We start from the raw sequence: 576,716 nt of genomic DNA on the forward strand, positions 1-576,716 counted from the left end.
TACACTCATGAACTCCTCTGTATACCAAAGTATTCTGGAGCCAAATGTGAGTCCATCTGTCTAACAGCTAAAGCTTGGTCCAAATTGGGTCATGCAACAGGAAAATGATCCCAGCACAGCAGTAAATCTACAACAGAATGGCTGAAAAAATAAGAATCAAGGTGTTACAATAGACCAATTAAAGTGCAGACCTCAATCTTATTGAGCTACTCTTGCAGGAGCTTAAGAGAGCTGTGCATAAATGGATGAACTGAAGCAACGAAGGGGTAATAGGATGTACAAACGATGTAAGAGAATGATAAAATCATACAGAAAATGATTACTTCAAGTTATTGCTGCTAAAGTTGGTTCTAAAAGCCACTGAATCATGGGGTGTATGTACCATGTGTGTGTGAATGTATATGATAGACTTTCAGCACTGACAAAGACAAAGCAATAGGAATTTTACATTGATTTTAAAATGATAATTAAATTAATTGCTGATCACATCCACAGAAAGCATTGATACAGTATATGTGTGGGTATACTTGTAAAAAGCACCTGCATACCTGGATGGATGTGCTAAAAATGGATTTTTACAGTATGTCGCTGATACATGAAATTCCAGCACTCCCCCTCTAAAACAAGTTTGTATTTTTGTGTCGAGGTGTGTGTACTGTTTTGTGTGGGCGTATTGATGTTGTCCCTCTGCCCGTCCCCACACCACCCGCCCCCCTCTTGTGCCTCATTGGGACGCTGGCCGCCAAAGTCTAATCCCCGGGGAGCTCATTAGAATCAGCGGAGAGGAGAGGGCCCCAGACAGGGTCAGGACAAACTGCACCGCTGAGCTGCATAGTGATGCCTTCCGCTCTGTCTTTATGTCGGTTTGGTTTGGCTGTATGTCAGTTCATCTGAGTGTATGGCAGATGAGAGATTGGCCCGCTCAAGCACTTGACAACTATGTTGGAACGGCCACACACATGTAGACACACATGGAGCCAGCGTGGATCTGTTGATGTTACCCACACCATCCCTGTCGCTACACGTGGTTCCACATATCTTATTCACATGCCCCCCCACCCCCTTTTTTTCATTTCACATGTGATCAGCCTCACATGTGAAGAGCTGTCACTCATCTCCCTGTCATGCTCAAGTCCGCAGGGTTCTGTGTGATGTATGGCAATAAGAGAGGGGTATGAGCAAGGTCAGACACACTGCCACCCACTAGACACTCATTAAATGCTTATGAATCTCAAGTGGAGTCCTGCAGGCTTGCATGGTGTGTGTGTGTGCGTGCACATATGCGGTGGTGCTTTTTAATTCATAAAACATTTCTGTGTTATTGTGTTTGAGTGTTGTGTGATCTGTGTGTCAGTGGTTTAACCACATAGGAAGCATAAAAAAACATGCATGAAGTGGAGGAAGTATTTTACATTCTTGACTAAGATAAAAGTAAAAATACGATGCTGTAAAAATACAGCTACAAGTGGAGACCCTTTGGGGCAAAAAACCAAAAAAAAACCCACCCCAAAATAAAAACCTGCAGTTCCTCTAGTGGCCACTGGAGGCTGGCTCCAAACGTGAGTCACTCCCCATAGACTCCCATATTATCATGGCCAGCTTTACAGCACTATAAACCACGCTGACAGCCTGGTATTAAAAAATTATTTTTGACTTCTTTTACCGTCATGAGCCCTGTAGAGGGGCAATATTGTTATATAGCATTTGTATTAAGACATTAAGTCGTGAATTATAAAAGCCCATGGCTGCTATAAATGAAAGACAAGTTGTCTTGTTCAGCATTTGTCTGTACTAAAAGAATATTTAAAAAGTCAGCTCTTTTGTTTCCTGAATAAATTCATTTTAATGATTTGGCATTAATCTCATAGCGAATTATGGATGCTGTTTGCTATTTAAACTAATTAGCATGTTCTAACTATTAAAGTTGAATAGTAATGTGATTGCTAATCATGTGGCATTTACTTGTTAACTTTTGGATGTGTGACAGTGTGGGGACAAGTGAATAAGGCCCCAGTCACACCAGTATAGAGACTGTGCTGGCAGTTATGGAAAAAAGTTTATTTTACAACTGGTTGCCAAAAATCTTCTTGGAATTGCTTTAGTCAGTAGCCGATTTCTGCAGTCGCCTGTAGTTTGCATTGAACACGCAGATTTGTCTGCAAGAACTTACTAACTACTCTCTGAGCAGTTGTAAAACTATGAAAGTATATTCACCTTCAAAGTAACAAAGTCATTCAGCATTGCATCCAGCATGTTTCAAAAGGTGCAGCTTTTAGATTGAAGGCAAATATTCTCCGTTTCTGGTATGTGCTGACTTTTTCTAGTTTTACTACCTCTTGGTGATTAGTTGGTGAGTGTTTGCAGACAAGTTGTCATCTTCCATGCAAACTACAGGCAGCTGTGGCAATCTTCTAACACCATAACAATTACAAGGGTTTGTTTTTTTTAACAGCAGTGTCTTTGTGACCAATTTCACCTAGTGACAGGAAGCAAAAGACCATTCGCCAAATCGTCAGGGAGCACATGTTTTTCCTACCAAATGGGGGGTTGTATCAAATCCAATATGATGGACCATTCTTAAGCAATGTGCACGTGACATCACATGACAAACCTCTATAGCTAATACTCTGCATAAGAGATGGTCTCCTGTTAGTTAGTGAAGTCCAGTAAAGCTGAATCTTTTGGCTGTTGGCATCATTTTTTTTGATGAGCGACTGGTGGATCTTTGTAACACCTCATTAATCACTGAGTAGGTCCACCGTAAAGCCTACCCAACTTTATTCTCCCTTTTGACTCCAGTTGGGGCCGAAAATTACAAAATCAAGATCTCATCAGGAAAATGGAGCCGAGGGCCGTTTTCAGAGTGACTTGTATAAAATCTTGCTTCTTCTTCTGAAATCGCAACCTGCAGGTCGTTAGAAATAATGTTTAAAGTCATTCCACACTGACTTGTCAGAACTTGTAGTTTGGTTTGAATAGGTTATTTGATAGTCTTTAAAATGTTATGTAAGTAAAAGCACAGAAATGTTTTAGTGAAATGTCTTTATAGCATCAAAAGCCTAAAATGTTGCTGTTTTGGTTGGTCAAAGTATTGCTATAGTTAGCCAGTGAAATTAGAGTCATATTTTGTAAGCTCAACAAAGCTTTGAGTACTCCAAATGTGATATATTCATTTATAACTGTACCATTAAAAAACTATGCTTTCTTCTAATTGTAATAAAGTAGAATTATACAATAGTAGTACTCATATCGAGCACAAGTGCCTCAAATATGTGTTTTTGTACAGCGACTGAATAAAGTGCTGAATCATACAGGATCTAATCTTTTTACTGCCACTCCTTAAAAAAAGGCCACAACAAAGCATCTGTTTGCAGCGCCTGTTACTGGCCCTGATAGTGGCTTAAAGATTTTAAACATTCACAAGAGGGTGCTTATGCACTCATGGAGATTATTGCAGAATGGTACTAGAGCCAAGGTGAGATCTCGAAATGAAAACACTGCAGCGAACGGCTTATCAGTCCTGTAAACACTTTCACTGCCCGTCTACACCTTTCTTTGCTTTGCGATTGCCCTTCTTGCATTTGTTTGATGGTTAGAATATACTTTCATACACAGACTCCTGTATAATAAGCATTACTCAAATGGGTTTTTGGGCTCCTGTGCTGGAAGTGTGCATGACCGGGCTGTGAAGGCTGTCAAGAATGGTTCCTGTTTTGTAGCTTTGTCTATGGACTTGGTGTTGTCCGCAGCGTACAATCAACGAGTTTCTGGAAACATTTCTCAGAGATTTTGGTCCATATTGGCATGATACCTTCACACAGTTGATTTGTCAGTGCCTCCAGGGGCCAAAAGGTGGTTCGGTATCCTAAGCTCTGGTGTCTAATTTGGAGAAAAGAATTACTTAGAAATTAGTCACAGAATAACTTGTTTTGTGGGCTTGATCTGTATATTCACTGCTCTTTGTGGATTAAACCAACAGAATCAACAAGATACTAGCAGATGTTTCTGTCATGGTTTGGCAAGAAACAACCCCCAAAAGCAGACTCAGACAATAGTTGGCAGATTTGTTAGATTTATTAAAGAACGGCACAGTTAGCAACTTCCCAGAAGAAGATGTTAGTTTACATAGTGAAGTTTGTCAAGCAGAGGTCTTACATTGGCTCAGCAGAACAGAACAGGAAGGTGAGTGGATGAGTCTTTTCTTGAACAGGTTACACCAAAGGGCAAAACAGAATAACCTTCAAAAAGAGTGGGTGAATGTATTTGCATACTATGAGTAGACAGTGGTCAGACATGTTGTTTATACCAAATTATGACCCTCCCACCTGAACGTTGTGGCAGAAATTGAGACTCAACAGACCAGGCCAACTTTTCCAATCTACTGTTGTCCAAAGTTTGTTGAGTCTGTGTGAATTGTAGCCTCAATTTAACTGACAGGAGTGACAGCTGGTGTGGTCTTCTGCTACTGTAGCAGGGTATCTGCTTCAAGAGATGCTCTTTTACATATCTTATCTGTAACGAGTGGTTAATTGAGTTACTTTTTCCCCCCATCAGCAGTCAAGTCATTCTCCCCTGCCCTCTGGGGTCAACAAGGCATTTTCACCCAGTGAACTTCCGCTCACTGGATATTTTTATCGTTTTCAGTCCATTTTTTGTAAACCATAGAGGTGATTGTATCAGAAAGTCCCTGCAGATCAGCAGTTTCACATACCCAGATCAGCCCATGTGGGAGCAACAACCATGCTACATTCAAAGTCACTTAAATCTTCTTCTAAATCTTCAGCAGGTCGTCTTGACCATGTCTACATGCCTAAATGACCTACGTACAGAGTGCTATCAATATGCTGAACTGGATGGTGAAGAGTGAGGAAGGCCAGCGATACTGTTATTACTCCAAAAGCCTGTAGACACATAAAGAGTTTATCATGTGGGTGAGCAGAGAGCAGCCCTGTTGATATCCTGAGGCTATCACAGCACTGTCCAATGAGGTCTGATTGACTCCATACATCAAAGGGATTGTGTGCGTGTCAGTACGTTTCTTTATGTGCGTGTGTGCGCTCCAGAGAAAGAGCGAGACACACACAGGAAGATGCTTTTTCGAATCACACACGGAAGCTCGCGACTTGGTATAATTGGGAAAGATGCCAGCTTGAGAGAGTCGGGTGGGGGAAGCAGTGTGGTCACAGAGAGCAGGAAGACAGTGGGGGTGTTGGCTGCTTCTCTACCCACCGGTGGGGGGGCAGCCATTATGAATGGACGAAACAGCGGGACGGGAGGCTTGATTGGAAGCAACCGGAACCTGTTTGTTGTTTAAAAAGTCTCCCTCTCTCACTTTCTCCCTGCTCCTCCTCCCTTCCCTCGTTCCATCTCTGTGTAATTAGGGTGCTGGCTGGAAGAATGATCAGCTGTCATCCCCAATGGTGGCCTTCCACCGCCTGAATGTCAACACTGTCTGAGACCTCCTGTCTGAGTGAGCTGCACACTCAATTAGAGCCACTCAGTCACCGCAGGAGCCGATAGGACAAACACACCGACGCGTTTACAAAAGAAACAAATGCGCACACATACCTATGAGACAATGTTTATGCTCCAGCGGTACCATATAACGGAAAACCATCACAAAGACAAGCACACGCTCATTTTGATTCATCACAGCGGCAGCACCCCCGCCCGTTTTCCTCGGTGGTTACATTAATTAAATCACAGCTCTTCAGGATATAAAAGTAAGTATTGCTTACTGTGACTTTCTTGCATTTGTGGGAATCCCTCTGCAGGCTATTAGGCTTACTCCTGGATGAAAGTAGAGGCAGGTAGGCGGTGGTTAGATGCCCTCTCTGCTCCATTTGGCCACATCAAAGTGTTCAGAGTTAAGGGGAGAGACAGCGAAGAGGCTTTTTTTTAAAAAAAGAAAAAGAAATGTTCATGTGTTTTTGTATTGGTAATATCTGTGGTGTTTTCTGCATTTCTTAATAAGTGATTCATCAGCGTGATGTCATTCAAAGTGTATGTCCAGGCTCCAGCGGAGGAGTAAAGGGTCTACAGAAGGCAAAACTATTGCTTTTTAAACTCTTAAAAAGGTTAAAAGCCACCAGTTTTCCCGATTATAGGCTGTATAATACACACTTAGTGTGAAGATAAATTAACTGTTGGCTCTATTTTTCATGGGACCGCACATTAAAACAAAACCTAAAGCCGTGCCAGCCTCATCTTTAAACAGCATTTGCCATCAACTAAAGAGAAAGAATGCTTTCTGCCTGTATTTGCTGAATTTCTTACACTGTTCAGCATCATTTTCTTTGACAAATTACTGAGCAGCCACAGACCATCTGGACGTCTCCAAGCCTCTTTACATGCTAGGGATTTAGCTGATGCTCTTATCCACAGCGACATGTGATTGAGTCGGCAGGTAATAAAAGAAAAAAACAAAGACAGTCAGAGTTGGATAGGATGCAAAGGATAAAAATGTCTATTTTGCTTCATAAACTGTGCTCGGTAAAGATAATGTAGTATTGGCTAGAAAAAAGTAAAGAGATGTTTTTTTGTTGGCGTACATGGCCAGACTGCACACATTTGCAAAATATGTGTGTCTGTGTGTGGGTGTGTGATTATTTTGCCAGTGTGTGTAGTTTTGTGAGGGAGAAGGAGACGAGATTGAGTTTAGAGGGATGAAGGGACTTTGTGGGCCCTGTGGAAATTAGAGCTCTCCATCTCTGTCCTCAGGCCTCTGTGTGTGTGTGTGTGTGTGTGTGTGTGTGTGTGTGTGTGTGTGTGTGTGTGTGTGTGTGTGTGTGTGTGTGTGTGTGTGTGTGTGTGTGTGTTGTTAAGGGTCACCGCAGGAAAGAGGAAGTTAAAGTCAGAAACCTCTCACTGTGAAAATCTTCAGTAAGCAGTAAAAGGGGGGGAAAAAGGTGTGTGGAGGAGTACATGTGCAGTTTTACCTGTAATCTTGTCTGTATTGTGTGTGCGAGGCAGCAGCAGGAAAGAGAAGTTAACCAATGTTCTGTGATATGGAAGTCCAGATGTGCCAAAGTTAAAATTACAAAATGATGTGTGTTCATTATTTTCCCCATTTTGACCTCAGCCTTCTATACTCAGTGCTGATTGCGCCAAAAATATTGGGCCTCATTCACTATGAAATGTTCTTGTCATGTGCATAAACTAAGGACGCATACACAATTACAGTCAAATTCATGAAATTAACACACTGGTTTTGTTCATACTACCATGGTGAATCAAAATGAAGGGGGCTTTTTGTCATCTACATACCATCTGTATGCTATCTGCATACTTCTGTGGCTTTTTTTCTCTATAGCCTTTAAAGAAACATGTTTGCCTTGAGGTAAATGGCAGAAAGATATAACAATGCTTTAAGAGAGAATCCTGCGACTCTAAGACAAAAAAGCAGCACAAAGAAACGGAAGCAGAAAAAGCGCACCTTTCCCAAGGGTTTCCACAGGATGACAATGCTTTAAAAAAATCCTTGAGCTGAAGTAATGGAGGTGCTGAATATCGATCCTTGCAAGACTCTCCCTGAGCCATGAGTTAAAAAAAAGAAAAGGTTTGACATCAAAGGTAATATGAAAAAAGATGAACAGACCAGAAGAAAAAGAAGAAAACAGGTGGAGGACAAGGAGTACCTGACCTATCAGCCAGAGATGAGAAACTCAAGGCAGCTATTAATTGTACATGAAATTAGTCTGTAAGAGGTGACGTCCAGCAAAACATATGATGAGATAACATGTTTCATATGTAAGTTAAAAATCAGAGCATTTTAAGTTAATTGTGTTCTGGCAAATAACAACCAACAGAAACAGACAAACACCCAGAGCAATATTTGGTTAAATGTTCCTCAGCAATTTGCACCTCGACCAGATGCTTTGGTAGCCATCAACAAGCTTCTGGTATTTATTCCATCCACTTTGTGTAATGTACCACTACCACTAGCAGCAGAAAAGCCCCAGAGCATGATACTACCACCACCATGCTTAACAGCTGCTACAGTGTTCTTGGGTTTGAAAGCCTCACCTTTACTCCTCCAAACATACCTCTTGTCCCTGTGGCCAAACAGCTCAATCTTTGTCTCATCTGACCATAAAACCTTTCCCCAAAAGTTATTTTATCATGTCTGTGTGAGCAGCTGCAAATTTCAGTCGAGCTTGAAGTCATCAATTTTGGATGAGGGCATCCTTTCTTGGTCACCACCCTCTCAGTCCATGATGATGTAAAACTCTGAGCCTCAGGTTTTGCGCCTCAGCAGGTCCTGAGTTGTTCCTGAATATCCAAACCACTTTCCTCTAATCTAAGGGTGACAGTTTAGGTCTTCTTCAAGACGTCTGCAAAGTGTTCACGCATTGGAATAACTTGTACTTAAGTACAGTTCTTTAAACTGTTTGATCTTGCAATCTGCAGTTGTTTAGAAATAGCTCCATAAGAACTCCCAACTTATCAACAGTGGATCAACAGCTGACTGAGTGCACAATACCTTCAATGCATTTCCATTTGTTTTGCAATTTTCAAACAGCTGATGAATGACCTCTTTTTAGTTTACAGAGACATGAGGGATACTTCCCAAAGTCTGACCTGCATGGGCTCATCCACCCAGTGGTTACCACCAGTTCTCCAGAAGCACTACTGTGTGAACCGAAACTGAACTTGCACTGCTATAAATTATCAGTGATATGGGTGTTTTAAGTTTTTCACTACCAACTTGCATTAATTTGTTTGTAACTTCTAGTCAAAGTATATCGATAGAATTGGGCTGAGTGGGCATAGTGCCTTCATCGAGAGGACATGGATCCCCGAGGTCTATCCATAAGGGCGCATTTATGCTCGCTGTTCAGATGTACAATTGTGTCGATTTTTAATGATATATCAGTACCAAAGATCTGAGTCTGTCAGATTATACAGAGGGCTGCCGACAGGCCTCATAGAACCTCGAGCACCACTTACTAAAAGATTTATGTCAGTGTATGTATATATTTGAGCTTCTGTGTAGACATCTGAGCATGTGTGGATTAGAGAAAAACCAAAATGAATTTAAGCTTGTACACTCAGTTTTTATATTTATAGTCATCAAAGATGTTTGCTGTACAATCATTCAACCCGGGATAAAAGAACAGTTCAAAGAAACCATTAAAAGCCCCAAATTACCACGGCATTCAGTCTGATTAATGGATGGAAACTTCTCACCACAACTGTAGAAAACACAAACATGGCAGCTGGAAATTTGGGGGGGTTGCCCCCCCCCCCCTCACCACCACCACCACACACACAACATCGACTGAAAGGTGCCTCATAACCTGAAGCGATGACTCTAGCTGCTTGAGCCGTAGTTTTATTCGTAAAACAGGTCTTCGCACTAATCAGCATGTATAACTTTGTGTAGAAGGAATAGCAAGCACACATTCTGTTTACTGCACTTTTAGTTTTCCTCACAAGTTTTTCTTCCTAAAATATTTTATAAAATCAAGCCTCTCACAGTATTGTTATGATTTCAGTCAACAGCAGCTCCAGCTACCCTTTCAGAGGTGATTTTGTGCAGCTCTCTGCCCCCGACAGTGTGCCTCAGGCTGTTGTGCCCAACCTTTACCTCCATTTGGCCTCTCCTCTCTAACTCTCCCTCTCTTGTTTTCTGCTCTCTCCTCTGCTGCCGTCTCTGCTCTGATTACTATGTTGTGTGGAAAAGTTGCCTCACAGGAAGTTGCTGTCTCACGTTCCTCCTCCTGCGTTCCACACGATAATCCTCAGCTGCAGACTGGACTGAGCGTCTTCAGTGGGAGGCAGCAGATAGGTCTCTTTGGGTCTGTTTTTCCCCCAGACTTTTGCATAAGCCTCAGGCATGGAGCTAGCATGTCCCACCGGTTTCCAATCTGGTTGGTGAAAAAAAAAAAAGCGCTGATCTAACAACAACAGCAGCCTGGAGTTTTAAAGAAATATTCAATTATAAACAGGAAACTTTTATTTGAGTTTGAAAATGACAGATCCCAGGATTTAAAACCTCAGGTTGCAGCTGAGTCAATAATAAACATTTCACCTAGCTTTAGGTGGGGGGATTGAAGGGTAGATAACTTTTCCTCAAATTAGCAAAAAAGGTGTAATAAGAAAGCTATTTTCAAAACGATTAGACTAAATAACCACTTACTGGATCTGCGTGGCTTTGGAGGGATTGCTGAGGAATACTAATGATGCAGGAGCTTACCATAGCTTCATATTTAAAGCTGCAAAACGTCCTTTGAAATCTCTGATAGCTATGAAACGACATGCATGCATTTGAAAGATTAACTGCAGGATCACGCTCACATTTATCCTGAGTTCATTCGTTGAAATCATACACAGTCTATATATTTGATGCCATCACGATTGGTTTGGCCGGCCTGAGGTTAAACGGAGGGGAAAGAGTCAATCTTTTACAGCTTGGTGAAGACTTAACGATCACGTAGGTTAATTATGCTGGCAAAACTCGTGGCTTTGCCCCTGATTCTGTGCTTGCTTCAGCCCTGGATCGCGCTGGATATAACTCATGAAAATTGCCAGCTAACATTAACCATGTGCAGCCGTGGCGCGGCAGGAGAGATATGGCCCCATGATGGGAGATAACTGTGATTTATGCTTCATATCTTTAACCGCGTAACCCACACGTTCTGAATTTAATTGCACATTACATTAATTGCACAACACCACGAGCAGTTTTCCCTGTGTTATTACAATGTAAATATGCCATCTGAAGTTAAAAAGGTGCAATATGTTAGAGTAATGATGTCAGATTAGCACTAACATGACGAAGAGGAGCGCTGTAACGACACAGATTAACAGAGAAACAGATTTATGATTCAATTCTAGCAGCTTTTCGGTGGCAGTTTGAATCCTACGGAATCCAGATGTTTCGGAGAGAGGATAATATCATAACATCAGCAGAGTAAATAATACCTAACCATCTCATACTCCCATGTAGCTTCACAACTGTAACCAAGCAACAGCTGGTATGGCAAGCTTTGAATGTCTCCACATGTTGAAGTGATGTGCACAAGGCTGTGTAAATAAAGAGTTTGGATGGTGGTGTCTGTGTGGATGTCCCTTTTCTTTCCTTCTCCAAAATCGAACTCATAAGCACAAGTGTGAGAAATGAATTAAACGCTGTGTTTATCTGTAAACATGTCTGGACAACTAATAGTAGTAACTCTAAAGAGAAAACATCCATCTGGGTGAAAATGCCTTGTTGATGTCAGAGGTCAGAGGTGAATAGTCAGAATCAGAATCAGAATACTTTATTAATCCCGAAGGAAATTAGGGTAGCCATCAGATGGCTCTGAGCTAACAGGAAGGTAACAGTATAACCAAGGTATGCAGAAGAGCATCTCTAAATGAACAAGACATTGAACCTCGATGGACTAAAGCAGCAGAAGACCACACTGGGTGTCATTCCTGTCAGCTAAGAACAGGAAACAGAGGCGATGGCTGCACCAAAATTGGAAAAACGTTGCCAGGTCTGATAAGTCTCAATTTCTGCTGCAACATTCAAATGGTAGGTTCAGAATTGGGTGTAAACAACATGAAAGCATGGATCCATCCTGCCTGGTTGTGGTGTTAATGGTTTGGGGGATATTTTCTTGTATTGTTGTTGAACATGTCCATCCCATGTCACAAAGTGTAGATCATCTGAAACTGGTTTGTTGAACATGACAAATCTGCAGCAACAGTGTACTGCTATTGCCTTGTTGAATGTATGCATCTCTGAAAACAACAAGTTAAGCCTGATACTAGCAAAATGTACCCAATAAAGTGGCGTGTGAGTATGTTTCTCTGTTCGTTTTTTTAAAAAAAAAACACAATTCCACTTCAGTATGCCTTTTGGCTGATGCTAAAAAGACATGCTCTATGGTACACTTTGAACAGTATTGACATATATCCACTTTTCCAGCACACCAGCAGCACATAGACTAAGTAAGGTCTTGGTAATGTGTCAGCATTAAATCAAAAACGTGTTATCTGCATCCTAATAAGTACACTAAAATGGAAAAACAGCCATTTTAATCTTTAGAGAAAGTAGCTCATTGACATAAAGCTGTCTTCCTGAATTTATATGGGCAATAAGTGCATATAAGTACAGCAATGAATTTGTATAAGTAGAGCAATTGTTCTTTATTTCAAGAGAGCCTTCCTAATTCATGGAATAATTCTACATTATACCATTTTACACTTGGGGTCCAGATCCTGCTGAGAGTACTTCTGACCAAAATAAGTGAAACTCTGGTGGAAAACAAACAAAAAAAACAAGCACTAGTCAAACCCCAGGCTGCTATATTAAAGGGTCATCAATCTTGTGGCTCCATTTCAAAAAGCTGCCTCTCCTTGGTGCGAGGAGATGTGGGCAAAACACCCCGTCAAGGTGACACGCTGCAATTAAACAGTGGCAGTCTGTTGGCGATGAGCTGTCATCGTCGAGCTATGTCACAGGTGTACAGGGCAGCTGTAAGTATAATTGCTACAGGCCTCCGGGATGGAGCTGAACCCTCGTCTCCTGGCGGCGATAGCGGGCTTCAATGGAAGAATGGCTTTAAAGGAGACTTGTAATACACTGACAAATGGTTATACAGCAGTTGCCAAATTAACAGTGACCTCTCCCCCCTTTGCTGTCTGGTGTGGGTGATAATGTGCAAAGTCTTGTCGGCAAGTGTGCTTAATGTTCAAGATAATCTGTCTATTATGTGAGTTCGGTGTTAGGAAGGGAATGAGTATCAATTAAATTTCCTTTTTATGCAGCGAATGGGAAACGTAATTTTTCTGGACAGTCATTGAAGAAGCCAGACCTAATATAGATTTTAAATAAGCAGCTTTATAAGAATATATAACAGGAGATAGTTCAAATACTGTTCATCCGCAGTAGAAGCCCACCTCTCTAAATTACTGTGGTGGAACTCGATGTGCTTACTAATCGAGTCTCGGTGCTCTGAGGAAACTAACAGAGAGAGAGGGGAGAGGGGTAGAAGGAGGATGAGAAAGGAGGGGGAGGATTTTAGTTCATAAACACTGTTTACTTAAAGCACCCCATTGCCTTATTAGTATTAATAGCAGTGACTTCAGAAAGCTCATATTCTGCCATTGGACAGTTTTGTATTATTTATGATTGAAATGAAAGCCTGGGAGTGGAATGAAGGAGCGCTTGCATAGCAAAGATGTTGCCTATGCCAGTTTACATAACCAACACTTGGGTAAACAGTGTATTAAGCGCAGCACGGGGCGAGAGTAAAACGACAGCAAAATGTTGTATCCACACATTATCCGATTTGAGGCGAGGTTTTGGAGGAAGCTAGGCGAGCACACTGCGGACCTTTTTGATGCAGCTGGTCTTCATCTGCAAGTCCTTTTGAGCATGAAAGCGTGGAGCGGTGCAGCATCTCGTCTCCAGTGCAAGTTTCTGAAATGTTCATCTCAAGAAGTCGGGTCAAAATAAGCGCACTGTAACTTGAGAGCTTCGTTGCCTTAATTAAAGACACCATCTGCTAAATTTTATTATTGAAGCTGTTAGCATGTGGATTAGAGCATCTGAAAGCAGCTTTCGTTTTCCACTCTATTTATAGGCAGCAGGGTGGCGTGTCGAGCAAGGAAACCTATGATCTGGGCTGAGGACTTGAGCTTCCCCACTGAGGGGTATTTGAAAAAGATACAGAATGCCTAATAAGGTTAGCAATCCCTGATTTGGCTGATTTTAAAGATACACAACTCATAACAAGAATAAAAACTTTAAAGTGGTGCTTTCCCAAGTAAATATCAAGTAAAAAAAAGCCCCCACAACACTTACTAAACACACATGCACAAACGACCACACCATATATTGAATCAATCTTTATTTATATTAAATTAAAAATATACTTTTGACAGATTCATGTAACAAACATGAGGAACGGTATTTCTATGATATAAAGCTTTGGGTATGGTTTCAAAGTACTCAAAGAGAAAGTCAGCAATGACGGTGTTGGGTAAAGGGACAAGGGGACAGTATTGAAAACCAACAGTACGCAAAGAGGAGCAAGCGATGACGCCTTCTCTCCACTATGTCTCCTTTTGAAAGCATGCAAAACAAATTAAATGAAATCAGGGCCTATTGTGAAGGCTGTGCAGAAAAGAGGAGTAAGAGGGTGGACTTGGCTCAGTAATATTTCGAGTTGAAAGTAAGCAGAGAAGGTAACACTGACTCTCAAACACAGTTTATATAGGTTAGTTGGGACCACAGGTTTCAGTTTTATGACATTTAGAAAGATGGCATTGAGTTCTCTTGGTTGACTGACATGGTAGGCATTGGAAAAGTAAATCAGATGTGTCTCAGTTTGCGTACTCCCACCCCTACCGTTATTTTGTGAATGGCATGCACTATTCCGAATCTTGCTCAGGACCTATTCACACAGGCTTAGAGACCAGCTGGGAATAATCTGATTATGAACGGTTGCTAGGGAAAAATGTTCATCGCCCAACTGGTTGATGAGTGGTTGCTGGATGTTGCGAGCAATGACTGTGAAATTGATTGCTAAAACCTTCACTCACTTAGGTCTAGAGTGAGTGGGGTTACCCTAACAGCTAGTGAACACCATGGCAAAAGAGTGTATATTCCACAAACAGTATGCAAATGGCTGCTGGAGGTTGCTGGCAGTTGCTAGTATGACATTGGTTGCCAACAGGTATACAGAGTTGTACCAAAAATCTACTTATGATTGTTTTAGTCACTGTTAGACTGGCACAGTCTCCAGTTTGCATGGAAGCGCCCAACTTGTCTGCAAATGCTGGCAAACTACTCGTTAAGCTGTAGTGAAACTGTCAAAAGTGTGGCACAATTGGCAAATATTCACCTTAATTGTAAAAGCTGCACCTTTTGAAATGTCTTAGTTCCAATGATAAGGCACTGCTTTTATTTTGAAGGTGAATGTTCTCCGTTTCCAGTTACAGAGAGCATAGCTGAAAAGTGGCTGCTTTTCATGCAAACTACAGACAAAAGCAACAATATGCAAGCAAACAAAACAATCACAAGGAGGCTGTTTGATGCAGCACCCCATTTGTGACAGACAGCAATCTCCAGCAACCACTTGTTAACTGGTGGGGGACCATACATCTTTCCTTAGTGATCAGATATTGCAAGGAGAATGGTGAACCCGTCGCACAGCCTGTCTGACTTAGGCCTTAAGTAGTGGAAACTAAGGCATTAACAGCTGATCTTCAAATTAGAGCCAGATATTGAGCTAATACTAGCTAGCTAGTTGTTTTTGTGTTGTTGGCATGTTGTCTGCACTGTGGTATTGTCTGGTAGTTTTCTGTGACTTCATAGAGATTTTAATGTAAGATATCTGACCAGAGGCTCAACAACTTGATAAATTCACTAAATGCGCCATCTAGTGTGACACTTGCAGTCTGCGCTATCTAGCTAGCTACCGCCAGCAGATGTTTAGCAACCTGGGATTGATATTTCACGCATTATGGCACTGACTGATATTTATGCATGTTAAACTTACATCTGCAATGACAGAGAAGTGTTATACATGGTAAGAAGCTCATTTTGTCATATGTTTATAAAATGTTGCAGCTAGCGCAACAATCCTTGTTAATGCTAGCTATCTGGAAAGCTAAAAGCAAGAGATTTTTCAATCTTTCAATCAAAATGTGCCAGCTAGCATGACAGCCATGGTCAAATGCTCCAATAGTCCAGCCTCTTGTCGTGCCTGATTTCAGACAACACTACACTATCAAGCTAATATGCTACTATTATGGAAGTATTCAAAGTGAGACACCACCCATTGTTATTTGTGTAGTGTTTAACAGTGTTCACTCAAACTGAAACGTTACACGTGAACAGCCACAAAGGTCTGAAGCAGGGCCACTGAACAAAGTTTCACATGAGAAGGGAACAACAAGCACTTTTAAAATGAAATACCCATTAGTCAAAAGGGTACACTTACATAAAGCAAATATGTACGGCTCTTTTTGTACAAGTCGATATAAGCAGGAGAAAAAAGCAGTAGGAGAGAAGACCAATATAAATTCAAAGCATCGCCTCCTTATTTACAAATTCACCAAGTCGGCCATTTCAGTGCTTTATAAAAATATTATTCACATTTGTTGTTGAAGTGTGTTAGATAAATCTGGGAGGAAATCCCAAAGATTCTGTACAGTTATACTGATACAATGATTTGAATACAGAAAATGAATGACTTTCTTTTATGAGGGACAATGGTATAGTGGTTTATACATTCGCCTAACAAGCGAAAGATTCCTGGTTTGATTTCCGGTAGGAGACACAAATCCCTTCGGGGTTGTATCAGGAAGGGCATCCGGCGTAAAAATCTACCAAACCGAATATGTGGAGCTACCCGCTATGGCAACCCCTTGTGAATAAGGGAGTAGCTAAGAGTAGCTTTTTCTTCTTTTGTGCAATTAAAATGTCAAGAAACCAAAAAATGTGGCTAGAATAACAAACATGTCGAACAATGTACAGTAGCCAACACAATAGTGGGAAAAAGAAGTTACATCGTTGACACTAAGGATAAAACTCAATATTAAAAAGACACTGTAGGGAGGGGGTGGGGGTGTACTACACTCACACACAAAAATTCCCATGAAACACTGCAGAAATAAGGATTCCCAGTTTGTGCTACTAAACTCGATAAAAAATATCTGGTTAATTTTTCCCACACTGGACAGAAATTTGAGTATAATGTTGTCATAAATGAGATACAAAGGTGGAGGGCAGTAAAACACTCACTTTGGGAACCATGCAATGTAATATTTACTATACAATAGACTTTGTTGAAGCCTGTATGGTGTTTGAGGATAAAATATTGAAGGATTCGGTTCAGGACATGGCTACATGCCTTTGCACCTTGGCTTTGAGGAGGCAGTAAAAAAAAAAAAAAAAACTAAACCCAAAAAATAATATAAAAAGGATCAGCCTAACCAGCAGTGTTTCCCCCTGGCATGCTTTTGAACTGCCACGAACACAAACCTGTTAAGGACTGAGACAAATAGCAGCAGGTAACACCAAGGCAAAATTAGTTTGAAACAAGACACAAGATATTAGTCTTCAGAGAGGAAAAAAAAATGCTTCCACATAGACGCAACACATTTTGGTACTCTAAAAGAATAACCAAGGCCTTAGGATGGGAAAAAGCACGACTTGACAGAAGGGGAACTTCAGGTACTTTTTCCTACCTTTCTGTCAACAAACAAGTCAATGACTCAGATCAAAAATGGGAGAGTGGGGATGCCTCGGATTCTCTTAAGTGCTCTTGAGAACATTTGAAACCATTTGTATCATCAGTCCTTCAATCTGTTCTTGATTCAAACACACATTTTGCCTGGGTCTGCAGTGTAATTTAGGGCAAAACAGGCATAAACCAAGGCGTGTGTTTTTCTTTCGACCACCATCATATTTTTGTTCCTTTTTCTTGAAACCCAGATTTGGCAGTCGCTTCCATCGTTGAGTATAAACAAGCTCAAACGCGCCATAAATATTTCACATTGATATTAAATGCTGTCTCTATTTCACTGAATTAGAGCTCGAAAAAGGACTACAAAATACTCCTTCATCAATTAATCATGACAGCATCAAAGCACTACTATAAATACTGTTTGAAGCCAACGAAAAAACATGGAAACAAGGACATTCTTGAAGCTGGTCAAGTACCATGTAAAATGTGTTTTCCTTATGACCTCTTGGCCCCAGTTCCTTCCTTGTACTTTTGCTAAAGCTATTGCTTTCTGAAGTGGTAAACGGCTGGATAAACAAGTTGAATATTTCAGTAACGAAGAGTGGAAATCCTTTCTTTATACCCGCGACTTTGATCAAAGTGCTCCATGGGGAGGATAAACACATACAGCGTTACATGTGCATAGACTGAGACAAGCACACTTTCACACACTTTTAAATACACAAAATAAATAACCTACGCAAGAACACAGCTTAGGCAGGGCTGGGCTCTGGCAGAGCAGAATGATGAAAGGTTGTTGAAACTATGACAAAGCAATATTTATGCTCCACAAATAATGAAAAATACCGTTGTTGTTAAAGGTTCAAGAACTACAAGTTTTTCTTCATATTCATTGAACTAAATAAAGGAGATATTGCAAAAGGACCTCTGAGAGAAACCAACATTACACAAGTTTTATCTTGAACTTCTAAGTTTGGCAAGCGTTGCAGTGTTTTCCCCTACCCACAGGTGTTGTGTATGGCTTAGTGGAAGAAATAACGGCTGTAATACAGTGCTTTCAGCAGCATTGACTGGCAAGTTGCCTACACAGGCATCAGTAGTCAGGGTTAGAACTATTTTCTTGAGATTTCTTGAGAGTGATGATATCACTCTGGGCTAAGAACAGATGTGAAGCCTTTATAGATTAGAGGCTTCGTTAAACAGTGGCTAGACTAATTAATTTAAAACTCAGTGGTGCTGAAAGTGCAAATTACATCAAACAAAACAAGAAATGACTTTCTTAGGTATGTTAAAAATTGGCACAGTTATTAATACTGGTAACAGTAGTTGACTGTCTGGTGATTCACCAAGAAACTAATGAAAACTAAACTAACTTAATATTGGAAAACATAACATTATAGTTTTAACTGAAAAAATGTCACTGGGGTATAGTACTCATTTCTTTTACCAGTTACCCTGTGCTGCATTAAAAAAAATTACATGTATTCAAAACAGAGCTTGCTTTACGAACTTGGTTTGGCCAGTTGTGGTCATAGGTTAACATACACTCATCATGGGCATGAATGTCGTGTTAGTTTTCAGCTTAGAATTTTTTTTCTTTTACTTTTTACATTTTCAATGCATGCCAAGAAGAGTGGCCAAATATCCAGCCAGAATTATGCCAGATACTTTTTAAAACTTTAAAGCCCAATTTTTTTTAAAGTCATTAAATATGTATACTATACAGTCATTTCACCGTGGAAAAAAGACAGTTTCAAAGAATTCATTAGAAGCCCAAAATGCCCATGATATTTGTGATGAGTGGATATAAACTTCTGACCACAACTGCATACATGGAGCAAAGGCCAAGTTCAGCCAGGTGACAAAGTCAAGCTCCACCACATTCCCAGTGGATAAGCTAATGTCTCAGCTAGTACCCTTCTACACATCCTTATGACAGTTTTTTGGAAGCAGCTTGCCAACCCCACATCCAGCTAACTCTTCCTTTTCACATTTGTTGTTATTTCTGCTCTGTGAAATCTTAAACTTCATTTAGACTTCTGTGGGAAATCTCAACATCCCAACTAACTACGTAATTGGAAAATCCTTGTATCCCTACACTGAGGTCTTCCACACCATCAAGTCGTTGTGGTATGCATTGGCCCGACATGTAGTTACATTTCTAGGGAAGTGCACGACAGGTTACTTAGAAGGTTGCGGCATAGGGTTAAAATGGGGTCTGGTTATGGTATAAGTTATGACGTAGAGCTGATACAGAGGTATAGTTTACGTGAAAGGAGTCTCCCTGCTTTGTGCTTTCTACATTAGCGCAGAATAGAACCATACCTCCAAACAGAAATTACTAAAACAACAGTCTTCTGACTATAGTTGTCCTGGTTGAAATATAAATAAAATATACACTTCAAGCTACTGTCAAGTTTTCTGTATTTAGCCACAATCTATGGCCACATACTGGTTGGCAAGATCAGAGATCTATGTTGCCACAAGGTGTAGTTACAATTCTATGGAGGTGCGTGTGAGGCTTAAGCTAGCTTTAATGCTAAAGAATAAATTTAGCTTTAAAACATCTGACTTGTTTGAAAGCATCATTTTTTCTTGCTCTTTAAAATACATTTTCTAGCAGACAAGGTTAGCTTATCGACTTCTGCCTTGTGAACAATTTGGGTAGTAACCACTGACACTTCTAGTAGCCAAAATGAAATTAGCTACCAATTAACAGTCTAATGAGAATATGGGTGGGGTCTGGAAAAAACATGATTCTGTAAAAAAAAGCAAAAAACATCTAGATCAGATGTGGTCAAAAATAATCAAGAGTTATGTGGCCAAAAGTAGTCTAGAGTTGTACTTTTCCTCGGTCCAAGCAATCGAGAATATAACAAACACCATGACCGAGACAAGCTCCAGTTCCAGTTAATAAAATGATAAATCCTCACATTCTTGATTTTGATCAACTCAAAGAAAGTAACGTTAGCTAAGAACACCCTAAATCTATAAAACCCTTCCAGAGATTTGGTGCCATTTGGTGCGGTTAGGGCCTTTTAATGATCCTTTGATTTGAGCTTGGTTTATTTTATACTTGACATAGGAAAAAAAGCCTTGATAGCGTCGATCGTTGGTTAGTACTGAAGATCTTTAGCTTTCGACTCCATTAACACTGACTTTTACCACATCCACCCCCCCCCCCCCCCCAGTGTGGTCATCTCTAGCTTGCTAAAATATGAACATACACACACACACTAATCCCAGTCACACTGACATAAAGACAGATAGACACATATAAAGTAGTCTGTTTAACTGTGCTCTGCTGGTGCTGTCTTGTTCCTTCCTTGAGGTCTTCATTAGTCAGTTTGTATGAACTTTCATGAACTTTTCCTCCCCTTTCTGTAGTTTTTTTTCTCTCTTTGAACACCATTTTGAGTTCAACTGCTTTACTGTTGAGTACTCTACAGCTCATAGCAGGTTTTCTCATCCGAGTTAGCTTCACGATCTGAATGGGAAAACCAATGTATAAAAATCTTTTCAGCACTGAAACCCGTGATTATAAAAGTGTTTACAGTGTGGTTTCCCTTTTACCATTTGCCCTGGGAAAGCTGTTTTAGTCAGCTTCTCCAAACAGACAGCAGCCAAGCAAAACCAACAGAACAGCAGTTGCCCTGCAGATTCTCGAGCAATTTAAAAAGTCCATGGTTGAACTACAAATGTGAAAGAAAAGATCACTGTAGTTTTGTCCATCACAGTATCACAGTTACAGTAGAAGGATGAGATGAGATTCACATATTTCATATAAAAGAACACACGGTGGGTATAATCCTATAGGCAAAATCACTGAATATGATTGATGAGTGCTCCATCTTTTGTTGCCCACTCTATATTGTCTTTTCTTCCTCCATATTTTGCTTTTGTTGCCTGGCTACCTCACTCTAAGGTCATTCAGAAAACCAGGCAGCTTGACATCTAACAGACTGTATTTGTTCTATGTGATTGCTTCTTTCAGAAACCCTTTGCAGAATATTGTTCCTCCTCAGAACTTTATAATAGAAAGCAAAAAGATTAGTAAAACTTCTTGTTCCTCTCACAAATCTGAAACCCAAGTGGCTGGCAGTGAGTTCAGGTACCCCCAGATACAGTCCGTCCACTGCTGTGTGATAATTAAGCATCTGTTCTTTACTGAAAACTACCATAAAATTGACATTCTGAATGACATGGAGCACAGTCTCTATCTACAGAACAGAGATGGACGAGATTGTCTATAGTGACAGTTCAGGGGTCTGAGTTGCTTCTGCTTGGTTCGGTCCACCTCCTCCAGATGTTGCTACAATCTACAGCAGATGGCCCGTTATCTGGGCAGGGCTGAGAGCAGCCTTGGTTGGGGCTACTCTGTCTTTGTGTAGGACCGTGGAACTGGAGAGGATGTTGGGCTTGTTGGAGGCTAGAGGAAGATTGGGGAACGTTTGTTAAATGGAATAATCTAGACCACAGTGTTTCGCTGCCGGTAAGGTGGAGGTGGCAAGATGGTTCCAGATTTCAGGGAAAACTCAGACATGTATTCAGGGTTTTCAGCTACTGCCGGCCGTATGTGTCCATTCTGCTTATAGAAGAGCTTGGCGTTGGTGGAACCTCCCTGGGCACCATCTGAGGCTGCCTGGTTAGATGATTTGGGAGGCAAGCTGTGCTGCCAGTATTCTGGATTGTCAAAGGTCACCTTTAGCTTCTTCCCGCTGGCTTTACCTGATGTCTGCCCTCCATGCTTCAGCAAACTGGCAGGGTGTGTGGTGGCGTAGCTCTGGTAGGCTGGCAGGCTGCCATGCCCGATGGTGGCTGAAGTGGACAGGGCACCCGACTGGCTCACCTGAGCCTGAGCAGTAGTTCCTACTTGGCTCTGAGCAACAGAGCCGCCACCTGGATTGCCAGGTTGCCCTGCAGGTTTGACGGTGTGGTGGGCATGGAGGATGTGAGTCGGTGGACCATGGTGGCAAGGAATACCAGATGGAGATGGTTGGGCTGTGGGGAGGGGGTAGTGGGGCAGGCTAGTCTGGATGGTAAGCGGGAGATGGGAGCCTGAGGTTGTGGCTGAGATAGAAGAAGGAGGCTGGTTGGGTAGGGGCAGACCATTTCTCCTCAGGGCTTCCAGGCCCAACTCAGTGGGGGTATGGAAGGTGTTGAGGTAGAGGGGCTCATTGATGTACTCGTCCTCTCCTTTGGGCTGACTGTTGGGTGTGCTGTGGTAGCCTGGGTTATCCAGGGCGTGGATCTCGCCGTTTTTACGTCGCGTGACAAACGGGTTCTCCTCGATGGGATTCAGATATTCTGTACCACAGAAAATGAATGAGAAGGAGAGTGAATTAGAAGAAGAGAAAAACAGTTCAGACAGCAATAACAAAAAATTTGGAGAAATTAAATCAAGAGGTGAGAAAACAAAGGAAATAGAGAATGAAATAGAGTAAAAGAAAGAGATCACTCGGTAATGAGGAGAGAAGATGGAGATGATAATGGCGATAATGGCAGGCACTCAGGACAAGACGGGCATCTTGCCAGCAGTTCTTTGGCACTGGAAACTCCATCTGCCGGGGTTGAAAATGCCAACAAATGACCCCTCTTCACTGCTTCCAAGCGCTATAATAGTGGGGTGAGAAACCTATTGATTTTGCCCACTTTTCCGCTCCTTGACATTGCATCAGATGCATTTTGCTGCAGGCTTTGTTATATTTTGAGCTGCTCAAAAAAAAAAAAAAATCAAAGACGGTAGTGCAAGAGCGGGGCTGATGGACTGAATTATGATCAAAGGCAAAACATGACTCTGTAGTAGTAGCTGACATACACCGCCGTCGAAGGAAACTCAGTAGGAATTTTAATCAATGGAATGAGATGAAATGAACAGGAAAAATGACAGGCCGACTATCGTACAAAAGATCGTATTTACTCTGTGAATGAGCAAAGAGATGACAGGACAGAGAGAAAGGTGCACATATATTATGTACTTGTTTATAATTTTAATTATGTTTCTGTTTGTGGAGCTGCACAGATGATTGTAGCGTAATCAATCTTTAACTTCCACTGCACAGTTTTGCTTTGTAGATTAGTAAGAAATTATTTTAATTAGGTAAGGTTATTTTAAAGTTTAATATTATCTACTCTGTGCTGTGGATTAAATACAGCTCCTAAAATGCATTTATGCATCATTACTACTAAATGCCCTGCAGGACTGCAGAATTCCTACCTGAACCTATTTTTAGTTTCTTTAGAGCAATTCTGCTTCTAATGTGTACTCTGGAAAATTAAACTGGATTAATTATCTTCTAAATGATTCAAGTGGCCACAACAGTCTCATAAGGCTTAACTGTGAGTACCTGAGGAGCTCTTGTCCTTCATTGGCGTCATGTATCCGTCCTCATCAATGTCCCCTCTCAATGCTCTCTCCCCCAGAAAGATGGTTGGGTCAGCACTGTACCTCTGACCCCCACTGTCTTCCCCTCCAGCCTGGCTCAGGCTCTTCTTATGCAGGCTTCCATTACAACGCTGGTCCTCCAGGACCGGGCTCGGGCCACCTGTGGCATCCTGGTTCACACAAGCTTGTGCGCCTGCCAAGGGTCCTTCTGCAGGATTTGGACCACCATCTCGATAGCCAAATTGATTCTGCGGTAAAGAGAGGCAGGGATCGGATAAGAAAGATAAGAAAAACCGAGCATAGCATGAGTTCAGGAGGGGCCATGAAGTCCAAGTCAGAGCAAATAAGCTCATGACGCAGCTGATTCTCTGCTAAAGAAGTGCAAGTAAGGCTATTTTGCTCTGCTTGATTGGTAAATCATGAATTAACTGTGATTAACCACATGTTTTTGTAAAGTTACATTCAATTTCAAAAGCCACACCCAAGCCTGATTACTACCAGACCTATTGAATCAAAAAATCACTTAAAAAGAACCTGTATGACAAAGTGAAGTAGGCCAAAGTATCTCAAATATCAACTCATCATGCTAAGATTTAACAAACTGACATCTATCTGTCTTGAAATTGTTATAAAAACCATTTCTAAGGCTTTGGTGAACCACGGTGAGCGCCATTATTAGGGGTGGGTATAAAAAAATCAATTTTTCCGTTTCAAATTGATTTTAGTTTGAATGATATCGATATCGATTCATTAAATTCTGAATCAATTTTTAAATGTGAATATATTTAGCCAGAAATGCCAGAATCTCAGCTCAGGCTCATGAAACTATTTCAAAAACTGCCAAAGAGTTAAAACACTAAACGATTAAAAAGCAGGTGAACGGATTCCACAGAAAGATGTTAACACCTCTGTAACTTTGCTCTGCTTCACTTCAGCAGCATCAGGTAATCCATTCATAGGTTGATTCATGGTTTGCTTCAGTTTTTGTTCTACTGCAGAATATTTTTAAACTGCTATAAAAAGCCAGGGCAGGAAAATCTCCTTCATGTTTTTCTGCGTTTTATCCTCAGTTACTTTGACACAAAGGCATCTGCTGTGATGCTTAAACCTCTGATGAAGTCTCAAGTGTCAGCTTTGTTTTTATACATAGACATAAAAAATATGGATATGTACTGATAAATGATCAGAATTAAAATATTTCTGACTGTCTGAGTCAAAATTGAATCAAATCAAATCAGGACCTTGTGAATTGGAATTGAATCGGTTATAGAACCTTCCCAGGAGTGAATGGCCTACCAAAAGTGGACTGAACAAGATCTAAAGAACTGCAGTCAAAGTTCATGATTCAACAATAAGACAGAGACTGGGCAAAAATGGCATCCATGGGAGAGTTCAAGGAGAAAACCACTGCTGACCAAAAACAAAAACACAAAGTCTCACATTGACCAGAAAACATCTTGATGATGCCCCAAAATTTTGGAAAATATTCTGTGGACTAATGAAACAACATCTGAACTTTGTGGAAGGTTTGAGTTCCACTACATCTGCATAAAACTAACACAGCACTTCATAAAAAGAACATCATACCGTACAATGTAGTGGCAGTTTGCTGCTTCAGTTCAATTACTTGCTGTAATTGATGGAACCATGAATTCTGCTCTCTGCCAGAAATTCTGATTAAGATACTTTCTGATATAACTTAGCTGTAAATATCTTTGGTCTGAGGTACTCTGGGTACTGTCTAACTCTTTGATGATATAATATCTATGGCAAATAAGCTAATAACAACAAAGTTTAAGCTAGCGTACACAACTTTTGTTCCACCTGCGGCAAAGCAGTGAGGCTTTAACCCATGCTGCTGCCTTTTGAAGTAAAATTCTCAGACAAAGTTCTGCTGGTATAGTCATCAGCCACCAGGGACTGTGAGGGGCAGCCAGGCAAAGCTATGATACAAACACCTGAACCTTAAAAATAAAAAAAAAGGCCCACCAGAATATACAAAACATGACAAATGAAGCAAAGGGCTTCTTGCCGAGCTGTGTTGGCTTGCCGCGGGCTATTTAATCCAGGCCAACTTCTCTGCACTCTTGCCAGCTGCTAGCGCTACAGCAGCAATTACGGGAAGCAGATCTACAAAACACAACAGAAAAGAGGGAAATGTCCCGGGGTTATATTCGTCCACCTACTCCTACGGTCTTCCCTCCACTGCAATCAACATCCTCCTCCTCCAAACTTCTCTGTTCATCCCTTCTTCAAAGCAAGTCATTATCGGCTCGTCTTTTCAAGTGCGAGCGAGTGAGAGCAAATCAGCACAGATAAGATAACCGTCTGTATCGGACTGTGTCTGAGGCGGCACAACCTGAATAACTAACTTCCTTCGGCAAAGTCAGCTCACTGATGGATTTATACACCCTTCCCTGCTTGGACACGCGGCAGCTTCTGACTGTAAAATCAAAAGATCTTCAATTGGCGATCTGGTTGTTGACCTTAAACAAGCAGGACTCTGACTCGATTATCATGTGTGTGTTTTTTGGCGTATGTGCGCGGCTGTCAGGGAACAGAGAGCCACTGGCAAATGGATAGGTCGTGGGGCTAAAGTTGTATAAGATGCGGAGCCATGGGCTGGCCAGCAGTACATGGTGCATGCTGCAAAGCAAGCAGCCCAGCCTGTGCTCATTGTCTATTTGTAAACGACTCCAGCATTTTAAGATAGCGGCTTGTTATTTGCCTATGGCGCTCTGAGTAATGAAACCTGGGGCCTGGGGAGCTACTGCATAAAGAGTCCAGGTTTAAGACACACACACTGTGATGGAAATGATGGAGGTAGGTTATTAGTAGAGGGAAATTATCAGTGTATTGCAGGTTCTTAACCACCTTGAGCATTTATATAGGACAGTAAAAGAGAAGAGGCACGTACACAAAATTAAAGATGTTTTTTGCTAGAGATCATCTATGACGCTTAACAACTTTGGAGCGTTTGGCACACAAATGCTTCCAAAATGCAGTATAACACAGTGTTCGTCAGTGGTCTTACCCTGTTGGGGTCAACACGAGGCCTGGTCGTGCACGACTGAGTGGCCATGTTGAAACCTCGAGGCACCAGATACTCCTCGGCATCCATCAAGTCATCAAGGTCCTCTTCGTCCAGCAGGCTCTGGAAGAACTTGCTGTCATTGGGACTGGGAAGCTTCATGCGGTCGTCTCCCTGAGTTATACACGTGTAACAGTTTTAATTGCCGAGCACCAAATTAATTCCAGCAGCATACAGATTGCAGCGAGAGATGCATCAGATAATACTTTTGTGTCTGCACGATATGTAAATGTTTGCAGAGAAAAGAAACAAAGGAAAGTTATTATCAAAGGACACACCTGAATCACCAGATATCGCTGTGGGTCACGAGCCATTCTGCAGAACTCGGCGGCCAGCTCCTTGAACTTCGGCCTGCTGTCTGCATCAATCATCCAGCCTGGGGAAGAGAAAGAGGGCAAAGGAAGAATGCCATGGAGTTAGAAAAAGAAGCAGAGAAATATACAGAGAGAAGTTTATTAATTGTCTACAATTCCTTAACCTTTATCCCAGCTGTCTCCTTTTTCTTTGCTCATTTCTCAGAAGGACTACTCTCGAGCCTCTTACTGCATTTGCAGCTTCCTGTCAGCCCTGTGTATTATTCTAAGAGGGGGATAGTTGCTAAAGAAATAGGAACAACAAATCAGGAACAGTCTGATAGTTAATGAGTTGTTCTTTAGTACTTCCCTAATAACTCTTGACCCAGGGCTATTAAATACTTAAGAGCCAGCTGCTAAACACACTATTAGTGAATCATTAGGTAATGATTAGCTCATAATCATCCGTAAATCCGGAAAGGTCCATTTTTTTTTCATATGTAGAGTTCATTCTCGATAAACTCTACATCAAACACAGCAGAACAAAACACTAATTGCTTCTTTATTGCTGCTTAGTCATTCTTTTTTATTACCTCAAGTAATTAAGTATATTACTCAGCAGTTACTCAGTAGTTACAAAGTAGTTGCTCATAACTTCATAACTACTTTACCTGCTGTTTCTTTATCTGCTCAGTTGATGTATCATTATAGTTCCTCAGCAGTTTCTCTTTGCTTTGTCATCCTTAGCAGTCATTCCTCCACACTCCATTGTAAACACATACTTGCTCAGTAGTTACTCAGTAATTAATCAGTAGTTATGTAGCCATTCATCATGACTTTAGGACTACGTCGCTATTACATTCCCCTTCTTCTTTTTCTTTTGGCTGGTCCATTTATGTGTAGGAACAGCAGATAATCTGCCCACATCTTACCCAACCTTTATCAACCTCTTCTGGCACACCAACCCTCTGCATGTCCTCCTTCGCTACATCCACGAACCTCCTCTGTGGTACCCCCCCACCTTCCTCCATCTCCATATTCTACACCCTTTGTCCAATAAAAACTATCTCAGCCTCGCCTTTCTAACGTTATCTCTGAATCCTGAGCTGTCCTTCTGATGTACTCATTTATAATCGCAACCATTCTGGTCACTCCCAGTAAAAATCTTAGCATTTTCCACTCTTCCACCGCTCTGACTCCTGTCTTTTTGTTAGTGCTACCCTCTCCTGTATGATTTATCATTAGAGGTCCTCAATAATTTCTCAATGCTTCAGGATTACGTCACACTTGCCAATAACTTCTTTACCCCCAGTGTAAAAGCATATTTACTCAGTAGTTCCTGTTCCCCACTTTTGAATCTCTTATTGCAAAGTGTTACTCAAACCAAAATAATATTTGACAAACAGCTGGCATATCACAGAATACAGCCAGGGGCGCAGTGATGTGTCTCTAAATACCGGAGGACACTGATGATGCATGAGCATGGCAGGGTTGCGACTGGTTTCTAAGGTAACCACGGTGGTTTTCATACATTAGCCTGAACACATGATCAAATGCTAGACAGGCTTTATGAATAGATCATAAATCTCCATCTCAGCCTGCCTGACCATCTTCATCAGCCGCTGCTCTCCCTAGACGTGTCTTCTTCCCTCTGTTCCATTACTTTCCTACAGGATGGTTGCCCTCTCTCTCCCCAGTTATTCTTTTTAATTTGGTAGAATAAAATTATACTGACATCCATGCAATAATATTAATAACCAACTGTCAGGGTATGAGTGTCTTTCATTGTGTTGTTTGAATGCAACCGGCATCTACCGACAGCGATTAGGGTGGAATGTTTCCTTGCGTGTTATTCAGTGCACGACTTGATATTGTGAATCAATCAAAAACGCTTTAAACATCAATATGAGAGCTGTAAGTATTTAATTTGTCTTTATTAGCTCTCTTGCATGAAATACCATTTAATAATAATAATTGAATTTCAGCTAGATCGCACTAAATGTGAATATTCTGTTTCTTCAGTTGGATAAAAACAAAAAAAGTGTCATTTTGGTGCAATCCAACAGCTCCATGAATACACTTCAGTAAGAAATGGTAAAAGGGGACATTTCCAGCTATCACTTTATACTGGATAATGTAGCGCTTTGTTAAACTTTTATCTGTGCGCAGTTTATCTAAGAGAAAACACTCAATGAAAGCTGTGTCACTGTGTACCTTCAACCTTCATTTATTTCAGGAATGCTGAATGAGCAACAGTGCCGTTCACTTTGACTTAATTCTATACATTTTAAGTGCCAACTGCTTTGCTCAAGGGCAACTCAGAGGTTGTAATAAAAAAACTTTTTTTTATTTTACTTTGTAAACCACATTTCTCTCCTTTAGGCTACTGCTGCAGTAAACACAGCAAACCCCTGAAGGTAAAATGCCAGGTGGTGTCTTAGCTCAGATTAGATCGTAAGCAAAGAGAGCTGCTGATTTCACTGTCGACATCTCCATTACACACTCTGCAGCATCGACGGCTAAAGTGAGGTGTCTCCAGCAGTCCAATAGGGGGTTTATTGTATGTTATTGTTTGTTTTTTCATGTATTTATGTTACAAAAAACTTGCATATACCTTGCTATACTCTAACAGCATTTATCGAATTAAAAATCTGCAGTCTTATGTGCATTTCTTACATTCTGGGCACCACTTTTAATCTAGCTCCTCTTAAATAAAGCCTGACCCTTTCTGCTGTCACTTCGCCTGTTTGACTTTGTTCAAATTTCCACTTGCAACGCCCCACGCAGGCACATTACCTAAATGAGGTGCAATTACTCCAGCAATCAAACTCTATTTCATTTTTATTGGGGTGGCGCAGAAGCGGCGGGGCACGCCGTGTGATGGCCCATGAGATCACAAACAAACGGCTCGCAGTCAACATGCAATTAGAATTAATGTGGCCGATTGCTGAGCCTGCTTCCGGCTTCTGACTGGGCAGTGTGACTCTCCTGCTACTTGGACTCTGTGCCTGACCTGTTTGGGTTATTTTTGATCATGATGCTCACCGGACGTCACCCATCTCATTAGTAGCTGTGCTGTTTTTGCTAATTGGTGGGTAAAAAATAGTCAGTTTCTGAAGATTTTAAACCTGCTGGAATGATAAGCAGTAATATAAAATTACTAATTAAAAGGTAATGCCAAAAAACAAGAAGACAAGGAGCCCTGCCCTGATTAAGTGTGGGATCACATAAAGTCAGAATCACTTATTCTATGATTTTTCCTCCATGGTGTTAAAACAGCCACTCACTAATATAAACTACATTAATAAGGGTGAAATATAGTGAGTAGGATAAGTGGAACGACATTTGTGTCAGCTGCACAATGACTACGGGTGACAAACACACCATGCACAACCAAGAATAAAAAAGTGCTTGTTGTTACTACAAATCACTGAATTTAAAAGATAATTCTACAGCATCCGGTCACTACTTGGGTGAAATATGATAGTATTGCTTTAATTGTTCAGGAATCACAGCTCTTTTTACACATAGTTCCTCTTTTTCTGAGGTTCAAAAGTAATCAGACATACAATCTTAAATATAGGGACTGTTTTTAATATGTGAATGAAAATCTGTTTCAGTCAGTGGCTGCATGAAGTCTAGAATCCATGGATATCAGCAAATCCTGTTTCCTCCCTTGAGATGCTCTGCCAGGCCTTTGCTGCAGCCTTCAGCTGCTGCTTGTTTGTGGGTCTCTCAGCCTTCAGGTTTGCATTTAATAACTGAGAAGTATGCTCTTTTGGGTTATGATCAGGTCACTGACTTGGCCATTGTGGAATATCCCATTTCTTTGCCTTGAGAAACTATTGTTTACCTCAGCTGTCAATATGCCAAGTGAGAAGTGTCCACATCTATTTGCTCTGGAGGAGGCTGTAAAACTTTGAGAAAGTCAGCGAAGCTTACTTTGACAGTGATACTGAGGTGAGTTGTTGAGGATATCCTAAACTTTTCCATCAGTAAGTGCTGCTGTTTTTGCCGCTGTTAGCAGGGGTTAGTCTCTGTTAGCTGGTGTTTGTCAAACTTTCTTTGAAGTGGATCTAACATTGTTGGACTCTGATACTTAGCAAATAGACTAATTCGATGTGAGGATGTGAGAGGGTCAAAAGTCTAATCTGCTGACAATAAGTATCGGTGACAATATCAGGGATAAATAATAATGTTTTCATGTGCTAGAGCCCTGATGTCAGCTCAGGAAACGAGGTTCGTGGTGAGGAGGAAGAAGATGAGGTGGAGATGACGAGGAGAGAGCAGTGGTGGTGCAGCAGAAACACATAATTAGAAAGCATTGATAAAAATACGAATGTACAAATGTTACACGATTATATATAATTTGAAAGAGCTATTTGTGATCTTTAAATTAAAAGTTAAATTATAAGGTGGTTCTCTAATTTGTCATGTAATTATGAGGGAACAGCGCTTTCCTGACCACGAAACTGCTTGTCAGTCAGTTGTCCAGTTACTTATGGGCAGGGATGGGCAGTAACGCGTTAAAAGTAGTGTGTTACTGTAATCCGATTACTTTTTCAAGTAACAAGTAAAGTAAGGGATTACTATTTGGAAAAATCATCTTTCTACAGCGTAAAAATTAAACTTCAAATCTGAGCAAGCACCTAGCACGCTGCCACGGGAATGTGGAATTCACAGAGAAACCCCCGGATCCCCCCACTGACATGACCGCTGCGACACTGGGCCAACCTCCGACTTTTCCACTCCTGTTAAACAGGTGAAAATAGATTTAAGAGCAACAGTGCCGCTGAATCTTTGATTGTATTTACTTTTTGCTGTGTTCTACTTGTATGTATTTAAAAGAGTGAGTGTAAACACACAAAAAATATTTTATATGCTGGAATATGCAGAAAATAGGTTTAAATTTTTAAACAAATTTCTTCAAGTCAAAGACAGTTGCATATAATAAAGTTGTACTTGATGCAATGTGCATAAAGTTAAAAGATTAAAACTAATAAAACAAGTTTTCAAAAGAGACTTTTTCATTTGATTCCATTTTATATGATGGATTATGAAAAAAAATAGAATTGGGCTGAAAGGTCTATTGCTTTATATGGATTTGTGTATCATGTTTTTAAAAAGTAACTAAGTAGTAAGGTAACTAATTACTTTTGAAAATAAGTAACCAGTAAAGTAACGGGATTACTTTCTTGGAAAAGTAATCAGTAATTAGTAACTAATTACTATTTCCAAGTAACTTGACCAACACCGGAACTTGTGAGACTATGTATAAAAATGAATGTAATTCCTAAACAGTTAAAGCAACACTTTTATTTAACCCTGTGAACTGTAGCTTAAATTCAGCAGTTCGATTATATGTTGATGGTGTACAGAGGCAAAACTACAGAAATGTAACTGACAAAGGGTACTCACACTGCATCTGACTTCAAACTCATCAGCTTTGAAAGCATTCTCCCTTTACTTTTAGCATTCAAAGCTTCTGTGGTGTACTGTGTATCAGACATCTACCCTAATAAATCAGGTGTATATAAGCATTTTTGCTGCTTGTTAAGCTGAATGAACCTCTCTGACCTCAGCATTTACAACATTATTGTCCAGACACGTCCAGACAAATTAGCATAGCACATAAAAATTACATTTCTCCACCAGGAGGAAAGAGAGGATAAGTTGGCATTATTAGGCTAAATGGCTGCAGGGCTTTCATGGTTTGCTTCTGTGCTGTCAAAAGCCATTGGCAACTATTAGATATTATGACATTTCAGTTGGATTAACATTTTTGTCATGGGAATATGTTTTGATATCAAGCTCTAAGCTGGATCACATTATTCTCTTTCAACACATTTGCCATTTTAAGCTCTTTGCAGAGTGAATTACAATGAGTGGAACAGTAGACTAAGCTTAAATTCACTGCGCTACAAGCAGCCATAAGAATGTATTCAGATACAATACTGGTACAAAAGATTAGATAATTAAAAATAACTGAGAATCACAAGTAAAGAGGGAAAACAAGAAAGTCAGTGGGGAGGAGTGGAAGTGAGGTCATTTTTGGGGGGATTTTCAGACAACAGAAGACTGAGTGACAGAAAAGTCACTCCGACATACTTGAGTTCAGACAGGGCGGCGTGAATACCAGACTGGTGCGTGGATGGACAGCCAACTAGCCAATGGCTGGCACAGCTCAGAGCATGGTTTGGCATACAAGTCTGGACAGTTTCCTGGAAATATGGGAGGGAGGGTCCCTCCACAGCCATGGACACCAGCAACAGGGTACAGAATTCAGCCAGGGGAACGATTGCAAGATGGGAAAGACATGGGAGAATTTGGGGAGGATGGGAGAAGGCGGATTTTTGGATGAGTTGTACTGGCTTGAGGGAGCGTTTGGGGAGATGTGGTTGTCCAGATGGAGGATGACACCAACAAGGATGTGGGCATAATCCCCAGTGAGGGCTGGGCTGTATGCTGCAGACCATAAACCAGCATCTCATCACAGTTTCATGACAACACTCATCTACTTTCCTTCTCTCCATATACCAGCTTTTCTTCTAGCCTTGAAATGAAGCCCCAGAGCCCAACTAACATCTCACCAGATGAATATTAAACATCTGAGCCTTATTATTAAACTACAACTCATGCGTGACACTTTAAGCCGAATTACAGTAGTGAATAAACATGGCATAAAAATAAATTTGATCATGTTCTCCATGAGGCGTGCTTTATTGGAGTGCTACTCTGTAACATTGTTTCATGCTGCTATGTGTTGCTTAGACAACAATAATATTTGAATGACTGCTATAAGGAATTTGCTAAAACTTATATACTAATATATAATATGGATCTAGAGTTTTGTAACACCAAGCAGCAAACTTTGGGGCCGAGGCAGTAGTTCCTCTAATGACTACTCGAGGAAGGCTCCAAAAACAGGACAGAGCCCATAGACTTTAGAACAGAAATAAACAGGTTTACATGACTGGTACAAAAATGCATTTGGTCTCCAGAGCTCCCTTCATTTCATTTATGACATCTTTACAGTAGGTGCCATTTCATATAACTCAGCCATTTCTATTAAGGTTTAAAAATTGGCTTTTTGTAGAGGTGAGACTACTTTGGTTGTGGATGATCTTGTTTGGCATTCATTAGCATTAATAGCAGCATACTAAGACATACTCCAAGGAGTTGGTTAATTTACTCCAGTAGTACAGTTTCACGTCTGTTTTCAGCCTGACAAAATTTGCACATTACTCAGTATCACACAATGTGCAAAATATGCTGTTGGCCAAGTTTGCTAGCTTATTAGCTTCATATGCTATAAATACCAAAAGCTTCAAAACAGCAGTCATATTAGAGTAAAAATAAGACAGCAATCTTCTTGGAAATGGAATATAATCAATGTTGAATCAGTGACATTTATTCTGTTTTGCATTTGTTGATTGATTGCAAGGAGTTACTGTAACCACTTTTGACCACATTGCACAGCTCTCCTGGTGGGAGGCAACCTGACTCCGAATAGCTAGGGTTTAAACATAATTACCATCTAATTTATAAACACGGATAGCTTTCCAACAGGTTGCAATAAATCTGGGTCATTCTACACTCGTCTCTTTGTAGTAGGAGAATCGACCGAGCTGTTTGCCCGCTGGTTGTATTCTGGTTAAATTCCAATATAAAAGCTAGGGCCTATGCCATTTAACAGTAAAATGGCTGTTTAGCAAACACGTCACTGTTTGCAGAGGAATTATTTATTTCAAACCTATTAATATCAGTCTGGATTCTAAATTTAAGTAGTTAATGTGAATTTCTGAGTACATAGATGGCAAAAGTGAAGCAGATAGCAACAGATCACAGTTAATTGACATATTATCCCAGACTGCATGCAACTGCAAACTTGACCCCATTCTATTGCAGACTGACTCCATCTTATTGCCAGTCTTGACGCACCAAAGTCAACTCAGAGATGACCACCGACTGGGAGTGATCATAGATCTGGTCTCCATTTTTGAAAGCAAGCTTTTCAAAGGTAACAAGACTGCAAGTTCATTGCACACAGTTGCAGTAATATTGGTCGTTCCATGGTCTCCATCCACTGTTTTCCCTGGTATTACTGTAGCATAACCAGTAACTGATATCATGGAGGTTTACATCTTTTATATGCTGTCTCTAGATGATACCTACCATGATATGTGTCCAAACCCATGGAATGATTAAGCCATCACATATAACTTTTAATATTTCTGACACTCTTCTATCAGGAGGATCTATGTGTTAATTTCACTTCATTCTGTTCACATGTCAAATTAATCTACAAGCCTAACTTGTAGAGCAGAGAAAGCATGGTTAAACAAACTCTTTATATCTAAAAATAAAAAGTTGTGGGTTTCTGATCAGTTATGAGCTATTTCTCTAGTTTAGTAACTTCTTGCTAGTTTCCAAACAACTTTCAGCTCTCGAGAGCCAAGCAAATTTAACGCTGTTGTGTGTTTACGTGTTAATTAGTAAATATTACAGGTTCTGCTGTTATGTCATTGTCATTGCTTTTAGCTTCAGACAGTTTTATTGTAAGCTGGTGGCCTGTTGACACCAGATACATATTAAGAAAATGAAAAGGAGGGAAGCCATGTTTATTGGCAAAGCAGCAATAAACTTAAACTAAATTCTAAATGCATAAATAGACTTTCACATGTGGTTATTATTTATAGATATGTTTATCAGAAGCAAGCTTATCTATGCCATTTCTTTTCATATGTAAAATTATACCCCGCACATCACTCTGCTTCAGACACAAGAAGTCTGACATATGTGTGTGTGTGTGTGGGTGTGTTCTTACATTTGACCATGACCATGTAGACGTCTATGGTGCAAATTGGCGGCTGGGGCAGGCGCTCGCCTTTTTCCAGGATGTCTGGGATTTCTCGTGTGGGGATCCCATCGTAAGGCTTGCCTCCGAATGTCATCAGCTCCCAGATGGTCACTCCTGGAGTGTGTTGTGCGGAAGAGGAGTAGAAAAACACAAATATTAATAAGATAGACGGAGAAAGATGGGAAAGGTGAGGCAAAGGGACCCAGAGAACGACAGGGGACAGGGAGCGGGTGAAAATGTAAATGCAGATACACTAAACAGGATTTCAGGTCGCTGGAGCACGAGAAACATTGACGCCTACACGAAATACACTCACCGTAGCTCCACACGTCACTCTGATGGGTGAACTTCCTGTAGTGGATGCACTCCAGAGCCATCCATTTAATGGGCATCTGAGGAGAGACATTAAAAATAAAACAACTAAAATCTGAACTATTAGCTTCTCATTCATCTGATCCATTTATACCTGAATTGCAGACAACTTTCCATTATGCTGTTTTGCTCAAAAGCAGCCATTTCTTTTACTCCAGCATTCAAAAGCTATTGGGCAATCGACAGCGCCTTCAACCATAGTTTTGCTTTGCTCAATATTACTCAAGTATTGTGATTGATTGGACTCAGAAATCATCAATAGCGAGTGCGCTTTTTAAGATGCTAAATGAGATTGTATCGGCCATTTGTCTCACTTTATCCGAGCAGCCTAAAGAGAGCGGGAAGGGGGTGCGAAACAGTAATAACAGCAGATCTCTCGACATTCCCGACAAGGACGACGGCAGACGTCGCGCCAAATCCCGACCACTGTGTGATTTCCATATTGACTGAATTTTCAGCATGTCTACTGAGCAAGGCAATTATGTGTCCTTTTGCATGTGAGCACACGGTCATTTAAAATCCAGCCCCTCCCTTCGTTTGGTAGCCTGACAGACACACACACACACACACACACTCATTCTTCGGGGAAATGAGCAGGAAGGGAGGAAATGAAACTGCTTCAGGTTGGAAATGTGGTATGGCACCTCCACTTTCATCTCTGTTGATTTATCTCCCACGGCACGTCTATTTTTATGGCATACGTGTAGATGTGCTGACAACAGCCCCCACCCTTCATTCTTTTTCTTTTTTTTTTCCAGGCATCAGTGAATACCAACATGGAGCCAATCACTCAGAATGGCTGAATCAAACTTGCCTGGTTTATGAAAATACTGCCCCCCCCCCGCAACCACACTCCCACTCCCACCACCCTTTTCGTGTCCAGAGATAACTGCTCCAACTCAAGATGCAGTGGCTACCTACGGGCCTCCAGCTGAATGGGTGTAGCGATGAACGAGCCAATTTAATAAAGGGAGTTGATCAGGACATTTGCATAGGAAGTCTCGAGTGGGGTGGGGAAAAAGAGAAGGCGATTCTAATTAATGCAGACTGGTTCCCCAAACAAAACAAACTGATTGGGAGCTGCGGCTACGTTATTTGCTTGCATGAAGTGCTTCTAAATTATATTGTGCTAAAGTTCACCACCGTTTTTTCTGACCAAATGTGCTCAACATAACACATTCCTTGGGGTTTTTGTTATACGTCCATGCTACTTCAGGTGTTCATAAAGCAAAAAGCGTTAATTTGGCTAAATTTGAAACTGTAATCACAGTGCTTTTGTTTTGTTTTGCTCTTGTAAAGATAACTACTTGCGTCTAAATGACTGAAATATGAAAACGGCAGCCTTTCTTCTTATTTTTCTCCCTTTTTTTGGGTTGATAAACAGGAAAATTAAGCTTGGCAATTAATATCTGGCCAGATGGAGCCAACACGGTGCTGTAACCCCGCCGACTTTCCTCCTTATCTCCATCGTTACCTCTGCTGTGATTAAACAAAGGCACACTTATGATTTTGTTGTTCTCATTTACACGCGTGTCTGTTTTTGTTCCGCTGAATGGGCACAAAACAGTGATTCGATCGCAGGGTACGGATACTACCTGCTAAGTGACGTGAAAAGTAATTCTCCGCTATTGCTCTGACGCCGATAAGATCATTATTTGATCTTCACAAAGTTGTCTGACAAAAGAAAAACACATTGAGATTAATCACTGCAACTCTGCCGTGTGTGTGACTGGCTGTGCTGACATTTGAAATGAGTGATGATAGAGTAACAGAGGTTGTGTCTTCTTTACTTTACAGCTATGAAGCCCCTGACTGTCTGAGCCGGATTTTGACTGGCGTTTTGAAAGCTCTCTATGGTAACACTTTTAATTGTTCCGTAGTCTGGTAGTGAGGGCCCTGGTACCTCTTTCCAGAAGGCAGCAGGGTAAAGAGTGTGTGTGAGGGGTGTGTGGGGTCCTCCACGATGCTGGTGGCTTTGTGGATGGAGCGGGTGCTTTAAGTGTCCGTGATGGAGGGGAGAGGGGCTCCAACGATCTTCTCAGCTGCTCTCACTATCTGTTGTAGGGTATTGCGATCCGATACGGTGCAGTTACCATACCAGACAGTGATGCAGCTGCTCACGATGCTCTCGATAATCCCTCTGTAGAACGTGGTAAGAATAGATGGAGGGAGATGGGCTTTTCTCAGCTTCCGCAGGAAGTACAGATGCTGTAACCTTCTTGGTTATGGAGCTGGTTTTGAGGGATCAGGAGAGGTTCTCCGCCAGGTGGACAGCAAGGAGTTAGGTGCTCTTGACGACCTCCAGAGAGGATCCATCAATGTTAAGTGGACAGTGATCTCTCTGTGCTCTCTTGAAGTCAACAATCATCGCTTTTGTGTTATCCACATTCAGAGACAGGTTGTTAACTCTACACCAGTCTGTTAGCTGTTGCACCTCCTCTCTGTATGCTGACTCGTCGTTCTTGCTGATGAGACCCATCCCAAGTAGAAGCAGAAAAAGACTGAACAAGTGTGACTTGTGCCTTTCTTCTCCTATTTAAAAAGAACATGGCAGCACAACTTAGATTTCCTCCACAAAATGTGAGAGACTGAAAAGTCATATAAAATCCTTCCGTCAAGTTTTTGGTTCTACAAGCTACCGAATCGTGAGGTGTCGTTTTTTTGTAGCTTGGGGTGTCTTTTTTTCATATGACTGTATCTTTAAATGCTTTGCCTTATTTGATTGAACAGACAAAAAACAATAAGTGACAGTCCCTAAGAAATAAGTAACTAAAAAGTATTCTTTACTCAAGGTGATACAGAAAAGGTAGTTAATGGTAAAGTATTTCTTATCCAACAAGGAAGTAGTAGTATGCATCTAGTATGGTGCTTCATTCCTTAAAGCAAAACAAAAACAGTTACTGAGCGAGTAATCTGTAATGAATGACTAATTACTGATTTGTGCCACTCAGATAATTATGATCCAATCAATATTTAAAGAATCGCACAGCTGGTTCCTTTTTAACTGTAAAGCCACTGATCGGGAGGTAATAAGGAAGTTCTCGTGAATGAACGAGCTGTCAGGTTGTTCCTGATTTGCTCCACTGTAAGTGCTCTAAGTGCTTGTATTTTAATATACAAGAGCTGCGCACAGATGTATGATGAAACTAATCAGGCTGTGCTAACAAGGCCAGTGTGGAGCTAGAAACAAAACTAAGGATGAAAAAAAGAAATGTAACAAATATCATCAATTAAAACACTTTAAAAACGAATTACATATGATTATATAATGAAAATAGTAAAAACATTTTACTTACTTTTTAGAGTAAGTGGTTGTAGTGTATTATGGGCTATTGTAACTGTTTACTGTCCAAATATGTAAATTTACAGGACAATATGGTGGACAAGGCCAGGGCATGCCGCTGCACTAGAGTACTGTTAACACCACTGGTTGAGAACCTGGAAAGGACCAGTAGGAATGAGACTGTGTACACTTACTAAAGTACTTTACTGAAGTAATGAAGGTGTGATGCACTTTTGCATTGTTTAAGCATTAATATGTTTTCACTGCTTTCTGCTCCAAGTCCACTCTTTTCTACTAAATGCCATTTATTTTTTCACTTAACATTTAGCAGATAAATTGTATCATTATACATCAAGCTACTCAGCAACATATAATTAAAATCATCAACAGCTGCAACATTAAAGACATCAATGAATCAGTAATAATGATCCAACATAATCACATGTCATTAGTTACTATTGGCTCTCTTCTCTTTCCCATCACCTCCAACCAGTCACAGATGGCTACCTCTCACTGAACCTGGTTCTGCCGGAGGTTTCTTCCTGTTAAAAGGGAGTTTTTCCTTCCCACCATCACCAAGTGATTGCTTGTAGTGGTTTGTTTGATTGTTTGGGATTTCTCTGTATTATTGTAGGATCTTTACCTTACAATATAAAGCGCCTTGAGTCAACAGTTACTGTGATTTGGCTCAGATGAAGTGAGACAAGTTTATATAAATTAAACTGAATTGAAATGAACTGAATTTAATGTATATTATTGTGAAAAGTGTCATTCTACAGTTTATGTACGGTTTTCCCTGTCACAAGTCTTGTGGTTTTAGTACTTTCATATCAATTGTCCTGCATGTGAAATTGCTGTGTACACATATAAAGATTAACACTCTTCCACTTACACCGACCTTTCCCCCGTCTGCGTTGTATTCTTTCTCGTCGCCGTCCAGCAGTCGGGCCAGGCCGAAGTCGGTGATCTTGATGTGATTGGGAGACTTTACCAGCACGTTCCGAGCTGCCAGGTCCCTATGGACCAGCCTCCTCTCCTCCAGGTACATCATTCCCTGAGACAGAGAGAGAAAGAGTTGACTGCGAATCCTCTCATGAAGCCATTCATCATTTTAAATTTCAAGACTGAAGCAGTCTGAGATCGGTGATGCGGCAAATGTCAGCACTAACATAAAATTATTGTCATAATTGTCATTGTCATTAACTGCACATCCAAGCAGACATTTAGACTCAATCATTCATTGTTAGCACTTCTCATATACATGACTCAAAGAGATGGAGACTCCAAGTCAGCTTTTACAGCATTTCAAAGATGTCAATTTTTTGGCACAGACAATCTGCCTGTCAGAGTCCAAAAACAAAACTCAACATTTCTCAGTCTAAAATTTCCCAAACTGTGAGCACTCATATGACAGTGATGTCACTACAGATTTGTTGTTAGAGAACATTGAATTGTTTATATTCATGGCCATTGAGTCAATGATATCACACGTTTTAAACGTAGAAGCTGTAAACGCCAGAGACCTTATAAGAAAGAGAGATGTGCTCAGTGGAAACCTTAATAGAAACATATGACAGAATTCCGTAAATTCAAAAATGGCAACAAACAGCAAATAACCAACTTAGCTGGAGTATAGTTTCACGACATTTATAACTATTTGGTGGCATCTACTGCTGTGCAAAAGTCTTGAGCTGCCTCTCATGTCTTTATATTTTGCAAGGGAATGGGAAAGAGGTGCAGTGTTTTATTGAAACATTTGAAAACGCACATGTAAATACAGTAAATAAGGCAAAAGAGTTTGTACAATTATAACGAGCTTGAAAGTAAATATTTGGTGTGACCATCTTTATTCTTCAGCACAGTCTGAACTCTCTTAGGCAGCTTTCTTGTCATTTCTTTAAGTCGTCTTCAGGAATAGTTCTCCAGGCTTCTTGAAGGACATTCAAAGCTCTTCTTTGGATGTTTCTGCCTTTTGTTCTGTTCTCTGTCAACATGATCCCACACTGCTTCAATAATGTTGAAGTCTGGGCTCTGGGGAGGCCAATCCATGACTGATATGGTTGCCTGTGTTCCACAGTTTCCTTAGATAGTCAGGTACAAGGACTGGACTCAAAATGAGTGAAAAAGAAGCCAATGTCCAAAGAAAAAGTTTGATACCCTACAGACCTATTGCTCTTAAAAAAATTACAAGAAAGCTGTTTTGAAGCAGCAAAACATAAAGAAACGAGGGATCGCTCAAGATATTTCTATCTTCTCGTTTCGACAGTAACAAATATGTGAATAAAAGATGAATGCATGGAGTTTTTCATTATGAATGGTGTGACGTCAGCAATGCTGATTGACCTCTTAATGAAGTCATAGAGTTGTTTAATGGCGAGCATGCGTAGAAGAAGCGTGACCTGAAAAAGCTTCAAAAGCCAAATTTTTCAGGAAGAATACCCATTTTTAAAAGTTATTTCTGTCACATTAGACTGGTGGCTTTATACAGTTTTTATGCCCTGATGATAACAGAAAAGCTCTTTCCATATTCATTTTGACAGTGGATTTAAAATAAGAGCCCAGAAGCACTACCGAAATGACTGCCAGGTGGAGAAACTTCCTTCTAGAAGCTCTTTGACATTCACAATACATTGTTAAAAAAACAAAAACAGGTGCTGGCTTTGTACCGAAGTGTGCAACATCAGTACCTACGTCTTGTAACGCGTCCAAGTCAAATGCAATCTTGTTCACTCATAACTGACACGTCGCCTTGGTGTCCTCAGTAATTGGGGCCATTTTCAAGATGGCTGGGCAGGGAGAACAATGGATGCCCTGCTGATTTGTTAACGTTGATTATGAACACCCGATGAGCAAAGCAAGTAAGGGGAAAAACAACAAAGCTTAGACTGGAGACAACTTTGCTTCGCGGCCCTAATTTGTTGCTCAATGGGCTGGATGGAGCAGCGGCTCTTTGACAGTCGCACAAAAACCTATTTGTGGCCGTGCAAGCGTACGCACGGACACACGTGAAGTCAAGCAGAGAATGCCAGACACACGCAAACAGGCACGTCTTATCATGCATGTGTGAGCACAAACACTCACTCTTCTCCTGTCTTGTGCAGTCATATCTGAAGAAAACTACCAGATGAACAGGTAGACGGGCAAGGCTGGGCCAGTTGAAGCATTATTACTCTGGATGTTAAACAAGTGGATGCCATTTTGCAGGCGGATCAATGAAAACACCTTGGTGGTCATTGTGGTCAGCGCACAATGATGAATTCGAACCATGGCTCACGCCTCCACTGGTGCGAGAGAATCATTGCCCATTTGAAATGCTTACTATGAAAATACTGTATATGCCTGTGTGTTCGTGGACACGTGGGCACATATCAAGGAACACTGTGTTGAAATGTTCACCGTGGCGAGCCGCCGCACGCCTCCTCCTCCCAGACGAATGTGAGGATAAATCGATCGCTCCAACGTCTGGCTCGCTAGTAGCTGAGTCCTCATCCATCATCCGCTGGTCTCGGGAAGACAGATGTGTAGAAACACATATGCACATGCACTCACACTGACAGTGACCACCCAGAGACCACCACCTACACGCAAAAGCAAGTGATATTTCACCACCGGTGCCCAGCTCCTCGTGAAACACATCCATCGGCTAGTTTGCATGTCTCTCACTTGCTTTCTCCATTATCTCCCAGTTCAGGACACTTCCTACTTGTATTTCCTGTCTCCCTTTTTCTACTTCTGTGGCTTTCCTCTCTAATATGAAGACAATGTGTCCTGACTAGGCAATGAGCACCCCTCTTTTACTGAAAGTGTATTTAAAATAGATTACTTCTGGGGGGTCGGGCAGGCGATCAATAACAATGCTGATTACAATAAGCCAGAAGACGACCGACTTCGGGCGTATTTATCCCGCCTGTTGACGTCGAGAGAAATTAGGAATCAATGGCCCACACAGTCCATTAATACACTTCGACTTAAAGTGACAGGGCAATGAGGGGAGGCCATCGCACTGACGGGGAACATAGAGCAGCTCAAGGAGCCAATTAATTTTCAGCCACCCTGGGCAGTAAACAGCAGCGTCCCGGGGGGAGGGACGTTGGGGGCAGCCAGCGTTTCAGGTCGAGAGGGTCCGTCTGCCAGTGCACAGTTTAAGACTTTCAATCAAGACCCAAGTCCTGAGTCATGGAGCATAATAAAGAAATAAAAGGGTGATTAGATCATTAGAGATGATTGAAAAAAATATGTGGATTACGTGATTTTTTTTTAGTATTGAGAGAACAGCTGGTCAGCCAGACAATTAAGCATTGATACCATCACAACTAGTCACCAGAAATACCAGATGAACTAATTATTCATAATTATTCATAAATTCTTAAGATCTAACAGAATCTTATGATTTTTAAATCACGAATGAACTTTGATTAACCCCAGCTGATTACTGCCAGGCCTGTTGAATTAAGAAATCACTTAATAAGAACCTGTTTGACATTCTCAAAAAGTACGACATCATGCCACAAGAAACAGCAGAGAAACAATTTCATTGAGGTCGATCAGTCTTGAAAGTGTTAAAAAAAATTTCTTAGGCCTTGGGACTCCAGTGAACCACGATCAGAGCCGTTATCCACACATGGAGAAAACTTGGAACAGCCTTCTCAGGAGTGACAGAAAGCTAGCATTTATCCACTCAACCAGAATAGTACATAACCATGTTCGGTTAACCTGAAACACATTAAATGCTAACAATGCTAAAGTTAGTGCCACTTGACATTCTGTTGAAGAGCCACACTTTGGTGCTGGTTTATCTCGCTGGCAACTAATACGCTGTAAGCTCAATGCAGCAGCTTGGGTTTGAATCTGCCTTGAAGTCATTGACTTCATTCCTTTCTCCTATCTTTTCTTTTTCTCTCCACTTTCCTATTGCAGTAAAGGCTAAAATGCCACACTTGGAGCTACATTTAAAATATGATTGCTTTTAAATGGCTATTAAATACACAAGCAATATTCAGACCAGCAATTTTTTACCATAGTCATTAAACTGCTGCTTGTTGAGAGTTTTCTGGGTGTCTTTGGACTTTTGGATGATCAGTCTGATTATTATTTGGCTTTGGGTCCTGCATCTTAAGAAGTTGGATTTAAGGTGAATGATAACAATAACATTTAACATAAACTCTACAATAAGCAAAACTGAAGAAATTACAAAATCAGTTTGGTGTTTGATTTCTGTGGTTTGGTTCAGGCGCTCCCTGAGCATTTAAACAAGCTGATGTGAGATGTAACGGGCAGGTCAAGCAGTGTGGTAGGCGGTTTTAGCTGAACTGCAAGGAAAAGGGCGTCCAGAGCTTGGCAGCACTGCAGGATTTCACTGCCTTAAATCCCTTAAAAGAGTTTGCAACACTTCCTGCACATAATACATCTCGCCTTATGTGGTACCAGCCTCAGCTGTGCCTCAGAAACTGCCTGTTTTCATTGAAATTGTCGATCCCCCACATCGTTTGCTTTGAACATCTCCTCCTCAGAGCAAAGTAGTTTGGTTCTTCTATAAATGTGAGGGAAGACGATATGAATTCTTTTCAGATTTTAACGGACAGATTACATCAGAAAACATTTGTGTCTCCTAGCATTTTTAAGGTTTTTGGAAGCCCATTTTAATACCAATTAAAGCCTAATTTTTATAACTATTTCAGGATCTGCAGGAACCCCGGAACAGCTTGAACAAACAGCAGATGAATAAAGTACCTGTCTACGTGCCCGAAAGGCAAAGTCGCTTTGTTCTCTCTCTGTCAGCCATTATTTTTCTGTGGCAAAAAGCAAAGCTGTCGGCCTCAGAAGAAGAGCTACATTTGGCACCGTGCGTCACTCCAAACCTCCCTGATGCACTCAAAGTTCAAAGTAAATGTTTACGGCTGACCTTTGAAGGAAAGATGATGATGCTCAGGCTGATGTAGATAAATAGAGAGAAGATGCAGTTTGCCTGTGAGTTTTCTAACAAGTAACGAATGACATGCTACACCTCCCAATATCTAACTTTATCAGTTTTTGATATAAGTAAAGGTAAAAAAGGGCTCGGGCTCTTGTGGACTAAGTGCATTTTAAAGTCAGTTTTATCATGAGAACCGACAATGAAGTTGAAAAAAATATAAGGTGGTGGTGAGCATGCAAACATTTCAAAGACATTTGGTAACATTCACTCATATGTTGGATGTAGAATGACCCCAAGTTACTGAAGCTAAATGAAAAAAGGAGCTGAAATACAAATACAGTGATTCACAGTGAACACAATTTCGCTGTTAATGTTGACACTGGGGCACAACTGGATGAATGGTCACTGTGAACAGCAGCAGCTCATTTGAATACATCTGTCCAATTCAGGCAAAGCCACAGTTTCCAGAAAACATGTACTTGAACCGTATATGAAAGGTCCCGCTGAGCATTTTCACTGCAGCTTTCCCCCGCCTCCCAGCAGTAAGGTTAAGGGCCTAACATCCTTGCTGCTAATCCCAGATGACACTGGGGGTATGTTTGAAGCCCTCTGAGCATGAAGTGCTGCTATAGCAGTTTGAAATAATTTTACTTTTTTTTTTTTTGTCTGCCAAAAACATTTACTCTGTGTAACTTTTCAATAGCTGTTTTGCCAAGACCTTTGTAAAAGTCAGGATGTGCTTTGGGACGTTGGCACGGTCAACCGTGGTCTACTGTCTGTGCATACACTGGCAAAACACCAGTTATTAATGCACTATATATATCCAAGTCATACACAACTACTTTTTTTTTGACTGCAGATGAAAAAAGTAAGTGAGTATGACTCACATATGATTTGATTGGCTGGCGGGTATTCAACTGTTCAAATGCTACCAGTTGATGACACACAGCTCTATGAAGGTGTTAAACATGGTCCATTTTATTGGTTCCTCTGCACACGTAAACTCACGCAACGAACTATGTGGACTCACAGGCCACTTTATTAGAAAATGACACCTGTTCAACTGCGCGTTGATTCAAATATTTAGTCAGCCAATCACACGGCAGCAGTTTAGTGCATTTATGCTTTTGAATGCATGTTGAACCTCGAAGCAGATGAACTACAGCAGCAGAGGACCACACTGGGTGGCACTCCTGTCAGTTAAGAAAAGGAAACTGAGGCTATGATTCACACAGATTTACCAAAATTGGATCGATCCTACCTTGTATCAACAATTCAGGCTGCTGGTGATGTAATGGTGTGGGGGTAATGTTCTTACCATACTTTGATCTCCTTAGTACCAACTGAGCATCATTTAAACACCACAGTGTCTCTGAATATTCTTGCTGACCATGTCCATCCATTTATGAGCACAGTATATGAAAAATAAAAGCTGTAACTAATAAAGTGACCATCGAGTGTAACTATTAGATGTTACAGTTTTTAGTGATTATTAAAAATGTAACTAACTGGACAAACGTAGTCGAGAGGTTTGTTTAAGTGACTCTGGATCAGTGTGTTTCTCAGTGGTCTTATAATGCAGAACCTTCAGTTGTTACTCAAAAAGAAAAAAAGAATTACTTATTGCTTGTTACTTTTCTTAAAAGTAATTACACAGAGAAATTAGCTTTACTTAAACCACTCTTTACGTTATTTTCATGTTCCTCCATAACATGACCTGAATTTCATTGTCTCATAATTACCAGTTAACATTAGAAACCTGAAGCCACAGCCCGACATGCCAGCACAAATCCCTGCTAACATGCTGTCTGTGCAGGTTCTTGCAATGAACCAGTGCTGTGTTAGCAATATTAAGTAGTTCTTTATCTCCTAGATGCAGTTTGCATTTCCCCCTTTTTTCGTGCTCTTGTTCTTTAAATCAATATAAATAAAAGTAACGTCCATATCGCCACACATGAAAAGCTGCACACTGCTCTGCTATTTTTCTCCTCCCTGCATAGGAACCCAAAACTCTGTCTGTCCTCCCATCGCGGAGATAACTGAGGAACCTCACCGAACACTCCTTAAGAGGCTTTAGGAAATAGAAAAAAACACCCTCAATGTATTTCTCATGTACTAATATGGAAACATGGTGGATTGTGATGTAAAGTTGAGGATTTTAACAGGGAAGTCTGTGGGGCCTGACTTGTTTTTGGCACTTCCACATTGTCTTTCAGCTTTGTACAGTGTGTTAGACCTTGAGGTGCCAGTGGGTCTTATGGAGTAGCTGTAAATGTAAATACCAGTGATCATGGACTGATTCTTACATAGCACTTTTCTACTCTCCCGGAGCACCCAAAGCGCTTTATACAACATTCTTCATTCACACAAGCACTTTTTTTCCTATGCAGAAGTGCATAGGAAACATTCACACATTAACATTTACACACATTCATGCTCTGATGGATGCATCGGAGAGCAACACGGGGTTAGTATCTTGCCCAAGGCAGGTAGACGGCCTACTATACCTGGTGAGCTAATGTAAACACGATTGCCTGTAGCTAACCCACAGAAACGGTACAAATGCCTCATGTTGCTTCACCCATCAACTCTCAACGCCATGACCTAAACTGACTCATATCACCACGTTTGAGTTCACTGCAGCTTTATCAGAGCTGGATGTGTCGGCTGAAAAGTGACGAGTAATTGCGGCACAAAAGCTGTGTAATTAGCAACTTTAAACAGTATTTAGTCAGCTATTTAAACTTTGCTTTAGCTATTCTAATGTCACTTAATAGACTCGGCAGAGGAATGCTTCTTCTTGTCATAGCTGTCTTTACCTCTGACTCATCCTTTTTATGTTTCCACTTACTGACTGAGCTGCGTTGGAATAAAATATGCAAACTTTTTCTCATATTTTACACCACTTGCTTCAGTTTTTGTTCTATATAGAGAAGAAAAAGGTCAAAAATCTGAACTAATATGCAAGATAGAAGGGAATGAATATTTCCCTGTTGTTTTGTTAAGTGTTCGTTAAATAGCTTGTGAAAGCAGAGGGATTTATTGTGAATAGTTTATCCTTTTTCTGACCTGGTGCAGGGCTAGCAAGTGGGATAAAATCTCATTTTTAAACAGCACCGAAGGTCTTTTTCATCTCTGCGGGCTCCTGAATTGCTTACAGGGGCTAAAAGTCTTCCAAAGCACGCAACAGACGAGGTCACGGCTGGTCGGCAAACCATTAGCACCTCCTATCTAACAGGAAGAAAGGAAGAAGGAAGATCTGAGTCTTCGGTAATGTCGAAAAACAAGCGCATGAAAAAAAAGGGAGTGGAGTGGAGGAGTAACTGCAGGGAGCAGTGCACCTCAGCAGTGGAGAAAAATGCTGCAGAATAACAGATGCTGGGCATAAAGGAGAGCAGCTGGAAGGTAAGAGGAGAAAGAGGAGGATGGACACGGTGGACTACAACAGGTAATATATCCAAGTCAAGTCAGCAGATCCAGTTTTTGCTGAATTATTATCAATGTGCGGCAGTTTCAATGGGGACTATCAGCAGTTAAATAGCTTTAATGATCCAATTCTCAGGTAGAAACACGTGCACCGACTCCCTGGACTTCACTTTATTTGGGAATTCATGTTAAGAAAGGCTAAAAAAAAAAAATTCCAAGGAACCAAAAGGTGATGTGTCTGTTTCCAGAAGGGAGCGATAAGAGCACCGCATGTGGTGGACCCCCCTTCCACCACCACCCATCTCCCACCCAGAAAAAAATTAAAATAAAAAAATCCAGCCGCCCCACAGAAAGGGTGAGGAGGCAGCAACAATATGAGCAATATGGGACTGTCCACACGCCGGGAACTGGGACCAGTGCGATAAGGAGCATGCACAATGGCTCCGCTCAGGTGGCGCAGGTGGTCGTCTGTCATACGCTGTGTGCAGAGCTGGAGATAGAATGGAAGGCATTCCCACAGAGCTGGCAGTCTCCAAAGCATGTGTGTGAAAAAGACCTCGCTGTGCGCTTGTGTGGGAGCGAGGGAAAATAGACAGGAGTGAGAGTGAGCCAGTCTCTTCAATCGAGAGCGCATAACAAATTCAAATTTTATTCTGAAATGCTGTTACAGAAAGTTGAGTCAAATTAGTTCCCCAAAGAAGAGATTATATGCGTAAAAACCGGCATTCTGTTTGAATTACCCTCGCACCGTCGCCGGATGGTTTGGATGGCTAATGAACGATGCAGGTGAATGTGGCATAACGGGACATATGTAACGACGGCTAAGCGGCGGCGCAGCACACCGGGTGCGGGCCCATTTACTCCGCATTCAGCCATTCTGGTTTCACAAAGCAGGAGAAACTGTAGCTATCTATCAACCAGAGCTGCTGATCTGTGCGTCTCTGTGTCTGTGTGCACAAAGGGTATGGTGGCACTTGGGTGCAAAACATGACAACTAAAGACAAAGAGCAACATTTCTAGATTGACAGCATCTTTGTAATGGTCCTGGGCTTTTGTGTTGCAATGATACGCTTTAGTTCTGTTGTATTATACGATTTCAGGTTCCTCTTCTGTAACTTTCTGTTTGGATTGCTTTGTTTTGATTGTCTTAAGGTTGTAACTCCAGCTTCTTATATTTTTTGTTTTAGCTTTGACTCTTCATGGCGCAGATTCAACCAGGTGCTGGAAACACTCCTCAGAGATTTTGGTCCATGTTGACACGATAATGTCAAACAGTACAGTGAACTCATTGTTATGTTCAAGAAACCAGTTTAAGATGATTTCAGCTTTGTGACATGATGTGCTGACCTGCTAGAAATAGCCATCAGAAGATGGTACATTGTGGTCATAAAGGGATGGACATGGTCAGCAACAATACTCAATACTAAGTAGGCTGTGGTGTTTAAACGATACTCAGTTGGTGCTAAAGTGTCCAAAGTGTGCCAAGAAACCCTCCCCCACACCATTAAACTACCAGCAGACTGAACCATTGATACAAAACAGGATGGATCCATGTTTTCATGCTGATTATGCTAAATCTCAACCCAGCCATCCAAATTTGGTGGCATAAATCAAGACTCATCAGACTGTGCAGCAGTTCTTCAGTTTTCTATTATAAAGTTTTGGTGAGCCTGTATGAATTATAGATAAAGTTTCCTCTTCTTAGCTGAAGGGAGTGGGACCTGGTGAGATGCTCTTCTGCACACCGTGGTAGTAAAGACTGGTTATTTGAGTTACTTTTGCCTTCGTATCAGCTTGGAACAGTCTGACTATTCTCCTCTGACCCCTGACATCAACAAAAGCATTTTCATGTAGAGAACTGCTGCTCACTGGATATTTTGTCTTTTTCAGACCATCCGTACTCTTCTAGCAGAAGCCTATCTCAGCTACCAAGGGCAAGAGAAAGGGTACATCCTATACAGGTCTGCAGTCTCTTGCAGGACTAACACAGAAACAGAAACAGCCAACCATTCACACTCACATTCCTATGGGCAATTCAAATTCACCAATTAGCCTAACTCTGCTAACTGCATGTTTTTGGACTATGGGAGGAAGCCGGATTACCCGGAGAGGACAACATGCAAACTCCAAACTGAAAGGCCAGATGGTGGATTCAAATCCAGGTTAACCGCTGTGCTGTCATGCTGCCCCACGGTCTTTTTCAAACCATTCTCTGTTAACCTAAGAGATGGCTGTGTGTGAAAATCCCAGTAGGATCAGCAGATTCTGAAATACCGATCTGGCATCAACAACCATGATGATCAGTTCGAAAGTGTGTTGTCTTCACCATAATCTTGTCTTGGATAAGTAGATATCTGTGTTAACAAGTGGTTGAACATGCATAACTAATAAAGTGGCTGGTGAGTGTGTAGTCATGTTCTCTCTTTGTTTTTGTCCGATCATCTGATGTGTTCTCTAGTTCTAGTTCTCTAGTTGTTTTTGATTTGCTCTATTTCGAGCACCTCATCTCTGCTCTCTAGGAAAGTTTCACTTTTGGGTTTTGTTGTTACAAGTAACTAACTTCATAATGCTAAATAAACCTCACATTTTGTTCCTTTACAGATTTCTACATCAGTATTTGGATGATGATGCAAGAACATTTAAGTTATTGCATTTATGGTGACTGGTCTGTTTTTTGGTGGCTTTTAAGCTTTGGTAATCCATGTTTTTGTTTGTTGGCATCCATCCATCATCATACTTTTATTAAAAACTTTCTACTTGTGTCAGATATTTAAAATGTTTCTCTGATTTGTTGTATTTTGCACCTCAGGGCCACCGTACGCAGGTAAGGCAGAGCATGTAAAAGCAAACCCCTCAGTGGGAGGGAACTTTAAAAAAAAACAATGTCGGAACTCAGCGCTTGATGTCTTCCTCCTTCCTTTCTTAATTATATCTTTCCTCAAGAGAGGGAACCAAAGGTAAAAATATCTAAGCTCCGTTGCCATGATCTCAACTCCCCTGTGGGACAGAGAGATCCTTCCAAAATGTCACTGTGCAGGCAATAACAGACCGCTGCTGGCGAATTTACATGAGCAAATGTCAATAATTTTTTTTGGCTTCTGCAACGGAATTAAAAGGAAGATTTTTTTCCCCCTTTCAGTGCGATGAATTTCATCTCTCCTGAGTAAATGCGGGTAATATATACCGTAGCGTAAAGCTGCAGAAACATGGAAGTTCAAGTAAAATTAAAATAAAACCCTCCCGCTTCAGCTGCAACAAAAGATGACATTTTCAGCCATGTAACTAAATGTCCTTGTGGGGGTGACGGTGCTATCCAAGCATCAATTAACAGCACTCAAGTGAGATCCTGTGAAGTTTAGGATGGCCTGCGGGCAGCCGAGAGGACGGTAATGATGGGTTTCATCAGCAGCTCAGCGGCCTCGTGACTTCGACAGGTGAAGCGGACAGAAAGGAAGAGAGAAAGCAAACGGGAGGAGGAGAGGGGGAAATAAAGAACAATGAGGACATCTGATCCTGATTTGAATCAGCTGAGCACCAAGCCATACACTCACTCAGTCCAGCGTTCACAGTAATGCCTGTAATTTGTCTGCTGCTCGCTGTGACACTGAGAAGTTATAATTTTTAATCACAGAGGGTAATTATCTCGGTGAGAAGCTGACAGACTATTCTGCCCACTGGCTACTTTTCATACGGGAAAGGGGACACTTTACTGTTGACATTGCACGCATGCACACAAATAAGTAGCAAAAATGCTTTAATTTCAGCACGCCGTTTCATCCCGTTTGTTTGTAATAAGGCTGCTTGTAGCAAAGAAAATGAAATCCTGATTGCACGAAATTGATTCGCAGAGCAACCTGGCAGAATCGTTTATGCTTGTTTTGTTAAAATGACATGTTTAGGACTCCATAATAAGTACAGAAGAAAGTTGTTTCTTGTTTGCAGCCATTTCAGAAAGGCACGGTTATGAAGTGTTTGTCGGAGAATCCCTGCGAATTTCCACCTGCCGCCATTCATCTGCATGCGTGCGGACGTCTGTGTCTAATGAGTCTCGGTTCCAGGCATTGTGAGTAATCAGGATGTATGGTAAGAGGTGACCGATCCAATCAGGCCTTCCTACCCAGTGGATCTGGCAGTCAAATCCCTCCCCTTATGCATCCTTGAGCACTGCTGATCCTTACAGATAATTAGAAAGACCCAGGGGGCTTATCTCTTCACCGCCTGTTCTACTCATCACCTCATACTCTTCCTCCGCGGTCTCCCCCCGCCCTGTTTCCTCATTTTGTTGCATCAGCAGGGACATGTGCGTCCTCCTGGGGACCGGCCGGTGTGTGTGTGTGTGTGTGTGTGTTTGTTTTAAAGAATTTGAGAATGTGTTTGCGTTGGAGGAAAACACATCACTTGGTTTGGTTTTTGTTTCTTATCATGAAAGATAGTATTATGGGTTGTTTGGTAATCATGGCGTGATGTGCCTCCCGACAAGCTCTCAGATGCAAAGAATTGTGGGACTGCATTATTAATGAAGCCCCGGGGAAATAAAGAGCTGAACATGGATCACTACCGTATAGCCTGCTGACAGTAATAAATTCACTATAACTTTATATAATGTGTTTTTTAGTGGAAAATATAGACTAAAAGGAATTCATTAATCATTTGGCTTACGTGCTAAAATATATGATATTCTCCTTTTGTGTGAAGGATTTTAAAAATGTGCTATTTTCACTGCTAGAGCTGGCATCCAGTGGCAATTTGTCATATCTGGATTCGGAAAAAAAAAAAAAAAAGCTTTAGACAGCGTTCAAATCTGTTTAAGCAGTTTGTTTGGAGGGACACTTGAATGGATGTGGAATAAAACCTGCTGACATCAAAAATAGAGTGTTAAAAATGAATGTCACCACTTGTAGTATAACATATTTTGGAACCAGCATTGTTTTTTTACAGCAAGTAGTGCCCATATCTTGGACAAGAGGGTTGAGTGAAGTTTTCAGCCAGTGCCCATCAGCTTGGCTGTCAAGGAGCATTTTGCACATTTAACCACAAAACAAAATATGTTATTTGTCAGATAAGTGATTTAAAATGCTCCAAAGGGAAACAACACTTTAAAGTGACTTGAATGGAGGTTTTAAGATCCTAGTAAGTCATCTAGGTCAAGAAACAAGCTGTCAACCGTCTGAAAAATGGCAAATGGACTGATACTTGCATAGCACTCGTCTACTCTAACTGAGCACCCAGAGAACTTTCTACTACAAGTCTTATTCACCCAATCACACCTCGGCTAACATTCACACTCCGATGGATGCGCTTGGGAAAACTTGGGGGTTATTTTGACACACAGACTGGAGAATCAGGGAGCGAACCACCAACCTTCTAATTGGTTGACACCCCACTCTACCTCCGGATCTACAGCCAGCAGTTGGCTAGTTGTTGGTCGTGGTTGTTGTTGGCTGTCTGTTAAATCCATTGCTGCAGTCATACAAGCAGTCAGTGACCCCCTGGTACCCTCTGATTACTGTGGAGAAATCTGTATTCCCTGAATGGTTGTTGAGTGGTTGCTACCAACCGCTAGGTGAAAAGTGGTTGCAAAGAGGTTTACCCCCTCATGATTGGTTTGTTTGCTATCCGGTTGCTGCAGTCATTGAAACACCGACAAGTCTGCAAGCTGTTACTAACTGCCTACAGAGCAGCAGTGAAAATGATGTTCAAAAAGCTTGTTGATTTTACTTTTACGTTTTAATACCAATTGGCAAGTAGTTGACCAATACAGACAAGATGCAGACAAGTCAGCATCTTCCATGCAAACAGCATTTGACTATGCGAATCTGTTAGAGACCAAACCAATCGCAAGGTTTTTGGTGCGTCATCCTCTTGAGAACCAATTTCACCTTGTGATTACCTACAACCATCAGCAACCATTCACCAACCAGTATGTGAATATATGATTTTCCCCAGAAAGCACAGGTTACAGGGGATCACCAGTTGTTCTTCAGGCCATGTGAATAAGGGCTAACTCAAAATGGGCCATGTATAGCTTTAAGCCTTAACACAGTTTAAAATATGTAACCTGGAAAAAACAAAAAGTTGGCCACTCGAACATTGACTTGCTGCTGAAGCAAGCCTCAAGAGGCTACTTGTGGAACTGCAGTTGTTTTCCTTTTTTGGCACTTCTAGGTTGGCTTAACTTTTTAGGCCAAGAAGTTGCCACATTTCAAGCTTAGTCACTTCTGATTTCATAGATATCAGAACATTAGCAACAGTAGAGACACACAGAGTTGAAGTTAGTAAGCTTTTTTTAAATCTGCACATTAAAATCATGTTTCTCCGCTTCCCTGACATACACCACACGTGTACTAGTTTCTGCTTATGTTCAACATGTCAGTGATGAACACACGCAGGTGGAAAACATGCTTCACCTCCTGGCTGTATTAGATTTGCTCATCAGATGTTAACAGGAATTTAAATGGACATTGTTGACAGGAATCATGCTACTCTTCAGTTCGTAATTGCTTTTCAGTGCACAGTGAAACATTTTCATCACTCTGTGGTTAATTGCTTCCGCTGCAGCGCCTTTTATTCCCAGCTAAAGGACGCCAATGGGGACCGATATGTGGTGTGTAAACTAAAAGGTGTTGCTGTTAATTAATAATATATTATATCTTAAACATGAGATCTGAAAATGAGCATTCTGAGGAACGTGACACATTGGGTCAAAATGAAGGTAATTCCTCAGTGGTTACTATAACATCTTTGACAAACCTACTGCATTATTTTAAGGGTCCAAATACTGAGTGTATTAAAAAATCACAGCAGAACTGTATAGTTATTCACATATACGGCTGTGCTTTTACCAGCATATTGTGTAAGCGTGACTCTCAGAAGATGCTTGATGACTATCTCTTGGGGTTTTCTGAGCCTGCTCAGACTGTTATCTTCACCAGACCCCGGCAGGCAGTTGGCTGTAGTAGTTTCAATGATGGCTAAAGAGAGATTTAAGATCTGTGAGGGAACTCTATACAAGAGAACAAACCCTGCACTGGAGGATATTTCGGGTATCACGGCACTACAGAGAGAAATCAAAGAGATCTTTGTACACCAAACCAACTGCTCAACTTAAACATTTATATTGACATTGGCTTTGTTCCTATTCACAGTACTACAACCGTAGATGTGATTGTAACGGCAGAGGCACGATGTAGAAATGAGATGTCAATAGCACTAAACTGAGATTTCTATTTCTTCTTCTGCTTGTTGAAAAATGTACTGGGTCTATGATACGGCAGCCAAACAATGACTGAAAAAATAGTAATCGATAAAGTGAGTTTGCCGCACAACTGAGCATTTTTACATTCGTTTGGTCTCATTTACTTATCAGCCACACGACAATGGGAGTCAACACTGTGATAAGCGAATAGGGCAGAGACAAGCTATTGATACAGCAATACAAACACATTGTATAATGACAGCAGACTTAAGAGGAAAGCTAATCGAGAGCTAACGAACTGAACAGATGCATCAATACACTGGATCAATATGATACACATACACGGCGGCCATTTCTTCTTCTTCTGTACAGATATTGCCACGAATCTTAGATAACTGTCTTACTATATAACGAGTCTATCATATATCACATGATGACTGAGTTGTGATATCACTATTACCATGGGTAACCTCTGGAGCTGAGAAGAGGTAAAAACTCCAGTTCCTCTAGTGGCCACTTGGCATATAGAGTGCGCATGCGCCAACCAGCGTGCAGCCTGTTACAGTCGCTCCTGCTTTTTCTCTTAGTTTAGCTCTGTTTTCTTACGTATTCTTTTTTTTTCTGACTTGTATTTTCATCCGTTTATTATCTTTCACTCAATCATGTGGATTGAGAGAGTTTTTGTTCTTCTGGTGGCCGTGGAACTATTACTTTTATCAAGGAACGGGACCGCAGCACATCTCCTACACGCACGGATTGTTTACTCCAGAGATCAGCTGATCGCCCTGATGCCGGCCGGCTCGCTGGCCAGACCCGCAGAAGTACCAGCTGAAATTTGGAGAAAAACACATCGGGGATGCAGAGGTCAAGGACAGAAGAGAAGAAAGAAGGAGACAGTGAGACAGCGGAGGCTCGAAGCGAGGAGGAGGTATAAACCGTGTCTGCCATCTATCGTAATGGGAAATGTGCGATCGTTATCGAATAAAATCGACGAGCTCTCAGCGCTGGTACGGAGTCAGAGGGAATACCGAGAGTGTAGCCTGATGTGTTTCACTGAATCATGGATGCACCAGGACATTCCCGACGAGAATGCTTCCGTGGAAGGCTTCCACACTGTTCGGGCGGACAGGGACAGCATCGCTAGCGGTAAGCAGAAAGGAGGTGGGCTTGCTGTTTTAGTTAACAACCGGTGGTGTAACCCTGCCAACATAACAATCAAAGAAAGGATTTGTTGCCCGGACATTGAACTATGTGCTGTAGGACTCAGGCCGTATTATTTACCGAGGGAATTCTCTCATGTCATCTTGGTGGCTGTTTATGTTCCTCCCTCTGCTAACCCCACAGCTGCATGTGACACTATCCACTCTGCCATAGCCCGGTTACAGACTCAGCACCCGAGTGCCTTTATTGTGATCTCGGGTGACTTCAACCATGTATCACTGAACAATACACTACCAACATTCAGACAATATGTGGACTGTGGGAGAGAAAATTCTAGACCTACTGTATGCTAATGTCAAGGATGCATACAGCTCCTCCTCCCTTCCCCCACTTGGTAGGTCAGATCATAACCTGATTGACCTCACCCCACGCTATGTGCCAATTGTGAGGAGGGAACCTGTGACCACGAGGAGCATTAGGAGGTGGTCAGAGGAGGCCTTAGCGGAACTACAGGGCTGTTTCGAGGTGACAGACTGGGAAACACTCTGTGAGCCTCACGCCGAGGACATCAACAGGCTTACTGAGTGTATCACAGACTACATAACTTTCTGCACCGACTCCATTGTTCCAGCTCAGACTGTTCATTGTTACCCAAATAACAAGCCGTGGGTGACTAAGGACATCAAAGCCCTCCTCAACGACAAGAAGAGGGCTTTCAGAGGGGGCAATAAAGAGGAGGTGAGAAGGGTCCAGGTGTTACTAAAGGACAAGATCAGAGAGGCTAAGGACAATTACAGGAGGAAGCTGGAGTGGAAACTCCAGCAGAACAGCATGAGAGAGGTGTGGAGGGGCATGAAGACCACCACTGGATTCAGGCCAACCAACAGCAGGGGAGCTGAGGGAGGTGAGGATAGAGCTAACGAGTTGAATCTGTTTTTCAATAGATTCGACACCACAGTGTCTGCTCACACCCCCACAACCTCACCTGTAGTCAGCCTGGAATCCAGAGCCACACCACTGTGCCAGCCTCTCTCTTCACATGGCGCTGTTGCCTCCTGTGAGATTCCTGACACCCCTCCCCCACCCATCACCTTCACTCAATACCGATGCAAATGAGGAGACTTCACTCAGGCAAGTCTGCTGGACCAGACGGAGTGAGTCCCCGCGTCCTCAAGGCCTGTGCCCCCCAGCTGTGTGGAGTCTTTCATAAATTGTTTATGCTGAGTCTGAGTCTGCAGAGGGTACCAGTGATGTGGAAGACATCATGCCTCGTCCCTATTCCAAAGACGCCACGTCCCAGTGGCCCCCAGGATTACAGGCCCGTGGCACTGACCTCCCACATCATGAAGACCCTGGAAAGACTCATCCTGGACCAGCTGCGACCCATTGTCAGACCACATCTGGATCCCCTTCAATTTGCTTATCAGCCTCGTCTCGGAACAGAGGACGCCATCATCTACCTGCTCAATCGTGTCTACACCCATCTGGACCAGCCGGCGAGCACTGTGAGGGTCATGTTTTTTTGACTTTTCCAGTGCTTTCAACACCATCAGGTCGACCCTCCTGGGTGATAAGTTAACAGCGATGCAGGTGGATGCTTCTCTGGTGTCCTGGATTGTTGATTACCTGACAGGAAGACCACAATATGTACGTCTCCCACAGTGTGTGTCTGACAAGATAATCAGCAACATAGGGGCACCACAGGGGACTGTCCTCTCTCCCTTCCTCTTCACCCTCTACACCACAGACTTCAGCCACTGCACAGAGACCTGCCATCTTCAGAAGTTTTCTGATGACTCCGCGGTGGTTGGATGTATCAGCAGGGATGATGAGACAGAGTACCGGGCTGTGATCGACTCCTTTGTCACGTGGTGTGAGCAGAATCATCTGCAGCTCAACGTGGCAAAGACCAAGGAATTGATAGTGGACTTCAGGAAGACCCGGAAACACTTGACCCCTGTTTCAATCCAGGGGGTCAGTGTTGACATTGTGGAGGACTATAAATACCTTGGAGTACACATTGACAATAAACTGGACTGGGCTAAAAACACCACAGCACTTTACAGAAAGGGCCAGAGTCATCTCTATTTTTTGAGGCGACTGAGGTCCTTCAACATCTGCCAGAAAATGCTCAGGATTTTCTATGAGTCTGTTGTGGCCAGTGCGATCCTCTATGCTGTTGCATGCTGGGGGAGCAGGCTGAGGGTCGCAGATGCCAACAGACTCAATAAACTGATTCGTAAGGCCAGTAATGTTGTGGGGATGGAGCTGGACTCCCTCAAGGTGGTGTCGGAGAGGCGGATGCTGTCCAAGATAAAGACAATGTTGGATAACACTTCCCACCCACTTCATGACATGCTGGTCAGTCACAGGAGCACGGTCAGTGAGAGACTGAGATTACCGAAACGCACCACTGAACGACACAGGAAATCATTCCTGCCTGTGGCCATCTCCCTGTACAACTCATCCACTTAACACACTGTTTACTGCAACAGCTACACCCTTCTTGCACATGTTCTTTTTCAGCTATTTATTAATAAGTGACTTTTATGTATATATATGCCTGTATATATTGTGCTATTCTTAGTTAGTGTATTGTCTGTCTTTGTTAATGTTTGTTTATAATGGAGCACTGTAACGAAAAATAATTTCCCCTAGGGATCAATAAAGTATTCTGATTCTGATTCTGATTGAGGAACTGGAATGTGGTCAGTTCCCACAGCCTTCCATATTTAAAATAATGTTTACAGCCTGGTACAAATAAAGGTAGCAGCTTCTTTGATCCATGTGGGTGACTGAGTAACTCGATTCCTCTACTACGTTTGTGCCCTTAGAGCCTTCTGGAGGGTTTTTAATGGAGTGTCTCACTAATATAATTTCTTGCTATGTAGTTTTTTTCCTATCCTAGTTTTTTGTATGTATTCATTGTGCTTCCTTTTCTTCCCTTTTTTTAAACATACTGTATTGCAGTAAAAACAAATGCAAAGCGCAGGCTTTTGTTATTAGCCCTGCTGAAACTCATTTTAATACACCTGACATAATTTTGAGTACAATTATTATTTTATTCACACATTGTTTAGTAAAATTAGTTTAAATGTTTAGTAATAAATATCAAACGTTTTGATCACAAGTTCATTTTCTTTTCCAAAAACAGTGATACTTATTTCAGGAACTTTGAACATATTGTTATGTATTTAAACTGTTATATCCTGGCACTGTACATACCAAAGTTAACATAAAAAAATGTTGCCAATAAAAAAGGCAGCAGAAATTTAAACGCTGTTTTAATGACAAGATTTTATGAAACTTTGACCTTATTTGACCTTGAAGGAGAGGTCAGAGGTCCAGAGTAACATGATATTTACAACCCCCATATATCATTCCCTACATGCCTGCATGTTGTCAGTACAAACCATACCAGTAAGAAACAGTTTTAGCATCACTACATCATTCAAAAAATGAATTCCAAAAATCTTGCTGTTTATGTAACGTGAAAACACATGTTAAAGATGTTTTTGATTCACTCCAAAAGGCCCAGCCTCAGGGTTTTTGTCCTTTGTGCCCTGAAAAGTGACTCCTTCTTTTTCGCTTTTCCAGCAGCAGCTTAACTGTGTAACGGGAGGGAAACAAAACCATAAAATCAGGCAATCTCATCTCAGAAAACACACCTGTCCAGGTCCACATCTGCATGCTGAGAGCATTGAGACATTTCACTGACATGCGATGGCATGATAGACATACGAGCGCAGGAGGGAGATGATTTGATTCCAAGCAAAGGATTGACTCCGTCGTTTTAGCGAGGGAGGGTAATACGAGGGGAAACTTGTGGGGAGGGAAAAGAGAACAAGCAGCAGGAGGAGGAAGAAGAAGTGTTAAGGCTGGGCTAATAAGTGCAGGCGAGATGTGTTTGCTCAGCACCGAGAGGCGTTTCGCAGGGAAGTGAGTGACACAAAGGGCTCCACGCTAAGCTTGACCAGATTGGATCTCATGCCATCAGGGTGGCATCTCCGGGGAGCCGCCGCAGAATGCAACTCTAACTGCACGCACCGCGACGTGGAAGAGCACACACGCATGAACACACCTGATTCCAAAGATCAGGAGCCAAACGTAAAAAAAGTCCCTGCTGATTTTGCCTTATTTTACAGTTTGTTGGTGTGTGTGTGTGAAGGGGTTTGTGTCATTGCTTGTGCCCACACACACACACACACACACACACACACACACACACACACACACACACACACACACACACACACACACACACACACCTTCTTGCATATTTTAACAGTGTGCAGAAATGCTACGAGGTCAGTGTTAGCACGGACCCACAGTGACAGCAGAGTCCAAAATCTGACTGCAAGGTGTTTCCTGCAGGGCGTCACGTGCACTGTTACAAATACAAATGACCCCACTGTCTCACTGTTCACTCACTGACAGTGGCCTAGATACAACCCCCTCCTCCCTACAGCCGTCCCACCTCTATCCCCCCCACCATAAAAAAACCCCAGTGGAGACCGTTGTCCAGCCAGAGCTTCCCTGCCAAAGCCAATCATTTCAGTGGCAGGACAGCTACTCACTGAATGTATTCTGCTTTCATTATACCGAGCCTGAGGAGAGAGACCGTGAATGGAAGACAGAGCGGGAAAGGGGAGAGGGGAGCCAAATTAAAAGACTACTGTAGCCCCGCATACATTCAGTTTCAAACCCATATTTAATTCAGTGATTGATTTGTTCATTAAAATACATCCCATTACTAATTATTCCATTAATAATCCAAAACCTAATGAAAAAAAAAATGCTCCTAATATGAGTGTGAGAGGGAGCGGGAAAAAGAGGGAGGAGAGAGATTCACTGAGTGAGGGATAAAGAGGAGATGCAGAAACAGATAGGAGGACACGTGTAAATACGAGCACGGGGGGGTCGTCTAAGGATCTGAGGGCTGGAGTGGGAAATGTAGGACATGATATAGAGACACAGGACAACACAAAATAAGAAAACAAATGATAACATAGGCACAAATGAGGAAAGACAGGAGATGTGGGGGGTAACAAGAGAATGAAAGAAGGAATTTAAAATTAAAAAAGAAGATTGACCAACGTACTTTAAAACGAATGGCATAAAACAGAACACGAAAATACAGAAATATAGAAAACAAGCAAGAAACAATAAGAAAAGAAAATGTCAAAATTAAGTCAGAAGGAAGGAAGGATGGGAAGACGTGTAAAAAGGATATGGGAAGAAAAGAATTAGTTAAGAAGAAACTGAAACAGATGAAAGGAAAGAAAAGAAAAAGGAAGTAAGAGACAATGACATGGAAACAAAATAAAAAGAAGAATGAAAATGTTGTGGAAATGAAAGAGAAAGAAGAAGGAAAAGGAAATGAAGTGGAAAGAAAAGCAGAAAGGAAGGAAATAAATGGAAATGGAGCAAAGAAAGGGGAAAGGGAAGGATAAATGAAAGGAAAAGACAGGACGGGGTTATGATGAAAAAACAAAATAGAATGTGAAGAGAAAAGGAAGAAGGGCGTCAAAAAGAAAAGAAGAGGAAAATGAATGAGTGTAATAAAAATAGAAAAAAGAAAGAAAGGACATAAAGAGGAAGTCCTGAAAAGGAAAAGAAACAACAGATGAGTGAGGAAAAACGGCAGAGGGATAAAGGAAAGAGCATAAAAAGGAAAGGAAAGATCGAGACTTATAATTTAGAGGCTATTCACACACATCTAAAGAGACCTCTGTGTGGGTTATGTGTGCAAGTGCATGTGAGCGTCAGTCACTGTGTGTGTGTGTTCGTGTGTGTGTGTGTGGCAGTGGGAGTGAAACAGCCCTGAGTGTGGCTCTAGATTAATGGGGGCCATTATCTCAATGCCCAAAACACTCAGTGATGAAGAGTCACTGCCTGGCGACAGGCCTCGGCCAATCAATTTGTGGCACAGCAGTCACCTGCCCGGGTCAGAGCCCACATACGGCGGGTGTTTGTGTAGTTGTTGTGGTAGCGGTGCTGGGGGGGACTGGCAAGTTGCCACCACGTTACAGTATGGTGAAAAAGGAAAAACAGCCTCCCTGTGCCAGGGATTCATGGTTTTGGCAGCATGCACCGATACCTCCATAACTGTTCTGGGAACTAAACTATAATTATACTTTATTCAAAATAATGTACTTGTTCAGGTAGTTGTACTTTAGAATTCCCAATTAGTTTTTTACGGCCTTAAAGCTACACTACACTGGATGTTATGGACAATTCTTAAGCAGGACTGCATGAAACAATTAAGGAGCAGGACCCACAAAGTCCAAACTGTTAACCCCTTCAGGAAGATCATCATATGTGATGATAAACTTAGTATTCAGCTATGACCCAGACCCCAAAAAACATCTGCTAGTCTAAAAGCAAAACAAGGCGCACTGGGTCAACAGCACGCTCGCCATGAGTTCTAGAAGTTATGTCCAGATGCTTCTGAGGGGAAAACCACCAAAAACAGCATTTTAAAGCAATACTAACACAATCTTTCCTATTTGGGAAGGGGACAGTGGCTAAATTTGTATCAGGGATGTGTTGTTAACTTTTAGAGGCAGATTTATGAAATGCCGTTCAGGCTCTTGTATTGCTTTGATTGCACTTTATACACATTAAGATAGTCCAGCCAGAACCTCATAGATTTTAAACAGATTCAGCAATTCCTCAACAGATAGCAACAAATTTGGTGCAGATGGTGAAGTAACTGTAAAATGAGGTGCTTGGAAACCATCCTTTTTATAGGGATATAACCAGAATACAACCAGTTGGCAGCCAGCTTTGAGTCCCCTATGGCAAAGGGACATGTTGCAAAAGAGTTAAGCCCATCAGTGCAGAGTGACTCAGACTGATTCCAATGTATTGCAATCTGTCTGCACTCATAAAGTAGACAGAAATTATTTGCAAAACAGAGAATGAATGCAACTGGTGCCATTTGGAATTTGGTCACTTAAAGACAGGCTCCCTCCCACCAGCCAACCTGTGTAATTGTGTCCACAGTGTTGCAAACCCCAAATATTTATATAATAATAATAATAATAATAATAATAATAATAATGATGATGATGATGATGATGAATGTAATCATTGCTCGCCCACTGATTTTTCCTAGAAATGTCTAAAAATCATGACAAGATTCCTCAAGTTGCTCCACCGGCACTGCAAACTTGTTACAATCAGACTAAATTGCATTTTTTGGTCTGCACGTTGCATGTAATACTTTCACCACCAATAAAGTAGAGTGTACCGGTAAAACTTCTGCACATAATTTTAGCAAATCTTGAAATTTCTGAATTTGTTATTAAATAACTGTGGCAGTTGTACTTTAGCTAAAAAAAAAAATTGCTTGACATTTTCCTGAAATCTGCTTGTACGCAGTTTGGATGAGAAAGCCGGTAACACACTCATGTCTGTTCATTCAATGTGAAGTTGGAGCCACTGGTAGTTGAGCTTAGTTGAAGGGTAACAACAGGCTCTCGCCAGTGTCTGAAAAACAACCGGACATACATGAGTGCTATCAGTCATCCAGTCCAACTCTTACCAAGTAGTTGAAGCAGGTGATTTCACAAAATGTCAAAGTGTTTCTCTGTAAAGACCTGACTATCACTGCTAGTACTCATGATACAATGGGGTGCGTTTGATGAATGCATATGCAACAGTTCACAGTGGATGCTTGGTCCGGTGCCATATGTCGAGTGACCTTTTGTAAGCTGTTTCTTGAACTCTCTGTTTTTTGTGTTTTTTATATACCTTTTCCTCCCACCTCTTTCAAAGCTAACTGAAGAGCAAGGGGAAATTATTTTCCCCTTTGCTAGAAAATTGTGCGTCTTCTGAAGGATGCTCTTTCTCCTGGAGAAGAGGTTCCTCGTCATTACCTTGAGAGTGCCAAGATCACTCAGAGAAGAGGGCTCTGAGTTATTTATTCGGCTCACATGCCCAAACACACACAAGCACGTGCCCAGATAGACAGGGATGCAAAAACACACACCGCAGAGAAATTCAGTCTTTTTCTGGCTTGAAAAATATCTTAGAGCTATGTGATGGAGGACCTGTGAGGAAGATCCAAGAGGCTAACTTAACACAAAAGAACCACGCTACCTGGGTCCCCCGCTGTGAGCATTTTTAACTCCGTGCACTGGGCTTGTGTGTCTTAGAAAACCCATGCTGCTAAATGGGCTCCCTGCAGTACCTGGCAACACCTAACTGTAAGAAGGGGGTGGGGCTCATAAGAAGTCAAACTGATTCCAGGTCAGACACGTGACTATACCTTTGGAAGGCAACCATTATTTTTTTGTGTTCCAGCATGAGCTTTCTAGTTCAAACCCAACACAACACATCAATCTTTCCTACCCATACAAAAAAAAGCACAGCTATGTTCACAGTCACTCATGTGAGACTTCCTAAAAATCACTGATTTTTAAAAGTACCTGTATATGTACTTTTTAATTAGAGAACATCAAACATGGGTTTCTGGGATCAGTACTGATACTAAAAGGACTATATATAAGGACCAGCCCATTAACCGTGCAACTAGCAGCTCGGATTATAAATACTGGCCTCTCATCAACTCGGGTTGACAAGCTATTTGATTTTTATTTCTAGACTGCACCAAGCTTTTTCATTTTTTTAATCAGGCTGTTAAAAAGTCAAATTGGAAGCTGAATTCATTAAGCAGCTTGGTAGAAAGATGTGTTCATTTTTGGTTAAGTGTGCTTCAAGCTGATATTGGCAACACTGTTTCAACCGAAGTTTGCATAAGAGCATCTCTGAACGCACAACACAGCGAATCTTAAAACAGAAGACCACACCGAGAGCCACTCCTGCCAAATAAGAACAGGAAACTGAAGGGAAGGAAAAGGGAGTCAACCCTGGAAGTAGCAAGCTGCAACTAATAAAGTCTTTCTTCTAAATGCTTATCTTAAAAAAGATTATTTTAAACTCACACAAAGCTAAATGAAAAAGAAGCTGGAAATAAAGACTACAGGTCCCCTACATCCTCTGACGAAAGTTAAAAGTTCCAGTGCCTTCGACGATTATAACTCGTCTGAGAGTCACCCCTGAGTCAGGACTCTTTACTCTTTGTTAGATTTTTTTTTTGTTGATACTCTACCTTGGAAACAAAATAAGCCTTTCAAACAACACACTGAGATGCTGCCACTGCAAATGTAGTTCTCAGTGATGAGTCATTTTAACATTGCAAACCATGGCCTGTCATTAAGCCCCAGGTGGTGACAATCCAGCCAGCACGCTGATAGCGGCTAGTTATTGATAATAATGGAAACAATAAAGGGAAATACAAGCCTGTTTAGGGCTAACAGGAACAGTGTGTCTCTGTTCCTCCACTATGCCAATTCACTAATTCACTCAATAAAAACAAATTATCCGAATACGATTTTCAATCAGACGAGCAGCTTCATCCCAACCCTACATCAAGACTGAACAGCTGTTATTGCTACTGGTCACAATCAGGTGAATGCCACAGTACAGGAAGGGTAGAGGATAGTTTTGAATAATCTCCCCATGCTCTCCATCGCCTTCAAAACTACCACAACCTGACATTTCCCCTCCTGCTACCACAGGTGAAATCGAATCCAATTACAGCAATAAGTACCTCCTTAAGTAACCTGTTCCTCAGGCTCTTGGGAATCATCTATCATTGGAGAATAAAGGGTTAAGCCTTCTCACGCTAACCCACCTCCCACTAACCCTGTGAACCCGAAGCTCTCATCGCTGACTCAGAGTGATGAAACAAGAGAATACTTTGCCAATACAAATCAATTCTGATAAAAAAAAGTGCTTTAGAAACAGGCAATTATCTGAAGAATACTCTGTGAATGGCTTTTCATGCACATTCTGAACACACAGTTATGAACACACAGTTTTGTCATGCTATCACATCAGTTTGCAGGGGTTAATGTTAACATTAGTGTGGTTTTAGTGTGTTTATGGCTGAAAACAGGGCCTGCGTGTATAAGAACAGTGTTTGGTGCAGTAGGCATTTCTTACTGTGGTTTTATTTACTACACAAACATTGCTTTAGAGTGCACATGTACGTTATTTGATGAAAACTTAAACAGAACCAGTTTTGGAGAACAAAAACCAGCACTGCCTGTGTACAGTAAGGTCCATGTTTGACAGCTTTATCAGTTTAGCAGCAGATACAATAAAAAAATTAGCAAGTCATCAAAGTAATGATAAGCAAAAATGATAGACCTGCTGGAACAGATGAAGAGCCATTCAGGCTCTGACTCACTACATATGAAAATCAGATCACTGAATAATAAACGTAATATATTATATGGTAGGCAAAGAACCAGAATCTGGTTTCAGTTTGCAATCCAAATTGTATTTACCTAACTACAGTTGACTGAACTTTGACTGCATACGGGTTAAAACTCTGATTGGATATTTTAAAAAAATGAACACGTTGGCTACAAAGCTAACTCACAACCACAGGTTCTTATCTGATGTCCTCTGTTTGATGTTTTTAATTTCTCCTCATTTATTCCCAGACTGTAGACAAGCATGTTCCATGTCTGTCTGATGACCCTAACCGGTGGGTTCCCATATTGCTAGTACTTTATCTAGCAAAGCGTTGCTAAAGAAAAAATAAAAATAAAAATAAAACACTACTTAAATATTTCATACTAAGAATTATCATCAGATTAGATACTCATTTGCAACAGTATCGATACGAACAGTGCCACCTTCAGTTGAAACACAACTTCAAACAGCACCGTTGGTAGCAGCCCCTCTCCTCACTAGCAGCTGAACGCATGAAAAGTAGTTAATATCAACAGACTGAACTACACTTTATGATGAATTACAAAAGGTCAGGAAAGGTCCTGTTTTAACAGTACTAAACAGTTATTCTAAATGTCAACCTGGCCGGTGCACACATTAACATTGGCTGTTTAACAATTAGCAGTTACCTGCTAACCACATTAGTCGATCTATTAAGTTATTTTTACAGTAGAGGCTATGGCTATGGCTAATTATGTCCTCTGTTTGATGTTTTTAATTTCTCCTCATTCATGGCCAGACTGCAATGAATGACCAGTGAATGCGACAGGAAGCCATATTTGTCTGACAAATGACCCCAGCCAATGGGATCCAATGTTGCTCCTCCTTTTCTAGACCAGGGTCCAAAAATCAGTACTAGGAATTATTATTGGATCAACATTATCAACATTATCGATATGAACAGTGTCAAATTCACCTCCTTCAACTGACACAACTTCACACAGAACCGTTGCAGACCGTCAGGTGCACAGCCCCTCCCCTCACTAGCAGCTGAACACGTGAACAGTAGCTGATGTCAAAACTAAACAACTTATGAGGTATGTTAGATGTCAGTAAATCTTCTGTTTCAATATTAAAATATTAAACGGTTATATCATAAATGTTGACATAGCTGGTGCACATGCTAATGTTAGCCATTAAATTATTAGCAATTATCAGATAGCAACACTGGCTGATCTATTAAGTTATTATAATGGTAGCAGCTAGTGGCCATGGCTTCTAATAAAAGGATAATATTAATATTGGAGCTAGTCAGCAACATTATTAGTGCTGCCTATTGATAACATTAGTAGTGTTAACAGAATACATTATTCCCACTATTCCTAAGTCCAGAGATTAAAAAGATATTAAGTACAAAAAAAAAAGATTTTTAGAAATTCTACCAGCAAGAGCATCGTAAGACATAGTTGTCATATATCAATTCACTGTTACATCAGAAAAAAAGAAAACAGTGATGTGATTGATGTATTATTCTCATCTTTACAAAAAACAAAGACTGTGAATTTTTCTCCTCTCGTGGAGTAGAAAATGGTATGAATTGTTGGGTATTTTCCTGAGTATTATATTTCGTTTGAAATTTCAGCGATAATCCTAATCTAAAGAGTTTGTTAGCATAATGAAGTATGTAAACTTCTTGAGATATTTTTTAAAATCCCCCCGTTTTTCCCCCTTATTTGCTTCATGAGACTTTTTCCACTTCAGATTCTGACACATTTTATATTTGGGGTTGCGTCAGAAAGGGTAACAGGTGTAAAAATCTGCCAAATCAAATATGCAGAGCTACCCACTGTGGCAACCCCTTGGGGAAATGGGGCGCTGCCAAAATGGAATCGGAAAGCTTGCTCACTTACTACAGACTTTTGAAGTTGGATTAATGGCATAAATGAAGCTGTGTTTTTCGGACCATCCCGACTGGTTTAGCGCAGATACGATGGAGTTGTTCCCTTTGTCCAAAACCTCTAATGGATATCCAGACCAACCAGCTAGTGAAATAGCTACAATTTTAAATTACAAAAACATTTCCTGGAGGCACAGTCGAGCTGGTTCCTTTGTCTCTTTGCTCGACTTAAACCTCGACGGGCAGAAGCGCTCAGAATCCAAAACTTTAACAGCATTAAAGTCAAAAGTTGTTTCCTTGTCTTAACTGCGATCAGTGTGATCAGCAGTAAGTCAGACTTCTGTCAGATCCTCTTTTGCATGTACCGCTTCCAAAACTGATGGGGGGATGCCTCTGTATCACAGCAGATGTCTGCCTGCACAGCATGTAATTGCAGCCAGGCACCCCACTGCCATCCCAGAGTTATAACTCAGAGAAGTTAAATCTTACCAGGCAGTTACACTATCAAGCACTCTGGCTGCATCAACCTAATTTGCAAACAAAACACAAATGTTCTTTGGGTAAGCAAAAGCACGCACACAGTATTTCAAGGCTTACTGCTGTTTCAACGATTCTGAGTGCAGATTTTGTTTGGGCAGCAAAGAATGGGTCTGTAATTTAAATGTTTCTTATGACGCTGAAAGAATAATGTCAAATGCTTCAAGGACAAGCTCCAAGGCAAGCTAGGCCTCGGTCTTGCTCACCGTCAGTAACCTATCGTGTCATTTAAAGGGCTGTGAAAACTGATTTACACCTGAATTTCAACAGCAACACACTGCGGCGCTCTATATTGTTTTTCAAATGGCATGCATGCAGCTGCTTTTTTGATTTTTGATTTTTTTATGACTGCTCTGGGTTTGCATAATGTAGATGTTTATACAGTTCCACAAAGCCTGGAAAACAACAACAGAAACCCGAGTAAGTAAAGCATCCAACTGAAAGGTCAGGCAGCTTAGGGACATTTGTGTTTGTGATAGCAGCTCAAAATTGTTTTGAAAGCTGTTTAAATACAAATTTGGAAAGTGCAATGAGATCATATTTTAGAAAAAAAATCACACTCGTTCGGTTTGACACTGCACTTGGCAAGCCTCTCCATGTCACCTTCAGCCAAATTTTTGGCTGGGGATGAAAAAAAAAAAGGCAGACTCGTCCAACAAGAACACAAATCCATAAAATCCATTACCGCCCTCACACCTGCCAGCAGTACAGTAATGCACAAACACCACAGCACAAACAGACACCGTCCTCTTTCGACCTGATTATAGTCACTTACCTTTGCAATTTGGACACACCAGTTGAGCAGCAGCTGCGATCCAATGTTGTCCTTGTGCTCGTGCACATAGTCGAGGAGGCAGCCGTGGGGCATGAGCTGGGTGACCAGCTGGATGGTGGGGCTCAGGCAGACACCGAGGAGACGCACCAGGTGGGGGTGCTCCATGCTGGCCATGATCAGGGCCTCCTGGGTGAGAGGGGGGAAAGGAGGACAAAAATGGACTAAGAAGACTGCTGACTTACAGGGTTCAAGAAACTTCTCTTCAAATACTTTGGAGCTTCTTTGCTTTCTGTACTATATTTGTGTCGCACTGAACAGAATTTTAAGCTTGCAGCTTCCCCCTTTGACATTTTTGCGTAATTTCAATATCATCAAATTGTAGGCATATATATTTTTGTTATTTTTAGTTGGCACACTGAAATCTGAAAAAAAAAGAACCTGATTCAAAAGTTGGCAATGTGTGAAAATTTATTTGAAATCTAGTTCCTGAAAATTTGCTCATTTAGCATGTGGAAACAACCCTCACTGGGCTGTTTGTGACCTGGTTAAAAAGTTTAAGGAAAAACATGAAATTGTGACCAACATCCTCCTATACGTCACAAAGTCATGACCATTCAATGAAACCTCCACCAATTAAAATGACGGACAACAATGGAGAAACTTCCTGCTTCTTTTTCTAAACTATTACTGTACCTGCCCACTCTGGAGTCTGATTAGCCTGTGTTTGGTGGTTGCTAGGTAATGTGATGACATCATAATATATCATGCATAATTCAGGTTTAGTAGACATAAAATCCAAAATTAAAATGATCTGCTGCTATTTTTCAGGTGTTGTAGGTGCAAGTACATACAATAAAACAAGAGCCTTCAGGTGGCTGAGGTGTACCTGTATGCCAAGTTTGGCTGTTCAACTCCTGATTCTTTCTTCTTTTCCATTGGGATAGTATTGGTATTAGCATTATTAGGTATTAGCACAAGCCTTTTTATGGAAAAAAAAAAAGAAACTGAAGGAAATTAATGAGGGGAAATTATTTTTGTGTAGCAACAGTAACAGTTAGTGTCCTTTCCAGGGCACTAAAATCTGATATTTTGAAAAAAATTAGCATCATCAAGACACACACAGGGAGCCGTTTGGCACTTTGGTACCTCGATGCACTAGCTGTGAAAATACTGATGCTGATTAAAGAGGGAAACAGTTCATTTTTAGATGTTGGAAAGATGGTGATGCAATGAGACGAGTTTATCAACCAGGAAACTGCCATGTTTTCACACACTCAACATTCACATTATCTCACTGAAGTCTTTGTGGTAAGATTTACGCAAACACTGAGGTTTATTTCAACTTAAATTTGATATCATAGGAACTAGAGATTGGTGCACTACTGCACAATGATATTTATCTAGTGATATTGTGTGGATAAAGGCACACCAAATATCAATATTTTATTACATAAATAAAAATATTACAAAGTACTCATCTTATGCACCGCCATCCTGACATAATATTAACTCAGCGCCCTTATATTAAATCAGCTCAACTGAAAACCATCACACACTGGACACAATTAGCCTGATAAAGCTACCTCCTACTTCAGAGCAAGTTAATGGCTCAGGAAGGCGAGTAAAAAAAAAAAAGGACAAAAATTGGACATTTAAAAGAAACATTAGTGACCCGTGACTAAATAGCTGCCCAGAGTTTGAGGGTGTTGAACACTCGTGACCACTTTTGATCTCAAGGCGACTGCACAGGTTGCCTGATAGGAGGCAACCTTTCTGCAAACAATTGCAGTCTGACTTGGACTGCTTGCAAACACTATCAGAGAGATTGTTAAAGGTCTGCAAATAATTGCGTTCTGATTTATAAAAGCAGACAGGTTGCAAACATGTTGCTATCAGTCTGATTGAATCTCAGTGATTTTTCACGATTTATCACAGTTAATCGCTTATCAGAAACAAACTGCATTTAATTGCCAACTTGACCCCATCCAATCACAGACTGGTTGCAGACTGACTGTGTTATGTCAACATTTATGGCAGGTTTTAGTGTGCTTAACAAGCCTAATTTTACAACACAAAAATAACAGAGGTGAGATAACCTCACTGAATAAAGCAGGTATTGACAACGTTTAACTCTAACTCAAGATACTGCAAAATGTTCAAAATCACAATAACATTGTTTTGTGTCGGGCGATTGCCGCCTCTAATGGGAACCCATACAAACAAAACTTGACGACTTTAACTCTTTAAAGTCGTCAAGTTGTCAAGACATTCCTGTTTCAACATTTCCGTGAACCCAGTTTTTTAAGGCACTGACGCCAAAGGACACGTTGTCATAACATCTGACAATACATCAGTATTTGATGCTCTGGGCTGAAAGTATGTTGGAATCTTTATTCTGGGTTTTTGTAGGAAAACAATCAACATTATAAATATTTAGTTTATTGAGCAGCATTATGTTCTATTATCCTTTTTTTTCTATGACCAATTAAGCTGTTACCCTTGGATAACACTACAGTGTCTACCAAAGAATTCCTAATAGAAATGAAGTTAAATGCATAAATTAATATTTGTGAGATGATTACTATATCTGCATGCACAGCATCTGCCCTGAGTAAACTCATAGTGAGAGAAAACCCTGCAGAACCCTTCTTCAAAGCTGCACAAACACAGCCTTTTTAATCTATATTTTAGCATGCACAACACACAGAGGTTCTTAAATGTTGCTCCAATTAAAAGAAAAAAAACACACAGTGAAACGTGCATGCTTAGAATCCATGCTGCTGTCTAACACAAAGTTGCTGCGCCTCTGATTTCAGAAGCTGCTTCAGAATTTCTCGCTCTTGTTGTCATTTTGGCGTGTAAATACATTTTCTGTCCTCCCTCTCCATCTCTCTCTGCAGCAGATGGACGCAGGGGTCTGAACAGTTGGGAGTCAACGTTGGGTAATTGTTATTGCGGCGCTGCGAGCAGAAGGATGTGTGCCGGTGATGAAGTGTTATGATGGCGAGGACCGATACTTGTGGCCGGCGCGTATACGCGTTACGGCTGAGCAGAAGCTGCACTTCAGTGCCATCGCTCAGAAACACTCACTTCACTCGTTCTCGTCTCCTATTGCCTCTCTCGGGCTCTCTCTCTCTCTCTCACTGACATGCAGACACACTCTCTTGGCAGCTCTCGAAGACACTCACGTCCTCAAGGACACACACGCACACTCTCTCTCTCTCCGTCTTTGCATACGGCAAGCGGTCGAGGAGGTGTATATCCAGGCTTGGCCCCGGGGCAGCGATGGATAGATGAGGTGCCTTTTTAAATTTAGATGCTAAAGAATGAGCTTAAAGGGAGAGAGGTGGTGGCAGTGTGGGTGGTGCGCGAGTAGATTAATTCTAAACAGCAGCGGGGCCATAGGCCGTCGTGAGGCTTTTGGCACCATCAGTGGCCTGATTTAAGCAGAGCCTCGCAGCACCGAAGTAGTGCCACTACTTTTTCACTTCTTAAAACCACCTGCTCCCCCTCTGCCCCCAACCACTCACCATCAGCCACCTCTGCACCAGGAATACGCCTCACCTCGGGATCCAGAGAGGAAGGGAAAAAAAGGGGGAAGAGCTCTTTTATTCTCAGACTGTGATCTCAATAGAGACCTGGGAGTCGTAAACTGTGTCGGGCTAAACTCTTGCTCCTGCTTTCTACTCTCCGGGCAAATGTTACGAGGATTTGCCTGTGTGTGTGCGTGTGTGTGTGTGTGTTTTGGTTTCCCTCTCATCTCCCTGAGCGCCGACCTCCATTACTGCCGGCTGACCCTCCTTTTCCATCTCGCTCCCTTGCTCACTTGCCCCCCTCACACACACTTGCACAAACACCAGGTGATAGACTGGCAGAGCCGTGTGAAACTTGCGCCTGTGCTAGTGCGTGTGGGTGCCTGCGCGCGAGTGCTACAAAAGTGGAACAGATGCATTAAATGAATGTATTGTTAGGGCCTTTGCATTTCACACGTCAAATAATCGAGTCAAATCCACATATTTGCAAACACGAGCAATTCACTCTGCATCTCTCGCACGCAAGGCCACCCCACCCCACCTCCCCATCCCTCACTCCATGGGGAGGCTTATTTTTTGTTGCACAGAGCGTGTTTGGTTATGTGTGTGTGTGTGTGTGGACTTTCAGAGAGTGTTTGGAGCTGGCACTCCAGTGGCCAGTTTCTCAGTGGCGAAGCGTGAGCCTGCCTTTAGATTGCTGTTTAACAAGCCAGCAGACAGAGCATATTGGCTCTGGATGGACAGGGACGCCCACTGGGAGAGACACAGAGAAAGAGGAAGAGAGGGACCGATGAAGAGGAGGGAGGGAAAAGATGCACAGATTAAAAAAAGTGCCCAGAAATGGGGAAACGGAGGACAGAGCGCAGCTGTGTGTGCGACAGGAGAGAGAATAAAGTGGTTCGCACTGTGGTTGGTAGTCAGCTAGTTGTGAATAATGATTTTAGTGTTTGATTTTTGCATTAACATTCTTAGTATTGATCACTGTGTGTAGCCATCTGTCTCACAGTTGTTAGCACTATGCTACGTGTAAGGATCACGGATGCTCTATGAGAACTGGATACCAGACTCCGGAATGATATCAGTCCAATTAGCGTTCATCCAGGGTGTACACCTTCCTCTGGGTTGTGTGTCCAAGTGCACATGTGAGTGGGAGTGCCGCTACTCTTTAAATAAACTTCCTCTGGCTTAACTGTACTGACCCACTGGGTTCAAGGTTATAAATGGCTGTTTTTTGACTACTTTTGATTTCACATTTAGAAACAGTTTACCTTGCCTTGTTAGGTATCATTCTTTTCAGCACAACCTCACATGTCTGACTTTGCAGTTATTTTTCATACTGTATTAACACATTAAAGGGAACCCTGGCTATTAACACATGTTTGTGCTAAAATATGCACTGTGTTTTCAATAACATATATGTGGTATTAAAATACGCTAAATGTTTTCCTTTTAAGCACATTTTATATAAAATCGATTTACCAGTAGGCCGCCATTGTTATTTACTTCTCAATGCACTCTGGGTAGTGACGTCACACGGTTACACCGCATCGAGTTCACAGTTAGCAGCGCACTGGAAATGGCTTCTGTTCAACCTTTCCAGTTTGAACCAGAGCAAACCGAGAGAGATGATGAAAATAGTCAACCAGTACTTACTTTAGATGAAGATGAAAACAATCCGTCACACGCGAGAGTGAGGGAAAACTACTGGTGTCTATGCGGCTACTGCTTGCCAATGGCAACGACGACTGAGAGCGTTTGGTGTAAAGAGCTTAATTTTATGGCAGCAGCTATCCATGGTATTGCATAACCGCATGATAAAAACATTAACAGAATTCTAATTTTTATTATACAGTGAAATTACGATATCATTAATTTTACAGATTCTCCATGCAACACAGTGCAGCAAAACTTTGAAGCCGTCGTGCCAAACTAGGTATCCCCGACAGAATTTGTTTCCCCTGCGTCGGGAGCATACACCGGCCTTTCGAAATCATGGACTAACAGTATCCCACGTTCGTGATTTTTAGTTCATAAACACTTCTTATAATGACTAACTACTCCAGAAATTTTGGAGATGTTAGCTCTTTATACAGTAAAGTTACAGTGGGATACAAATAATATCAAAATGTGCTTAAAAGGAAAACATTTGCCGTATTTTAATACCACATATGTGTTATTGAAAGCAAAGTGCATATTTTAGCGCAAACATGTGTTAATAGCCGGGGTTCCCTTTAACACAATGGAACTAAAATCACCAAAAAAAGCACAAAATCTGAGAAGCAAAAAGTTAGATGTTTTTACTGTAACAACCACAAACATGTTAAACAAAGCATTCTCATAACTTGAAATGCAAACATAAATTGCACATTTTAAAAGATTATGTACAAATGCAGCAAAGAGCAAAGGTACAACTGTTTACATTAAATGCAGGCGATGTCTCTGGTGTGTTTTCCCAATCAGGTGCCACAATAAGATGCCACACAAAGTATTTGTGCCACTTCAAGCACCAGACAGAGCGGCACATTACTGCCCTGACACCTCCGGGGTGTATCGCTCCTCCTTTTGTCCACCTGGAGACACTGGTGTCTACCTTTGGTGGCTTTTTGGCTAGCATCTTTGACTACACTACACGCTAACTACACACTCCAAACACGCAAAAGATCACAAATCTCTCTCAAATTTTAAAATCTGCTATCAACATCACTCTCTCTCTTTCGCCGCCGTCCCTTCCCTCTCTTCCTAAGCAACCAAATGCCATGTGCCAGTGAGGCCTGTCGAGTCTGAGATGTAGCTACTGGGGTTTTTGCAGTGTCTCTGAACACTGCATGATCTGACCTTGGACTGAATTAGCAGAGATGTCAACTCCTGGGAAGATCGGCGACTATCTTGAATGTTTTCTGCCTGTGAATAATCTTTCTCACTGCAGAGTGACGGACTTCAGATTGTTTGGAAATGACTTTATAACTCAAACTGACAAAAACGTCTGCTTTTATAGAGGTGCTCACACTTCCTGATGATCAGGTAATCAAGAGTATTTAATAATCTTCATCAAGCTGCTATCTACCCTTTTAATTCATGTGGAAGCGGTGAGAGTGGATTTAGTTTTTCACACTCTGATTCTGCATTTTTACTTATCTTTGCCTAAAATTAGTAACACAGTGACTTATGGCATGTCTGCTTGGTCTGAGCTTGTATTTACAAACTTTTTAAAACCTTAAAACTGAAAGACGGGTGTATTACTTGACTAATAATTACAACTGCAAGGCTTAATACATTTTTTTTGCATGCTACTGATAACCTTTTATCCACATTGTTTGCTAACAATTCAATTTCATTATTTTTTATGCTGTTCTCCAACATCTGCATATCACATACAGCTATTTCATTTACGTTCTCATTATAATCTATTCAAATCTTTATTCTGGCTGAACTAAAGGAAAGAAACAAAACACAGACCATGTTCATCACATGCATAGAGTACAATAATGAGACATTAAGCTGACCTGTTTTACCCAATCAGCAACCTGAAATGCCACCTGAAATGCAATTTCAGTGCCACATAAGATCAAGAACAGCCAAAAATCCCCCCAAATGAAAAGGTGGATTTGAAAACAACGGGATATTTGCTTTTAAAAAGACAGAAATGAACAGCTAGATGAAAGGGTTCATGATCCAGCATCCACAATTATATAATGATGAGGCACCTTTTTGCACAACCTTGTGATAAATGATACACAAAAGCTTGTGTATGTGAAAAGAAAGAAAAGAAAGAAAAAAATGGAAATTCCACTGCCTGCCCTTCCTCATCTTCCTCTCCCTTCCATCATTCCTGCATTGCTATAAAGCCATATCTCATAAACTAGTGCTGTTCTTTAATAGAGTCTTGTTCCATACATGGCTGGCTGTACAGCGTGGTGGAGTTCACTTTATTACAGGCTCCGACTGAGAAGGTGCTCTCATAAGAATTTACCGCCAAATGCACGATTCCACAAAGCGACAGGCCCGGCAGTCTCTGTGACAACGCTTTACGGCTCGCGCACGCACATTCACACACACACGGCCGAAAACAGATACAAATTGTTGCGATATAAATACTCACGTCCATGAACTCCACGTTGGCTTTAGGACCGGTGGTCTCATTGAGGATTTTAATAGCCACGGGGATCTTCACCGTCTCACCTTCTGGGACCCAGATGCCCTGAAATATACAAGCAATCACCATAAATGTACCCAATAAACAACCCCTGGCACACACTCACACACAGAGCTACTGCAGCACTGACTTTGAATGGTGGTTGTTGTGTTTAACTGTCTCCTGCAGCTCTAATAAATCCAACCCCGTCTTCAAAACATACCGTTGGCCTTCAACAATTAGCTTGTGCATAACTAAGTTTAAAACCCTTTGGATAAAGCGATTAGAAAAGACAAATATCACAATTTCAATTCACTTTATGAGGCTTAAATTCTGCTAAAAGCAAACTGCTGTGGGATTGTACTGCCATAAATTGCATGCAGATTAATTTAAATAAAATATGCCTTAAAACGGGCAGATGAGTAGAGGAATCCAGAGGAATTTGGAGCCAGCGGTAGAACGTGCAGTATTTATTTGATGGTTTCTGCTGATTTTTGGGGTGCTATGAATAATTTGGCCAAGGGCAGTGAATTTGGCAAGCAAACAGCAGCTTCTGTTCCAGGTCCTTGAACTGCCCTCGGCTTGTATCTGTCAGGAAACGCTGTGACAAAAGAAAAGGTTTGTGCTTGTTGTTCAGAGGTTGTTCTTCAACCGAGAGAGGTCTGCTGAGGTGCCGATTCATCTAAATATCGATAGTACTGACACCTATGCTGGTACTGGTATTCCCTCCACACTTGCGTGATAAGGTCTATATTTTGTTTATTTTTGGGGAAATTAGAAGAAATACCCCTCAAATATGACCTATGAAAGATATCTGAACATCTGGTGTTGATTGTCAACAACTGAATTTCTATTCAGTCACGTGACCGCTTTGGGATGCAGTCAAGCTCATTGTGACATCACTGGTCTAGTCCAGTCATCTTTCTGCCCGCCTCCTTCAGGCCAATCAGCCTCCACTCTGCAGACATTAAATATCACTGGTTATCTGTCATTCTAGTTTGCAGATGCTGTCACGCAACCCACCTCCTCCCCATCTCCGCCTCTCCCAGTTACTCAGGTTCCATCCAAGCCTCCATATTCATCTCCCCCACCAGCATCTAGACCAGGGATGACCAGCTCCAGGTTTTAGATGTGTCCGTGATCCAATACAGCTGATTCAAATGGCTAAATTACCTCCTCAACATGTCTTGAATGTTGACCAGAGGCCTGGTAATGAACTAATCATTTGATTCAGGTGTGTTGACCCAGGATGATATCTAAAACCTGCACGACATCGGCCCTTGAGGCCTCGAGTTGCCAGCCCTGATCTAGACTTGGGGGGCCCTGCCCTAATCAATATCACCGCCGGGATTCTATTCTGCTGAGATAGGCCATTCTGGTCTAACCGGTAAATACCTCAAATTGAATGCGGTACATCAATAAATGATGTTCAATTCCTGCTAATGATCTCTCCTTATTTAAATCTCAAGTGGCGATTTCTCACCCAGAGCTCCAGTTCAGTCACATCTACGTGTATCTTTTATAGAATCCTTCATCTTACCCTACTGCCAGGATGAAAGCTTTCAAAGTACGGTCAGCTACATGCGTTTTCACTCTGGATGGGTAAATAATGTCACCGTGTGGGAGAAGAGCAAGAAACTGATCATCATTAATACGTAGCTAGCTTAAAGAAGCTACTTAAATGATGTAAATCTTATGTTTTGTTGACTTGGACATTTACAGTGTAGGGCCATAAAAGTTCCAGTAGTGTTAATTTGTCAGTGTTGTGTCATAACAGTGAAGTTGACCAAATATTTTACCAATATCCAGCAAATCATCTACAGTTTAAATATGTTGCTGTGGAGAAGCAGGGACTGGTTTGATTCAGCCTATACGGCAGGGTTAAGAGAGATGTGCTCACATGTTGGTGCCATACTCTACGCCAATCAGAAAGCTGTAACTAAACAGTGATTAGTGCATCTGATAGCACAGCAACTATCTGGCATTTTGGCTTTCAAAATACATGAAAAGCTGAAAGATGTGTTTTATTGTGTTAACACATTATAACAAGTTGTGACACACTGCTGTCCCCTACATAAGCTGCCTTTATAACTTAAAGGTATCAGCAATACCCTGTATTTACTTGATATTGATCGGTACCAGAGTCTGCAGGATGACTTTACCACACACTGACCTTGTAGACTGTTCCGAAAGCTCCCGAACCCAAAATCTTCACCCTCTTCAGCTCTGTCTCTTTCAGGATCCGCAGCTGGGCCTGGTTTGGAGCAGTTCCACTGGGGGTCAGGGGCTCCACCAGCTGAGGAAGCAAAACACAAACACACAGACACACACATATTAAGACTATTTATCCCACTCTCCGTCTCATCTGGTGCCAAGAATGTGAAGAAAACCTCCTGGCAGCTATTGCTTTTATTGCAAAGCTATCGAAAACTAGAAGTGTGCCTTTCTTTTACATCAAATCCAAATATTTTTAACCTCCTGCTACTTGGCACTCTGAATGCTAAAACACATCTTCAGAGCCACCGGGAGCATGCAGCAGGGTGAGGCCGCTCCATTTAAAATAATAAGTAAAAAGCAAGTCTACGAAAGAGCGGTGGAAGGTGAACACAAGGTTTTTATTTGCAGCAAATAAAAAAAAGAAGCCAAAAAACTGAGACTGTACGGCCCTGATAGTTATGATTCTGCAACACACACACACATTTATGAAAGACAAATAATTCGGGGGTGTGAATGTGGAGTTCTGTCAGAACTGGCAGTTACCAGAGTGGACCGCAGCGTGCCCACCACTAGGCAAATCACAGCCTGGTGTCAGCTGCTATCACAGTCGACAAAGAGCAGCAGCTCACCAGCTGTGCACATACAAAACAATTCCAATTCAAGGTTATGACAAGCCTCCTCCGCGCGCCGCCTCCCTGCCAGTAACAGCTGACACTGAGCAGCATCCCAGCAGCTGGCCTGGCCACCCGCCTTCACCGCTAGCCGCTAAACAAAGCCTCGGCGACTAAGTATGAAAAAAGCAGGAGCTGGCACCTGTAACCGAGCCGTGAAAAGATCTGAGCCAGAGGCAAGAGAGAAAGCCACACGCACATTTTCATCCAGGCAGCCTATAGCACACATCTCAGATGAAGCACACACACACACACACAAAAAGTCAATGCACCTGATCAATACGTGTCTTAATGAGCCTATCGGGTCCCTCATTCGCTGCGGTTTATCAGCGGCATAATCACCCGGCTTGGCCACGACCATCAAACAATATAATGAGACCATATATCAGTCGGTCAGCCATACAAGCACTTACTCAATGTGATATAAAACCATCAGCACAATAGGACCGGCAATCGCAGTGCCGGTCCGGTCTGCAGAATAGATGACATTGCCCGCAGCTCGGCAATGACACGTCGTTTAATGGCTATCGTTATGGCCGGTCCTGAAGGCGCAGTGTTAAGCCCGCTGAGATGTCACCGCAGGTAGTGAGTTAGAGCAGGGGAAGGGAAATGACAAATTTCATAAGACAGGGGGGAAGTGAGTGAGATGAAAGAGGGGAAGGAAGGAGCGATGAGAGGATGACTGAGTGGATCGAGTGACGGTAACGTGCTGTTTGAAACCTCATTCGGTCTGTAGAGCACCAAAATCGCGTTTTTGTACAAGCGTTAAGATGAAGCGTGGAAACAAACGGCCACAGCTGTATCACACTGGGGCACATGTGAGATGTTTTAAAAGGTTTGGATCATAAATCTAACATGGAGAGAAATTGAATTTTCTTTCCAAGGTCAAGAAAATGAACCTGTTTTTTTTAAAAACTCCAAACATCGATTTTCTTCTTTTTTCATGCAATGTACAGCAATTTAAAACATAGTTCTTTAACATTTTCTGTAACACTGACCTGCTTTGATATATCTCTGTATGTGCAAATCTCATTTATTGCTAACTGACTGTAACGTTGCAGTAACCCCGCCATTTGAAGTGCTGCTTTGATGACGTTTTTCAAATGGCTTCAAACGCTGATAGAAGCTTAACATCTTACCTGACAGTTAACTGTGAACTATGCACACATTTAATGTAACCGTTTGGGCATACTGTGGGTATAGGCAGACATGGTCAAGACAATCTCCTGAGGCTCAAACTGAGCATCAGAATGGGAAAGAAAGGTGATTGAATTGACTTTGAACGTAGCATGGTTGTTGGTGAGTATTTCAGAAACTGCTGATTTGCTGGGATTTTCCCACAGAACCATCTCTTAAAGAGAATGGCCTAAAAAAGAGAAAATAGCCAGTGACTGTTGGAAAACCCAGAGGAGAATGTCCAGAAGGCTTTGAGCTGACAGGAAGGCCACAGTAACTCAAATAACAACTTGTTACAACCAAGGTATGAGGAGCGACACAGAGAGGAGCAGAAGACCACACTGGGTGCCAGTCTGAACAGGAAACTGAAGCAATTTACATGAGCTGACCAAAGTTAGGAAACAGAATATGGACAGGCTTTATAAGTCTTGATTTATTTATTTTTTTTTAGATGATAATATCCAAATAAGTACCAACAATTGCAATTCATATCATGTCAACATGGATCAAAATCTTTGAGGAATGTTTCCAGCAGCTTGTTGAATCTGTGCCATGAAGAATGAAAGTAGTTCTGAAGGCAAAAGGGAGTCTGCCAGGTACATTTATAAATGTAGCTAATAAAACAGCTGATGCACACATGGTTACATTTATATGTACTGTGTCATTTTAGCTGGGAGAACTTATGGGAATACAGTGCTGAGCCCAAGCTGCACTTCCTCACATAGCCACTTTGGGGCTGGCTCCAAAATTGGGAATCAACAACTGTTGAGTCCCATGGTAAAATGCCGCAGTTTTACAGCAGAATAAGCATGTTTACTGCCTTCTGCTCATAAAAAGTTCTGGGTTCTATAATCAGATGTTATAATTTATTTTTAACATCCCTGTGCTTTGTTAAGGACCATTTTTAGTGCAGTTGTTTTGATGATTAATATGGCTAACTATGTGGTTGATTACACTAACAGACTGTCAAAGAAAGGTAATTTCTTCAGTTTTGGTGAGTGAAATTCTAGTATTTCATTAATATGTTCCTTCACCCCGATTAGCAGGTACCTGTCTCTGAAGGTCACCCATACAGTCTATGCCTGCATCTTGTTAATAAATCTTCCAAGTTCTACCTGATAACTTACCTGTCTTTTCTCTTATGCTCACCTCCGACTCCAAACAGCCAAGACAGGCTTTGCAAACAGTGGGTAACATCACTGCTTCTATACAGTGTGCCTCTGAGGCTTTAAATGAAATATGAAATTTTCTAGCAATGACTGGTTGCTGACTGGATGTATTTACCTCAACAGAAAGGGCAAGCTTTGGTCACATCCATCATATCAGCATGGTATTTGTGCAAAGAGCATTTTTTGCATTTCGGTGTGTGTGCATACATTGCTAGAATAACAAAAAAACAATTGCCGCTGTGGGTGGAGAGAAATGGAGTGATTTGGAAAGAGAGAGCAGAGATGAGGCACAGGGAGGTGGTGATGGAGCAGTAATAAGAGCAGATGGTGACAGGCTGTAGTTGTTATTGTTTCATTAGGATGAGGCTGGACTGGACTGGAGAGGAGAGGGAGAGGAGAGGGAGAGGAGAGGTCTATTAAATAAGACACAGACCCGTAGCCGACGAAGCTCTCTTGAGCTCGTTCTCACTCGCGCACACACTCACCACGCCACTTTATTTACCAGCTAATAATGTGCCGCGCCTTTGCCAAATGAGCTTCACTGGTGGCGCGGTGGAGAGGATTGGGATGCTTCATTGGACAAATAAGCAGTATGTTCAAGCCTCGAGCTAGAATACATTCACAGAATTATTGTGTATTGAATAAGTAAACAGTGTCTTCAAACATGAACTTGCTCTGCAAACCCTCGGGTACATGCTTTAATGTTCGCATTACCCATTCAAAGAGCTACATTTGTTGTGTTGGCTGTAATTGAAACATATTGAGGTGAAACAACTTTGTCGTGCCACAAGCGTTTGCCCCGGAGCAGTCGCAGTAGGTGGTCTCGGGGCCTGTGTTGCTGCCTGGTCAATTTTCAGGTGAACTTTGTTGGCTTATTTTGATTCTTAGTGATAGAGTCGACTGATGTCGGACTTATGAAAGCACCAGTGATTTAATAGGGGTTAAAACTGGGTCACTGGAATTTATACCAGACAAATATGTTGTATGACAATAACCTCGCAATTACAAATGTAAAAATGCGATAGCCATTTAACTATTAGACTCAAACACATGGACTGAGACATACAAGGTCACAAAAAAGGAATTTTCTTTGCACCTAACATTGTTTTATTAAACAACCAGCAATTTCTGCTTTTCATTCTAATGCTGTTGTTTGTTTATGTGGATTTTGTGGGGGGGAGTTTAGCGGCTTTAAATTTTAATAAGTTTGCCTCAGCCGGAAAGTACGTTAGGTCAACTCCTGTTTTTTTAATTTGCTATATAAATAAAAATTATTTGACATCATTCTTGACTTTGTTATTCAAATCTGGCGAGAGTGCTTAAACAAGAGTGCTATATTGGAGAAAGACGAGCAGTAAAGAACTAATTCCTCCACTTCTGTACGCACTGAAACAGACTTTTTCTTACTCATCTCTCCTGTCACTTGAAAAAGACTCAGTAACTTTCACAGTTATCATTTAAAAAGAAAAAAGTTCTTTACTTTAGGCTAAGTTTGGAAAATACGGTGGACCTAATGTGCCATAATTGATGAATTAATAAATATGACTTTAAATAAACCAAAGATAATATTATAACTAAATATAGGGATTAATTATGAAATAATTAAATCAATAATGTTTTTTTTTTTTTTTACATTTACTTGTAAATTAATTGCCTGCGTTATTTACTTTCCTACTTAACTTCCCTTTTGTTGTTAGCATTGATTATACGGTATGTATTATACTGTCTGTTACTCCAAACATTTCTACTCTTCTTTGATATTTTACAGTACACAATTTCTTTGAACATTGGTTCCTTTTTCACTCATTTTCAGTCCAGTCCTTGTGCCTGAACGTTTTTGTTTGTTAAACCATTTAGCACTGACCTATGAATCAGTCAAGAATAGCAAAGGCTCCTAACTCAAGGGATGAACCAGTGTTTTGTCTAGACATACAGTTAACTTAACAAAGAATCAATTTTAGATTGTATCTTTAGGCAGTTTGTTACTAGCAGGCTGTCACAAAAACACATCACTTGTTCCCATTTCTTTAGAGTAATCTATGAAAAATGCCAAAGATAACACAATTTGGCATAAAATAGTATTACCAACAAGGTAATTCGCAAAGAGCTATTGCCAAACATTTGGCATATCTCAGCATGGTGTGCAGTGTGTCCTTAAAAAAATTGAGGAAAAGTGGAGGACAAAAGAAGAAGTGTCAGGCCTAAAAAAACATCCTTAAGAAACAGGAAATAATCCAGCAAAGACCTGACACAGGCGATAAGAGATGCATCCGGACCTTCAGCTGATCGTCTACTGAATACAGAAGTGTCATCCGAAATGGTCTCTGTGGAAGGGTGGCTGTCAAGAATTCTTAAGGAAAGGAAACAGGGACAAAAAGCTGAGGAATGAAAATTACACAAAAACTGGAGTGAAAATCAGTAACAATAGGTCTAAACGAGTGATGAATCCAAATTGGTGTTGGAGATCTTGCAAAAACTGATGAATTATGAACACAGAAAAGTGCCATCAGATTTTGATCCACAATGCAAAAACATCTGGAACACATCTGATTAACAACAGCTTCATTTTTCAGCATGACAATGCTCCCCAACCAAAATGCCAATGCAGTAAAATCATACGTGGATAGAAAAACACACAGTGGAACACTATCAGTCATGGATTGGCCTCTCCAGAGCCCGGACCTCAACATTATTGAAGCAGTGTGGGATCATGTTGACAGAGAACAGAACAAAAGGCAGAAACATCCAAAGAAGAGCTTTGAATGTCCTTCCAGAAGCCTGGAGAACTTTTCCTGAAGACTACTTAAAGAAATGAGAAAAAAGCTGCCTAAGAGAGATCAGACTGTGCTGAAGAATAAAGGTGGCCATAACAATTTAGACACAGTAACATAAAGAAACAACAAAAATGTAGATACATGGATATCTAAATGGACCGATGCCTTCAGTTGAGTATTTATTTCTTTAATGAGTCCATTTATTTTTTGATTATGACCCTCGTTACAGAAGCGCAGTGCATGCCTATAAAAAGTCCACCGAGGAAAGAAATCAAATCACAGAAACAAACAGTCCTGGTCCTCAGAACCCACACCTGATTATTTCTTGATTAGCACAACACACCTGACACCTGATCCAGCTAATCAGCAAAAGAAAGAAAAAAAGAGACCTCTGCAGAGCTGGGATTTCTGCCAGGCTATGTTGTTTTTTTTATTTCCAGTCTTCAACTGTCCAGCTCTTTTGAGCCTGGTGCCCGCTACTGCCTCCGATTACTCTTGCTGGCTGACAGGAGTGGAACTCGGCGGTGTCTTCTGCCTCGTCTGCCTCAAGCTTTGACATGCTGGGCATTTCTGAGATGCTTTCCTGCTCACCACTGCTGTAAAGAGTGGTTTATCCAAGTTACCGTAGCCTTTCTGTCAGCTCAAACCAGCCCGGACATTCTTCTCTGACCCCTCGAAAAAAGAAAATCCAAAAAACAACGCACTTCGGTTTGCAGAAGTGCCTCTCATTGGGTGATTTTGGGCTTCAGAGTATTTGGAGTATATCCCAGGTTATTAGCCCTTTCTATAGAGGTTTATGTGACTTTATGCTCTGTATCCTGATGTATGAGAAGACTGAGAGGCTGGATGTAATATAAAACACAAATTTGTACCTTAACCCTTTAATGCCAAGTATATCATATTTGATACATGGGGTTTTTTGAATTTTTGAGACTGCTACATCATCAGTGTAGTTTTTAAGCAATAAAACTGAACAAAAATGTCATCTGTAGCAAAAATGAAGCTCCAAATTAAATCTGATTTATGCAATGTGATATTTAATCTCTTTTTTTATTCGCCACAAGGTTCAATAAAGACTCCAGTTTAAAAAGATTCAAATTTTCTGGCAATTATTTCACGGTTCAGGCCTCAGAGGGTTAACTTTCATATGTTCCACAATGCGTGTCATGTATATTCTCTTTGTTTAATGTTTGCCGTGACATATTAGGTGTCATATTCGGTTTGAATTTCTCGGATCTTGGCTTAAATTTAACATAAACTTCAGTTGCATGCATTTCTGATGATTCCCCATGCCTCTGCTCAGTCAGCCTGCCTTGGGGTGAACAACAGGAGCTGTCCATGCTGAAACCCTTTATGTAAGAGAGCGTATGAGCAGCAGGGGAGCTGTCTTCACCCCGTGGTGCTGAAACACTCATGCCTGTACAAAGGAGGTGGAAGAAGGACCTTGGGGGGAGGCGGGAGATGAGGAGGAGTGAGGGGCGGGGCATTGGAGGATTCAAAGGTATTAGTCCTACTTCATTGAGCTGGGGTCAAAGGTCAAAACCCAGGGGTCACGCTGCAGCAGTGAGGGGGCTGCTGCTGTTTGTGCCGCCTGTCCCCTGTGTGAAAGCAATCTGTTTTCAGGGGCTTCATCTCAAAGGCTCCACAGTATGTGAGGTAGGTGAAGAGAGAGGTGAGGGAGAGCGAGACAGAGAGAGGAAAACGCAAAACAAAAACAAAAACAGAAAGTTAAGATGATAGAGGAATAAAGCGTCTGTTCACGAGGGAGGGAGACAGATAAGCAGAGATCAAAAATGGGGGAAAAAACGAGAAGGTGAGGACACGACGAGAGACAGACGGTGAATAGTAAAACAGAGAAAACACTGAAAGAAAGGGAGAACAGTGAAATGGCAGAGTGAGTGTGAGTGTTTCTTTCCTTTTTTTTTGCAAGTCAACACAGTGCAACAGCCTTCACACGTGCCCTTGATATGGAAATGCGGAGCCGGGCGCTCAGATCACGTTCTGACAGCATGCACTGGAGGCATCTTTCCCTCCCGTCTGACGCAGGAGGTGAGCACTCTGTTTAAAAAAGCTATGGCAGATAAGGAGAGAGAGGGGGAGTCCCAGAGCCCGGCGCCGTCCCCCAAATCCCTCATCCAGACAAGCTTGATCTCCATTCACAGACACAGAGTCAGCTCCATTATTCGTTTGAATAGAGAATCCGCACTCGGCCGTCCAAAGCCTATCACATAGTTTCATCAGCCCAAAAAAAAAAAAGGCGTGATATAGACTGCAAAAGCGCATGGTCTTTTTTTTTTAAAGGATGCCGGGAGGGCGAGAGCGCGGGAAAGCATTCAGATGGAGAGAGTAGTGCGTGCATGCACAATGAGATGATACATTTAAGGGAAAATGAAAATCAAACGGAGAACCTAATCCCTTCTAGAACCAGCAATAAATAACAGGAATCTGGACTGAAATTTTAATCTTTCTATTATTTTAAATGACATTAGGGGAATTACATATTCAGGCACCAATCACAACCGTCAGGTAATGGCATCGATCCACTGCTTTTGTCCTTTTGCCATTCGGCTGATGCTCTCGTACGTGGTGACCTCCAAAAGACTGAGGTTAAACGTCCAGCTCAGGACACTCCACGGCTGCTAATATGTGAGCATGTGGGCAGAACCTGTGACCCGCTCTTAATCTGTGTAGCCCCTGGGCCAGAGGCGTTTAAGATTTTATGTCTAATTACTTTTACACGTCCCCTCAGAGAATGAAGGGGGAGGGAGAAAAAAAAGGCTAGGCTGGCTTTATTTCAGGCTTTCCTGCTGCAGCACTGAATGAACATTGCACAGAGAAATGCAAAAAAAAACGAAAGGAAAAAGGGTCAAGCGGATCCCCACCCCCCCCAACCTGAATCTTCTCAGCCACCCCCTCCTGCTCCGTGACAGTACATTAGCGAATCTACACGGAGTGAAGACTTCCCTCCGGGTCAAGCGGCTGTCTGAGCAGGGCCTGCTTGATTAAGATGGATGTGCATGGCCGGGATGAGGCAGAAACTGCCCATGGCTGCCCTCCTCTAATTCCATCTCCTGCCTGGCAGCTGTCTATAACACTGCTGCCTCTACCTGTAAATTATCCTAATCCAGAATGACAAGCAGCCTACCCCACCTCCTACGGGCACGGCCAACTCGGCGGACCTGCAGTGATGATATGACTGCTGGAGGAAACAGTGTGAGAGAGTCCTGTAGCACCATAAAAGGCATGGACCAAAGCATGGATGCTTATATAAACCCTGCACCCTTCCCGATCTTTGACTTTCACCTTTGATAATGACGTCCGCTCCACTCTCTAACGCTTCCCAGAAATGAACCTTCTTCAAGGCCAGATCGATGGGCAGCGGTGACCATGCATAATTTTCCAACCTTCCTTCGTGCTGCCTGCTTTGGCTAAGTACCTTAGCCAAGGTTTAATATTACAAGGTTTCCTTACAAGGTAAAAGTTTAGTGCAATGAAACTTTTTAAGGGAACTTAATTCAGCTGAAAACATTCAGAAAACACAGGTGAGGAGAAACCTCCCAATATGTTTGCTCTACCCTCTACTCTCTCACCTCTGTCTCCAGGAAACGCCGCAAGGCCCTCTTCTTTTTGATGCTTTTGCGGCGAACATAAACGGCCACGCTGAGCGCCAGAATGACGATGATGAATAGGCCGCCGATGACTCCAGCTGCTATTAGGGGTGTCCTGTAGAGACAGGGGAAGAGAGAAAAAAACATGAACACTGCTGAAACATTAAGAAACTAACGAGCACACTGCAATAAAGTGCAAACCTCAGCCAGTGCTGACAAATTATCCAATCTGCTCCGACACCCTTTAGATTTAACCCCTGAAGGTCAAATTGAGTCTTCTGCTGGAAAAATGCGATGTTCGCTTCAAGATCGCCATAAAAGTTTATTAGTGGAGCGGCCCATTTCTGTTGGGCTAAGAGATCGTTTGGTGTCAGTGGAGCCATGTGGAAAACAAACAATGTTCTGCTAAGAGCCTTTTTCAGCATCTGCTAAAAACTACTTCTCAGGCTTAATGCTTCTAAAACTACTTAGTTGGGTTTATGCACCCAGAACTACTTGATTAGGTCATTGGACTGAAAACTACTTGTTTTGGTTTACCCACTAAAAATGTGTCTGGCTTTGTGTTCTTTAAACTACTTTGTTGGTTTTACACACCAAAATCTACCTAGCTAGGTTTAGACACCAAAAACTACTTGGCCGACTGCTAAAACTACTTTGTTGAGTTTATGCACCAAGGACTGCTTGATTAGGTTTTGATACCAAAATCCACTTGGCTAGGTTTAGGCATCAAAAACTACTTGTCATGCTTAGAGCTTCTAAAAGTACTTTTTTGGGTTTATGCACCAAGAACTAGTTGATTAAGTTATTGGACCAAAAGCTTGTTGGTTTGATTTGCACACTAAAATTTATTGGTTTATGCACCAAACCTATTTAGATAATTGGGTTGGGTTTAGGGGAAAAAAATCTCTTTCACAACAATAACACTGCGGATTTAAATGACATCAATGGGTCCATATGAGATGATTTGCGAGACCAGGGCTGTCTTCGCACGGATGCCAAAGGACACTTTGGACCTATCTCTGAGACACCAGCAGCTTTGACAGCGAGACAGTATTTGACGGCCCTGGAATGAAAACTGGGTTGGTTTAACTCTCCTTGCAAGTATTTTTCTTTTTTCTGCCCTTGCTGCATGGCTCATGACTTCTTAGATCACCTCCCCGACTCATGCCTTACTCTTCAAACAGTCCAATCTTCCACCAGCAACCACCCACAATTCTTAATGTGACTGTGGCCAGTCTTTCTCAAGTTGCTCACACCTTCCCTCATGTTGTTGCAGCGACATACAATAATAAACAACCTCGGACACACATAAACTCACAGCTATTTTTACTACCTTCCCTAACCCATTTCACCAAACAGTCCCACCATATAGAGCACAGAGCAATTTCTAATTGAAGGCTACTTCCATTTTCACAGGTCAGAAGATAAAAGCCTTTGAGGCTACGTGATCCTTTTACATGCTTTATTAAAGGAGCCACAGCTTCTGCTACACCCCGCTGGATTTCCTTATAGTTAATCCAAGCCCAGCAACTCATACGATTTAGTTTTCTCTGACTTTCAAATTTTGAACAAATGAGAAATTAACAGTACCTATCCTTCGCAAATTGCTTCTCCATCTTCTGAGGTGAATCTTGCTTAAGGCAAGCCTAAAGGTTGGAAGTTAAAAGCTATTTCTCTTCACTAATGATGGCACTAATGCATTTGCCATTTACATACCCCTTTCACTTGTGTCTAGTGTTACGCTACCACTCAATTCTTTTCTTAATAACACTCTTTTTTTTGTTACCCTCATTCTTCTCCTCTTTCTTTCCAATCTGTATTCCATTTTCCCCTTCTTGCCGATGGCAGAATCAACACAACCGCATAGCATAAAATAACACCTGCTCCCACCTGATAGCTGAAGTTGAATTCAATTCAATTCAATTCAATTTTATTTATATAGCGCCAAATCACAACAAAAGTCGCCTCAGGCGCTTTATATTGTACATTAGATAGCACAATAATAAATACAGAGAAAAACCCAACAATCATATCATATGACCCCCTATGAGCAAGCACTTTGGCGACAGTGGGAAGGAAAAACTCCCTTTTAACAGGAAGAAACCTCCGGCAGAACCAGGCTCAGGGAGGGGCGGCCATCTGCTGCGACCGGTTGGGGTGAAAGAAGGAAAACAGGATGAAAGACATGCTGTGGAAGAGAGACAGAGATTAATAACAGATATGATTCGATGCAGAGAGGTCTATTAACACATAGTGAGTGAGAAGGTGACTGGAAAGGAAAAACTCAATGCATCATGGGAATCCCCGGCAGCCTATGTCTATTGCAGCATAACTAAGGGAGGATTCAGGGTCACCTGGTCCAGCCCTAACTATATGCTTTAGCAAAAAGGAAAGTTTTAAGCCTAACCTTGAAAGTAGAGATAGTGTCTGTCTCCTGAATCCAAACTGGAAGCTGGTTCCACAGAAGAGGGGCCTGAAAACTGAAGGCTCTCCCTCCCATTCTACTTTTAAATACTCTAGGAACAACAAGTAGGCCTGCAGAGCGAGAGCGAAGTGCTCTAATAGGGTGATATGGTACTACAAGGTCATTAAGATAAGATGGGGCCTGATTATTTAAGACCTTGTATGTGAGGAGCAGGATTTTGAATTCAATTCTGGATTTAACAGGAAGCCAATGAAGGGAAGCCAAAACAGGAGAAATATGCTCTCTCTTTCTAGTCCCTGTCAGGGACTAGCTGAAGTTGAAAACTCTATTAGTTGTGGAAGCCATTAGCGGCTAATGGAAGACTTGTGTACCACGGTGCTCTGGTAGAGGAAGGTGCCGCAGCATTTGCCATATCGATTGTGATGGACTTAAAGAAGGGGGAGCTTGAAATTTACAAAGAGGCTGTGGGCTTCGACATAATGAGATATACGGCCATGTGGTGAATAGTAATGCGGCAGTTTGAAATGATTAGGTCGAGAGGGGAAGACAGACAAGGAGAAACAACAAATAAAGGAAGTGTAAGGGGTGGGGGGAGCTGCAGATAGGAGGTGAGAAAGAAGGAGAAGGCAGGAGGGGGGAGAAAAAAAAGAACAAACAAAAGAAGATGAGAAACTGGCAGTGACACAAATTACAGAGTGAGACAGCACTAAACAAGGGAAAGGACTACTTTAATTAGGAGGATAGGTTTTATAGCAAGACAAGTGACACGGGGTCATCAGATGAGACAGGGGAATAACGCCGCTGCAAGAGCAGAAGAAGAACCCGGGGACTCAGCTAAAGACTCCCAGAGGAAAGTAAAAAGGTCTAATTTTCTGGGTTTAAGAGGACCTCGTGGCCTCTGCTTTTATTGGTATACTGGTTTGGTTAAATTCTAATGACTCCGTCTCTCTTTAGAATTTGCTCTAATTGTCTTTTATGGGTGTTTTAATAGAATTGTTGTCGTCCTCGGGCTATTTAGGTTCAGCACATGTTCTTAACCCTACTTGCTTGCTGTTGTTTTGCCCTTTTGTTAATATTAGTAATACGGTTCTCTGTGCCGTAGCTAGTAACGCAGCTGCTTTTATGTATTTTGGGGATTTCTCGCTGCCAGCTGCTCTTTCAGCCTTTCGAACATTTAGTCTTCTATCTTAATAATAATAATAATAAAATTCTGTATTTTAAAAGTGTGATCTTTTTAATTTGTTTTTGTACTTTACTAAGCCAAGATCTAATAGCAGCCAAGTCCTATTTCAATATCAGATTCTAGTTTTATAAAAAAATAAATTGATGTCTGGACCTCTGTAGGATGGTAAAAATTGGCACCTTCAACTTCAACTTTATTTGCGTAGCACATTTAAAACAACTATAGCTGAACAAAGTGCTTTACAGGTTCATCCAGTGAAAACGATGATGAGGGACAATAGAAATAACAGAGTACACTAAAATCAAATGATGTAAAAATACAATAAAGTCAAAAGCACTAAATTCTCTAAAAGCCAGGGAAAACAGGCGAGTTTTGGGTAACAACATGAAGGTCTCTAAATTATGATCAGATCTAGTGTTCAGGGGTAGTGGGTCCACAGTATAGGGCCTACAAGTATTATAACAACAGTAGAGGACCTTAGTGCCGTAACAGGAGTCTGGATACTTAAAAGTTCAGATAAATAAGGGGAGGGGGGACCATTCAAAGACTTAAAAACAAGCAACGGAATCTTAAAATCCATTCTTAAATGGACAGGAAGTCAGTGAAAACAGAGTAAAACTGGGGTAATGTGATCAACATGTGATGCTCTAGATGGCTTTTACTTTGAAAAGACCCTGAGAAGGCCCTACTATGCCTCTGACTGGGTTGCGTTTAGAGGGGTTAGGTTGATGCTTTTTTTTAACATTTCAAATGAAGGGATAATTCCATATTTCCACATACCAGAGAAGGAAAGCTGTTTTTTTTTTAAGTTTTCAAAATTTGACTGTGTTGTAATCAATGTTCCCTCTATTTTTTCATGTGTCTAAGCGAACACACAAACTCCCTGAGCGCTGGACCACTGTGAGCAACAGCAGACGTGTGCACTGTGGTCATGCCAGCATCGAATCCATCCAAGTTACATGGTTTATTAAAATAATCAAATTACAGCATTTACATTTATGTTTGACTACTTTTAATTAACTGCTTTATCCCACTTACAGTGAAAATTTAAAAAAATCTTGTTCATGACCTGTGTAGTATGTTAACACTATTGGAAGTAAAAATAACTTAAACTCCAATTTTGAAAACACAACTTTATTTTTTTTTGTGCTCTGACTTGTATTATGAGTCTGAGTCTGTGGTCTGGGAGAGAGTCCTGTAACTCTCTGTCTGCAAAATACAGTATATAATGACCAATGTTGGGCAATTAATTATATAGTTACTTCTTCAAAAAAGTAACTGAGTTTTGCAAACAACAAAGTTTTTTGCAGCTGTTTACCTAAAAATGCAGCCAAGGCATTTTTAAATAAACATTTCAAACTATTTACAGAACAATCAGCTGTTCTGCATCAAATTTGATGCCACACAAATTATTTGTGCCACTCCAAAAATAATTTCTGTCCACTCTGAGATAAAGGAGAACAACAGCCTGATACCTGCAGGCCTGACAACAGGAGATGTATGACTCCTGTAACACCTGTAACATTCAGCAGTCGCCTCATTATTCTGACACACACAACAAAACTATTGACTACACTACACACTAACTACACAAGATTTGCGCTAAACGTCGCAAATCTCTCACATCTCAAAACACCGCCGTCACTCCTAAAACTTCCCCCCTTCCTAAACAACTGGTCATAGCCATGTTGCCATATCATTTTTTGATTGGTCGACATGGTACATTTTTCCACCAATAGGAAAGGCTGAGGGGGGGTTGTTTTTGCTCACAGGCGGAGAGTGCTTTCCAGCGTTTTCCTTATAAAACGCAGTTTTTACCGTTTCTTCCCGCAGTAAATATAAACAACGATAGTATTCAGGAAAAAACCAAACATTGCATATATTTTTTATCATAACTATGGTTTTACGTGGCCTATCAACACAATTTAAAAACTGTTATAGTTTTTAAATTTAAAAACTGTTATAGTTTTTAAATTGTGGTATAGTCCACACATTTTCTGTCAATTGTTCCGTCTGTCCTGCTCACATCTCCAATGGTTGTACACGTTGTCATTAATGTGGCTTCACACATCAGCCACGCCGTGGAGCAAATGTTTTACCCCTAAAATGTGATACATTAAGTGAAAAAAAGCCTCACTATTTTCTAAACCCTGGTTATGACCCTGCACGTAATGAAATCACTACTTGGTGCACTATATTTACCATCTGCCATTCTAATTCTGAGTGTTTAAATTATTCACTGTGCTGTGGATCAAAAAAAGGTAGTGTCTTTTACCCAATTTAATCTGCATGTTCTTAGATATGAAAGAAGTAAACAGATATATAAAAAAAGTAAATTAAGACAATTACGTAAATTAATTAGAAAAATACTCAATTCTGTTTTAATTTGCTTATTTGTATTATTTCCCTGTTATTAATTTGTATTTTTTTATGTATTTCTGCTTCATTACCAAACAAGGAGGGGGCTTTCAGCCTGATTATATAGTGACTTAGAAATTAGCAATCATCTCACTGCAGGATGCCGTCTCTCTAAAGGATAAAAAACTGATACCACAGAACACCTCCAATGACAGTCCGCCTTATTTAGAATGCTCAAAAGAATGTAAATATAAAAAAAAATAAAATAAAAACGTGACCAAAAAAGTCTAAATGAAAAACTGAAAAAGATTAGTGATATGTAAAAGAAATACATATGGGAAATTTGCATGAAAAACATATAGGTGTAAAAAATTAAATAATAAAAAAAAAAATTCATGCCATCTCTATTCAGATGATTTACATAAAATAACACAACAACATCAACATCAACAACAACCAGATATTAGCTGTTTTATTTTATACTTAATATGAAGACTGGTGCTTTTAATGGCAGTTTTTTAATGTATATTTTTCTTTTGGCCACCCAAGTAGTGCCTCTGCCATCACTGAAAAATAAATGTAATAACGAAATCTAAAATTAAAACGTTAACTAAAAATGTAAAATTAAATTTTAAATAAGAAGGACAATATAAATATAAAATATAAATATAAAAATGTTACTGATATCAGTTTTTCAAGCAAAAATTTACAACATACAAAGGACAAAAATCATCATTTATAATCAAATTAAAGAAACATTTTGTAAATATTTTTGATACTTTTAATAGTTTATTTATTGATTTATTTTGGCACTTTTGGTCCTCCATACAAACTATCCCACATCTGTTAAGGTTTTCAGAGGATTTTTTTTGTCTTTTTTTTCTCTCACTGGTTCCATCTACACATATCAGACACAGTCAAAGTACCATAATTGGACCAGACGAAGGCTTAGTACAAGCTTAGACAACAACAAAAGATTCCCATGTTATCTGTCAGTTATGAAATGCAAGATGGACTACACTGTTGTTAATGAGCATCATGAGGTACGGGATTTAACAGAAACTTTAATGAGTTTTGGCAGGATCTGATGGTGGTCTCCCAGTCCCACATCACAAATGTATCCTGAGATGCCTTACCTGTCCATCATCCCAACACAATCTTGGAGTCTTGGCCCGACGCACCTGCAGGGCAGAGAAACCAGAGAGATCATCCATTAAATCGGGGACAGGTTATGAGTAAACCTCATGTTGCTTTTCTTCCACGTCAATCAGCTGTCACTGGGCAGGGACCTGTGAAATATTGAATCCCGAGCACGGCTGACCGCTTGTCAATATGACACGAAGAGGTGTTTGAGCTGGAAGGCTTGTTTGTTCTCATTTGGTTCACGTGCTATTTCAATGGATTTCTGGGCTGAGACAAAAAAACCCAACAAACATCCCAACATACTTCATTTAGTTCAAACCACAGTGCTGTTTCAAACCTATGGGGAAATTAATGGGAAAGAGACAAATATCAATCTAAAAAGAAAACTTTCAATAGTTATAAAAGATTAATAACGGCAATAAAAAAAAGGGCACAATAAGGCAGTTTCTGACCCCACTGAGCATTTCCCCATTTTAGCCCCCAAAAACAGTAATGAGGTTGAGAAATGTTGGGTGTAAACTTGTGGTCTAAAGTTTTAGAAAGTGGAGGTCAAGATTCACATATTCTGGTATGACAGGATTTACTGTCGGGCCTTCTAGTGGTATTAACAGCCACCCTCATTCCCATGACAGCTTTTTAAAGTGGCATTTACCTTAAATATGGTAGCTGCAGGGATATTTCTAAAGCCTTTTACGGCATACAGTTTTATTGCAGTGGTGTTATACTGTTTGCATGTCTGCTTGATAAACGGCTGAGCATAATGACAGCTTGTCAGTGAGGAAAAAGGAGCCGCCCAAGTGATGAATACACAGATAATAATCACCTAAATATGCAAATCTCCTCAGCTCTTTGGGGTTTTTCCGCTCTCTGTATTTACAAAAATTTACATTTACAAAAGCAGCTTTCAAAACCCACCGCATGCTACCTGCCCAGAGACACGTGTGGCAGATGGACAAGACTTGCAACTCCCTAATAAACAAAGTGAAGCATTAGAACTGATAAAATTGATAGATAGGAGCATGCGTTTCCTTCAAGGATTGGCGGAGAGAGAAAAACAGGGGTAAAAGAGCAATGTGGCCAGAAGTACACAAAATTTGTGTTAATACCTCCATATTTTTGTGCTGAATGTGAGAAATGACACCTGTTGGCTGGATTAATCAGCACCAAAGGTTACTGTATACGTATGTGTGACAAGCTTTTTGGAGTTAACCATTTTATTTGGTAAGCTATCTGTATTTCGGGCAAGGCCTGTAAGGGTCAAACCATGGTGGACCCTTTTGAACGCATTGACCTCATTATACATTTCCTTGAAGATTCTTCCTGCCTTAGGAAAACCTGATGCCTACACTACAAAGTATAGGATTTGGGGGCTTAGTTCAGGGTTAACGCTGCGTTTTCATTGTTACAAAAATGTACTTTTCACAAGGGATCATTGTGATGGTAATTTATGCTGCAGACCTAACATTCATGTACAAAATCACCACCTACTGATCAGCTGAGTTCCTAGATGATAACGTGGACTACAGTGGATAGATAGTCGGGGTATCTATGGTTTTAAGATAGTCTAAAGCAGGGGTGTCCAACTCCAGGTCTCAAGGGCCGGTTTCCCATAGGTTTTAGATGTTGCCTTGATCCAACACAGCTGATTTAAATGGCTAAATTACCTCCTCAACATGTCTTGAAGTTCTCCAGATCCCTGGTAATGAACTAATCATTTGATTCAGGTGTGTTGACCCAGGGTGATATCTAAAACCTGCAGGACACCGGCCCTTGAGACCTGGAGTCGGACACCCTGGTCCAAAGCTTCTCCATGACAACCATCAATAAGTACTGCATATCTCATCTGGTTGTGAGCAATGTTATCATTATAAGTCTCAGTGTAGCCTCAGTGTAACATGGCAGCTACATCTTGTACCTTAAACGTTCTGAGCTTGTATACAATTTGCAGGTAAGCCTACTTTACCGCTTTTAATTATGCTTTTATTCTTTCTTTGCACATCTTGTTATTCAGTCCATTTAACATCAGTGAGGTTTCCGCTGAAAGAATTCAGTCTCTCCAATGTCTACAATACATGTTTCCATCACATTTATTTAAATTATCAATCATTTCATTATTAATTGGCCCTGCCGTGAAATGTTTGATGACTGAAAGGAAAAATGCTTTAGTCTTTGTTGTGAGATATCACTCTTTATCTTTCGAAGAATCACATTTATCTTTTTCTCCAAGAACAAGAAATACAACTTTATCTTTGTTTCTTCCTATCGGAACAATCAAAGCAGGATGGTGGTGAAAGCACAGCGATCAGTAAGAAGTGTTGTTAACACTAGGTAAGCAGGAAGTGATTAGAGTAGACTCTTAGCTGCTCATTAATTCCAGATCCTTGAGTGGAGGACTTTTGAACAACAAGAAAGACACAGGAGAACAGGTTTTGAATGCTTCGGTGTGTGTGCACGCGAAGGCTGTGTGAGCACACACGACACAACAAATTGCTTAGCAAATTAGGAGAGCAGGCTAACTTTGGAATTAAATCGGTGACAACTGTGGCTCCTCAAAAGTCACTTGGTTGTCAATTAAATGGTGTACCAAATAGCTAATTAGCAAGCAATCAGTGTCTGTATCCAGTGTTGTGTTGTGTGTGTGTTTGTTTTCAATCAGTTTTCTTTCTGCATTAGCAGAGAACAAAGGACTTTTCTGACAACAGACACAACAAGCCAGGGATTATTTTTTGTCAGGAAAGTTGCCTAATGAGTGACCTGCCATGTCAACGTGTCCTTAAACAAGGTACCGATTCTATACAAGATGTAAAAATTGTGGTTTTATCCTTAATATTCTTGATCTTCAACTTGTGTATCTGTAAATAATTTGTACCTTCTCCATCCTTTGTCATCCCCTCTACTTTGAAAATTCTCCTTTCCATGTCTCTTTAAAGCTGCACTGATACTATCAATATTTACAGGCTAGCTGCAGTAAAATAAAATGACCTCCTGCCATGTTAGAGAAAGAACATTAAGTTCCTTTCTACTGCACATCGTCTCGCCAGCCCTGTTGCTAGGATTCAGAAGTCTAACTTTGTTTGCAGAGACCACCGACAAGCTCCACCTCAGCACCTCACTCATCATCTTCTGTCTGTCTTACCAGTCCCCACTGTTCAGCTTCTTCCATAATAGTCTCCCCACTAGCAGAAAAACTAAAAAGGCCCAGGCCCAAGTTCAAAGCCAAAGCCATACTGGCTTCAAAAAACAAGCTTTAGAGGATGAAAACATAAACAGGTATATTCTTACGTAAGAACGGTAAATTTTCCCCACAACCACAACTGCCATTCTTTTGAAGACTTATACTGCTTTGGCCTCAGTATTAAAGTATGTCGAGAGAGACGTGACGGCTAAACTATTATTTATAATTTTGATTGGCAGGCATTTTGTAGAACATTAAGAAACTCACATAAATTCACTGTGTGTTTAAATCTGCCACATTTTATTTAGTTATATTATAGTTAAAAAAGGAACAGAACACATTTAAAACTAAGTGCACTGGTGATACCTAGCTGATAATGTACATCTGTTGTCTCAGAGCACACAGACAGTACTCAACTTCAGGACAACAAAAACAGCACATAAATAATATATTATAATATATGATATATAAAAGTTAATCAGTGATAAAATTCAATCAATATGAACAGACAGATAAAAGGCTGCTGGTGGCTGCGCTAAACTTAGCAAAAAAAGTGATGTTATCACATCCTTCAGAGCATTAAGGGCACAGGTTAACCTCTAGGGAAATAATACTTTTGGATTTGTTGGGTAGAATATGACAGGAAGGTTTACACCATTTTCATTTTTTTTAATGAAAAAAATAAAGCTAAGGACTGGCTTAGTTTACTGCTAAGCTAAGACCATTAGCTTAGCAATAAACTAAGCCAAATAGCAAATAAGGCTAGAAAAAAGAAAAGAAATATTTGGCTCTGTGCAAAATTATATACAACACAAACATCTGCCCAGTTTTTGGAGGTTGATGGTTTAGCTAATGGGGACATTTATAAACCTGTTTCCTGTCTCTATACATGGCTAAGCCGATTTCCAACTAGCTTTGGCTACCAGCTGTCATGGTCTGGGTGTGTGGCTGGAAAATTCCGCTGAAGGTCTGGACCTCCCTGGTATCCACCCATGGGCAGGGCCTACAGCCTCCCTCACCTGAAGCTGATTGAGGCAATTAGGTTGGAGATTTAAGCTGCTTGCTGACACTGCTCCCTCGCCAGTTCGTCAACTACCCTATGTTGGTAACCAGGCCTCACGCTTCATGTCTATGATTCTCAAGTGCTTTACTGACCTTGTAATCTCGTGTTCTAGTTACTCCTGGAAATTCCATCACACTGAACAACTCATCCTGGAAATCTGGTTAACCCGCCTGCTTTCAGAATCATCTCCTTGCCTCACCTGCCTGACCTCCTGCCCTTACACCACCAGGGGATCTTCACCGCTCAGGACAGCTGACACACACCACCAAACCCACCCGGACCGCACCACCTCTCCTTCAACGCTTCCATCTCCCACCTGCACAGTAAGACGAAGATTTTCATAGCTTCCACCCTCTCCAGAACTCCTCATTGGCTACCGCTTTAACACTGCTCTCCTCTCTTCCAGTACGTACCTAATCACCAGCCAGCTGCCGTTGCGTTCTTGGACCTGTCCCCTTGCTTTATCCCTCTCCCCTGGCCAAGACCCTCACGCCCCATGTGTCAAGCCTAAAGTCAAGTGCCATCGTAAACATAATTCTTGTGCTAGTTAATAAACCTTTGAACACTTTCTTCAGCCTCCGCTTTGGGTTTTCTGCACGTGGGTTTGATTTTTGTTACTCGGCCTCCGGCCGTTTTGTGACACCAGCGTAATGTACTAATGAGGGTGCTGTCAATCTAACTGTTAGCAAGAGAGCAAATCTGTATATTTTCTGAAAGTTAAACTATTAATTTAGTCCAATTTTAAAACCCACTACTTATCTGCAAAACAAGACACTAGAAATAGCCACTTGAGGCTAACTCCAAAAGTGAGCCATGATACACCCCATGTTAAAATCCTCAACTTTACAGCAGAATTAATCATATTTATAGCTTAGTATAACAAAGTTTAGTCTCTAATGTCCCGTTCTGTGACAACTATATAATTATTTTTTAAATACGAAACTCAGCCTTTTAAATTACATTATGCCTTAAAGAAATACACGAGTAGCTAATTGGATATAAAGTGGCAAATTCAACTCAATTTAAGAATATTCGTGGTGTAGATGATTGTGTACCCTCTCTCACTCATAATGCTAGAATTAAGGCTAAAAAACTGGGCTCAAGAGACTAAAAGGTTCAGCTAAGTCATTGCCAATTTTTAAAAAAATCTGTCAACAAATATCAACAAGTGGCTATCTCATTTTCCCGGGGCCAGATTCCTCTGTCCTTATGGCTTGTTTTCTCAGATTATGGGTCAAAATGAAAACATATTTGCAATGATATGAAATAGAAAAACAAGCAATAAACTGTCATTTTTGTACAAAGTCTCAATAGATTAATTGAATAACTGATTCAGTACTAATCCCCATTATCATCTCACACCTATTTTGGCAGCTATCCCTGGATGAGTTCTAAATGTGCTTTTTACAGCAAGCACAGACAGTTTCCCCAATTTGTATTCAAATGTAAGCAGAAGATGGCAAATGCTATCATGCTCACTCCTTAATGAGCTAAATCTGGTCCTTTTTGGATCTTGCAGGTGCATGCAGCTCTTATTCTCTCTTCCACCTGCTTCTTTACCTAGAGCCAGCCATTTTTCCTCTGTCTTCTTTATCGTTTTCCCACATCACTCTGCCTGCTGGCTTCATATCTCCCCTACTACTGTCTGTCCCTTCATTCATAGTTCATCTGCACTGTACCTTAAGGGTCAATACATTCCACCCCTGACTGGAGGGCATCCCCAAATCTAGCAACAGGTCAAAGAATGTAGCAGCTGCAAGATTAAATCATGCTCTCTCCCTCTTTCAGTCCCTCTCTCCTTGGGAGAGAGGTGGTCCTTGTCTGTTATACCACCTGAGTGCAATGCAGTATGACTCCATGATGCTTTTAACAGCATAAAAGCACCAAAGCCAGAAGCTGCTCAGGGTAACTATGAAGGCGAGTGGACACTTGAAAGAAACAGATTAACTTTTATACATACACATTTTTATGTATCATCCCTCTCTTACCCCTGGGTGCAATTGGCATGGCAAGGATGACACTCGTTGTTGGCCTTGGCGTATTTGAAGATGAAACTGTTGGCTCCCTGCAGCCCGTCGGGGCACTTCTCTACGCAGTTAGGGCCGTCTTTGAAGTGGAGGCATTTTACACACTGGTCTGGGCCCTGTGAGGAGAGCACAACAAGGAGGAGCGAGATGAGAAGATGGGTTACAAAGAGGGTGGTAGACAAGAGGTGAATAAAGAAGAAGGAGGTAAAGGTGGTAGTAAGAGGGAATAACATAGAACAAGAACAAAATAATGGGTGAAGAGGTAAAAGAAACCAGTGGGGAAAAATAAAGTTAAGGAAAAGTTCATGGAAATTCATACAGCGATAATCCCACATGAATCCCAAGCAATGATTTATACCTTGTATTGCAAAAAGTATTTGCTCGTCTGCCTTAACACACACATGAACTTGAGTGACCTCCCATTCTTAATCCATAGGTCTTAATGTGATGTCGGCCCACAATTTGCCAGGTCTCTCTTGGAAATGAGATTTTTAATCTCAATTAGATTTTTACCTGGATAAATAAAGGACTAATAATAAAGAATTTGCAGCAATAACAGCTTCAGCTCTTCTAGGAAAGCTTACCACAGGTTTAAGAGTGTTTATGAGAAGTTTTGACCGTTCTTCCAGAAGCACATTTATGAGGTCAGACACTTATGTTGGACAAAAAGGCCTGTCTCATAGGCTCTGCTTTAATTCATCCAAATTCATTTGTCCTTGCTTTGTGCACTGGTCATGTTGGAAGAGGAAGGTACCATCCCCAAACTGTTCCCACAGATGTCTTGGTATGCTGACGCATTAAGAGTTTCTTTCACTGGATCTAAGGTAATCCCCCCTCCACCAAACTTTACAATTGGCACAATGCAGTCAGACCAGTACTGTTCCCCTGGCAACCATCAAACCCAGACTCTTCCATTTGATTTCCAGACGGAGAACTGAGATTCGTCACTCGAGGAAACACATCTTCACTGCTCTAGAGTCCAGTGGTGGGGTGCTTTACACCACTGCATCTGACCCTTTGCATTATACTTGGTGATGTAAGGCTTGGATGCAGCTGTGCATGGAAACCTGCGCCATTAAGCTCTCTACGCACCGTTCTTGAGCTAATCTGAAGGCCACGTGAAGTTTGGAGTTGGTGACCTCTGTGCACTATGTGCCTCAGCATCCACTGACCCCACTCTGTGGTTTTATGTGGCTTCTACTTTGTTCTAATCCCACTAACAGTTGATGATTGAATATTTAGTAGTGTGGAAATTTTATGTCTGGACTTGTTGCACAGGTGGCATCCTGTCACATTACCACACTGGAATTCACTGAGCTACTGAGAGTGATGCATTCTTTCACACATTTTTGTAGTAGCAGTCTGCATGCCTGGATGTTTGATTTTATACACCTGTGGCCATGAAAGTGATTGGAACACCTGAATTCAAAGATTTGGATGGGAGAGTGAACACTTTTGGCAGTATAGTCCATGTTGAGCTAAATTGCCTGGAATTTATTCCACTGCATCCCTGATAAAACTGGGAAAATGGTTAGGGAATCAGGTTGTGCCAAAAAAAGTGCACACTGAAAGTGATGGAGGAGACGACAAGAGATAAGTGAACACGAGCTCAGCTGCAGCAGGAGCATGAATAAGTTAGAATGGGAGCGGAAAACTGACTGTACACTTTGTGTGAATGTCTATGTGCGTGTGCACGAAGGTGCCGACAAAAGTGTGCGCTTAAAATTGCACAGGTGTGTGTGTGTGTGTTGTGAAGAACAAGTTGCATCCTGGGGGCTGGGCTTTTCAGCTCCACGCTCTGCTGCTAACGACAGCCACGGCAATGATGGACAGCTTCTCACCACTTGACACATTTAGACACACACCATCAATAAACATTATGCTCACTTTGCGTGGTTGCGTGTCCGTGTGTGTGTGTGAGAGAAGGGCATACAGATGTCCGAATGCATTTAAGTATGTCCGTGGACACTGTGCGCATGTGCGTCTGCGTGTGACTGAGCACCCGTGGATGATTGACTCTGGTGTTATTCACTGCTCAGCTGTGACCAGCATCCCAACGTCACCAGCCTTTGTGCATCCTTGAGGAGCTGCTCTCTCTCTCTTCATCTGTTATTCTCTCTCTCAGACAGTCATAAAAGGTTAGTCACACAGTCACTAGAATCCATGAACCAAGCCATGCTGCACATTAGATGCAACTTTTTCGTAATGAAACATTGCGCTGTAAAATCAGGTTCCTGTACAGTTATAGATCGTCCCCACATTTGTCCCCCTACAGTATTTATGCCACCAGGATTCAGAATTCATCATAGTAAAGAAAAAAACCAATAAGCAGGCAATTTAATTAAATAACAGTATTTTAATGGATATTATTGGATGTAATCACTCTGAGCACAAGTAATTTAGTCCAGGGGTTTTGAAATAGCTCAGAAAAAGTTTCCAAGGATATTCTCATAACCACGTGGATGTACCTGGCTTCAAATTCGCACGTCTTGATAACGTAGAATAAGTTACATACACAATATGCACAAAAGGCCATATCTTTGAATTCAGGTGTTTTCAATCCATTTGACAGAGGTGTATAAAAACAAGTACCTAGCCATACAATCTGCCTTTATAAACATCTGTGAGAGAATGGGTCGTCCTACTGAGCTAACTGGAACAGAGTGCAGTGCTGTAATAGGATGTGGGACCAGCTCCCAGTTTGGATTTGGGAGACAGACACCCTCTCTACTTTTACTTTTTCATAACGCTTATAGTTAGGGCTGAATCAGGTGACTCTGAATCCTCTCTTAGTTACAGTAGAATATGCCTAGGCTGCTGGGCACTTGCCATGATGCACTGAGTGTTTCTTCTTCACTCAGTCATGTTTATCTCATTTCATCTCTGGCTCTCTTCCACAGAGTGTCTTTGTCCTGTCTTCCTCCCCTCACCCCAACCAATCGTGTTAGAAAGCTGTCCCTCTCTGAGCCTGGTTCTACTGGAAACTTCTTCCTCTTTAAAGGGAGTTTTTCCTTCCCACTGTTGCCTAGGACTTGCTCAAAGGGGATTGTTTAATTGTTGGTGTTTACTCTGTACTATTGTAGGGTCTTTACCTTTTAACATAAAGCACTTGGAGACAACTGCTGTTATGATTTGGTGCTAGATCTATAAAACTGAATTGAATCACGCTGAAATTGAATTCATGTCTTGTTCTTTCAGTATTTTTTCTGGCCCCGGTGTCATCCATATGTATATTTAAAAATATTTATTTTGAAGGTGAGCTGTCTCACCTTCAAAATAAAAATTGCTGTAGTAAGGCACGCATTTTCCACTGAAGGGAAATGTTCTTTGTTTCTGGTTCGAACTTTCACCACACCTCGGGAATTTGTTGGTGATTGTTTGCAGACAAGTTACTATTCTTCATATTAAACTACAGGTGATTGCAGCAATCTGCTGGTAACCAAACAAATCACAAGGAGGGTTTTGGTACAGCATCCTCATTGTGAAGGATTTCACCTGTCAACAGCCAGCAATCTCAAGGAACCGCTTAGCAAACGGTCAAGGAATACACATCGCTGACAGAGGGTCGTTGACCAGTCTCTAGACTTTAGTTGACAATAATTCTGATCATGTCCTGAGATCTGTATTCAGTTACAACATCTAGACTGATTTGTCAGCTTACTATATTTTCTTTTTATGCTTTTTACAAGTACAAAGTACAGAAAATATATAGTAATTCACAGGAATTTTAGCAAAAAGAACCGCAGTTATGTTGTGGAGATTATTTTTTGCATATGTGGATTCTTCTGCTTTCCAATCCCTTTAATCATCCTGCAACTCCTGAGACGTTTGGCAACCTTTTCTGGGCGTCCCCGCAGGTTTGATACGAGCACTGGCGTATACCCTAGCATGATAATGATGCAGCTGCAGCCTTGCATGAGCAGATTTGTTTGCATTTGGTGTTGCTGTGTACAATTTCTGTGCACATGCATGCAGATGTGCATGTTCTCCACTGACATTTCAGCAAGGAAACATTTTGGAGAGTCGTATTGCGATCATTCTAAAAGTGACTTTACCGGAAGGTCAGAATCTAATCTCATTTTACTTTTTTTTTGACTGTGTGTATGGGTGCTTGCCAAAAGCATGCCTCCAAAAGTAGCTACAGTACTTTATCATTCCTCCCATTAACCTACCATTCACCTTTGCAAACAGTACTTATATCTTCGGAAATCCTGTGTGCAAAACAGATAGACTCCACAGCAAAATAAGTTGGAAATCCACTTTGGCACGTAGAAGATAGGGGACTATCTCGCACAGAAAAATGAGGAGTGGTTTTAATCTAAAAAGCCTATTTCCTGTATTTATAAAATGTATTCTTAAGTAAAAGGGAAGTTGAGACTGAGGGTCTTACCGGACCGAGACATGTCACAGTGTTTCCATCCATCTTCTCACATTGGCTATCGCACGCCAGGCACACGGATCCATTGGCAAATTCACGCTCTTCCCTGATAAAGAAGAAAAATGAAAATAGGAATGCATGTATTATAGATTTGAGAGCACAGTGAAATATTGATTAAGAGCATGCCGAAAGTGCATATAAGTACGAGCTGTATATTGAGGCCTTTTTCAACAATATCAAGTGTGATACAACAACGGGTTTATCTGGGTCATCTCCAAGATGCAGTGCCCTCTGCTGAAGGGGCATGCAGGGCAGCGAGCTACCTAAAACTATTTGACCAGGTTAACGGCTTAGTATGGTCAATATGCTTACAGAGAAAGTCCATGAATAATGAACGTCTTTTTAAATCATAGGCAAACATGAGGGGATGTGTGGAAGGTGGAGGAAGCAGGAGAAGAGATGGTGGGAGGGAAGGAGGAACGGGAAATATGGTAGGAGAGGCCACGGAGAGGGCATTCAGAGAGGGAGTTTGCTTTTGATAGGACCAGAGTGAAGAGACAGAGGGAGTGTGTGATAAAAGAAAAAGAAAAAAAAGCCAAACACATTTTCTTTTCATCCCGTTATCAAAGAATCACTGCGGTTCCTGCAACGTCTAAGAGTTCAAGCAAACGCTTCAGTCAGCCGGTTAATGTGTACTTTATGTTGGTTTTGTTTTTTTGCTTCTGAAGGAAAAGAAAGTAAACAATAGAGCTCGATATTGGGTTTATACACTGCAATTACCCTGGCAGGAGCTCCACATAGCCCCAGGCCTTACTGTTGAATCCTTATATGTGTATATTGGTGTGTTTCTCTGCGTGTTTGTGTGTGTGTGTGTGTCTGTGTGTGTCTGTGTGTGTACACTCGAATACTCTCAATCTAAAAATTCCTGTCTTGTTTGTGTCCGAATCAGCGCATTATCTTCACTTTTGAAGTGAGGCGTCTCGGGCGGGCGAAGGCTGGCTGCTGTCAATAACAACTGCTGCCGATCAAAACCACTTTTCACATCAGAGGGATCGATCAGCCAATGCAGAGGACAGACGCTCTCACAGGAGGATTCGCCCAGTTACAAACAAACCTCTTTCTCACAGCAGTGGGATAATGAAAGGGACTGTATGTGTGCGCGCGTGCACGTGCATGTTTTTTGTTCATATTTGCATGTGATGCTATTGGGGTGGAATAAAGAGTCCACAGATTCCTCCTTGTGAGATGTTTTTATAAGATGTGGCACTGAGAATTTTGGATCTCCTGCGGGTATGTGGGTTTTTATGCATTTTCATGTGGGTAATATTAGATGAAAACCTTTTAGACTCAGTAGTTTTAAAAGCAACAAAAAAAAAAAGAGAAACGAAACATCCTGACACTCCAGTGTTCAGCTCACATTAAAAGGCAATAAAAATGAAGATAAAATCCCAGATTTCCCTTTGCTGAGCCTTTATGTCAGGGTAGTTTTTCTTTAAATGGTCCTATTGATTCTTTATGATCACAGCAGTTTGTCTGACACATCCAAAAAGCAGAGTGTGTAGGCTACAGACGGTCCTTTTCTTAATAATGTTTTCAGTGGGAAACTCCCATAGCTCTCTTTGCATTTCTCCCCCAGCTTTCTTTCCCTTGTTCCAAAATAAATTAGATTCCTCTCTCCGAGGCACTATGCAGGGGAACCCTTTAGAAAAAAAAAGGCCCAGGCAGTGGAGAGATATCTCTTTTCTTGGTTGAGGTGGAAGAAAAGATACATGGAGCAGAATGGGTGAGAGACAAAGACCTCTGCAGTCATGCTCTCTGGGGTCATTTCCATTCCTTCAAAGCCGTTCCTCCTGATTGGCCTCCTTCACAGCTGGTAGTGCGCGCCAAGGCCCCACTGGGGGGATGACCTGATGGGGGATTAGTCCTGTTTTAGGTGGAATTTAAGCAGGGCTGTGGCCACTGTTCAGAAATCCAAACATCCAAATAGCCACAGCACGGTCAACCCACCAGAGCAACTTTTTTTTTTTTTTTTTAATTAAACCCATTCAGCTCCTCCCTCACTCGCTCCCTCCCTCCTCCCCCAACCCCAGTGGGATTGCATGTCAGTCCTCCCTGCTCACCCCCAAAATCCTTTGCTCTCTCTTTGTTTTATTCAACAGACGTATAAACTGAAGGGAATTAGTGCCTTTTCTCATTAACAAAGGAAACACAGAACAAGAACGAGCTGAAGAATCTTAAGGTTTGAAATCACCATCCCGAAAACATTTTTAATGAGCTAACACTAAATTCTTGAGAGATATACAGTTCAATAGCTTCAGAACAAAGTGAAATATTAAGCAAATCTATGCTGCATACAGCAAAAGTGCTGAAAATAAACAGCGCTGTGACAATCTGCTGTCAATATCCAGTCATTAAATTAGTGTACATACTGTGGAAATAAGACTAAAATGATTTTTTAAAGGTGAAAACTATATATAATTCACATACAGTAACAGAACAGTATTGGCTGTACCCACTTCTTTTTTAATCAATTTAGATATGCCATGATGTGGCTTTGTTATGCATATGATATGACTTTCTTCAACAATTCAACAGTTTATTTGTATCTACTTCTGCAATCTTCAAGACACATGCCATAGAATAAAGAAAATGTACATAGCAAGAATAGTGATATTAAACACAGTGACCCCATGGCAAACTCCAGTCACTGGGGAAGATTCCTTGACCAGTATTCGAAGCGGTTGGTAAAAAGTTTGGTCAGTCGCATGTTGCTGCAGTCGTATTTTGAAATGAAGGGATGGACTCGTCAACAAACACTGTGCACTTACTCTCTGAGCTGCAGTGAAACTGTGAAAAATGCAACACAAGCCAGAAATTAAAAAAAAGTTCACTTTTACCGAAAAAGTGCCTCAGTGCCACAACTTTTACTTGGAAGGCAAACTGTCTACATTGCGTCGCACTTTATCAAGTTGTACTGCCCTGCGGATAGTAGTTGAAATAGATAGTACTGTAGTTTTCGACCAATTTCACCCAGCAGGAGCCATAAACTGCGAGGAATCTTTGCCAACCAGTCAGGGACTACACCTAGCAGCTTTTAAGCAATGTATGTATGACAGCACATGAAAAATCTCAATGTGTTTATAACAATCGAAAAGGAGACACCCACTTTGGGGCACATTAACAAACAACACATTAACAAAAAGATGAGTTTTTGCCAAGTTTTGTTTTGTTTTTTTCACATTTTGTTAAACCTCTCCTGACTTTCTTTGTAGCAGACTTTATGTCCTTTCTGTTGCCAGATGAAAAAACCTTTGAGAGTAGACTATGTAAAAGCAAGTAAACACTAACTCAGCACTCTTTGTTGGTAGGTAGACACTTCTTACACTAGGCCTTTGGGTTATGGATGTTCTGATTCTACAAGTCAGGCCAGTGACTCCAAACAAAAAAGTGGGCCTGTTGAATATTGCTTGCATTTCCTCACTGTGACTGACTGTATTTACAGTATTGGAAACAAGTGTGCTTCAGCCGCTCCCTGCCACGCGCCTTTCCTTGTCTTCTTCAAAGCCTTTGCTATGAGCTGTTTTCCCCGGCAACTTCAAAGCTTCCCTCCCACAAACGGCGCCGGAAAGGACCAGCAACAAGTCAACATGACCGAGGGTTGCTCGCTCTCATACACACTTACACGCGCGCTCTCCTCTTCCCCTGAGGAAAACACGAGCCTGACATCACACCGCCTGCAAGAAAAGTCATATTTATCTTGTGGCAGATGCTGCCGGTACAGTCTTATTTTAGATGGATGCTTTCAAGTGTTGCGATTCACAGCATCTCCCCGTTCATTCAAGAACAGCAAGAAAAAGGCTGGAAACTACGTCTACAAAGGAGGGTTTCTCCCCAGGTGAGTTGGCAGTGATCTTTTTGATGTGCCTCTTGGCAACATAGAGCGATGACCTGAATGTAATTATTCACAGCGAATGCAAAACATCAGTGGATTGCGAGGACACTCGGAGACAGCTTGCTTCGTTTTCCTGCTCAGTGCAGTAAACACTCATGCCTGTCAGTCCAAATGGGTGATTTGTAATGAAATGTACTTCAACAATGGTGTATACTTAAATTGAGTTTGGACAGTGGGTGTAATATGCAGCCAAATGTTCCTCTGACTGTTCGCACTGTAAAATTCCTTATTGGTTCATCTCATTACATTCATGCCAATCAGCAATTAGACTCTCCTCCTCCAGAGCCCTTGAGGATGTTTTGACTTCATTTTCATGCATTAAAACAGTTTAAATTGATTTTATTTCTGCTGCTTGTCACGTATGGCTGTTTGCTGAGGAATTAATCCAGCTTCCTGGGACCATAATGATCAGGAATGTGGTTTTTTTATTCTTTCAGAGTTTTAACTCAGATCTACTCAAAGATATTTCCAGACCCACGTACAACATTTGCTCAGAATGTGTCAGAGGAAGGAAAGGACTTTTACTGAATGAATCAATTACTCACCCATCAAAGAGGTTGCAGGACTGAACGCAGGTACGGCCTCGCTTGAAATATCGGCAGGAGAGGCACTGGTCTGGCCCTGGTCCCCAACAGCCATCGTCCGAACACATTCGGTCACACACCATTCGTTGCTGGACTGTGAGGAGAATGTTCAAATGGTCAAAATGGTATAATTTTCTTTGAAAGACAACAGGGAGGATGTTTGGTGTCAACACATTAAACAATTGTCGGGATACGATCACCTGTTAAGTGTGTATGTGGCTAAAATCCAGCTTATACCTTTGATGATCCTTGGTCTGTCTATCAGCTATCAATTATATATCAGTTATATATTGTGGTTACGTAACACCTCGAAATGTCTGTGTCTTGGGATACACCACAATACAATCAGATACAGGCACTATATTTTGTCCTCTTGTAGACAAAAATAACTGCAAAATTCTCAAGTTCTACCAAAGTGCTTAACAGTTTTATTAAACATCTCTACACATATCAGTACTAAACAAATTAGAGTCCTGTAGCACAGACCTGGAAACCGGTTGGCAACTGGTTAGCAACCAGTGGACATGAAGGAAAAACATGTATTCCCCTATGGTTGTTAAGTGGTTGGTGGCTTTTGCTAGTATTGTTACAAGTGATGAGAATAACAGCGTTACAAGTAAAGGTGTTACTTTTTTCAGTAACGAGTAATCTAAGTAATTACTATTTCTATCGTTACAATGCCGTTACCGTTACTACCAAGAAAATGCGGTGCGGTCGCGTTACTATTTTTCAACAAACAGACGGTTGAAGCTGTGTTCAGCTTACCGCACCTTATATCAGTTGCACGGAAGTAGCTGTAAGTAATCTGGGCGCTACAGCTTTAAGCAGCTGCGCGCGCTCCCGCGGACGGCAATCACGATCACTATCTAGCACAGGGGTGGGCAATCTCAGTCCACGAGGGCCGGTGTCCCTGCAGGTTTTAGATGTGTCCTCGAACCAACACAGCTGATTTTAATGGCTAAATTACCTCCTCAACATGTCCTGAAGTTCTCCAGAGGCCTGGTAACGAACTAATCATGTGATTCAGGTGTGTTGACCCAAGGTGAGATCTAAAACCTGCAGGGACACCGGCCCTCGTGGACTGAGATTGCCCACCCCTGGTCTAGCACAACACCTGGAGCTAAGGGGGCAAAACAATCGCATGAGCACTGCTGTTTGACTGAGGAAGAATAAAGTAGTTGTGGTAAGCCAATCACATGACCACTTCAAGATGACAAACCAACAAGGTGATATATACCAGTTTTTAAATTGTGTTGATAGGCCACGTAAAACCAGAGTCATGATAAACAATATTCTTTTTTCCTGAATAGTTTCGTCACGTTTACTGTCTTTTTTTTTTTTTTATGTTTATTTATAAGATTTTAAGTTCAAAATTAAGTTTACTGTCTAAGGACAGCGCTAGCAAGCACTCTCTGCTTATGAGCAAAAAATAAAAAAACAAAACAAAAAACTGCCCTTTCGTGTTTGTGGAAAAATGCACCATGTCGACCAAATTTGGTTGTTTAGGAAGAGGGGGAAGTTTTAGGAGTGACGGCGAGAGAGAGAGGGAGAGCAGAAAAAGAGAGAGAGCGAGTTTTGAGATGTGAGAGATTTGTGACGTTTAGCGTGTTTGGAGTGTGTAGTTAATGTGTTGTCTTGTGTAGTTAGTGTGTAGTGTTATGGATAGTTTTGTGTTGTGTGTCAGAACAATGAGGTGACTGCTGTCTCCAGGTAGAGAACAGGAGTGATACACCTGCTGCTGTCAGACCTGCAGGTATCAGGCTGTGATGTTCTCCTTTATAGTGGACAGAAATTCTTTTTTGGAGTGGCACAAATAATTTGTGTGGCATCTTATTTAATGCAGAACACCTGATTGTTATGTAAATAGTTTGAAATGGTTATTAAAAAAAGGGGGTAAAAGGGAAATGGCTGAAAACAACTTTGTTTGCAAAACTTGTGCATATAATTTTAAAATTGACAATTTATGTTTGCATTTAAAGTTATGAAATATGATTCAATAAACATGTTTGTGGTTGTTACAGTAATAAATATCACTTTATCTACTTTGATTTTATGTTTTTTTTCTGATTTTATATCAATTGTGTTAATACAGTATGTCAAAATGAAAACATAACTGTAAATTCAGACACGTGAGGTTGTGCTGAAAAAATGATACCAAACAAGGCAAATAAATAGTTTTTAAAGGTGAAATGTAGAGGTAAAATCAAAAGTAGTTAAAAAATGGCCAATTATACCCTGGACCCCAGAGGGTTAGACATTTTTTTAAAAGTAACGCAATAGTTACTTTTCAAGTAATTAATTACTTTTAGAATCTTGTAACTCAGTTACTAACTCAGTTACTTTTTTGAAGAAGTAACTAGTAACTATAATTAATTACTTTTTCAAAGTAACTTGCCCAACACTGATTGTTGCAATAAACAGTGAAACTGTGAAAAGTGCAATGCAATTACAAGAACTGGGTCCCAGGACCACCAATTTTTGGCTTGATAGAAGTGTTGCTCACGTCACTTCCTGTACGACAACTCTGCCTCCTATTTTGATAGCTGGGACATGTATACCTGAAGATCATTTGTGTTATTTTTTTTAACAACATAAAATTGGTGTTGTACAGTGCTCTGAACTTGGTTTGTTCCAATAATTGATGCAATTGTCTTCTCAATCTAAAAATTAAGAATGGTGCAAAAGTTACAGACATTAACACACTTTCATCTTTGACCCTTTGGTGGCACAAGATGAAAAAAGTTGGCGAAATGGATCACTGATGGAACCCACAGACTTCATTGGCAGAATGTCTTTTCTTTAAGATGTCTATAACATTGCTGCCTGTCCCCAATTATAAGTGTATAAATGTAGCAATGTGTGTATATCTATTCTGTAGTCATGCCTAGGAGATAAGTCAGTGCTTGTAAATGGACTGCATTTATATATATTTTTCTACAGCTATCGGAAGCTCAAACTGCTGCATGTTTCTGCCCACCTGAGTGAGTAAACATTGGTATTCCCCACATCTCTGCCATTAAAGAACACATCCACTATAATTGTAAGCCACCCCTTTTCAGGTTGAACCACAACAATCAATAATGCTCATCACACTCAATCGGTGAGTGACACAATTATCCCCGGGAGTGTCGCCTGGTGGGGGCCGAACCCTTTGTCAACAGGAGAACAGTCAATCATAGACAGTGGGTTGAGCCTAATGAAGAGACCTGTGTAAGGTGCCATCGATCGATCTCTAATACACACACCGTACTCATTAACTGGCTAATGATATCAACCGCAGCGTGGCAGGACCGTGAAAAACTATGGCGGCTTAGTTATCTCCATCTCAGACACAGAAAGCTTTAGTGGCAACCACCTCTAACAAATCCTCACAAATATTATAAATAAGCTCATTACCCTGGGTATTGTGGAATCATATGAGCAATATGTCCCTTTATTTGCCTGTTGTTCACTCCATCAGGCCTCCACTTCCCATTGCAAGCATTATGCTTAACATACCTTTAAGGCATGACAGTTCCCATGAAATTGGGCAAGTCAGTGTGTAATACTGGGGTAGAGGTAATTAGAGTGCTAATGGTACCATGGCTATGGCTGTCGTTTAGTCTCATTCCTACTTTTTTCCCTTTTCTTGTGCCTCTGGCTGCTGTTTTTTTCTCTCTCTTTTTTAGTATATTGTGTGGCTGTGGTTAAATCATCCACTTTTTCACTCACTCCCTCATCCATACATCTATCTTCTGCCTTTTGTCTGGGACTGGGTGAAACCCAAACCTCCCACCCCCCAGCCACCTTCTCCAGTTTATGTGGGGTTTATGCTGGTCAACAGAGAGATGTAATCTCTCCAGCATGTCCTTGGTCTACCCCAGTGCCTCCTCGTAGGATGGCATGTAACACCTCACCCAGGAGGTGAGTAGTAGTGATTTTGTTACTGTACACTGATTTTTCATGCAACATAATGATTTCTGAGAGCACTATATAGTGGATGAAATTTGCATTGCACCTGTACACCTGAGATACATTCACTCTGACAGACTGCTCAGTTCATCTATGTAGCATTAAAGAAAAAACTTACACAGTACTTTTAATGAATAAATATTGTTAAAATCCAACCCATACTAAGAGTCAATCATTTTAAACTTCTAAAAGATACTCTAAACGTATCCTGTCTACATTATTGCAGGTAACTTTTCACATGAACTAGTCCAAAAAGCAGATGCTAGCAGCTAACAAAAACTAGCCGGCTAACACATCCCCATTGGCTTCCATTGCAATTTAAATTTTGCATGGCCTTGTCCTCACATAGGACAGGTGCTCAGAAATTATTCCAGCAATTTAGCCATCCAATCATCCTTTTAACTGACCCCTTTGTTATGAAATGTGTGTGTACCAGATATGATCATTGCTAACACTGAACACTGACCCAGCCAAGTTTGTCCCTTGTGTTGTTCGGCCTCTTCAGTAGCTCTTTGCTTCCACGTTACTCGGGTCCTTTATCTCATTTGCCACTTCCACCCTGTCTCCAGCTGCCACATTTTCCTGTCCCACTCTCAGCTTCATGTCATTTTCCCCGTCACCTCTCTCCTGTTTTGCCAACCTGCCACGCTCTCTGTCCAGCTCACCTGGAACCTTCCCTAGTTTTCCTGCCAGCCACAGCCTGTCTGTCAGACTCTCTCAAACTTGAACACCAGCCAAACCCAAATTAGCAATACTCAAAATGCAATAAAAACTACAGTTTCTGAGTGGTGCTGCTCGCTCCCCTCCTGAAACACTCAGTACAATTACATGGAAGAAAAAACAGGAGAGCAGGAGTTCTTGAAAGGTTTAAAAAGTATTCAGAACCCTACTTTGGCATCAAAATTTGAACCATTTTGGATTAATTATGCAGCTAAGACACTGCGTAATGATGCAATATTGCTTAAACTCTGATTCCTCCCTCAGAAGGTGCAGAGGTCTGCAAAAGCTAAAAACTTTAATAGTCTTAACACCACATCTACTCACTGCACTCCTTTGGATCTTGGTTGTTACGGACGAGGACTTTTTGGCTCGGGGTCCTGAACAGCGATGTCCAGTTGATGGTGTTATAGAAGCAGAGGTGGCTGTTGTTGAAGATGTAGACGTTCCCGGCGCTGATCTCACTCAACGACTGGAACTGGAGGGAGGAGATCCAACGCTGCTTCAAGATCAAAAGAGAAATACCACTTCCACTGAAAGAGAAGAGAGAATAGAAAAGGAAATGAGTCATGGCAAAGGGAGAAGGGGTAAAAGGGACGAGTAGGGAGAAGAAAGGAAATCAGAGAGAAATAACAAATTTAAAAGAAATAGTTGGAAGCACACAAGAAGATTTGGAAAGCAATTTTAACAAGATGGAAGAAGAGAAAGGAGGATGAAGGAGTAATTGAGGGTTTAGGAGGGGGGAAAAGGAAAGGAAAAGACAAGGTTAGAGGGTGGGATGAAAATATATGATGGAGAGGAACAGTAATGAGGGGAGAAAGGGAAAATGGATTAAGAGTTAAGCTAAGAGTCAGACAAAAGAAGAACAAGAAGTCACGTAAAGCTAGAGAAAAAAACTCCTATTAAAAATGTAATGTTAGAAAAAAAAAGAAATACCAGACATAAAGAAACTTTTGCAGATGCAGAAGGTTTCTCCAGCTCGGACTTGTACTCGAGCACTGCTGAGCTACATGTTCATCACGGGCATTTACAAAACACGACTGGACCTCCTTTGACTCTGCAGCACTATCTCTCTCGAATCTGTCACTTACAAGCAAACACAGAACCTGTTATCAAAACAGGGCTAATCAAAGCTGTGTGACAGCAGCGCTTCAAAGAGCTTCTGTGAGCAAAAACCTGCCGGTGGCTCACCGGCTCCAACGGCAAGCATCCGAATAGAGGAAACAGCAGGAAATTAGATGATGCTCTCTGAACAAAGACCATAAAATGTGCATTTTAAAAGCTATGACTCGAAATGGCCAATTTTGCCAACTTTCCAGGAACCAGCTGAGCTAAGTCCTTCTTCTGGCAAATGCAAATCTGTGCATCACTATTTTGAGTAATTTTGCTAACAGACAGCCAGCACAAACCAATCACATAACCTCTTTGGCAAAGATAGAAATACTATAATTTAGCTGCAGGCTTAAAACATGGTTATTTCTGCAGAATTGTGACATCATTTTGCAGCCTACGAGGTTTCTCCTTGACAAGGGCAGCTGATAACACCGGTCAACAATTTTTGAAAAGTTGCATGCATGAAACAGCATATTAGATGCCATAGCAACTCAATTCAAGGTGTATCAAGGTGGGATGTTGTCACATACAGATGTTTCATCAGTTATTCAGAATATTCTGACATGCAAATATGTTGGTTTCCTCGTCTCATTCATTTCCTTGTATCATTTTAAGCATAAGTTTCATTTTCAGAAATTAAAGAAAAGTTTGACTACATTTATTTCACAAGCATTTTGTCTATAGACAAGTGTAATATGAACAATCCCTCTGGAGTTAAGTGAGTATAATGGGTTTATCTTAATTTATTTAAATGTATGCTGTATAGCTTTGTGGAATTTATTATTACTCCTCACAAATGAATGGGCAGAAAGCGGTGATATTGCAGTGTTTCCTCTTTACTGATCTTGCTCAGACGCACGCATTTGCAAACCTGCAACATCCATCCATAGTTTTGTTACGTGGGCAAACAGGATATTATAGACATCCTTGTTCTGTCTTAGACATTTTCCAGATGAGATATAAACATGGGTCTTAAAAGGTGTCTTCCCACCTGGGCTTTGCTGGAAAACCTCTAAGGGCTTTTGTCCAGGAGGCATCATGATTGGAGGCCCAAAACCAACACAGTTGGCTCCTTTCAATGCAAAAGAGGAGTGGCCCTACTCCCAGCTCCCTGTGGATGTCTGGGCTCCTCACCCTATTTCTAAGGTACGGCCAACCACCTTACAAAGGAAACTAATTCCAGCATTTAACAGATGTATTCTTTTAGTGACTACCCCAGACCATATGTGAGGGTTGGATATATATTGGCTGGTGATTTGGAAACTGTCTCTCTTCGCCACAATAGTCCAGTACAATACCCACGTTACTGCTGACATCACAACAATCCAACTTTTTACAATCCACCTGCTCCTCTGCTGTGAACAATACTCAGAGATAGTTAAATGCCTTTTCTTGGGGCAGCTACCGTAGTTTACTCACAGGGAAGCCTTCCAATGGTTACCGGCAGAGGGAAAGTGTAAGTGCACCCAAATGATTTATCCTGCAATGGTCCAATTTTGGCAGCGTGGTATCACGTCACGTCATAGCAAGAAGGTCCTGCCTTCAAATTCAGGTTAACTGGCAATTTTACACTGGCTGTAGGTTTAACTGTGAACAGGACTGGCTATCTGTCTTTATGTGTTAGCCCTGTAACAGCCTGGCAATCTGGTGAATCTAGTCTCTCGGCCCTGAAATGGATAAGTGGAAGAAAATCCATGGATGGACAGAAGAAAGTTAGTGTGGGCATGCCTGCAAACATACCTGTAAAGAGCTCTGCCTCCGATGGTTGCCAGGCTGGAAAAAACACTAAGATCTGTCATGTTTTCAGGCCAGGATTGGATGTTGAGGTAACCTAAAGAAGACATGTCAGGCAAAGTGGTTGAACATGTGCTAATTAGTCTGTGGCGGTATTTGATGAAGGAGCACAAAAATAATGAGCAACGGATAAAAACCCTTCTGTTGCCTACATCCAAAGTTTCAGATCACGGAGCTGCACCGCCTCTGAAGTTCAAGCAAGAAACCCTTTTCTTTGTAGGAAATGCACTTGCAGAAGACAATATTTAATATTTAATATTGCTAATTAAAAGAATGGATTTAATATTCTGCACAATTTGTCTGGTTGCCTTTAATGACAGATTATATCAAATCAGCATCTGTGGAAATGACATTAAAAGGGATAGGAGCAGGAAATGGCTGGGATAGAATGGCCATTGCTCTTTCTTATTGCTTAGGTTTTCATTATGAAAATGCAGTTTCACTCCATTAGCTGTTTGGCTCAACTGCAAGTCGCGGTTTAATATGACAAAAGGGTTTGTATACGAGGTATTGCTCATCCCTTAAGGCCTCTAATAGCTAATGAATAAGTACACACACAAGGATGCACACAGCAGCAGCAGCACACAGTGAAAGAACGTATAACTATGGAGATATTGCACACACACAATAACATTATATGCACCAGAGCTCCTTTTTGAGCTTACTGGCAAAAATCTGCTTTCCTCTTAAAGCTTTCTTTCACTACTTTAGAGGCCAAATAATTCACACGAGCGCATGCACAAACACACCCTGTAATTCTTCTTGTATTCAGTGTTTCCAAGTGAGGCCGTCTTACCTGTGATCTCTTTCACGGTGCGGAACACATTGAGGCGCTCAGGGTCCAAAGGTCCAATACCATGATACATATCCCTGAAGAGAAGTATAAAGCATAATAAGTCTATGTTGCTAAAGCAAGGCTTTATAAATCAAAGTGTCATTAAGGTTTTTAAGCCAACTAAAGCCGATAGCCAAATTATGATTTATAATCATTCTGTCCTCAGGATGCTGTTAAGAGTAGCTGACAAGGTAACAACGCTCCCTGACCTTCACTGTGCTCTTTTTTTCTCCATGTGCAGTGGTTTTGTGTGTAAAGTTTTCATCCATGTAGTGAACCCTATGTTGTCCTTCAGTAAAACTGCACTGGGGCTGCATATTGCTGCTCCTACATAGTACCCCAACAGTGGGTTTATTAACTATGCATAACTAGAATGTGGTCACTTGTAGGGATCGACTTGAAGGCAAAAGATCAGTATGTCTGTACAGAGTCTCAGTCACTCAGTATGATGAGCTAAAGTTCAAGTTCAAGTGGCTTTTATGGTCATTTCAACCATGTACAGTGGCACAGTACAGAGTGAAATGAGACAGCGTTCCTCTGAGACCCTGGTGCTACATATGACATATAACGGACAAACACAGGCCTACGCAAAGTGCAATATATAAAAATAGCAAAAATGAACAAGACAAGATAGTGCAACAATAGACAGAACAGGACGATACAATGCAATGGAGATGTGTGTGTGTCTGCGTGTGTGTATATGAGTGTGAGATAAAGTGCTTGAGTCCAAGACAACTGGACTTCTTTTAGGCTCTTGAAAACATTTCAACTCTTGTCCATTCTTTTTCAGCTCCAAGTAGAATAGCTAATAACGCTTAATGCGTGAAGTAAAATGTCTTCAAGAATCCCCAGTTGCCTTCAGGTCAAGCGCTTTAAAGCATCTATATGACTCGTCAGTAGACCAAACTGTGTACTAGACACCATCTTCACAGCACCCAATTTAAGAACCCAATGGGTATTGGGGCCGGCCGTGGTTCAGAAGGTGGAGCAGGCCATCTGCTAAAAACTTTGACTCCTCCAACCTGTATGTCAGAGCAAGACACTGAATCCCCAATACATCGAAAGGAGTATGAGCAAGTGAATGCTAGGTCAAAAGTGCGTAGGCATGGAAAAAAAGCACTTGCATGAACTTGTGTGGCTGGGTGAATGACGCTTATTGAAAGTGCTCTGAGTGGAAAAGCACTATATAAGTACCAGTCCAACCCATTCCATCACCAAGGTCATCAATGGGGACAATAGGGATGCCAGAAGACATCTGGATCCAAACTTCTTGTTCTGTATGGCAGTTACTTTTTTGCCAAAGCAGATGAATTTCCCAGAAAAGAAAAACTGATTATCAAACCCCAGTAATTCAAAGAATGTACAGTTTGACACCTTCTAATTTAAAAAAATCATAGAAAAAAACCCACATAGACAGATAAAATTTGTTTGTGCATGTTAATCTAGAAGTTCTGAAATTTTATGACACATAAAAAAGTAAAAGAATCTTGAACTTTAACCTTTTTGTGTGTGCTCCATCAAACATGCTTAACAAAAACTTGTGTAAAATCACTGAGTGTGAGTGTCACTCACCCTTTAATGCCAGTAATGAGAAAGATGAGGTTGCCATTGATTTTGGTGCAGTTGACAAATTTATCAATATTGCTGGCGTCCACTGTTTGAGCTGACTGCAGGCTTCCTGTTCCTATACCGTCACACACTGAAACAACAAACACCGAAACACACAATTAGTTAAAAATGCTGCTTAAATTACCATTTTAGCTGCTTTAGCAATGGAGAATTTACCTTCTTTAATGCATATCTGGAGTCCTCGTATATTGCAAAGGCTGAATTTTGAGAAATTACCACTGGCCATTTGTCACTGTAATGTTTCATACTCTTTTATGAAAATATGGTCCTGCTTTTGGGTGTGCATGAAAGGCCATGGCCCCTCTCCATGCATTGGAATTCTTTTGATGAAAGCATGGGCCAATCCACAGCCAATTCCTCCCTATAATGAATTCATTACATCTGCATTAATTAGACTTGCGGTCTAGTGTGAGCCAAGTATTTCTGACAGAGGCGGAGGGGATGATGAATAAGGCTGGCATTAAGTGGTGTAACCAGTTTTTGATAGTGATTTATACCAGCCAACGCGATATCTGAAATGTTAATTTGTTATCATTTCCCACAGTTCTTTGGGCTATCCCTCATTAACCCCTCCCTGCTATGTGACGATGTAATCAAGGGATTAGCCAATCAATGGATGCCACAGCCCATACATGGAACCTGAAGAAAAACACTGTTGCCTTGCCTCCAAAGAGAAAGGTCAGATCAGTTACCTTTGTGAGAACAATGTGATGACGGGGCTAATCCTCTGTATTGAACTGAAGTAATGCTGTTTAATTTCACATTAGCCATTTTAGGCATTTAGCGGACGGTCTTCCAGCAAAACGACTTGTAATTACTGAGCAGGTAGGAGCAGTTTCTCATTATGAGACTATTTTGTGTTAATTACCATGTCGACTGTTGTGGGGATCAAACACGTGACCTTCATTTATGCCATATTTAACTTCCAACAGGATGTAATGAGTATGCACTGGATACGCATTGCAGTGATAAGAGAAAATGAGTGTCATGTAGCCAAAGCCCCTTTAATGAAATGCGCAGAGATTAATTTTGCTTTAGGACCTAACTATTAATGTTTGAAATCAACAATATGGAAGGTTTAGAAAAGACTTCATTAATAAAATGAGATAAAGTTTACTGCATTGCTGAGAATGTTACAGATGTGAGCGCTGCACGGCGTGGCTCATAAAGGAAAGAAGATGTTGATTTTGGAAGGGTCGCTGGAATCAATATCTGAGCTGTAAGTACATTCACGGTAACATAAAAAAAGCTAAGCTGCCTCCCGTGAAAATAAATTACATTTCTTATATAAAGCTTTTTAAGTGATTCCTCTGGGCTCGTGTTGATTTGGTATCATCACTGTTAGCATAAAGCTATTAGATTAAAATGTTTTAACTGCATAAGCTCTTGTACATACAGTAAATGCAGTGCAGTGAGCCAGGTAGCCGTAGAAGCAGGGGGAAAAAATGAGAATCAAACCGGATTATCACTTCACTTTGTTTGATTTGCACATTATACCCGTACATTATTGTTATGCTATCACAATAAATAGATAAAAATCTGCCCATTTTCATGGTTTATCCATTCAACAGCACAAATTTGACAGCCTAAACCAAAACTACCCAAGCCAACGGGCAATAAAACACCCCAGGGTGACTTATGAGTTACTCCAAGTGTCAATTAATATGAAACCATGAGAAACCATGAGACAAAAATATACCTTGGCCACACTTTTCAAACATCCATCTTAGGCCTCAGTCACACAGGCTTAGAGACCAGTCGGTGCATTCCTTGACGGCTTGGTGTGTGGTTGTTGGAGGGTGCGAAAGCAAAGTCCTCCTTGGGATTACCTTTGTTGAAAGCAGATTGCTGCAGTTGACCATAGTTTGCATGGAAGTTGCAGCATTATATATAAAAACTGTCCAACTGCTGTCCAAGCATGAGCAAAACCAGATCCCCACAAGTAAATGGAAACCCTCTGAGGTCACAGTAAAAGTTGTGTTTCCCTGCTGCCATCAACACATTACTAAAGCCACAACTTTTACTTTGAAGACAAATGTTCTCATTTTCTGGTTTGGATCAGTTTTCATAGTTTCACTGCTGCTGAGAGAGTAGTTGGTGAGTGTTTGCAGACAAGTTTGCATCTTCCATTGAAACTATGAGCAATCGCAGCATTTTGCTAGTGGTTTTCAGTGTGGTTGCATCACTGACTGGTCTCTATGGCTTCATGATTGGGACATTAGCAATCAGTTTCATAGCAACTGCCAATCTCAAGCAACTACTTGATTGGAGAATTTTTCCCTTGGGATAGAAATATGGTTATTATTTTTTTACTTTTGGCGACTGATTGGGGGAACAGTTGACAAATCAGAGCCCTGAACCTATTACAGAATAAGCTTTTGAGCAATTAACTGTGGTCGCTGTGCACAACAAAAGCTGAAAAATCCTGCATTACAAGTGCATAGAGAATTTATGACGAACAGGTGCTCTAGCTTCTGTTTTGACTGAAGGTCAGATCTTGCTCTGTCATTATTTACTGTATGGTCCCTCTTGTGTTTCTGCATACAGGAAATTAAAGATGGACTATTCTTGCTGAAATCACCTGGTTTATCCACAGATTTGTATATGCTTTATATGCTTTATAACTATAACTTTGTTTTTTAGAGCCAGATGGTGGTGTGCTAAGCTATAAGCTAATGTTAGCACTTTTGTCTCCAAAAGGCAATGCAAATTGTTTTGTAACTTTCCTGTTTATGTATTTCCTTTAGGTTTAAGTTTCATTTTGTTTAATTAGTAACTTCCCTGCTAGGTGTATGCTAGGCTTCTACTTCAGTAGTTTGACTCACAGAACTGGTCCACCATGTTTAACAGGCATGAAACACTTTAATATGACATTCAGCACAAGTTGACTGAAGGAACTATATATTTCGCACTTTATTTTCAGAAATGGCTGCTTGGGTTTACCTTTTGGACAGATGTCTGTGCAAGGGATGCACATTTTAATCCGGTTCTCCTCCACTTCCATCTTGTTGCTGGGACATGCTCTCACACAGGAGCTGTGGTCCACGACAAAGTTATCTGATAGAAAAAGCAGCAAAAATCTGAATTAGAGGACTTCACCAGTCTTTTAGCATACAGCGTACAACCTCTACAGTAAATTTGAAATATAATACTATAAAAATCAAAGCACATTCCTGGAAGGACCCCTCTAATTGTATGAAACTGATTGTATTTTAATCACATTTGTGTAATGATCAAAACTAATGGTCTATATCAGTGAGAAACAGTAATGAATTAGCTAAGTACTTGGTTGCAGAAACAGGAAAGCCGGACTGTGGTATGATCATCTGATGATCAGTAGAAGTCGAACATGCAGTCTCTTCATGTCACTCAAATTTTAATGCACGTTCGCTGAAATATTGCACTACTGTAACTGCACATCCGTGACAGAAAGAGCTAAGATTAGCTTTTTCAGCTGCCAGAAGCTGAAGCAGATGGCATAGCAACTAGCTGATTGAGATACACACTTTATTTATGTTTGATTTATGTTTGAGTAATCTATCTTGACTTGAAATAATTGTCTGGGGTCCAATTTCAGGATTGACAGGGGATAAATGACTCATCAACAGACGCCAGCGCAGAGTCTAAAAAACAAAAAACAAAGACTTATTTACGAGCGTCATTATCAGCATCTATGTTATTGCGGCGTAGCGTTGTGTAATGGCACACACACTAGATCATTTTGCAGCTGCTCGGATGTGCACTGCGCTCGCTGAGAACGTTGCAGACTTACGTGGACATTTCTTGACACAGAAGGCTCCATAGGTGTACTTCGCCCTGGGGTTGTGCTCTAACTGGAAGGATGTCGGGTTGTACACAAAGGGCTGAGGGCACTGGGTCACGCAGGCCCCGCTGTCGTTGAAATTGGTGCAAGCCTGCAGAGGGAATACAACCGCAGTGAGCTAGGTTGAAGGCAAATGGGGAGGGCTGTGATTTTCCTGCATAAGTCACCATGAGCGAAAGAGTATTACAGCAGCATTTCATTTTTACGTGGGATTGCGACATGCGAATCATGTGGCCCTCCTTTGTCTCTTTGAACGCCAAATGGGAGAAAAATTGGAGCCATTGATCCACAGCCATGATGTAAATGGTGAAATGTTTTCCCATAAACCTCTTAAGTGATTTGTCGTCTGTGGCCACAGGCGGAAACAGCAGTAATTGAATTGGATGAGCCTTTCTGTGAATTACAACTACAATATCATCCCTGTCAGCATGTGCGCGCAAGTCATGCACCAGTTTGAGGAAAAAGGTAGAACTTGAGGTGATAAAAGGGATATTAATTATGACACAGAATCCCCAATTTGTCCTTTAAAGAGCGCCGCTGTGGAAGACGTTTACAGCACCATAAAATGACAAACAATTTATCAGCAGGTAAACAAAGTGGATCATTTTCGGGCGGGGAGGATGGCAAACAGATGTTGGACAAAAGATGTGGAATGGGAAGAAGGATGAGTGTAGATAGGATGATTTTCTTTCTTTCTTTTTGGTCACTGTACGTGTGTGTTGAAGGCAGAAATAAAAGAAGTAAAGAGAGTTAAAGAGTGAGGAAGTGTGTGTGTGTGTGTGTGTGTGTGACGTACAAAGCAGTCCGTGTCCTTGGGGCCAGAGCAGCCGCCGGCGCATTCGCGATGGCAGCAGTCGCTGACGTAAGGCCCGAAGCATCGACCGTCACACTGCTCTGCACACACCGTTTTTGTCACTGCACGGGAAGTGGAAAGACTGAATTTTAAAGGTCTGACACACACACACAGACACGCACACACATCTACATACATTCACACTCATAAAGAGAGACAATACCACCACGCTCAACCTTCCTCTCTAGTCACAACTGCTCACAGTCGCATCTAGGCAGGAAGAAATTTGGGGCTTCAGCAACCTAAAGGTCAGTCAAGTTGGTTTGCGACCACAGAGTCACTGCCTAGAAAGCACAGACGTACTTTAAAAACATGAAGCACTGTCTTCTGTCTCAAGAACCTCCTTGGACACCCTTGAAGAGGACTCTTCTCCTCTAACTGCTCCGAAGCTTCAGCTCAGAGACCGAACAGCTGAAAATAGTGTTTGACAGCGTCCAGGAATGAATCTAAGGGGGAGCTTTGCTTGTGGAAACCCAGTTGGTTTTCCCTAGATACATAAAGTTTGGAAAAAATTAACTGAATCTCACAAATTCGCCATATCAGTGTTTATACAATGGGTGCTTTCAGCCAAGCGAGTCAATTGGCCAAAGACGCCGTCCAACTGTTCTGATTCCCAGAAAGCCTGGCTTTACTCGCTGATATGCCAACTTTTGCGGTAACCAGGGAAATATTTACTGCCATTCCAGTTTTTTCTCTGTATTTTATTTCAACTAGTTTAACGGGAGCTGTGTAAGTATCATTAGTAATGTGTGGCTTGTCCCCATTTCATCAGCCAACATTTTTGATAAAGGACAGTCTCCCACACAGTATTGATAAAGAAGGAGATAGACCAGCCAGAGAGTCAGCAGGAGCTTGAAGCCCAGGCATTAAAAACTGCTGTGCTCACTCTGTGCTGAGTTGCGAACATAATGATGCAGTAGTGAAAAAAAACAACAACAAGCCTCTGTAATCTATTAGTCTGTTAGTTTGAGAAAAACAAGCCAGACCCTCTCTAAGTCTTTCCATGAGGGGAACATCCTGTATATGTATATTATATGAACGACAAACATTTCTCTAGTTAAACTCCTTCTTTTGGTATCTTAATTTTTTCCTTTTATTTGTTATGTGCCAAGTATTGCTACACGGTGATGAACAGTTATTTCCTACCTATAATTAATAATACATTTTCTAGATATTGGCTATAAGTTTGGTGTCCAATTTTAATAAAAATGAGAAGAAAAAGAAAAAAATAGGATAGTGCTCATGAAGCTTAAATAGTAAATCTATGCCAAAGCAGATTACTGGAGATTATAGTTTATTTTAAAGCAGATTTTACAGTATCATTAATTTTCTCCTGCCAGTCAGTAAAAACAAGGGGTCACTTGGCCTTAAACTAATAAGTGATTTAACAGAATTTCATTAGCCTACTTCTCAGTGTTTATGTTGAGTTCTGCTGTTGCACTTTACATAAATAGATTGAAAAACCTTTTCAGTTGTAAAATGAATTACTGTTTGTGTGGGGGTACTTTTTTTTCTTTTTCTTATGCTAGGCAAATGAGTCGTAGGTTGGTTAGCATAGCTTACTGGCATAACACTAGACTGTCTATATCTGAAGTGAAAAGAATATCCTGGTTGTTCCTAGCTTAGCCCTGCAAAATCAGAGAGAAATAATGTCTTCAAACAACATTTCATGACTGTAAGATTAAGAACATCGCTAGCCCCAAGCCTTTGCATTGCAGGGTAAGGTTAGCCTAGCTTAGCCAATAAACTGCTAGATTTCACAGTCTAACTTTTCACTAAAATGAACATAACACATTTAAACTTCACAAACTGACCTTTTCACACTTCCACAAATCTAATGATATACTTTATATGTGTTTGAATGAAATGCATTGGATCTAGAACACTATTAGCCAGTCTTAGGGAATAACTAGCTTGGTTTTGTCCAAGTTGCTAAAAATACATATAGGCACATCTAAAACACCATTACCATGATGAAACTTGGATCACTAAAGGGCTCAGTTAACATCTAAAATGTTCAAGTTCATAAGAGTACAACTAGAAAAAGACTTGTTTGGAAGCATTTTCAGGAGAAAGCCTCTTCTTTCTAAAAAAACATAGCAGTAAAGCTTAGCTTTGCAAAGTGGCAAGTGAACAAACTACAAGACATCTGGAACAATGTCCTTTGAACAGACGATAGCAATGTGGAGATGTTTGGTCATGATACACAAAACCAAATATAGCATATCAGCACAAACACCTCATATCAGCTGATTGATGGTGGGGTAATGATTCAGGCTTATTTTGCAGCCATGGGACCTGGGCACCTTAAAGTCATTGAATCCACCATGTACTCCTCTATATACCAAAGTACTCTTGAGTCAAATGTGAGTCCAACTACTTAAATGTACTTCAAACTGGCTCATATAACAGGAGAATAACCCAAAGCAAAGCAGCAAATTTACAACAGAATGGCTGAAAAAGATAAAAACTAAGGTGCTGCAACGGCCTCGTGAACTGAACTGAAGCAACATTGTAAAGAAGAGTGGGCCACAATTCATCCAAAATGATGAGACTGATAAAGTCATACAGAAAAGTATTACTTCAAGTTACTGCAGCTAAAGGTGGTTCTGCGAGCTCCTGAATCACGAGGTGTACCCCACAGTGCCACCTAATGTGAAAACGTTCTTTTTCACATGACTGTCTCTCTCTGTGCATAGCTATTTGACACCACTCTTAACTTCAATACATGTAGCACTGGTCCACAGTGTTACCTTTACAATAAAGGGTGTAGCTCTGGAGTTGTGTTATCAGAGTGAGATTTATAACCTGGCACCGTAGACAAATGGAAAATTGAGCTTTCAATATAAGTAATTATTGTGAAAAAGTTTTCCAGCCCAAAAGAGGATGTTTGTCTAACCAGCAAGTTCAGGGATTGTTGGCCAAGTTGATCTACCCCTTATTTGCAGGGTAAAAGTCTTCTGATTGACATTAAACTACCCAACACCTAATGTGGACTTTAGTTGGCCGTATCTGCAAAGAAGTAAAGCTACACATGCACGTGACATCAGTAAAGGGCAATAGGAAAGAATTTTTAATTTTATACTGGGAAACTAATACATTACATCACATGTGAATCAGCGTTTTGAGGTGGGACTGCGGTAGTGCACTCACAAGTTTGACACTGGTCCTCCTGATGGCCCCAGCAGCGTCCGTTACATGAGCGATGACAGCGTCTGCCTGCAAAAGACACCGTACATCAGAGAACTCTCTGCAAACTTCAGACATAGTTTTGACACAAACACACATTAAAGACACTGCCCCTACACACATCAAACACCTAATCGTTCGCTCGTGCATGCCCTTAAAACTGCTTGACTAATGACAGTGACAGAACTGTCGAATCTCCTCCGCTCATCCAACAATAGATTTCAAGTCACTGGCGACTCATGGCCTGTGAGAAACATGAGCATGAAAGACAGGCTTCTTCTCCCTTCCGTCAAGAGCTAGCAGGCAAAGTGGGACCTGACAGAGCATTCACAGCCTTCATCTGCCCGTGGCCCATCATCAAGACTTAATTGACTATGGGTTAATTACAGAGTAAGTGGAATAGTGAGGCAGATTGTCACCCGGCCCCTTCAACCACTCCCACTGTGGGGTTGTTAATGTTAAATACTAACTACACTTGGCAAAGGGCCTCAATTTGGCAACCTCCACTCCCACAAACTCTCTTGTCATTTTTGGCCCACCTCCTCTGTTCTTTGTTTCTTTTCATCCCCTTCCTCCTACATCAGTGGCATCTCATCAACAAAATAGCAATGTTTCACGCACATTGTACTTGTACAGTGTCTTCACCAACCTTTATTGTCTAGAAACAGGCTTTGCATGATGTCCTGATCCCTGCTCATGCTAGTCAGATTGTATTCTGTTCATTCTGCAAAAGTGTAAAAAAAGGTCATAACGCCTTTTCATTTGCCCCATTGTCTATGTCTTTGCTGCCACTCGGTGCCACAGCTGTCCCCATTGTTCACCCTGACACGTTTTGATACAGAGACCCTGAAGAAACTGCTTTCCATCCCTCAAAATGAGCAAAAGGCTTGCCCATATATGCGCAGAAAAGTTTGAAAGAGTTGTCTTTAGCAGCCAGTTCCTCTGACAGAATGTCCGCCGGATACTGACGCCTGTTATGGCCAAAGCAGAGGGAGCTGAGGGACAGCCGGGACCACAAAGGGGGTGAGGCGGTTGGGTAACAAGGGAAGTGGGCAGCTTCAAACCAGCTGTCAGATTCACTGAGATTTAAAAAGAGCACAGCAGACAGCAGCTCCATGGGCCTTGCTGCAAAGTCGTTAACATACCACTACAATAGAAAGGTTCACACGTTGATCTAACACTATGTGATTTTGCTTCCAAATGACCGCCAGGCAAACAGAATGAATAAAAAGGGATAGGGCGTGATTGCTGCTGGATGTGTGTGTGTGTGTGTGTGTTTCTACAGTATGTTGGAATGTGCCACTTTAACATTTCACTGACGATACTTTAAAGGGCACCTATTACATTCATATCTTGCTCCACATTTTTATTCTTGGACTCTAGTAGAGAAGCTTTGCATGATTCACAGTTAAAATGACCCTTAGGTATCTTATACTGGGCCTTAGTGCAGCTGCCTGTTAGTTCATTTACTGCTTGAAACAGTCCTATTTGATTCCTTTAACTTTTCCTTAAGCCAGCTTTCTTATAATTGGCTGCCCCATGCAAACAGAAGGTTTGAACAGCTGTGGATGTGGTTTCAGTGCCAGAGATTAAGTATATCTGTCATATTAAACCTGTATATGACGTATACACAGTTGTGATCAGAAGGTTACATCCACTCATCATGGGCATGAATGTCATGGTAATTTTGTTCTATTTCCAGGGTGGAATGACTGTGCAGCACACATATTTAATGACTTAATGATTTTGGAATCTGCAGTTGTTTAGAAATGGCGGGAAGAGACCTTCCAAAGCTGTGTAAATCTCCAATTATTCTTCTTAGAGCTTCACTGAATTCATTGGACTTTCCCATTGCTTTGAATAGTGTTTAATCCCATTAGTGCTGTCAAACAAACCTTTTTTATGCTGGCAAAGAGAAACTACCAGTTGTAGTCTATCATGATCACTAATGAGAAGTTTACAGGGCTTGGTATTGTTGAGTTAAAAGACATTATTGAACTTTCAACACCAAACTTTTAAAAGATTTAAGTGAATATATGTATATATTTGAGTCTGTATGTATACTTTTGGCTATGTGGATTAATAGCTTCTTGCCAATTTGTTCCGAAACCTCCATCCTTCATTCATCCATCTTCTTCTACTTATCCACTTCAGGCCTACCGGGGTGCTTTTAACCTATAAAATCCCATTTACCTCTTCTTTAAAACAAGAACTTAAGAGTTCATAGCTTGGGGGCATCACCAGTGACTTAGAGGTCAGAAGGTTAATCTAATCAAAAACTACTGGTTCTACCGGTTTTCACCCTCACTCTGTACTCACATCCATTGTTGCTGTTGTTGGACGGCACCACCAGCAGCTCAGCTTGGGGGTTCTTGATAATGTCACGCCAATGGATGGTGTCTGCATGACACAGGAATTTGTTCTGGTCAACATAAACGCCCCCATTCAGTATCTCTGCACAAGGAGAAACAGAAAGGAGAGAGAAAGAGACAAATGAGCACATAGCCGTGGATATAGAGTACATGTGCACGATGGCAGAAAATCAATACTTCAAGGTTAACTCTTCTCTTTGTCTCAAAGTACCACGCTGCATATGCTGTTCCCTGAAGTGCATCTGAGCATGACGATAAATGCTATTGACAAATGCACACAGATATTCTATGCCAAGTCCAAAGATATTTGTATAGAAAGTACCTCATAAAAATAAGCAAATGGATTTTAAAGAAACTCCTACTATACGCCAGTTTGATTTCCTAATTATGCGCTGAGTATTATTAAGTAATTTCATTTATCTTCAGAGTTAATGAGTTTGAATGTCACAGGCAGACATGATACTTGTTGTGTTAATTAAAACTGGAGCAGAGAAAGCGCATAGCTTCGGAGTTTAGATGCACTTAAATCTTGAAACTTTTTTCTTTTTATTGTTGAATTATTAACTTCAAGACTCCTAAGCGGCCCAAACAATCAAACTGTCTCATAGAAAATAACTGGAACTGGAGCTTTTCGTGACCTACTCCACAGTGAGAGCCAACACACCAAAGACAAAGGCAGGCACTTCAACCAGCATTTGCTTAATAGCAAAAATATGTTTCCTTTCAAGGACCAGTGCCCTTAACAGATGCCTGGGCATGGATAGTGATAATAAATTCTAATCCCTCTCCCTGTTACTAATCCAGGTTTTGGATATAGAGACTGAATGAAATGATGCTGCAGTAATCCCCCCCTCCTGAGCTGTGACCCAAAGCAGAAGGGAAAAAACAGCCCCCATCAGTGTTTCTTTCTCTCTGGGATACCAGCCGACTATATAATTTAACCTAGTTGGGGGATTTAGATACAATCATCTTGCATCTCCGTCTCCTTGAATATGATTCCATGAAAGTACTTGTCAAAATAAATGAAATTTAATAATGAAAAAAGAAGCAACAATGTGCTTCAGATTAGGGCTGGATTAGCTGAAGGTAAAGAAGGGCATTGTCTCTCCAGGCAGATTATTAACGGCGTGCGCTTATGATTCGACTGCTGAGAAGCACACACACACACACAGGAAGCTAATCATTACCATCCGACACCCTGATTAAAGAAGTGGGCCTTGGTGGAGACGGGGACATTTATTCAAAGCTCTCTTAGAGGTGACATGGCGCTCTGTCTGCCTGCTGAATGGCCTACAGCCGCAGCTTCATGTAATCATGTTCCCGTCACAATGGACGATTTATCTGGGCGTGTTTTACATTCATGGATGGCGGCTGGAGAGAAAAAAAAAGGAAGAAGAAGCTTGTTCAAATAGCACATGCACCATCAGCATGCTTTGATAGCGTTCAAAAGTAGCTGTGAAATGAACGGCCATCCGTTACCGAACCCTGATTAATTATTTTTCAGACGGGAGATGTGTCCATATGTGGATTTCGTGTTTTCCCTTAAGTCTCCTTCATGTGATAGAGGGCTTTGTTGTTGAGCCGCTTCACACCTCTAAAGATCCTTGAACAAACAACCCATTAGTTCAGACATACTGTGCACATAGACAAGGTCATCAGGGAGCACATAACAGGTCAAGATTATAGGTTTTACACACACACAGGCTCATCAGACATTTGCTTGTGTCAGGCATCTTTCCACCACGACTGGGTGAGGGCCCTACTTTGCTTGAAAATGACCTCTTTTTACAATTGGCTAGAAGTGAGCATCCCTCGCTGGATTGTTATGTGTCTTGCCTATGAGATAAAAACACTGTAAAGCCTTGAAGTTTCTGAAGGATGTTTTAGTTTATGTCAAACTACAGACTCAGCAGATGTTGCCTCTCATATTTTGCAGCTGCAAGTGAGGATTTATAATGGTGTGCTATGCTAGGGTAACACCTTGAAAATCTTTTGAAGGCTTTTTTGTCCAGTAACTGAAAAAAGACATAATATTGGTTCGGCATTATAAATAAAGGCCGGCACTCTAAAAAGCAGGTTTTGTGCAGTGTGTTTGACAGGCACATAAAGCACTCTTAATGCTGTGTAAATGTTGTGAAGCACAAACAAGCAAGGTTCAGCTAATTTTCCTTTAATTACATTTATTTATAATCTGTTTTCAAGCATGGGGCCATCGTTCAATTGCAAGAAATTGGAAAGGAAAGACTTGACAGAATATATGAATGTATGAATCTCTGGAAACATGCTGCACATTAAGCAATCTCATCTGATCCACAGATGTACCTTCCTACTCAACCCACATCAGACAATGGTTCACTTAATACCCTTTCCACACAATCAGTTCAGGAAACCCATATACACTGCATTGAAAACATTACTTTACATAACAGTGACTGTGCATCTGCAAGCTGCTTTGTAACCCACCTCCTCCCCAGGCCCTCCTCTTTTTCTGACTCAACCATGAACCCTAGTCATGCATCTTCCCTTGGTTTTGCGGTATGCACCTTCAAACTCATTTTGTAAAACACTGCAGAAAGATTCTGTTCACTTTGATCATTTTGATCTTAGATATAGAAATATTTTATTTGATACAGGAAAACTGGTCCGGTCAGTGGTGGTCGTGAAATGAACTGGACATATTAAACAAATGCAATGATAAATCATGGAACAGTTGTTCAGACAAGTCTTGACTAAGATTGTGGACCAAATCCTGGTTCATTTTGCTTTTTATTATCATTAGGGAAATGTGGTTAATAACACATGACCTACATGAAGCATGTCTTTCAGTTTCCCACCACCTGAGCACTTTTAATGACATCACCTCACTCTTATTCTGCAGAATTACTGTGGTAGGTGGTACAGTCTATCCAATACCAATCGGAAAGTCGGCAGATCGATCCCTGGCTAACCCAGTTCATGTGTCAAAGTTCAAGGTGAACCCTTGGTTGCCCCCAATACATCCACTGGAGTGTGAGTGTGCATATGAATGCTAGAGAGTGTGTAATTCTGAGTGTTCAAATGGACTAGAAAGGTGCCATTTAAACATCAATGCATTTACCAAACAGTAGTTTGATCATTCTTGGGCTACAGACTCAAAACTCACATTGATATCAGTGACAAAGGTCTGAAAGGTGGCCTTAATTAACACTTTTTGCCTTGCAGTCTTGATGACACATTATACTTATGACAATTTGTGGGAGTCCAATCCAAAGGGTCAGTGGTCAAAGTTGGATGTAACCACCATTTTACAGTAAAAAAAAAAAGTGAGAAACTTCCAGTCATGACATGCATAACCAATCCAAGCAATTACAACGTATGAATCTGTAAATTGTGCAATAAAATGTCTTATTCTTTAAGAGATACATTGGTTAGTAGCAGATTTCACCCATTGTGATGATAAAGAAAATGTCTGAATGAGTGGGATATTACTATAGGAGACTATGAAAGACACTTTCTTACATGAATTGAGCTCCAGCTAACCAAAGCAGGAAGGATTTGAGATGAAGTAATATTCATATCATGCACAAAGCTCCACATCACTTCTTTAATTTCAGCTCCATAGAAAAATACACTATGATCTACTATGCAGTCTCTAAAATAGGTACAAAAAAGAAAAAATCTCCTGTAATCCCTTTTGATCGTCTATATGTTCAACCAAAAGACTTCAGCTCCTCCGGGTGACACTTCCTAGTCATGCCGTTTTATGCGTGTATACGGCCACTGAGGGTTCTAATGCCATATGGTCAGGTCATGTTTGGTTCAAGACGGCTTCTGGTGGAGCATTTTGCTACAGCTCTCTTGGCAGTGAAATAAAGTGACTCACTGTGATGGAGAAAAAAAGAATCACATAGCAAAAGTCGAAGTGTCATGTTGAATCAGAGATTAGATTTGATATAGAACTGTGCTGGGGAATATGAGGTGATCACTGGAGAAATTCCATCAAATGCAAAACTGAAAAATGGAATAAATGGCTTAATTTAATGACACCACCTTTATTGAATTCATTTACTTTCTTTCTTCCCCATCACTCAGTCCCATAAACCCCACATTTCTGACTCCCTCTAATGCTCCATCATAAAGGATGGTGCTTCATATTTAGCGCAGTCAAGCTCTAAAAGTGTTGCTGAACAATATAACAGTGCGGGCATTCAAGGAATAAAATGAGGGTTTGTTTCAAAGTGATAAACAGTGACTTAAATATCCACACTGTAAGCCTTATTTAACCCTGGAGAACCCATGGGGTCAGAGCCGACCCCATTGGTTTTCTAGGGAAACCATGGGGTCAAATTTGACCCCATGGGTTCTCCAGGGTTAAACCACCTGCTTGGGTTAAGGGTTATGGTCAGAAGAGACTTTAGGGCGGTTAAGAAAAATGAAGAAAATGAAGAATGGCTCCAAAACTCAGTCTTGTAGACTTGTCAAAATGCCTAATTTTACTTCAGGGGTTAAGGTTATGCATTATTTACAGCTTGACTGCTTTGAGCGACAGGGACCGAGTATTTGGTTTGATTAAACTTAACATTCAATATCAGTGCAAATTACAGATGTTCCCTTCCTATCCAACCTTGTAAGCCAGTGTGAGATAGTTAATGACTCTGCAGTTCTCTCTTCCTGTCCATATCTGACCAAATCACTATGAAAACCACTTTCTCACATGATTTGAGCTCCAGCTGACCAAAGCAGGAAGGACAGCTCCTGCTCTGAAGGCTCAAGCTGTTTTTGGCCTTTTTAGTGTTTCGAAACTGGATATGACAAGAGAAGGTCAGGACTGATGGTGAATCAGCACATTCGTTGGCCAATAACTTGTCGATTATAGGTTGTTAACCAATGAGCATAACATCCATTAATTTTCTTCCGCTTATTCAATTTAGGGTCTTTTTGAAACACTGTTAGGATTTAAAATGATTAAATAAAGCTGTTTTTATGATTTTTATATACACATCGCGATGTGTTCATTATCGAGTTGGAACTCTGTGTTTTTGAGGGTCGAAAACGTCATTCAGCGCTATGACTGAACTGAAATATTGAGAATTGGTGTAGAGCACAGAGGGTCTTTTGATACATGTTTACACATACGTATAAAATGTAATTCTATTACAAAATGAGTGTCTGAGACCATGAGCTCAGCAGAAGAAATTTTCCCATACTTCTTCAGAGGTTTTGATGTCTCTGGACCGCTAACCACGTGAAGTTTACTCATTTACCATTTTGGTCGTGTGATGTTGTACAGTAAATTGAAAAATCTGGCAGCCACCAGTTGCTAGAAATGTCATGTCTATTCCCCAATGTGCTGGGAAAATGTAATTGCTTGTAATTAATTATTATTAAAAGTGGGTTAAAATCAAGTTTTACTGTGTTACTACCAATAGCATCAAGAAACCGCTCACTGACTATTCAGGGAATATAATTTTTCCCCCCTCATGACACGCTCAGTATGGTAGACAGCTCTCGAGTACTATGCACATGATGTAACTCAAGAAACCTCTATTGGATCGTTTTGCAACCACAGGTATCAACCACTGGTGGCCATTAAAAAAACATGCACGCTTAAGGCACTTCTATGTTAGCTTCACTTTTTAGACCTGGAAGCTACACCCACGTTTTATGCTGTCTACAGATGAAATCCAGCTTAGAAAAACAGGATAGGGACAGCCAAAATGCCACTGAGTTACATAATACCGGCTATGTCAATCTTTTATATACATTTCAACTTTCAAATGAACACACATGTATAAATTTTGGACTGAAGTTTAGAATTGAAGTTTCTAAATTTTGAATGTGCTGAATGCTATAATGCGATGGGAGGTTGGAGACCATGGCATGACCAAAATTATTGTGAAAGTGTGCAATTAAGTTTTGATCTTGCTGCCTTTGAAATAGCTGTGCCACAGACTGTTGACTGAAAGTGTTTGCCCAAAGGTTGAGGTACCATGTGTCCACTTCAGCTGCTTACAATGGGTTGCTGAATGTGAAAAAAAAAATCAATAAAATCACCAGGCAACTACTGATTTTTTGTAGTATTTATTTTGTATTTATGACCTTTCTAATGATAATGTAAATAAGCTGTTTCTTTTTTCTTCCTGTAGAGTTTATACGATAGGTTATCATGACAGTCCACTGGGTTTATTGAAGTCAAATATATCAATAGATATATATCCATTCAGTTATCACTGAGAACTTTCTGGAGCACAAACAAAACTGCACAACGAATACAAGTGTGGGAGCTGTCATTAAACTTGATAAATTAACCAATTAAAGGGCAAAAACACAGGTCTGAAATTAATAGCTGAACACTTGAGGAAACCTCATAATGCTGGGGAAGCGGATGTGGAAGTAACCTTTTCACATCCCAGCTTCTATATTTATATTCAACATTTTGTTTGCTTTCTACGCGCTTCTCTGGGGTGGGGGAGGGAGGGGTGCGGGGGTCAGCACTGACTTTAATTTTCAGATCACTGACATTAAGAAGCAATGAGTCACTGACATTAGTGAGGGAAGGAAAATAAAGTTGGAGTGCCCTGACAATGTTTCTGTGACTCTTGAACGGTTATGCAAAGTTAGAAACTAAAATAAGGAACAAGTGTTTTTGAAAAACTCGAGGTAAGAGCAGCATTTTAAGATTTCACTGAGATATTTATTTGCATTGTGTATCCAACACTTACATAGTAGAGAACAGGCCAATAAGTGTTCAGATTGTTAGGGATGTAAAAATGATCCCTGCGCCAAGCTGCTTTTCGCAAGCCAATTAAGTTCATTTTACTGTCGTTCAGCAGAGCGAAGAGCCCCTATTTTGAAGTAGTTCCTAGGCAATGATGGCCCCAGCACCAATCAGTGGCCATAGCTCTATAGGGAGCCTGCTGATGAGCTTTCATCAGTGCTGCTAGCCACTTGTCCCACATCTCTTTCTCTCCCTAATTATGCTGATGAATAAGTCCGTAATAGTGATCTGTCCTCGACTGATGAGTCCATGCATTTGCCGTTATTGTCTTGTCTCGAGGGCGGGTGTGTCACGTATCACACAACTCAAGCTGAGTGCATTCGGGCCATCCACACTGCCCTTTTGTATTACGATCATCTTTCTGTACTTGTCACCCTCCACCCTGCACCCACCCCCTTCAGACCCACCCATCCTCTCCAGCATTAAAAGCACTTCCTCACTCTGGTGATGGGCTGACTTGCTGAGCATGGGGAACAGAGAAATCGAGATGATCACTCTTTCTTTTCACAGTCGGATGCCCTCTTTTCCGTGAGTCAAGCACATCACACAGTCTTACAAACACACACACAAACACAACCAGAAGCTTTTAAAACACTCATGAAAACAATGCCTCTGAAATAATCAGGAAAAAGTGAGAAATTCGTCACATAAATGCAGAAAATCCCGATAAGCACTTCCTGTCCAACACCAAAGAGCATCTTGGAGATCAGTTGCATCAGGTCGACAAAGCCTCACATTTGTGGCAGAGCTGGAGAGTTAAGCTGCAGCTTTACCTCTTAAATGCCAATTAATCACTCAGTGACTGAGAGCGAAATGCGGAGAGCGCTGTGAAGCCTTTTGAGATTTTTTTTCCCCTCACATATAAATCAAGTGGAATGCATTGTCTCCGACTTGTTCGGATTGTTGTTTATAAATTTAGATACTTTAATGCCATAAATTCTCCACTACAGAGAGACATTCATGTTCTTTGCAGTTTTATGTATATGATTCACAGAGCACTCTCCTTGGTATGTTTGGAATGCGAGTACCTTAAGCTTAGACTATGCAAGATAAGAGAAAATAACGTATCCAAGTATACACCAATCAGCCACAAACCACAGAAAAGATTAAGTGCATTCATCTGGATTTTACTACGACACATACCACCAACTTCAACTTTAGTGCAGACCAAGCACAACCTCAACTACCCAGCAGCACCACAAAAACTTCAAATAACAGCTCAAGAAAACCCCAAAAGAACTCAACACCTCCTTAACACTCAACATTACTGCCCTTATGACGTTATGACTGCCATTCTTCGCTTTGGTATTGTTTCAGATGGTCATTTAGTCACCAGAGAGATGATTCTTATGTTGCAGAGAGGGAGATTTTGCAAACATAAATGACTGTCTAGAGACAATTCTGAAAATAACGCCACAATCACTTTGCTTCCTGTTTTGACTTTCTCAATTCTTTTTTCCCCTAGTGGTTGCGCCTGAGTTGTGACACCTTTCATTCAGGTTAAGATTGAAGTGAGCGCTTTGTCTCTCAAGCACCAGCACAAATGGTTAAGAGGCTGTGGTGATGCACAACATCCAATGCAGTGACCATAAACTAGGCTTGAGGTATTAACCCAGCATCCAAACTCCCCATGTGTCGGCCCAATTGAGAAGCCCCCCCCCCCCCCGGGCTGGAGCAAGCTTAATCCATGGATCACCCACTCTGCTGCCAATGTCCCAGTGGCAAACACCACAGGAGATCTGCATAGGTTGTATGCCAATGCCACAGCAAGCAAGGGAAGGGACCCACACTATATTACGAATGTGGTTTTAATGTTGAGGCTGATCAGTTTGGGTCCAGTGAACTTGAATCCCTTCCCATTATTGTCAAAAGTATTTTAACAGCTTGCAGAACCTCAAGTAGTGAATGTTTAAGACTTTTATCCTGAAGCATTAACAAACAGTATTTCAGCGTTGACACAGAAGAGCATTTTTAACACAGTGGAAAGAATCAGTCAGAGTAAATAATCTTTTGTTTTAAAAATAGGGAAATACAGTAACTGAAAGGAAAGGATTGCATGCATGTGGTGTAGTGCTGAGGGAATTAATGCTGCGTGAATTTACAATTATTCTCATCCTTCTCAAATATATTTTTTCAAGAAGCCTTTACTGGAGACTCAGCAGGCAAAAGGATTGTTTGAACATTGTCTTTTATCTCAGAATTATGGTATGTGTGTGTATGTGTGTTGTCTAAGAGACGTGTAAGCTTTTTGTAGTCATTTACATGCATCAGTTCCTGGTGCTCTGTGTGGCCTGTGACACAGCGCTGACAGCTGGCATGACAGAAGGTGCTGAACTGGGGAATGAAACAAATTGCCTTCATTTTCTTAGAGTGCAACCTCTTCAGGGAACACCGATGAACATTACACAACTGCAACGGCAACAAATCTGTGACTCTGGAAAATAATGACTCACTAGAGAGACAATGAAGTAAAGTTACAGAAACGGAGAGGCAGAGAGATTGTGTTCTGTTTGCTGTGCTGATTTTCAATCTAACTGTTCAGTCAGACCAACTATAATCAAAAGTAAAAAGAAGGTAGTCATTTCTGCTTGAGATATTTTATATTTGGTGTTGGGGATCGCCCCAACTTTGCATGAACACATTCAGAATGCGTAAGGCAGAGAGAGAGAGCACAGGGCATGGAAAGCTCGAGGTGGATAAAGCAGCAGCAAGGCCCCCACCCAACTTACCCATCTTGTAAGTAAAGAGAAGGCTTTATGGAATGGTAAAAGAATGAGTTTGAGTGGAGGTGGGTTGCAAAGTGTGCAAATGCACAGTGATTATAAAGCACAACTCACATAAGTGTAGAGACTGGTCTGTGACCATCTGGCAACCATTAGTCAAAGGTAAAAACATATATTTTCCAGTCAAATCAGTTGCTAAGGTTTTGGTCATGCAACCCTAGAGATTGGTCAATGAACACTTGGCAACTACAGGTTGCTATGGAAAAATGTGTATTCCCAGACAAGATGGTGCGTGAACAAGGCAAAACTCGCAGCAAGGAGGTATATGGTGCTGCACCTAAAACCTCCTTACAATTGCTTCTGTCACTGGTAGATTTCTGAGTAGGAAAGAAGACGAGGACTTGTCTGCAAACACTGACCAATTACTTGCAGAGTGGCACTTAAACTGTGAAAAGTGTGACACAAACCATAAACATCAAAGTAAAAGTTCTCCCTTTTGAAGTGTGTTGGCTCCAGTGGTGATGCACAACTTTGAAGGTGAATATTCTCGGTCTTCAGTTTGCACTGCACTTTTCCAAGTTTTACTATCACCCAGTAAGTTAGTACTGATTTGTTTGCAGACAAGCTCAGCATCTTCCATGCAAACAATGAACAACAGCAATCTGCATGTGGAAAACAAAGCAAAAAATCACAAGGAGTTTTCCAGATTTCGCTTAGGCATTTCCAGGAACCTCGAACAACGACTTGCCAATCCATTGGGGAATATATTTTTTTCCCGAGTGAGTTGAAGTTGTTAGGGGTTGCATGTCAGAGGTTTCAGCAGCCTAAAGCAGCTTTAATATGGATTGGTGAAAGAGTATCAGACGATAACTCCACAGATGTAGGATGGCACCGAGAAGAGCTGATCTGCTGGGATTGCGGCTGAGTTTAATGGAATGACTGAACTAACAGTTTACTTAGTTGGAGACTGAATAAAACAAAAAGTGGTTACCTTAGTCTGACTACTTCCACCATCCTCCCAAGAATGGGATCCACAACAAAAACACAAAATATCCACCCACAAAATTCCCTTGTGCTAAGCCAACTGTCATCCATCGTAGAGCACTTTGAACTCCACTCACATACTCACACACACACAGACAGGAGGCTACAAGCGTACACCGCAATGGGATCAGTAAGACCAGGGGAACAATAAAGAGTTCAGTTTTTCATTCTAGTGTAAAAAAGTCTCTTTTATCTTATGGCTGGAATGCCCGCCATATACTTGCCTCCACTCCAGCAGAGAGAGAACAAAAAGATTTCCTGAACAAAAGACACACAGTGCAGTGTTTGGGAATCCTGAGTTTGTGTGTGTGCGCATGAACGGCATGGTTAATTGGTACTATGGGTGGCAGGATCTGAGTGTGCACTGATGTGTATGCACCTGGCCAATCTGAGCAAAATCAAAGCGCCGTAATTAAAGTTGTGGATTTCTCTGCTCGGGCAATTTACAGTAAGACTTAGAAAGCCCACGACTTGAGGTGAAAACATGATGTGACTAGAAAACAAGCAGTCGGTCCCCGAGGAAACCCTCCGTGTGTGTGTGTGTGTGTGTGTGTGTAGTTGTGAAGAACTTAACTGTACAGTGCCTCCGAGCATGTTTACTATAAAGAGGGGGAAAAAAAGGGGGGAGTGAAAAAAAAACAAAAAAAAAACAACCCAGTGTGTTGAGAAAGTAGCTGCTTAAGTGAAGACGACTTCCCAAATCCCGTGAATAACTGTTAAGTCTCCAGCCTGCAAACGAGCCGCTGGTAGATAAATGGCTGCAGATCGCCAAGATAATAGAGACAGAAAACAACCACTGGTTTGCCTGGAGGCACACACACACACATACATAAAAAGCAACACATCAGCAAAAGAGCTCGGATGGTGGAAGCGGCCGAAATGAAGTGAACTTTTCTAAGCTCAAAGTGGGTAAAGCGGTCGTTCTTCTCCAGGAGGGGAAAACGTTTCTTTTGCTCCCGCCGCTGCACATTTTTATAAAGGCCTGCATTATTCACACACCTAAAAAGCTGTCAACTGCTTCTGCTGCGTCTTATAAATGATACAGCCCTTACAAGCGAATCCGCGGTGGCTCTGGGCCTCTGACTTGAGGAGAACTTATCTGATCTTCACGGGAAGGCGGAGGTGGGTCTCCAGAGTCCCGTTTCCACCCCCCCACACACACACTTCTCCATTATTAGCTCTGCCAGCCAAAGAGATATTGTGCTCGGTGACAAATGGGAGAGGAGCGCTGGGGTGCAGACAGTGCGGGGGAGGTCCCCCCCCCCTCCATCTTCGCCCCCCCGCCCCTTCCCCCATCTTCACCGCACCTCTCCCTCTACCATCTCCACCCTCCCAACCTCCTTCCTCCTCCACGATCCGGGAGCGCTCGCAGCCGTGTCCTCCCTGATAACCATAATTGTGTTTTAAAGCCCCTGATTAAATTTCGCAGTCTCGAATGATATTGTTTTGCGATGAATCCTTATGAAAAATGCTTCACGTTAGGAGATTATGGAAGCGGTGTAGGAGGCGGAGGCGGCGGAGATGACAATTTTTTGTTTTTTTTCTTTGAAACTTCTAAAGCTTCAATGGACGCTAAATGAATCCCTGCCATCACTCTCCTTCTTTTCCTCCGCCCACTCTTGCTCCACCCATCTGTCATGCTCCCTCTCTACGTTATAAACACACACAGAGACATAAACATTCCCCCTTTTTTCCTAAATTCATCCTTTTCTCTGACACCCACAGGCACACAGGTTGCAGAGCCATCGTGATTAAGAAAAGTTTCAGAGACGTTTCTCAAACTGGTTTCAGAACCATCTCAGTGTGAGCGTCCCTTCGGAGTTTCACAGTAGCTCTACCTTCTTGTTCTTCTTTCCCCCCCCTTTTTTTTTTAAAGGTGACACAAAATGCAATCAGGGCGAATGAGAAGCCAGCAAATTCAATAATGGAGGCAAATGAAAATGGAACTGGAGACTCTGCACTTAAGGCCGGATGGGCTCACGGCCCTAATAAGCCCTCTTCTGTCACCGGCTTCCCTGCATCTAAATTAACCAGAGGCCCCTCCAATCAGCGCGGACAAACAAAAGAGTCAGCCAAACACCATGAGAGAGCCGCTGAATACTAATAAGGGTAACGAACGGTCGTCAATAGCCGACGCCGATGATGTACGTGCGTGTGTGTTGGGTGAGGGTGGTTGATTTGTTTTTTTTAAAGTGAAAATAAACTTTAAAAAATGAGAAATTAAAAAAAAAAGTGATTTACTTCTATATATACTGACCTCGAGGTCAAGGAACTCACTCATCAAAGAAATTGCCAGCTTCACAGTACAAACAACCTCAGAACTGCAGGCCATGTTGCTGTGTCCACCCCTCCAACACCAGTGATAGGCCGTTTTACAGCGGATTTAGCCCGACAGTCAGTCCACTTTCTGCTCTATTATTGTGCTGGAAATGGTGTTTTGGTACAATTGTCCAAGATAAGAACATCAAACTTAAATTTAGAGGGCGCTACGAATGGACCATAGGGGAGCTGTGAAGACAGTAAAACTGCCTGCGCGGCCGAGCTCATAACTTGAAATGTGGGCTATTATTAAATGTCCACTCTGGAGTCAGGGTGCCAGAAAAAAAAGAAGAGAAAAAAAAAGTTCTCCTCAGAGGTGCAGAAAAATGTGCACGAGCATGCATGCACTCTGTCAGCCCTGACGTGCGTTTTGTAATTCAGATTAGACTCATTACATATTTTCATGGCACAGAATGCTTAAGAAGTGTTAAAAACAGAAGTAACCCTCTGCATTGGAACTGACAGTTACAATGGGCTAAATGGGCAATTTGTCATTTTCTGGCACAGAGCTGCAGCACTCATCCCTCCACTTGGGTAATTTAGGACATACCGACACACATACACACACACAGACAGGCATTAGCAAATCAACTATGACCAGTAAATTACCTCCATCTGGTTCTACTGTATATTTAGCGTCAGGTACTGTGAGCCAGTCCGGCAGGACACTTCCTTTTCCCCCCTCTCCTGGATTCTAGCTTAGATTACGTGGCCTCTTCAGCAGATGCAAACACAGTCCTTCACTGGTCTGCTCAACACTCTAATGGATTCATTCTTTTGGGGAATCTCAAGGGGGGAAGACTTAAAAAATAGTGGACCCAAAAATGTCATTAAAGCACAAAGTCAAACGGGTTACGGACGCCTGGGAGAGAATGAAGAGAGGAAGCTGCACAACACACCTTCACCACTCCAAGAGCCCAAAGCATGCAAATATGTAGCAATGTCAAAAGGGTGGCGCGAGGCTCGTGGGCGAGACAAACAATCAGGCGCTTTGAATATAATTGCTGTCAGACAGCGACCGGATACAGCCTCGTTTTGTCTTTAAGAGTGGTTAAAAAAAACCTCACATACCCATCCGATGGACAAAACATCGTCCTGACACAGCAGCAATGTCAAGTAATGTCCTGTACCACATCAGCGAGCACGCTGAGGTTTCTCTCTCTCTGTTAAGGAATGAAACGATGCTTACATCTTGTGCTTCAGATCATTTAGAATGGGAACACAAGACTCTGGTCACAAGCAATTCTAATCTCCCGAAAAATTAATTCAGCTCTAATGAGCAAGTTTGATGAAGTCACGGTTATTTAGTTTGATTAGGCTGGATTTCCAAGAACTGCCGGGTGGAAACGCTGACTCATACAGGCTCGCCACACACCAGTTTCACTCTGAAGAGCAGCAGTCTGAGTTTAAGCACGAAAAGTATCGATGTTCCGACAAAGGAGAATGCAGGGGACAATTTACTCACCGTCTGACTTTGTGAAAGTGACTGCTTTTTGCATTATTGCCTTTAATTCTTAGTTTTATAACCACAATGCATTTATTAACTTTTGAATTCATTAGAAAAATGTTTCAGCAGTCATTTATCAAACAATCCCATTAAATGCTTAAAAATGTTATTCAATTCATTTCTATTCAAATTTATTTTTATAGCACCAAATCGCATCAACAGTTGCCTCAGGGTGCTTTATATTGGAAGGTGAAGACTCTACAATAATACAGAGAAATCCCCAGCAATTAGACAGCCTCCATATGGGACGGCTGTAGCTCAGCAGGTAGAGCAGGTAATCTACTGGTTGAAAAGTTGCTGTTTCGATCCCTGGCTCCAGTCTGCATGCCAAATATAATTGAAGAAGAAGCACTCAGTGCATCATCACTCCCAGCAGCCTAGACCTATTGTACCGAAACTAAAGGAGGATTTAGGGTCACCTGATCCAGCCATAACTATAGACTTTATCAAAAAGCAAAAGCAAAGTGATCTGTTAGGGTGACACGGTATCAAGAGGTTTCTAAGATAAGATGGGCCCTGATTATTCAAGAGTCTAGTGAGTAAAAGTGAGTCGGAAAAATTTTTATTCCCCAGCTGGATGTCGAGTGGTTGCTAGAGTTACAAGGTGAAACTGGTTGCAAAGAGGATGATGCTGCAGCGAAAAGCTCCTTGCAGTTGCTGGTTCCTAGCAGATTGTCATGGTTGCCCATAGTTTGCATGGAAGACATGTCTACAAACATTCACCAACTAGTTGCTGACCTGCAGTGAAACCTGAAAAAAGTGTGACACACACTGGAAACACGGAATCATCATCTTCAATGTAAAAGTAGTGCCTCGCCACTGCAACCAACACCTATCACTAACGTTTGGCATCTTTCATCCAAACCGTGGGTGAATGTAGCAATATGATAGCAACCAAAGCAATCAGTGTGGCACTGTATACGTCTCTGCAACCAATTTTTCCTCCAGCAAGTGGTTATGTCAGTAGCCACCCTCTAGCAATCGCTCACCAACCAGTCATGGAATACACCTTTTTATTTAACCAGGTTACTAGGGGGTCATTAATTGGTCGCTATGCCTGAGTGACTGGACCATGCACTCTGTGGGACTGTTGATTGGGACCTAAACCGCTGCAACCTCTCTTGCCTCTGAATTTGAACTTTGCTGCTATTAAAAAAAAGACTGTTAGGTCTCTAAAAGGCAGTATTTGACAACCAGTATGGTGACACATAAAGCTCCTTATTTCTAATTAGCTGTAGATCACATTAAAAACTCTACTGTGATTGCAGTCTTTAAAATTTCATATAAACCCACTTGTAGATTTGGAAACCTCTTGGGTAAGTAAGTTCCCAGTCTCTGATGTGCTGAGCTTGGTGCATGCTAGCAGGGAGTGATGAGTCAGTCTGTTTATGCTGGGTGATCTTGACAGATCAATGTCATCATTGCCAGAGTTGCTATCAGGCCTGTTGACTTCTGACTAATAGATTTACTGCTGCAGACTCCCTTAGAAGAGGGATTTAGAAAATTTTGCATACACTAGGGTCGGGGAGGGTTCAAACAGGCTTTTCTTTGGTAATATTATATGGTATTATGGTGTAAAGCCATTGTTGCTCTCTGGGAGTTCTTTCAGGTGTGCAGGTAACTCAGTTAGCCACGGTCAGCTAACACTGACCTATAAAGTACAATGTGTCAGCCAGTGGAAGTGAACCCAAACATCAAAGAACAGGGCACTGGGAAGCAGGCTTACTGCCCTGGGGTACTATTACCACTCCATTAGAGATCATTTTGCCCTCCTTCCAGACATGCCACAGCCAATAAAGGAGACAACCCTGAAGCCTCTTGGGTATTCCTGTCAAAGAACTTGGAAAAGAAAGGGGAAAAAAACTACACTAATAAAACTGAGCACAGTCCCAGCGACTTCTGGGTGCAAAAAGAGTAAAAATATGGGAAATAAGATGTGAAAAGAAGAAAAAATTAAAGCCAGACGTGTCGTTCTGTTGTGTGCAGACATACAGCAGGACGACAGCAGGTTTGACTGAGGTTCTTTTGGCCCGGCTGCCTTTTCTCCAAGTGACAGCACAAGTAAGAGCCCTCAGGAATGTGCTGCAAAGATGATTTCCAACCTGACTTTGCATGAAAGTTCATATCTAAGAAACGCCTGTGTGGATTTACGGGTTGCATTACATTACGTAATTCTGAAGTGTTTTTTGTTTTCAAAAAGGAATGCTGGTGCTTTGGTCTTTCAACACTCCAAAAAGGGGGATAAAGATGAAAGAAAAAAAAAAGCAAAACTTTATTTCACAAGCAGACTGAAGGGCTCTCTTGCTTTGCAGATCCACGACTGCAGCATTTTCTGGGGTACCAAAGCAGCGTTTGAAGCTGGGAGATATGTTTTAATCATTTGGCGCCTTAATGATGACACTGGATTCATTATTAATGGGCCCCATCCCTCTACTCTCCTCTTCCTCATAACAGTCCAGAGTGTGAGTGGGTATTAGCATTAGCCGCTTTTGCTCTATTTGATCTTTCGGTAATTACACCACTTTTTGGAGATCACACCACAAGCTTTATGTTAAATAAAGAGGCCTTGGAAGTTTTTTTTTCTATACAAATTCCAAACACAATTATCATGGTTGCTTTTTTACCCCAATATTTATTTATTTTTTCTATTTCATAACAGGGAAAACAGGAATGCTGCTGGAAACTGGAAGCAAAACGGAAAAGATACAGCCGGCCAAAGTGCCTAACATTTATTGTCTACAAACATATCTCTCTGAATTGCCAGTTTGGGATATGAAAAAGAAGTGGGAAAAAGTTACAAATGGAGGCAAGCGTGGATGAATAAAAGGCAACAAGAGTCAGTTGTCTTAATATGAGCTACAGGATTCCTCTTTTTAGGTGTATGCTTTTTAAAAAGAATAAAAAGAGGATGTAATAGCTTTGATGTGCAGGATCTTTGTACTCTCCACTGCAGGGATTTACTGTATAGATCAAATTCAGCTTTTATTATACTTCTAAAACTTAAGAAGAGGAAGTTTGCTAATTCTCAGTAGCTGAGAAATGCGCAGCTTACACAGAGGCTTTTTTGCATGTCTGTTTCTTATTAATTTTAAATATGCAAAACCTGGTTTTATATTAATGCAATGTACACATAACCTATGTTCCTGGCATCATTGCTCCCATCATGCACAAGGTATTCACTGTCATCAGTGAAGTGCTGCACCAGGTTATGTTAGTAGTTCGTTACATACAGATGTTTTAATAGACACTGTGGCATCACCATTAATCGCATCGGTGTTTCTTAAGTGTTATTTTGCAATGAGCGGGGTTAAAGCCTAGAAATTGGATGGCAACCCACTGGTAGATACTCTGGGTGAGAGAGGTATCTTCAACAACCATTTAGTAACTGGTTGTTGAAGGAAGATGGCTGTCATCAGTGATCTCCTGGCAAACATACTCTTCTTTGACTGGCTGAAGGTTTCTGGCAGTTGCTAAGAGTACCTGGAGGTTATGCAGTACTGACTCAAAAGCCTCCTTGTGATTTCTTTGGTCTCTGGCAGATTGCCCTGGTTGCATGGAATACATAAAGATGTCTGCAAACACCCACCAACTACTTGCTGAGCAGCAATGAAACTTGAAAAAGTTTCAGCAGACTGGAAACGGAGACCTTCACTTTCACCTTAAAAGTAGAAGTTACCCCCTTTCAGTATGTCACAACATTTACTGTGAAGGTGTAGGTTCTTTGTTTCCGGTCAGTGTCAAACTTTTTCAAGATTTACTAACACTAGGCTAGTAGTTGGTGTTTACAGACAAGGACTTCTAAAAGTTGGGTGACTGTGGCAGTCTGGTAGTCACAAAACCAATCACAAGGAAGAAGTGACTGGTGGTTGCTGGTGGCAAGTGAACTGAATCAAGATGATAAAGAGAGGAAAAGGATCAAAAGGGAAGTAAACTGCAAGGACAAAAAGTGCATGAAATAAAACAGGAAGCAACTGAAAGCGAGACAAGACAGAAGTTATGGAGACAAACAGGAAGACAGAAACATGGACACAACAAAAAGACAAGGAGAAGAAAGAGTAAAAGAAACCAATTTTATAAACAGAGGGTGAAAGTAAAAAGTGATTTACAAAAAAAATATAAGCGGCAGGTCGACACAAAGTTTTTACATGGGATGCAAACTTCTTTACGGCTGGAAAACTTGGTTCTTACATCTTTGTGTTCTCCAGGAGAGAAACTATATCTCACAGTATCCACTGTTGTCACTACTGGAGGGTCAAAGAATGGATACCAATGAATATCTTTATTAGCATCAGACGTTTGGGGATCAGGATGCATTCAACTGATACTGGAGTGATCTGGTGATCATTCGCTCACAAATCTCCTCCAACACGAAGAAAAATCACCATCTGCTCAGCTGATCTAGCCAAGCTGAGCGACTGTGAAAATGATAAACAACTTAGAATCCCCGTGACCTGGTAAATCAATAGTCATGCTCTAAAAATGAAGATGCACATGGGGTTAATTATAATCAAGTCTGTTAATCAATTCATCTCAGCAGTAACTGCTGTTGGTAATTTGGCCTAAATGCATTCAAAATGCCCACAAAAATGCTGCAATTAGCGAGACAGCAGCAGTAAATTATTAGTTTTAAATTAGGGGATCCTTGGGATGCTGCCAGGTTGTGAAAACATAGCAGTGTCACTATTCCCCCAGTGAGTCTGAATGAAAGTGGGCGATAAAAGAAGAGAGGTTGTCAGAATAAACGAACAGGGGGATGGCAGAAACTGGTGCTTTGCTTTCTGCACACGGGCAAAGGGGGCATTGCTGCCAGATGGGAAGTTGGAGTCGGAGCTCTCTTTGGGGCATGCTGAGCCATTTGGCTCTCATCCAAATGGGCAATTTCACAGGGTAGGGGGGGGAGGAATAGAGGGGGGGAATAAGCTCGAAAACAAAGCAAAAGTTAAGCAAAGAAAGAGGCGGAAACTGGATCTGAAAACCATTTCACACGCAGCACTTCATCAGCTCGGGTGCTTACGATACCCACTGCTGCGCCGCATGGGGTAATTAGCACTGCAATGTGTAGCGAACCGTGGTGTATGTATGCACACAGCTCTCGTGGCTTCCTATGCATGTTATATACTGGCTCAGAAAGAGCTTGAGGAGCACAGGGTGAAGCTGAACAAGTCGATATCAGAGGAGTTCCTTTAACACAGATTACTCTATATCCTCGCTGCCATGAAGACTGCACAACTGTATGCATACTGACTCCGCAGCCAAATTGAATTTCATGCTTTCTGCGGACACCTACTGTGTACTAAATCCACAGAGGGATAAAGTAGCCGAAAAGCTGTTGTTTAATGTATTGTGTGCAGCGAGAAATGCTGAATATATTCTTCCTTGGCCACGCGTACATCCCTTGTAGACATGGCGGAAGCAGTGGTGGGATAGAAAATGAATTACAAATGAGTACATTACATCATACATGAATCTAAGCAAATGTGCATGTTATCTTCCTCGTCGTTAAGGAAAGGAGAATAATCTGCTGGCCTAATTGTCAGCTTAACAGAGAGAGAGAGAGAGATACTGTACTTCCTATTTTTCCCAGGGAGAGCTGTGGAGGGAATCAAGAGGAACTGCACTGATCTATATGCATGCCTGGATCTGGCTTAATTGCGGCACCGGGGTGTGTTGGGATCAGGCGGTATGGACTAAAGTCTAGCATTGTGAAGCGCCCATCCTGATTATGTGTTGAAACGGGGCGCGGGAGGAGTGCCAGGCAGACAGGCAGGAAACCCAAGGTAAATCCTGCCTCTGTGGATCGACGCAATCTCCAAAAGTTTTGAGAAAAATGTTAAAAAAAGAAAAGGGGAGAGAGAAATTTGGAGATGTGCATTATGCATTGTGGGCATAAATAATGCAGGGAGAAACTTCTTGCACTCGGAAAGGATCCCACACTTTCTCTTCCACCGTCAACAGCCTGATAGTTGCACAAAAACTACTGGACTTACCGGTCATTCGATAACATGGAACGACACAGAAATGCTGGACAGTAATTGCATCATTGTCTCGCTCCTGGCTGCTTATGAAGCACACTGATCACGCAATCGTTTCACTTCAGGGGAAACAAAACACCTTAGAGAACAGGTGGACCTGCTTGAGCTGTTTCTTGTGAGAGAAAAAAAGGTGGGGGGGAAGGACTTAATCAAAACACAAGCTGGCCAATAAGATGACATTTCCTGTTCACCTTGCGTGTGATCCTTTCAGTCCATGTTATTTGCAGCACAGGAACTGAAAAGAGCAATGTGTTGCCCATCATGAGTCATTCAGGGATAAAGGTGCTCTTAGGCCTCGCTCTCTTTGTAGGGGTGGTCGAAATGGAAGGCGTCCTACCGGTTTACTGGCTTAGGATGTCAGCGTGCCCTCTCTCAGGAGTCCTTTATCACAGCGTTCCAACTCCATAAAACACTGCATATTAAACTAAATCTGTCAGGTGCTCAATATGGACCACTGTTTGGTCATCAATCATAAAAATAAATAAATAAATAAAAAACACCACTGCAAAGTCAACGGCATGAGAGCCAACTATAAATTTCTGCCAAACAACCTTCTGAACACCAGCGGTGATTCTAACATTTTACTGCTCCTGCTGAACCTTCTTTCAAAGACGTAACAAAAAGACTTCAAGACACGTGACTTCTGTTTTACACCAAGCTTAATTTGGTCCGTCTGTGAGATGTCGGACAAAGAAATTGCTTGAAGCGAGAGTGCAGGATAGATGCGGGATAAATTACAATGCCCACAGGAGAGAGGAATAAAGTACGCAGATCGATGCCAGAGAAGAAACCTCAGGCAAAATACAACAAAGTGGGATATAGCAGAAGCGTCCCGGTGGCTTGGCCAGTTTGTTACCCTTCCCTTTTTATATGTTTTGGCAATCTCCTCTGCAAGAAAACAAAAAGGAAACCCCAAACCCTAAATGTGCTACAGTAAACCGTATGCTCAATGATCTTCTATTATTAATTCATTTGATTCAATTCTAACAAATTACTTCTGATACCTTGGTTTGAAAAACAATGGTCAGTCACTGGCGGATCCTCATGCGTTTGTCTTTGTACTTTGGCTGTGCTTTAGAGGACATACGTGTTGGATGTGATTTTTCCCATTGGACATGGTATAACACTCGAGAAGATTTAGCTCCATCCGTGTTGGAAGAACAAGAATTTCATCTTGTTTTGGCGAAGTAAAGGAATCCAACAAATTTCTTCCAGAATCCAACAAGATTAAAGACAAAGAAGAAGCTGTCTACAGACTCAAAACGGCTTCGTGATCTGTCCTTTGCGGTCTTGTCTACAAGCAGTTAACAGGCATTTCCCATTTAGTAAACTATAAAATGAACGAGATGGACTGATACTGTATGATACAAAGCATGAGGAGACTTAGACAAACACAGGCAGTTCTTAACTGACATTTTTCATTTCCAAGCAATTTCATATTCTTTCCTTCAGTCGCTCAATCTTTCTGATGTGGTAAAGGACAGCCTCCCCGGGTGTGCACTTACAATGCCCATCCCAGGTCCAGAGCTGTTTCCTTTCAGTTCCCATCACTGCCTTTTTACCTTCATTGCCCTTTCTGACAGCAGGAACGCCTTTCTTCTGCCAGATAGAGATTCATGTTTCATGCGGAACGAAATGAATGACATCTTTTTTCATTTTCTTTTGATACAGTTTCCTTACACCTCATTTTTGGGTGTGCAAAAGTCTTGAGCCACTCCTTTTTGTGTTTTGTGTGGAAAATGGGAAATAGTTGGAGACATTTATTGAAACATTTAATTACAGTATACAAGGCAAAAACAGAGTTTGTACAATTCTAACAACAATGATATTTAATATTTGGTGTGACCACCTTTATTCTTCAGCACAGTCTGAACTCTCTTAGGCAGCTTTCTTGGCATTTCTTTAAGTAGTCTTCAGGAAAAGTTCTCCAGGCTTCTTGAAGGACATTCAAGCTCTTCTTTGGATGTTTCTGCCTTTTGTTCTGTTCTCTGTCAACATGATCCCACACTGCTCTGTTATGCACCCAGATTCATTGCAATTTCTGACATAAAAACTGGCTGAATGGCTGTTTAAGACGTCCTGAAATATGACACCATCTTATCCAGTCTTGGACATCGCCTTCATTTCTTGGAACACTCTGTTTTCCTTCATGACCTTCTCTCTGTGTACCATCTTCCCTGCAGTTCCCAAAAGTACAGCATCAAATTATGCTGTAAAAGAGAACACATGACCCCCCCAGACTCTACTGCTTCTCCTAAGATCACATGTGACAGTTGTCCGTCAGCCAGCGTTCTCCCTGAGACATCTTGTGTTTCTTTCTCCAAGGGATGGCAATGCTGGAGCCAAGCTGGCAGATAAAGGTAGCATCTGACTCCTCGACATGCAGGGAAAAACTAACCTTTTAGCAGCCACACTGCCATTAAATCTGTGAACATCACATGACTAATAGAAATAATGAGAAAATTGAGTGGCAGGGATGCAATTCGGTAGGAAGACAGTGAAGCAGTTGCAGGAAAAACATGATTTCAAAGCTTGTAATACAACATAGTCCTTGCTTCTGTTATTCTGATTGCAGTTGGAAGGTCGCTCTACCACTGGGTCACAACAAAATGGCAAAGATTAGCTGATGCAGAGGTCGCAACTCAAGGACCTTATGCACAGATAAATTTAGCGCAGACAAAAAGCTACCCTTTCCAAATACAATCCACTTTAGCTTATCCACGCTGACATGACAAAAACAAGCGGGTGAAAAAAAAAGGAGCAGCTGTTGCATAAAACATGGCACAATCACTTCCAAAAACTTACTACATGAAAGAAGCCCATTTTGGAGTGTGTAAACAAAATGTAATTAACAGGAAAATAGGACTTTTCACAGACATTTGATCTCTCTATATGGCAACACTGAAGATTAATTTGCCAGCGCGGCAGATACGTAACTTCAAAAGTCGAACTCCGATTTGTGACTTAATTAAAAAGGCCCTATTAAAGCTGTATATGTGGGTGTTAAAAACAAGTCAAACCAAAGCATTCGTAGTGCCGAAAATGGCAATGTGTTTTATAGGACGCTGGGAAATGAAATATATGCATAATTCACAAAAAAGATGCTATTTATTTTATGAGGGAGTTTAAATTGCTAAGCATTTCACTTTTTTAAGAGTGAATTATCATAATTAAAATGATGAAAATATATTTATTTTGGTTGGGTTATTTATTTATTTAAGAATGTATTTTGCCTTATTTGTCCCCAAAGATAAGATAAGTGAGAAACGTGAATAGGTTTTCACAGGAACATACTGGTTATTGAGCGTATTGTTTAAAATACATTTCACTCATGACATAACTCTGACCTGTGAGGTTACGTAATCCCAGCTGCCTTAGTCCATATAGACCGTCCCGTCTGTAGTTCAGGAAGATGGCCAGAGCGTACCGACCCTCGTAAAGTTTGGTGCCTCGGATGATCCGCAGGTTCTCCAGTGGCAGGTAGTCGAACTGATTAAGTGCCACCAGCACATAACCGGTCACTTCTTTGATAGACTGTATGGGAAGAAAAAAAATGATCATTTTAAATGATTGAAAATGGAAGAACAATCGAATCAAATTAGCCAACATTGGCCTTTGTGTTAATCATAATCACAAATATTCCTAACTTTAACCAGTTGTTATAGATGTATAACCATATTTTCACCATAGCTAGGATATTTAACAGTTTATTTATTTAGTTTTCAGAACCAGCTTCCAGTTTGAATTTAACCTTGCTAGTACCAGGCTGAATATCTTAGAGATGGCCGTGGTCAACAGCAATACTGAGGTAGGCAGGTGTGAGAAGGGCCCAAAGTGTTCCAAGAAAATATCGCCCACACCATGACACCACCACCACCAGCCTGAAGCGTTCAGGCAGGATGGATTAATGCTTTCATGTTGTTTATGCCAAATTCTGACCCCACCATTTGAATTTTGCAGCATTATTTGCGAATCATCAGAGCAGGCAACATTTTTCCAATCTTCTATAGTCCCATTTTGGTGAGCCTGTCTCAGTCTCCTGTTTCCAGCTGACAAGAGCAGCAACTATTGTGATCTTCTGTTGCTGTAGCCCATCTTGGTTGTAACAAGTGGCTATTCCAGTTACTGTTGGGTCTCTATCAGCTCAAAGTAGACAGAGAATTCTCTTCTGGCTAGGCTGACAGCATGTGTCTCTTTATGAGGGACTAAACATCCTTTTTAATCCTTGTCCGAGGTTCCACATCTTGGTACAATGTCCCACATTCTAGTTGATTCTGCAGGACATGCAAGTTTGGCATTTACCTAATGCATAGACTTATTTTTTTAATCACAGTCAGAAGAAGATTAGCCTGTAACCTGAACATTACGAGATACCAAAAAGTCCCATCTTTAGCAGATTTTGTTGAATGTTGTGGAAACTACCACAAAGAAAATGTGATACAGCAGTAGATACAGAGAAACAGAGTTTGTCTTTTTTATTCGAGTTATTTTTCGTTATTTCTGAAATACTCAGACCAACAACAACAACTATGCCATGTTGAAAACACCTTAATCAGGTCATCTTGATCATGTCTACATGCCTTAACATACTGAGTTGCTTTTATGTGATCTGCCGATTAGATGTTTGCTTTAGCGTAACACAGTAGCCAGTGAGCATAGTTGCCAAGACCAAATTAGGGAGTAATCCAACTGGTTTTGAAGAATCATCCAATGTGACGATTGATTGGATACCAATAAATAAATGACGCCCAAGTCCACAACTTCTGATTTAAACCCCCACTGTTGTACGACTGGTTGTTAAAATGTAAGTGAATGGAAACTTACATTTTTACCTCCAATTCCTCTCTTCCAACGCCTGCTAGCTCTGTTGACTATAGTTAAAGCTGTATTGCATTCCTCTCATTTTCTGTGCAGAGAGCATGTTATTTGCATTTTGAAATGTCAACCTCATAAAAAATTTGGATGTACAGACCAAAATGATTAAAATGTCAGCTTAGTTGCAGACTGATTGCACTTCTCTGATTATATTTCCTCAACTGTTCTTTTAGGGTTGGGAATCTGCAGTCGCACATCACATTCATAGACCCAATAAGCAATCATATCTTTATATTCTTTATATTCTTCTTATTCAAATATAAATGGTATCGGTTTGATTTATTTTCACGGGCTTCAGCAGTATATGCTTTTGAAGAAACTACACGGGATTGACGTAATGTGTGACCAAACAATGAAAAAAAGAAAAAAAGAAAAATAATCTGCCTGAGAGGGACTCATAAAATGTGAAAATAGAGAGCTCCAGCATGCTGAGTGCCTTGCTGAAGAGCATGGAAGACCTCAACCATCTGCCTCATCGTGCATCAATTGACCTTCTCAAAAGTCACAAAAAATCACGCTGATTACCACTGCGTTATTCACTTGTCGGGGAAAATTTATTCATCTGCCAAGTTAGGCATAAGGATGGGGCCAAGGCAGGCTCTTTGAATTTTTGAGTATTTTTCTTTTTTATGAATTCTCCACAAAAGCGTTTGTCCTCAACCCTGGGTCATCACTAAACAAATTAAGAAAAATAACTGAAAACTTGGGGTTAAATGTCAACAGTAGACTAGCACTTTATTGACACATCAACAGAAAAAGTCCTCATAAGAAGAAAACTGAGAAAACTGGGAGCCACATCAATCAGACAGACACCAAATTGCCACTTCATATAATGTATTATTACCAGATATGCAGCTTTATCTGTGTATGCGCATGTATGTGTGTGCATCTACGAGACAGCTTATTCCCTCGTTGCTAAAAATCCATCGCTGTGGCAGTGCATCAGTTATGTGAGTGACTCAAACAGCAGTGCAGGCTTCTTTATACTCACAGACAGAGAGAGAGAAAGATAATCACAAACATAATGTAGATACAACAGCTGCTAAATGGTGCACTAACACATTTTACCAACCACCACTGACAAGCTAATTGGAACCCACTACTTCTTAAAAGTGTGAGTGTGCACATCTTTTTGTGAGTATTATCCTCTTGTTCTCCTTAGTTAAAAAACGGGATCAATTTTCCACAGATTCCAGTTTACTTGTACCGATGCCCCTTGCCTCAATACCGCCAGTGCCATTGGTCAACAGCACTTGCTAATGTTAGCTTATAAGCAAGTCCATGTAAGGATTGAAACAGATGGGTGTAGCTCTTGGGTATCAAAAGCCTGTGGCTGCACAATGACTTTTAATGGCATAGAAATCAAAGCGAGAATGCCCTTCGGCGTCCTTACTCTGTGTCTGGACACAGCTTCCAGGCATGAAAACTGAACCAAACACTGAAGTGCCTTAGACCTGCAACCTCACTGCAATACTTTATTATCCATTATCCATCCATCCATCCATCTTCTTCCATGTATTTAATTCCGGGTCATGGGGGGGCCTATCCCAGGTGTGATAGGGCGAGGTGCAGGGTCGCACAGCTAACACAGAGAGACAGACAACCATTTGCACTCACATTGACACCTATGGGCAAGTTAGAATCACTAATTAACCTAACACACACTAATTGCATGTCTTTGGACTGTGAAAGGAAGCCACAGCAGCCAGAGAGAACATTCAAACTCCACGCAAAAAGGCCCTGGCCTTTGAACCCAAGACCTTCTTGCTGTGAGGCAGCAGTTTTAATCTACTTTCAAACAATGCTGTCTCTACTTTGTCAGCTATATTTAACTAATAACTGCCAGATTTCAGTAATGGCACAGTGAAACTAGAGTAAAGTATAAAGTAGAATTGCAAAAAACATCCATCCATCCATTCTCTTTCGCTTATCCTTTTTCAGGGTGGGAAGGAGGCTGGAGCCTATCTCAGCTGTCTTAGGGCGAGAGGCAGGGTACACCCTGGACAGGTCGCCAGCCTGTCACAGGGCTAACACATAGAGACAGACAACCATTCGCACTCCCATTCACACCTATGGGCAATTTAGAGTTGCCAATTAACCTAACCCCACTAACTGCATGTCTCTGGACTGTGGGAGGAAGCCGGAGTACCCTGAGAGAACCTACGCAAACACGGTGAGAACATGCAAACTCCACACACAAAGACCCCGGACTGATGGGCGGTAGGACAGACTACAAGTACTTGCAGCAGGATTGCACAGGTCACCTGAATAGGAGAAACCTGCTTCCAATCACAGTCAGACAGTCTGTACTGAACAGAGAATACAATTCAACCCTGGTTATATGCCAGTTTAAAAATAAGGTTTCAAGCTTTGCCGTTAAACTGCTGTTATGCAACAACTACTTCACCATTTATAAAAGAATTTCTGAATTTTCATCCATCCATTAATTCACCTTCTCCTGCTTATCTAGTTCAGGGTGATAGTGGAGCTAGAACTGATCTTAGCTTTCATAAGGCAAAAGGCAGGGTACACTCTGGATAGGTCAGCAGTCTCTTGCAGGAGTTTCTGTTTATGTAGATGACAGGAGATTTCCAACTGACAGTAACGAATTTGCAGTTTTTGCCCATTTATCACAATTAACTTCTCAATTATCAAAGACAGGCCGCATGTAATCGCCAGCTTGACCCCAATCAACCATGAACTGACAGCAGACTGACTATCACCGTCTAGTTTGCACAAAAAAGTTTCTTTGAAGATGGCAGGTGACAGCGAGTGGCTGCAGTTCTTATCCCCATCCTCAAAGTAACCATTTAAAAAGCAACAGGATGAAAGGTTAATTGTGCACGGTTGCAATAACTTTGGTTGCGTCATGGTCTCCAAGTTCTCTCTAGTGCGACTGTCGTGCTAACGACAGCTAGCTTGCTGTGTTTTGCCCAAAGCTATCTTACAAACCGCCTAGGTTGCTGACTGCAGTTCACAAAATGTCTGAATACCAATAACAGCATTAGATGATAGAAATTGGTTATGTCAACATGTGTTTCTTTAGTGTACGGGGCATCAAGGTCGCTAAAAAAATTTGCCTTCTGGAGAGAGTTGCTGTACACCTCCTCGATTAAGATAAGTTAAGGATTTAATACAGGCACAGGCCTTTCACGTTCTCTGATTTGGGTTATAGTCGAGTATTGCATTTGAACTGAAAGCAGCAATTATTTCAACTTGTAGCCGAGGTGAGCCCTTTGAATTTTTGACTGTCTTTATTTTAATTCACCAGAAAAGCCTCGGTGTTCAGCCCTGGAAATGAATTCATGGCATTCGTTTGCCTTCATGTCTTGCAGAAATCTTCATTAAATAGTAAACTCTCATTTAAAGGCATTTGAAATATCCAGCGACAGGGCGGCTACTGAGACATCCTAATGACCAGAGACAGGCCAATAATGATGTGGATGATTGGTTGGGAGGGGAGGGAGGAAATGAGTAATGTGAGGTTTGATTGGCTGCTGACCCCTGGGGGACATTAGCAGAGAGTGACAGCTAGGACGCAGCATGCTGGGTGGCTGCGTTTCATGATAATAGCAGGTAACTGAGATTAGCTTCTTTTTATATTGAGTGCTAAGCAAACACTACGCACCTGCCAGGTTGGCCTATTATAACACTAACACAGGAAACAGACACTGGAGGTGCTTATTAGCAAGATTACAATGTGTCAATCACCTGAAAAGAGACAGAACAACATAATAAAAGAGCAGTAGAATCCATTTCAGTGTAGGCTTTGATTAGCATAGTTATTAGAAGAAAGAGTTTCTATTGTGAGTTACTCCACTGCCTGTCAAAAACCCCTCAGTGAAACCATTTTCTCTCAAATATGTGTTGCTATATTGTTTTGCGAACTGTTTGTTAGAAAGTTGTGTAACTTTATGCAACTCTGTGCCACTTGTGACTCAGCCTTTAAAGACAAAGAGCTCAGGAAAGGCTTTCTTCTCCGAGGGCCTTTGGTTGACATGGCCCCCGCTCGGCTGGAAGCCACGCCGTTTCATCACTTTGACCCCCCAGTGACCTCATGTTTACAGCTTGAGGGCCGGAGTGCTACGCGAGCTCGCCCCTTCTACCATCAACTCTGCCGTAACCCTCCAGGTGCCTGCCAGGGGCATCGCGGGCTGCTCCGCAACCCCGACCCAGCTGTAGGCATGCACTCGGCTGCTGGCAGACTCCACAGTGCCTCCACTGTGCCCCCTTCTCCCTGCCAGCCTCCGGGAGCCACTGGCAAAACCAAAGAAAAACTGTTTCCCTGTTGCTTAGCAACCGAGGGAAAGCCTTCCAGCGGGAGCAAAGGAAGTGAAGAGAGAGGAGCAGAAGAAAAGGGAAAAAAAACCCAAGACTTAGAAAGGATTTTTTTTGGTTGTAATGTACCTAATTAAATTAAAGGATTACTTTGCTCTTTCTCAGTAATTTTGTTTGACACTATTTAATTTCCTTCTGTTGCCATAAATAGCTTTTTTTTGGTTTTGTTTTGTTTTTCCTGAACGCTTTCTCGATCAATATGTATCTGCATTCCTCAGTGCTGAAGGGGGAGGAGGAGGAAGGGAGGGAAGGAGGGAGGTCCGGGGGGAAGTAAACACAAGCACCTGCATTTCCCCTCAACCGCGCTCTGTCTCAGAAACACAAACACAGAAGCTGGAGGATGCTACTCGGAGTAGCTGCCCACCGCTGCCTTGTAGGCGTTGTGTGCTCCGATTTAACAAGGTGGACAGTGGGCACCAGAACTGATGCCTTTTTTTTCCCCCTTCCTTGTATTTTCTCAAAAAAAAAAGAAAAAAAATACACTTAACAAGGTGAGTGGGCGGGCTAATTTGTACCAGCAAGGTGCATGAACCCTCGACTGACACACACACACACCTTAATCCTCCCCTACAATGACTTGAGCCGGCCACTGAAAGAGCCATTGAAGCGGCTCAAAAAAGGGGAAAGAAAAAGGGCTCTAAAATCTTTTCACAGCGCAGGTCATTATTTTAGATGCTATCTTTTGATTCGAGCCTGAAGTCTGATGGATCAGAGTGTTTTTCCTGTTCTAAGCGGCACAAAGGCTTTGTGCAAAACGTCCTCTCTGCTCCGCACGCAAACACACAAATCTGAATGCACGCACGGGCCTCGCGTATGCCAATAACCCCCGCCTACGCGTGAAAAAGAAACATCGCCGAGAGGCACAGACAAGACTGAGTCGACACGGGTCAACTACCCATGATGCATTGCAAGTTTAACGTTTCCTCTAGCGCTTTCTGCCATCAATCGCAGGCAATTAGCGGCCTAGTGTGGAGCGCTCAGTCAAACAGAATCTCATGCGCTCCCGACAGGCTTGTTTCTTCTCTTCTTTTGCTCTACCTCTGGGTAAAATGTGAATTTCACATGTTGCTAAATTGCACTTTGTAGCTTCAGGATACACGGCACCCAGGCCAAGGCAGACAAGCCAAAAAAGTGCTTTATTTACTCCCCACAACATAATCATGATAGAAGGTGCCCGTGCTGTCTTGGAAACCGAGGCTGTGTGGTGGAGTTGCTGAGCTCAGGCACCTGCAAGCCCTCCAGATATGTGGAAATGTTTTTGTAAAGCACAGACACGCAGATATTCAGCTCGCATGGTGCAATAGAGTAACTCTGATTTGGAAGGAGGAGTATTTGTACGAAATGAGTAAACAGTTTTGTCATTTGAGAAATCGAGACCTTCCAGGCTGGCGCGCACGCTCAACTGTATCATTTTACATTTTAGCAACAGTTGGTAAGAAGGTGAATGCCATCAAGCGACTATGAGCTACACGGCATTCAGAGCTCCCCCATTTGAACAAAAATGCATGACGTTTTTAGGGTAATAGCCTGTGCGCCTTCAGTAATGGATTCATCTAACTTACTTTGCAGTTACTCGAGAAACGCTGCCAACACAGCTGATAGATATGCATACAGATTTCTCCAGTGCAAGTCCTCCCATGATGTGCCTTTGGGCTAAACCCAAGACTTTACACAACTTTTATTTTACAGGAAAAAGAATTTAAGACATGGTAATTTAAAAAATAATAGCTACACACACTTTTTTTGAACAGTGATGGGCAAAACTTTTGGGCCACCATAGTTTCTTTTTATTTTGCAAGGAAAATGTGAACGAGAAGCAATGATTTATTGAAATGTGCAACCATCCATGGAACTACACTAAAGTTTGTACAATTCTAACATATTCTGGTGTGACCACCTTTATTAATCAGCACAGTCTGAACTCTCTTAGGCAGCTTTCTTGTCATTTCTTTAAGTTGTCTTCAGGAATAGTTCTCCAGGCTTCTTGAAGGACATTCAAGCTCTTCTTTGGATGTTTCTGCCTTTTGTTCTGTTCTCTGTCAACATGATCCCACACTGTTCTGTTATGCACCCAGATTCATTGCAATTTCTGACATAATGTCAACATGTGACACAAGTTGCCTGTTTTGATTGGTTGCAGGGCACCAGTTGAGTTGCCTTTTCCCCACTTCATATAAAGGAAAAATACTGATAATAGCGACTATATTGTGAAATAACACTTATTTGATATTTTGATATGTTAAAATAAAAACTGGCTGTATGCCTATTTAAGATTTCCTGAAATATGACACCATCTCATCCAGTCTTGGCCATCGCCTTCATTTCTTGGAACACTCTGTTTTCCTTCCTGACCTTCTCTCTGTGTACCATCTTCCCTGCATTTCCCAAAAGTACAGCATCAGTTGGGGCGGTCTGCTTCTCTCCACCCCAGGGAAAAGGGTAACACTACCTGGGTCTGGGTGCAGTTTCCCCCTCCAGGGGCAAGGGTACCTAGACCTGGGGTATAGAGTACGCTTGGAGAGTGTGATTGTGTGTACAGTGTCTATTTATGTCTGTCTCCACGTTGGGTGAGTGCTGAGTAATTGCATATGAGAGCATGAGGGTGGGAATGGATGTTTGTATCTGTGTGTGCCTGTTTGTCTGTGTCTATATGTCAGGTCGGGTATCAGACGTCACCTCTCTGGGGACATCTCAGGCCCTCCAAGGTATGGAGGATCTCCCCCCACCACTCCCCCTGCCAGTGGCAGACGCCCTCAGACATCGGTGCATTGGTGGTTCTTTGTGTCCGGGGATGGGCGTCCAGGTACGCACCGGCTCACTCCTGGTGGCTGCTTGTCGGGGCCTGGAGCCTGGGGCTCGCTCGGGCCCCTTCGGGGGTGGGGTGCCCTCGGCCTCTCGGCCTGGGGCTCGGTCACCCTGGCACAGCTGGCTGCCGGCGGAGCTCACGGGCACGTCACTGCAACCCCCCCTGACTTCTGCTCCGCGGCTGCTGAGTGACCCCTCATCTGGGGCTCTCCTCAGCTCTTTCCGGGATAGTGGCACGGTTGCCCCTCCATTGGTCTTCCTTGGTCTCTTGTGCTCTGGGGGCCTCTGGATGTCTGGAGCCTGGATCTCCTCCATACCTGCTTCATGCCCTGGAAGACGGGGCCGTGGCCCCCCACACCCTCTAGCAGATCATTACATGAAGGAACCTTTTAAATACAAGCGCGCTCATGCTCACAGGTGTACACACGGGTGCTCACAGACACAAACTACACCCTTTTTGGCTCCTACCTCAAAGCACACTGTGCGCTGTCGATCCCACAATAATATTCAGTATTTAGTATTTACTGTTATATTCACATAGATGATCGCGATGATGTTGTTTATTATATTGCTCTCTTTTGTTTTGCTTGTTTTCTCTTTTTTCTTTCTCAACAGGTGATCCAGGTGATTGATATATGTATTTTTTGTCTGTTTGTTTTGTTGGTTTTTGTTTTTTGCCCTTTATCACCGTTCCTCTTCCCCGCTGTTTTTCTTTCCCTCTTTCTTTCTCCCTTTTCTTTCCCCCAATCATGTCTGTCCCGTGTGTAGCAAGTGAAAATAAAATAAAATAAACAATAAAAGCAAAGGTGAATCAAATAGACCAATACGGCAAGGCCGGGATGGTCCATTTGGTAAAGTAAATCCGTTGGGCATCTTTCTTTGCCTTTAGACAATAATTCTGCTGGCAAAAGAACCAAACGGGACAGGCGGAAAAAAAAAAAAAGTACAGCATCAAATTATGCTGTAAAAGAGAACACATGACCCCCCCAGACTCAACATGATCCCACACTGCTTCAATAATGTTGAGGTCCGGGCTCTGGGGAGGCCAATCCATGACTGATAGTGTTCCACTGTGTGTTTTTCTATCCAGGAATGATTTTATTGCATTGACAGTGTGTTTGGGATCATTGTCGGGTTAAAAATGAATCAGTTTTGAAGATCTCCAACACCATTGTATGAAATAAGACAACTATGACAGAGCCTCCATCGTGTTTCACAGATGGGTGTAGAAGTACTGTTGTACCTCTCTCCTGACCTCTTCTGTAGACACTGATGAGGACTGAAATCAAAAATTTAAAATGTGGATTCATCACTCCATCAGATCTTTTGCCTATGATTTAAGGGCCAGTTCTTGTGCAAAGTGGCATACCTCAGGGTTTTCTCCCTGTTTCCCTTCCTTAAGAATGGCTTCCTGACAGCCACCCTTTCACTGAGACCATTTCTGATGAGTTTTCAGTGAACAGTAGATGAATCAGCTGGAGTTCCAGATGCATCTCTCAGGTCCTTTTTCAGGTCTTTGCTGGATTTTTTCCCCCCTTTTCTTAAGGACATGACTTTCAGATACTGTTCATCTGCTGTAGATAGTTTTTTAGGCCTGATGCTTCTTTTGTTCTCCACTCTCTAGTTTACTCTGTTTTTCTTTTAAGGACACACTGCAAAAATACAAATATGGAAGGTTTTAGGCAAAGAGCTCTTTGGGAGTCACCTTGCTGGTGCAAAATACTATTTCATGTCAGTCAAACTGTGTTATTGATCTAGCTTGCCATTTTCATAGATATGACTAAAGAAATGTAAACAAATCATGTGTTTTTGAACCAGACTCATGTCCAGAGGAAACCATTGATAGCACAGAGAACTGTTGTTCAAGAGCACTTTAAAAAACAGCAAGAAAGCCTGACTCCCTCAAAGCAAAATAGTATCAAATGAGGGGTTGTTTAGGACTTTTCAACTGCATAGTATATTGCATGTATCTAGAATTATAGTTGAAGAAGGAAAACTTAATCTCCTCTTCCCCTGTGCTCCATCAAAAGGCTCAAAGTCGAGTAAGAAGCCTCACTCACTGACCATTAAAAATGCCTCGATAAAAGATCAATATTGAGCAAATATATGAAAGCTAATAATTTTTAATAATATTAATCATCTCATATTTCTTTATGCTATATTATAATTTCATGTTTCTTAACTTTTAGTTATGGGGCATAAAGAAACATTAGAGATAAAAGCCTGAGTAAATGAGTAAAAACAGAACTGCAGATGCCTTCATAAAGGGTTCAACGAATAGCTGTATATGACAAAAATATTGTAAATCCTACAGTCTGGTGTGGCCTTCACAGACACCAGGGGCTATACATTTATGCGCACAGGCATTAAGCGGTATTCAGGAATAATATAGTACAATGCAGATGCAAAAATAAAGGGAGAAATGGACTAGAATAATAAAACTATGTTTGTTTAGGGTGATTTTGAAAAGGTTCACATATGAACCTAATGTGTTTTTATAAATGTGATTATGATTCATTACTTTTATGTACCCTGTGTTATCTTTTTATTCATTTCACTTTCATTAATTATGAAGCATGTTATAAAGCTTATCGTACCACAGCACTACAGTAAACTGCATGATTGATTGTTATTATGATCCTTAATTAATACTAATTGGCGACAGTGGTTACAAATGCTCTATGTGGGATAAGATTATGATGCATGGGCTATTATAATGGAAAAAAGCGGTGAAACTGATGTTTTGCCATTCAAATCGGATTTCCAAGTGGCACAGTGGAAAAATGAGTCCTAGAAACTGCAGTTCATCAAATGTCCACTCAAGGCTGCCCATGAAAAGTGAGTGAGTCAATCCCCCACAGACTGCCATGTTTGAAAGCCCAACTTTACAGCATGAGTAAAAATGTTTTCAGCCCCGCCATGACAGCTGAACTCAGGGAAGTCTTTTATATAAAGATTAGAAAACACCTATGTATTACCATGGGCATTTCAGCTAATACTGGTGTTTATAGTATTGGTCCACTCTTCTGGACAGTGTTGCTTTAGTTCAATAAGGTTTGCAGCCATTTGTTTATTCAAAGATCTCTTAAGGTCCCAACACAGTATTTTAGTCAGGCTGAAGTCTGGGCTTTGACTGGCTCACTGTAACACCTTGATTCTTTTCTTTTTCAGTCATTTTGTGGCTGAAAAAGAAACAAGCCCAAATCATCACCCCTCCACCACTGTGCTGACAGTTCATATGAGTTGTTTGTGCTGATATGAAACATCTCCACTTTGGTCTCATCTGTCCAAAGAACATTAAGATTCAACTTTGCAAACCTAAGCTGTGCTGCCATGTTCTTTGTAGAGAGAAGAAGCTTTCTCCTGGCAACCCTTCCAAAAAAAGTCATATTTATTATTCAGTCTTTTTCTAATTGTGAATAAAGTTTAACATTTAACATGCTAAATGAGGCCTGTAGAGTCTGAGAAGTAGTTTCCTTGCACAGTGCATGCTCTGGCTTTGGGGTGAATTGGTTGGGAATGCTCCAAAAACCTCTTGGTTAAATTGAGAAAATTAGAACTGGGCACACAGCTTCTTAATCCTGACAAAAGAACATATGTTGCTATTTCTGCCCCTTTCTGTTGATAATTTGAACCCACTAGAATACCTCTGGAAGAGCTTTGAGTCCATTTTCAAAGGACCCAGTGAGGAAGTAATATTAAAAGAACTGTCTCCATTTATTCACAGTAAGGAGACAATGAAGCTATTCATGTGGTGGTGGTTTTCGTTGGACCTTAAACCTAATATTGATCTCATCTGATCCTGCCTTAATAACTCATTATGTTAAGGTTTGCTTTGATCCAAGACTGTTTATCCATTGGTAGATGTTACTGACAGTTCTATCTGAGGGGTGTTAGTCTCACTGCGGGTCTATTTATTTATTTATTTTTAAATTTAATCTACTCCAGTCTTTTCTTCTGACAGTGTCCCTTTCATCAGGCTAAGCCGATTTGGATAGACTCTTAGACAAAATCAGCGGGGTGAAGCAGTTGGATCTCTGAAAAACCACAGATTTGTTATCTCAAAATAATGAGATATTTGTCACGCTCATGAGAAAACAATGTCTGATACCTTGAGATAATAATGTAATTCAATTGTTATCTCAGGATAACAAACACGAGCACGGCAAAAATCACAATTTGCTGTGTTGAGATAATGAGATAGTCAGACATGATCATGTGAAAACAGTCTGATATCTTGAGATAATGAAACAATTAAGTCACAATCCTCACCCAATAGGCCTGAAAACAGCACGAGCTGCTCTCACCCTCCATACATATGCAAATATTAGAGAGTGGTAATGAAAATGTTGGCACCAAGAGAAGAAGAGGACATAGGAAGCCAAAGTGAAGACATGCAACAACCTAGAAAGAACAATAGTTTAGAAGTTTAGTCTAGGGGGTGCAGATTGGTGAAGCATTAGGAAGTGCGTAATGATAAAGGGAAAGGAAACGGAGCACAGCGAAGATATGTTTAAAAGCATAATTAATAGTGCACCTGTTCCTGTCATCTGGATGAGTGAGAGTGTAAATGAGGTATAAGGAGGGATAGAAGAAGGAAAGGCTCTTTGAAGGAAGGAGGAAGGCTGAAGAAGCCACAGGGGTAGATTTAGAAGGGAAGGTATACTAAAGTGGAGAAGGAGAAGGGGAACGTTGGGGGGAGAAAAGGCATCATGCAGGGAAAAAGTATAATAACACCATTATAAAATACAAGAGATGGGACACATATTATGGTGATTATGGCTCATTTCCATACATATAGAGCACTCTGCCAGTGAGTCAAGGAGAGTGCAGCGGCGCATGTCAGCAGCAAGACTGCCGACTCTCTACAGTTTGAACCGACTGGAGCGCCGCCACAATCTGACTCCTCCACACGGCGGCAAAGTCAATGGGCGGGCAGGGACCTGTTTACCAATTCGCTTCAATGAGCTCTGTAAGAGAAGTATGCACTCCTTCACCTCATGTGACTGTTTGGCTGCTAAGTATGCTGAGAGCACTCAGGTGTGACATTCAAGATTTTGAGGAATCCTGTGAAAAAAAAAAAATCAAGGCCTTTGAGAGGAGAGCCATTGACTTTGGAATAAATGAAAAATCCAGCTGCATGAAATGTCACTGTGAAAATGAGTTATTCAGCGCAGGTATCTGTGTAGAGTTCGGGAAAGCTTTCAAAAGGACTTGCAAGACAGATCTCAAGTTTTGCTAATAGTACCCTCAGGTACTTTGTTAAGGTCGGCAGGGTGAACACATATGCCTCTTTTCCACAGGCACCTACTCGGCTTCAGGTTTCAGTCTTTCGCAACTGCAATGGAGTTGTTAGAGCAAGGCGGCCCAGAGGTCCTGTGATGTCATTTGTATGCAACACAACGATTGAGGACGTCAAGGCAATACTACACCTCCCTGGCCAATCAGTGGGATGCAGTCAGTCATTTTCAGCTTGAGTCAGTTCGCTTGGAACTTGGCTGAATAGGTACTATAAAGGTACCTGGTACCACGACCTAATAAAAAACATGATTTTTCTTGGTTTCAAAGTTACAAGAGAGTGGAGTGCTGAGTTATTAGTTAGTGTTAGCTAGCTTGGTTAGTATGGTTACAAAAGAGTGTATATCAAAAACTGGATAGAGACCATCACATTACAAGGGATTAAAGTGTGATTTGGCAGGTGGAGGAACCGCAAGATTCAGTGTAGCAGTACATCATGGGGGGAAAGAATTAGAAATAATTCATATAATAAGTGTTTTTGGTTGAGGTTCAATCCCTAGACACTATGATGCTAGTACACAAGGTAAAATTCAGTGAACCAACCTAATCATGATTATGACCTTAAATATAAGCTGGTGTTTGTTACCCCTGATATAACAGTGACCATGAACACAGCTGGTCTGCACCAGTCCAACATAGTGCATCACTGTACACTGACAGGAGACCAACTTCATCGTTTTGATGTTTCATTGCCATCTTGATAACCAAAGTAACTTTGAAGCAACGGACTGGGATTGGTCGACCTTCAAAGGAATCATTTCAAAGGCCACAGGTTCGCGAGTTCATTGCACTAATAATTGCCATGGTCTCCAACCATTGTTTCCCCTAGAGTGAGTGTAGCACTAATAAGATTCTAGACTTTTCATTCACCAAACCTGGAGTGCAGAACCTTTAGCAGGCTGTTAATGCAATAAACAGCACATTAAGCAATAATATTTTATCCAGTAAACACCAACATTACAAACTGGGCAAAGAGAACCAAACAGTTTTTGTATTTAGCTGTAAACATGTTTATGTGTAAAGCAAAGGTGGCCATTTTAACATGGTAGTCAAATGGAATCGACCTCCTTTTGGAGCAAGCGTTGAGTGGCAGTTCTTAGAACTCCTAACAGCTTCATTTTTCAGTCCCTTAAAACTTTAAACCCACACAACACTTTTCATGACGATGCAGACTGGCTTGAAATGTACTCCTCTTAAAGGTATTTTAACTTCTCCGCCAGCACATTAGGGAAAAGGAAGGTCAATTTCTTGCCCGGCTCAATCAAAGTACTTTAATTGGACAGGGCTTTTGCTGGAAAAGTATCTACTCTCACGCACTGTCCTGAATCAAGTTATACAGTAATTAAGATCAAATGCTAGGAAAAAAAAAATCCATGTTAAGATGGGACCCAGCTAAACTCAGAAAAAGGTTAATGAAAAAAATGTTCACACATCTTTCAGTGTTTTATTCAGGATTTGCTTCATGTGGAAAGAAAGTAGAAGAATTTTTGAGAAGAGACTAAGAAGCTGAATCTGTGTAACTGCAATTTCCTGGAACCTAATAAAAAAAAAAGAACTTATAAATGCAATGAACTCTTTAAATAAATGCATTGTACAGTTTTCCATGTAGAACCACCAGAAGTGAAAGACGAGATAAGTCAGGCAGCTCAGAGATGGACATGTTTCAGTTTCAACATCAGACACTGAAAATGACTTTGTGACGACACTTTGCTTTGTGTGTGTGTGCGCATGGCTGGGGGTTATGTGTGTTGATATCCAGAGGTGTGCCTCCAGCATCTGCTGTGCTACTGGCTTTCGGCACTGATATTTATTGTCTCAGACAGCCCGACAATCTCATATAGGCCTGCTTCATGAGCGGCGTCCATGAGGCGTCTGTGTTGTCAAGACGCATTTACAGTAAAGACCCTGACTCTGAAATTAAAATTACCAAAGGGGAAGGTTTGTGGCACATTAGCAGGCAAGACTAAAACAGTGACAGTGCAGTACAGTATCTGATCCTTAAGCTGCAGCGAAAACACTAATACATAACTCATGAGGTGAGGCTGTTGTAGAAACCCGGCAACAGTCGCACAGCAGATCGCATTATGCTGTAGCCTTTGGGGACCCTACATAATGCAGTTATGTGACAAAGCTAGTGCACGTCAGCCACAGGCTGGCTTCAGCTCGCTTGACAGTGGCTATGGAGAGATATAGCAAGAAGCATTTTATCTGCTATACCACCTAGCTGCCCTATCTCATATTTAAGCCTCTCATTATTCATGGTCATCTCATATTAGGACACTGTTTTTGAGAGGCGGCAGGACCTCCCCTCCCCATCTGGAGGAGAGGCAAATATGCTACATGGGGGGGGGGGGGGGGTCTGAAGAGTCCAGGAGAATAGAAAGAAGGAAGAGCTGGGTGTCCTATACAAGGCCCAATGTCGGCTCACTCTTCTGGTGAAGAAAAGCTGCTTAATGGCCCTCTCCAAGTGATTGATGATTGGGCTGGATGCAGAGGTAGGATCCAGCCATAGGTAGACAATGCAAGACTTGGCCCGGATAATCAATTTATATGTCAATGGAAAAAGAAGACAAAATGCATGAATTCCCAGTGTGCAGGGAGGTGAATGTATGGAAACAGAATGGCAGCTACAGTTAATGATTGTGTTATGAGAGGCCAGTGAGGACATAAATCACACTTCCTCTCACAAAGAACACTCTTAAAGTACTGTGATGTAGCATGGGATCAAAAAAAGGTTTATTGAAATAAGAATAAATACAGCTTTTAATTTGCAAACTTATTCGCCTTTATTGGTTTTGATAAGATAATACTTACAAAGCTGCTTAACAAAATCTGAAAGAACTCATCCTTTTAATGATTTAAAACACTGTCTTCTTGTTGGAAGAATACTCTAAGCTAATTAGGTACTCTCGCAAAGCAAGAATTTTACTTGTCAAAGAAATGTACCGTTGCAAAACACCCATTGATAAAGAGTCCATTTAACACTGAAGGGAAATAAGAATCATGGCTCTGTTATTGACTCTATAGTACAGTGAGGTACTATAGATGTGCAACGGTCCGTTTGTGAAATGAACGTAAACTCTGTTTTCTCACACAGCGCCTTCTTCCTGTATTTACTTCCTGATCGAGATACATCTGGCCAATAAGCGGACTTCACGTGGTTTGAAGTGATGCATTTTGGTTCGACTGGCAAAAGAAATTTGCAAATTTATGATGACTGATGTCATAAATCATGACACACTGCACTATCCGACATAAGCTGCCTTTATAGGTTAACAGTATCAGTATTGGTATTGGTGTTGGCAATACTGGCTCTCTGTTTACTTTGTATCAGATCGATACCAAAATTTGCAGTATCGCACAGGACTAGCTATCGCAACACTTAGATTACTTAGATTAATTGAAAAGTCATAGATGACCACCAAGCAACAGCATACAGGAAACAGTGGTGCCCACGATTTTCACAGCAGGCAACAGAACTAAGTAAGTCAAAAATCTTTAGGTATTGATTTGGTGTACTCATCGAGAGCAGATCACTGTAATCCAGTAAAGGTAAAACAAAGTGGTAGAAATGATGTGCCCCCTCCTCTGGAGAGAGAAACAAGATTTATTCCTAAAGAGAAACTTGAGTTAGGTTTCAGCTTTGCAAGCTTGACTTTTAAATGACAAGTTCTGATGTATATCAGTATCTAGGTTTCAGAAAAGTTGAGCAGTTTGATTTGTGGCAGATTCAGTTGGAACCGTTTGCCATTAGAAAACAACATGAACTTAGATTCACCTGCTTTTAACACCAAGGTAAGTTGAGTTAATTAGGACCGAAGAACACCAGAGGCAGATGGGTTTTGGGCTACTGATGAACAAGCTGTGTGGTCTGCCTCAAAATGAAATACAACGTATGGTTCAGGTCACTGTATTTCTTTAGACTGAGCGAAAGCACTTTGGTTAACCTTAGCAAACTATGGTAGCTTTTGAATATAACCAGCAGCTCAGGGTGTTAAAACTGACCTAGCAAAATTGAGCATTTCAGCTCAGTACATGACTAACTGCCTTTTCCCCTCTCCTGTTGGTAGGACGTTCAGTGTCCTATAGAGAAGCTCACAAATTCAGTACTTCTCTTTCACATAGAGTACCTGTGCACAGAATTGCGCAAACACATTTATTTTCACCACACTGAGAAAGACATAAAGAGAGAAGAACCCAGACTAAACTCTTTTTCTTCTAATAAAAAGCACACAGAAGAATCTGCAAACTAAAATCACGTTGAGGCCAGAACCAGGCAGCTGGGGGAACTGATTACAGCCATGTCAGATTTGATCTCTCTTGTCTCTTTATGTGTGCAAGCGTGCGCGTGAACTGGTGAGAGTGAATATTTATCCACCATTTTGTCTCAGAGGAAATCGGTTTCAGCGGCATCATTGGGATTTTGCGGTGAACGACACGTATCAGGGCTAAACTACTTCATTACTCCAGAATCAAAGCGCCGTAATCAGAGATGGATGCCCTATTTTTGCAGTAATACAAAGCGTGTACACGTGTGTGTGTGTTTTTTTGTGACTACTACTGTAGGTCAGAGTAAAGTCTGTCAGTTTTACTAACATGCTGTCAACATGATGATGATGATGTATCTTTCTGGTCTGTGTGCTTTATTTCTACAAAAGGACCTTGCAACTGCATCTTTGACAAACAACAATTATAATCTCAGTGGCAACCTGAACCATTTCAGTCTCAAGAACTCTGGTTTGTGTTGGTTACCTGGTATGTGATGAACTCGTTTGTTCCTGAATCCCTCCGACTGAAGCCTTTAACAAACTTAAACTCCCCTTTATTCAGCTTTGACTGTGTCTGTACGCACAGTCAGGCCAGCAGAAACGCTGGTGCGTCTCTTCATTCTGGCATATTGCACGGTGTTTTGTGTAATGTTACACTACCAGCCTACAAACTTGTGAATTCTCTGTTCACGATTTGTGTTCGCTTACATCATGCCTCACTGGATTTGAAGAATTTTGTCGAGCAGAAGACCAGACCCTCTCTTTATCCACCTGATACCAGCCCCACGCTGCCTTACACAAATTATAAATGTGACTTCTAGCTATTGCTTCCACTGAAATCGTGTCTGCAAGGGTATCGAAATGTGCTTCTGGTTCTTTTCCTCTCTTTAGATATTTTGGGAAAGAAACAATCTTGGACGGTGCCTTTGGACACCGCCAGGCAAGCTGTTTCCTTCTGTTTTCAATCTTCATGCTGAAATAAGTTCGCCGGTTACTGTGGTAACTTCATATTTAGCAAACAGATAGGAAAGGTGTGCCAAACTTCTCAGTTAACTTCAGCAATAGTGAATAAACCTTCTGTACTACACATGGATTCAAGCAGGATAATGTGACAGTACTTCTGCCTTCTACAACTAAGGAGTGGAAGTTCGACAGTCCCTTTCTTCACCAGTTCCTGCCAAAATCTTGTAAGTAAAAGGGAAGACACTGGTATCCTTTCTTTCCTTGACATATAATGCCTCTGCTACGCACATTTATAGTGATCCCAGATGGATCAGAAGCATGAAAAGTTAGCAAAGAAATACTTTGACACAGAATAAAACTGTGCAGAATCAGAATAATATCTCTTCCATAAGGCTTTTAATTATGGTGTGAAACAAAGAGGCACGGCTTTCAGAATATAGCAAAAAATAGGTCCAAGCCATCACTGAGGATCCAGAAGCAAAGGAGGTTATTGAGCAGAACAGCAAGGCATAAATTAAACCTGCATCCAACCTGACGATTACTTGTGAGGAACGAAACTGACAAGTACCGGTGAGAACTGCTCACCATCTGCATGCATATTTTAAGACTATCTACAATAGTGTAGGTAAAAATAACCAGGTTTGACTTGATACTTCAGGGCTGGTGTCTGCTTCATCTAATTGTGTGGTGTTACAAGCTTGGAGCAGATTATTTTTGTTGTTTTGCTCTTATAATTTACAGTTTTGCGATGGTGAAATCTGTAAGCTCCAATCAATCAAGTGTTCTGCGTCAGTGTTTACCAGTTATTGATGAACTTGATGGGACTGTCATGAGATTTTTTTTTATTTGTTTGATCATAAACTGGAATATTGGACAAACTGAAAAGTTGTCATCATATTAGATGAAATGTCAGAGGGCTACCAGAGTTATTAAGAGTGCAATAAATGGATGCACCAAATTGCATGGCAATCTATCAAAGAGTTGTCAGGATGTTTCACAATATGAAATCTGAAAATGTCAGCCTTGAGAAAATCTTCATAAAAAATCTGGATATACACACTGGGAACCACAAAACACATGTAACACAAAACCTTTGCATCACTGAATGTCTGTATTCAGCTTCTTTGTACTATTTTCACTGTCAACATGTCAAAAGAAGAAATGCTGCACAAACCAGTTTACCAAAAATGTTGAGAGGCTGTACATGATGTCAATAAAGATAAAACACAGTGACCTGAAAAGTCATTTAAACAAGGGTTTGGCAGTTAATCTTCCTAAGAGGCCATATGAGAAACAGGGACTGTTGTGGAGGGCTGCACCAATAAGCTTAGAAGGAGATACAAGAAACAGTGAGCAGAGTCGACTTTAGCTCACTTTAGCTTCCTCCAAACACCTTGGAAGGAGCCGAAATTGTGCCAGAAATCTCCTTAATCATGTTATGTAACCAATAAAAACTTAAGGAGAACCATCAAAAATCTTTTGCAGTCTTTGCTACAATTGCATTCACTTGTTTTTTTCTCTCTGTGGCCAAAGAAGGTCATGTTTAACACCGACTGTGTCTATATAATAGAATCTGTTAGCCGCGGCTCTTTTTTATGTACAAATCTGCCTTGTTTGCAGTTTGCAGAGTAAAAAATTATTTTTTTATGTTTTTTTTTTTTTATGTTTTTGTCAGAGCCATACATCGTAGCCATACATGTTTCCCTCTTGAGAATTACAGAGGCTATGTTAGAAATTAGAAAGAAACTTTTGGACGGCATTTCGGGTGCGAATTGAGAATTCATAGAAATAACTAGTTCAAATCCATCATAAGAGAATACTCCACGGATTAGATGGATCACATGCATGACAGCAGGCATTTTTCAATGGGCTCGACAGTATTATTATATGTAGAAGCCTATTAATAATTCTCATGTAGGTATAATCTCAGTAAATTCTAGTAACAACTTCCATTGAATGCAGCAAAATGTAATTTTTCATCATGCAGTTTCTTCCTCCGCTGGTTTGTAAGACCTCACAGTAGGAGGACTGGGAATGAACAGTTCAATCACACCAACAGAAAGGCAAGGTGCACAAAGACACGACGAGTCACAAATGCACACGCATCGTAAGACGCACGGATACATTCTCACACTCGCACGCAGCGTAAATGTCACCGAGGAGCGCAATTTGTTGCTTCCGCTCAGAGCAGCAGCAGCAGTAGTGTGATGCGGGGTGTATTTTCCCAGAGAGAAAGATATTAAAAAGGCGTTGGGAGAAACAATTTACACAAATTCATAAATTAATCCGAGGCTAAGATGCACTTCTAATATCTGCAAAGGGGACTCGGGAGGGAAAAGGCTGGGTGCTCTAAATGTTGGCACCAGTGTGACTTCTCAGTCTGTTAACACTGCACCGGGAGAAACGTTAAACCTCAACAGCTATGTGTCACCAAGTTGAATTAGAACATGTGAGAGGACAGTATTGGGGATTGATACTAAGGTACAGTAATCTGAGTTAGTCCCTGTGCCCACATTTGTGGCTATTAATGTGTTAATGCCTGGTATGATAGCAGATGTGTGAAAAATGCCAACACCCCCTACACACAACCGACACTTAAATGATTATCCCAAAACTGCTAATGAGTGGTATTTAGAGCAAATCTGATCCCACATTTCATTACAGTCAGCAGACCAGCTGATTGTAGCAGTGAATCAACAGTGCTTAACCACAATTTTTTGAGTTGTAGAGTTCAGTTTTACTTAACACACCCAGACCTGGTTACTGCCAGAAATGCTGAATCAAGAAATCACTTAAACAGAACCTTTGTTGCTTCAGGACGACTTGATGTAATTGATGGAACCACAACAACAGTTCACAGCTTGAAGTTCAAGAGCACTTGGAATATACAGCATGATAATGATCCGAAACACACCAGCAAGTCCACCTCTGAATGGACTCAAAAAACGAGACAAAGGTTTTGGAGTGGCCGAGTCAAAGGCTGGACTTAAATCTGATTGAGGCACTGTGACGTGACCTTAAAAGGCTGTTCATGCTGGAAAACCCTCCAATGTGTCTGAACTCAAACAGTTCTACAAAGAAAAGTGGGACAAAGTTCCTCCACAGTGATGTGAAAGAATCGTTGCCAGTTATCGAAAATGCCTGATTGTGGTTCTTGCTGCCAAGGATGGCACAACCTGTTATTAGATTTAGGGGGGAATTTGCATTTACTCACTTTATTTTTGTCTAATATTAAAAATTGTTTAATGATTTGAACCATGTAAGTGTGTCAAATATGCAAAAAAACAAAAACAAAAAACAAATAAGCCAGGAAGGGGGCACAAAAACTTTTTCACAGCATTGTATCCAGTAATTTCTCAGCTTGTCCCAAATTACAGGGAGACATATTGAAAAAGTAGTAGTAGTAACAGTATGCAACTATGACAATTTACATGAGCGTACTGTCATTAATTCTTTTCTAAAATACTAAAGATTTCCCTCTAACTTTATTTTGTCAGTGCTTCTTTTCTCCTTGACTGTAAGGACTTTGGTGCTTTTCCCTCCTATCTTTACATATTTTGCTTCCATCATCACGTTAGAAATAACAAAAATATGGGACCATCAAACATTCAGAGTGTTTCTCATGCACATCATGTGGTCCTTCATATGCAAACACAGCGCCTAAATCAACAATAGAACTATACAGAATTAAAGAACTTCTGTTGGGCACACTGCGGAATATGCAATTGGAAAAAATCTTATAAATCATTGCGAGTCACGAAATCTTTAGGAAATGTCATAAAAATGCAATATGCATACATAATATATCCTGCAGCAATGACTTCATATGCCTTCAAAAAGGCATATGAAGTCAGAGAATGGTTGCACAAGCACAGCAAGACAAAATTGTTCAGTCTCGTGGACTGTGCTCATAATGTAACTTTTCATAAGTTAGCAGATGAGATCAGAGGATTTCAGAAAGTTCATGGGAAGCTGTAGGAGACAAGACTAGGACAAGAGAAACTCCATTATTTATTTGTGTTATTCCATGGCCTTGACTCACTCTAACCTGAATGAATGAGATTCTCATTAGAACAATCTGTGTTTCAAAACTTTTAAGTGAGTGCACCAGGAAAAACATGGGTGTTGGGGCTTCTTGGCTGTATTTATGTTGGTCACCCTAATATATGTAAATGTATGCGGGTTACTTGAGGTATTCTGGTAATTTGATGATGAAAGGAAAAAGATTTTAAGAAGTGGTTGTACAGTTTGGCACACAGACAGGTTGCCAATTTGCCATTAAATGACCATCCTGCAGCAACCACGTCACTATCTGAGAAGGAATTTCTGTTTCAGATCTAAGTAGTTCAGGCTTGACTCTGTTGCCGTTTACATACACAGACAATAGGATTACTTCCACTCAGATCTGTGATTTTCAAAGATGTATTGCAGTAAAATTGCCACTTTAACGCACCAAAGTCACCTTGAAGGTGGCAACTGTTTGAGTGGTTGCAGACCTGGCCCTATCTTCAAAACAGCCATTTCAAAGGCAATAACACTAGAAGTTCATTGCACAGAGTAACAATAATTTTGACTGTGTTGCAGTCTCCAGCCACTGTTTCCCATCATTAGGCCATCATGTCAATAGTGGTGTCCCTCGCTCTCACTAGTAGTTGCCTCAGTCATGTGGGTTGCCCATTTTACATCACCAGTGGTTATTTCACTTGTTGCCACTTGAAGTCGCTGAATGTCATTGATTATCTATGGACTCTGTGGTCAGCGGCATGGCTTTCTGGGTGGATGTCCCGTAAATTTGGCTTCTTTGGTAGGCGCAAATCTTCAAGGCCCAAATCCTGAGGATGTCAACTCGTCAGGGATGGTGTAGCCAGTCATGTATGGTTTGAGTCCATTAGGATTAACAACGGTACGTTCAACCTTTATGACAAATATCTGGTCCAGTCCATACAGGATCATAAAAGATGCCTTTAAAACAAAAGATTAGGTTTTTCTTCATATGAGATAAGAAAAATGCCTTCTTTTGGAGCGAACACCATACATATCTCACACAGTCAGCTGTGAGAGTCAATATCTCCTTTAAACAGCTGTATTTTAATGCCCAGTCTCTCTGTGTTACTCACACTCACATTCAGAAGAAAAGAAAAAAACGTAACTATAATGTATTCATCTCTGTGACTTACCTCTTTGAAGATGAAGACATGCATTTTGTCATCAAACCCCACATGTCAGCGGCAGCGAAGGGATAATTTCAGGATGTGAATTTTAAAAATAGCGCTCACTAATAAAACTATTTGCACCTTGTAATAAGGTAGCACAAGTGTGAGTGAGGAGAAATGCCACACAGTTTGACACTCGGTGAGTCACAGAGCGGGAAATGAACTTGTTGTAGAGGAGGAAAGACGCCGCCAGAGCTTTATCCATTCCTTTCGGCCCCATGCATCTGCCACCATAATTTGTGATAATGATGGCGTCCCAGCAGGGCCACTCTGCGCAGAGTGATTCGGAATTGATTTAGTGCATTAATTACGACCCTGTTACGCCACTGTCATGGACAATATTTTACAATTTGATAAGCAAAAGACGCGCCGTGGGATCATTTTGATGAATTGCGAGGGTTCGGCGGTGGCACGCTTTTATGGTCGTACCTTTTAATTTAGCGGTAATCACTTCCCCCCCTCCAAACCGTGGAGGAAGCAAGACTTTAATTTCACCTCCGAGACCTCTGCTCTGCACCACGTCTGCTTTGATCAGGCAGACAAAAAAAGCAGGCGCGCAGTCGACCACACACAATGACACAGAGGACGAACCGATCCTGAATGTGAGGCAGGTTATCTGCCTTCATGCTTGCGTGAACGTGCGTGCTTCCTTAATATGTACAGCATGCGTGTGTGTGTGTAGGTATGTGCATTTTTTCTGTTATTCCAGCTCCAACTTTCCAGTGCTGGAGGCTAGACTGCTAGGAGTCCAGTAATGAACAGGAGCTGTGACTATCATACCACTTACTAATCCCACCTGGTGCTCAGAGAGGAGGTGCAGCCACCACGGGAGTCAGATTAAACAGTGGAAATCCCAAATTTATGGTTTGGCCTGTTTTTCATTGTGTTTTTACACAATATTTGGAAGTGTGTAAATAATGTATATACACTACGTTACTATGTATTTTATGTGTTCTTCCTCCTTTATTTCTTACCCAACTTACCCAACTACCTGATCATCAAGACTCCTTTTACCAAATAATAAAATCTATAGATACCGTTTTGTTAATAGACTATTCTTATAGTTTGTACAGTGTTGTAAAGAAGTATTTGCCACATTACGATTTCAGTTTTTCAGACAATTTTCAGACTTACATGTTTCAGATCAAACAAATTCTAATGTTAGACAGAGGTAACCTACATAAATACCAAATGCTGTTTTCAAATGATGATTTCATTTCTCGGAGGGACCAAAAGTCATTCAAACTTAGCTGTCTCTGTGGGAGAAAGTAATTTTCTAGAAATAGTCCTCACAGCTGGTTGTGCAACCAAAAGTTTGGACTTTGACCGGGCCACCCCAAAATCTTTTCAGAGCAATTCAGAGGTGAAGTTTCGGTGTGTTTTAGATCATAGTCCTGCTACATAATGCAAGGGCTCCAATGGTAATAGTTGAAAATGTAACCGGATTGAAACCTTTCAAATAGTTTTCATCTCTTTAGTCCACAGAGTATTTTCCAAAAACTCCTGGGGATTAGCCATGGCGCAAACCATTACCAGCTAAAGCTAATCCACCAGTCCATGTAGAGACCAAATGGCACAGTGATTTCATACTTCTACCAACCTGTATGACTGTATGACGGACTTAAATCACGCATGTTTGATATGGCACTGGGATGCTGTAGTAAGACATTGCTCTTCTGAGATTGAACTCATTGTAATGTGCCTAGTAAAAGACAAAACACTATGTAAAAATGTGTAACAGAGTCCAACAGTCCCGGTTTAAGTTAAAATAGACAGTAAAGCTACAATCACTACCTCGCGTTTTGCTTTTTCATACAGCTGCTCAAGGGTCTTCAACATAACCTGAATTGCTGCGTTTACCACTGATCACAGTGAATGATGACCCCCTTCTGAACCTGCTAGAATGTAGAGGAGGATGCCTACTCTGATTAAAAATTACAATGAATCAAGGGGATTCAAATTGGGTGAGTTGATAGGGTTGAGTAATGATGGCAAACTATAGCAGAGCCTGAACATTAGGCTGCTAAGCTAATGTTGGAGAGTGTGTGTTTGTGGAAAGTTAATACACGTCCTAATCAAGGCTCAGAAGAATTCTAATGTGCACTCTCTATTCAAAAGCAGCTCCATTAACTAAAATTGTTCTCAGATACCAAACGTTTAATCACAATTAATGGTTGAAAAGTGTTTTCCATTAGCTCTCTCTCTCACACACACGTTAATCAGATTAAGCTCTTAAAGTGGTCGGATCATGCCATTTACCCAAATTTCTGTAACTACACATAAATAGTACACAACTTTATATTTTTAACAGAAGTACCGCTGGCACTGTTATCCAGCCATTGACTTAAACACTTCTCCATGTAGGGTCAGAGGGGAACAGGGGTTTTTCCAGTGCTGGTTTGTAAGAAGCGGGGTATATCATGGATAGTTTGGCAGTGCATCAAAAGGGGCTTATAGCAACACCAGATTTGGCTAAACACTGTTGCTACTCTAAGATGCTTAACTTGGAAGACGATACACTATTCTGTAAGAAAAGGTAACACAGTATTTTAGATGTGATGATGTCCATTAGATTGGACACTTATGATCACTTTCTGTCTTTATCAAATCAATCAGATATTTCCTTTATAAATGATTTGTCATACTCAACAAATATAAGGCTGGGAAGTTCTGGTATTGCTGTAAAGGTTGAAAGAGATGTTACAGCGCTGTGCAAAAGTCTTTAGCCACCCCTCATTTCTTTATATTTCGCTTCTGAGGAGCCAGACTTTCTGGGAATGTGCTGGTGGTTTTGATCAATAGCTCTCCAGGGTTTCTAAAGGTATTTTAAAGTGCTTCTTTTCAAATGACTGCTTTTTCCACTCATTTTCAGTCCAGTCCTTGTACCTGACCATTTTCAGAGGAATATTTGTTTGTTTGTTAAGCTGCTCAACACTGAACTATGAACCATTCAACATAAAAAAGCAATGCCTAATTCCAGGGATGAACCAGTTTTATGTCTACACATAACAGACATACTGGCAAAGAACCAATTTTAAATTGTATCTTTAGGCACTTTGTTACTAGCAGCCTGTCACAAGAACACATCATTTTCTCCCATTTCTTTACTTGAATCTATGAAAAATACAAAAGGTAACATATTTAACTGATAACAGTTTTTAACCATGTTGTACCAACAAGGTGATTCCCAAAGAGCCAAAAATATGGCATGATCTTCAGTAACTATCCGTTGAAGATGAATAGTAACTGAAAATCATCATGGAGCTGCATTTCAGTCAGTGGTGTTGAGGACCTTGTCAAAATTGATGAATTATGAACACAGAAAAGCACTATTAGATTTTGATGCACCATGCAAGACCATCTGGAAAATATTTGATAGGCAGCAGCTTCATTTTTCAGCATGACAATGCTCCCCAACCAAAATGCCAATGCAGTAAAATCATACCTGGATAGAAAAACACACAGTAGAGCACTATCAGTCATGGATCGGCCTCCCCGGAGCCCGGACCTCAACATTATTGAAGCAGTGTGGGATCATGTTGACAGAGAACAGAACAAAAGGCAGAAACATCCAAAGAAGCCTGGAGAACTATTCCTGAAAACTACTTAAAGAAATGATGAAAAGCAGCCTAATAGATAGACTGTGCTGAAGAATAAAGGTGGTCACACCAAATATCGACTTTCAAGCTCATTAGAATTGGGCAAACTCTGTTTTTGCCTTATTTTTGGTATTTCTATGAATTTTCACCTATTTCCAATTTTCCAACAAAAATATAAAGAAATGAGGGGTGGTTCAAGATAGTTGCACAGTAAAGTACATTGGGTAGATACAGTTCTTAGTAAAAGGTGTTTTTTTGTTCTCACTGATGTTACTTAGACATAGGCCCCAAAGTAAAACATCAGGCACTTTGAAAATGTGTTATGAAACAAACATCAATGCACCAACGCCTGATAGTCGTAAAAATGATCAAGGCGTGCACCTCGGTGCTCAAATAAAACAGCTGCACCTGCAGCAACAAAGCAGAAGTAATAACTTGATCCAGTCTAAGCAGCAACTTACATGAAAGGAGGCATTTTTGCTCACTTTGCTAGCTTTTGTTTATCTTTGGCAATCAAAGAGATAGAAAGGGTGGAAATGACAGAGCTGCCAATGCTTAGCTGTCAGACATCAAGATGTTTTTGGTCGTTTGTGTTCATCCTTTTGTAAGTCTTTAAAAAAAAGATTGGTAGAGTAAGTGCACACATATGTTGTAGCTCTAAAAAGATGCATTACGGATAATAAAAACACATATTATGGCCAAATGTTTTCTCATGCCTTTGAAAATGTATGAAACAAGGCAATCATTGCGACAAATAGAATGCTTCACTCATTATGTTTTTCTCTAGTCTCTACTTTCCTGCCATTCTTCTTCTTAAGAGATTACTTAACTCTAGGCTCCACTCTGGTAAAGGAGCCAAAATTTTTTTTAAATAAATAAAGAACACAGAGTAAAATGTTCTATTTTTCTTCTCTTGGACTTCGACATCTCCATTATCCGACAATTAACGAGCTATAAGATACATCAGGGCAGTGCCACCGTGATCTGGCAGGGTGCTGGCTGGCACGAGCAGGGTGCTAATTTTCCCAGCGTTAAGAGCTGTAATTATGCAAACGCTGCTGGGCGCCCGCGAGGCGCTAACAGCCCCCCATTCCAAGCGACAGTCCCAACCTTTTATGAGCTCCTCAGCGGTTCAGAGGCTAATGAAACTGTACGATCCACCCAGCTAGTAAGCCCCCCCTTCTTCCCACTGTCGCTCGGGATCATGGTGTCATTACGTGGTGAAGAGGCCCTGTGGCAGCTATTGAGCAACGTGGAGCACAATAGCATGAAACACTTATAGAGAGCAGGGACGGAGAGTGAGAGAAAGTACTTGACCTCCACAGTGGCCCCGTACAGTACCTCTCTCTGTCTCTCTCCATGTAAATAACATCCCTCACTTTGAGGGAAGAGCTCTTCTCTCAGTCTCACCCCCCCCCCCCCCCCCCCCCAAAAAAAAAAAAAAAAAAAAAAAAACAGGCAGCAAACACCCACAAAGCACAGCACAGAGGGATTTAGAGTCATTGAGAAGCAAGTGGTGGAAGATTCTGCAATTATCAAATCAAGCTGACGTGAGACAATGAATAGATGCTTTTAATCAGTGATGAAAATATTTACAAGTGATTCTCTTTATTCCTTTTGCCAGGTGCCATTAGGCTTGGAAACTCTACTGGAAGATTGGAACATCAGAAAAAATAAGGAATGATAAAACGTTGCCTGGTCTGATGAGTCTTGACTAGGATCAGAATTTGATTCAAATAACCCGAAAGCATAGATCCGTCCTGCTTTATATCAACACTTCGAGGTTTTTGGTGTTTCTTGGCACACTTTCAGCCCCTCAGTGCCAACTGAGCATTGTTTAAACACCACAGCCTACCTGAGGATTGTTGCTGACCATGTTTATCCCTTTATAACCACAGTGTACTCATCCCCTGATGGTTGCTACCAGCAAGGATAACACACCAGGTCACAAAGCTCAGATCGTCTCAAACTGGTTTCTTGAACATGACAATGACTTTGCTGTACCTTCTTGAATCAATGCCATAAAGAATTAAGGCAGTTTTGGAAGAAAAGGAAGTCTAACCAGGTACTAGCAAGATACACCAAACAAAGAGTCTAGAATTTAGGTAGTGGACTGTTTAACACAGGACTCCACACAAGTCCAAGTTCTAGAGGTCAAATTGGTTTAGGATTTGGTGACTATGAAAGCCATAGCATATGATTTCTATAATTTGAATGCTAAAACATTTGCTGAGCCCCCTGGGCCCTATGGGTCAAAGGCCTGTTATCCTAGAGGAGACTGCTTCAATGGAAAACAACAACGTTGGCATAGTGGCCCCACGGCATATAAGGATTTCCCCTAGAACATCATTCTCTATAATATTATATTTCAGAAGCTTCTAGATGTTCCTCGCTGTAAAAAAGAGGCCACACCTTGAGAAAGTACACAAAGTAAGTGTCAGTATAGTATATCATAACTAACTAGGATGAATGGCAAACATGTTGAAGGGCAGACACGGTGAAACAAGTGTGATAGAGTGGAGTCTGAATTACTGCCTCGCGGTAAATTAATGGCATAGGACCGCACTCTCAGACAGAGAGGCGAGCGATCAGAAGAGCTCTGAATAATGACACGGAGAAGCCGTAATCTCTGACTAACACTCCGATCTCAGAGGGTTAGAGCAAGGACATAAAATAAGAAAAATCCCTCCAAATCCGAAGAGGTTATGACGTAAAAGAGCAAGGAGGAAGGTTCATCAAAGAAAACGAACAGCACCACTCTGAGCCGAGTGACCTTTGCTCCCCTTAAGCGTGGCCTCGTTCGGATGCACGTATATGCATACAGTAAGAGGCAGCAGACGTAGTCTCAGGATGTACGCTTTGAGAATAGCTGAGCTGCAGAACAACTGAACGCTTTCATTTTCAGCTGAAAGCCTTTGGTGGAAGAAGTCTCTTTTCTCGCCTGTCTCATCTGACTTTATATTTTCCTCTCTCCTCTGTTTCCCGGCTGTGCTGAATCGAAGTCACATCCTCGCTGCCATTCTTTAAAAAAAAAAAAAAAAAGCGAGAGTTTGGAAATGAGTCCCGGTTAAAAAAGCTGTATCTCTGTTTTCTCTCTGTCTCTCCTTGCTGGTGTTTGCCAGAGATAAGCTCAGTAAAGAGTGTCTCCGTCTGCATGTCGACATAGAGTATACACCTCAGTGACCGTGTCATTCATCTCCCTTTATTGCTCAAGACTGTGTGCGTGTCCAAGAATGTGTGTTTGTATCCCCAACTTGTGATGGATTCAGTCCTCTTGGGGGAACTTTAGAGAGAGTTTAAAGCGCACCCTGCAACACGAGCGCTTTGCCGCGTGACGTTTTCGTGGCTTCGTGGATAGACACCCGGCCGCCGCGGCGCTCTCAGCTGCAGACCTGGCATCGCGCCCTGTGTTTTGCAGCGCTAGCCGGCAGATTGATCCGGCTTTAATGAAGAGTCCTTCAGCCTAGGTGACATCATTAGCTGCTTGTGGGCCACTGCGGGCCACTTGGCGCGGCTCCTCGCTTCACTTCTGGGAAAATAGGTCATTGTGAGTGACAGACAGACAACGTCCAAGGGAGCTGGCCAGCAAACTAGAAAGAGGGGGTATGCCAGGCAGCAGCATGGTGATGCCCTTCAGACACCTGTGACTGTGGTCACAAAACATTCATCTCTCTGCTTAAAGTACTTCTAAAGAACCACCGACACTTTCAGAGAGAAGTTTTTACTAAGCACGAAAACGTCTGGGAACTTTCGAGACCTGATACTGCTTGTTAAGAATTTCAGCTGACAGTGATGATAGTGATGCCACTTCTTATCTATGACTAATATCTGCTTTGCCCTTCACCTGAGTTCCTTGGTCTTATAGTTATTGGTCAATCCAATGAGTGCATTCAGACAAATCCTTACTATACTGCAAACTTGTTGAGAGCATGAAGGGACATTTCTAATATGTAATATTTGAAAGCTACATTTTATACATCTAACAGCAGTAGTTAAATAATATATACAGTACATTGTTAATGTATGAAATGCTCTGATCAACCGGAAAAGTCAATGTAACTGAGTTCAGCCCTGCACATCTCCGGCATAATTTAAGCCCTGTATTACAGGATGTGAAGCATTAACTAAAATAAGTACATAAAACAGGCATCAGTGATACTGGACACTGTTGTGACACTGATGGAGTTGGAGGTGGGTTGCAAAGCGATTTGCAAATCCACAGCATATTGATGAGCTAAAGCATCATCAGCCAGCTGTGTTAAGTCTGTCTAACACTGATCTTCCAGGATTGTAGGCTGGGCCTGACTTCATGGCCTGTATGACCTGATAATAAGATCTATTAAAATCTTCGTTCATACCCTCATCACATAATTTCTATTCGCCTTCCTCTGGATTAGACTGGGGTCGACTTGGGGGCAGCTGACCTCTGCATTGGCAGTAATTTAATACATGTGACCTCACATCAAAGCCAAGAAATCAAGACATTAAAGGCTTCAAGTATCTCCTTTATTTAAAACTGTGTTTTGAAATTTGACATATTTTCCACACAGGAAAGCTGCACAGTGACTGATAATGCTCCACCTGTGTGGGCCTATAAGGTATGTGAAAAAAAGCATCAGGATGTATTTGTAAGTAAAAATTGGCCCCAATCTGCGATATCTGAGTGCACTGAACAGAGGCAGAGACTAAGTAAAAGTCAAGGAAATGTGCTTTAGAGCAAAGCTGCACCAGAGAAGGCTGCAGAGCCATATCATCCATCTAACTGTCAGCATCTCACCAGGCTAAAATCACCATGCCTTCATGTCTGTCGCTGCCCTCTCTTCCTCACTTCTGCCCTGTATCAACCCCCCCCCCCATTCATAAACACACAAACACACACAATAGCTGCACGCTGTAATTTTCACACAGCAGCTGTTTTTGCCTGCCATAAAAGTGACATCCCTCTTGCTCTTCTCTTTCCTCTCTCTCCTTCTTTTCTTCTTTTTTTACCTCTCCATCCCTCCGTGCCGTGGCCATCCATTCGTCCATATATACTTTATGTTCCTCCCAAGCTGCTGATTTTCCCTGTCCTAGCGTTTCCATGCTGCCTGCGGCTCAACGTGTTTGAGCCTGTGTGCTGCGCTCAGATGTGTGTATGTGCAGATGATGTGCTGATGCTGAACTTTGCATGAACCATTATGCATATGCTCCAAGTTTAGGGGCAGTATTTTAAGTTGCAGACTGACAAGCAAGAGGAACAGGAAGCAGCGTGACTTCACTGCTTATGGTTAAGAATAGAAAACAATTTCCATCTGGTTTTGTTTGGTGATCAACAAGTCAGAACTGATTTTTATTGATTTTGTCTATGCAACTTTTTAAGCGCTGGTAAACTGTACCGAGCTTTAGAAGGGTCCATGAGTGAGCTTTTAAAAATCCAGGTGGGGTCTCACTGATTTCTTGTAACCAATAGGATTACTGCTTTACGACTGCCCCCACCCCCCCACACCCCTCCCGCTTCACTTTCAGTTAACAATCCCCCAGATGCCTAATTGTTTCTCTAATGATGCTGGGCCTAATGGGACTGTTTATGGTATTCATTTGATAGCTCTGGCCCAGTAATTAGACTGCACCTCACTTCATTAAACAGCAGGGAGGAGGGACTGGGCCTGGTGGCACATACAGTATGTGTGCATGCAGTAGAGAAAAAAGTGAATTTTAAAACACAGGCCGGATGACACACACACACACAGAAACACACACACTCCAAAAGCAGCTGCAGACCCAGGAGATGACTGTGTTCAGCTGGAATGGCGATGGCACTTTGCATTCAGAATGCCTCTCATTTGCCTGCAGTCTTTCACAGACGTTTCTTCCATTGTAATTCTTACCACTGCCTCTTATCATGAGTTCTATTGTACTGCGATGTGTTGTATTGTCTTGGCAAAGGGCTTCAATCAATATCTATGGGTTCTCTTGAAGTGAATAAAATTCTCAACCCTTTGCTTGTTAAATTATTGTAACTCCCACCAGATAAGAGATTCAGTGAGTCAGCTGCCTTGAATGCAAAAGCGTTGTCTCTGAAAGGCATTATCCAACTTTTTAAGAGTTTGTTAAATTGGTTATCTTTTAAAATGCATTTCATTCAGCACCTCTGCAGTCCAAAAAAAAGGGGGGGGGTTATCTGCAGTAGTTTAAATTTGGTTGCTCTGCTGGCATGGAGAGCACTGAGAAACACTGAGAGAGACCAGTGCAGAATGTAGCAAACATCAGTGACCGCTCGTATACTGACTGACTCAGAAACAGCACGAAAAGGAGGGAGAGGGGTGGAGATGGGCTCCAAAGTGGCTTGCATGTGTGCACCAACTACAATTAGCTCATATAATGGTCCTTATGTGCCATTTTGCCAGCTGGATGTGTTCAAAGCATCTACTGACCCATTGGGTGATGTGGGCTGGCATCACCTAATGGGTCAGATTTTTGCAACTGACCATGTTCTATATACATTTGTGGGAGCGCCTTAACCTCCTAAGACCCGAACTCTTCCACGACATGCATTTTTAATTTCTCTTTGATATTTGGACATATTGGGGCCCAATGAATGTAAAAACAAAGAATTTCCAGATTTTTTTTTTTACCTTATTTTTGTTTTTAAGAAAAATGAGAGCCACAAATGAGGATATTCATTTAAAATTTTGATAGAACAGTAGCAGTATAATGTCCTCATAAGTGGATATCAGGCCCATGTTGAGCAAAATTGAGTATTTTGGTCAAAATAACCAAAAATGTGATGTCCACATATGTGGACGGCAGGTCCTAGGAGGTTAAATATAGAAAGAGAATATTTAAATCAGACACGCAAATCGATTTACCAATATTTGCAACATGGAGTTTATGGCTAATTGCATCTATATTTAACACCAAAAACAAGCACGTCTATTGATGTTGAAATGAACTGACTGTGTTTTCTAAATCTTGACTATAGTATATATTTGGGTCTTGTAAATATGCAATATAGAATCATTTTACTCAACGAATGAACTCTAATGAGTTGAGAAAACCTTTTCCGTCTGTGTGCGCCATGTTAACCTTACATCTTGAACGTAATCAAAACTGGGTTAAGCCTCCTGACTGGGATCTCTGTGTCCGACTGAGATGCCGAAACATTCCAGCTCTTTCTTTGTGTCTCTAAAAATACATTCCAGTCTCATCTCTGTCTATATTTAGCCACTACCACTTTTACTATCCACATTTGTAGTCCATGATTTATGCATGGTTTTGCACAATGTTGAGTCAGTGAAGGTTTAAGAGGATTATGCCTTTATGAATCTAAAAATCTTGATTTAGCACTGACCATAAATTAGTGAGTGTTTACGATGGAGAAAACAGAGAATGAGTGAGCAGAGACAGAGCCTGAGCGCTCTCATTGTAAAACATTCACCGTCCTTCTGCCTGTCTCTCTCCGTGGTCCTGAATCCCATCTGTTGCCCAATACAGAATGCTAAAACCCCCAGTCTTTCTCTCTTGCTCGCCATCTATCCATTAAAGCAAGACAGTTTCACCACCGTACCTTGAGGAAGGAGAGGTTGCGGTTTCGATCAATGCTGGTAATCTCCAGATTCCCCATGACGACTTCGCAGTTCTCGTAGAGCTTCTTCAGGGTGCGGTACTGCTGGTCCAGGTCAGACAGTGTGCTCAATTTGTTCTCTGTACCAGGACAAACTACACACAAAAACAGAAGAAGAAGAAAAAAAAGGGTCACGTTTGAGACAATTTGTCTTACAGAGCATATTAACTATGCTGACAGATTCAAAAAGGGAGAAACGCAAACAGTGTAATTAATGATTTTCAGCCATTCATGACCACAGTAGTCATTATGCTTAAAGGCCAGCAGGCTAGCTAACTTGATTACATACATACACAACACTTAAAGGTCAGCACAACCAGTTAACCTAGATAACTTAAACAGCTTTTTGTTTTTTGCCCCTCTTGTAAAACTGATGGAAAATCCCATATATCTGATCTCACTCTATTCTATAACTACAGCCACGGCTGCACATGGTGGAATTTGTAACTAAAGCACTTGTCTGCTGATGAATCGCTTCACTGGCGTGTGCTCCGAATGCGTTAGAATGAAATCAAGACAAAGAAACATCCAGGAGTGGAGATCTGAGGACTAAAACCGTGTGAATACGAGAGCTCGACACAGTGAAAGAAAGTGAATGAGGGAGGGCTGAAGGACAGAGGGAACAGTGGGAGGGAATCGAGGATTGAGGGATTACATAAATTGCTGAAAGGGGAGTGCAGCAGACGTGACCCTGGACAATGAGGGAGACGCGAGAGTGAAGACTTGGGGAGGGACAAGTGGGGTTAGAAGGGTGGATATCATTTCTCTGAGGCACTGACCTACAGTCTAGGTCTGGCACCGGCACACCGTTTAATCAAAGATATTCAAATTGCATTGGTTGACCTTTACAGAGGGTTTCACTTGGAGACTTTACTTGGCTGACGAGATTACAAGACTTTGAAGATATTATGGGGAGTAGACACGGCTCTGTTGGTGTGTGGGAACCCCGGGCAATTAGATAAGGGTAGGCTTTTCTCCCAGTTTTAGCTGCGTGCACAAAAACAACCATTTTTGTTCCCTACCTTACTGCAAACTCTATACTGTAGAAAGGCATGAAAAGCAAGGGAACTTTCTAAGAGTCAAGAGCAACACCATAATGCCACAAAACCAGCCACGCATTTATTCATCAAAAGAAGAGTGAAATAAAGAGAAAAAAGGAAAATAATACAAAAAAGTAAATAAAGTTAATTAAAAGATTCTACAAATATAGCAAAAGTAATAGAAATAGACATTAAATACAGAAAAAGTGCAACTTTTTAAACTTTTTGCAACACACAGTGAGGACAGACAACGCAAAAATGCAACTACACGAGGAAATTAAAACATCAGAAAATACACGAGACAAGACAAATAGACTACAATGATTTTATAAATTAATTATTACCTACATTCATTTTTGATGCTATTTTGTGTTTGAATATAAATTTATTTATGACTCATTTATTTTAAATCTTGACAGTTTTGGTCCCCCATATTCAACTCTTTTGCTGAAATAAGTAATGTAACTGGCTGTCTGCAGTGCTCATGATAAATGCAACACAATCGACTAATGCAGTGGCTACCACTGTAATTAGTTCCTCATATTTGCGCCCATCAAGCCCTCTTTCCGTCCCTGCCAGCATTTCCACCAGTCACTCAAGCTCCCCAGCCTCAGTCCTGCGACCATCTGCTCCATTCAGCTGGCACGATCGCCATGTTACCGCAGGCGTGACCAGAGGTTTGTGTGTCGGTGTGTGCGTGCGGTGTGGCACCAGGATGGAGTTTGGCTCAATGTAATTAAACTGCTCATTAAAGTTTGTCAGCAGTTCAACTTCGAATAGGTCTTACTTTAAAACAGGATAATCGCTTTTTTTTTCAGATACAGCACCGACTGTTTAAATGAGCAGAAGTGAAGGAAATAGAGATTGAATGAGCCTATTGTGTCTTATGTAGAGCAAACATTAAAATTTCCCATGGACAAAGGCAAACTAGAGTGGTGAATATCATGGTAAAGGAAATGTTTCCCATGCCTTCATTCACTCACACCAGATCATATACGTATGGTTTACTATTAACTTATTATGCATTATATATCCAATTAACGATGATATTTTTCATCAAACAATGAAACATGATGTCCTTAAAATTTCCTGTTTTGGGACCTTGGATAAGGAAAAGGCTAAAATACACTTAATCTTACGTAAATAGCACTCCCCGATGGCAGTGGACTCCCTCAGCAGGACAGCATGCCCTGCCAACAACGGAATAGCTTGAGGAACTTGAGAAAAAGTCCAAGGCCTTAAATCTCTGGCTGTCTTCCACAGAGTTTCTTTTGTCCCCCCCCCCAACCTCACCACCCCCAATTGGTTGCAGCAGATGGCTGCCCCTCCCTAAGCCTGGTTCTGCCGGAGGTTTCTTTCTGTTAAAATGGAGTTTTTCCTTCCCACTGTCGCCAAGAACTTGGCCATTGGGGGTTGTCTGATGTTTGGATTTTCTTTCTATTACTCTAGGATCATTGTAATGTAAAGGGACTTAAGGGAACTGTTGTTGTGACACTAAATCTATCCAAGCATCGATGGGATGAAGCAGAACAAGCCCAAATGCTAAATTCAAACAACCCATAGGAACCAATGGATCGAAAGTCTGTATCCCAGAAAACACCCTACATCCATGCCCCATTGGCAGGATTGGGACCTAAACAACAATAATCAGGCGGTTTCAACTTTGTAGCTGACTGCTCCGTAAAAGAAAGTCTAAAGTCTGGTCCTTACCAGGTCTTAAAATTGGGAAAATCCAACCCTCTAAGAATACTGCTAATGTCTTTTTTCCCTCAGCGTTGTGCCAACACACACCTGAATGCTTCAGAACAGCAAGCCAGAAGTTTTGTTTTTATAGAGGTGCTCATACTTGCTGGTTCAGATAATCAAGTGCATTTGATTACCCGTTTAATTCCACTGGAAGCAGTAAAGGTGGACTTTTTTGTATTTACCTAATTTTAAGATCTGCTAAGATCTGCTTTCTGTTAGCCCCCCTGTCTCTGTCTTCACATCTCTGTTTTTTTGGATATTTCCTGCTTTACTTTGAAGGTTTGTCTTCCATCATGCCTTCTATCAGTTTTACTTCCTCCTTTGTGACTGTCCTGATTGTTTCCCCCTGTTTCTCATTCACAGTCAGCCCTCAGTGCATGAACACTCGTCCTCCCCTCTGTCTTTGTCAGGGCGTCTGTGTATACTCCCTCATGTTCCTCTCTGGGTTATTTCTTTTGGCTTCCTACTTACTCCCAGCTCCTCATGTTTTTGCTTCTTTTTAAAAAATGTTCTTTGCATTTTTGGACTTTGATTAATTTGAACCGTTGATCTGTTAAAGTTTGGTTTTATTGAAGCCTCTGCACGCCACCATTCGTGACACATAATTGTCTGAATGCTTCTCTTTGTGCTTCAGTGTGTTTAAATGACTTTTCATGTGTTTTGCATCCTTCCGGTACTTTGTACGTCCGTTCACTTTGGCTTCACTTATCTTGTTATGCACTTTGCATGATGTGTCTGATGGAAATTTGGATTTAATTAAAACTGTACCAATTAGACAGGAAAAAAAAAACGAATACCCCGTTAAACGAAAAATTCAAGTTACAAAGGCACTGAACGGCAATATTTCTGCCCGTGTTACGGCAAAATGCCGTGTTACGAAATCCGCTGACTCTGATTGGCTGAGCCCAGAATGCCTACAATGCCCACAATGCCTTCCGAATCATGTGACAACCCCTTGGCTTTTGTACTTGCGCTTCGCTGTTCCACTTGAACGACGTATTGTTGTTGCCGTTAGCAATTAGCCTATAGCCCATCGTTCACTCAAAAGGCGCGATGGGTGCTTCGACTTACGAAAATTTTCGACTTACGAAAGACCCTTGGGAACGAATTAATTTCGGGGTTCCACTGTACTTGATTTTTGTGTTTGAAAAAGTTATATTTTTGCAGTTGGTGCTGTTGATCGGTCTTTAGATAACTTATTTTACCTCTACTATATAAATTATAATCAGTATTTTATGATCATCTATGTGTTACTTAATCTAAAACCAATTCCAACCTAAATCTATATGAAGCTCAAAATAATGTAAGTTAAACTTTTTATGCCACGACTGCTGTCCTTTAGTATCACCCACTTGCGTTTCTCCTCCTGCTTGCATATTTTTTAAAGCCAAAGTTCACATTTTCACACTCAATAGCAAGAAATTCAGGAAAAGAGAACAAAAAAAAAAGAAAAAGACAGAAAAAAAAGACAAAGGGCTATTGCATAGTTGAACTTGGCCTCATATTGAACAACAATGAGAGCTCATAAACTCCCATATTGCTTTATGGATCGTTGGCTCTGCAAAGATGAGCGCACTTCCTCTCCTCTGTGATCCACCATATTGCTGTGGGTACAGGATGCATGGGGCCGAATGGCAGTGAGGGGACCTGAACTATGGTGATAAATGAGATTTGCTGACCACACACACACACACACACACACACACACACACACACACACACACACACAGATTAGTTATTAGATGAAATGATTTAAGAGTGGCTACAAACTCAAAGGAAGTCTGTGCGAGGCTCTAAAATTGGTCTGATCGATAAACGCGTGTGTGTGTTTGTGTGTGTCCGTGTGAGTGAGAGGATATATTTTTTTCTGTGTGTAGAGATGAAAGGTTAGCGAGGGTTCTGTAATAATCTGTTATTGAAACCTAGTTGCAAGTGTGTGTGTGTGTGAGAGAGAGAGTTTGTGTGGTGATAAAAGATCAGAGGGGAGAGGTGAAAAGTGAGGCGAAAACAACTCTCAAAAGCCAATATCAGCCAGCCGCGCGCACACACACACACACACACACACACACACACACACACACACACACACACACACACACACACACACACACACACACACACACACACACAAGAGAGAAACAGCATTCATTCAGAGTGAGTAAGCAAGGTAAAACCAAGCAAAGGAACAAAATCGAAAGAAAGAGAGACACAATCTTTTATTTGTGAGAACGAGAACGACGTCCCCGAGCATTAACATTCACACCGACGCGCTCTACTGTAAATGCTCTCTTCTCTGGGCTGGTTTCAAAAGTGTCCGAATCCATCTGCTCTACATCTCTCTCTCTCTTTCTCAATTCTTAATTTCTTTTTCTCTGCCCCTTAGCCATCCATTCCTTTGTTTCTGTCCTCTCTATTGTTCTGTCTCTCTCCCACAACCATCGGTGGGAGATGTAAGTATTGAGCTGCAGCTCTTTTCCCCGTTAAACCATCAGGTGACACGAGGCCGTGTCCACTTGACGGCTCAGGTGTGTGCGTTTGTATCTCGGTGTGTACAGTCTGGGAGCTGATATATGCCAGGCAGGACAATGGGTTGAATATACAACGGTGTTTTTTTGCAGAAACACAGGCCAGGCAGAGGGGTGCATTACATAAACTACTTTACATTTACAACACAGAGAAACAGCTCAGCTTATTCAAACGGAAACTCAAAACATGGAAAAGAACCTTTAAATGCCAGTGCACTTCTTTCAGTGTACTGTGCCTCTTACTCTATGGCTGAACCCCGGTGACCCTGAATTGGACTAAGGGAAGAAGTTGGATGGATGGAGGATCATGCAGTTTTTCTTGTACAGGTAGCAACTAGAAATTTCTGGAACTGTGAAATCCTGTCATCCATCTACTGTATTCATTCATGCATCCATCCATGACTTAAAAATAAAGCCCAATAAATTCTGTATTCAAATTAGGATTTTGGTTTAAATTTTGTACTGAATATTTTTGTTTCAGGGTATCCTGTATCCGGGCCATCACAGACCCTTTTCATGTCAAATTTGATACACATGCAAGAATATAGCTTGTGATTTATTTTTCTTTTCTGTAATTGGTTCACCAACACTAACCCCAAAACTCCCAGTAAAACTGGGCCTTTAAACACTTTCAAACAAAGTTGATTTGTGTGCAAATTTTGCAATCGTGACTCTACAGTGAGTGACAATCTCTTGATAAATGTTATTGGTCAGTCAGTACTTTCCAAAATGCATATTTTGCATAAACTGAGTTGATTAAATGGATTAAGGTTAGCTAAATCTCACGGCCACAGTTAAAAAGACTGCCTGTTCACAGAAAACAGTCTGTAAACAGCAGGCTCTCATGTCAAAGTCACATGCTTTGTTGACCAAACCATCAACTCCTCCTCACGAGGCCTGGCAGAGCTACAGTAGCGTCACACTGTTTTGCTCCTTCCAGACAGAGCCATTATTCATCCGGCCACGCCAGCTCCTTGTCAGGCAAAAGGTAAACATAGGTGGTTTGGTGCACTTAAACAAAGAACTGGCACATTTATCAGCAGCAAGAGTGAAGAAAGGAAAAAAATGGGCAGAAGCCACAGGAAAGAAAAGAGGAAACAAAAACAGACAGGACGGTGAATGAAGCAGAGAAATGAGACTACACGTTGAACAGGTGCAGAAATGAGACAAACAGTAAAAAGAAAAGAGAGAGCGAGCCACTGGCAAGACTTTTTCATAGTAAAATGATCACACCCTCAGCAGTAAAACAGACTGCAATGACTCATCACTTTACTAGAAGTGATGTTCTCAGTTACGCTGATGACGTTTCCAGCTTTGTAACTGGAAGGAATGAGTGATATTGATGGCGGCTAATAAAAAACAAGGAGGATGGAGATTTCATTGTATTTATTCACAGTGCTGTACACAGTCTTTAGCAGATTCTGAAAGTGGAGATTAATGGGGAGAAGGTACAAGTAGAGACATGCGAGTGTATGCACAGTGATTTTGACACATTTCTGACCCATGCATGAAGTAAAAGACGAAAGCACTTTCTCACTGAAATATTGAGCCGTGCTTGTTCTCATTTCGCACTCCATCTCTTCCTTACAATCCTTTCCTTCTCTCTGCGTCTGCTCTCTTATCATGTTTCTGTCCTCCTGTTGCAGGTTTCATATTTCCAAAGTTCTCCTCTCTCCTTCCCTTACCGCTCTCAGATACTGTAAAGAGACTGAACAGTAAGCAGCGAGGCCGTTATCAGTTATTCAAAATTGCACCTGATAATGTAGTGGATCATTTTTCTGTAAATCCCGCTCGGTTTGGGAGGGTAATTCAGGGCTCTGTCACGACTAAATACAAACAGTTATGTCTGAGAGAACAGCTGAAGTAAGAAGTGCTTTTTTGTAGTTGTGAATAACATAACCTGTCGGAGTTAGAGGCAGATACAATTGCATCACCCACTGGTCTGGTAAAGCTCATTTTGTAGTTAAACATTTATGCTTTTAAGATGTCGGTGTCATGAAACCGGCCATTGAAAGCAACAAGAGGCTTGAACTGTAAAACTGTAACCAAATAGCCTTCTAGAGCCATGTCAGTGATTTAAAACAACTTTATAATAAAGATGTTTTAAATTGTGACCTCCTTAGCCACATCGTTTGTTACAATGTTAACATATAGTTTTATTTTTGCTGATTTTGTTGACAGGACACAGGCCGAAAAAATAGGACTATTACCCAGTAGGCTAATAACTTTACTATGAGCTGTAATGTGACGTTACATTATATTAATTTATGTTATATCATTGTATATAATGCTAGCCCAAAGTCAAGAGTGCTGTGACCCGATCTTCACTCTAAATCTTGCCTCTAATCAAAATACAGGAGAAATTGATGGGTTTCCTTAAAAAACAACAACAGGTTTTTGGTTATAAATTGTTAAAGCTACCCAGTCATATGCATAGCGTTAAGGCCAATGTGCAACCCACAGCCCACCAGGGCTGGCCCACACTTTGGGAATCGCGCCTTTAGACTAGGAGCACAGTTGTTTTCACAGTGGAGATGCCAGCTCAAAAAGACAAACTAAAAAGTAAGCAAGTAAAAAAGTTGCTACTTGCTGCATGTTTCTTATCAACGATTAGGGATGGAGCGGCAGCTGCAGTCCATTTTCCACGTGTAGCTTTATTGTTCCCATCGGTTCTGGGAGAACTAGCCTCGCTACATATGCTAGCTGTGGTACCTACAGTACTAAAACAAAAGTAAGTACAGTTGCGTTTTTATAATTTTGGTATTGAAATCTATAGTAGGTATGACATCCCTATGTGCAGCATTCAGTTTTTACAGTTTTTTACTCTAAATGGTTGTGCATTTTTGAAAAATGAAAATTATGTTGTATTCAGTAATACTTGAAACTACTAATTGAGACAGTAAATACAGAAAGAATGTGGACAACTGTGGATGTAGATCACTAGGAAGTAAGGTAGTTTTAGACGTCTATGTATTCTGCCAATTGTTTTGTAACAGGAGAACTCACCCCCTGCTGGCCATTAGAATGAATGCAGGTTTGAGACACTATAGCAGGGGTCAGCAACCTTTAACACCCAAAGAGCCACTTGGACCCGGGTTCAACGTAAAAGAAAACACTGGGAGCCGCAAATACTTTTTGACATCTAAAATGAAGATAACACTGTATATATTGTTTTTTACCTTTATGCTTTGTGTGAACAACTAAAGTGTGTTGCTTATGAAATCCATGTGCTACAGAGAAAATTACATTTTATTTATGTAATTAACACATTTTGAACTCTTAAAGAAATATAACAAAAGGAAAGACACCCAGCTGAACTAAAATGATCCATGTAGCAAAGAAAAACTGTTGTGAGCTGCCACCCTTATATCGCCTTTGGGCTTTTGAAGCCTTGACCTGGCTTTTAAAAAATATTTGGAAAAAAAGCACTATGCTGCTAAAAAATGAAAAATAGATATTTGCAAAATTCTGCCTAAATATGTATTTTATCTGGTTAATGTGTGTGGCGTGGTCTGCAGTGCCGCTGCAGGGGAGTTGGACGCACCTGAGTGGCACCCGCAATCACGCCTCGCGGCCTTAAAGTCTGTGCTCTCTCTGCTGTTGTGTTGTCAGGCTGTGAGCTGAAAAGCTACAGCCGGCTGTATGCGTACAGCAACCGTGTGTGAAAAGTGGTCAATAAAGAAATGCTGAAAAGCAGCGGGTCTGCCGTGGTATGTTTACAATGGAACTTCTGCTCCTGAACCTCTGCGCACAGCGTCTGCAAATCAGGGCTGTACGAAGTCACTTTCATCTTTACGCAAATTTACTGTCGTCTGTGAGGTGTGAGCGGTGTTTGTTTTTAACATAGTTCACGGTGGAGAATAGCTGTTGACATAATGTGGATCCGAAGATCCATAATTGGCCTACCTGGGGTTGAAAGTCTCGATAAATGCACGGCGTTTCGGCGGGTACACCGGCTTCCGCGAGAGTGACGCTTATTTTGAGCGATGAAAAAATAATAAAATATAATTTTATTTTTATATTTCAATATCACAATAATCTTCCTATTTAGAACTACAAGTTAAAAAAAGAACTAAACACAAATAAAATACACTTCAGCTAAATACTTCTAATTTATTTTCCCAAACCACCCGGAGGCGCAGTATAAGGACAAAAGAGCCGCATGCGGCTCCGGAGCCGCAGGTTGCCGACCCCTGCACTATAGCATTAGCTTCATATATAAATGCTGAACTAATCACTTGCTAATACCTTAGTAATGCTTAATAGTGTGACATTATTATAAAGTGCTACCACTTTTATTTATATTCATATTTATTTTATGCATTATTCTATTTCACAGACTGTATTGTGTTACTTGTTATTCCATCTTTTTCCTCTGATCGTTAAGGTGCATGTATGAAGGGTGCCATATAAGTTAAAATATATATGTGTCCCAAAAGTCTGACTTCTTTTCTTTTTTCATCTATGTTAGAAAATTGAGATTAAGAACTACGGGAATACTGCATAAATCTTTAAACAGCAGAAAAGGCTCTTGCTTGTGGAGCTGTGATGGTGGACTGAGTGGGTGGTGAGGCAGCAGCAAGGGTCGGCAGACCAGCATGAACATGACATGACAGGTTAAAGAGGGCAGGTTTGGTGCTCGGGCACGGGGTCACAGCTCTTTTCAAAGGACGGTTTTGGAGCTGCTTTAGCTCACAGTTAGCTACACCCACATCACCAAGGACATCTGCTACACAAACTGCAAGAAAAACATCTCGAGTTTCCTTCTGAAAAGCAGTGTGCACGGGGTAAAAGTTTGCAGCAGTTGGTTTTAGCAGCATGAGGGGCAAACATCCACTTCCATCCTGGATTTCTTAGACTTTTTAAAAAATGTTATCAGAGGATGGCAAGCAAGACATCTCTCAACGATGAAACGCAAATCTAAAGCCCACAGTAATGTGTTGTCAACTGAAACTGACAGTGGATTTACAAGCATGTTTGTTATCCAGTGAGAATGTGATGACATGAGTGCTGGAAAAGTAATGTGATTCTTGCGAATCGTGGAAAACTTTGAGTTATTCACCTCTCACGTATTTGTTTTGGTTCGAAGCTTCAAAGCAACGGCACAAACCCCTGAACTTTCTTAACCGAGGTCACAGTCAAACATGGCGTACGGTCTTAGCAGTGTGATCCCTTATGCATGTCAGGGGAATGGCTCTCAGTTTGTGAGAATTTATGCTGCTTTATTTGTGCCGCTTTAGGACAGTCTGATCAATAAAGGTCAAAGAAAACAATTTCTCCCAAGTTTGAAAACCAATAACTGCACTTTTAAAGCAGAAAAAAAGTTTTTTTGTTCTTCTTTACTACACAAGTGTTTAGCCCTGAAGAGGAAAATATGACCTGACACTCGGAAAATCATTTGGTGCTCTCTCAGTCACCTTTGCAATCATTTCAAATTCATTGTTCGGAATTATTGATTAGACCGGTCTGCACCAGAGAAATAACAGAGGGGAGCTATTAAAGTAGGTCCATTTCTTTTTAAAGTAAAAATGAGAGAATGATGCCAGTGGATGTATGATCATATCCTGCATGCTGATTTTTAATTTTTTTTTTAGATTTAGGAGGTCTTTGTTCATTTAAGATCTCGTCAATCAAAACATTACATCATAAGGTCATCTACAGGCAGCTCCACCCACCTGCTGTTCAAACCTTTAGTTTACAAGGGGCAGCCAATCGCAAGCAAAAGAAATTAAAGGGAAAGGAACTTAAAGAGCCTGCTTCAGACAAAGGATTGACTGAGTATAGGCCTAATACATGTTAAAGAAGGATTTTTAAGTTTGTCTCATGCAAAGCTACTTATATAGACACTATATTGCCAAAAATATTCATTCAGGTGTTCCAATCACTTTCATGGCCACAGGTGTGTAAAATCAAGCACCCAGGCCTGCAGACTGCTGCTACAAACATTTGTGAAAGAATGGGTTGCTCTCTTGAGCTCAGTGAATTCCAGCATGGTACCATGATAGGATGCCACCTGTGAAACAAGTACAGTCGTGACATTTTTCCGCTACTAAATATTCCACAATCAACTGTTGGAATTATAACAAAGTGGAAGCGACTGGGAACGACAGCAGCTCAACCAGAAAGTGGAATCACAGAGCAAGGTCAGCAGATGCTGAGGATTGTAACGTGCAGATGTATCCAACTTTCTGCAGAGTCAATTACTGCAGACCTCCAAACTTCATGTGGTCTTCAGATTATTTCAAGAACAGTGCGTAGAGAGCTTCATGGAAGTGAGCAGCTGCATCCAAGCCTTACATCACCAAGCACAATGCAAAGCGTCGAATGCAGCAGTGTAAAGCACTTCACTGGACTCAAGAGAACTCATCACCACTGCTCTTAAGTGACAAATCAAGTGTTTCCATCTGGCATCTGTCTGGGTTTGGTTGTTGCCAGGTGAACAGTACTTGTCTGACTGCACTGTGCTAAGTGTAAAGTTTGGTTGAGGGAGATTTATGGTGTTGCGTTGTTTTTTTGGGAGTTTTGCTTGGCCCTTAGTTCCCATAACAGGAAATCTTAATGCTTCAGAATACCAAGACATTTTGGACAATTTCATGTTCCCAACTTTGTGGGAACAGTTTGGGGATGGTCCCTTCCTGTTCCAACATGGCTGTGCACCAGTGCACAAAGCAAGTTCCATAAAGATATGGAGGAGGTTTGGTGTGGAAGAACTTGACTGGCCTGCACAGAGTCCTGACCTCAGCCTGAAAATACACCTTTGGGATGAATTAGAGCGGAGACTGTGAGCCAGGATTTCTCATCCAACATCAAATGTGCTTCTGGAAGAATGGTCAAAAATTCCCACAAACATTCCTAAACCTGTGGAAAGCCTTCCCAGAAGACCTGAAGCTGTTATAGCTGCAAAGGGTGGGCCGACACTATATTAAACCCTTCTTTCAAGAGAAGCTATCACTGCTCCCACACACCTGGCTTCAAAAATCCCGGGAGAGTGGACCACATCAGTGGCAGGCAGTTCATCACTGCTTCCAATACTATCATCATCATCACCATCATCATCATTTTCTTCTTCCATGCTAGTCAGAAGCTACATAGCCTTGAGGTGATGCTGACGAAGCAGCCACACAGCTTACAGGCTCAGCTCACACATGGGCTTAGTGTATATAAAATGAAGGGTTTCATCCCAAATGAGACTCAGAGGAAAAAAAAACCATCTACTCTTACCAAAAGACTGATAGTGAAAATTAAACTCCAGTAGGGTACTTTTCTTTTTCTCACAGCAGGTTGCCCTTGGTTAATAGAATGGTAAAACTTTTAAAGATATGTAATAATGACTTCAATATTCATGATATTTCTAAGCCCTTTAGTACAGTTTCAAATGTACTATAAAGGGTCAGCGTGACCGCTAGTAAAGTTTTATATGCTAAAGTGAAACAATGAAATTCATAATCTTATGTTTAGTTCATTCAGTGAGGCTGGATTTCTAGCCTTACGAGGCAAGACTACTGACTGCCAGGCTGGTAACAACATAATAACCGGTAGATTTTACCACGCACTTTGGACCTGGAATCATTTACCAAAAGACCTGAGGTTGAATCTTTTCAAATATCTGTTTGTGTTCATAAGGACTAGGGTCAGACCTGTGGATGTATTTTTTGTTTTTGTTTTTCTCTTGTGAGGCTGCTAATGTTTTATGTTAGGAGTATTTGTATATAATGTTGTCGATCTTGCATTTTATTATGTTTTTGTAGCATTTTTTGGAATGTTTTGCTTTTATGTAGCCACTACCTTGCCCAGTAAAAGACATTTAATGTCATCAGGACTATCTCATTAAATAAAGGTATTAATAATAATAATAATCGGAAAAACAACAATTGTATAATACATGGTTGCTAAATACTAAATACTAAATACTTTTTTTCTTTTTCTAAAGTTTTTTTCTACATTTGCAAATTGAGAAACTTTGAAGAACTTCGTTGACCTATTCCTAATCAGTCCTCCTCTCCACGTCCTTATCTCTGAAGGTGCCGCTTGATGAGACGGCATCTGGCAAACTTTTACTTTTTTTGGTCCCTTGCATATATTAAACTAAGCACCAATTTCTTTTTTCTCTGCAGGTGATGTCAGTAAGGTCTGAGAATAGAAGAAACCTTTCCCTCAAGAAAAGAAAAAAGTGCAGTGTATCAACTGTACCTGTTATACTGAAGTAAAGTTAGATTTAAAAGCGTCCATCTGTTAATTTACAATCTACTGTAAACAATGGTTTAATACGGTTAAATCATAACACTACTTTTCTGTATAAAATATATGTTTTACAGTGTGATACAATTTTTCTGTTTATAACTGTAAATGTTCAGTGCTTAATGAATTTCTTCAACTACTTGTCATAAAAACAAGAAAACACAAATATTTTAGAAATGCAAATCTTAAAATTTGATTGTAATTTATCAGGAAAAATTACAAGTCATAAGTCATAATTTACAACGTTCAATCACCAGAACTATTTTTTTTCTTTTTAATAATACAAGTAAATAGCTATAATTTGGCATCTTAATGAGAAGTTAATAATGTGCTTTTTAGTATTTTATTTTTGTAAAACAGTTAATTTGAAAATTCATCTATAACAACGATAATTATATTTTATTATTCTGATTAAAGAGCTGCTACATACTGGTGGAATAACCGTTCCAGAAACACAAAAAAATATATTTTGATAAATAACAATGCTGTAAATTTAGGTCTGCTGTGGCAGAAATCTTACACAGGATGGTGGTCTAATAAATTCTTAAGCACTGTAACTGTAGACCTACATCTATAAAAGCACCACTGATGGTGAACAGGTTCCCCGCATGTCCTTGTACAGTAAAATCAGTTTATTTCCTTTCCTGAACCTTACTTTTATTACACAGTTTTGCAACACACCGTGACAGGAAAGCTGCCGTAAATTTCAGCACTCACCCAAAAGAATAACACTGGCCAGATGTTATTGGCCATGTAAACAGTGAAACAACCATCACTGTTATCACTCACCTCAGAAAAATACGAATATTAATAATAACTAACACTTCCTCATGCTTTATTATGTTTCATGCATTTGTTTACAGCAACATTTGACAGTGGAGATTTGCAAACAAAGTCTGCTGCCCACTAATTTTGAAATCTGTCCTTCAATTCAACTCCAAAGTATAAAAGCTCCTTAATGGCTGCTTCCAGATGATTTATTAAAGCAAAACAGCTAAATATGTAGAAAACATCCATCACAAGTTAAGATGCCTTGAGATGTTTTCACGACTTATTTTTTGTCATGGCAACGAGATGTTTTGATTCTCCTCACACGAGATTAAAAAACTTCAACTGTTAGTCCATGAAATAGTGAAATAGTTGGTGAATATGAAATTTCAAAATATTCCGAGTACTGACATATTTACATATTTTTAGTCTGGAAAGTTATCCAAAAGGAGATGCAAGATGTTTTTAAAGTTATGAGCAGTGTCTGTGATTCATTTATTTAAAAAAAATGTTGAATTCAGTCTTGCTTTGGGTCCAGAAATAAGGCCAGCATAAATATATTCATATATAAGGATTTTTTATTAGCTTTGGCTAATCAGGGTGCCCACTCTTCCCCAGAAGTTTAACTTCAAGTTGTCCCTGAAAGCTCTAGGTAGCAGATCTGGGGCCAGTGGGGGTTTCGTGCCATCAATCATCTATCAGCAGGGACTCTTTCCTTTAATGCTCACTGACTGACCCCCTGTTGTGCCTCTTCCTACCTCCTCTTCCTCTTTGTCCTTCTCTGATTTTTCTAACCAACTTTTTTCTCTTTCCTCATGTTTGTCTTTATCTTCTTTCTCCTCTTACTTTTCCCGTCACTTCCTTCTTTACTTCCTCTCGATTTCTTGTTCACTTATTTACCTTTTTGCATTTTTTTTTGTTCCCACACATTTCTACGTGTCTTAATTCTTTTACCACTGAAGTCACTGCTACTAAGTTTGCCTTGAAGGCACGTGCACGTTTGTACATACCGGACCTCCTCCATCAAAAGGCCAATCATTTCTCAGCGGGTGCTGAAACATCACCTGCTACACCGACACAGGTGGGTGGGGGGAGTGGATGGTGGCTGTCTGTGGTTGGGGTGAGGGTGGGGGGGAGTCATTTGTATAACAGATGTGTGTTTGCATGTGTGTTTGCATGTGTGTGTGTGAGTCAGACACAGGTTTAATGACTCGTCCCAGCCAATTTTCAGCCAGTGGCTTCTCTTTGTGAGGAAATGAGGTTTGCAGTTAATGTAGCACAGAAGGGCTGCCTGTGATCAGCGCACGCATACACTCCGTGATGTGTGCGCACACACAAGATTGCTTTTGCATGTGTGTGTGTGTCAGTTCCAGTGAGTTGGCTCCAAGCAGAATATTAGTAGAAACCATATGGGAGAAATCATTATAAACGAAGGTTCGAGAACATTTATGCTGTGAGGCCTCCGTGTTTTAATATCAGAGCTAGGAATATGCTTAAGATCTGCCTTTGGTGTAAATATGCGTGCGTGCTTTTGTGCTTCAAGTGCGTTTAGTTTCGCTGTCCTGTCATAAATCACATTATGGTGTGCGTGTTTGCGTGTTTGATTCACTAAGTTGAATTATTCCAAAAACAGCAGTCGCATTCATATTGTGTACACAGCAAATCGCCGCGTCGCCAACGACATGCCAGTGAGATAAGATACACACTTTCAAACACACACACTCACAGACACACAGAGAAGCACTACCATGCACCACATGCAAAAACATCCTGCGTGTAAGAACACACGCCCGGCTGCACGTGTAAACACACCAACAGTCGGAGCGCCGCGGGGGACACTGGCCTCCCAGCGGAGGAAATAAGTTTGGGTTGGATGTAATGAGCAACTGAAAGGCAAATGAGCCCTTCAGTGTGACGGCCTCTATCTAAACCCAGACAGCCTGTGTCTAGGGAGACGCTTTATTGCTGAGAGAATCCAAAATGTCATTCATCTATCTGTGCTCGGTCACCAGCCTCCCTCCCTCCCTCCCTTCCTATGTCTTCCCACCACCTCATTCCGCTCCTGTCATCTCTTTTACGTTCTTCCTCTTACACAACCCATCTGTTTTTTTAAACGCTCGTTCACATTTTTCCCAATCACTCTCTTCTATCAGTTTTTTGATGGCGCGCTTTCTCCTGACTCAGTCCTTGTCTCTTCTTTCTCAAGGTCCCCGAACCGCTCTTCTATCACTCATTCACTTTTCTACCTCAACCAACTCCTCTTCCTTCAAAACCCGTTCTTCCTCGTCTCCTCTGCCCTTCAAAGCTTCACTCATACGTTTGGATCGACATAAATGTTCTTCAATTCCAAACTGAAATATATATTTTATATTTTTTAGGTGTTTTTTTTGTCTATCTGCCATTGCTGTCTTGGCACTATGGGCTGAAAATGTAAAAAAGAAAAATCTCCCAGAGATTCAATTTAGTTTTATTTGAACAGCGCCAAATCACAACAACAGTTATCTGAAGGCACTTTTGATTGTAAGGTAAAGACCCGACACTATTACAGAGAAAACAGAAAAAAACCCAAAAATCATATGACCCCCTATGAGCAAGCGCTTTGGTGACAGTGGGAAGCCAGAACCAGACCCTGGGAGGGGCGGCCATCTGCTGTGGCCAGTCGGGGTGAGAGGAGGGAGACATGGTATTTTTTCAAATAGTTAATTTAGTTTGACCAAACCTTCATGTTTTGTGGAAACACTGGTCTTCTTAGTTTCTCAGCCAGCAGACTCACTAGTTTGTCACATCTATTTTCAAAGAGTCAAAATGGAGATTTTTAGGCTTCACCATCTCATGGATGACGTTATGGATAGTTAGTGCAATCTTTCATGTATGTTTGTAAAGTTTCTTTCTTTTTTTTTCTTCTTTCCAGCTCATTGTGTCTCAATGAACTAATTCTCTAAATCACTTTGTGTAAGAAAAAGTAAGAAAGTTGTGGAAAATCCACTATAATAATTTACTTGATACCAGAGCTGATGATGAGATATGTGATTGATGCCATTTCATATTTTCATCAAAATATTGTCATTGTTACATTTAGTTTTGCATTATTACACCTGAGTTTCACCTAACTACATACATTTTAGTCTGCTTTCACTAAAACTAAACTGGGTAAACATGTTTTTTCCCCAATACTAAGAAAAATTGTGTGATACAACTGAAAGCTTCCTTAATATAAAACACCTTCAAAGCAATAACAACACACTTTTGGCAAAAGAAGAATTTCTCTCAAAGACATTCTTGGAAATGCAGGAAAAGCTGAAGCTCAATGCAACAACCTAAGGAAGAAAGGAGCCAAAACACTGGGTAGGATCTCTTAAAAATGTACATTACAACATAATTTCATTGAAACATAACTCCTGGGATACTCTGAACATCACAGATTGTTGATGTGCAACACAGTGCCTGAGAGGGGTATCTTTTTCTCTCTTTTTTTTCTTTAAAGAGTAAGAAGAAAGCCTTGAACAGACTGAGCTGTAGTCTGGATCTTGACCATGAACTGTAGCTGTAGGCGCAAAATTCAATGGAGACAATTGGTTGAAAACATGGCAGCAGCATCAAACAGTCCGCCAAGTCTTGAACATCAATCCCAGCACATTGAAAAACTGCTTGAAAAACTGGTGCCAACACAGAAATATGGAACTATTTTGTTTACAGAGCTGGCAGAGATGGACACCCAAATGAGGCACTTAAACCCCTGTGCATAAGTTGCTTTAGAACTCATCCAAGTCAAGTGTAAGCTCCGTGATCACCGGTTTGTGACATCGCTTTATGAGTTTTCTTGAGTCTGCAAAGTTGAGTTTGTCCCTGAATATCCCTGATCTTCCTCTTCTCATTTCGTCGTTTAGGCCGACTGTCTTTACTACAAAACACTCCTCGATTTCTCCTCCACTGGCCCCTCTTTTTGTCTTTTTGTTTTTAATTCCACGCAGCCACCCCCATTAATCTTTGGCAAAATCAATAACCATTCGCTGGCGCCCAGGAGTTGAGGGATGTAAATAGCAGAAATCTGACATTCGCAGGATATAAAACAACAGGCTTTCGATATAATCAACAGTGGTGCCAGTGCCATTCCTCAAACAATCCATAGCCTTATTAAAAAAGGGCCAATAACTTAGCCCTGTGTGCATGCCGATGGAGGCTGCATGACAATAGTGTCTGATGAGTCAGGAATTGTAGGTATGACAGCATTATGGGGGATGTGAGGGGGTGATTGAAACAGGACAAAGCATGAGGTAATTTTATCTATGACTTCACTGTGGGTTCATTTAATCAGGTTCTGTATTTTAATCTTTAAATAAAACTAACTAATATATGATGAGGATGCTAATTTGTATTTTTTATATTACTTGCATCCATTAGAAGTTTCATTTGTAGCATTTTCTTTAAGCAGTAACTGTTTCAGTGGCAGTGTGTGAAGGCTTAATGTCTTGAGCAACAATAGATAGCATTAGCTTAGAACTGTAGTTCATTAGTCACTAGCAACAAGACCCCAAAACATGGCTTTAGGTGTTACTTTATTATGTTTTCATAATATTTCTTGCTAAAGAGCAAGGAAGCTTGGCCAAGTATTATTTGACACAGTGTTTTATATAATCTGAAGTAAGAAAAGCCAGGTTTTATAATTTTATTTAGCATCAAATAGGAATGTTAACAACAGTTTTGGGTATTTGAACACTGCAGTGTTTCTTTAGTTAATATCAGCTATGGGTCTATGAGTCTTATGTAAATAAAGTGGCTTGAGTCACCTCAAAACTGGTCAGTTAAATTGTTAATTTTGAGTTACTTTGTTTGATAACAAATGACTCATTGGTAGACGATGCATCATAGCTAAGGCTCCAGTCAACTAGGCCTGGAGACTTGTCGGCAAGCACTGGCAACCAATGGTCACTAGGGAAACATTAATTCAATGGTCAATGAATGCAGTGAGCATTTTGCAAGTGGTTAGTGAAGATTGCAGGCTGTCTGTGAAATCAGTTGATAAAGCATCAGTCAACCAGACTTAGAGTCAGTAAGCACCTGGCACCCACGGATCAATGGGGGAAAATGTTCTTCTCCTGAAGCTAGGTCAAACTGGGGTGCGAAGAGGTAGGCTATACAGTGCTGCACCTATTGTTAGCGGTTTACCTGGAAAACACCTGCCAACCACTCATTGAGCAGTAGTGAAACTGTGAAAAGCACAACACAAACCAGAAATGGAGAACAGCTGCCTTCAAAGTAAAAGCTGTGCCTTTTAAAGTGTGTTGGTTTTAATGATAAAACACAACTTTTACTTTAAAAGTGAACACTGTTTACGAGTTGGATCACAATCTTTTTCCAAGTTTTGCTATTACTAGTGGGTTTGTGTTCGCAGACAAGCAAACTCTGGATAACAGTGACAATCCACTGTAATCTAGGCCCGTGTGATCGCAGTCATTTAGTGGCAGTATGTCAGTTAATAGTGTTTTCTGTATGTTATGCTAGCAACCATTAATTCAAAAAATTTAACTAAAGATTAGATTTTTTTCTTTATTTATTATTAGAGCTCATATATCTTGTCGTCCTTTGAAAATTTTTGGATCAAAAACGACTTCCATCCACAGGCAGTATAAAGCCAGCACTGAGGATAAAGCAAGAAGAAAAGGACAAACAAAGAGCAAAGAAACATACAAAGGCGAGAGAGCTGCGAGGAGCAGCCACTGGAACAGAGATGGAAATGCAGAGCTGCTGCATTTGACTGTTAAAGGATCTGAAGTGAATTTTAAGACAATAATATCCAGGCAGGACAAATCAGATTCCCACTCTGTGTGTGTTTATGATTCTTTATAAACAGATTTTTTTGAACTGTTCCTTTGCATCAAGTGAGGTGTCCTTTGGGAGTGCTTACAAACTGTGCTGTGGGCGTTTTCGTGGTTTCAAAAAATCCAGGTAAAAGAAAGTGTTTTCTAGCTCTCTGTCCTCAAGGCTGTGAAAATCTATGTGCGAATTTCTCAGATGGTTATGTGCGTCTGGTACATGTGTATAGTCCACAGTTTTTTCTTCATGATAAAAATGTGCGAGTACGTGTTTGTGTGTCTCCATCTCCAATCAGCCTGCCAGTTGTCAGACGCTCAGCGGGAGAGTCTGTCTGTGTGAGTCAGTCTCTCCCTCGCCTCACTCTTCTTTCAACTAAACCTGCTTTCACATTCGCCCAGCTGAGCAAAGAAAAAAAAAACTCATCTTGACCTTTTGGTGTGGCCATCAAAAGCAATCGATAATTATGAAATTAAAGGGCTTATTGCGCTTCGGCTAAGTGAGGAATGGTTATTGCTCATTGGGGTAGTAATGAACTCAGGAGTTTGTGAGTAATTCTACCCATCCACCTCACTGGAGCCCAGAGACAACAGCATATCCTTATATTATCTGAGGAATTCATGCAAGATCAAACAAAACCCAGCCTTTTAGCTTAATATTGACCGTTTACCTCAATCCTGTCTTGAGCCTTTAAAGATGCCCGTCAAGCACGGAATGCAATGAAACTAACAGTAAAATGTAAAAGATGAGTAGCAGAAAAACTGAGACAACCAAGAACAGAGAGAAGAAATCCTTCCTTTCCTTTCCTTTGCAGACCCTTGTAAAATCTTGACTGCAAACATGACTCCCTCTGAGAAGTTACCCGTACAATAGTTACTTTCTGCTTGTACTACAGATGGTTACAATTGTCTTATTAAGGTGTTTTGTCACTTTGCACCTTGGCACTGGTCCCGCAGCTCTATATGAGTCTATTGGATGCTTCCAAACAATATTCTCTCATGGGGTCAAACAGGTCAGTCAATAGATGCTCAATTTGCTTGACATCTGGTGACCCTGAAGGCCACAGCATATAATTCACATCACTTCACGCTCATGAAACCATTTAGTGACCCTTCTCACCCTATGGATGGGGACATCATCGCTCTCTGCCATCTGGCAGATATGTTTCGTCAAAGGTTAAAGGTGGTCAGACAGGTTAGTTATTGATTGTATTGAACTGCAGTGACCATTCCTTTTAAGGGGACAAGTGGACCCAAACCATCTCCTCCAGATGCCCTCCACAGTATGACAGACAATAAACATTTTTTTTTTCCATTTACACTCTATTATAACAAAAACTGGTCGTCATGTCTTTAAAGAGAATTTTAAAAGCCTCAAGAGCCTCATGTTGTAGAAATAAATAAATTCATAAAAATATAGGTAAATGCAGAAAAACAGCAATGTATCCTATCAAAGTGGACCTTTAAATATTAAAAGCTTTTCCCAAAGTGTAGAACTGTTAGTGTGACTCATCTTAGATACTTCTTAGTTAAAAAAATGTAAGAAATTATATGGTCTTAATGAGAAGATGTTTGTTAATGGTGAAGCTTATACTGGCTACATTATACCAATATAAAAACTGTGAATAGTAAAAGTCCCGTCCACATCTATCACAATTTAGTCATTCCACATTGGTTTGCAGCTCACTATCGTGGATCAGGTTGCGTAAGTAACCACTCTGTTTAATTTGTTTCTGATGTGCTTTGTTCTAGCTGCTTGTTCCGTCACACACTTGCTTCTTCTACAGTTACTCAGTACTCACCTACTCACTTTTTGCTAATGGTCACCTTTTGTGACAAGTGTGTATGCTTATTAATGTACCCAGTTGTGGCATGTTAATTATGTAGTTAAGCACAGCAGAAATCTACTGCAGTGCAAAACACTACTGAAACACAGACTGGATATAGAAGGTGGCTATAACCACCAATGATGTCACGGTTCTTGGTGATTTGAAACTGGATGTGGTCAGCAAGAGGTGGATCTGACTTATAAATTGTGTAAATAAAAAGGTAAGCCACTCCTAAGCATGTTCTGCTTTATTGCCCTCTTTTGACGCTTAAATAGACCCCAATGTAAAAAAACGAACAGCATGGTGTATTTTCTAACTTGAGATTGAGTCCATAAGCTCATCTAGAAAGTCTTTACTGATGTCATATATCAAGTTAGCCCTTCTCCCACAGAACTCAGTACAATCAGACTTCTTTTTTAAACCAGAGGAAATGCCCTCTGCTGGCTATTTGAAAGAATGCAGGTTTAAGGCACTTTTTTGGCTTAACCTTTTAGACCCAAAAGCTATGCTATATTTTTTTATAAATATTTCATGTACCCAAATAAGGTATGAGAACCTTACACTGAGTGCATTATTTAAGTAAATGGACGTATACGTGTACTTTCCACCACTGCATTTAACCAGGTTTTAAATTTTTCATCCCTTAATATTTTTAAGATTTTTCATCTGGCCATGTAAAGGCAATTCGAATGTCCTTGATAACCTTCGCAATGTTGGACACGTTGCTTGTACAGACTGGACTTTATCTTCTTATCACCACCTCTCTCTGCATGAACTATGCAAGCAAATCTTCAAAGAATCACGGTGTAGATTAAAATGATTTGCAGCCACTGCATGCGGCATCTTTGCATCACAACCAGCCTGACCTTACTCATTTTCTGCCCCCTTTATCCCTCTATTCTCCCTCCTTCTCATTTGACTTGAAAGCAGAACCTCAAATGCTGAGGCTTAATTGCTTCTGACGCTTCAGTGGCAAAGTTTCGAAATGAACCGCAACCTTTCTTGAGGCGAGTGACGATGTGAAGGCAAGCAGTGTGTAGAGGAAACATCACTATGTGATGAGGGGTAGGTTATGCTATAGTGAAGAAATCATTTAACAAAAGCCATGACTATTTTCGCTCTTATAGGAGGTTAAATGAAGTGTAGCGTCAGAGCTACAAAGAGGTTCTAGCTTTAGGAGTCTAATAACTTCAGGCAGTGTATATTTTTCTAATTACTACATGAGACACACATACGCGTCCTTGTCAAAATGAATTCATGCAACTTTCCTTAAAAGGATAACCAACTCATATGACCACAAGCGTTCACATTTTGGTCTCAGATTTAGCTAATTTTCAGACATCCCTGTGAGCAGAACTCCCACTCAGGAACCAAATATGTATTATTTTTTTCATTTTTCATGAATGTAAAGCAAAGTGAAATTCAGTGAATGCGCTTAAGGACAATGTTTGAATTAGCAAAAACCAAGAGGTTGTGAACTCCCGGTGAACCAAAACGAACCTAAAACTCTTTAATACAAATTTAATTATAACTTAGTGGTTCTGTCTTCAAATTAATTTTGAACTGATTGAATCGCTACAAAAAAAAGAAATACTTTCATATGCCAATGTGTCTGAGTGCTGGCAGCTCTTTTATGAGCTAAAAGAAAAGTCTTAACTTGTGTAGTAATTGGAACTGGACTAGGGAAACCAGAGTTTGTCATATGCTTAGATCAAACAAAAGCTTCAAGATGTCTTAACATGCAAACAAATCACAATGTGCTGCGCTCCAGTTGACTTTTCAAGGATTAGTTCATTTTTTCCCCCTTCTTCTTCTGTATGACAGCACGCCAGGAATAAGCTGCTGCTATCAGAAGCCTTCGGAGTCTTATTTTCTAGGACTTAGTGTTCTTATTCTGAAGGCCTTGCTTTGCATGTTCATGTTTCATTAGTCAGGTTTCTCATTCTACCTTTAAGGAAGATTTTCAGTAAAGGCAACTGGCACATTCGCTAGTTTTTGTGACAGTTTTTCATCACCTACAGGGTCGAATCTCTGTGACTGGGTGCTGTCCTTGATATCGGATGTGATTCAGAAGGCTTAGGCACTACCTACTCCACTGTGCTGGGATTTGACATAAAGAAGCAGGGTGGGCGGTAGGCAGGTAGGTAGGAGGCTTCTTTCTATCTGAGCTGACAGTGTTGACAAATGACAGGGGAGTGTGTCTATTCTGTACAAGTTAGCACACAAATGATGGAATAAGAAAGACGGGAGAATGAGAGTGGGCTAAGAGAGAGCAGGAAGAGATAGGAAAAGAGCTTAGTGTGCCTTCGGGGGGAATACATAAGCGAGAGGGATAAAAGATATTTTCACAGGTGGGATGGAGGGAGGAGGAGATGGAAGATGAGTGAGAAGATGCAAGAGAAATGGTAAAGAAGCAAATTTGAGGATTTGAGGATGGAAGGAGCAGACTGATGGAAGGCGGAGGTATAGAAAAGACGATGGAGAAATGGAGCCGTGAGGAGAAAAAATAAAGAGAAATGTTATTGTTAAAAGTTTTTATAGAGGAACTAATGCCATCTTGCATTTGGTTAACAATTCAACAGAATTCAATGCACATGTACAAATCCATGAATATTAGGCTGTGGGTTCAGGCAAGGACAGACAAAGAGAAAGAGTCTGAGCTGGAGTGACGGACAGATCCAGGTGAAAATCAAAGGGATGTTGTTTGAAATGGTCTCAGTAATCCGTCTGTACAAATACCCGCAAGCATGGAGAGTAAAGCTGGAACAACAGGGGGCCCAGAGTGGCCAGGCACCTTTGTCTAGATGCGCAGAATGCCAAAACAGGAAACAGAAAAGTGTGGAAACTTTTAGAGGAATTGTTTGACACTTTGGAAAATCACTATCTTGGGAAGTACACGCAGCTAGACGAACTGGTGCCAGATTTCCTATAGACTGACCAGGTCACTGTTGTGTCTGTCTTCGGTATTATTTAGGGAATCTTTCACCAAGGGGTCAGATGGACTCCACCTCCATCATCTTTAACTGAATTTTATTATTGTAGAGTCCATCCATCCATCCATTCGCTTCCGCTTATCCTTTTCAGGGTCGTGGGGTTGCACTGTAGCCTATCCCAGCTGTCATAGGGCAACAGGCGGGGTACACCCTGGACAGGTGGCCAGTCTGTTGCAGGGATAACACACAGGGACAGACAACCATTCGCACTCACATTCACTCGCGCATTCACACCTATGGGCAATTTGGATTAACCAGTTAACCTATCCCCACTAACTGCATGTCTTTGGACGGTGGGAGGAAGCCGGAGTACCCGGAGGGAACCCACGCAAACACAGGGAGAACATGCAAACTCCACACAGAAAGACTGATGGTGGAATTGAACTCAGGACCTTCTTGCTGTGCGGCAACAGTGCTAACCAAGGTGCCACCGTGCTGCCTCTATTGTAGAGTCTTTCCCTTAAATATAAAGCGCCTTGAGGCAACTGTTGTTGGGATTTGGCGCTATATAAATAAAACTGAATTGAAATTGAGTTGAACAGATGATGACTGTAGCTCTTGTTGTGCAAAGTGAGGTGCAGAATCTCTACAAACATAACCTGCAGCAAGTGTAGAACTCAATGGTTCAAATCCGCCATCTGGCCGGGGCTTTTCTGTGTGGAGTTTGGATGTTCTCTCTGCAATTGCGTGGTTTCTCTCCGGGTATCTCGGCTTCCTCCCACAGTCCAAAGTTAGTGGGTTTAGGTTAATTGGTGATTCTGAATTGCTCACAGGTGTGAGCAGTTTCGAAGCATAAGTTGTGACTTCTGCTTATCCAATACGGTCTTTAAGCGATGACGTATGAAACCTGCTTCCGGGTCCAAACTACTCTGGACTGTTGTGTTTTTAACATGTTTTAATGCTTTTTATTTTGCTCTATTTAATCTGAACAAGCCCCTAAAAAAAGTCAGTGATCACTGTCGGCCTCTCTCAGTTTTTATTACCACTATTCATTGGCAGCACGCTTTCAAGCTCAGTTTTTAAAACCTTATGATGTAACTACAGCCCAGCCCATGCAGCAGTATATTAATAACGAAACTCGTATTATGGATGGATTATCTCAGTTGTTCTCCTGACTGAAGTTTGGTCCATTTAAGGCATCCTGCCATGCGATTGCATTTGTCTCTAACCATCGTCCCTTGTGTTAACTTTCATTGAGTGGGAAAAAGTTAGCATTTATCAGCTTCACTGTGTTTATATCATGCTTACCATAGCTATGTAGCTAGTCACAACGTAGCACATAATTATATACCAGCTAGCCCAACTTCAGCCACACTGATCATTTTATCATTTTAGTTTTTAACTCTCAGTGTTCGTTTGACTTTGGGACCTGAAGCGGAGTTTGGACCTGGAAACAGCTAATGACATCAGACTTAAAGACCAGATTGGATAAGTGCAAAAAAAACGTATGCATGGAAAAAGTAAATGAATAAAAAACAACCAGGAAAGCATTACAAATTAATCAGATTTTGCCTTTTCTGCTGATATCCACTTATGTTCCCCGATTACACACTGTAAAATGTAATATTGTGTTTAATAAAAAATATTAAATAGGCTGAACTCAATTTTTATCAATTTGTTATTAGAACTCAATTTAAATAACTTACCAGTACTTTTTATGCAAAAACGCTGATAAACTCAATTAATTTGAGTTGTCCTAAGTTAGAAAAACTAACTAAGCTGGAAGTTTTGCTTCTCAGGGCGGAAGGATGAAAGAGGTGTTTTGAAAATGCCACGTGACTACCGTCCTCCTCCCTCGCGGATCAGTCCGCATGTTCACGGTGCCAGCATTTGTTATGGAATATGTTGATCAAACTTGGAGAAGCTTCAGCTCAAGATATTATTGTTGTCATTGCTGTGGATCTTTACTGACTTGGTGAGTAAATGTTTACTCTTATTCAAACTGATTTTGTGGCTTCTCTTAGTTTAGCACCAGGTTTAAAATCTTGCTAGCTAGTTAGTGTTAGCCTAGCGTTGCTGCTGCCGCTGGGCTCATGTTACTTAAAAGTTAACACCACAGCCTTAAAAACCTTACATAAAACTATGTCGGTGAAATTTTCTGTTGATCGTTTGAAATAAATAAGTGAGATAAGAGCCCAGACAAAATTCTTTGGGAGGTGCAGCCGTTAGGGGTGGGGTAGGTGTGGGGGGTGGATAACAGAGCTCTCCAAAAACGTGGAAGCACTTTTGCAAATATGTGATATTTTGATAAATTAAGTAGATATTTGAGCATTACACAGCTACATTCTCGCCTGAAAATATCTTAAAAGGTTATTTTGTGACCCAGAAAGGGTAGTCTGGGGAAAAGGAGGATCGCATTTGTCGGCCGGTTATCGGAGCCTGTGCGTACTTGTAAGCGCGGCAATGGCGGAGGAGCGCGGCTAAAAAACCTATTACTTTTTCTGGGTCACAAAATAAACTTTTAAGATATTTTCAGGCGAGAATGTAGCTGTGTAAATTTCAAATATCTGCTCGATTTATCAAGACATCACATATTTGCAAAAATGCTCCGACGTTTTCGGAGACTTCTATTTTTTCATGCTTTGTGGCAGCTTTTGAACATCTGTGGCATCTATTAATGTTAAATCTAGCCTTTATTTAACAACATAAGCAAACTCTATGTTACAGTGATTGCACAGCCATTAAGGATCAAATCAGTTTCTGAAATATGTTCTGTTTTTTTCTCCCTCTGCTTGCTTCTTACTGTCTTTGAGGCTCGGGACCAGCACTCCTGTTGTTGGACAGAAAGACATCACCTCAGTGGTAAGTATTTTGGTTTTCCAATATATTAGCAACTGTCAGTGACATTTATATTAATCAGGCTGAACTTTAATCATACTTTAGATCAGCCTGTTTTACTTATTGTTTTGTTTGTGCTTTGGTTTGGGGAAGTTGTTTCTTTACTGATCTTTTCCTGTCTTCTGTTATTAGATTTGAGATATGACTGCACTATGCTGTTGCTGTGACTCCAGTTAATTCTACAAGACATGCTGTGTAAGTAAACAAACAACAACAGTTTGGTCTGCATTTCTTGAAAGATCACATCCCCCAAACTTAGTTTAGAGGATCTACACTGTATATAGTGAAGTCTGCAAGTTTTCTAACAGCAAAATTTGTTTTGTGCCCAAATCATTTTGCACATCATTAGAATGAAAGTTATTGGCCATGTTTGCATAGCCCTTTTTAAAATAATGCTTTCATGACATTATTGTATGTTGGGTGGTGGTCACGGCTATCCAGACTGACAGTGGGACATTGAATGTCACCTCTCCGGTGGGGAGGGAGCCTGAGATTGTCTAAATTGGAGTCTGTTTTATACCAAATGCAGAAAAAAATGTTTTAAGAAAGCAATTAAGTTCATGTTCCAAAAAATATGATTGTTTGCTTGCAGGACAACAGGAGAGATGAGTCCTCCGTCACAGATGGTGTGGTCAGTGAAGATGGTCGCCTGCAGGTTCAAGCTCATTGCATCTCCAACCCACATCCACTGCCACTGTACTTAAGGGAAGTTAAAGACTTTCTTCTGCACCTACATTTGGATCACCTCGATCCATGATAGTCATAAAGGCATTAATGCCTGGACTGGAAACAAGCCATCCTTAAAATAATACAACATTCCAGCTCATGTGTTGGAATGAAAAACAAATGTGTTGTTTAAATTAGAGACTGCACTTGTGACAGAACAACAAATATTTTTTTTGATTATATAAGTAATGTAAGTACAAAACAAACTTGTGGTAGGCCTAAACTTATTTTCAGAATAATTACATCTGAGACTTTGTTTCATTGTAAGATTACAACAGTGATGGCAATATAATTGTTTGTTGTTCAGCAGAACAGTGTCCAGTATGTTGGCTGTTATACTTTGTTGTGTTTGAAAATAAAAGTTGGGCTGATTTTAACATCATTACAAAAATTGTTGTTAATTATTTTTAATCATAGTACCACATGGTACCACAAATTGTTTTTTCATTTAGTTGAACTTGAAATGTTTGTTAGTAGGTAAACAATTAGTATTGTACAGTCAGAAATATCAAGTTATTCTTAATGCTGCAGACTTGCAATGTATAAGTTGTCCTAACAGTCATCCTAAGTAAGCTTTACTTAGTTTTTTTGAGGCAACGAGTTTCCATAATTTTTTTGAGTTCTGGGAACTAACACGGCTGTACAGTGTACTCAAAATGAGTAAGTTGCCCTAACTTGGTCATCTTACGTAAACTTGATCCAATTTTTTTGAGTTCTGGGAACAAATGAGCTTGTACAGAGTACTCAAAATAAATAAGTTGTCCTAACTTAGTCATTTTTAGCTAAGCTTTACTCAATTTTTTTGAGGCAACGAGTTTCCATAATTTTTTTGAGTTCTGGGAACTAATTAGATTTTACAGTGCAGTTGTCAAAATCATTCATCGCTGCATGAGCAAACATATGTTCCCAGGTCCTGTGCAGCATGAAAAAATACAGTAAAAAACCAAAAAATGATGCTTTTTCTTGTTTATGCGCTCTTGTTTTATTTGTTTTCGCTGGACCTCAGAAGGAAATAAATGACAGCTTAAGATTTTGTTTTTGCTGGCCTCCAGTGGTTTAACTTAGAGGTGGACTTCAGCAAGGTCTCTCTCACGTGATCCATGAAACGATGAAGGAATTTGGCTCCTAATCGAGACAGCCACAAGCAAAAGAGCCACTGACAGAGATCATCCCAGAAGCCAGAGCACCATAAATGCTTTATTAATAATTGAAGTGGCAACACTTGCATTTTCTTCCCCCAGTTCATTCATAAGGCAGAGTGACGTCTATTAGAGAGTTTAACACAAATGACCTGAACATTAGGATGTTTTTTTCTGTCATTCACAACATATAGAAAGAGATAAAAGACATCTAATGAGGTCCAAGTCAGTTTCCTCATTAGAGACAATGACCTGCTGCTGGTTTAATTAAAGTAAAACTAGGGGATACTGGGGATCCCCTGGTCTCACAAAGCCAGTCCTAGTCGCTGTGCCAGAGCTTAATTAAACCTCTGATCATTAAAACAGACTCTCAAACCATTAATGCCAACCTCGAACGGCAGACAGCGCATGAATATTTCATGCTCTCAGTCTGGCTGACAGAACTGTATGCACAGTTCAAATCTTGCAAATTTATCACAGAATGTTTCACAGAAAAGTTACTGTGGACAATCCGGAGTTACTTTTCCTCACAAGTCCAGCGCAGTGTCCTTCAGTAAACACGCGAGAGCTCAACTAGAGTGTGTGTGCCCCCTGACGCGCTAGCTGTTTGAGGTGTAATAGCCCTGTGCTGCAGTTCTGCAGCTTAGCCAGGGCACTTTTTTTTCTTTTACATCTTTACCTTAAGTGACAAAGCCCCAGTAGCCTTCTCAATTATGTTGTGCAGGTGCAGTCAGCAAGAAAGAGTAATTGCACTGGGTGTTTGGAGCTCCCTGAGACGGATTGGAAGCTCAGGGCAGAGCTGTCAGGCGCTCCCGAAGGACTCACCAGGTTGAGTTCGCGCGCGTGTGTGTTTTATGTGTGCGTGCTCTTGTCACATCACAGCAAGACCACCATTATGTCCTGCACGCAGTCACGCTCCGATACGCGCTGTTTGTTTGCATATGAACGAGCGCCGAAACGATACGCGCGCATTTGCTGCCGTCTCTGTTTCCTCGCCCCGTCGTTTGACAACTGCATCTAACCAACCCGCTGGCTCCTTGACAGTGACAGTTGAGTCCCCGGGACCTGTCAGCGCCATCACATGTGCCCTCGGGCCCCTGGAACCGTCTCGATGCTTGGGCAATAACGCTGCAATAAGCTCCTTGTTACAGGCGTGTCATTGGGCCTCGAGGGACGTGCTGGTCACCAAGAATCAGCCAGATAGGAAGTAATTTGAATGGAAATTCCCATAACGATTTAGTAAAGAAGGGAGATAATAAAGTGGGAAGCGGCGCCTGCAGATGATCACAGAAACTTTTACTAGCTGCACTGCAAATTACCTTATTGGTACTTGATTGATTATTTACACATCACAATCACAACAGCACACACACGAAGATGTCTTTTTGCTCTCTCAGGAGCATGGTGTAATTGAGGATTCCTGACGTTCCTGTTGGCTGTGATTCAGCAGCCCAGCTCTGTCAATTCCCATCACCTCGTCGAACTGTCTGACTTGATTTTGCTAGTATAAACCTTCGCTTATCCCCACCAGCCCGATTGAGACTTTGAATCTGTCTTTAAAGAGATTTTCAGTTTGAGAGGGTTTGATTCTGTGTCAGTATTCAGCAGAGGGAAGCCAGGAAAGGGAATGGGAAAAGGAATGAAGGAAGCGGCTGAGGCTTTCAAGAGACTATCCCGGGGATGGATGGAAAAGACGAATGATCGAGTATAGTATATAAGAAGACAAGTGCAAGTAAAGTTATTAAAGACATGTTTTGTTGAACTGTACATGAAATGACAGACTCGCACTGTGAGGAAACAACAGGAAACAGCGCTGGCGTTAATGTTAACATTTGATTTCATGGGTTAATCTAATGATTCAACTCATACAGAATCTTTTCTTTTCCAAAACTGTGAAATTTCAACAGACAAAAAAAAAAAACATTGTTAATGCCCTTGAGGGGGGCACCTCCAACCCCTAGTCTTTTGGTGGACATCTGCCAAACCAAGCTCAAGACTCATCATTCACTTTCATTATTCTCTCACTAATGCCGCATAGTGGATTTTTTTATTTGGTTCTGTGATTTTGAGAAGAGGCAGGAGGTCTGCTGCACTGCATTATTTTCCTTCATTTGGCTCAGTCCGGTTGAAAAATGCTCCATTGACAGCGAGAGGAGAGAAACGGAGCTCTAACTTGAGCCAACACTGGGGCTGATACAGCCTGCAATGGCCGTGGTTTCTACACTAAATCCCACTTGAGGAGGCTCTGATGGGGAAAAGAGACCCATCTGACTCGTGAAAATGAGAACAGCAGGTATTGGTGAAGGGGGCATATATAGCCTGTGGCCGGAAGGGGCGTGAAGGAGGTGAGGTCCCGCTCCTGAAATTCAGCGGATATCCCGACTAAAGATGTGGTTTGATGGTAGTAGATAGTTTTTTCAAGGGTAGCTGCACAGACAGAGCCCACCCTCACTAACTTCTGATATCATTTCGTTCTACGAGCAGGCCTGAAAAATGGCTGAAACCACTTCGTTCAAAAAAGAGATTCAAGGGTTACTCCTAGTACGCTTTCAAGGGCTAAAGAGTTAAATAGTGTGCATATCAGAATATGTTTGCCAGTAAGATCTACAGACAGGTATCATCTGAGCCATCAGTGCACTGAGATCAGCTGCAGGACGACATTGTGGCCTGCGTTAACTAATCTTGTGTTTGATTTCTTCTTCCACAGACAAAGGAGTCCACTCCACCTTTCCCCTCGCTGGCCTAGAAGTGGTGCCAACTCTGACTGTGGACATGAGTTTAAATCAAAACAGATAAAAGACAGAGGAAGGGCTTTTGTGCACGCCCTTGCAGTTGTCATTGTTTAGCAGTGCAGTCACGAGGCGTGAGAGAGGAGGGGCGGGGAAGGGAAGGATCTCCGGGCGACGCCACCACCTGCTCCAGATGTGGGATAAGGCACAGATGCGATGCTTTAATTAGCCTTGCCAGAGGTGCTGCGGGATGATTACCCTGCTCCTCCCCAAGAGAATGCCTGTCGCAACGGGTGTGTGTTTGCGTTTCACAGCCAGTGTATGAGGGAGAGAGTTTGACAGGCAGACTGGAAAGAATAATCGCAAGTCTGCCTATTTTTCCGTCACCCGGAGTTAGTTTGCGGGCACGACAGAGGTGCAAACAAAGGCAGTAAGATGAAGTGAACGAACAAAAAAGAGGTGTGTGATGCAGGAAGACCAAGTGTGATTATATCTGTGTACAAAGGCATTGGCACGTGCATCATTACGGGGCAGCATGCTTTATGTTTCGACGCTGCTGAGGTTTTTTCCATCTGCCCAGGCAAACCCGAACGACCTAGTTGGGAGTGAAATGTGCCATAAAGGCGCGCTGATGGACGAGGGAGAACATGGCGCTAATGACACGGCTACATCCACACGCCTGCTCTCATCTCATCTAATGAAGGCCCTCACGCCATAAACAGTCACCTTTAATGGGGTTTGCCATCGAGAAGCAGTGCCGACGTTCACACCTTGAACATCAAGGCGGCGAGAAATATTGGAAACGAGAAGTGGAAAAGTTCAAGAAAATGTCAGCTTCGGGAGATTTTTAACGAAAAGAGTGTCAAAACGGGCCGAGACATTCACACCATTTTATGCATGCGTCTTCAAGTATCTGGGTTAGCCCTGTAATCATGAAATCTCTTTTTGGGGAGAACTGGTTTTCACAAAGCTAATGTCTGTGAGCACAAAGGCAAGAAACACACACACACATTTATGCAAACTGTGCCAAAACTACGGCAGCTGAACCCAAGCTAGACGAGTCCTCCTGCCTGAGATGCTAGTGTGTGATTTTAATCTGAGTGAAATTAAGACCGGAGATGTTTTAATTAGCAGAACCCAGGAGACATGTGGAAATCTCCCAGCTGCCATGCATACACACACACATACAGACGTAGGCGCATGCATTCTCCAACACATACACACATATCAGGGGGAGGAAAATGCATAATTTATAGATTCAGCCGGTCGTGTACAGTGTAAGTAAAAATCTGAATACAGAAATGAAAAGAGCTGGGAAGCTAGTGCTCAGTGTCATGTATAATGATATAAAGGGTGGATGTACAGGATAAGAAGTTGAGTCCTGACTGCAACAGAGCAAGAGTTAAAGTTTAAAAACCTTAAGTATGGCAACTGAAGTAGGATTGTGGCAGGATTGTGCAAAGAACATATGGGTAACTGACGTGTTGGGGCTGGCAGTGAGTCTGTGTGCATGTCTTACCAAGCGGACTATAATTGTGTGTATTGTACCTGCAAACACCCCAGTCCCTTGGGCTTGCACCACAGGGCAGCAAATCTCAGGCCGTTCCATCCGTTAAGCACAGGGATCAACCGATTCAGTTAGCACACACACATATACAAACACACACACCCCTACATAAACGCTGTGTGTATGTAGCTGCAGAAAGCGTTTCCATGGTGCGAATAGATGCTAGAGATCCATGCAGATTCAAACGACAGCAGAACCGTTCCAAAAAATAAACAAGCACAGAAATGTTGGCAATGGCGCGCTCTAAGAATAATTTTGTGTTGCAAAGGCAGGCAGTTACAATAGCGAAGTAAGAAATACCCGAGGGCCTCATTTAAAAAAAAAAAAAACACGTCCTTTGGTTTGATCCCCGACTATATGAAAGCATTATTGAAATAATAAACAAATAAACATGAAAGTGATCAGGATTTATTTAGCCTTGTGACATTTTGTACTCACTGAAACTTCTCCTTTGAATCTGTTTCTTTGAAATCTGTTTATCTGTTGCATAACAGCTTTTGTTTGTGCCAAGCTGCCAAGCTCAATTAGACAGCAAAACTAAAGACTTTACGTTAACTCTCAAGGCCTCGCTTGGTGATATTCACCAAGCTGGTGAGGCGTGGGATCGTTTAAAGCTCATTGCGAGAAGCAAACTGCCAGTGTTGTCTGTGGCTTGCTGGGATAGACAGTGTTTGGAAAACACTGCATGAAGGAAGATGCCTGGGTTCACTGTAACCCTTAGGGGGGGAAAGAAGAACACGGCGTAGCAGCAACCTCTGGGACTGAAAAATGACGATGACGTGGAAGTGCTGAACTTGCAGTTCCCGGAATGGCCATTTGATGTAGTGAGTAATTTAGTATAATTGACAATGATAACCCGACTGAATGCAATTTGTCAATGATGACTTCACTTATTAAGGGAAGAAAGCCATCCAAACCTACCTGGCCCCCCGAGTTCAGTTTCACTAAACGCACTCAGGCCTGATTACTGCCAGACCTGTTGAATCAGGAAATCACTTAAATGAAACCTGTCTGACAAAGTGAAGCTAAAAGATCTCCAAAAGCAACACATCAGGCCACAATCTAAAGAAACAGCTGCGAAACAAAGTCAGTGACATCTATCAGTCTGGAAAGAGTTACAAAGTTCTTTCTGAGTCTTTGGGACTCCAGCGAACCACAGTGAGAGTCATTAACCACACATAGAGTAAACTTGGTGGGCTGGTTACTCCTGGGAAGCTTCACCACTGTTCCAGGTTTCCTCCAAGAGCTTTGTCGACTCATCGAGGAAGTCACAAAAAAACCCCAGAACAGCATCTAAATAACTGCAGGCCTCATTTGACTCAGTTAAGGTCAGAGTTCATGATTCAACAATAAGACAGAGATTGGGCAAAAATGGGGTCCATGGAAGAGTTCAAGGAGAAAACCACTGCTGACCAAAAAGATCACAAAGGCTCGTCTCACATTTACCAAAAACATCTTGATGATCCCTAAGAAAATATTCTGTGGACTGACGACACAAAAGCTGAACTTTGTGGAAGGTTTGAGTCCCGTTACATCTGACATAAAACAGCATTTCATAAAAAGATCATCAGAGCAACAGTCAAACATGGTGGTGGTAGTGTGATTGTTCTGGGGCTGCTTTGCCTAGTGTGGCCGTACTATAAAACAACCAATGGTCATGATGGCTATTTCCATCTTTTACCTACAGTCTGTCAATAATGTCGCTACTCAATACCAGTAAATGATTTCCTGTCAATGGAAAACAGCAAGCACATCTGCAGTTTTGAAGAAAATCTATACATTAGCCAGAATCATTGAATAGTTTGTTCAACTTTTAAGGGCATTTCAAGGATTTGAAGGCTACTAAAAAGCAGACACAGTGCATGAGATGAATTGCAGCGACCGGTCTTCAATCTCAATGGCGTGAGCAAAGCCTAGCCCCCGGAAACTGCCTCGGTGGGCGCGTGGCTGACCCTGAACACAAGGCTAGAGAAGTGAAAAGAACAGCGTTTTGCATGCCACCGTGTCATAATTCTAAAATTAATGTGAGAGTTTGTCTATTTTCAAACAGGGATTCTGATGAAATGGCCCCATAAAGAATGAAAAATGGCTCCTCAAAACAGTTTGCGTGAGCACAATGGCCCCCTGTAGGTAAATGAATTTCCTCCTCTGCACAGAAAGAAACGCAGCATGTGTGTGTGTGTGCTCCAAAACAAAGGAAGTGAAATTGCTATTGCTGACTGACTCAAAGCCCCAAACATCACAGACAGAAAACAATACTCCAGTAGATGAGTCATTTAACACATGTATGAGACTTTAAGCTGTATTGATCTTGGGAACAACTCTGGAATTTAGATGGCGATAAAAAATATGAAGTCTCTCAGTGGCATAAATCAATAGCATGAAAGGCTGAATCACTGGTGAGTTGAATTCAATTAAGAGGCATTTTCTGAATTCCACACTTCTAGTGAAATAGATTTTTTTTAATAAACGTTCTCATACTGTACTTAAAAGATGATTGTTGTTAACATGGCTTTAGTATAATTTCAGATAAAAAGCTAAAATTAAAATTAATCTCAAAGGAGCACACACACGCAGAGATTTGCTACGGGAGTTAATGATGCTATTACTTAACGTAAATTAATGCATAATTAGCAAATGGTTCTATGTCAACATGCTTGTCTTCGTGTACCATAAGCAAGGCATTAGTGGGAACTCTACATCTTAAAACAAAAGGAGTTTAGAGGGGATCAATTTCTCTTCATTAACATGCAAATCGGTCAGTGAGAAGCAAATCCGTCTACTCTGCAGGAAGCGTGTGAGGTGTGTCGAGTTTCCAGCACTGTCCTGTGCAAAGAACAAAAAGAAAGTTTCTTGTCTCTCCCCCCCGAGGGCCAAGCTTCACTTTTTCGTCTTTTGCTGGGGAGTCGAGTGAAACGACCTCCCCTCACTGTATCTCCGTCATCACACGGACGATTTACGAGCCCCCCGCGCCTCCATTCATTTAGTGGTCTGATCTTCTTGTCATAAAGCATGTGTGAAGCTGGCGGCTGGGAGATGCCAATTTATGAGGGTGGGCAGCGTAGACAGAGCCAGTTTTACAGCTCTGTGATTTACTCAGACGTCCAAGTCGGATTATTTTTTGGGGGGCTGTTTTTTTTTTTTGTTTTTTTTTTTTGAGCAGGAGCCCACGGGGGCCTCTACGAGTCCGGCAGCTGCTTTGACCTTCACCTGTGATTACCACTCCCGTTTTTCCCACCTTCTGGTAATTGTGTGGTTGCCTCATGAAGAGGGAGGGGTGTGCTTGTATCATTTAGGAAACAGCACTAGTTTGGCTTGTGCCATTTAAAGGGTTCAGTGAACCAAGCACACGCACACACACACACACACTCAGAAGCTGTAAAGGGGAAGGTCAAGTTAATTTGAATTCAACAAAGGACAGATTAACTTTTGAAGCCCTGAGAGGAGATGTCAAAAGGCTAAGAGTCTTTTTAATTTTATGTTTCACTGATCCGATGTGGGGACATGACCTGTTGAAGGAGGCTTGAGAATGTACAGAATTTCTGCACCTGAGGGAGCGTGAACGAGAACGAGTTCTCCTACGAAAGCGACTCAAATTAGCGGGCGAGTCTTTGTTTAATAATGGACAATAAAGATCACCCAGTTGCCCGCGGTCCTGTAAACTGTCTTTTATATTACCCATCATGGGATGCGAGATTAGCCCTGTTAGCTCTTTTCATCATGAGCTTTACTGTAGGGATGAACTGATAAGTTTAATTAGCATTTTTTTGTATTTATTGAATTAAGTCTATTTTTGGACGGCTGACATTATTTCTGTTGTTAAAGATTAAGTAGGAAGGATCCTATTCTTGATTTCTGTTCATGGGGTTCAGATTTTTTAAATAGATGATTTAATCAAAAATAAAAGAAATGCTTCATTCAACACTATGTAAGTTTTGAGTCACCCCTCATTCCTTCTCAATATTTTGTGTGTCCACCTTTATTCTCAGCACAGTCTGAACTCTCCGAGGAAGCTTTCTTGTCATTTCTTTAAGTGGTCTTCAGGAATAGTTATAATAGATAACAGGTCAACTGAAGGTCCAGTTGCCTCTCTCAGGTCCTGAGAGATACACGATTTTTTCCATCTGGTCTTTGCTGGACTTTTTCCTGTTTCTTAAGGAGATGACTCTCAGGTACTTTTCATCTGCTTCAGTCAGTTTTTTTAGGCCTGACACTTATTTTGTGTAGTTTCCTCAGATTTCTTAAGGACACACTGCACACCATGCTTACATATGCCAAGTTTTCAGCAAATATATCTTTGGAAATCACCTTGTTGTTGCAAAAATACTATTTTATGTGTGTCAAACTGTGTTATCTTTGACATTTTTCATACATCCGACTAAAGAAATTACAACAAATTGTGTATTTTGACTTAATGATTCATAGGTTAGTGTTAAGTGGCTTAACAAACAAAAACATTCCTCTGAAAATGGTCAGATACAAGGACTGGACTGAAAAACAGATGGACTGTAAAAAGTTTTGAGTTTTTTTTCCAAAGTATGGAGAAGACTCACAACACTCTCTAAAATAAATAAGAAAAAAAATAAACAAGAAAGTCTGGCTTTTTGGGAGCAAAATAAAAAGAAATGAAGTGGCTCAAGACTTCTGCACAATACTATAGCTCCAGGCCTCCAGGTTTTAGATGTGTCCTTGATCCAACCCAGTTGATTTAAATGGCTAAATTACCTCTTCAACATGTCTTGAAGTTCTCTAGAGGCCTGGTAATGAACTAATCATTTGATTCAGGTGTGTTGACCCAGGGTGATATCTAAAACCTGCAGGACACCGGCCCTTGAGGCCTGGACTTAGACACCTCTGCTGTAGCCTGTATACGCTGAGTATGTTCGGCTGAGAGGTGGATCTGCACAGCAGCTACTTGTCAATCACATGAAAGCACTACCCTACATTTTCATGCATTTTATCTATTTTTACTTCTATTTTTTAACTGCACCATAATGGTGTATTCAGTGAGACTTTGTGAAACTAGAAGCTGAAACCATAAAGTTATCAGGAATGTGTTTACTGAGGTCATAAATGAGGTGAGAAGGATGGCTGGCCCCCTGCTGGCCATGAGACAGTTTTTTAATTATTATTATTTTTTAAATAAAATTTGCACTACATGGAGAGAATCAAGAGTATCCAATTACATAACTAAGGAAACTGGCTTTATATACTTTATATTCTGCATAAAATGCTAACAACTCAACTTCTTACATTTTCTGGCTTCTTTAACTTCCTGTGTGGGGAAGGGGCTCAGCAGGCATGTAATAAAAAGCTGGCACTTGCACAAAGGCTACACCTGTAGGCCTACCTTTGTGACTTTGTTCTGCACCACGCCTGAGAACATTTGGACCGAGATTCTGCTGTTTCCAAAAGCAGCAGCCGCTGTATTTCCACCTCCAGTTAAAAGACTTTTGTATCACACTTGGCAACAGCAGCGAGTGAGACAGAGGTCACAGAAGGGGAAATCAATCCACTTCCTACAAAACATAGAAAGTGGCTTACCGTTTCACCCCCAGCGGGATACACAAATCCATTCCTACACTTTCTGTTATGCTCGGGCGTCCGTCCTCCATTTTTTTTCTCTGCCTCTCTATCTCTTCCTCTCTCTCTCCTTCACTCCTTCTCCTGTCCCTCACTCGCTGAACTACCTGCCCTCCCTCCTCCCATCTCAGCAAAAACTGCACATGGGAGCATTTGAAAGCACCTCACTCCCGTGGAGTTCAAAAGAGGAATGTGTAGCATCTCCTACGCTTGTTTTTACCTCTCTGCTGGATATCTCGGGGGGGAAGGGGATACAGCTATGGGGGTTGTGAGAGCAGGAAAAGATGGAGTATGTGTAAAATTCATCATTTCATCTTCGAAGATATGAATCCACTTAAAGTGGAGTGACAACAAAGCATCGCACTGCCTGATAAAAAGGCAAAAAGACAGAAATAATGGGCAGCTATGGACTATTTCTGCGGAAGAAAACATCCGACCTGGAAAATCAGTTACCTTAGAAGATCATTGATGCAGAGCTGCAAGGTTATTGAAAATAGCTAAAATGGAAGAATTAGAAAATACAAGTAGATACATAAAATACATGTAGATAAGGTCAGCATACTGACTCTTTAAAAACAAGCAAACAATAATACGAGCCGAAAAATTGACTCTGGAAATAACATTTTCCCACTTTACTGCATAAAAAAGGGTTTATTTATCTTATAATCCTGACCTGAGGTCAGACAAGTTTTTCACCCTGGTAGAAATTTGGAAAAATTGCTTTTTGAGTAGACTGGAACTCACTATAGAGACACTTGGGTGCAAAAACAGAACAGGAGTAGAAAAGCTGGCTGTTTATTAAACTCAGACTTTGGAAAATACACAAAAAACATAAATACTACCAGAGAAAAGGTCGATTTTACTGCCCTTACTAAAAATGATAAATATAAAAAAATGACTTTATGAACTTTTAATAATTTCTTTTTGTTTGAACTTTTGAGGACAGTTTGAGTAAAATGTTGTCCACTTTGGAATGCGTCAGCTAACATTAGAAAATTTAAAGTCTCAAGGTGATATACAATATTGTGTCCAATTGGCAACCTAGGAGCTGAAAATGAAGCTAACATTAAATGACCAAAGAATTCAGTTCCTGGAATGGCCACTTGAGGTACTTTACAGCATAAAGAATAAATGTTTGCAGCCTGGGATACAAGCAAATTTGGTCTCTATGGCTAATTTACTACATCAACCTATGTAGGGTCTGTGAATTGTTTAAAATTTAGCAAGACTTTAAGCTAGGAGTGTGGCCATTTTGACCGAAAGACAGATGTTAGCATAGGTAGCTATAGCTATGTTTTAGCTATGCTAATTGAAGTCACTAAAGTAGACCTCTTAACTGTGTTTATAGTGTTTTTGCCAATTTAATTATCTGAAAAGTAACAGCACATCTAAGAAGATTCTGTTTTAGTTTGCTACCTAAGCTAGATAGCATTAGCTGATAAACTAGCGCTCCACCCTCGTATCTAAGTATGGTCAGCAAAATGTTGATGTAGCTCAAACAGCTCACAATCCATCATGATTCAGACGTTCAGAAAGAAAGTTACGTGTTTTATTTGAGTCAAGAAAGTTCAGAAACAGTCATAACCAGAACAAATGAATCTAATTTCACAAAAATCCAACCAGTGTTTTAGGAGGAGCAGTGGTTTTTGTGAAAACAGAAAGGTACCCATAAAACCATCAACGTGAATTTGACCCTGATCTTGAGCACAGTTTGGATGTAGACCCGTTAGGAAATCAGTCATCAACTTTAAGTAAATTCTGGCAAACAGTGCAGCAATTCTTATGAACTGTGGACAGACTGATGCCTTGAGATGGCATAAGCTCATAAGCTCAACAAAAAAAAAAGGCACTGGCTCCAATGCAAATAACTGGCTTTGCAAATCATCACGGTAGCTATGTTAGGTGTAGGTAGACGATATCTATTTAAATCTAAATACTCCTCAGATATCAGCCAATTAATTTAAGATTAATTTTGGCCACCATGCTCAAACATGTCTGAGCAGTACCTGGACTACAACTAGAAACCAGGGGAATTCAAAAATCTTGTATTTGCTTATTGAGAATTAGTATGTTTGTTTTGTACCATTTCTTGGCCAAAAAATTATTAGAAAGATTATCTGCATAGATTGCAATGTTACACAGCTTTACCAATCAAATCCTGGCTTATTTGTGTAAAACTTTTATGTGTCATTCAAAATTTTAGCCCAACCCAACTTTTGAAGCACTAAAATAAGCAGATACACTAGTTTGCAATTCCTTTCCAGAATGACCTTCATGAGCATTTTCTGCTCTGGTGCCACAGTTGGCAGGACAACATTTAATAACTTCCAAAATTCTTAATGCCAAACTTTTACACACTATGATGACGCAGGAAAACGAGAGTGGTTTGGTGGTGTTGTAATCACAAACTGATGATTCAAGCCACACCAGCTTAGGTTGATTTTGCTGAACCACAAGGGATCGAGCTGACCAATGATATAATATCACAGGAGATGATAGTGGCAGATATTTGAGTGCTAAAAAATCCAATAAAGTCGCTCAGCTAGAGTCACAATTTTGAGACCAACAGTAATTTGTAGTGGAGCAAGAGGGCAGTTTTCTTTCAGGATTTAATTGATAGCAAAAGCACAACAGCCATTGTTACAAAAGAGCAAATCTTCAGGACATATCCACTCAAGTGCTGTAAAAAAGCAATTCTATTCCACAGAAATCACACACAGGAAGCAAACGCACAGGCAATCCTATTAGAAGTCACCCACCCAGTGAAGCATCATCCAAACCTTGCTGTGGACTCAAACACTGATGTGCAGCCGGGTGAGCTGAGGGTGAGCTGCAACTGATACCAAAAACATTTCCGAGACAGTTACACAGACTTTCACTCTATGACCTTTGGAGAGTAAAAACAGAGAGACGGAAAGATAAGCTGTGTTTTCCTCTAACTGTCAAATGGATATTTGATTTTGATGAGATCTTTGGTGGAGTTTGCTGCTGTGGTGCTTTGTTCTGTACTTTCTTGGATTTGATGTTAAGGAAGTAACATTTTCTGCGGATGGTGCTCATCTGCTATGCTCAGCTACCCAACTCTGCTTCTGTTCTTTCTAAAAACCGTGCCGTTTCTGTAGCCAGCCATGTAAAATGCATCGCTCCCTTTGAGGCAGCCAAGAGGGACATGCCAGATATTGAAGACCAGATTTAGGACACAAGGATTGACACTCAGATTGATGCAGTTTGAAAGGTGCTTCAAATTGGCTTGTGATTTACTAAGACAAAAGCTAATTACACTATAAACAGTGTGACTGTCTTCTAGCTGCATCCCGCATATAAAGAGAAACTGCATTTCAGAGAAAGGTGCTTGAAAACAAAACAATTTTTAGAAAATCAGATTACATTACCATTTACTTAACTTCATGCTTGCTAATGTCTTAAAAAAGAAATCTCTCAGTATTTAATCCCACCTACTAAATTATGATTGGTCAATTATCAATTTACCTCGAAGAAATAGTCACCCATAGCAGCAGCACCTGTCGTATTTGAATTGTTAAAGAAATCTAACATGCAGGAAGCACACTGAACACAGTGGTACTTTGGGTGGACCACAAAGTCACACTCATCTGAAATCCTTTCAGATCAACTAATCTCAATACCAGCTCACATCTGCTGATGGATCAGCTGATACCACTCAACGCATTTAATAGGAAAACCTCATATTTAAGTTTCTTTAGCCATCCTAAGAGCCATCCTAAGATTGCTCCTAGCCTTGTATCCTAGCCATCCTAAGATTTCTCGGCATCTGCAAGTCCACCAATGCTCTATATCTTGCTGCTGACTTATTCTTTACATATACAAACATGTCAAGGTCCCGGAGCAGATCAATTACGCCAAAAACAACACTGAGCTACACCATATTTGTTTATACTTGTTTCTTTCTTGTCATTTTTTTAAGAGTGGTGTTGAGCAGTAGTTTTCCAGGCTTTCTGAAGGTCTTCCAAATTTTTCTTTGGACATTGGCTGTGTATTTCACTCATTTTCACTCCAGTCTAGCCCTTGGCTTCCAAGGACTGGACTTGGCTTGGAAGGACTGACCTCAGTGGTGTGTGGTGTGTTTTTGACTATAGTGATCCTGAAATCGACCATTTTGCTTTGGTCGCTTCATTAATGGTAAATATAAAGAAGAAACGTTCATCACAGGTTGGGTTTAAGTTTCCCTCAGAGTCAGACCTTATTTTTCAGTCTATTATCTCAATCAATTTCATCAGAGAGGGCTCTTTATCTATCTACAAATGAGCACTGAATGAAAAGCTAAAAAAAATGGTGCAAAGCACAGAACCTCAAAAACTCAAACAAATTAAAAATATACTGCTTCTGTCTTTCAGTATTCGTGCAAGTTGCAAAAACAAAACAGCCCCTTAAAAATAAGGGAGAGGAACAGAAAGAATATCATAACAATGGAGGAAACTAAGATAAAGGTCTAAAGGTGCAGAAGAAAGAGAAAAAAACACTTCCTTGCTTTCTCGTTGTTAGACCCCTTGGTCTCTTTATGTTTCCCTCTTTCTCTCTTCCTCTCATACATACAGCTCAGACAAAAAGTCATCCAACCCCTCAGAGCATTCAGCCTGACAAAAAAGGAGAGGATAAAAAACACTTATTTTTGATGGCTGCTTCAAAGACCATTACTGGCGCCTTTGAAAAGTTACCAGAGGGTGGAAGTTCTTTAGAGTGTCGAAGAGCAGAGTGGAGAGGTTGCAAAGGGGTGAGGAAGCCACCCGCTTCTTCTTCTTCTTCTTCCTTTTCTGCCTCTTTTTCTCCCTTTTCTCCAAGTTTCTAGGTCCTCTCCTTCATTTCAGGGCTCTAGTGGAATACTAAGTAAACAAGATCAAGGCAAGGCCGTGACACTCAGGGACTCAGAGAGGCCCCTGTGGCTGCCTGAGAGTAACACTTAAGCCCACAGAAAGATAAAGTGATTTTTTGGAAAGAGAGGAGGTCCAATCAGCTATTCTGTTTTGCACACATCCCTGTAGCAGCAAAATAACACACAGGAGGGAAGCAAGCGACACGTCTGTTCATGGTAGGAGATTTTTGGATCAGAGGGGACAGGATCTTGCATGATTCTACACAGATCTCCATTGTGGGACCTGAATCCTCTGCAGAGGGCACTGATGCAACTACGGTAAAATCCATTATGCTACAGTAAAAAAAAAACAAGGGGGGGTCAAAAAGATATTTTAGAGACGGGTTAGTTTCCAAGTTTGTGACAGTGTTTTGCGAAAGGCCTACGCTGCTTCCACATTACAGTTCTACCTATGGCTAATTAGTGTCATTCTGTCAGATACTGCTTGAGTTGCAGAAATATGCACAATTAGTCCTTTGGGGTCGATGCATTATGACCACAGCAATGCTGGACTGGACAGAGGATGTACAATCACAGTAAATTCTAAGGTTTTATCCATAAGGACATAATAAAAGCAATGTGGTCCTCAGCAGGTCTAAAAATGAGGCAAATACAACCTGAGATGAACCACAAAACATTTCATTGTTTATTTAACGAAAAGTAAGACAAAATAGAGAAGCAGTGCATAAAAAAACAACAACATCCTTACTACTTCCATAGAGGGTAGGTACCAGCCAGGTGCTGCTAATCAGATACACCTTCATCAGCAAGTTTGAGGAACTCTATAAAAGTAGAAGTTTTGGCAGTTCGCAGGAGGTCTGCAGAATATAGTTCAAAATGCCAAGGAGGACATCAGCAGTGATCTCAAAAAGAAAAAAAATACTGTTGCTCCCTGTCAATCTGGAAAGGGTTATAAGGCCATTTCAACAATCTGAAGTCCATCATTCAGTGGTGAGGAAGATTATTTTCTAGTGGAAGACATTCAAGACAGGACTGCAAAAAACCCAAGAGTTACATTTTGGACTCCACGTTCAATTGTTCAAGGCCTTGTTTGCAGAAGTTGCCAGGAGAAAGTCTCTTCTCTCTAATAAGAACATGGCAGCACAGCTTAGGTTTACAAAGTTGTGTCTAAAAAAAATGTCCTTTGGATAGACAGCACCAAAGTGGAGGCGCTGCATACCAACTCCCAGCATGGTGGTAGAGGGGTCATGATTTGGGCTTGTTTTGCAGCCACAGGACATAAGTGTTTTTCAGGCATTGCTGAGAAAAGTTAAACTTTTCAAGTGCCAGTTCTGCTGCTTGCCAATCCATTTAATGGAAATATCCCATGAGAACGAGGTGATTGCTTGCAGGGATTAAACATTTATAGCTGCAGTGACTAAGCCATGTTTTTTATGGCCAGGGGTGCACATAAGTGGTCCGCAGGTGCGCATTCGCTGTCAAAATAAAAGACGCGCACCAGATAAGAAGTTGCAACGCGCGTTTGCATACATATAAAAAGCACTGTTTTTGTCCGCTAGAGTGGGATTTTCACGGCATATTCTGCACCACATCTCTGTGCGTTCATCATTTGCTTGAAGCCAGCTCACCTCCTGCAACCACTTTTCTGAGAATGCGCGCTTCTTTTGCGGTTTGGACTCCTTCTGACATTTCTTTGGAGGTGGAGGAACACCAAAGTGATTGCTTAAAGGAGCTTGCTCTCCAACATCTTTAAGAGTTCTAAACAAATGTCTGTCCTCCTCCAGAAAATCTTATGTTCACAAACGCGCATTGCAACTTCTTATCTGGTGCATGTCTTTTATTTTGACAGCGAATGCGCACCTGCGGACCACTTATGTGCACCCCTGTTTATGGTAAAGTAAGTAACAGGTTGGTTCATAGCAATAGCAAACGGAAGCTTGGCTCAGTCAGCTGTGAGCAGGTCATCTATTAATCGTTAGGTTGGTGGTTCCAGTCTGTATGTTTGAGCAAGTTACTGAACCCCGAGCTGCTTCTGATGCAGTTATTGGAGTGTAAATGTGCATGAAAGTTAGATTAAAAGCACTTAGACGTAGATTGCCTCCAGAATGATTGGTTATTGTTGATACGATCTCATCAAGCAGTGAAGTGCTGGCTTAGAAGCTGTAGAGTTAAAGTGGTATTGAGTCACAAGTTAGTCAGCTAGGTGTGTGAATGAAAGCTGTGTGAAATCTCGTTTGGGAGCTTAGTGGTTTGAACTTTGCTTTTTACTCACTGATTTGATTTATTTCATTTTCACTTGCTATTTATTTGTGAGTTTTGAGGTTAATACCCTGTGCATGTTTGAGATACCACAGGGTCTTTTCGTGTGTTGGCTGCAGAAAGCATAAAGAAATAATTTTCTTAGTGTAATGAGGAAGAACATTAGTTCTGATCTCAACACCGTCCAACACGTTTGGAATGATCAGATATTCCAGGAGTAGAAAATAACGTACACAGGTGAGGAAGGCATTTTCAGGATTAACATATGGATGAGTTACCAATAATCTTTTTTTGCTATTATTATTTAAACATGATGAACATCTGATTGTGAAAACGTTTTCTTAAATTCCATTGAACCGGCAGCCTGCATTCCAGGTGGTAACTCTCACTCATTAGTAGAAAGCCTAATTATCATCCTAGTTAATTAATGAGTCTTATTTCTATATATGTGCTGTTGGAATGCCAAGATTTAAGGAGCAACCTTGGTTTGGGAGTTTAAGAGAAGCTGAAGTCCTTGTGATCCGTATCCACTCATGCGTGGATGGGGCAATTTTACTACTGTCTCTGTGGCAGATTTTGAAAGTCCCTTAAGGCCCGTGAGTCATGTCCAAACAATAACATTTTGCAGGGAGCCCTGACCAGTAAACATTGTTCTCCCTCTCTTGAAAGTGGCCCCCATGCCCAGAGCTGAAGCCTGGCATGGATTGTCCGCTGTGGGCCGAAGGCCTCGCTTGGCAAAGAGATACTGAAGGGTTGACTGGACCCACCTGTCAACACAGTCGGGGATTAGCGAACATATCAATCCATGGCTGCACAGATCCCCTCACCTGCTCCACAGATCTTTCATTTTGCTACCTTATCCATCCAACCATCTGCTCTCTATTGTGCCATTCTTTTCTCAATGATTGCCAACTTTCTTGTTGCCTGATCAGACCAGCTTTACTTGCCCATTGTGTTCCCAGGATGGGATATGCCTAATAGTGACTGGCAGGCATTTAAGCTCATGCAGCTTCTCTATCTACCCAACTGGAGAAATTAAACACATCTCCCAAAAAAAGAGTGACAGAACATTTTCATAGCATATGCTGGTGATGATTCATATGCATATCTTTTTTTTAAGTCTGTGTCCTGTAGTACATACATCTTTGTACAGGTGGCTATTAAAGTAATATTAAAATAATAGTATTTTATTATTAATTAAAATTAAAAGTCCCCAATCAGTATCAAGTAAATGGAAATAGAAATGTACTGTATTTATGAACATATATATATATATATATATATATATATATATATATATATATATATATATATATATATACATATATATATATATATATATATATATATATATATATATATATACATATGAATAAGAACCCCCCCTGCTAACCAAGCCTACTGCAGACATGAGCGAGAGAGATAAATATGAAGTCATACCAGCTCAGACGTTGCCCGGATCAACAAGATCAGCAATTGAGGGTACACATTTGAGTTTTAATCTCAATCATGAGTTTGGCTTCCTACAATAACATGAACATAAGCTACTTTGGGCTGCTTCCTTGTCACCAAGAGTCACTTCAGCAGGTAACACCACATATTTGATTTGGCAGATTTTAGCCCCAGATATAACCTCAAAGGGGATTTGTGTCTCTGTCTGGAACTGAGCTAGCAAAATATTGCTTGCTAAGCTAATGTGTAAACCACTACACCATGAAGCAACCACACAACAAGAAGAATATGACTAGCCGATATTGAAAACTTCAGGTCAGGATGTTTTTAGGACTTTGATTTTGCTTTACGTTCTATTGGCACATCATCCGTGTTCAGTATCGGCCGATCATGTCCAAAATTAGATGAAAATCATTGGCTGATACTGCAAATGCCTGCATGTTCCAATCACAGCTCTTTCCAGAACCGGGCAGCTTAAAGTTTCCTCAATATCATCTGGACAAGTAACCCTATATTAAAAGACAGACATATAACATTTAACAGACTGCTGAAACAAAAATCAAATGCCTGGTATTTTAAAAAGTGAGTTGAGTTGCGCTTATGCACCAGAGCGACACAACTAAGTTATCATCCGCATGAAAATACTCCACAAACTGCAGTATGACGAATGCAGAAAGCCAAAGAAAACAATGCAATCGTTGCGAACGTGAATTGTCCAATGTCAACTGAGATGTCCGTAAAAGCGAGGCTGTACAGCCCGTCAAAGTTCAGGGAAAATGGTTAACACACTGGGCAAAATTATATGCTAATGCAATTATTTTTCTGAAGCAAAACCAGTAATTTATGCAAATTATTTTAAAGGAATGAAGACAGCTGACTACTTTTATTCACACCCATCATGCAGGTACAATGAATGGAGTGAAAAACTTTATATTTTGCTTGTGGGAGTAATTTGTCTCTGAAGATGTTTTAATTAAAAGAGATTTTTTTTAAAATAAAAGGTAGGTAAAAGCAGTGCCCGCTTGACTTAAGTTTTTATTAAGTTTTGGTAAGGTTTTTTATTTTCATTTCAAATTTTTTCCTTTTCTAAGAGACTCAATTTATGTACACAAAGAGGATCAATTTTACATTAATGCAAATATATGATCAGTACATTAGCAGGAATGCAGCACAGCATGAACGTGAACACTGTGATATGTTTACCTGACAGTGATTTGAAATGTATTTAAACATTTTTCTCAAAAAAATCAAATGAAGTACTTCTCAAAATAATCATGATTATCATTTTGGCCTTTTTACCTTTCCTTTTTAATATTTACCGGTATGTCCTTTTTGAAGGCTTGCCCTCTGTGACTTTTTCCAAGGTCAAGTTTATTTATACTGCACATTGAAAACAAAAGAGTAGACCAAAGTGCTGTTAAGAGTATATAGCCCAAAGAAAAATTACACTAAAAATCCAGATAAATATTTGAATTTAAATAAATAACATTTTATTAAATAACTATAAAATATGCCTTTGGTCAAGTCCTACATTATCAAAAAGCACATATTTTCTTGTATTTGTTAGCTGCGGTAAAAGCCTGCTGATGATTTATGGTAACTTACTGTAATTTTACTGCTGCAGTATTTTACTCTTTTTTGGGACTACACTCTCAGCCCATTTACTACTACTACTCTGCAGCTCAGGAAAAACTCAGTCATTTTGTACGTTCATGCATAATATGTAAAACTTGCCAATTCTTTGGACTTTTGAAAGCACAGCATCTTTTGCCCTATAGTGCAACAGTGTCATTAAGCAGATAGGTTTCTGTAACAATAAGCAGTCAACAGCTCACTGATTCCCGTCCTCGTGCTCCAGGACAATCGACACAGTTGGCACACAGTGTACTCAGTATCCTAACGATCAGCCTTGAAATGAAGGGGCTAGATGGTGTGTTTAAAATGTGCAGAGGTGGAGCATTTTTCAGTTAGAGCTAAAGCGTGGTGGTGAAAGAGAAGACAGAAGACTAATTACAGCAGAGAGAGAAAAGTAGTATAAAGAGGACCAGAAGGGGGATTATGATGGAGAGAAGAGGAATACAAAGACGGAAATTAGGAGAAAGAAAAGTCATGAGGAGGAAGGAGGGAGCGAGGATGACTGGGACATGGGGAGTAGGCGTGTTCTGCCGAGCGTGTAAAGACCAGCCTTTCCTTTTTTTATACGGTGTAGTCCCCGACCTTGAGAGGACAAACTGGGTTGGTGGGTGTGGGACACCGTATATCTTCAGAGCATGTTTTAACCGCCCATCCAGACATGAATACACAGGTATGTATGCTGCATACATCACATCAAATATAGATTATAGCACACATAATATCAAATAAAAAATATGTGCATATGTGGTGGCACACTATTCACGCCATTCAGTTCAAAGTTAAAGCATCTGGATGAAACTGTGAGCTTATACACATCAATAATGAATCAGTAAGTTACTACATATAGTGTAGAGGCCTGATGGTTGCATCATAAATATCACAGGGACCCACTGGAGGGTTATTTTTTATATGTTCATTCACAGGAGATCAGACAAACACAAAACACTGAAACTACTTCATAATTTGCTGCACAGCGTCAGTGTCTTGTCTTTAGTATTAATCATAAGACTATGCTCTCATTCCTCTTCCAGCTCTTAAAGACACAAGAATGTCTTTAGATTATGTCCAGTTAATGGTGTGGTTGCTGTTAGATATCAAGAGGAAACTTTTAATTCATAGCTATCAGTAATGTGACTGTTGTGGAGCCGACAGGTCAAACACCTGTCCAATATACCAGACGCGGCATAAACTGCAGCACAACACTGTCAGTTTTCCACTAATTAAATTAAATCACCACTAAAAAGAAAAAAAAAATAGACATCTCAACAAACTGCAGGATACTTGTGATCCATACACTGTCCTTATTGCAATATTTTACTGAAAACAGTGAAGCACCTGCTAGAGTTCCACTTCAGCCATGTTTTAAATATACATATATATATATATATATAGTCATATAAAAGAGGAACTACACCCTTACTGCTTGCATAGCAACTAAGAGGGTAAGTAGCGGCCAGGTGGTGCTAATTAAATGCACTTGATTTACTGATCATTAGCAAGTGTAAGCACCTCTATACACTGTAAAAAGAACCAACTTAATTGAATTATTTCAAGTGGTAACACCTAATTTAATTAAGTTCTTTGAAATGAAGTTAATACATAGAGTAACACAACTGATTTATCTAATGTATTAACTTCATTTCAAAGAACTTAATTAAATTAGGTGTTACCACTTGAAATAATTCAATTAAGTTGGTTCTTTTTTCAGTGTAGAAGCAGACGTTTTGGCAGTTTGCAGGTCTGGAGCATTCAGGTTTGTGTTAACACACTGCCAAGTAGGAAAATCATAAACCAAAAAGCAAATGTTGCTGTCGTTGATTCTGGGAAGGGGTTATAAAGCCATGTCCAAACACATAGAAGTCTATTAATCTGCAGTGAGGAAACATTCAAGACAGTTGTCAATCTTTCCAGCTAAGGAGGTCCCATCAAATTCATTCAAGGTCAAACCATGCAACGTTTAGAGAATCTACAACAAAACCTAAGAGCTAGCTGTCAGACTCCACAGGTCTCAGGTAGAATGTCAAATGTAAAAGTTCATGACAGTATTATTGAAAAAAGACTGACCAAGTATGGCTGGTTTGGACAGGCTAACAGGGGAATGCTGCTTCGACCTAAAAAGAACATGGCAGCACAGAGTAGGTTTGGAAAGTTACATTTGAACAATCCACAAGACTTCTGGAACAATGTCTTTTGGAGATGTTTGGCCATAAGACCCAAAAACCACATTTGGAGAAAACAGACAAAATATTCATACCAACTCTCAAGCACAGCCACAGAACATTGAGTTGATCATGAAGTATTTTAGAATCAACATTATTTTATCTTGGGGAGAAGCCCTTCCCTCACACTGTTGTCATAAGCCCCTTTTCCATTAGTAGTCCATTACAATTGAGTACTAATGTGCGTGGTCATTGTCATAGCAATGCATCCAAGCATCCCACGACAAAAATAATATGCGACATGAATGCTGTCTGCGTGGATGTTGAGGTTGTTGGTTCTCAACGCTCAGCACATCAGATCTAACAACAATCCAACACTGTGGCTAAACAAACTTGGTATAAGCAGTTGTCAGGCAGCTTTACAAGTGGGAATTCCTATAATATTGCAACCATCCAGTGGTCCCAAAATGCCAAAGCAAGATGTGGTTCCCAGCCCCATTCTCGATCAACTGTTCTTCACCCATTCACCTTTGTTCCCACGCCATTCTTCCCCTAACTGCACCCACTCCTACACTTTACATGTACAATATAAGCCTCCAATTGTACCAACTCAAACTGCTAATTCTGGAATTAAAAACCAAGTCTCTGAAGCATTATTACTATGACAGTGCCCAAAAGAAAAGTTAATTAAACGTAAGACCCCAGCTCAGTGGACTATAGTGAGGTCACACCCAGCACAATAACAGGGCTGCAGCTGGAGGATATGAAGTCAACAAGTAGGCGACACAGATGTGTTATGTGGCAAAGAGGAGAACGCTGACAGGCAGATGAAGAGGAGGCACGGCGCTCCTACATCTCTCTGGACACTTCACCCACTTTTGAAGCATTGTTTACACAAAACCTGTCTACTCGGCTCAAACGGGGGGGAAGCAAGGAGCTGGCGGGAGGATGTGTGCCTGTGTATTAACACATGTGGGGAGGATTTAGAAAACTTTACAAGCTTTTATAAGCTTGTAAGCCTGTCACCGCATATGCTTTACACGTGCAATGACGGCATGGAGAGTTGAATGGGGATAGTTTATCTGAAAAAGATAAAGAGTTTAGTACAAAACAGCCCTTCATACTTTGAAAACCTGCGACGCGTCTCCAGATCTAATTGGTGACTTTCAAAAAAAAGTGAAAAAAACCCAAACAACAACAACAGGCCAAGTACGTTCACATCACAACTGCATTTATTAGGCTCTCGTCCCTGCCTCGGGTATAACGACTCCCCAGTTTAGAGTTTCCAAAAGCTCTTCGGTTTATGAGATGTCTGGCTAACGGTTTTTATTTGAATTCCTATGAAACCCCCTTTCAGTGCATGAAACAACTTCATAACTTGAAAATTGCATTTTTACAGCGGCACCACTCGATGAGTCTCAGGCTTTATTCCTTTACATCTTTTCACTGTGGTTTAATTAACTCAATGAGGTCTCAGTGTCCTCTGCATGGTATCACCCAGAGGAAAAATTTCACAGTCAAAGGCACCGAATGGTTCTTTAACTGCTTAAATATCTATCTATCTATCTATCTATCTTTTTTGCATCTATCTGTCTGTGCATCTATCTGTCTGTACATCTGTCTATATGTGCACACATCCACCTTTAGGGTGAAGGTGTGTGCATTAGCTTTTCATTATCATAAGTAATGGGAGTGGTTCCCCACCCTTAAAATGCCATTAGCCCCTGCTTACGTCCCTCTAGCAGCCCCCTCTCTCCCCTCTTTGCCCTTCCCAATCCAAAGCCAAGCACTGTGATTAGCTTTATGGAGCGAGGGCTGAAGGCAGAGAGGAAAACGCTGCAAATGATATTACTTTGAGCCTGAATAGGCATACGACACATGACATTATCATCACGCTAGATAGAGACAAGGAGTTTGGGGAGGGGGGCCATCAAATGCTGGGATAAGCATTACAAAATCCCCCCGCGCAATCGGATGAGCCCTGCCTGGAGGGGGCTTGGTTGGCTTGAACCCTGGTGGGAAATTTCATGATAGCGGTGAAAGAGGTTCCGTGGTGTCACGTCAGCAGTTTGGCTCAGTTCAGCGGGCGAGCACCTGCAGGTCTGACACGGAAATACGTACACGAAATTAAATTACACGGCGACGGAGCGGTGATCGTGCAGGAAATCACGGAGGGTGTGGAGCACGGGATGCGTAAGGTGCAAGGGGTAAATCAGAAGTAGAGCAGAGAGCCTGGGGGTAATTAAACTTCAAAGTGACCTTCAGTCTGTCATTTGAGTGTCAACATTTTTCCAGGTTGTGTTTGAATTATAGGTCTTATTGCCCATTTGACAATGAGTTTCAGTTTGTTTGAACAACTGAGGATCAATCCTAAATATCTATACACTGTTTCTGAGTGACTACTGATTTATCACATAACATGATTCTCAGGAGCAAATGTATTCATAATGGAACAGTTTATTTGTGTGCAAACCTCTTGAAAACTCATAAATATATTAAATACGTGGATATAATGACTATTGGCCTTTGACAGTAATGAGATTTACCCGTATAGATCCATTATAAACTCATTAGCCACAACATTAAAACCACATGGCTATTACAGGTCGAAGCAGAACCCATGACCGACCTGCACTCCGGTGCATTTTTAGTGTTTTATTTTTGCCGTAAGGTAAGCTCCGTTATCCAACTAATGGTGGCTCCTGATGTATATTTCTAAAACTTCATCATAGCTCTAAGTTCACTCTTTTTTTTCTTACTCTGTGTTAGGCCTCACATAGTCACACAGGCCTGTGGACTGGTTGGCAACTGTTAGAAAAACATGTGTTTTCCCTGACCATTTGGTGGTTTTTTGCTGGAAGTTGCTTTTGTTGCTAGGTGAGATCAGTCACAAAGATGTCCTGCTTTGGTACCGACTGCAGCACTTGACTACCAACCAAAACAATTGCAGGGAGTTTTTTCGGTGCAGCACCGTCTACGTCTTTGCGACTACTTTTACCTAGCAATCTCCAGCAACCACTCACCAACTTGTCTGTGAACACATTTTTCCCTAGCAACCTATTATTGCCAAACGGGTGGTCACCAACCAGTGCAATGAGGCCTAAAGTGAACTGAGAAGAATTCTTTCTACAATCCTTGCAGCCTGCAATCACTGGCGCTTTCTAAAAGATGTTGATATTCTGACCTTGCGGGCACAATATCCATAATAACACATTTTTTTCTTCTCTCATCCTCTGTAATAATTCACTTATAAAAACTCAGTCAAATGTTCATATTGATGTTGACGCTGCTGGCAGCCGCAGTGTCAGGCTGTATTGCAGCCTACGGCCTCAGGCACGGTGCACACTTCAAGGCACTCATTTTAGTTGAATTCCCCTTTTTTCAGCTTATTGTTCCCTGAAAACATAAGATCCTCTTTTGTGATCATGCATGACATTTCCATGGTTACATCTTCTTGTATTAGCTGGCCCAACAACATGGGTGTAGCTTGGAACATCTCAATAATGATTTTTATGCTAAATGCTGATTAATTAGAAATGTTGATGAATTAAAATGTACTGACAACAAATGAGGGGCGGGTAAATGTATACTTTGGATCGAAAGCAAACATGCATAATAAACCCATCTGCTCCATCTCTACTTATTTTTCCTCGCAGCAGGCATATTCTGTTACAATGTGCATGTCTTTTTTTGATGTGGGGATATGCCATATCTGCACTGCCTCCTCCTATGTGTATGCGTATATTAAGGATAATGCCCATGCTTGGATTTGTAACCCTTTTGCCTGAGTCATGGATAGACTAATGTGTTTTGTTGCCTTGCTCGTGTGTGCGTGTTTAATCCCTTGCACGGTGATACAGGCAGCATGTGTGTCCGCCCATGTAAACATCCTGGCGCGTAAACACCCTAATCTGTTCCCCTTCCCTGGTAATTACACTGACTAACGAGCAAAGCATGGGGACCCAAGCACACAGTGGGGGAGAGAGAGAGAAGGACAGAGGGAGGACAAGAAAGGGATGGAGAGAAGACAAGGGACAGATGGTGGAAGAAGAGAGAAAAAGTTTTATTTGTGCATTCATGTCTCTATAGAGTACACATGTGCAGGTATGTGTGTATGTACAATGTATGTGCCTGTATAGTGTTTGTGTATGTGTGTGTGGGAGAGAGTGCAAGAGATTGAGGAAAAAATGTGTGTGTGTGTGTGTGCATGTCAGGGCCAGATGCCCACATCTAACAGCCCATCTGTGAGGAGAGCCCTGCCAGACCACTAATCAGGCAATCCATCACCTTTCTACCTGCCATTGGCCATTACTTGATAGCCACTCACACATATACACGGACACGCACACACATCTGTCACATCCACAGACATTTCTCACATTTCTCTCCTGCACATACACAACTTTGCTTACCTTCTGTTAGCGTGCGCATTTTTACAAAGGGGGGTGGGATCGAAAAGTGATGATCAACAAACTAATTAGGAAAAAATAACATTCATGTTGAGGTCAAACACGTGTACAAACACTGTCACACCCATTCAAGCATATGCTCATAAGCATTATGGTGAAATTATACTCAAAATACTCAAATAGCCACATGCCTCGAGCACTTTGGATACTACCCCAATTTTGCCCCTAAACACACACATACACAAACACATACTTGCACATTTCCTGGATAGAGTACACAACACTCATGAGAAATCTCTTACAGCTTATTAAGGCACAGAGAAAACTACTAGTATATCCACCCTGCTGTTGTGGAACCAGATAATGGCTTCATTTGCATGTTTTCTTCATAGACTGTATGTAAAAAAATTGATACTGCAGTGGTTTGAATCATATCTAACTGAGACTCCAACTTGTTCATGTAAATTAGCAGTCCTTCTCACACACTCCTCAATATTTAACCTCACACAGGTTAAATATGGAGTGCCACAGGGCTCCATGCTAGGACCAGTTCTGTTTACATTATACACGCTTCTCCTAGACAATATCAGTAGAAGGCACAGCTTTTTCACTGCTATGCAGATGATACCCAGCTTTATCTATACATGAAGCCAGATGACACAAATTCATTAGCTGAATTACAGGAATGTTTTAAAGACATTTGGCTCATATTTGGCTCTAACACTTTTTAGAAACATGGTGTCTAACCAGTCTGGCATTACCTCAACCTCCAGGAACACTGTAAGGAATCTTGGATCATTTTTCACCAGAATATGTCCTTAAGTGTGCATATTAAAAAATATATTTATTTTATTTGGTCAATTTGCTAAAATTAGAAGCCTTCTATCTCAAAGTGACACAAAGAAACAGTTCATTCATTTTAGTTGACGCAATTTTAGAAAATCCCATTAACAATGAATTACAGTAGTGCAGCCTAAAGGTAATAATTCTAGGAAGTTGTGGCTCCTTCCTGTTAAAAAGTATTTTTTCCTTCCCACTGTTGCAAGTGCTCCTTTACAGGGGGTCGTTTGATTTTTGATTTTTGATTTTTCTTTTTTGTAGTTTTGTGTTCTATTTTGTTTTATATTTTTAATATTGTAGCCTACAATATGCAGTGCCTTGAGGCAATAGTTGTTGTGAACTGGCACTATATTGAATTGAATTAAACACAGACACCCATTTGTTTCTGGACTCCAGATTCTGAAGCCTCAAAGTTAGCAGAGCGGAGCCAGAAGTGACCATATTTGGACAAGATGGTGAAGTGATAAGTTATACCCTAGCAGTAGCGAGCGTGGCTGGCAAGCTGCATCCATTGCACAGACACCATAGCTGATTAGCAACAAACTAATAAAATAATCAAGCTACACTCAGCAAAACTGTGGAACAGTCTGTAGTGCACAGCAAGCCAGTTTATTTGTCAGATGAGTTCACTGAAAATGCTCTGAAGGGCAAGAATACACTTGAGACGTCCAGTTCAGTGACTGCAATTAGAAGAGGTGAGCCCTTGCAGACAGCTACAGCTACCTGTGGCGACACATCACTCAATCAAAATAGCAACACTGCTAACTTTAAGGCTTAATAGTATCCCGATGCATGAATTATTTACAAAATTTACCTCCTGTAGAAATGCAGAGAGGGGGAAAATTACCTACTGCAAACAAACACGCTTTTTAAAGACGTTTTTATATGAGGCAGCCACTAGAAAAACCACAGTTTTTGCCATTACTTCTTTCACTCCTTCCTTATGATCCATTTGTGCATTTCTCTTCTACGCCCATGACATTTTTTTTCCTTGAGAGATGACGATGCGAATGAAAAAAAAAAAAGTAGAACTCTTGACGTGTAATGAGCTCCTCAGCTATATTACAGACTACACACACGCATCAGGAGGCTGAAACCCACCTGTGTCTGTCTGTGTGTGAGCGAGCGAGTGTGTGTGCATTAGCCTGAAGCGACGACTGCATGGTACGCCGTCTGATCGCTGCCGTATAAGCAGGAGGGATTTTATCTGGCTCTGAATGAAACGCTTTTGAAACTAAAGGCAGTAGTCGACTGCCAAAAGACACACACAAACACACACACACACACGCACACACACACACGCGCGCACACACACACACACACACACACACACACACACACACACACACACACACACACACACACAAGCAAGCACAGTCAAAGCCAAGAGTACAAATGCACAACCCATTTGGGACTGGCACATAACAAACATGAGTCTGAGCAAACAGTTATGTGAAAAGCAAAGTACACAGCACTCTGCAATTCCTGAACATGCATACACTAAAATGCTTGCCCTTTTAATGTACACTATAGTTTACATTCAGTACAGTGTGGGCATGTTTGGCTGCTTCACCCCAAAACCCCCAAAATCTAACTAAGCCTTAAACTTTTTCAGGGCTAACCACAATAGCACATTTTTACTTTAACCTATGTTTGGTCCTTCTTTAATCCATTGTGAAGTTAAATAATGAATGACAGCTACCCCAAAGAGAAAACTACCAAACACTGTCAGTCAAAATGTGCTGATGAGTTTGTTCCGAACAGTTTGTTCCAACTCGGATGGAAAAAATACTTAAATGTCAAAGAAATGACGAGGCTGAGGGCAGTACGGGTGCTGAGGATGCTAGGCGCCCACAGGCAGCTGTGAGCATGCAGTAACCATACCACATCTGTGAAGTGTCTGTTTTCAGTAGGGAACTTAATTCGACTGATTGCTAACTGGCTGTATTCTGTTTATATGGAACCCAATGTAAAAGCAGTGTTGATGAAGACATATGTCACTTTGAAGCTAAATCATCGTCCTGCAGCAACTAGTTCATTGTTTGTGGAGCAATTTCTGAATTTTTGGTTTCAGATCTATGAGGTTCTGGCTGGAATCTGAATGTAAGATGTTAATGGGAATTTCTGTGTATGTAGGTTGTATACAACAGATTTGCAACAGATGGCAACAGATTTACAATTTTTACAAACTTATCACAGTTAATCATCATATTATCACAAACAGATTGCGTGTAATTGCTAACTTGACCTCATTCAATCACACTTGTGATTGAAACTTGTAGCACACCGACTCCAAGGTATTTCTGTTTTATCGCCGTCTTGATGCATGAAACTCACTTTGAAGATGGCAACTGCCTCCGAGTGGTCGCACACCTGGTCTCAGATGCAACTTCATCTTTTAAGCAACCACTTCCAAGGCAACAAGACTGAAGATAGTTGCAGTCGTGCTGTGATGTCTAGCCATCTCTCTAGTGCGACTGTAGCATTACTTGGAGTCTGAATACACAATCTTCGGGTTCATTGCAGCGATTCTTCTACTTAAATGTATTTAAATGATTTGTATTGTGGTAAAGATGAATTGTAAGTAGCGCCTCTTTAATGAAGTGCATGTATGCTTGTGTTAGCGTGTGTCCCCACCTGTGTAGGACAGGCCAAAGGTCCTCTAGTAGCGAATAAGCATCCAAGAGGGATAGCACAATCAGATCTGCAGGGTTCCTGACCACAAGTGTTTATTTCTGTTTGAGTGTGCATGTGTGTATCTCAGGGAGATACAGTATGTAGTGGTTAAGGCGTTAAGCTGCAACCCCGTGGTGTTGCAGTGATGTGGAGGTGTAGCAATACAGCACACACACTGAGCTAAAACACCACCCACGGGTGCCACGTCCCTCAACAGACCTTCACTCTGACACACATAAACACACGCAGTCGAAATTAGAACACCATGCCGAGTAAAACAGCCTGTACCCAAAAACAAGGGCCCAACGCAATAACTTTGCATAACATAAATCATTTCTTGTGGGGGAGAGTAGAATTGTTAATATACGAATGAAAGTTTGTGTTCTGGTGTGTCAGCGACACCCAGGGAACCAAGAGGAGACATAGCTTTCGTTGCCATCTGTTTTCCAGCCTGACAATTAGGACGCAGTCAGAGCAGCAGAAGCCAAGTTTGCCCTAATGCAATATTCTGCATGACACAGACACAAGCACACACACACACACACACACACACACACACACACACACACACACACACACACACACACACACGTCTCCTCCCCCTATGTGGTGGCTGTCGATCGATTCTGTGCCTTGTCTGCCACTCACTTGCTCACAGTGCCGGACTGAAAATCACATAGATAAGCCAAGACCCATAAAGAACAGGACCTGAAGGCCTTTTGAGATACCCACCCACTCACACACACACACCCACACACAGACACACACACACACTCAGAGGATAGATGGGTTACCCAAAAGAGTCAGAGAAGTGGAGAAATGAGAGAAAAAAGATACCTGCAGCAACTGTCAACGTTGGATGTCAATGATAAGAAAAATTACACATGCCTTTAATGTGATATAAACACACTGAACTCCCAACTGTGGTTAAATACTTGATGTGAAAACAACATAAGCAACAAGGTAAAAACTGCATATAACCTAATTAGGTGGTATTAGCAGGGGCAAGAGAGACGTTGGACGTCCTGGCTAATAGCCATTCTCTTGCACAAAAGCTAGTTGGTGCATGAACGTGACTCTCACACAAGAGAATGCAGAGATTTTACACACTGCCTGTGTAGGTAGTAGTTTTTACAGAAATTTGTTTTTTTCTGTTTAAATTTGTCCATGTTTCAGAATGTCCATGTATCTACACACTGATATTGGCACAGCAATAAAACCGCTGACAGGTGAAGTGGATGACATTTATTATCTGGTTAGGATTTCACCCGTGAAGGGTTGGCATATTTGTGGCATTTCTTAAAGTAGACTATAAAAAGGACAAGCTCAGATTTCTGAGTGGCTTAGAAATGAGAAGGGTAGAGGGGAACATGTTTCCAGGTTATGTGGCGTTTTTCCTGGTATGTGGTGTGGTTAGTACCTATCAAAGGTAAAGATCCAAGGAAGGACATGAGGAAATGAGGATTAGGTCATGCCCAAATAAGCTCAGTGGTGCCTGCATAGTGAGTGAAGTAGATCTGATCACAGAAGACTAGCAAACTGCTGAACGTGCCTATCCCAGCTCTCATAGGGTTTTTCTTTCTGTGTTACCCTGCGATAGATTTGTGACCCGTCCACGGTGTACCGCTGCCTCTCGCCCTTTGACTGATAGGATAGGCTCCAGCCAAACTATTACCCTGATTTGGACAAACGGAAGAAAATGGATGGATGGATAACTACAGATAAACTGAAGATTTAAAATATGTTCACACAGCTATAGAAAAAGTTTTATGTTGGTTCAAGGTTGAAACCAAAAAGCTGATCTTCAGGCATAGCCGGACTGGCCATCGGGCATACCGGGCATTTGCCCGGTGGGCCGATCGTGATTTTTCGTTTTTGATGATTTTTTTTTTTGTTTTTTTTTTTTGTAACGGTATAAACAATGAAAGCTGGTGGATTGGCCAGATGCTGGCCGGTGTGTAAAAATAACTCAGTTGCTTGGTATGGCGTAGCTTCCACAGATTCAGTAACATTTGCAAGTGGTGGAGGCCAGCAGGTGGATGAGGGAAAGGGGAGGCAAGAGGAGAGACCCGAGGCGGGGTGTCAGGTGAACTGAACTTCAGGTAAGACGTTATGACCTGCAGTCTGTCTGGGTCAGATATAAACCAAGTTTAGGTGTAGTTTATTTTCGTTGTGCTAACTTTTTACAGTCAGTTACAATAACTCCTGCGTACTAGCTAGCATGACGGAGTTTCTATACAACTGGGTGGGTGCTATGATGTTACTGGTAGTGAACTTTATTTTATTCATAAGGTTAGTTAGTAGAGTTGACAACCGTCCCGTACAAACGGAATCGTCCCGCATTCAGAGAAAATATTACGTGTTTCGTATTGAGCTGAGAAGGAACACAGTTTGTCCCGTACTTCAGCTAGAATGAAAAAAGACACAAAGCTGGAGTTATTCTGTCTTTACGCTGCACAGCTGCCTCTTCTGCTCTCATTCTCTCCCCCTCCCTCTCCTGTTGCTACTTCAATCATGAAACTGATCAATGATCAGCGGATCGGCTTTTCTCTCTTGTTTGTTTTGCGCCAGAAAGTTGTTAGAATTTATTTAACCTCCTAGGACCTGGCGTCCACATATGTGGACATCACATTTTGGGTTATTTAGACCAAAATACTCAATTTTGCTCTACAAGGGCCTGATATCCATTTACGAGGACATTATACTGCTACTGTTCTATCGAAATTTCAAATGAATATCCTCATATGTGGCTCTCATTTTTCTTAGAAACAAAAATCAGGTAAAAAAAATAAAATAAAATCTGGTAATTGTTTGTTTTTACATTCATCAGGTCCCAATATGCCCAAATATCAAAGAGAAATTAAAAATGCATGCCGTGGAAAAGTTCGGGTCTTAGGAGGTTAATATTAATTTCTAGTATCAGCTGATGTTTTGCTGGAGCCACAGCTGTAAAAGCTGCTGGTCATGATGTCGGTTTGGTTATCTGGTGAGAGGGAAACATGAAGATGAAACCAGGAGATGTCCTTACTGAATCATCAGAGCTGAACAGGTGATGGAGAAACATGTTTACCTTTTAGGTGACATGAATGAGTTGAAGGGAAGTTATGATCTGTTTCTGAGAGACAAATAACACCGGGATCCTTTTTTACATAGCTGACAGCTGTGCAGGGGCGGGTCTAGCAAAGTTTTGCCAGGGGGCCAGGTAGGGCATTAACAGGGAAAGGGGGGCACAAAGAAATACTTTCTTATTCTCATTTAAAAGTTTAAAAAACCAAAGTTTTTATCTGACGTAAAATGTATAGAAATCATACATATACCAACAAGACAGTGTACATCACTGTCACAACAGCGTTTGTTTTCATTCAAAGGCTTTATGGCTTTAATACCTGGTGGGCCGGTCTCTAGTCAAAATGCCCGGGCCGATTTTTTGTCCCAGTCCAGCCCTGTCTTCAGGTCTCAGAGAATTTCAACATTTGGCAAATTAGAGATTACCTTCTCCAATGTTTGATAGACTCTATGGAGTCTTCAGAAGTCTTTTGATATACTGCAGAAAATGTATGGCAGTGGCTCATCAGGCCATGTGCCACTCGGAAGGATGGTGGTTTGATCCTTGGCTCTTCTAGTGTGCATGTCGAAGTATCCTTTAGCAAGATACTGAACCCTGAGTTGCCACCAATGCATCCATCGAGTGTGAGGTCAAAAGCACTTAGGTGTAGAAGAAAAGTGCTTGTATGAATGTGTATGAATGGGTGAATGAGGCTTGTAGCTATGAGTGCTTACATAGAGTAGAAAAGCACTACATAAGCACCAATTTAACATTTATATATGGGAAATAGCGAGAACCTGAAGCCAGCTATGAGCTAGGCTTTGGCATTTTAAGCCTCTGAAAGATCACTTCGTCTTCAAACTCTAATGAAGAGGTTTTATTTATTTATTTTTAAACTCCAGATCTCGTGTTTTCACCAGATTTTAAGTTTTTTTCTGGTTGATCTTAAGTCATTCTTCTCACATATGAGTATAAAAGATAAACACAGCATACTGGTCTCAAAACTGACGCTCATGCATAAGTGATTTATAGCTGAATTCTTTCTAATAGCCAGCAGGGGGAGATACCTATGCTACCAAAAAGCCTTTGAAGTCTTTAGGAAAATGTCGCACTGACTTGACCAGTACAGACTCTTTCCTCATCGGTTTATGGGCTCAGTCACTTTAAAGTTATACTTCTATGTTTCAAGGAGGTTTATCCAAGGTATGCTCATTGGGTAGCAACTTGTATTTTTGCTAGCAAGTGTGGAGTTTTTCAATCAGATCCAGTTCTTGCTTGTCACATCCAGTTTCGCAAAGATGGCAATGAGGAAAATGCTCATTTCGAGACTTTGCTTACCAATAGGTAACATCACAGTAGTTCCATCCATCTTTTAGACCGCCTTTAGTATTGACCTTGTAACTAAACCCTACAGGTTGCTGTGCTGGTCTTTTTAATTAGGTCAATACTCGTTTTGGGGGGATTTTTTGTATATACTATGGAACTATATGGTGCAAAGATCATGAATGCTGGTGTGACAGGACTGATAAGACTGGTGTATTTAGTTGGAGCCAACTTGGCACTCTTTCAAGCCTTTCAATAAAATGGAGAAGAGAACAGATGAAAGAAGAGAGAAAGTTGGGGAAAAAAGAAAAGAGACTAGATCAAAATAGTGAGATGGCGGGTTAGAAAAAGAGAAAAGGCAACCTAGAGAGGCAGAGTCGAAAAAAATAAAAGGACAGCAAAAGGAAGACTAGTGATAGAGGGAAAACAGGACGGGTGGATAGATCAATGGATGGATGGAGGGAGTAAAGGACAAGAAGGAGTGACCAGCCTGGACTTGCCTGCAGTTTCACCAGTGGGAGCAGCTTGTGTGGCAGCAGGACGACTGTCACCGCTGCCTGCCAACCGTAGCCGTGCTGGCATCGCAAAGCACCCACCTGTCACTCAAAGCCGTGTTTGTTTTAAGTCGCTCCCAGGCTGATTGTTACCGCTACTTGAGAAAGAGGGTGGAGACGTGCCCATATAACACTCATAATTTTGAAATACAACAAGGCTGTTGAGTTTGCAGAATGTGATCGCATGTGTTTAAACAATAGCACCTCGTGTATTTCTCTCAAGCGCCATCTAAGATATCACTAGTTGGCTTTAGCCAAAATTTGACCAAACAATGCTAATTCTAATTCTGACTGTCTTGTAAGAGGATTGCATAACACATCTTTTCTTTCACCTCTGTCTCTCTCTCCCTTTCTCTCTCTCTCTCTCTCTCTCTCTCTATATATATATATATATATATATATATATATATACATATATACACATGCAGTTATTAACACCATTTCATTCTCTATGTTGATGTATCCTCAGAAAGAAACATGATATTCTTGACAACCAGTGTTGTATCTACCTGCAGAATAACTTGGTGACCACAGAACAACGTCTTCCAACAGTTACAACACGAGTCACAATAATTAGCCTGTCAGAGAGCAGAGTGGGAGTTGAGCCTGCCTGGCTGTTAGCACACAAAGCAACAGTCGGCAGCACTGCGCGTGTGTGAATGTGTGTGTGTCTGAACAGTGAGGGGTACCATTCTCGCAGCCTGTTCTGACCGCCCTACCATCTGCGGGCATGCCGGGTTCCCGCCTGTTGGCCCTCCTATGCCAGGCACTTTGACGTGGTTGCATGGTAACAGGTCTGAGAGGGCGGCTAGAAGCTGGTCTGGCCAAATGGCTTCAGCAAAACATCAACTTCAACACAGACTTGGCATTAGACTGTGGGGGCTGGAGACTGTAAAAGTACATGCATTTTCATGAAATAAATGAACTTAACATACTTCTGGCTCCAAAGACCAACTATGCAAAACTAGATTTGATTTAACACTTTTGCTGTGACCCAGTTTGTTCACTTCCACATCAATACTTCCTTATTTTAATTGCATACATGCATTCACACCAACATGTACTGCTACATGCAGCACACTGCAAGAACCTGGTATCAAAAAAGCTGAGTGTAGACTTCTATGGCTATGGTGTAGGAAGAAGAGGACCAAACAACAATTTTCAAACACTCAAACAGCTAGCTAACAGTGACAGATGTATATTTGTAGGAAGTGGCATTAGATGTGTTGCTACACTGTTTCAGTGTGTATGCATGTCAAATATTTGCCTTTAATGTACGAGACTTAAGTGTTGCCTGAGGCTCAACAAGTTGCAGGAGTTCACAACCTGTGACAGATAATGCATCACTGATAGTCAGATGTCATGTATGTCATTTGCATTAACTGGAATACTTGCCAAGTCCACTTAGAGTTGATGTCAAACCTTATGGGACCTTAGATTAGTTAGCTATTTGAATTTAGCAGGCATATCAGCAGATTAGTAGCACCCCAAGAGTGGCGTAGCGTAGAGTCATGCGAACACAAAATTTTTAAAGGGTACTGTCTGAGGTCCTCTCTGCAGTCCTGTGAACAATCCTCCTGATGATTCAGTAGCTTGTAAAAACACCTTTAGCGGCAATAACATAGAGTAATCATTTTCTGTATAAATGTATCAGTCTTACATCATTGTGAAATAATTTTGGCCCACTCTTCTTTACAGCTTTAGTTCATCGAGGTTTGTTGGCTTTCATTTATGCATAGATCTGTTAAGATCAGGCCATAGTATTTCTTTCAGTTTGGGATGTTGGTCATCTCAGTGACTCCAAGATGGCTAAATAATCACCGCTCCACCACTGTGCTTCATAGTTTGCATGAGGTGTTTTTGCTGATATGCTGTGTTTGGCTTTCTCCAAATGTGCTGCTGTGCATTATGGCCAAACATCTCTACTAAGAGAAAAATGAGGCCTGCAGAGTCTGAAATGTAGCTCTTGGGTTCTTTTGCAGTTTCTCTGATCATTGTACGGTTTGACTTTGGGGTGAATTTGTAGGGGCATCCATTCCTGGGAAGACTGTCAGTTGTTTTATTTTTCACATATAAATAGTCTTTATCCATAGCGTTGGGGTTAAAACAGTCATTCCACGTGTAAAGATTTCTGGTCTGAGAAAAGAAGGAGAAAGAGAAAGGAGGGTTACATCAAGAAGGGCATCCAGTGAAAGAAAGAAAGGAGCTTCAGTGTAGAATGATGGCCTTATAACACTTCCCAGATAGATAGGCAGCAACAATTGCTTTTGCTGATATAGTTTCCCCTTGGCATTGTGTCAATACACGCTTGAATGCTCCAGACCTGCATAGTGCTAAAGTGTCTGTTAGCGGTGTCCACACTTGCCTATGATCAGATACTTTTGATCAGCAGCACCTGGCTGCAACTTACCTGCTTAATTCCTATGGAAGCAGTAAGAGTGGACTTAGTTTTTCACAGGAATGCATTTTCATCTGGAAAAAGCTTTCAGTTTGCAAGCTTTTGTGACAAACTTGAATGAAAATGGACAGGATTATTGAGGTAAGGTCACTGGAAAATCCATAAGTTATTAAAATTAATGGCGGGAAGGAACTAGCGAAGAGCAAGCACAAGACACTATAAGTGCCACTGTAAGCAGACAATTAATTTACCTCCTATTTACTAGTTCAAGCATTATGCGTATGACTTATGTGGAGAGACCTGATTAATTTGTTTTTCTTGGCAACCCCCACCAGCATGCACAGACGTAGCTAATTAACAGTAAGAATGTTCATTTAACATATTTTGTGGTCCACTTTTACTGTAATATAAGGTTATTTACAGCTGTAATATACAGACAAAATGTGCACATATAAATGTCTAGAACATATAGAATAAAACAAAAGCATAAGCAGCTACCTCAGTGCAACTTTACAACGCCTGCAGATCTAAAGGATAATATGTTGATCTGTGTACATGAACATGTTACTGTATGCAGGTTTACAGCAGGTTACAGCACGCAGCACACTGCAGAGGTGCTGTTATTTGTCTTTTTATTGAGACAAATTCTCTTTGACTCATATTAAATAAGTGTTATTGCATTTCATTTCTTCATTTCACTTCATTTTATTTTTTTTTGTTTGGATTATCAGAGTGAATCAGCCTTTTTCAATGCCTCCATGTCTTTCCAATGCACACATATTTGTAATTCAGTTCAGGCTAAATCAGACGCGAATAGTATTAGCTTAGAGTAGAAAAGGAGAAAAAACTACTCCTGTGCAGCGAGCGGGCAAGAATACAATCTCTGTTTCCGCTCACAAACAAAATGAACCCCCCCCCCCCTTCTAAAAATCTCTCTCCTTCACCAGAGCCTCTCTCTTCTTCGCGCACACACTCTCAGAGACACACACACGCGGCATGCACGCAGGCAGCTGCCTAAAAATAAAATAAGATAGCGAAACAGTGGCTCAATCATCCGTGACTCCATTTTACTCAGCAGCGCCACAGGAAAATTAATTGCACTAATTGAGTAACAGAGTTCATCAAACTGGTATTCTCATTTTCCACATTCATTAGGCACTCTCTTTGTGAGAGCATCCCCGAGGTGACGCTGTGTGTATGAGGAGAGAGCAGAGAGGAGAGTCGACAACACTGCCAGTGGGGCCAAACTCAGAGGCATCCGGAGCAAAAACACTCACAGTTTAGTTGCCCTTTGAAAGATGTTTGCTGGCAAAAAATTTGCATTGCTGTGTAAACACTGTGTATATGTATATGTACCCCCCCTCCCCGATATAAAACAGCAGCAAACAAATACAATACAAATTAAGAAGCTGTGCACGGACTGTGTCATTATTATAAACAGAGAAAGTGAGATTCAGTTTGTGCCTCCTGTCAGTTTTTCTCACCGAGGATTTCCTTTGCAAAGGATTTCACACAATTGCAATGTGTTTATGTGTCTGTTTGTGACAGTGCCGGGCACGTATGTGTGAATGACACAGAGGCACCCGACTCTAAACTGAATTGTAATGCGAGCAGAAATGTAACAACACTGACGAGACCGAGGAAACGGGGAAAAAACTAAAACAAGGGTTTTCTCTCTGGTGGCTAAAAGTGTGTTCGTCTTTACGCGTGTGCTGCCATGAGTTCATATATGTGTGCACGTGGTCTGGTGTTTTTTGTCATTGGGGGGAAACGTGCGTACTACAGGGCTCGCCGAGTGCTCACAAACACACACACACGGCGGCGGTGCCACCGTCTGCAGTGGCCATCTGCGCTGGAAACATAGAGGGGGTAAAAGAAGCTGACAGTAGAAATGGAAAGGGGATAGATTGAGAGCAGTGCGAGGAGGAGTGTCCGCCTACTGCACTGGGGCTGCCAAAATACAATTTTATGTAATAAACTGGGGGGAATTGAATATTTCAGTCTGATCTACACAGTCTGCTGGGCACCAGCAGCAGTGAGCAGACCTCCCTTTGCTTTGCAGCTAAATGTTTCTTTTGTGCAGCTCCTGGATTAAAAAAAAAGTCTTAGAGGTGCATTTATCCCATAAACTGTCTTTCAGGGTTTTCATTTAAATAGCACCTGCTTCATCACTCGAAGCATGCTTATGGGGTGGAAAACTCAATTTCACTGCATCCAAATTTAAACATTTGCTTCAGCATTTAAATTTTTTTTTTTTTTTTTCTAAGACTTAGAAGAGAAGTTGACATGCCCATAAGTGTAAGAAGGAAGTCATATACTGAAATCTTTCCCTGCTCACTTGTGTATTTGTTTCTGAACCCGTTCTATAGACGGAACTTGGCTTATTCACTGTGCTGAACCAACTTTAAAATTAGCCAATGCAGATACAGATGTAGATGTTTCATCGTGAAACTGTGTTGGAAATATTTGTATCAAATATGACACTTGAAGTTTATTACATAAAAATTTCTGTATACCTCTTAATTGATGTTATATTACATTTTAAGATCCATTTTGGATCATTTTGGACAATGCCAAATACAGTGTTTACAGTGGATTATCACATGTACTAAATCACACAATAAAGATATCATTTAAAAAAAATGAATTCAACCTACTCTCGCTATAAACATTGTACCAAAAGGTGCAATTTTTTTTATAAATTTCCAAACCAACTCAATGTTCCAAATGCAATTCATTAAAAATATTTGTTTTTCTTAACAAATGTGAATAATGTGTCCTAAAGACTTTTAATAATACATAGCCTCCATGCACCTACAACAATTTATGAAAGTTTTCCCATTTATGTCCGCAAAAGTTGAGTAATACATGCACAACAACCACCTAACAACTATTCTTAAAATATAAATTAAATCTACCACAGCTAAGAATCAGTTTGCCAGTACAAATATACCAAGCTATAGAATCAGCTTGAACATACAACATACTAAATGATTATACTGAAAACAAGGGTAAATTGGGCAAATCATAACTTTTTAACAATCCAGAAATGCATTTACATCTTATTTAATTTTGAATTTTTTTAAATGTATTTTTTATTGCCCTCATTTTATTCATTCATATTATGGATAATACCTTTGTAACATTTTTTGTTTGTATTTTAAATTGATTTTATGTTTTATGTAATCTATATATTATTTTTCTTTTTATAGTCACTTCAATCACTTGCAGAAAAGATGCTATACGAATAAAAAGAAATGATTACAGTGATGATGTCGGTTGACTGCACCACTGTCGTGTCAGCTGTGATGCATTTTCTGTCACATCTGCTGTAATGTACTTTGCGTTGTAAACAATGGAGGGAGATCTGCTCTGTTGTAGAAACTATGCTATGACACAATTTCTTAATTAGCATGAGCATCTTTTTCCGCCATTGGCATGGTGATGGATAGTGCTTTTGACTCACAGCAAAAGGTCCTGGGTTCTTTCTGTGTGGAGTTTAAATGTTCTTCCTTGTGCCTGTGTGGGTCTATAATCCAAGGACATGCTTGTTAGGTTAACTGGTGAATGTATAAGTGAACGGTTGTCTGTTTCTGTGTGTTAGCCCTGCAGCAGACTGGCAACCTCTCCAGGGTGTATCCTGCCTCTCACCCTATGACAGCTGGGATATGTTCCAGCCTCCTCCACGACTCTGAATTAAATAATCTGAAGAAAATATGTTTTTTGAAATGTATTTTGAAATATACTGGACAACTTAGTGATGTCATCACATCTGTTATAGGCTAAAGTCAGCCTCTACTACTTTTTTGATCACAAGGACTGGACACTCCTACATTTCCACCATAAGATACTGAATTCTCCCCACATGTACCTTTGAAACTGACTAATTATCAAATTACATCTGAAATATTTACAATAACAACAGCTATCAGTATTATGTTTCCAGGAGACAGTGCAGCACTAAGAAGTCAGTAAAGCTACAGTGTGATATATTATGGCTAATAATACATATAGCTTTTTGTACAGATTAAACAAACCAGATGTAACATGTTAGGCCCCAGCGGCCTACAGGCCTACATACTGGTTAGCAACTGGTTGAGTGGTAGCGGGAGGTTAATAGCTGTCACGAGGCAAAACTGTTTGTGAAGAACTGCTCGTTTAGTGGTTTGTGCCTTTAAAATAAGGCATAACTTTTACTTTGAAGGCTTCCAGTTTAAATACCGTTTGGAGTTTAAATCTGCATCTTCCATGCAAACTACGGGTGAATGTGCCACTCATGAGGTGTTTTTTTTGTGCAACACCCACCTCAGCCAGCAACCAGTGACCAACTGGTCTGGGAATACACATCATAGAAGTCACTGACCAGTCTCCAGGCCTGTGTGACCAAGGCCCTAAAAAATTAGATTTACAAGTGTTTTTGGACAAAGCCAGGCTAACTCTTTGTGTTTCCAATTTCTTTATGCTAGCCTAGCATCTAGCTAGCATTAACGTCACATATAACATACAAAAACCACTGAAGTGAATACTTTTATTTCCTAAAATGCAAAACTAATCCTTTAAACTACCTCATATTCCATCCTGCCTTAGAGTTTGCAACACATCAAATCAGTAAAACTGTTATCCTATGTGTGCTAACTTTATGGCACAAAAATCACATATATTCTGCTCTGCTACTTCCTGGTCTTACTGTGCAGTAATGTCATGTGCGTATTAAATTGTTTTGCTGACCATTAATTAAAGGTGCAACCTCTGCAACCTCACACTCTATTATACCTGTGAGCTCCTTTATAGCTATAACACACTCGATTGGTTCTGCTCTCGAGCATTAGCCGGACGTTGAGTGAAATCAATGTGAACACCGCTCAAGCATATGGACTCACCTCGCTGCATGCAAACATTTATAGTAAACAGTAAGAGTGTGTCTCTGTGTGCGTGCTGATATGTCTGAAATAAAGGTAAACGTGAGCAGGGTGGTGTGATGTGTTTTAAAGAGAGCAAGAGCAGGAGGTAGACTATTGATATAAAGGGAGACAGAGACAGAGAGAGGGTCCAGAGGGAGCAGGGAGAGTAACATCTCTTCACTGCTGGTCTTGTTCAGCCATATATCGAGGATTTGAACTGGAAGAAACAACTTTCCCCACATCAACTGTGCCCAAAGCTGTCTGACCCTGTCATTCAACTTGCGTGTCTCTGTGTGTGTCTGCATGTGTCGGTCTGAAAAGATTGTAGCAGATGTCATATGAAATATCACTGTGTGCGCACACCTACTGGCACTTTACACATAAGTGTGTAACTGTCGACCTTTCTCTTCTACAGTCATGTTTAAGCACGCCTTTATGCATGTGCGTGTAAAGCCATCCACCTATCGCCTGCTGCCAATTAGAAAGAGTTCCTGCCGCTCCTCCTTCCTGTGTAGTTAGACGGGCCGATGACACGAGGGAGTCCATCGCTGATGCAGCATTTCGCTGCACCGTTTGTCACCTGTCACTCAAAAAGGAAGTCAGGAGTCCAGCACAGACGGACTGTAAAGGCAACTAAGGATGGAGGTTAGAAGGGTTCACAGGAAGCGAGGTTGAGCTGGCACAAAGAACTGATGAAAAATATTGCTTTTAGGGACGGAGCATCGGTCCAGGAACTAGCAGTTGTCAGACAAATTTTCAACAAATGAGCCGCAGGACCTAAACAAAGCAGCAAGATGAAGTAATACAAAATAATCAACTGGGTGCACACAACTACATCTCAAATATAATTGTAAGACCGTCCAGTTTGATTGGCCAAAAAAGAATAAACATGACTTAATTATCACTTAAGTTGATTTGTGAATACCTTAATCAGTGAAACAAGAAAGTGCAGCTCCAACTGGCCGTTGCTAGTAGCGCATGCTTCTCAAGGAGACCATTAAATTAACAAAATATAATAAAAATCACAGAAAAAAACAAACAACAAAAGAAAACAGCCAGTGACGCGAACTACATTGTTCTAATTCTTAATTATTTGTTTTGACAATTTAGCCATTCTAAAAATGAGCACTTGAAATGAACAATACTGTGCAAAAGTCTTTGAGCCACCCGTTGTGTCTGCATATTTTGTTAGGAAGATGGGAAATAGGCCCAATGATTTATTGAAATGTGAAAAAAATAAATGAAAGTACAGCATATAAGGTAAAAACAGAGTCAAAAACGAGCTTGAAAATCAATATTTGGTGTGAGCACCTTTATTCTTCAACAGAGTCTGAACTCTCTTAGGCAGCTTGTCGTGTCTTTAGGTAGTCTTCAGGAATATTTACAGACTGACTTACAGATGGATGTAGAAACTCTTCTATTTCTTGACCTCCTTAATCAGACCTGTTGTCATTTTCAGTCCAGTTCTTGTGTCATTTTTATAGCTCAGTCTTTTCTCCTTGTTTCCCTTCCTTAAGAACGGCTTCTTGACAGCCATCCTTCCACTGAGACCATTTCTAATGAGTCTTCAGTGAACAGTAGATGGATCATCTGAAGGTTTTTGTTTTGTGGATTTATGAAGGACATTATTTTCAGACACTGTCTGCAACTTCTTCTTTAGTCCACCACTTGTACAGTTTCCTCAAATTTTAAGGACACACTGCACACCATGCTGAGATATGCCAAGTTTTTAATAGCTAATTGCTCTTCTGGGATCATTTTGCTTGTGCAAAAATACTATTTTATATCAAACTCATTTGACATTTTTAATAGATTCAACTAAAGAAATGAGAACAAATGATGTATTTCTGTAATAGACTTCTAGTAACAAAGTGCCCAAAAATACAATTTAAAATTGGTTCTTTGCTAAGTTGTTAAGTGTAGACACAACACTGGTTCTTCCCTTGAGTTAGGAGCGTTTTTTATACTTGAATGATTCATAGGTCGGTGTTAAGCAGGTTGAAAAAACTCCAAATATTCGTCTGAAAATGGTCAGGTACGAGAACTGGGCAGAAAAAGCAGGAAAAAGAAGACCTTCAGAAAGACCTTCCTTAGAAGCAAAATAGAAAGAAAGAGGTGGCTCAAGAGTTTTGGACATTGCTGTATTTTGTTTTATTTTATTTTGCCTTCCTTGCGATGGAGTTATTCTTTTATTCGTCTTTTTATATTTTTTTATCTCCCTTTCTTCTCTTTATTTTATACACTTATGTCCTCTAGTTCTTCTTCTGGCTCTCCCTTTCATTCAGTATCCCCTTTCCCAGTATCAACCCCAGCTCCCTCCCACCACCCTATGTAAGCCAAGTGGAATAATCACCTGTTATGCTCCCTGACAAAACACCAAAGCTGGTGTGAAGCGCCACCAGAGTGTGAAATCTATCTATCAACCAATCTCATGAGCTCGCTGAGAGAGCTCTGCTTGATACAGTTTGCCACACCATTTATTGAGCCTCAGTGAACTTGTATCATGCCAATGGCAAAGTACACACATTACAACACCCGCATGGAGACACACAGTCAAACAAAATGCTTTCTATTTGTAATCAGCAGCACGGTATCTTGTATCAAAACGTAATTGCCTTCAGAGCTAACATTTTTACATGTTTATGAGTTGTTTAATCATGCTTGTATACTATGGTGATAATAATGCAGTGGAACAGTGTGTATGCTGGCATAATTTGCCTTTCTTTATATCCAAAGCAAAAGATCCAGGCAGTGATCCAAATGCAAATATGCAAACTGGTCCAATTCCCTGTCAGAATCTGTCTCGTATTCAGTGCAGCATGATTCAAAACAGAAAAAGTAATAAAAGTGTTTGGAAAGCTGGAATTAGCACAGATTTTGTATTGTGAATGATGATGATCTCCAATTTAGTTGGGACCAGTTTAGTAACAGGAAGACAGTTATTTCTATCTGGAGCAGCCATAGATGGTTAAAAACATGGATGTAGCTTCTGGGTCAGAAAAACGAAGCCAGTGTGGAAGTGCCTTAATCTTGCATTTTATCTGTAGGCCACCAGATGGCGATAGTTGTGATTGCAACTATAGTTGCAACTACAAGTTTATGGGAACAGAGCATTCTGAGTGAACACCTGTAAACACTTTTCTGCTGAGTTTATAGGATCATTCACTCAAATCGGGTCATAATGAATAAGACATTAAGACAGTTCTGTAAATTGGCACTCTCATTGGCTAACAGCTTGCGATTAAAAAGTCATTAGCCAGTGGGTGCAGTTTTATTGTAAGATCCACCCATCATTCTCACATCTGTTTTGTTTTTGTTCTTTTGTTTTGTTTTTTAATCATGATAGTTATGTTTGAAATACTCATCTCAAGGATTCAAGTTGGAAATTCTGAAAACAATGTATGACGTCACATTAGCTACATCCATTTTTTTTGTACAGTAGCAACCACCAGCTCACCTCGCTGCCCTAGCATGAGGCAGGTATAGCAGCAGCAACACCCCCAGTACAGCAGAAAGCAGGCAACTGTGACAATAGATGTTAAGTCAGAAACAGTATGAAAAGGAGGTGGTTGGTTAATGTGGGTTGCAAATAGGCTTGTGCTATGGCAACGTAAATAATCCTTGAAATTTGCCAAAAATTACACAGATTATTGGGATGGAAAGCTCAAAGCTGATCACTGATGACACTGTGGACTGAATGTGACTTTGTAGCCTGCCAGAAATATCACTATGCTCAATTTATGCATGAAAACGCAAAATAAATAATATTTATATTGCTAAAAAAATCTTAAATAACTTACTGTATTCCAATTGTCATGACAGCACACCAAAAACTCCTCCCAAATAAAACTGGAACCAGCAAACGTGTTAAATATTTGCATTATCAAAGACTTTAAATGGTAGGAACCTTTGAGCCACTACCTTTGGTATCCAACTAAAGCAATTAATGACATTACACTAAAGGTATGTCCAAACAGACAAACAAGGAATCAATCTTAAAACATGAGTCATCCCCGTGCTGCTGCTCATTTCTCACATATTCCCATGTATTCTATATCATACATAAGAATTTTCACCAATGAAATCGTCTGAAATAAAAATAGCATCACAGCCTTGGAAAAAATATACCTGCATTTGCTTTAAATGTAAACTCAGATCTGCACTTGATTGAATAGGACTACATATAATTCCCTCAACTGAAATTACTGTATATCCAGAGAGCAACACTTTCAGTGCCCTTATTGTGACTGAAGTGTTGGGTATTCACAGCTCCACGGTATCTCTGCACCAAGGACACGATCCGACTCCATGGCAATCTACCAGTGAATTACATAGCGAGTGAAAATGATGAGGTTCGTGGCATATGCCCGCACTAAATATTTACAAAAGCCCCATAACTGATCTGAATGAGCCTTTTGAGAGTGACTTGAGAGGTAACACAATGGGAGAGGAGTGACCTTGCGAGGGAGAGAAAGGCGACGATTATGTGGTGCGTGAATGTGAAGGCTGTTGAGGGGAATAGGAAGCTAAGACTGAGGGTGGTGGAGGTGGGGATGGGTGGTGGTGGGGGAGTGGGTCATCACTCTGCAGTCTGCCTATGGAGACAGAAGATGGGAGAGAAGGATGAGGGGGGAAAAAGAGAGGGGAAAGACATGGATGGCATACCACCCTCCTCCCTTCCCTTCTTCCCTCCAACAATCTCCCAGGACTGAGGATGTGAAGTTTCTGCACAAACACAGCTAAAACTGTGCTGAAACCACTCTGTGGTCACTTATCATTACTGGTCCACAGCCAGGCATTTTAACTAGCATTACGCAGGCCCACATAAGAAGAGGCACAGCTTTCTGGCATAGAAGGCAGCTTATTTCGGGCTTTTTTCTATCTTTCATTCAGATATCCTCAAGTGGATTCGACTCTAGAGACCGCCGATATGCTTGGTTTTCCAGTAAGGGAGTGTGTCAGGTATGAGTGTGGGGTGGGTTTTTTTGTTGTTTTTTGGGGTTTTTTGGAGGCTGGGTTAAACATTTTTTTCATGGCTATCTGTGGATCGCATCAGGGGATCACATCAAGTAAGAGCACTGTGACAAGTGTAATTCTGAGAGGTGTGCGTGCCTGTTGTGTGTCTTTGTTCAGCGTGTGTGGCTGTCAAAGATATGGACAGGCACACTTGTTCTTTTATGAGTGGACCTGGTAGAGCTCCGCTGGGATCCGATGTCAAAATAAGAGGAAAGAAAGGAGAGGAGAAGAGAGGAGGCAATACCAAGACCTGACACTACCTTTATTGTATCCCATTTATTTAATTATTTGACTGGTATGCAAATTTAACCTTAACATTTGAAATGTTAGTCAAGAAAAAGCCTGATTGCCTTCCACACAAAAGCATGCCTCCAAGGACACTTGATAGACAAAACTATTTAGAAATAATCAGCAACTGAAGCATCACTGAAGCACACAAACAGGCTGTCAGATCTTATGACAATGAATATTTGACTGGGGATGTCTCAAATATTAATTTCTCAGAACTTTGTTAGTAATCAACAGTGAATATTCAAACATCCAAATTCTAGAATTAAAACCAAACAAACGCCTATCCCAATGGTCGATTATTTGGGTACAGCTCCATCTCAGCTAAGAAAGGTCACATTTTAGGCGATTAAAAAATAAAAGACATATAATGTTCAATTATGGACATTATTGGTCCCATTATTTATATAGTGTTACATAAAACCACATTTTAAGAAAGGCAAAGTCCAAAGATAGTGTTACATTAGGGAAACAGAAAGGCCTGTGCTGTGTGGCAGAGAGCTACATTCACAGACTGCATATAACAGTAGTCTTACTGAATAAAAAATTAGGTTTATTTTTGAAAATGATTATTTTAAGCAAAAAAAGACAATAAAACTGGGCATGTTAGTTTCAAGACTGGATCCGCCATAAGTAATTGCTTATGTTCATCACCACTGGGCATGTACTTAATATATCACCAATTACTGGACTGGTGGTAAACTGGTAAATTTAAACATTTCAGCATATCTATAGTTTCAGGGCTGTCTTTTATCTTTCTTAGATGGGGGATGGAAATAGTCAAAATCACTTAGAAACAGGGTGAAAGTTTCCAACACAGCTGCAGATGGTTAAGTTAAAGTTCAAGCAACACTTGCAGCACAAAGAGCTGCTTTAATATTGGTTGTCTTAACCTTGACCTCAGTGAAGGCCACCAAATGTGATGGACAGCCAATAAAGTTATTCTTTATACTGCATGTGTTTCTGGATCTTCTGCAGAGTAATGGCCAACAAGTTAAGGCTAAAGTTTTCCAGAAAATTAACAATGAGTAACATTAGGAACCCACTCGCTGATTAATAGGGAGAGTTGCGTCAACTATAGCATTCGGCAAAAAATCTTAGACAAATCAAACATGCAGATTATATAAAAGATTTCCAAGCTCAATCAGTCGGGGCCAACTGTTGTTCTGTTTGACGAAGACAAAGGACGAGGAAATAAAGCAGGCACGTTTGAAGGCAGCAAGAAGGAAAGGCTTGTAGGCACTAAGATTTATGGATGTAGTGAAAGAGGACATGCAGAGGGTTTGTGTGTCAGAAGAGGATGTGAGATGGAAGAAGATAATCCAAATGGTGGCAGATGATCCAAAAGAAAAACAAAGAGTAACACCAGGGCTACATCAGACTTTGGTAGACAGTCTCAAGTTTCATTAATACTTGTTTTGTGTCAACGCAGCTGTCCAATTATTTAGGAAAACTGTTACACTCATAACGGGTCCACCTCAACCGCCTCTGTCTCACTCAGTCCATTTGTCAATTGAAGGCCCCATCAGCTTCAAGTTTTTGGACTTCCCACCTAGAGAGCTGCAATCCAATCAACAGTAGTTATGTTGTAAATACTTAACTGTGGTCACATTTAATTTGGTTCATTCAATCATAAAAGTTACACTGCAAAAACTTTTCGGAGAAACTTTTGCACAACAGCCTGACTGATCCAACTAAGAGATTTTAAAGAAAAATACGTTGAAAATAACATTTTACTAAGCCAATCCAAAAAAGTCACAAAAATATACAGGGCCTTAAGTGCAACCTAGGTAAAAAAAAGAAACAATTCACTATTGTCATACACACATACACACCCTCAATGCCAGAGGCACCATCATTGTGTCTCTTACCCCTGGAAAGTTGATTTAAGGGGTCTATCTTAGCTCGGTGCGGGCCCACTTCAGCACATTGGTCAACCGAGGGCCAAAAGTTCACTGCCGTCAGCTCTTAACTTATGGCTTACGTTTTTACAGCCTTTCAGGGTAAAATGGAGGAATCGTCTGTCTGCGAGACAGCAACGGGAGACTCATCAGCCATTCCGCACATGCCCTCTCTGTCTCTCTGCCATGGGAGCCTTACATTAGGAGAGAATGAGCATAGTAAAAGATTTCCACCTCCGTATTACTTTTCTCCCCTTTTTTACTTCATCTCCCTTGTTCTTTTTCCACCATCTCTCGCCCTCCTACCTCAATTCTTTATTATCCTTCGGGGGGGCTGGCACTTTAATTCCACCACTTCCCCTCTTTGACTTTGAATTAATGTACATCATGCTGAAACTGGCAAAGACAGGAAGTATATTTCCCCAGCTCTGAACTCTGTTCCCCTTGATTTCTGTGAGGCTGCCGAGTGGCAGAACATGTGAGCTTGCTCCTTGATGTGTTTGATTTCTAGACATGGCTTGAAGTAGCTGTGTCACAGGGGACATCTCTTATATTTTACATGGTAGCTAGGGGGTAACATACTGCGAAAACACCACTTATGTGTCTGGTTTTGAAACTCTGTGAAGGGTCAGTATGGACTCAAAGAGAATTGGCAAAGAGCTGCTCAAAAAAACTGTTGACATACACTTTCTTCGCTTGATACAGTTATGTTTGAGATGTTTTTGCCAAAAGTGCCAAAGCCAAAGCAAACAGAATTTTTATTTTTATATTTTTAAGGAATTCATGCAAATTTTAGCAATTCAAGTACCAAAGAGAGGTGTCTGCAGGAGCCGTGCTACATCCAGAAAGCCGATTTAGTTTCTCATGAGAATTAATTCTATTCCACCTGACATCTATCTCTGATAAGGACTAAACCTTCACCAAACTGTGTTGCTTGCATATTTATCAATGAATTATTAAGATGAGTGACATTAACTTTCATAAACATCAAATTCCCGTGAAAAAGGAAAGCAAGCTATTCCATGATACATGCAGATAGATGGGAACATAAAGACCACTGTATACAAATGGCTGAAATGGTATAAAAGATGACAAAACCCCCGAGAGAATTTCAGATTAAAGTGAAAACATAGCTACAGCCTTTAAATCTGGACCACAAACCACTCGACGCTTTAAGATCTCTGCTTGTACACTCCACAGAGGGGGCTCCCACAGAGATAGAGAGAGCAAGGATGAAGTGATAAATGACAAGAGCCGAAAGAAATCAGAGATTTGAAAAGACTTTGGATGACAGACTGCATGAATATCGGATCAAAGTGGGCAAAGGCAGGGGAAGAAACCAAAAAATCAGTAAATGGCCAAGGAAAGGTCAAGACCACAGAGGCTATCTGTATCTGATGCCAAAGATGTACCAGCACCACCGATCTATGAGCACCTTTCATCAGGCTAAAAGTAGGAACCCAAACAAAGAACCCTTTCTTTTGTCAAACCATAGCGCGTTTATCACGAGACTGAAAAACCTACACAAAATGTATCTTCAACCCCATCATTTACCACATTGAAGGTATATACATAAAATCTAGCGATGGGTCAACTCCTGCACCCTTATTCTCAGATATTTGGCTTGTGCAACTGAACTGAATGATGATGTTTTTCTATGTGCATTAAAAAAAAAAAAACACTTGGCTTTCGATCTAATTTTGATTGGTTTGACGGTAATATTCCCAGTAATCTCAAAGTAAATTAAAAACTGAAAAAAATGAATTCACTCTAGCTGTGAAGTCAAAATAATCCCTTTAGTGAAAGGACTAAATTAGTCCGACATCCTCAACAATCGCCTGTATATTAGCTTGTTAATCAAAATGTCTCGTTAAGAATTTTCTTGGTAAAATGTCCCGTACAAGTAACTTCTCCAAAGACATCTTAACCTCGCACCAAAGTGTAAAGATCTACCTTCGAATGCAACTGCATCCTCAGTTTCACTGGCAAAGAGCAGGAGTGTATAAAAATGCTATCTCACCATTCTGAGATGCACCTAAAGGATAGACTTGAAATCTATTTTCTCCTTTTGGCCCTTTTTGATATCCTTCCTCCTAGGCTGCATCCTGTGTCTGCTCCTCTGAACCATTTCTGAAGCACTGAAGTTCAGTCTGGATTTTGAAGTTTGAAGCGAAGCTGTCTAGAATATTTCAGACCACTTTTCTTTTTTTTTTGTGATAAAAAGAGGGGGCACTATTGGGTTTCTGTTTTGAAATAGCAAATCCAGTGACCTTTGCAGTTCAGTCCATATTAATAAATGCTTCCAGCTATCTCCCATAGGAAAACAGAAGAGGAAAGACATTTCATAAATACACAGCAACAGTGCCATTTTACTTTTGAAAGTGTTCAAACTCTCTAAAGTGATCAAAAATAATCGTGTAAAAATATTTGGATTGCAGATAGGGGGCAAGTGCTAATAAGAATTTATTCTTCTTCCTGCTCCTTTTCACCCATGGGTGCAGTGTTATGTTGATGGGAGGGGGGTTTTGTGTGTGGGAGGAGAGGCACTGTTGAACCATGTGTGAAATAAATAAAGAAATGAAATGAAATATAAATATATATATATATATATATATATATATATATATATATATATATATATATTTATATATATATATTTATATTTCATTTCATTTATATATATATATATATAATTTTGAACTACATTTAAGTTTTGTTAGGATTGAAAACGTTTGAAAGCAAATCTTTTTTATGAATCTGCTGCTCAGCTGTCGGGTTTTATCATGAAGAGACCTCGGGCGAAATGAAATTTAAAGGAGAAAAGAGGTTACTGGAATTAGCCATCATGTTCACATGCACAAAGTACTGGCTAGCCTGCAGCTAACCTCATAAATAAAATGTAAAGAGTTACAATTAACACAGTAAAGCACACATGCTCACATACTGATGCGTTGGCCCAAGGTTTAGCATGTCTAGCATGTCACCATGTTAGCATGCTAAACAATTTTTCAAATTAGCATTTAAGTCAGGACAGCTGAGCCTGACAGCGCTGTCAGATCTGACGATCCAACTGGCAGACCACTATTAAAGGCAGGACAGTATCATAAACAATGTCTGAACAGTGTAAGTAAGATTATAAACTTGTAATCTTAACAACAGCAGTTTACAGTGCTTGAGGGAGTACACTCTTTATAGCGGTAAGCCTAGAGGCAAAACTACAACACAAAGTGCACTCATACCCAGTACAGAAAGCAAAACAGAAGAAGTCACTCAAGCATGAGGTCTGTTCGTCTGCCAGAAGCTCATAGTTGTTTCATTTTCCATCCATAAACCAGAGAGCAGCATCGTGATTTTCAAAGAGTGGTGTTAGAGTCAGTATATGAATTAAATATTCTGTTCAGCTATTCTCTCAGTTTCGACTACACAGCATGCTGCTGTTTGCAGATTTTTTTTTCTAAGTCAACATGCTAGCTTGGCCCGGCTTGAACTCCCTTCTTGAATTTTTAAATGCTAACTAATACTTATAAGGTGAAATCAAACAGTTATGTGCTTAAATAGTGTTGAAATTCATGCAGCACAATCTTCTGCTGAATCTTACTCCTGAAGCCTTCATTTGGCGATTCCTTACAAATTTAAAGGCTCAGTGTGAGATAGAAGAATCTGACTGAAAAACCTGACTTTGACAGCAACTTAGAGCCTCATTAATTCCGCAAATGGTGCAGTGAACATCCACCTTTCAAAAGAAATATGGAAGCGGCTGTCAGTGCTGAGGACTTGACACTTGCCGGTGTGATCTTTGCTGTTACGGAGTACAATGAACCTCAGATCAAAAGAGATCGAAGAGAAGCAAATGGGTTTAATAGGGTATTGATGCCGGCCTGCGTGTAACCCCGGCCACTTTGACTGCAACATCAGGAGGGCCAGACAAGGCCGCCGCCTAATGCCGCATAGCTAATCACCTCGAAATCAACCGCAGCGCAGCTGCGTTTGTCATTTCATGCAAGAAAGAAGAAAAAAGGGAAGCAAAACCCGCGTGGGTGTGAGTGTGTGCATGCAAACATCTATCGATTCAAAGAGCTCCGTAATTAGACAAAAATGAAAAGCAGCAGCAAGGTTCAGATGTTTGGCAGGTATTAATTAACTGTTGACAGAAACACGGCGAGGACGGGGGTCAATTCGTTTCCTCGCTCTTATCTTCGCCGCGCAGAAAGGTGCTTGTAATTGTCATGTAAAGTGTATGTTTTTGACTGGCGTGCGATCAGCTCATTGTAGGAATGACTGCCATTTGAAAAATGTTTGTCAGGGAGGGAAAAAAAAATGTTCTCAGAGGGAAACAAGTTCTGTTGGGACAATTAGCAGGTTTGCCACTAATCTGTCAGAATTATGACAGTTGATGTTTCTTGACTTGGGTTTTTCACGGTGCGGCGTCAAAATGACAAATCGAGACATGAACTGAAAATGTCAGCTGTGGCAGTGGTGGAATCAGATCACTTCACTACAGCAAAAGCAGCGAAACAACAATTTGAAATCACAAAAAAGGAGGTGAAAGTACAGAAGTATCCTCAACTAATACGTGGCTTCGATTATCAAAGTAGATTAGAGTAGATTAGATTTAACTTTATTGTCACAGCGCAAGTTATAAGTATCAACAAAATGCTTATATAGCATTAATAAACTATGGCTACGTCTAATTCCAGTAGGTTGTGTACACTGGGATATGTAAGTGGCACTGTATATACACAGATATATAGTGATATGATAGGCCTGAACAAGGTGCAAAATACGCCATGGGTGTCAAACATAAGGCAAGAGGGCCAGAATCGGCCTTACATGTGTAAATGGGCGATAGAAATGAGAGTGTCACTGGTCTGACCAATTTAAGATCCCTGATATACACATACATATTTACATTTTTTTTTTAAGTTTAACATTTTAAAAGTGTACTTTGAACACATTTAGGTAGTTTAATCCAGCCTGGTATGGGTCAATCCCCCTCAATAATGTCAAAAACTAAATAAAGACTGAACAGGAAGACAGAATCAGGAAAAATGAAAGTTAAAATCAGCCCAGAAATTCACAGTTGATGCGTCACTATATAACAGTGCTGTTTAAATGCCCTGTAAGAAAGTATCCCATGTGTACTCTGTTGTCATTATATTGTATTTTTCAGTATTTGTTTTGTTTTTTTAAAACACTGGACTTAACAGTTGGGTTCTTGAGGCAGAACGTGAAGCTGAACTTGCAGATTTAATCTGAACCAGTTCATGTAATAAACATTTTTTATGCAAAACTGTAATCAAGATGTTAAACAGTCTTCTCTATTATATCTGCTGCTCTTTTGTCTGGTAAGTAATTGGGTTTCAGTAGGGATGCATCCATGGATTAGCATACCTGTTTTTAGCCTCTTGTAGGTCAGTTACGACACACACACACACACACACACACACACACACACACACACACACACACACACACACACACACATTTAAAAGCTCAGTGTGCGAAAGTGAAAAATAACTCCCTCACAGTCAACAAAATCTGCAAAGCTTGTGACTTTTTTGGTACTGTAACTTGTAACTTTCACTGCTAGAAAAGCTAACCTAATTTGACTGCACTAAAAAGCCTTCCCTTGACATGCACTGTGTAAACGCATGAACTTTAGAAAAGTGCATATGCTGCAGAGCCACTCAAAATTTGGGATATTTTCAACATGTGGGACAGAAGAAAAAGAGAGATGTCTGGTCAGCCTTCTCAGGATGATCGCTTCCCCTCTTTAGGATATACACAGCGATGTGCACATCCAAGAGCGCTCTACAAATGAGCAACTGTTACACCCTCTCCCTGTCTCGTTCCTCCGTTTTCTAACTCTCACACTGCAAAAAAAAATTGTTGGATGTTGATTCCACAGAGCTTTAATCCCAATGAATAACCCACGGTGTTCCATGAATAATGGCACAAACCAGATTTACCATATGATGCTCATGCATAATGAGGATGAATCACGGTAAGTAAGCCATACATTACTCATGACTGCAGGGCCTTTCTGAAGCCACATTGGTAAGGATGGAAGGAAGATTCTTGGCTTACCTAGAGGAGAGAAGAGAGAGGGGAAAAAAAGAGAGATCATGATGTCAGCGTCGTAGTATTCATAATTAAAATGCCTCGCGGGGTGAAACTAGCAGACGGTACTGCGGCATGAGGTGCAAACGCAGGCTAGCTCTCAAATTTGTTAGCCAACCTGTGGCTGTTCTGTTTCTTTTCTCCACAACTGTTGCAGAAAGCAAATCATATCCATCGGAGGGAAAACTTTCCAGACTGTTTTTTTTGTTTGTTTTACATTTTAATAGCTCTTGAAGTTGGCTGTGACGGAGTACAAAACATCCAAGTCTCCTGCGTTAAATAGCAGCATTTCAAAAGGAGCCTTGTGTTGACAGTCCCCCCCTGTCACAGGGGTGATTTGTTTCACGTAAAAGCAATTTTCTTTTTTTTTCTTTCTTTAAAAAACCCCCCAAATCTGTTAGTTTGGAGATACAGCGCAGCGTGCAGATAGCGGGATCACCATCACACTTGGAGCATTTACACGGGGTTGACGCACACAAACACACACACTCCCTCAAAGCTCTAGATATCTGCGGAAGGAAAAAAAATAGGCCAGTAAAGTAAATAAGCCACTCTGATCTTTATTTCAAAGGAAGACATATGATGTTTATCGCAATAAAGCGAATTCAGGGAAATGTGTCAAAAATCCACCGCACAGTCGAATGCGAGACGGGAGGCAGGCTAAAGTGAGAGAGAGAGAGACAGGGAACAGGGGAGGGCAGCGAATGAAAAGAATGACACCGCAGGAGCAGGGGCGCCTCGGGCTTCTTGCCGTACACTCATTGATTTCTCATTAGCAAATTCAGGCCTCGATTTCATCAGCCCGGGCAAAGAAAGACAACTAACCAAAGCGTGGCAGGTACTTTAGTCTTATTTCCACCCAAAGGGCAAATTTCCACTTCACTTTATCTGAAGAAGAAGGGCTGGATTCAGTCATAGAGGCTCTGAATCGTCTCTGGACTTCAACCAACCAGGCTGTCCAGCATAAACCAGGATTTCCTGGAGCATAGTTTTCTAGTGAGACCTATGCTTCATTAGCAAAAGCTATTAGGCATTCTTCCTGCATCTAAAGATGCTAGAGAAGGGACCCTGGGAGATACGGGATATTGGACATATCCCATTTCGCTGATCCTGCTTCTGAAAAGTAGAGAAAAAAGAAAAAAAATGCTGGTCAGTTGGTACTGCTTATTGTCTGGTAAGGTGTAATCATTTCAGAGTGCGCACAGCTCCCAATTTAGGCGGTAATGTGAACTAAATGGTTGGTTAGGTGCATCTTTTTCAGCAAATTAGACAGGACAACTGTAGTGAGTGTAGTCAGGCACTTCATTTCCGAAAATATACAGAGCCCTCATTAGATGGCACTGTGTACCCTGCAGCCACTCAGGAGGAAAAAGCTGGGAAAATGTGTTCTTTTTTTAGTTTGCACTTTATGAGAATAAAGATTGGCTTTATCTGTCAAATATAATATGAAGGGAAGAAAAACTGTGGTATGTGTGGGCATGCTAAAAAGAATATTGTGTTTTATTGCTGCTGGAGTCAGACAAGAGAGGCATTGCTTCTGATGTATCAGGCAGAAGATCAGGCGGATTGTTGCTGGATAGGTTTTCATATCTGTAACATCAATGTGCTGGATGACAATGAAAGAGCGTGCATGTGACTGAAAGAGACAACAAGAAAGAAGGAAGATCTGTGTCTTTTTCACCGCCTGATAAGTGACGAGAGATGAAAGAGGCTGCGATTGATTGTATCAACATATAAAGAGGTCCACCTCTGGTGTTATTTTAACAGACAGACACGCAATCCCTCTGCACTTTCGGCATTTATTAGACAGGGTGCAGGGTGCAGATTGAGTCCCTATCTATTCAAATCTCTCTCTCTCTCTCTCTCTCACACACACACACACCGTGCCTTTGCTGCCTCGAATTAACTCAGTTTCCCAAACAAAATAAGTGTGGAGGCAGGAATAACCACATCTGGGAGTGGTGCACTCAGCATCGATCAGAGACAGCCAGCCTGAGAATTATGACGCGGACGCATTGGGGAACAGGCAACCGAGCAGCTGCCAAGTGCCACAGCGGCGGGGACTGAGAAAAGACATGAGTGCAGAAATGAGACAATACAATTCAAAGGTTTGGTCAGGATTGTACTGTGGAGGGCTACTTGATCTTTTGCTGTCATTTAAGATTTAAGATTTACATCTAACATGGTAAGAAATTAACCAATATGAAAGATATAATAGCTATAAGCAAGTCTTTTTGTGATTTAAACTCTTGTGATGTAAACTGCAGTGCTGAATAGTATGAATGAATGATGTCACCCGTTTTGAAGCCTTGGGGTGAGCATTTCCACCATTGCCATCTTGGTTGCAAAAACACAGATCTGAGTATGAAACAGCATCCTCATTGGCTAATCACTTGTCAATCACAAGCTTTTAGCCATTGATGGTGCAGTTTCATAGCATGAAAAATCCTCTATTTTGAACCATACTATGACATAACAGAAGATGTTGGATGGAAATGAGTGACAGAGCTCACAGGTAAAAAGTTAAAGCTGTTTTTCTCCCATAGATCTCTACAGTAAAGGAATGGAAGTCTTTTTGAAACCTCAGCTTTTTTTCAGGTAGAATGCAGCCATAAATCACTTACATGTTAGCTACATCCATGAGACATAATGTCTACAAGTTATACACAAATGCAAATTGTGTGGGTACTTGATGTATATACAGGAAGACCGTGAAAGGTAGCCATTAGCTAGCTTAACGACACTGCTAGCTGTCTTAAAGACTGTTGTTGTTTGTTAGCCTGCTAATGCTATGGGTTACTGTTTATTAGCTCATCGTTTACATCCTTTAGGAGTTAGTAAAAGTAAAACCATACAATATCAGGACTGGTCAATGCCAAGTCCTGTGTTTTTGTTTCCAACTAATATCTGACCTTACATGCTATCCCAGTGACACAAAGTGCAAACACTGGGTTACCACTGTGTCCTCCTGGCTCATGCCTTTCTGTGTGGAGTTTACATATTCTCACTGTGCCAGCTTGGGTTCTCTCTGGGTACTCGTGCTTCCTCTCAGAGTCCAAAAACATGCATGTTAGGTTAGCTGAAGATCCTATATTGGCCTAAAGTGGCAGCCTGTCTAGAGTAGGGTTGCCAACTCCCTGAAAAATAAATAAGGGACACCTCGTGGCCAGGGCCGGGCGACCCAATTGTCTTAACCCTTCCCAGTGTGGTGAATTTTTTTAGCTCTTTTTTTGGTGTGTGAAATTATTTTTTTAACCATTTGTCTTCAAGTTTATTTAAGTAGATGCATATTCTTTGTGATATGAACACATGGGAAACAAATGATCATTTAGCCATTCATTTTTAGCGCAAAATGACAACATTAACACAATAAAACAGGTCTCTTTCTTAAACAGAAGCCTGTCATGCTTAACTTTTGAGAATATAAGTAAATCTTTCTTTGAAAGAACTCTGTCCTGCTTAACTTAAAATTATATAAATTAATAGAAAACAATAGAAAGAAAAACATTCTTGTAACAGTGCACATTTAGTGTAATTATGTTTTCAAACAAAGCGTTAATTCCATTAACATTTACAGACTACTTTTGATTCTCACTGTATTACGGGACAACGTGCGTCCCTTTTCAGCTCAATATGGGACGTGTACTTTTGTTTCTAAATACAGGACGATTCCGTTTTTCAAGGGACGGTTGGCAACCCTAGTCTAGAGGTGCCCCAGCCTCTCGACTTATGACAGCTAGGACAGGCTCTAGCCACACCCCAACCCAGAATAAATTTTAAAAATGTACAAAGTGACAGATGGATAATTTAATCGATGGATATAATGACAGTACTAGAACTCTTTAAGGGAAAAATAAACCAAACCCTGACAACAATAATGGGACTTTTCATTCCCCCCCCAAAGCAAACTCCTAATCATGTGTCCTTCAGTCAACAACTGCCTCTGCTGTTGATGTGGGGCATTGGAGAGAACAGCAGGGTGAATGCATCTTGTGATCAAAAGAGTCTATCTCTTTCTTATTCCTCTTTTTCCCCCCAAACACATGAAGCTCAAGCTGCACCGATCGTGACTGCGCACCGAGGCAGTGGATGAAGAGCAGAGTTAGGGGTAAGTGGGTATGCATGTGTGTGTGTGCATGTGTACAGGGGGGTGGAAGGATGTGTCAATCTTCATTAACTGGGGTTCCCAAGGATGTGGAGGGGATTAGTGACTGACTGCATTCTAGTGCGGCAGAGTTATTTATGTATTTGTGCTTCTACAAAGAATATAATTAAACAAAATGACTGTTTTCAGTGTTCGCAGCACACCTTTTTGGACACAACATATATATTTTTTACACAATACTGCTCACGCAAGTGGAAGAGGGCCAGAAGTGAGCTTCCTCTAACCAAGTGTCACGCAGCTGAAAGTTTACCTCAGTCAGGGAATAGCTGGCGAGGCGCAGTCATAAAATAAAAATGATGTTGTCTTCAGAACCCACAGTGTTTGTTTTCCTCAAATTGTGAAGCAGCTATGGAGTGAATAAGAAGGTAGTGTTTACCTCAGACTGGGGAACTGAAGAAAATAATATACCACCTATCATTCTTTCATCAGTAACCCACCGGCCTATAACTGGCAAATGAAAAAAAAAAAGTAACGGCTCCTGTAACAATATGACAGCAGATGTTCATCTTAAAATGTTGCTTAAAGATTTTTTTTTCTGTTTCTTTTGATGCTGACGAGTTGGGTTTTTTTTAAGCGAGGGGTTTTATTTCCTTTCCTTTTCTTGATAAATTCCCTCCTTTTTGTCTCCTTTTCGTCCCTGAATGCATCCCAGCAGGGATTCGAGAACACACCCTTGCCCTACAAACCCCCCAAAGAGGAATCATGAATTTGTGAAACAGCATGTGCAGACGTCTGTGTGAAGCGTAAGCAACATCCGCCACCCTGCACCGGAGGAGAAATGCCCTCCAAGCATAATTGCTATGGATCTCCCCGCTGCATAAACAGCGTTATCACAGTTTGTCTAATTGTGAAAGCTGTGATCAGCATAAAGGAAGGGTGAGCCTGTGTGTGTGTGTGTTTACAGGAGTGGAAAGAGCTGTTCTCCCTTTTCTTCCCTTCGTCTTAGTCTCTTTATCATCATAAAAGTCATTAGCATAAAGGTCGAATTTGTTTAAACAGTGAAAATGGGCTTGGATAAGGTTCCACATGGATGAAGAAACATCTACAGAAGTCCCACTAAACATGTTAGTTAGTCGCTGTCACTGGTGTGGAGAAGCATATGTGCTGTAAGGCTGAGCGCCTCCAGAAATCAAAGGTTTACAAATGCATTGAAAGAGTGAGAAAGACAGGCATGAAGAAGATGCATCATCCTCCGCGATTCATTAAAATCAGACTGGTGGCGTAACAACAATACAATTTCCATTCTCCAGCTTCACGGCTCAGTCAGACTAGAGTAAAAATAAGACAGCAATCTTCTGGTGACTAGGAAAATCCCCATGTTTGCACAAAATTTTTTCATATTTGATTACAAGAGGTTGAAATGACCAACTGGTCACCCAAAGTCTGAGCATGCAACACCCTTAATCACTTTCAATCAAACGACGATGGCCCAGGTCGCCTTGTGGCAGTCAACCTGACTCCAAACAGCTGTCGTCTGATTCAGGCCGACTGCAATCACTCTCAGACAAACCAGCAAAGGTCTGCAAATAACTATAGTCTGTTTTATGAACACAGACAGATTGCTAATATGTTGAAATCAACTCGTCTGCGTTCTAGGAGACTTGTCTGAACTGACTGTATCCTGATTAAATTCCCATATAAAAGTAATCTCTGATGTTCTAGCTGGACTCTGGATATAAATAGTTAATTCTAGCAGATTGCAAGAAATTATCATCTTCACAATTGTAAACTGATGGCAGACTGATTGGATCTTATTGCAGTTGTTTTGAAGATGAAAACTGACTGCAAGTTGTTGCAGACATGGTTCCCATCTCCAGAGCTATTGTTTCAGCGGATGCAAGACTATTGCATACTGTGGTATTGCCCATGTCTTGAGCCACTATTTTCACTAGTATAACTGTGGCATTAATTAGAGTGCCCTTCTTGGGTCAGAGGATAACTATGACGAAAAGTAAATGGATTTCTTGAGTTTATGGCCAACTAAATCCAATCCAATCCAAGCAGTTGTGCACAGCAAAAATCAGTAAATAACTACCATAACAAATATTAGGGGAATCTTTTTCTTCTTTGTATGCCAGAATGTCAATCAAGTATTGATATCGCTCTTAAAAATCCTGTATCAGCCAGACTGCACAGGTTTTATTGACCCCTCCATCCACCCTGTCCTCCTCCAATATCAAACGATGTCATATGTTCCAACACAGGGTTTTGTAACTTGAACAGACCTGTTTTAATGGGACATTTACAAAAAAATAAATAAAAAAAGTCCATGCACAGAATTTATTCTATCAAATTTCAGTTTATATCAGCACTCATTCAAGTGCACTTCATGCTGCAATAAAACACTCTACATTAGGGGTGGGGGAACTCCAACTTTCATATGACTGGTGGTTGTTGTTGTCCACATGCAACCAATATCTGTTTTATTTTGATTGCTGCTAAATTAACACCCATGCTTTTTGGAGTTGTCCACAAAGTTTTCCGTATGTATTTTAAATCATCTTATACTTCCACAACAATGAGGGGCGTTTGTTTGTGTTACAGGTGTAGACTTGTATGAAAAATGATGACATTATCCATCCCCATTCTTCTATAATCAAAGCACACCAGGGATCCAAGATCACCTTCACACTTCATGGCCAGCACTTAACACTCGCACATTGCACCTCTCACCATAAAGGGTACATGTCAGCTTTGCTTCCCTGTGGAAATCAGATTTACCTAAAATTTAGTACAAAACGCAACACAAACCAAATGGAGATCATTTCCAGCTGGGATGCCTCAGGTGAAGAAAAGTAATTGCCTATTCATCTCACCTCCTTACTCGCCTCTTCATTGCACTACACTTTCCCCTTTTCATTCTGTCACATGTCCAACTGACAGGCCTCTCTCGACTTGACTTCTCATTTCTCGAGCTTTTTGCCCCCGCGGTTAAAAGAGCAAAGCTACGCTGAAGCAAAATCCACTGTGGCCTTATAGACACGAGACATAAAGATGACGGTGGTCACGCTGGGCATCGAGCTGGTGTGGATGCAGAGCTGTTGCTGAGTAAGTGTAGAAAACATACTGAGCTGATGCAAGAGGAGTTATGTACATCCTGTAAAAATGTCTATGATAAATAAAGTGATTCATCTCTCCAATAGAAAGACACCACAGCACATAACTGATCGCCCGTGGTCAGCCTTGTAAACGCAGGTGGGGGGTTGGGTAGGGTGAAGGTGCCCTTGAGAGATCAGTGCGTGCGCGTGTTTTTGCGTTTTCAGTGTGTGCGTGCGTAACCCAGCGGGTGAGGCAGGCGAAGTGAAGGGAGGTTTGATGTCTCCCACACATAAACCATGATTAACACAGTTGGGTTTCAAAGATCTGTACGCCGCCAAGAAATAGTGCTTAACTGCACTCGTGCACACACACATTCAGAAGCTCAGGATGACAGACAGAGGGAAAAAGAAAAAGGGCGGCTAAATTACCGCTCGGCAGCAGTGCTACGTGTCTTTAAATATGCCACATTACAAGTCATTACGCTCTATTCATTCGCTCTCTTCAGACAATAGCTCTCACTTCAAAACAATTAGAGTGCAACGGCACAAACCCTCGATGAAAGTGGCGCAGTTAGTTAAAAAGGATTGAAAATGATACAAATGATTAATGTGGAGACTTTGGGGGGGAGCCACACTTTTTTTTTTTTTAGAAAGGTAATTGACCCCCGCCAACCCCACCCACCGCCGCCACCCACACACGAGCACCCACGCTTGCGTGATTGAACCACAGCGTAATCTGTCATTCAACGTCGGGCCACTGCCAAGATTTCATTACAATAGGAACTAATGTGAGAAAAGCAATTATTCCACTCCCATAATGCACTACTTCAGCACAACGGTGACCTTTCCGTCTGTGATTGTTCATTTTCAAAAAGTGTTCTCCGCAGTGAATATACATGAATATCGACACTCCGAGGACAGAATATTTAATCTCACCTCTCGCCTTTTCTGTGTGGGAGGAAGGTAACAAAACTAATCTAAGTTCCTCTAAAATCACAAACATGCAGTCTGACCACCAGTCAGCCGCAGTTAGCACCCCTCAGTGCTGCATGACATGCTGTTTATCATCAACTTATTTAGTTTCCTTGGACAGTCGTAGAGTTAAGTTACATAATCGTAGATCAGATATCAAAATTAGATCCTCCTTGGTTTTAAAATGTCTAATTTGGTGGATGAACGCAAGCACGGGGCGTTTAAATGCATAATGAATAATAGAAGCGTTCTTACAAAGCTTTGCGTTTTATGGATTTTGAATTAAACCTTAATAAGAACATTTGAATTTCCAAAAAATCAATCATCAAACTGAACCTAAGAGGAGAAAGTCATTACAAACTAGAGCTTCATATTTCCAATTAGTCGGCAGAAACAACTCTTGTTAAAAGAAAAAACATTGATTAATTAAGTGACTCTGGGACCTCGAACGACAACGTCGGAGTCAGAGATTGGGGAAACAGGGCTTTTTTAAAAAAAAATAAAAAAAATAGAAATTACAATAAAATCAATGGAGCTTTTTAAAAATCAATTTTCACAATATTTTTTGGAGCATAACGTAATTTTTCTTAATGATTAGATTAGGGTTTTTTTTTCCTGACTGCCATGCCAACAACCTAAACATTATTAACAGACCATACTTTCCTGCAGGAGCTGGTGTATGCAACCTGATATGGCTTCTGCCCACTGGTGGATCATTTGTGCAATGCTATATGCAAAAAGGCTGCCTATATGTAATGACTTGATAGGTTTTGCCATTGAAATTCATATAAGCATATTATGCATGCATAGCAAACACCTAGCAATGGGTTTAAATGACCCATTTTTAGGATATTGAACATCATCTATCATTCCTATATTTTTTTCCCTCAATTTGATCAAGTTTATACGTTTGTCAAGGACACACAACTTGAGTATCTACAAGTTGTATTTTTTTAATTGTAATTTGGTGAAATGTTTTATTTTTGTTCTTTTAAGAAAAAGAAGTATGTTTTGTATTGAATTCATTTCTTCATGCATGACTCACTAAAAATGTACTCTTAATCCGACCTCACTATTGCCACCAACTAACTGGGGTCAGATTGCTGTGGGATTCTTCATCTGCCCTCTCTGTAAAATAGCAGTAACCTGCAACATATACAGTGTTCACATCTCCTGGGAAATTATCAATGCATGTTTGAAATTGAGCAAACATTTTTTTTCTCTTTGCTGGCTTGAAACCCTTAAAAAACACTTTCTTTGTAATGTAAAACATTTAATGCCTTTATTTTTTTAAAAAAACCAACATTTTAATAATTAATGTGACACCATTCAAAAGTGAGTATTGCAGTATCCAAGTTTTATTCACAAGGGCAGTCAAACACTTTGTGTTTAACTTTTAACCAGGCGCTGCAATGTGCTGAGACAACCGCCTGAGAGAAAGCGGTGGCGCTGGCTGCTCGCAGATGTATGGCAAAGATCCATTTGCCTCTGCCTGCGTATGAACTCATATCTCCCCTCTGTGTTTGTGCTGCCCCTGACTGCGCAACCTCCTTTTCTCATTCTCCTCTTCTCTGTTTGATTTCTTGGAGCTTGTCATCCCAGGCCCTGGCTTGTCCAAGAGACTCCGAGCCATTAAATATTCATCCGCTCTCATCAATTGCTCCCCAAGTCCTTTTGGAGGAGGGAGAGGAGGGGAAAAAAATGACATTGAATTATTCAGGGCCCAATCAGGGCTATTTCTGGCAACTGCCTCGATTCAGATGAGGTGGTGCGCAGCGGGCTCCAGTGTTTGTGTGTTTTGATGTGGTGGCTCCGTTAACTCCATGTCCATCCTCTGCTGTCATAATTACAGGCATTATGCAGGGGTCATCAAATGCCTACTTTTCTCCTGACTGCAGTTTCCCATCATCGCGGCACGGCTCAAAGACTTCAATAGATCAACTAAATCACTATATTATGTTATGCAAGGAGATCCCCCCCCCTCTCATGCACAGATAAGAAGTGTGAATGCCCCTACAGAAGAAATATGCACAAATTAAGGCTGTCATATACGCCTTCCTTAATGTCTATCCCCTTTAGACCCAACATCAGACCAGAATGAAGCTGGTCTAATCATGCATGGAGCAGCGAAATGAGTGATTTCATTTAGTCTCGTACAAGGCCATGGAGAATACTTCACACAGCTGCATAGGGCAAGGAGAAAAATCTTTAGATAAAAGAGATCACAAACACAAATCAACATCTTTCCAAAGCGAGAGACACTCAGTCTCAAGAACTTCATTTAAAATGGACAGATTGCAGATCATATTCTTTTTAAGGCAGCGGAGCGGCATTTCTCACATGAAGGAGTAACTGTGATGAGCAGGAAAATCAGAGGGCCAGGAAGGGGAAAAACAGCTAAATCAGCTGAAGTGAGAAGGACTTTCACCATATAGGGTCAGGGAGGTCTTACTCCCCTGTCCAAAGATAGTAACATTTGACACTAATTTGCCCAATAGAAATGTCACTTACAGATATGTACAATGAGCTGAATGCTCATTATTCTGAAGGGATAAGATAGGGCAGTCGAGTGTGGAGTTTCAACATTGACACAAGAGGAGGGTGGACACTCGGCAGCCAAGCAAACCCTGATACAAATAAAGTCTGAGTGATCTGTGAACCAGAATATAAACTCAGGCAATGCAACTCCTGCAGTATAGACAATATAACTAACATGGCTATGTTATACTGTGCACACATGCTCCAGTTAGTACATATCTATGTACAATGTGTACTCATTTGGATAGTGACAGGTTAGTGTTTGAATACAATGAGTTTGTCCACAATTGGAAGGTTTGACCAAGATTTCCATGCTAGTTGCTGTATTTTTTTGAATATTTGCAACTTTTCAAGCCTTTATCTCCGCATACACTCACTTCATTAGGTACAGATTGTTAGTACTGGGATACTCCGTCATTCTGGCATAGATTCAACAAGATGCTGAAAACATTCCTCTGATATTTTGCCATGTTGACATGACAGCATCACAGAGTTGCTGCAGATTTGTCGAATGCACATCCACAATGTGAGCCTCCTGTTCTACCACATCCCAAAGGTACTTGATTGGATTGAGATCTGTTGACTGTGGAGGCCATTTGTGTACGGTGAAATCATTGTCATGTTCAAGAAATCAGTGTGAGATCATTTAAGCTTTGTGACATGGTGCACTATCCTGCTGGTAGATAGCATCCAAAGACGGGTACACCGTGGTCATAAAGGGATGTTCATGGTTAGCAACAATGCTCAGGTAGGCTGTGGTGTTTGAACGATGCTCAAGTGGCACTAGAGGTCTGAAAGTGTGCCAAGAAAATATCGCCACACCATTACACAAACACCATTGATAGCCTGTACCATTGATACAAGGCAGGATTGGTGCCATGTTTTCATGTTTATGCAAAACTGCAATCAAGACTGATCACACCAGACAACATTTTTCTAATCTTCTATTGTCCCATTTTGGTGTGCCCATGTAAACTGTAGTCTCAATTCCTTGTTCTTAGCTGACATGAGTTGCACTCGGTGTAGTCTTTTGCAGCTGTGGCATATTCTTGGTTGTAACGAGTGGTTATTTGACTTCCTGTTGCCTTCCTATCAGCTCAGAGCAGTGTGGCCTTTCTCCTCTGACCTCTGGCATCGACAAGGCATTTTCACCCAGAGAACTGGCGCTCACTGGATATTTTCTCTTTTTCAGACCATCCTCTGTAAACATTAGAGATGGTTGTGGGAAAATCCCAATAGATTTCAGATTTCTAAAATACTCAGACCAGACCGTCGGGCACCATGGCAAGCATGTCACCTTCAAAGTCACTTAAATCACCTTTCTTACCCTTTCTGATGCTCAGTTTGAACCTCATCAGGTCATCTTGACCATGCCTAAATACACTGAATTGCTGCCATGATTGGCTGATTAGATATTTACATTGACAAGCAGTTGAACAGGTGTACCTAACAAGCAACTGGGGAGCATTTAGTGCTGTGTTGAATCCCAGTTGGAGTGAGTGGTGTTTGTTGTTTTTCTTTTTTTTTTTACTCTTGTGTACTGATATTTCTGCATTACTCTGGCATCATGAGTAAAACTGAGTTGTTATCATGTTGGACTTGGAGCAAATAAAACAAGTTATTTTTGCTAAAATGTAGGAAGGACAGAAGCCAACTGAGTCTTTGCATGTACTGCCAAATGAGAAAAACTGCATATGTTCACACTGGCTATATACAAGCTACTTCATTAACATTATGACCAAGCAAGACACAGTTACAGCCTATTATGCATGTCAGGCCACCACCCTAGAAATCAAGTTTTAGTCTTTCCCTTCCTCTTCCAAAATACTTGAGTGCACTAACAATGTAGTTTAAGATATGACTAAAATATGACTAAATAGAAACTAAATGTTAAAAGCTAAGCAATGAGTAATGCTTCCAGACTTGAGACTTAACAAAAGATGTTGAATATAATTAAAATATTAAGTTCAGTGACAACTCTTTGGTCACATTAACAGACATTACTAACCTTAGGGCATTATTACTGCCAAAGCTTTGTATGACTGCTTATTTTAGAAGTCAGTCAGGAAACAGAATGAATACTAACCTTCTTTATGGCTGCCATCATTTCCATAATTATTGGAGAAACCAACTAAGGTACACAAAAAACACCTCACTTCTTTACAAACTCTGATTTGATGTGTTTAGCTAACACTCAACAGGGAGCTCCGTAGATTGAATAAATTAGAAAATAATTTGGGGTCTTTTCCTCTTTTTATGGTTCAGTCTGAAAACATGGCTGAAAGCCCAGAGTCACCTCTCTTTTCAAAACTGGTCATCAAAGAACAGATACCATACGAGAAGGACAGATGCCGATATTGTCAGTGTTGTTTTTATTTGTGTTATCTCTTAGGAATAAAGAAATATAGATGTGATTAATGCAATTAAGAAATGAAAGGCATCTTTTCTATGTATATGGACTTGTATTATCAGAGCCTGTCCCTTTTTTTTTTTCAGAAAAAAACACATCAGTTTTGAGCTATTTATGTTTACTTACATTTAGAATTCAGTCTCATTTGCGTGGAGGGTGAACTTGGATTGTACTGGCCAAGTATGTATGTATGTGCCCAGTAGGAAAAGAAAAGGTGCTTGAAACTGTGAGCTCATGAGTTCAAGTCACCAATGAACAATATATTTTTTTTTTAAACCTTTTATGAATATTTTGTTCATTTTCTTTTACTCTATTCAATTACAGGATAGAAGTAAACAATTCTTGAACACAGATGTTCTATTGCTAGAAAGTCTAACAAGGTTGGTTAACCTTTCATGTTAGACGTATTTTTTAACCATTACTAGACATTGAGAAAAAGCCGCCTACCTATAGTTATTCACTGTTAAAATATTTGCTGGGGAGCAACTTCTTCAGCCTGAAGATGTCACTTGGATGAGCGATGAAACATTTCCCCCACTAAAAATGTTGCATCCAGATTGACTTTCTGGGATTTCCTTAACTGGATCATTGTAGCTACTTCGATGTTCTTCATAACTCAAGTGTTGGTGGAGGTTCAGTCTCTTTAAACACGAATTGCCCAATGGGAGCTCACAGTTCAGTTTCAGGATGTCTCTGTTTTGTTAAATACATAAGACACAAGATTGTCTCATACACAAAGCCGCCTCACTGCGCCACATCCATGTGAGAATAATGTAAAACATCTCTAAATGACAGAAGGGTTTTAGTACCCTTGTGTTTTACATGGGCCACATAGTTTTTGAACCATAGTGTTTGATCAAATCGAATTTAGATCTCGGCGTAATTGCAAATTAATAAAACATATGTATCGAATGTCATGGTGGGGATCATAAGTTGGTTTCTCTTTATTTGTGTGTTAGATTTAATAGTTTATCCACTAATCTGTTGCATGATTGTGATCTTAATCACCATCAATCACTGCATTATTAGACAATGCTTCACACTTAGAACTAGTCTATAGCATCCAAGTTACAGCCATTGGCACACACACACGGACTGTAATTCTGAACTTTGCTATTTTTTTCTGGCCGATCTCTGCGTGAGTTTAAATCGGCTGTATTGGGTATGAATTGACTTTACTCCACCAGCTTCAGCTTCTTAGAACGTCCATGTAATGCTCAATTATGCCTGGAGTCGATGTGTGAAAACAGTTAGAAAGAAAGAAATACACAATTCAGTCTTGCAAAACTGCATTTTTCATTACAGCCACTATTGAAAGTAAAACAGAGCACAAACTAAAACAAAGAGCCCCCAGACTCATCACTGTGTGTCCCAATAACGGCATTCATTTGATAAAAGAGCTGCAATTCAGTCATCCAAGGACGTGATATTCAGTATCATCAACTACTGCCTCGCTTTTGTGGTGAAACTCATACGAGTGGCCATGTTTTTCAAATGATGAAATGAACCTCATCATGTTTAAACATTTAAATACACCCTATTTGCTTCTATTGTACTGAAGCACCATGACCTCCATCAAGAACAATTCACTACCTGCGCACTTCAGCTATTTGACATTTAACCAAATACAGCACAGTTGTTGCCGTACATAAAAAATCGTCTCTTTTGAACCATTTGGGAAGTTTATGGTTTCGCCTTGGAAGTGCAAAGTTATTTAGTTGTGCCCTCATAAATAATGTTTAAATGGTTAGAGGAAAGTGTCAGGGGCTATGATGTACCACGCTTAAGTATTCATTAATACTCTCCTTCTGCTGCAAATCATGTTCTACCTCAGAGCTGATTGTTTAACAGAAGCCAATATATCAAAGTGCAACCCTCCTGGTTCTATGCCAGGCACACAAAAGCCACTCACAGGTCAAAGATACCGAATCTTTACTATTAGTGGAGGTCACATAAAGATGGAGATACCATCTGGAAGCAATGTGGAGGTCATTCAGCTTCCCTGTGAGTGATGAAACCCCTCGATCAGCGGCAGAACTACCCATTCCCCCCTCTCTCTTTGGTGCTACCCTCCCCCGGCCCTGAGTAATGAAAACAATTAACATCTCTAATTACCACCCTAAATCAGTGCTCAACACGCTACCCATTGATTTGATAGACTGCCTGAGTTATGAGCTGCTCCCAATCGAACAGCACACCGCGTAAAAGACTTTACTGCAGGGCGATTGAGCCTGCCAGCCTCTTGCAGGGTAAATAAATCTGAGGAATATGGGCACAGAAAGCCCTGTCATCAACTCGAAAAGGTCCAAAGGGATGTGTGCATCTGGCAAACACCTACAGCTTCCGTCATGTCCAAGTGTTAATGCTAATTACCACAAGGTAATGGCCTAATCAGTCAGTCTGAATCCAGCTTATCAGCGGCATTCATCATGGCTGCAAATTATATTTGTAAATACCAAGTTTGATGATGAATACAGGTATTTATCACAAGTCTCGGCTGACCCGGGCTGATATGAGAAATTTTGTATTCCACACTGCTGACTGGAGACTCAGCGTGATTCTCTATGGTGCATGCTGAGTGTTAGCCCAGAAAAATATGACCGACTAAAAAAGAAAAAAAAACTGCCTATCACAAGTTTGCGACTCTTTTCTCATATCATATTCAAGAAGGGAATCAAAGATTTCTTTGTGGCGCTCATGACTATTCTTGAAAGGTTCCAGTTCTGAGTTACAAAGTTTAACAAGCACATCAGCTCTGTTTTAGCAAAAGTCTTCCAGTGTTTTATTAAACAGATGTAGAACAAGATAAAAAAAAAGAGGCTTTTTTTGTCTTTTTGCAAAGCTCACGGGGATAAAGAGAGAGAAAGGAAAGGGCAGAGAAGTAGGGGAGCATCTCCTTTCCTCTTCTGCTTTTTTTCACCCTTCCTGCTGTGTTGTGGGAGAGATGTAGCAGTGACAAGAGAAATGTTAACTGGCCTGCACTTTGGAATAACAATACCCAGAGCTGGCAGGCAGATAGCTGGTGACAAAGCCTCCCCTGACCGAGACGCGCGGGAGAGGGATAAAAAATGAGCCGACGCCTGTCCTCCCGGCGTGACCCACCTCGGCTTCCGCTGTGCACAAACACACGAGCACAAGAGCTGAAAAACAAATAACACAAATAGCAGCATGCCCCGATGACTTTTCTCAGACAAATGCACAAAGCAAAAACACCTACGTGCTTGAAAAAAAAAAAAAAAGCCTCCCAACCTGTCTTTTATATCCCTTTCGTTTGCTCTCTCTGATCAGATGTAAAATACCCTGAAAGGATTAAACTGTTTGTATCTACATGCATGAAAGGGTATCTATTTGTGCATCACCGTGGATCAGCTCTTAATAACAGGTAAGTACTCTGCAAAAGCCTGAACCCGTCAACTGATCTCGGTCTGCAAGCGATCAACAGAAACGGGTGAGAACATCCACACGCACACACACACGGTCACAGAGACACAATTTCACACACAGTGCAGCCGGCGAAGACAATAGCAATTTGAAGACAGCATCTGGGCAAGCCCGGGCCACAATCTCCTCAACGTGAGTGATGTCCGCTCATTTCCCACTGGGGATAAAAAGACCTGTGGAGTCTTGGTGTGACTTCGACCACATGGAGGAAAATCATTGGATTACTGTACAGAGCAATAGTATGGTGTCTCCAGTTGCTGTGAGAGGAATATGAATAAGGCTAGAGAGGGGGAAAAAGAAGGACCAATCTATGTTTTTGAGGAAAATGAATATACAGCAAAAATATAGGGCTGATTTACTCCAGCGATTCTACGTGGACCTGAATGCCACTTTCAATGATAATCAGCAAGGCATTAAAATGTCAAACAAAAACGAGCAGTGTGTTCAAGAGAAAAGACAACTATGGGATGTATGGGGCTGATAACGGAGATGACAGTATGTACTGTTCTGCAATGGCAGAATGCATAGGGAGAAAAAAAGCAATAAATCTTGTCAGTTATGTGATGCTCCTTTCTGCCAGCAAAACTGACCTGGATTTGTCCAAATTAAACTAAGAAGGTGGCCTCTGAATGCTTTCATAGCCCAGAGTGGATGCTGCTTAAAAAACACTCTCCACTCACTTCAGGTATAGAGTGAAGTGGATGTATTACCTTTAAAGGAAATACATTTGTGGTCAGAGGTTCGCACACACTCATCATGGGTATTTTGGGCTTTTAATCATCTCTTTAAACTGTTCTTTTTCCATAGTGGCATTGTTGTACAGCATACATGTTTAATGACTTTAAAAAACAAGAACACAAGTTATTTTGGATTTTCTCTAATACAGACAGTCTCAGGATCTCATCTCTGCTTTTCGCGGATGATGTGGTTCTGTTGGCTTCATCGGGTGATGGCCTCCAGCTCACACTGGAACAGTTCGCAGCCGAGTGTGAAGCGGTGGGAATGAGAATCAGCACCTCCAAATCTGAGGGCAAAGGTCCTCAGTCGGAAAAGGGTGGAGTACCCAATCCGGGTCAGGGACGCGTTCCTGTTCCAAGTGGGAGAGTTTAAGTATCTCGGGGTCTTGTTCACAAGTGACGAGAGAAGGTAGCAGGAGATCGACAGACAGAGTGGTGCTGCGGCTGCAGTGATGCGGACGCTGCACTGGTCTGTTGTGGTGAAGAGAGTGCAGAGTGTGAAAGCGAAGCTCTCTCACGGATACAAGCGGCGGAAATGGGCTTCCTCCGAAGGGTAGCTGGCCTTCGGAGGAAGCCTCTCACCCCATTCCTTAGAGATGGGGTGAGAAGTTCAGAGTAGAGCCACTGCTCCTCCACATCGAAAGGAGCCAGTTGAGGTGGTTTGGGCATCTGACAAGGTTGGATCTTATACAGACAGGCACAAATATATATATATATATATATATATATATATATATATAATTTTCCTTTATCAAGTTCTTTTAAATTGGTTTTACACATAGTCTACACATTTTAGATAGGGTTGAGGTCGTTGTTTTGGGAAGGCATTTCCAGAAGTGCAATGTTAGCCACCCAACTGTATCCGAGTTTCAACCGTCTAGCGGTTGATTTAAGGTGTTTAAGTTCAAGAATTTAGACGTAGTTTTCTTATTGTTCTATCCACTTTGTGCAATTTACCAGTACCACTGGCTGTAAAACAGTCTCATAGAATGATGCTACCACCACCATGCTTGACAGCTGGTACAGTGTTTTCATTTCTGAAAACCTCGCCTTTCCTCCTCTAAACATATGTCTTATCATTGTGACCAAACAGCTCAATCTTTGTTTTGTCTGACCATAAAACCTTTCTCCATGTGGGTAGCTCCAAATTGTTGGTGCTGTTGATGTTGAAGGTATCAATTCTAGAGCAGGGGCTTTTTTCTTGGTCAGCACCCTCTCAGTCCACCATTATACTTGAGCCTTGGTGATTCCTGGGCTATTCCTGAACATCCCAACCAGTTTAGTCTCATCTGTAGGTGACAGTTTGGGTCTTCTTCCAGACCTTGGCAAAGTGGTAAGACAGACATCTAACAGACATCTAAATAACTTGAACCGATGATCTCTGCAGTCATTTGGAAATGACTCCAAGAGTTGTGTGGATTTGACAAAATCCAGAAAATTAAGAAAAAAAAGTCAAGTCATTTCAGATGTATGCAGTACAATTATTCCATGCTGGAAAAAGAACAGTACAAAGAAATTAATAAAGGCTGCAAATGATCGCAAATTACCATGACATCCATGCCCATGGAGAGTATGTGTGTCTATATTTCTGACCACAACTGTAATTTTTTACCAGATAATGATGTTTTAATCGGGCATTAGCCATCACAGGCTCACACGGCTAATTAGTGTATCAATTAGCCACGTGAGCCATCCATTTGTTGACATATTAGTATATTAATAAACTCACACCTTATCCAAGCTGCTTCCAGTTGTCAGCCTGTATTTATATATAAGCTTTCCTAAAGTAAATTATGTCTCAATAGAAGCTCAGTTTAACTGAAATTTCACCACAAAGCTTAGCCAACAGAGTGCAGCTACTAGCTTAGCTTCAGTGATGGAGTGATTCTTCTATTTCCCAGCTATGCCTGTCACATAATCCTCCTGTGTCTGCGTTGCATGTCATGCACTGCATTTTTACACATTCATACTTCTTCTCATCAGCAGCCTATAAGCCCACCATTTCTAATAGAGCAAGAGCTTAGCAGTGCTGCCAGCAGGGCAGGTGGGGTCAGGTGGAGGCATGAAATAAAAATAAAATAAAAAAAATAAAATATAAAAAATGTCACACCACTTTTAAAAACACAAAATATAAGTGCACAGATTTTGTTTAAAACAGTTTAATAGATATAACAATGCTTAATGGACTTGTTTTCTTTTGATAAGCCCGACTATGGCACGGATAAATGATTGATTATTTTATTAACCACACTGTCTGACAAACTCAGCATATATCATGAATTAAAGGCCACAGCTGTGCTGTGATTTCAGCTGTATGTATATGTAAAATTATCATTCAGAGTAGAGTACAGCCTTCATCTGGGTAGCAAACCATGAGAAAAACAGTATGCACATGCAAGCTTCTCATTTAGGGTGCTTTGTGTGGCTCACTAAACGAAAAAAGAGAGAGAGGTTTGCAGTGGGAAAAAAGCAGACCTCCACTTATAGACCAGCTTTCTGTCCAATTTGTTAGTTGGTGCTTTCTATGTTTTTTTCCACCACCAAAGGCTATTAAAAATAACTAAATCGACCATCAAAGGCTCAAAGCCGGCAACAACGAGGTGAACAGAAGTGTGATCGCTGCTGTGAGTGAGGTTTTTAAATGAGCAAACATGCAAACCCAAAACTATAATTATGTGTTAAATTACTTATTTAAATTAATTATATAATAAAATACGCATCATGCAATCAGAGGATTTTTCTGGAAGACGTGAAAACTTTTACTGATTGCAAAGAACAGCTACATAGTCCTAGATAAGAGGATATTTTTAACATACCTCTGAAGACCGAGTTGATAACATCAGCTTTTGTGAATATGCAACCCAATATCACGGCAAAGCCACGACAATAGACACACCGGACCTCCATGTCCGTTTCACACTTACAGCAACGTACATGCAGAAGTTGTAGTAAACTGCAGTAACATCAGCCAACATCCCAACATGAAAATAATCACAGGAAAGTGTTTAAACATACATTATTAACACATTTACATGTGTCACATATTAGCCCCCTAGCTTAATCGATTCTGACGATTAAGGACTCTGGAATGTACTTAATACATTTTTGCCCAATACCGACTTCGTGGCTTTTTACAGCTTTTTAAAAATGGTGCTGTAAAGTGAAAATACCACCTGTTGCAGTATGAAGCTAAAGTACATAATGTACAATATCTCTCTCTCTCTTTATATATATATATATAAAGAGAGATAGCGTAGTGGTTAGACTACACGCCTTTGGAGAGGATCGCAAGTTCGATTCCCGCCTGGGGCGTCTGTATCCAGTAAGGGTCCTAAGGCTAGACCCCCTATGCTAAGCGAGCCTACCGCAGACATGAGCGAGACAGATAAATATGAAGGCATGCCGGCTCGGACGTCGCCCGGATCAACAAGGTCCGCATCAGGTGTTGAGGAACCAGGGCACCCTGACGAGAAGTGGGCTACTGGAACAAGAAGGCATCGGTGGGCAAGAGACGAAAACAGGGCGTTGTTGGAATGCTACTACGCAAGTAACCCTGGCGGAAGGGGTTACATGAATAGGATGAGGGACCTATGGATTCTTCGATACCCAACATCCACAATGACGGCGAAACAACTAGTAGCTCAGTGTTCCAACATTTCGTCTGCTCTCACAGCTGCTCTCACAGCTAGAGATTGACGAGGCACAACATAAATGCTACGGCAAGGGGGAGCCAGGACGCCAGGTCAGGGGGGAGATATCATCACCCCCACCCGAGATTGGGTACCAAGCCCCAAGTGCGATAGGAGAAGGATCGTTGAGTGCGAGAGGAACTGACCTGAAAGATAGGATCATGGCCAAACTTGAAACCTGGACCCCCCGTAGCCGGTTACCAAGATTACGTGAAGTACCCTCAGAAGGTCTGCTAGATGATGTTAATGCAGCACTACGGACGGCAGCAGTGATCAGTGAGATGCTTGGCTACAAGTTGAACAGCCACAAGGGGCAGTACCCTCCATGGAGAAGGAGGCTAGAGGCTAAGATCAAGGTAGCACGGAGGGAGGTTAGCCAACTATCGGAGTTGCAGAAAGGCGCGATGAAGAAGGTGCCTAAGAAGTACAGGGAGCTGTCCATACCTGAGGCCTTGGAAACTGCCAAGCAACGACTCACAGCCTTGGCCAGCCGCTTGAGGAGGTACACCAGAGAGATAGAAGGCAGGAGAATAAACCAGCTGTTCTCCACGGAACCAGCCAAGGTGTACTCTCAGTGGCAGGGGAACAATATGAGAACATCACCACCAAGGCTGGAGGCAGAACAATACTGGAAGAGCATATGGAAGAAGGACACAACCCATAACAGCAATGCTCAGTGGCTAGTGGATCTGAGGGCAGACCATAGCAACCTCCCTGAACAGGGTCCAGTAACCATCACAGTGGCAGATATCCAAGAAAGGGTCTCCAGTATGAAGAGTTGGACAGCACCAGGCCCTGACATGTTTCACGCCTACTGGCTGAAGAAGCTGACTGCACTCCACGAGCACCTGGTAGCACAAATGAACCAGCTGCTAGTTGACGAGAGACACCCAGAATGGCTAACCGAAGGCCGGACAGTCCTGATCCTCAAGGACCCCCAGAAGGGACTGGTCCCCTCCAACTACTGACCAATAACCTGCCTCAGCACCACATAGAAGCTCCTGTCACGCATCATAGCGGCTAAGATGAATAGGCACATGGGTCAATACATGAGCGGGGCACAGAAAGGGATGGGCAAGAATACCAGAGGCGCAAAACACCAGCTACTGGCAGACCAAGCAGTCAGCCGTGACTGCAGGACCAGGCTGACCAACCTGTGCACTGCCTGGATTGATTACAAGAAGGCCTATGACTCAATGCCCCACACCTGGATCCTGGAATGCCTAGAACTATATAAGATCAACAGGACCCTGAGAGCCTTCATCAGGAACTCAATGGGGATGTGGCGGACAACACTGGAGGCCAACCTCAAGCCCATAGCACAAGTCACCATCAAGTGTGGGATCTACCAAGGAGATGCTCTGTCCCCACTGCTGTTCTGCATAGGCCTTAACCCCCTCAGTGAGATAATTGACAAGACTGGCTACGGATACCGACTACGGAATGGAACAGTTGTCAGCCACCTCCTGTACATGGATGACATCAAGCTGTATGCCAAGAGTGAACGAGACATCGATTCACTGATCCACACCACCAAGATATACAGCAATGACATCGGGATGTCATTCGGGCTGGAGAAGTGTAGTCGGATGATAACAAAGAGAGGGAAGGTAGTCAGAACTGAGGGGATCGAACTACCAGAAGGCAACATTGCAGACATAGAGGACAGTTACAAGTACCTGGGGATCCTGCAGGCGAATGGGAACCATGAAGAGGCCGCTAGGAAAGCTGCAACCACCAAGTACCTGCAGAGGGTCAGGCAAGTCCTGAGGAGTCAGCTGAACGGTAAGAACAAGATCCGGGCTATCAACACCTATGCCCTACCTGTGATCAGGTACCCTGCTGGGGTAATAGGCTGGCCAAAGGAGGAGATAGAAGCCACTGACATAAAGACAAGAAAGCTCCTTACCATGCATGGAGGGTTTCACCCCAAGTCCAGCATCCTGAGGCTGTACGCTAAGCGGAAGGAAGGAGGCCGGGGACTGGTGAGTGTCAGCACCACAGTCCAGGATGAGACAAGGAACATCCACGAATACATCACAAAGATGGCCCCAACTGACAGCGTACTCAGTGAATACCTCAGGCAGCAGAAACCCAAGAAAGAGGAGGAAGGCGAGGAACCATCATGGAAGGACAGGCCCCTGCACGGTATGTACCACCGGCAGATAGCGGAGGTGGCTGATACCCAGAAATCCTACCAGTGGCTGGACAAAGCTGGACTGAAAGACAGCACGGAGGCACTAATCATGGCAGCACAGGAACAAGCACTGAGCACAAGATCCATAGAGGCTGGGGTCTATCACACCAGGCAAGACCCCAGGTGCAGGCTGTGTAAAGATGCCCCAGAGACAATCCAGCACATAACAGCAGGGTGCAAGATGCTAGCAGGGAGGGCATACATGGAACGCCATAACCAAGTGCCCGGCATAGTGTACAGGAACATCTGTGCCGAGTATAACCTGGAAGTCCCGACGTCAAAATGGGAGATGCCCCCAAGGGTGATAGAGAATGACCGAGCTAAGGTCCTGTGGGACTTCCAGATACAGACGGACAAAATGGTGGTGGCTAACCAACCGGACATAGTGGTGGTAGACAAACAGAAGAAGACGGCCGTAGTGATCGATGTAGCGGTTCCGAATGACAGCAACATCAGGAAGAAGGAACACGAGAAGCTCGAGAAATACCAAGGGCTCAGAGAAGAGCTCGAGAAGATGTGGAGGGTGAAGGTGACAGTGGTCCCAGTGGTAATCGGAGCACTAGGTGCAGTGACTCCCAAGCTAAGCGAGTGGCTCCAGCAGATCCCGGGAACAACATCGGAGATCTCTGTCCAGAAGAGCGCAGTCCTAGGAACAGCTAAGATACTGCGCAGGACCCTCAAGCTCCCAGGCCTCTGGTAGAGGACCCGAGCTTGAAGGATTGACCGCCCACAGAGGCGAGTGGGGAATTTTTTTTTTTATATGTATGTATGTCTGTATGTATATATATATGTATGATATAAAATATATAATGTTGACTTTATACAAAATAGGACTCTAAAGAAATATTTCCACTTTACTGCAACGTGCTGTGAAGTCTTGTAAATCTTGGAAATGCAATTTTTAAAATGAATCACAATATGTCACTGATGATCCAACGTCTTTTTTTTGTTTTGTTTTTTTTTTGTTTCATTTTTTACAAACCAATGTCACATTACCTGTTGTGCACTATGTACAACCAACAGTGGACAGAATATGATTGAAGATTTTTTCACAGATGGGAGTGTGTGGCTCAAAGAGTGCTTAGGATGAGTAAAAAGGAAGGACTGATAAAAAGAAAGATGGAAAAAAAGCAAGTAAACAGCCTGAAGCAGGAGAAAAAATGCCAACATCACAGAACCTGCGCCATCATCCAAGTACATCATAAAAAGGAAATTTTATTGAGAGATGGAAGATGGAAGAAAAGATAACAAAAAACTGCTATTCTTTCTGAAAAGGCCTGCCGCTAGTTTCCGGAAGCTGGAAATGACTTGAAACCTACTGGTGACAGAAATGAAGTGGAATAGGGAGATTCTTTAAACATCCACATCAAATTATTAAATTAACCTTAATAACACTGAATCCAGAATGCTGGTACCAACAATTTTGCTTGTTTGTTCAAGTACCTAATTTTATCTACATGTCTTATGGTCAGTAGTATGTAAAGCTCAATTGTCCAGTGTAAGAAAGTTGAAACATAAGAACTGAAGAAGCCGTGGTTTCAACCATCAATCGCCTCGTCGCCTTCCCTCCCACGAGCCTTCAGAGCAGCAGCTGGATTGGAAATCATCCAGCAAATCAAACCAGCCCCTGTGTTTGTTTTTGATGGGACGCAGGTGCCGGAACACAATCCGATCCCTGCCAGACTCGATATCAGTAATACACTGCAACAATAGACGATCAGAGACAATGAAACAGCCGTATTATGTTTGCCCTTGTCACATCACATCAAGTCTTGATGATGGCGACTAGAGGAGAGCCTTTCACATGTCAAGTTTGTCCATGCCAGAGGTGGCTGGCAAATCATCAAATGTTGGTGCATATGGGTCCATCAAGGTCTGACTGACAGGCTTTTGAATGTCGGTAACATTATTTTCGCCCTAAGCTGGTGCTTCATGCTATGGTAGTTTCAGTTGACAACAGGGGCAGCCAGTCTAACTAAAGCACATGTTGACATCAGCTGCAACATTGTTCTTTATGCATAAAATAACAGCATCTCAGTAACCTTGTCATTTTCTCAGCTTACCCAAGTCAAAACTAGTAAACGACTGGCTCTGATGTACATGATCTTGTGATTTTATAGATTTCACTGTACTTTTGTGTATTTTCTTTTTTTTTTTCAGGAGGATTTTTTAACCCAGCAATGTTGTAAGTTGATTCAAACTTGTCCTATTACCAGCATCCAGTGAATATATAAGTACCTAAAAGTACATCTCAATTACCACTTTGAATGCAACAAATTCAATGCATTTGTCTTGGCGGCTTCCAGTTTCTTAAAAGTCTGACCTGCCAATGCTGATTTTCTAAGAGCTGTAATTGAAAACATACACAATTATTATTGCAACTTGTCTTGAAAGGACTTTTTAATCAAAGGAATTTATGTATAAGAGAAGGTAGACCTTGAATTAACTTTTGTGTTTTCTCTGAATGTGTACCAAGTAACAGGCGGTTCTGTCTCATTTAAACAAATCTCAGTGGACAGAGCATTTTGTACAAATAAAATCCAGCTGAAAATGAACTGCAGTATATTCTACTTTCTCTAATATTTCTTAAATGACTGCAATCCCCTGACAGCCACAAAAGTAAAACTAAGCTCCTTCGACTTCACTCGTCGGTTATGGCTCAGTCACACTAGAGTGACGACAGGACAGCAACCTACATGCAACTACGTTAAATTAGTGGTTGCTAGGCAATTTTTTTTCTTTTTTTTTCCTGTCAGTTAGGACTGACTATCTGTTTGCAACCTTAAAATTCTGAGGAAATACTGTCGATTGCAAGGTGGTTGCATGGGTTTCCTACTAGGAGGCAACCTACCTCCAAACAATTGTATTCCGACTTTGAAATCGCTCTCAGATCAATTGGTGATAGTATGCAAGCGGTGTATGATTTGGGAACGTAGACATATTGCTACCATGTCGCAATGGAAACAACTCATTTGCGACAGATTTCTTTGCAATAGAAGACTCGTCATATCCTCCGTATGACATCATAAAAAGTACAGAGAGTTGTTGCAAGCAGTTGCTTACTGTTGCTAGGTGAAACTGGTCACAAAGCTGTGCCAAAAACCTCCTTGTGATTGCTTTGGTCACTAGCAGATTGCAGTGGTGTACTTTGTATGGAACACAGACTTGTCTGCAAACACTCACCAATTGCTTGCTAAGTGGCTGTGAAACTGTGGAGAGTGTGATGCAAACCTTTAAAGTAAAATCTGTGCCTTTAAACTTGTTGGTTTAGTACTTCATTTTTCACTCGGAGACTGCACCACAATCATATTTTTATCACAATTAGTATATATATTAGTATATATATATTAGTATATATAGTATTTTATATTTTTGTTTTTGCCATGTTGATTTTAAAACACCCAGCTTGTTATATATTATATTCAGGTTGAGTTATATAGTGCCAAATCACAAAAAATTATACTATTACTTAATATTTTTTTATTCAAAATCATATTTTTATGACTTTATTGGATTACTTTGATCTAAGAGTAGCTTTCACCTTGTTCAAGGCATTTTATCATATTTTATTTCACTGGGCTACATACCATTCAACATTTTTTTATCTGTTTACTTCAAAAAACAAAAGAATTTCCCAAATCTTGGAAAAGTAGTGTCTCATCTTATCGTAAGAAATCAATTTTCTTGCTGGAGTGTCTCTCAGCTGTTATTGGGCGATAGGTCTACCTCTAATTAACGTACAGTGACTTCTTTATTTGAAACTTTGGCCATACTTCAGAGTCGAGTATCAGCAGACCAGTGGACTCTATCCTTCATCTCCACACCTCATCCAAAATTAGAGCGGTGCAGATTTCAAAATGGCCTGTCATGTCCAGTGCATGAGAGCTCAGTGGAAAGTTAAAAGTGGACTGGCACACACAAATGTACAAATCCCCCTCACATATGTTTACTGTACAATCTGCGCAGTTGCTGAGCAACAAAACAGCACTTGAGTGCTGACCTGCAGGATACCTTGCCCCTTCACAATGACCAAAGTTGCTGCAAATCATCCAGAGCAGATAATCACTTGTGCAGACATGAACAGCCATACACACATACACCACACAGTGCTTTGTGCACTAGGTGTGCGTAACCTTGGTGCTATTGCTTTCGTTGTTCCTGCAAGGCTCATATTCTTTCGGCCCTCGGTTCTCTGGCAGCCCAATTGTCATAAAAGCCGCAAGGACAAGAGCATGAGGCGCTCAGATTGCATCTTTTCTATCAGTGAGGTGCGAGGTAAAACAGATTTTCTATAGGGAAGCGTCCTGAACTTACAAACTACCCTCAAAGAAGAGCTGAAGAAAAGAGAACTCATAAAATGAGTCAATGTGGAACAAATCAATATTTCAAAACCTTCACTTAAAAATCTGGAAATTGATTAGTTGTCCTTCCCGTGCCTTCACAAATTGGCTCTGGTGCAGAGAGGGAAATCAGGTTACAATTAGTCTTGTTTAGAGGTGGGCCCAGCTGCTGCAATCTGAACATTGGTTTACTCTATGAGAGCAGCTGTGGCCAGAAATGGAAAGAATAGTGAGAGACTCTTCCTGTGCCTTCACCTAATGGAGGAATGTCCACAGCCAAAGGGCTCAGAACAAATAACGACTATAGCACCACTGATATCTGCTAAGTATTGATCTCCCACCACCTCTGCTGGCTCTCCTGGGTGGAATAAACAACCAACCTTGGCTCTTTCCCTGTAAAATGCCATATTTTTTTTTATATTATTATTTATCTATAATCTGAATTTTGTGTTTGGTCAATAAATATATATATTTTTATTTCTCCACCTGTTGGCTAAGTGCCAGAGAGATTCAGTGGAAGTATAAAAGAGACACAATACCATAAAGGCCACATGAAACACATCTTGGCATCTCATCTCCCTCCCCCTCATGCCCTCCGTTATTCAACAGCTGACGTGGTCCAGCAGGTGGCACATGGCGTTGTGGGTTGTGTGTATGCAGCCACGGTTAAAAATACCTCGACCCTGACACTAGTCCGAATGCTTTCCGCATAGCAGAGATAGTCCACTGGGTGCCCCAGCTGCACCTCCTCCATTCCAGCAAATGCCTGCTTTATGCACTGCATTCATGCACGTTCGGACTGTTTGGGAGGTTATTTCAAAATTCACAAGAAGCCCCTTTGAGCAGCCAACAGTCCAATTAACCTGCGGTCCAATCTATTCATTTCAAGTAGAATTATACAACATCCAGAAGAATTATGTGAGGAAACGAAGGGCACAGCATGCCATCTCAAAATCCTTTGAGATGTCCTACCATTTCATTTTTAATTTTCAAACTAAAAAAAACTTTATTTACTTTCACTTCACAGGCTGCTACTGTTGATTTCTACTCTGTATAAAGGTGAGAGGGTCAACGCAAGAAGCTCAAATGCGATTCCAAGCAGGGGGGTATAAACGGGTTACATGAGCCCTGTTCATTACAGAGCTTTTAATTCAAAAACACAGACACATAGTAGCAGTCAAGCTTCAAATGAGAAGACTGACATGCACTTAATGAACTTCTTCTTTCTTTCAGCTGTATATATTTTTACCCAGCACGAGTGTAGAACAAGTCAAGCTCTTTGTGTGCTCTGGAACAGAGCCCTTTATCTGCAATATATAGATACGCCTACTTTTCACACATGATAAATTAATTGTGTTATATTTTTAGAGCTGTGCAACTGAAGTTTATGCAAGCAACACCTTTACAGACTGGATCCTACATACTATGCTGTTGTAGACAATAAGCAATAGATAAAATGCATTTTGGCAATGGAAATCGTCTTAATATAACACCGTAGGACACAGAACATAGTGATTTAATTTAAAAATGGACACCTGATATATGGCTTTTGGACAGCACTGATAGAGGCACATTAATTCTACAATCGTAAACATTTTTTTTAAGTTATGGAAACTATTCTCATTATTATTATTATTCTTTCAGCCCATAAATTTCAAGAAGAGATATAAGAGATATTCCAAACTATTTGTAGTCCATCATTCTACATTGAGAAATATTATTCACAGAAACATTCAAGACTGTCACCAGTTTTCCCAGGACTGGACGTCCCCTTCAACCCAAGGTCAGAACAAGCATTGCTCAGAGAAACTGCAAAAAATCCCAAGAGCTACAGTCAGGTCCATAAATATTGGGACATCGACACAATTCTAACATTTTTGGCTCTATACACAACCACAATGGATTCCGAATGAAACAAACAAGATGTGCTTTAACTGCAGACTGTCAGCTTTTATTTGAGGGTATTTACATCCAAATCAGGTGAACGGTGTAGGAATTACAACAGTTTGTATATGTGCCTCCAACTTCTTAAGGGACTAAAAGTAATGGGACAATTGACTTCTCAGCTGTTCCATGGCCAGGTGTGTGTTATTCCCTCATTACCCCAATTACAATGAACAAATAAAAGGTCCAGAGTTCATTTCAAGTGTGCTGTTTGCATTTAGAACCTGTTGCTGTCAACTGCCAGGATGAGATCCAAAGAGCTGTCACTATCAGTGAAGCAAGCCATGATTAGGCTGAAAAAACAAAACAAACCCACCAGAGAGATAGCAAAAACATTAGGCATGGCCAAAACAACTGTTTGGAACATTCTTAAAAAGAAGGAATGCACCGGTGAGCTCAGCAACACCAAAAGACCCGGAAGACCACGGAAAACAACTGTGGTGGATGACCGAAGAATCCTTTGCCTGGTGAAGAAAACACCCTTCACAACAGTTGGCCAGATCAAGAACACTCTCCAGGAGGTAGGTGCATGTGTGTCAGAGTCAACAATCAAGAGAAGACTCCACCAGTGTGAATACAGAGGGTTCACCACAAGATGTAAACCTTTGGTGAGCCCCAAAAACAGGAAGGCCAGATTAGAGTTTGCCAAACGACATCTAAAAAACCCATCACAGTTCGGGAACAACATCCTATGGACAGACAAGACCAAGATCAACTTGTACCAGAATGATGGGAAGAGAAGAGTATGGAGAAGGAAAGGAACTGCTCATGATCCTAAGCATACCACCTCATCAGTGAAGCATTGTGGTGGAAGTGTCATGGCGTGGGCATGTATGGCTGCCAGTGGAACTGGTTCTCTTGTATTTATTGATGATGTGACTGCTGACAAAAGCAGCACGATGAATTCTGAAGTGTTTCGGGCAATATTATCTGCTCATATTCAGACAAATGCTTCAAAACTCATTGGACGGCGCTTCACAGTGCAGATGGACAACGACCCAAAGCATACTGCAAAAGCAACCAAAGAGTTTTTGAAAGGAAAGAAGTGGACTGTTTTGCAATGGCCAAGTCAATCACTTGACCTGAATCCGATTGAGCATGCATTTCACTTGCTGAAGACAAAACTGAAGGGAAAATGCCCCAAGAACAAGCAGGAACTGAAGACTGTTGCAGTAGAGGCCTGGCAGAGCATCACCAGGGATGAAACCCGGCGTCTGGTGATGTCTATATGTTCCAGACTTCAGGCTGTGATTGACTGCAAAGGATTTGCAACCAAGTATTAAAAAATGAATGTTTGATTTATGGTTGTTATTCTGTCCCATTACTTTTGGTCCCTTACGAAGTGGGAGGCACATTTGCAAACTGTTGTAATTCCTACACCGTTCACCTGATTTGGATGTAAATACCCTCAAATAAAAGCTGACAGTCTGCAGTTAAAGCATGTCTTGTTCGTTTCATTTGGGATCCACTGTGGTGGTGTATGGAGCCAAAAATGTTAGAATTGTGTCGATGTCCCAATATTTATGGACCTGACTGTACATTTCAAACTCTACAGGCCTCAGTTAGCATGTTTAATGTTCAAGTTACAAGTTCATGAAAGCTCAATTAGAGAAGGGCTGAACAAGTGTTGCTTGTTTGGAAGGGTTGCAGGGAAATCCTCTTCTCTCTAAAAAGAACATGTCAGCACAGGTTAGGTATCACAACACTTCTGGAACAATCTCCTTTGGACAGACGTGATCGAGGTGGAGATCTCGGATCATAATGCACAAAACCAAACACAGCTTATCAGGACAAAGACCTCATGCAAGTTGTCAGCACATTGGTGGAAGGGTGATGGTTGTGGCTTGTTTTGGAGACACGGGACTGGACATCTTGCAGTCATGAACTCCTCTGTATATCAAAGGATTCTAGAGTCAAAGGTTTAGCCTAACGCTAAACTTTGTCCCAAGTTGGGTCAAGCAAATCTACAACAGAACCCCAACCCAACTGAAGTGTTGTGGTGGGATCTTATTTGTTTATGTGCATAAACAAATGGCAACAAATCTCATTGAACTGAACTATTATAACATTTTAAATTCCTCCACAGTGATCTGAGAGACTGATAAAGTCACACAGAAAACCATTAGTTCAAGTTTTCGCTGCTAAAGGTGGTTCTACAAGCTGCTGAATCGTGGGATGCATTTAGTTTGTAACACAGTGTTTCTGTATTCACGGTTAGTTGCTGTTAATTAGATAATTACAACATGTCAAGTGTTTTTGTTCATCTGAGGTGGCACTGAGATAATTTTAAAACCTGTCTTGACACATAAAACGTGACACATTCACAGAGTGTACTTTTCTTTTATTATGACTGTTCACAGAGCTTTTTAAATACTTGACTTTCTGTTAAGTCACCAAAAGTGTGACAAGTCAATGTATTGACTTGGTATTTTTCATCTGACTTTTGAGCTTAAGTTGTGAGGTAATCAGATGGAAATCAGCTTAGTTTATATTGATGCGCCTCTGTGTTGAGGAAAGCCCGAGGCAGGTCAATACAAGCAGTAAACACGACACATGACTAACACCTAAATGTATGGCTGAATCAATCTTGTACTGAGGTCAGCAACTGATGCTCACTTGTGATGTAGTTTATAAGGCAAGTTGCTGAAAGGTCTTCAAAGAACAAACTGCAAGAGGTCTCCTATCTGTGCTGCATAAATATTAAAATGTCTCTGATTCATCGCAGTGTCTCTTAAATACTTCAGAAAATTCAAGCATGCAGTGAGAATTTGCAAAACATTTTAAGCTGTAACCAAAGAAAGCCTGAGATGAGAAGGTGTGATGTGTACACAAACACAAAATAACCTCAGCTTGGTTTCATAACTGACCTTGTAAACAGCTCTTGGCTTCAAATTTGGCATCTTTCCTCCACACTTTTTTTTAAATGTTTAGACACAGGTAAACTTGTGGGATGCTTGTTTAGGTGAGAAGGCAGAGAGAGCAGAACACTAAAGTTACATACAAAGAAACTCGAATTCTAAATCTTCTTTCGTGAAGAAAAAACTGTTTAACTTCTATTACAGCCATCAAATAAGTGGTCGATATATCTCATACTTAAACATTAAGCCATCAGTAATCTACTTCTGTGTCGAGATAACAAAATCTCGTGTCTTGTTTGTTGAATCCATGTGAAAAGTTGTGTATTTTGGTACCAACTTTGGTTTACCTCGTCTTCATGCTAGGCTACAGCAGACAGACAGGCTTGGTTTTAGCATGATGACTGTAACTGTTCTTAAAGAGCCAGGAAGCACTATGTTATGTGATAACTAATGAGCTAATGCTAACAAGAGTGCTTAAAAGGACTTAAAAGTGCACTGGACTTAAAAGTGCAGTGCAGATACACAGGCACCTGTGAACTAGGGCTGGGCCAGGTTATACAGTTCACGGTAAAAGCAGTATAATGTTAGGCAATGATAAGAAAATGAAATATCGTGATAGAATATGAGTAAAACGTGCATGCTTTTGTTTTCATACGCACATGGCAGAAAAAGCATGGCGGTGACGGAGAATGAGACGGGAAAAAGCAGATCGTTGAATGAAACAGATGAACCAGAATTGGTTTGAAAAATGGTGCAACTTCAGTGATGTGGAACTGGTTTGGTGTTTGTCCGTCAGATACCCACCAAAGCACAATTTTTTGTAGAACATGCAAGCGGGCCGTCATTATTATCATATTTGTCGGACTATAAGGCGTTCTTAAAAGCCTTTAATTTTCTCAAAAATCAACAGTGCGCCTTATGTATGGATTCTGGCTGTGCTTACTGACCTCAAACCAATTTTATGTGGTACACGGCGCTCAAAAATCTGTCAAAAAATGTTTTAGTACGACTTTGCTAAGCTACGAAGCTGTACCGCTTCATGGATTGTCGGAGCGTTACGGCTACCATAGTCAGGAGCCTCGCAGAGTACTTTGCTTTAACATAATATTACCGTATTGTGTTTCTATAAGGACCGCAAAATAGCACCTGTTAAGAATCATGCATATGAAGCTGATTTTAAACTCAAGGCTATCAGTCGCGCAGTAGAACATGGAAATAGAGGAGCTGCAAGAGAATTCAGCATTAATCAATCAATGGTACAGAAGTGAAGGAAGCAAGAATTATCTGACTGTTTTGTTTTGCTTAATGCGCCTTATAATACCGTGCACCTTATGGTCCGAAAAATACGTATTTAACCATATTATACATGGTTATGCTCAGGATATATCAGCCCATTTCCACATAGACATAATCATCTCCATATCACTTAAATATTTGAAATTTGAATATGGTAGGATTGCTTGCTTTGCAACAAGTGATCTCCAGCCAAGTGAATCCCCCTACAGCTGTCACAATTGGGTGAAATTAACAACAGACAACAAAACTGCTGTTCTAAAGTTGGACATATAACATATATATACAATTGATTCACTTTTACAGCCAGTCTCGTGTCAAGGAACTGCAGCTTTTGATTCTTTGTCTTCATCTTTTAGCCCTTTAGGTTACCACCTGTCACTGACTTTAGCATCGACTTCGATGTTGTAGTCCATTCTCTTGGGAGTTTAACCACCCTGGGTTTTTCTTGAGAAGTAAAAATATTGGGCCAAAGGAAATTCAGCCACTGTAGCCTTGGAGGAGAATAAAAGGATTCTGTCTATGATATCAGGCCCTGCTGCAGCCACATAAAATGACTATGTTAGAGGCTGCAGAAGAGGCACTTTGCAGTGACAGTGAGTGGTGCTCCGCAAGCATTTAGCAAGGCAGGTCCTAGACATCTACCTCTTCGCAAAACAATAGAAGTTTGTTGGAAGGAAGAGACAGCAAGATTGGCGGCTGATGTCTATTTTAATGCTCGCTGATAGACAGGCTTGACAGCGTTGTCGGCGGTGGCACCCTTATTGCCTTCCTCTTTCCCGTTGCTTCTCCCTATCTCATCTTCTCTCCTTCGGCGAGGTGACAGGTCCACAGCTGTGACACATGTGGAGTGTATCTGTCACAGGACAAAAAAGCAATCGGTCCAACCATCCTTCCCAATACCAAGGCACATTTCGTCTCGTTGTCACCGGTACAAGGAGGGTCGTGATCAGGGAAGCTGTCTCCCTCCTCCGCAAACATTAGATAACAGATACTCCTTTGCTCTTGCTTTTCATTTCCAGCTTCTTCGCTCAGCAGAGCAGGAAGAGGAGAAGGGACGCTCGGGCCGAGAGGCAGAAAACGCCGTCTTTAAAGCGTCGTTACAATCTGTAAATTTGTATTCCTCAGAGAAGAATATACAAGTCAATAGCAACTTTAATATTGGCAAATTCAATAAAAACCAGATCAATTACAGCAGCTCTCGATATCATGAGAGCGTCGCTTTTTAATAACGGCACTCATTCAAACACACGTGCATTGTAACTCTGTAATAACCCGTCCTTGTATGAGGTAGCAACGGACAGTGCTGACAGAGGAATCGCATAATACGGAGACTCACACAAAATAAAATAAAATAAATAAATGGAAATGGAGACAGCTACCAAGAAAATGTGAGAGCAGGTGCAAGGCTGCCCACCTCCTCTGCTTCAGGAAAACATGACACCTTCCTGACCTCTGTCTGAGGCGGAGGGGGAGGAGGGGAGGAGAGAGGGGCGGTGGTGACTCACTCAAAGGGAAAGTATAATTTTTATTTAAAATATTGTCAGAGAAGCTGGCCCCGGGCGCTGGCTTGTTTTTCTTGGTTTTATATCGGAGCTTCTGCATGTTTATTTTCCCCTTTTCTGTTTCCTGTGAGTCACAAGTTTGATGGTACATTCGGTGTTTTGTCGGGAATTCAACCTAACAGGTAACAGACCCCAGGTAAGCGCCTCTAAAGCGTTCATTTTTGAGGCGTGCAACTGGGCCCAATAGATAAAGATAGGCACCAATCAGCTCAATCGCATCCACCCCTCCCCCCAGCAGAGGGAGGGGGGGAAAGAAAACGAGAAGGGGTATCAAAACCTCGGCCGGGGGATGGGGGGTAACCGGAGAGTCGAATCAAACACGCTTCCCACTGAATGGAAAGAAGAGTGGAAGTAGAAGAGTTTGTGTGACCAGCTTTCTGCCTCGCTCCGTGCCAAGTTTGCCTCCTCTCTGTATATTTTCCCCTCGCTCTTCATCTCTCGGTTTTGAAGCGGCAGTAAACACAGGTGTTCCTGCCTTTTCTCCAGGGGGCTCCCTCCCCGCCCCCTCCCAGGTCTCAGCGGGATATTGGAGTGACTCCTGCAAAGTCCCCCTTTTTGTTTTGCCGCCACTGTCTTTGCTCACCACCTGTCTTTGTGTGTGTGTGTGTGTGTGGGGGGGGGGTGCTTTAGGATTATGGGCACCCCGCCCACACACACATTCACCCCTCCTTCAACAGATCAGCAAGAGTTACTAAAATGTCTTTTAATGTTCAGCTGTCAGATTCTGTTGCAGAGAGGCCTTCAGCTGTTAGCATAGACTCACTATATCAGATGTGAGCGTCAGGGTCTTTTGCCCTGGTTTTTGCCTGGAAGGCTGGACTCATTATTTCAATCATGGACCCCAGTTATGGTAACTACTTTGAAGTAAGGGAAAACAGCTAGCTGGAGCCTATTTGAATGAAAGGAAAACAGAACACTGAACCAACCATGAGGTATAAAAAAATAGATCTGATATCCTAGTATGTGGCTATCTGCTTACACAGTGTATATTTCTGTGGTTTAAAATGCAAACAAATTGCTAGATTTCCAAAGGAAAATGTGAACTATTATACACACTGAATTCTAGATCGGTTGAATATATCAACAACTGGTGATGACAAAATTCATTTTTTGTGATTTTTGTTCTTTCAGCTTTTGCTAATTCTAGGTCAGGTTACTTTATTTGTACCCACAGGTAGATTTGGTCTGCAGTAAGTGAGTCATCCACTTAGAAACAAACACAGACAACAGACAACCAATAGACATAATGTAACATAATGAAGTAGAGAATCCACACAGCAACACGCAGGATAGCAAAGCTGTGATTTGTTTATCAGAGCCATGGCCGCTGGAGCAAAGCTGTTTTTAAACCTTGTTACTCCACTAAAATGTCTTTTAATGTTCAGCTGTCAGAATCTCAACATTTTCTAGTCCCAAAGGCTTCTGCTGGGACTGGAAGCCTTTGTCGAGAAGGAAGAAAGTGAAAGTCACTGTGCAAAGGGTGCAAGTTGTCAAGTAAAGCCGCTGTAACTGTCTGATATCCAGTGGAGTTAAGCTATGGCCTACTAATCAGACCCTTAGACCATTTAACAATTTAATTGAGTGAGCTTCTGTTCCTTACAGATACATATCCAAACCATGCCACCAAGGACAAGGATAAAACAGGCTTCATAAAAGCCGATAAAAATCAAATCATCGTGGTTTTATCAATGTGGAAATGAGCTTCCTCAAACATGAGAGACGCTGGTGCCTTTTTATTTGGACTGAGCTTCACAGTTTGCTTCAAAACTCAGTTTTGAATCAATAATTCTTCTGAGATATTTGTAAGACTGAACACTTTCCCCCGTCTGACCCTTAATAGATTATTCTAAAATCAATAATCATATCTTTTGTCTTACATATTAATTATATTACATTATATTTGCCATATTATGCCATCATGTCAGATATACTGGCATGTCAGCATCAAACAGTTGCTGCGCATTCATGATATGATATTGTGTTCCACCCAGAAGGTGCCCATTCAGAGATCTGGTGATAGATCAAGACAATGGAAACACTATGGTCATAAAGCGTTTAAACAATGATAACTTGACACTAAGGGTCTAAAATGTGCCATCGACATATGACTCACACAATTATAACACCATCACCCTGAATGGATGGATCCATGCTTTCATGTTGTTCACACCAAATTCTGACTCTACCATTCAAATGTCAGAAATTGAGACTCATCAAAGCAGACAACATCTTTTTCCACTCTTCTGATTTTGGTGAGTCCGTGTGAATTGTAGCCTCAGTTTCTATGGCGTTATTTTTGTGCCACTATTCTGAGCGCACGTAAAAAAAATCACCGACTACACCACCAGGTATTATAGGAAAAACCATAAAGCCTTTGAACTAAAACAAACGCTGTTGTCACAGTGATGTACACTGTCTTGTTGGTATATATGTATGATTTGTATCACCTTCATGTTTCCCTCTCACCACATATCCAAACCGATATCATGACCAGCAGCTTTACAGCTGTGGCTCCAGCAAACATCAGCTGATACTAAAAAGTAATATTAAATAAATTCTAACAACAGCTGATCAAGCTTGAACATGCTGCTGTTGTTTAGTGCGACATCCGCTGGTTTCCTCTTTCTGGTGCAAAGTGGGCGATAAAGAAGAGAGACGGGACTTGTGGCAGAAAAGCTGATCAGCTGATCATTGATCAGTTTCATGATTGAAGTAGCAACAGGAGAGGGAGGGGAGAGAATGAGAGAAGAGGCAGCTGTGCAGCAAAAACACAGAATAACTCCAGCTTTGTGTCTTTATCCATTCTAGCTGAAGTACGGGACAAACTGTGTTCCTTTTCACCTCAATACAGATGTATTGTAATTGGTCCAGCCCAGAGTTGATCATGACCAATTGGCTAATCCACCACCTTTCATTGTTTATACCGTTTAAAACAAACAAACAAACAAACAAACATAAAAATGAAAAATCACCATCGGCCCACCGGGCAAATGCCCGGTATGCCCAATGGCCAGTCCAGCTATGCGGTCAGCTGGTGGGTAACAGGCATCTTCGAAAACGTTAGAGCACTTTTGCAAATATGTGATGTCTTGATAAATCAAGCAGATATTTGAAGTTTACACAGCACCATTCTCGCATGAAAATATCGTAAAAGTTTATTTTGTGACCCAGAAAGAGTAATATTTCAAACTCCGCCACTCTGTGGTCCTCCGCCACTGCCTCGTTTGAGTTTTGGATGAAATGGATTCTGGGATATTGCATTTCGTCATTTCAAGCTGATTGGAGACCAAAACAGCCAATCAGATTTTTTTCCATCCAAGTCTGTGATTGGCTGGTTTTGTGGCACAAATATAACGGTGTACAGAAAGAGTTGAGGGCAGAAATGTTGAGAGCACAAGCAACACATTGCGAGCAAGCGCAAATGCAAAAACTGAGCGAGAGGGGCTGCTATTGTGTGTGTGTATGGATAATAGCAAACACTGAAATACATTTTTTGCATGCAGCAATGAATTTTGTTCACTCAAATTTAGCTTTTCTTCACTCAAAATAAATTTCTCCTCAAAATGCAACACTTGCACCTGCAATTTTTTTTTACGTGCGCTCAAATTTTTTTACGTGCGCTTAGAATGGTGGCACAAAAATAATGCCATAAGTTTCCTGTTTTCAGCTGACAGGAGCGGGACCCAGTGTGGTCTTCTGCTGCAAAGATGCTCTTCTGCATACCTTGATTTCATAAGTGGTTATTTGACTTACTTTTGCCGTTATGACTGTTTTGACTGGCTGATTAGATACTGGCATTAACGAGCAGTTGAACAGGTGTACCTCACATGCTGGCAACAGCCGGTTGCTAGACTGATGATCCAACAACCCAAGCGTAGTAATACCAGACAGCATACCAGCTCTGGTTGAGCCTTTACTGTTTATAGTCCACCTCTTGAGTAAGCACACACCTTTAATTTTACTATGTCTGCATTTCAGAATAAGGCATGCCAAGCTAGGAAGGGGGCATCCATGAGCTCCAACTGTGTGTGTATTCAAGTTCAGGTGCCAGCACTGAGACTTGGCACAAAGTGGTAATGCCACCAAGAGGGGGCAGGTGCACTAGAGCATTGTCCATCTGGCCATAGTGGGCAAAACAGGTGCTACCTGTCAGCAGTTAGCGAGACAGAGAGATGTAGTCATAACAACTATGACTCAAGCTTAGAGTTCAACATTTTATGTAATAATTAAGAGGCAAGAATGAGGCTAAACTAGTCAACTTAAATATAAAGTCTGTCATTTGCCCTCATCTTCCACTCACAAGTAAACTTATGCAAAAAAAAATGCCAAAGTAGATGTGCACACAGATGCACAGTTCACCTCATTACACTGTCACTATCAGCCAGGCAGATTTCTCTCCATTACCTGTGGAGATGAGGGAAACAGGCAAACAGTGAGAGTCGTTAGTCAAAGCTCGGTCAGCTCACAGTCAGGCTACCTGGCATGGAACAGCCGAGCTCAACAAAACTGGACACGAATTCACCAATCAGCAGAAAAGCAGTGCTCCTTCCCGCTCGCGCACACCTGTGAGCTGACTTTCCCAACCTTTGCCCCGTATGTCCGTCAATTTGTGCAGCACCTCTCCATTAGGTGGGCGCTGACGAGGCAACTCCAGGCTCGAAAACAATGTTGATGCTCATCATTGCTGCTAACGGATTCCACTGCTGGACCGCTCTTAACCTGGGGAGCAAGTTTGCCAGAGTTGTTTTTTCACTCAATTAAGTTGCAAAATAGAAAACAACAGTGTGCAGTACGACTGTTTCACACAGGGAAGCTGGCAGCGGCCGTGCATTGTTGTGACTGCTCGTCCTCCCCGGGCTATTTCCAGGAGTACTTTAAACTGCACTTCAGAAAATGTGAATGGTGCCATGAATACATTTTGCAGGGCCGCGTTGCCAGATGCTTTGCAAAAAGGAGCGCTCGCTCTCAATCTATCTTTCACGGGGACCGAAACAGGCACAGTGCTATCAGCGTGCATCATTTCTGCTTCACATCCATCAGCGAGCTGCTGTTCACTAACTGCCAGCGAGCGCCCTGCAAGAGCACTCGGCACTTCCCCTTCCACTTGTGTGTGGCAGGCAGCGGCAGTGCGCCAATTTGCCTCTGATTGTTTTCCATTTTCCCAGGGCGAGTTCAAGCTTGGGCGCAAGCGGAGAGCAAGAAAGAGGGAGGCGAACGTGGGAAGGCAAATGAGGACGGTTAAAATGGAACGCATGGACGAACGTCATGAACGAACTCCGCGCGAGGTTGCCCTTACACGCGCCGAGGTACAGTCCGCGTGCCGTGAGGCTATTTTTCATTGTGACCAGGCCCAGGGAGCCGAGCGCTAACACTCGGCTCCCTGACCTCTAGAGCAGGTCACCATGACAGCGTGTGTGTGTGTATGCGCATTTGATCTTGTTGTTTGGAGCACTACTGTACACGCGCCTTCACGCAATAACTCATCCGCCTGCCCTGGAGAACAGAGTGGTCCTGCTATTTCTGCTCAGAGTCATTATCATCACCGTTACCTCCTCCGTGACTGCCCCCTTTAACTCCACACCGCCCAAGAATCTCACACACACAAAGCTCGCTGTCCTGCAGGTCAGAGCCAAGTCCAAGAGGCATGGGCTTCATTGGCAGGCAGTGTGAATAACAGGAATTGCAGGGAATACTAAGTCCAAAAAGGGCTGCACTTTTACACTATTGATAGAACATGGCCGAGGCCTTCAATCTGCTGTTTCACATAGCTCACTAACAAGACCAGAGCTGCCGGGAAGAGGCTGGAATCAAAAAAGAAAAGACTCGAATAAAGCTGCTTTTCAATTACACATGGGCGCTTTTTTTTTTGTTCCAGAATTAGACACAAATGACACTTCCTCCGTTAAAAATGATAAAACTAATACAAGTTTAAGTACTTTTTAAAGAATCCCGGGAAAATTTAGTTTTTGTCATCCTCAGCCTCTCTTTCTTGTAAGGAGCAGCTCTATATTTTAACAATGCTGAATAATGAATTCATTGAGTTGAATAATTGAACTTAAGGTAATGATTTTTTTCCCCCCCTGCCTTCGGAGAATATGTGCTATGCGATTCCACATATGTTCAAGAGCAGGCATCAAGGATAATGCAGTGCTTGTGCTCTTATGCAGTTTGACTGTTTACAGTTTTTTTGTTTTTTTACAAGAATAATCCACTTATTAATTCATAACAGGAAGAGTAATTCCTTATCAGAGGATTAACTCAGAGCACCTAACACTATGCTTGTATCAAATAGGAGCTACGGTTGGTTCGCTATCAAGGGTTTGGATGGAGATGAGTATTCCCAGTGGAAGCCGGTGCCCAGTCCAGCCATGACCTCGAGTGACCCATATCAGTGTAATATTAGCCGTGGAATGAATTATTAGCATGTTTGCTAAATTGAGTGGGAAACCTTTTTAGTTGCTTTCCATTGTGGTCCAGGAGTGGGGCTTTGTTGTCCCAATAAACACAAACATGAGTTGCCAGGAGTTTTAAATGATGCCATATGGGTGGATAGCTCAGTGTGTTTGTGTGTGAATGGGAGTGTGTGCATATCTGTGTGTGTGTGTGTGTGTGTGTGTGTGTGTGTGTGTGTGTGTGTGTGTGTGTGTGTGTGTGTGCAGTCGCAGCAGCCAGCCCAGCAAGGCTCTTTCAAGTCGACAGCCAAATAAAGTTAAAGGCAGTTAGATAGCGAGAGAGGCGCACAGCCAGAGGTCACAGCGCTTTGGATGATAATCTGTTTCCTTTTTTTTTTCTCCCCCCTTCAGTTTTCAACCAAACCACCTTAAATGGAGACAAATCATGTACAAGTTATTTATATCAGGTATGTGTGTGTGTGTGTGTGTGTGTGTGTGTGTGTGTGTGTGTGTGTGTGTGTGTGTGTGTACAGACACGGTGGGAAAAGGGTGGGGGTGGGGGGGTGGTGGTGGTTTGACCACATTAGTGGTCAATCTGAGAACAGATGGAGCTCACTCGTCCCTTTAGATAGGCAAATAAAAGGAACACCGTGGTTAATGTTTGGAATATAGGTGCAGATTTTAGAAGGGAACTGTATGCACCACTTTATACAATAAAGACACCAAAGAAGAAGACAAGTTACATATTACAAATATGCTTTACTCAGGGAGGGAACAAGCCTCTACAAGTCTTTTTACTCGCAAATATGAATATGAATTGAAAGTTCATACTACCACAACATGTTTTCTGGTAAATTTTAATACACCTAATAGCCACAAATTATATTATGATTCACTCTGCAGCAGGGCAGAATTGGCACTTCTTTTAAGGAGGTTTGGAGGCTTATTATTCTCTTTGCTGACCAGCCTTACGTAATTGTTACCTGGTCTTCTTATTTTCACTTAACCTCACTCAACTATTGCTGAACCACATCTAAGCTACTCAAGTCCAAATAAATGTTTCATTGATTTATTAAGCCACCTAACAATGACCCATGAATCATTCAGCAATTAAAAAAAATGTCTAAAGCAGATGAACAGTATCTGAAAGTCATGTCCTTAAGAATTAGTAAAATAATCCATCAAAGACCCGACACAGGACCTGAGAGATGCATTTAGACCTTCAGCTGATCATCTACTGTTCAAACAGGGAGAAAAGACTGAGGTATGCCATATTATACGAGAACGGCACTGAAAACCAGTAGCAACAGGTCTGAGGGAGTGATGATATTTTTTAGCTCAAATTGTTGTCAGTATGGACGGAGGAGGTTGGGAGAGGTACAACAGTGAGTGTCTACAGCCATCTGTAAAACACGGTGGAGGCTCTGTCATGGTTTGGGGCCATGTTGGAGAGCTTGTCAAAATTGATAAATAATTAACAGAAAAGTCAGATTTTGATCCACCATGCAAAACCATCTGGAAAGCATCTGATTAACAAGCTTCATTTTTCAGCATGACAATGATCCCAAACACACTTCCAATACAGTAAAATCATACCTGGATAGAGAAACACACAGTGGAAAACTATCGGTCATGCATCGGCCTCCCCAGAGCCCGGACCTCAACATGTTGATGCTGACAGAGAACAGAACAAAAGGCAGAAACATCCGAAGAAGAGCTTTGAATGTCCTTCTAGAAGCCTGGAGAACTATTCCTGAAATGTTTGAACACTCTATTAAATTATTGCACTTATTTCCAATTTCCCTACAAAATACAGTATAAATAAATGAGTGATGATTAAAAAACCTAAATAGTACAGAACTTCACAGATTTCTGTTGTAAACTGATGCAGAAAATCACAGGTCCCTGCAAAAAAAAGAAAAAAAAGAAAAAGCACTCTGCGATCATCTTTTATGAAGTGAATTTAAGGAGACACCACAGCAATTAGAAAGGGCCTTAAACATCCTTGATAATAAACAAACAAGCTGATGCTTGTGATTGCCTGTATATTCCACAGAGAGTCCACTAAACAACATTACACAGTCAACTAAAGATGATAAGTGTTGTAAGATAAAGCAAAATAACAAATGAAATATACATACGGAACTCAAGGGAACATTTGAAGGAATAGTTGCTGTAGCTGTTAATGCTGATCCCTATGGTGTGTATTAGTAATGTAACAAGATTAATCTTAGGAGATAGTTTGCTGGTCTTTTATCTGAGAGTTACAGAGTGGCTTTTGCAGCATCTAAGTCCCACTAGTTCCTGCACAGGTACACAGAAATGCAAATGAGCTGAAGAGACAACATGGCAAAATACCAAGAGTCAAACGATGCTAATGAGTTGCACGTCCTTTGATGTTTTGAATTTACTTGGATCCTTACTTTATCTCGGGTTCACAGTTGAAGTGGAGTGCAACTATAGTGAGCACACAGCAGTACCAACCAGGGAATTGCTGGTCAGGAAAACACAGGAAACAATTAGGTAAATATTGGACTTTTGGGTCCAGTTGGTTGAAATCTGCAAATCTGCCCAGAAAGAAACTTGGAGTCGGGAGCAGGCGGTGAGAAGGAAGACAATGTGGTTGTTCATAAGGTTAACGGCTTGGAAAAGGCTAGGTTGACAATAAAGAGGTCCAGCTTTTTTGTTATCCAAGAAATTGTAAAGGGCTGCTACTAATGACTGATTTTGTTTGACTTTATTACTTGGTGTTAGTGAATAAATATAAGGTGTAAAAACTCAGAGGTCCATTTTAAAGGGTTTTTTTTGTCTCAGTTTGTCTCAAACCACCACTTAGTTCACCAAGAAAGACAATCAGAGGGAGTGCATTTACAGGCTGTTGGCTGGAGAACATAAGAAGAATGAAGGTGTTACTTTGGACTTTAAGGGCCACTTTTTCTTAACTTCCTGTCATTTCACTGACGGAAACAATTACTCATGGTTGTGAAGTGTAGCCTTGTTCATTGTTTCACTCAAAGGGCCCTTTCTGCAGTTTGATACATTGCAGCAAAGTACATCGTAGTGCAAATACAGTACTTCACTAGTTTAGTTCAGTTTCGCTCGAATCTTGGAAAACGAGTCTCTACTAGAAGCGATGGAAAGGAAGTAAAACTCATAGGGAGGTTTCAACAGAACAGATGAAACATCATTAACAGCTGCCTGCTTTCATGTCCCCGTTTGAACTCGCGTTGCCCTTTGTCTTTGGATTTCCAAGGGCCGCCCACCTGGTCCACCTTGAGTGGCGTGTAAATGAGGTGTCGACTGGTTGTTGGCCTCCCCCGACCCGTCCCTCCAGGTCAGTTGCTTTCCTCCAAAGTGCACAATGCAACTGTCACCTGAGTCTCTCGTTATCTCAACTGGTACAAACTGAGCTTCACAGTCAAAAACACCCCCAGTTGGGAGCTAAGTCCCGACCACATCCGTACCACCTCTACCGTCTCTATTTTACTTTTACATTTATTGAATTTGTTTTCATATTATTGTATTTAAAGTTTAACTAAAGCAACTGTTAGCTAGAGAAGAAAAATTTTTCCCGAGTTCTCCTTATAACAATTACTTCAGTATTGACCATAATAACCATGAGTACAAATTTTTTTCCATTACCCAGCAGCCTTACTTCTTACACCTTTTGAATTGATAATGGCTGGAATTCAGCTGAAAAAGAGTTGTCTAGACGCTCACTAGGCAACACTCTTAAACAAAGACAAGCAGAGAAAGCTCCCTTCAAATCTATTAAGCACAGAGGATAATCCATCCTATCCAGCAGTGGCTACAGACCACACTAGAGTTCATGAAAAAAAGAGAGAGAAAACAGGAAAAGCCACAGCCTCACCTCCTTTCTTTGCTCTATTCCTTTCAGCCCGTGCCAAGTGTAACTGCAAGCAAGCAAATAAAAATTTCAGCCATGGATTAATAATTTATTTGCCCGGTATCGACTCTTATTCCATTGTGTTTTTGCAGCTCATTAGAAGCTGGTTGGCTCGGAACAGTAATTGGTCAATAGGGGTGATAGATGACCGCCATACATGAGCTCCTGAAATCCTAGGGCCCCAGAGAATGGGGATAGCTCTAATTGCAACTTCTTTTTACCTCAGGTAGGATACAAGATTGCTTTGGGGAAGTTTCCCTCAGCGCTATACCCTGTAGGAGCACCAGGCATTCGTTTTTATGAAGTCCGGAGTTGGCCTCATGAAACCTGTGTTGATCCATGTTGTAGAAGGAAGGGATACATTGTACATTTTCCATCTACAACATGGAATACATGGATTAGCGTGATGGTCTTCTTAGATGAGAAATTTAACCTGCGGGTGTGATTCTAATTTTAAGACTTTTCCCTTTCTGAGCTTCACATCTCTCTCTCTCTCTCTCCAGGGTCGATGATATTCTGCCAAATAATAATAATGAAAATGTTGTCAGCACCACTGCAATGGAAATCAATGAGGAAACCTTGAACAGCCTCATGTTTCCTCGAACACACCTGAGTCCGAGAGGAATAACAAGCAGCTACAAACAGACCGCGCAGGGAAGGAACTACACGTCATATATCGCAAGGGAAAAGCGTAGAAGAAAACAAGCTTTTCCATATACGGCTAATGAGTACTTGCAGACAAAACATTCCCAGCCAGACATCTCGGAAGGCTGAGGGAAAACAACCCAATGCACACATGTAAGTATGCGCAAACACGCACCTACGCCTACACTCTCCAGGAGATGACACGGACAAGTACTTACTGTTCTGTTCGATCTATAAATTCCTCCCACTGAGCTGTGAGTTCTCCTGCCACAATGTTCTCCTCTGTCATCCATCATGTCTCCACCCTCCCCTTTTGTCCCTCACCTCTCGTCCTCTAACACCAACCCAAGAGAGGTTGTACAATGCGTGTATGTATGTGTGTTTGAGAGTGCAGTGGCAGTTGGACTACTTACGTATCCTACTGGTCTTGCAGGCCTACCGCCACACACACTTCTCACTGTCAGGGCATAAATGCCACCTCGATCCCTAAACAGATGTGTGCGTTCACTATCCCACCGCCTCGGGTCACAGCCCCATGCCCAGCAGGAGCTGCCAGAGGGCAGGCTTTTGTCCAGACAGAGAGCCCCAAGGTGGACAAAGAGCGGGCCAAACCCACAGAGTACTCTGACTATCCGTCTTCTTAATGGCTCTGTCACATTTTGTAATAGATTTTAATTCAGCTGCGTGCCAAAAGAATGGAAAATGAGGCCTTTGTGATCTGACAACGGCCCCAACAGGGGGAAATGGCCACAGTCCAAAAACAGTGGATGAAAGGCATGAGGGAAGCAGATCACATGATTCCCACCAACAGCCAGCATTAAGGTTATCGAGGTGAAAAAAGCTTAAATTTCTCAGATGGAATAATTGCATTAATTATATAGAGTTTGACCTTAAAAATTAAAGTCGCTGTTAATTTAGCAATGTGGCATTTCTATTACCATAACCAAATCCCAAATAACTCCCTTTTCAAGTTTGTGCTGTAGGGAAACATATGGTGGGCATGGTGGGCTTTATATAGCGCCAGTTTACAACAGTTTTCATCTCAAGTCTTTTTGTATTGTCAGGTAAAGATCTAAAATATTACAGAGAGAACCCCAGCAGTCTGCCGATCATCTATAAGCGAGCACTTAGTGACTGTTTAGAAGAACTCCCTTTTAAGAGCTAAAGACCTCATGGCTTAAGGAGGGGCAGCTAACTACCACAACCTGTTGAGGAGTGAAGGGAATGAAAGCAGAGGAAAGAAAAGACAATGGGAATTTTTTCCATTTAAATATCTGCGACTGACTAGAGATTTCCCACAACAGCATAAAACACCCGCTCCTCAAACCAGAGAAAGCTAATAACGTGTTCACAGATCATCATCCAAGGACTCGAGCTGGTTTTCATGCAGTAATGCTGCCATCCCACTCGAATTCTCAGGATCAGCGTGGCCCGAGAACGAGGTGAGAGTAAACAGTGGAAACAAGGAAAACAATAGCAGTAAAATGTCTTCTGTCGTGGGATCTTCAGAAGGTATTTGGAACCACACCAGTTGGGCGTAAATGGCTCAAAATACCTGTGCATGACATTTTTTAAAAATTTCAACGAAAGCAAGACTGAGGTCATTGTGTTCAGATCCAGTGGTGTTTGTGTTGTGTGTTAATCTCTTGGACCCAGGTCCCCTGCAGTCCTATGTGAAACCAACGGTGACTAACATTGGTGTCAAACTGGACAGGATTTTATACTACATAAGCAGACTATCCGTTATTAAAGCCAGTTTTTATCATTTGAGACTTTTATCCAGAATCAAATCCACTTTATCTTTTAAAAATTTTTGAACGTCTTATTCATGCTTTCACACACCTGGACTACTTTAATATGCTCAATAGTGGCCTTAGCAAAGCTGCACTTAATCGCTTACAGTCAGTCCAAAGTGCTGCAGCTCGTCTTTTAACCTGAACCTGCACATTTCCCCCGTCCTGACTCGGTCCCTGTTCAGATCATTTAAGGGTTTTATTATTTGTTTTAGAAACTTTTAATGGATCAGCACCACCACACATAACTGAGCTCCTAACTCCATATGTTCCCTCATGATCGCTGCGGTCCATGAACCAGCTGCTCAGCTAATCTCCCTGCCCATGTTAGGATGGCTCTGTCATCACCTGTTTTTAAAAGAAGTCTTAAAACTCATCTTTATTCTTTTTCTTGTAAAAACACTGAATGGGAGCTCATAATTTCATTTTTGAGATAAACTCATTTTTGTGCAGCAAAAACAGAAATAGATATTATTCTGCACAAATTGCAAAAAAACAGCATGCGCATCAAAACAAACTATTACCAATAGTGCAATCAGTCTTTTTTTCTTTCTTTCATTGAATAATCCTGACCAAAACAAAATAAAAACATCGCAGTTTTTAATGTAACATATTTAAAACAAATTTAAACTCTCTGCATGCCTTTAAAATAGTTTGTATGCATCTATAATTATGCAGTTCTTTCCACCTTCCTTACCGGCTTGCCTGCAGACTGCAACTCAAACTGAAAGCTTCAGACTAAACATGACATAACAAAAGTGACATCACGAAGTAGCATTATTGGGAATGTTTTTTTTTCTTCTTCACTGTAATGTAACAGGTTGTCATCTACTGAATGTCACCTTCTCTTCAGTGCTTTCCTCCCTGGTGCGTGTTTGTGTGCTGCACTCTGCTCTATGTGCGTCCGTTTTCCTGTGATGCACTGCGAGTGGTGAAATAGAGAGCAAAGGAGAGATTTTAGCTTAACGATCCATCAAAGTGCTTCAGTGTTGCTAATGTTTGTTCCTGGTTGTCTTATTTCACAGGTTCTTGGTGCTTAGGTTTTGTACTGTCATTATGACACCGTATTCCAAGTCTAAAGTTGACTGTTTTGCCTGTAGTGACTGCTTTCAGAATAAAGAAAAACCCATGTTAAAGCATTTAAAAACTTGTTAAAAAAACTTTATATTCTATGGAGATGGTCTTAACTTTTTTTAAGTACTCTTTTCTGAAAAAAGTTCAGAGTTTAGACTCTCTGCAGCTGAATATACCGACTTGCTGGCTCTCCACTCTTGGCTGTCTGAGTTGCTGACTCACCTCTGCCTTCAGGCGCTGTACCAACCAGCCAGCCAGCCAGTCAGCCAGCAGGCTGTCCAGCCAACCAGCCAGCTCTGTTGACAAATTGATATCTGATCTGTGCTGCAATTGGCGGAGGAACAGACTTTTCCAGTGTTTCGGGTGTCCACTGCCAACTCCAAACAGCTGAGGGATTAGCTACAGGCCCTGTGAGGGTGAACTTGTATTGTTTATTGATGGGGTGAGGCAAGCAGCAAGCACTACGCACCAAATCAGACTAATGGGAGACAAGTCTGTAATGTGTAGTGGGGAGAAGAGGTATCGGTATGTTTTTGGCAGGGGTCAGTGATTATCCATGTGTGTGCTGAAAAATATGCAAGTGAAATGTGCGACTGGGTATCTGTGTGTGTGTGTGTGTCCACGGGGCAGCCAGCTGGGTACTGGAATGCAATGGATGTGGCAGGCCTGCTATTCTGGGTGCTTTCTCCTGGTGTGTGTGCGTGTCTGTGTGTGTGTGTGTGTGTGTGTGCATTCAGCATAGCACAAGAGGTTCTGCTATTTCAAGGGGAATCCAGATTCCAGGCATTCGTGTTTGTGTGTACATTTTATTTGCGTGTCAGGTGAGGGTTAAGGTCACTGAGTCGCATAAAATCTCCACTACAAAAAATACCAATATTGACACACCTTATCTTTTATTGTAAGCCAGTTTCACTACACATGGATGTCTCGACAAATATTAGATAGATCGCTCTAAGATGCTATGTATTTATGCTCGCATTGTGCAGGCGGACAAATAAACTGGCCATTAGAGATTGGCTGAGTGAGTAGTGGGTTGCTTGTTGGGATGATTACTGGCCAGCCTTCTTGTGGTTTTATTTTGTTTATTTAGTTATCTGAATTCCTGAGAATTGGGTAAATAATTCACTTTTGAAAATGTGCAGACAGACACACACTCGGCAAATACAAATGCTGACTAATAAATGGTCAAGAAAACTTAATGCAAAGGTTTGTTATTACTTCACAGAGCATTTTTTATTTACAGTTATTTAAGGCATTTTTCAAATTAGAATAGAATAGCCTTTATTGTCATTGTACAGGGTACAACGAAATTGGAGTGCCACTCCCTTGGTGCTCCCTTGGTGCAAAATACAATAATAAATATAAATGTAAAATATAAAAGGTACAATAAAACAATCGTAAGTACTCAAACAATAGTAAGTATGATATATACAGGATATATCATATATTTAAATTGTCATATTAAATAAGGATTATATTATTGTATTAACATACCAGGTGATCAAATAATGAGTTTACTGTATGTGCAAGCAGTCCCTAGGAGCCAAAAAAATAGTAAGTATAATGCTGGTGTTTTAGGCAGTTTTGCTACTCCTAACCTGATATGATGTAAGCTCCAGCTCCTTTTATCCAAGTAGCTGTCCAGATATTTTGTCTGCAAGGTGCAGCCAATTAGAGGAATGCTGGCTTAAAGGGTGGCAGCTTATTTCAGACAGAGGAGCTAAGGAGTGAGCAAAGTAAGACGTAAACAGAGGTTACTTTGAACTGTGAATCGTACAAAGCTGCTCTGTTGCAACTCAAGAATCAAGTATGGACCTCTCCCTCAGTGCCAGCAAACACAAGTTCAAGCGCCCTACCCAACCCTTATTGAATAAGGAGTTACGAAAATTAACAGATGAATTAATGGATGTTTAAGAGGCAAAAGAAAATCTTTGGCCCTGCTTCTATTTTTTTTTTTTCACTGTATAGCTCAGGATGAGCTTTCCAGTGAATCATGCCCCCCCCCTCCGTCCAAAAATAACCACAGTCCTCTTGTTGTCACACACACAAACACAAATTCACCATGGCTGCGGAAACCACCACAAACATTCTCGTAATGGCACTCCCCACCTCACACCTTTTCCGTAATCCAGGCTGCCCTATTTTCTACCGCAATTTTCCCATCACCAGGCGGTACCTCCCCGCACTGGTCCCATCTGTCAGAATGAAATTTGATAGACTCTTGAGTGATATGTCATCTCATTTCGGTCTCTCAGTCTGCAGGACCGACCCCAAGTCTCTTTTCTCAGTCTGTGTCTGCAGCTGTCAGTGTGAGAGTTGGATTTTTTGGGGGGAAGAAATTATCCTTTAAAAAGGAACAAACCTGAAACTTATCTATCAGTACTTCAAAAGCAAACATGAGTCACTCCTCGAGGAAGTGTTTCGCAAGCAAAGACCCCAAGATGACTCACAACTTCAAGATTTCGTCTTCGTTTCATGCCAGCAATCATTTTGTGCGAGCAGGTGTCCACTGTGTTCAAAGGGCCTCGTTTAGAGGTAAACTCTTTAAAAATACATCAAGAATTACCTTCACAAGCCATTACACCTGTTTGTCTAGCAAATCAAGACAAAATGTGAAATATACCAGGCAAAAGACTGGATGATGTTCTTAAAAGTGTGAGTAAAAAAAGGAATCTATTGAACGTAGATGCTCTGCACTCAAATCTAGAAGGATGCAGCTGAATTTCAAGGACTTTTCCAGAATCAAGGTAAGGTCCTGACAGAAGCAACCTGGCGGAAGGCTCCATTCTCCATGACACGGGAGCAAGCGAGGTATCGATCGGTGAGTTCACGCAAACATGTGTCACGCATTTACAAGACCTTGACCAGGGCCCGTGTCCATGACAGGCAATTCCATTACTCACAGTCGGGGTGAAAGGTTGCCAACAATCAATACGTGGAGGATGGAGAGACAAAGATAGACACTCGGATAAAAAGAACTCACCATGCTCTTTTGCTCTGACCCTTCCACAACAGAGTTTTAGAAGGAAAAGAAACAACTAAATTTACCTTGAACTTGACAAACCAGAGGTTTGTGTACCTTGTACACAGTCTTTCAATCATACAAGGACAGCAGCAATTGCACCATATTGTAAGCTGTTTCTGCAAATTGAGACCACAATCAACAGGGAAACCCACAATTTGCAATTAGGCCAAGCAGGGTATTCATACTTTACTAGTAATTGTTGACACTGTAGAAAGGGGCAAGTGTTGGTTGGGTACCCAGGATCAATATCTCTAATCAACAAAACAAACCACTCATGTGATAATAATCAAAGAAGGTAATGACAAGTAACATTTAAAATCTCTTGTTTGGTGGGGAACTGGGGAGGGGTGCTGAACACGAGGGCTTGACTGATCAGACTAAAGATGCATTCACTGAAGCAAAGATATCATCGTGTTGTTGCATCAGCTTACAAGTCCCTTGATTCATGACAATATTACTGTGTATGAGTCGTTGTAAAGACAAACAGTGGCGCTAGCATAAAGTATTAATTAGCCAACATCAAAGACTTTACAATCTGCCCACTAAAGATGCACACAAAGAATAAACCATCAATCTGCCACCTGCTAGCACTATACAAACCTAACTTCTCCCCTTTCTAAACTCCCTTAAAGCTTCAGGCTGACTCACCGCTTTTACTTGTTATGAGAAAAGTTTCACTGAAGAGAAGTTGTTCTCCAAATCTACAATGAAAAGGACAACCAAGATTTCTCTGAAAGTGATCAGGTACAAAGACTGGACTGAAAGTTTAGAAAAACAGGGCTCACGAGTACTTTAAAGCATTACAAGACTGGCTCCTTGGAAAGAAAAAAATTCTGAACACAACCGATTATTGATGATCTTTACTGTGCAACACGCAAAGGGAGGAATAAATGTTTGGTATGTGCTAAACGTACAACTACAGTTAGATATTTTGAGAGTTTCCAAAGAATAAATCCAAATTTGATTAAAAGTGATAAATGAAAATGATACAAATAAATTTCATTCAAAACTACAAAAGCCACAGGAAACAATACATTTTTATTTCTTTACAACACTATTTCCAATTCTTCACTTTAAAATTTTCCAGCTATAAATTGTCACCTTGTATAAAGTACTATTTTTCTGCCAGCGTGACTGTGTAAACGTGCAAGATCAAAGTCCTGCTGGCATGTGGGGGAAATGCTGAATGAATGACTGGTTTAAGCTTAAAAAAAAAAGGTTACCATGATTTGCCGCTGAGTTATTTGAAGTCAGCTGGGCTCGCATGTATGACTGATCTACGTTCATTCATGTGTGAAAGTACAAGTGTTTTGACACCATATTCCGCCCCGCTCACTTTGCCAGCATCAGAAGCATTTTAGCTTGAGTAATTTTTCAGCCCTCATCTGATGAAACGTCACATTGGCTAGTGTGCGTACTTCCCTGGAAATAATCGTCATAATATATTTACACTTTTGGAGAGAACAATTATCATAAATTACAAAATTGCCGCCCGCCTCCTTCGGAGATACGCTCGGGTGCTCAGTGCTTGTGATAAAACAAATACACTCCCTGGGCTTTCTGTGCTTCGTGATGGAATATGAACAACAAGCGGCCTGTTTTTTTTTTTGTTTTTTTTTTCTCCCTTTGTTTTTTAATGAAGTGCTGGCTGTTCTGAATGGGGACTCAATGAGGCATGGAATGGGGCCTCTCCATCCCTCCCCTGCCTCTCTTTTTTGTCCCTTCCTCCCTCTTGTGTCTGTGCATTTGAACCTCTCGTACCCCTCATCTTTTAGAGAATTAGAATAAGGGCCATTACCTTCTGTCGGGGCCATGCTTAAAGCCACAACGGATGGACTACCTGTATACTAGGGGTGCAACGATACTCGTATCGATATTGAACCGTTCGATACAGTGCTTTCGGTTCGGTACGCATGTGTATCGAACAATACAAAATTTTTAATTTATTTTATCAACTTTTCTTCTGACGATGCTGTCTGTGTTGAGAGCTCAGTGGATCTGCGTTCGACTACTCCGCCTAGGCTGCACTGTCGAGCGCAGATCCACTGAGCGCAGCGCAAGCTAGCAAGACAGAAGCTTAGCTCGTTGCAACATGGCAAATTGAACCTCCCCCACCCTCATTCAGATCTGGCCTTTGGAACTGTTTTGGTCTTCATGTGAAGTATGACCCTGAAGGTAAGCGCATCATGGACAAAAGTAAAACAGTATGTCGGATGTGCCACGCAATGCTCAATTACATGGGTGGGAACTAGTGCTTAGCGCAGTTTGCTCGTTAACGTGTTGATGCTGTCCAGCCCCACGCACGGGGCGATCCGTGAATGTGAAAAGCAGCAAAACAAATGAAAAGAACCAAAGAAAAATGAAAGCTAAAGCAGACTATGACAAAAGAGAAGTGGTGACTTCAGCATTTTGACAGTCTTGGCCACAGATGTGCCATTGCTCCTCTCACGGAAACGCGTGATTTGTTTTCAATATGAAAATTTGATTTAGCACACCAACATGCAAATGACTCATTTGATGTCATTTATTTCTTGTCATATTACATGTATACAAGAAAACAGCAAAACAAGTCCTGTCATACAGAGGGATGTACTCTCTTTGTATGTCCAGGTTTATAATTTTAAACTATAATGGGAGGACATGACAATGGTTATTACTACTAGCAAACTGGAAACTGATTTTTTAAACCTGTTGAATATTGTTTGCAAGCTTTTGTTAGAGCATGAAAACTAATTGAAGGAACTCGCAGTACCTGAAAATGCTGCTTGACAGAGTTAATGAGGTTTGAATAATTCATCAGTGTTGAGCGCATACATGCTAAAATCCCCATGTTCCCAAAGGCATTATTCATGGGAAAATGGGGATAGATTTTAGTGAGAATTCCCAATCAATGCCAATCCCAGTATCTCAGTGCACAGCAATTAACTGAAACCCATATCCCACCATTTTTACTTTAAAAACAACAACAACCACAAATACATTTTTTAGCATGAAATCAAACACCATCTTTCCAAGGATGATCAAAAGCTTTACTGGTTTCCTCTGACACTAGTATGGATACCTGGGCTCTTAAACGACTTCTTTAATTCTTAAAATTAAGATAAATTCCAGCCATGACAGCGGCACTGAAGTCCAACTGGCCCGCGTCACTTTAATTTCATACACAGCATGAAAACCGTTCAGCTACAGTCACTGATCGGACTTTCAAAAGGAAGCTGTGTGTATCGCCATCGCAGTGTCCAGCTGAAATTAAGCCTTCTTTACAAAACAAGAGACACAGATTAAAGAGGAAACCGTGGGGGAGCAAAAAAAAGAAACTAGTGCATATCTTAGTTTCTGCAATACGCCGGGCTTCAAAGTGGAAATGTGTCGCAGTGAGAAAACGGGTTATCAGGCGTTCACAGAGACCGTGTTTCGCCTGTCTCGTGTTCTCTCGCTCGCTCCATCTCCCTCCACCCATCTCTCATTCTCCTCCCATGGGTCATTTTCTCTAATCTGGATTCCCACTGTCTCCCACATTACTGACACTGCATCAATCACAGTTAAACAAACGCCCTTTACCGCGCCGACTGTCAGCTGATGTAGTGTGTGCACGGTAGAGCTGCCCGGGTTTCCCCGACCACCTCCTAACCCCTGCTTAATCCCTCAAAAATGCCCACACGGCTATGGAAATATTATTCTGCTCTGAACTGTGGGATAGCAGCACAGACACGCTGAGGATTAGCATATATTTCAATCGCTCTCTTGTTTGAAATACAACAGCGGGTGAACGTGAGGGCAACTCGACGCCACTCCTGCCAACACTCTACTTTTTTTTGAAAAAGTTGAGAAAGGAAGCGGTGCTCTGGAGTGCGGGAGTCGAAATACTGAGCGGTGCGACTACATTTCAAGAGCTTTTGGCTCTGTTTATGGAAGCGCACTTAAAGCTTAATTCAAAATGTTAAGTTTGTGATTGCCTGCTTTCGTCTGTGGCCTGCATGTTTTTTCCTCTCATTAGATGCTGAGTTGTGTGGCCTTCAGCATCACTTTACTTTAAGGAATTTCTCCATTGGAGTGCAGGAGGGGTACGAGAGGAAATGTGGCTGAATCAATTTACCTTCAGCATATCTATTCTTGAGTTCAACTTAGCAAGCCTGAGAACTCTTTTTAATGGGTTGTAGCACATGTTGACGATCTATCCCACCGCGCCACACAAGAATTATAACACAGGGGAGGCTGAAAATGTTAAACTGTATAATAGAGGCTGACATTTCATTTAAATGCCACTGCAGGTTGGCAGATTATATGCATACGAGGTCAACCTTAATTTAGCAAAGGTTTTGAACCACATTTGTAAAGCAACTATGGTATTATATATGACTATATAATCACCCACTCTGTATCAACTTTCAAGCCAGCGTCCACATGTCTCAGCCTACTTCATCTTCTTATGTAGATAGTTTGGAACAGTTGAAATCTTTAAAGAAACCAATAAATGGACTTTCTGGTTCTCTGGTTTTATCAACTACAAAGTCAAATCCCAGTAACTACACTGTAAGTACTACAGAAATGATCGCATTTATTATGAACACAAGGTTTACATGATGACTTTTAAGAAATTTGGATACAAAACACCAGCAAAAGTAAGGTGTATATTTCGAGTTTTTTCATCTCCTCTCAGAAAACAAACACGACATTATCATACTAATGAAAAGTTGCATTGCTGCAGTGGGAGTGCGTCTGCGAAGAGCATGCTGCTTTGATGTAAATGATGAACATGAAAGAAAACGTTTAGCCATTCATTACATTCAATTTTGTCACCGTTAAATAATCAGTGCAGGTGACTGTTATCACACAGCAGGTGTTAATTATGAAACGGCAGGTGTTTGTTGCACGGTGATGGCCAGTGAGCAGTGTCTGCGGCAATCTGCCATATTGGAGGGGAGTTTGTGGAACATCTGGATGATAGGAGTTTGCTAACTTTAAAACAGTAGCTAAAGACATATGGGCAGTTGGATGAATGGACATATTAACCATTGGTTATGGCTATTATATTATATTTATCTCCAAAGAGAAGCAAAAAAGATATTAAGTTGGAGATAGATAGAGAAATTTCAGCAAATTCAAGTATGTAAACATCTTCTAGATATTTAATTGAGTATACAACGAGATCCTTCATTAGCAGTTTGGACGGAAAGCATGGCAGAGCCATAATTTACAGCTTTAATCTATTTGCAGTCAGCTGAATAAGGAAAACAGTGCCTGAGCAATTTTGTTTAATTCAGTAGTGACCTTAAGAACAAATCACATTATTATAAGGAGTCATACTGTTGTTTACAGCAGCACAGATAATCAGGAAGTACAACATCGTGGCCTTGGAAGCCGCAGCTATGTAGCATAATACCGGTGGATTTTAATAAGGGGCGAAACCAAGTGTAAAGATGCAAACACTAAACTTGAATGCAAACATAATTAGCATGACTAGCACCACAGCTGTGGCACCCTATCTAGCAGCAAAAGAAGACCATGAATTGTAATGTGTGGAATGAGTTTACCTTGAATGGTAAATAATAGAGTTCTGCATCAAGGTTTCTCATGTGATTTAACTTCACAGCCCTGTCAGATGAACACGAATCCTCAGTGTCAGCCTCACTAAAGTTACACTAACTTCAGACAAGTTTTGGACTTTCCACAACTATCAGTGTAATACTAGCAGCAGCTTCATTTTTCAGCATGACAATGATCCCAAACACACTGCCAATGCAGTAAAATCATACCTGGATAGAAAAAACACAGTGGGGGGATCAGTCATGGATTGGCCTCCCCAGAGCCCGGACCTCAACATTATTGAAGCAGTGTGGGATCATGTTGACAGAGAACAGAACAAAAGGCAGAAACATCCAAAGAAGAGCTTTGAATGTCCTTCAAGAAGCCTGGAGACGACTTAAAGAAATGACAAGAAAGCTGCCTAAGAGAGTTCAGACTGTGCAGAAGCATAAAGGCGGTCACACCAAATATTGACTTTCAAGCTCTGTTTTTGCCTTATACAGTATGCTTACTTTCCATGTATGTTTGAACGTTTCAAAAAATCACTGCATCTATTTCCTATTTACGTTACAAAACACAAAGAAATGATGGGCAGCTCAAAACTTTTGCACACTACTGTAGCTTGATGTATGAATGCCTGGGATGATATAAAGGCTAAGCGATCCCCAATGTATGTGATTTGCGCTTCAGCACAACAGCATGCCATTCTCTCCCACCCATATGTTGCTGCGCTTACTCCCTCCTGTTCCATCCATCTAATAATGGGAGGAGGATGAGAGAAAATGCCTCAGTGTCAATGGCCCAGCCGCTGAGATTCCATTATTACACCCATAAATCCTTCCAATACCCCCATCTCTCCCTCCTCCCCCTCCTTTTTTTTTCCCTCTTTCGCTCCCTCTCTTTCCGTCTCACACACAGGCAGCGGCCACATGTTTGGATGACAAAACTTGAAACGCTCACACTTGAGAACGCTAACTTTAACGTCTTCTTGAAAAATAACCGTCTATCACAACGTCAGCGCCCACACCTCGGCTCCCCCGAGGCAGCTCTAACTGCTGTCATTAAAGAGTGTGAGAGGATGTGCGCTGCAAGTGTGTGTGTGTGTGTACAGCTCATCTTTAGCCACATTTTCACAGTTTATTTAGTATTTTTGTTTTTCCCAAAGGAGCACCTATATTTACATTTTAATGCCGCACACCTGAATGCACGTGCATTTAAGTGTCGACAGTGAAGCCGGTAATGAAAGTCCATTCATCTCTTGAGGGAGGATGGGCACCCCGTCAGCGGCCTCAAATTTACAAGCCTCCTCCATCACTTTCGGATGTGGAGCTCGACTGTTAATTCCTGACCTAATGGCACAAAGACAGACTCCTGGTGATAAAGAAGGACCCTCTGTGAACCCGATTAAACAGTGCGCGCTGGACCGTGAAAAACGAACCTGCCTGCATGCAATCCCACATGCATTTGGAGGGGAGTGGGATTAAAGGAAAAGGGGGTAAAAAGTGGGAGAGCTGATGGCAAATCACCTCGCTCTCCCTGCTAACTGGGTTTTGTTGAGTGGCGTTAAGTTCAATAGCGTGATTAATTAGGTGCGAAGGGAGAGTGCGATACGGTCTGCAGCAGTGTGAGATGTGAGGACTTGCATTTCACAGATAGCACAAAAAGGAAGGCGCAGAGATGGATATGCAGGCACATTGCAGTTTATCCATTGACTGCTGACTACTGTGACTTTCTCATACGGGGGTGGAAGTGATCATGGCACCTGCTCACCGTTCACATCAGCTCATCTGCCATGGGAAAAGCCAAAGAAAATGTACAAAAATTAATAAGGAAACTACATAAATAAATAAATAAATAAAAACTCGTCATGTGTTTGCTTCCTCAAATCTTCAGACCAAGTTGGTAAATCGTGGCGTTATAGTTTGAATGTTTTCTTGTGACTGTGCTGTGATTCATTTAACAACAACAAAGTCACAAAGCAAAGAAGTGATGCATTTGAAGTTCCCTGCTATCAGATATAAATTTACTGACTGGGGTTGATGTCTTAGATCTGCTTCAGAATGCATCATAACTCATATTTTGCTTCTATTTTACAAACTTTACCATTATTATTTGTTTTGTTTTGCTCCTCATAAAGTGTCAGCTCACCTAAAAATCAAACGCTCATGGTTTTCCCCTGGCCTGAGTGGTGTGGCATGAGTGGGGATTATTGGGTTAAAGGGTATCTTAGGCCTAAAGCCAGAGTTTTTAGTGTCACTTACCCCGATAGAGGCAGAATGCATTCACAGTTTCAGTTTAAAATAAAAATGGCCCGTAAGGTGAAATTTATTCTCATCTGAGTCAAAAAGTATTCTGTATATAAACCTGTGGAGTAGTATGTTGGTAATGTTTGGTCCTCATTTGGAGCCAGATATGCTTTATACTTGTGGTCTTAGACCAACTTTAAAGTATCACGTTTAAAGCCAATACTTGTAATGTGCATAAATTAACTGAGCATTCATTTCCATTTTGCCTAATTTGTTACACTTCATGACTTGTTCCTCTGGTGTGTGGTTTTAGGTTTCTTCTGGCGTCTAACCAACATATTGGCAGGGCGATATATCGGTGGATATCAGCTATTTGCCGATATATCAGTATGTGTTTTCATAATGGTCGATAAATTAAAAGCTAAAAAGTAAAGAAGATCCTTCAATCATGTTATGGGTGTTAATGTAGCACAGTTTTTCCCTTTTCGCAACACAAACAGAACAACCAGCTGATCTGAGCAAAGTAAAAGAGTAATAAAACCAAATCATTTTTAAAGTTCATTATCATGTTATCTTGCTGAGGACTTATAGCAAAGATAACATAAGAAATGATTGTTTATGCCATGTGTGGAAAAAAAATATCAGCCAATGTATCTGATTTTTAAATCACCAAATATCAGCATTGGTATCAGTGTTAAAAATCTTATATTGGTTGGGCTATAGTTTTCTCAGGCCTGACTATATTAAATTTGCTTCATCGTACACCCATCTGTGGAGTGATTTATCCATCTAGATTATTTGGGTGTGGGTTAATGTTTACTTCCTGTCACTCTATCACGAACACGAGCTTTGCAACATGGCAGGCGCAGTTCAGTAAGAAGATAAAAGCTCCTGTTTAATGCCAGTTAGTAGATTTTCTTGAGCAATTGGGTCATGGTTTCCAATTTTTTTGCTATTATTTCTATTGTATTCAAAAGAAGGGAGTACAGGTATCCAAAAAGAAACTAATTTGGGGAGAATTATCCTTTTAAACACTGGGACATATTCAGGCTCATCCACCGATTACATTTCCTTTTTGCTCAGCGATATCGCATCTCACTGAAATGATAATGTGCTGCTTATTAAACGACAACGTACGGAAATTGTAGCCGGTGTTAAAAATGAAATGAAAATCAAATGGCAACATCACGTAAAACATCTATTTTACCACATTGTACAACTCTCTTAGGTTCATTCAACCTTGAAATGAATGAAGCCCCCCCCCCCGCTCACCTTAAACACAAAGCTCCCATGAGCAAGGCACTGGAACAAGAACCACCGAAGTGTAACAGCTCAGTTAGCAGAATAAAAAAAGTTGTACTTGGTCAGGAGGAGCTTTGAAGTGTGTCTGCAACTGCATGGACATGAGGCAAAATTCTGCTGAAAAGGAGCACGAATGCTCAGTCAACCTGAAATATTATAGAAACACACAGTAGCTCTGAGAATGAAAACAGACTATATAGAAACAGCCGTCTTTATGGTAGTGATCTGGGGCCTGAGCGTGCACTAATCTCTCAATGAGATGAAAACAAGCTGGTTTGCTTCAGTTCAATCTTTTAAACAAAACCTGTGAGAAACAACACATCCGGGGCGTTGTTTTCTCAGTTGGGAATCTGCCGCTTCAGAGGGCCGTTCTTTAGAAAAGCCTGCGCAAAATGAAAGTGATGGTAATTCCGGAAAATGAGCATCAGTCTCCGAGTGCGTTGCATGACAACGCTGAAGAGCGAACTCTCTTTCACCTCTCCTTTTTTTTCCCTAAGTCCGTCTCTTTCTGTTTCCCCCCTCCTCAAACTTCCCTCCCCTTTACTTCAGTGGGCACGTGCAGTGGATGGTCTCTAATTAATCCATAGCCATCAGTGGGGAGCGGTTTGCTTGTTTACTCTTATTGAAATTAGCAAGGCTTGCCTCCCCAGAGACACAGCGTCAGAAGCACAATTAGCTGGCACTGGACTAATTAGGACACGGCGCTAATGACACCTCCACGGCTGCATGGGTAAGCAAGGAACGCGAGGAAAGGAGGTGTGAGAAAAGAACGAGGGAGGAGAGCAGAAATGAGAAAGAATTAGGCTTCTCTTAGCAAAGTTACCTGAAAACAGGGTTGAACGGGCACGATAAGCTCATAGTCAAGCTGATCTTACGGTGGTGTCCCTGTGCACCCATCCTGGCAGATTCTTGCACACACACATACAAAGCACCAGCGGTGGATTTTGATAAGAAACAGCCTCCCACCTTCTCCCACAGGCTTTCTCAACACCTTGGCAGGCAGCTGGCCTCGCCACCACTACTAGATGCCATTAGGCTGATTATCACCCCTGTCAATCACATGTTTCACCAAGCCCCCCCTACCCCAAGGGGAGGCATGGGTGTCTAATTATCAAGGGGCAGACCTCACAGAGGAAGTACAGAACATAAAGAAGCGGACAGAAGAAAGATCCAACACAGGAAGCAAAGCTGTGCGAGTCTAAAAGATTCCTAAAAAGGAAAACATGTATTTTCTCACTAATTCACACTGCACACACAGGGTGAAAATGAAGCGATGAGAGTCAGGCGCCACGTATTACTGCACGGGGAGGAAGGTCACCTGGTAACAGTAAACAAGCTTTATGCAGTCAACACAGGCTTTGATCTCTGCACAATATGAAGACGGCAGCCCACCAGATTGGGGTTAACCTCATTAGAAAGAGAAACCGTGACTGGTTTGGTAAAGAAAAATGACACAGATGACACCGGCAACCTCCAGCAAGAGTTAACAGAAAGATCTGGATCAAAACGTGACCATTTAACCGCGCCGAAATGATCGTTTTCTCTCGTGAAAAGACCCGAGAGAAAAGGAAAAAGACGACGCTGCTTTTTTTCCTCTGTAGTCGCCGTTTTGAAGCGTTCATCGAAGAAGGAAATTTCCCAGTGCCCACACCGCTGCTGATGTTGCCTTTCAAATTGTTAGGGATGATAAAAGCGGTCACAGGATTTCATCAGGGGAAAAAACACACATTCCCCCCCCCCGACTTCATTCTGTCTTTCTTAAACTGCCGTCTTCATTTTCCTTTACCGTGACTCAGCATGGGGAATAGTGATTTCACACTACAAAGGCATAAGTCTTCAGTGAAAAAGAAGTTAAAATTACAAGAAAAAAAGGATGAAACAGAAAATTCAAGGTCAAGGGGAGCCATATAAATCTCCCGCTTAGTTCATGGGAGCAAAAAAAAAAAGAAAGAAAAAAGAAACACTGCTGCGATGAGAGAAGCTCTGAATCAGTTTCTCAAGACTTTCCAGGACTTGGTCTTAGCTTTGATTCTCAGGTGAGATTCCTTATTACAGTGGTATCAACAAAAATAGTACGAGATGATTGGTTAATAATGGCCGAGTCAAACTTGATAGTGACACTTGTTTTTAAAGAAGTTTAATTTTGAACGTTTCATACAGTCACTATAGTTCCACTGTTTTGAATGACAAATCTAGGCAGGGTTAAACATCGCTAGGCTTTGGATTTGGGAGAGGATGTTAGCTCAGAGTTTTGAGCTCTACTCAAGTGTTGCTGGTCCTTTATAGCAGCGGTCCCCAGCCTTTTTTGCACCACGGACTGGTTTATGTCCGACAATATTTTCACGGACCGGCCTTTAAGGTGTTGTGGATAAATACAACAAAATCAAACCAGTACCGGTACCAAAAAAAAAAGATTTATTCATAACACAAGGGAAAAGACCCAGGAAAACCAAGTTAACAATAAAAACGGTAAAAAAATAACAATAAAAACCCTGAAAACCATAAATTTCACACCCGAGCCTCAACTCTTGCGGCCCGGTACCACTCCATGGCCCCGGGGTTGGGGACAGCTGTTCTATAGCGCTTTTCTACATAGTTGAGCACTCAAAGCACTCTTACTACAAGTGTCATTTCTAACATTCATAAACCTACACTTGGGGATCAGTATCCACGGTTGCTTTGGATTTGCAGACTCTGACGTCAAGGTGGAGCATTGGTTAATGGTCATCATGTGACTGATGCAACACTCATGCTCACATTAAAAAACAATGTGCCTGTATAACAACACTGGTACACTGGCAACCCTTCTATTTAAATGGATGGACTTAACTCTACCCATAAAAAAAACCCCAATCAAATCCTTGACGGTGGGATTAATGTGGCTGCATTATCACATCAGCTGATCTCAGTGTCAGCCTACATCAGCTAATGGTTCAGCCAGTGTCCTGGTAAGCTTCTAATAAGCAAAATTAAATGAGCCCAAACTCACCGTGCATCTCCAAGCTGCTTTGCAACCCACCCCCACCACAGCGCCTTCTTTTCATGCCGTCTGAATTTCTGTTATGATTAATGCCTGCTGTGCTCTGCACTGGGAGCGGGCTGCTGCTTTTCCCCCACCTCTATCTTTGAGCAAATCCCTGCATGCGAATACTGGAGACAGAAATTATAATACAGTGTTGTCTGTAGGCCTAGCAGTCCAGCTGAAATGACTGTAGTTCCTGATGTGGTCGACTAAGGCAAGAACTACTTCAGTTAAGAGCAATCCCAAAGTTTCAAAAGGCTTTTTGTTTTCCAAATAATATCTTACTTGAAATCATTTCTGAGCAAGACATTAAAATACTCTATTCCCCTGGTAATTTCAAAGTAGTTCAACATTAAACTCTGAAGCTGTGCTGTTGTTAGGCTCAAAACCAACTTCCGAGAAGAAGAAAAAACCTGTTGAAATTCAATGGTCTCTCAAGGTGGTTGATTTAAATAATGTAATGAACAAAAAAGGATATTTAGTCATACTTGGTGAATAAGGAATGCACTCACAGCACTGGAAGGCAGTTTGAATAAAAGGGTTCACCAAATGGCACACAAACAATTGGGGCTTCAGAGGCCACCATGAAAACCTTTTAAAATACAGGTCCTTGAAAATGCAAAGACAAATCTCACACCTTTTAATGTTAAAAAAGAAAAAAAAACTGAGTGCTTCTCAAAACCATTTAGCACCCAGACGGAAAAAAGGTGCCTCTTGTGTACACTCTAACCTTGGACTTTATCAAAGAAAATGTGTTTTATTTTTATTCCGTCACTTTAATGCTTGTCGATGCAACTGGAGGAGATTGTTTGGACTCTTACCAGTGCCGGCCAGCGCGAGCTTGGCTCAACTGGGAGCTGTAGTGTGAACGTGAACGGCGGCGGCAGCCAAGCGGCAGATGGAATCAGGCGTGAAAGACTCGGCCGCAAAATAGCAAAGTGAGGTCGAGGACGGTGGCAAAAATACCGATGGGAGACCGAGGAGGACGGAGAGGTCACAGACGGTGTCAAACTGTCCTAATTTGAGGTCAAGTCGGTGCGTGCAGCTTGGATCTCGACACACTAACTGCATGTGGTTACATATCTTTAATAAAATCTGTCAAGCTTTTATTTGTTCCATTGAGGTTGTTCGTATCAGCATTTGAGTGTGTATTTGTGTGTGTGTTATTGTGTCCCAGGCGGTTTTCCAAGCAGCCAGGTCTGTTCCTGTGTGAGGCTGATGAATGAGGCCTCGGAACAGCCTGGACACTCCCATTTAACACAGCATGAAGCTACAAACTGCCACCATAGCAGACAGCAGCAGCATGGGAATACATGCACACACACACACACACACACACTGAACACAAAATAGCTGCGGGCACGGACATGCCCTCAAACCAACAAAACAAGACTGTTCAGGCTGTAAAAAACACGACAGCCCGGGGTGATTGTGCATATCCTTAAACTTGACCCATGTTAACATTTTCAGGATGAGTGGCCTCTTGTTGTCATGTAAACAAGGACTGCCCTCGCTGAGTAGCACGGTAGCATCATGATGTTGTTACACTGCTGTAAATCCTATTATACAAAGTCACAATACTTACGTTTCTGTGAACAACATCAGTCCAATCAGCCAAATGAGAGGTTTGGAAGGATAAAGCTGTCACAAGATATTGTAGTATTTTTTAGTTTTTCTACAGAAACTGCTGCTTAGCACTTTGCGCATTCGCCTAACAACTGAAAGATCACCGGTTCAAATCCAGAAGGAGACAGAAGTCCTACGTCAAGATGCTGAACTATCTTCTGTAGCCACCCTTTGTGATTGAAGGAGCAGCTAAAAAAAAGGGCAAATGTCAAATGCATTACATTGTCAAAAGTATTTGCTCATCTGCCTTCACTAACATTTGAACTTGAGTGACATCCGATTCTTAATCCACTGGATTTAATCATGTGGGTCCACCGTTTGCAGATATAACAGCTTCAACTCTCCTGGGAAGGCTTTCCAAAAAGTTTAAGAGTGTTCATGGGAATTTTTGAGTGTTCTACCAGAGGCATGTTTGTGAGGTCAGACACTGATGTTGGAGAAGAAGGCCTGGCTCACAGTCTCCGCTCTAATTCACCCCAAAGGTGTACTATTGGGTCAGGACTGTGTGCAGGCCAGTCAAGTACTTCCACACCAAACTCACTCATCCATGTCATCATGGACCTTGCTTTGTTCACTGGTGTGCAGTCTTGTTGGAACAGAAAGGGAGCATCAACAAACTGTTTCCACAAAGTTAGAAGCATGAAATTGTCCAAAATATCTTGGTATGCTGAGGCATTAAGAGTTCCTTTTACTGGAAGTAAGGAGGCGAGTTCAACTCCTGGAAAACAACCCCACACCATAATCCCCCCTCCACCAAACTTTACACTTGACACAGTGCAATCAGACAAGTACTGTTCTCTTGGCAACCTTCAAACCCAGACAAGCGCTCTAGAGTCCAGTGACGTCTCTCTGTGCACTGTTCTTCAGCTAATCTGAACTCCACATAAAGTTGTGAAGTCTGTAGCGATTGACTCTACAGAAAGTTGGTGACCTCTGCACACTATGTGTCTCAGCATCCACCGACCCCTCTCAGTGGTTTTATGTGGCCTACCACTTTGTTACTGAGTTGCTGTCGTTCCCATTCGCTTCCACACCTGAATTCAATGATTGTGGATGGGCGAGTGAATACTTTGGGCAATATAGCGTAGATTAGTCTTAGCAAAGAAATAGCAAGCTGCTCAGGAACTGGAGAAGTCCAACAAAAAGCTACAGTGATGTCTCGGCCTTAATGTTAATACTGTACTCAGGTATGTGTCAGAGCAGCAGAGGTGGGAGCAAATTAAGTACTTCATTACTATATTTAAGTAGAATTTTCTGGTACTCCCTAAATTTATATTTTCATAACAGGCTCATTACTTTAGGATTAACACATTTGAGGGTGGTTATTACATATTGTGCATCGCAATGCGCTTTTCCAACATGAAACTAATTTGAACCTAAACAGAGGGAACAATAACATATACAAGTGGAGAAGAGTTGGGAAAAATGAGGAAGAAGGTAAATACAAAAAGTGAATAGTAACAAAATACTGGCCAGCCTCACCCGCTAAACCACCTCTGGATTCTTTGTCCACCCTCCTCTGGTCCCTCCATTTTTTAATTTATTGTTTATCTGTTTATTTATCTGACTCTTCTATTGCTATTATTATTTTCTTGCATTGATATTTTCTGATTCCTTTTCCCTGCTTACAATAGACCAAGACTAAGTGTTTATGTGTTACTTAATTCACTGTTGATCCATCCAAATACATGCTTGTATAATTTTAACTAAGGAGAGAGACAGTACTTCATGCTTTTCTACTTTATATGAGCACTCATAGTACTTTCTTAATACAAGCCTCATTCACACAAGTACCTTTTTTCTGTGCCTAAGCACTAAAGTTATGCTCACACACTCATACAGATGCACCAGGAGAAGCTCAGGACTTGCTGCCTAAGGATACTTCAGCCATGGATTGAATCACCAACCCTTACGACGAGCCAATCTCCCACCTGAACCACAGCTACTTATTTGCATACTCATACATACACTCTGATGTTCTGTATCGTGCTTCTCTTCCCTGTTTTAATGTGATCACTTATGTCTGTTTTTTTGTCAATTAAAAAAAGATTCATCATTGGTGTTTATCGCACACAACCAATACTGTATATAAGACATACAGATGAAAGAGACAAAAAACACATGATTAATGTTTCATTTATTGCAGTTTACTGAGGGATTAAAATGGGCTAGAATGATCCAGTATGGTGTTGAATGTGCAGAAGTCAATAAGTTGTGATCCTCGTTTTCAGCTTCTAGCTAGCACTGCTGAAGAGGAGCAAGTGTAAATGGAGTAATGTCTTTTTTTGTTTTAAATTGGCAGCTAATTTTAAATACAACTTTTCAAACCGTTTAACAAAAATCAGCAGACACACAAACAGTTTCTGTGCAGCTTGTCACACATCTGCTAGCTCAGCTAAAGGTGCAGTTCTTCCCAGGGAGATAAAAGAAGAGCTAATGTGTGATAAGTTCACTCTCAGAGATGGAGATAGATGTAAGAATGAGAGGAGAGGATACTTAATACTATTTTATCATTATATTAATATAACATGAGGTTCAGTTAGCTTAGAACAAAGAGCTTTTTACTTTTAATGCTTTCAGTACATTTCAAAGTCTGTATTTTGTCAGTTTTACTTGAGTAAAAAAGTTCAATCAGTGCATGAACTTCTACCCATCTTTTTTTGTTGTTTTTTTTTAAACGCAAGTATCTCTATTTCTAGTTAAGTGACAAATGTTTGATACCTCTGCAGAGCAGGAATGAGAAATAAAAAAGAAGCTGCAGAGCAATGAAGAGCAGTTCTCGATGATTGGGTTTTTTTTAATGACATGACAAGTCCTATCTTGAATTACACATATCTAAGAAAAAAGTCAAATAACCAATTTTAGAAAACACATACATACACAAGATGTCACATCCATTGAGGTACCAGGTTTTTACTCAGTGTGTTAGCTCCTTTTCTTGGATAAACAGATTGAGGTAAACCATAATTTTTACAACAGCTCAGATTCCATCACAATCTACAGGTCATTGAAATGTGTGGAGAACGGAAAGAAAGTGATGTATTTTAGTGACAAAATTACTGATAATTAAAATCAACTAAGAATGTGACCAATAATCTACGACACACGTGGGCTAAATACAGTCCAAAGACCTTCTCAATCGCCACTGACATCTTTTAAAAAACACCAAACATACAAAAAAATAAATCAATAAGAGCTGACGTGAATAAATCATGCTAAATATACTCACAATGATGAAGTAAGTGTCTGCCGTCTCTGTACTGAGTTTCTTACCCTGTATATGGACTTAAACTCAACTGTCTTAAACAGCAGACTCCAATGGTCCCTGGTTCTGTTCTGCAGCCTCAGTAAGCTAACAGCAACAGCACATGAACCAGTTAACACCGAGCTGTACAGGGACCCCCCACTGAACTACGTACTGTAATGCACTGTATACTGGAGTTAGCCAATCATCTTTAAGCCATTTACAATTAGTCCAAAATGCTGCAGCCAGATTACTGAATGGGACAAACAAAGAAAGATCCCATCTGTTCACATCTGTGTTAGCAGTCGTGCACTGGGTGGAGTACACAATCCAGACTAAAGGTACGAAACGCTTTGATTATAAATGTGCTGTATAAATAAAATTTACTTACGCGGGTATTTTTGAAAACAGAGATTTTCCGTTTTCGTTTTTAAAAAAAATCCTGTCCACACCTAAACGCAAAAATGAAGGAAAGCGCTACTAGGAACATGCCAAAGCAACAGGTGGCGATCTAACCGTGTAGAAATTTTGGCCAATCAGAAGTCTAGAATAGTGATGGGATTTCCGGCTCTTTTTAGAGAACCGGCTCTTTCGGCTCGGCTCACTAAAAAGAGCCGGCTCTTTCGGCTCCGAACCGGCTCTTCAGGTTGTTTTGTTGCTTTAATTAATTTATTATTAACAATAATATAAAATTATGCACAAAAGGAATTACTAATGTAAAAAAAAAAGTGGTTTTTTTTATATATATGTTTATATATAAATATATATGGTTGCCCCTAGAGACAAAGCACGTACAAACTCCAAAAAGAACGTACAAACTCCAAAACACATTTCTAGCGTTAACTGAACTTCCAAAACAGAGCTACCTAGATCACTTAAATTACACAATTGAAAGCATATGTGTATGGTTTGTGTATTTATACACAAGCACTCATATATATTCAAATAATTTAAAAAAAAAAAAGTTCATTTACCTGTTACTACCACACACCAAATCCGGTCGTTGGTATTTGCTGGCTTGTGTAGCCACTAGGTAACAAAAGCTCAACACTGCGCCTAGCATCCTGGAGCACTTCTGTCGTGTTTTGTACGTGTTTTGGAGTTTTTACGTGTTTTGGAGTTTGTACGTGCTTCAGAGTTCGTACGTGTTTTGAAGTTTGTACGTGCTTTGTCTCTAGGGGCCACCGTAAATATACTTTTATTTATTCACGCCACATAAAATGTAATAAATAAATCACATAATACAAAAACCAACTAGTCACAGTTCAACTTTTAACTATTTAAATTTTCAGCTTTTTCCTTTTAAACAAATTTAAAGTGAAACAACACAAAACACTGCAAACCACAACACAATTAAATATAAATTAAAATATGAAAACAGAAAGAACATGCATATTCTCTGTCATATGGGCCTGCATGAATAAACTTTCTGAATCCTTTATCATCCGCAACTGAAAATAGTTGTGGATGATTACTATACCTTTCTAATGTGACGTTCTTGTCCCTGGCTCTCTTTCTCTGTCTCTCCCTCCTGCTCTGTTACTGTGCTACTGAGAGTGTAACTACCACCCCTCCCCCCTCTGCCCAGTGCAAAGCACAAGGCTCGCGTGCGGATTGAAGCGAAAAGAAAAAAGTGCGAGAGAGAGAGAGGGTGAGAGAAAGAAAAAAAACCCCACGGCTCGCGATAAGGAGCCGGCTCACGTCGTTCACGTCAAAGAGCTGGCTCTAAGAGCCATTTCGTTTGCGACCGACCCATCACTAGTCTAGAAGCCTGGGTGGGAAAGAGTAAACAAAGATGGCGCATAGAAGCAGAACCGAGTCCTATGTGTGGAGGGACAGAAACTGTGTGTATATTTAAGCATTTAAACACTGCAGAGAGTAAAATTAACAGTAACAGTATTTTGTCTAAGTCAGCCATCGTAGAAATCCATTTCACCGAAACAATAACGTGGCGCACAGTGTGACGTCAAAAAAGGCGCACACCTTTGACGCTGCATTTTCTCCATTTCCACACGTAAATGTTTTCGAAAATCTCCACCCTGGCAGGAGTTTTTAAAAATCTCCGTTTTCAGTGACCGAAAACGCCGTTTACTTGTGCACGAAAGGTGCAAATGCATAGAAAATTCTGCGTTTTCAAAAATACCCGTGTACGTGTGGACGTAGCATTAGAGCATCCGAACAGATCAAGGAGCACAATCTCTGCAACAGTCCGAGACAGTGCAGTTATTCTGTCAAAGTCCAGGATGACAGGAGCTCGGAAGACCCATTGCTCACTAATCAGCTATGACCAAACTTTAAAAATAACAGCACCTCGATTGCCAAATAGTTTACAGATTGCATCGTTCCTTGAGGTAGATGAAAAAATAAATACTAAAATAGACCTAGTGGCTAGTAATACACCATGTATGGAAGACATTGAATACATATACACTTACAAAATGTGTAGATAAATAATAAATATTAGCCAAGATTTTCTTTCTTCAGTCATTTAGGTTTGAACTCTTGTAAGCTGCATAAGCCTCACTCAGATACACTTGTCATATCAGAAAATCATTTATTTAATTTCATGAGTATCAATGTGTCTGTGTGGTATGAGGTTTTAATTGATCATACAGACTGACACACAGGAGTCAAAGTTTTCTAACAAAGCTAGACAGCTCTTCATTTGTGGAACGAGGTGTCTTTTTGAAGTATAATGTAATCTGACATGTTTGTAAAATTCAGGGATTTTAACACATCTTTCCATTCGATTGGTCAGGGTGTGGCCCTCTAATGAAAAAATGTGGCCGTTCCCGCCCTAGAAAGAGCAGAGGTAATCACTGTGTGTGAGTTTGATTAAACTCCGACTAATATTTTAGCAGCAGTAGCAATTCTTGCGACCTGTGAACCAGCTAACCAATGACATCCTTCGGCTGGATGAGCTAAAAATGCAGGGGATTCCAAGAAGAAGAAAATCTAGTTAAGTTGTTTGTATGACGTGTCCTGCAGCTGTTAAAATGCATTAGCCTACGATTTCGTAGCTTTTAGCATCACACAGCAGGCAAGACTACTTTCTTTTAGCCAAGAAACATAACTTTGCTTATCTCTGCATATCAAAAAATGCTAATACGGCTCATTTTTTCAACTGCTGAACTAGGGATGGGTACCGATATCTGGTGCCATTATGGCACCGGTTCTGACATAAACGGTAGTAACCAGACCGAAAAGCAGCGCACATTTTGGTGCTTTGTTTCAGTGCTTTTTTTTTTTTTCCTGAGATGTCATACACTTTGGATTCTAGCCAATCATTTTACCTTTCCAAGGATAGTAGGTGGGCCCAGGTACGTACGTTCTTTTAGAGCAGAGCTACAGATTAAAAATGCCCAAGGTGAAGCGGTCAAAGTCTGGCTGTACTTCACAGCAAAAGATGCAAACTCAGCAGCCTGCAACAAGTGCTTTAAGGTGATACTGTGCAAAGGAGGTAACGTCTCGAATCTGATGAAACACCTGGCGACGCATAGCGTTTTTTTAAAAGCCGAGAAATGCACCATATTTGATAGCTTGCTGCAAGACCTCACGCCGAGCACATCTACTGCGGGTGTGGTAAATCTCCATTAGCGAGTTAGCGCGGATCGCCCCATGCGTGGGGCTGGACGGTGCTTATCATTTTGCAGAAAAAAAGAGACTGCTAAAAATAAAAACATAAGAGGTTTTTGGACAAAGTTTGTGTCCTCCATTCTTTAAGCACCGGTTTGAGCACCGTTTAAGCACCGGCACCGTTTCAAAAGTACCGATTTAGCACCGGTATCGGATAAAACCTAAACGATACCCATCCCTATGCTGAACACACGGCAACTACAGAAATGCAAATATGTGCATGTAAACACACAGTCTGCTCCGATATGCATGCTCAAATGTCACTGATAAAAAGGTGACTGAGAGATCAACAGAGGGGAAAGAGAAGAAAAAAAAACACAACACAAGAATCAAAGACTTACATTTACCTCCAAGAAAAATGGCACTCGAGCTATTATGAACCCATCATGCAGGAAACAATGCAGGAAATCACACTACACCTGACATGACATTTAGACTGTGCAACTCAATCTGAAGCGAACAACAGCATCTGGGGAAAAAAAAAAAAGAAGAGGAAGTTGGGGTGGTGGCGGGTGCAGGGGGATGTTGGCGTGATGGTGCCGGGGCTGTATTTAATTAGGAGACAAACATGTGGTATTTAAATGGTAAATTAGCGGTGTGCTGTGAATTGGCCACACTGGTCCAAGCTATGGCGGAGACAATGTTTTGGCGCTCCCGGGGTCGGTCACGCATGCAAACGTGCACATGTGTGCACACACACACACACACACACACACACATGTGCGAAAAACAGAACGACACACCCTGCTGAGCAAAGCCATAAAACCACACACTTAATTATGCTCTTAATTAAGCCTGGAGCTCAAAAGGCTAACAACACGCACTGTACGGACGACCGCACGGCAGGTTTTAAGAGCTCGTGCGCTTCTGTGCAAATTAATGTCATGCTTCTTATTAACGCGCGCGCGCGTGTGTGTGTGCATGTTTTAACATCCGTGATTCATTTGCGGACACATGTGCGACTCCATTTGGACAAATTAAAATGTGTGTCGCATGCATTAAAAGCTTCCCTCGATTTGCTAGTCTTGGGTTCTTTTTAGGAAGGCAGTTCCAATAATAAACTCCACTCAACCTTTAAGCTTTGTTTCAACCGCCTTCTTAAGTTCCCTGCAGTATATTTTGTTTTAATGAACTTTGTTAATGCCCGTTTCTGCTTATTATTGCGCTCCCTATAAGGTGAACACCATATTGTGGGGTCCCTCGGTCTTGTCCAGCCGCTTGCCGCCTTGTCCGCGCTGAGCATGTGTTGTGATGCAAATGAGGCCCGCTGCCTGCGCGCAGCAACACCACTTTTTAATTGAACCTTTTGATCTGTGGCTAATTCCACTAATTAGCAGCACTATTTTCCCAACAGAATGTGTTTTTCTGCTGTGCGAAGTGTGTGTTTGAGCGCGTGCGGGTTTGCGTGTATAAGTTTTTTTTTTTTTGTTTTTTTTTGCTAACTACCCACCAAGACAATTGCCGGCTGGCATTTAAAAGGCCTTCTGAAATAAATAAATAAATGAAAAAAGCAAATCTCCTTTCTTAATCTGAGGCGTAGAAGAGACAGGTGCGCTGTTAAAGGTAATAACGTTACATAAAAACAGCACAGATGCTCATTATACAGGCACACACAGGCAAATGAGCAGTAAGTGTTTTATGCGCCAGTATAGTTTTATATCAGCGTTGTAGTCTCATAGCATCTGAGTGTGTTGGAAGCAACTGTGAATCTGTGCTGATATGAACACAGCTGCAGTCTGCCACTGAATGCAGTTTATACACTTGGTGTTAAATGATGATTAGCTTTAATTTGGGCCTTCATGTGCTAAATTATGTCTTATATACACTATATGTGCGCAGCAACAGCCTACAAAACGCTACGTGTGTATACACAAGCACCCCCATCTGCAAACAACACAACCCCGTATGAAGTTGTTGCTCTTCTTCTCACTGCTCAGGCAGCTGTCTTCAAACACTGAGGAGTTTTCAGAAGGAATGTTCCCTACCTAATATCTTTAAGTATCACAGCTTGCTGATCACAGCGGATGGCAGCTGTCACAGCATTTACAGGAAAATTCAAATGGAGATTTAGCAAAGGTGCAAAAGCACAAATGAAGATGTTAATAGAGCTATTTGAAACTGCTTCTACAGCTTGGGTGTATGAGAGATATTTTTATAATGTCATGCAATGCAATGGTGGCTTTAAAGCCACACATTTACTGTTTTTGCCATTAACATCTTATTTCTTCGGGGCCAAGAGTGACCATCTTTGGGTTAGAGGGTGGAATGCTAGGTGTATCTGATATCCCCCTGTTTGTCATCATAATAATAATGCAACATGATCGACACTGCAACTGACCTGTCATGTTGTTGTGATGTCGTAGCTTTGCATTGTGGGGAAAAAAGAGAAGAAAATGCCTTTGTTTATATCAAACTCTCTTAATATAATGAATATATTATCCTGTTAGGTTTGCGGTTAGCCACATTTTAGTTACTTATGCTTTTCCCAGTGATAGTTTGCAATAGCATTAGCTAACCTTTATACTAATGCTAACTGAATGCTAACACCATCATGGAGATATCAGATCATGTGGGGGTGCTATGAGAGATAGAGTTTTATTTGAAATTAGCACAGACTTTTTGCTCAGTTTGTTACCATAATTGCAGAGATATAGCTAATTGTTGCTTTAACATTTTAGTATCTATTCTTACTTATCATGTTTGTTCTTTATAACAGCCACAAAAAAATGACACCATCAGCATTTAGGTTGGCTGCCTAATTTTGTTTTTCGTTCCCTTTCGTTCTGTCGCAGATGTCTTCCTGTTAAAAGGGAGTTTTTCCTTCCCACTGTCACAAATTACTATCTCACAGTTATTTGGTCACCTGATTCTTGAGGTTTTCACTCTATTGTTGTAAGGTCTTTCCCTACTAGTGATGGTAAATTTGATTCTTTTTACTGAATCGAGTTTTAATGAGTCACTCACCAAAGTGAATCGGGTTTTTTGAGTCATTTGATTCACTGAGTCAGTTGACCAGAGAGTGCAAAAAATGTACATTTTCACTCAAACTTAATTTCTTTTCTCTTTTCATGTAAATCCTACTGCTAAGATGAGTGATTCTAAAAGAAAACAACAATTTTATAAAGCAAAAAAGAGCAAAAAAATGTCTAAAGGGAACATTTATCTTGTTTATTTTTATTTTATTAGTATTTTCCTTAAATGTGTCAAGTATATATTTTCTCATCTAAATGTCCACTGAGCCGTGAGCCAGGGGGCGGTAATGCGCCTTAACATTGGTTGCCAACCAAGAAGAAGAAGCTGTGAGCCCGGAGGGAGGGGGTGAGTCAGTGAGTGATTCGTTCGCTCTATGATTCAGCACAGGAGGGAGGGGGTTAGCGAGTCCTGAGTGACTCGCTGGCTCTACGATTCAGCACAGGAGGGAGGGGGTGAGCGAGTCCTGAGTGACTCGCTGGCTCTACGATTCAGCACAGGAGGGAGGGGGTTAGCGAGTCCTGAGTGACTCGCTGGCTCTACGATTCAGCACAGGAGGGAGGGGGTGAGCGAGTCCTGAGTGACTCGCTGGCTCTATGATTCAGCACAGGAGGGAGGGGGTTAGCGAGTCCTGAGTGACTCGCTGGCTCTACGATTCAGCACAGGAGGGAGGGGGTTAGCGAGTCCTGAGTGACTCGCTGGCTCTATGATTCAGCACAGGAGGGAGGGGTTAGCGAGTCCTGAGTGACTCGCTGGCTCTACGATTCAGCACAGGAAAGGAGGGGGTGAGTAGCTCAAATGTGCTGTTAGCATGTTAGCAGAGCGATGCTACTGTGAACCGAGGAGCTATTGTCTTGATGTGAGCTTCTACTCAGGGTTTTTTCTTCCAGTTCAGAGCAGAAATGTTTTTGTTAAGATACTGGATGTTGTGTTTTTCTCCACAATTTTAATTATAAGCTAGATATATTGCTGCTAACAGCAACAGGGATGAGTCAGTGAGTCAGTTGGGCTTGTGAATCATGATTCATGAGTCAGTAAAGTGATTCTCGAGTATTGAACGATTCGTTCATGATTCGCGCATCACTATTCCCTACACCATAAAGCAACTTGAGGCGAATGTTGTTGTTATTTGGTGCTATATAAATAAAATCCAATTGAACTGAACTGAAATGCTGCTATCAGCCTGCCATTGGGTTTGAATTTTCCCACGCTAAATTTACAGCACAGAGACAGTACGTCAGCAAACAAACCCAGAAGTGCTTCATTATGACTCACTGATGATTAAGTGGATCTAGCGATTATAGTTAGAGCACAATAATTGAAAATTAAAATTCTCTGTGTACCGTAGCTTGTTGGTTACTGATTGGTTCTGAACTAAAACCTAGAGAGAATGCAACTAGCTAAATTCCTAAGCAATGAATTTCAGTTAATTAAATTAATTAATTTCAATTAATTACCTTCACCTTCTTTATAGTTATCTTGAAGGGAGAAATCAGCTATGAAGGCCAAAATGGCGCTAACGCGTTAATGAGCTAACCGCGCTAACACGTTGACGCTGTGCAGCCCCACGCACGGGGTGATCCGTGTTAACTCGCTAACAGAGATTTGCCGCATTAATGCGGTTATGGCGTTAATGTCTTTTTAACGAGGTTAACGCTGACAGCACTAGTTTGTACAATGTCTAAATATATGTTTCCTGCATGCTCACTACTCTGTCACTTGGCAAGAAGTCATGTTTTTTGTTGTTTAATACCAAAATCCCACAATCGTCACGATTGAGCTCGACCCAACATTAGCTTTTGACGAATATATCGGTAATGACATCAGCATTTATAAATGTCAATAAAAGAACATTTAAAAAGTAAAGAAGAGACAGGAGAAACACCCTTCAGCCATGTTATGAGTGTAGCTTCTCCCCACAACCCCACAAATACAACAACCGAGTGAAAACGTCACACAGGGTGTAAACGAGTAATCCACGAGCTGTTGTGACACTAAAACAAGATTATTTTAAATGTTACTGTGTTTATCATAAGGAATCAGAAAAGCTGCACATAGCTTATGTTAGTGAAATCTGTTTTTGTTTCATGTTGCAGAAAGAAAAAGAAATATTGTCCAAATATCAGATCTTTAAATCACCAAACACCAGTATCAGTTGTAAAACTGTATAGCGGTCAGGCTCTATTATCACCACAACTTTATTTGTGCCAAAAAAATGTCACCTTGCAGGCTTTGGGATCTTATTGGTAATTTCAATTAATCAATCAAATGGTAGAGTTTTTTAAAATTTGATATTTTTTTAGTTTGACTTGCCATTGCAGTAAAATATACGCCAAGACAGTTACTATGTGCACAAAATTTCTCCTACATTTTCACACTCCAGCTCTCCAAAGGTTCCATCTGCAAAAAAATCTGACACTGCGTGTCAAAATAATTAATTACTTCATCCTTTCAAAGCAGCAAACACTTTAAAATAAGGTGTAGAATTTAAAAATGAATGTTATCTAATTTCAGGGCTGCACACTGTGTGTTTGTGTGTGTGTGTTTCCACACTTACATATCTCCTACTTTATTCTGCATTGTCGCGGGTTCTTTGTGAATCTCTGAAGCTGCCCTGATAACTAAGCACCTCCACTGCCTCCCTCCCCTAGATAGCCGATTACGGCGGCCCTCCCACTGATAAAACTGGGTTCTTGCATCACCATCTTTTACAAAGCTTCGTTAGTGCCTCCCTCCCTTCTCCCTTTTAACTAGATATACTTTCAGGATAGCGAGTGCAATGCTCCAGATATAAAACTTCTGCAGGTGCTTCTTCTGTTGGAATACAAATCAGCAGGGAAATAATGGTAAAATAAACCAAAGCTTAGAGGTTATAAAAGGCCCATATTAACTTGATATGCTAACAGTTGGGATGTGCGTCAGAAATTTAACACCCCCATAATGTTTTCCTAGAAGAGCTGCCTTTCACTTTTATTTTCCAATTTGTCTTCGATGGGACTTTATGCTGTCTCTGGTGGCATGTATACAGTTAAAGGAGCCGCCGAGTTCATCTCGCTCGCAAAGGGATTGGAGGAGTGCAAATGTGGTATCTCGTATGTTTGATGTCACACAACAAAGAGCGTTCAGCCTGGAAGCAGTGTGCTGCGAAACAGCAACAGCAGCACAGTTACAAACTTAGAACGCCATGTCAGCTTTCGGCACTGCTGACTTTCCCTCCTCCTCTCTCTTTCTCTCTCATGCCACTCAAAAACTTCCAGGCAGCGAAAATGAGACGAAGAGATGCGGGAGATGATATCTGTCAGAAGATGAGATTCAGAAAGAAAAGGGGAAGAGAGTGACAGACTTATAGTCTGTCCTTCCCGTGTCAGCCTCAGCACGCCTAGTTGCGTCTTGCTTACGTGTCCTCCAATCACCCCTCTAAACAAGTGCCAAAGCTTGATTACAATCTCAAAAGTGACAGAAACACTCAAGACAATAATTATGTCTGTTTTCCCCGTGGCACTCGAGAAATCACTTGAACGTGGCGGTGGCAACTCACCATCTACTCTGCCTTCATTGTTGGTTCAAGAACGAAAAGCCCAACTGGGACCAACAATCAGTACACAATTGTGTTGTGTATGCACTGTGATTGGTCAAACGCCACTCATTTACATAATTACCATAAACCTTGAGGGTTTTTATTATTGATTACTATATCAGTTCTCCTTCTCTTTAGCGCAGTTACCTTTCCTCTGTATTGCCGTTGAAAATAAGTACATATGGTTATATAAGAGCTCTAACAGTCATACTATGTAGGGTTAGATATATTGGCTTGCCATTTTATCTAGCAGACACTGGCCTTTTATTAAATATCAGATATCAGCCCGTCAGTGTCCTCTATCACAAAAATGATGGATGTTATTCCCCAGCCACCGCTGCAGTATAAAGAAAGTGTGCACAGCCTGCAATGCGGGTGTATTTTCACTGGCATTCTGTATTAGTTGGACTCTAAATGCACATGTGGTGGGTCGCCTTTCGGCAATGTATGCCGATGGTCTGACACGTGTTTTCAAAACTGAGGTCGCGCAAAACTTAAGGAAACTAGAGCACATGAGTTACTTCTGCTATGACAACCCCGCACATTTCAAAAAGCTGCTCACATTGTCTTTACTGAAAGCGGTGTTCGGTATAATTAATTGCTCCCATGCAATCACTAGAGCGTTAATTCAACTTAATTTATTCCACTAGCACAGAATCACAACAGCAGTCATCTCAAGGCTCTTTTTAATTGAAGGTAAAGCGTCGACAATATTTTAAATATAAGTGGAAGGACTGTCCTCTTCAAACCAGGAGGTTGCCTGAGAGCTGAAGGCTCTACCTACCATTCTACTTTCCCAAACCCTTGTCACCACAGGTAAGAGTAGCCTGCCTTCTCATAGCAAAGAGCCCTGCTGGTATGCTATGGGGCATTCAAGGGGTAATTGGGTTATAACTCAGGACTTCACATGTGAAGTGAAGGATTTTAAATTTGGGGCTTGCTTTTGAACCAGAAGAGGACCTTCACCAAACTCAGGACACATGTCACTTTATACTGTATATTTAAAGTGGACTGTTACACTAATTTCTCACATTTTTATTCTTGTATTGTACTGCAGTAGCACTGCATGTTTCCAAGTTCAAAATAAACTATATTCATCTTATTGCAGCACCTTTTCCCATTAAGGCAGCTTTTTTCTGATTGGTTGTTGCTCGCAAACAGAAAATGTCAATTGCAGCTAGGTTTAAGGCTCAAGCTATCTATGTACCTTAAGCCGCATACACAATGGAAGTGATTCATAGTTACACAGCTATAGGAAAAAGATTTATATTTGGCTAATTCAAGCGACTGCAAGCAAAATAACTGCTGGTGATGCAAAGTGGGCGGGACTCACATTAAACTTAATGGCAAACGACTGAAGAGACTACCACTGAGTGTCTTCGCCCCTCCCTGACCCTGGTTCTGCCGGAGGTCTCTTCCTGTTAAAAAGGGGTTTTTCCTTCCCACTGTTGCCAAGTGTTTGCTAATAGTAAAAGTTCAATGTAAAAGCTGTGCTTAACCACTAAAACAAACATGTTTCAAAAGGTGCAACTTTTACTTTGAAGCCGAAGGGTCTACATTTCTGTAGTTTCATTGCCACTCTATGATTAGGCTCCACACAATCTACGGGTAACTCCAGTTGGTCTATTAGAAACCAAAGCACCCTGTTTGCCAACAATTTTACTCAGCAACAGCAATCAACTTACCCCAACCACTCACCAACCAGTCACAGAATACACATTGTTCCCTACTGACAGCAACCACTTGCAACAAAGTAGGGAATACTCAGGGCTTAGGTCTCTATGCCTGTGAGACTGGGGCATTAAATGGCCAAACTGAAGCTAGAGCCTCTTTATGACATCATACACACAGAAGAGCAGAAAAAAGTGGATATTCAGAGCAGGCTGAAGCATAAGGAATTACTTCCATGTATGCTGACCTCATTATTATTCACTATTGAACCAGTATACATATGACATTTTTTTGTAATTATACTAAACATATTTACCCAAACCATTAATAACACCCATGGACAAAAAAGCATGTGGGCTAAATTGTCCATATGCTCCTGGATACAGTGTCTGATTGCTAATAAAAGATACAAATTATCAGATTTGACAAACACATGACAGTAAGTCCAAGGCAACTAATACTTTAAAACACTGCCATGTTGAGATTAGCGCAGCTCAGGGTAATTAATAACACAAGCTTAGGAGAGCTTAAATTCTATTACCAGAGTCAGGCACTAAAAAAATAAATAAAAGCTGTAATGGTGTGCGTTTGAGCCAAAATACAGGTCACCGCTCATTTTTTCGCCCTCACACGTTACCAGGTTTTGTTTATAGAGGAAGGTGCTACATTTACCTGTTCCTTCCATTCTGAACAACACTCGCCTTTGGTTAGCCCTAAAAGCACACAAGCCTTCAGTGGAGACGCACACACCTGCACACACAAGCATATGCTCTCACAAACAGGATGTTCCATGCACAAGCACGCCTGAGGTATGTGCACACATGCTAATACACAGCACAGGTCACACACACACACAAAGACACACACACACGCACAGCTGATGCCATTCGGGAGCAGCGGCCTTGAGATGCAGCGCTCTAATTAAGTAAATAAGAGAATCGAAGGGGCAGATGGTGGGAGAAGAAGAAAAGGCAAATAGCCACACTTCCTCCTCTTTCAGTCTGTGTAGCCCACAGGGCTGCAACTGTTTCCTTTCCTCTCACCTAAGCCTTTTTTCCCCCTTTCTTCTGCTTGCTCGCCTTTTCCTGGTAATTCTCTAGAAGAACACACATCACGCTTGCTGTCTTGTTGTTGAGAGCTTCTTTTTCGTCTTTTATTCTTACTATTGCTGTTTCTCTCCCTCTCTGGAGTCTTTGTTTCCATGTGTATGTGTGTGCTTACTGTATACCCATGTCACATGTAGCGCAGGTAGATATCTCGGCCCAGAAAGGAAGTGTTGCTTAGCCTGACAGTGCCTGTCTCTAGGTGTGTGCATATTCTCTGTCTGGCACTTTCACTACAACAACTCTGCCTCACTGTCTTATCTTCACTTCAAAGAAAAAATGTTTTTGCATCAATTCTCTGCTTGCTAGCTCTGTCAAACCGTGACATTTAGTCTGAGAGAAGTAGCTGTGACAGAAATCACTTGCTTACTCTGGGAAGCTTGATGGCCAGTGAAATGACTAAAATGAGTCAACTTCATTCACTTTTGCTACTAAAGTTTGAATCCCTGGAATTTTCATGAAATCACAGCCAACGTTTGATACTTATGTTTTGCATGTTTGTAGGATTTGCTCTGCTAGTTAAGCAATGTATGAACATTCTCCAACCTGTCATTGTCAGTCCAAAACCAGTGATTGCATTATATCCTGAGGTGTGCTTTGCACTTGTGTTTGTTGTGGAAATCAATACAAAATCAGCAATTTGGGATATTATGATATATTATATTACAATATTTAGATCAAAGATGACCTGAAAACAAACAGTTGGTGATAAATTCTAAGAAGGTATAACATGTAGCCATCGATTGTCTTCATGCATGCTCAATTATCTGGGTAAGTAAATCCCAAAAGTGGAAATGCTACGTTCAGATGAACAGAATCAACCTTTTGGGATCGATTGGTGGTTTTGGAATAGAGCTAGCAACTTGCTGCTTGCTCCTTTAGCAATGGGTTATTGGATAGCTCTACACCTCGGAAAGGTGCCACGTCTCACTACATGCGTTACTCATAGCTATACTCATAGCTCTGATACCATATCCATACTGATTATCTCTAATATTGCTTTTCCAGCAGTATATCAATGGCTGTGTTCAACTCTCTTTAAATGGTCCAAGAAAACAAGACAGACTTGTTCAATTCCATTCAATTCAACTGAAGAGAGAGGCAGCCATATGTCATGACCATTTGGGGGGGTGCCCCACCCTACTATACAGCAGCAGCATTTTCCTGTTTATGAAAGAAAAGGAAGAAACAAGTTGCGCATACTTTCTTACATGACATTTTTCTTCTCTGCAAATATTACATTTGCCAGGTACTTCATGACAAACAACACTGAGCAGCATAATCAGCTGCTTCATCCTTGAGTCCCTGAGCAGCGGTTGAACTCCACCATCACTCACCCCCAACTGATCGTGGCAGATGGCCACCACTCCCTGAGCCTCGTTCTGCTGGAGGTTTCTTCCTATTAAAAGGGAGTTTTTCCTTCCCACTGTCACCAAAGCGCTTGCTCATAGGTCATATGATTGTTGAGGTTTTTCTCTGTGTTCTTTGTATTATTGTAGGGTGTTTGCTGTACAATCCAAAGCACCTTGAGACAACTGTTGTTGTGAGTTGGCACTATATAAATAAAACTGAATTTAACTGAGTCATGGAATATACCTAGCGGTAAACTATTGATGCCAATTAAAGTCCTAGAGCGCACAAATGAAGTATGTTCAACTGTGGGCCAAGAGCCTCTCTGGAGAAGTAGCTGAATGATATCCAGGACCACCAAAGCATCAACCTGGCCAGCAAGCCAGACAATATGGAAAACAAGACCTGGATAAGGATAAGTAGAAGAGAATAGATGGATGGTAAATCTTAACCAAAACGCATGAAGATAATGAGACCAGCACTGAAAGCTTAAGGATAATCACTAATCAATATGTTAATAAAATAGTCCTGGGAAGATAACAAATAACTGTCTTTCTGCATTAAATAGGCTCATAACTTTTTTTCCTATATTTAAATGGATTTAAAGTGTTTCCTGACTGGAAAAACTCTAAAAGCTCTCTATAATCCGGCACAAAATGCTATGACGGACCACAATGAGTTTTTGTGAGTGAACCTGTTTGTATGCCCCACTGCCCCCCGGTTGAAACATGATTTCAAGGGAGTGAAAGCCTTTTGAGAATTCCATTTTCAGGCGGAACAGAGGCTCACAGAGGGCAGCAGCATGACAGTATGAAGTGCTGTCTGAAATGCCGGACGATGAAACCACGTGCGTTTCGACTCCATCTGCCCTCATATTTATCTCTGCTTTTCTAAATGTCTCACTGTCAGTCTTTCATTCACTCTTTGTGCCTACTTCTCTCAGGATTTTCTCACAGTCCTTATCTGCAGGAAGACACATGAATGCATGCAGCTAGAATGGAATTTAATGGACTCACAATGAACCTCGGATATAGAGACATTTCAAGTGTCTGAATAACAGTTTTATTCAAATAAAGCTGCTTTGATCAATATTTTAATGTATTTTCTCTTTCTTTTATAACTTGGCACTGCTGTGAATTATGCTGCAGATCTTAATGTTTCAAAGTACTATTTGAATAACATAGACAAGGCAATATGTAAGACAAGACATGCAACTGTAGTGTTTACCTTAGTCTCAAGGAGTTATGGGAGTTGAGAATTTGTCCTGTTTAATCAGAAAACGGTATGTTTTGCTGGAATACAGTTTCACAATCATAAAGCTGCTTTTTTTTCACCTCTAATACCAAAGGTACTTAACCTCTAGTGGGGTTGTCATTTTGGGGTTTCTGAGAGTCTTTCAACCACCCTGTCATCATGCGAATTGTTGGGGTTACACGAGCCACGGTTTGAATCCTTTGTGAGACATTGCCCCACCCTGTCACCACATGAGTTATGAAGGGTCACGTGGCCAAAAGTGTGAGTGGGGGTTGAATTCCCCAGGAAGGGATCTCAAGACCACAGTAAAGGTGGTGAATGGATGGTGTCATAGGCCACCACCTCTGTTCAATGATAGCTGTTCCAGATGAATATACTACAGATGGCCTCCTTCATTCTTTGCTCAAATCAGATCAGTTTTACACAGTGGTTTTATTTCAGTTTCAACCAAGTCACCATGGAATCACTGGACTGATATTAACGTCCGGTAATAGCTTTTTGCTGATTAATCGGTATAAGCATTTATAATAACTGATGTATGATAATTTCAAAAGTAAATAAGAGATGGAAGAGCGTTGACGATGTATCGTCCCACTAGAAAGTCTTCTGCAGTTGTGTTTGCCACAAACACAACAAAAATGTTGGCCAATATATCAGAATATCAGATTTTTAAATCAACAAATATTGCTACCAGTATGGGTCTTTAAAAATCCCTTATCAGTCAGACTCTGTCCAGCATATCCTGGCAAGTTAGTGTTGATTTCAGCATATAACCATTCAATCTTTACCACATGGTCCCCAACCACATGTAGCTGTCAAAGAGGATTGTGCATAATTAGCTCAACATGACTCATAAAGGAAGCTAAAACTACACATGCATTATCGTCAGCTTTAGAATATTACGCTTTGATTTTGGCTATTCTTTATCTTGTCTTATGAGTCAATCAACTTAATGAAGAAGCAAAACTAATTCACTGAAGTAATCCTTTAAAAATGAGGCTTCAAGGCCTCTGCGTCACTGAGTGTTAAACACAGTCAAGCAACGATCATTTATACACGTTCTTTGATCAAATTTAGCCGATTTGGTGAGGTTTATTCTTGGAAATTTCTGTTACAGTCTAGTTGAGCCAAATATAAGATACAAAAACACAGGCTTCTTTTGTTAGAAGGAATGCTTCATACCATTATGTCTGTATTTCCAAAAAACTCTTCTGTCATTCTGGTGCACGTTTTTAAAAAATATCCAGCCCTTCTTCATTTCTAAGTCACCAGAAGTTCAACAATATCAGAAAAGATACAACAAACAGTGCTAGCAGATATTTGTTTTCAGTTTTCTTCTAGGGCTGAAGTTTTTGTAGATTTGTAGATCCATTTGGAGACATGTTTTTCAAATTTTACTATTCACAAAACAGGGTAAAAATATAAACACATAGATAAAGCTTTTGCCATCTTTTGCTTTTCCTTAGATACACATGTGACCCCATTAGCATCATCCATGGGTACAGAACAAAACAGTGACACATCCCACTGATCGTGACACACTTCACAATTACACAATGGATGCCGGACAAACACACACACACACACACACACACGCACGCATACACAGTAAGAGCCTGTGTGGCCCTGGCTGATTAATTGGGGCGTTCAGCGGCGGCGATAGCTGTGCTCCTCAGAGACAGCACACTGCCTCTCTCACTCCACCTTAACCTCTGCTGGACACACACACACACATATACATACTGTAACCACACAAACACACATGATTCATCTCCCTTGTCGGCCGAAATTAGACCACCTCTCTTGCTTTCTCCCTCTGTTAACCCATCTTGCAAATGACCCTCCATCAGCTCACGTTCACCTTGCCGAGAGCGATGGCGTTCTTGCCGCAGAGCAACTGGTTAAAAGTTGCGACGCGGGGGAGCGCTCAGGTGTGCGCCTCTGTGTGTGTTTCTGCCTCTCAGCCGCAGACAAATTAATGAACCGGCGCACAAAATTGTAGAAATGCACAAACAGATTCTTATAAATGCACTCATTCCAGCGCTCCCTCATCTTTCTTACTGCTGAAGGTGACTCACCTCCACACACACACACACACATATAAAGACACACACATCCACGGCTTCTCCTCCACGGGTTTTATGTACCTTTAAACCCCGCCAAAGGAGCGGCCATATTTCTACTGGACTGCAAGGTGACTTCAGAGGAAAAAAAAATGTGGGGAGGGTGGGGGTAATGAGCATAAAAAGAACAAGTGGCAACAGAGAGAGAGTCTCCACCTCTGGTCAGGGTATTGTTTCACGACGACCGACCCACAGTGCCTCCTCCATTGTCTCCCCATCATCCTCTCATGCTCCCTCCTTATCTGTCCTTAGAGAATTTCCATCTCTTTTACCTACGCTTTGTCTTGCTTTGTCTCGCATTGCTCTCAAACACACACTCCCCTGAACAGACACACACCTCCACCTTTTCTCTCTCCCTCTCTATTCCCACCCTCCCCAGTCAGCTGTCATGCCTGCCACTTTCTCGTGCCCACTCATTTATTACAGGTCAGCATCGCGGGCGGGGCCGTTTAGAAAGGACAGCGTGCCCCATCTGAGCACGCAACCTCTAACTCGTACAAAACGCTGTACATAAACACGCATAAACACACGTGGAGAACTAACGGGTGCACAACCATGCATGCTTGCAAATCACAGTTGGCAAACACCAACAGCACAAAATCTCAGCATGGATACTTAGTGACTACAAACAATTCCTAGCAGAAATTGGTCATGAAATAAATTTAAACTGAAATTAACTCAACTTTTTTTATTTAAATCTTCATAACTTGAAATCAGAACCACTTTAGGAGGCAAATTCAAATCAAAGCTTACCCCTCAGAAACTACACACCTACCAACAAAAAGTACACAAAATGGCTCAGTCGGACTAGATAAGAAATGTTAGAAATCTTCCCCTCAATTGGAAAAAAATTGGTGGTTGCCCAGTGATTGCTTTGAATTTTTTCCTCATTCAGAAATAACTGCAAATATTTGTGGCGACCAGCTCATTGGCCAGAAGTCGACAATGCAACAGCCTCACCCTCTGGTTGATCACTTGGAATCACGAGATGATTGTACACCTGGTGGGAGGTAACCTATTTCCAAATAGTCATGGGCCGACTCATTCATTGGATTGGATTGGATTGGCAAAAGGTCTCAGATAGATTGGCAAAGGTTTGCAAATAACTGATGTCTAATTTCTAAAAGTAGACTAACACGCTGAAATCACCCTGAGCTAGTGTGTACCAGTAAACACAACTCATCTGCAACGCATCTCTTTACAATAGGGGACTCAACTCAACTGGTTGTATGCCTATGTAAAAGTTCGGTTGCAGAGTGCGTCTGTCATTTTGCAGTTAAATTGCAGGAGGATCTATAAGGTTCAGCCTGGAGTCCGTAGTTAATGTGAATTTCAGCATATGTAGACAGCAAAAAATTGCAGTTTTAATTGATTTATCAGCGCAAATCTAAATTTTTACAAATTACTTTCAATTGCAGACTGATTCTGATTGACTGCAAGTGGTTGCAGACCCGGTCGCCGTTTTCAAAGCAACCATTGCAAACAAAAAACAGATGACAAGCTCAGTGTAAATTGCACAATCACCCTTTTCACTAGTGTGGCTGTAACATTATTTCTAAAATCTTCAATACTTCAATTCTTACATTTTTATTTGCATAAATATGTTCAGACTAACGACAACAGTTTTGTGCCGTACTACTAGTAACTAGAGGGTTTACTCCGAACTTTCTAAAAGTTAAATATTGAACACAGCACATTTATTACCCTCAACAACCGCCATCTTAACTACGTAGCAGATAAGAAGGGGCCAACAACCAGTTTTCAGCAATGAGAATGCTAGCAAGCTAGTGGTGCAAAGTTTTTGAGGATTATTTGGTGTTTATTTGTACTAAATTATCATCGATACCATACAAGAATACAGTGCGTGTTGTCAAAAGCTCAACAAGTTATAATGCAGCTAGTCCGTCATTTATGCTCAAACGTTGATCCTTCACGATACAACGACAACCAAGACGTGTCCAATCATCCCCAAATAATATCTAAATTTTTTGACATTTTAAACAGTTTTATTGTACTGTACTAAAACAAAAAGACGCATATTGTGGAAAATTGTTGGCAAACACAAAGGTAATTTTTTTTGCTCACCCTCACCATAAACTCACACATTTAGACCGTATTCTAAATTCATCTCTAAAATCAGGTCTTAACTCTAAAACCTTTCTGTACATCGTGAAAAAATTTGAGCTAGCCAAAACACTCCACCAATCTCAAAATTTCATCACTCTGATGGGCAGGAGCTCAAACCGTTTTTTGGGTTTTTTGTTGTTAATTTTTGTTTAAAAAATGAAGCACCGCAATAAAGACCCAAAAAACTGCTGTAGGGACTGGCACTTGTAAAGATTTTACAAACCCTGCGTTCCTTTCAAATGTACAGTGAAGTGCACACACACCGCAGCTGCCTGCTTCCATAATTCTGCCCTTAACAAAAGAACACAGCTTGTTTCCATGGTTTGAACACATTTTTAATCCTGCAGAATTAGCAGAACACAAGACGAAGTCGCGGAGAGCAGCGCTCGTGTAGATCTGAGTTTGCGTCCTTTAAATAGCAGAGCAACATCTTACCGATATTAAATTTTAATCCTTGTAAATGATGCCTTTCTCTGCCACGCTGACAACTGGGGAAAAAAAAACAATAATCTCTTGTTTTCTTTTCTCTTTTAATTGTGGGCAAATATTCAGAAAGCAACCGAGGCAGAGAGAGATACAGACAGACTCTGGCAGGAACAGCCTGATAGACACAAAGTCGCACATGCCTAAGCATACAGAGTATCAATCGCACACACACACACTCATGCGCACACATGGCCTAATACACACTGTCATAGCGCCAGACAGATTAAGGCCTGATTAAGGCGGGTGTCGCATAAAAGTCTTGGAACAGTAAATATCCTTAATTTGTAGTGTAATTAAACAGATTAGCTGCCATGAATATCTTACTAGGGATTAGCTCACACACAATACACCAGGCGGGGTTGATTACACACAAACACACGCACACAGACACACAACACTGTGTGAACTAATGATAAACATCCAAAATAGCTAAGTTTTCAACTAGACTGAAATAAAAATATGACACAGAGTTAACGTGCGTATAAATGTGTGTGTGTGTGTGTGTGTGTGTGTGTGTGTGTGTGTGTGTGTGTGTGTGTGTGTGTGTGTGTGTGTGTGCAGTCACACAAAAAAGGGGGGGCACAATGAAGGTAATGACAAAAATCTACAGGTCGTGGTTGAATTGTCAGGTCGACACATGCACAGATGAGGGATTAGAGACCAGTGATCATTTCTCTTCTTACAGACTTTCATTAAAACGGAAGCCTTTGTCAAGGTTACGGCGTGGGGGGGGGATCTATTGTGATTCTAATGCCCTCTATTGTGCTGCGCTGAGAGACAGAACAGAAAGCAAAGGGAAGCAAGTGAAAGAAGGCAAAGGAACTAAAAAGAAAAAGCTCAGACAAACTCGTTTGTGAAAGACGGAGTCGATGGCACTTGATCCTGCTTCGCCAAAGAAGTGCTGCCAATCAAAGGAAGCTGAACACTGTCCCACTTCCTGTGTTGGCCCCGTGCCTGAGCACAGCGCTGCAAATATAAATTCAAAGCCAACACTTGTATACACAACCCCAAATACACAAATAGATGCATATGCACACATACGTATTTGTGCAGCTCATGCACTGATTCCATATAAGCTTTAACTGAGAACCACAGGCCTTCCCAAAACCTAAACCTCATGACAGAAAACACTCTAATATTATCCATAAAGCTTCTGGGCTTTGTGCTAATCACCATTGTGAATGTAATGCTTGTGCTATAGCGACAAAGAGAGAATTTTTACCTGCAGGTACCATGTTTCAGGAACAACTCTGCTTATACGGTTCACTATTATATTTTTTGGGTTCCCTGTCGGTTCAATATGATCTTAGCAATGCCTTTCCCATTTAAGGAAAAATAAAACAAGACTTACTGCTAACTTAAACATCAAGATGAAATGGAAAATGTTCAGCAATTATTTCCTAAAAAGCAGCAACCTCTTGGACTGAAAGCTGCAGTTCCTTGAATGGCCGGTAGAGGGTAGGGAGTCTAAAACATATAAAGCATGGACGTCGCTCCCGCATTGAAAAATGAAGCCATTACATCTATCTGAAGGCTACCAGATGTCAATAGCTGTGGTTGCAACATGTGACTTAACTTATTTGCTTAACTTTGGACAAGTGACATGTAGCCACTAGTCTCACGACTATCTGGGAACCACCGTGCATGAAGGAAAAATGAGTGCTTCCTGACCACCGTGGTTCCTGGAGGCTGATGGCAGTTGGATAGAAAATGACTGTTAAACTTCTAGTCACGTAGGTCTACAGATCAGGAAAACATATACTCCTCAACCGACTGGCAAAAACCTCAGTGTGGTTGCTTTGGTCACTAGTTGACTGCCATGGTTGCCTGTTTTTCATGTATATCTGCAAATGTGCGCTAACTACTAGCTGAGCAGCATTAGAACTTGAAAAGTATGATGTAAACTGGAAATTAAAAAGGCTTGCCTTCAAAGTAAAAATTGAAGAAAAAAAACCTACCAACAATTGTAGTCTGCTAGCAAGTTTTCATCCAGAAACCTCCAGAAAGTACTACTAACTTATTTGGGGAAGGACATTGCTTTCCAAAGGAACCAGTGGCTGGATCATATCCATTATGGTGGAAAACTCTTGGGCAATGTGCACATGATGTCACATGAGAAACCTCAATAGAAGTCTAGGTGAAAATGATTTTCTATCTTGACCACCCTAAACACTTTGCTGCTGAGTTCATGGACATAGTTACTGGTTTTGGTCACACTGATTAAAAAAAAAAAACAAAGCCACTGAGCCTGCAGTTTCAATCAGACCTATCCCCACTCGTCACAGCTGTTTGTTTTTTTCAACCAAGCTAGCGATGCTGGAGTCGAGGCTTCAAAACTGGACCAGTGGGTGACATCACAGTAACGAGGTTCATCTTTTATACTGTGTATGTAGAATATTCGCATGTTAAAAGGCCCCAATGAAACAAGACAAAACAAAATTTTTCATAGCCTAAAACAAAAAAAATGGTCTCTACAGCTAATTTCCTCCTTCATAAGCTAGACAAGCTGACTGTTTTAACAAATTATGCATTTAAATATTATAAGTGCCTAAAATGATCATTATTAGATGTGTAGCTACTTTAGCTAGCAGGTCGATGTTGACAAAGGAACAGTGTTGCCAACTTAGCGAGTTTGTTACTATATTTAGCGAGTTTTCAGACCCGCTTAGTGACTTTTTTTCTAAAAAGCGACTAGTGACAACTCTGGCGACTTTTTCTGGTGTTACTGGAGACTCATTTATGATGACTTTGTGACGTGAAAGCGCCTATCGCTCTTACTCTCAACAAGCAGCGGGTGCTGCCATGGGCACCTCGCTCGTGCTAAAGCGCTAACAGGCGGAGGAAAGTCCTCCCCCAGCTTCTATCAGGGCAGGAGATGTTCACATGCAAACTGCAAATGAATCGCGCATGAGCGAAGTCGCTGCTCCCACACTGACTGTAACGCAGTCAGTTCTTCTTTTACTATTATGTTTTGTGGATCACAAGGTTTAAAACTACTTAGAAACACACACACACATACAAAGTAACTCCACCAGACTGCCTATTTCGGGTCACTTTTGCCGGTCCAAGCCCGGGTAAAGGAGCAGGGTTGGAATTGTGACATTAAAAAAACATTAATTGCTAAAAGAAATTTCATTTGTAGTTCTAAATATAATCTAAATGAATTAAGGACGTTTTTAACTCACTTTATGTCTCTTCCACGATGTTATTTTTCTCTCCTACAACGTAGGTTACAATTACATTAGCATGACCAATTATGCAAATGACATCATTTAGCAACTTCTAGCGACTTTTAGGACAGCCAATAGCGACTGAGGAGTTGGCAACACTGCAAAGGAAGCTCTAGCCAATAGCTGTCTGCTAGGGTTCACCTAAACAATAAATGCCATAGCTAGTGATCACGTTTGCTAGTATTAACTGATAAGTTATCAAAGTTTGGTCACTTCTGGCTCCAGAAATTAAACCGGTGGGTCAGGTCACAGTGGCTAGATCTGCAATTTCATCAGCTAGATGCTAAAGAAGTCATTTTGCTTACTGGTTATGTAAGCATAGTGGCTAACTGTGTTAGCAGCTAGCTATATTAGCTAAACAGTCCTTAAAAAAATCTTTAATATTAAGTTTTTAAAGCTAACCCTAACCAGGACTAAGATGAGCAATTACTGAAATACTTGACACAAAATTAAACCCATTTAAACCCTTGCGAGTCTCCGAGTGCACACAGAGAGACGCATACACACATGTAAGTGACAGTTTGAGTGGTGTGTGAAGGAGCTGCCGACAGCATGTTGTCCATGAAACAAATTGGGTGTCGTAATTAAAGCTGGAAAAAAAATGAGCTGTTTTCCATTCTCCCTGTGTGCTCGATGACAGCCCTGCGCACACACACGACTAATGAAAAACAGAAGGAGGAGAGAGAGTGTGTGTGTGATTTTTGAGAAAGAAGCAGAGTAAGGAAGAGTGAGGAAAGGCAAGGAAATAAAAAAGAAGCTGTTAATAAAATGTGGAAAGAAAAGCAGAAGCGAAGGGAAGTGAAAGAGACACACAATGAGCGATGCTAATGAATGAGAGCAGGATGGAGACAAGGTGTGCGCGAGGGGAGAAGAGGAGACGAAGGGATTTGGAAACGGAGGAAAAGGAAAGGAGATGACAAATGTGCCGGACAGAAAGTGGAAGAGAGGTAATGAAATAAAGGACAAAGTAAAGGAGGTTGTGTGAGCAAATCCGCACTGCTCGGCGAGATCAGTGTGTATTTGCAACGCTCGATAGTGTGTGTGTGTGTATTCGGGTTTTGTGTATGTGTGTGTGTAGGAAGCCCCTCAGACGCAGGATGGAGGCATTTGTCTCTGAGTGGAATTACAAGTGGCGGGTTGAACAAACCCTCCAGTGGTCTAGAAGAAACAGAAGAGGAAAGGAAAAAAAAGATTCCTCTGTCTTTCCTGTCTTTTCTTTTCCTGGGCCATGCTTCACTCAGTGTGTGTGTATGTGTGTTTGTATATGAGAAAGGGAAAGAAAGAAATCAGAACCACCCAACTCTAAAACTACATTCAGTGAGAAAATACAGCTGCCTTCCGCTTTAAAACACACAGCTCACAATGTCGCAGAAACAAAATACATGCAAAAACTTAAAGAGTGCGTGGACACGCTGATGTTTACAGTAAATCCTTCTGTGTTTTCGGTCGTATGAGCAAGACCTAAGTCTTCCCAAAAAGGTGGGGGGGAGGGGGGGGGGGGGGGGGGGGGGGACGGACGGACATCTGTGCCAGGCTTACAGTCTTCGATTGGCCAATCTAACTCACACTAGGAGTTGGCACCGGATGGCTTGGCGCAACCAAAGCCAGCCCTGCTCATCATTAGGAAGCACAAGCACGGGGGGTGGTGATGGAGGGAGGGGGTTCAAAAGTCTGTCCTGCCAAACACACAAACACGGCGCCAGAGACGAAGAAGCTTCGGGATGATTACAGAGGCCAATAAAGCCGCTATTTTGCACCCGAGTCTTGGATGTTTTCCCTCCCATGCTGTGCAGTTGTGATTCCGAATGTAAATATTTGGGCGGGACGCAAACTCGAGAAACAGAGGCCCCTCTGTACAGCTGGCGGGCGAACAAAATGCCAAGCAAACGGGCTCGTGACGTCGCCGGATCGCTCTTGAATGCATGGGAAAGAAAAGTAGGAGTCAAAAAGAGATGACTTTTTTTTCCTTTGAAAAAGAGAGCAAGAGAGAGGACAGCGTCATCTTTGTTCGGCCCGTGCAGATAATAATCTGAGCGCTGATTCAGCCGGCGAGTACCATGAGAGGTAGCGCGCTGCTGTCTCAGGCCTTGGAAAAGCGTTCCATCACCCCCACGCGTCACATAGTCATTTGTAAGGCTTCCCTTACGGCCCGCTGAGACTGTCCGGTTATGACAGAGGAAGCAAATAACAGCCCACACCTCAATGTCACCCTCGCTGAACTGCGATTATTATTCTTTTGTGCAAACTGCTGTGCGTTATTCCGTCTCTTTCAGCAGAAGACACTGACAAATGCACAGAAACTGTACAGATCTCCATCAGCTCGCACCGGCATATATGACAAACATCCAGCTGAAGCCTGGCACGGGTCGAGCCTGGCAGATATCAAGTTATGATAGCGGTGTTGACTAATTTAGAGCAAGATTGAATTCCTTCACCCCCCTCATCTCTCATGCTGTCAAATAAAGGCCTCGCGGTCTAGACTGATCCTATCAAAAAAAAGCTTAATTAGCTTGTAATAAATTCTCATTTCCGTCAGTCTTCTACAAAGCCTCGGCCAGCTCCGTGTGTGCCAGCTGACAAACGCCCAGTAATTTGATACTGGCATTCAGCGGGTTCCCTTCCCGCTGCCCCTTTCTCCCCCTCCGCCATTTCACAGGAGATCTTTAAATGTCACCCAAACACACACACGTGTGAATGCAGCATTTGTCAGGCACTCTCAAGAGCTGGAGGGATTAAAATGTTTGAGCCAGTTGTTTCAGGAAGCAGAGGTAAACAAAAAAAACCAAAAAGAAAGCGGTAGATGAGGATGGTGAGACTACCGGTGTGTGCTTCTTTTATTAAGGTAACCCTGGTAGATATCTGTTGATAGCACGTGACCATTAAAAGAAGAAGCTGCTTGTGGCTAGGCAGAGATTTACATCAGATGCCCTTCCTGACTCAACCTCAAAGGGGATTTGTGTCTCTGTTTGGAATTGAACCAAGAAGTGAATATGTTAGCCACAACACTAAGGAGTCATCACTTGCTAATATATTTGGTAACCATATTTTTTTTCTTAAACGCGGCACGGAAAACTTGATTTCCACCCATTAAATACCTGTAGACGTCACCGATTACTGGAAGGTCCCAGGTGCTTATAGCCTGTTAAGTTCTGGGAATCATCTGAAACAAACCCTCACTATTCTGATCCTGATTACCCAGCATTTTGACCTACACGTTAACATCTCAACTGCCAGCTTTTCAATCATAGCAAAACTTTATTTCCTGTCAATTCCTGGCCTACAAATTCCTGCAAACAATCACTAACCTGCACCTCCGCAGCAATGTGCAGTCCCGTTTGCTGACTCAAACACCGCTTTTCATGCAGCGAAATCAAAAGTTGCAAGCAAAAAATTCTCCCCGTCGAGCTCTGCCAAAACAACGTGTTCAAGAGAAAGCCGTCATCTGTGATGTGACATTTTCATGGCACATCTTCTCAAGACACTTAAGAGACTAACTCAGCCGCCCCCATCCTTCAAACAAGTGCAAATCTGACTGAACACACATGACTAACCCTCTTCACAACTACAAGGACAGAGTGTGACTGTTCATGACCTCAGAAAGACAAGTTTGATACAACCCCCCCCCCCTCCCCCCCCAATTAAAAAACCTTTTACAGTGCTTTTTAATGGACATCATTCCCTGCGCTTGGACCAGGTCAGATATCCCAAGCATGGCACATTCTCTGGGTTTCCAAGCCATTAATGCCTACTGGCACATTTTTATACAGCAGTTACATACTTTTGATTTACAGTTTTCCTTGAGTGGAAGTGGATTTATTGAAGTCGCACTCTGGTTTTTTGATGGAAGACTTGCTGAATTTGAAAATTCCCAGAATTCTCAAAGGCTTTTTGTACCCCTTCTTTTTTATTTCCAGGTGGAAATTAAGTAAATTAATGAATTAATTTATGTATTGCTTCATAGTGTAGTGGTTAGTACGTTTGCCTAACATGTGAAAGATCCCTCAGTTGGAGACACTGATTGCCAAATCACATATGCAGATCCAACTGCTCTGGTGACCCCTTTCAAATAAAGGAGCAGCTGAAGGAAGCTTTAATCAATTAGTTTAGTTAATTAGTTCACTATTTCACCAATATATAATTTATGAGGCTGGGCTGAATATTATATTCATGCTTCAGACTGGTGGTCGCAAAATGTGCCATCAAATCTGGTTCTGTTAGTCAAACTGATGGATGGATTAACCAGTTGGTAGATGATCTGGTTTTTGCATATTATTCAAATTGCTTTCATACAACACGCCTCATTCACGTCATTCTTTTCTACGTGCGATAAATTTGATGAACGCATCAAGAGCAACTCCGGTTTGAGTATACTACCCGCGGTAGCTTTTGCATGCACACTGGACCAGCCAGGGACCGAGCCACCAACCTCACTCTCATGATCTGCTCAGTTCCAGCTTTAGCCTCCTTAACCCTTTTCAAGCTACCAGGACCAGGCTGTATATGCGTTTAAAACCCCAAACTGCATGATGTTCAAACAAGACGGTCAGTATAAGAAGCTCTGACTAAATTAGGTGCAGGTTCAACAGCATCAGTGTGTTTTTTGTGCTTTAATCACACACAGTCCTGGTTATGGGGACAAAAAGGTACAAATCCTCCTAAGCATCTCTATTAACAGGCTTGCTCCTTCCGACCTCACACCCGTGGAGCTGTAATTGGCTGATTTTGGGGGATGTTCTCTCAGGTGGAAATTTCATGCATTGTCACGCATGCCAGTTTACTTCTTTAGTCTCAAATCACCAGGAACATTAGGGCTGAGAGAAGTCATCCAAGGCTTTCTTTTTCTTTTCGCCTTCCATGAGTTTAAAATGAGAAAGCTGATCGGGCCCGTTTCCACGTGGTCATCGCTGATCTCTGAATGACTTTTGTGGGTTTCACGTTTGTCTAATTGAAAATGAAAAAGCTCTCTGGCTGTGTGAAAACATCCACGCTTGGCACAGATGAGGCGCCCACATAGTTCACAGCGCGTGCACCCCTGTAGACCGGCTGACTGGAAGGACCGCTTCAGACATTTGTCTCGCAGCAGGAGACAGATTCAATCACCATTTTATAAGTGAACATCTTTCGCCTTGACTTACTTCACCCTCGCACGGCTTCACGTGGGATTGATATATGATGTGTGGTGTCATTTTTTATACCTCCAATAAAGAGGGAGAGAGCGAGAGAGATGGGGGTGGGGCGGTGCGGTAGTTATAGGAAAGAGTGGACAGACAGCACACTCAGCACTGCTCAATGCACACAAACACAACATTTTCCCCGAGAGGCATAGCTCAGATTCTTAGGCTACAATTTGCATCACAAATATCCCGGAGTGGGAGTGCATGCACGGAGAATAAATAAACCTACAAGGGTGCCACTTTACTTCCCCATTCATCCCGGGTGTCACCCATCCATCCGCGCATCCACCCTCTCCATCGCCTTGCATCCAAAGATCCACACGGGACTCAGGGAGAGAAAGAGAGAGGTGGTGTGTATGTGCAGAGGCCAAAGAAAAACAGCTGTCTTTAGAGGCGGGAAGGGGGAAAAGCATCCAGGAATTTAATTTGGAATCCTTGGAAGTTTGGGGCCAAATTCACCTCTGAACATGAATCTGACAACTTTCCTGTTGTGCCGCCTCATAAGTGCGTTTCTGTTTGTTTTTCCTTGGCTCAGCAGTCTGTGCCAAACACTTGATTGTGTCAACTAAGAGCCCAGATTATGGATCACTTACTGAACTCCAAATAACTGGACAGAATTCCAGAAGAGATATCACACCAAACCAAATCAAATTTGAATTATAGATGAGTAAGCGTGGGAACAAAAACCCATTGGAGAAAAGAAAAAAGTTGAACTTAATGATTTACTTCAAATAAGAGCGCAATCAAATCATGCATCATAAACAAAACATCCCAGCGGGATTTAAAACCTCAGCAAACACCCTACAGGGGCGCCAAAGGAAGGATCTGTCAGAGCACATAAATAAAAACACCATTAACTTTACTATAAATTGACTGTCGAGTGTCACTGACGCATCCGAAGCCAAAACAGGCACGCTGAAGGAGCATTAAAGTGATTTTCGTCAAGGGACCGACTCCACGGGGGTCGCGATGATGATGATGAAAGCGAGATGTTTTCCCACTGCCTGTATCGCCCTCAGAATATCTGCTACATCTAAATTATTCAAAGACAGTAAGGAATTTAAAAAAAAATAACTGTGCCACTGGTGCAGCCCGAGTCTTATATATAAATATATTAGTCTTCGATCTGTCAGTGCCCGCTTTGGGGAATTAAACTGAAACGATGGCGCATTCATTCATACTTAGTGTAGGGATCTAAATAATCGAAATCAGCGCAGATTCGCAGTCTGTTTGATGACAGATGTTTTTTCTTTGTTGGGAGATTTCATTTGATGTTATCGTTTTCGAACCAGGCGTTCAAGCATATCTCGCGTAAAAAAAGAGAAAAAAAAGAAAAGAAAACTGGGTTAAAACGACAGAAGAAGGACAGTTTGGGGAGCTTTATTTTATTTTACGCAGAGGCAGTTGAATGACAGTTTCCTGTAGGTGCGAGAGCGATAATTGAAATCAGCACCAGCGTGCAAGGATGTGAACTTGTGTTAAGTTTTGGACCAGAAAGAGTCAGAAACCCGGCGACCTTCAGTTATCATTTAGTGGAATTATTGCTAAAGTCTCTGGGACAGAAAAGGATCGGCTCTGTTGCTCTTTGGATGTCTCAACTCTCACTTCATCGGTGCTTTTCAAGTCAGACCCTGACCGAAAGACGGAGGCGCAGAGACGCGCATCCCCAAAAGCACTCACCTGATTGCGCCGCACAGGATCCGATCACCGCCAAAGTGACGAGGACGCAAGCTGGGAAGAACTTCATCTTGGGGGGGCGGGAAGAAAAAAAGCCTGCTTCTCTTGTTAACTCCCGTAACTCACATGTCCAATTAAGATATCCTCGTTGATCACACGCGTAAAAAAAAATTAACCAAAAGAGAGAGCGAAAGAGAGAGACCGAGAGAGAGAGGAAGGAAAAAGAAAAAAAATAAAACCCCGTCGGAGTCTTCTTTTGCGCTTCTTGGACACCTGGCACCGTTTACGTGCGCCGTGGAGAGCTTTTACGCACCGCGTCTCGTTCTGTTTGCGTGTCGGTTCCTACTCCAGTGTTTAGGTCGCTTTCCACCGCGAATACTCTGAGCCATTTACTCCTCACACTGCCATCGCGCCGGTGGCTGGGGGGGGGGGGGGGGGAGGAGGAGGATGGGGGGGGGGGGGGGATGTGCGCGCGCGCGTGTGCGTATGCGTGTGCGTGTCGGGCGTCTGAACACGCCTCCTTTGGTATGATCGACACCTCCTTCGCCCTATTAAGTCCCATCCAAAAGATTTGGAGCGTTTAATACTTCTTTTTTTTTTTTTTGGGAAATCCGCCCACCCTACTTATCGGCTCTCCTGATTGGCTATTAAGCTCCAACTCTGTCGTCGATACACCTGTTAGGAGCAGGTTTTGTTTTGGTTTCTGTTTGGCTGCTGTGTCGGCCACTGTGCTCTTCGTTATTGCTGGAAAGACAAATTACTTAATATCTGATCCTGATCATGATTTAGGAAGTAGTTTGTTTAGGGAGGTATAATGTGACAGACAGACAGAAGACATCAGTGGAACACCCCACAGTGTAGTTTCAGCAACACCACGAAAGTTTCCTGCTTCGCCAGCAGGGTCAGCCTCTGCAAATACCCACCGCTACGAGGCACAGCCTATAAAGTTTGATTGTGCTGGTGTGAAGAAGCCGCAGTGAATGCAAAGGGCTGGAGCAGTGTACCATTTTCAGGGCCACTCATTTTACAAGCCAGTCTGCCCACAGATATTCTGCACTCTGCTTTTTATTTGTGGACTGACGTGAAAGTATGAAACGAGCTGGCGAATCGACGAGGACAAAAAAATATTGATTTGCGATCCATGTAAGGCGAAAACTCGACCGTAACTGGAACTATTGGAGAATTAGTGTGGGGACCATCCTTGATACAGCCTCACGGTGCCTGAAGGGATGGTTTATTTAGTGTCCTTTGCTGCTCTCTAGGGGAATTCACGGGGAACTGCTCGGTTCTGAGCCTTTTGATCATAAAGCTGCTGAGTAGTGCTGTGCAGTACTGCACATTTTGGCATCAATATGATACCAAGTATTGCCAACAACGATACCAGTACTTTTAACCTATTTAACCTAATTAGGTTAACGTAGGGGAGAGCAGTGTGTCATGATTTATGAGATGAATCGTCATCAGTTTGCAAAACACATTTTAATGACATTAAATCACTGTGATTTTCACTTGTCACAGTACTTAACATAGCAAAACCTTTTAGCTTTTAATGTCTTTAGAAACTAGTGTGTGTTTGAGGAATATTTTTTTCATCCCTTCTCCGAAAACAATAATATTTTAGTTAATGCAATTCACTGGGATTCATACTGAAGTTAGAGGATTAAAAAGTATCAAACTTATCATTGTAGTATTGATCTGATGCCAATACGAGCCCTGATATTGATACTATTGATATAATTTCGATCCACAAACCTCTGCTGCTGAGGGACCTGAAGTGAAGGCCGTATCTCCTCAGTAGCATAAAGGCGGACATCAGGACCCTCACAAAAATCATTAAATGGGTTACTTTGTTTGCTTTTCCATCACAGATGTGTGTGTAATCACTCTCTAAAGTTTTCTGCATTTGAAAAGTCACATAAATATTAAACTGTTTTCATACAAGCTGTAGATTATATTGGGATACACACAAAAAAAGATACTTTAATGTATCTGTCTGGGCACAACCAAAAGTGAATGGGAGAGTGCACTCCAAGGCACTGCCTTTGTGCATTTGACAGTGCACAAAGGCAGCTATTTGTAGCTTTTTGCTTTGTGCCTTCCAGAGACCAGTTCAGAACCTGTAGAGAAAGTTCTGTACCTCTATAATTGTGCAGCTTTAAAAAAAAAAAAAAACCTTTAAAAAAGGTCAAAATTGTGTATATGGGGTTGTCATGGTTCCCCAAGTAATTGTGTGTGACTTTTTCAGCTTACCTCCCTTTAGCTGAAGATGTGGCTGCCCAGGGCTCCTGGCGCACCCATTTATCATCGACACTTATCATCAATTCATTTCAATTCAGTTCAATTTCATTTATATTGTACCAAATTCCAAATTGCAAAGTAAATGCCCTACAACCCTTATAGAGAAAACCCCCCAACAATCATCTATGAGCAAGCATTTGGCAAAGGTAGGAAAGAAAAACTCCCAAAACTCAGACCGGCTGGGGGTGAGGGCAATGAGACAGGGCAAAAATACACAGTATACAGTTTATAACCCGCCACTCGCCATTCATCAGGTTGTTGAGCTACCCAGTGTGGTAGCATCACTCAGTCTTCTTTGGTATTTAATGATTTGTTGTTTACACGACAACCTTACCTGTAGAATCCTTCCTGGTGCATCAGCCTGGATAGCTTCTGGTCATACCTACAAGCGCCACTCTCACCGCACTCAAGAATACTTACCTGACCCTGTGGAAAGCAGTGAATATTCACCTGCGTTGGAGATTCTGAAAATCAGAATCAACTTACCTCAAACTGACAGAATTGGAGAAAAAAAATAGTACAAAGAAACTTTGGCAACTGGACCAAATCCTTTCTTGAGTGTAACTTGAGTTTGATTCTCAGTTATATTGTGAATACTTACCAGTTGTTGTTCATTAAAATTATTACATTTCTTCAATCTTTGTCCTGCAATTAAGTCTTATGCGCAAATCACAGCAGGGTACAGATTAATTTAATAAAAATATTTTAATATGTAGTTGTACACATGGAAAATAGGCTGGAACATCTGAACCCAAAGATGCAACTTCACCAGGTAACCTGACACGTAGTCTTTAGACTGTTTGAGGAAATCTGAGAACCCAGAGAAAATCCACCAAGCGTGACGTGAACAAAAGATGCCACAAGTTCAAACCCAAGAACTTTTTACTATGAAGTGACAGCACTAACCTCTTCATCACAGTGACACTAAATATATGACAGATACAGAGTGAAATACGTATCCATCCGTTTTCATAACCACTCACCCAGTTCAGGGTCATGAGGGAGCCGAAGTCTGTCCCAGCTGTTGTTGCATAGATACACCTTGGATGGGCCATCAGTCTATCACAGGGCCTAAAGGTTTTCTGTTTAAAAAAATGAACACTGAAACAATAAAATGATCAAATCTAAGCGTGGAGTTAATATTCTGCATTTTTTGTTTTTCTGCTGTCCCTTAAAATCTAGAAGAAAAGTTGCCTTGTTGGGTCACACGTCTTAATCTTGTTCAAGCAAATGTGGAGACCCATTAAACCTGTAGTCTTCCTAGTGATCAGGATGGGACGACTCTTTCCTCTGGTGATTTTGTTTCTAGTTTCAAATCTACTCCAATACAGCATAATGAAATGGTCCAATATTCATCAACTTAACACATAAATATCAAATACATATAAATAACATGTTGGATGGAAAATAATATGTTGGATGGTTAATGTTGATCTGTAATGAGTGTAAGCTGTCAGTCTGCTGTTTACCTCGGCCTAAATATACAGATGTGGACAATATCTGGATGTTCACATCTGCATATTTAGGAGGCTGTAAAGAGTCCGATACAAGTTGATGGGTCTGTGAAGCTCACTTCTGATGACATCGATACTGAATGAGTTGTTGAGGATGTGCTGAACCTTTCTATCAGCAAGCATAGCAGTTAGCCTCTGTTAGCTGCTGTTAGCCTCTGTGTGTTGCTGTTAGCCTCTGTTAGCTGCTGTTAGCTGGCATTGATGAAAAGTTCTTTGAAGCAGAGCTAACATTGTTGGACTAATTGAAAAAACTGTCATGTGAAAATGTAATCAAATGGGGTTTTTTTAGAAGGAAAGTGCTACTTTTAGGACATCCAAGCCTAATAATTACCTTAACTTGTAACTAGCTGTTATTATTGTTTAGCTAGTTAATTGTCAGCTGTCCAGAGACGATAGAGTCATGTGTCTAATCTGCTGACAATAAGCTGAGCATTCAGTTACTGTGGTTCTGTTATTTTGGACCAGCTGCCTGCTGACTTGAGAATAATTACATCTGTGCACGCACTAAGGAAAAAAAAAAAAGAGTCATAATCTTTCTATTCACAAAGGCCAACACTAAATTGGGGTTTTGTTTTGCTTTGTTTTGTTTAAAGTTTTTTGCACACACAGGTTTTTATGTCTTTATCTTCTGTGTTATTAAATATATGTTATATGTTACATAAGTTATATGTAATAAATGTTATTAAATAACCTCAAAACTACTTACAGTACCTTTTAAGTATTAGCATTTTGTGCCATGATTAAGATTTGCTGTTTGCAGACATGGAAATGAACAAATTCACTATCAAACACCAAAATGAACAGCAAGTTTGCCTTTAAAGCAAATCATTACAATTTTTTTAAAAGCTTTTTAGCTCCACAATGCCTACAAACTTAAAGAAGATCCAGCTTGCACGCTGTCAGTCTACACTCTGTAAAGTCAGCCACATGAAAACACTCATCGGTGCCACGGGATTACTCTCTCACACACCCATCGGCAGAGACAGCCACGCTGGGTGGCAGCACAATGCAGAGCAGCGCTGAGAATACTAATCAATCTGTTCCTGTGCAAAATTCCTCAGATAAAACATTCAATTATAGACATTGCGAGCTGCATGAGATTTGTGCCGATACGAGTGTGACATGAAAATGGGAATTCTGCCTTTGTGCGCTGCTGCTGTGAAATGGGGTCCCAGTGTGAGCCCACCGCCGGAGATGTCTCTGGGTATTCACACTAATGCATTAATCCTAATACAAATAAGAAATGGGGGAAATGTGACATTTAATTAAAGACTCGTGATGAGTCTGATGACATGCTACCTCACAGTTGGCCTCTGCTGTGAGAGTCATGTATATATGAAAGAAAATCATCCAAATTCTAGATGTTAAATGGTTATAATTGGATTATTCAACAAAAACGTAAATACTGAGGCATTAAAACAGCACACTAGTGTTTTTTCCAGACTCTAAATTGCTGCTATAAAGCATGCACTGTAGACTGAACTAATTTTGGTATCTGACTTTGTTTTGTCCCCTGTGAGCAGTTCCACGCAGAAAGCAGCCGGACAAGGGGCTCAGATGACAAGCAACGTTTCTATGATTAGGGCTGCAGCGAGGAGGGGGAAGGAGGGTGCCACAGAGGAAGGTCAGGGGGGCTTTTACACACAATCAGTTGCCGCCTTCTTGTTGACAGCACACCGTGAACTGCGGTTAATTTGTTTCTAACGTGGTGGTACCGTGACGTTCCCGACTCACTGGCTCTGGCTATTGGAGTTAGAATGAGGCTTTGCCGCTGATCTCCGGGGAGTGAGCAGAGCGCGTGAAACTTTTTGGGGTTTGTGTTCAGCATGGCTCTGGAGACCACCTTGCTCCTGAAAGCAGGGTTTGTGCTGCTGATGGCAGGTGAGTCCATGGTACTCAGGCAGAGAGTCGCTATAGGTGGATTAATCTTAAACCTTGTTTATGTTTTTCTTTGAAAAAAAAAAAAAGCAGGTCTTTGAAATGTTAGTCTATTTAGAAATTATTAACAAGTCTTGGTTGATTTATGGCAGAAAAAGGGACGAGGTAAGTTGGGATTTTGTTTTCTTGGGTTTCTCGATAATGTTTAGTCTATGAATAGACTTGATCTGTTTGTTAAAAGTCCACTATGCTCTATGTGCTTTGTTTCTGGAAGAAATTCTGAAAAACCCACCATTATTCACTCAACCTTACATTTCACTAGCATTTGCCCTCATCTCCCTTCTTGCATGCTCAGCAGGCCATTGTCATTGAACGTAACCAGTCAAAAAGAAAAAAACATATGTAGCAGCTGTGTGAAGAAGTGCATTTCATGGTTTTACATTTTCAATAACTTTGTTTCAGCGTTTGAAAATGAAGGCAAACGTGATAGCATATGACCCATGTGACATGTTAGAGAGTAAAGTGGATTATGTCTCCAACATTCCTTGAACCTCTAATATGAAATTCTTGGGAAACCTTTGAGGAATATTGTTCCAGAAACACACTGGGAATTCCTTAAATTCATCTAGAAGGAAAGACCATATACTATTAAAAAATGATGTAGCGGTTGTGGGTTCGTGGAGTGCTCCTTGAAAGTATTTTGTCCATCAGCAGTTGCTTTTGGGAAAAAGATGTGTTTCATTTGGGACCATAATTTACAAAAGGAACTCCGTGTTTTTGTTGAATTTCACTTGAAATAGGAATTTAGATATAAACTTACCAGGAAAAAACAATTACTGAAACCTACAAAAATGAGCTGAAACTTGAAAAAACTATAGAGAGGAAGTAGATTACCTAATCTAAATTCAATTGGGAATTTGTAATTACTAAACATCACCAACAATATGTGAGTAGGTTGTGGTGCTTAAAGGTTCTTCAGTCAAATACAAAAATATCCCCCACACAATCACACCACCAGCAGCAACCTTAACTGTTGATACAAGGCAGGATGGCGCCATGCTTTCATCAGCTGACATCAAAATCCGAGCAGAAATGGACACTCATCAGACCAGGCAACATTTTCCAATCTTTGATTGTTCGATTTTTCTGAGTCCACACAAACTGTAGCTTCAGTTTCCTGTTCTTACTGACAAGACTGGCACCCAGTAGGGCCTTCTGTTGCTTTAGGTCAGCCTCTTCAAAGTAGGCATTTTCACTCAGAGAACTGTCGCTCACTGGCTAGTCTCTCTTTTTCAGAACCTTCTCTGTAAAACTCTAGAGATGGCTGTGTGGTACCCTTTGAGATGACGAAGTCACAGCATATTCATATTTGTTGCTGATTTTTAGAGAATTTGCAAAAATGTACCATATTTACCAAACTTACTGCTCCTAATGTAGGTTTTCCCTATTAGTTAAGCCTAAATATCATCCAAAAAACAATGCGTTTCAATGAAAGCCTTTTAAAGGGTTAATGTCAGCATGGAGCATTAATATTTGTGGGAATGATTTCAAACCCCATCATCTAATATTCGTGAGAATCAGCTTTTAAAATCCATAAATGTTGAGTCTCAGAGATTCCCATTGGACTGATGCGTGTTTCCTAACCTAACACAGTTGAAGGCAGAAAGTCAATAGAGCATAAACCTTCAGTCAGAAGAACATCTGTCAAACTATGCCTCCATTTTCCTGGAAATTGTAATCCAAATACAGTGCTGGTTAACAGCCAAGTTGAGGGGCAACTGTGAATCCTCCAAGCGGCAGTTGCCATCAGAGGCTGGTGAGACATGACTGTAGATGATAGACAAGCTAATATTCACTCCCTTTTCAGGAGATTACCGTGCGTTTGTTCAGATCTTGCTTTGCCACAACAGTTTCTCACATTCTTCTTTTGTAGCATCTCTTTTGAAGCTCCCGTGTCAACACGTTCAGTCTTCCTTTGAGTGCAGGGAGAGCCAGCAGGGACAGAGCAAACATAATGTGCACACAGTCGGCCCTTATCTGGCCCGAACAGACTGGAGATCCACCATGTTTCTCGATCGTAACAACAACCTGTTTGTTTCCACGCAGGCGTTTTACACCAGATTAAGCCTCCCTCTCCTACTGTACTCCTCCGTGGTGCTACATTCAGCCTCGAGTCCTGCGGGATGGCCGCGGTCTGCCTCCACGTTTAGAGGCTGTTTACACGCATCTCTGAAGTAAACAAATGGGATTGGGACTTTGCCTGCAAATTAAAATCTTTTCTTAGTGAAAGTAACAGCCTAATAGGGAAGAAATGGCCCAGTAGGAATAACCATTGCCAGGACATGACCTTGTTTGCTGCACAAACATATTTCTAATTATGAAGATAACTACTGCAGCACTTTGCAAAAATCTTTTTGAATGGTTTAAAATGAAACAAGCTGCTACAGATATATATTTTTAATTTTTTTTAAATATTTCTGTCTTATTTCTGTTTTTACTTTGTAGTTCAAGTCCTTGCATCAGTGTCTGGCTGTAACAGGGGAGTCTACACGTTTCTTATCAATGATCTCTGCTTGGCGAATTTCACATTCAACATGGAAAATCTGGATCGAGGTTTATGGTGCAGCTGGAAGGACACAATGGAGTGAGTTCACTGACTCGAACATGCAAAAGGGAAGAAACGCATGGTGGGACATAAAATCACATATTTTCCTGCATGAATCTGTACTTGTAAGTCAAAAAAATTGCAATTTATAGAGTCACAACCTCCACACAGACCCTGGTAAACAGCAGATATTGTGTGTTGCAAAGCAGCTTGCAGATGGAGCAGCGGCTGTAGCCAGGGTGGAGCAACTTAGTTTGCTTCACATGAGGTTTGCCAGGTACACAATTAGAACAATATCAACTGAACAGTTAGCTTATTTTGGCTGGCTTTGAGATCAGTTTAATGAGATTTCTTGACTTACTGGTCTTATGCTAAATTCAATAAATAATTACATTGTTACTGTTACATACAGCAGAGTGCAAAAGCCTTGAGCCACTCCTCATATTTTTAAATTGTTTGCCTTGAAAGTAGGAAATAGGTGCAGTGATTTATTAAAATGTACAAACACACATGTAAATACAGCATTAAGGTAAGCACATGTAAGCTAATGGGCTTGAAAGTGAATATTTGGTGTGACCATCTTTATTCTTCAGCACAGTCTGAACTCTCTTAGGCAGCTTTCTTGTCACGTCTTTAAGTCGTCTTCAGGAATAGTTCTCCAGGCTTCTTGAAGGACATTCAAAGCTCTTCTTTGGATGTTTCTGCCTTTTGTTCTGTTCTCTGTCAACATGATCCCACACTGCTTCAGTGATATTGAAGTCGTGTTCCACTGTGTGTGATTTTTTTTATACAGGTCTTTTACTGCATTGGCAGTGTGTTTGGGATCATTGTCATGCTGAAAAATGAAGCTGTTGCCAGTCAGATGCTTTCCAGATGATATTACATGGTGGATAAAAACCTGATGGTACTTTTGTGCGTTCATAATTCCACAAATCTTTACAAGATCCCAAACACCACTGGCTGGAATGTCATATGTGGATTCATCACTCCATCAGACCTGTTGTCACTGAAGCCACCCTTCCACTTAGACCATTTTTGATGAGGCTTCAGTGAACAGTAGATAAATGAGCTGAAGGCACAGATGTATCTCTTAAAGACCTGACACTTCTTAAGGGCATGAATTTTAAATACTGTTTGTGTGCTATAAATTGTTTTTAGGCCTGCTACGTCTTCTGTTGTCCGCTCTTACATCCTCAGCGATTGGATGGCTCCCAGGAACTGGACTGAAATGAGTGAAAAGCAGCCATTGTCCAAAGAAAAACTTTTGAAAGACCTTCAGAAAGCCTGGAGATCTGTTGCTCAAGAACACTTTAAACAAATCACAAGAAAGTCTGGCTCTTTGGAAGAGAGTAAAGTGGGTTGGCGTCAGTGTAACAGAAGAATGATGGTGAGAAAAGCTGAAGTCCTCATGCTGTCATGTGCATGAGGATTATTTGATGTCTCAGTCATTTCGCAGTTAAACAGCTATAAGAAGCAGCTGATGGCAGTGTTCTGGATTCACACCCAGACTATATAAGTCTTTGATATGCCAACATTAAGGCCTCGTGTTTATATCATTCACCTCTAAGTGAGTACTAATATCTTAGCAGGTGCACTGACAGACTGGTATTTCTGAGCTTATTAGAGGCATAAAACTTGTTTATCTATCTGTTTATCTGTTTACTCTCTCATGCACCAACACCAGGGGAAAGCTTTACTGTATTTGTTGGCCATTATATCGTCTCAGTACTTGGTGGCTTTGTTTCCAAACCCTGACAGTCAGGGAGTGAGTCAGACAGGAGGATGAAGGGAGTCGGGGGACCCAAAGAAGAAGCTGCTGTCAAAACTGTGTGATTTCCCTCCTGGTTCACAGTCCTCACTTGGTCCAGCACATAACTGGGGGTGGTGCTCGGTGTGTGTGTGTGTGTGTGTTTGTGTGTGTGTGTGTGTGTGTGTGTCCATGGGTATGTGTGCTCAGTTGTAACTCATAAAGAATTTGCACAGGCAGTTGGAGGGGCTGGCAGTTGCATCACCAAACTCCTAGCAACAACGTTTGACGCCACTGTTCAGGCTCACAGGAAACATTTGAGACTCCCAGGAAAAAAGCCGGTACAGAGAAAATTACAAGTATTGAAAAAATATTTGTGGATTCAGGCTGTGTAGTAATAATGACAAGTAAAACATGAATTCAAAGACCAGACATGTACCATCGCTCATTTCGGTACAATCAGTCTTTTTACTCCTGTTATAGCTTTCCTTAATTAGGTATGACGTGGACTCCACTTCAGTCATGTACTGAATATAAGACAGTTGTCATCGTCTGGTTTATGGACTGATGTTTTGAAGCTGAAAGTTTAGCATTTTGACGTTCATTTCCTTTGCTCCAATTACAATAATTCTGAATGAAGACTTTGGGTCAGTTGATTATCTGCACTGATGTGCAGCCACCTAATTGTAACAGCATGAGATCTGATAAAGTGATGAAGTGCTTTCATCTCCTTCAGTGGCTATTTTACTTCTGGCACCAGTCTGATCAGCTTCCTGTTGTCAGATATTCATCACCTGTTCAGCGCAGTAGTTGCCATCGTGTGACTCTAAATTCTCTCACTTTTTTTGTGTTTATTTTTTTAAACAAACTTCACAGATGGTAAATGGATTAGTACTCGTATAACGCTTTTTCTCTTTAACTGAGCATTCAAAGCAATTTTTACTGCAGGCCTCATTCTCCCAGTCTCACATGCATTCGTATAAGCCTATGGTCATGCACACACTTACACTTCGATAGAAGCATCAGAAGGAACTCGGAGCTTAGTATCTCACCCAAGGATACTTCGATTATCTGGGGATCATATCACCGAATTTTCAATTGGTGGACGACCCGCTCTACCTTCTGAACCACAACTGCTCCACAGCAAGGGGCATGAGCCGGTCATGGTCCCTGGCTTTTCCAACCTACATGTCCAAGTATCCTTGAGCGAGATACTAAACCCTGAGTTGTTTATTATTTATGAAAATGTTTGTGCTTCTGTCTCTGAAAGTTTCAGTACTGGACCTTATTAGAATCGTAATACAAGGTACATGTAAACGTAGCTGCTGAGGCACAGGAAAACCTTTTGGTGATGAGGGAGAAGCCAAATACATGGACTGATAAATGACAAAGGTAATGCAACGCTATAAATACACAAGGTACTAACTAGATATAGGGGAAATCAGTGACCTAGGGACGGCAGTCACAAAGGGGGGGGGAAAGGCAAATTAAGGAAGTAAAACAACAGTTCACAAACAGGTTGGAGCAGCTAGGGATCCAACCACCAACCCTCCAGTTAAGAGATGACCTGCTGTACCTACTGAGCCACAGCTGCTTCATTAAACCATCTCAGGATGGCCACTGTCGAAGTCGTCGTTGGTGCTGACCCCAAACCTAAGCCTAACTAACCTTAAACAAGAAGATCAAGTTTTGCCCATTTTTGCCTTTCTGTACGGTACGGCAGGTTTAGGCTTAGACCTCAGAGGGTTAAAGGGTTGGATTTTGTGATCACTTCACTTTCAGAAACACAGGTAGGCACAGTGGCCGTCTGGAACAGAATCTCTCCTGGTATGGTGCAATGCTGTACTGAGGGCAGTACCCTGTTGGTATGCATCTCCATTTCCTCTGCTCCCCACTACTTAGCAGTTATATTTAGCAGTGTTAAGCCCACTGGTAATTCTAGACACTCTTTTGCCTTTTTTTCTCCCCACCAACAGGAATACCCTGCTCTATTCCCTCTCTGAAAGGACATTTCAAAGACATCACAAGATTCCAGCCGATATTTCTGTAACAATTTGGGTTTTCAGCTTGATTACTTTAAAATGTTTCACCAAACATTCAGAAAAAGGATCAACTTTAGTAACACCTTTTCTTTAATTACACATACTAAGTTCAGCATGAATCTGCCTGTGCTCTGCCGTCCTCTGCAGGATCTATGAGGGACTCACAAACTGCACATACCAGGTGGCCTTGAGGATAAACTGCTTCTGGCCAAATCAGATAGTCGACCGTTTCTTCATGGAGATTCATCAGATCTACTTTCATGACTGCGCTCTGACTGGTCGGCTCCTGCATGACCCACCGATTAGCATCCTCGCCCCATTTATCACAGTGCCTGTACTGGTCACCCTGCTCATGACTGCTGTAGTGGTGTGGAGGAGCAAACGCACACAGGGAATGCTATAGGGACCGTCAGAGTGTTAGGTTTGGGCTTGTAGAGCGTTCCAGAAGACATTTCTTAAGCATAAAGCATGCTCTTTGAATTTTCTTTTCATATTCCCGTGTTGATATTGAGCATATTGACTATTTGGAAGTTGCAGTGAAACAATTGCATGTTGTGAAAGATGTTAATAGAAATAAATTCTGTATTTGGTATTAAAACTGTCTGTCCGGTCACTTCTAGCGGCTAAGTTCACCTCTATGAAAATGCCTAAGTCAGGGACACAAAACACTTTTTACATAGCGGGCCACATGCAGTCCACTTTGATCTTAATTGGGCAGAACTAAACATCTGAATCCTGAGATATTGTAATCTAAAAAAAGACACTATTATAGCAGAAATGTCTATAGCAGATATTGGAAAAACAGGAACTTCTCTATTTAATTGTTTATCTATTACATAGTTACTTTGGTGTTGTATGAACAGCAATGTGGGTCGAGTTTTTAGCAATAGGAAAAGCTGCAGAACTTATGACAATACAGCTAAAAGTTCAAAATGTGTCCTCTATTTCACATTTTCTAAAACCTTCCAGTGGGTCAGATTGGATTCAGTGGACTTTTAAAGCCATTTATGTTAATTACTATCTGACATCACGGCCCTTACAAACAATCTGCATAAATAACACCTGACAGTAGAAGAGACTGACGTGATTGGAGCCATTCGGAGGAGGGTGAAGAGATGAAAAGGAGAGCGGGAATTAGAAAACAAATGTAGGATGAAGAGAGGAAATTGTATGAAATAATTTTAACAGCCAAAATAAACAATGTTACAGTTTTATAGTCCCTCTATATTTGTTTACCTTTGAATAAATTCCACTGTATATTTATTAAACATTTTTGAGGCATCGTTTACAATGAAGCAGGCACTTAGTTATCATAACATAAATGGCACGGAGATAAATCTGTCCTGTCCTTTGGTGCAAATCAGTAACAAAAACTGCACCAGAGAGGCAACAACAAGACCTCAGGGCATTGCTCTCTCCGTATCCCTACAGTTTTGCTTTTTGCTAGTGTTCTTGTAACTGCTGCTAGCATGACTTTTTGTGCGAGTAGGAGCAGAAGCACCTGGCAGGTCCACAACTGCAGCCTCTAGTCTTCACAGATGATTTTCAGTAACATAAAACGTCTCCAGACTCTTTAATATCTGTCACGTGAGTTCAGTGTTGGCCACTGTTTGCAAAAATTATAAAATAACGATATTATAAAATGAGGATATTTATATTTATCTCCAATGTGTGGCTTCAAACCATGCAGCACTTTTTAACTCTGTGTTTTGAAAAGTGCTTTACAAATAAAGTTATTGTTAACAAGTTATTATTCTCTTCCCCTTCCTACTTCCACAAAGTAGCAGATACAACTAGTTTATTAGACAAGTAAGCTGGTCAGTCACTGAAAACATGTGGTGCAGAGTTGTTATGGTTTTCTATTTTCTAATTGTTTTTTATTTTTGTTTTGAGTATTTTTTTTTTTCAATTTGGTGTAATTTCATTTAGTTTCCAAAGTGAATTTTCTCATTTCAGTGTTTGAGAATGTTTAGTTTGTTTTTAATTATTGTTTTTTGTATTTTTTCATTTTAAGTTCAAAGAGGGCATGTGCCAGAGGCACAATTTAGGAACATTAGTACAGGTATTACAATAAAACACACTATGAGTCAACTGTCTAGAGAACAGTTGACTCATAGTGCATCATAGTATTGTAGATATCTATGTCTGTCAGTGACTCATTAGGCAAGTTGTAATATTTTTCTTAAACCAAACTAACAAATAATAAAACTAAGGATATTTCAACTAATCTATCTATCTATCTATCTATCTATCTATCTATCTATCTATCTATCTATCTATCTATCTATCTATCTATCTATCTATCTATCTATCTATCTATAATTTTATACTTCAATAACTTGTAATTTGAAAATAGAGGTTGGGGTACTTACATATTCCTAAACTTCACATTTCATATCATTACAGTACACAGAGGTTTCACATCAGTTACAGAACACTTTTTTTTTTTTTTTTTTTTTTTTTACTGCAGTTTACTTATCACAAAAAGAAACAAAAGTGCACTCAATACTTGTCAAACTCAAGATTTTAAGATTGCACACGAGATTTTCATGGACTTCATTGAACGAAATGGCTCCATCTAGTGTTCACTCTGAGATTTTCTATAGGGCAGTTGATAGTCAGTAGTCTAAAATTAATTGAAGAGCAGCTTCATTTCATTCAGATTCGAGTTAATATTAATAGAAAATTCTGATTTGCATTTTCAGAAAGAGAAAAAAAAAAAGGAAGCGCTGTGAGGCTTGTACAAAAGCGCTCATCAGTAGGTCTAAACAACTAAAAAATAACAAAAAATTTTTTGCTAACGCACTCTGTTAGAGTTAAAATCTTTAATAAAAATGTTACAATATTTAAAAAAGTATAAGCAACTCGGCAAGGATAAGCACAACCTGCACATATTGACTAAAAAGTCTTCATCAGGGTCTAACAAGGCAGTTGTTTGTTTTAAGTGGCGACGAGCTAAAAAACCTTGGAAAGCAATCCTAAACAGGATTCATGCATTCTGAGTGATCAAGGTTTGCACGCCAGCCAGTAGAAATAATGCATAATCATCGTGACTTCAGTCTCAGGAGAGGACACCTTCATTGCAGACATCAACCTGGGATAAAAGACAGAGAGACAGAATGGTTCATTATGATTTAAAGGAACTATTGGATGACAGATTATGTGAAGTTGTAAATTAACAGCAACCTCCAGAGGCTCTATCCTTCATTAAATTAGGCAAACATGCAGGTGAAACTCTTTAAAGAGACAGAACAAAGTGAAACTGTTTAAATCTTCCCAAACTTTAACAGTAATTAAATACAATGTCATACTTATATATCCATGTAAAAGTTATGGCTCAGCAATTCTCCTCCATATATTGTGCTTGCTGAGCTATTCTCTCCTGTCACTGGCGGGGGAATTAATGGCGGATATATTATCAAAGCAGTAAAAGCCTTCAACAGTTAAGCTTAGTCAAGCAATGTTTGGCTTTTCTGATTAATGCCCCAGACTGTGCCAATATTCAAAGCTGTATTCTGGCGGGTTTGATAATCAGAAATAAATTAAGCTGGGAAGATTACGGGAATCAACGGTCAGCGCCAGGTGAAGGGAGGTGAGGGTTCAAGGCCAGGAGTTAACGATTAGACTGGTGAAGTTCAATGTCTCACTTGTTCCTGATATGGTCAGAGAGATGTTTGGCCTCAGCGGGGTCCTTATTCTTCAGTTTCTGGTAGCTGGAGAAGGTCTCCACCATGCCAATATATTGACTCAATGGCAGGGTCCTTTTTGTCTGCAGGCACTCGTTCCTGGACACATTTGGACTCATAAATAAGTATGTTCTGGTCAATGTAACTGAAGTTGACTTCTGGCAAAGCTTCTGAGAACTCACCACTCTTTGTCTGGGTAAGAGCAGGAGTTGAACATGTCTAGGTAGATCTTCTTAGAGGATTTTCCAATGTAGGGATCTCGGAATGGAAGCAGGGCGCCATAAAACTGGTGGGACAAAGAAAGAAAGTAAAGACAAACTTTAAAGCTTTTTGGGGAAAGCATTCATTTATAGTGGCTTTGGGATGAACCTCTTTGCATATGTCATTGAGAGCGCTGGAGATGTCCCCATACTCAAGCTCCATGTCCATGGTGTAGCTAAGGAGAGCCAGGCAGCCTCCAGGCTTCAGCACCCTGTCAGCCTCCTTGAGGAACCGCTGGTGATCAAACCAATGAGCTGCTGTCATGGCACTCAAAAGGTCCACCTCTCCAGATGCAAATGGTAGCTCTTCTGCTGGACACTGCCTGATGTTAAGGTGAACAGAGTCAGGACAAGGAAAAAATAGGGCTCATTATAGATGGGAGAGATGAATAAGGGAAAAGCTTTGAATAACAAAGCATATTCTTGCTTTTGTGGATGATCTTATTTGGATTCTCTTCCATTTGTAGAGGAATAATATAATTCAATGCTGGTAATTTAGTTTACCGCTCAAGTCTCCAAGTGCAGTACAAACATGTCACCACTTTTTTCTCTGGAGTTTTCTTTCAAAATTTTAAACCACTCATTCATTTGCAGCCCATCCAAGTCAGAAAGGGGGAAGTGGAGCCCATCCCAGGTGTTGTAGGGTCAACACCCCTGGACAGGTCACTAATCTCTTGCTAGGCAAACACATAGAGTAAGAGCCATTCACGCTTACTTTCCCACCTAAGGTCAATTTAGAATAATCAACTAATCTCACTCCATGTTTGTCTTTGGACCGTGAAGGGGAGAAAAGACCCCTGCCTGGATTCAAACCTAAGACCTTCTCATGATGCTAACCTCAGATCGGATGAAACAACCTGCTGAAGTTAAGAACATCAATATGTGTCAATATCTGTCTGACAGGTGGGTGTGGGACTTATAGAAGACCACTTTGCCTGGTACCGATTGCCAAGTGCTTCTGATCAAGGCCACGTCCCATGGATAATGTGAGGCCACCGGTGACCCCTGTAACAATAGGATTTGATCTTCTATGATGGTTTTGTTTGAGAATGCTACCCAAAGTGGTAAGCTCTTTGCAAAGAACTTACAACCATGTTTATCTAAATCTCTCTTCATCTACAACAATCAAGGAATGATTGACGTAATGTAGCCTTTACTTAAAGAACTGCCCCAAAACCCAAAATAATTACATAATGAAGATGCTGAAGAAAGCACAGAACCTTTGACACATTGGTTTATCTAAATCACAGCCTTGATTTCACATCCACCACATTTTGTTCCCCTTCACCTGTATGAGACATTTGGAGGGTTCTTATTGGCTTGAGCTGTCACTATCTGGGCGGGGCTGACGTCGGTTCCAACCACTTTGGTGAAGTATGGAGCCAAAAGGGTCGTCCCTTGCCCCGATCCACAGCCTACATCCAGTGCAAGGTTAAATGGTTTTGGTGTCTACAAGAAATGCTGTGATTTTAGAGTACATTTAACTGCCTGAATGTAATAGAACATTAATGGATAGAGACACAGTATTTGTTCAAATGCTATCAAGCACATAAGCATAAACACATACCCTTTTCTCCATAAAGCTCATAACTGTGCTGACCAGCTCCTGGGGTGCCACTCTGTACTGCAGGTAAGCCGCCGCATGATCTTTCCCCTCGAAGAGCCGCACAGCCATGTTACTCCAGCAAAGTGTGCCTGCAGACTGTATGCAATATGTGACTGAATACTATGACTTGGCACTTTGAGCTCGTCTTTATTTAACCACCGAGTTGAAGATTAACTGCCAGAGCTGTGCACTGTGCACCATGTGCTACGGCTCGCAATTAAACTATGCATGGGATCAATTCTTTTAAAATGTAGCATCGCAGTTAATGATCAACTAGGTGGGACATGACGATGGGAATGACATGCATTACACAGGCAACAATAAGCTTAACTTTACACACAAATTACAAAAAATATTCAGGACTTTATATTCAAACATAGCATTTGTCTTATAGTTTTGGTCAAGAATGGAAAAGCATTGTAATTATTATTACTTCTACAGATTCAGTGCTGTGCATTCATACGTCTGCACCTTTAGGCAACAATCAGCAGATGGCAGTAAATGCTCACATAGATATGATGCTGTGTGCTGAAGAAGCAGACAGCTGCTGAAAATAATTTAAAAACAAATTTTTCATCAGTTGAACTTGAAAGAAGTCATCTCCTTGTTTATTCTTACACAGAGTTGTACATTGATATTATCACTATCTGGAGAAAATTAAAGTTTGATAAAAACTCTTATTATATATATTTTATACTCAAGAAGCCTAAAATGTATCTGCTCCTGCAGATCGACTCCATATAATCTGTTCAACCTCACACTTTGGTTCCAAGAACATCCTGAAGTAATTTAAGTTGAAGGCTCTTCAAACAGCCTCGGCCTTGTATTTTCTTACCAATCAACAAACATTGATCCTTCCTGCTTCCCTGTTCAATATCTATTGTCAGATATGGTTTGCAATAAGGGTTGTGTTAAAAAAAAAAAGAGATGGTAGGGGTTGGAGTAAAGAGGAGACAGAGGATGAGGTTCCGGTAAGGTGTCCAACTCTTACCCTTACCATGAGGCTGCGTGCAGCCCTGCAAATCAATCAACTCTGATCAAACCTGTCAGCTATATTCAATTTAAACTGGTCACTGCTCTCTCTCTCTCTCTCTCTCTCTCTGTGTGTGTGTGTGTGTGTGATGGCAACACAAAGTTGCCATCCATGTACGTGTTTCTGCTCAAACCAGTATTGCACCAAGTCTTTATCACCATGTCTTATTACAGTGTCCCCACAAAAACACACACACGCACACACAGGAGTCATTAAAACACAAAGCCAGTGGAGTCAGACAAACAGCCTCACATATTGCTTTAATATCTGCAGGCAGTCCCGACACAGTAAAAAAGAGCTATGGGAGCGCTTCCATCGACTGTGACAAGCAGTGTTGCTAATGCTGCATGGGGAATTTCAACTGAAAAGCAATCACACAGGTAATCCACAGCAGGAGGAGAATTTATTACAGATACTTTATTTAAACGTGGCTTCCCCCCCCCCCCCCCCCCCCCCATGAAAGCAGGTGAAATGAAAAAGAAAAATTATATTTTTTTTCACATTATATAGTGTAGAATTCCTAAATTTGTATCTGTTTAAAAAGGCAGGAATTATGGGCAAGGCGATAAAGGCTGATGAGTATGTACAGTATGAATCATAAAAATGCATTCAAACCAAAAAATAGATGTATGTGCAGTTGTAAATACCCACACACTGATTTCCTCTTTCTTCAGACAGTGTGAGTACAGAAACACGCAGGGTAGGGGAATGGATAGATGGGGATTGAGTATAAAATCCCACTTCCCTGTGGAAATCTCAGCAGGTAGAAGCAGATTGCAGCTGTTGGATGGAATCCATGAATTTAGAAAACAGTCTTGTAGCCATGCTGAAAGCCGTGATATTTTTGAGGGCAGGAAATTTTTGTCATGGCTTTTGAAGTATTTTCACAGACCCATGATTCCTTCAGCACACTATTATAAAGGAAGCATCATGGAAACCCCCAAATGAAAACAGTGACAGTCTCTGAGAGTGTAGTGCTGAAGCCATTTGGAGATTAAATTTAGCCTGATTATTAGCATAAGTGTTAATAAGAGGGGATTTCCATTCAACTAAACTAAGAAAGGGTTCACCAGAAAAAATAGCCCTTATTTCAAATTGAGTTGCTACTAAATACTGACTAATATCTACCAAATGTATTGCATATTTATTGCAGAACTTTATTGCGCATATACCTAATTTTAGCCTGTTAGCTTGCTTCCCATTTAGCTTAAGTTGTTTAAATTTAAGATGTTTTATGGCCCATAAAATTGGCATCTGTTAACTCATAACCCAAGTTGCATTTCACAAAAGAAGAAAGTTGATTGTATTTGTGTTTATGTGTTTGTGACCTCTTTTTGAACCAAAATACTGAACCGGTTGTGTTAGCATAATCAGTTAGGTTAGCTTAATTGTGTATTTTCTAATCATTCTGAAACCTATGTCTGCATTAAAAAAAGAAATACTATTTAAGCTTATATATTATTTTATGGCAGTTTTAACCTAAATAATCATAAAACCCATGTAGCTAGCTATTGTTTAACACTAAAATTGGCATGAGAGTAATTATTAATCGTCTAAAAACCCTTAAAAACCCTCAATCTGATATTTCATGACTTTTGCTAAAATGGTTTTGTTCATCATATAGTGTATGTTGTTAAATGTGGAATAAACAAAATTGCATCACAACACAGCTTAATATTAGCTAACACTAGAACTCCCAATAGAATCATTTTGACCCTATAGAAAGCAATGTTTGCAACCCCCTACACACATTTTGACATGAAAACCACTGTAACTATACTATTAGACTAAAGACCACTATTTTATTATTATGATCTGCAATGAAATAATCTGAATCATTTGTGAATTGTTAAACCAGTAAAAACACCAGAGATTTAAACTGAAATTTAAATTTACATCTTGTTAACTCTTATAATGTAAAAACTTGAATGAAAATTAACAGTTTAGCTGGAATTGTATAGATTATTAGCCTGTTTCACATTTAGCTCGATTAGCGTGAATATTGTTCAAAACTAAAATATCCTGTGAAATAAACCTTATTGATATCAATTTAGGTTAAATTTTACAAATTCACACCTTAAACTGAAGCTTTGTGTCCAAAATGACTCATTTGGTTGTCACAGTGAGTTAGGTTAGCTTATAATTCTAAATCATTCTGAAAATATTAGCTCACATGGAAAGAGCATGTTTTTACAGTGGAATAATATGTAAGTTTACATAATGCCTACAGTTTGTATCTATCTAATTTTAAAATGTGCTTGGCATAAGACTAATTTGGAAGTACAGAGGTTGAATTTACACACAAACTTTCTAAGATTTAATGAATGTTTGGGGCAGCTCTGTAGGCTACTGGTTTTTCCCAATTAAAGGCATGAAATCAACTGAAGAGAATAAAACGGAAGCCAAGTCTTTCCTTGTCTTTTTACTGGGCCACCAGGCATTGTGCCAAACAGCGCTTGCAATCTCTGGTAGGATATGAGGATCTTAAATCTTCACCCATTAAAACTTCACTGAGACACTCTGTTTTCTTAACAGCCACTTGTAAAGAAAACAAATATCGCAAGTATTGAGGAGATCTGGTTGACTCAGAGGCTGCATTTTTATAGCTGAGACGCTGGCTCTGAGATGCACTCGTACAGCTAATCCCACTCTCAGAGGAGAGCGGTAGGTATTGGCTTTGATGATAGAAATGGATTAAACAGATTACATTAAAGGCCAGTCTAATTGAACCAATCTATCCTGATTCTGCTGCTGTAAGATAAATGATGCGCAGGCCAGATAGTAGATATAGGTCGTGTGAGTGTGTGCTTGGCTCCAGGCTTCTCAATGGACGTTCATAGGCTCGCTTGAAAAATACAGCAAAAGCACTTTCGTCTTGTTGAAAGAGGTTGAAAGAGGGACCACAGTGAAGATTAGCTTGTGAGATAACCAAAGAAAATGTCTACAGGACGTTAGTGTCTGTGATTCCGCCATTTACTGTCAGATTATCTTAATTTATTCCAAGATAAAATGAATCCTTACATATATAAAAACCTTAAATATATAAGAGCAACCCTGCAGGCTGATTTAAGTTTCCGAGAACATACAGATGTGTGACCATCAAATAAAATAATAAAAGAAAACAAAGACAAACTTATTAATTAAATCAAGTGCAGTGTTAAGAATCTTTTTGATTCAAGTGGATTAAAAACAAAATGGTTATGCGTTATGTAAATCAATAGATAATGGGAAAAGAAACATACATAGCCGCCATTATATTACATCACAAAGTGCTGCTAATGCGCAAAATGAATTTCATTAGTCTGAGCTTCACTGCAGAGTTTTAGTGTTCTATGATGGTCTAAATACTCTTTCAAAGGATTAACATTCAAAGGCACAGAATTAAAATAATGAAAGGAAGCACAGAAAACTAGTAACCGTATGGCTAAAAGAGATAAAATATGTATTTGCTGAACAGCATTCTCCCTCACACCAATAAGTGATATTTCAAGCCAATCAAATTCTGATGGCCGACGTAAGTCTGCACCACCACATTCTGCTTCATTCTTGCCTCTTTCTTTAACTTTTGGATGACTACCTCTGTGTAGGGTTTTTTTATTGACGGTGTCCAGCTGAAGTGAGCATGACAGGGTGACCTTTCCCTCCAACCTCGTTATCAACGTGAACTCGTTAAGATGGACTGTTTAATTAGCAGTAGAATGGCAATCAGGGAGAAGGTGGAGATCACTGTGGTCACTGACACGGATCAATGATCTTCAGGGAGCCTTCGCGCTCAGCAGCAGGGGACTTTTATACATGCCTATGCAGGCTGGATGTTTATGTATACTTACATGCATGTATTAAATGTTTAATGCACTATTATTCTTAATCTATTATTTGTAATGTTCTCGTTGAATCTAAAAATATCAGAAACTCAAAGTTGCGGAAATAACTGTTATCTTTCCAACACGACACCCCAAGACTGAGATATGTACAGCCAGTTTCTGAAGATGTCTCGTATTAAAGGCTCCATCTGTACTCCAACAGATGCAAAATGGGGATAAACGTAAAAAGCTAATTTGATTTACATCAAAATTATTACAGTTTATAACCTTTTTAATGGCTAAGCTCGCTGCAGTGTTTTGGAATGTGGCTGCAGGGATTTCCTACCGCAGATGTTGGATGAGGCCGATCAGGTCCAGGCTCATATTTGATGTTCCAGTTCTTTCCACAGATGCTAGATTTCGGTTATAGTTTGTGCTCTGTGTGCAGGCTAATCAAACTGGAAAAGACACATCTTTATGAAGCTAACTTTGTTTTCATGTTGGCAAAGGACCCCACTAGCCCCAAACTCATAAGCCTGGCCATGTCCACATACTTTTGGTCTTGCAGTGTAGGCTTTATCGGCGGTTTTACAAATGCCACGCCACCTGTGACTGCCAAATAATATCCTCCCCACCACAATGGTTGGAAATACCAGTGTGAGACTAATATCCCACTTTTATTGAAAGCCGAGTTCAGTGGAAAACTGATAAAACAGCCCTGGTTGACATGCAGACATGCATGCACACACTCTCAAAAGAGTGTGCAAACACGTGCGTGTTTAAACCCGCACACAGATACACAAACATTCAGGCGAAGAAATGCGAGCAGGGAGCCAAGAGCCGCCGCACCTGGTGAGATCCAAGTAAAAGTGAGAAGCATAAAAAAGAGCTGAACGCTCAGGTCTGCTGATCTATTTTTACCGCAGAGCAGAGGGCAGAGGGAAAGAAACAGAGAGAGAGAGAGCTTCCTGCATAATGCATGGCTCTGTAGAGCAGCAGTGGCTTTTACACTGCACTCTCTCATTGGGCTTCCAGGTGTCTGTGCTGTCTGTCAAACAAGCAGCTTATAGAAGGGCCAGGTGCTCTCATATGACTGTATTTGAGCTGTCTCAGAGCACAAGGCCACCAGCCTATCCAGCTGCTCGGTCTCTCTCTCCGAACACAAGATCTCACCGGTAGTCTCATTCAAACCTCTCTCTGAAGTGGAAGAGCGTTCCGAAGCTGGAGGGGAAAAACAAGTACAGACTCATGCATATTATACAGCCTGGGCTGGAATGCAATACCACTCTGGGGGAGAGAAAAAAAGAGCTATTGTTGCATATATCTTGCAAAGATTGACAGTGTTTATTTTGGTGGCAACTCATGAATTGAGCTCATCTCAGAAGCAATCGTTTTAACCTAAAATAGTGGGCAGAGAAACCCAATAGGAAGGAATACGCCGCTGAGCTTCTGAATCATTCGAGAGAATCAGCTTTTAATCAGCCACGGTTAGTTTAAATGTTTTTCTAGAGTCATCTAGTCACCCCATACACAGCCGATTTAAAGAGCCTAGACATCAGCTCTATATCTAAATGAAAAGCCAAATAAGTGAAAGGGCGAAGAGCAGGACAGTCCCCCCAGTGATCAATCAAATGCAGACTAGCAACCGAGCACCAACTCGCTCTGGGAGTGTAGATGTGAATGTGAATGTTAGGCCTCAGTCACATAGGCCTAGAGATTGGTTGATTGGAAAAATGTGTCTTTCCTAACTGGCTGGTAAGTGGTTGGTGGCTGTTGCTCTGTGAAATTGGTCACAATAGCAGATTCTTCAGTTTCTCTGCTGTTTGATGGCTAGTTTGACAGTTTATGAGTGTTTGCAGACAAACTGGCAACTTCTGCAGAAACCTGCTAGCAACCAAAGCAATGTGAAGGAGGTTTTCAGTGCAGCATCATGTATCTCTTTGCAACCAATTTGATGCTAGAGACTGCCAACAACAACCAACCAACTAGTCACTAAATACATGCTCTTTCCTTGTGACTAATGCTTACCGGCAGGTTGCTGACTGGTTTCTAGACCTCCACGAATGGAGCTTTGACAACTGGTTTGACAGCCACTGTCAGTAGACTCTCAACCAATCTGGGAATATATATTTTTTTCTCCCCTCATGACCAGTGGTTGCCAGATAGTTGCCAACAGGTCCTTAGGTCTACATGACTGAGGCCTTATGTCATTGATTAGGCTCCAGTATACAGCTAGTAAATGAACTTATTGTACTCGTAATAATAATGTTCATTGTTTTAGGAAAATGACAGCTCTATACTTTTTACTTTTTCTCTGCCCTACAAACCTCTCTGAGCCAAGTTCTAACTGAGGCCTCTTCCTTCTGAAAGGGAGTTCTTCTTCGTCACTGTCCCCAAGTGCTTGCTGACATTGGATAAATAACATTTTTACTGAATCAAAAGTAGTTTATTGGTTCACATTGTTGGTTTATTGGTTCGTATTTGTGTATGATTGGGAGAACATATTTGCCTGTGCAACTTGTTCAAAGGATGAAGCAATTAGTTTAAAGAATTTTGTCAGATTGAAAGAATATGACAGAAGAATCAACCAATATTGCATTCAAAGAACTTTAGAAAATTGCTTTTAGAGCCTAACAATAGGACTGGAGACTGGAGATTACCCCCTCCCCCCTCCATTCTCCCCCAATATATTGTAGTTAGAAAATCAAAAATGCCTTCTTAAATTAAAGCCAAAAAATACCTTGATTTGATTTGGCACTAGGCCATCTGAGCATTCCTAAAGGGGGCTGGGTTGCTGCTAGGCATCATAAGGAGGGAGAGTAATGAAAGCTTGATGAGGATGCTTCTCTGAATCCACCAGCATGATTAGGCTTTAATTACAGAGGGCCACCTCGACATATTCCCAATAATTGGAAACACCTAAGAGCTTGCCTGTCCATGGCATGGAACCAAAGAATCCACGACTCACAAACACTGTTAGGACAAAAGTGTCGTTTGGATTTTTGATGCTCTTGATTTTGACACTAAAGACTGAAGCCTGACTTCATGGATATGAGCTGCTGAGTAGTTTGTAATCTTACTAAGGAGTTCTTGTTATCACTGGAGACAGTGGCAGATAGCACTGATGATTGGAGCATGGATTACGACAGGATGAGGGAGGCTTTAAACTTGTTGCAGATTCTCAGTATGCTGGCATGTCTACGTTGCCAGATGTGACAACAACATCACTATATGGCTGCCATACGCCTACAAGACACCCACAGGCATTGGCAGCTCCCTCTGTGAAATTTCCTATTGCACAACCTCATGTAAAAAAAGGGGGCTTTATATTCTACTGGTTAGGTGAATCACTGCCTTGTCTAAAGAATTCAGGTTTTTCTTTCATAACAGATGCTTCAATTCAGTGCTTCACACCATTTATACCCTCTTTCAGTGGTGGGAACCATGGCTCAGTCATTGTATATAAAACAAAGACAGCGTTTCTGAAATGTGCTCAGGTGTTTTGTGGGTGAATAGCAGAGCAGAGATATAGACGATTCAAGGGCACAGTCGTACGCCTGTGGGGTGCTGAACAATGACACAGTATGTTTAAAAAGTGGATTTTTTTTATGTGGTTTGAATTTTTTATCGTTAAATGATACATTTTTCATTTTAAGTTTAATTTCCAATTCAGAACTAGGCCTTTTCTTACAACCTTAATGGCCTCGTCTGTCAAATAATTTATAATTTACCTGCCTGATACCTGGGAAAACCAAAAACAGAACGCTCTTTTGTTCATACAAAGCATGCGGTTGTCAATGATGCATGTACGAAAAGGTGTATGCACATAAAAAGGTCGACACCTTTTATTAAATTCTGATGCATTTACTGTTTATTCATATATTTACTATAGATTGAAATCCATATTTAGGATAAGATGAGCTTTTATCATGGGTGTTGTGATCCTGTAGTCTTTCCTGATTTAGATAGATGTCATCTTTGATGCAACAGGGTGAGGGGACAGGGTGAGTGAATACACATAATCAAGGATTCAGCAGCTCTGTTTATCAACTCAGTTTTCCTATTATTCAGATTATTCTGCTTGGCATCCCTGGTGTAATTAGCTGGATAACAAATCCACTTCTTTCCACACTGTGTCTGCATTAATTCCGTTGTATTCACTGAGTGTCAAGTGCTATCAGGAAAGCAGAAAATACATGGAATGGGTTGTTGTTTAATTTTGGATTTTCAATTCTAACTGTGTGATCTGACATGGTTTGGGGCTATTGTGAGCCATTTTTTAATGGTATTTCATCGGGTCCATCAGATTAGGCTCCAGTGTGAATCCTTTTCTTAGCCTCTAGCATGGCTTGAGGGATGATATGATATTTCTCCTGGTCAAGCCACTGCTTTGGTTCAGAAAGAGACATCTCAATAACTATTGGATGGATGCATTCGTGATCCACAGAGACTGAATCCTACTGGGTTTGTTGGTTCTCTTACTTTTTCCGCCAATATTACTCACACTTGAACAACCAAGAGTGTGAACAATCAAAATAACCTATTTGCCATAAGTCCAACCAGCTGATTGATCCTTCTTGAGCTGGTTGACTGCTTGCCTTTATTTTGTGTCTTGTTTTTGTTGGCTTCAATATTTTGTGGAAATTTCAGGCACACTTTTTGTTTTGGACTGATACGAGATTGACAGGAAAACCCAGAAGTTGAGGGTTTTTTTGTTCAGTGAACTACTTGGGATTAGTAAAACATGAAGTGGATTTCATTTTTGCATTTGTGAACGAACTGAAATCTATGGGACTGAGTTGAAAGAGGTTTTTCTTGTGTGCGTGTGTATGGATTTATGAATATATTTTTGCAGTATTTATTCAAAATGCCATTGGGCTTGATTCCATTTGATGTTCAGGTATTTTTCTTGACTTGTTTCAGGAATCAGACTGGCAGAAAGATAATCTCACATGTCAGGAGATAGACTAGGCTGGCATCCCAAGTCTATAAGACCCAAACCCAAGTAAAATGTCTCGCTGCTTTTTAAGAGACAACCAAGATTTCACTCAGTATTACATAGTCTTTAATGCTCCACAAGCTACAGACATTCACCAACAGATGTCTGTACAAAATCTTGCAGATCCAGTGGCCAGAGAAGACTGTCAATAAAAGACCGTGGATAAGAACAAATCAGGAACCAACAGCCACACAGATCTTTAGAAGAAAGTGGAGCTGGATTGGGCACACCTCAGAAAGCCTAACATCACTAGACATCACTAGGCAGGGCATGACCTGGAATCCACAGGGAAAAAAAAAAATTAAGTCCAAGGAACACATGGAACACTGACCCTCCTGGAGGGATTTGCAGGAGATCACCCATATTTGAGTGCACTAGCAGGGAGTTGTCAAGGTCTTACGCTACTCGTGGGGCAAAAGCTTAAGTTCTTGGTGCTTTTGAAGAACAAGCTGTCATTTGTTTGGGACTGAAAATTATGTACTGTTACTATAAAAAAAATAGTAGTTAATTTGAAGAAAATTACTACCACCAGGATCTGTTCACTTTGTCTGCGATCCCTTGAGAGTTTCTTGTGGTTGCACATAGCAGCTAGGTACTACCTCCCATAGCCACTGAGTTTGGTGGTTCCAATGTTATGCCCCACATTTTTGTGTTACATTGCCATTACCAGCTTTCTGGCATTGACACCGGTGGTAGAAATGTGTTGCAACCAGTTCTAGGTCTAAATCAGGCAACATGCAATTTAAGGCAATAGCACAACATCAGTGTAAAAACGGGGGGAGGAAGTGGGACTTATGGCTTTGAGTGAAATGGCTTTGATTGCCAAGAAATCCAGTCATTCATGTTCCCCACAATAAGTTATTAAGTAAATTTTTAATTTGTTTAACACCCATTACATTCTTGTTAGGCTCAGCTAAATGCTGCGAAAATCTCAACATCTTAGCCCTGCCAAGCTGCTACGGACATTTACTGTAATTGAGAGTTAAATGCACCGAAAGAATTTTGCCCATTGCCCTACAACAATAACATTACCCTGTATGATGGTACTTTTATGAATATATGTGCTAGTGTGAATGTGGTTCTCTGGTCTTTTTCCTGCCAGAACACATTTTGACCATTTAGCTCTGCTGTGAACTCACATACAACCTCATTTCCATCACGGGGAATGAAAATGACGATTGAAAGCCATTCAGGGGACGTGCGACCTTTATTGAAAAATGACTCTATCGTTTCTAATTTCATAATGTGTCTCTGCGATTGACATAGTAGGTATATTTAGGTAGATAATATGCAGCCTGTCTGTAATTAAAGATAAAAGAACATTAAGTTCGACAGATACATGTAAGCTTCTTGATGAGGGTGCCCATTTCAATTAGGGAGCATTAAATGAAACAAAAAACCTTATGGGAGTTTCTCACTGCCAGACCCAAGGAGAATTAATACGCTGCATAGGGCCATTTACCAGGGAGTAATTACTCCCTAATTAGCCATTAGTTATTCGATTAGCCTTTTATCAGCTAGTCATGGTCAAAAGGCAGGAATAGCGGATAAGTCATCACCTTGGTTGGTACCAGATATAATTAACATGCTGTAGCTTCCTCGGAGGGAGACAACGAGAGTGCACATTGAGGCAAAGTAAAGGTATTCTGGCCCATTTCCCGTGTTTGATCAAAAGAAACGATAAATCAGAGCCCTTTTTACTCTTCCAAGGGTGGTTTGCTGCAAATAGCAGAAATAGGAGGATGTAAATGAAATTACCTGCCCACTTTTACTGAGCTGGTTTGTACATTTAACTGCAGCAAACCCAAATCTCTCGGTCCCTGCGAGTGCTCTGGTCGAGCAGAAGAAAAAGCGAAAGGGTTTGCAGAACGTCCTCTAGGAGCGTATTGTTAACAATCTGAATGGCTCTGTGATTGAGAGTTGATAAGAAATCATAAAATATTCTATGTGAAGATGGATGATTAGGTGCATATTGTTACAGGATGAAACTGCCATTAACAGACCAGCCAAGAACCATGAATACTCCATGCCAAACTGCTTCTACCATTTATTACACATAATTACATTCTTAAATAAAAACGATTCACCGAACAGTTCCTTGCATAGAGATATTACAATACCAATTTAAAAAAGGAATTATGAAACAAACCGGTAACAAAAATAAATCTTTCTCATTTTTCCATAATAAAGAACATTATCGTACCCATACATCATAATATACAAATGATAAATTTGAAACACTTTTTACAGAGAAAGAAAAGGAGAAAGAGAACAGAGGAGAAAAAATAGAAGGGAGGTGGAGGTGGAAGGGTGGTGGTTGGGAGGCAGGTGGGGGCGGGGGGGGGGGGGGGGGGGGGTTGGACAGAGGAGAGGAGTTGAAAGGGATCATATCTGAGAAAATGGAAGGAAGGGGGTAGGGAGGGAAAGAGGAGGAGGGGGAGGAGGAAGAGGGGGAAGTGATGAGAGAATGCTGGTAGAAAAACGGGGGTGTGTTTGATTTAAAATTCAGACCTGGTGGAAACAGAAGTGGTGTCACACATAGTAATGCGTGTGCACCCCCCTCTGCTGAGAGCAAGAGCTGCAGTCTGGATCTCCGACTCTCACAAGGTGTAGGAAAAACCCACAAGGAGAGCGCAGGATAGGTGTTTGTGTCTGTGTGTGTTTTTGTGAGTGCGTGGATTCGAGATGTGCTTGTACATATTTGCGCATTTGTGGATGCGCCCGAGCGTGTCTGCAGGCATGCGGCTTGTGTAGGTTTGTCTGCACATCTGCAATGTATGTGAATCCGTGAAGCGTGTATGCATGTACCTTTTGTGCTAAAAAAAACCCGGCTACTATACAGACTTTCGTGACCAGTGTTTCATCGCCGAGGGGTCATCGTGTGAAGAGTGGTGCACAAGCAGACAGAAAACAGCAGATATGCAAGTGAGCTTTCCAAAAAATTCAGAGTGCAAATACAAACGGACGAAGAAAAACACAGGCACGGCAGAATTAACAATCATTCATTAAGATGACACAGAACTGAACCGCATCCTCAGAGACGACATGAAACGACCTTTCCAAGAAAACACATTCACTTTTGAAATCCCAGTTCTCAAGCTCCCGGCAGATACATGAAGAGAAAAATTGTTTCTGTCAGCTCACAACAAGAGTCAGGCAAAATTTTAAACTGTCCTGTCATTGGGATCCATATCTTTAAACTCTTAAAATTTCAGTCCAAAATATTCCGCTATCCTTGAATGGTAAGGAGCGTGAACACACAAAAAACCCCAAACCAAACAAAATAAAAATCTAAGAATAAATTAATAAATCCCCCTTTTCCCACTCATTTGCAACAGTTCACTTCAACAGGAGCGCACCCGGTTGAAATACTCAAATACGCACAAGTAGAGCTGCCATCGATGATACAATTTTAACCCACAGGTTAAACTTGAATTCTTCATTTCATCTTCACATGAGGAGAGAAGCTAAGCAGAAGCAACTTGGGTCTGCTAGCCTGGTACGAAGTGAAAGACTTCCAAATCATTATTTCCAAATATAAAATGCTTCCAGTGTTCATGATTTTCTAATCTGTGTCTCAATTCCGATACTTATGTTAGTAATTTTCCATGCAGGAAGATAAATTGACAATCTGCTAGTTAAGTGACGACGTATCAACCCTGTTTCCAGGTCCAAGCATTTGCTGCATTGTCTGAGGCTGTAACGCTTTGTGCTGTGTTTCAGTTAATAGAAAAAAAGCTGTTTTTAATTTTTTTTTAATTAGAAATATTCATGTGCATCACGTCTTTAAGCTCAGTTTTTAAGAGCTCATTATGTGCACTATAACCTAAAGAATCACTCTTATTCTAGCTCAGATTTCAGTGACTATATTAAGCTTAGGACCATGATTTTTTTTTTTTTTTTTTTTTTTTAGCTAAACCGCACAGCAAAAAAATAACTAACCTCGAGCTGTGGACAGCTTCTCGCCTTCCTCCTCGACACGGAGAACAGTTTAAATCCGTCATCTTCCCTGTGCTATTGTGTTTATATTAGCTATAGCTCTGCAGCTAGCCACCAGGTAGCACTTATGTGCAAATATCCATTTATCCCATTAGTCAAATGTCTCTAACTCTCCAAACATTGCTACTATTTAGTGTTCCATCTTTGTTGTTGTCCAAAGCTATAGCATTATTGTCTTTTTATTTATTTATTTACTTTTAGAATACTTCAGTTAGAGCATGTTATATGTAGTCAGCTAACTTCCTGCTAACATCTAACCCTGCTAAAGTTACTAACTCCTCTTTTCATGGATGGCTGGACATGAATCTTTATTGTTACACTTGAAAGAACAGTCATAGTAATCGTTTTTATTAGATCTGAAAGAATTTCAACTGTTTTAAAGGTGCCTTGGTGTTTTGGGAACGGAAGGAGCATTTAGACCTGGAAATGGCTAATAATGTCGGACTTAACAAGTGGATAGCAGCATTTTACCATGCCTCACTTAGCTAATGGATTTTCCTCAAGGAACACACCTGCAAACAGCAAGTATGGAAGTATGCGAGTTGAGACACAGCTAAATACTAACAGTAGTTTCAATCTGGAAGGCTTGTGAAAAATTTTGGCCTCCTTAACACTAAGTGGTCAGTCTCTTTTGTCTTTGCAAATGGACCTTGCAAAGACAGGAGAGAGAAAAAACAAGTTATCTGACAGGTATTTGCTCAAGAACAAATAAACGTCAGACTTGCTTCCACATTTAGAATAAGTTCACTACATGAAGGAGTTATTGATGCTGTTATCTACCTTCAGAGCCACTACTATATCATGTCTAGAAAATATTGAGCTAGACTGCACTCATGCGCAGACTAAAGTAAATGTTGTGTCTTTTGTTCCAAAATGCAAACAGATGCAGGTTAACTTTTGCTTCAAAGCGAAGCACACAAATTAAAGTCTTAAAATAAAGAATTTATGCTTTGACGCAACTGTCCTCAGTAAAGTTTCGTCAGCATCTTCACAGTCTACTTTTGTTCAAGCTCTCTTCTGTGTTTACCTTCATCTGCGACACGAAGATGTTTATGACCTTTTTATCAGTCTTGGTTGTATCTAAGTAAAGTCAGGTCACACAGGACAGATGATAATTCCAGTTTTCTCAGAGTGAATGTATGTGTCTCTTTGTGCGTGTGGGTTTCACTCCGCTGCAGTTTTGTGAGCTGATGGGGCAGTTATCATTGCTGACTGAGCAGATCCGATCCTCCCCTAACACACTCCAGACCCACTGGAAATCCATACTCATGACCTCTCAGTGGTCCAGTAAAAGTTACCAGGTGTGACTAGCTAGTTTTCCAAATCCCATTGTTCATTTTAACAGTAAAAAAGTATAAATACAAATGGTGCCTTGTATGATCTTACCAACCACACCTCTGGGCCCAGCAACATGTTTAGACTTGCAATAATACATTCACACTGATTTGCTCTGAGAAGAGCCACCCAGTTTGTTAAATTTGTTTCTTCCCCAAAGTTCTTCTATTTCTGGCAGAGTAGAAATCTGCATTCAGTCCTACATGTTGATCGGGAATGTCCTTTGTTCTGCATAGGGCCATGTTTAAAGAGCTGTTAAATGGTGCTTTTTTAAAAATTATTTGTTTCTGAAAAGGCTGTCTAAGAGCTGCTAAATTGGAAAAAGTAGTATGCAAGGATGGTATGAAAAGGACAGAACCTAGTGGCTAGTTAGTTGCCAATCACTCTCAAGTGCAAAGAGATCATTTTGGGCATCTACTGCAGAGTTTTTTTTGTTTGTTTTTTGGCTGCCAGTGAAATGCTGTCTTTTTTAGCTGTTTTTTTTCTTCTTCAAACAAACAGGAGAACTATTTCCTAGAAATAAAATAGCCTTTACGTACATAGTGATTTTTGTTTGTGTTCGGTGTGCTATCGCAACTAGCTAGCTGCTTCAACTTGTGCATTTGGCTGTCCACGCTCATTTGGCACGTGAAAGCCAGCGTTTGTTGAGTCCCTAATTAATTCCCGGTTCAAGACAGTGGATACATTTTTACAAAAGTTTGTCAACAGAGTCAATTGTGCAACAGTTTTTTGACAACAACTCATTAGAGCTAAGATCCCAGAGAGGAAAAACACTCCTAAGAGCCATCTCGCATCTCTTGAACCACTCAGTTCCAGCTGATGTTCTAGGAGTCTTTCCCAGTGTAGGCAAGTTAGCCTTGCCTAGTCGTAACCGGTAAAAGGAAGTTCACAGAGCAAGCTAACCGCCTACATGACCTCAGTCAGTCTTCACAGCACATCAGTGGGACACACTCCCATTTTCAAGTCTTCAAAATCTAATGGAACGATCCATTCAAGCAAGTGCTCATATGTCATGAAGTCATAGGGATTTATGAATGGATTCAGTTGGCAGATAAGACAGACGTTTGATGAAAACTGTCAAATATTTGTTGGATATATAAGAAATGGTGAATTCTAAAGGGTGTGGCGAGTATTGAGGGAGTGAAAGTCAGCCTTCGCGCTTGCTTGGCTGAACTGCTATTGACAATGAATGAACTCTTCTTTTCAAATATATGTGTTGTAACAGTAGTACTCCTCGCAGTACACCAGAGTTACAGTACAACTGGTCCAGTTTGGCACTGGTGTCCTAGTTGGCATGTGGAGCACTGCTGCATGAACAGGACTGGAAGCATTTCACAGAGGGACCACAGCGAGGCAAAGACTGCAAAGGGTGAGAAATAAAAAGCTGCCAACTACAGGCACGTGGCCCGACGCTCGTCATGTGACATCCCCTCTGAGACACATATGAAGGGTGGGATGGAGCGTCTGTATAGTCCACGCAACGACACAGGGGGAGTTGGGGGGATGGTTGTGAGGTGAAGATGTGTCACCGTGGAATCATGGACCAACTGGTCGTGCACAGATTGACAGAGCCACTTAGGATCAGTTTGTCTGTCTGCCTGTATTTCTGTCTGTAGTCCCTGTGTGGTTTCAATTTCTCCAGTCGAGAAAGACCAGATCTTGTGTTTTCTTGTTTTTTTTTTCAATCTGTCCTGCTGTCTCTCTCTGAAATCCAAGGTGTTATTTTTCTGCAGACGTTCCCTCTCTTTCTTCCACTCTGCCTCCATCCTTTTCCTCTCTCTTCCATCCACTCTCCCGCTGACCTCTCCCGAATCTCTCAGATGTGCCTCTTCATGTGTAGCGCCAAGTGATCCGACCGCGAGAAACACCTGCAACCAAAGAGAGAGAGAAACAGAGAACAGCTTGTTAGCTCGTTACCAATGCAAGGGGAAGACGTTTGTTTTGTCGATTGAGCTAAATGTTGCTGTTAGCTAGTGAGTGCTGAGCCACTAATGCACACGCAATTAGTATATGTGTAACTAATTCATAATCAGCATTTTCAGCAGCACTCCTAATGACTTCAGCTGCGCCATGAATAACTAGAGAGCCCGCAGATGGATCTGTTGAAACAGTGTGGTGGTGGTAGTGGTGGGGAGGAGGAGCAGCATGCAAAACATGTGCTGTAAAACGATAGCTAAATTAGATGAATCGAAGCCTCTCATCTGAAATCAGGCTTGCAGAATTGCTGGGGCGTAGCTGCACAGTGAAAAATGGAATTGCTCTGGAAGTACATCGGCCTATTTTTTTTTTCCGAGAGGGTTTTAAAAATAATCTTTACAAATGATTATTTCAACCTGATTGCCACAAACTGACATAATATATGCTTTCAGCTGGTGTTTTGTTTATGCCACACTTGCTTACATACAGATGCAGCCATTATGAGACCTACTTTTTCATCTCCAGATCAACAGCGTTTCTATGGCATGCTCGCTGAACCAACACTACAGCTCCGTTCCCCAGAGAAGCAGTGCTTTCCAAAAAGAAAGTGTTGCTTTCTTTTAGATAATTGGAAGTTGGATGTTTTGCTGATTAGTGTGTGAGAAATATTTTGGATGGAGGCGGAGGCTGGTTTAGAGTTGAGTAAAGTGGATAAATTTACTAATGCTGTGCAGAAAAAAGAAACAAACAGCTTCCAATTTGCAGTATTTTCCAAAGCTTCTAATGCTTTAGGAAGTGTCTCTAAACAGAAGAAAGGCTAAGTTTAAGAAAATAGTTGCTGTTTTATGTCCCTTTGTTATGACAGAATAAATAACCACAGCATGCTAGTGTTAAAGTGCATCACTCCCAGCAGTTACAGATCAGTATGACACTAAAGGTTCAAGGAAAATATTGAAAGTGTTTCATAGCTAACACACTCTTATTTATACAGCATTTTGACACCATCTACATATCAGACAGGGTGCAACCAGTTGGGGAAACATCACAAGCATGGGCTGGATCTGACTGAAAAACCACTGCATGACCATTCATTAACAAGTTGTCAATCAGAAGGTAGCTACATCTTAAAGATTAACCTGGAACCATAATTAAAATCAGAATATCCATGTGGTAGTAGCTCTTCTTGCTCAAGTTATAAGTTTTGTTGCTATTGGTTGGCTATATTGCACAAACTAATGAGAATTAAAATCAACTGATAAAAAGTTCCCGTAAAATGGCCAATATGACCTTGATGATGAGCATGATTTGGATTAAGAATCCTTAGGTCAGGGGTGGCCAGTTAATTTTCCCAAGGGGCCACATGAGAAACTAGGACTGTTGTGGAGGTTTTTAGAGAGATAAATTTAATGTGGAGCAGAATTTTGTTCAGCTCATTGATGCGGGCCTCTACAACAGTCCCAGTTTCTAATGCTTACACTCGTCTTAGATGAGCAGTCCATACAAGTTCACAAAAATCTGACGAATACCCTAGTAGTGATCATTTTAAAAATGAAAGTGCTCATAAAACAACCAATATGACCTTGACCTTGAGCAGAATTTGGGTGAGGCCCCCTTCAATCAGGGTGGGCAATTAATTTTCCCGAGAGGCTACGTGAGAACCAGGGACTGTTGTGAAGGGTCATGCCCACAAGCTTATAAAGAGATAAAATTAATACTGAGCAAGATTGAGTTCAGGTTATTGGTATGGCCCTCCACAACAGTCCCAGTTTCTAATGTGGCACACTGGGGAAATTAATTGTCCACCTCTGCACACAATGATCATCTAAAATCTGACACCTCTCTAGGAGAATTAGCAATTGTTTTGAACACAGGTACAGATAAATGATGGATGCCTCATCATTGCATAAGCCCATTGGTTCTATGACCAAATGAGTTAAAAATGAGAACAATGCTGTCCAGAATAAGACTTGATACTAGAGACTACAAACACATGAAAGAAGTGTTTACTGAGGTAATTAATCCAGTAAGAAGCAGGGCAGTTTTCCCAAAGACTATGCAGTGTGATTCCTATTTGCCATTAGAGACGTCGCCTCTAAATATTAGTCAGAAGCCTTTTGAGGTTTATGATATTTAGCCATGAATGTGAGGTAACTTAACCTTAACTGTTAATTTAATAACTTTTATAGCTCAATTGTAACTTTCTTTGAACACAGAGTCTAACATTTATCACTCCATGCCTTCATGTCATGAATTTCTAGAAGATGTTCCTTTCCTACCTTGTTTTTTTTGACACAGGTTTCAGATTGGCTCTTTCCACTGAGACAGAGGGAACTGTCTAACACGTCTTGATGAATCAGTGTTTGGCCAAGAGAGGGAGTCACATGTGATGAGCCACCAGTCATCCGTCTTACTGTCATACCTGTGTGTGTGTTACTGTCTTTGTGTGCACGAGTGTGTGCACCCGTACAAACACACGTGGGATAAATGAACGGCTCAGAAGACATTCATGGGTGTTCTGTGTGTGTGTATGTGTGTGTGTGTGTCACTGTGAGTGCGTTCGCTGAGACAGATGGTAAAGTATGAGTCACGACTCGGGGGCACGACACCAGCTGGCACACCGTAGGTCTGCCTCCTCCTTCCCTCATCCCCCAACTTCCCCCATCCTCAATCTTCCACCCTGACTTTTTTCTGTCTCCCCTGTTTCCCCTCTTCCTTCATCTCAGCAGGGTGTGTGTGCACTTGTGTGTGTGTGTTAGGCTGGAGGGGTTGGACATCCTGTGACACATGACAGAGGTGGGCCCAAATTAGGGATGTGCCTGTAGGGGGGTCTGGTAGCGGGGGGAGGTGGGAAATCAGGGGGGAGGGATACTGTATTTACAGTCTCTCCAGCTGAGACCTGATTAAGTTGACACTGCATGGCCCTCTGCCCCCTGAAACACACACACATATGCGTACACACTTTTCAATAGGCATCAAGGCAAAGTACCTTAGGTGAGGAGGGAATTTCTTTTTGTCCTTTCATAATGAACCTATGCATGATTCAAGAAGTCATATATTCAATAACACCCTGCACTGTGATCAGTTTTGAAACTGTCAAAAAAGACTGCACTGTCCTTTAAAAGACACACACTGTGTTTTGCTCGCAGCGGTTTTTGACAATAGATGACATCTTTATTCCCTAATTTCTAGCTCCATGAATAATTAAATGCCGTTGCATGTAATTTCCAGAAAAAGAAAAAAAATGATTGATTAAAACAAGGGTGTCAGCACAATGTAAAAGATACAATTACAAGAATAATTTGGGTGAAGACAAATGTAAGTGAAACAAATGAAGGAATGGCAACAAATGTAAGTAAAACATGCAAGTAAATGTAAGTTAAAAACAAGTAAATATGAAGATAAATTTAAGTAAACACGTAAGTAAAAGTAAATAAAAGTATTTTATAGAAAACATATCTGTATGTTAATGGCAAATGAAAGAAACTTTCCTGTTAAATTACAATAAGGCACTGGAGAGAAGCTTAAGCAGGATTAAAATGTTATTTGACAGTGTGCCTGTTGTAACTACGACAGCAGTTCCTTTTTAATGTAAGAACAATCCAGTGCTGTACTGTGAAATATGAGCTTTACAGGATAATACTGCTGTTTGGTTGCCATTATAGAGCTATTTTGGTGTTCCTGCTAGGATCTCCATAAAATGGTTTACTACCATAAAATATAACTGCATGTTCCCACTCACATACCCAAGGACATATATACAAAAAAAAGCTACAAAAGTCACCAAAAAGCCTCTGTATAGCAGAGGAAGCACATTTTAAGGCGGTATTTACCTTGCAGGTACTACTATATATATTAAGAGTTTTTCTTCTGTAGCGCAATAACAAAAAGAACCTTTTAAATTTCCTTTTTTGTGTGTGATGAAATCCTTTAAAAAGACCCTTTTTATCATGGGATGCCTTGCTGCATTGTGGTAGCTCCTGTAGACAATATTGCTCAGAGATCCCAGAGGTGTCAGCGAGGGCCAGATCAAAGACAGACAGCAGGGTGTAATTAAAATAGGAGTAAAGATTTTTGTGTCGGCAGCAAGCTGATCATTTAAAAAGTGAATAATTGCCTTTAAATGTTTGATATTTTTTGGTCAGTGGAACCAGATTTAAGGAGCAATTTCCCTTTGCTTCATAATTAAACAGAAGCCAAGGCACCTAATTAGGAAGAGTCACAGTCAAATTATAACAGATCACCTCTTTCCAGTGACAGTCAACGGTGTAAAGGTGCATGACTTTGAGATTCATATGATGTTTGATTTAAAACAGCAAACAAAACATTATATATGATCTGCAAAGTGTTTAATGGCAATAGTCCATCATAACTATCATAAAAAAACAATTATTGTTAAAATGTTAACAAACAAAAAAGCAAATATTTAACAATAATGTTTCACAACTGTTTCAATTCTAGGTTTATAAACAATATGGGAGCATTATCTGTTTATTATCAAACTGTTATTCAAAATACTTGTTAAAAACTAAATATGCAGGAAGTTGTTAGGTTATAAATCACCTGGAGACTGTAGTTTGTGTATTTAAGCATCAAACTTGGGTAGGTTTAGGAAAAGGTTGCGATTTGGTGGTTTTCCTCTCCACTTTCTCCAAGTGCCTGTTCATTAGAGGTCCTGTAATTGTTTGGATTTCTTGTTACATAAATAAACCATAAATTAGGACATTACTATTGATTTATATATTTTTTCTGTTTATTGTTAAAATAACTATTAGTTAAAGTTAATTAACTACAAATTTTAAATTCATTAGTTGTTTTTGTTTTTGTGTGGTAAACTTCTCGGATGCTCAGCTTGCTCTGCTCAAGGACTTTTCAGGTGACAGGGATTATCGAGTTCACCGGAAAGCCTGCCCAATCACTGGGCCAGCCTGGGGCTTTATTTCCAGTAACCCCCACACACACTGTATTTACGGTTATGGTGGCTTCAGCAATTCCCCAAATACATTTCCCCCCCTGTAAATGTCTAAAAATCTACAAATTCAACCAACTTACAATGTTTAAACTAAAGTCAGTGACTTTTGAGATTAATGACTGTATATGAAAGATAGCCATGACATCACCCAATGGTCAGAGAAGTTCAGACTTGAAGACTCAAGTTTTTTTTTTGTCATTTTTAAGTTTCAAACTGAATGTCAAAAGCAAGGGGTGGACAAGCTATCTTACCCTACCTAACCTACCCTAGCGTACCCGGCATAGCCTTATGTACCTTTAAGTACATTTTCATCATGTATTAAATAAAACTCTAAGCTAACAATCGAGACCCTAACCTAAGTGTATAAGAAATGAGAAATGTGGATAATTTGCCAGATTTCTGTACAGTCAGACGAGTGACCCCCTGCTGGGCAAAAAAAGAGCACAGATTGAATGGACTATAGCACCAGCTTCACCCTCAAAGGCTGTGTCTATCTTTTCTTTATTGCCAGTGTTTCTGATAATAAAGCCAGTATTTATTTACTTAATACCCTGCAAATTAAATTAATATTCCAGGTTGTTAGGTGTTTCATTGCTAATGAAACTCATTTTACACCTCTGTCCCGCTCTGAATCCAAATCAAGACTATCTATCATCATGTGTGTAGATTCACTATTAATATGCTCCACCGTCCCTAATGTGGGTCTAGAGCTGAAACACTGAGCTCAACTCGCTCAAACACTGAGCGAGTTGGGTCTTGGAGCGCACATTAGTAATCCTGCCAACACACTTTTAAACTGGGTCAGTACCAAAACACATTTCGGGGTGTGTAACCAGCATCTTGTCTTCACTACACCAAACACAATGTTAAAACACAGCCTGCTGTGCTTGTGGAAGTACTTCAAATAGCGCTCGGATAAAAAGGCGAAGAAAAACATATAAGACACGGGGAAGGAGGGAGAGGCGTGTTTTGACAGACCTGTCACAGTGGTTGCACTTAAAAGGCTTGGCGCCGGTGTGTTTGCGGTAGTGCCTCGTCAGCTCGTCGCTCCGGGCGAATCGCCACTCGCAGCCCTCCCACGAGCACTTGTATGGCTTCTCACCTAGGGGGTAAAAAAAAAAAAAGCACACGTGAGCACCTGTTTGATCGCTCATACACCAATCACACGCTTATTTGTTGTTCTGCGCCCATGCAAAAAGCTCTTTGCTGCTAACACTTTATCTTCCTGTTTGATATTGGCAGAGCTTTTATTTTAATGAGTGTGTCCTGTATATTGTGAGTGCATGTTAGCTTCCAGTCTGATAAAGATCCCTGTGCCTCCTGTCACCATTTCCTTTTTTAGGGACTGTAAAGAGAGCAATGGGATGAGATGGAGAAGCTCCCACTGGTCTCCAATCTTGCTGAACATGCAGAAGAGGAGTGGAGGGTTGAGAGAGAAGAGGTCGAGAGGGAGGGAGGGTGGGAGGGAGGGGTGAGGATTAGAGGCAAGGTGGATGAGAGACTGAGAGGAGGAGGTGAGATGAGACCAGGGGAGGGAAAAGTAGAGTAGGAGAGAAGTGTTGCAGAAGTGGATTAAGGCAAAGGAGGCTGCAGATATGCTGGTAGGGAAGGAGGGGGTAGTGATAATTAGGCCAGACACATAATGGCAAGGAGGCCACAATCCGCCAGCTGCGTCCAACTCCGAAGATGTCACCTGCATCAGTCACATCCCATCTGGACTGGTGCTCGAGGCTGACCAGCTCTGCTCGAGCGCTTTCACCACGACTACTGGCTTAATTCATTGAATGCGATTATCCAAAGGGACAAAATCAATAGATCAACTGCTCTGTCAAAACTGCAATGAGAGCTTGTGTAAAGTAAGGAGGGGCCACATCTGTGAGCCAAATGTGGGAGATATTCACATAGTATTTCAGGCAGGATCTAAAATAATCAGTACTTTATTCTTTATTTCTTTCTTTTTCAATTTTTTTTAAAGTGATAAACCATCTATATATGCTGATTTTGGCTGTAGCATACCTGCTTTTATTTGAATATCTGACTAATGATGGGAGCGTATCCATGCATATGTATCTGTATTTACCCCCCATCTCCTCCTTAATGGGTTGGCCAATCTCAATGACACTTTGCATACATGACTTATTAACATTTATTAACATTATTTTTATATTTAGATAAACCCCAATTTTTTGTATTTTTATATAATTTATTAATTTCATTACCCCCCTGCCAACAGCAAGCTTCCATTGCAGGTCAGCTAAGAGGGAACTTGAATGGTGTAACTCCCTGTGTTCTAATTTCAGTGGATCTGGTACACCTGTGTCATTTATTCTATTCAGTGTAGTTCTTTTGGATATTTAAGTCACCAGGACGACTCTTTCTAGGCCATCAGTTTCGTTTGTGGTTTAAATGTAAGTTTATATCAGTCTGCTGAGTCTATCAGTCAATTTGGTTTATTCTCATTTACTACCTAACCCTTTTTGGCTCTCCTGGACCTCTTTTGTTTCTAGGATCAGGAGTTACACACAATAGCTCCACAATTGGGCAAGACTAAAACAATCTGGATTGATAGATAGGACTGCAGAACAGAGGCAAAACATATATATGTATATCTATATCGATGTATATATATATATATATATATATATATAAAACTACTCGATTTTGCGGTGAACTGTCCCTTTAACAAAAAACTGTAGAGTTTAAAGTGCTTTTGGTCTAGATCCAGAAATTAGTCTTGTCCCCTTCCATCCCAGAGCTGCAGGTTTGGGCCATCCGACTCTGGCCAATGAAATTCCTGGGAGGCAGGAATGCCTGAATCCGTTGCCTAGCAATGGGATCAAGGGGGGTGGGGTGTATCTGTGTGTGAGTGTATGTGTAAGAGAGACGTGGGGTGGGTAGGGGGTATGTGGTGAAACATGAGGAGGCAGTGCAGCTGGCTGGATCTGGCAACGGTACGCCGCCATGCCACCGGCCAATTACTGAGCACGCTGGCAGAGCACGGAGGCAGTTGCCTAGCGACGGTAGCCATAGAGCTGTACAGGGCAAGAGGCGGGGGTGAGGAGCGGGGGTGAGGAGCGGGGCTGAGGGGGCGATGATGGTGGTGGAAGTAGTAGTGGTGGTGCAGGAGGAGGGGGGGCACTAAGAGACCAGAGCCTGCAGCAGTACATAACCACTCAGCTACCGACTCCTCCAACGATACACTGCCTCCGTTGCCTAGCAACAACCCCCCCCCCCTTTATAAAGAAAAAAAATCCACCCTCCTCCGCTCTCTCTCAAGATGCCCAAACAGTGAAGTGGAGCAGGTACCCACTCGCCTCTGCAAACAGACACCGGACTGGAAATGCTACTTGTAAAAACACACAGTCCGATTGACTGACAGTTTTAAACGTCCATCAGTAACCTAATCCACTGGATTAGCCTGAACCCAGCAGCATAATCTGATTACCTTCTGTTACTTTTGGATTACTTTGCCTGTATAATGTAGATTATTGAGCTAAGTGGATTATTGTTATGATTTAAAGAATCAGGATATTGGACAGTTGCGTGCCGCTGTTTAAAACAATTATTTATTCTGAATGATTTAATAAAATCCACCATTAACCGGCACTTCTCCCTTTTCATTTCAGGGAAGAAATGCATACAATCAAAATGCTCCACCCCCTCCTCCCTCCATCTTTAAAAATGCGTTTTTATTTTGAAATAATCAAATGAGCGCTCACATATTTCTCATCCATAATCTGATAACTGGGTGTTTCCTGAGTCACCGTAATCCCATTAGGCGTAATCTGTTACTTCCGAATGCTCAAACACACGCACCCATGCGCCCGTTCTCTCCAGCCTCTCAGGTGCCAGTGGTGAAGTTAATTACATTCCCTCCATTAGCTGAAGCTGAAGCAGGGCATTTGGGTCTCAGAGGTCATTACAGAGGCTCTCGGAGAGGTGGCTTTATAGGCGCCAGCCCAGCAACCAGCACTGCTGGCTCGGAGATGAGCGAGGGGAAGAGACAAAGATGAAATATGGAGGAAGTAATGGAGAATTGAAGTGCGTTAGTAAGAGACGTGAGGATGATGGGAAAGCATGGGATGAAGCCTTTTTTCATAAAAGGCTTAATAATTTCTAACACAGTGCCTGGCAGGTTTTAAAAAAAAGGCACTTTAAATTAGTTTTGTAGTTGATTGAAAAAATATTCTCACATATCCAAAGACACATTGTAATATTTTAAAAGAATAAGAGTGGAAAGAGCCTATTTGTGGTCGTAAAGGCCAAATGAGGTGCCATCATTCTCACAATAAATCATAACAGAGATGGCCTTACATCAAAATTATATGGTAGATAGAGTTATTACTGCAATCATGTCACTACTTGTGTTACAAAGGTTCTTTGGTTATTTGCACACCAGGCGGATACAAAGAAAAAAAATAGTCTGACTTTGGACTATTTGGGCTATAATCAGCTGATCCCATTTCGCATGTGTGTGTATGTGGGGGGGGGGGGGGGGTGGGGGGGTCTACAGTGGTACAGTTAGGCCCAGGATAGAAGCAAGCGCGTTATACTCCTAACACAACTTCAGCTCTTTGCTAGCATCTGCAAAGACAAGCATGCTAACACAAAGCTAACAAAGGCAGTGATGAGGAGTCCAGCTTTTAGCCTCCATTTCTACCTGATCATGTTTCTACTCTAAATGCTCCTTTTCAGACAGTTTTTTCTACGTTTTCCTTTGTATGATGTCACTTAGAGCTGATGCTCCTAATATGGTCACGTCAGGCACACAAGCCCCGCCTCACTTTTGTTCAAGCTTTCTGTTTACAAAAGGCAGCCAATCAGGACAAAGTCCAGGAATTTATAAAAATATATATACATATAGCTAGATCCCCTTTAAAACCTATAAATTGGGATCTTCTCTAAATTGCCCGTGGTACGCTAAAGGAACTGGAAACACAAACTGGTCAACATTTTGCATTTGGAATAACACATCAAATTGTTGAGCCCTGAAAAAACTAAAGTGGCAAAAGAGCAGAGTGACAGAATATGAGCCCGATAGAGAGGCAAACATGCAGAGAGAGACAGCGTACTGGCTAAAAGACCGAGACAGAATGAGAGGAGAGAGCCAGAGAGGGAAAATGATGAGAAACAGGAGAAAGAGCGAGAGAGCGAAGGCAGAATAACCCAACAGTCCTCGTGTTTTACCCTACCCAAAATCTAATTGTACCATTCCTTATCTCCCATAAGCCTATTCACAAAAAGCTCTACAGGGCACTGTCATTTCAACTCAGCCCGTCTAATTCCAGATTAAATCGTTGCCTTTTCTCCGTCGGTAATTTATGGAAATAACAACTAAGAAAAAGAGGATTTGAGTAATGACATCTTTAAACTTGTCAGGATAATGGCTCAGTGAATGGGGGAGCCCGTGGCACTGCTGTCTTTTTCTGAAGAGGGTCGCTCCACTGTACCTCCCCCATCCCTGTCTTCTGTCTTCATCTACTCTTTGTTTCACTCCACGTCGCTCTTCTCCTCTTTCTTCAGCTTTTGTGGCTCCCTTTGTCATCTTAAGTCGACATTTTCCCCGTTTATCATTCTACCTTCCCGGTTTGAATAACAAGACAGATGTTCTTTTTTCACTGCTTTTATGTTAAAGCACCTTACGTGACACTGATAGGCTCCAAGGGGGAAGGGAGGAAGTGTGTTTTTAATGGTGCTATATGGAAGTTGTGGCACTGTCATTAAATCATTTTAATGTAAATTTTTCTTAATAATTTACAGGGTAGAGAGGGGGGTGATAAAAAGAGGTTGCCACATTGATTTTTCTCTGTTTGTCTATTCAGGTGTGCAATGATAGACACTCCCAACAATTAGTCAATTAGACAAATATATAAAGAGAGGCAATTCAATTATAGTTGAAGTGATTTGTCAAGTCATAATATTAACTTAGTGCCATTATAAATAAATATAAACAGAGTGGAAAATGGGGGTGTTATCTTGGTTTAATAACTATTAAATGGTTCATAAAATAGGTACATATTCACTGGGGAAGGACCAAGCTAGCTCCAGACACTATACAGCGTCAGCGCAGATGATTGACAGGTGAGCTCCTTCTCCTGCAGCCTTCTACAACTTCCCAAACAGTCAGCTGATTGGCACTGCAGCTCCAAACTTTTCTAGACATTACCCAAAAGGGGTCTTTAAGCAGGCAGCTCCATAGTGCAGCGTCTTTGTAATGTCTGTTTGATGAATCCACTGCTCATCATGTGTCCTGCCTCCTATACACGCTGTACCCGAGCAGCTCTATCGTCTAAACCACACGGAGTATTTCCAACAGTGTGAACGCATCCGAGGCAGACTATTTCCTGCTGTGTGTTGCGTGTGAGAAAGGATCAAAATGATCCCAAACTAATTCTTCTAAAATTGTTTGAAGTTACTGTGGGAAAACAGCTTAAGACGTGTTTCTTAATACATTGGTAATGAGTAAGCCATGTAGCTGCTGTTTTTGGAGGGTTTTTTTTCCAAGTTTCCAGAGGTTTGGACCTAAACTGTAACTATGGATCGGAATGCAGAATGAGATGGATCTCAAAATTCAAAGATATCACAAGACAAATAAAGGTGTCCCCTCTGCTATTTACTCAGTTAATTAACCGAGTTAAACACAAAATATAGTATGGATGTCAGATTACGGTACAGTACTGTGCAAAGTCTTGAGCCATTCCTAATTCTGCTGTGGAAATGGCAAAGCTGCGTATCGAAACATGTGCAAACATACATGTAAATACAATTTTAATGAGCTTGAAAGTCATGATTTGGTGTGACCACCTTTATTCTTCAGCACAGTCTGAACTCTCTTAGGCAGCTTTCGTGTCATTTCTTTAAGTAGTCTTCAGGAATAGTTCTCCAGGCTTCATGAAGGACATTCAAAGCTCTTCTTTGGATGTTTCTGCCTTTTGTTCTGTTCTCTGTCAACATGATCCCACACTGCTTCAATAATGTTGAGGTCCGGGCTCTGGGGAGGCCAATCCATGACTGATAGTGCTCCACTGTGTGTTTTTCTATCAGGATGATTGATTGATGATTTTACTTTTAGACTTTCAGACAAGTCAAGTAACAACAAAGAGTCTAAAGTCACAATTTAAAATTGGTTCTTTGCTAAGCTATGTGTTGTGTGTAGACACAACACTGGTTTGTCTCTTTAGTTCGGTGCTTTGTTTTATGTTTTAATGAGTCATAGGTCAGTGTTAAGTGGCTTAACAAATCAAAAAACTCTCCTCTGAAAATGGTCAGGTACAAGGAGTGGATGGAAAATGAGTGGAAAACCAGGCAATGTCCAAAGAAAACTTGGAGAACTGTTGTTCAAGAGCACTTTAAAACATCAGAAGAAAGTCTGAATTCTTAGAAACAAAATATAAAGAAATGAGCGTTGGCTCAAGACCTTTACATCATGTTATAGCATCAGTGTGCTCAGATTCCTATGGTCGGTTCAGCCTTCACATTTTAATATCAACCACTCCACACAGCTCTCTGGATTTCAGTTTCATTTAATTGAGACTTCTTGTGATTTGCCTGTATGGATTTTGTGACTGGACAGCACCGGTGGCTCTGCTCCCCCATAGCTGGCCCAGTTGGCATGGAGTCTAATCACAAGGGTTGTAGACACACCACGCTGGGGGAATCAATGATGGCATGTCTGTGCAAATTTGTTCCAACACAGAGGGTGTGATGTTTTCATCATCTCTCACACTCAGATGATGACTTCTTTTCAAAGAGGCAAGCCAGAGCTGGTAAACAAGTCACACGTAGCGTCTTCGCTGGACAGCTCTGGTGATCTGTCAACCAAGCAGTGGATAAATTTAGAAGGCGGGGGAGCAACCCAATCCAATTTGAGTCGCTGTAACTTCATTTACTATGATGGACGCTCTTCGATGTACCGGTTAAAATAAATAAGGAAACAGCTATATGGCTACCTATCACATGTCAATATCCATCTCATTATACCGCTGAACGCCTCTCTCGGAGTGTGGGGGGTAGAGACCAGACCGAACAAAAATAACATCGCTCTCAGCTCGCCAACCAAAAGAAGACACACAGAAGAGCTCAAATAAGCTGCAAGTTAATAACAGCAATCTCTGACACACTGGAGAAAACGCTGAGATGGTTATCCCTCATGTCCTGCCTCATGGGATTATAATATAAAGTTACATTTGAAAAATATTTCCCTTGTTCTTAAAAATGATCCCATTACCAACCCTGGAAAAAAAAATCTGACAACTTCAGATTGAGAAACACTGACCTAGACTTATAGAACGCATAGAGGACGGCAGGGCCTGAAATAAACCGAGGAAATGGCAGCCTATCCAGGTCAATCCATCCATCACTGCGCACTTACTCAGACAGAGGACAGCTCCCTGACAGAGGTCTGAGTGGTTTGGGATTGAGATGGAGGAGCGGGAGAGTTATAGCTTCTGAACCCTCCCCCCTTCCTTCATGTGAAGAACCTTGACAAGGAGGACCTGCTCTGGTTTGGCTCAGAGAAGTACTTAAGCAGAAAGAGTGAGGATAAGAGGCATGTTTTTTTTTTTGCCTTTCTCTCAAATCATCACATTTTTATCTTTCATTTTTGATATTTCAATAAGGCACAGACCCTGTTCTATGATTACAGAGCTGCTGCTTCTTGCACATTCCTTATCGTTTTGTGTGCATTTTGTTCCAAGAATGTGTAGCAGGTGGATTTGCACTCGGTATTTTCAAGTGAGGTTATCTAAGAATTTGAAAACCCAAGAGGGTGGAAGCACGGACTGTGATAGACCGGAAGATTGTTACAGGACTGCCCGACATATTAAACACATCTCCCCGAGTGGGCGAGGCTTCGAGACATCACCGGTAGAAGAAAAATGGTCGGATACAAAAAAAAAACCTCAGTGCTCATCCAAAGACAAGAAAAGAGTCAGAGTGTGTGCTATAAAAAAGAAGAAAATACTCTTTGAATCCTGTTCTTTCATCTTCGGTGTCTGACACAGACGTACTGTCTGTGTCTCGCTCGGCGTGCAGCGGTCATTTAGCTTCAGGATTGAGCCTTTTTAACCTGTCACCAACAATGAGCGTCAGTCTTTTTTATTACAGGTGCATGAAGGTGCTACCTCTAATTGTAGAGGCGCCCTCAGAGCTGCCGCGCTGAAAGCGGCTTACTGAAATCATATCTGAAAAGTGCCCCAACTATTCTGCTCAAATTCAGAATTGGGGTGTCAAGGTAACTATTTATTGGCATTATTGACAAGATATTTGAAAATGAAAACTTAATATTGTGTGACAATTTCACATACAGTATGATAAGACTATAAATACTAGTAATTAACTAGTAATTCTAATAGTGGGAATCTGACATTGTGCCCTGTGCTGTGTAAGCTATATGCTATGTATGCATTACGTATTCGATTGCGTATGAGTGATGCCATCTGCAAGGTATTTACTTGTGGAACATTTCTGTCCTCTCATTTTGAAAGTACAGTCGCTACTAACCAGCTAGATTCAGGCCTTCCTGTGTCATGTTTCCATACCAAAAGGCTGGCTAGTCAGTTTTGTGGCTAGATAGATAGAGGACAACTCTAAGAAGAACCTTCTCCTGTGCACCAAGCTTACAGAGGCTAGAGAACAAGGACTGCTGCCCATACCTGCTGTCCAGGGGACCGTCAGCAGGATTAGAGACTCACTAGAGAGTAAACGCGTGTCAGGGGTGATTTGTGTCAGAAGGATAGCAGCACTAGTGAAAGGAAAGGTTTACAGGATGGTAGTGAGACCTGCTATGATGTATGGTTTGGAGAGTGTGGTTCAGAGGCCGAACTGAAGATGCCAAGATTTTTATTGGGAGTGACCAGAATGGACAAGATTTGAAATTAGTACATCAGAGTGAAAGTTCAGGTTTATTCAAGGATGAGATGGTTTGGACATGTGCAGAGGATAATGGATATGTTGGACAAAGGATGCTGAAGATGAAGATGCCAGGCAGCAGCAAAAGAAAAAAAAGATTTGTGGATGTAGTGAAGGACGGAGGAGGATGCTAGAAATGAAATGGAGGCATATGATGTGCTTGGGTGACCCCTAAAGGGAGCAGATGAAAAGAGAAGAAGAAGAAGACTTCTTACCTGTATGTGTCCTCTGGTGGGCCTTTAGGTGGGAGCTCTTGGTGTACACCTTTCTGCAACCATTGAATTGGCAGCGGTGAATCCTCTTCTTGTTTTCTGGTAGCTCTCCAACCCCGATCACACATGCAGCCCCCTCATCTTCATCTTTCACCTGGACAGGAAGTGTGTGCCCCGCCACCAACCTGGCTGCGCTAAGCCCCACCTTCCTGGCTACCAGCTTCAAGGTGAGTGTCCCATCAGCCGAGGCCGTCAGCGTCTGGTTGGGTTTGACGAGGTGTCGGCCGAGTTCTGGCGATGACGGAGGTGTCAGGGAGGTGACGGCACTCAGCTGAGCCTGGTGGACCCCTTCCATGCCCTCTACATTTTCCACCCCTTGTCCTTTGGGTTTGAGGTCTCTCCTCACAGCGCCAGGGGAAGGGAAGTTCTTTCGAGTAGGGCAAAGGATCACCGGAGGTGGGCTCGGTGGTTCTGGGAGGCTCGGCAGGCTGGGGAGCAGGGTGTCTGACAGCTCCTCCTCTCCATCCTCCTTCATATAGGCTGGAGTTAGGAGGCCATCCAAGTCTTGGTCAAAGAGCTCCGACAAACGCTTGGGCTCTGTCTGCAGATAGCGCTCCAATTCCAAGCAGGTCTACAGGAGGGAAAAAGTGGGAGAAAACACTCGGTTTAGATTTAACCCAGGCAAATTCACACATTCGGTCATTTGCACACCCTCGCTCTCAAATCCCACTTGACAATTTCAACAGCCCATCAGATCATCCGATATGCCTTTACATGCTGTGCAGAGAAAAACCTGCATGGTGCCATCCACTCACCCACACAGGCAACTGAGCAGCTCTGCCAGCTGTCACACACACACACACAAACACAGATAGCCACCAAGACAGCCAGGATTACCTGGCAACTCCAGCAAGACGGCTGATTAAACACTGATTGATTGCAACCGCTGTAGCACGGGAGGAGAAAAAAGAAAAAAAGGAGGCAACGGGGAAAGCAGGAGGAGAACTCCTAAACTGTACAGAACTCCTATCAAACAACATTTTATGGAGCTTTGACAAACCATGTGCACACAGGCTTCCACTGAGCCAAGATAGGAAGATTTATTCAGCTGTAGTTATGGTCTGCTTCATCCCTATTACTCCAAACACCTTTCCCCGCGGAGGGCAAATAAAAGGCTGCATCCCAGATTTGTGAGAACTGGCATCCTGAGAAGTCTATTACTTTCCAACAAGCCGGCAAGGTTCTAGGAGGTAGAGCGAGCGGGCGACGGTGGGGTTGGGGGGTAGGGGGGAGGAAAGAGACGCTCCATGTCCAAGGATGAAGCTATTACATTTGAATGGCCGGCCACAGTTTGATCCGAGGGATCGTTGTGTTTTGCTTGTAGCCACTAACCCGTTTTGACAGCTGAGATGGAGGCTAGCAGCTCCACTGGGCGCGTGCAACTCGCCACTTCATTTGTGTGTAAATAGGCACTGACAGACAGAGCAGCTAGTTCCATTATCAGGAATAAGGTTGTGCAGACTGAACACATCAGAGACATTTACAATCTTACAGCAGCACCCACCCCAACACCACCATCACCACCCCTTTCCTTGTTTGCACCTTCTAAAAATAAAACTGCACGTTTTTTCTCCTGTTTCGAAGGTGAGGTGGAGGGGTGGGGGTGTTGCCGAGGGATTTCTCCTTTAAGTCATTTTCTTCCAGGAACAAAAAGGGATTTGGAGTTGTTGGGGGGGGGTTTTGTTCTTGACTGCTTACAGTATTTGCATACTGACATCAAATTAAAAAGCTGCTCTGGACCACATCTACAGCGAGAAGTGAAGATAATGCACCGTGTCTCCTCCCTAGACTGTACGCCTACATGTTGTTTTTCTGGGGTTTTTTTTACCTGGTGATGGCTTTAAAAAAATACGTTCTTTCATGCACCGTCTAAGAGGTCTTTGCCGTTGATGGCTCCACTGAACGAGAAGGGAGACATCCCGCTCACTGTTCTCTCTCTCTCTCTTTGGGAGCAAAATTTAATATTGAAGCTGTCGAGACGTGACAGGAGAAGCACCCGTCGGTCAGCGAGCTATAGAAAAAAACACAACCCTGCTCTGTTCACAGCATGACCTCCAACACCTTAAGCCCATCCACCGATTGCCCCCCACCCAAAAAAATCAACCTGCTTTTCTTTTTACTTTTCTTTTTTTCCTCCTGCATTGTTGTCCCTTCCTTTCCCAAGGTGAGGACTAATTATCCACTAAAAACCATCCAGTTAAAAGGTACTTTATTCGGCAAAATGCTGAGGACTGCAAACCAAGGTGAGTGTGTGCGAGGCAGCGATAGTTCAAGGGAGCGGAAAAGAGGATAGAAATGGATAAGTGGAGAGCGGGGCTGAGGAAGGTGAAGAAGAAAAAGAAGAAGAAGAGGAGGAAAAAGGAGACTGAAGGAGAGTGATGGTGGGGGGACGAGGTGGGAGAGTGAGACAGTGCGAGCGAAGGTCTTGACTTCATTTTCTCCGTGGGGGGGTGAATCCTTTTTGGGAGTGTGACATTTGCCGTAACGGGATCCTGTCAGCAGGCGAGCCATAGGCCTCTCGCACGCAAGCACGGAGGGGAGGGTTCACGCACGATAAATGTTCGGTTACGACCCAAGGCGAGGTGCCGGGGGTGTACTCCAGTGTTGTGTGCATGTCCATGCCTGCATGTATAAGGTGTATGTGCGCAGAATGGGAAGACGTTAACCCTTGCACGGGGGATGAAAGCGGGCCCCAGGTGAGGTGGTGATGGGCAATACAAGCTTATCGTGGGCTCTTTCTTTGAATCTGTCTTTCTTTACTCCAATCACTCCATCAAGCTCCCCCCACCCCCCAACCTCCCCCAGGTGGTGACATTAACATTGTTAGAGAGAAGGTCATGCAGTTGATCAGCAGTTCCTCTGTGAAGTGGTGTGGGTGTATGTATATGGCCGCATGTAATTATGCCAGTGTCTTGTGTGTGCGTATGCGTGTGTGTGTGCGTGCGCATAATTATTGCAAGCGTGCGTGTGTATAATTGCGCTACCGTGTGTGTAATCATGCAGCTCTTGTATGCGTGTTTGTGTGAACACCTACGCACGTGCATAAACTGCTCGTTGCTGTTGTGGCCTAAAGTGAATGTGCAATTGGCATCTGTGTGCGTGAAATCAAGAGCCAAAGCATCCCACAACAGCCAGGATAAAGGAACACTCATGGCCTGCCTCGACTCCATTTGGACAAACGCCGATCTGGAGAGCCGGCATCAATTGGCTCTGCACAAAGCCAGGGTCCGTTTCCTAAAAGGCTTTCGGGATGATTCCTTCATGCGAGCCAAGATAAGCTGAGACAATCCAATGGCCGTTCCAGCAGCCCCGCCTCCTCCTCTACCTCCTCCTCCTCCTTCAAGCCGGTGGTTGGGTGACTTCCCAGCAACTCCAGATATCCATGTATTTTTTCATTTGTTGTTTTTCTTTTTTCTGTTGTATTCGTTAATTAAACAAAAAAAATCGTGGATGCCATTTGTACACAGTAGATCTACATGCACGGTGGTGTAGTCATTAGTAATGTTGCTTCACATTAAAAATAGCCTCGATTTGAATCAACTAGTCATCTGCAGCGTTTGCTCCTGGATATTCCAAAAGAAAGATGCACTGACCAACTTTAGGAGGAATTTTGTTCATATTCAATCAGATTTAATTAATTAATTTTATATATTATCTTTAATCATATTTAGTTTATCGGTTCATTTCCTTTACCCAGTTCAGGGTCTTCCGGAGGGTCTAGTACACCCTGTACAGGTCTTCACTAACACGGCCTACTTTAGAATCAATAATTACCTAACATGGATGTCTTTGAACTGTTGTAAGAAGGCAGTACCCAGAGATAACATGCAAACTCCATACAAAAAGGTCACAGGCAGGCGGTGGATGTGAGTGCAAAACCTCTTATTGTAAGGCGAAGGGCAAATCACTGCAGCACCATGCTAACCAAACCAAAAAGGAATTAGCGAACAAGGTAATGAACATGGTGATAAATTGTTTGGGATTCCAAAAGTGACGAAAAGGTTTGTTTGTATTATGTATGTAGATGTTAGCATTATTAGGGGGAAAAAAGCTAAAACACCACGATCTAAAGAAACTCAAGAACAGGAAAGAAACAAAGTCATTGACATCTATCAGTCTGGAAAGGGTTACAAAGGCCTCACTTGTCTCAGTCAAGGTGAGAGTTCATGATTCCACAATAAGAATGAGACTGGGTAAAAATGGCATCCATGAGAGAGTTCAAGGAGAAAACCTCTGCTGACTGAAAGGGTCACAAAGGCTCGTCTCACATTTGCCAAAAACATCTTGATGATTCCCAAGACTTTTGGGAAAATATTCTGTGGACTGACGAGACAAAAGCTGAACTTTCTGGAAGGTTTAGGCCCCGTTACATCTGACATAAAACTAACAGTATTTCATAAAAAGATCATCACAGCAACAGTCAAACATGGTGGTGGTAGAGTGATGGGGCTGCTTTGCTGTTTCAGGACGACTTGCTGTAATTGATGGAACCTTGAATTCTGCTCTCTGCCAGAAAATCCTGAAGGAGGATGTCCAACCATGAGTTCATGGCCTGAACCTCAAGAGCACTTGGGTTATGCAACAGGACAATGATCAGAAACACAGCAGCGAGTCCACCTCAGAATGACTCAAAAAAACAAAATGAAGGTTTTGGAGTGGCTGAGTCAAAGTCTGGACTTTTCAGACTGAAATGCTTTGGCCGTTCATGCTGGAAAATCCTCCAAAGTGTCTGAATTAAACAAATTCTGCAAAGAAGAGTGAACCAAATTCCTGCACAGTGATTTGAAAGACTCCTTGCCAGTTATCACAAACGCTTGATTGCAGGTCTTGCTGTCAAGTGTGGCCCAACCAGTTATTAGTGTAAAGGGACAATTACCTTTTCACACAGGGCCAAGTAGGTTTGGATAACTTTTTTTCCTTAATAAAGAAAATCATCATCTCAAAAACTGACTGCATTTTGTGGGTTTTCTAGGGTTTTCTTACATTAAATTTTGTATTACTATAGTTGTCCTAGCCATTTGTTTTTGTTTTTCTCACCATAGTTTGCGATTTAGCTCTGGTTAATTTCATGCTGTGGCTTCAGAATGCCCAAAATAACCTTTACAAGAAACAAAAGATTGCCTATGCTGAAAAGAACTTCATTTTTATCAGATCATTTAGCACAGAAACATTTTAAATAAGTTCAGCAACACATGGACCAAGTTTCCATCAGACATGCGTCTTTTCTCCATGCTGCATGAGTTTCTACTTGTGAGATTTCCTATTTATCTAACAGTTATCTTATTTAACGGTCCACGAGAAAATACATTTCAGCTTCCAAAGTCACAAATCTCAGGCACAAAAATATAAATAAAAATATCATGAAGCTGGTTTCATGTAAATTTTTTTGATCAAGCTCATATCAACTGAACTAAACTGCCTTTCCTCCTCCTCCTTTGCTGCCTTTTGTTTTACTGAGCCACACTCTGAAATCACACGTGCACGACACACCTCTGCTTAGTGAGGCTTAAAATACAGCAGGTGTGATAAATATTCGCTGATCACAAGACACACACGCCTTTCACAAAGTCGAGTGGGCTGAGAGCTGTGAACCAGGCCCGATTCACTCACTTGCACTCTTCACACTTTGACTTTTCTCATTTCTCCTCCTCCCTGTCTCGCTCTCACTCCTCCCCTCTTCCACGGGGGCCCTCGGCCTGGCAGCTGATCCTCTCTCTCTCCATCACCTCCCTTCACATTTGGCCTGTGCTGAGCCGCCTGCCATCACCATCAAAGCGCATGCTGCCTCCCAACTGTTAGCACCCCACTACGCTGCTAATAAAAAGCCTGGGTTATAAATATGAACAGACGAGCATGCATAATGCCCTAAAGGAAGGCCCAAAACACCACTAAACAGATAAATGTAATGGGGTGGATATGGCTCATTAATTTTAGGATGATCGTGTTTAGTTTTTACAGATGCCTTGATAGAGACAAGGTGCTATGAATAATATTCAGAGCTGATGCTAGCAGGGTTGAAAAGGGCAGGGCTATAAGGAGGCCCTGAGCAGGAGGGGTGATGCTGAACTATTGTTAAATACACTGAGGCTGTGAGAGTGGAGGGGATGCTGTCACATCTTTTCAGAGATGACCCATCATTCCCTGCAGCACCTTCTTTGCAGTGTTGCATGGATATTTAGTTTTCCTGAGAATTAAAGTCTGGGTAGTGGCTAGAGATTTCACACACTATGAAGTCTGACTGTCATAAAAAAAAAAAAAACTTAAATTTAATGCTACAAAAACATCTTAAGCAAAGATATTTGTAATGATAAACTAATATAGCAGTTTGATATTTATATTGACATAACACTTTGACAATTCTTTGATTTTTGTCTTTAGCTATATGAAAAGAAATGAAAATATAAAAGCTAGAGCAAACAGCTGGTTAATTTAGCTTAGCATAGGCTAATTTGTAAACAACTAGGCAGTCTGGCAGCACTGTATGTAAAAGATCTATGTAGCCACTATGATGCGACTTGCTGGTTTCTGGACTACCATTAGTACTGAAGTTTTATATGTTCCACAATGTTTAACTAGGAGGATATCGTGCCAAGTTACCAGCTTAGGCTAACTAGCTTAGTTAGCTTATTGTGTGAATGCACAAACAGACCTCTTACAGACTCAGATAGGCTGTTATAGCAATATTCTTTGTTAGATAACGCCACAAATATCGTTAAGAGGTGCAGTTTAGTGACATGAATTAGCTGCCATGATGCCTAGCACACAGTTAGTGGCTACCACTGCTCGTGTCTGAATTCATGTTACAAAAAAGCAAAACCTTAACCTAAAGCTGGTGACTAATTGAAAAGTTTAGTTCCTGTGTTGCTGTAGAAGAAAGAAGAAATCAGAAACAAAACCCAAAATGTCTTCTTGTAACAAGCTTTTAAGGTCTACTGTTAAGTTGGCTGTTTATTGAGATTTAGAGACACGTGACCACTAACCACTTGATGTTAACTCGTCCATCATTTTGGATGTGGGACAACTATGGTGGCAATGCAGGATCAAGTGTGTTACACCGCCCTAGAGACTGAAAAATATAAAAATCAACAGGCAACTGTGGCAACCTGCCAGCAACCAACGCAACCACCAGGAGGTTTTAGGTGCAAAACCATCTTTGCAACCAGTTCATCCAACAACAGTCAGAAACGTCCACATACCACTACAATAATACACATTTTTCCCTAGCAACCAATGGTTGTATCATGTCCAGTATGGATGACAACCAATCCTTTTCACTACTGTAGCTTTTCTAGGATTAATAATAGTGTTGTATAACAACAGATTACAGTATATTTTAAAGTTTGTGTGTGTATAGAAGGTATGGCCCAGTGTTTCGTTCCTGACTGCAATCACCGCTCAGGTGGTTTGTGAAGTTTCACACTCACAAAGCGACCTGTAATTTAGGGTTTAAACATTTCCGTGGTACAGAGACCTCCATCAATCAGAAACATTGCTGTTTCAGTTTTGGACTGTGGGTAGAGTAGTTCTTTCCATGTTATTGTGGATAAAACAAGTTTTTGGTAAAATAAAGATGATATCAGACAGACTTGGGATTTCCACAGGAGTACAGACTGTTGTTTCACAATGCTGTAGCTCACAGTAAGCCGACTTGATGGTTACAACATTATGTCTCATAATCAAAATCCCTATGGAGAACATGAACAGGATTTTCTGTAACTTTACTATTGAGCTGTAGGGGTACTGACTCAGCCAGCCTCAAGTGGCCATTAGAGGACCTGCAAATATTGGTACTTCTCCCCTGGCTAATTTTTCTTGGATTGAGAGCAATCTTTATCTTTAGATAGAAAACAGTCTGTATGTTTTCCTCTATTTTCAGTTTTTGTGTTAAACAAAACTAAGCTGTTACAATATTTACAGCACAGACGTGAGTGATGTCTTTAGATGGGTGCATACATTAGCCGTGCTGACTTTTAAAGCTTTCAGAAGAACAAAATAGAGGTTGCACAGAATGCGCTTTTGATTGTCATCCCCCCCCCCCCCCCCCCCCTCCTAAAAAAATCTCTTTGTCACCAACATGACACATTGATTATTTGTTTTGGCCATTTTCATATGTAGCAGGAGTTTGATTATTCATTTTAAAAGCCAGTAACATTCATGTCATGGATGAATTAACATACGGCTTTGCTTCTCTCTGCCTTTTGTTGCGTCGCATCCAAGTGACAGTCTGTTTATTGCCTCTTGTATGCTTTTGTTTAAATCACACAATGTCATTGGTCACAGAAAATGGGGCGGCCTCGGCCTCTTTTCACGGGGCGTGAATGCAATAACGCTGCGATATCGGCTGTGATTAAAATCCCTCTGAGAAATTAATCACAGCGTTACCCTACAGGTAGGTAACAATCATATCAGTTTTCACATCTTGCCTGCAGCCGACCAAGTAACCAGATTGTCTTATCCTTTATTTCTTTTTCTTTGGATTTCATTTTAGGACAGTTGTTTTTTTGTTTTTTTAAATCTTGTTATCTGTAATCCAGAAACACGACTCCCACTTGTATCGAAGTAAAAGTTTGGGTGGGCACTCGATTCGAAGAGCATGTCTGAGAGTGTGTCTGTGCGCTATGTGTGTGTTTTCCTGCCCAAAGTGTGTTATAAGGTCTGTGTCTCGCATTGATCTGGTGAGCCGGGCCAAACCATCACTTTGAGGTGACAGCTAAATGACCAGTAGCCCGAGGCGGCGGCCATCTCGCCAAAAGCTTTTGTGCATTTGTGTGTGTGTGTGTGTTTGCTAATCGATACCAAATGATACCATGCAGGAGCTCATCAGCAGTGGCCGTCGCAGCTGACAGAGACGGTAATCTATAGCTTCACTGAGCAATGCTCACCCGCCCCCCTCGCCAACCCCATCTCGCCTGTATACACACACACACATAAAATCTCCAAAAAAGCATGCCCTCCCGACTAAGCTCCCCTTCAGGGTTTTTGCTCCTTGCACACTTAAGAAACCTGGCCCCCAGATTTCAGACTCCTTGGAGAGAAGCATTGCGTCATCGGCAGATCCCATATGAGCGGGTAACCTGCCTACAGGGCCAGAAGGAGGGGAAGGATGGAGGGGGTGGATGTGGGGGAGACAGGTGGGAGATAACGCCTCATTTTCCTCTATGCTGATCTGAATAGCGGAGCGCCCTCATGCTGCTGCGTTATTCTCAGTGGAGAGAGCAGCAGGGGGTGCGGTGTTTGGCCAGGAGGGATCTTAGAGCTCCCGATGCCCCGGCAGGGGCTGCCGAGCAGCGAAGCAGGGAGAGGAGACACAAAGAGAAGGAGCTGAAGGAGGAGAAACCGAGTTAAATCAGTGAGATGAGACACATATGACAGACAAGTGAGAGATGAAGAAACAGGCCTCAGTTTGTGGGAGATGAGCAGGTTTTGATTAAGGTTAAGTTGAAGATGAGGTACAGGGTGGAAGGAAATAAAAGGTTTGCAGATTGGAGTAAGGGAGGAAAAACAGGGGAGAGAAGGACAGGAAGCCTTAAATGCCACAGACAGGAGACAGGCGTCCTCCTCTTCCTCACTGACTAACAGCTCCATCTCTCCAGGCAGCCGAGCCTCACCTAGCTTCAGATAACACACTACGGAAACAGCTTAATTACACACACTGCCTTATCAGGCGACATTAGCCTCACAGTAATAATCAGAGCCGCCGTCAAAACCTGGCAACGCAGCAGCTCGAGGTGGCTTTACACAGTGTGGGCTTCGAGCTGATAACAGACACTGCCAGTTGTTAAATCACAATTTGCTGACAGGGTTTGAGGGAATAATGCACATTTGGTTGTTAACCTGACACCTCCTTTATATGCAGTCAATTTTTGTTTGGATGGGCGCACTAATAGGCACAATGGCCACTCGAAGCTGTTTATAGGCGCCGTTTTTCTATCCCTGCTCTGCTGGACTCGCTTTCCTCGAATCCAGCAGGGTTTGCTCATCGGTTACATTCGCAGAGCGACTGCCTCAGTAAGAGAATAAGGTTTATTTTGCTTTAGATTGGAGCGCGGTAAGTAAGGCCTCAGTTATGGGAGCTTTATGTGTGTGCGTGTCTGTTTGTGTGTGATCTTCAAAGCACCTTTCATCTAGCAGGAAAACCACAATGATGGAGCACTCAGAGCATAAAAACCTGGTGACCTCTGCCTAATGGAGCAGAAAGACATTTCCCACTGCTTTCTCCGAGCAGACACAACAGAAAGGCACACATCCCCATCACGCTGACACCGGGGACCTCCCACTCTGTTTTCCCATAACACAACAACATGGATGGCAACGAAATAAATAAATGAACAAATAATACAAGTGATAAAAACAATGTCACCACAAGGTCCACTAACTGTTCACACATGTTGCCCACCATCCTGTTAGGACTTTCAAGTTGTCGCACGCTGGTGTGTGGCTAGCGCGAGTCTAGGCTGTATATAAAAAATGAACAGGGCCAAGGCGACATCACCCACTGGATTTCTGTAGCGATGCTGGTTTAAAGTGGTTGGGATGGTAAAGTTATCTAATGCTGACAAGCTCAATTGGCAACGCACATCTACAAACTGCACGGATGCAATGCACAGACAGGCATCTGCTAATTAGGGTTAAACTGCATGGACTTAATAATGATATATTTACTGTCACTGCACATACACAACATAACTGGGTGAAATGACACATGAGAGCAGAATGATGGAAAAATCATGTTCAGGGACACAAAATAATGTTGAGAAATACGAAAAACAACAACGTTGAAATCAAGTAATCAGTAAATTTTAATCAGTAGATTACTGCTTGTGAGTATATGGAAGTATAGGAACTGCCATGAGATCACGATGTATAAAAGTACAAAAGGGAAAGTAAAAGATACACACGAGACATTTTATATTCTATGGGCATTCACTGCACGGTTGATTCTATTAAAATAATAGAATTTTACTGAGCTGAACTGCAGCACGGACTTCCTGCATGTTTAACACAATTAACCACACAGCAAACCGTATTATTGTTAAATAATTGCATTAAAAATGCTCCAAAAGGCACCAACACCACAAAGAAGGTCAAGAGGTCCGGCTCAGTGATTTAAAAATGAGCTGAGGTGAGGAGTAGCAGACAGCTAACCAGCCACAGCTGTCACTCAAATCGTTCAGAACCTTTACCGTATGTGACTTTAACACTAGAAGTGCCAACGGGGTCACTTTGACCTGTTGGCATTTTAAAAATCATGTAACCCCTTCATCTTGTATTTCATGACCTTTCCTCAAATGGGTTTATTCATCTTTATAGTGAATTTTTGGACGCTCGGGACAAAAAGAAAAACAAATGACAACCATCTATACATTAAATGCCTCAAAATGAGTCAATTTCACCAATGTAAGAAGGTAGCATAAAATGCTGGGCTCGACATTTGCGATATGTAGGTTGCCTGGTAAGTACAGTTAGGCATTTCATTGAAAAATGAATCAAAACCGACATTCAGAACCTCCAATCGACAGCGTCTCGACCATGTGAGAAGCATCATGGAGGGAAACGCTGAGCTGACTGCGCAACAGGAGCAAATAAAAATGCCGTGTCCATTGTTTGGACATATTTTTTGGCTTTAGTAGAAACTGCGTCAAACAAAAAGAAGAAAACTGTAAAAAAAAAGAAAAATCTGTTATAACACTCGAAGCACAATCATGTTATTGAAATCAATATCCCAGCTTTAGTAGTTGAGCATATTTACAGTATAAAGCTCCTAAACTATGAGGGCAAAAACTATATATACATATTTACATATCTATATGTATATATGCGTATGTGTGTGTCTGTGTATCGGTGCATAAAGCGATTTATCATTAATTGTAATTGAGGTCACATTGCCCAGCCCTACTATGAATGTATTTTTGTTTACTTGCATTTTGAGATGAAGGCTGCTAACACAAAGTACAGAGGACTGTAGCGAGTATAGTTACGAAGAGTGGGCCAGAGTGTGTGTGGGTTGCTGGCTGTGCAGAGCAGCGGGGGAATCGCAGTTGAACCGAGAAGACAGACTGTGGAGTACCAATCCAAGCAAATAAAGAGTGAAATCCGGAGCAGAGCAGTCGAATTGGACAGGTTTTAACCCTCAGGAGCAGAGCTGAGGAGGGCTGCAAAATGAGGTGGAGCAACGAGATGGTTGCTCTTTACGCCTTGAAAGCCTGCTAGCAGTAATCCTTGAAGCTCTTTTCTAAACTGAGCACTTTCTGTCATATTTCAAGCCTGCTTATGGAACAAAATAACTGGGTGTGCATCAGAAGTTAGTGAGGGTGGTCTCTGTCTATGCAGCTACCCTTGAAAAACTCGGATCCGGTTCTAAAGGTTATCGAACCACATTTTATTGATATATACAGAGATGCCAAAACTCGTCATTAAGGGTACCCGGGAGGTCTGGGAACTATTAAACCCCCTAAAACTTAAAAAAAACAAACAAAAAAAAAAACCCTCTTGTTTTTCTTCTTTGTCATTACTGCTATCCCAGAGGTAGTTTCAGTGTTAGGCCTATATCCACTTGTAACAAATGAGTTATATATAAATTAACCACTTGTACAGATGTAATGAAGCTAGACCACAACAGTTTTTGTGCAAGTCTCTAAACATGTTTATTTCTGCTGCAGAATTTCACATGGGCATCAGTGGACCTAATTCACTTTTGGCCACTAGAGGAAATGCAGTTTTTGGCACTTTTTCAGGCCCGCAGGTCAGGTTGCCCTTTGGTTAGAAACTGAATTTGATGGGGAACAGTTGGTGGACCTCAGAGGTCAAACAAACTGTAACTTAAGCAAATAGAAAAAGGCTGCAAAAGCCCACAAAACACAAACACAAAGGAAGTTGAACAAAGCATCTAACCACTCAGGGTCACCATATAAATCTCCAGAAAAGCTACTGAGTGGGACACCTAGATGGTCTTCTATCAGTCTGTCAAATATTTTTTAGGGTTGCATAAAAAATATAGAGTGATCACTTAGTTCGATAATGAGAATAGAAACAAGGTTCTGCTTGGTTTCTATAAGCTCCAGGCTTAGATCAGAGCTTTCCCAATCTCCACATCACATTTTGAACTTTTGGAAAAACAATGAGTATACACACAGCTTTTCCTAAATATGGAAGCCGCTGTTGCCTTAAGCCGTTTATACAGTACATGACAAGTTGGCGTGTGACTATTTTTAAGCAAATTTGCTACTGTACCCCTTATAGTAAACAACTGCCGACACGTTTGGATAATCCATCCTTTCCACAGCAGACAAAGCGCCACGCGAATCCTCCAAACGCCCAAAAGTACCTCGACAAGTTAAACAGATTGAACTCGAGAAGATCTGCCGACCTTGAGAGCGATACAGACGTTATTAAGAGGTCTTAGCGCCCGGGATACAACAAGTGCACCGAATATAAAGACCTCTCCTGTTCCATCTAAATAGCTTGTGACAAAGTGTGGAAAATGTCTTTGTTCTGGCATTAAGTCGAGGGTAGGAGAGGTGAGGGTGAAATCGGATAAAGAGAAGAGAAGAGAAGGGAAGAGAAGAGAAGAGAAGGAGCATCTTGAGACTGAAGATGATGAATGAAGGAGAAGAGGATGAGATAGATGCAAAAAAAAAAAAAGAATAGCGGGCCGTGGAGGATGGGGTGGGGTGTATAATCCTGATGACTGGAGCCGTGTTGCACTCGCTGGGGAGGGGAACTCTGTCTCTCTTTAACTGGATTTGGGTGAGCTGCTGTTTATCGGCATATGAGTCGCCAAGCGCTCCCTCTCAGCTGTCAAAACCATCCTAATCTAATCTGGAGACATTTCAGCCATTTGCTTTCAACACAGCACAGTGCATATGGTCATGCTTGTACGCTCGTGTCAGTGGGAATGAACCACAACATGTATATGTATGGGGTGGCTTTTTTTTTCTTTTTTTTTTTCAGATAGTGGGGGTCGGAGACAACAGTGGTTTTACAGCGGGGTTAGAGCAGCTTGCGACAGGATTTGGGGAGTCTGCGCTCCGGATGTGGGGACCCCATTGTGTGCGGCAGCCTGGCTAATCTTCATTACCGCACACAATGACGGGGCAAGAGAATGGGGCCTTGGCTGGAAAAAGGCACAGAGAAACAAAAGAGCAGCGAGCAGCGAAAGACAGGGGAGGAGGGCCGAAAATAACAGAGGGCTAGAGGAGGGAGATAAAGAGAACAGTGAAGCGGAAAAACTCTGCTTCCTCCTCATACAGTAGCAGTCAGCGAGGGCCCGCTCGGTACCCCAATCACGTCCACACACCGTGAAGTGCAACTGTGGCGCCGTGCCCGCACTGATAAGAGCCCAAAACGGTTTGTTTTTACGCGCTGAATAAGAAGCCACAGATTCTGTTTACCCTGCTTTTGCGTTGCAAGTGTTGTGTAACTGTGCGCCTGTCGGAGCCACAGTTTAAGCCTTTGTCAGTCATTACAACACCAAATCTGAGGGTTAGCTAAGAAGCAAAAAAAGGAGGAGGAAGAGAGGGGTGGCAAGAAAACAAGCAAAAGCAGGTCAGTGGCACAGCCTTGCAAGGCCAAAGTGGATTTAGTTTGGGGGGGGGGGGGTTGCGAGTGTGCGCAAAGTTACGCAAGGGTATGCGCATTTTTGGAGCCACGCAACAGGAGGCGGGGGCCACTGTCGTTCTGTCTTTATTCCGGCTGTAGCTGCTTTCAAAACAAACCTGAGCGACAAAGATTAGCGCAAGCTGCTTAAAATATTGAAAGACGTCTTCTCGCCACCACCGCCACCGCTGCTTTGGGCTCCCCTCCAAGAGATAGTGTAGCGAGGGAGTGAGAGTCAGTGAGTGAAAGTGTGTGTGTGTGTGTGTTTAGGTTGTATGAGGATGGGCGGAGGCAGCGCGGCAGGCTGAACCCATTCACCCCTCGTTGCAGAGCGGCTGGCTTTTCAGCAGGAGTGCGAGGACTTTTCACCCCAATTTCATCATGACAATGCACAGCTGTGCAGCGGAGAAGAGGGGACGGGGGTTAGACACACTGAGAAAGGTGTTGGGAACTCATTGACTTTGGCCTTTAGGGTCTATGTTAGCCTGGTGAGTTGTACAGGTGGACAGATCGAGCCAAATATCAATAGTATCGATGCTAATGCTGGTATCGGTATTGGACAGATACTAGTGCGATGGGATCGATATTTTGTTTTCATTATCTAAGTTCAGTATGCAGCTCACTGAATTGTGTTAAATAAATAATGTTTTATTGGAAGTGGAAAACATATACCTCAAACATGCACTATGAAAAATATCTGAACCTTTTCGAGCTGACTGTTACATCGGTTTTAATTATAGCACATTTGCAGCATATTTAAACAGAAGCTGACCCAAAGTGCTTTAGAGCCAGGCGCATTTACAACCCAGGTGTTCAAAAAACCCCAAATACATGAAAAGCATGAAAATACATGAAAACCATTTTTTGTGTGTGTGTTTGCTAATTTTTGTGAAAAGTAAAAATTACAGTGATTTAGTGATCATTAAAATGTGTTCAGAATTTTCAAACTGATTATGATTCATCTGCCTTTATAGGTTAAAAGCATCAGTATTGATATCGGTCCTGTATATACTTGGTAAATACCCCCCCTCCACCCATCTAAGAAGAGCTTTCAGCACAAAAAAGCGAGTGATTACAGGGCAAAAGGGGGAAACCTGGATTAAAAGACGTGTTAAGATTTCGGGGTTAAAGTTTAAAGGCTGGCAAATTAATGTGTTTTAAATTAACGGGAGGTTGTGACAGTTACAGTGAAATGTTTCTAAGACATGAACAAGTCCGCGCATTTACACGCACCACCTGCTCCACTGAATATTCAGGAAAAAAAACAGCCACTTTTCTCCCACGTATAAACACACACACACGCACATAAACCCAATAAACCCTGCCTGTCTCTGTCTCTTTCTTGCTTATACACACACACACATAGCAATGAAAATTATTGATGTGCTCTCTTATAAAACAGTGGCTGCTCCCTGAAGTATTCTAGGCAACATCACAGGCTGAAAATAGCTGCCGACCCAAATAACTTTCCCCGCTGGAACGGAGAAGGAGCCAGACCACAGCCACTGGCGACTGGCTTTACTAATTGGCATCATTTTACAATGAAATAATATCTGGGGCAATAGACTGAATAACACATAGTGGTAAACTGGTGAGCGGGAGTGTATGCCGTGTAGCCACATGAGCTTGGAGGATGGGGGAGCGATGTAAGGGAGGGTCAGGCGGAGGGTGGGGATGCCTTCATTCTTGTTAGCATAAGTCATCAAACTGTTTTCCTCTGAAAATAAGCACGGGGGGGGGATAGGGTAGTGAAACATTTATGTGACACCATCAGTTTAGTTGAAAGACGAGGGAAAACACATCTACAGCGGAGGGTTGTAAATGTTTTTAAGTCACAAACTGGTGTTTTGCTAAGATTTGACACAGATCCCCACAGAGATAGTTTGTTTTCATTGATATAGCATTGAATAATGGATTCTCTCTTTTTTTTGAGAAAATGTGAATAAAAAAGGCTACAGAAGCCACATCCGCACACATTTAAGCAAGTACACTTGGGTCTGTGTTTCAGTTTTAGGTTTGAAGGAAAAAATGAATAAATACGAATATCTGCTGTGATATAACAATGCGAAAATCTCTCCATCAAGTCATTTGACAGATATTGGGAATATTTCTACTTACTTCTACAATTCAGATCAATGAGATTTCTTTAAAAAATGTATATACGTGTAGAAGTTAAAATATATGCTCTTTACTAGAAGATTTTTTACATTTCTTTTTACAACCCGAATGTCTTATTTTAATTAAAATATAAGCACGGTGTCATCCTATGATGTCCTATACTGTTGCTCTTTCAGATCCTTCTTGGTGTCCTGGATTTTCGTACCAGCAATACTGTAATGGTCCTGTTAAAAAAAAGTTGAAAAGTCCATATAAGGAGGGCAGAGCTACAAGTCACAAATTTGTTATCATTTGAGCTTGATTCACTTTCATTCACTTTTCAGATTCAGGAAAACTGGTGCTACAGAAGCCAGGTGTAGATTGTACATAAATTCTGCACCTGGATGTTGACGCTAGCATGGATAAAAATTAAGGCTACTGCTGCTAGTATTGCTAAGGTTAGCCAAAATCTGACGTTGGGTGTTTGCCACATTAGGCAGAGTGCTGCACATTTCAACAACTATTTGTCGGCTAAGTTTCAGAGTTTTCTGAAGGTTGCCTTTTAGAGTAGTCTAATGTTTTTTCTTCTCTCATTTAAGTGACTATAAATTAGTTGCCAGTAACATCCCTTCAGGTCCTGAAGTCTAAGAAGATACCAAAGAGCTTTGACAAAATAGCAGTAGCTGATTGAAGGGTGTTTGAGTTGTAGTTGTGTTTGAGTTGTAGTCACAATGCAATGTTTTAAATGATTCTTACTCTTTCTGCTTTTTTGACGGTAGTTTGTTGTTCCTACCTACTTGAAATTACAACCTGTTCCCTTAACTTGATATTTTTATTTAAGTAAATTTGTGCAAGTTAAGTTTCCCTTTTTTGTGTGTTGTAAATCTGTTGGATTGATCTAAATTCTTAATTTCATCATGCGTTACCAGTTGACTTAATATAATTATGCTGTTCCAACAATTCTCTTTTTTCAGTGGGTGAGGATATTTTAGTATTAATATTTCTTCTAATTTACAACGAAAATCATTTTATCATCAATTATTTCCCATAAAAGTTGAAAGAAAATCTCTATTTCTTGCACCAAACTGCCACATTCTTTCCTTTTTTACAGCATGACCCTCACCTTACTTTTAAATGTGGTAACAAATTCTCTGTGTGGTGATTTTATCGTACAGGAGCTCCAAGGTGGACTGTGCTGTATCCATTTTTGTCCACCTTGTCCACCTCAGACTATCAGTACAAGTCCAGGTCACGCCACCTACAGAAATACTCTGATGATTCTGCAGTGGGTGAATGTATCAGTGATGGGCAAGAGGAGGAGTACGGTGCACTGGCGGATGATTTTATGTTTTGGTCTGGGAGGAATCATCGGCTTATAAATGTGAATATGACCAAAGAGATGGTGATCGATGTCAGAAGGAAGAGGATGGCTACATGGCCTGTGTCTATTCTGGGACAGGATGTTGATGTAGTGGAGGAGTACTGGTACCTGGGCTTCGACTTTGGCTGAGCCGGAAGACCAGCACAGAGGCTGTATACACAAAAAGGGAATGAAAAGTCTTCATTTTCTGAGGAAGCTGAGATCCTTCAATGTGCAGCAAAATGATGGAGACTTTCTATCAGTTACTTGTGGCAAGCACATTTCGAATACTGTTTGTGGCCTGCCGGTGGGACACGTCATCAGAGTTGGCGACACCAACAGACTGAATAAAGTGATCAGGAAGACAGTGGACACTGTTGAAGCTGTGTTGGAGAGGAGGTCACTGAACAAACTGTTATCCACCTGCCAGACGGGCGGCAGATCACCTTCTCTAAAAGAGAAGGTGCAACGAAAACAGAAACGGGAAATCTTTTGTACCGCATGTTATCACCACCTGTAATACAATATATCTTATAATAATGCATCAAAGAGTTATGCCTTATTTTAACGACTAGTACTTCTAGGGAACAAGCGAGGGAGGAAGGCATAAATACAGATGTCTTTTGGCAGCCTAAATCTTAATTAGCACCAGGAGATTCATCTAATCAAAGGGTTGCCAGCCCATCATTAAGGCTAAAACACACAGTGCTCTCCACATACGAGAACAGAACAATGGGAAACAGAGGTATGCCGTCATGCTGATGAATGGCTCTTCCCACAGGTCTCATTAAATCACAGAAGGGCACTTCCCAGGCCGCTCGAAGAGTTAAGAAGGGTGAGCAATCTTCTCACCCCCTCTGTCTGTCGACGCTTATGACATCCTTTTTCCCCCCAAGTAAGCGTGTTAAAACATTATTTTTCATAGTGGAAAAACTGCGCTTTCAGGCTCTGACATAAGGGCTAATCCCAATTCAAGCTGAATCCGTCTGGTTTCGAGGAAACAAGTCATATCTTTTTCAGACAACTCAACCCTGCAGGGGCTTGGAATGACTGAAACTACATGACATACCCAGTTGGCTCGAGATATCTGTGTCTTTAGGGTAATTTGGGACCCAGTTTAATCTTCCAGAGAATTTAGCGTCAGCTGCTGACAATGGAAAACATGCTTCATCTATTTCCGAGCATCCAGCTGAGTCCTCACCCCTGGCTGCGAGCTGCCAAAACAGGTATGATGCTCTCTAAATTTTAAGTGAATGATGTGAAGCAGCTTTGAGGAGGAGGATGACAGAGAAACTAATACATCGGGGTAGGTAGATTGAAACCGAATCTCATAAATGAGATGAAGGAGATAAGAAAGATAAAAGAAGGATGGGTGAAAAGGGAACGGGATGACACAAAAATACAAAAGGAGATGAAGGAAAGAGAGACTGCTGCAAGAACAAATAGATCAATCATTGGAGAGATAAAGTGAGGGAGGGATATAATGACAGATGAAAATGCCCTGTCACGCTGGCCAACCGGCCGGACAGCTTCGGAGTACCAAGCCACTGCACTGGGGGAACAAGCGCAGACCGGCTTTGCATGTCGGCCAACATGCAAAGCACAGTCGGGATTGCATACAAATCTGCAAAGACCCACAAACTCCTAGGAGCTTATGTCATGCACCTGAAAGTCGAGCACACCAATAACTGGCATTGTCATGTCTTTACTGGACACCCCGAGTCCGACCTCAATCTGAGATAACATCCTTTTGTAATACTTTTACAGCACGTCGTCGACAAGGTCTGCCTTGGTTCTTCACTGCTGACTGTCCTGCTTTATAGGCCATCCAGCCGGTTTCAGAGAGTGTCACGTCCTTGCCGCTGTCACCACAGAGAGCTTAGAGCCGTGATTGATGACTGGCTTCAGATGACATCAACAAGCAGCGGTGTTTACTCTGGGCAAATTGCCCTTGTCTCCCCCCACCCCCCTTTCCATCTCTTTTTACCCCCTCCTCTTTTGCAATCTTTGAAGCGAGATGGTCCACATGGCTGGATTTCTGGTTTCTGGATGGCCAGAAGTCTCTTGGGGTGGGATTAGCCTCACAGACTGACAGCTAAACAAACAAATAGTCCAAAACTGGTCTTCCTGCTTGCTGAGGCTGCCTAGCAACAGGTAGGCTGGAGGAGGGGGATGCAACGCTTCAAACGCTACAGCCGATTATGGCTCCGAAATGCCTGGACATTGTGTGAATGTGTGGGCTTTATTAAAGCCAAGGGATTTCTGAATATGTGAGCAGGCAGGAAGACTAAACACTCGGTTTAGTAACACTTGGTTTTCTTAGTTACTTTCTGTTGTTACTCACAGTTTTTTAAAACTGTCAAGGTCTTTTAGATTTCATGCTACTATTTGAATAAAATAAAACAAACAAGGTGGGATTTAACTCCACCTGGGTGTAGCGAGAAAGAAATGTTTCATTTACCTGGCAACAGTGTAGGATTACCTTAATATTTACTTGTGACTGCAACTGGAAATCTGTGACTAAATCCATCAGTGTGATATAAAATACCACTGGAGGTCAGATTGGAAAGGTAGGAGTGAAATCAGAGCACACATTCTCATTGAATAATACGACAAGAAACATGTGCAAACATACCTGGAAATACAGTATATAAGGCAAAAACAAGGTTTGTACAGTACTAAACATCTTAAAAATGAATATTTGGTGTGAGCACCTTTATTCTTCAGCACAGTCTGAACTCTCTTAGGCAGCTTTCTTGTCATTTCTTGAAGTAGTCTTCAGGAATAGTTCTCCAGGCTTCTTGAAGGACATTCAAAGCTCTTCTTTGGATGTTTCTGCCTTTTGTTCTGTTCTCTGTCAACATGATCCCACACTGCTTCAATGATGTTGAGGTCCGGGCTCTAAGGCTACGTCCACACTAATGCGTTTTCGTTTGAAAATGCAGTTTTCTCTCCGTTTTGGCCTCCCGTCCACGCTGAGACAGCGTTTTCACTCAAGGAAAACGCAGGATTTTGAAAACGCTCTCGAAAACGCATACCATTGAAAACGGTGCTTTGACATCGCAGTGTGGACAGCGAAAACGGAGACTTTTTGAAAACAATGATACATTTAAGTCATGTGACCAATTAAACAAAGATAGCGGAGGGCATTATACAGCAGTTGTTTTGTTTGCTCTCAATTTTGACAGCCCCATTAAAGATTAATAACAGTCTGTACATGCTTCAGATAGCTTTTCTTCAAATTCTTTAATTCTCACTCGCTTTTGCAACTTTGTACTTTTGTGTTACTCGCAGCAACAACTCCACCTCATTGTTAGTCCGTTTAAAAAACGTTGTGCTTTTCCTCAACATTTTGCTGCGACTTTTCAAAGAGCCGGAAAGTAAATAAATGGCAGACAGAAATGAGGCACGCTGAATCGTCTTGCGTTTCACACATGCACAGGACTGGAACGTAAGTGTTTTCGGCTGTTTCAATGTGGATGCACAACTCTGTGAAAACGACTGAAAACGCTAGTGTGGACGCGGAGCGTTTTCAGACGAAAACGCCATTTTCAAATCTATCCGGGTTAGTGTGGACGTAGCCCAAGGGACACTGATCCATGACTGAGAGTACTTTACTGTATTTTTCTGTCCAGGTATGATTTTACTGCATTGACAGTGTTTTTGGGATCATTGTCGGGCTAAAAAATGAAGCTGTGGCCAATCAGATGATTTCCAGATGGTATTGCATGGTGAATCAAAAACCTGACTGTACTTTTCAGTTTTTAATGACACATGCACGCCATGCCGAGATATGACAACGTTCAACTAACAGCTCTTTGAGAATCACCTTGTTGGTGCAAAAATACAATTTTACCTGTCAAACTGTGTTATGTGTGGCATTTTTCATAGATTTAGCTAAAGAAACTGAAACAAATTGTGCTTTTATGACAGGCTGCTAGTGAAAAAGTGCCTAAAGACACAATTTAAAATTGGTTTTCCCACAAAACTGGCTCATCCCTTGACTTAGGAGCCTTTCTTATGCTTGAATGAGTCATAGGTACATGTTAAGAAAAAAAAAAATCTGAAAAAGGTACAAGGACTGGAATGAAAAGGAGTGAAAAAGCAGCCAAAGGCCTTCAGAAAGCCTGGAGAACTATTGGTCAAGACCACTTTAAAAAATTACAAAAAAGTCATTGGAAGCAAAATATAAAGAAACTAGAAAGCGAAAATTTCAGAAGAAATTTTAAGTGTGCCTATGCCGCTGGTAAACAGTGTAGTTTGCCATTCATACAGCTACAGAGAGCAAAACTCAGCAGAGCAGCCATTCTCCACCATGAACTATGGTAAAAACAAACACCGCTCGCACCTCACAGATGACAGCTTACAATTTTGGGTAAAGATGAAGTGACTTTGTACAGCCCCGATTTGCAGACGCTGTGCACATAGTTTCATGAGCAGAAGTCCCATTGTACCACGGCAGACCCGACAATGTTTGCATGAACACGCTTTGAAGCATTACGTTATGGACCACTTTTCACACATGGTTGGTGTACCCACACAGCCGGCTGTAGCTTTTCAACTCACAGCCTGACACACACCCAAAAAACAGCCGAGAGAGCACAGACTACGCCAGAGAGGCGTGATTGCAGATGCCGCTCAGGTGGGTCCACCTCCCCTGCAGCGGCACTGCAGACCACGCCCCGCCACACACATCAATCACGTAAAATAAATATTTATGCACTTTTGCATTCACTTTTTGTTTTTTGTTATTTTTACACAGTGTTCTGAATGATTAACAATGGTCTACAGCCAATCTTGTGTATTATTATACAAACTTTGGTTGTAAGATGCCCTACCTGGCCCCCTGGCAAAAGCTTTGCTAGATCCGCCCCTGCACAGTTACCAGCTGTCAGCTAAATAAAAAAGGAGCTTGGTGTTTATTTCTCTCAGAAACAGTTCATAACTTCCCTTCAACTCATTCATGTCACCTAAAAAAAAGGTAAACCTGTTTCTCCATCACCAGTTCAGCTCTGATGATTCGGTAAGGTCATCTCCTGGTTTCCACCAAACTACACCTAAACTCGGTTTATATCTGACCCAAATAGAGTGCAGTTCATAACTTCTTACCTGAAATTCAGTTCACCTCACGCTCTGACCGGCAGCCGCCTGCTTCTCCTGCCTTCGGTTTCCCTGATCCACGATCTACCACCGGTTGATCGGCGGTCGCCTCGCCGCCTCGTTCCCTGCATGCTCTGTCTGACACACACCGGTGGATAGCTGCCCTCGGTTGTAGCTCCGCGTCAGCGACCACCAAACAACTCAGTTATTTTTTCCACATCGACCAGCATCTGGACAATCCACCGCCTTTCACTGTTTGTACCGTTACTAAAAAAAAACCCTCATCGGCTCATAAAAACGAAAAATAAGTCCAGCTATGACCCTGAGTCAAAAGGACAGCCAGTTAGCTAGCTAGCTGTCTAGCTCTTTGCAGGCACCGAAACCATCAGAGCTAATATGGGATGTCTTGGTAACACGAGCACATATTTGAAGTTTACATCTGGCCAATCCACCACCTTTCACTGTTTATACCGTTACTAAAATGAATAAATAAATAAATCATTTATTTATTTAAAATAAGTCCAGCTGTGACCACGAGACTTTACGAAGGACCGGGTGTGAAACCAGAGTAAGCCGCTCTCACTGTCATCCAGGCCGGCTGTAGCTTGTTAGCAAAGCCGCGCTAGCCACACTAGCCAGCTAGCCTCAAGCAGAAACGACATCGTCAGAACATTGTCGCTAATATGGGATGTTTTGACAAAATGAGCAGATATTTGAAGTTTACACACCTATATTCTCGCCTGAAAATATCTTAAAAGTTTATTTTGTGACCTAGAAACAGTATTAAGAGGAAAATAAAAACTAAGTGATGGCCGCCATTGTTTGACTCGGCAGAGGCGTGCTATGAATTGTGGGATATTGAGTTTTCCACCAAGCATTACCGTAACTTTTGAATGATTTGCGCAACCTTAAAAATTCCAATGGCTCCTGAAAGCAGCGACGCTGTGCGCACCGTTGATATTGTCATCATTACGGTAATCCAAATAAGGGTAGACAGGCCGTACTACTCCCGGCATACCACTAGAGAGAGCCAACACACCACAAATGAAGTTTGAAATTTGTATCAGTGGGACCAAAAGATGGAGCCAACACACCACAAATGAAGTCTGTTTCTATGGCGCCAAAAGAAGAATCTTTCTAAATTTGCACTAAAATATTAATATTTAAAAAACTATAAAAGTCATAAACACCAAAAGTGTATACCATACTAGTCCAGCTCCAGCCGCACAAAATGATCTAACATATGTAACCCTATTGTCAAAACTGTTTGGCAGAGAAGCGCGGGAAAATTTTCACTAAAATATTAATATTTAAAAAACTATAATAGTCATAAACACCAAAAGTCATAGCACACCATTCCTGATCCAGCCGCACAAAATGAGGTAACATATATGAAGCTTGTCTCAAAACTGCGAGGCGAGATTCGCTGCAAAATTTCAGGCGGAAACTGAAGAATAATAATAACTAGAAAAATTTGCATTTCCTGCGAAAATGCTGTGTGGATGCCTTAACGCTGAAGCTGCCTGCTGAAAAGCTGAAAACGATGAAAAGTTGCAAAAAGTTGTATGGTGGTGAAAAAAAACTTTGCCCTGAGCAGGATTCGAACCTGGCCCTCCTGGGCTAAAGGCAGCTACTCACCTCACTGACCCAAACTCATTCTCAAAAAGAACAGGTGGAGAGACGGACAATTCTGCTGAAATGAGAAGAAGCTGCTGAGAATTGTGCTGATAAGAGGAGAAAAGGCTGAAAATTTTGCAGAAAAGAGGTGAATCAGCAGAATTTTCTGCTGAAAAGAGGTAAAGAAGCAGAAAGTTGCGCTGAAAAGAGATGAATCAGCAGAATTTCTGCTCAAAAGTGTATTTTCTGAAAACAGCTGAGATTTGTGCTGATAAGAGGTGAAAAGGCTGAAAATTTTGCAGAAGAGGTGAATAAGCAGAATTTGGGCTGAAAAGAGGTGAAAATTCTCAAAATTCTGCTGAAAAGAGTTCAATCAGCAGAATTTCTGCTGAATAGAGTTATGCAGAACTCTTTTCAGAATTCTGCTGAAAAGATGTTTTTGCTGAAAATAGTTGAAAAAGCTGGGATTTGTGCTGAAAAGTGGTGAAAAAACTGAAAATTTTGCTGAAAAGGGGTGAAAAAGCTGAAATTGAGTTAAAAAAGTTTAACTGTTAACTGAAAAAAATGTTGCCACAAGCGGGATTTGAACCCGGGCCTCCCAGTCTGAGAACGGCTGCTCATCTCACTGAGCTAAAACACAGCTCAGCCTGGCGAGCAGAAATAAGTGACCCCATTGATAATGTGTTCCATTCATTTCAATGGGCAAAAATATTGCATAAAAAATTCAATATCTCAAAAAGTATAGAAGTTATGAGCACCAAAAGTCATAGCACACATTAGCAGAAAGAGCAGAATTTTTTAAAGTTTGAACGGTGAAAATCGGCTGAAAACTGAGGGAGTAGTTAATCGGCAAAGAACGGAGCAACTAGAGGAATAATAAAGATAAAGAATAAAGAGAAACAGGAAAACAATAGTGTGGATGCCATGAGGCATCCACACAATAATAATAATAATAATAATAATAAATCCGACGAATAGTAATATGTGTGCCTCTTGGCATAGGCACACATAATAATAATAATAAATCCGACGAATAGTAATATGTGTGCCTCTTGGCATAGGCACACATAATGAGGGGTAGTTCAAGACTTTTGCACAGTACTCACCTGTCATCTGTGCACTTTGGCCTCACAGTTCTTTTATAAAGTTAGTGGGTAAACCAAACAGGGAAAATTATTAAATGAGTTAAACAGTAAACTATCCCTAACCCCCACTGGAACGTATCAGCTATTGACTGATGACTGTGAGTCTGGGGATAATGGCCAATCTTTTTCACTTTCCTACCAGCAGGTATCTGAGCCAAGAATTCCTCTGCCATGTGCCAATCATTGTTTACAGATACAGGAAAATTTCAAAAAGTTACTTAAAAGCAAAATCCTCATCTTTCAGTGGCCGAATTTTTTTGTAAATGCCTTTCCCCTACTGATTCTGCATATTCATAAAAAAGCATGTGTTTATAGAGATTCACCTAACCTTAACCCTAAATGGCTCACCTGACCTTGTGGATTTTAAGGCCTTCAAGAAGTGTTTCTGTAAAGCTGACTGCCTCCTGGCTTCAGGTCAGAACATTTTTAACTAACCAAATAACGTCATAAGTCTGGCTGTGATTATTTTGCTAAATCCATGTTTTAGAGTTTTGCTATGCTTGTTCTGAGAAGGCCAAGACTACATATCTTCCTGCCAGCATCCACCGATACATGCTTAATCTGCTCGCTCATGATCGGAGCTGCAAACATGGAGCTCACTGTCATTCTACCCTTTCACGGCAATAAACTTTATTGAAATAGAAGAAGGAAAACTATTTTTCGGCTTTATTCGTGACACGCTCTCCGTTAAAGGGCCTTTATTCAGCTTTGTGCCAAATTTTGATTGCGTAACTCTCCTGAGTTCAACTTTTTGTAGCGAGACTGACTTTAAATGAGGGTTAGAGCAGGGCAAATCAAACAAGGCGGCTGTGACTTCGTCAAAAGTGCCTTCTCAGAATTTGTCAAAGAGCAAAGGAGGGAGACAGACAGAGAGAGAGACAGTCAGGAGATAAAGAGAGAGGGAGAGAGTTGGTGGTGATTCCAAAGCATAAAATGAGTGTCTGAGACTTCTCTTCCTTTCTCTTTCCTCCCTGCGGTTGCCAAGCCGGATGGCAGCAGCGAAGCATGTCGGATCACTGTAAGGTGCTGTAACGGCTTCCCGATTTTGCCTCAAATGATGTGAAAATCATTGCCAAGCCATGTGTGGTGGTGTGAGGCGAAAAAAATGACTAGCTTCTCTTCTCACTGTTAATCAAACCTGGGGTGGCAGAGCGTTTCGCAGACGGAAGCCATACATAAAGATGTGCTTGTTCACCGCTCTCCCTCCACCAACACCCCCAACCCCACCAACCCTCTGCCATTTTCTCCTACACCACCTACTCTGGCTTTTCTCTGACGCGCCAGTCACCAGAGAGTCAGACAAATGAATACTTCCTCTCTTTCATCAGTGCTTCCCACCTTTTCATCAACGCCCATAAAGCAGTAGCCGGCACCTATCACTGGCAATCGCCTCTCGGCTGCTTGAGTGATGAGACAGAGGTGGCAGAGTTCACTAAGTGCTCTTATGGCAGAATGGATGTTACTGGGTCAGAGGGTCGCTCGTACATCTCATTACACAGGATACACAGACGCACACAAACCTGTGCACCTGCCCGCGACTGTGTGTGCATACAAAGAAAATGCATCCTGACGTGGAATGATGAGCCTGTGGCCCCCGCGTGTAGCAGCAAACACTCAGGCCTGTGCAATACACACTAGGCTCTAACCTCTAGACACGAGTGCTGTGCAATACTGCAGATTTTGGTGTCAATCCTATACCAGGTAAATACAGGGTCTGTATTGCTAATACTGATACCAGCACATTTTGTAAAGCACTAGGGGAGAGCAGTGAGACATGATTTTTACTTTCCACAACAATTAGTTAACACAAAAAAACACACTGGAAAACCTTTCCGCTTTTCATGTATTTTGAAACTGTTTTTAGTTTTTGGAGACCTGGGTTGTAAATGTGTCTGTCTCTTAAACACTTTAGATCAGCTTCTACTGTTTAAGTGTGCTATAGGTTATAAATAAAATAGACGTGACAGTCAACACATAAAGGTTCAAATGTTTTTCTTCTTCAAAAGAATGAAAAAAGAAAAAAATAATTTTAAGGACAGAAACAAAATATCGATCCTATCACGCTGGTATCGATCTGATACCGATACCAGTGTTGCTATCGATACTATCGATATTTGGATCAATGCGCTCACCTCTACTAGAAATTAAGAAAAAGGTAAAAATAATGAATGACATGCATGTAAGCGCAGCGCAGCTCCTCCACAATGACTATCTCATAAGCTTTTGCTGTGTCTGCTAATTAGATGACCTTGTTGCTCTTTAACTACACACACACATTTATCAGAATGATAACCTTGTGGCTGAAAACATTTAAGAAGAGTCCAGCAGAGACGCTGCATTGTGTGCAATGGCGCACAAAGACTCCCTTTCATGCCTCGCTGCGTCACAGGCCAGCAGGCCATGTCAAACACATTCTACGTGACATCCATCTCCAAGATCTCCTGCTTGATCTCGGGTTAAAAAACAAAACGCCGCGAGGAATCAATTCCAAACTCCAGCATCATGAGGTAGCACATGCATATGGAATGGCTGAACAGAGCCAGACGTCAGCTAAACTAAAAGACAATTAATGTTTCTCTCCCTCCCTCCACCCTCGCCTTTTTGGAGAAGGCCCAAACTCGATTTTGGGGAATTCCGCATCTCATACTTAAGAGTTGATGTGACATTTTAATAAAGCAACACGCCGGGAACGAAAAAACACTCGCAGGAACTCTTCTGAGACAAATAAGATTAAGTCCCGGGTTTGTCCTTCCTCTGCCTTGCTGAACTGTGCCGGCTACAGGATTGATTTAATTTTAATTTGCATAAAATTACATCAGATCTCAGGCGGCGAAAGGTCGCGGAGAACACGCGAGGCCTGTTCCAGAGCTTCATTACTTGAGACAAAGGTCCAAAAAAGTGGTGGATGCAGGTACTCGATGAAAGCCCCGTGGAGATCAAAAAAATCTATAAGCAGGAAGAAAATAAGGGGGAAAAAAGGGGGGGTTGAGAGAAAGGGGGAAACCAGGGATGGAGGAAGACAGGAAGGTGGGCGGCGGGAGCGCAAGTTGGCTGCTCTCCCCAGCATGCCTGCTGTGTGTGAGAAAGCAGCTGTGGCCTACTGAGGATTACATAACATACTGGGACACACACACACACATATCCAAGGCTGTACGTGGATGCGTATGGATGTGCGCGGTTCCTTCGCTCTCTCAGTCCTCACCGCTGTCTCTCTAGAGGAGGCTGGTGTTGGGGTGAGTGGGGGTATTTTCTCTATGTTTCTCTGGCCCTGACTCCAGCTTAAACGAGCCCAGTGTGGTGCGACTTTTCCCTCTGACTCAAAATGTGAAACGACTCCATCCATCGGCATCCCTACTTCTTCTGTGCATCAGGACATCCTGCCTCTCCACCCTTTTGATTGTCTTTCTATATGTGCGCCTCACTCCTGGGGTGGGGGGGGGGTTCAAACCCACCAGACTGTGAAATGCAAAATCTTGCAGTGGAGAGAATGTGCATGCTCTGCAACTTCCTCCACCTCTATCCTCCGCCCACCCCCCCACTCAGTCCCAGACGGAGTCGCCTCCGCTGCCAGTTGGATGTAAGTGGATGCATCTGAGCAGGCGGGCTCGCTTATGGAGGTTGCGCCTGCCATGAACAGCCTGTCCTCATATAGGAGCTCCATAATGCACCGTCAAGCAACGTGCAGACATTTTGCTTGTGCAGGCAGTCGCACTACATGTGCGTACTCTGTGTGTGTGTGTGTGTGTGTGTGTGTGCTGAACCTCTGAGGGATAATATATGTGTTGGAGGGTATAGAGTGTGTCCCGAGGTCAATGACGGAGAGCCATCAGTGGTGTCCTGTTACAATCCTGCCCATCAGGGTCAGGTGCGGTGGACTGGGACACGTCATCAGCGGAGACTGAAAAATCCATCATGTCGGCCTGAAATCTGATCCAGATGTTGTTTTTCTTCTTCTTCTTCTTTTTTTTTTTTTACAGATGCCGGCAAACCGACAGCGAAAGCCAACCGAGGCTTTCTCTGACCAAAATGCCAGTTTACAAAAGGAGCCTAAACAAGCACGGGAAAGAGAAGCCAAGACAGCGAGACAGCAGAATAACACGTGCGCTCTTTGCTTTGAGAGAAACTGGGTCCCACAAATAATAAGTGCGCTCTGACCGGCTCTGCTTGTTCCAAATCCAGCTCAGCCCCGCACTTTGTTCCAACTCTGAACAGCCAACTGTACGGGGATTTGGAAGCGAGACAGCGCGCAGTTCAGCTTGGCACTATTAGGTTCAATAATGGAACAAATAGCAGCCTCAAATGTACCATCTGCAGACCTCCAAAAACACTTTACTGCTTTTCTTCTCCCCATCCCCCTATAACCGGCTGAATCATGCCTCGCAGACACCAACAGGGGACACAGTCATCACTCTCGCCATCGCGTCTCAGGGACCCATTTAGGGGCCGACAACAACGGCCTCCTATCTCGCCATCAGGCCGCCGTAAAAGCATGGAATTCTAAATTGTGCCCAGAATACAGAGGGGACCGCTCAAACTGCAGGTCCTCGGCTGGAGACGGAGCTTTTAAGGCGAGCCACAGCTCACAATTCCTGTATTCAGGGGAGCTCAGTGGCATCTTCATGCCGCTACGATGAGCACAATGATCGATTTGCAAAGCTCAAATCCTTTTGCTCTCACGGCTGCAGCGATCTTCTTATCTAAACTATAGATAGTTTTTCCGAAAGAAGAAGAAACCTTCTCCTCTGGTGATTTGTAATGGGGCTCGAGGCTTTGAATGCTTTGAGGAAAGCATGCATCTTGTAGAGCAACTGAGAGGCTACTGTAAAAACTGCATGCCTGAGAGTTGGGATAATGACAACACACTTGAGTTGGACTTGACAATGTTTCTGCCCCCAACTCTAAACTGTTACTATAGAAGGAAAATGTTCTTTCGCTTTGCGCCCATCTTTACATGATTTACAGCTTATACACCAGAGACATCAAACATAAGGCCTGGAGGCCAGAATCCAAAGGCACTGGATGGTTTGGGAAAATGTGAAGGAAGGCATTAATTTTGGACTTTTAACTATATTTCAATAGGATTTAAAGCTTTTCCTACTCATAAAGAGCTCTAAAATGGCCATTCACAATGCACCAAAGTAATTAAATTATAGATTTCAGTAATTTTACAAAATGCACTTCTTACAATTTAAGTCCAAAGAGTCATTCTGAGAGACTACACCCAACTCTTAACTGTTACAACGGAAATGAAACATTGTACACAGTTAGCTTCATTTGTGCGCATCATTACATGATTTACAGATATTCAACTTATTTTACATTCCTGGCAACATACAGACCACTTTGATCCTATGTGGGCCGGACTGGTGAAGCTCCAGTTTCAGAAACTGAGGTACACATTTAATCAGTGAGACATCTTAATATAAGAAAAAAGAAGTGCAGGACTCTTTGGACTTAAATTGTAAGAGGTAATTTTTTTAAATTACAAAAATCTATAATTTCATTTCTTTGGTGTGTTGTGAATGGACATTTTGGAGGTCTTTATCGGTAGATAAAGCTGTTAAACTTGTGAAAATACAGTTAAAAGTCCAAAAGTTATGTCCCCCCTCACATATTCCAAAGCCATCCACTGGGCTGGTTTGGAGTCTCTGCCAGGTGAATTTTGGCCCCCGGGCCTTATGTTTAACACTGCCTGCCTTACACCTTAGTAGGCCAACAAGCATTTCCATTTTGCTACAATTCTTCTAGAAGCAAAGTTTTAAAAGTCAGCAGCCATCTCTGGATTTGTGTTGCCTTCCAAAACCAAAGCAAGGATCTTTCAATTCAATTCAATTCAATTCAATTTTATTTATATAGCGCCAAATCACAACAAAAGTCGCCTCAAGGCGCTTTATATTGTACAGTAGATAGCACAATAATAAATACAGAGAAAAACCCAACAATCATATCATATGACCCCCTATGAGCAAGCACTTTGGCGACAGTGGGAAGGAAAAACTCCCTTTTAACAGGAAGAAACCTCCGGCAGAACCAGGCTCAGGGAGGGGCGGCCATCTGCTGCGACCGGTTGGGGTGAAAGAAGGAAAACAGGATAAAGACATGCTGTGGACGAGAGACAGAGATTAATAACAGATATGATTCGATGCAGAGAGGTCTATTTTCACTTGTTAGACCAGACACAATGGAGCCACTTCCAGTGAAAAACACTAAACAAAAGAACATTTAAAAAGTATAACCTCTCTCAGTTACATTTCTACATTAAGTTAACTTTACTTATGAGAAAGTAAAATATGCAAATCTTTTACAAAACAAGTAACATCAATTTAAGAGGAGGAGAGTCGTACTAGTTGTTTATTGTGAGTGTGCAACAGTTAGCTTTGTGGGGGTGTGGGGGTTCCTAAGCAACCCCCAGAGACTGCCCTGGGTTCAGTTTAAAAAGTTTAAAAAGTTTTAAGTATTTAGCGCTATCTTGTAGTAGTTTCATTCAATTCCATTTAGTTTTACTTATATTACGCCAAATCACAACAACAGTCGCCTCAAGGCATTATTTAGTATTTGTCTTGTTTTTTGTCTCTCTGTTTAATGCCTCTGGTTTGAAGTTAGCCAGCTAACATTAACTTAACTACACTGCATGTGGGCAATTTGCAGGCAAGGCAACATCACCAAGGTCCCAGAGTTGTATTAGCCAGAAGAAAGGCAGGTCAGGGTCAGTTTGATCTTTCCATTTAGCCCAGGCTGAGGGCAGATTCAATCACAGAATGCATCTATGAAATTACGTTTACCATTTCAAAAAAATCGCAAAACTACAGCTAATCACACAAAATGATGCCAGACATCCTGGCAAAACAAGAGCCGATCTAAATCTAAAACAGTCAAAGACCAAACAGAGCCCATTAACAGTGATTCCAATCAAAGAAAGCTGACATTTCCCACCCTCACAGAGAAGAGCTTTGCCCACATATGCAGCTGTCTTCTCTCTCCCATTTGCATCAGGTATTGATTTTAAAATGCAGGCTGTGGGTGAGAAGCAAGCGAGAGAGAGAGAGAGACATTCACTGCATATGATGCCCCCCACATGCAATTTAAGAAAAAAATCCCCTGACAGGAGGAAAGGCAGGGAGTTGGAGACTTGTTATGAAAAGATGCGTCGGTGGCTAACAGTAGGATGCCAATTAGGCTGCTTGGCCACAACCAGCGGATCCGCGGTCACGCACCGGTTTCTCCCTCTTTCTCTTTCTCTCTCCACCCCCTCCCTCCCTTTACTCGTGGAGCATCGAAGTGGGGAAAACTCAAGCTCATATTTCATGAACAATACCGGCATCAGATTTCTGTGCTGTGATTTTTTTTCTCCCCCTCCTTGTCCGGTAATTCAAGTGCAGCATGGAAAGCATCCTCTCCAGCATCAGCATCATCAGCAGCAATGCAGGTGGGCCCTTATTTGGACACACAAATGGAAAAGAGGAAAGTAGGAGGCATGTTTGGGGGAAGATGTCCCTCCTCTGAGTGACAGGGGGACACCAAACTGAAGCAGCGAAGGGGGAAAATGTAAAAATGAATCATTTGTTCGTTAAAAAAACTCAGATTTGAAGATTTTTTTTTTCTAACACACACCCACACCATCATCACCACCACGCAATGAATAAATAAACCCAGCTCTGGTGACATTTTTTAAACAGTTTTACAAACTAAAGAAGAAAAAAGAAGAAGAAGAAGAAGGAGGGACGCGTAAGCGCAGATGGCGTGAAGTCTCTCCGCGCACCCCGGCGCCATGTGGCCGCGTGAAACCCAGAGCTTTACACAGCATCTCTCCGTAGACACCCGCTGAATTTGATGAAGCAAAAGGGGGATTTAAAAAAGATGAACAAATAAAAAAACATGTGGACATTACTGGTGACAGCTTCTTCTCTTCCCTCACCTCCTTCTTTCCGTTAATGCTGCCACAGAGCCAGACGCGTTGGGGGATCTATTATGGATAGGAGAGGGGAATTCTTTTCGTGCACGAGGGTTCAAACCTGAGTAATCTGAAGGTTGCAAATCTATTATTTATGTCTAATTCACTCCCTGTTCGAGTGCTCATCTTCACCTCCCCTTACATCATATTTGACAGCTTTATTACGCGCTGCTGTGCGTCCGCATTTTATCCACTTTGCTCATTTATCGGGAAAAACCTGCCAGATACACGAGTGCGTGTTTCTTCTTTTTCTTTGAAAGTTGTGCATCCCGAGCGCAAATATGCGAGCTCGCGGCTGAAGCTGGCACAGCCGATGAAAGCTGAAAGTTGACACGTACCTGCTGCCAGTTCTCCTCCAGCGAAGGCATGGCCGAGAAGTAGCCGGTGTCGTGCACGAGCTGAAGTTCCTGAAAGATACTGTGGTTCGCCAAGACATCCATGCTTTACGCTCTGGTGATGGGAAAACAAGAATGATCCACAGGGAAGGGGGTGGGAAGCAGAAGAAGAAGAAGAAGAGGAAAAATCTATATATGTGTGTATGTGCCTCCTCTCTGGGCTCTGTCAGACCTCTAAATCCACTTCTTTCATATTAGTCCTTAAACAGGGAGGTTAGCGGCTGAGCGAGGCGGCTGGCTTCCCCGTACCTGCGCGCATTCTCGGGAGTCGGTGCGTAAAGAGGAGGCTGGAGGTGATGGAGGCTCCATGCGTATCCGTGTTGCCAAAATAGACACGCGATAGGGGAACCGAAGGAGGGGGTGGTGCTTGGTAAACGAAGGGGCGTGGTTCGGCTTGTCAGTCAAGCCCCATTCAAGGCGAATGGGAGGTTCGGGAGGCGTTAAAGCGGCTGGGAGAGCGTGCAGAGGCGGGGTTGGAGGGGGGGTTTCGCCGGGCAGGATTGGCTCCCGTGTCCAGTCACTCACGCCAAATATGGGCTCGATAGGTGAGCTATTTATGGATGGGTATATTAGATTTGGATGAAGGTCTGAAAGACTAGTCTGAGAGGCGAAGCCGTGGTGTAAACATCATGTGCTAACAAACGGGAGCGAGGAGCGGTGCTGATAGCCTCCTATATTGTTCCCCACAGTGCAAATGTTTAATTATAAAAAAAGAGCTGCAGGAATATAGGAAAGCATATTCCTGCAGGGATTACGCTTTTAATGAGTTTAGAGTCAACGTATCACACTTAATGGTGTTTTAATCTCCTGTAATGTTGTTTCAGGGCTTCTGCAGAGACTGTGCTATTACTGTACAGGCAGGAGTCTCATTAAAGTGACCCACACAGCAAAACGTGGTGGGAAAAAGAAAAGTTCACAGTGTGTCTGCGAGTGTGTGTGTGTGGAGTGATAAATAAGTATCCAAATCTTCCACCATGAGTCTTGTTTGGTGGTGTGAGTAATCCCGCTTATTCGCCGGCGCCCCGTGTAAGCCATCGAAATTGTACACTTCCACACGGGCTCAATAGTCCCTCGCACACACAAGGAGAGAGGCAGAGACTGCTGCTGTTTCTAATCTTATTACAGCGCTAGGGGAAGGCTAGCTGAGGGCCCCGGCTACGCAATTTACACATGGCATCTTCGGGAAGGAGACAGATGATGAAGTTCCTGCTGACATTTATCCATTTGACACAACTCACTCCATCTTTCTTTGCCCTGCCTTTCTATTTGTCTTCCTCCTTTCTTTTCAAATCTTCACCTTTCTTTATCTGTGAGCCCCCCCCCCCCCCCCCCCCCCCCCCCCCCCACCACCACCACCACCACCCACAATCATCTTGTAACCCAGTCAGAATTTCATGAGTTTAATAAAAACATATAGCAGGAGGAAAACACATGACAGAGACATCTACAGTTGCCATGTGCTTTCTGGAAAACAGTCGAAGTGTGCTCGTCTCTGTTTAGGGAATCTCTTCATGGCTGACTGAGGTGTAAAATATTTACAAGATAAATCCTGTTGTTTTTATGCATTCTTCATGTGGTTCCTTGGGTTTATCAAAGAGGCAGATGAAAACTGACAAAGGGCTAAGACTGTTAAGTTGTTGTTGTTTTTTTTAAATTACCCCGTACGGTGTAGAGTTTAAATTTGCTGGCGCTTTGTTCATTGCAGCAGTTTTAGGTTAAATTCTGTGTGTAAACGTGCTTGCGTATTATTTGTTATTTTTATTTTACTGTTCTGTGTGAAAAATGTTATATTCATGGTGAATTTCCATTATAATAATGACGTCAGTCTGCCATCAGACACAAACTATACTGTTTAACTGTTAAACTCACATGGCAGGAACTTAACACATTTAGGCATGCAGACATGGTCAAGATGACTCGCTGAAGTTCAAACTGAGCATCAGAATGAGGAAGAAAGACAATTTACGGTTGTCTGTCTGAGTATTTCAGAAACTGCTGATCTGCTGGGATTTTCCCACACAACCATGTCTAGGGTTTACAGAAAATGGTCTAAAAAAAGAGAAAATCTCCAGTGAGCGGCTGTTCTCTGAGACAAAATCCCTCGTTTATGTCAGACATCAGAGGAGAATGGCCAGTCTCCATTGAGGTGATAGGAAGGCAACTGTAACCCAAAGAACCACCCAATAAAACCAAGGTATGCAGAAGAGCTTCTCTCTGAAAGCACATCAAACCTTGAAGGCAGGCAGCAATAGAGCAAGACCACACCCAGGGGTCACTCCTGTCAGTTAAGGGCAGGAAACTGAGGCTGCAGTTCACACAGGCTAAGCAAAATCAGACAACAGAAGATTGGTAAAACGTTGCCTGGTCTGAGGAGTCTCAAGTTCTGGTGCAACAATCAAATAGTAGGGTCAAAATTTGGTGTAAATAACATGAAAGCATGGATCCATCCTGCCTGGTGTTGGTGTAATGAAGTGGGGGATATCTTCTTAATACCAGCTGAGCATCATTTAAACACCACAGCTTACCTGTGTAATGCCATGTCCATCCCTTTATCACCACAGTGTACCATCTTCAGATCTTCTAAATGTCATGTTTAAAACCCTTTGATGCAGTTTGTTTCTAAAAAAACAAAACAAAAAAACTCATGAAATCTCTGTATATTTTCTTCCCCATTAAAATTAAATTAAATTAAATTAAGCACACTTCAAACACAGCATGTGTAAACTGTTGACCATGCAAATTGGTCGGCAGTTCATCAGACGTTGTTTGTTTTGGAGATATAATGTGCTCCTGCACATGGATTTTGATGTGCTGTGACAATTAAAACTGCAGACTTAGCCAGTCTGTAGTTTTAATTGTTCTAGTGAGGTTCCTGAGGTATTAATTTCTTTTAAACATTTAACATCTGTGCAAAAAGTTTAGATAAGTGCGAATCACCTAAAAATTAATAAAGATATTCAAGTTTGACGGCATTTATTATAGAAGCATTCTGGCTGTAGGGAAGGGTGTTGTTGCTGTTGCTGAAGAATGTATTATTTACTGAAGTGAGGACGTGGGACAACACTGTCACTGAAAACCAGATGTGAACCAGCCACAGAGGTTTTGTGCCTGTAAGATTGATGTAGCCATGGCGATGTCACCCAGTAGCGATGGCTGTCGTCGTCTCAGGTTTTTCATTCTGAGCGTCACAAGTGAGGAGTAGATCTGACTGAGACTGACTGACTGATTGATTTCTCTCAGTGTGTTCGTGTTATATAAAACAAACACCATGCTGTATTTAATAAGGCTTGAAACAAGTGACTGAGACCACAAACTCATTAGGAAAGTTTTTACTGAGTACGAGAGGAGAAGAAGACTGTTAACAGTAGTGTATTTACCTCCTGCTGAACAGTAGAAATAAGCTACAGTGCCTGTGGTTTCATTGCAGAAGATTAAATATTACAATTAAGACACATTTTCAAAACAAAAAGGCCACGTGAGGCCGACTTGCTACAATTCTGATTAAACCACATAGTCTATCAATAAAGTGCAGGTCACACACGCCTCAAATAGGTTATAAAAGACTGAGTTAAAGCATTGGGCAAAAGTCTTGAGCCACTCCCATTTCTTTATACGTTGTGAGAACAAAATGAAGGTTTTGACTTCAGAGGTGAATGTCAAAGAACAAACAGTTTAAATATAGTTTATGCATCTCGATTCATTTAGTTTTAATTGCCTATATATGATAGGATTATTAAAAAAAAATGTAAAGTTGATTCAGGTGACTAAAATATTGTGTGAGTTTGTAGTGTTTTTACAAGCGTGAGTTGCTCCACATGGACTACAAAGGGTCTAACTTTCTTTGACATCAAATGTGAAATGTGTTCGTATAACATGTAGGGTGTTTTCATGAGAAACGGGAGCATGGGACCTTCCCCTCCAGGATAAAATGTGCATGTCTGAGTAAATTGTTGCACTGTTTACTTCTGATTGGATCACTTCCACATTTGTCCCGCCTTTCTACACAATGTACTTCATTCTGATTGGATCTCGTTTCTCCAGAACATTTTCACCTTGTTTTCATTCGTTATCAAACGTGCCAGTCCATTTCATCATAGTTTTTGTCCCGTTGTCTTTTTTTTATCAGAAAAAAAAGATTTCTGACAAAAACTATGATGGAAGTTGTTGGTCTAAGAAATTAACACTGCTAAAGAGGTTAAAGCACAGCTTTATTCGTTGATCAACATGTTTTGGCCTATAGCCTTGATGACCCTGATAAAGGCCAAAACAAATTGATCAAGTAGTGAAGCTGTTATTTATGTTCCAAGCGTTGATGGAGGAATATGCCAAAATATTGGCAAATAGCTCTTTGGGAATCACCTTGTTGGTGCAAAAATACAATTTTATGTCTGTCAAACTGTGTTATCTTTGTCATTTCTCATTGCCTCACCTAAAGAAATGGGAATAGGTTGTGACCAGCTGAAACTAACAAAGTCGCTGAAGGTACAATTATACTCAGTTTTTAAGTTGTCTGTTATGTCACACAACACTGGTTCATCCATTGAGTTAGGTGCTTTTTTATGCTTGAATGATTCACAGGTCAGAGTTAAGTGACTTAACAAACAACAAAAACAAGAAAATTTTCTGAAAAATGGTCAGGTACAAGGAATAGACTGAAAATTAATGAAAAAGCAGCCAGTGTCTGAAGAAACACTTTGGAAGACCTTAAATAAGTCTGAAGAGCTATTGCTCAAGACCACCTTAAAAAAATAAAGAATATAAAGAAATGTGGGGTGGCTCAAGACTTTTGCACAGTAGAGTATACTATCAATTTAAAGGCATACTGAACCACTCCAAACACTGTAAAAGTCCCCATGAAGTTTATTACAGAGTCTGAGGAAGTTTTTATGTCCGTGCATAGCAATATTAAGAGAAACACTTTGCCCAGCAATCTTTATGCAGTGTTTAAATTGATCTCCCTTTTTATTTTATCAGCCAACCTTTAAAAAAAAGTCTCTAAAACACAGAAAGCTCTCTTCATGGAGTACAGTTACAGTATCCTGTAATTTCGCCCTCCTGGTCTTTGTAACAATTTGTGTTTTAGCTGAGAAGTTTAACAGCATCACCAAGAATCAGCCAAACTGGAAGTCTCGTCTTAGTGCCACGTGTGCCCTCCCCCCGCCGCCACCAATCCTTTCTCTCCGCAACCTCCTTCTCCTCTTCCTCCTCGGCCCGAAGCCCATGCATATCATAGATAAAAAATAAGTGCTCACCATTATCCGTGGGCACACAGCGTTATATTGTGGATGCTGACATTGCTCTTACCTGGCAGTTGGTGCTTTTACTATATTAATAATGGAGCAGGCTCCATCCATCATGGGGATATGAGGCTGCTAATCATGTCAGCTCCCTGCATATTCACTCCTTTTATCAAAAGAGGAGGTGAGGTAGTGGGAGAGCGGCAGAGGAAGGGAAAAAGTGGGAAAAAAAGCGGGTGAGGATGACGGCGAGAAGCAGCAATTAACAAAGAGTTGGAAAATGATGGAGGAGAAGAGGTGGGGGTTGGGTGGGAGATGGAGGGGGACAGTATCAGTGTGCTGGACACATGACAGATGCCCTTGGCCTTTTGCTGAATGGCTTCCCTGTTGGCAGGAGTTAACCAGTGTATTTAAACAGGACAAGACGAATGGGACCTCCACTTCCCCCCCTGCTCACTGAACCAGCCCATTTCTATTCCAACTCACAGCCTTTACCCCATGTGGGAATGCTAATATGGTTAGCTGACATTGCTGGGGTTAAAACTTCATAACAGCATGTTACTGTAATATTCACTGCCGTGTGACCTTTTTTTTTCCTTTTTTTATTTCCAGGAACTTCTGCTGAGCGTGCAGAGAGTTATTCAGCACTCCGGCTTGCTTGCAATGCAACAACATAAAAGGTCACTGAGTTCAATGCTGAATTTTGCAAGCGCAGTATGTCTTTTAGAGGTGGGCAGATCGATCCAAATATCGACAGTATTGATAGCAATGCTGGTATTGGTATCAAATCGATACTAGCATGTTAGGATCGATACTTTGTTTCTATCCTCTAAGTTCAGTATGTTCAGAATTTTGTTATTTGCATATTTTATTATCAGTGTAGATCAGCAAGTTTGCTTAAGAAGTTGCATCCAAAACTGAAAATATCGGTAGCATAGATACCAACGCTGGTATTGGTAACTAGGGCACATAATAGTTTTTTTTGGAAATGTCAGAATCTTTTTGTGTTGACTGTCACATCTGTTTTATTTAAACAACAGAAGTTGAGCCAAAGTGCTTTAGAGACAGACACATTTATGTTCCAGCTCTTAAATTGTTGTTTTTTAAAAAAAAATATGTGAAAATTCCTGTGGAAAGTAAAGTGGTTGTTAAAATGTGTTCAGAATTTGGCAAATTGATGATGATTCATCAAAAAAATCCCATTATAGGTTAAAAGTATCAGTGCAGGTATCGGTATCTGCAATACTTACTCTGTATTTACTTGGTATTGGATCAATACCAAAATTTTCCTGTATCACACACCACTAATCTCTTTAGGAAACAAAAAGAAGTCAAATGTCTGGGATATAACATCACGTAACCCACAAAAGTTTCTTAAAACAAGCCAATTTGCATTCCAAACAGAGCCGTATGTTTGCACTCGCCCCAGCTGGCCTCTCTGTCCATTAGTCTCTGGCAATCGGGGGACCTTGAGTGTCGCTGCTCTGCTTCATTTTCCCTCATTTGGTGTAATCTGACATCCACATGCCCTGATGTATTTGAACACAACATTTTACTCAAATCTGCTGGGTTTTTCCGCTCTCTCCCTCCAGTCAAAATTGCCTTGGTGTAATGTTATGATAACCTTTATGCTTGGAGGAAATCAAACCGCACATATTTTCCTCCCAACAGCTGTCCTCAAACACGCCTTTTTGCCCAGCAAATCACTGCAGAAGAGGAAATTTGCTTTTGATTGATGGATCTGGTTAAATAAAGATAAGATTTTGAAAACGTGGCCATATGTCTGCCTTGTGCACTGTCTCTTTTTGGCTCTGAGCCTGGTTGCAGAACATCTTCATGCTGCTTTCTCCATGGGAGGGGGCTGGGGTGGGGGAGCCAGAGGAGCAGGGAGAAGGTGGAGACGGGTGATGAGTAGAGGGGGGAAGAGGGGTGGATTTCAGAGCGACAGGGTGACTGAGAAAAGCGATAATGAGCGCTCGGGGCTGTCTGGGGGTGCAAACTCCTTCCCGCAGAAGATAGCTGTGAGGGAAGGGAATGATGAAGGGTGGGGAGTAAGAAGTGTAGGAGAAAGTGCCCTCTCAGCTGGGTGATGTCTGATGCAGCGCTGCTCCTTCCTACGCCAAGAAAAAAAAAATAGAAAAAGAAAAGGGGAGCGGAAACGGAGCCAGCAAGGAGGCCATGGGGGCAGCTGTTAAGTGCCAATTAGGCGACGATGAGTGGGAGATGGAAATACCCATTTGCACACAAACTCCTGGAAGCAGGCAGGGAGGAGTAGTCAGAAAGTGAAACAAATAGGGCCTAATCCCTGTCAGTTTTCCCAGAGTTACTCTCCTTCTCGCCCTCTGTCTTCCTGCTCGCCTGTTCAGTAACGTCACATCAGTGTCAGCCGAAACTGTGGGTTATGATTTGCTGTTCCATTTAGTTTCTCTTTTTTTTTCCTTCTTCTTCTTCTTCTCCCCTGTCTGGCCTTGGCCTCCTCTGAAGGCCACTGAAAGGAACATTTTGCAGAAGCTTGTCACATTGTGGCAAAGGACAATACGGCTTGTCAGGCGTCCAATTAGTGAGGAAATCCACTCACACATTTAGCTCGTGACACAAAAAATGATAAGGTAGGGGTGAGGAAAATGGGGCCACTTTAGCTGGAGCTCGTCAGAACTGCAAACTGCCTTTGCAGCTGTTGTTGTGCATGTGCGTTTGTAGGTGACAGTTTAGGTTGTGTACCATCATGCTTGGCTTTATTATAAGCAAGCAGAAGCCTCCTGATCTTAAAAAAATGAAGCAGAAATAATCACACTTACAGCCTGGTGAACAGGATGGATTTGGTCTCTATAGCTAATTTAGGTGAAGCTGTTTATAATAATGTGCAAGTGTTCACCCGAACCACACCTCTTGTGCTGTTCGTGTCCCTTGGAGTATTTTTAGTGCAACTGTTTGACAAATAATAGTAACTGGCTCTTATACAGTGCTTGATATAACATGCCTCATTAGCCAATTCACCACAAACACTTTTTAGTGTTTACCAGAGCAACTTGGGGTTGGGGTTCAGTATCTTGCACAAGGATGTTTAGCATGCAGACTGGAGCAGCCAGAGATTGAACCACCAACCACCAACCTTCCAATGAGTGAATGACCTGCTCCTGTGCTACAGCCACCCCTGATAAATAATGTGGCTTGCTGCATGAGAGCCCATCCAAGAAGTCTGTGTCTTAGTTTCGGTGGGTGAAACTCTAGTTTTTCATTTGTATGTTAGCCTGTCACTGGTTAAATTGCCTGTGGCCCAGTTCCAACCAGTTCCTGCCTGCTTTCACTCCATGTGCACATTCACTAAGAGTGTCCAGCACATTAAGTGCTGCAAATATGCGAGTCTAAGTAAACTTGGGTTATAAAGCCATCCTACATTGAGTCACAGATCTTAGTGCGATTATTGTGGGACCACCACAGAAAAAAAAAAAAAATAACAGTCTCTGTGAAACTCTTAAACACACTTGTGCATTTGTGACTTTATCCAGTATTGTGCAAACGTCTCGAGCCACCTCTCATTTCTTGAAATTTTGTTTGCAAGGAGCCAGACTTTCTTGTAACGTTTTGAAGTGCTAAGGCCTTTTTCAATCATTTTCAGTCCAGTCCTTGTACCTGACCATTTTCAAAGGAATAATTTTGTTTGTTAAGCCACTTAACACTGACCTATGAATCATTCAACCATAAAAAAGCTCCTAACTCAAGGGATGAATCAGTTTTGTGTCAAAATGTAACCGAAAATGTAGCAAGGAAACATTTTAATCTTTAAGCACTTTGTTAGCACTAGCAGCCTTTTACAAAAACACATAATTTGTTCCCATTTCTTTAGTTGAATCTATAAAAAATGTCAATAATAATACAAAATAGTATTTGTGCACCAACAAGGTGATTCCCTAAGAACTGTTAGCTAAAACCCTGGCATATGTCAATGTGGTGTGCAGTGTGTCTTAAAAAAATTTGAGGAAATTGGACAAGTGGAGGACAAAAGAAGGAATGTATAATAAGAAACACAACAGACTTAGCACTGTAGTTAATTAAAAAGAAAATGGTAGTTTTGGAACCAATGATGATTGTTGTGTTGGAAATATATTTCCTCTTGCTGGCAGTTGCTGAAAAATGACTGTGGTATCCCTAATACTTACAGAACAGCATGGTACTTTAAAGGAAAACCTTTAAAAATGTAGAAATGGAACCAACCTACTAGGGCTGCACGATTAATCGTTAGAAAATCGCGATCTCGATTCATACTTATGTGCGATCTCATTTCCAAATGACAACGATTTAAAAAAAAAAAAAAAAAAGACGACAACGATTGTACCGCATGATCCGGGACATAATCTGCATGAAAACAAGCGCTCCCTCTTCCTGCTCAACAAATGACAAGGGCGGAGCCTTATACCACGTGATACAGAAGCTGTGCCGTGATGCTCAAATTGGCAGGGAAAAAACAACGGAGAACACGTCAGGGATGACGAGAAAGTGACAGGAGAAAATTCGTCCCGGTCAACCACCCAAACATCAATAACAGGAACCTTATACAGCGCTTCCCTATACACGTCGAACTCCCGCAGGCACAAAGAAATTACGGAGGCTATTACTTATCACCTGACCAAATATATATCAACACTGTGCAAAACGAGGGATTTAGGAAAATGATCAACACCCTAGACAAACGCTACACAGTGCCGTCCCGCAACTATTTTTCTATTGTTGCACTACCTGCTCTATACACCCAGTGTCCAGCAACGGTGGATACGGAATTTCAAGCAGTACATTTTGCGGCAACCACAAAATGTGAGGCATTTATTGTTTTTATGTTTATTTATTGTTTTATGTTCAGTTTCAACTGTTACGAAGTTGATGTGCAGTTAATAAGTGCAATAAATATTTATATTGGAAAAGAAAATCGTGAGAGAATCGTGATCTCAGTTCTAAGCAAAAAAAATCGTGATTCTCATTTTATGCAAAATCGTGCAGCCCTACAACCTACTGTCATCAATGAGAGTTCTCACTAGCTTTTCTCACAGCAAAGTCAATGTGAAGCCAAAGGGTGCGATGAATTTTACGAAGAATGAAAGAACGATGAATAAAAGGGGTGCAGCTTTAGTACAAAATAACTGGCTTGAAACATTCTTCCAAGAAAATACAAAACATAGCAGCAACATCAGTCTACAACCCCCACTGCTAAATTATCACTGCTGACTGTCTAAGAGTAACATTTAGCATTTGCATAGATTCCCTGTGAGGATTGTTTTCCAACACGCCACCCTACCCATTGAATTCAGCTTCAAACCGGTGAATCTCGTGTGCGCTAAGCCCTAACACTGATCGCTGATGCGGTGGGCGTGCTGTCAATATTGGCCCATTCACTGTGAGTGAGCAAATCTCCCCTTGACATGGCCAGCCATGCGAGTAATAGCTAGGATTAAGATAGGAAAGTACACACATGAATATACAAAACACAGTATGGCGCGGGTGGATCTGAGGGAGCAGCCGAGGGAAATTACTTAGGCCTCAGATGTGCAGCGCGCATAGAAACAAGATTGACTGGAAGCTCGGACATGAAAAGACTCATTCATTGTCAGTGACCCTGATGGCGAATGACACTTTTACATTTGAAGCCATTGTGAATCTATCAAAGTAATTTAGCTTGTTGTACGAAATTGCGTGAAAGGATAGAAAACCGTGCGGCTTGATTATGCGTTTCAATGACACGGCGTTTCAATGCGTGCACCTGGAGGTGTTGAAGTAAGATAATGTCAGTGTCTTCTTTTGACTGCAAACAAGGTCAACTGCTTCATTGCAACGACAGTTGCCATAGCTCCCTGCAAAGAGGAGTCATTGCTCCTGCTCAGAGCTCGCTCACCATTATTATATTAGTTTTGATTTGTTCTTTGTCACCATTGTGCAGCTCGAACCGCATTCATGGATGCTCTATAGGAGAGAGCTGCATTTAAAATAAATAAATGAAAAGTCAGTTATGAGTGTCAGGACCTCATCTGGTCATATTTTTCCTCCATTCTTTCTGATTTAACTGGGGTTACAACCATACTGTACTGTATAAAACAAATAAAACCCATGTAGGTAGTGTTTTCAGTGCCTTAAGATAATGAAATCAGTAAAATAAAACCTCACAAAAAAGTGGTGGCTATTTACAGAAGATGAACTATCCCCCGTGATGTCACTGTTTGATGCCTCGGTTTTAGGATTATGGCTGTAGCCATCCTGATTTTTCTTGAGCTTGAAGTAACAATATTTAGAAGAAATGATGGAGTACTAAATTATCAAGATAAAAGAGCAGGCTTGCTAAAGAAGTTTCATCCAAAAACTCAACTGATAGTAGAGTTGGGTGGATTGATCCAAATATCGATAGTATCAATACGAATGCTGGTATTGGTATTGGATCGATACCTGAGTGATAGGATAGATATTTTGTTTCTATCCCCTATAGTCAGTATGTGGCCCACTAAACTGTGTTGCATATTTTTACTATAAATTGAAAAATATACTTAAATGTGCACTGTGAATTTTTTTGTTGACTGCAACTATTTATTTATAGCCTATAGCACATTTAAACTGCAAACGTTGACTCAAAGTGCTTTAGAGGCAGGTATATTTACATCCCAGATTGGTATCAGCAATACAGTTCCTGTATTTACCTGGTATAGGACTGACCACCATAACACAGTACAGTATGTTAGGAAAGCGGTTTGTAACTAAGATTTGTGTTAAGGTTTTAGGCAGCAATGGTGCACCAAAAGTGAGTGATTTAGTCAGCATTCATGCTCAGAGTGATTGCTGTATGTACTTCAACAGCATTTATATTTGTGCCGTGCAAGGAAAAGGGGAATTGTAACAAAAGCTTATATCTTGAAACTGAATTTAAATTTTGTAACAGATGCATGAGTCATGGTATTTTTTATGGATATAGATTTACAGTACTTTACTACATTACAAAGTGATAAACTGCTTATGGAAATCCCAATAGAGCACTAAAGCAGTATATTGGCAACCAAACAGCTGACAGCATTATCCCAGACAGCCTGAATTGAATACACAACAGTAGTTAAATATTTTTACAGCAAGAAACTGCTGTCATCAGTAAAAATAGGTACATGGAGAAATAACTGTTTTATCATGATAAGTCAAGCTATTAGTACTTTACTGTAATTTAATGGGGAAATTTTTAACAGTAAAGTCTGTTTCAGTAAAATAACAGTTTTATAATGACGTGTCTACCTTCCAGCAATTTATGAGGTTTTTAACAGTGGAAAGTCTATAAGAGTAAAACAACAGTAAAATAACAGTTTTCTGATGGCACATCTAGCTCACACTACTTAACAGGGAGATTTTTTTTTTATCAGTGAAGTCTATATCAGTAAAAAAAAAACATTTTTATGATGGGACATGCAATTTTAGGTGATTCACTGCAATTTAACATGGAAATAGGGTTGCTGTGATACTACACTGGTTCATTTAAACATATTCATCCACTGTCCCATTTATTTTCTGTCATCGTCGTAACTTTGTGCTGAACATTGGGGGGGTCAAGATCTCTGTCTAAATAAATAAATAAATCTGGGTAAATTCCCAGATGATTAAACATGCAACTATTTTAGTAAATGAGTAAAGAAAATCAACAGCCTATTTATGCAAGATAATTCATAATTTTATTGGGGGGGGGGGGGGGGGGGGGGGGGGGTGTTATATTGGTTGGGTCTGATTATTGGGGGGGGGGGGGGTCATAACCCCCCTAACCCCCTGGAAATTACACTCCTGTTTTCTGTGCTTCTGGTGATGCGTCAACAAGAAGATGAGTGTCTAATCTTATTTTTAGTAATGATTACTATTCAGGTATCTTTTCTTTTTTTTGACAAACTTGCGGCCTATGCCACCTACACAGAGTAAAAGTACAATTTAATTTTCAGAATTTCAGTATCAAATTTTTTCATCGTAAAAAGTATACATACATAAGTTTTTGGATAGTTCATAATTTAGGTACTGAGAAAGGCAATTTTACTTAGTTCCCAGCCTGAAAGTACTGGTAGTGTAGAGTCTGCTGCTTAATTTTCCAATAACCTAAACAAGTGTATTCACTCAATCTACAAAGTAATGTAGTCTTAACAATATTGATTATTTTCAGCTTATTAACAATAACCTCTTTAATCAGGAGTCTTTATTACAATTAGATAAAAAGGAGGGATACCCTCTTAGTCATTGATAAATAGTATCACAGATTTCCAGCTTAGTGCGTCACCATGTCTTGACCCTTACTCTTCAATAAAGTCCACTTCAAATGAGCTGTGCACCATGCTGACCAGTGTTGACAGCTGTTATGGATTAACCGGGATTAGGTCACTTCGTCTTAGGCCGGGTCAGGTGCTTTTTGGAATAATTTTGACATTACTTATTTCATTATGACTGCTGGGGCAGATAACCAAGTGCCTCAAGTGGGGTCAAGCCCTGTCATTTCTTAATTTCAAGGAGAAGAAGGGTCAACTGCCATTCACATAGAGCTGTTGGATCACTATGCCCTTAATCTACCTTCTTCTTGAAGTGTCCTATGCAAAAACGAGGGCAACCCAGTAGAGATGAACAACTCATTCCCCGCTAAATTGATTTTTGTTCTGATGCGTTTTGCTTCTGCTTGAGTTTATTTCAGTTCATTTGAGTTGATTTTTAACTCAGTTTACTTTTCCTTTCCTCTGCAGTTCAGCTCCAATTCAATAAAGTCGGAGAAAACTCGCTGTCATTTATCAAACACGGCAGCAGTGTCTGCAGCAGCAGCTGGCCCAAACCCCAACTGATCGCTCACACATAGAGGTCAAAAGTTGACAAGAAGCCGACTCCCCTTTCATCCCGTAAACCGGGAGCTTCGTGCTACATTTTCCACAGGCATGTCACCACTTCAAAGGTGTTAGCGAAATGATTTGCAGACGAAAGCGTCGCAGCCGCTTCTCTCTCTCTCCCGGCTGGTTCACAGTTGTCGCTGTCGCACTTTGTTTTGCTTAAATGAAATGATTGAGTCCTGGCTCGGTGACGCCGTTTCAAGGAAAAACCAGCCTCACATCATTACCGGTGACATTAGCAGGTGACAGCGGCAGCTGCAGAGCTGGCGATGCACTGAGGTTCAAAGCTCTTTAGCTACGTAAACACATGAAACGAAATAAAGTCACAGAGAGAGGGGGGAGCAAAGGGTAAAGTAATGGTTGGGTATGATGATCACATATCCAGATCTTTACCCCAAAAGTTACACCTTTTATATGATAACAGTTTTTATAGTTAGTTTTTGTCATTTTCTTCTTAATCCTTTAAATTAAGCCTCTTAAACTTCACATTCAACATCAGAGGGAAGTTACAAAGACTATCTTTTTTTTGTTAAACACCATTTTAAAGCTCTGGTTGCAGATCAATAGTGGAAAAAGAAAAACATGTAGGGTTGTATTTCCTCTGTACCTCTCCAATCTCCCATGTGCAGAGGCCATGTAGCCAGATACTGTAAATTCCCTTAAGGCTATCGATTGAGGTTGCAGGTTGCAGAGTCCAGCACTTCAACGGCAGAGCAGCGCTGACCCCGGGGCCGGTGATGCTAAGTTGAAGCATGCTAAGTTGTTGGGTTTTTCTGATTGTTGGGTTTTTCTCTGTATTTATTATTGTGCTATCTACTGTACAATATAAAGCGCCTTGAGGCGACTTTTGTTGTGATTTGGCGCTATATAAATAAAATTGAATTGAATTGAATTGAATTGAATATGCTTTAAATAGCTAAATTTCCGAAGTGAAATGTGTTGCGGTAATTGGATTTGCTGCAGAAAAAAAACATGAAGGACTGTTGCCATATGATAGTCATATGATATTGACGTGGTGCTCAGATATGAAGCCTTTGGCTGTGTACAGAAGGGAATAGTGAGTCTTTTGTATCATGTAGCTTGGGGAGGGGGGACGTTTGCTACCAACTTACTGCAGAGGAGTGAGGAAAAAGGACGTTTTCTAACAAGATATACGCAAAGAGTTAAGAACAAGCAACGTTTTATGTGAAGGGTTGCAATGTGGTTGCTCTAGTGACACTCTCCTTCAACACAAGGTCTATTTTTTTCTAACTGTGTAATCTTATTTCATTAAGGCACCTTTCATTCTTTGAGCCGAATGTCCTAATGTCTGGTGAGGAAAGTGTGACGCTTTGTCATGGGATTTTGGGCAGATCCAGCATCACCGCACAAACAGTAAACAAACTCCTCGTTCTGAGAGCGGGGCGTCTGTTTGTTTAGCAGGAAAACACTCCCCATTAGCGTCTAAATTGTTGTCGGAAATAGAGGCAGTCTACATTAACAACCTCGTCCTCTGTGCATAATGCTCCCAGCGCTAGCGTGCCTTGTCATTATGACCATTTCTGCTCCATTATTTCTACGCCAAATCACCAAAGCCCACCCCGCCCCCTCTCCCTGCCCACCCTCTTCGATTTGTCCCCCCCCCCGCTTGCCTCGGTACACTGGCGCTCGCACTTGAAACTGCTCAAAAATGAGCCTGCTTTGCCAGGCCGGCAGCTAGCCAGACCAATCATCCATCTGCAATAATAGAAATCTTCTGGCTGATGATAGACTGAGGCAATCACTGGGCAGGCTGAGTGGGCTCTTCAGTCTGGCCTCTCCACCCCTGCTGCTGGTTGATGGCAGGGGAGGGCTGAGGGAGGCTGGCATGGGTATCTGGTAGGTAGGCCCTTCCTGGCTGGAAGAGTGGATGAATACACATTGAGAGTAAAGGGTACACAAAGCAAGACTGGGGTTGGTGTAGTGATATTAGATATATTTATCATTTAAAGGGACACCTTGTACTGGAGAACTCACATATTTTCATTAGAGCAGTTGTCACACGGTTAAATATTTTTAGTAATTTTTTTGTGTGTTCAAAAGAGGAAGTAGGAGTAACTTCAGTGAATTGTATGGTAAATAATTTTGAGGTTAAAATTAAAAACAAAAAGGTTAAAAAACGGGCAGAGCAAAGTGAGTGGATGAAACCAAGCTGTGAATCATGAGGAAGAAACAAGACAAATGCAGGAAATGAAGCTAGCACACAACAAAACACAACTTCCAAAAACTGAAAAGGGAAGCGAGAACAAGGAGAGACAGCGAAACTCATTTAGTCAAACCGAGAGGGAAACACTGAAGAGACGGGCTAAATGTTTACAGTTAGCAAATAAGTGATGTCACCAATGAAATATAAACAAACAAACAACAAAGATTTTCAGGCTAAGTCAAAATTAAGTTATTATCACCAAATTTCGAGGTAGGTATCTCAAACTCTTCTTTAACTTAGCCTTATTTTTACTTTCTATTTTCTTGTTCTATTTATTGCTGTTGTTTAGATAACATTTTTGCACACAGTCTAAGGCCTTCACGAAGCACCTGTGGCACTTCTACTTCAACTCTGTGGTTTATTTATTGTAGACTTTACTATTTCTCTTCTTTATCCTGCTAACACAATCACTTGCTATGTAGAATGAATAAAGCATCTAAATGTCTATCTAAGGATTTTGTCTTACTAAGAATCTTGACATTCTTAAATTATATGATACTTTTCCATCATTCACAATTTAAATGAAAAAAATATGCCAGGCCTTGGTACAGCTCCATAGTTCATCCTCTATCTTATCTCTTTCCCCCATAAAAACATCTGACAACCTCTCCTGTACCTGTTGACTCCTCGGTTTATATCAGCAAAGACACTGTTTGACCACCATTAGACTAGTTTCTGGGTTTTTCCAAGGATAATGGTTTATGCAGCTACCCTTGGAATAATTCTGATGCAAATCCAGTCATTTTCTTTCCATAACCAGCCCTAAAATATGTCTGAAGTTCAGTATGGCACAGTTCAGAAAGAAGCTTCAAGGGCCAGGGCCATCTTAACTGCCTTTCCAATTACTTTAAGCCAATTTGCTTCTGATTGGTTGCTTCTTTGCCAGAGATGTTCACCTGAGATGACTATATTAGACATATCTGCTGTTTTTTGACATCATCCAAAGCCAGGAGCAAAAAAAACTGAACACATTTCTCACAGAGACTACTTATTTAAAACTTTGTGCGTGTGTAATATGTGCTTCTACTGTTTCCACAGAAAATTAATAAAGGCATAATAAGTCCACTTTAAGAAAAATAGTGTGGTGTTTAATTATTTTGAAAGGATTTTCTCGTATGTTGGAGAATTGCCAAAGTCCACTGAGACTAATGTCCAGCTATGAGCTTCATAACCTCACATGAGGCTTTTTCCGACAGAATGACAAAAACAGCAGCGCTGAGATGTACTGAGTTCATGTTTGGGTCATGTTCCAAGGAAGCTGAATCCTACAGTTCCCATAATGCAACTTAGTATAAACGCCCCACTTTTGTCCAAACACCAAGCTCCAAACATGCCTTAAAGAAGAGATAACACAGTAAATGTAGCGGCCCTTTGAAATCCAAAGTTAATACCCATCGGGAAAATAAACAAAATCAATAAACCATTGTAATAAAGTAATTTTTTTGAGAGGAGCTGCTTCTTGGCATATAGTAATCGATTTCTGCTCATCTACGCTAGAGCCTGCAATTTTGGCTCAGCTGGAGCCCGACGGCAAACAGATATATTCATCCTGACCCTCACCAGAAGTCAATACTTCAACTTTAAAACCCTCTGTAAGCTGCACAACAAAACATACTAAACGTTATCTGGTCTTTTAATGTAGCCATTAGCCTCTTACTTGGTAAATAAAATCAGCAAGGAAGCTTTAAAGTGTTCATATTTTCAGCTTAATCACACATTATGCACAAAAAAGCCAGGCTAACACATAAAGTGCCTCCTGGATCACTGGTGAAAGTCCCCAAATGGTGCCGAATATGATTACTGTATTTATCTTAAAGAGATGAGCATAAAACATGCTAAAATCTAGTGTTTTCATGCAGGCATAAAGAAACATTTATTATGGCTAATCTCCCCGTACAAGTGTTTATTCCTGCTGTACGGCTGGGTAGTCATTGACCCGTCCTGACTTCTTTAGATTCTACCACCCTTCCCGTCTTTCATCCCCTCATTATTTGTCCCTCAACCTCCCGCCACATCCAGGCTCTCTCCACGCCCCAAGCGCCACCGTCCCTCAATCATCCAGCACATCCCCCAGCTCTCCACACCTCCACTTCGACCCCGCTTCCATCCCTCCATCCGTCCTTCCACCTCTCCATCGTGTTCATCTGCATGGAGAGCGTCTCATTCTGCCTGGGCTAATTGGCTCTAATTAGAGTCATTCAGCAGGGGTTAATCAAGGATGACTTACGCAGATTATGACTGGTCGGGGGAGGAATCTGAAGGAACAGACAGCCTATGTGCCACGCCAGCAGGAACATATCACTCCTCCCAGCGTGGCCCGGGGACTTGGCAGAGATGAATGCGTTTGAAACGACACCATAATATCATGTTTTAAGACTTTAAAAAACATCAATGCACTATTAGTGCATTAAAATACAGTCACGCAAACTTTTCTACTTGGTCAAAATGACATGTGATGTTCTACTTGATTGAAAGAAAATTACACGATATGTTGAAATGAAGCCACTTCATTACCCTCAACGGTGAATCGGATATGTGATTTGCATTGGTAATATGATATTATCTCTCCCACACTGGATGACACCTGTTAAAATTTCCTTTTTTCCCCTAATGCTGTCACATTTCTACTTAGATATATTATTTTTCACATGATGTGGGCTTTGAGTTGGGACCTGAAAATGAGACATTCATAGTATTAAAGGATTGCTGGCTTAGAAAGATGCCTCAGAGGCTTTAAAAACTTGGAAAAATGTAACTGGAAAGTGAAATGTTTTTATTTTCAGGCATCAAATAGATTTGTGTATTGCTTTAACCGCACATTAAATGGACATATTTTCCACAGCAAGTCCAAAATACAGCTTGAAATACACTCATTAAAATGCTTTTGAAACAATGATTATGTAACTTGACGGCATGAGGGGCAAGACAAAGGGACCAAAAAGCCAGCCACGGTAGCATCAATTAGGTGTTACGCACCATTGTTAGTATAAAATATATATTTCAATGCCCTTCAGAGGTTGAAATTAGGAAAAGCTGTGTTGAGAGGAGTTCTTTTCACAGATGACTTTGAATTTTCCTATCAGTAAAAGCACAGGAGAAACAAATTCCATTCATGATGAGCTGTGAAAGGGCCCTTTTTGTTAGCTCACCAAAGTCAATGAAGTAGAGCTCACGCAATTTGATGAACCCATTTATCAGTGGAAAGAAAATTAATTGGCAAGTCCTTCCTCAGAGCAAAAGTTACCAAAATTGGCTGCTTCCAGTCGCTCAGATTTCTACTTTTGGGCACTTGCGATAGTCTCTAGTATAGACAAAACAGTTCACTGGCTAAGTTTTGTGCAAGAACAACAAAGGTGTTAATTGTCCTATGCCAACAGTTTGCTGACATTTTAAAAGAAGAGGAGACAAGAAGCGAGCTGAACTGTAATAAATCGGTGCGGGTGTAGAAAGTCCTGCAAGGACTTCCGACCCATGTATTTACTTTATGTGGAGTGTAGAATTTAAAGCAAACGTTCCTACACAGTAAATTATCTGCTTTTAAAAAATGGATGTGAAATCTCAAACAAAGTTTGAGGCATTGAGCGCCAATAATGGGAAATTACATTTTTCCAATTTAGTTTCATTTGTATATCACCAATACAGAGAAAACCCCACCAATCAGACAAGCACTTGGCAACAAAGGGAAGAATAAACTCCTTTCTAACAGGAAGAAACCAGGATCAGCGAGGAGTAGCCATCTGTTGTTACCGTTGGTTGTCAAACCACGTCTTTATTGATACATACCGAGGTGTCATTAAGGGTACTGGGGAGATTGTCAAATGTCTTTTTTTTACTGTGGAAAAAGTTAAGACACCTTTCAAAGACTGCCTGGAGATGTTTACAGGTGTCTACAGTCCTCACTAGGGATCATTTGTCATGTTTACGTACCGGCAGGCAAGGAGAGAAGGACCCAAAATGCAGGTTTCAGTGAGGCGAAGTTGAACTCAAAGTAACCGCTTTATTAGCAGGTTGCCGGTAAACAGCGGACTAACTAAACTGGGAAAATACAAACTAACAGACAGATGCACACGGACGGAAAACAGAGTACAGACTGAAGGTGAGTAGACATTAACGATGCGACAGAGAACAAAGGTAACACAGGGCTACTATACACACGGCAGTAATCAAGGAATGAGGCACAGGAGGGGAACACACCTGGGAGAAATCACAGCTGACGAGACAGGGGAATTGTGAACCGAACACACTGACACCAGACACGAACCTCCAAAGTAAAACAGGAAACAAGAAACAACTTACAAGGAGGCAGACAGACACTGCACTTAATCTAGAATAATAATCAATACTATAGAAATATACCAAAATATAAAGAACTGAAGAAGCTGGGTCAGAATGACCCAGAACCGTGACAGTACCCCCCCCCCCCCCCCTCAAGGGCTGGCTCCAGACAGCCCAACACAACAACAACAAAAGAAGAAACGTCACAAAACAGAAAACAACCCAACCAGGGCGGGTAGTGTTGTCCCGGAAGGAGGGACAGAGTCCAAAAACAAACCAAAAACCCAGGTGGTCAAGAAAAAAAAAAACAACCCCAACAAACAGTTCAGGAGGCCGACTATGCACTAGACCAAAACAGCGTAGGTTAGGAGGCCGACAGTGCATAAAGCAGCGGCGGCGACAGAGCAGGTCCGGAGGCCGGCCGCACGGAAGGCCGCGGTAGCGACGCAGGCGAAGACGATCAGGAGGCCGGCTGCGCGGAGGGCAGCGGCGGCGACAGGAGTCTGGAGGCCGGCCGCGCGGGAGGCAGCGGCGGAGAATGGAGTCCGGAGGCCGGCCGCGCGGGGGGGGGCGGCGGCGGCGACTACCTTGTTCAGGGGGCCGCTCCGGCGGCGAGGACGGCCTGCCAAAGGCCCGGAAAGCAGCCGGCAAAGGCGAGGAGGTCCAGGCCGAGCTGGTTCAGACGGCGGCGGAGTGGCAGAGGCTAACGCTGGGGCCGGACCGGGTGAGGCAGACGCTGGGACCGGTCCAGGCGAGGCAGACGCCGATGCAGAGGCTGGACCAGGCGAAGCTGAAGCTGACGCTGAAGCTGCAGACGAGGGTGATGATGATGATGAGGACGAAGAGGCCCCCGCTGATGCCAATGCAGGTGAGGCAGGACCGGGTGGCAGCGTGGCAGCTGCGGAAGCCAATGAAGCTGATGCTGACGCTGCAGGCGTGGATGAGGCTGATGCTGACGCTGCAGGCGTGGATGAGGCTGATGATGATGAGGACGCTGCAGGCGTGGATGAGGCTGATGCTGACGCTGCAGGCGTGGATGAGGCTGATGCTGACGCTGCAGGCGTGGATGAGGCTGATGATGATGAGGACGCGGCAGGCGTGGATGAGGCTGATGATGATGCTGACGCTGCAGGCGTGGATGAGGCTGATGATGATGCTGACGCTGCAGGCGTGGATGAGGCTGATGATGATGCTGACGCTGCAGGCGTGGATGAGGCCGATGATGATGAGGACGCTGCAGGCGTGGATGAGGCCGATGATGATGAGGACGCTGCAGGCGAGGATGAATCCGATGATGATGAGGACGCTGCAGGCGTGGATGATGATGCGGAGGCTAGACCAGACGAGGAAGAGGACACAGAGGCTGGACCAAAAGACTGTTGTTTATCTGTTCGCTCGGAATAGAAGCCTCTGAGACAGGCTGTTTCCTCTGACCTCGTCCTGCCATCAGCAGCGCCTGCAGCTTTCGCTGGGGGGACCGAGGAGCCCGTCCAGCTATCGCCGTCGCCTGCAGCGCCACCACCTGTGGCTCCCACGCCATCGCCTGCAGCGCCACCACCCGCGGCTCCCATGCTGTCGCCTGCAGCGCCACCACCCTGCGGCAGCAGCTGCAGCAGCTCCATCACCGCCTGCAGCAGCAGCTGCAGCAGCTCCATCACCGCCTGCAGCAGCAGCTCCATCACCGCCTGCAGCAGCAGCTTCATCACCGGCCGCAGCAGCAGCTCCATCACCGCCTGCAGCAGCAGCAGCTTCATCACCGCCTGCAGCGGCAGCTCCATCACCAGCGTCGCCTCGCCTGGTCCAGCCTCCGTGTCTTCGCCCTCGTCTGGTCCAGCCTCCGTGTCCTCTTCCTCGTCTGGTCTAGCCTCCGCATCATCATCCACGCCTGCAGCGTCCTCATCATCATCGGATTCATCCTCGCCTGCAGCGTCCTCATCATCATCGGCCTCATCCACGCCTGCAGCGTCCTCATCATCATCGGCCTCATCCACGCCTGCAGCGTCAGCATCATCATCAGCCTCATCCACGCCTGCAGCGTCAGCATCATCATCAGCCTCATCCACGCCTGCAGCGTCAGCATCATCATCAGCCTCATCCACGCCTGCCGCGTCCTCATCATCATCAGCCTCATCCACGCCTGCAGCGCCAGCATCAGCCTCATCCACGCCTGCAGCGTCCTCATCATCATCAGCCTCATCCACGCCTGCAGCGTCAGCATCAGCCTCATCCACGCCTGCAGCGTCAGCATCAGCTTCATTGGCTTCCGCAGCTGCCACGCTGCCACCCGGTCCTGCCTCACCTGTATTGGCATCAGCGGGGGCCTCTTCGTCCTCATCATCATCATCACCCTCGTCTGCAGCTTCAGCGTCAGCTTCAGCTTCGCCTGGTCCAGCCTCTGCATCGGCGTCTGCCTCGCCTGGACTGGCCCCAGCATCTGCCTCACCCGGTCCGGCCCCAGCGTTAGCCTCTGCCACTCCGCCGCCGTCTGAACCAGCTCGGCCTGGACCTCCTCGCCTTTGCTTTCCGGGCCTTTGGCAGGCCGTCCTCGCCGCCGGGGGCGGCCCCCTGAACAAGGTAGTCGCAGACGCCGATGCTATTCCGAGCGAACAGATAAACAACAGTCTTTTGCGGGCTGACTGAGTTCGCCTGGGCTCACAGTAGAAACGGGAGGCAGAGGCGGCTCAGCTAAGCTGCCAGCGGAGAGAGGAGCGGGTTGCACTAGCTCAGTAATTCCTGGAAATGCAAGCCCAGCCGGCTGCTCAGAAGTCCCAGAATCTGGCTGCGTTACAGAGTGCCAGCGGCGTGACCGACTTTTCCTCCCTGATAAGGGAACAGAGGTGACGGAGGAAACTGGTGATAGTGGAGCGATGAAGGCTGGCTCCACCTCTTCTGACCACATTGCTGCCAGGAAGGAGGCCAGTGAGTTAGGCACAGAATGGCACGAGGAGGAATTCCGCAGCAGCTGCGTAGAGATTCCCCTCCCTAATGGCGGTCGCCGGGGTGTGGTGGAAAACTCCGTGCTCCGCTGCTGCTGCTGTGGGGGCTTCGGGACGGAATACCGGGAGCGGGCGAAAGCCGCGAGCTCCCGAGCTTGTAGCACCTCCTGGGCTTCATGCAGCTCGTCCATGAAGCCCATAAATCCCTTTAGTGTGCGCAGAGGAGGATTCCCCTCCAGGATCGCTTCGATTGCGTTAATCCCAACTGCCATAGTCTTAGCGTCCTTAGTGTGGGAAATCCGCTTGATCAGGCTGTGGATGCGGGAGAGATCATGCTCCCGGGATGAAACCGCTGGGTCCAGGAAATGGTCGCATAGTTCTGTCATGTTTACGTACCGGCAGGCAAGGAGAGAAGGACCCAAAATGCAGGTTTCAGTGAGGCGAAGTTGAACTCAAAGTAACCGCTTTATTAGCAGGTTGCCGGTAAACAGCGGACTAACTAAACTGGGAAAATACAAACTAACAGGCAGATACACACGGACGGAAAACAGAGTACAGACTGAAGGTGAGTAGACATTAACGATGCGACAGAGAACAAAGGTAACACAGGGCTAATATACACACGGCAGTAATCAAGGAATGAGGCACAGGAGGGGAACACACCTGGGAGAAATCACAGCTGACGAGACAGGGGAATTGTGAACCGAACACACTGACACCAGACACGAACCTCCAAAGTAAAACAGGAAACAAGAAACAACTTACAAGGAGGCAGACAGACACTGCACTTAATCTAGAATAATAATCAATACTATAGAAATATACCAAAATATAAAGAACTGAAGAAGCTGGGTCAGAATGACCCAGAACCGTGACATCATTGCTGTTTTCCAAGACATCCACCTCCTCCCTTTTATGTTGAAAATGTGGAATCAGCTGTTTCTTTTGTGCTGGAAAGCCTCAAAAGCCGCTACAATCCTATGATAATGTGAGAGCCAACGTTTGACACCGCAAAAATGTTTTCATTCAAGGACCATTAAATTACCACCTGACATGTTTCCAATGCGGCCTTCGTCTCACGCTTCATTTCAGCATAATATGCTCAATGCAGCATTGTGGGATTCTTTATTGCCTTTGCGTTTTTTATATAGAAATGCTTTGGTAATTATTCAGGCAGGCCGCACTGTCCTGAGACCCCTCTAGGACTGGATACATTATGACTGGGACACACACACACACTGGCATACTGGACAGAGAGTAATAGCCTAGCCCCTGGTGGTAATGGCTTCTCTTTCTCTGTGTGACTGTGTGTGCACGGTGGCATACATGTATTCCTCTGAGCATGCTCCTACCAAGTCTATTTGATGTGACTAGTCCATTAGATTTTCAATGGGCTCCCACACCATAATCCTGAATATACTGAGTTTTTTTTCTCTTCTCTTTGCGATGGTCTCTTTATTGGAGCTACCCCACAGTACAGATTGCTCCTGTCACTGTTGAAGCAGACAAATTCCCCCTCATATCCTGTGCATATGGGATGGGATTGTCTCGTTATGGCCCCGTTACATTCCCCCATGGCAACATTAGCCGGCGGCTGTAAAAAGACTATTAGGATCCAAATCGTTCTGGACCGAAGACAACGAGGATAAGAGAAGTTAGCGAGGGGTGATGAGGAAGAGAGAAAAAAAGACTTTAGAAAGAAATAAAGTAAGCGAGCGGTGGATTAGGTGGTGTGACGTGAGAGGGCTTGTTGCCAGTTCGGAGACCTCCAGCGTTGCTCCACACTTGAACATATACTGCACACTTGTACACGTACTGCAGCAATGTAGCCATCCTAATCCACCGCAGCCAATCAATAAGCACTTGACAGGTACTGAAATACAATATAGAGAGCTGCACTAGCCTGCTGGTTCTGCTGCTCCATTTAAACTGCAGTTTGACAGCTGAGGAGGGAAGCAGGGGGGAGATGCATTTGGAGATGTCGCAATTGGCCCTGACATAGAGCTCCTACAGAGGTGCAGAATATTTGACTGATATAATACACATTTTATCAAGTTAGTTTGGACTATGAGTCCCAGAGGTGACTTTAATCAGTTCCAAAAGAAAGCGTGTTTGCTAAATCTGCTACGCGTATTCGTTTTTGAAATTCACTGCATTATTATCAGCCTGCTGAAGGTCCCTCTTTTCAGTGCCAATGTGCTCTCAATTGGGGGGAATATTGTAACATCATTTTGTCAGATGCCACTGGTGTCAAGGCAATTCTGGACGATGGGGGATGCTTGTAATGTTTGGGAGACCGACAAAATGTGTGTTAGGAATGTGGAGGGGTACCATGTCTGTGCTGCTTTCAATTGCTTTTTACTTTAGCTTTCACTAACTGGTTAGATTTAATCACTGAGAACTAGGTAGACTGGTAAGGTTTAGGAAATGATTGTGTTTGGGGTGAAATATAGCCTTTTGCAAGAGTAAAGCTGCACAATGTTCAGAGTGACAGATTTGTCTCAATGATACTACAACCCAGTGTGGTATCCCCTGCTGAGAAACAACACCTTGTATGTAAATATGCTATACTGGTGGTTCTGACAGAAGAGCATCAAGTGATGTCACAGGAATGAGAATGTTCACAAAACCAGTTTGGGGAATCAGGGATTGGTCCGTCATTGCTCCCACTTCTGCCTGATCCACATAGCACCTGACCTCTAACAGGTGGTGGGTCCACAGGAGCGCTGGTCAGGCCCCATGGTCAAAGACCTAGCCATTGGGCCCTCACGGATTCTGAGCGAGGTGGTATAGTCCGTGACTGCAGTCCTCTGAATCACTCTTATTCTGGATTCTCATCCAGGGCCAGTTTGCTTTGGGAGACTTACCAAGACAACCGCCTCAGAAAACAAAACTCCTGGGAACCAATGGGCACCCAAACCATGATAAGGTGGTGATTTGCAGTTCAGGTATGTGACTACAATGCCTCCTAGGTGCGTTTTTTGGGGGTATGTCCAACTGATGCATACCTGACATAGATTATGTCTCTCGGCTGGAGGAGAGGGAGTTCTGAGAATCCCTTCTTAGATAGCTGCTCCCTCTACCCAGACCCAGATGAGTGACAGAAAGTTGAGAAATAAGAACAGTCTTGTAGTGCTCACCTGTTGAGCTGTTATCCTAACCCTCTAGAATGTTTTTATTTGTATTTCTTACACATACAGGCAAACTCAGATTCAGTTCAGGATTGCTACAGTCTGGTAGTAAATTATTCAAACCACGCAGTAACATACTAATAGCCTCTGTCCAGGTGCTGTAGCCATGTCACAAACTGATAGTGAGAGTGCTGAATGTGTATTTATCACTCAAGTCGTACCTTAAAGACTTTTACAGTGATTCTGTATTTATATTAGTCCATAATATTTGGTTAGCTAGCTATGGCGTAGCAGCCTTTTGTACTGCACATAAATTAGCTTAACTTCACTAACTTTTTGAAAACTGACTGATATTAGTTTATGTTCAAAATTATAGCATTACTGTACATTTTCTTTTCCTTCTCTTTTCTTTGTTGTTGTCAGAAATATCTAAAAAAAAAAAGACAACATGCTATACTATCCTTCCTTCAGCTAGGTGCCATGATGCTAACTCCCACCTGCTAACGAATCGATGCACTGAATACTTTAGAGAAGTTTGAAGAATACGGCTCTTTTATAATGCTCAGTAGTAGACTTTGGACAGCAAATGGCTAATTACCCCATACTTTACAAACTGATAGCATCAGTTCAAATTTGTTCTCACTTTATTTTGTGAACAAAGTGATGCAAGCAGTCAAAATGGTTTAAAATTATTTCTTGCTCACACAAATTTATAAAAATATATCCGTATGCACCTGTGAAGACACCTGGCTACCACCAAATTAGTCTTTCCCATAGACAGGAAGACAGAAAGACAGAGAAAGAAAAAGCATCCTTAATTGTTTTTCCACTCTTTCTTTCCCTCTGTCTTCTGTGGCAGATGAGGATCCGGCGCTAATGTCCCTCTTCCATCATCGCTCCTCTCCAGCTGCAAAATGCTGATTGGAGCTAGAACCTCCTCATGATTGCACTCGCTTATTGAGAGCAAGAAAGAGAAGCAAAAAAAAAGGCAGAAAGAGAGAAAAAAAAATCCTCATTTAATTCATTCTGCCTATCTCTACCCATCTTCTAGTGTTTTGTGAGGTGGAAATTGGAAACACCCTGCAAATGCATTGGGGAGACTTCCTAAACCAAATCAAGGTGCCATTACCCCGACGGGTGAAGCACAGTGGGGCTGAAAAATCTTCGGCTTGCTCTCCCTCACTCAATGATTGTCTCATCAGCTGGAGTAATTTGGGTTCCTGGTTATCGCGTCATTTCTGATGCCGACGAGGGGGAGAAACGGGGAGAGACGTAATTACTTCCCTCGGCAGACAGATGAGGAATCGGGGAGTAATTAATAACTGGCTGGTACCCTACTGGAGCGGAGGCTACCTTCCAGCACCGCTGCCACCTCCTCTGAGAGTGAGAGAGAGACTTTACTCACTGTGAGAAACGAGTGGGAACATACTCCAGCTGCAAGCCTGATGGATCAGCAACAGGCATTTCAAAGAGGGAGAAAGAAAAAGAAATGAAATGGCAAAGCAAGAGTGGAGGAGGCGGGGGAGGCAGCAGAGGGAAGAAGATGAGATGGAGGAGTGATAGGAGCTGAGGAGCGGAGAAAAAGTGAAGATAGGGGATGAAGTGGATGAATGGCGAAGGGACAGATTGGCCTCGGCTTTAGTACAGCTGAGAGGCAGGGGAAGAGAAATGAGGGAGGACTGAGGTGAGCAGGTAAAGAGAAAAGAAGGAGAGGAAAGAGATGCCAGGCTAGTCGAGTAGGTGGATTACACAAAAGTAAGAAAAAGGAAAAAAAAAAAAAAACTTCACTTTTGATAAGAGGTTGCCAAATGGGCTTTTCTCTAACTCACTTTCCAGCTGAATAAATCAGGAATATATTACAAAAGGATAGTCTTTTTCTTCCTGACTGTTTTCATTTCCTCACCTGCGTTTGAATAATGTTTGCTTCTTCCGCTCCCATCTCCGGTATGCATAGATTTGTGAAGTTCCCTGGCAACCACATTCACACTGCCGCGCGGGCTTCCTATCTTATCGTCTCAGTCTGAGGCGTGTCGCTTTAGCCTTGACAACACATTAGCCTCCAACACCGCTGAACACACTCCTCTCTTTCTCTTTTCCTCAGCTGAAGTGAGTTGTGAGAAACCTTCAGCAGAGCTGGCCTTGCTGCATAAAAGGGCATCATTTCTTTAGTAATTTTTTTTAAATTAAAATCCATCCCAGCCTACCACCTCTCTGTGTTTTTTAACTCATGATGTGAAAGTTTGTTGAGCTTCCCATTCTCATTCAGTACCATTTCCCTCTCTCTTACTCTCTTTGTGTTTAATAAGATCTTGGCGACAGTGGCGGCGGCGTTGTCTGGAGTTGGATGCCAACAACAGTGCAAAACGATCGGCGCTGTCAAAATACAATCTGGAGGCTTAGGTGAAGTCAACAAGATGAGAGGTGGTATCTGAGCGGGAGACGAATGGAGGGCCCGGTGATGATGTTTACCTGTCTGACTGGTGTGTGTCACACAAAAACACACGTACACACACTCCTAAAGAGATAGTTATCTACCAAAGCAAGAGTGCAAACATAAGCCGATAGCAATCGCATGGAATACAGTATGTATAGTGGACATGCATATCCATTTAGAACATATGAGAACACACAAACAGTGATGGTTATCTTCCTCACAACAGCACAAACAGAGGCTGATAGCAATCCCAGACACACGCATAGCATGATAGACCATTTTCATAGGAGCTCCTCGTGAGATGGGGTGATGAATATTGTGTTAGAGGAGCATTGCTGCACTCTAATATTCAAAGACGAAGCATAAAGGCTTATTGATGATCAGTGCTGATAAAGCCACAGTCGAACAAAGAGGAACTGAAAGGCAGAGGTAAATGAGTTTGAGTGCACTGAAGAGGCTTGCATTGTTACAGGAGTGTATCAATCAATCACACTCATCAGTGTCTCTGAGAGGTTTTATTAACAATTCAGGAAGCAGCCGGACCCATTTTGATCATTAGTGGAATCCTGCTCTACCGCTCTCTATCTGCATCTATTTTCCAGCTTCACTCCTTCATTTTGTCTTATGCCCAACAGTCTCTGAATCCATTTTCCACACCAATCAGAAGGCTTTCTAAAAGCTAAGATCTGGGCTATTGTAAAACAGAAAAAATTGATGTGTACGGCGCAAGTATGATCCTTACTTGCTTTTAGTTCTGTGCTGCACTGTGCCTAATCTTCTACAGCCACGCAAAACTGTTAAAAACTTTCAGGTCACTTTCAATTCAATTCATTTCAATTATGTAGCACCAAATCACAACAACCCCAACAATCAGAAAACCCCCTATGAGCAAGCATTTGGCAACAGCGGGAAGGGAAAACAACTCCCTTTTTAAACTCCCTTTATACTCGCTTTATAAAGCATATACTGTATATACTGGTTTTTATATTCACCATTTAATGAAGCTGCAAATTCAGGTCAGAGCCATGGCAATGAAATTTTCTTCCCTTGCTGGCAACCCATACAACTATGGCTTACCACTGTTGGGCCTTAAGCATACTCATAGAACAAGAGTTATATATAATAACCCTAATTTTTCTCGCAGAACTTTTTCTCTTCTCATAAATTGTTTCTACACTTAGACATTTAATACCTCAACAGCTTATGTAATTATCTCAAAGATTTATTGAAAAATAAATAAATATTGTACTTCATGTACTTGTACATGAACTTCTACACGCTGTCACAGTGCACCTCATGCATGTGACAGTTTATGGGACAAATGGGACAGTTTAAACCAAAATTTGCTTGAATATTAAGTCTAAGTATGAAAAGATGAAGTAAAAACGGCAAAGCCAGTCCAGCTTATGATACAGGGGTGTTATGGAGAGGAAGCAAAGGCTGAGACAGCCAGCTTTTAAAAGCTCCGGAGAGACTGGGAAGGTATTCCCAGTTGTACTAATTCAGTCTGTCTACCAGGAAGCTGCGAGGTAACAGACGGGAAAAATCCAAAGGCAATGAAACAGAGGAGTGATGGTTGGGGAAAATGGGCCTCAGAACACCAATATATTGATTCCATTGTTTTATTATAATAGGTGAAAAGAAATGAGCTTTTCTTTCACAAACAAGGACATTTCTAAGTGTCCACAAAAATTTAAATGGTCGTATGAAATACATTCTTTGGCCTTTTCACTCTCCTTGTGTTGCATTTCAGAAAAAATGGTGACAAAATTGGCACTGAGAGATTGTTCCAGAATGATCACGCTGATCACGCTGCTATTTTACCAAAGTCTAAACTTGTGTATATAACCACACAATTCCTGAGTTGATCTGCAAACACAATCAGGTTCTTTACTTTTTCAGTAATATCTCTTATTTCCAGCCCGGTGGTTATATATCTTTTAAGCCAGTGTTTGTGCCCAGCTAAATCTCCAATGGGTCCCAATGATGACGCCAGGTGTGGTTGCTAGGTGATTTATGACGCAGCTGACTGCAAAGCTGGTGAAAGTGAGCAGGTAGGAGTGTAGGATCCTCGGCAAAAATACAGACTATCGCAGGGATTTGTAAACCTCTGTGAGCTGCACTCCACCAGGTAACAGGAGGATCGCGTGTTTGTTTCCCTGCCTCCTCTTCTTGTATCCTCTATCTGTTGACAACACCTGTGGAAGGCAGCTGGCTGGATAGCAGGGTGCTTTGCATCACATGCGCAGGCAGGCGGAGGGGGCTGGTTAAATCCACTGGGGTTACAGGGATGTTTCACACCATGACAACAGTCAGAGGCCCCGCTGCTGATGCAACTACCCACATGGGACACACAGACAGGGGCAAACAGAGAAAGGTGTTTGCATGTGTGAGTAGGTGTGTGTTTGTCATTTTCTCTGTGTGAGTGCACACTAAGATGGGTACGTGTGCGTAGGTGAGATACCTGCATCTGTTTAAGCTGAAGAATAGGTGGCAAGCTGTATGTGATGTTTCATATCAATAGAAAGAATAAGAGAAAGCAGAATAGTGGGAAAAAGTATATACGGCTACCTTTTGGTTCAAGTGAAATATTATTGGAACTGTATTGACATTGCTCTTTATAAAGTTCTGCTATAATGCTGTTCACATAAAAATGATGGCATATCATATTATGGCATCTCACAAAGGTAAACAATGTTAAATAAGCTAATTTAAGATATTATATATATGAAAGAAGCAATATAGAAAGAAAGAACAGACATATTACCTGGAGTATCAAAACTGGATGTTATCATTAGCATTATTGATATCAAGCTAAATGTTTTTCAGTGAGTATCAAAAGAATCACACCCTAATTTTTGTTGTCACTTTCCATTAAAAGGGTAATTTTATGGACTCTCACCAGTGACCTGGTTGGTGTTTACAAAATTAAAGGATACAAGAACTTCAGTGATGTAGTACCTCACCTGGCTTGTGATTTAATCACAATTCACAGGTTGTTGCACATAAAACAAAAGAATGACCTCTACCTTATGTGCAGTTTGAGTCAAGACCCATTACGTGATCACTATGTCTAAGTTTCACTAAAATGAGGAGTAGCGATTCTTGTGAATTGTGGGAATACAGCCTTGCAGGTTGTTCAACTAATGAGTTTAAAAAAATAATAATTGTGCAATAAATATATTGTTATATAACTTTAAAGGTGCAGAAGAAGTGTTTGCTTTCATTACTGTCAGTAAATGTGTCCTCTTTGGTCTGTTGGCAAGAAAAACCTCAAAAAACTGTAGTTAATTCAAAATGCTACTGAGCTGACTGCATTGCATCAATACTTACTGCCCTTCACACACTTCCCTTCCTAGAGTGCAGAAATGTTGCATAACCCAAGTGCTCTTGAGCTTCAGGGCATGAACTGATGGCCGGACATCCTCCTTCAGGATTTTCTGGTAGAGAGCAGAATTCATGGTTCCATCAATTACAGCAAATCGTCCTGAAGCAGCAAAGCAGCCCCAGACCATCACACTACCACCACCACGTTTGACTGTTGGTGTGATGATCTTTTTATTTAATTTTCTAATGAAATGCTGTTAGTTTTATGTCAGATGTAACAGGACTCAAACCTTCCAAAAGGTTCATCTTTTGTCATCAAGATGTCATCAAGCAGGTCTTCTACTATTCTAAAGGTTGGTGGTTCAATGCCTGGCTGCTTCAGTCCCCATGCCAAATATGCCAGATACTAACCCCAAGTTGTTCTACAATGCATCCATAGAAGTGTGAATGTTAGATAGAAAGCACTTAAGCACAGGTAAATGAGGCATGCTGTAAGTGCTTTGAGTGCTCTGGGAGAGTAGAAAAGTGCCATATAAGAATCAGTGCATTTACTGTGTACCATTCTGGTAAATGTGAGATGAGCCTTTGTGTTCTTTTAGGTCAGCAGTGGTTTTCTCCTTGAACTCTCCCATGGATGCCCAATATTAAAATTAGTTTGACGACCTGAAACATGCAAGTGTGACAAATATGGACAATAAATAAGAAATCAGGAAAGGAGATACACATACTTTTTAACAGCGCTATAGATTTTTTTATGCTTCTATTTGACCTTTCTTAACTAAGAATCTTACATATTGCACCTTTAGTCCTAATTTATAACATCTTGCATACGTTTGCTTGTCGGCTCAGTGTGTATGATATAAGTCTGAACATAAATATGAGGTTGTGCTTGTTATCAGGTTTCATATGTAGCTTGAGGTTCGGGGATATATAATAATAATAAACCAGGTGCTCAGCAGGAGAGCTCTGATAGTATTACGACTTGTGCCCTGGGTCGGGCATAAGCCTCACAGGCTCCGACGCATAACTTACCCATGTATGCATTTCATAAAAGACATACCCACATGAACATATGCACGCTTCATATACGTGCCGGTGTACCGCATAAAAGCAAATACAGACGCGGAAAACTGACAGATGTATTAGATTTTCATATAGAAAAATATTTAATTCATGAAGATTTAGAAAACTCTGGAAACAATCACGACTATTCTTATCACACCATCTTCTTGAAGTATTGCTCAATCCCCGCTCCCCCGTCTGACACGACAAATCCCCCTGGCCGGAAATCCAATCCTGCCTCTATGTGGCCGGGGAGGTAGCGTGATGGATGGCTTGTAAGCATCTCACCATGTTTCATCAAGCCTTCTTCTCTCTTTGTCAGGCCCAAAGACTGAAGACTTCCATGCAGCGCCTCACCTTAGGGACGCTGCTATGTTCAATAATTCAGTGGCTGTTGCTTCGGTCCTGTGGAGAGCACTCATCAGTGACCGATGAACATCCCGAGTGGGCCTCAGCCTGTCAAGGCTTTTTTTTCCCCCCAAGTAGTTCAAAACTGATAGCAAATTTAACTGCTAATTACTGTATTCTGTTAAAATTAAATAGAGTTTCTGTTATCTCCTTAAAAAAGAAAGTAATTATTCATACAGTCACAATTGTTGCTTTGGTTGAGAACTCCTTTCAAGGTTGTGTGTGCAGACTCTGTGTATTTGTCTTCTTCCTCTCTGTCCCATCCACATTTACACCTTCATGTGATTATCATAACATTTCAAACTTCAAGATATAATTAATGAAAAGGAAAAACTTGCCTCAAACACCTCTCTTTTGGTATTTGATCAACTTAAGCAGAAGTCCCCAGAGCCAAATTTTAAACACCGGTGTACTTGCCATTCATTTCAGCTACAGCCACACATATATGTTTTTTTTTAATGGGGATTTTCACCTTTTTTAATATCTGAGTGAACATTAAAAGGCAAAAAACAATGTCAAATGTTGTTAAGAGTATATCAAATTAACACATAGCAATATAACTCTAAGTGTATAGAAATGCTGGCCAATCAGAACACATAAAATAAAAACAGGCAGCACAGTCTGACAACAAAAAAGACACATAGGTGCACAGCTTTGACATTAAAAGATGAATTCTTGTACCATTTACCATTAGTATGCACATAAACTAACCAACTAAAGTCTACACCTTGAAGGTGTAGACTTAAAAATCCCTTTTATTTATTTACAAAGAGCCTCAATGCATCAAAAAAAAGTTACATTTATTGAAATACCCATGTACAAGTAGATTTTAGGTAATTACAGAAATGCTGTCATGTTGTCAGAGTTGTTATTGCTTAGTAGTGTTGGGATTGTTTTCTGAAAAGTAATGTATAATGTCACTTAATTACTTGTCCAAGAAAGTTAATTAATTAATAATTGCACTTCTTGTCACTTTAGTTTTTAGTTACTCAGCCTGACAACACTTACATTATTCTTTATTTCTTATGCAAGGTCAAAACTAAGCTAGTGGCTGCTTGCTAAATCTTTCTATTTAACCCTAAAGTTTCATTTAAATGTGAGGATTTTAGATGTAAGACTTGCTTTGAACAAAGACTTCAGGCCAAAACGTAAAACAACACAAACTATAACATGACCAGCCAGTTTACTTATTATTTTTTATAAAAAGACATACAATGACAGTTAACTGGATTATGTATCTCTTCTTTTCCAAAGAGCCTTTAATGGTCTTTGTCACAGCAGATGTTTGACTTGTCAAACGTCACACCACAGGTGTTACTAACTGTGTTAATTAAGGCTGGCTCTGTTCTGTTCAAGTATCCCAGGCTGTGTTTGAATTGTCCACTTGTTCACTCACTCATCTAATATATTACTATATAGTGGACTCACGAGAGAACAAGTGCAGGCAGCTGTTGATGCATTTTGGACACTATTTCGATATACCACTGAGTTATGCACCGGCTGTTTGTAATTATCTCTGTCGCATAAACAAATGGCAGAACATCTGCACCACATTTAAGACCAAGGACACCTCATTATTGCAATTTCCAGATAAATATATGTTATGAATGGGATATCTCTCAACACTGAAAAAGAAAAGCATTTATATTATAAATTAGCGCATTTTTATATACTTTGGGTGAACTATATCCACCGAGACAAAAATGATCACAAGTGTAGCTATAACTGTTGTTCTATCATTAATATACAGTGATGTAAAAAAACTGATATGCTGTGTTTTGTGGCCAAAAATCTCCACTTTGGTTTGCATGTTTGGACATTGTTCCCAGTGTGAAGAGTTTTGAGTGAAAAGAGGTTTTCTTCTGGGAACACTTCCAAACAAGCCATGCTGATGTTGCCTTTGTTTTTTAAAGTTTCGTTGCGCATTGCACAGATTGATCTTGGGGTGAATGTACTGGGACGCTCACTCCTTGGAAGATTGTGGCTGTGTGTTAACACACACCTAAATTCTTCAGAGAAACTACCAAAGCAAACTACCAAAACTTCAGCTTTTATAGAGGTGCTCACACTTGTTAATGATCAGTTAGCAGTGTGCAGGTCCGTGAAAACGTTCTTTTTCACATGTCTGCAATGTGGAATTCCAGATTGTAGAGTTCATTGAACGACTGATTTTAAGCAGCTGCACTTGAAAAACTTGATAAGATGGCTAAACTAATTGTCATAAAAAGTAACAGCACTAAGCATGCTGACTGATTTTAAGTGTGCAGTACTTAGGTTGAATAATTCATAAGAACTTAACAGTACACTGTACCATAGTAAAGCATCTTTAAGCAATTTTAAATTAAATACACTTTACGTATCATTTCATCCATCCATCTGTTTTCACCTGCTTATCCAATTCAGGGACATGGTGGGACCGGAGCCTATCCCAGCTACCACAGGGCAAGAGGCATGATACATCCTGTACAGAAATACATCTTCATAATATTTATATTATGTGTTAAGCGACAGAGAATGTTGTTGGATTTATGTGCCCCATACACCGCACAGCGACACTGGAATTGGTTTTTATTCAAGATCTGAACACAAACAGTGATTGGGAGTCATTAATAACCACAGGAGGCTCATAGTCATGACTAAAATTCTACTCGTGAACACTGGAAACCACTTGACACATTCAAAATAATCACAGTCTAAACGCAACATCCTTGAAATTATGATGAGACACATTAAGTTTACATTATTAAATGAAACAACTTTGATTTTTCTCCTAACCCTGCAATCATGGAGCTAAATGGGAACCACTGCTTTTATTATATCCTGCTGGCAAGTCAAAATGTCCTTCTTTAAAAAATGGCTTGTTACATTTTACTAGCTAGGTGATCTGCTAAGCTCTGAACTGAATAACAGCCATGTTACTCATTCATGTCACGGACAATTTTGCAGGCTTCTCAGATTTTTCCAGACACTCTGTATTTATTAAGGTGTATTTTCTCACATCACACCTTTTTGAATGTTCTCTTATAGAAAAGATTGTATGATTTTTATGCTCTTTATATAGTCATTTCATGTTTGTGTGTACAGTGTGAGTTTAATTGTGTGTTACTACAAAAAGTTGAATTCTATTTATTTTAAAATGTAAAAGTAATGTGCTTCAACAAGTGATCACTGATCAGTATGCCTTCTCTTGGAGGTTTTATGTAGAAGGGTTGCCAAGCCTGACAGTAAGCCAAAGTTCATCCTCAATCTCTTTCACTCGCTGAACCTCTGGCGCCTGATTCTCAAGCTACAGGATTAGTGTTTTGTGGGAAAAGTGCTGGAGAAGGGGAGGCATCAAAGCTGACAGGCAGACAGAGGGAGACGAATGGAGAACTTGCTGGGCAGACTGGCAGAGGCAGGGCAATGTAGAGGTTGACCAATTAATCGCCACAGGTGAGGTTTGAGTCCTCGGGGGATTTGGGAGTATTTCAAAGAGAGCTGGAGGTTAATGTGCATCTGTGGAGAACACAACAGATAAAACCTCCTCCACTGGGAACATCCTGAAAATCAATGCTTTGCTCCACTCACCTCAGTTTGATTCATTCCCTCATTGCCGCTTGACTGGCACTGTGGTCAAAATTTTTTTAGCAGTTCTGCCCAAAAGTTTGGTGTACATCACACCTTCCTCCCACAGTGATGATATTCACCATGTGGATAGGGAATTGCTGGCTACTTTCTGTTAAATCTCTCTCTCTCTCTCTCTCTCTCTCTCTCTCTCTCTCTCTCTCTCTCTCTATAGAGAGAGAGAGATACACAAATTTTAGAAATCTGTTGGGGTTCGTTCCACAAGCCTTCAGAATAGCTGCACTGGGGTTAAGGTTAATTCTTAATGATCACATCCTACCTTCTTGGTGCCCATACACACATTTTGTGGTCTTGGTAATAGGGAGCCCTTCCTATTCTCTGACTGTCCTCGAGGGAATTTGGACAGCAATAACTTCTTGCCTGCAACATTTATGTGCAAACCCTTTAACTAGGCTAGCGGCCAGGAAACAGCCAGTGAGGGAACATGGGAGGATTCCTGGGTGACAAGTTAGCGGATCTGCTTCAGGCCTTGTTAGCTGACTTCAGGTGAAGAAACATGGCAAAGAATTCAGAAAATGAGGATAATAGAAGATAAAAAAAAACAAAGCATAATATACAGAGAAGAGGTTGTGAAGAAACAGAGGTTAAAAAAAGACGTGTAACTAACGAGAGTAAAAAATGAGGAGTGGGACTAATAATAATAATATAATAATAATTACCGCTTGGATTCAAATCATGAATCACTGCAAGAATTTTCCAACACAACAAGAAACAAGGATCACTGTCATAGTGAAAAAATAAATTGATTCCAATCAGATGCTTTCCAGATAGTATTCCATCAAAATCAAATGTGCATCATTCATAATTCCATCAGTATTAACAACACCACAACACCAACACCACTGGCCAAAAAGTTATCTGTTATATGTAGGCAAAACATTGGTTCATTCCTTGAGTGACAGTAGGAGACATTTTTATGATTCATAGTCAGTGTTAAGTGGCTTAACAAACAAACAATATTTGTCTGAAAAAGGACTGGACTGAAAATGTGGGATAAATCAATCAAGGAAACACTTTGAATGACCTTCAGAAAGCCTGGAGAGCTGTTTTTAAAGACTACTATTATAACATTACAGGAAAGTGTAGCTGCTTGAAAACAAAATATAAAGAATGTTGCGCAGTATCACTTGTACTAACACTGAAGTGTGGAAGTGCATTACTTCAGTTCAGCAGGGTGAAACGACCTCTTGTGAATAGGATAACATCGCAATAGTTATGGGAGGCTATCCAAGGACCGATAACAGCCATGCAATTGCTGATAACACAACTGGATAGGACAGGATATAATGCTTGGATGGGAAGCTCGGGTGTAAAAAGACTGGAGTTTATAGCAGCCCAGTTTCCATTCAGTCCTGGGATCCCTGAGATGACTTTTTGTGCACGATTCCTGACAAAAATGCATGACAACTTGACTAAACCAAAATAATAACAATAATTTGTTCCAATCTATAGGAAGCAGCTTTATAAAGCTTTCGACACACTGAATTACAGCCTTCACAGCAAGACTCAAGTTCTACACAGAATTACAGCAGCACAAATGATATACATTCAAATGCAGGACGGCCTTCTGAAAACTCTTAGAACAAAAGGGGGGAGAGAACAATCACAACACATTACACTTTATTGTTTTTCTAGCCACATTAAGGGTGGATGGTGCCAGACTCTGGAGGTGGGCTGTAGGACGCCCATGCAATTAGAAGTTAGAAATGGTACCCCTGTTTTCAGTGCTGAAAATAAGATTTTTACTTTTTTCTTTGGAGCCTCTTAAAGTGGGTTTAGCCTCCTGCCCATTGTTTGGACCAGCCTAGAGACAGACAAATGTGGATAACATGGATGTAGTTTTTCTTTAAAAAAAAAAAAAAACCAAAACTCATTATTGTTAATTGCTAGTTAAAACATGTACTGTATGTTCATCGTTCCTATTTGGCCATTTGGCACTGACCACTAGAGCCAAATAATGCGGCTGCTGCAGTGCCTGAATAGCCCAACAATAGCATTACAACAGAGTCAAAAAGAAGCTTTGTTTTCACATTACTGCCCATCAAAAGGGTTGCAACCACTGTCAAGCATTTGCACCAAACAATGCAAGAACAACTGCACAGGCATGATAACCATTTCCACTGCTTTGTTCTTTTTCAGCTGCCAATCTCTCACTGTTGATCTATAGGAGACACATGAAGCATATAAAACATAAGCACACACATTCGTGGGGGCTCTTTGCTCCCTAGTCCAGCAGTGTTTTCTCAGTCGAGGGCTGAGGAAACAGCATGATCTAAATAGCTCATTAACTTTTGATGACTGGGTCCTTTGGCTGTAGATCTTGAAAGCAAACGGGAGCCAGACTCCTTATGGCTATTGATTTAGCAACACCCCCCTCTGCACATCCCAAGGAGGGCTACTAGGGACACCAAATAATTCATGCCAAGATCTGTGCATTTGTTAATGACAGATGGGGACAATGTGCTATTTAAAAGCGCAAACCACATTTGTTACAGCATCACTAACAGCTTTAACACATTATTGATACACTCACGCTGAGACTAAAATAACCCAACAGAGTGTTCTTAGCGATAATGTAAACAGTGGTATTTGGTTTTCAGCTAGGCCAGTGTGCCAAGCACTTTGAATCATAGATCCTCGAAATAGAAAACTTTCCTCTTGTTGCAAGAGCAGTGAGCATTTTCATCAGCTCCATGTTGATGAAACCCTGGATTGCTTTTGAATAGAGTGTCATTAGGGAAAATGCCTATTAGTCTTCCACTGATGCAACATACCTGGGGTTGTTGGGAAGACATTAGAGTTGGAGTTGTGTTATCCAGCGATGAAACCAAATGGATGAGATGTTTGACTTGTAATAATAAAATAAAAACTCGCACATGTTTGGGACTGGAGCCTATCATGTGTCATAGTCAAGATGATTCCAAAACGACAGACTTATGTGGCTTAGTAAGAGCGGTAAAGTTAGGTTGAAATTCCAAACAGAATAAAACATCCACAATCATAAGCCTGTAAGAAGGTCTTTGATCTTATCCAGGTGACTTCCAGGTTAACTCTTCGTTTTCTATACGACGAAGGCAGTTCACCTCTTATTGGGGTACATTGCTATGGTAACATATGCTGTTGACCTAACCTGCTTTGGAACAGGTTAGCTCTGCAGGTATGAAAATAACAATCAATTTTCCAAGAAGAAAAGAAAATAGTGCGACCATTCCTGGAACATCCCTAGGACCCTTCTACATGAATAGTGGGAGGGTCTAATGTTTTTCAGTAGTGTCTAATGTATTGACTTTCCCTGATTGATTTCATGATGCAACGTTATACCGTAATTTTTATCCCTGTTCAGGCAAACAATTTTAGAATGTTTTTGTGCTATAAGCTTTAATACATGATCCTTAAAAATAACTAACCCTACATGTGAATTTTGTTTTCATATTTAGTTTACTTGCTCTCCAACTCTTAATCACCATCGGGGTTGTAGATGACAGAAAATAACCACAAAACTCGATTATAATCCACTGAATTCTCTTGAGTCTTAATGATAGTGCTGTACTCCTGAAAAGTATTTCAACCTACAATTGTCGAAATTTTGCAAGAGAAAATGCCTCCCCTTTCATGCGAATGCACTCGTAGCACGATTGATAACGCATGGGTTGCCTGAGTGAGTCGATAACCAGCTTAACCTGATTTTAAGATAAATGTATTCAGATGACTGCATAGGCTGAACTTGCTTCACCACACAGAGCCCAGAGGAAGCAAACCAGGGAGCACATGAGGGCAGATAAACAGACAAAGAACTAAATGGAGACCGCATACACACACAGACGGCTAATCAGAGGAAGTGGACGCAGGACAGAAATGAGTGTGTGCTGACAATCAAGATAGCTGTAGGCAGAAGTAAAACACAAAGCAAGACACGCAATAAATAAAGCAGGAAGTAAACCTGAAGCTGCTACAGCGGTAAGGCTCGAACGGAGGGATAGAAGTTATTAAACACTAAAAATAGCTGGAAGTGAAATACAATAAGGACCACAGACTAAGCGTCCTGGAGTGTAAATGAAAATTAAAACCTCAAACAGGGAACAGACGTAAGAACATGGAATCTCAATTAAATGAATCAGAAAATACCAAATAATAAACCAGGATATTAAACTCAGAGGAACTCAAAACCCTGGGAAACAACCAACACATCCCACAACTGGTGGTTTAAAGACAGCCTGGGACCAAATTCTGACAATATCAAAAATGTACAGTGATCATCTCACAATGTGACTGCTGCCTTATACCGCATCTACTAACCGACTACTAGGAATGCAGAGTGAGGTGTACTCCAGCCGTTGCCTTGACCCCACCAAAAGGGGTCATCCAACTGAAAGAAATAACAGAGGAAGTGCAGCTGCATGTAGCCTACAAATCAGTATTAGCAGTATTATTGCACAGTCCACATGTATCAGATCTGATGTTACACTCGGGTTTATTCAAGCTGTGTTGCACAGTGTGGTCTGCAAAAAAACCTTCTTGAATCTCAATCTGAGGTTCCCCGTACTTAGAATTTTTTTTCCGGTTTTGCCACAAAGAGGATATATGAGATACAGAGAATGTGTACAATTGAGGTTATCATCTATTCTGACATTCAGGGAACTGGGCAGAAATCACATCGCGTCAACACCCACCGTGGGCCTTCGTGATGCTTTGTTTTAATTAAACAGTGGGATTCCCCTGGACCAAACCAGTTCTAAGTCAGTTGCCGGATGCCAGCTGGACATGAGATGGGTACCACAGCTGAGGTGATCTGTGAACAGGGCCCAGAGTTGCCGCTGGTGGTGGACACTGCCTAATGAAAACCCAGGTCATGTGACTTGCTAAGCACCACAGAGATGGTCTCCACAAGGAAGGCCATGCACCAGTGGCAGACAGAGAGGAAGGCAACAAGATGACCGCTCCCCCAGCCCCACTTCTTACCCCAGCCCAACCAGCCCAGCCCTTAGCAACAACCTTTATCCCGCAGTGACGGATTTGGCCTGCTGACTTCCTTTAGCTGCCCCGAGGTAACATGCCAGAAGCTTTTCACCTTGGAGACAAACACCTTCACCCCTAAAATTTCCAAGGGCCAGCGAGAGCTCACCGGATACCGCTGGAACCACGACGCTTTCCAGGGCAGATTGTTGACGTGTGACAGCCTCGCAACCTGATAAATGTCAGAAAACCAAAGGATGGATGGACTATTTTGCTACAACCCTTATGTTGTTTCATTATGTCAATGAATGGTGGCATATTTAAATATATAAAATAGGCTGACACAGCATTTCCTTTTTTTTTTAAATAGCAAAACTAAATATTTAATGCTCTAATGGACCAAACAGCCTAAGGATGAAGAGGTACAGGTATAAAATTCAGTATGTGGGTTTTCTTATACTGAAAAAAAGTTAATATCAAGAAATACACATGAAAGTAAAAGATGAAAGGTCAGTTAAGCAAAACTCAACACAAAAAATTGCTTAATGAAACAAGATTTGAACAAGACCTACTCCGATAAGAGACAGCTGGACCCAGGATAAACTAGCTGAATAAACCATTTTGAGGGCAAAGATGGAAAATAACCATTTGGTTGGCCTCGTAAATTGAGTTAAGCCCATTTAGTTGGCCTCTGTATTTAAACCACCTCCACCCCTCAGCCTCCTCTTTTGTTTAAACCAGGAAGGACTGGAACAGCAGACAGGTAACTCCTGAAAACAGAGAAAAATTAATGTAACCTAAAAATCAGTGTAGTGTGATAACTTATATGAAAACAAAATATCCACATTAATTAAAGCAACTGTTTGCTATGTAACTTTGTAAAACATACACATGAAAATGAGGAGGGAGGGTAAAACCTTAAATCTGTGTCTGATTTATATGAATGTGAGATGTGAATGAATATCACTGAATTTCAGGTGTGTGGTTGTGGACACCACCATCACAAACACACAACTACAAACTTAGCTAAACTCAAAGATACAGCTATAAAAATACACACCAAAAAGTTTTTTTTGTTTTGTTTTTCCGAAACCCACAACCCTGCACATTTTTGCTAATCCTGTTGTTGAGATCTACTGAAAAATGTCATTTTTTTCTTTCCTGTTTTTTTATTCATTTTTATTTAGTTTTTGGCAGTTTTGGATCTCGGGTCAAAACCATGTTTGTATCAGTCCGACACAAAGCCCAGTGTTGGGGGTTTTTTGCATGCGGGGAAGGTGGGGGTTCAGTGCTTTTGATGGAATACCAGACGGAAGTGGTGTATGTAAATTTGGATTAAGCGGATAAGGCCCCTGTTACCTTCAATATCCACTGTTGCCATTATGTGTGAGCGTGTGCGTTTCTGTTTGTGTGCAGGTGTTACAGCCAGTTGCTTTTGGCTAAAGAAATGCACTTCAATTAAAGGCCGCACTTAGGCAAGCTTATAAATGAAGTGGGCATGTGTTTTCTTCAGGGATACTGAAGTGTGTGTGTGGGCTTTATGAACATATGTCTCTCTATACACGCCTGAGGGAAAGAACAGTCGCGGTTTTAAATCACACCTTGAACTGCTTGATGACTGCAGGCTAACAGGGTCCGTGTCCGAAGCTGATAGTGCCGCTCTATGACTCAACCTATATCTGGCGTTTGCGTTTTTCCGGCATCACGTTCCCGCACGGCGCCAGGGGAGAAAGACCAAGGGACCGAGGAAAGCGCTGATAAGACGTGGAGCTTGTCGTGTAGAGGGTCAGTGCGGCAGGGAGATAGGGCAGCTACATGGCAAAAGTAAGCCGAGCGTGACCACTTTCTTACTCTTTCACTCATCCGTCTTTCCTTTCCTGTCTCCCCACCCCTCCGGTCATCCTCAGTATGGTCTTGTTATCTTGCACAGCACTGATGGCTGCTGTGAGTGTGTGTGTCTTTGAATGAATGTGTGTGTATCTTTGCTTGCGTTTGTGCTCCTATTTGTGTATGAATACATGCACACCGCCCTGTCATTTTTTTGTCGCCCTTTTTGTCGCCTCTGTATTCAGTCCCCCTAAACATCATTTCAGCCACTGCACAGAGGCAGCTTTTCAGCCTGAACAAAAAAGTGAGGATGAGACGAGGTAAAGCCCCCGCGTCGATTTTACACCCACTCTTAGGCTGCAGCTGTCCTTGAATATAAATGATGGTGTTTTAACCCACTCCTCTCTGCCAGGGTCCCAGAATTCTGTATGCCTATCCTAGCAAGGATCTTCCTTATTTTTCCAAGCTTACTCAAAAAAAAAAAAAAAAAAACCCTGCTCTTCTCACATCCCCAACAGCAACTCCAGGATAGACCTTGACATCTTGTCTCATCACCGAAACCCATTTTTGACACCCAAGAGGGAGGCAAACGGAGAGAATTTGATCTCTGTGAGTCTCAGGGAGCGATTCCTCTAATCTTTCTCCCAACCAATCCAGTGGGGCAGGGACACTTACTGTACAACTCACTCATCTCCAGCGGTTAGCTTTGATTCTCTCGCTCCTCTCTGCTGATTTCGCATAATCAAACGGTAATGAGGTTGGCTGCGGTGCGCTGGCACGGCCCCGGTGCACGGCTAGCTTGCGCTCGCATGTTAAGGGGGTTTTAGTTAAGAGGAAGGAGGAGGAGGAGGAGGAGGAGATGGAAGTAGAAAAAGGTCTGGAGCCCCCTACTTTGCAAGCACATTTGTTAGAAATACAATTACACAGGCGCACAGGAGCATACCGGACTCTGCAATGATTTCTTCATTCTCTAGCCGATGGAGCGGCTAATTTCCTTAGCAGCTAAGTACTTATAGATTGCTCTGTAACAGAAGCTTGCGACAGTGGACAGGGGTAATGTAACGCATGACTGTTTCCGCCTCATATCTGCCATACAGTGAGGCTGGTTCTGAAGCGTGGGCCACATTACGGCATTACACACTGAGTAGATAAACATTCAGGCTCAGGGTTTGATTTGCACTCCTGCTTCAGGGGAAACAGGTTAAAATGACAGGAACGCCTTAGAAGGTAATGCCATCCAATAAAAGTGCAGGGCTATTACGCTTACTTAATTTCAAATAGCCAACACTGGACAATAACTAATTGGATATATATCACATAAGTAGAGTTTTATGGCGCATGTGCTTTTCTACCTCGTCCAGCTGTACACTTACAGCACTGAGCGACCAGAGCATGCTGACTGATGCAGCGTTAATAGTGCAAACAGACCATCATTCCAGCACCGCTTTGTCTTCATCAGAGTCAAAATCATTTGCAGTCAAATCAATCTCTGTGCTCCACTTCCATTTCCCCTTCCCCTTTGAAAGTTTGCTCTCCTTGAGAGGAGAAAAAGCACCTTCAGCTGTATATTGCTGCCAGATGCACAATGAACCTTTTCCGGTGCTTAAAACTTCTATTTGAATACAATGAATTACCAACTTTTCTCATGAGGAGTTTCCATCCAAACAAATTCTGAAACTTGTCCCACTAAACAATCCTTTTAGGAGGTTACTGCTGGAATCAGTGGAAAGGTTCTCTGAAAAAAAGAAAGAAAAAACAGTCCAGTATGCGACTTTTGTCTCTTTTTCCAGGTTAAAGGTCATGTTACCTAGAGAAACTATGCAGCGTACATCTTCTCTCAATACTTGGGTAACACAACAGGGTATTAAATCCACTGTTTTTTTGCAGTTTGTGTGTCTTGTCTGGGCTTAATGCAGCCCTATCCAAACGGTGCATTTACAAAACATAATTAATTTATTTTAAATTAACATCCTAAAACAGTTGGGCACCGTAGCTATCAGCAAGCCTTATTGTTTGAGCAGGAGTTTAAGCAGATGCAGATAAATACAAATTTAGTGACACCGGGGGACACCACAGTACCCACGTTCATGACTTACTAATGGTCCATTAAGTTCCAACAATATCATCTTTTGAATAAAATTTTGTTTAATTCATGAATTTCTGTCCCATAGAGGAAGCAAAATCATTTCAACACACAAAAAAATAACAATAATTTATTCACCTCTAAATGTGCCTCGTCTTTTCGGCAGCATTTTTAAGTCGGTGTCCTATTTACCAGATGGGGCCACTCTTATTTTATCGTTCCACTTAATATGCAGTCAGATCAGTGGGACAAGCCATACACAGGTCTGTGCAGGCTTGTGGGTTTTGTGTGAATATCTCATAACATCACAAGTGTGAGGCGTCCCACTGAGAGTGGACATGAGGTGACGGACCGCTGCGAGCTACTGTCAGACTCTGCGGGGGGTGTCGTTTACCCATCATGCAGTGTTGTGGAAAGTGAGGCATCGCCGACCGTGTCGTTAACCCTTTACATTTGGCTGCATCTCAACAAGCAGACATCAAATTGCATTTCATTTTGACCAGCGATACAGTGGTACCAATTTATTGGCATGTTGTAATGCAATTCAGTGTGTCAGACCTTATATGTGGCCACAAGGATGAAACTGGAGACTACTTGATTGATTGAGCTTAACCTTTTTGGTGATTTTAGCTCAGAACAAGATGTGTTTGTTATCAGCTATTTATTTAAAATTCACCAACATCTCAAAAATATGCGTAAAGTGTTCTAAGAAATCTAAAAAAATATAATATGATTCTAATGGGGTGTAGCATGTTAAACACCAAAATATAACTAACGAAAAAACAAAACCTGCTCTAAAGGGTCAATTCTACATTAATAATTTAATTTAAAGATGACAAGTATCTTTTTTAAGCTATTCAGAACATTTAAGATTAGTACATTTCATCATCTATTTCTTATTATCTCCTTTTCCACTTGAGCATCTGCCTCCTCCACCATGACCCTCTCTCCTCTCTTGTGTCTACTGCTCTTCCTGGTTACCTTGAGCCTCATTTCTTCAACTGAAGTCAAGACTCTAACTCGTGAAAATATGCAAAAACAAGCTTATTTATTCCAAATCTTGCCGCAATTACTCATTTTCAGGAGATTAGACTCTGGGCAGCTGAGAACGAGCCGGCTAAACAACAACAGCTGGTTATAAGCTAACATAATGCTAGCTAATGTTCGATTTGAATGTCCTAAAAATCTCACCTTTCCCTTGATAAACAGTTTGATTACATTCTCACATCCTATGATAGGTTATTCACTAAGGGTCAGAGTCCAACAACGATAGCTCCACTTCAGAGAAAGTTTCACTAACAGGGGCTAACAGCGCTAAATACACCAGTGCCTACTGTTCAAGGGTTCAACAACTCATCTCTGTATTGCTGTCACTGGAGAGAAGTTAGCTTCACTGACTCACTGACTCGTATCCGACTTGTTTCACATAGTTTTACAGCCTTCTCCGGAGTAAATAGACGTGGACGCTTCTCACTCGCTGTTAAGAGGTAAACGGTGATCTGACAGACTACACTCACTAGATGAATGCTAGCTAGCATATCTGTGGTGATTAGTGGATCAAAAATGTAAAACATAACAAAATATTTAATTGTCACACTTTTGAAATTCCAAATTTGTTGCAAAGTGTTGATATTATTAAAATATATAAAAAAATATCATGTGTAAAAATGTTTTTATGCACAAACATAGCCATTTTAGGGTACAGAGTGTGACTGTCCCCGCTGTACAGAATGATATGAGTATTCTTTGAATTTCTTGTAGGTTTGTTTTGTGTAGCCACATTGTTTGGGTATCAAAACAAACATAGTTTTATATCTTTGGTTTGTTTAGTATCTAAAATCTGAATAAATATAATTTAAGTGTGGTATTTTTTTGAGTGGTCATATAAAAGATGGATAACCAATAGTTTATAAGCTTTGACTTTTTTCTTTGGTTTGTTGATTTTTATGTATTTATTTTTCCTTCTTTTGAGGGCAGACTAAAAGTGCTAAGTTATGAGCTAATGCTACATAGCTTATTTATCAAGGTCCAATCAAAGACTTTATGGGTGCATCACATGGACACAGATACCTGCTAATCAGCAGTAACATGCAGACATAAAACTAGAATTCTCCTCAATGAAAACCACCAGCCTGGTCTAAGGATACAGTTCAGTGACTCCGATTAACTGAGGTGAAGCCCAGCAGACGGCTGTCAGCACCCACCTGCCAGTCAAAGTAGCCAAGATGTGAATAATGCATAATTTTAAGCCTTAATACAATCTAAATTGGTAGATTACATTAAATTATAACAAGGGGAAAGGTTAGCTATAGACACCAATGTATATATTTTATTTTATTGTTAATTATGTTAAGCGTTTAGCTTGTTTGTTTGTTTTTTAAATTATGTATTTCATGTGTTTTTTTTAAATTTGTCTTCTAAATTATTTATGTATTTTTATTTTTGTTTAGTTTCAAATTATTTATCAGTGTTTAAACTTGAGATCATAATTTCATAATTCTGTTTTATTGTGCATTGTATGCCATCTACAGCGTTATAGTCATCAATAGACGGACATAGGCCATTGTCTGCTTATTAGATTTTTCCTTTTCACCAGAAACTAGCAATGATAGGGATAGAAACACATTAGTTAAGAAAAAACAATAAATAATTATCTAAGATGAATTCATTTTCATCATGGTTTGTCCTGTCTTCATCATTGTCACAAGCAACCAAATGTTTCTGAGCCTAATGGCTTTGCCACGCATAAACTTTAAATGAACGCATTTAATTGAGAATGTTAAATATCCATCTGGTTTCTGTGTGTTTTGTTCAGCTTTTTGACTGCACTGAGAAATTCATTTTTATTATGAAACATGCTGTTTGCAATAAGAACTGCATTTGACTGACTTGAATGCTCTAAGCTGATTAAAAGCCTCCTACCCAACTACACACACACACACACACACACACACACACACACACACACACACACACACACACTCCAGCCTACCCCACTGACCTGCTTTCTAAACACAGCAGATACACATAATGTTCTCTCTGCCTTGTTCTTTCTCTTTTCCTTCTTCGTTTTGACTCAAACACACACACACACACACACACACACAGATGAGTGGGTGAAGTGTGGAGAGGTCTTGTGGGTGCTCATCACACACACTTGACAGAAGCAGTGCTCTTGGCAGGGAGGAGCTACATGATATATGAAGATGGCCACTTTGAGCCTGCCACACACACACACACACATGTGCTCCTCACAGGGGCCCCTGCCCTCCAACAAGCTCTTGAGACTCTGATGGTGACATATATGGAACGCATGCAGACTGAAGCCTTTTAAATATTCATGTCTCGTCTGTGTGCCTGCAAATCGCCGTGTGCATCGCAGACAAAATGGGCATGCTTGTGCGTGTGTGTGCATCCATACATTTGCACACATACGTCAGTCGAGGCTCTCGGGCGGGTACAGGTAGGCTGCATATTGGTAGATGATTGAATATTTACTGTGCAGTGATGGATACTCTGCAAACATTTTGAAATTGAATCGCCGTCAGCTGACAGTCCTTTCTTAACATCTAGTCTTGATTGAAAAATTGCTGTGCCAACATCAGAGACAATACCTCGCGATCTGCTGGAAGTCCTTCTTTGGAGAGTCTAACGAGAGAAAGTTTGCGTACAAGAATTGTTATTTATTGTTCAAAACAAAACATTTTATCTTGGGAGACGAGGAAGAAACTCGTGAAATGAAGCAGATTCAAACTGACTGGAGTCCATTTGTAATCCTATTAAGCTAATTGCTGCCATTCACCATGTGACAGATGTGAGGGTTTACATGAAGACACACAGCAATGAAAAAGTACACCTCCTCAGTTTGAAGGTTTTATATATCAGGGCATAATGTAAGATCACCTTGCACTTGCAGGTATTGAAATGGCGTGAATACAACCTCAGATGAACAACACATGACATATTTAATGGTGTCATTATTTATCTGACACAACTTTAAAAAATGCAGAAGCAGTGTGTGAAAGAACTAAGTACACTCTTACTGATTACTTGAGAATTAAGGTGGCAGGTGCTGCTAATCAAATGCAAATACATGATAACTGATCATTAGTTGGTGTGAGCACATTTGTAAAAGCTGAATTTTGTCAGTCTGCTAGTTTGGAGCGTTCAGACTTACTATTTTTCTAAGCAGTGGACAGAAGTCAGACAGAAGTCACCTCAAGGCGCTCTAAGGACCCTACATTAATACATAGACAACCCCAACAATAAGATAACCCCCTATGAGCAAGCACTTGGCGACAGTGGGAAGGAAAAACTCCCACTTAAAAGGAAGAAACCTCCAGCAGAACCAGGCTCAGGGAAGGGCAGCCATCTGCCACGACCAGTTGGGGGTGAGAGACATGCTGTGGAAGAGCCAGAGGTTAATAATAACTAATGATTAAATGCAAGGATGGTACACACATAAACACATAGTGGGTGGAAAAGAAACAATCAGTTCATCATGGGAACCCTGAGTAGCCTCGGTCCATTGCAATGCACTGAGGGGCAGGGATAGCTCAGTAGGTAGCATGGTCGCCCCGTGATCAGAAGGTCGGGGGTTTGAATCCACTGATTCACGGCTGCCCACTGCTTCACTGCGTGAATGGGTTAAATGCAGAGAGAGTAATTTCAATAAAGTATGCATTATTCTTATATAACTAACTAGGGGTGTTAGTTAGACCTCTGTGTCCCATTCTACTTGGTTTTTGGAGAAAACCATACTCAGCATATAAGCACCACCAGCTCAATTCAGTTCAGTTTTATTTGCGTAGTGTCATATCAATACATTAGTCATTTCAAAGCATCTCATACCAGTTGTCAGTGTGGTGGTAGAGGGTGATGATTTGAGTTTGTTTTACAGCTACAGAACCTGGGCACCTTGTAGTCAGTCTGAGCTGCTCATGAAGTCCTCTGTATACCAAAGAGTCTAATATGAGGCCATCTGTCTGACAGGTCTGATAATGGCCCCAAGCAAAGCAAGAAATCCACAACTGAATGGCTGAAAGGGTAAATAACCAAAGTCTTGCAATGTCCCAGTTAAAGTGCGGACCTCAACCTGATTAAAAAGCCTGTGGGACCTTTAGAGAGCTGTGCATAAATCAGTGCTGTCATACGTCAGTGAACTGATGTGCGCCGAAAAAACAAAAACAAAACAAGGACCCTTGCAATTGCAGGTATTGTTGCAAAAATACAAGTGTTGGAGTTTTTTGCCTTGTAGCATGACTGCTTTTTGAAGAATTAATATCACTGTCTTAGAAGTGTTTGCCGGGTATCTATTGTCCTACATTTCATCTGTAAAACTATTCAGGCTGAGTTTCTCAGACCCACTGTACATAGAACCATGTAGTTAACCTTGGAAAGTAAGGGAGAGTTTGCATTCTTCACACTGACAGACTTTATTTCTCTGAAATTAAAGCCATAAATGAAATCTATTGCATTATTTCGGTCCTAACAATGCCCCCGGTGTTGACATTTCATATCTGCCTTTTTGGTTGCTTACTTGTTGCTGTGGGCCTCCAATGTTTTATTACCCCAGTGCATCAAGTCATGTCATTCTGCCAGATGCCACTAGCAAAGTTGTGTTTCGCGCTGGTACATTGATGGATGCAAATTCTTCGTAGAATTTGTATAGTTCATTTAAATTGGTTTGTTTAAGCGTAGTCCACAAATTTTCATTAGACTTCAGGTTGGGGTTTGGGATCATCGTCCTATTCAAGCAACTTTTTCCAAGTTAGCTGTTGATCTGAGGTGAAGTTGAAGAATTTGGAGGTAGTTCTGCCTTATTATTCCATCCACTATATGCAATGTACCACATATGTACCACTGGCAACAAAACAGCCTTTTACTGTACAGTTATTTGAACCGATGATCTTGGAATCTGCAGTTTCTCAGAAATGGTTCAAAGAGACCTTCCCAACTTGTGTAAATATACAATTATCCTTAGATCTTCACTGAGTTCCTTGGACTTTCCCATTGTTCTGAGAACTGTCCAAATCCAGTCAGTGCTGTCAAACAAATCATTTTTATGCTACTACAAAGAGAAACTACCAGCTGTAGTTAGTCATGCTCACGAACAAGGCGTTAAAAGCCCTTGTCAGGTTTAAAGACATTGTAGAACCTTCGGCATCACAAAAGATTTAATAGACCCTTTGACCCTGTTAATCCAAAATAAACTCAAAATAAATTCAAACTTTTTGTTTTTTAAATACATATGCTGTCATTTGAACCTGAAAAAAGACATTCCGAAGAAAGCCCAGTATTACCATGACATTCATGCACATGATGAAGATATGTGCATTTCTAATCACAAATCTACGTCACTTTTACACTGTAAACCCGGATAAGTTCAATACACTTAAATCGTTTGAGGAAACCGATTCCCTTCAAATGATTTGAGTAATCAACCCAAAACAAAAAATTAACTGATTTAGTCAAGTAAACTTAAAAGTAAAATTGTCACAATTTACTATATTGAGTCATCGCTACCTAAAGTGTTTAAGTATTCAATATTTCAAAAATAATTTGTTTAAGTACAGTTAACTTAATACTAATAGAAAAAACTAAATTGTTTAAGTGGTGCTAATATTACAAAACTCACTTTTTTGCGTAGTGTTTAATTAAAAGCGTCTTTTAATTAAATGTATTATTATTACTAAAAATTAATATGTCAAGGCAAACACACTCAAAACCAAAGACCACTAAAGTGTTTCTTGTTTTTTTTTTTACTTTATTTATAACAAAGCAAGACTTTTGTTTTCCTTTGAACAGTATTCCAATTTTTACACATGGCGCTTCTAAGAAGACATTTCTTTCAGAAACAAACACAATATTTCAGTTGTTCCTAGCCACTTTTTGACAAGAATTTATTTGTGGTCTCTGAGGTAGTTTTTTTTGAACAGTAAGTTTTTTGTTTGCACAATTGGACTTCCAATAAAACATTTTCTTTAAAACAATCCTTTTAAACAGATAAAACTGTGTATCACAAGTAAAGAACTTTGGTGCGACACTCTGGGTAACAAGTTGTAACAGTAAAACTTATTTTCACAAATATTTTAACTTGGAAAAATAAAAACTATGGAATAAGGAATGGCCCCAGCGAGACAATGAAATTAAAGGAATAGTTCACTGATTTTACATAATAAGATATGTTCTTACCTTAGCTTTGACGAGTTGATGTGTACCAGTCTTGTCTTTGTGCGTGCCCTCAGTCATGCAAATGGAGCAAAGCCTCTCCCATATATTCCAAATACCTCCACTTTTTGCTCCTTTTAGAAGCTACCGAGCTCCCCCACGTTTTCCCTATTTATGTAAAATTACATGAAAAGTGACACTCTCCAAGTTTAGTTTAACTAAATTTAACGTGTGGATTTTCTAAGCCGATAAGAAGGGGTACTATATTACAAGGTGTAATAACACTGTAGGAGCACTTCTTCATCCCCCCAGTAACTCAGTCTATGCTCCAGAGTGCACTAGGGTTACTGCGCGCTTGTAATATAGTGCCCCTTTTTATCGGCTCAAAAAATCTATACGTTAAATTTAGTGAAACTAAACTTAGATAGTGTAACTTTTCATGTAATTTTACATAAATAGGGAAAACGTGGAGGAGCTCGGTAGCTTCTAAAAGGAGCAAAAAGTGGAGGTAGTTGGAATATATGGGAGAGCCTTTCTCTCGCACAAAGACAAGACAGGTATGCATCAACTCTTCAAAGCTAAGGTAAGAACATATCTCAGTATGTAAAATCAGTGAACTACTCCTTTAAGCCCTGGTTTTGCCATCCACTAAAAACAAAAAAAGACAATTACAAACACAATAATGACTTCCTGAACTTGAGAAAAAGCTGCTCAATGAAGAGTGAACATTCAATGTATCTATGCACACATTGAAAGCTCATTTTTTAGCCTTTGGAGTTTTGGAGGAGGATCGTTTCGTCCCAGATTCAGCATAATCTGCTGGATAAACAGGAATGTATTCTTCATGCACTTTGGGTACTCCAAGTGGAGTGCATAAGTCAGTCCAAACAGGAGACACATTGCCAAAGGAAGACTGCAGATGGAATCCATTACCACATTGCCCTCTAGAAGGATCCCCAGCTGGGAGGGGTTCAGTTCTTGCTCTGGACTTCCGTTTTCACCATTGAAGATGATTCCTATTGGGATTTCAAGGTCATCATTCTACAGAGGGGGGGAAAAAACTGTGAGTTAACCTGTTGGTGGAGAGTAACACAAGTATAAAAGGTCAAAGTATTGTATTTCTATAAATGCTCTTTATTATTTAAGTACAAGTTAATTGTTCAAATAACAAAAAAAAAAAAAAAAAAAACAGGAAAATTTGGGGAATCTGTAAGGCTTATTGTCATTATACAACTGTATAATGAAGTTTGTCCTCTGCATTTGACCCATTCTTCAATGTTGATAAGGCAGCAACCCGTCAAGAGAATGGGTTTTTGTAGATTGGCTGCAGGAGCCTTTACAGCAGGTTGCGACCTAGGCTTAACCTGGAAGGAGGATTAACCTGTTGTGCATATTTTTGTAATTTTTCTTTCATAAAGATGATGAGCTTCATCTAACACCGTCCACTGGTTCACTCTTCTACTCTGGTCCACTCCAGTTGTACATTCTCATTTTGCTCTCTGTAGAACATGTCTCACCCCATAGGCTGACCAGCAACAGCTTTTTCGGTTGCACTGCAAAGCCATTTAGACCTTTGTCCCCAGTCCCACCCAGTCCTTTTTTTTTTTCAGTTTTCTGAGTCATTAAAGGAATTGTGACAAATTGAAGGGCTTAAATGAAACTTAAAAGTTTTACAGTTTTTAAAGTTGGCATTAAGTTGTAATTTCTTGATCTTTTATCCACAAATTCATAAAAAATACAAAAAGTATGGACCAAAGCACATTTAACTCCAACACATAGGGTGAACGGCTGGAGGTGCCCGGCCGTGCTCTGGTCCTCCTCCTCTGACCGGGGCCGGAGTCCGGACCCGGGCTAACCCTGAACACGGTTTGGATGTGCTCACATCACACAATGGAACCGCGCGGTTTGGATGGACGAGGAAGATGCTAGAACCATTACGCATGAGCAGGGGTTAAGGCTGTGAGGGTTACAGCCTTAAAACATTTATAATAAATACTTTTCACTACTTTGCGGATTTCACTTATTGCGGGTTGTTTTTGGGACGTAACCCCCGCGGTAAACGAGGGTTCACTGTAGATTGAATTAGCGTGCACATTTGCGTAATGTAACATGCAACTATTTTTGCTTAAAGTTGAAATACAAAGATTTAACTCACCAGTTTGCGTGGAGGTTTGAGGAAAAGTACTCCCTATCGACTGTAGACTGAAACAAACATGTCCAATCCCAGGCAAAACCACCAAAAACGACTTGTCTTAATTTTTTCTGACAAACAAGTCCAGACGTGTCTTCGGTTCCAGTGCCGGGAAAAATATGGGAGAGGCAACAAAAACTTAAAAATAGTGAAAGTGCTTTCAACTAAACATAATCAGTAAACATCAAATTTACTTTTATTATTTGAGTGTTGAGTTTAAAACTTATTCTCTTATAAAAAATTGAACTTAAACTATTTATTAGAATAAACTTAAAATAGAAAGGACCATGTTAAATGTATTCATTTTAGTGCATCACATGCAAAACAATATAGGTTAAGTGCAAAAAGCTTCCACCAATGAGTTCTGTCTGACACAGTTATATGATTTTAGTTTTACAAAGAAAATTAATTACCATCAGTGATTATAGCTAAACCATTTGAATGCAAATAACTTTTGGGATTACAGTGTACTTTAACCTGCTGTAGTGCATCACAGTGTTACAACAATGCACAACTTGAGCCTGTGAAATGCTAGCAGCTTTGACAGAACAGCAGTATAAGACAACCTGGGAATGAGGACCTTGCATAGCAATGAGCCATCTCTGTTCTTCAAGCATTCTAACAATCTGCCGTGCTCTAACACATTGCTGAAATAAAACAGCTGCCAGCTTTGGATTTAAATGCCTGTACATGTACTGTTCTCCAAACCACCTTTAATCCATTCGGGTCTTTTGTAAGACACCGTTTTAATGAAAGCTTTCGCCCCAAGCTCTGTTCAACGCCGTAATGTATGTTCAAGTGTCTAGGCCTATTTGCCGTTATAACACTTAAATCTAATCAGGGGATAGGCCACTTTTAGAGTGTTTGGAGAAACCACTTGTGCCCACAGGCAATCAACACCTCATCAGAGGACCCCCTCTCATGTGGAGAGAAGGGGGCACAAAGCCCAGCAGTGAAGAGCACAATTTTACCTCCTTATCTTTCCTCCCCTTTTTTCTTTTTGGGTACTCTTTGTTGTTTTTCTCAGTTCTTGTCAAACCTATTTTGGAAAAATGCAAGCAATACAACAAACTGTATATTATAGTGATCAAATGCAAAACTGTCTTGTGGCTTAACTGAGAGTTGATTTGCAGATTTTAACCACCATCATTTCCTAATTTCATTTCTCATGAGGCCAATATTCAGCCAAGATGAGTTGTCTTCCAGAAGAAGTGCTCATCAGCAGGAAATGAAACGCTTGTAATCATCTTCAGAAAAATACTCCTTTTTGATTTGCAGCATATGAAATTGTGTTTTCTGTTCGTTTCTGCAAGTAAATGCATCCAGAAGAGGTTTAGAGGTGTGTGACACGTGAGCTGAGGTGTGCACATCCAGTCAGGGTGCTCAAGCTGTCTACTTGATATAGCAGTGGATTCAGATCATTTTTCTGATGTATCACCGCAGACTCGAATCTATCCTTTCAATGTTTAACGAATAAAACTGAACCTTTTAGCTTTGTGTTTTAGCAGTGTTTCATAACAATATAAGCTGTTTATCCATACTATTAGCCAGATCATTAATATTTTTTGTTTTACTTATCTCGCTTCTTTAATTTGTCTTTAAATCTATTTACTTTGGCTAATGATTACATTTGATTCATGATCTAGCTAATAGTACTGCAGTTAGCAACGATCACAAATAGTAAGCTATTACGGGAAAACTTTCCTTTAATGCATAATAATCTTTTTATAACAAAAGAAATGATTAAACTTTACTTTTTCCAAAGCTGGCAAAAGCAAAGTTTTCTGTTCTTTAAAGAGTAACAAATAATTCACTTGAATTGAGTTGTTGTACCTCAATGTTCACCTGGCATATTTTGACTTACCAGAAAGGGGCAGGTGTGACAGATTTACACAAAGGTACTAGACCACCACCCTCTGTAAGGTTTATGCCACAGCTGCTCTAAATTAACAGTAATGGCAATTACAAAAAATAATTTTGATGTTTCAGTAATGGTTACCTAATCAGTATGCAAGCAAATTATTATTGTTCTTATCCATGAATTTTCAAATTTACTGTTTTGCAAAAAAGGGGAGAAAAATAGTTTAAAAAAAAAAAAAGCACATTGTTATTTTTATATTAATAAGTTAATAATTATTCCATTTATAATGTGCCTAAAAATAAAAATATAACTTTGAGTTTTAATCAAGTTTTTAACAGATTTATGTAAAATCTGGCATTATTATTTGCACGTTTCCAATATTGTTATGACTTCACCAGATAACAGGACATCGACCAACTTTTCACTTTCACTCATTTCCATAATTTTCCTCCTAACTGCTTTGATCACAATGAAGCCGCTGCCTCATGACCAGCTCTGAGGTCTGGAAATTTTTAGCCACTTGGCCTTTGTTAGTATTTTTTTTAAGCGCCTCCGCGCTAATGAGGCTGTGAGAATGAGCACGAATATTTGTCTGTGTTGCACGCTGAGAACACTCAATACCGGCCAGTTTCGGTCTCTAGCTGCTTCACCATTGCGTACTACGTATTACTTTTTTTTTGTCATAACTTATCATTTTGAATTATTGGTGCATTTATTTTAGCACTCATTTTAAACTTAGTAGAAATGACTAAACTAAATTTTCAGGTATGCTTCAGGTATTGGAATAATTGAGCTAATCTCTGCATTGAGCTGCCTCTGCATTTGCTAAGGAGTGTATTTCCATACACTCCTTAGCAAATGCAGAGGCATCCCCATCACCCACGACTGGGAATTAGTAATATGTTAAGTTGCAATAATGAGTCTAAATGAGAATAAATCACAGTTGCTTGACAAACACTGGGTGTGAGCTCCACTGGGAGAAACCGTACAACTTCGACCAAGAGTGAGATTCACTTCAGTTCCACAGAGGCAATAATCTACACTTTCCCCATTGTCACCGAGTAGCTGTGCGTATCTCCGCACCCAGGCCCATTGATCTGCTTCTGAGACATAACAGAGGGAATGTACAATGTCTGTTCTCTCTGAATAGTCTTCCACCTGTTTCCCCACGATTCCCGTCGAGAAAGACAGACAGAAAGGAAGTGGGGGAGAGGGTGAACGAGGTAAGAGAGAGACGAAAGGAGACGTAATACACACAGACAGAGACACACTAATGATGTTGTCAGACAGCCTTCGGGTCTTTGAACGCACTCCCGGTTGTGTTTGCGAGTGCGCTTCTGCGTGCACATGTGTGGACTAACACATCATTGTATTAGACAGGCACTCCATCACTGTCAAGTGGCAAATTTGGAGGGAGAGGCAGCTTCCTGCAGTTGCAACAAATCTCAAAAAGCCCTTTTGTGTCTGTCAGTCTAGAAGTCTTTCATTTTGACAGCACAGAGAACCAACAACATCAGACTTAAACAGCACTCTTTTCATCTTGCCGCCTGTAAGTGGAGGCAAACAAACTGGTTACATTCTCCGTCTCTGCATCGCATAGTCCGATATTTTATGGAAGCTGCAAATGTTGCACGGAGATTCCTGCTATTTGGATCTAGTGCGATTGTCTGACTGGTGTTAGCATCTCAAGTGCTGTTTAGTGGCTGGTATACAGGATAATCTCATATTATAGCCTCATTGTTGTGTATTTTACTCACAAACTCAATAATAATTATATAAAATTAGGGTTTTCATTTATAAGAGTCTCAGTGTTTCAGCAACCACCACAGCTCATAGAGAACTTTATACCGACCTGCTCTCGCTAATGTTATTCATGGCCTCCCTGACTGACACATTAATCAAAAGCACCATCTACTGTTATCAGACATGATCAAGTGTGAGGCTCTTTGTGTCAAATGCCGAGACCACTTAATGTAGATTTTGTAGTTTAATAGGTGCACTGAGTCGGGGACAAGTAAACACAATCAGTTACAGTGGTGGCACACGGCTAACAGATCAGTATCTGCTCAATGAGAGCAAAGAAAAAATAACTGCAGCTACTACTGCAAATATTACGACACAGTCTCGTGGCACTTTGTGAAATAAACACAAAATTTAATCTACTGCTTTGTGCACAGAAATGGAAACACATTTTCTATGAATATTAAATGTGCTTTTTTCTTTTTCCACTAGTATTCTTGTTTTAGTATTTTTAAACCAACTCTTGGGAGACGGCATACCACTTTTAAGGACATTTACTGTGTCACTGCATCACCTTAACGCTTTTTGAACCTTTTTTCCCCCAACTGTAAAAAGATAATCATGTACACAGTCATGGTGAAAAGAGCACACTTAAATTCTAGAGTTTTCCATATAAAGAGTAAGTAGCAGCCAGGTGCTTCTAATCAAATGCACTTGACTGATTGATCATCAGGAAGTGTGGGCACCTCTATAAAAGCTGAGGTTTTTTAAGTCTGCTGGTCTGAAGCATTCAGGTGTGTGTTAGCACAATACCAAGGACGAAAGACATCAGCAATGGTCTCGGAGAAGAAATTGTTGTTGCTCTTCAGTCTCAGAAGGGTTATAAGGGCATTTCAAAACAATTTGAACTTCATCATTCTACACTGAGAAAGGTTATTCACAAGTAGAAAACAGTTGCCAAGATAGCTGCCAATCTTCCCAGCAGTGGATGTCCCAGCATATTCACCCCAAGGTCAGACCGTGCAGTACTCAGAGAAACTGTAAAAGACCCAAGAGCTACATCTCAGAATCTCTAGGCCTCAGTTAGCATGTTAGATGTTTAAGATCATGATAGTACAATTAAAAAAAGACCGAACAAGTATGGCTTGTTCGGGAGAAAGTTCTTCTCTCTAAAAAGAACATGGCGGCACAGCTTAGGTTTGCAAAGTTGTAAAGACTTCTGCAACCTTTTGACAAACAAGACTAAATGGAGATGTTTGGACATAATGCACAAAACCAAACACAGCCTATCAACACAAACACCTCATACCAACTGACAGCACAGTGGTAGAGGGGTCAGGATTTGGTCTTGTTTACAGCTACAGGATCTGGGCACCTCGCAATCAACCATGAACTCCTGTATACCAAAGTATTCTAGAGTCAAATGTGATGCCACAAACTTCAGTAAATCAAACAATAAATTGAGCTGTAAGGAAAACTAGGCCACCACCATACACGAGACTGATAAAATCATACAGAAAACGATTACTTCAGCTTATTACTTAAGGTGGTTCTACAAATTATTGAATCATGGGGTGTCTTTAGTTCCTCATAATAGTAAAATAATTACTCCCACAAAATATATAAAGATAAATATGTCAGTGAAAAAACTTAGTTGTGGCTATCATGTAGATTTTGCTTCTAATTTTGGTGTATTTTTAAAGAAAGGAGGAAAAAACAATCAGTTTTTAATAAAATTTAAAAGTGAGCAATAATATGCACTGCAGAGGAGGTTTAACCAACCAAAAGTGTAACCAAGAAAATATAAAGCGGTAAAATAATGTAGACAGAAAATAAAAACATCAACAGAGCAAGTTCAGGGGAAAAAACAACAGAAGTGGCTACAACAGAGACACATGAGAAACAGAAGGAGACATCCTTCTTCTCATCTGTCAGCTTCTCTAACCTTTATTCCTTTCCTCGTCTCTCAGACCCACCCATTGGAGATGTTTGCGGATGAAGATAGAAGAACTGAGGCAACATCGGTTTATCTTCAAAGTGACAACTTGTATATTTTGGGGGTACTTTTAATTAAATTCTCGCTGTAGTACAGTATGGCAGGATATCACAGCTTTTTTAATGGCATATACAAATGCGGACAAGTTGTTTGTACAGTCACTTCATAGTTTGTATATTGTATATTCCAGCTGTGCAACTCTCTCCGCCAGATGCCTTTTTATTAGGAACTGAGACATCCTTCAACATGGCGTTCTGACTTACTTCCACTGGCAGGAGGACAGAGGATGTTGCAAAAAGCAGAAAAAGGAAACACATGAGACTGAGAAGGTGGTGAAGGGGGAAGGAAATCAGTGAAATAAATGTTCAATTCTTAACAAAATGACATTTTACTACTTTTCAGAAGTTTTGCTGTTGGTAATACTTCCTTCAAATGCCCAACTTTATGACTAAAGCACAGCAATTTGAGTGCCGCTGTCACGGCTGCTGCCTCAGCTCTGATAATGAGGAGCATATCAGACAGAGGCCTAGAACTTTATGTAAAAAGGAGACGATGACGCCACATTGTTTAATTAGTTTTCAATAATGCAGCAGAGCTGTTAGCAAACCAAATGCGCAACAGAAGAACGACAACAAAGCGTGATACAAATCTGCTATGTTGTGTCTTGTGTGGATGGATTGTTTGATACCCCCACCCTCCCCCGCCACCACACCTCCACACACACCCCCAGTTCATCAACATGCTCGCCACCACCACCCCTCCTCATCCTCCTCATCCAACTTGAGAAACAATCCCTCTGGTCCTTAATGATGTCTGTGTGGGAGGGGCTTTTTTTTCTCTTTTTTTGCAGCATCAAAGACAAGACACTCAAAGGCGAGTATAAGAAATGACTTAATCATTGCAACAGCACACAATCTCTCTGTCTCTCACCCCCCCTCTCTCTCCCTTTTACTGACACTCGCATTCACACACTTCTCTCCTTCTGTGTAACTTTTGCTAGAGGCAGCAGCTTGGCACCTCTTTCTTTAGAACATTCTCGCACTAATCATTGGAACCCTGTCCTCGCCCTGCACACAAGGGGCGCGTGCAGGGCATGAATAAGGCACCAGGGCTCAGAGCTAGAAAATCAGCCATGTTCCCTTTTTCTACCCCCCCCCCCCCCCCCCCCCCCATCCTGAAAAACATCCCAAACCCAACCCCTTCGCTCTGAGCCATCGGTGAGACTTTTTGGAAACTGCACCCTTCTTTTTGATGTTTGACAGCTGAGAGAGAGAGGAGAGAGTAGAAGGGTTAGGGGATGTTGGAGCGGGTGGAGGGTGGAGGGGCACGGGGGCTGCACCTTTTATCTGCCGAGTGCTGTCCTAAAGGGAAAGAAGCGATGTGAGCGTGCGAGTATGTGACTGTGCAGGCCAAGGTCGTGTGAAATAAATTACACAAAATTACACTTTGAGACTGCAAAAGATTGAAATGTAAGCTTCTGAAGCAAATTACCAACAGGTATAATCAGCAAAACCTCCTCCCCCAGTAAATCACAAGAAGAATGGAGGTGAATAGATTGTGCTTTTGATGCTAAAAACTTTCATGAATGACGAAAATTGGGACCTTTTGAAAGCAATATGTGGTAAAGATTCAACAAACTGTCTTTCTGTAGTTTTAACTGCATTTGAAGGTTATTGCCAGTCAAATGATTGATCATTATGAGGACTGTGTGGTGACTGTATCAGAAGGATAGACACTTGTTAAAGGGCACTTCATCCTTTCAAGTGGTAACTCCCATGCCTGTAAATTTTTAAGCAATTTGGAAGCCCCCCCCCCAAACTAAAATACTTGAAGTACTTTAAGCTGGCTCCAAAAATGAGTCAACTCCTTGAGACTCCCATGCTAAAATAACCAACTTTAGAGCATAAAAAACATGTTCATAACCTGGTACAAAATAGTTTGGGTCTTTTTGGCTTATCTACAGCATCTGTATAAGGAGTGAATTAAAAACAGGAGAGAAAAAAACTTGAATCATATTAAGATTTAAAGTTTGTAATACTGGGTCCATGTTCGCGTTGATCATTTGATGTCAACAAAAGTTGTAGCAGCTAGCTGTCTGCCATGTTTCCCTAGAGCTAGCTGAGGGTCCTAAACTGGTCCTTCTAGCCATGTTTATGTTTGTGTTTCATCTTAAAACAATTTTAAGGACCAATGAAATAGCCAACTAAAGATATCTGCTCTAGTTCTGAGCAGTGAAATTCTAGTATTTTGTCTCTTACTTAGCACGAATTACAAAAAAGGCTATCTCTGTGTGATGTCCCAAAACATCTACAGCTTGCTAGTTTTAGCTAATAACTTTCTCAAAGTCACAGTTCAGTTTTTACTTCATTTTTTCGTTCATTAGCTTGGTTTTTGTTTAGGTGGGATAAACCAGTGGTCCCCAATCCCCGGGCCTTGGACCGGTACCGGTCCGTGAGTCGTTTGGTACCGGGCCGCGAGAGTTGAGGCTCGGGTGTGAAATGTATGGTTTTCAGGGTTTTTATCGGTTTTCAGCGTTATTTTGTTATCGTTTTTTATCGTTAACACAGTTTTCCTGGGTCTTTTCACGTGTGTTATGAATAAATCTTCTTTTTTCGGTACCGGTACTAGTTTTATTTTGTTGTATTTATCCGTGACACCTTAAAGGTCCGTCCGTGAAAATATTGTCGGGCATAAACCGGTCCGTGGCGCAAAAAAGGTTGGGGACCGCTGGGATAAACAACAATTTCTTTTATCTGAATTACCTCTAAGCATTATTACTTTCAACAGACTAGCATGCTTTTATTTACTTCAATCAAATTCAACTTTATAAAATAGAAACAACTCACAATAACAGTCGACTCAAGGCACTTGATATTGTAAGGTAAAGACCCTACAATAACAGAGAGAAAACCTCAACAAGCAGACAACCACCTATGAGCAAGCACTTGGTGACAGTGAGAAGGAAAAACTCCCTGTTAACAGGAAGAAACCTCTAGCAGAACCAGACTCAGGGTGGGGCAGCCATCTGCCACGAACCATTAGGGGTGATGGGAACCAGACAGGGCAAAAGAGACACTGTGGAATTGAATATATCTATAGCTATACACAAAGAGATTATTGAGATACAGTAGGCTACTGCAGATGCTTTTAGTGTAGTTTCAGTCTTGGTTTCAAAATTGTTACGCCCCTAACAAATATGTTCACCAAGACATTGAATTTCACAATGCTTCACATTGAGGCTTTAAATAGAGCTCAACAGTGAGGATCTGGGGTGAAAACATCCACTCATATTTTTACATGAATGAGTGAAGTTACCATTGAAACCTGCCAGCATCAGGTTGTTGAAACCATGAGAGTGCTGATTGTAGACAGGAATGAAGCAGTGTACCATATCGATCACTAGGCAACAGATACACAGCAGGAGTTATAAAATAGTCAAAGGTATCATTATAGCATGGTAATAAAGCATGGTAATAAAATGGAATCAATTTGAGAAGGTCAGAAGTCATTTACTGTGAAATCTGGGATGTGCAGTGCATTATGGGATGAACAGCTCCTTCATCATTAAAAAGTAATTATGTTAACAGTCAAACCTTTTCCTTTTTAGTTTTTCTTATTTTTGTGAGCCAAATCAAATCTGTTTACACTCATGATTCACCTCGTGGCCTGTTTAAGGCTTTTGAAACACCAGTGGAGAGAATAAATGGGAAATTCACTTCTGGAACCGGAGCCCTTAAAACGGCAGGTGGTCCCAATTGAAATCTTTTGTCCAAAAGCCAGTGAGTGTTGTCACAGTGGGGCTGCATCCACCTTTTATATACAATATATGCAGGAGCTTGTCTCTAATGCATTTCAGTCTAACTGCAAAGCCACATATGCCTCTTTTCCACTGGTATCTACTTTGACTCACCTCACCTCGGCTCTACTTGCTTTCAATTGTTTTCCATTACATTATGTGCATGAGGCCTAAAACCCAGTGACATCATTTGTATGCAATCTGATGCATGCAATCAACACAACAACTTGGCGATGGTATACTCGCAGCTCAGTCTATGGATTTTGGCAGTCTCTGGAACCACAGTGTTGGTTTTATGCAGCCAGTTCCTTCCTTCCCTCATTCAAAAATGGCAAGAGTCGCCCTCATGACTTATCGAGAGGCATGCAACCCCTTGATGTCATATTTTCTTGTTGACTCAGATCAATTGGAGCCCTGGCTGAGGAAGTACTACAATAGAACCAGATACTAGGAACAACCACCTAATAGAAAACAATAAAAAACTGAGTGGAGTCGAGCCAAGTAGGCACTAGTGGAAAAGAAACATTACTGAGAGCAATAAAAAATGTTCACTGTGATAGATTAACCCCTTTAGATATGATAAATAAGAAGCTTATATGCTGTAGAATCCCCAATGAATCTCTCAAACTGGCATACAAACAAAAAGAATCATCGAAAGTATGAAGTAGCACTGGGTATAGTACATTTGTAATAAATGGCACAAAACTTCACAAAGTTCCTTGGCGCAGGAGAACATCACGCTCACAGCACATTTTATGAAACAAGACTGATGTGTCATGTACAGCTGTGTGATACCCCGAGATGAGGATGTTCAGTAATGAACCTCAAAATCCACGTTCGACTGTGTTCTGTGCACAGCGGGGGTGACGACACGCTGGCGCCGTCCCTTCACTAAACAGAAAGCAGAAGAGAATTGAAGTCACATGTGTCCTTGTCCCCAGGTGGAGGCTCTTGTCGTTGTGCAGCAATAGGCCTATGATCTCCCTCCCTCTCTTGCTCGCTAACATAAAGCCCCCTCAGGCTCCTCTCTCGCCCACCTAAGGTTTCAAGGTTGCTGCTCTGCTGTCAAATTCTGACTGTTAGCTTCTGTCTTTTCCCTTTCTTTTTTTTTTTTTACCTCCTTTCCTCTCCTGTGAAAAGAGTACTCACCTCCCCCTCGCTGACTTCGCTGTAAGCTTATCATTTCACCAAGTTCAAGCTTCTGTAATGTCAGTTCATGTATACAGTTCCCTATTCTGCTATATATTTCTTGACAGAAAGTTACACTATCCCTACATTTGTTGCTATAAAAGCAACTCATCTTGTCATCGCACTCTTGATGTCTTTATAGATCAGCACAAACTGCATTCATGTTGCACAATGCTCAGCTGTCTCGCTCGGAAACATCACAAACACAATGCATGAGTTATTGCAAGCCATCCTTTATCCACTCCATCCATTTTCTTAACTGCTAATCAAATTCATGGTTGTAGGGGTGGAGGGGGGCGAGTTGAACCCATCTGAAGCTATCTATTATGTTGAACCTGATGTGACACAATATAAAAATGTCAAGATCTCTGTGAACTGCAAATGCCACATTTGGAGATGCTTTATGGTTTAGATATAGTTTTTATAACTTAAGCTACACTGCTCAAAAAAAAATAAAGGAACAATTTAAAAACACAACAGATCTCAGTGGTAAAAATATCATTGTGGAGTGAGCACAGGGCACACTGGTGGATGTTGGGTCCTCATTAAGTCTGTTTCTAAATGTTGGGTCAGAGACATTCACACCAGTGGTCTGCTGGAGGTCATTTTGTAGCTTTGGCAGTGATCACCGTGTTTTGCCCTGCGCAAAGGATCAGATACCGGTCCTGCTGATGGGTTAAGGACCTTCTACAGCCTATCTCCTCCATACTCTTAAGACTGTGCTGGGAGACACAGCAAACCTTCTGGCAATGTTATGTAATGATGTGCCATCCTGAACCTGTGGGGTCCGGGTATTGCCTCATGCTACCAGTAGTGACTCTGACCGTAGCCAAATGCAAAACTAGTGAATAAACTGTCAGAAAGGATGGAAAGGGAAAAAATATCTGTGACCTCCACATGTAAAACTATTCCTGTTTTGAGGGCTGTCTCATTGTTGCCCCTCTAGTACACCCATTGTTAATTTCATGAACACCAGAGCACCTGAAACCGATTAACAGTCCCTCTGCTACTTAACTGACCAGATCAATATCCCAGTTTAACTGGCTTTTTTGAGCAGTGTATTCATGAATCACTCCCTCTTGCCCACTGGAATAAAATGTGCCATGCTCTGTTTGAAGGCTGCAAATCTGCAAGTCCTCTTTTGACCACCTGCACTTGCACGCTTGCTGAGTCAAATCCACCAGCAGATTTTGATTCTGGGAAAGAGGAAGATGTCACGGGGAGCCAAATGTAGCAGAGTAGGGCAGGTGGTGAGCGACATCTGTGTTAATGTGGTCGAAAATATGTTGTTAGTGAGAGCATAATAGCACCAAACATTTGAACCAAATGTTCTCCTGCAAATGCTTCAGGATGTTTCCAACAGTTAGTAGAGCTCCTTATTTTGGTCAACGAATTGGCACAATTTCTCCTTACAAATCTGTAGAATGTGCAGGGACCTTGTGAATGTGCACCATAAGAACCAAAATGGGAATCATAACTTTGGAAAACTACTTAAGAGAGGGTGCATTAGTGCAGAAAGGCAACACATTCACATAACGTCAGGTTATTTTCAGACCAGGACAATGAAAGAGGATGAAAAGTAATACCAATCAAAATCAGTGCAGAAATTTAGTTGCTTCAGGTATTAATATTGCATAACGTTGAATATGTAAAAAATTAATAAATAAAAGAAACTGGCCTAAAACTATTCAATAATGGAAACCTAGCTTGCATTTCCAGGTTAATTTAGTCCTCGGTATTGTATTTTTCTTGCTCTGCTGAAAAAAACAATGTTTTGATGTTGAAAACCCTTTAAAGTCTAAAATATAATTTGTCAAAAATGTCACGATTTTGTCATTGTCTGAATGTTCAGCACCCAGTAAGAAATTATTTGCTGGGGGAAAAAAATTCGACACATCAAAGAATGAGGCTGCATGCCTTGAAGATCAGACAAAAGATTTATTGCTGTATGAGAGTATCTGAGGGCGGATCTGTCTTTTAAGTCCCTCTTAAAATGTCTTTGTATTGCTCCTCACTTAATAAACCCACTGGAAGCGGACAGTGTCATTGCACTGAATGAATTCAAACAGTTTTTAGGAGTTTCACAAGGTCAGCAAGTTCGGACACTTAAGAGTTAGGACACAGACATGCTCACACGCCATAAATCCAAGCATGTCGGCCTTGGCGCAGTAAAACCAGCAGTCTCTCCTTCTGTCTCTTTATCATTCCTTACAGAGTCGTCACACACCCCAACACATTTGTCCCCTCTCCATCTCTCTTTTTGCCTACTCTTTACCTTCATTCACACTGCCCAGACCTTGGAAAAGTCATAACTGAATGCAGTCAGAATACCTTTCTCGCAAGATAACCTGTTGTAGTCAAACTTTTCAAATATTTCAAACCACATCTTGAGCGCTATAAAAACTTTTTTTCAGGATGTCTGCCATACATTTAATTATACAATGAGTTTGGAGAGGCTGGAGGTCATAGAAATTCTTCAACCCGAGGAGGACAGTCACTAAAAACTAGGGCTGTGTCCCAGTTTCATATGAATTCTAAGCAGGTTTTGCAGCCCACCACCTCCTAGAAATTGTGCCCATATTGGACAATTCTGCACCTCATTATTTATATTCAGTGTCGAAGTGCAGCACCAATGCACACAGTAGACTGCCCTTTATATACCAAGTTTAAAAGCAAGACCTTGGAGGTTGGTGTGGTGAATGGGTCCATAGCTTGTCAGAAGTTCAGCAGACATCCCATCACAGAGATGAAGTTATAGTCTGTAATCTTTTCCTGTCGTTGTCATGGTTCTAGACTCAGGCTTTTGGGTTTTGGTCTCTGACTTCTTTTAGTTTTATATAATCGGTTCAGTGATCATCTTTTGACTTTAATGTACTTTGTACCTTTATAATACCAGTTTCTGTTTGTAGTAATTTAATCGTTCCTCAGTGTTTGATTTCCTTTAGTTTTATCCTCACAGTTTTATCATATTTCTTAGTTTTCTGTGCCCCCCCCTTAAGTGTTTTAGTCTTAGCTATAGTCAGTTTCTTTGAGTATTGTTCTTGCCTCCTGTGTAAAGTTCTCTGTTTTCAGTATGTCAATTAGATATTTCCTGTTTTATTTTGTTAATCAGTTATGTGTTGTGTTATTCACCTGTGTTTTCTTCTCACTCTTCCTGTCCCCTGCTCTTCCCACTTCTCTGATTACCCTTAGAGTATATACAGTCCTATGTCCCCTCTGTTGTGACCTCGCCTGTGTGTATTTAGATTTCCTGATTGCGTTTGCGTTCTTCTTTATGGACATGGCCATTTGGCCCAATAAAGAGGTTTATTTTTAGTTATCTAGAATGTTTGTAACTGCATTTATGTATTGCATTCTGCTACAAACCCTGACATTTCCCTATACTTTAACTAAGTATTTTGGTTTATCTGGCAGATCATATCACACAGTCATATGAAAACAAGTTTGGATATGTCTCTAAATAGTCCAATAACTGCAAGCTACCGAGATCCAGTGGCTGCAGAACAAGCCCAAATCATCACCCACCTCCCACTGTGCCACAGCTGGAATGACAGAGATGTTGGAAATGCGACACCTCCAAAAAAGCATAGCTACTCAGTCAGTTTAAATGTTTATTACTGTGAGTTCTCAATATAGTGTAGTGAAAGGCCCCTGGTTAGATCCCAGGAGGAGACACAAATTCCTTTGGGAATGAGTCAGAAAGAGTATCCACCTGCGGCCGATGTGCCTCATAGTGAATGGGTCCATTCATACTTATTAGTGCAGCTACATGTAGCATATTATAAGTACTTGATTGCCATACTCATAATGCTAAAAACACTGAGTGTGTGTTATATGCTCAGTGTTTGTTATTACCGCCACAAAGGCAAAGGGGAGTGACTCACAACCAATTTTTAGATTTGTGATTAGAGGCTTAATGAAATATAAATGTTTGCTAAATGCAGTAGCATGAAAAACACAGTCAAATTTAGCAAGTATGCTAATAGGTACAGTGTATATAGAAGTACTTTTCCTAATCAAGACACGATAAAGAAGGAGTTGCAGTGTGATGTGTACTCACTATACAAAGTGAAGTGATTGTTTGATGTACTGATGATGATGATGTACAAGTATCTGTGTATGTGGCATGTGGTCAAATAGTTCTCAGTCTTGGTCCATAGAAATAAAAAAAATATTCCACAACAGGATGTCCTTGAAGGAAAAACAAATCAGATATTTCTTTATTATTTATTTACTTTTTGCCTGATTTTCAAAACATTCTGTTACACACAGGTATGTAGGATAGGATAGGACACATTTATAAAAAAATGGGAGCATCAAGCATTATGTTCTAATTCTGTTCACCTCTCTTTGCTGTCTATAAATACGTAAACCTGTTCTCAGTCTGCTGGGGTTAAATATATATTTTAGCTAACCATGACCCCTTAACCTCCTCATCAACCTGGCTCTTTTGTCAGACTTGTGAAATTTAGCCTGTGATCTCGTCTGTTAGTGTTATTTCTTATATGAAATAAACATTTATCATTCCTTACTGACATATTCAGTGAAAAAGACTGTTATTTACATGATTGAAAAACTCAGTTGGTTTTTTGAATAAGGTTTTTCTCTTCATGTCTTTCATTAAATTACAAATTAATGTTGGATTAGCTATAAATTTAGCTTTCCCCTCACACTCCCCCCCCCCCCCCCCCCCGTGTACTTTTTCTTTCATTTCTTCATTATATATCTCTTTATATATGTCTCTCCCTCTCCCTCTTGCCCTCAGTTAAATGTGCACAGTTGTACTTTTACAAGGACATATACAGCCAGGATGAAATACTGCCAGCAATTTCCTGTTGCCTTGTATCACAGTATTCTTTCTCAAGTACTGGCTAAAGTGCTAACACTCAAGCACCTGTCACATATGGATTTAAAGTGTCATTTGATCATCAGGTATCGAACTTGCAGCCCTTCAGCAACAAAATACCTGTGGGTTACTCAGTGCATGTGCTGTCAGTAAAAGTGAAAAAGATGTGGCGTAAAAGGAAAGAAAAACTGAGTGTAGAGGAGCTTGAAGGAGGAGTTTATCTATGTGTAGTACATGATATTTTCTTCACTTTAAGACTCTTGAGCTGTCAACATGATGGATAATGTTTTAGGGCCAGTTCTCCTGGGAGTGATCTGTTGTCTGTACCATCAACTGCGGAGAGAAGAGACTCAAAAAGAAAGAAAGAATGAGAGAAACTGACAGAGGGCAGCAGACGGAGAGAGCAGAACCAGTCCTCATTACAGCTAAATCCTGCTGGGGGTTGACCAAACTGGGCCGATTTGAAGTTTAAAGTTTAAAGAATTTCCCTGTCTCTTTCTAGTGCTGTCTCTCTGTACTTTAATAACAAAGAGAGAGACACACACACACATACATGCACATGCACACAGTGCCCTATTGTTGGCCTATGGGAACTCATTATCTTCCCAGACGAGTGGTGCCACAAGTTGCTGAGTTGGTCTCTCGCCACCGTGTCACTTTGTGACACTGGGTTCAAATATATGGGTTGTAGAGACACTTGGGTGGGACGAGGCAGAAAGACAAAGCAACGGTTGACACACAGGGCCTGGTTTTAGTCTTTGGGGGAATCACATGACGCCCATAGAGATTTTGATGATTCATTTGCTGGGCCACTTTCAAAATGCTAATATTGGAAAACAACATGTGCATTTAGGTTATTTACAGTGCTGTGCAAAACTCTTGAGCTACCCGTCATTTCTTTTAATTTTGCTAGGAAATCAGGAATAAGGCGCAGAAATTTACTGACACATGTGCAAGCATGCATATAAATACTTGAAAGTCAATATTTGGTGTGATTATCTTTATTCTTCAGCACAGTCTGGAATCTGTTAGGCAGCTTTCTCATCATTTCTTTAAGTAGTCTACAGGAATAGTTCTCCAGGCTCCTTGAAAGAAATTCAAAGCTCTTCTTTGGATGTTTCTTCCTTTTGTTCTGTTCTCTGTCAACATGATCCTACACTGCCTCAATAATGTTGAGGTCCGGGCTCTGGGGAGGCCAATCCATGACTGATAGTGCTCCACTGTGTGTTTTTCAATCCAGGTATGATTTTACTGCATTGTGTTTGGGATCATTGTCATGCTGGAAAATGAAGCTGTCATTAATCAGATGGTATTGCATGGTGGATCAAAATTTAATGGAACTTTTCTGTGTTCATAATTTATCAATTTTGACAAGATCTCCAACACCACTGACTGAAATGCAGCTCAAGCCCTGGCAGAGCCTCCACCTGAAAAATGAAGCTGTTGAATGAATTTTGAAATTAAGCTGATGGTATATTTCTGTGTTAATAATTCCATCAACTTTGACAAGATCTTCCAAGCCACTGGCTAAAATGTTTCCCTTCCCTTCTTGACAGTCACCCTTCCACTGAGACCATTTCTCATGAGGTTTCAGTGAACAATAGGTGGGTCAGCTGAAGGTCCAACTGTATTTCTCAGGTTCTCAGGTTTTGTTGGATTTTTTTTTGTATTTCTTAAGGATATGACTTTCAGATACGCTTCATCTGCTGTAGAAAGTATATGTTATGTTTGCCAGTTTTTATTTTGCTCTCCACTTCTCCAGTTTCCTTAGTTCTTTAAGGACACACCGGACAGTGTGTCACGGCAGGGTACACTGGTGTGTTTTTTTGAATGGACCCAGAAACAGACACTGAAGAGACGAGTTGTAGGTGAACAAAAGGCGAGCCTTTATTTCTGTTGCAAGCAGCAAAAACCATGAAAACTAGACAAACTATGAAAACTGAGGCTATGACAGACTATGAAAACTGACACAGTGACACAGTGGTGTTGAGATCTTCCAAGTTTTTGGCTGAAAGCTCCTTTGGAATCATGTTGTTGATTCCATATAATAATAATAAAAAATAATAATAATAAATTAAAAAAAATAATAAATAATAATAATAAATAATAAATAATAATAAATAATAAAAAAAATAATAATTATAATAATAATAGTATTTTATACTGCCTGTCAAATTGTGTTATGACTGCTATTTTTTCATAGGTTCAGCTAAGAAATAGGAATTATGTGTCTTTGTAACAGGGTGCGAGCTACAAAATGCCTAAAGGCACAAGGACTGGACTGAAAATGAGTGACAAAAAAAAACAATGTCCAAAGAAAATCTTTGAAAGACCTTCAGAAAGCCTTCAAAACTATTGCTGAAGACCAAGACCATTTTTAAATAAAATTACAAGAAAGCCTGGCTCCTTGGAAGAAAAATATAAAGAAATGAGGAGTAGTATAAGGTTTTTGAATATGTAAAGGTAAAAGAATATGGGAATCGATCAGCTACTCTGCTTGCTAAGGCTGACAGGGTAGGGGGCAGTTTTCTTTTATGGGACCTCTGGTATAGTGAGCAGCTATTTGGGCCAATACATCCTATTCCAGTTGCTGACCCTTGTTAATGAATGCATAACGTTAATAAAAAGCTGAATACTTTTCAGGTAAAAGCTGACGGTTTCAATATTTCATTCCGGCAAATACTCTTAAGATTTTAATCCCATTATTACTCCCATCGTCTACAGTACATACTATGGCTAAAGACCCTGACCCTTAGTATGCTGGATCAGAACCCAACTATTTTACATTGTGATATTGTAGGTAGCCCTTTAGTGCGGGTCAGGGTCATTTTAGACAAAAGTACTTTGCTAGTGTCAACAACGACCGTGGTACTCAAGGTCATGCAACTGCTGTAGTCAAGGACATGCTGGAAAACGAAAACTAATATAAAGAGGTTAGAAAAAAAAGTGTCCCCCAAACACAACTCAGATTCTCATCATGTTGGTTTTCTGGTTGGAGGTCAGTGTGATTATGCTTTCCACAGTCCCACCTGCCTACAAATGTGGACTTCTCTTCACACAGGAAAGTGATGCTAAAGGGAAACCCTTCATGTTTAAACATGATGAGTTGCATACTGACATCTGATCTAAGCATGCATGCTGATCTAAGCATCAGCATGCAGTGATTTAGGTGCGAATGTGCTGGGACAGAAAGCAGCCTTGCCCAAAAGTGACAGGCTGACCAAATTCAGACTACAAATAGAAATCACAAAGCTTCAGGTACAACAAAAATCTTGTCTCCTGCTTACAGATATCTGCATATTCATAGGAGTCAAAAATTCCTATCTGAAATCAAGTCTGTAAATGAGGGTGCATAATTTGTTTTTGATTTGTGTTTTAATAATTTCTGTTCCACAAAAGAATAATCCAGATTGATCCAGCACATTCGGTTTTCACTATCGTGTCGAGATAGTTAAAATTGATTTATTGACGCTCATAATGCTTTAATATTGCCTACAGCAGAAACAAAAGCATCACTCATGAATTCTGTGAAGAGATTAGCTGGATGCTCTTTTTTGGTAATTATGTTTTTCTCTCATCTATGTATTTAAGGGATAGAACACAGACAATGAGGTTTTTTAAATTGTGTTTGCGCTCCAATTTATACAAAACAGTAAGCCACTAATACTGTGCAAATTGCTTTTACATTACCTATGAGCCCTCAAAAAAGCAAAAGTGACTGTAATTTCTTTTAATTTTCACGATATTATTATTTTCTGGCGTGCACATCATCCAAAATTCACCCTTTTATCTCCATAAGAGCCTCTTCAAACCACTGCCAGTTTTTCTTGAAAATCTATAAATGACAAGTAAACTCACTATCTCAGGAACAGCAGCGAGCATTAATGCAGTGACCCTGGATGCAGGTTACCAGGTCATCCATTCGCTGTTGCTCAGATGATCTACGTGCCACAGAAGTAGGTCGATAGCATAAACTAAATCCAATAGTAATATTGCCTTGCATTGATTTTTTTTTTTACCCACCTTGGGAGAATACAAACATTTCAGGTAATGGATGGGTCCTCATCCTTGTGCGTGTTTGTATATGTGCACATGCATAAACACATGATGGATAAAACCACCGATGATTGGTCGTTATAGTAGGTGTTGACGAATGCCCTCGTCACCACAGTGAATAGAAATGTAATTCTTCTTGGACATATAGGAGACATAACGCGATATAAGACTATAACTTAGAGTGAGGGTGTTATTATTAGTGTGGCTCACTCGCCCGGCCACTGCTGGGAGACACAGAGGAGAGATATTTGTTAAATGCCACTACTACTGTACCGGGGTCTTAATTGGATTTCCTCTAATGCTCAGAACTTCCTTCCATTTTTTTATGAGAATGACCTCTGAGTATGTCACACTCAGCCACTCTCTCTCCAACACACACACAGGCACAGTTAAATAGACGTATTCAGGTCTAGATACACATGCAGTCTTACTATGGGGAAAATATACAGGGAAGTGCTAGGAAACAAGTTTTATTTTTTTAAATCTCTCAAAAGTTTATTTTTGATATAATGTCTATAGAATATTTTACATGCAAATCTGAGTGTATGATCAAAGACTTTATAGGATTTGGTCATCATTCTTTGGATTTGTTATAGACCGGCAGAAATAGTGATGAAGGGTTCAGTTGGTAAACATCACAATGAGTGAATGCTTAATTAATCTGGAGCTGAGGGGATTGCAATATTTGTGTGCTTAAGGATGGCGTATTGTATAGAAATGCAGGATTCTGATGGTGTCTTTAGTCGGGGTGACCCTTTTGCTTTCTTTGTCTTAATGGGCTTTCACAAAAAAGAGGGTCAGTAGCAATGTGGCAGCCAGAGACCACAATGGCAGGTACTAGCAAAGTGGCAAGCAAACATATATCAAATTTGAGCCAAGTGATCAAATTGTCTGCCTAATTTTGTTGACTGAGGAAATACAAAAGAACTTCTAATATATACCCTACATTAACAATGGAAATGTACTACACGATAATGTGCACAACCATATATCCATTATTTTGTGATGGCAGCAGGCTAAGGATGGCTTTCCATATGTCCTTCTCCCCAACAACACTTCCCAGTTCCTCCTGTGGGTACCCTGAAGCATTACCAGGCAATATGAGCAGGTTCTGATCTACCCTGGGGTCTTTACCCAGTTGGGCATCCCTGGGGTCTCTTCCCATTTGGGGGTCCCTGGGAAATCTCTAAAGGGAAGCACCCAGGAGGCATCAAAATCAGATGTGTGAACCACCTCACTTGGTGCCTTTCAAAATGGAGGAGCCTTTAGTCTACTCCGACATCCGCTAGATGTATAATGTTCACACCATATCTCTAAAGCCAGGGTTATACTTCCCACGCTGATGAATTCGCTCGGTTCTGAGTAACAAATGAATAAATAGTAAGTATGGAGGTCCATTCAGGTGTCTGTGTTTGTGTTTGTGACAGTGCAGACTTGTCTGCGGAGAATGTACCAACTATACATGTGCCCCAGGCAGTGGACTTAAAGCCAACTTCAAAGAAGTATAACAGGAATGACTATTCGGACATCAGGTTACCAGCTGTCCATGTCCACAGTGGAGTATAATCAAGGCTTAAGGCAGAGCCTATACACCCTGGAGGAACTTATACAAGCAGTAAGACTGCCACTTGTATTTGCAGTCTTACTCTTTTGGTCATTATCCAAATCCCATTAACATGCAAGTTATATGTTAGTCTGAAACAGGTCTCTCTTGTAAATGACACACTGAGTCTCAGTGGAACTACCTGTATAAATAAAGGTTAAATATTTCTTTCTTTTTAAAGTTAGGGTTTGAATATAGACCAGCTCTCTCTTCACCAACAACAGGCCAGTGTGGGACAGCTTATGTTCCACCTCACCCTCTTTTTTGTATTTTTATTTTTTATTCAACCTTTAATAATACAGGTAGATCCATTGAGACTCAATGTCTCATTTACAAAGGTAAGGAATAAAATCCTGGGAGACTCCCTCGGTTGGGGCAGCCTCTCTGCCCAAACCCAGAGGGTTGCACCATTTTCTGGCAAAGAACGCTGGCCTCTTGGACTTGCAGGTGCTGACCGAAAAGTCCACTAGCAACAAACCATCATCCACAAAGTGAAGCACAATGAACCTTGCCTCACTTGTGCATGACATTGCTTTTTATGGGGATATGACCTCCAGCTTTCCTCTGTCTAGTTTGCGGTTGTCTGTTTATGGGAAATTTCAGTAGACAGTTTTTTCAAAATGCCTGTTAGCATTGACTTTGCATCCTAGCTGTGCAGATTGTCGTTGTCTTTAACCTTTAGAAAATAAGAAAAGTAACTCTGACACAATTGATCCTGTGTCTGTAGGTTTAAATGTACATTTGACCTTAACGTGACCTTTTATCTAGTATCATATACCCAACAAGCTCTTCAACTAACAATGATGGTATTTTTTTCTTGTCTGCAACTTTTGCTTTCACTCAGTATTTACTTCCACTTTCACTTATTTAAAGTTTGGCACAAAAACAAGCACCTTATCCGACTAAACAATGATATGAGTCTGAAACAACCTTTGCAAGTACCTTTGAAATAACCTATTTGACATTTTCACAAAAAAAGAATGTGAAAGTCAGTATTAAGAGGCAGATGGGGTTGTGGTGGTGGTAAAAATATAACTTTAAAACTTGATTTGGGGTATGATCCAGGGATATTTTTGTGTTTTACTTTTACTTGTCATTCTGTTAGCTCTAGGGACCAAAATTACTGAATTGGAATTGGAAAAGATTGTGATCAGGGTTAAATGCATGCTTTCAAAATGTTAACAAGATGTCAGAGAAACCTCAATTTTCTAAGCTACCAGGGTGCCAAGCTCCACTCCAATTAAAGGTGATGAAACCAGAGCACATTTTACATGCACTTATTCCCACAGCTGCTAGAGGTCAGTTAAATTTAAAACCCAGGTTATAATAACAGCTTGCACAAAAGACCTATGGGGTCTGCAGAACTGGCTCAATATCCTTCATGACAGCAGGTTCTGCTGGATGTAATAGAAAGTAATGAGTGCTCTAGGCAAGCACTTAAAGGTGTGCATGGTTAATAATGTTGCTTAGGCTTATAAATCGCCATGAACAATGAACATGTTTCCACTCAACTTGCATAACTGTGTCTCTAGTCTGATGTACTGAACTCTTAAAAATATCCCTTTCTAATTAAAATAACACTGCTTTCTTGTATTTGTGCAATATCTCTAAAATTAGAAACATCCTGTCTCAGAGTGATGCTATAAAACTAGTTCATGTATTTATTACTTCTAGGCTGGACTATTGTAATTCATTCTTATTAGCATGTCAGTTGATCCAAAATGCTGCAGCGAGAGAACTAAAGACAGCCATACTGGCTTCTCGTCATTGGCTCCCTGTTAAATCCAGAATCAGATTTTATTTTGTTGTAATTTGGCACTATATAAAATAATAAAATTGAATTGAATTGATGTCATTCTACATTCACTTCCCACTAAATTAACCTGCTTTTTAACAGGTTTAAGCAACTTTGTGTCATGATCTGGAGGTATGACTGGAAAATTCCATCAGACACCTGAGTTCCTTGGTCTCCACCCCTGGGCGGAGCCATAATCTCTCCTGCAGTCCTGCACACCTGAAGCTGATTCTGGGTCATCAGTTTGAGGATTAAATCTCCACTCAGACTCTCCTTCGCCGCCAGTTCGTCAATGGCTGCACGTTGGTTTCGGCGCTAAGGTTTTCATGCTCTTGCTACTTGTTTTGTCGCTTACCTTGTTTTCCTGTGCCACAGTTTCCCTGGACCTTCTTCGCCACTGCCTTCAACCTCAGCTCCTCTCAGATTACCTCCAGTAATCACTCACCATCTCAGACGCAGTGAAACTCAGGTCAGCCAGCCTTTGCCAATACTCACCCGGATTCTCGCCGCCTCTCCCTCAAAGCCAAGCTCACCCGGGCTATCAGTAAGCAATATCAGTCATACCCACCTTCCCTAAGTGTCCTGCGCTCGCCGCCTTCCTAATCTCGTACTCTTCTCTTCCCAGACGCACCCACTCTATTCCCTCGCACTTGTCAACTCCCAGTTCACCCTCACTGACCCACTGCTGCATCATTAGTATAGTTAATTCGACGAATTAATCTGTTTTCTTAATAAAATGCTCTGTTGTGGTTCTCTGTGTTTGAGTCCAATTTAGCTATCAGCCTGAGGCCATTGTGACACTTTGAACATGGCATGGTTGTTGGTCTGAGACAGGCTGGTCAGAGCACTTCAGAAGCTGCTGATCTACTAGGATTTTTCCACACAACCCTCGTTACAGCGAATGGTCTGAAAACATATCCATTCTCTGGGTGAAAACGCTTCATTGATGGCTGATGTCAGAGAAGAAATGCCAGATTGCTTTGAGTTGATGGAAAGGCAAGAGTAACTCAAAAACAAACAAATGTACTTGTTACAACCAAGACATACAAAAGAGCATCTCAACAGACGCAGAAGAATACCACTGCTGTTAACCTGAGTGTTGTTGTTGACCATATCCATCACTTTATGACCATCATATAACTTTACAAAGTTCAAATTATCTCCAACTGGTTTCTTGAGCATGAGTTCAGCGCATTCAAAATGGCCTCTGCAGTCATCAGATCTCAAATGAAATACAATGTGGGATGACAAGAGATGGCTATGGATTATATGTTGGATACACATGTGCGTATATTAACTGCTTACCAATACACTGAATGATGTTGCCTTCATGCTGGATTACACATATCTTTACTGATGAGTTTGGAAAAACAAACAAAAAAACAGAGAGAAACCAAATTGCTCTTAAGGCTTTAGTAGCAGCAAACATACCACAATGTTAAAGACAGCAGTACTGCTGTTTAATAACCCTTCCACTGGGCTGGCCTACCAGCAGCTCAGTCATTACAGGCTCATGCTGTGAGGCCAAGCATTGTTCAGTCTGACAGCACGTTATGCTAATTTCTAATAAAGTTTCTAAAGATACCAAATACATTAGGCTTAATTTACTGGAAATGTGTTTAAAATGATGCACGAGACATTTGCATTCTGTCATTTGCTCAAATGGTGCAGCCATTAAAAAAAACTTGGTGTAAACATCACACAGCTTCAGTAGGGATGTACAATACGGCAATACACATGCTTTACAAACTACAAAGTTGCGTATTGTGGGGGTTTTTATGTGACAAGGGGTCTGTAATGGATCTGGGTCATGTCATAGAGGAGCATGCGCAAGTTTTCTTTGCATAGTGCAATTTCGTCCTAAACTGTGGTTGCATTGAACAAGATCACACAATGCCACATTCAGCGATGCCGTTGTGGCAAAGGGGGTTTTATTCAGCTCTTACATGCAAAAGGTAAAAAGAACAGACAAAAAATCTCAACAGCAACAAAAGGAAAAAAATCCAGGAATACAGTCATTATCCTCATCTGAAGTCTGCCATCTGCTGACTTTATTTGTTTATGCTGTTTTTACTTGCTCCGTCTCATCATTCTGGAAACAAACCTGTCCGCCTGTTTACAGATGGCAGAACTCGGAATAATCCTCATCTGCACCCACACACACTCTGCCTTTGTACATTGTTTTTTTTTCTCTTTCCCCTCTGATACATTTTCAACTCCTACTTTAATAACTGCTCCGGTAATGCAGGCTTCAAAACTCCCACACATGGGATGCACGCATACTCTTGCCATATGTCTGCACTTATAGAAGGTTGAGCTGGTTTTCTTTACAGATCCAATTATAGATGCTGGACGCAACGAATCCTGAAGACGTGTAGGCAAAACCACAGGTGCGAAAGATCGGTTTGTTTTCTTAATTAGACTTAATTAATGCTAACGAGGCTATCAACGAGGAATCGTGTGCGTCGGCAGCGTTTAATTACCGAGTGAATAAATAAAGTGAAACGTTAACATGAAGTCAGCATATTGTTGACTGTTTATATTTGGACGAAATTGATCCGGCACGTGTGTTCATTTACATACATGATAAGAAAATTGCACTGCTCGGCTATTAGCATGTAAATGGCCTCATTCTCCGTGTAGCCCATTGAGGCAACAATCAAACCTCTCAGAGGGTGTGAAAAATAAGCTCTCTGCATGCTGTGAATGCAGGTTTCAAGATGATTTAAATATAGTTTTGTGTGGCGAATTTCAACTACGATTCAAGGAGGAGTGATTAAACGTGGCAAAGAACGATATGATCTCGGCGGGAAATAAACGGTGGCCGTTTTTACCCCAAATTATTATTCCCTCTGTCTCTTTTCTTCTCTCTCTGTAAGCGAAAGACAGAATGTCACATTTAATATTCACAACAAGCTTCTTGCCAATCCCCCAGAGTTCCCCTGTGCCAGATGACGAGCAGGCTGTCAGGGGTCACCCGGCAAACCGGTCACTCTCTAAACACCCGTCGGTCCTCTGCGGAAGTGACCTAATAACCGTGCCAGGCCCCTGCCATCTCTGTCGCCGGCGCCCTCTCGGCGGCCACAGATCACCATCTCACCCCGCTGCCATCGAGGATTACAGCCCTCCCCTCCCTCCTCTTCTTCGCCCACTTTTTCTCCTGCCTCGAGGAATCCTCACTTTCTCAGATCGGCTCAACAGTTTTACGAGTTGGGTGGTTTTTATGAGCTTCATCTTCTTATCCCCCCCCTTCTTCCTCCTCTTCTTTTTTACTCTAACAGACGTTTCCGCAGACAGCTTTCTCAGCTCATTTCCATCGGATGCCCTACAGGGAATCGCCGAGCGTAAAGTTGTGTCTATCCCTAGACGCCGCTCAACTTCGGCGCCCATAAAGCAAAATAAAAATGCGCTTTAGTGATTTGTCAACTTGTGTCCTCTGGGAGATATAATGTGAAGACGGGCTATCCTTGGAAACTATTGTTTGGAGATGCTGCTCGAGCCATCTTTCAAAAGTGTTGGTGTGCACGCGCTACACTTGTACGCTGTGTTTATCCCTTTTGATATGATCTATCAAGTTGCTACCATTTATGTGTGCACCACGGCCATCGCACATCCTTCTCCTTAACTCGCTCTCAACATGCGTCCAGATGAAAGACAGCTTCTGGTGACCTCCTCTTATCTCCTCCCCCATCCCTGCTCTCCCGTCCCTCCCTCCCTCCATCCATCCCTCACCAGCCTCTTACCGTCAGCCAGACCGCCACGTGCTGCCGCCCCCCCTCCCTTTTCCTCTCACCGCTCCGCCGGGTGGCAACAATAGAGACAGGGAGATCCAAAATGGCAGCCGCCCATTACTGTCTGGCCCGTCCCCCCCAGGGGGCCCCAATTGCATATCGGCCCAGCCAATCTTAATGCACGTCTTCCGCAACAAATTGGCCAGTTTACTTAAGAGTCTGCTGTGGCCCATGAATATTTGATGTGGTCAGGGCTGTGGAGTGAAGGGATACAATGACAGGGTCTTATCTTATTTAGCCAGACAGAGGAGGTCGGTTCCTGGCCCGACCCAGAACACTCCACTGCTCTCCTGAGATCTGGAAGAGCCCAATCCAGGAGAAGGAGACACCATGAAAACATTTTTTTCCTCCATTTGTCCACACCTTTGAAGTGTAAAAAACCCAGCTCTTGAAATGGTACCAATCACTGCTGTTGGATGAAAACCAAATCGAGAGCAGAATGCTTTTTTTTTTTTTTTTACCCCCCACCCACCCCTGTCTGTGATTGACTTTTGGGGGAATCAGACAATGGGCTTTTAACACATTTAATGGACCCAAGAGTGGTATAACACACCCTGGCATGTTCACTGGACTCACTAAATAAAAATGTAAATTTTAAACGAGTATAACAAATAAAAAAAAGAAACCATGTCCATGACATGCAGGGACTGCTGGAGCAGTGCAGCACTCGTCTTACATCTTCTGTGTAACACGAGTGCTGCACTGTGGAGATTTGATTGTAAAAGCAGAAGAAGAAAATGCAAGCAGAAGTGTGAAATATGTTATTTCTCCCCCATGATAAAATCCACACAATGTAACAGGGGTGGCAGGGAGAGGAAACAAAGTAAAGGATAGTTTTCCCAATTATCCCCCAACTCCCCCCCTCTCCTCTCGCTGTACCTTCTTTCTGTCCCTCTGGGCTCGGGGTAGCTGTGTGATTTAAAAAAGGCCTCTCATATTGCCTTGGCTGTGATGGCTAGTAATACTGTAGCCTCCAAATCAATGGAGCCTGTCCTAGATTTCGCTGCGGTCTCAACTCTCTCTCTATAAAGGGATCTGGAGGGCACTCTATATTTTTATTACCTGCAGAGAAAGATGGAGAGGCCGGGACCTGGATCTCATTTCAAACACTCGCACGTTCGTGTACAGTATGGTGTGGTGTGCTCATTCATAGGCTTGCATGCATCCAGACATCATAATAATGATAATAATAATAAAAAAAAATCACTCATGCATGACCACATGAGCAAAAGAACATGTGTTCAAGCGTGCAAAAAAAACAAAAAACAAAAACCATACACCAACTGTCCACCTACTGTACCAGAGCACTCTCATTGCTTGGAAAAAGAGACCCCAGCAGAGTCTGTCTCTCTTCATTAGGAGTTGAGTGCACACCCATACAGTACACACACACACACTCACGCACAGTCACTGAGGGGCATGATGCAAATGCCACAGTGGGTTACGCTGACTACTCTGCTGACTGTGCACATTGGGAGGCTGCAGCAGGAAAGGTTGCATCCAGTTTCTGGAGTTAAGGGAAGGAGGCAGAAATGAGATGTGCTGTATGTTGTGCTGCAGCACAGCATCCTAAAACTTTGAAAAAACAAAACAAAACAGTAAACTGCTTTACTTCTTCAGCAGCACATGATTGAGATATATCTTATCGTGTTTGCATACCATGTGTTGTAAGGAAATTCCCTTCTGTAGCACGCTTACCATATGACCTGACAGCGTGAGAGCGTCTTTGAAGCCTAAACCCACTCATAGTGTGGCTTTCAAAAGATTTTTTGTCAAAGTATTATGAAGTATACAACATTAAAAGATACATTTGTGTCTTTTGTGTTTTTCTTCAAAAACTGACGGTAAACTACTGTGCAAACATCTTGAGTTTATTGGAAATAATTCAAAGTTGAAAATTTTGGTTCAAATGATCATCAGTATGTAGAGAGGAGATCAGGAGAGAGGTACAACAGTGAGTGTCTACAGCCATCTGTGATGGCACCACTGGCATTTCAGCCAATATTTTGAATGGCAGCAGCATGACAGCATGACAATGATCCCAAACACACTGCCAATGCAGTAAAATCATACCTGGATAGAAAAACACACAGTGGAACACTATCAGTCATGGATTGGCCTCCCCAGAGCCCGGACCTCAACATTATTGAAGCAGTGTAGGATCATGTTGACAGAGAACAGAACAAAAGGCAGAAACACCCAAAGAAGAGCTTTGAATGTCCTTCAAGAAGCCTGGAGAACTATTCCTGAAGACTACTTAAAGAAATGACAAGAGAGTTCAGACTGTGCTGAATAATAAAGGTGGTCACACCAAATATTGACTTTCAAGCTAATTAGAGTTATAAAAACTCTGCTTTTGCCTCATATACTGTATTTAGATGTGGGTTTGCAAATGTCTCAGTGAATCGCTGCAACTATTTTCTGTTCTCCTACCAAACATCTCTTCAGATTTTTCAGTGCTACTGTATTTTAAATGCAAAAGGACCATTATTAAACTCTAATGGACCACTGCACACATTAAAAATGTTAATTGGATTCCTAATGCATTATAGTGTGAGATCCACGATTCAAGACCAACAGATGACACCACAAACCCACATAGCAAAATTGGTATGGCCCGGATCTGGCCCACACAATGTGCTTACATATGGCCCACGTACCGCAGAGAATGACGGCCCTTTGGTGGCCCAGATCTGGTTTGTCAGAGGTGGCCCACACATGAGCCAGCACAAGGCCAGTTGTAGACACACTGCTGGTCCTGTGCTGGCCCACAACAGTTTCAGCTCTGGCCCCAGATGTCAGCCTAATGTGTACCTTAATCAAGCCATGTAATAACAACATGTGTCAGAACATAATAGTGCAAAAGTAACATTACAAAACTCTGTTCAGAGTTAATGGAATGGACTGATTCTTATATAATGCTTTTCTATTCTCCCAGATTACTCAAAGTGCTCTATACAACACGCCACCTAATCACACACTTTCTCTAAACTGAGTGCTTCCTAACTACATTCAAACACGTTCACACTCTGGACGAGCCAGGGATCGAACCACTAACCTTCCAGTTAGCAGGTGACCTGCTCTACCTCCTGAGCTATAGCCACCCACTGGCAAAGATGAGTAAACCGTCACTAGGTTTTGGATAAAGTGTACACTAAAATAGGAAAATAGGAACATAAAGAGTGCCATCATTGCCAGACCTGGCCCACATCTGGTTGACATACACCGTGCCATGACACCAGTGAGTCAGAAGTGCCAGCTTGATGCCGGATCCGTGCCAGACCTGTTTTCTATGGGCCTGGGCCACATAAACCAAACCACAATTGAGCTAGATATGGCATGCCACCGCATAGACAGTGGCATCATTGCCAGGCCTGGCCCATATCTGGATGACATACGTCTTATCATGCCAGAAGTCAGCCAGCAGTGCCGACTTGATACCAGATCCGGGCCAGACCTGCTTGCTACGTGGGAAGCTGCCTCCATCCAATCACCCATAACATGATGACCAATGACAGGTGAAATGAATAAACGCTGATTATCTCTTTATCATGGCACGTGTTAGTGGGTGGGATACATTAAGGAGCAGGTGAACATTTTGTCATCAAAGTTGATGTGTTAGAAGCTGGAAAAATGGAAAAAAAAGTGTAAGTATTTGAGTGAGTTGCAGCACTTGTGGTCAGTATCTATCAAAAATGGTTCAACAGTGTTGAACATTGGTGAGGAATGTGGGTGGCCATGGCTCACTCATGCACGTGAGGATCAAAGGCTGGCCCATGTGGTCAGATCCAAGAGATGAGCTACTGTAGCTCAAATTACCAAAAAACTCATGCTGATTCTGATAGAAAGGTGTCAGAATACACAGTGCATCACAGTTTGTTACCATTTTGGCAGCTAAAGGGGACGAACACAATACTAGGCAAGCGGTCAAAATGTTATACCTGACCAGTATAAACAGTCTGTCTTAAGATTATACTGACATGCCAGTCTGCACATTCAAAGAGTTAATCGGTTGTTCTAAGTACATTCCGGGTCCAAATTAGACAGTGCGGTGCTCAGTGCATCTTACAAAGTTCTGATCACATTAGTACAAATTCCCTCTTTGGGTCACCAGATCTTCTGCAGCTTAGTAAAGAGAAAGAGGAATAATTACAGTGACTAATTCTACTCCTTTAGTATATCCAGCACACAAGATCAATCCTTCAACGTTTACAGGCTGAACGCATAAAATCTATTTCTCACACAGTAGCAGTGCACGCAAACCTCTGCCAGCTTGTCAGCAAACGCTGCTCACGCTGTCAACATCGACGGGTTGAAGGCAAACAATGCTCGTCTCCCCCAATGAGCCTCCGCACCCAGTCTACCCACCCGACTGCCAGCCAGCCAGCGAGCAATCGGGCCAACCTTCGTCAGCAGCTAATTAAATCTACCGCTATTCATTTGGCCCTAATGTGCTTTTAATTGGATTACAGGCTCGGTCACGGGGAGGGTTCAGGAAGGGGTGAGGAGGACATCACAGAGCGAGGGGTAAGGTGAGGGGACGGGGGAAGGGAGGCTGTTTAACATGAGCGTGAGCCAGGTAACCTTATTATTTCATCTGAGGGAGGTAGTCGGAGCACGGGATACGAGGGAAAGGCTGAAGCTTTCATAACGATGCCACGAGTGTTTATTTTTTTTTGAGTCAGCAGGATGTGGGCCTTACGAGAAACTTGGCACATCTGTAACAGGCTCAGGGGAAGTAAGGAGAGGGAGGAGGGTGAGAAGAAGCAAGGCTGGAGTGGAGAAGATACTAGGCTTTGATGTTGCAATACGAAAGTTACAGTATGTAGGTATGTTTTGGCATTTGTGATTAAAATAAGAGCTGGAAAGAAAAACTCAGTGATAGCCAGAGAGGGAAGAAAAGATCAGAAGAGTAGGTGGAGTGACAAGAATACAGATGGTGGAGAGAGGAACTAAGGGTTTGGTGCAGCGATGAGAAATGTATGAGTTGTTTATTGTCAGAAGTAAAACTCCTCGGGGTCTGGGAGATGCAGAAAAAGCCAGAGTTGCAGCTTTTAACAGTCTTTTTTTGAACTCTAAAGCCGGAGGAAGAAAGGAGAAACCTGCATCTTCGCCATGACTTGTTTAACTTTTTCCACAATAAAAGACCCAAAATTTGACTCGTTGGTATTCAAGTCACTACATCCAGCAAGATTAAAAGGAGGGATTTTCAAAGAACGAGGTCAATGTTTAATTTTTACTTGAATTGATAAATAAATTACAGTCGGATCGATGGAGTTTTAATCTGCGGCCGGTCTTGACAGGCAGCCAAATCTTGCTCCCCCCTCCCGCCCACCATTCACAGCCAGTGTTGGCTGCCTGATTATGAATGAAACTGGTGTCCGGCAGGCTGACCCTACACATCTTTAGTGCCTGGCTCACTTTGAGCCAAGCACTAAACACAGAGGGAATTTTTTTTTTTTCTGCTTTTCAAAATCTTCAAGGTTGGCGGATTACGTGAAATGCAAACAAGGTAGAGTGTAGTGACAACAGAGAGTCATAACCATCAAATGATCTGGATTGGTGTTCCAGATCATTCAGTAAATGATCAATGAAATCGGATTGGCAGATTAATGCATAATACAGTCAAGTGATATCATTTTTTCCTATACTGCAGCCTGATGTTGCTTTCAGCTGACAGTATGTAGGTACTTGCTCAAGAAAATGGCATCCCACAGTCCTGCTTAAACCCTCAACACCTGCCCTTTTACTTCTTGTCCCTGTGATGGTGCAAACATCAAAGCTGTGTTTGAAGTGTGTACTTCAGTATTTAGCAGAATGACATTTGTTGCAGAATGTAATTTCAAATGGATCTTTTAAAAAAGCTCAACCAGGATCAGCAAACACAAACTAAGTGGACACAGTTCAACAGAAGATTAGTGTCACTGAAAAAAAATGCATATCTTGGGGTAATTTTTCTTTTAGAATTCTGTTTTAAATTCTGAATTCTGAGTTCAAAATCCAAATTCTCAAATTTAAAATTGGAAAAAAAATCATGTCTGTTTTTTGTAGAATTTTTGTAAATAAATATTTTTTACATAAAATATTTTGATAGATGTATGGGCTGCACTGACATATGTAACTGCATGTGAAAAGGTTGAGGTTTTCAAACTGAACTGATTAGGTTTGCTGTGAAGTGAAAGTAAAAATAAAATTTGAATTTACTAATTTATGTCTTTAAAAAAAAAGCATTCTCAGTGGGGGAAAAAAAAATCAGAATTACGCGATCAAAATCAGGACTGAAGTCATTAAAGCCAGAATTCAAATTTTATTGACTTTAACTCAGAGAAGATTCTGAGATTTGAGATCGAAGGTATTATTCTACAATGCTACCATTAGTTTAGGAATTCTGAAAAAAAAGAAGGATACCACCCAGTATAGTTTTTCAGTGGCCCTAATCCTCTTCCATATAGTTCTTGTATTTCCCAGGGAGAGAGAAATAAATGAATAAGAATGGTAATGTTTGTTACTATTCTTATTTATTTACGTTTGTTTCCTGAACTTTAATCGTCATTTTGTCACACTGACCTTTAATACATCGCCTCAGTTCATCCATTTGTAGCTTATTGCTATTGCCTCCCTCTCACCTTTCCTCTCCAAATTCAACCGCTCTTGAAATGCCAGTTTCTCCCATGTCTAACTACATGCCGTTGCTATGTTCATCCAAAGAGGTTCGAGCTTGAGTATGAGGAATATGAAAGTAGACAGCACAAACATCCACAACGATGAAGATTACAAAAACACGTCTCTGTTCTGCAAATACTACGCTTGAAATACTCTATGCTTATTGTGGGGCATAAAAGTGGAGTTAGTCTTACAGTCTTTCTAAAGTCAATACCAAAAGGTAACGCAGTAAGTAAAATCTTTTTCTCCACAGCAACCCAACTGGTTGCTTAACGTCTTCTGAATATTATAAAGTAATTTTTGTCCTTATCAACTTCATATGGGATGTTGTGTCTGCTGCGTATTTACAGCTTGTTGTCCATTCCATTATATATTTATTTTTAAAAAGCCCAAAAACTTAATCTTTCAACACAGCTTCATATTTTACATGTTTCATGGAGCACAGGTGTACCTGATGGTTGGAGGAGAGGTTCAAAGCAGCGAGAGGTGGCTAATGAAGGTTGGAGCTGGCATCAGTGAGGGGTGAATTAAGAGCGCGGCCCGCTGAGGTAGTTTGAGGCTGTTTGCAGGTGCCAAGTGAACAAGCGGATAGATGGGCATGTAATGGAGCACAGGAGACAGCGGTAAACAACAGGAAACTGTAGAACAGAGTCACCTGGAGCACTGTTTAAGTTTGACTCGGCCAGTGTTATCACACAGGTAGAAGCTAGAGGAATGGTTGAGAGCAGAGGTAGACAACATGGTGCTGATGAGAGGCAGATGAGGACGCTTCCAAAGGTGACCAGACCCACACCGGCACACACAAACCAAACACAGACGAAGTCTTTTCAGTTTTGCTCCACTTTGTCATTTCTATCCTTTATCCTCCCGAAAAGGCTGAAGGGAAAACTTAAGGAAACATGTGTAAATCATAACCTAAGTGTAAAGCTGCTGCTGGGCTAGCAGCCATTTGATACACTGTACTTATTGCTTTCTGTTTAAATTAGCGAAACTGCTAACATTCTGCTGTAAAGCAATATTGTGCAGTCTGGCTTAGTGGCCCACAATAGAAATGCAATGCAGGGGTTGGTAATTGGTCTCATTTGTTTATTGTAATTTAGCAAATGACTGAATTAATCAATGCAGTAATGATGCATTGATATTTAATAGATAACACCAGAGTCATTTATTTCTGGCTTGCAGACACTAAACAAGGTCTGAGCCCACCAGTGGATTTTCTTTCTCTAGATCTATCGTACATTCACCCCTGCAGGTTTGTCTTACCTCCTAGAGCTCCCAGCCACCCATTGTTTTCAAAAAAATCCATTAATGGGCATCTTTTTCATTTTTCCTATTACAGTGCTACATTACATACTTCTTTTGACTGTCATAACAAAAACTCAAGGCAGAGTGGCAAGCAAATGTAGGTGGAGACGTGCATTGATTTCTTTGTTTCCAGTTCCAGTAGAGTGGTGTTACTTTCAATACAAAACGAAATGTTTGTGACTTTATGGATCTGAAGCTAGGTTGGTGAAAATTAAAAGGGTCATCATCCATCAAGTGATGAATTGCATTTTCTCGTGTGGTAACTGCTTTAGTGCAAATTTGAAAACAATGGGAGACTTTGACCTCCGGGCTGGAAGGCTACCCTGCTGTGGGACACATAGTCGAGTAGTCCTTCTCTTTTTCATAGGTTTTAAAAGAGAACAATAATAAGGGTTACATTATTCATCATTTTGAGTTGCATCAGCATTTAAATATTTTAGGGTTAGTGCAAAGTTTTCCTGTGTTATCTGTCATTCTTTTTACAAGTTTCTGTGATAGTGAATTCTCTACTTATGCCTATAAAATACTAGCGTAATAAAATACCAGTACTTTATCTACCTTTTAAAAACTAGTGTAAAATAAATGATTTATAAATTATATTTTTAAGCTGCATGAAAGTACTTCAGCTAATGTGTACACCGTCCTGGACTTCTTAACCATGTTTCAGGCATTTTAATGCTAGCTAACCAGCTGATGAATTAGCACTAATTTAAAATTAGTATAAAATGTGAACGGAGCTAGTGGAATGAAAAAAATCTGAAGTGCCTTAACCCTGCATTCCATTAGAAGGCCATTAGATGGTGATAGCTATGGTTAAAAAAAGACTTCCTGCTTTGGGCCAGTAGAACCCCAAACCTCTGGGTGACCAGCAAGGTGATGTGTGCAATGTGTCATAGGCAACCTGTCTTTAAGCATCCAACCAGCACCATGAATATTCACTGTCAACCATCAGCTACAAAAACAAGAGCCATTAAGTGCTATATATGTAATAAAGTGGCAATATATAATTTACCCCTAACCACGCCTGTTGCTTTGCTGTTCCAAAGATGGGATTACTTCTGTTTTAAAACACCCGCCTGTATTGAGACAATAAGCAGACAAATTCTAAATTCAAGATTTCTTAAATCTAGAACTTAAGAACTCTAGAACTGAGTGGCCAACTGTTAAGGAGTACTCTTCTTTTACTTTAGGTGTCTATCACTTTGCCTTTCCCCTTCCTCTTATGCATAATAAAGTTTCCACAGTTGATGCAGTTAGTCTGTTATCCAGGATTTCAGCTACCTGGGAAAATGTACCCACAGACTTGGAGCGATGGAGATTTAATACCAGGTGGCAGACAGAAATGCATCTTCCTTATAGGAAGCTGATCTAATTGCCAATAGTGTCATGATGCTACAGCAATTACATTGTGAAATCAACCTTTACCTTCATCAGCAAAAACAACTTGTCTGACTTCTCTGTTAAATACGACAGCTTGGCTGCACAGTTGGGACCTCAGTGACCCCATAAGCCTGCTGACACAAACAAGGTGACACTCCGGTCGCTTCGGTTTAAGACCCAGCCTCTAAAGCACATCCAAACCAGATGATGTCAAAATCAATACGCCAATGTCATCAGGGCTTCTTCTGGACGAATGATGGTCTAAACCTGCTCTAAAGACATGCACATGCACACGCTCAAATACCCCCTCGCCGCTCCCCCACTTCTTCATCATATCATCGAGCCCATCAGGAGGCTTAACGAGGAAGGGATCGATGCATCGCAGGGGTCAGGGCGAGCCAGGCAGGGCTCGTGACACCCATGCTAATGGTAACGCAAACTAACACCGCTTTACTCGTCACTGTCTCAACTCTGCCCTTACCATCCATCATCTCCACCCTCAGCTAAGCCACTCAATGTCCCTACAGGTGACCGACACATCAAATGATAACAGGCCAAAGGTCAATCCGTCTTGATACCGCTGTGTCTCTAGTTAAGTTTGAAGCAGCACACTCCCAATATCCACATCCAGCTCTTGGTAGATTCTGTTTCTTGGATCAAGTAAACGCACCGGAAGAAGCATGCCCACTTGGCTTGTTGGCTAGAGTGCAGGTTTATGTTTAGTCTGTCCCCTCGCCCTAACCCCTCATTACAGCCAGTTTATCATGCCAGGAAGAGAGTGGCAAAAACAAATTAGTCCACAGGAGGGGAAAATAGCTGGGGATATCGATTTCCCCTTTTCATGCCAGAGTGGAGCACAGAAAATATTGGGCTATAAAAGGGAAACAAGGATATAAAGCCATTACTGCGCGCACTTAATTGATCCCACTTCCCATAACAAATTAATTGAGCGGAAAATGGCAGATGGCTTTGATGAATGTCATAAAAAAGGCTTGTCAGCAAGCCATGTGTACGCGACCCCCTTGCTTGCTCGCCTTGCCGCATGAAGGAGCCGCTCAGAAAGGAGTCTCGCAGGAGTGTACTATGTGTTTCTTCAAGTATTTACATCCCAGCGATCCGGATGTTAATCATGCTGACTTACTGACATCACTGCTAATTGTCTGCTGCTTTTTTCCACCCTTCTTCTCTGCTGTGTGGTTCTTTTCACTCTCTGCGTTCCCTACAGCAGTCGGTGTACAGGTGTGCGCTTGTTTCTTCCCCGCCTGGGTGCGTGTGTGTGTTTCGCTTCTATGTTTGTACTGACAGGCTGCTGCCCCAGTAGGAGAACAAATGCTAATTTAATCAATTGGCTATAAATCCTACTGGCCGCTGACTCATGCATCTCCGGCCCTGGGGACCCCAACAAAAATCCTGCCAGTGCAGTTTGTTCAGCATGTACACACATTTGCAGACACACACAGCATCCAGACAAGCATCCATCTTTTACCTCTTGCATCACTGCCACATCAGAGTTATTTCAGAGGAACCGGCGAACACAAACGCACACACGTGTTGACACGTCCAGATAATTGCTGTTTCTTTTTTATTTTTTTCTGTTGGCTGAAACTTGCAGGTAGAACGAGATCCACGCTGGCACTCATAAACACACTCGCACATATTCACAGGGGCATTCATCTCCCAGCTAACTTCCCTGCCACCCATCTTAAACAGAGAATTATTTATTGTGAGCATATATCTCCTCACTCCTATACACACACACACAGCACTGACACACCTGCAGTTTCATGACATCCAAATCTGCTAAAGCTGCTGAGACAGCGTCTTGAGTTGGGTTTGTGAGTGGAAGGTGGAGGGCGGTTGTGAGACTGGTTGGGGAGTGGGGGGGGGGCAAAGAGTGACAGAAAAACAGAAAAACAGGAATGCAGGAAGTGTCAGAGTGACAGAAAGAAAGAGGGGGGGAAATGGCAGGAAGAGCAATAGAGCGATAAAGAAAAGTCAGGGGAAAAAAAAGATAGAAAAAGGGGTGACAAGAGAGAGGGGAGAGGAGCTGGCATCTGCTGGCAGCATAGCCGGCCGGTGCGCTCAGGCTCTGTTCAGAATTCTGCGGGGCCTCCGCGGCCCCCGTGTTCCCCATCAATCTCAGCCCACTCTGGCAGCCGCCAGCAGCTGCATCTTAATCTGCTGGGGCTGGACGTGAGGACGGACAGGTCGCCTGGGCCGCAGAGTAAATAACCCTGCTCCTGACTGTCCCCTGCTATTCCCCTATGCATACATGGAAACGCCAACACAAACACATACACAAAAACACGCACACACACAAAAACACACAACCTGGCTGCACTTTCTCCGCACACATATTTTATGATTCCTTTCTTCTGAAAGACAGCTGAGCTGAGCTAAGTGCTTGAGATGGAATTTCAGCATAAATTCTTTGGACATAAACTGTAATTTTGTCTCAAATGTTTTAGTTTTGATTGTGTCAGAAGGGGTAAAATGGCCCCGTGTGCATCAGATAATGCAGATGTTTCAGGTTTGCTCATTTTGACACTCTGCATTTAACTGGTCCATGGATTTGTATATTTATATGTGTATGCGCTACTAATTTATGCTACTTACAGGAAAATGGACTGGTTCTTATATAGAGCTTTTCTCCTCTACTGGAGCACTCAAAGCGCTTTTCAAACAACATTCATACAAGCACTTTTTTCATTGCTAATAGCTTTCTATCTAACATTAACACGCTTTCATACTTCTGAAGCATCAGAGAGCAACCTGAGGTTCACTATTTTGCCCAAGGACACTTTGGCATGCAAACTGGAGCAGCTGGGGATCGAACCGCTAACCTTCCAATTAGTAGATGACCTGTTTTACCTCCTAGAGCCGCTCTTACTGCTGTCTTTGTTGGACACTAGTAAAAGAGATTTTTCATCTTTAGTCTAATTTTCAAATAAAATAAACAACTAAACACAATGAAAATAAAACTAAGTGAAATTTGAATGTGTATCTCTTTACATATTATAAAGAAATTTAACCAAGTATTCTCATCTCTGTCAAACATAAGGCATAAGACAACCCCTTGTCCTGAATACATTCTTTTAAATTTACATGATATTTGTGACACTTCCTGCCTCATGGGTACCTTGCTCTCTATTTTAGGGGGGCGCTTTGTAAAGGCACCTCTCACATCTATCAGTTTTCATGTGTATTTGTCACTCACACAACCACACACACACACACACACACACACACACACACACACACACACACATACAGACACACAAACATGCACAAAGCCAGCATCATCCTTGCAAGCAACAGTGGTGACAGCTGCAAAGATCTGACACAAAAGATCCGCTATCTTGGAAACACGGAGGAGGCGAGGTGAGAGAGACTGCGGATTAGAGAGCGGCTATCTCTCTCGCCCAGGGCCGTCTGAAATCCAGGAGGCAGTCAGCACGAGTCGCTGAGCTCTGAAGCTCTAAGGCCACTCCGCCCACAGCCTCTATATGGCAGTCCTCAGCCAGGATCAACTGAATCTACAAGCCAGTGCAGCCTCCCACCACCCCACCCCACCCCACCCCACCCCTCCTCTTCTTCACTGCTAAGACCTCACTGGGTCAAAGGTTAGAGTATCTTCCCCACCTGCCAAGCGCGCCTGCACCAATGGCTCGAGGGCAGAGCGCATTGTGTTCCAACTGGGGATATGGCAACCTTTGAACTCTGCAGCGAGAGAAGGTGAAGGGATGAGAGCGGGGTAGGTATGGTAACGGCATGAGTGACAGCTTCCCGTCGTCTCTCCACAGACACACAAAGACCCAGTCACATCCAAGCTGTAAAAACACAAAAACCACGTATACAGCCGGTCTAGATGGTGGAGATATACAAGGGCACTGATACACTGCACACTCGTCTCCTCTGCGTGACAGATGACCTCACGCCCCGTGTCGTGGGGCTCTGCTGGGAGTAATAGAGTCCTGAATGACACGTTATGACCGAGAGAGAGAGGGGAGCAGCGCATCAAGCGCACACACTCGAAGATCTAGCCCATCATATGTGCGTGGTTGCCTTTACCACTGTCTCGCCCTCCCGCCGGCTGGCTGAAAGAAAAAAGGCAACAGGGGGCGATTGAATGTCGATTTCCACTTAGGAGAGAAAACAAGCTGAAAAAAGTCAGAGATCAGAAGCTGAAAGTATGTAAAAGCACTTCTGTTCTTTCACCGAGAGGATGTTTTTTTTGTTCTTCCTCACATCTCATATCAGATGTTTTGACATTGAACCGATGTCGAACGAGACATAAAAGACAGCAGGCTGATATCACCTGTTCTAACATGATGTTTCTTCCTTCTTTCCTTTTTTTACTTCGCCAGATCATACAGTATTTTGAAAATGTTGTGTTCATTGGGGTAGAACTTCCTTTACATCCATAAGATTCTTGCAGGGCTTGGACTACGTGTTTTACCTCCAAGCACGCATACCTGTATGAGCAGTCATCTCTTCACACAGAACCCTAATTAAAGAAAATATTCAGGTCTCATTGCGCACTTCTGGTTTCTTCACAGAGTGAAATGGCTTCAGCTGAAACTCTAAGTGAAACAGAAACAACAGAGACTGGCTTCAAACTCTCAGCAATCAAAAGCCAAAAACCAAAAATAAGGAAAAGAGAAAAAAACGTGGTTCTTAAAATAAATGAGAATTGGCAACCTTCACTACATATCGTGCTGTTAGGCTCATGTTTTTTCAGGTGCCAGGTGTTTCAGGTGAGATGATGAATGACCGGTTTGACTGTACACATCTGTGACTCTGTGTCCCATAAGAAACTGCAAACCTATTTATAGCACAACAACTTTGGAAAGTTATCACAGTGGCAAATATTTTATCTTTTTTTTTTTTCAGACGCGAGCTCCAGCAAGTGTCAGCAGAATGGGATTCAGATATTGTCCGCATCAGTCCTGTTGTACTAACAGGAGACGCCCTGCTTCAAATGCATTCGTACTGTGAGGGGCAGAACATGTGATTACACGTGATGTCTGTACACTGTGAATTCATCAGCCTGTCACAGGTACAACCAGACTTGTCGAGCAAGTTTATTTATTTATATATATATATATATATATATATATATATATATATATATATATATATATATATATATATATATATATATATTTACAACATCCAATGTGAAATCATCGAAAACTATCCAAATGATCTAACCACTTAAAGCATGAAATGGAGTATTTATTGAACATTCCGCAAACCTTTTTGTAAATCAAATAAATATTAATTTGCATTTATGAGTTTTAATTTGTATCACATTTGCTATATCTGGCTCTTTTTCTGCAATTTACTGCCTCAACATCTATTCTACCATTTATTTTGGTTTTTCAGGAAGAAAAAAAATCACTTTAATGGTGTAGAAGTCTCAAAAGCTTATAAAAACATATTTGATATGTAAATCAAATACAATAGACTGGGCATTAAAGAGTTCAAACAAAAAACTGATAGCAGTAAATAATAAGTGTAAAAGAGATGTAAAGGAGAAAACACATTGAACTTCCGGTCGAGTGAACGCTGGCGCGCTTGGCTGCCGCTGCTCACTGGTTATTATTATTATTACTATTTTTACATTCTCCCACCCTTCCCTCCCCTCAGGTTAAGGATTTGGGTTAAGTGTCCTCACACCTTATTACTATGGGGAACAGAGCCTTCAGTCGCTCTGCTCCCCAGCTCTGGAACTCTCTTCCTCCAGCCATAAGAAATATTGACTCCCTTTCAGTATTTAAGTCACAGCTCAAAACACATCTGTTTAAACTGGTTTATTCGCTTTAGTGCTGATTTTATCTGTTGTCAAGCTCTGTTTTGCAATTTTAACTTATTTTATGTATTTTATGACTATTGTTCCTTTTATTAATTTTGTTCTTTGTAATGTGACCTTGGGTTTCTGAAAGGCGCCCTCAAATAAAATGCATTATTATTATCATTATTATTATTAAAATGAATCCGTAACTTAAAGCTAGTCTGAATAAAAACAAGTATGTAGTCAGTGAGGTAAATGACCTAATCTGGCGAGGGAGATGGTTCCAGAGTTTTGGGGTGTCACTGGAAGCCAATCGAAAATTCAGAATTTCTAGAAGGTGGTGATCAACAGATGTAAGTAAGCGTCATAGGACATAGGATTGTAAAAGATTTGTTCAGTCACGTGGAGCGAGCCTAGGGAAGCGCTTATAAGTGAGCAATGATAATTTAGAATTGATCCTGTACTTCACAGGAAGGACAGTGCAACAATTCAGGAATTAGAAAGCTAAATATGATCAAGCCTTCATGCACCTGTCAGGTGTGTAGCAGCATTTTAAACCAACTGCAGTCGTGCTGTTAGTGTTTTGTTTAGTCCAACACATAACGAGTTAAAGTAATCCAATTTAATGTCCTATCTGACTGATTTAGACATCAGCGTTTTCACACAGGCCTTCATTGGATAATGTCTAGAAAAGTTCAAGGCTGTGATACATGTGTGGAAAACAGCGTGTGATTGCGCTGCACTATGGTTGAAGCTGTGCCGGGTTTAACAGTATATTTTTTACAAGGCTAAATCAGCTTCGATTGCAACAGTCCAACCTTATTTCTCTTTAAACTAGGATGTCTGCTGATGCCAAATACAGGTCCCTTATCACTGCTCTTTTCTCCAAACGTAAAATCGATGCACCTCATTGCATGAAACGGAAATTATTTTTTATCTTTAAACTAAAGCCACGTGTCGATGTAGAAATAAATTATACTTTCAGGCTTGAATAAATGTAACAGCTACTAGAGGGAGTGATGTTTTATAATGAAACTGGGAAGAAGTGTCATTTGTTGTGGATTGGTTTCATCCTGAGCTACTTATTAAGCTTGGTGCTAATATCAATCCAAGGTACTTATTCTGTGCATTTAATTAGGCATCCTTCCCCCTAGCAGCTGCATTTAGGTTTATTGGCAATGTTCTGACCCTACAACAAACCTCGATATATCCCTCCATTAGAGCTCAACAAGAAAATTCTGTCCATACAGTAAGGGGAAATCCACAAAAAGGACCATCCATTTGAAGGATACCAGGATACCCATTTGATTTAGAAATCTCAGAATCCATTATCTAATCTCTTTGGCTGAGCTGCATCTATGATGGAAGCAAATTACAGGGATGTAGCGATCAGAAACCATATAAAGTGAATAACATTTGGTGACTTTAAGCTACTATCGGTGAAATAAAACTGAAGAAGCTACCATTCTGAGTACAGAATACCACTGAATACCACTGACTGACATATGACCTGGTAGTAAATACACTGTTTCTAACAATTTTACTGACATTCACACACACACACTGTTTACTGGATGCATCTGGTCAGCTCATGGTTCAGGATCTTGCCCAAGAATACTTCAACATGTGGACTGGAGGAACCCCGGATTGATCACTGACCATTTGATTAGTAGATGACCCCCTCTAACCTCACAGGAAGCAAAATGTTTTCAGTGTACACCTGGCTTTAGCCTTTCGGGACAAACTAGGGAGTAACCTCCTGAGAGGAGTACTAGTGGCCACTTGATGGTGGCTCCAAAAGAGAGTCACTGCCCACAGACTCCCATGTGAAAATGTTTAACAGCATTAAAAACTCTCCCATTCTAATTCATTTGCTGGGTAACTAGGGATGGGTATTGATAAGATTTTCACGATTCCGATTCCATTTTCGATTCTGTTTAACGATTCGATTCTTTATCAATTCTCTTATCGATTCTTTTTTTTTTTTTAAAAAGGAGAACACTAAGGTCGATTAGCTTAGAACTTTGTTTTATATCTTCTCTTTGAACAAGATAGAAATTTAGGAGTAGCATGGCCTTAAAAACCTAACAATGAGATCTTAAGAGATCCAGCCTATGGCTCTTCAATAGGGTGTCACAGGGTCCCCGGGGAAAAAAAATTGTAAATGTAAAATAATAAAATAAATATTCTTCTGTAGCAATAACAAAGTATAACATAAATTATTCTGTAGCAATTACACAAGAATATCCAGTAATGTCCCTGCCTACAATTAAACACATTCACTTACCGAAAATCGGGGGCATCTGCTGTGGCAAATAGGTGCAAGCCTTTTACCACAAACTTAGTCACTGCTCGGTGACATTCTGGCCTGAAAGGAGACGCTACGGTAGACTGCAGCGACAACTGCCAGCGAGCGCCAGCCAGACTCTGTCTCTCTCATCATGGTCACCTAAATGCACAGTAATGGTAGGTTTTGTAATAAGGCAGATCGCGCTAACATAATATGCACTGTTAGTTGATTATTTACCTGCCGCATTAACGGGAGAGGACGTGCAAACGTTACCGCTGCTGCTGGGTTGAGATTCACGAGTCCGGAGCGGAATTAAAAACACAACATTCATTTAAGGTTATCGCGTGTTTTGTGAGCAAATGCTTTTGCATATTCGTAGTGTTTCCTCCCTTAAATGAAATATCTACTTTGAAAGTATTGCAAGTTGCCCTGTTGTCTTCCGTTCTCGTAAAGTATAACCAAACTTTTTAGCGCTGGAGCCGCCATGTTTCCTGCCAGGTAAATGACGCTCCGCAACGTGGTGACGTCATTCGGGGTGACTGGAATCGATAAGGGAATCGTTTGCAAAAATGGCAAACAATTCCAAGGAATTGAAACAGTGGGAACCGGTTCTCAACAAGAACCGGTTTTCGATACCCATCCCTATGGGTAACTGAGCTTGGTAGGCAGCTATAGATGATAGTCATACAAGGCCTCATTGAGTCATTAAACTGGACAGAGCCTTTTGTATCATTTTAATGGTTAATCTGACTAATATTGTGGTTTGCTTTGTGTCCATCCACAAAGATATTGCATTAATTAATCAATATGTGTATCTCTGTGCAGTGTAAAATTTGCTTCCAGGTCGGAGAAATGAAGACAAATGAAACCAACAATGAAGTGTCTTAAACCTGCATTCTGTCTGAGGACCAATAGCTGTGATGGCAATAGCTATGGTTTCAAAAAGACTTACAGTCCTTTGGAGATTAGTTATGGTCCTAAGTGTATGGAGCTACTAGCTTGGTGTTAGCTGATAAATTAGTGCTCCACCTTTTCATCCAAATCAAAAAATAACACAGTGGTAGCCAAAATGCTAATGTTGAAGATTCAGAATGAAAAGTCCAAAACCAATAGGCAACGTACCTTCGTCCAGTTTTTATACTGGCTAAAGTTATTAGCTTAGCATTAGCTCATGAATTAACAAACCACTTTCTCATCCTTCAACAAAACCAAAACAGTGCTAGCCAAAATGCTAACACCGAAGCTTAAAAATACAGTGTCCAAAACCAATCTGCAATGTCACAAGAGCTTTATACTGTCTATGAAGTTGCTAGCTTAGTATTAATGATAAATTGGTGCTACACTTTCTCTTCTACACAAGGTAACTTCTGGTTTAGATAAAAACAAACAAGCAAAAACAAAAACAAAGATATAGTGCTACCCAGAATGCTAACATCGATAGTTTAAAATTCAGAGTCCAAAATCAATGAGAATCATCATGATAGCTACGTGTATCTTTTATACTGTTAGTGAGAATGGCAGCCAGTAGTTCCAGTTAATTCTGGAACTACTGCAGTCTGGGCTTCCTGTTCCTGAAGCATGTCATGATTTTGATTTCTTTAAAGCTTATGTAAAACTAAACTGTATTCAGCTGATAGACAGTTGTTTTACGTGTGCATTATTTTGCTCTCCACATGGACCCTTCAACTGCATTCAAAGCCTGCATGATTGCACATTATTAAGCAGACTTCAAACAGAAAGGGATAATTAGAAGATACCTTCCCACCCTCCCACCACCCTCATTTAGATATGTGCTTAATTAAGAAGATGGATGGAAGGATGGATGGATAAATGAAACATATGAGCAAACATTCAGTCGGTGATAACTTTATGAATCTACTTACGGCCATGGGATTAGAAATGAAAACATCTAACCTTTAAGAATAAAAAAGCATGAACGATTAGATGGTCAGATGAAAGAGGCGGGGGGAGGAGAGAGAATGAAAAAAATCCTTGCATGGGGGGAAAAGGTGGGGGCGGCTGACACTTTGACGGATCGATTGAGATTGCCCAATACACGGTGTTGCCTACAGCCTAGATTAGCGAGAGGTCCGGGTCAGCACAATCTCTCCGTGTTAGATAACTTTCCTGCCTGGCAGCTGCAGCTTGATACCGCACCTCAGCAGCACAATATTTTACTTGATATCTCTGAAAGTCACATCTTCAGATTTGCAAACCGCCGCCTATGTGTGCACGATAGAGAGAGCAAGAAAGAGCGAGAGACAGACAGACTGTGGGGGCCCAGTATCCATGGCAACCCCAGCCAGGTGCTCAGGTTCATATGCAATTCAGGTAATTCAACCTACAATGAAAAGCATGCATATAAGGTCACTGGTATTCAAATGCGCTGCATGTCTTCCTCCCCCCGTATTCATATTCAGCTTCTCCGTGGATGGCGGCCCTCTGCACGCCCCGTATGAGCTGACCTCTCCCACAATGCCCCGGTTGAGTGGCAGGTATGATATTTCCACACGGTTTGATTGAGTACTGCATTTAACAACAGTGTTGACAGACTGTATCAGGCACGGTATTAATTCAGTCAATATTATAGCACCACGCAGAGGAGACATGCCAGGGCTCAGAGGTGTGCTTGTTACACGCACCGCCTCAGGCCATGGTTTGGTGGGAGTGAGGATGGGAGGGTCATGATTTTTCATACAACTGCATGATTTTAAAAAAATCGCACGCAGGTATATATGCAGTGAAACAGAGAAAGAGGTGAAAACAGGCAGGAAAAAAACTGGGCAAAGAGGGAGCGACGTAAGGGCTCGCTGTCGATGGGGGTTTTGGAGACTTGTGTTAAGCCAGGGGCTTTGACAGCTCGGTTTAAGCAAGGAGAGGAAACGGCTGCGGGTTGAAGTCAGATCTCTACTTCATATTCTGAAGATTGATCTCCCATCCTCCTCCTCCTACACCAGTTTGGACGTCTGTGGCATCATTTTACTCTGTTGTTTGTGGGTGTTTCAGCAGCGATTTACAGTCAGGGTCGTTGCTGCGGCGAAGCTCTACTTTCGCAACCAAATATTCTGCATTTGAAGCTCACCAGCGTTAACAGCCAGATTCAGATTTTGGTACAATCACCAGGCATGCCGCAGATGAGAAAATGTGATGGCTATGTGACAAAGAAGTGAGCTGTGCAGTGAACGATTGTGCTTGTGCCTGTTTTTAAATTTGATATGGAAAAATTAATGTTTATTCATACAGAGATGAAAGCAGCGAAGGTTAATTGAGTCACAGAAATGTAATCAGTGAGATTAATAAAGGATTGATTCAAATTGTGGATTTGTGGTATTTAAGGCAAAAATACCACACATTTTCTGGTTCTAGCTTCTCATATCTCATTATGTATCTTCTTTAGCTTCATCTTTCACAAAAAGAAAAACTGATCATCTTTCAGATTTGGATTTATGTGTCTTTAAAATGTAGTTTCATGTTCTGTCTGCATTTTTCAATAATAAATGGGAGCTTTTATGTTAATTTCAAGTTTTGCATTTTTCTTGGATTCTTCTGCATCAATCATTCATTCATGGGTGGCTGTAGCTAAGGAGGTAGAGCAGGTAGTCTACCAATCAGAAGGTTGTTAGATGGCCCGTGACCTTATATTGCATTATTTTCATTGTAGGTTGAATTACCTGAATTGCATGTGAACCTGAGCACGTGGCTGGGGTTGCCATGGATACTGGGCCCCCCACAGTTAACTCATTGTCATGTTCAAGAAACCACTTTGAGATGATTTGAGCTTTGTGACATGGTGTGTTATCCTACTCGAAAGAGCCATCAGAACATGGGTACACTGTAGTCAATAAAGGGATGGACATGGTCAGCAACAATACTCAGGTAGGTTGTGGAGTTTAAACAATGCTCAGTTGGTATTAAGGGGCCCAAAGTGTGCAAGAAACCCCTTTCACTGTCTTAACTCTTTTTGACATAAATGAAGCAAAATGCTTCAAAGATTATTTAAGAGTTCAAGCTTAATGTAACTAGAGCCAGTGATCCAGATCTTAGTTACTCTCTGGTCCTCGTGTGGTTTTATGAATCTCCATAGACAACAGAAACACCACCAAACAAATAGCAGTTCCATTGTGCTGCTATTCACAATGGATCAGCTGTACACTGAACAATATGCAGCATGTTTGGGTTCCCTGTGTGCAGCCCCAGTGGCCTAATGGATAAGGCACTGGCCTCCTAAGCCAGGGATTGTGGGTTCGAGTCCCATCTGGGGTGCTTTTCAGCAGAGTGGCGCAGCGGAAGCGTGCTGGGCCCATAACCCAGAGGTCGATGGATCGAAACCATCCTCTGCTAAGATTTTTGACAGTCAGAGTTCCTACATACACTCACTAGCCATATCATATCTAGTACCTGGTTGGACTCTCCCTTAACTCTTCTTGCCATATATTGAACAAGATGCTGGAAAAATTCCTCAGAGATTTTTGTTCCACTACATCCCAAAGGTGCCCTATTGGATTGATATCCGGTGACGGTGGAGGCCATTTGAGTACAGAGAACTCAATAACATGTTCAAGAAACTAGTTTAAGATGATCAGAGCTTTGTGACATGTTGTGTTATCCTGCTGGAAGCAGCCATCAGAAGATTATCACTGTGGTGATACACTGTGTGATGGACATGGTCAGCAACAATACTCAGGTGATGATGCTCAGCTGATGCTAAGGAGCCCAAAGTGTGCCAAGAAAATATCCCCCACACTATTAAATCGCCACCCGGCAAGATGGAATCGTGCTTTCATGTTCTTTACACCAAATTCTGACCCTACCATCTGAATGTTGAGTCTCTTCAAAGCAGGGGGTGTTTTTCCTGTCCAGTCTGATTCTGGTGAACCCATGTAAATTTTAGCCTCGGTTTATTGTTCTTAGTTTACAGGTGTGACACTCTAGTCTGTTTCTTTCAACATCTGACATGTTTTGTTGTGCTCTTCTGCATACCTTGGTTGTAACGAGTGGTCATTTGAGTCACTGTTGCCTTCCTATCAGCTCAAAGCACTCTGGTTATTCTCCTAGGACCACTGACATCAACAAGGCATTATCACCCAGAGAACTGCTGCTCACTGGATATTTCCTCCTATTTGATCCATTCTCTATAAATCCTAGAGATGGTTGTGTGGAAAATTCCCAGTAAATCAGCAGTTTCTGAAATGCTCCAACAAAGTCCCTTAAATCTCCTTTCTTCTCTATGCTGATGCTCAGTTTGAAACTTAGCAGGTTGAGTTGCTGATGTGCAATTGGCTGATTAGATATTTGCAGGAGCAAGCAGTCCAATTTGTCCATGCCTAATAGACATTTAATGGCATCCACCATTGTAACGACAAGGATACAGATATGAAGGGAAATAAAGTAAAGAGTAACAGATTCCCTGCTAAATAATTAGTCAAGCAACTAATCACCATCGTTAAATAATTCAGTTTTTCTCCCTGTCTGTAGCAACATTCAGTAATGTGACTAATACATGTGTCAGAAAGAATGATGCAAACAAGCAAACTGCGATAAAAAAAAATCTTGGAAATATTCAAACTGTCGTGCACATGCTTGATTTCATGTTCTCTCGGTGCGCTGTGTGTGTGTGTCATCTGTTTCTGCAAATGCAAAACAATTACAGGCATATAAAGAGACTCATTTTTCTCAGAAACACTACACACAATCCTAAAGATGCACAGCTTGCAAAGCCAAGTGCACATTCATTGATAACTAATGAAGCCTACCTGCTGATGCAGGCTAATTACGGTTTGCTAAGGCTATCCTATGGTGGTGGTCATTATCAAGGGAAATCAATGTCCAATCAAGTCCTTAACGGGGACTCTGGATCAGATAAAAAAGGCTGCTTTGTGACAAATATTTATTACATTTGCTATGAGAGGTTTTAATAATGAATAGGTGACTGCTGGTTCATTACTGGTGCTTGGAAGGTTTTCGCTGGCAGCTTCTATTCGGGCTGATTTTATGGCAAAGGACAGGAGATTGGTTTGGTCAGCAGTGCATATGTTTGCACCAGTGGCGTAGTCAATCACTCAATAGGTGAAGATGCGTATGTTTGACATCTGTGTGTGTGTGTGTGTGTGTGCGTATTAAAAGGCCTCTGAAATGACCTCGCACATAGAGATTATAGCCATAAATTGGTCTGAAGTCTCATTTTCCCCACAGGATTTTGACCACCTGCCACAGCTTTGAACCCGTTTCACAACAGCGCCCGTCCCTGCGCGCAAAGTGACAGAGTTAATGAGTACATTTTATGGCAGGAGTCAATGACCAAGGAGAAGCAAATGTGATGCGAATGAGGGCGGTTGTAAATAAGTATAATAAGTAAAGCGGGGACGACAAAGCGGAGTTTTCTCATTAAAATCACACTGCTGTTTGGTGGTACGAAGCTGAAACCACTGTTAGCGCTAATCAAATTCACAGATAACTAATCATATTGAGCTACAATAAAAGGAAGCGTGGCCAAACATAACATTATGGGAGCAGCGTTGATGCTGAAGGTGGAGCTGGAAAAGAAATTAAGAAGGATTTTGCTGCCACCGTGTGCACCGCAAGAGAAATGCAGTCAGTAAACTGTAAATGTATCCATGTTTTATAAATTAAAACTAACATCGAATTTTATAATCAAATGAATAGAAAATAAAACAAATTTAAAAGTAAAGAGACATTTAATTTAATAAAAAAAAGAACTAAAAATAAAAAGAAATTGATTGGTTTGGTCCATCACCTTTTCAAACTTCCACCGAACACATGCGTCATTGTGCTGCTCCTTTTAGGGTGCATTGTAAAGTCCCTTTTTTGCTCTAACTGAGCATGTCTCACTACCCATTCACATACATACTTTAAAAAACACATCCAAGTGATTTCTATCTAACACACATACTCAGATAAATGCATCTGGAGCATTCAACAGCATTCATAGAGACAGAAGATTTGTCCAATATCAAGAAATCCTACCAACGGGTGGACAAAGCTGGTTTGAAAGAGAGCACAGAGGCACTGATCATGGCAGCACAGGAACAAGCTCTCAGCACAACATCCATAGAGGCTGGGGTCAACCACACCAGGCAAGACCCCAGGTTCAGGCTGTGCAAAGATGCCCCTGAGACAATCCAGCACATGACAGCAGTGTTCAAGATACTAGCAGGCAGCGCAAACCAAATGACTGCCCTTGTATACAAAATGGGATTAATATTATTCACATTGCTATATATGTTGTCCTACGTATTCTATTTTATGCATTTTAATCAATTTAATCATCTCTCCAACCTTTTTCTATCAAGCCAGTCGCAAATTCATGAACGGAAAACACTGCGCATGCTCGGACAAGTTCAGACAGTCGTTTTCCTCGTCAATCTCCGTGGCTTCCTACCCCCTCCCGTGTCCTTCGGCAGTTTCCGTAAACTTCCGCCCCTCGCCGTGTCCACTCGAGTCCTTCCGGAGAAGCTGATTTTTCGTTGTCGTCGTCTCCCTCGTCCTCCTCTCCGTGTTGTTGTTCTCGGTGACGCGACGGAGGTGTAGCCTGACGCGGTCTCTTACGTGTCGGTCTGAATAAAAGTGGAGCTCCGTAGACCCGGGAGTGACGAAGCGAGTCCGTGTTGGTAAGAGGATACGCATCCGATGTTTGCTAAACAGATAGATGGCTGCCCAGAGAGGTTATTTGCGCCAAAATATCCGCACAGAGCCAACAAAGAGATCATGGCGGCGGTGTTGCAGAGGCTCACAAAATGAGTCAGTCTCTGCAAGGCTCGCAACACAGTAGACATAGGTATTAATGTGGGAGTGGGCTTGAATCTTTTTTTTTTATCAAACTTGTCTAGAAATAAGTCACAGAAGCAGCTAGCCGCTTAAGGTTACACCCACGTCACGTAAAACCAGTGTTTAATATTAATTAAAAAAAACAATATCAGTGAATTAACTAGTTAGAGAAAGTGATGTCTCCTAGTTGCAAAAAAAAGCATACAATGCAGACATTTCCCTCCATAAAAACCCACAGCTAGCAACCTAATGGAAATTGCTAGTGCAGACTTGTTTGGACTACAAGTTTCTCCTTTCAGCAAAGCCTTAAACAGCGACAGGATTTGAAATTAAAGAGCCGAAATTGAGACACGATAAATGTGAAGTTTGTGTTGCACTCCCGTTAGCATGTTAGCATGCTCATTGGAGCTCATTCTGCCTGAGAGCTAGCACGCTAACTCTTAACTTGGTAACACTAGCCTTAGCTTTAGCCTCCGGCGTTAACTGAAAGCGTGAGCCTGGATAAACAAGTAGCGGCTCATTTCAGTTCGCGTTAATGTTGTTGAGCCATAAGTATAACGTCCCCTCCTGCGTTTTTAAAATAATTTCGGCCAACAAGGAAACCGTTGAAAATGAGCTATATGCTAACATGTTAAGCTAAGCCACACCCTCCTTTAAGACCGAGCAAGTTTTTGAATGAGTCTGGTGTTCCCAGCATGCTGTTGCATTCACAAATAAGCCGTTTCTCACTTTTGTTTTCCCTCCATCAGCCAGATTTTAAATGACCATGGAAGCGGCTGCAGACACACAGCAAAGTGGTGAAACGGCTGTTTCGGAGTCTGAGGCCCAGCAGATCACCTTGGCACAGGTAGTGCTTTTTATTCTCATGCAAAGAGTGCAGAACTAGTGCAAGGAGTATGAATTTAAGTTTTAATGCTCGACCATTTTCAGTTTGCGTGAAAATGCTACGTTTCAAAGTTTTGTGCTGTGAGATTTTGGCTTATATGGCTTATATATCAAATACTACAGGTGAGATTCAGCAAAGACCCCATGATATGATATTGTAGCAGTTTCTGCAGTTATGCTGAGCATTGCAATAACAAATACTGTGATTTATCCCTTTTTTTTTTCAACTGGAAATTATGCCCTCAAAGTTGAAACTTTGTAAATATCTGTATTATCCAGTAAGATGAAGTTATCAGTCTGTTATCTGTCCGTAAGTGAATGTGGTCAGTCTTTCTGATAATACAGCAGTTAACTGAGATAAATCGGCACATGTGCGTTGCTGTCTACAAAGTCAGAAATTCTGAAATGGTGATTAAATGTAAGTTTGCTCGGCTAGCTTTATCTCAGGATCATGCATGAGATGAGCCTACGGTAGCTCGTATTCTCCGACTATTTTAATTAATTTAATAAAATATTGATATTTGGTGTCCCTGTATTGATGTATTGTCACCATGCAAACCGTCACAATACTAGGCTGTATCTGCTGTACCAAATTACGTATCCTTATTCATGATTCAAGAAAGTGAAAATTTAAAGCTTTTCTCTTTAGTGGTCCTTGAGATATTCATGTTCAAACATGACCTCAGATTTCAGGGTGTGAAAAAACATACCTGAAGTGGGTCAACGGACCATTTTTAAAATATCAAATACTTTCCAAGATATATACATATCTTACATATCCAAACTTAGCACCATGAATTGTTTATGTAGATCTAAGAAGGTCGAGCAGAAGACCCATTTGGATTTGAGATGGGATTGAGATTGAGGTTACCCAAAAGTAAAATAATACCAGTTGCTGTGGGCTGTTTGTAACTATGCACATGGGCAATGTGTGGTTATACATTGTGTTTTATATTTTCAGGCATCCATAGCAGCAGCCCAGGTGTCCTCCAGTAGTCCCACAGTCACTCTTGTCCAGTTACCCAATGGTCAAACAGTCCAAGTGCACGGTGTGATCCAAGCCGCTCAGCCTTCGGTCATTCAGTCCCCACAGGTGCAGACGGTACAGGTAAGAGGAGAGGGGAAACTTCATCTTGCAAGTAATGACTGCAGTAGGGGATATGAGCTGAACATGGTTGGCTTTGAAGTTTGTAAATGAATTAAAATTGAATTTGAGATGATTTCCTTGCAGATTTCGACTGTCGCTGAGAGTGAGGACTCTCAGGAATCTGTCGACAGTGTGACAGATTCTCAGAAGAGGAGAGAGATTTTGTCCAGGCGGCCTTCCTACAGGTCTGTGTGACACGCTGAGAAACTGCAGATGCAAACAGCATCTCCTTAATCTGTACTGCTTCCATTTTGTGTCTGTATGACGTGTTCAAAGCTTAGAAGACAATGACTGACACTCTTTCATTTTTATCAGCTATAAATAGACTATTTGCAGATATGAAACGAGGAGAAAATAAAAGGTTGCTAAGATTTTTCTGCGAATGTTCCTCTTACAGAAAGATCTTGAATGACTTATCATCAGATGCTCCAGCAGTGCCTCGAATTGAGGAAGAGAAATCAGAAGATGACTCAGCCCCTGCTATCACCACGGTCACCATGCCCACTCCCATCTATCAGACCAGCAGTGGCCAGTACAGTAAGTACTTTGAGACACAGATAGCTGGTGGTTTTTGTTAAAAATAAGTAGGTGTTATCATAATCGAGCATTCTACTTCTGCTGTCGTGCAGTGAGACTATCTAAATTCACTAAATCAAATGACCAGATTAAGCAGACAGGGAACCTATTATGCTTTTTCTACATGCTGTTACAGTGGTGGATGCTCATGTTAAACAAGTAATCCCAAACCTGTTTTTCAGGGATGGCCAGTCAGCAAAAAGGCCACATTTGATGCTTTGATTCAGACCCTGTTTAATGTTTCCAACATTAAAGATCAGTGTTAAGATTATCCTTGACCTGTACAGACTTAATGCAGTTTAGAAAACCTGTGGATATTGTGAATGAATGATGTTAAGTCCAGTATTTTCCTTCTTTTCCTCCTACAAAAACAATATTTGTGATATGACAGTTTGTGTGGAGCCCCATATCCAGTAATGTTTACAGTATTGGATGGAGGAGAACAACACAGAAAGCAATTGGTTAAAAGTCCTAATGCACAATTTTATCCTTCTGCAGTTGCCATTACCCAGGGTGGAGCCATTCAGCTGGCCAATAATGGCACGGATGGAGTGCAGGGCCTGCAGACGCTCACCATGGCCAACACTGCTGCAGCCCAGCCTGGCGCCACCATCCTGCAGTATGCTCAGACCAGTGACGGGCAGCAGATCCTCGTGCCCAGTAACCAGGTGGTCGTGCAAGGTGGGAAAATGGTTTCCACAGTGTTTAGAAGTGAAGTTCCACAAAAACTACACGATTTGTAAAGCTTTGCTGAATAAAGCACTGACTGTTTGTCTATCTTTGCTCACCAGCTGCTTCTGGTGATGTCCAGGCCTATCAAATCCGCACAGCCCCCACCAGCACCATCACTCCTGGGGTGGTCATGGCAACTCCACCCACAATCAGTGGATCAGGAGCCACTGAGGAAGTCACACGCAAACGGGAGGTCCGACTGATGAAAAACAGGTATGGCGAGGTTAATTAGCAACTCGTACTGAATTGCTTCTGTAGGTGTCAAGCTGATGTGCTGTACCTTCATGTACCCGCATCCTCTTGTCTCACAGGGAGGCAGCCCGCGAGTGCCGTAGGAAGAAGAAGGAGTACGTGAAGTGTCTGGAGAACCGCGTGGCCGTGCTGGAAAACCAGAACAAAACCCTCATCGAGGAACTGAAAGCCCTCAAAGACTTGTACTGCCACAAATCGGAGTAGAATACACCTGCCGGTGGCTTGACAGGTGATCCCAAGCACTTGTGTACAGAGACTCAGCACAGAGCCATGCATCTGGATGCGCCCTCCTCTTTTCTACTCTTCTGCTTTCTTTTTAAAAACTGCTGAAAAATATGTGAATGTGACTCACCAGGTATAAAAAAAACAAAACAAAAGCCCCATCCCACTTTGGTAAATTGAAACCTTGTCCCATTTGGGCAATTTAAAACCCCCATCCCATTTGAGCAATTTGAAATCAACCACCAGTTTTCCCCCATTAAAAGGATGAGGCGGTGCTCACAGTGAACGTGGAGGAGACTGCAACTTAAACAGGGTCTGCGTGGCAAGGTGACAGAGCAGGGAAACTAGCTGTTCTCGCCAAGGACACCACCGAAGGGAAGCATTCCAGTCACTGGTGCCCGGATTACCCGGGCAACATCACCAGCAATGGGGGAACTGACCGCAAGCACCACCGATAATGATGATGGTGGAACTTTTTCTTTTTTTCGTTTGGAGAGTATAACTTCACGTGAAACATTTCTATCTGTAACTCTCGAATTAACATCTGTTACTTATTAATGCTTATACTTATAGGTGGCCTGTGTCTTGGACGTTTTTATCTTTTAAGATGTGTGTTTTGGTTTGTTCTGAATTAGATTATGCTTCTACAATGCCATGTTTCTTTTTTTCTTTGTTTTACCCAAGTATATTTTTGCTTTTATACAACGTGAACAAAAAGCTAACCATTTAGTTGTAAAATGGTTTTTTTCATGTTAACTGCAGCATAGTGAGGAGATGGTAGAAGTTGGACAGCAGTGAAGTGGGGGGGGGGACTTTTTGTCTTCACTTTTTTAAAGCTTCAGAAACATTAAGTGGAAAATTGCGTAATGGTGTCCTGTTAATTACCAGAGTTTGGTGGTAAAAACAAACAAAGGCAAAATAGGCCTTCGACAGTACAGGAAGTGGAAATAACGGATAAATAAGCTGCTGCCCGTTTATCAGAGATTATATACTGTAAGCAAAACCTTTTTTTTTTTTCTCTCCTCTCCATAGACTCATGGATTATTTTTGAACAATAACCAAAAACTTAATGAGCCTTACTTGTTATGCAATGAAAGAGTTTTTAAGCAGAATTCAGAGACAAGTGGATAAAGCACTGGAATCATGGAATTACATCGGAGGGGGGAAAATTTGCCATACCGGGCCCCTGTGTGTCGAGGCCTCGGTCGCCATCTCTTAATTCTGTTTATAGTAATATGAGCTAGCATGTGCACTTTCTTTGCATTTACAATCCTTCAGCATTTCACCGCTTTCTGGGTAAATCTGCCGCTCATCTGCAGTTAATCAAGTGTTGTTGCATCAATGTGTTTGATCACTTTTTTTTTTTTTTGTAAATGGAGCATCAAAGCTCACCAGATACAACTCAACTGCACCCACTTTGTGAAATGACTATAAGATCAGGTGGTGTTGGTGCGTTCTAAAAGAAAATATTTTTGTGATAATGGGATGCCATATTGTATTCTTTAGGTATTATGTATAGTTATGATATAGTATGCTTTTTATGTTGCTTCTCATTTATTTTTTTTGTATTCACTATTTCTAAATGTCAGCAACAACTTGTATAATAATACAGTGCATTACGTTAGAGCTATTCAGATATGACACTTTTGGCAGCTGTTAATAAATGTGTTTCTGGTAATCTGATTTTAAAACATTTTATTTCATATATTAAAACAAACAAATGGTCACAAGTCTCTCCTCCGTGTCAGTTTGCAAGCTTTGTATAGGTGTATGTCTCTTTGTTTATCATAGTGGACTTCTTCGACGGTGAAGCGCTGCTTAAGCATGCCTAGGAAGTTTGTGTCTCGCTCGTAGCGGAGCTTGCAGGCCAGTAACACCACAGTGGCGTCTGAGCTCAGGTGCTCCAGCGTTTCCAGCAGAGGCAAAAACGTGTCCTCCAGGTAAATGATATCCGCACCCAGAACCACATCAAACCCTCCGGCTGGGTATCGCTCGAGGCCCTCGCCCCAGGTCAACTCGGAGACCACCACTGATTGTTGGGAATCTGGGGGCAGGTTTGCTTTCACGTTAGCGGAGAGGAAGTCCAGCGCAGGCTCTCTGTCAGTGATGGTCACTCTGGCACCTAGGGAAGGGTTAGAGTTGGACTATCACAGCTTTCCTTGTTCACCCGCCGCACTCTCAGAAGGCTTTTTGATAGTGCTGTGAGATACTGCAAATTTTGGTATCGGTCTGAGACACAGTAAATACAGGGCCAGTATTGCTGATATCAATATGGATACTTTAAACCTATGAAGGGAGATTATGTAGCGGAGAGTAGTGTGTCATGATTTATGAGATGAATCCTGAACAAATTTTAATGACCACTAAATCAATTTTGATTTTAATTTTCCACAATTATGAGTTAACACAACAAAAAACACCTTCAGATTTTGGATAAATGTGGGCAGATTAATCCAAATATCGATGGTATTAATATCCTCCGATACTACCACAATAGGATCGATACATACTGTGACGTCTCTGTGATTTATAGCCTGTAGCAGCACATTTAAACAACTGAAGCTGACCTACAGTGTTTTAACACATGCACGTTTAAATTCAAGGTCTCCAAAAAAAACCAGTTTCAAAATACACAAACTGCTGAAAGGTGTGTTTTTTTGTGTTAACTCATTATTGTGGAAAGTAAAAATTTCAGTCATTTAGTGATCATTAAAATGTGATCAGAATTTACTAATTGATGACAATTTATCATAAATAATGACACTGCTCTGACCTTTATATGCTGCCTCCACAGGTTAAAAGTATCAGCATTGGTGTCTTCAGTATTGGCCCTGTATTTATTTGGTATCACACACGACTAGTTTTGGAGACAAGGAATCCAAATGAGCCTGTCTCAAAGGCTACGTTCACACTGCAGGCGAAAGCGCATCAAATTCGACTTTTTTGACCCTATGCGACCCATATCCGATCATGGAATGACAGTGTGAACAGCACAAATCCGATATTTTCAAATCCGACCTGGGTCACTTTCGTATGTGGTACTGAATCCGATACATATCTGATGTTTTAGAAAGTGACTGCTGTTTGAAAGGTCATGTCGCATTAAATCCGTCTTTTACGTCACTGACACAAGACAGACACCAATTATCAGCTCCGGAGAAGACAAACGAGAAAGCATCGTGAATGCTTCCTGGCCATCCAGTGTAGATGTTAGTCAAACTGTTGGGAAGACAACGTTGGAAAAGCGTGAATATTTTATTTGTACTGTATAATCTGCAGATTCTGACAGGAATCTGCAACTATCCTTTGAAGCACCGCTCCTCTCTAAAACTGCAATAAGGATAATTATTAGGCCATATGTAAATAACAAAATAACTATAACTTAAAGCAAAATTGGGAAACGTAAAGTCTGAAACAAGTCTTTATATTAAGGGCCATCAGTCAAACAATACTGTTTGGTCTGGGTCTAAACAGAGCGCGTTGTGTGTGACGTCTTCTTTTGCGCATGCGGGCTGCTTTGAGGGTTCACACTAGAGAGCGTTTGCTGTCACATTTTATTTGTAGTGTGAACAAGCAGAGAAAAAAAATAGAATTTAAGCATTAATTCCGAAAAAATCGGAATAAGCATTAAGACCTGCAGTGTGAACTTAGCCTAAAGCACCTTGGGTAAACTTCTGTTGTTTTAATGCGTTATATATGTGTGTATAGTTTTCATTATTTTATATTAATTTATTTAACGCCGTTCTTTTGTGTACATACTGAACTTAAAGGTTTGAAACAAAGTGCTGATCCTTTTGGGCTAGTATCGATCTAATACCAATAGCAGCATTGGTACTGATACTACTGATGTTTGGAGTGATCCGCCCACCTCCAGTTTTTGGTGGTTAGTAATTATGCACTCACCCAGCAGAGCTGCTACAATGCCCACCAGACCAGTGCCAGCTCCCAATTCAATTGCTTTCTTCCCCTTTAGCTCCACTCTTCCCAGCTCCAAGTACATACACATGACCACCGCCTGGGCAATAACACATAAATGCAATAGTAATGTATAAATCTAATGAAACATGGAGGAATTATTGAAGCGAAGCACTGCTGCCACTATTGTAACGTACCGCATCCCACACAACTGCCGCCACACCGAGCTTTTTCCAGTCCTGAGCGAGTCGGAGGTCGCGGTTGGCAAACCTAAACTGTGCTGATGAATTGTGGAGTTTGGAAAGCGCAGGCAACGGGTTTTCTACATAGGGAACGAGAGCCATGCTTTGAAATAAATAAAACTGCACTCGTTTACACATGCGCAGTGCGCTCCTCCTTCTTCTTCGACGCTTTCCCTCGTACCTGGCTGGCTCATTGATTCGTTTCCGCCATCTTCTGGAGTTATTATATAGCTATTATTTCATTCGTTTGTTAAAGAATGTTCTTACGGTATATGAACCAGCTTTTAGCGTTGATAGTTTGCTTATTTTCTTTAATAAATACTGAAGAGCGAGAGACCGATTCGCTTTCAGGCAACTGAAGACGGCAACCCGTGTTGACGTCAACGAACAAATTTAGCCAATCACGTAACAGCTCAGCTAAAAGTGACCAA

The 576,716-nt window shown here is 41.4% G+C and overlaps 6 protein-coding genes across 7 annotated transcripts; 2 read left to right on the top strand and 4 right to left on the bottom strand.

Moving 5' to 3' along the window:
* Positions 1-20,395: 20,395 nt before the first annotated feature.
* Positions 20,396-376,840, bottom strand: LOC134619986 (receptor tyrosine-protein kinase erbB-4-like). Of its 2 annotated transcripts, none has more exons than XM_063465828.1 (27): positions 376,545-376,840; positions 191,761-191,912; positions 156,203-156,389; positions 132,421-132,555; positions 130,066-130,131; positions 126,856-126,974; positions 126,009-126,150; positions 125,180-125,293; positions 122,180-122,306; positions 120,569-120,642; positions 119,719-119,809; positions 117,193-117,398; positions 112,159-112,291; positions 107,674-107,767; positions 103,245-103,399; positions 97,012-97,056; positions 89,892-90,024; positions 80,468-80,590; positions 78,262-78,360; positions 70,630-70,815; positions 40,372-40,527; positions 36,135-36,210; positions 35,786-35,932; positions 26,944-27,041; positions 26,609-26,779; positions 23,537-23,822; positions 20,396-22,496 (listed from the first exon to the last, which is right to left on the bottom strand). In XM_063465828.1, exons 1-27 carry the CDS (start codon positions 376,609-376,611, stop codon positions 21,658-21,660), a joined length of 4,221 nt encoding a protein of 1,406 aa, XP_063321898.1. In that variant the 5' UTR covers positions 376,612-376,840; the 3' UTR covers positions 20,396-21,657. The 2 variants fall into 2 exon arrangements, with proteins under 2 accessions (XP_063321898.1, XP_063321899.1); XM_063465829.1 differs by lacking the exon at positions 376,545-376,840 and adding an exon at positions 277,074-277,130 and having other exon boundaries at positions 40,366-40,527.
* A 5,339-nt stretch (positions 376,841-382,179) lies between these two features.
* On the top strand, positions 382,180-389,028 carry LOC134621093 (receptor activity-modifying protein 1-like). Its single transcript, XM_063467526.1, has 3 exons — positions 382,180-382,234; positions 384,737-384,875; positions 388,773-389,028. The coding sequence occupies exons 1-3, from the start codon at positions 382,180-382,182 to the stop codon at positions 389,026-389,028; spliced, it is 450 nt and encodes a 149-aa protein (XP_063323596.1).
* A 2,603-nt stretch (positions 389,029-391,631) lies between these two features.
* LOC134621017 (putative methyltransferase DDB_G0268948) lies at positions 391,632-394,246 on the bottom strand. The gene is made up of 6 exons (XM_063467408.1): positions 394,139-394,246; positions 393,860-394,020; positions 392,681-392,894; positions 392,494-392,597; positions 392,273-392,410; positions 391,632-391,719 (listed from the first exon to the last, which is right to left on the bottom strand). Exons 1-6 carry the CDS (start codon positions 394,244-394,246, stop codon positions 391,632-391,634), a joined length of 813 nt encoding a protein of 270 aa, XP_063323478.1.
* A 13,621-nt stretch (positions 394,247-407,867) lies between these two features.
* On the bottom strand, positions 407,868-460,932 carry klf7a (Kruppel like factor 7a). The gene is made up of 4 exons (XM_063467459.1): positions 460,617-460,932; positions 426,357-426,984; positions 417,211-417,334; positions 407,868-411,214 (listed from the first exon to the last, which is right to left on the bottom strand). The coding sequence occupies exons 1-4, from the start codon at positions 460,716-460,718 to the stop codon at positions 411,163-411,165; spliced, it is 906 nt and encodes a 301-aa protein (XP_063323529.1). The 5' UTR covers positions 460,719-460,932; the 3' UTR covers positions 407,868-411,162.
* A 106,965-nt stretch (positions 460,933-567,897) lies between these two features.
* On the top strand, positions 567,898-573,782 carry LOC134620191 (cyclic AMP-responsive element-binding protein 1). The gene is made up of 8 exons (XM_063466224.1): positions 567,898-568,157; positions 569,064-569,161; positions 570,161-570,307; positions 570,431-570,531; positions 570,744-570,883; positions 571,421-571,603; positions 571,714-571,867; positions 571,966-573,782. Exons 2-8 carry the CDS (start codon positions 569,075-569,077, stop codon positions 572,108-572,110), a joined length of 957 nt encoding a protein of 318 aa, XP_063322294.1. The 5' UTR covers positions 567,898-568,157; positions 569,064-569,074; the 3' UTR covers positions 572,111-573,782.
* Positions 573,783-573,852: 70 nt separating this feature from the next.
* Positions 573,853-576,643, bottom strand: mettl21a (methyltransferase 21A, HSPA lysine). Its single transcript, XM_063466225.1, has 3 exons — positions 576,241-576,643; positions 576,032-576,143; positions 573,853-574,250 (listed from the first exon to the last, which is right to left on the bottom strand). The coding sequence occupies exons 1-3, from the start codon at positions 576,421-576,423 to the stop codon at positions 573,853-573,855; spliced, it is 693 nt and encodes a 230-aa protein (XP_063322295.1). The 5' UTR covers positions 576,424-576,643.
* Positions 576,644-576,716: the final 73 nt, after the last annotated feature.

This window comes from Pelmatolapia mariae, linkage group LG23, assembly GCF_036321145.2.
Source record: "Pelmatolapia mariae isolate MD_Pm_ZW linkage group LG23, Pm_UMD_F_2, whole genome shotgun sequence".
In the NCBI taxonomy this organism is placed as follows: domain Eukaryota; kingdom Metazoa; phylum Chordata; class Actinopteri; order Cichliformes; family Cichlidae; genus Pelmatolapia; species Pelmatolapia mariae.

Bases quoted from the DNA above. Each gene is read 5' to 3' on its own strand.
- LOC134619986 (XM_063465828.1), bottom strand. From the start codon at position 376,611: ATGAAGTTCTTCCCAGCTTGCGTCCTCGTCACTTTGGCGGTGATCGGA. The intron at 130,132-132,420 runs GTGAGTACAGAG...TGTCTTTTGCAG, and splicing joins CAACAACAGCAACAATGGAT to GCAGACGCTGTCATCGCTCA. The intron at 125,294-126,008 runs GTAAGTCTGCAA...TTTTTCTATCAG, and splicing joins CTGTGTCAAGAAATGTCCAC to ATAACTTTGTCGTGGACCAC.
- LOC134621093 (XM_063467526.1), top strand. From the start codon at position 382,180: ATGGCTCTGGAGACCACCTTGCTCCTGAAAGCAGGGTTTGTGCTGCTG. The intron at 382,235-384,736 runs GTGAGTCCATGG...TTTACTTTGTAG, and splicing joins GTTTGTGCTGCTGATGGCAG to TTCAAGTCCTTGCATCAGTG. The intron at 384,876-388,772 runs GTGAGTTCACTG...CGTCCTCTGCAG, and splicing joins AGCTGGAAGGACACAATGGA to GATCTATGAGGGACTCACAA.
- LOC134621017 (XM_063467408.1), bottom strand. From the start codon at position 394,246: ATGGCTGTGCGGCTCTTCGAGGGGAAAGATCATGCGGCGGCTTACCTG. The intron at 394,021-394,138 runs GTATGTGTTTAT...CATTTCTTGTAG, and splicing joins TGAGCTTTATGGAGAAAAGG to ACACCAAAACCATTTAACCT. The intron at 392,411-392,493 runs GTGAGTTCTCAG...AAATGTGTCCAG, and splicing joins TCTTACCCAGACAAAGAGTG to GAACGAGTGCCTGCAGACAA.
- klf7a (XM_063467459.1), bottom strand. From the start codon at position 460,718: ATGGATGTCTTGGCGAACCACAGTATCTTTCAGGAACTTCAGCTCGTG. The intron at 426,985-460,616 runs GTACGTGTCAAC...TCCCTCCTGTAG, and splicing joins TGGAGGAGAACTGGCAGCAG to ACCTGCTTGGAATTGGAGCG. The intron at 411,215-417,210 runs GTCTGTCAAAAC...CTTTGGTTGCAG, and splicing joins AAGTGCAACCACTGTGACAG to GTGTTTCTCGCGGTCGGATC.
- LOC134620191 (XM_063466224.1), top strand. From the start codon at position 569,075: ATGACCATGGAAGCGGCTGCAGACACACAGCAAAGTGGTGAAACGGCT. The intron at 570,308-570,430 runs GTAAGAGGAGAG...ATTTCCTTGCAG, and splicing joins CACAGGTGCAGACGGTACAG to ATTTCGACTGTCGCTGAGAG. The intron at 570,532-570,743 runs GTCTGTGTGACA...TTCCTCTTACAG, and splicing joins TCCAGGCGGCCTTCCTACAG to AAAGATCTTGAATGACTTAT.
- mettl21a (XM_063466225.1), bottom strand. From the start codon at position 576,423: ATGTGTAAACGAGTGCAGTTTTATTTATTTCAAAGCATGGCTCTCGTT. The intron at 576,144-576,240 runs GTACGTTACAAT...GTTATTGCCCAG, and splicing joins CGGCAGTTGTGTGGGATGCG to GCGGTGGTCATGTGTATGTA. The intron at 574,251-576,031 runs GTGAGTGCATAA...ACCCTTCCCTAG, and splicing joins CATTGTAGCAGCTCTGCTGG to GTGCCAGAGTGACCATCACT.